We start from the raw sequence: 506,278 nt of genomic DNA, 5'->3' as shown, positions 1-506,278 counted from the left end.
CACACATGAAATGTCTGCCTGTGTTTTACTGCTGCCATTTCAGGAACCATATACCCTCTTAACAAGGGTAGAGCAATGTGTAGGATCACAGGGGAAAGATAAAGATACCCTAATACTTTAGGCTGGAATGCAGCCTTGGTAAAAGGACAAACATTTTGGAGGCTTTGCTTGTGGGATCAGAAGCATCATATATAAACTGTGTGAAGTTAAATCATTATTTTCTTTTATATTAGTCAGAAATAGTTTTCCATGTAGAACATTTAATTATGTCGAGCTGTTCCCTTCTCTGCATGTGTGCACACATACACATGCATGTCAACAATGACTACTGTGCATACATACATACCATGGGAGAAGAATGGGTCTACTTGTCTTGCAAGAGGCTTTGTCAGGTTAATTTCAACAACATCACCATTATAGAAACCATATATCTTCTGCTATGCTCATTATACTGCAATGGCTGTTTGCTGATGCTGCAACAGAACTTGAGCAATATTTCAAAGACTAACTCTTCTTCTTTTTGCCATGGACAGCAGTTTCAATTAAGGGGTAGAGGTGCCTGTATTGTTCCTGCAAAAGTTGCAAAGGAACATGTTGCTGCTTATTAGCAGACTGTGATTTTTCTCCAGGTCCTGTAGGACGCTAATCCCTCTAAACCTTTCCGTAAAGGTTTTCTATCTATCAAGATGGAAAAGGGGGGGTGGGGAGAGAAGATGTGGAGCACAGGCTTTTGCAAGGTTGTGATTTATGCAGGTTCAGGGCTGTTTGGTGTAGTGGTACGACACAGCACCGGGGTCAAGCCACAAGAAACACTGGGGGCAGATCAGAATATTCAATTAGCTTCCTGGCACCTCTGAATCACAAAGAGAGGATAAGATCTCTCCATCACAAGATCCAGAGCTGCCGGGGGAGGGGGAGACATGCCCTCTTCAAATCTCTCTCCTCCCTCCCACCCTCTCTCCTTTCACTGTAGGGGAACAGTGCTTGAAACATTCCTTTCTGCACGGAAGGACTTTTCCTATTGTTGTTTTCTTTGTGTTTCAGTGTTGCCAACTTACTGGAATTCTTGTCGTGGTTTCACAGCAAGGCTCAGGCTGACCAAACGGAACCAGCTGCGTTTGTGTATGGGGCCGCTGCTGCTTTAATCCCCCAACGAGGCCGATGGGGAGGGAAGGAAGGGATCCTCTGAGGGTAGCAAGCAGATCTGCTCTGTACAGATGGGTGCCTGTAAAGCCAACATACAGATTGACCGTTCTTAATTATAAGAGAAATTGTTTAAATCAGTTCACACCCCAGCAACATGCAGACAGGGCAAACAGCACTTGGGAGCTCCAACCCCAGACTGGGAGCTGTGTGCAGTCTTCCACCATTGTATGTTTTAGTTTACCTGGATACAAGCTTTGGGAGGCACCTACCTATGTTTCACTCCCAAACAGTTGGCAGCCAAAAGGTTTGCTCCTGCCCCATTCACTATCACCATTTCTACTCATCTGTACTTCCCACAGGATGGTAGGCAAGAGGGATTCTCAAAAAGGAATGCTGGAGATGCTGTTGATAGTGAGGGGAAGCCCTGTACTGAGACAGTGGATCAAGCCCTTCCCACCCATTATTCTTTGCACTCAGAAGACAAAATTTGCATTCAGAGACAAACGAACTGATCAGCCCAGATGCTTTACTGCTGAAGAATGATAGTAACAAAGGAGCCAGCACAGGACAATGGTGTTCTCTGTTAACTTCATCTAAAATTTTCTCCACTCACTTTACCGTGGCACCTCGTTATCCAACTAAAGGGACCCTGTCCTGCTGGACACCAGTAAATAGGATTTCTCCAAGACTAGAGCTGCAAGATCAGAATCAAAACTCCTCAAAGCTTTCCCATAACTACATCCAAAATTGCCCATGTGGGTGTAATGCGCCTCTCCCTGTCAGCTTCCTGTTGACTAAAATGGCAGCTGATTGTTTCTGAGTGAACTAGACCTAGGGATTTTTAGTTGATTAATCCATGTTTAAGAAGATGCAGAGTATATCTCTTAGAAAGTTAGAGGGAGAAAACACTGGCAATGCAGTTGTTCACTGAACTCTACTCTTAATTCAAAACACAGTTTGCGATGTCTTCGCTTGCCTGGTTTTTGCTGTAAGCAAGCACTCAGAAAAGCAGTTAAAGGTGTAATTTAGAACTAACAACTGCACTGCTTAAATATTAAAGATACACACTAAGCAAGGAAGTTAAAATTTAAAAGGCTTCATTTTTGACCAAAGTTCAGTTCAAGTCAGTGTCCAAACTCATGCAATTCTTACCAGACAGACAGAAACATCAGGGTTGATGTATGACTAGGTAAAGATACAAAGCTAATAGTTAAAAAAGAAAAAAAATATATACACTCAGTTAAAGAAACTGTGGGTCAGATTTGCACCTGTAAATTTGTCTCTTCTGAACTTCTTGGGACAGTTTACAGAGGCTAAGGATCTGCCCAGTGCATTATCCAATAAAGCTGTAATTGCCATTGGCGTTCAGTAATCTTGTGGTCAATCTGTCCGTGGATAAACCCAGGTGTTTCCCCAAAGAAAATATTTTAAGTTACAAGCTGTGTGTTTCCAATTTAACATTTAAGTTTAATTATTAAATCCTATGCTTTTATCATGAAACCTTTTTTTGTTATTTTTGTGTAATCATACTAAAGCAAGGCTACATTTTAAACATATTAAAGCCATGCTCATTTTTTGAGAGAACACTGGTAATGACAAGTCATACAAATTTAAACTAAGGACAGTCTCTCTGCCTGGGTAATAATATAAGTACCCAACTGCAGCAATTATTCAGATTTCATCCATCTTTGCTATTCTACAATCTAAAGTGTCCTATTTCTTTAACTGAACCTTAGTTTTACAGAAAGCAACACTTTGGGGGGAGGGGTGTTAGAGGCTTCCATTATTAAGGAGGGTCTCTTTAGAGGTACTACTCTGGAGACATTTCCTTCACCAAAGGCCCACTTCAGTTTGCATCAAAACCATCAGACTTCAGGCAGAACAGACTTAGTTTTTTTCATGGGTATCCACAGTAGCAATGTGTATTTGCATTTCACCACTTAATCTTTCCAAATACATATGTTGTGAGCAGAAGTTTCCATAAACAGGAAAATCACATTTTTGGGGAGTGAGTTACATCTTGTACAAGGAACCAGTATTAATTTCAACTCTACAACACAACAAAGAAAAGCAGACAACAGCGCTGAGTTCAAGTTTCTCATATAAGCCACATCACATTTCACAGTATCTAAAACAATGGAAATTATTTGCCAGGAAGGTAATTTCTTCCAAGGATTTAAAGAATAAACCAAACCCACCTAATCTCAAACTAAGAAAAAGAGAGCCTTAGTTCATATAGTTCCCAAATATCTAATGCCTATTCATAACTAGAGCACAGATTTCCAGAAGACTGGATCAAAGGTGGATCCCCAGACCACATGAATGTGAGAAACATTAAACTGAGGAGATGTGAATTGGTCCAGAACAGAAATCACAGAGTCAGGATTGCACAATGCAGCTGACACTGTGGCCAAAAGTTTCCTCAAGGTCTTCTGGTTAGTGGCGCATTACAATTTCTCTCTTTCAACCTGGAATTCTATTAGTGCGTCCTGGAACAAGAAGCAGTGCATGGGAACCACGTGCTTTTTTTGGTGACTGCCACTGAACGAGTAAGACTAGTAGAGAGACAGTCAGTAAAGACACTCCCAAACAACCCCCAGGTGTATTTTGCCTGCAGAAATGGGCCTGTGGTGGAGTTTAACAGTAATCATATAGAGATGAGAGAATTTATTTACCTGGAAGGCAGAAGAAAGAGAAAAAATATTAAACAGCTTCCAGTTGTCCTCTGAACCCTTTGGTCAGCACTGCCTGGTCGAGCCTGGAAGTCCCTGTGCCCCATTCTGACACAGTCACAAAGTACAGGAAAGTGTGCTTTACCCCAGCTATCTCTCTAATTACCCAAGATCTTGGTAGTTGCCTTAATGCAAACAGATTTCTTTGGCACTTTGTCTGTCTCTGAGGAACAAAGGTCCTCACTTTTGCCCAATTCACTGGCCCTTCAGTGCCTTTTCTGCCCTGCAAGGAAGCAACAGAAGGAATTTGTACTTGAAAAGGAATGGGAGGTAAAGAGACATTTCCAAATGACTCCTGTTCTAAAAAGTTTTTAGGGTACTAACAAGGGAAATAGGATAGGCTGCAATAACTCTGAGTCCCTTTTACTATTTTCATTTATATACTTTCCTGTTAATAACAGATATCCGATCTGTTCAGGACAAACACTTTAGTGTGACTCTTACATACTAAAAACTGTTAGGTTTCATTCCGCCAACAGCCATAATGAAACACCCAAGAGATCACGAAAGCAGTCAGTCAAAGTACCTGAGGAAAGCTTTCATATCAGTAGTATTAATTAGAATTCCAAGCCAAATCCAGGGTAATAAGAATAAACAAATGAGAACATGGTTTAGCAGCATAGGGATTGCAGGTGACAGATTCTCAGTTTTGATATGTATTACAGAACATCAGTGATTAAACACTGTCCAAAGCTGAAAATATGGTCTAACTCTGAATTTTGTTAACAAGCCTCAATGCTCATTGGACAGGGGGACTCGACATCAATAGGCATATGAAACACAATCTTTCTAAGAACAAAGTTACAGTGTATTGATTTGTATAGTATAAATGTATTTTTAATGTTAAATTAAATGGAAAAATATGAAGAAAATGATAGCTCAAGATAAGCCACACTTTGGCAACTCTTACCTGACTGCTAAGGAACAATACTCAAAATATTTGCTTTGAAAATAGTACCTGATTCAGCCAACCTGCAAAACTACTCTGACAAGAAGAGACCAAACTCATGAATGCATGAGGTCAAAAGGATTACAATAATTAAAAAAACCCCACCTCTCTCCTCCTTGGGGGACTTGTTCGCAGGAATGAGATATAGGACAGTTCAGTGAGCACAAACTTTGGGAAGCAGGGTGACTGGCTTGAGCAGTCCACCCTTCCCCCTTTATCCACTTTCCCTCAGAGCTGCAGCACTGCCATTCACACTCCCTTTTGTCCCTTCAGGAGAGCGCTGGCCGTGCCTGCTTCACAGCACAGTCCCACAGCCAAAGAGCTGCAAATGGCAGTGGGGGCACAACACCCTCACACTGACTGTACTGCTGTACCAACATCTCAACAGACTGCACCCTACTACTCTGGAGGAACAGGATAGCGTGCCTGGAGAAGTTAGATCCACCTGAGCTACCATGAGGAGAGTATATAATGTTATTTTTATAGTCACTTCACAGAATACAAAATTGTGAGGTCAGAGTTTGCCATCAAAAAGCAGCTTGATGTCATGACTTGTGTTTTGCAAGATGGCTAACTGAATTCCTCCTTCCTCTATGCATTCCTGTTCGCATTTGGAAGTTCCAAAATTTAAGATTTTTCCCGATTAGTGTACTTCTAAAGACCTCAGCACAGTAAAGGGTACCTCCTGCTGTTTTACTGTTTTGAATACATGGTGATCAGCATCATGCAGGATGAGATCTCAAATTAAAAGCAACATGAAAGTTACTTTTCTTGTAAGAAAAGTGACTTTAAGAAATTTCAGAAATGCAACACTTGAGTTTCTAGTGCAGCTGCACAGTACTATAAAATGAAGGGCATATTCAAGAAACTAGAACACATTCTTTACTCATTTTGCCTAAATTTTCACTGGGACATTAGTTTGTAAGTTTGAAAAATACATATGAGAATAGCTAAGCAATATACCCATTGTAATTGCTGATGTCTTAAAAGGCTTTGGAGGGGTTGTTCATTGCTTTTTTTTTCTTCTTTAGGATAAACAATTGTGCTTAAGTGTCATTGTAAACCAAAGCCACAAGCTATTAAAATAAATAGGAAGTTACATACCACATCCCCTAGAGATTAAAATTTATTTTGTTCCTTAAGAATGACTGTTTAATGCTTGGCCTTCTTGAAAAACTGGAGCTATGTCACTTTGTGTCAGGCACTTTAAGAGATACTAATGAAAGTGCTCTAGGTCCCCATAATCGTCTGTGGCTGATTAGGTACAGTAGAAGAAGTTGTTTCATTAATTTGAAGGCCATTAGCTTGAAACCTCATACTGACCTGAAAATAATGTTTTATTCATATTGTAGTGTTCTAGTCAAAACTCCAGAAATAATTAAAAGGACAAGAGTCAAATTTTAGACCTTTGATTTATGAAGCTGGATACCCAGTAAATTATTGCACAATGGAAAAAGGGGAGTAGGGACTCAGCACTCCTGATATATTACAATTGCCATCTACTTGTGAAAAGCTGATGGGTGATGAAATAGATATGAGTATGTCTTCCATTCCCAAAGTGTTCAGATTATTTCCACAGGTCACAGTTGAAAAGATTTCTTCTAGATCTTTTTAAAAAATCAGACATTAGGTTAAACTGAGGCTCCATTAGACTTTAGAGGCAAAAGTCCAAAGTTCAGTAGTTTCAGTTAAGATTCATCAGCAGTCAGTGAACAGCTACCCACAGCCATTATTCAAATGAAACACAAGATGCCTGCATCTACTGCAGGAAGAAAAGAGGGTGTTCTTCAATAAAAGATGACAAAAACTCATGCCTGACTTTACAAATTAGGTTTCTAGTTGTCCTAGATACAAGCAGGAACTTATTGTAGTCAACAGTTAGCTTTTCCAGTCAACCTTTCAGACAATCAGTCCCCTGAATTTTTATGAGCTGTTGTTTCTGAGTGGTCTTCAAGGTTTGTTATCTTTTGAGCATAATGAAGTGATTGAACACGAAGAGGAAAGGCACGTATATATGAATGGTGAAGTTCTCATTTAAAAAGCTGCCATCATCCAACAGGCAGAAAATGATACTAAGAGATACCAAAGTGAAGACTACTGAATAGAAAGTGTGCCGACCCATATTTACCTTTTCCAGCAGAAGTATATCTCTCTCTTTATATCCAGCAATCAAAGAACCTAGTGAAAGTTCAAGACAAAGATTTACATCTTCTGTAATCAACAAAGGCATCCCACACCATCCTTGTAATATGATTTAATCATATCTGTTCCTTTATGCACCTCATTGCCAGTAGTCACTGTTGATTCCATCTTGCTTGGGCTTTGACAAGTTTCATGAGTGTAGTAATACATTATCTTTACATGAGTTTTTTCATATTTTAAATCAACCCAGATAAATGAGCTACAATAAAACTTACAGAACACATTCAAAACTACATGAAACTCTTCTCATGTTTTACTGTCATCTGACTTTTCCAAATGTCATCACACTACAATAGTTTCAAATACTGAAGAACTGACTACAATCAGCAGAGATTCAAATTATGTACACTGTTAGTGCCAGCACTCTTCCATTTCTGCACAAAAGTCTTTTTGATGAAAGAGAACATTAAACCCAAATCTTGCTCTTCCCTTTGTTTATTTCTGTTGCTATACCTGCACTTATCCTAGTATGGATCATATATTCTACATGGACAGTTCCTTTTCTTTCCTTGCTAGTATTTTCTGGTCTTCCTAATATTTCCTTGCAGGCATTAATCTGATTCTTTAAATATTAAGTAACAAGAGAGAGCAAAGAGGAATGCAAACAAAACTAATGTAATAAATATAAGCAGTAGTTCTTACTACTCTTCTTACAGCAAAACAATTACTTCTTATGAAAACCGACATAGCGATCAAGTTGCAGTACGAGATGCAAGCTGTGAAGCTGCTGGTTTGAACTAACTTATCAGTATAAAAAACCCCATACAAACTGAATATGGTTTAGGGTCACCAGAGCAGATCTGACTCAGGCACACAACTAGAATGCATACCAGGAAGAGATGAAGGTACAACAGTACACCCTGTATATTTTCCTAGTTCACAGTGATCCCAGGAAAACTATGCATGAGATAGAGCAGTTCATTGACTACTTACTATGCCTGTGATGTTTAAATCCCCATAAACCAGGATTAGGAAAGGACAAAAGGTACTTTAAAACCACCTGTCATCATCTCACGCTCATCCCGAGTTAAACACAGTGAAAGACCAGGGATTTGTGGGCAGTTTTTCATTTTAGTTTGACCCTTAGGTTTTAACAGTATAAGGTTACATTAGAAGAAAGCTATTCAAAATATCATTCTCTCTGGGATTCATAATATAAGAATATAAGAATACAGGATTTTCCATATTCTAGAATACCAAAGAGAACCATTATTATTTTTGAGATTACAAAACCTGTCACAACTGACCAGTTTCCACAGGGACACAATTGCACTCCATGCCCTCAGTCATATCCTGCAGGACATGCCTTTTTATTTTTCCATAGCAAAAGGTAGTTTCTCATGGGTCACATTCCTAAAATCAGGCTAAAGAATCTATCATTCCTGCTCATGTTTCACTGTTTCTAAATATAGAGGACATAAGGATATTTCAAGTAATATTTTTCATTAAAACTTACTATCTAGGAGCCTAATCATATTTTTACACTGTTCCATCCAGTTAATTCTTCATTCTAATTGAACCTTTGGATGCCACTATCGAATGAGCATGTAAAGTTACTCTCATAATTGTTTTATATAGTGAAGTCTGAAGAATAACTGCACTGGGACCCAGTATTTCCATTATTTTTATGTAGTCTAGATATTAATTTAAACCTTGTTTTTTATGTGTGGACATGCAAATTCTAAATACAAAATTTAAATGCTATCTCCTAATGTGGAAAACACAGTAATATATAAACTGATGCTTGCAACTTACTTATGCAGATTTATGATAAAACCATTCTGCTATCATAGGAATTGCTAGCTAGCTAAGTTCCATCTATTGCTTCCAAAATTTCAAAAGCCAGTACTATATTTTAAAGAATTATTACCAGTGTCTAAAAACCAGATAAGCATTTGCAGGGTAGGAAAATCCAGTCCACACACTAAGATTTAATTCTGGTATCAAATCACTAATAGAAAACTAGGCTCCAAGATACAAGATAATTGGTATGATTTACAGGGACTATGGGAATCAGAGGCTCTTTTCCCCTTCCTTCTTCTTGCTACCTCTCTTCCTTGGCATTTCCCTACCCAGCTGCTGAGCAGGGCTCAGCTGTAAGCAGACTTTATTATGTGCGTTATGGCTACAAACAATTCAGGAACACGCCTATATTTCATGCAGTTTAATTGAAAATAGCTTCGTTGGGTTTGATTAGTTTTGTATTTGTGAAGAACAATAGTAGACAAACACGATGTTGACTCAGCATACAAGTTCAATTATACCAGTAAATTCTACAGAAAAGAGCATAGAACTAATCCAGTGTTATTGTAGATTATTTGGGGAGAGAAGTAAGGAAGAAGAAAAAATGTGAGTGCATCTTCCAGTGTCTCCACCACAGCCCACTCCCTCAGACGTGCTCAGTCTGAACATACTATATATCACATAGAGACTCTCATGTCAGATTCCCAAACAGAAGCTTTGCCCGTGATTTAAACACCTACAGGAATAATGCATTTGTTAGATTGCTGGCATACATGCTTGCAGAAGCAAAAAATCAGTTGACAGTAGGTACTGAGCTTTCTATATAAAAGAGTTCAATATTTTTGGGGACTTCGTCACATGCTATTGCCCTTGTAGCATCCATGTAACTCATTGCTCATTTTAGAATACAGTCACAGAAGGGATAGCCCAAAAATAAACACCAATACCCATAAACAATTTGAATACACTAAACATCCGTTTAGCAGGTTTACCTTACAAGATAATAAAATATTCTGGAGAACATTATAGTTTACATTTTCGGACTACTTAAGTTTACAGCTCTAAAAAAAAAATAGTCTGTTGAACTTAGTTTTGGTTTATTTAAACTATCTGGAAGAATCCTCTCAGATTTTGGTTTGCGGCTCTTTTAATATTTGGTTGACACAATTTTCCACAGAGAATAAATGACAAAAAGGAGTCAATGGAATTTTTTTTATCAACTCAAATGCAACATCAAAAAAGTGCTCAGTTTCACACATACATTTGCAGAAATGAGCCCTATTCTCCTTGAATTTGCATCTGTGTTGTGATATGTTAGAATTACTCAAATTCTGCAGCTAGAGTCTGCTCCTTTTCTCAGCAAATTTCTTCAGGTGAAAAAGTGGGAGATGGTTGGTAGGAAGCCTGGTTCTTTTAATCTTATCTAAGCACTCCTGAAAGGAATTGCAGCTGAAGATAAGGGATGTCAAGACACATGGTTTTTCTGCCTTAGTGCTCTTATTGTGTATGGGGAATGATCTCATTTCTATAACACCAATTTTAAGCTATTGCAATTCCAGCATCTTTACAAGAGACATTCCTGATCGGCACAAATATGAAAAGGACCAGGCATAGTCATAACATTTAACTGTGACAGTAAAATTAGGGCTACTATCTACTGCCACTGCAATGCCAAGTAAAAAAAAAAATTACAAGCCAAGCTTTGCCTTTGAAGTGATCTTTATTTGAGCTGCCCCTGGCTAAAAGAGTTTAAAGGGAGGGGAGAAATTTTTCCTCATCTCTGAGGTGACATTTAACAGACCTGGGAAACAGATATCAACTCTGATGGTCTATTCAGGAGAGTCTGTGGCACGAATGACTTCTAAAAGCAAATGAAATAGTAATGCATCCAGTACACTTAACATCTCATTCTTTGAAAAAGGACTTCTTCATTCTTGACTTTATCTTCCTTTTGATAGTAACCATTACCAACAGGGCTGAGATGAACCAAACACCTGACACAGTGAAGACTGTAGCAAAGAAACACACAATACTCAAAGAATCCTGCACCAAAATCCTTGTAAACTCTGCAAATTCCTCCTGCTTACATTTGGCAAGGTAACTCTGAACTGTGCCACAGCATGCTTCATAATATACAAGAATCAGAACCAGGAGCAAGGATTTACATTTCAGTAAACCTCCATTTTTTTTTCCAAATTACTTTAACATCCTTCCACCAGAATTTCATATATTTAGAGTGGGGTAAGAAGTTCGACTCCGGACCAGAGTTCTCAAGAGATTCTCAAGCCAAGAAGGCAAAAAGGTCTAAGATCCACTGTTTTGCACCACACTACAAGTAACAGGCAGGTTGGTTGTGTAAGTGGTTGCTGCTTTGTCTAGGTCAGGCTTTATCAGCATGCAGAAAAAAAAGTACTGCTGTTCTCTTCAGCCTAACTTTACTGCATCATCTATCATCTCCCAGTTCCCAGTTACAGTTTAGAACTGTCATCCCAGAATTCAGCAACCTCTACAGGCATGTGGTAGTTGTCATTATATAACTCATGGAAGCAAGTTTTGAACCATATTTGGAGTAGTTCTGTCACACAGTGCTCCCAGCACATGTCTACAAACCAATGTGAAGCAATTAGAGATGGTCCACCAAGAAAAAGCTACTAATCTGTAAAATACATACCTTCAGTTGACACGTCCATGTAAAAAACTGCCCAGTTAGAACATAAAAGACACGATGAAGACGCTTCAGGATCCTGCTCACAGATGGTAGGTACTTCAGTGTTCTAATATTCAGCTAGCATGCATTTGAGGTTATCTCAGTTCAACATTCAATCTCAAGAATATAAGAAATGCAGCACTAAGAAGTTTTTTAACCACAAGGAAAATTCTTTCCCAGTTATGTCAGCTTTGTCAGCAGTATCACCTCACTCTTGAAAAGCAGATTCATTAGGGAAAAAAACTTCCTGAAAATACAAGCAATAAATGCAGGTAATCAAAAGAAGTGGAGGAAGGAGCAGACTTTTAGGCTGATCTCAAAAAAGACAAAAAAGATGAGCTTGTAATTTGCTCACTTTGGAAAGCTTCTTAAATGAATTTTGTTTAACTAGTACATTATATCTTTACACATTTGCTTGAATTTGATTACTGCTTTCTGAAAGTCTTCATACTCTGAGATGATCCAAAACTGAATTAATTTTAACAATGAAAGCATTACAAAATACTTTGAATCAGCATTTTCATTTTAGCTGAATCACTAATAGTCTGAGCCCCATTCACAAACAGAGCTTGGCAAAACTGATTTACTACTATTTGATGTTCTCTAAGTAATTTTTTTATTTCCATGTCTGTCAGGTGAAGATACGGCTAACATAAGGAAATGTAATATAGCCTTAGACATTTATTGTGCATGCAGTATCCAAAGCTCAGTTAAAAATACGTTTGTGAAGAGAGTGTAGAAATGCCATCATTAAAAAAGCCCCACTTTATTTTCTGCAGTGAAGAACAACTGAACCTTTTCAAGTAGTTTTCAGAAAAGAAGGTTGAAGGTCTGTCACATGACAATAGCTCTGAAAAGGACTAAGTTCTTATATAAAGGAAAAGTGTAGCCATGTACTAAGCAGGCTAGGTTAACTAACAAACTCTGTATCTCAGTCATTCCAACAGGCAAGGCTATTCACACAAGAAATCTTACTCAAGCCCCCTTTTTCTCTACTTCAGGGACAGCTCCAGTAACCTACACTTCATTACAAGCCAGGAAGGAGGATAAATAGCTATTCCCATCCTCATATTTCTGATCCACAAGTAATGTGCAATGCTCAAACAGACCACTCAACAGGAAAACAAAGCTATAAACCCACCAGATTATATGTTTTGGTCTCTTTTTGAACCAAAGTGGCTATAGTGATAGCACTGTTACTCCTACATGACCTCAATTTCCTGAATTTTTAAAGAAGGCTGTTAGCCACAGTACTGATATTATAATAGCCTTGCTCTATCAGTCATCTCTCAGCAAACCTTGCAGTCAGCAATGCCCATGCAGTGTTCATACATGAGTCAAGGCTGACACCCCGTGGCCATATCTTTTAACAGACTTTTTTTTTTATGCCAACCTTATTTTTTAAGGACTGAGATTCCACTCGAGACCATCAGCCTTCTCTTCTGAAAAACACATTAAAAGCCTCATTTCCTCAATAGGATACATAAGACAAAAATAATTGAAAATTGAAAACTCACACTATATATAAACTTACTTGTTGTCTTAAGAGCCCCTAATAAGTCAGATGCTCTGTAGCACTATGCACAAGCATTTAACAAGTTTAGAATACTGCAAGTTTTAACAAATTTAGAGAATCTAGTCCCACCTCTGTAATCATTTCTGTTAATAGATGATAATACCAAAAGGAGAGGAGAAAGAGGTTTTGATATTAAAACACTATGGTAGGTTAACTACCTCAGAAATGGACATCTATTTCATGTATTTCCACATAATCCTTTTTACGAGGATTACAAACTGTAAGTATGGCATTAGATTCAAGTACTAGTGATTATGTAGTAACTGCAGTATTAATACACAGGTTCTACCCATTGAATTTCAATCTAACACCAAGAGAAGTAATTTTTTTGTGGAAGTAGTCTAATGCATATTTTAAGCAGTTTAAAAATCCATAGGTCAAAAGATGCAAATGCTAATGTTTACACAAGTTTAGAGTTATACTGACAACAATGGTTGTAATATAAATGCATGTCTTTTTATAACGTTATAAGTAATCACCTCTCCAAAAGACAAAACTTATTCCCAATACGAAAAGGATTATGACTTTAGAATTACATGGAACATGACTTTTTCTACCAAACTTCTGTCATTTGCAAAATGCTGTGTACTATATATGGCAACATGCTTTAACTTGCTAATTATATTTCCAGTAGAGTAATTCCTCCTACAGTTATCAGACAATGTCTTCTCAAAATGTGCTAGGTTCTTTACTACAACTTCGTCAAAATATATGAGCTTCGACTCCTGAAAAACGTAATTACTGTATTTAAAGAGGAATAGTGTGAAAGAGTTTTGTATTGCTAATTACAGTTATCAGCATGAAAATCGGGCAAGCAGAAGAAAATTGTTATGCAAAGTAAACTGTACAATAAGAAGTAACTGAGGTGTAACAGCAAATTCAAAATACAATGTACTTGTCAAAGTAGGTTTTCATTGGCACTAATGTAGCAAATCAAATCTTTAAGATTTAGTCTAGTTGTAATTTTCAGAGTATTCTTGATCCAGTTAAATGTTCAATACCATCAAATGTTAAGTCAGATATTTGGTATGTTAAAACTGTAGCTGTACTGTTTCTTTGTATGCTTTCATTCCCTTGTTAGTCTGATTGCTACGAATACTTTTGAAAATAATTGTTATTCATGTATAGATGTGTTTACATACTTAGGCTGTAAGGTGGAAAATACCTCTTAGTGAGGGAAACTGAAAATGAAAGGAGAACTATTAGAATAAAAGGAGAAGTAAGCAAATATCTTAAAAACAAAACAAAAGCTTTGATATTGGTTGCTATTGCATGCAGATTATGAGTATTTACTTACCACCAAAATGCTCAGAGTGAGTTTTTGGCTGTATTGCCCAGAGTTAAAATGGGAAAGTACTGAAGACAGACTGTTCTCTTTTATGCTTTGTTTTTTTCTTGTTGCACCCACTGAAAAATGTTGCAGAAGAGCAGTGTTAAAAAACGGAGAAATGGAGAGCCATGTTCACACTACCTGCAAAAAAAAGATACAAGTTTATACTTCAATATCCAAGAATCTTTAAAATCTGTTGGGAGCTACACAAAGACTAAGTCTTTGCCATCAAAGCCCTTGCTACAGCATTTTCTGTGACAGTGACTTTAGATGAAAACACAATAAACCTGATCTGCTTTGATCAGCTCTTTCAGACTACATGCTCAAGATTTGTACCAAAAAGCAAAGACAAAATTCTTTGCTGGAATCAATAGTTCCACAACTACTGTGACATACACCACTATTTCATTCCAGGTTTTTATAAGGTTGTGCCATTAAGGGATAATTTTGTAGAACCATCAGGTTTTGTGGAAGAACGTAGGTCCCTATTAAAAAAAATTTTAAACTGTAGCCTCAACAGTTGACAAACAGAAGTCACCTTGTCAAGACTTACCATACTTAGCAAACTATCCAGCCTGAATCCTGTCAAATTCACTAGAATACATTTTGCAATCAAAAGGTGAAATACAGGTTTTTATTTTATTTTATCCTTCTTCAGATACAATCTTAAGTGAAGTTTTGATGGTTTTAAATTTTCTTGTTCGATTACTTTGAGTATTTGAACTTTTGAACTGTTTTTCCTAAAATTCACACATGTGATACAACTTACATGTGAACCACATTCTTTATAACATTGCTCATTAATATCAGGATTCAAAATATTGTAAATTGTGCTTTCATTATTTTATGAATTTGAGTCAGGTAGGTTTTTGTTTCTTCTGGGCACTTTGGTCATGTACTGACATGTATAGCATAATGAAATAAATACTCTTGAAATACCATTACACCATGGTACAGTCAGGTTAAATGGTCAAGACTATCTTGAGGCCATGAAACACTAGAAGAAGATTGTGTGAAATGTGCATATTTTTAACAGTTCACAGCAGACTTGATATGTGAATTATTCACATTGAGGTGGCAAAAAAATGCAAATACATTTCAGGACCACCATGTCAAGCTATTTGGGACCAAAAAATTACCATCAGAGCAGAGGAAAATCGAAGGCATGGTCTGTCTGCTTAATGCTGCTCCCACAAACTGGCCTCCTTGGTGGTTCTGTATTGCTTTAGCATATAGAAATATTCAGATGGTATTTTGCTAGCTATGCAAAATGTGATTACTCCATCTCCAGTGCTGTTGTAGGCTTGTTGGACAGCTGAAGGACTAGTCAGGGCTCTCTCACATTCTAGTGACATGATATCATGCTAGAAGAGACTAGTTAATCCATCTTAAGAGAAATTATTCAAGGCTTCTCAATAATATACTGAATTTTGCTGAACGGTCGATGAAGAGGTCACAGTTGAGCCAGACAAGGCTGTAAGAGAGATACCCCTACACAGAGGGGAGGGACAGACAAAGAAGAGAGCACCAGGAAAGAAGTTTGGAACAGTCAGGCTTGCTGCTACTTCTGCCCATTGGGAAGTGATAGTGAGGGCTGTTGCTGACACAAGAGGTCATGCTACACCACAGCAACTGGCATCTAAGCCCCAGTTCTTCACTCAGTGTCCCTTCAAAATGACCTTGCAACCTCATGTAGCTCTGAAGCTGTCACCACCTATGTAATGGTAATGGCACTGACAAGGGGGTGTAAACATCACTTTTGTTTCCTTTCTTAGTAGTGCTTAAACACACTCACTTGCAAAGAGATCTTGCAGATCTTTCTTCATGATACCTCTCCTCATGATTCTAAAATGATAAGGAATTCCCTTTGATTGAGTATAGCCTATTTAGATGTGGTTTTAAATAGCTCTCATATACCCCTTTATTCTTTGAAAAGAACACTAGATCTGATTTCTCTGATTGAAATACTGAGATCAGACAGCTGAGAACTCTTGGATTTCAAACAGTGATGGAAAAAATCCAAAGATCTGAATATGCAGCAATATGTGTGACCTCAGCTTCAGTTGGGGCAATTGTAACATAGCCTTTATATTCATTTCAGTCTTTGATTCCTGCAAAGATTACCAGTCTTAATGCCAAATACTGTCATGTTGGAAGCATATATGAGCTAGGGTAGCTGGGCGCAACTTAGTCAACTAAGTACAGAAACCTGTAGTGTCATCTCCCAGGGATAACAAAGATACTTAAGTATGTTTAAATATTAGTTGAATGGAAATGTAAATTGTGTGCTGAAGCATCCAATGTCTGGATTCCTTAAGATAAAATACTTTTTTACTCCTTTACAAAAAAATTGAATTCCAGCAGTAAATTTATAACATTTTAACTACAGCATGAATGTTCCTAATCATACCTTCTAAGGCATTTATTCTATGTTAAAAATACAATGTAAAGCCATTAAAATATTAAATAAGCACTTGGTAAAGTTTGCGGTAAATGAGGCAAGAAAGTTTGCTGTTAATTTTTATTTTTAAGAGTTATCTCAGATGCATCAATGCATATATATTTTACATTGGTATCATCTAGATTTTGATAAATTGTCACTATAAGAACAGTGCAGTTATTGAGAACATCACAACTTCAGAAGACTGCAAGTCTAGAAGTGTACTGTATGTTATGTCACATACTTGGAATTCTGGATAGAATAACATCATGCATCCCATGCAACCAGGTATAAAAATGTGGAGGCCTCACTAAGCTTTTAAAGTCGCACCTGGCCAAGAAAAAAAAAAGAGAAAAATTTGACCTGAAGGTAAATATTACTCATTAATAAGAGGAAATATCCTGAAGCCAAGATCTTGCTACTAAACATAAAAGAATAGTTACTTAATTACAAAATTATTTGCCAGCTATGTTTTAAGGTAGGAATTAGGAGTGAAAATGAAAGAATGACAATGTTTTGCTTTTTGGAGGCATACAATCCTAGCTGTAAATAACATGCTTTTTCTTGCTGAAATTAGATTTTTTTTCCTCAGTAAGATTTAGGGGCTGTGGGAGATTTATTATACCTATTTCACTTAAACACCATATTATTTGTATTCCCTAAAGGGCAAGAAGTTGCCTTTTCATTCCTTGCCTTAATCAAAATCTGAATATGACAGTGTAAGGACAGAAAAATAAAAGTGGCTCAACAGAATAAACATCAATTCTTTCCAGCCTTGAAAGAAGATTCTTTCTTAGCTGTAACTATAGCACAAGTAGCTGTAGCTGAGCTAGTTTCAGCTTAGGTAAGGATCAGCAGTCATACAATATGTAGAGTTGCATTCAGCCATCTCCTAGTTCACCAATTTAGCACTAATTACTGGCAAAGATGGAAAATAGAAAACAGGGTTAGAACCACAGCAAATGGCTTCAGGATCCTACCAGTCCCTCTCACCTATCTAAATTGGAACCAAAGCTGCATCCTTTCCCCACAATCCCCTCAGCTACCTTGGCTGTGACTGTGATAAGTGGGCTGAGCTGGTGGACACTTAAGATGGAAAGGACAGCAGTTAGCACTGGGTCCTCTTTATGTGCCTGTAGATGGAAAATTATGAGTCTACCCGAAAAGAAGAAAGGCATTTGTGTGAAAAAGAGCTACTTGTTTAATACATTAATTCATTATGTAAAGCTTTCTGAGGATATTTGAAGAATTAGGTGACAAGACGCAACTACCGGTAAAAGAGATAGCCTTCCGGATCCTTAGCCACTCAGCTTAAGTTTTGAAGGCATCATACTATGTGTCAGTCTTTGTTCCCTATTACAGTCTTTGAAAGGATAGATATGACAGACAAACCTGGAAAAACTGTAGTCTGAAACTGGATTTCAGACTGGTCTGCCTTTTTTGACCATCTCATGCTGGGCAATTTCACCAGGAACTGAAATTTCAGTTTGCTAAGTCCGTGGGACAGTAAATATCTTTTTACTACAGCAGTTAGCAGGAATCCCTCATTATGAGGATATTCATTCAGGTTTGAAAGGGATCCTACAGACACAAACTGCTAAGATGATGTTGAAAACGTGATGCCCAGTACGAAAAGCTGCCTTGCCAAGACATGGCAGATGTGCAGAGATATAAGGGTGAAAGGTGTGTGGTAGTTATGGGAGAGGAGAGTGAACAGAACTGCACTGGTGTGTAGGGAAGTGTGTTAGGGTGAGAATAGTCCTCTTCTGTACATGTTCCTGTGGAAATGGCTGTGGGAGAATAAACCTCCGATGCATATGCAAAGCCTGGGGAGGAGGAGAGGAGTGGGTGGGTGCGGAGAAGGGGGAGCCAGGGTTACTCTTCTTTGCCTTTCTCCTTGCCTTTGTCTGTTGGCCCCTCCTGACATATGACACCGATTCTCACAGGAGCTTGCAGCCCAACTTCTCCCTCCTTCCCTCACAGAGCACCCAGCAAGGGGAGGGCAACGCAGCTGCCAGCGAGCCCAGGTCAGCATCCTGCATCTCTGCAGAGCCATTTGCTTAGGAATATTGAGGTAAGGACCCCCATCCTTTCTGTGTCTGTGGGCAAAAGAATTCCTGCCCTAAACTATCAGGAGCCAAAGAAATCCTGCAGACATGGCTGTGTCAGGAATTTATGTGAGAAGCTCAGTCCTGGCAGGTTCATTCTTGCTGCTGAGCTGCCCTTTGGGTATGCATTGTGGCTACCTGGGGGGAGTTTGCAGGGAGGTGACAGTGAAACCGAAGTGGGGCAGGACTGACTTGTCAGTCCCTGAGCAGACTGTGAGCTGCTCCAGGTGTCTCAGTGAGACCAGGACAAATAGCTCTGGTCCCTGCAGAAGGAAGAAGTCCTAGCAATAGGTAGCTGTCGAGCTTGGGCTCAGCACTCTGGGCAACCATGTCCCCAGGGTTGCATAGCAGGTACATTCACGCCTGTACAGATCCTCAGGCCATGACTGTTCCTCTGTGGGACTGGTGAGGCCAGGGGGGCTGTGATAGCAAGGAGATGTATGCACGACCCTCAGTTCTTAAGTAAAGAGAATAGGGAAAAACTCAGCTTTGCCTTTGTACCTCCTTCTCTCCATGTTTTTCCTCTAGAAAAAGCAGGTTTATAAAAAACACCCCTGTGAATTACAGTTTGTGTTTATAGTGCATCCACATGGGTACAGCCACAACTAAGGTTTCTGAGAACTTCTAGTTGCACAACACGACCAGGCAGTGAGAGAGAACTGAAGTGTGTTTGTAAAATGTCTATCTCCAGTTTGTTGAGTGCCAGAACTATATGCACTATGCTTGAAAATCACTCCAGTATGTCTGTTTATTATTTATTACATGCTTTTGAGAAGATTTTACCCAAAGAAAGTAAAATCAGCTTGTTCTTAGGGACTACAGTTTAAAATACAGACTACTAAGCAACCTGTTGAATCAAAATTTAATAATGTTTTATTGTTGTTGTACTGCTGTACTTCTGTATTATTATTTGTGTTGTTTAGGAAACAGAAACCAAACAAATGATGTTTCTCAGATTCTCCTGGCTTTTGTGGATACTTGAACACCATGAGACTTTAGCAGAAAATCTCAGGGAAGAAAGAAGATATGGATTGAAAAGATCAAAACCTGAACACATTATGTCAAATACTGTAAAGAAATATCCCAGCCCAAGTGATCAAGGTGAATATTGTCATTTTAAAACTGGTGTGGGTTTTTTTACCCTGATTTATTTGCATTCTGGGCTATGTGGCTAATTTGCCATCTATGGTACTGCTCATAATCAGCCAGGTTTGCCTCATCCTACATTTTCACATGCCTTATTTTTGCACTTCTTTCTTGTTACTCTCATCTTTTCCCTCCCCTTTTGTGTACTTCAGAAAAGGAGATCACTTCTGTGTTTTTTATGATATGGCTGATAGCCTCTTACTGTCACAAGAAGAATAATAGCCATAGAACTGTATTTTTATAGAAGTAATGTCATCAGTAGTTCAGAAAATTAATATGCTACAGATCCTGCTTTTGGAAATTTTTATGTCACTGAATGTGAGTGTCAGTACCAGGGACAAAATCCAGCTCTGTCAAATCACATTCCAGTGTCTTATTCAGTAAGTATAATTTTCCTGTATACAACTCCCGCCTTCCCAGTCCTCATGCTGGTAGGATATTCAATGAAATACCAGGTAAGAGGACAGAATGAAAGTAAAAAACCACTACAATATTCCTCATTTCATAATTCATGATATCAACTCACCTTCAGTTTTTTATTCCTTGGGGCATCTGTTCTGGAGCAAATTCCTCAGCCTCTATATGCTCTGTTTTCACGAAGGGCTCACACTTGTGATCACAGATATTGTCAAAAATTTCTATAATTGCACTCCCACTTTCGAAACCTAAAATACATGTAAGGGTAGATGAGATTTAGTATGAAGTCACTCCACTCACCTACATACCTATTTATTCTAGATGAAGACTGCATTCTGGAAATTTCTTTTTTACTGGACAGCTCTGAAAGCGCTAAGGACTATAATCATGAACAGCAGAAAAAATTTGTACTGCAAACAGTAGACAGAATGAAAAGTCTACAGCTTAGTTCTGGACGTACCCTTAGCTGGAGAATGGCCTTACTTCAGTACAGCAGCACTGTTTCCATAGAGCAAACTTTTCATGACTGGAAAGGTCCTGAAGCATTCAAATCCCACATTGCTCCCATCACCTACATAGGTCATGGCACCTACACAACTTATGCTATAACTAATCTTACACAACTCTACATGACTGAAGGCACTTCAGGTAGTGTGAAAGTAGCCGTGCTTTTCACCGATGGAGTGGACCATCCAAGAAACCCAGATATTTTTGCAGCTACAGCTGATGCTAAACACCAAGGAATTATATTTTTCATAATGGGAATGACCAGAATGGCTGAGGAAATTAGCAATGCTGCCAAGCTCCGGCTCCTGGCCAGTGTCCCAGCATCCAGGTTTGTTTTCAACCTCCAGGAGAAAGAAACTGTGGAGAAGGTTCTCAAAGAAATGGTATGTATTAGAAAGAATTTGAAATAGTTTTAGGAACATATGTAAAAATTCTCTTATTTCCAATATTTTGAAATGTTTATGCTATTGAAGAAACCTGTACTTTTTACATGTTCAAGTGGCCCATGTAATAAGATCACTGTGCCAAAGCACAGGTTTTGTTTCTCTCCCCACCATTCAGACCTTGTCAGCCAAAATACTTGATGTTGGAAACTGAATTAGATTTAAAGAGAGCTGTTGTGACATTATTTTTATCTCTGTTTTCCTCCTAAGCAAGGTATTTCAAACCTCCTTTCTTAGAAAAAGCAGTCAAGTTTTTTTACATCCTAGGGCTTTCTTCTGTAGGAAGTAGGAAAATGACATTGCCTTTTGTATCAGAAAAAGATACAGCTCTCACAGAAGTGAAAATAAATTTGTAGATCATGGAGATAGCTCAGTGTAGATAAAATCTGAACTTGGTGATAGCCATATTTAAATTTCCATGGAAAACCTACCACATAATCAAGAGGAGATAAGTAAATTGAGATTGAAGTTTTGTTTGTATGCCTTTCTTCTCTATTTAGACTTCATTTATAAAAGCCATTCCCTGTCAAATACGGAAAACAGAGCCATAGTCTAGCCAATAACCCTGGTGCCACAAGCAGTGGATGGAGTCCTGTTCTGAGCATGCACAGAGATATAAACTAGAAATATGAATAACACCCAGGAGACTCCTGCAGTGAAAAGGACACCTAAGTGCTCTCGTAGAGGCCTAGAGCAGGCAGCTAAGCTGGTTTTCCTGTCTGCCTGCCCTTCACTTTGACAGCCTGTGCCTTTGCATTGGTTTCGCTGCACATCACCCTTCCCATCTTCTCTGGTACTACCACTGCTTTCTGTGTCACAGCAACCACCTCTCAAGTGACTAAACACATTTTATGTTACCTCTTCCAAACAGGCAGGCATCCTCAGGTGCCTTCTTTTGAGAAGTCTGGTTTAAATATTGGCTTTGTCATAATTACACATGCATGCATGAGAATTTTTGAGACCTGTATTCCATTGCTGCATATCAACATATTTATGTTCTCTCAAAAGACTACATTAGTTGTGAAAAGTGGGAGGACTAGGTGTTTTTCTGGAGATCTTCTAAAAAATAACAGCTAACCCAATGATGATAACTAATGTGATAACTGTCAAAGTCAAATCTTTTCTAAGGTGTTCTTACTGTTCTCATGTTGTGTGCACCTAAGAGTATCAATGGAAGAGCTGCTGATTTTCTCAAGTGTAGAGTAGGTATCCTCCATTCCTACTAGAGAACTGCTGCTATTCAGCACTTTGGAAACAATGTAGTTTGTGGGTGCACTGTTCCCATATACCTAGCCAACCTGTTTATCATTGTAATTTTAGTAAATTATGGCTGGACAAAGAGAGTCAGTGATTTCACTCAACAATCTATAACGAGAATTGAAAATGTTGAAATTATTTTTTAGAATTAAGAGATTGCTAGAATGTTTCCCAGAAATTAAAGTTTAATTAATCTTAGTCACTATATAATTGAATAATTTAATTAACTAGTTGCTGAAGCAATTTGTTTTCACATCTTTCAGTGTACTTTCTGTAAAGCTGGATTATGACTCTAAGTTTCTAATGTTGTTTTCAATATTTGTCTTTTACAGAAAGATCTGTCTGAGGAAGGCGTAAGTACTTTTTGTCTTCCCATACAGAACTACTGCTTAATATGAATATTCACAATTATATGGTAACATAAGTCAAGAAAACTGATAGCTCAGGAAGTTGGTTAAGCATTGAGTCTAATGGGATTGCCTTCAAGTTAAATGTTTTTGTATTTGCAGGACAGAACTTTAATTTGCTATCCTAATGTAATTTACTAATGTATTTACTAATCACTAATTTACACATTACCAATGTAATTTGCTATCCTAATGAATTTTCCAAGTTAAAAAAGAACAATATGTTAGTATTCAGGTTAACAAGAAGTTGCTGATACATCTTGTCATTTCATCTAACAGACCTCAGTGGAAAAGGAAACATGAGACACAGCTGAATGTAGTGTACTTCTAGCCCTTAATCCTCTTCCTATGTAATAGAGTTTAAAATAGGAGAACTCAAAGCTCCACCATTGCATTTTTCCAGTTTGTCCACACTGTGTCATCCTGACTGCAGGCATTAGTAGGTCTGGCTGGTATTTTGAGGGGAATAAAGTTAGCTTTCCTTTTAAAGATGCTAGTGCTATTTAAGGTACAGTTATCTTAGACAAAAACTCTTCTCATGAGTGGCTCAAGCAAACTGCTAAATATTATGAGTGTTCTCTTGAAACATCTTATTTTTCACTCATTTCCTCTGACACCTTGATTTTTCTCTGTCAGTGACATTCAATGTTAGCCTTGGAAAACATATTGTTTGGGATATTCAGACAAGAATTATATTTAAACCCTTCACTTCTAGACATCTCCAAGATGAGCGGAGGTTTAATAAATAACTAAACCAAAAATAAAAACAACATTCTTTATCCCTCCTTCAAAAATAACTCCAGTATCTGTAATAATTCTGTATTATGTAACACTTTTAAAGTTTCAGAAAGATCTTAAAAATCACATGAATACATACCATAATGATGTTTGACTGGGACACATGATGGTAGAGATGATAGAAGAGAAAGAAAGACTATAAAATGTTATAATGAATTGCATTAACTAAATAAAAGTATACATCCATACATGTTTTGTTTATAGAGCTAAAATATGATCTATTCTACGTATAGTGAAGTACAAAAGGGATGTAAGATGTTTTCTTACCCTACTGTCTTGGCTATCTCTACAGTACCTAGTAATCAAAACAAATCAAAACAGACACAGATTACTTATGAACTGACCTTGTGAAGACTTTGGAGGTAAAGCCATTATTGAAATGACTGAAATTTCAGGAATGGGAATGACACAAATTTTTGGATGGAATGTAGGAGGCCACAGTCTGGATGAGTGTTCACTGACAATTAAAAGATTTCTGTAAAACACGTAAATATAATTTCTGGTCATTACTGGTGTACTCAGACTAGCCATACAGTAACTTAAGGGAAATGCCCGCATGTTTTCTATCTCTTCTGTTAAAATGTGGTGATTTCTACTATTTTCATTCAAAGTGTCCCCAGGTTGCCACATGTAACTGTGAGAAGGGAGAAAGAGGCCTTCCTGGCCCCGCTGTAAGTAGCTGTCATTTCTCAAATAACTGATATAGAGTATAAATCAAGATTTAACTAATTGTTGGAATTTTTAAAAGAAATTATGTGAACCCAAATCCTGAGACAGCAAAAGTTCAAGGTTCAGCATGTAGTCCTCTGTAGTTAAATTGCATGGAAACGTCACACTAGTAGGAAATGTCACACTAGTAGGAAATGTAGAGAGAGACCTGAGAATGCCATGGGACACTCCCTCTGAAAAAAGAACAGTGTGGTGTGGTGAGGCTCTGCTTTTAGCCACAGCAGTATAAAAGGCAGAAAGGAATGACTTTCCTGTGTGGAACAATAACTCACCTGTTGCAATCAGACAAGACCAGATGGATCTAACTAGCCCCAAATCAAACATTAATATCCAAAAAGCTCTCTGAAAGCAAGAGAGAAAGATACTGAAGCATTAGGAACAAACCACAGAATCACAGAATCACAGAATATTCTGAGCTGGAAGGGATGCACAAGGAACATCAAGTCCAACCCTTAAGTGAATGGCAACAGAGACAAGAGACTTGTAAAAAGGGTAAGATGGGCTAGATTTCTTTTAGAATAGTCTTAAAGATAGAACCCCTAAGCAAATCTAGGGGATTGCTTCGTACAAGGTTTGGTGACCTAAACTGCAGAGTTTGTATCTCAAAAATAACTGAATGATCTGATATTATATCCCTAACATTGAACTAAAGCACCATAGTACCTTATAGCCCTTGCTCAAGGTGAAGGGACAGTGTCAGAGTTTGAAAAGAACCCTAGATTTGCCCACTCTCATCTTTTTGACCTGAACATCCTGTACATACATAAACAGAAATACATACTGGTTTTATCCTGCAGAGTAAAGCACATTTAAATTGCAAATGTAGCCTCTACTATGTGTAAACAGTAGTTTTGTTTGGGTTATTATTTGCTTTCTTTAGTTGGAGAGTGCAGGTACCTCTTACACAGAAGCATACAACTCAAAGGGTTCAGAAGAAAACAAAACACCCACTTAGCAAGTTGGGTAGCTACAAAAATATCTAATCCTCTTTTTTCTTAGAGGAGATCTGAACAATTTTTGTTTACAACAAAGACAAAAGAGAAAAATGGCTGCCTGTTGAGTTGGTCCTGCTGTTCCCAGAAATTCAATTTCAAGGTTATGGTAAATGCAGAGATTTTTAAAAATAAATCTATTGGGAGTAAATATCCTAAATAAAAAAAATAGCATATATATTGTAAGACAAAATTATTTTACCAACATACAGTATAAGAATCTTATTTTGTTGTTTCCAGGGTAAAAAGGGTCGCACTGGGGACGATGGAGCTCCAGGCCTGAAAGGAGCAAAGGTAATGTGATTTTTCAGATTTAGGAGAAAGATTTGGTCCTTTATTAATATGGAAAGATTATCCTAACATTGCCTGTGACCTTTCCACCCGTTAATTTCTTAAACTTCATCTACCCCCTTTTGCTGTTGTAAAGATGAGTATTCTTTACAAATTTAAAGCTTGTATCTAACACATAAAAGCTGGTGTGCTCTCTCTATTGCATCTCTGTAGATATTGAGATATCTACTCAGATAATCAGGACAATCCTATCTTGCCCTTATTCCACTGATCTTGATTTTGGATTATTCTTAGGGGGAGCCAGGTCTTAATGGAATCCCAGGACGAGATGGAATAGAGGTAAAAAAGTTTTTTTCCCTTATTCTCCAATGAGGAGTACAATAAGGAGTGTTCCTTTAAGGCAAAAACCCACTTCTTTTGTTTTCTTTTGTTTTGTTTTTTTTAATTATAACAGCAAATTTCAATTCTGGTTTACCAACTGAAGATTCATTAACACAAGAAGAACCGAAAACATTCTCATTGTTTAATGAAAAGTAATAATTTCTTCTTGTAAGTGTGATTTAGAAAATACTCTCTGATAATCCATAGTCCCTCCTAAAAAGTGTGAAATGCTCTGATACATTAATTTAAGAACATTACAGAAATTGACACTCTGCCTGCATCATTCTGGGTTAGTTTAAATTTCTCATTTGGCAAATAAAGATATATAACAGCAATGTGTATAATAGCAATGAAAAAGTTGAATGACACATGCATAGCAAATAACTGTAGGACCAGTCTCTTAGTGCTTAATACAGAATTCATTCACATATGAATCACTCTCCTTTATGTTTTCTAATTTATTCAGTATATCCTTTTTAATTGGTGATTTTTTCTTGCTTTCTTATTTTATCATGTTTCTTACTAAGATGGAAATATGAGCTCTACTTGATCTGCTTTTACATCACCAAAATCCCAGTAGAAAATGACCCTTTCATAAGATTTGCTCACTCATACAACTGCCTCTACCATGACCAGTAAGCGCAGTATTTCGAATCATATTGCCATGTTTATCAGAGATCATCTTTTCTACTTGAAATGCTGCTTTTCTGGAGAGAGTAGAATGTTAATGGAGCCAATACTCACACTCCTACATTTAGATTATATATTTTCACAACCTGCTTTGCTTTTTTATTTTTCCAGGGCAAATCTGGATATAAAGGAGAGAAGGTACTTCTTTTAGTCAGATTTATACTTACATATTTGATGTTATAATTATTTATTATGTATAGTGCCATGTTTCCTATAAATACTAGTAATGAACAATAACATCATCTTAGCAGTTGCTGCACAAGCTGTAATAGAAGATGGGACTCTTCCTCAATGAAATTAAAACACGATTGCTGTAATATGTCATGAATAGAATAACAGCTAGGTTTTCAACTAAAGCACCCAGAGAATGAGGACGATATGCCAATATATCTCATAAATATTTATTCTTATTCCTTTCCAGGGTGAAAGAGGTGAATGTGGAATCCCAGGAATAAAAGGAGACAGAGTAAGTAGCCACAAAATTGTTATGCTTTCAGAAAATACAGTTAAACCACAGAACAACTACAATTCTCTGAATAACAATCATGATGAGAGATTTAAGGCATATATGAATTCTAAGGCTGAGGGAAATTAACAGCTGACAGTTTTAAAATATGAAGTGAGCAAGGACACCATTTTCAGTAACCTTCTCAGCTCTTCCTGCCTTTTCATGTTTATAACAATGGTAAAACTCTATTTTAACAGAGGCAGAAGGCTTGACGTAGTAAGCAAAAGGAAAAGGAAAGAGAGCTAAAAATGAAATTAAGGTTTTGAGGTTCAGTCTTTAAGACTCAGTGTATAATTGCTGTAAATATTTTAAATGAAACAACCAGAGTTTAATCCTGGATTACCAGTCCTTGATAATAAACTCTGTTCATTGTTACTCTCTATTTTGATTACCAGTCCATTTAAAAAATATTTAATACTTTCTGGCTACTGAGCTTCTTTTAAATTTAGTTTTTATTTTAATGTAAAGATATCTAAATAAGATAGCTTAGTAAAAAGTTATCTAAAAGTCATTTTGATGTAATCTGTATATACATAAATATATAATTTTTTTCACTTATCTTTCAGGGTCCTGAAGGTCCAGTAGGCCAAAGAGGAATAAGAGGCCTACAGGTAAAAAACCCTCTACAAACATTCACACAGACAAAAACCTCTCAAAACAAACAAAAAAAGAAACTATTCCCGGTTCCCTGAATTCAAAGCTCTGAAATAATACCATACCACAAATGTCATGGAATCTTTGAGTTGCTAAGTTCAAGGCACCCAAAATCTATCTTCTTAAATAGCAAAATTAACAAGAATTTGGAAAAGCAGTCTAGATAAATAAATCATCCTTATAATTCACGGTCTCAAAGATTACAGCAAATACAGTTCCATAAAAAACAAAATCACTCATTTCCTGTTTAGTGTCTTAACTATTTCAGTATCTCAAGAAGTACACGGGAACTCATTTGTCTCTTGTGATCCCAAAATTCTTGGACTGAAGGCCACGAAGCTTAGCCTATCATAGGTATTTCAGTAAATCTTGACTGTAGATTACCTTTAACTGTATTCAAATAAAGGGAGAGCCAAATCCTCTCCCTTGATTACCAGACCCAGCTCCAACTGAGCTGAGTACTTAATCTATACGTGCATCAGAAAGCAAAGCTTCAGTTCTGAAATGTCTGAAACTCTTATTATCATGCAGACTACAGCAAATTACAGGTGGTTTTTCAAGCTGCCATTGTTATGAAAGCATGAAAAATCTCATTAAAATCACTCCTGTTTTAACAGGGTCCACAAGGACAACCTGGAGATCAAGGGCCTGAAGGCCTGCAAGGATCAAAGGCAAGAACGGCATTATTTCTTCTCTTTATTAATGCTAAAAGGTATTAATATAGCCTCATAACAGTAATGATTTTCTCTTTATACTCTATACCCTTCTTGCAGTAGATGCAATTTAATGTGACACCGATAGCAAATCATATACTTTTTGTATTCTACAAGATTCCTAAGAAAGGTATTAATTTGCTCTTTGTATTGAATTCAGGTCCAAATCACACTCCAAATCACACTTATGAACAGTTAAAATATGGTAGCATCACAGAATATTACTCAGCATTGCATTTCTTCAGATTTTAAATTGATTTTTTTTCCCCCTAAATGCCAAACAGGAATTCTGTTTGGCATCTCAAATCAAGTCTTCCCTTGAAACTGTACATTCTCAAGAAGAATTCTGTAGCTAAAAAGGACTATTTTTGTAGAGAAAAACTTGAAAATAAGTATATAAAAGACAATATTTGTTACATCTCTTGATGTCATCTTTGCACCATATGTAGAGCACCTGCAGGTCAACAGTGGTGCATAGAACACCTGGGGATCAAAACTTTTATATCCCACATGAAATGAAATTTTTACCTTTTATTTAATCTGTTATCACTTTGTATAGGATAAATTATGCTCTTAATCAAGGGAATTTTGAAGCATGGAAAGGGTGAACAGATGAAGTACTGTGGAATAGAATTCCCATGGGCTGAAATTCAGGATATACAAAAATTAACCTACAAACTGAGTTAAACTGATTTTCCTGGACACCAATTTGTAAGCAGAATTGTTTCTTTTCCATTCTTTGAAAGGGTGAAAGAGGTCTCCCTGGGCCACCTGGCTTGCCTGGAGAGACTGGAATAGGACTGCCAGGCCCAAAGGTACAAACATCTCTCATCTTCTGTATTGCATGTATTGTGGGATAAGAACAAAGATAAAGACAGCTGAGATAATAGACTTGGTGATACATGAGAAACTTCAAATCCCTAAATGCTGGTTTTGTGGTACTGGAAAGGTATTTTGTATGTTGATCAAAACTGTTTGGAACAAAAGAAGTAAATTTTAAGTATGCATTTTAAAGGACTTCTTTACAGTAGTTGTTATGCTTGACATAACAATCCAAGCAGAGTATGGCTGAGTAAAAACACATTCATAGTCTTAAACAGAAGTTATTCTGTGCAAAACAGGCTTGTTGGTCTAGATGACTGGCATAAAGAGAAAAAAAACTCTATGATAGAAATACTGATTTCTTGGCTGGGAATATGATGGGAATAATTAACTGTTTAGATTCAACATTATTTTCTCTTAAATGTATAGAAATGCATGCTGTGAAACTACACCAGTGCAATGTCTGTTCAGCCTTGCATGTTGTATGATTCTGAGGACACTCAGATTTTCTCTGCCATTCCTGTATTCTACTACAGTATTTCAAGCACAGAATGTCTGATGAGTTGTTATATGCTGCACACATAAAAGTACCTAAATCAAGCATATTGAAAATACGTCTTTGTTTGAAGGGTGACACCGGTTTGACAGGAAGACCAGGCCCCATTGGGCCACCTGGAGTTGGTGAGCCAGGATTTATGGTATGTCTATCTTTTATTTGGTGAGAAGGAAGTAGGACAGAAAGGGAAAATTCTCTATGCTTCCCTGTAAAAATGTGTGTTAAATGATACCATCTTTATCGATGATTTAGATGAGGGGATTGAGTCCATCATCAGCAAATTTGCAGATGACACCAAGTTGGGAGGGAGTGTCGACCTGCCGGAAGGCAGGAGGGCTCTGCAGAGGGATCTGGATAGACTGGAGAGATGGGCAAACTCCAATGAAATGAAGTTCAACAAGGCCAAGTGCCGGGTCCTGCACTTTGGCCACAACAACCCCCTGCAGCGCTACAGGCTGGGCACAGAGTGGCTGGAGAGCAGCCAGGCAGAAAGGGACTTGGGTGTGCTGATCGACAGGAGGCTGAACATGAGCCAGCAGTGTGCTCAGGTAGCCAAGAAGGCCAATGGCATCCTGGCCTGCATCAGGAACAGTGTGGCCAGCAGGAGCAGGGAAGTGATCCTTCCCCTGTACTCTGCATTGGTGAGGCCACACCTTGAGTATTGTGTTCAGCTCTGGGCCCCTCAGTTCAGGAAGGACATTGAGGTGCTGGAGCGGGTCCAGAAAAGAGCAACGAGGCTGGTGAAGGGACTTGAGCACAAGTCCTATGAGGAGAGGCTGAGGGAGCTGGGGTTGTTTAGTCTGGAGAAGAGAAGGCTTAGAGGCGACCTCATCACTCTCTTCAACTACCTGAAGGGAGGTTATAGCCAGGCGGGAGTTGGTCTCTTCTCCCGGGCAACCAACAATAGGACAAGGGGACATGGGCTCAAGCTCTGCCAGGGGAGGTTTAGGTTAGATGTTAGGAAAAAATTCTTTACAGAGAGGGTTATCAGACATTGGAACGGCCTACCCAGAGAGGTGGTGGATTCACCATCCCTGGAGGTTTTTAAAAAGAGATTGGATGTGGCCCTTAGTGCCATGATATAGTAATTGGAGTTGGATCAGGGGTTGGACTTGATGATCTTGGAGGTCTCTTCCAACCCTACCTATTCTATGATTCTATGATTTCCCTTCTTCCACTGTTTCTCACTGTCATGCATACTACATTGTCTGACTCTCATTTCCCACAATAAACTGGAAACGTTTCCAATTTATTAACTTTTCTAATTATCTTTGCTTCCAAAACAGCTATGAAAAAATCAACATTTTATGCAAAATCACATAAATACTTAAAAAAATCTGTCGCCTCATAGATTCAAATCCCTAAGTGATAACTTCTAAGTTGACTGCTTTTCAGTACCACTAGAACATTAACACCAGCATGGCTTTCAGGGGGAGAACTTCAGAATTTATAGTAGGTTTGACTCTGAAGTCTCTTCCCTCTTTTCCTCCCCTTCCTCCTGCTGGTAGTTGTAAACTCAACCTCTTTGTGGTAATTCAGAATATCAGAGCGTAAATTTTATGGTCATTTTTTTCCTAAATGTCAGACAGCACGTTTTACTGAGTCAAATACAGTACAGCATTTCCCATCACCTGGATGAAAGACTTCTAGTGCAACCAGGAGGGAAAGTTTGTCCAGTTTTTCTTCACAAGTAGCTTTTCCCCAGTGACAAGGAAAGGTCTGTAATAATAATTTCAAAAGAGGTGCTCCCATGAAAAAGAGAAAGATTGTTTGGTAGCTGAACTGACTGATCTCAAACCTGCTGAAAATACACTACTGGAGAGGAGCGAGTTCTTGCTGAAGAGCCCAAGGAAAAGAGTAGTATGAATCAGGCTAGCGGTGACAGTCAAAGTGCTTGCAAAGTCTCTTCAATAACACCATGGAACAAAGAACCACTTCTTGGGGGAAGAGGTGCCTGTGATGTGAATCTTTGCTAACCACAAAAGCTGTACTGCTATAACAAGAGACAGATTTTTAAAAAATATCCTAAGGATGTTTCTTTACTTTAAAGTTCATTTGCTTCAGAAGAAGTTTCTTCTTATGGCTGAATGCAGTGTAATTATCTTTATCTAAGAACTAGGAATAATTCTAAAGCTCTGTGCAGAAGTATGTTTAGGCTATGCAAAGTCAAATCTACCAGCATTCTGTGGTGTGTGTGTCACCTCAAGGAATAAATCAGAGAAAAAACCACACAAAAACCAGATGCTGGAAAACACAGTGAAGCAGGCTAAATATGCACAGATTTTGGACTTGCATTTAGTGAAATGTTTTAGTTGTCTTATTTGCCCCTTGTGCCCTTCCAGATCTGCTTTCAAAAAGAGAAGAGCATGCTATTACTCTCTCTGCCAATTACAATCAAATAACTCTACAGTCTTGTCTCACTCAGCACTATTCTGGACTTTAATCTGGTTCTCCGTCTCTCATGATTATACTGATACATCAATAAGGATTAGTAAGAATTTCTAAAACAGAAGTTTAGGGAGTGAAGATTCAAAAGTATAAGGAATAGAAATTTCAGCTACATAACCTGTGATTCATTGGTAACCAGAAAAATATTGTTATTGCTGCAGGCCTGAATGCTCATCACTTATTCACTGGGAAGAGAGTATTACTGCATCATTTTTAACAGGTTATCACTACACCAACATATAAGCACATTTGAACATGTGCTTATAATTGACAATGACATAGAACACACTGCTGTTCATTTGAGTGATTAATACGTATTCTAGGTCATTTTAAACTTATGTTAACAGGGGCCTCAAGGACCACAAGGTGTTCAAGGAGAAAGAGGTTCACCAGGAGAAGGGCTTCCAGGAGCGAAGGTACAGCAGTCAAAGGGTTTTAAGACCAGAGCAGCACCATTCAATGAGTGCACGCCAAAACAAGTCCATAGCAGTCACAGGAATCTGAGGAAAGTACCTTGTAAATTAACATTAAAATTTGGCATTAAACAACCCAATATATTTTCATGGAATTCACTTGGTCCAAACATGACTTGTAGGCACAGCTAGCCTTTGGGGCCTGTAAAGCCGATATTTAATTCCCCTGATGCTTGATTTGTGGGATCTAAGCATGGAATGAGTTCCAGCTATAATTTTAAAACAGCCTTGAGCATAAATAAAATACTATAAAATTGTTTCTAGATGAAAAATTTAGCATTTTGTTGTTGCTTTTTTCTAAATCCTTATATAGAGGGATCTTTGCTGTCACTAAAGACAGGTTTCTAAGCTTCTTACATACCTCAGCCACCAGCTTATGCATTTTAGCAGAAGTCTGAATTCAGTTTGTGGGAAAAGAAAGCTGCTCTTACTAATTTTCAGATCCAGCGGAAGTAATGGCAGTAGTAGTTGTACCTGCATGGATGGACTCACTAGAAGATCCTTTTGTTGCTCAGTGAAAACCAGTTCCCAGGCCGAGTTTGTCCCTTCAGCCTTTGGTTACAATAATGAAGTGACACAGCTTGTACACGAGCTAAATAAGCAGCTGAACAGTTTGCTCATTTTTATGCATGCACCAAGGCAATTCTGGTTGGGAAAACAACAAAAAATTGTTTCACAGATGCAGAGCCCAACTGTCCCTTTACAAAAATCTTAGGATTTCTGCTTAGCACAATATTGTAGTCAGCTAGGTTTAAATTTAACTGCTGCTAGTAACATAATATCTTCAAACATCCAGTGTGTATTTTATGATGTATTATATAAATCATTTAACCTCATTGTTAGTGGCTTGTATTTGCTTAGCAGATCTCATAAATGAAAAAAGAAACAAAAAAACAATTTGAAGAAAATGCACTTTAAAATCATTCCATTGCCACTGAAACACCAATTTACGTGGGAAGAAACACTACAACTAATAAGTAATGCACAGCAGCAAGGTACAGTGGGAACAAGTACAGACGAGTGCATAATCTAACCAAAACTATTAAGCAATTGAGATAGATAGACAGAATAAAATAATCAAAGTGGAATTCTGCCAGCACTATTGGAACTCTTGGTTCTATAAAAAATGAACTACTTTTTACTGCCAAGTCTGACCTGGAGCCAAGCATGTATCAACAGAGTTTGTATCTCTAATCCTATTTATGGCTGCCAAGCATGTCAGCTTTCTGGTTTTAAACACATTTTAAACAGGTGATTTGTTAATCTAAGCAAATTTACAGTTGCTTTCTTCACAGTGTCTTTACTACAAGCCCACAGTTTGGTAAGAAGGATAATGAAGGCAGATGTTCTAAAGCATCAGGAGTAAAGAATTTAAAACAGAAATCCACATAATGTATTTTAGTTGAAGTTAAAACAATGGAATTGGTTACTGGGGATAGAAAAGACCCATCTGGAGCATAACTTTGATGTCTCAGTGATTCTGTGACAATTTATACAAGCTAACATCTGCCTTTACATGTTTTATTATCATAAGTACAAGAAAGCACAATATTTGCATCCTTATTAGTAACTTGCCCTTTCCCAAGACCACTGCTTTGTAAACAAACATTTAGAAAGACAATGACATTTACAAATAGACTTCTACAACAATACAGTTGGCCTGGTGTTCAAAATGCTTAGTGAGAGCCAGATCCTCCTTGCCACACTTTAATGAGATTAACCCATTAGATAAATAAGCAGAATTCAGTTTTCAGTTAGTCTCAATACTCAGCTCTCTGAACATTTAAATCAGTTCTGGTTTTGCCATTGATTTGAGAGGAAGCAAAACAGGACCTTAAGCAATTGAGATGGGCAGAAAGATAAAGAGAAGCTTGTTCAGCTCTTTCATCAGCAATTTCAAACTGCAGAGCAAACTCATTTGAAAGGATCACCTCTGGAACACAGATTCAGGAGCTGCTTTCTGGTTCTCATTTTGGTTTTCATGATGACAGAGTAAACACTGTCTCTAGTTACACAGTTAACAACATATTATTTTTTCATGTAGGGCGACCGTGGTTTTGATGGACCAAAAGGCCCTCGTGGACTTCCAGGCATCAGCATAAAAGGTGAAAAGGTGAGCAAGGAATACACCAGGGGATTAATGAAGTGCCAATAAATCTACATAATACAGGGAATATGGGATTGATATTCACTGCAAAAGGTGTAATGAGGCAAGGAACCCACAAAAGACCCCGGATAATATGGTATTTTGTTGAAATTTATGTCCAATAAATTCTCCAAACCTATTTTAATATTTCTTCATATTAAAAGAGATGTTAGAAAAAGCATCTGATTCTGTGGGAAAATTTAGGTTTTAAAAAGGGAAAAAGAGACTAAAAGTTGTTTGCAGCTGAACCAGCACAGAATAAATGCATATATGAAAAATAAAAGATCAGATTCCCCAGCTTCACTGACTTCAAGAGAGGTTAAGTCAACATGCACTAGCATGGGAGTTGTCCCAGATTGTTTCTGTATCTTTACACAACTAAGCAATTGTACTTTTTTTGCCAGGGTGAATTTGGTCCTCCTGGTTTACCTGGACCAGTTGGATTACCTGGAATTGGAATTCAAGGAGAGAAGGTGCAAGTTTCACTTCCCCCTCACCTCATACTTAAATGTATAGTAATAGAGACTATTTTATTTTTAATAATTACTTAACTAATCTTCTCAGGGAGTGGAAGGCCCAAAAGGACCACCTGGCTCTAGAGGGCTACCAGGACAGGGACTACCTGGACCAAAGGTTAGGGAATTTTCTGAAGTAAAAGCTACTGTGCTGTTTTTACTGTTATGTTTCATGATTAAGAAATGGTCTGTCTCTATCCTTATCCATGTTAAAGTGCTGAACAGCAATCTAAGTATTGACGTAGATGCAGAAAATTATTTTCTTTATTAATATTATAAAACTGTACAGCAGATACAACTCTAGTGAAAAGCCTTTGTAAATTGATGCCACAGCTATCTATTTCAGTTTGGGCTTGACTCAACACAGAACCTTTGAGGTACCACATACCAGGCAGTGTGCTGCACTTTGTCCAGTACATTTCCATTTAGAGTATTGTCTGCCTTGAAATTGCAGTTTCATCATATCACATGCAGGTGCAGTGAAACAGTTACGAAAAGTAATTGCACTTAATAGAGAGGAACACCAAAATTTCAATATCATCTTTTATCCTCACTGTACTGTTTTCATGCCAGAAAAATACATACATAGATACCTTAAAGACTGGCTGCCTTCCTTGTTGCTTCTGCTGACTGTTGTCTCACTGTTGAATTTGTGTATTTACTGTATCTAGATGTTAAAAATGGTCCAAGGTGTAATGAAGATTACCTTTTCTGAAGGAAAAGTGCTAAAATAATTTAGCCTTGACAGATTTGCAAAATACAGAACTGTTAATGAAAGATGTCACCCTAGAAGTGTTTGGAATTGAGATTTAAAGGGATTTCCTGAAAGAGGTGACAAATAAAGTTCTGAATGACTGAAGGCTATTAAAGCATGGTATAAAGGAACCAGAGGTGTAAGTGGGTCAAGTGTCTATAAAAGGTAAAGAATTTTGCAGCAGCAGATGTCACCTCTTATGTTTTAAGTGATTGCGCAGGGATATGCTTTATCACTGGTAAAAAGAAAGAGAAGAATGAATTATCTGTGGATGCCAGATATGCTCCTGAAATATCAGCTACTTTGAGAGGAAAGATTCCCAGTGACATACAACTATAGATTTACAGCTTTTATAATTTCCAACAATGACTCTTTGGTGACAGCTCAAAATATGTGGCAGATTTCCAATCTTTGTGACCAAGGGTTTAACACATCATACTAAAGACAATATCATACTAATCTTCCTTTAAATGTAAGCAATGAAGCGTATGCTTTGATACTTTTCCACAATAATGCTGTTAAAAACTAATATCTACTTAAGGGTGAACAAGGCTTGCCTGGAGAGACTGGAGTGCCAGGAGAAAGAGGTATTGGAGAACCTGGTTCTAAGGTACATTGTTAGTAGAGGAATTATTTTATCTATTTATTTATTCAGATTATAAATTTGTGTTTCCTGACTATCCTTTCTGTAGACACTAAAAATAGGTTTAGAAATAAAATTTACGGTCTTAGTCTTTTAAATTTTTAAGCCAGACTTTCAATAACCTCTAGATATGGGAACATTTTAAATATACCACTTCTGTACAAAAGTAGTAAGATTTATGGTGACTAGAGAAATTTCTACATGCCTGGCCCATGCTCAAGTCAGTGCTGCATACAGCTCACCTCCAGCTCTGTCCAGAAAACCATCCAGAATATGAAACAGTTGGCAGAACTTACAGTCCCAAGTGTAAGCTACACTATAGCTTACAGGTGAAAAAAAGCACTGAATAGTGGTTATTGTGCTGCTCCTTCCCTTTTCAACCAGAATATGATGGAAACAGAGCAGCAGCTACATCCTCACATGCTCATAATGAGAAAAAAGCTGTGCCGACAGACAGAAAGCACAGTTGCTAAGAGGAGAGGAAGCTGTAACCAGATTATCTTAGTGCTGAAGTAACCAAGATAGTAACCAGTCCCTATGTCATTAACAGCCAGATTAACATAAAATACGGCAATAGGTGAAAAAGTACTTTCGTGATAATAGAAAGGCACAGGGCGGTCATGGTTTTGCTCTTGTTTGTTACAGATTTGGGACAGGGGTTGGAAAAGAAATTATTCCACTTCTTTCTTTAATTTCACAAAAGACAGTAATGCTGATTGAACCCATTTGACCCCAGATGATCCCATTTCACCTAAAGCCAGGTCAGGCTCTTGAATCTTACATAAATAGGCCCAAGACAATTCCACTGCCATCAGTAGATTTGCACTGATATTCACTAGCAAGATGTCAATCATCATGTCATAGTCAGTTCTATCTGATAAATGCTGCCATTTAATTATATCATGGCATTATGTTTGAGCTGGAGCATTAACAGCTAGGGATTTTAATTGCACATATAAAGTGCACAGTTCAAACAATCAGATGGTAGGAAAGCACCAGGTAATGAGAGCTGTCTTTATAAAAAAGTCAAGATTTGGGGTCATATGCATAAATATGTGCTATAAATATATTTACAGTTTAGAAAAAAAAATTAAATAGATTTCCTCAAGTCAGAGAAAGATTAGTACCAAGTTTGCATTTAATAGAAGGATTTACTTTTTATTGATGTTAGGGTGAGCCAGGGCCTTCAGGACTGGCAGGTCTGCCTGGTCTTCCAGGAGAAGATGGAGCTCCTGGACAAAAGGTTGGTTCATCTCTGTCTGCAGTCTACCTGCTTCCCTCCAAGCATTCCTACTGCTCTCCCTGTGCTGATACCTGGACCTAGAAGAGAGAGTGGAAAAGCACCACACTTTTTCAGTGAAAAGAATTCTCTTTCGAATATACTTTTTTAGGGAAAACTTTACTTTTTCTACTTTTTTGGGGTGGGGCATTGTCTTGTATTGTTTACACTTTTTGGCTTTTTAAAATCCACTAACTGCCCTGCAACTCAGAAGGAAAACCACTAAAAGGGCTATGGGAAACCCTTCTGTCCTTCTGATCACGTTATTTTCCTAGAATCAGAAACGCCAGTATTTAAGATTATATAATCAAAGTGTTCAGCCATCACTAGGGCTACTTCATGCATTCTACGTGGAGTTTTATACTGCATGCTTGTGAATGTGGGAATAAAATCCTGAACCCAGCTGACATCAGTGGGAGTTTTGTCATTGACTCTAAAAGGTCTATGATTTTAATGAACTTATTCAAGGGGATACAGAGTTGATCTTGCACCATGTCTATGCAATGCTATGAAATGCTCCCTTGATTTTTCTATTCAAGGGTGAACCAGGGTTACCTGGTCTTAGAGGTCCTGAAGGTGCTCCAGGGATTGGAATACAGGGAGAAAAGGTGAGAATTTCTTACTAAAGATGTCATGCAAAATTATAATGTTCCAGGAATAGGTTTGTCAAAGCCTTGGCTTTTTTTGTCCAATATAAGTAACAAAAAAATATTATTCTGGACTCACAGTTTTACTTTTGTTGTAATTATTACAGCCTAATAATCCTCTTGAATACCAGCTTTCCCTTTACAAACTTTACACTATTCTCAGCTTTTTCTTCCTGGAAGTGTAAGCTGGTCGATCAGACAGGGCATCGTGATCAATTGATTGGCCCTATTTGCCTTAGAATAAAAAAAAAAAGTACTACCAAGTGAATTATATTTTCCTGGTTTCATAATTTTTCTTAGATAGTATCTTTTTAATGTAATAACTTAGTTTTCAGCTGCAAGGATTCAGTCTTTAAGATCCCTTTTGGGTTGTTTTTTTTTTCCACAGTATTCACTGGTAAATCAGTTAATTTCATTTTGGATTAAATCTATGTAGTTGTAACTGTACAAATCTCAAACTGGACAATTACTGAGCAGAATTAACTGACTTGCCAATGAAGGCAATAGGAACAGCTCATGTGCACTACCTACTAGATAGATGTTTGCTATCTTTCACTGACATTTACAGTTAATTCCACTTAGCACATCCTTATAATAATAATAATAATAATAATAATAATAATAATAATAATAATAATAATAATAATTCTTAATATTATTTGGTATGTGTGACATGTCTTGTCCATTTTTGTAGGGAGATCAAGGTCAGAGAGGAATACGTGGATTAACAGGACCAGCAGGAGTGCCTGGACCTCCTGGAGCTAAAGTGAGTTTATTACTATGTTTTGTGTGTAAAATAGCCTCCTAAAGCTGTGCTTTGTTCCAGATCTCAGAAACAACAGTTCCAGAGTGAACTTGCTTCACTTAATAATAATAAAAAAATAGTCCAGCTAACACTTCTCTTAGCAAGACACACCATGATCCCTGTAAACAGCTAGAAGCATTTTTTAAAAAACTTTGCCTTTACCACATTGCTTCCCTGTTGGTTTACAAAAAGTTAAGGTATCTACCAGTATTTTTATACTGAAATATTTGAGAAGATAGTATTGTGTACGGAATATACATATGTGACAGAACTTTATTTTCCCTTACACTGACTCATGGCTGATATTCTTTTATGAATTTGGAGTTTCCATTAAAATACTCAGTACTCACTGAAAGTGAGAGAAGAGCTACTCCAGGTTTCTCCTCCAGTTTCTTAGTAAGTCTTTTGCTATTTATACACACAAGAGTATTTCCACATAAAAGGAAAAAGAGGTAAAAAAGTACACTGAAAGGACTACTTTTAAAAAATCTAATCTAACAGAACAGTATACATGTTTTCAGTATACCTACATAGCTGGGCAGGAAGTCTTGAGTGCTGTATGACTAAGTCTCAAATATACTAAGAAAGGGACTTCTAATAGCATCTGTTTGTGCCATGACTGAGAAGGATCTCATTTCCACTGAGAAAACAGAAGTATGCTTGTTATCAGTTCTTCAAACATATTCCACAGATATTGCACACAGAATTGCATATTAGAAATTCTAACAGAATTTTAATGGAATATTGTAAATTATTGCAAAATGTTTTCTATATGAGATGGTCATGCTCACTTTCAGAAAAATCCATTGGTTTTTCTCTCCTTCCTTCACTGCAGGGAGAGCCTGGTGCACCAGGACGTCTTGGAATGCCAGGCCCTCCTGGAAGAGCTGTGCCTGGGCCAAAGGTAACAACCAGATTCCAGTTCCTAGTGCCTATAAATACAGGGTGAAAACTGAAGTAGGCTATGCTAATACTTGTTTAAACCATTTCAGCCTTATAAGGTCAACTAAAACTTCTTCTTTCCTATGAGTAGAGTTATGGATTATATCCAATCTAGTTACCACAGTGCCCTCGTATTAACTGTATGGCAGCTTGAGGTATGGCCTACCTTTGTTGATTGCTTTATTTTGAATAACCTTGGATATCAAAATACTTTTCTTTATTCTGCTTTAGGGTTTGCAGTAGCAATAAATAAAATTAGCTATTATGTTTGATATATATAAATTTGTATAACAGAAAACCAGCCTGTGATTGGAGTTTAATAAAATACGTAACAGGAGTATTTATTTTCTTCATTGCAGGGTGACATTGGGTTACCTGGTCTTGCTGGACCAATTGGAGAACCAGGTTTTGGACTTCCTGGGGCAAAGGTAGTTTCTAAATTGTTAAACTAGTTTCTGATAGAACTGTAAAATAAGCCAGGAGGATTTCAGTAAAGCAACAAAAAACTCCTAGGATGGCCAAGTGTTTCACAGTTCTTAACAAATGTGTCCTACAACTCTGTCAGAGTATAAGGTCTTGCAGAGCCAGAAATCCCCGGATGGTCAATCTTCCAGATTCTGTGAACCAGAAGCTTTCAGATGGCAGAGAACCAGGAGAAGAATGACTGTTTCTAATTGATTAGAAGTGAATTCATAGAGGACACGTGTTAACTGTGCTTACAACAGCCTACATGTCAAGTACAGTTAATTTTTCTCATCCAGGCTCCTTTGCTTCATTCCTAATTTTGACACATGGTAATCTATAGACTCCAAAAAGGTCTCAGGACATGGGCCAAATTGGCACTGTGAGAAGAAATACCTTAAGTAGTGCAAGAAGAACATGAAGAAGTAGCTAAGGATTTTCCTCTAGCACTTTTCTAGTATTGCCTCAGTGGTACCTAGATTCAACTTTCATAATCCACTCTTCATTCCAGGAATGATTTTGTTTGAACACCAAGAAACTCGGGACATATAAACCTGTGTTTCTCAAAATATACTGGATCCTGCTTGCCCCTCCCCCCCCTTTTTTTTCTTATTGCATTTGACAGTACTTTTGTTCTTTGAGTGAACTGAACACAGTAAGAGAAGCACGAGAAACATGTAACAATCTCTATCCCTTTTTGATCAGTCAGCGGTTTTCAAGATCCTTACATTTATTTTCATCAGGAGGAGATTATGATGATGGAATCATGTACTTTTCTGGTATAGTCCAGTTAATTCAGAGAATTGCATGTTGTCCCATTTCTGGGGATCCAACAGGAATCAATCAACAGGAAGCAAGCCCTTTGCTCAGAGCTGCAAGTCTCTCTCCCTCAGCCTTGAGTCCCCAAAGCAATTTCAGCTGGGTGACACTGCCTGTTTCTGTGACTATGTTCTTCACTTTTTGCTGTCTTTGTCAGCATTAGTGCCTTTGCTGTTCCTTCATTCTCAGACACACAACTGCACTAAGCTGTACAGGGGAAAGCCTTTTACAATCTCATTTTTTAAAATTATTTTTGCATTATTTCTGCATGCCCACATTTTGTGTAGCTACAGGGACAAACACAATCCTAATCATCCATTCAACTGTAACTGAGCAGTTCACTGCACCATCCAGTGTGGTTGGGAGGGTTAAAGTCCTTTTAGTTTTCTTGGTAAATCTGTTCCTGAATAATCCAGCTGTCTGTATCCATGAAAGAAGCTTAATTAGACATCTCCCATAGGAAGCTCCTGTTAGAAGCTTTAATGAGGTTCCTTAGCATTATAGGAAAATACAATTCTAGAACAAATTATGATAAAATTATGATAAAAATATGGGGAATGCAACTAACATAATTTCTTCTTATATGTAGGCCACAAATGACAACAGACAGAGCTCTTGAAAAATACTAAAATTAGTTTTGTAGAAGTGAATGGTCTTGTAAATCCTGAGCTGGTACTGTTTTAATCCAGGATTTAATAAACCTAAAATAATAATTTACATAGTAAAATACATTAGCAGATAGACAGATAAAATCAATTTACCGTATATTTGCCACAGAAGTTTCACTTCCCTGGAAAATTTCTTGCTAACAACTATATTGGCATTCACTCAGAGGTTTTTCCTGCCTTCATCAGGGTGATCGAGGCCTTCCAGGACCCCCCGGGCCCTTTGGGCCAAAAGGAGATGGTTATCCCGGCCCACCTGTAAGTTTATAGATTTTTTTTTTTTTATGTGAATTGGGAACAAATAAGTGCTACACGTAAGTGATTCACCTCTGTGTCTGACATGCTAGGAAAGATTTGTTGCTCTAAAAGCCTAAAAAGACTCTTCAACTGTGGAAATGCATTTCAGCACAGAAGGAAAATCTCCTTCTGAAATGGTGCAAGACCTTCCCTGTCCTCCACTTCTCTTGATTATGTAGTGCAGAACAGCTATGGCAACTGTCTTTCCAGATTAGACTCCTGTGTCTTCAAACACATGCAAGCCCCCTGCATGGCATTCAATGCACACACAAATGCCACTGACACCACTTCTGGTTTATCAGAGTAAAATTTAACCAATTGTAAAGTGATCCCACCAAGAGACAACATATTCAAGAAACTACCATACAAATGTTAACAAAAGCACATAGTCAATATAACCATAAATTAAATTTATGTTGCCTGTGTATATAATTTCAGGGCTTGCCAGGCCTCCCTGGGATTCCTGGTGAACAAGGCCCAGATGGAGTTGGACTACCAGGACCTAAGGTACAGACCTTAACTTCTAGAAAAGTAAATGCATATGTATATGTATATGTATATGTATGTGTATGTGTATATGTATATGTATATGTATATGTTATTTCATGGAGATATAATTCCTACTTATGTGTCACAGTCAGAATACCTATTTAGTCTAGCTTTAACTTCTTTGTCAGTACATAAAAGATAGATCCCACAGAAGCTCTTCAAGCTTCACTTCAGAACTCATCCTGATGCAGATTGCAGGATTACTGGCATTATACAGGCAACTGAAGAATTGACTGCAACTACTTAAACATGCTTAATGTCTCTTAAAAGGACATGCATCTTTTTTCCACTGACCTCAAACCCCTAGCTGCCTAGAGGCACTAATAGGAAAAAGCTAGAACAGTGGCAATTTGAACACAGAGTGTGATTCAACTGACAGCAAGCAAAATCTTTGTGGGTTTTTTGTTTTGTTTTCAACATGGGAATTGTAATTCCTGTGTAACTATGCATAATTGGTTGTACATGTCTTGAATATGTTTAGACCACTAGCTGTTTATCCCCAGTAACTTCCTTGACCTGCCTGCCATATTCATGAGTTATCACTGTTTGGACTTGCACCATGTTGTTCAATAGTTCTCTTCTCTTTGTCCCATTTGAGTATAAGAGGTGCTGGGAATTCTAGAGATAAATTAAACTTTTGTATTCACTACTTATTTCTTAAAGTATCAACTTTCAGGGTGATCCCGGTATTAGAGGACCAATTGGCCTCCCCGGTCCACCAGGAGAAGGTTTGCCAGGACCAAAAGTAAGAGATTTAACAATTATGTCTCCCTTTGTCTTTTTTCTAAAAAACAAACAAACAAAGTATACTATAAAAATGCACAGACGTGCATAGACATCCACATGTTTTCTGTCTTCACTCTTCACTAGAAACAATTAATCCAACAAATAATCTTCATTTTGTAGAAAATCAAAAATGTTTTTGGTGACTAGCCATGAACCATAGCCTTCTTCCAGTTGCATATGATAAATGATAACCTTGCAGTGAAGATCAGGGACAAAACATTTAGCTCCTGCAGACGTTAGCTGCAACTGAGTAGCAAAAGTTTCTTCAAACCTAGCATTGGTCAAAATTAAAGGCCTGGCAAGCACTTACTGTGTCTTGCCCATGCTACTGTTACAGCTATAGGCATAACTTGAGTTCTGGAATTAATTCTTCTTTTTTACTGTACCAATCTAATAAACATATAATGACCAATATAAGGATCGATCACTGAAAAAAAGGATTATTTTTGTAGTTATAATATACATAATGACAAAGGCCTGAAAATAATTGTAACTGTAAAAAGCAATTTTCACTATGAAACCTCCCAAATTGGAAACTCTTATGCTCCTACAGCTCAGTTCTAGAAGTCTACTAATGCAAAAGAAATGGTGTAGAATGTAAATGTAAAGGAACTCAACAAAGTTAAATGCAAAGATTATGCAACATAATAATGTGTTACCTGCACAATGTGGCTTATTGGTCCCAGAGATTCAGTTCACATTGGCATGAAAACCACGTCCAGAGCAAAGCAGTGGTGAAGCACTTCCCCAGTCAGGACTAGTCCCAAGGACTGGCATGTGCACAGTATCCTTACAAATGAGGAAAGAGAGAATTTCATGCAGGGATACTGGAATAGCAATATAGGCATGAAATTAATATTTCACTATGTCAGTTTTGATTGCTTCCTGTGAATAACATATGGAATGGAAACATTTTCTCTAGAGTTCTTTTGAAAACTATCTTATGAATTAGCAACAAGTATTGATTTGCAATGCCACATTAGTATGTATGCCCATAGGTCTTACTGTGTAATGGTGATGAAAGATAAAACAATAATCCCCTCTTAAATCTTAATTCAGTCCCCAATATCCCACCAATACAATCCTTCCTTCAACACAATGTATATATCTCTCAGGAAGGTTATTTATGTTCAGTAATCATTAAGCCAAGTGACTCCTTTGTAGTATAAACTGGATTTTAATAATCTGATAAAGGCTGAAATGAGTCTTTGTCGGACAGAGCAATCTTATCCTCGCTACTTATAAAAAGAAATGTCTGGTAGAGGATGGACAAGAAATTACATTGTGGTATAACAATTTATTGTGTATTTTTATTATGAATATTCTCCAGGGAACCATAGGACGCCCAGGGCCACCTGGCTCTCTGGGACCTCCTGGTGAAGGTATTCAAGGAACTAAGGTAAAAAGGCTTCATGTCTTCAATATTTAACCTGTGCTGAGCGGTCAATCTGACAATCACAGTGTTAAGGAGATTCCACATAGTTTCTTATATGAAGAGAGCCTCAGGCGAGAAAATGAGAAGAATAATGGGAGCACGTACAAAGTATGTTCTGTGTCTACTGCTGTGAACATCAAGCCCAAGCACACATGTGTTGAGGGAGAAGGAAGGAACTTTTATCAGTTAAAGATACCTTTACAAAATTAAAAATACCATTTCCTCTTCCTCAGCTCTCATACCCATGGAGACAGCCTGAAGTAGTTATATGAATACCATCTATGGTAGAGAAAGAGTCTCCATCCTGACTTTGTGTGTACTATTAATTTTTCCCTATAACATGCACTTTTACCCAAAGTATCAGTCAGATGAGACACACTCAAAAGATAGAAATAAGAAAAGGGGAATGAGAAGGAATAAAATGGGATAGAAAGAGGGAAAAAATTAAAATTAAAATCAATAATGTGGTTTTTCAATATTATATAACTTTATACTGAAGAAATATTTGAGAAATATAAGCTAGCTACTACATTGTCTCAAGTGCCTCAAGATACTTGTTAAAATGCAGTTTGAAACACTTTCTCTTTGAACATTTAAACTTAAAGCATGATTAATGATTACAAAGAGTTAATATCACTACTTGGATTATCATTAGGGGGAACAAGGAATTCAAGGAATGCCAGGACCACGAGGCCCCCCTGGAGATGGGCTTTTAGGACAGAAGGTATGATATGTAAATCAGAGATAATGCCCTAGATGGAAAAGAACACACTGAAAATACTCATTACAGTCAGCTCTCGTTGAAGGCTTATAAATTCTGTGTAAAGGAGGGAATGGGTATTTGGGAAAACCCCAGATACTAGAAGATTATATTATTATTAGAAGTTATATTATTTTATTATTAGATTTAATATTACTGCCTTTCTTTCACCTGCTATGCAAAATTTGGGCACTACATCAATGTTAAGAAAAAGAGAACTTTAGGTTGGAATCAGTTTTTAGATGCGATCACATTGGCTCAGAAAGGCTGTACAAAATACCATAGTCTACTAAAAATCAAACCAGGACACACGAATTCATCAGTTTGCAATTCCAAACACCTTTTCTGGGCCAAAAGGTTTCTCAGAGTGATATTCACATTACTCATTCCAATGACACCCTTGGATTTCTTTTCTATTTCCCTACTGTTATCTTATTTTTCTAAGACACTGATAATAATTTCCATCATGTAATATCACATGAAACCCCTCTATAGTGTGCATATAGTTGTTTGAGATGGTTCATTGTTCAAACAGTTTCACTTATTTTTTCCCATAAGGATGCTTAGCCAATCCTATAAGTTATTAACGAAATTCACAAAATACCATGTTATTTAAATGATGTCTAATGAAGATTTCTGCCATATCAGAAGCTGAAGGTGAATTCAACAAAGGCAACTAGAGAGAAATTTGAAAAGTGTAATAAAAACTGACTTATGCTTTCTGTCTGCTTACCAACATGGTTTTAAAGGGAGATCGAGGAGCTACAGGTGACAAGGGGAAAAAAGGAGAAAAAGGTGATGTGGGTGACCCTGGTTTATCTGGAGAACCCGTGAGTAACTCAGGTTTATCATGGCTGTTTTCTTAAACCATGTAAAAACAAAGCTGGGTTGTGTGTTCTTCTTTCTATTTAACTACATATAATCTGAAATACTTAAGAAACTGAAACAATGAAAAACTTTAAAAGCATAAAGACATTTCCTTGATTAATACCCCACTTATCGCACAGATGTGGTTTCTCTCTTAAGGAAGTTGTCATGATTTGACCCCAGCCAGCAACTAAATACCATGCAGCCACTCAGTCGCCTGCCCCCCAGCTCTGGTGGGATGGGGAGGCGAATCAGATAAAACAGTAAAGAAAACCATAAACAAACAGAAGACTCACGGGTGGACATAAAACAGTTTAGTAATTGAACCAAAGTATAATAATAATTATAATAATGAAAAAAACAAGTGATGCCCAATACAGTTGCTCACCACCTGCTGACCAATGATTGTCCCCTCCCAGCCAACTCCCCCAGTTTGTGTACTGAGTGTGACATCCTATGCTATGGAATATCCCTTTGGCCACTTCGGGTCAGCTGTCCTGGCCATGTTCCCTGCAGTTCCTTGTGCAGCTCCTCACTGGCAGAGCATGGGAAACTAAAAAGTCCTTGACTTAGGGTAAGCACCACTTAGCAACATCCAAAACATCAGTGTGTTGTCAACATGATTCCCATAGTAAATCCAAAACACAGCCCTAAACCAGCTACTAAGAAGAAAATGAACTCTATCCCAGCTGAAACCAGGAGAGCAGTGAAGGACAATTGCCACGTTTCAAGACAAAACTATGCAATTCTATTCTATGGCTAGCAAATAACTATAGCTCAGACCTTCCCTCACAGCTCATGAACAGTGAGGGGAATAAAAATGAAAACTGCTGATGGGCAGGTCCCCAAAAGCACACAAGTAATATGTGGTGCTCTTCTGTTCTGAAATTTGCATACTATTAAGTAGGAATATATAAACCTCATTGCTGGGGGGGTGATGTGTATATATATATATATACATACACATATATATACACTAACATATAAATAGTCCATATTTTAAAAATTCACTCTTGTCCTGCTACTGGCCCTATTAAACTCACACACGATGAAGCAGAATTCTCATCATTCCAGGGTGTCAGGCAGGCACACAGTCTATTGAGAGAGGAAATCAACACAACATGGTAGACAAGAAAGCTTTGCACAGATTCTCCCTTTCTAATGTAAACTGACAATCGGTTATTGAGTGGGAGACTTGAGGTCATCCAATTCCCATATAACACCGTCACCTTAGGAGGTTGCAGATACTGAATGCACAAGGTAGTATAACACAAACACCACTTTTTCTAGCCAAAGTTCCTATTGGCCAAATATTGTTCAAATAATGGTATTGATGAAGTCATATTCTGAATTACAATGTTACTAATTAATTGCAATGTTGAATTAACAACCACTGTTACAGGGCAAAACTGGACCAAAGGGAGAGCAAGGCCTAACAGTAAGCAAATTCCATTATTTAAATCCCCTTATGGCAAGATATAAACAATACTAGATCAGATGAAACATATCCTGTTAATTACTTTGGACGGAGATCTCCGACAAGAAGTGGTCTCAGTAATATTACAGAATGAAACCACTCAAAGATTTCTGATTTTTTCTCATCTACTTTATACTGAAATGGAATTTAAAGTTCCTGGTAATTTTAGGCATTTTTCTGCTATATGTTCTTTTACAGCTAGCATTAGATGACTCAGGAGTGCACTTGCTGCAGGAAGGATTTTTTACAAGTATTTAAGAGTATAAAGAGCAAGGATCTTCAAACTTATCATGGTCTGTCATGCTATGAACTTAACTATATTTCTGCTAAGTCTGAACTGCACTTGACCCAAATTCAGCAAAAGTATGTCAGTGACTACTACTAAGTTTTATGGAAGCTGAGCAGCAGTAGCAAAAGGTTGTATTTGAAAGACTGACTCAATGCCGAATGAGTCCTGTCATGCACTTAAAAAAATATAACAAAGGATTGCTCTAATAAGAAGAAACACTTTGTTCACATGTCACAGAAGGTCTCACTTTTCTGAACAGACACCTCTGAGGGCAGCAGCTGTTTTTTCTTTTTTCTGATGAAAGCTGGGTAACAGAGTGGACCAGATACACCAGGGCTCCCAACTCCCAGTTCCATTCTGTGTTGGTGCTGTCATACATCAGCTCACCACAAGCAATACAATTCCTAAGTCGGGTCTGTTTCTCCACGCCCAATACATTTAAAATGGATATCATATTATTCAGATACTAAAATATGAATGATTTTCAGTTTTAATGAGAATCAGTTAATCACAAAACATTTTTACAATAACAGTAGTTAATTGTTTAAGATAGAGATGTTTCTGTGTTGTCAAGTTAATGATTGTTATATGCATATGAAACAGTTCAGTGTAAAATGTGGGACTCATTCCCTGTTTGGAAGGTCAGGTTTGAAAGTTAAACAGTAAGATATTTCTAAGTTCCTGTAGGACACAAATATTAATTATAAACAAAATCTTTGTTAGTGTCAATATTATGCATTACTTGAAAGAGGCAAAGTTGTAAAATAATTTCATATTTAATTCTTTTCATATCCAGAGAGAAGATATAATTAAATTAATTAAAGAGATATGTGGTAAGTACTCAGGAAATCTTTATGTTCAGTTTCTATATTTTCTTCATTAAATTATTCTCCTTTCCAAAAGGATACCACATCAAGTCATTGTGCTCTGTTTTTTTTCATTTTTCCTTTGCAGGTTGCGGTATTAAATGTAAGGAAATTCCTATGGAGCTTGTATTTGTGATTGACAGCTCTGAGAGTGTGGGACCAGAAAATTTTGAGATTATCAAAGATTTTGTAACTGCTTTAGTAGACAGAGTAACTGTAGGCAGAAATGCTACCAGAATTGGCCTTGTGTTATACAGTTTAGAAGTTCAGCTAGAATTTGGTCTCAACAAATATACAACTCGACAGGATGTTAAGCAAGCAATTAGAAAAATGCAATACATGGGAGAAGGCACTTACACAGGAACTGCTATCCGTAAAGCAACCCAGGAAGGATTCCTCAGTGCTCGAGCAGGAGTGCGGAAAGTAGCTCTCGTGCTGACAGATGGCCAAGCAGACAAGAGAGAAGCTGTAAAACTAGACACTGTCGTTCGAGAGGCTCACGCAGCAAACATCGAAATGTACGCAATAGGAATTGTAAACACTTCAGATCCAACACAGGCTGAGTTTGTGCGTGAGCTAAATCTGATTGCTTCAGATCCAGACACAGAACACATGTTTCTCATTGATGACTTTAACACCCTTCCAGGTGCGTTCATTGAAGTTTTATTCTGCATTGTATCTGATGCTTCTCAGAAGGGGCATGGTGGGGGGACAGTACTATCTTTGTGGATATGTCAAGTTTTGATGCTGATCAGGATTAGTTACAAGATGCAAAGTAATAGGAACCTAGAGATAGAGATTCACTTCTTTTAAGGAGTCACATTATAGGGCAATGATTTAACACGCCAACAGGGGGATGTCACCCAGTCTAGGAAAACAGCTGCTTAAACTGGTTTTCTAAGCTGATTAAGTGCTCATGCATTGCACATCTGCTGGACTGTAAGTCAGAATGAAACCCATTGTCATAAATTCTGCTTGTTCACTTCCATTTTTCATTTGATTGTTCACATCAGCAAGGTAAGCAGTTATTTTCCCATAACCAACTAGTAGTTGTTACTAAGCTTGGATGAACACCTTTAAATAAGTTCATTGTATTTTGTACCATGTAGAGGACTTACATGCTGGCAAATTTGGGACCAAAAAAAGCTACAGTGCAGAGAGTCTGGAATAATCTTCTTAGAGACATATAAACAATCCAAGGAGTACTGGATTACATGTGTATTACTGACGTATATAAGTAGTCCATATTTTAAAAATTCATTGAATTTCTCAGTATGATTTTTTTACTTTCTTTTTTTTAAACAGCTCTGGAGTCCAAATTAGTCAACCAATTCTGTGAAGATGAACATGGTACCTTAATATACAACCGTAATGGAAATGGTGCAAGTATAAGTGGTTCATATTTCCATTCAGTATCTCCAAGTTCTTTATATTACACACTTCAGAACCACCATGTTAATAGACAACCACTTTCAGCACAGACACCTGGAGTATCTACAGTAGAAAGTCCTCTGAGTCTTGGTGATCTTCCTCATCCATTAGCTCCGGTATGAAAATTCAGCAGACTTCAATGAGCAGAAGTTTAAAATATATATCCCTCTGTGCTGCCTGATGTAGTATGTAACCTTCACCTTACTTTTCTGCCAGACAGGTACTGTAATAGCTCCTTTAACTTGGTATTCTCAGAGCTGGTTGTTCTGAGTAAGAGTTCTGATGTTGCATGCAGGCTATAATTTATAATAATTTATAATATAATATATAATTTATAATTGCTATAGTTTATTCCTGATACTGTTACAAGAATTATCATTCCTTTGTTTAATGCAGTAATATTTGTGCCACAGTGTGAAATGACATTATTAAAAAGCAATTACACTGTTATAATTAAGTCTAAGAATTGAACTCAATTGTAGATTATCATTTTAAGTTTATAAATAAAATTCCGTAAAGGTCAACTAAAAAAAATATATATCTCATATTTAGGTATGACAACTTTCCTGGTAAACTAACCAGGTGAATTTAAAATTCTGGTTTTTAACACTGAAGTCAGGTTAAATGGAAAGGAATAACATTAGAAAATCTCTGAGTCATGGAGGGCTTGTTAATTTTTAAACACTTCACAGTATCTGGAAAACAAAGAAAATCAACTGCTTATTTCAGACCAAATTACCTCCTGTGGTAGTATATGAAGCCTATGAAGAGGAACAAGAGGAGAAACAGTTACCCTCCCTAACAGCAGACACTAGAGGTATTTTTATCGTCATTCATTTCTTCATCTTCTTTTTCGGCTGATCAAAAATCAACGTCTTCTTCTGTTTCTTTTCAGCTGCAGCTGTGGTACCATTATTGCCATCTAAACAATCACCATCCAATAAAGTGATGACATCACCTCTTTCAACTGCAGGACTCACACCAAGACCAGGTTATAGATCATAACTAGTTTTTCATTTTGTTCCCTCTTATCCTGATACTAACTTTTAATAAGGCTTTAAATCAGAGTAATTTTGTTCTACTCTCTGAAGATTTTTTGAGTCCATGGTGTGGAAGAGAATCCATTTCAGGATTTTATAACAGATCTAGTTGCCGTTCTTGTCTTCCCAAGTTCCAAATCCCACTGCTCCACTTATGGCAAAAGCAAGGTTATCTGAGAGGAGCTCATAAATAGCATCAAAAAGAGAACATAATGCTCACTGAGGTGGGCCAGTGAGCAGGTAATTTGTCAGCCAAGAAGGGGCAGTCTATGGAGGTAGGAGGCTTCATTAAAGACAAAAATAATGATTTCAGAATTGGACAGAAAAAATAGCCTTCTCTTTCAGAGGAGAGGAGAAATAGGAAAAAACTGTGTTTAGTCATTTGAAGAAAAGTATAATAATTAGCTGACTGCTCAAAGGATTGATTCTTTTCATTGATTTTTTGGACATGAAATGTCCAAATGTATTTTGTTCATCATTTGGAGGATTTTGAGTTCCAGTAACAGTTTATTATGATGGGAGCAACAGAAAAGAGCAATAGAAACATGTTCCCATGCTTCCTGGGAACACTGGCATGGCTTATCTGGTCCCTGGCAATAACTTTTTTTTTCCCCAAAAAAAGTGACAAGATACGAGTTGGCAAAGACAAAATATTGGTGTCACAACATTAAACTTAACAGAAAATTGTTTTTTATCTAATGGTATTATTAAAGTGAGTGAGACTAGATTAGTATGTCACAGTCCTCTTATGCATATCTGTAGGAGTCACTAGACCAACAGGCTTTACATTCAAACGTATGTACATAATTACTACCATTGCATTAGATAAGTAACACAAATATCTTACAAAAGCAAGAGTAAAGTTTTATATTCTTCTCACTGTTTTCATGTCTCTTCTTCCAACCACAAAAAGAACTAACATGCAGCAGAAGGACGATGGTCATGCTTATGATTTGAAAACAGCATATGCAACTACCTTACAGGTCTTAAGCTTACAGTTTCAGGTTGCTCACAAGACTGGTTGCACTTAATTAGATTTCAAAAAATAGATTTCAAAATTATCGTATTCATATTCATTGCTCTTTTGGTATGTAGAACCATAATACTATTATTTCTGGAATTACTAGAACCATGCCAGTAAAGGAATAGTTTAATCGACCTACTAAAATACACTTTTAACTTGCCTTCAATACTAACATCTTTACAACTAAGAGTGAATCTTAAACTGTTGTATAACATTACCAGGAAAAAGAAAACCAAAATCAGAGTTTAAAAGGTAAAGTCTATGCAATACAATTGACTGTTACAAACTGAATTGTTTCTATTTCTCTTTTTTCTTTATTTTAGAAAGTATCGTGGGCCTCCGGTGCAAGTTAAGGTTGGATCAAGGGCCATGCCGTGTTTATATGATAAAATGGTATTATGATAAACAAGCCAATGCTTGTGCTCAGTTTTGGTACGGTGGCTGCAATGGAAATGCAAACCGCTTTGAGAGTGAAGAGGAATGTAGACAGGCTTGTGTATTTTCTTCTGGAGGTAGGAATTCATCTCTGCATTGAAAATGAGCAGGTTGAAACTATTGATTGTTTGACTTTGTTATTAATTATCCAGCCTGGTACATAAAATCAAACCAACTAATTTATAGAATGTTAACTTTGTGAAGTCATATGTGCACTAACTAAAAAAAAGTCTACCTATGGAAGCATACTTTAATTCTTTTTGCATATAGTATATGATGTAGTGCTTATGTAACAAAATAGCAAATTTTCAGCAGTATCAAGAGTACAAAAATTCTTTTTTTTACTAATTTATATTAAGACCAGTATAGCATTTGCCATAGCCATTGCCCTTCCTTCACCTAGGTCTTTAAATACTAACATTGTATAATCATTAACTATACTTCATTTTAAATGACATATATGGCTTTGGAAGCAATCCTTGGTCATTAAAATTATGTCATTTCTTTTCTCTCTGTTACAGAAATCTGATATTTGCCAAGAATTGTGCAATGAAGACCACTTCCATTAAGCGAAACCATTCTCACAAATAATATTTTAATATTTCAAGCATATTTCCAAATTACATGCGGAGTACTACTCAATACAGACAAATGCAGCAAATGCATCAACTTATGGCCTATGTGCTCTCTGGGTCACAAGACAGGGAGGTGGCTAAATTACACACCTTTCCTAACCATATCACAGTCACTTTAATCCTTTTTTCAGTAAACTCTCCTCAGTTTTCATTAGCTAGCCAAGATCCATGACATCCACAGATTTCTATGAGTGAATATACCAATATCTTGGGTTAGTTCATGTCTAAAGTGGTGCTTGTTATGTGTTTCTCTTCTGAAAGCCAACCTTAATTTTTAAATGCATTTTAATATTTTCATCTTCCTTAATTAATTATTTAAACTTTTGTTCAAAACATTAAACGCAGCATAGTTTATTGGCTGCCACTGTGATATTGCTTTTTACATTTACATCTGTGTGTATATGTTGCATTTCCCATTACTTAACATACTTGAAAGCTTGTTTCTAATAAAACATTTCTTGTTTTACTGCCAGGAGAGAAAATGGATAATGGTATCTTTACAGGACTAAAAACTTAACCTAGCTAAATTAAATTACACTAACCTTCTCATGTGCTTCTGACGATGGATTTCTGCCACAGCCCCTGACAAGCCCCAGATTAGGCAGTCCTGCATATGCAACTCGATGATCATTTTTGGTTGGGTTTGTGTTTTTCTCTTTTTCACTGAGCAAATGGTAACATCAAACATACCAACAAACACGGAGCTTGGCCTCAAGCCAAACACTCTCCATCCTTTCTGCTTCCAGAGCCCTTGGTCCGTGTCCCACCACGGCCACGGCAAGGGCACAGGCACTTCCCACCTGTTACTCACTTTACTTCATCCGGTTTGTCAACTTCCAGATGGGTGCAATGGACTCCTCGCCAACCCAGGGACCAGCTCCAGAGAAAGAACTGTCAAAAGGACGAGTTTCTTCCTATGATTCGTATTTATTTCGAGTAATTTGTTTATTTTAAAGTAGTAGGGTACTGTAGTTAAAATTGGCTACATACAAATTTCAAGTCACTCCAAGTTAAAAATGACGCATCCCATCTGTTTTAAAATGAAACTAAAACCACCGAACTCACACTCCAAAGGCTGTACTTTGCCGACAACGCGAGGATTTCACACGGTTTAGGTTTTAGCGCCTCAGCAGGGCCGGGGGCGGGGCCGGCGGGGGCGCGAGGGCGCGCGCGCTCCTCACGTGCGGCGCCGCAGCCAATCCCGGCCGCCGCGGGGGCGCGAGACACAAACACTCCACACCCCTCCCGTCCCGTTGCCGGGGCAGCGCGTGGGCTCGGTGGGGCGCGCGGCGGCCATGAGCGGGGTGCTGGACGTGCTGTGGGAGGACAGGGATGTCCGCTTCGACATCTCCCCGCAGTGAGTGGCCCGCCCCGGCCCGTTCCTGCCCGTAGCGGGGCTCTCGGGCCCGCCCGGGGCCGGTCATCGACGGGTCTCCTCGGGTTGAGGCCGGCCGCCATCGGGGCGCGGTGGATGCCGGGAACACCTCCGTGTGGCGGCGCGGGCGGGCGAAGTGGGGCGGGGGTTCGGGAGCGGCCGGCCAGGGAGTTTGGGGAGGTGGGAGCTGGTCGCAGTTTCCAATGTGTACAACGAAAACAAACAAACCAAAAGTTTGGACTGAGGGAAGGGTGTGCTTTTTCCAGCCGAGCTTTTCTGGCACTGGGAAGTAGACTCGAGCCGAATGGGTGTGAGAGGGGACGGTGGCGCTCGCTGGTTACCAGGACTCGTTGTCCCTGCCGTGGCGTTGGCATCCTGAACTCAGGGAATGGGGCGTTGGCTCTGCAGTATCTCACTAAATTCCCCTCCTAATAATACATTTCTTTTCTTCCCTGCAAACTGAAGAGTGTTGCTGTTTTTCACAATACGATAAAAATATAGAAGAAATTCACACTACATCTGTTGCTATGTAATTAAATGGTTAGACCAGTTAAATAAAGCAAAATTATAATAATATAAACAACAAACAACCCCCCACAAACAAAACAAAAACAAACAAACAAAAAATCAAACCTCATCCTATGTGGAAAATTCTGAGCATTTCACATGTCCTTATATATCTTTCTTTTACTGGCATCTGTTATTTCATGAGCCTAGTTCCACTCCTTATGACCTAAAAGTACATCAGGAGGTAACAAGCTCTATCCTCTAAAAGTTCTGTCAATGCAGTTTTGTTTTTTTTTACTTTCCCATTTCCACACACCTTCTCACTATTTTAGGGCATATTTTGCTTGGTTACATTTGCTATGTAATTATTTATTTACTGTTATAATTGAATAGTAGAGGTATTGCTGTTTTTCATTTGTGAGATGTAATGATAATTTCAAGTCTGTAAAGTTGATTTGTGTGTATGTGTACCTACCTTAATTTTTCATTGCATGAGGCACTGAGCAGAAAACGGAGAAAGTGAAGTAGGGAAATAGAAATAGCCTTATTTTTTGAGGATTATTTTTCATCATGTAATTTTTTTTTTCTCTTTTAGACAAATGAAAATGAGACCTGGAGAGGTCCTTATAGACTGCTTAGAGTCTGTTGAAGATACCAAAGGAAACAATGGAGACAGAGGTAACTCCATACTCAGGGAAATTGTAAACTTTCTACTTTTTAACCTGTGCAGGTTCGTGGAAACCTGTCAGGTTTCCATTGAACTCAGTATCAATGCTCTGATGCACAGAATAGATCCTGCTTATTTCACAGATCTGTCTTGGAGTGTTTTCAGATAGGATTTCTTGTTCAGAGTTATAGGAAGATGATAGTTTTGTCTCAGAATTTGCTTAGAATTGAAGGCCTTGTAAGAATAATCCATTTATAAACAGTGTGGTGATCTTCTGCTGTAATCCTCTTTAAGGCTTAATTTTCCCCTCCCAGGGTTAAACTGAATCAGTAAGGAATATGTAGTGGGCAAGGGCACAAAGCTGCCAGCGTGCTGAGATGACCCTTCCTAGGTTGGGTGTGCTGCTCCACAGGGTACAGAATGGAGTAAATTTGCATATGATATAAAGGGGAGAGGTTATTCATGAAGACAGCTGTGATAGTTAACTCACTGCCTTCCCCTTCTCTTCCCCAGAGCAATTCTGCACTGAGTGTGTCTGCATTTTTACTATAAGCGTGTGGATTGAAATCAGTAACTGTTCTTGGGTTGGTTTTGAGGAATATTGGTATATATTAGAGGTTGTTTCATTTGTTCCTTGATGGATTTTCTCTCCTAGCATTTAACAAAAAAAAGTGTTTAGTGATTTTTCTGGTGGGCTGTTCTGTGACATATATTTACCTCTAGCTTTGAAACATCAGGATACTCCTTCCCCTTGATAGGAAAAGGAAGAAAAGCACAGAACAGAACATTTAATTTAATGGAAGTTATTCAGATTTTAAAATGTCTCCACCCTTTATTTCCAGGTAAACTGCTTGTGACAAATTTGCGGATCATATGGCGCTCCTTGTCCTTGCCCAGAGTCAATCTCTGTAAGTATCATCTCTGGTTTCCTTTGTGGTGGCATGCAATTCCTTCACAAAATATTGATTCCAGTACAGAATAGTAAAGTAAAAAAGTAAAGCACTCTGTTTCTCTGTAAAGTCTGAAATAAACTGTTACTAATTAATTTATTTATAACATAGGAGCTGAGCTAATAATTCATAGCAAAATAGTAATATTCAATATTCAATGTTAATTTCTCAGAACAGAAGTTGAAGAGTAATTCAGATGTTTTTCATTTGGTCTATGTGGGATTCATTTGTTTTTCTAGAAAGAACCAAGAGTTTGAGTTTCTTCACACATTGCTTTACTTGTAGCTCTTGTTGCCACCTATTTATTCACATTCTGTATTTTCTTATTTATTCCCCACAAGTACTGGCCTTTCCAATTTTACTGTTGTAAGCTCTGAATTTTAACTGTATGAGTAGCTAGTGAGTCTACTTGTATTTAATTTAATGTGCTGAAACAGGGACAGGATGCAATTACTTTGTACCTAAATTATTTCCAGTGCTCAGTGTAGAATTGTTTTCTTTGGAAATATTCAAAACTTGATTAGACAGTACCCTAAGCAACCAGACAGAGTTGGTCCTGCTTTTGACTGGATAACCTCCCAAGGTCCTTTCCAGCTTACATTAGTCTTCAGTTTTGTAATAAGGGCCCAGATCATCAACCACAAGGTGTAATTCTCACAAATAGCAACCAAAGCTGTTCTACAAAATTCAGTATTGTATTTCGTAATTTTGACTATTATTTTTCTTGTTCTCAAAACAGTTGTTTTTTTTCTCCCCTAACTTTTAAGCTGTCGGTTACAACTGCGTTATAAATATAACTACAAGAACTGCCAACTCAGTAAGTTTCAAAAAATACTTTTTAAAAAAATAAAAGAAGCTGTAATTAGTTATTTATACTTACTGCAGTATATCAACAATAATCTGAAAGATTACTTGCACTAACAGTAATAGAATAGTAATGAAAGTTGACTTTTAAAAGTTGAGTGTTTCACCTTTCTGTAGGAGGGTGGTTTAGTTTTTTCTAAGGGAGTAAAACTCATGTAACCACACTGTTTGGTGATTCTTCTTCCCTCTGGATAAGTCAAGCACATGTTGGCTTCTTTTGTCTAAATTTAACAAAGGTCTGTAGCGGCACTAATTTTGTGCAAGAAAGCTCTCAAATACACAACCTGCAAAACTATTTGTTTGGCTTGCTGCAAAGACCAGCAGGGAGATTATGTAGATTCCATAGGCAGCCACATGATAACAAAACCAAAAATACTGTTTCAGTCATGATATTGCAAATGCATAGCAGGACTTCATTAGTCCTAGCATTGGTGGAACTGCTAGTTTCTCAAAAAAAACCTGAATTCCGTTGAAGACAGCAGTAGATCAGTGGTAGAATCAGGATTAGACCTGAATATACACTATTTAAAACAATAATTTAGAAAATATCTGAGGATTATTTATTGCTTGTACAGTTGAGCTACTATATTGACAAAATGTAAAATTTTATTTTTTCCTCACAGAAATTACGAGGGCAGACAGAAGCTCTGTATATATTGACTAAATGTAACAACACCCGGTTTGAGTTCATATTCACCAATGTTGTTCCTGGGAGTCCCAGACTCTTCACTTCAGTCATTGCCGTACACAGGTAGCAAACTTAGAACAGTGTTTGATCAATGAATCGGATATCGGGGGTTACAGCTGCTGATGGACACAGTATGTAACTGCCCATATTTAACATTCAGAAAACTTTCCCAAAAGAGAACAATCTCTGTAAGGAAGGGAGAGAATTATTGCAGATTTTAATAGGTAACTGTACATAATGAAAACTGATGTGTATTCATACCAGTTATTGATCACAGTTTATGCACCTTGTGTGTATAAACTATCTGAACAAATAAAAGTATCAAGGAGCTAATTTCAGTGTGCATTTTCTACCTACAATTTCTGCCTATAATAATTTCCCATAATTTCAGACCATATAATGGAAATGAAGAGTTAAATCCTGGTCAGAACTCTCTTTGACCACAAAACAGTGTACACTTCCCCCCTAAGGATAAGTCATCTGAATGAATGTGTGCATAATACACCACCATAGGTTTCCATGTATGAGCTGCGGAATACTGACATATGTATGTTGGATGTTTGTGACTTAACTGGCACTGAAAAATAAAGGATTCTTAATGTCTGTGCTATGCATAGCACGGGACCCAGAGGATATACTTTGCAATAGAGTCTGGGAGATGACTATCTTCAGGAAAACTATTTTAAGGAAAAGGAAGAAACAGTGTAGAAATGAACAATACAGGAGATCAAAACAGTTGTTAAAACCCCCTTTAATTTCATTAAGGAAAGCTGAAAAATAATGGATTGTATTGACTAAGTTTTAATAGTACTCTCACCTCTCTGCAATGAGGGGATAAGAAAAGTTTGAAATATGCAACATTTCATTTCTGTGCTAAAAAAAAGAGTAAAGATAATAGAAAACACTGAATTGTAATGTGTATTTTTGATTTTTTGCAGAGCTTATGAAACTTCTAAAATGTATCGTGATCTGAAGCTGAGAAGTGCATTGATTCAAAACAAGCAACTGAGATTGTTACCTCAAGAACAAATATATGATAAAGTCAATGGAGTTTGGAATTTGTCAAGTGACCAGGTACAGTGAAAAATCAGGCTACATTGACTACAGAAAAGTTAAAATGTTTCAGCTTTATCTAGCAATTGTAGTTTTGTAACCTCAAAGGAATTACCCTTAATTCAATTCATCAGCTGATGCCTGCAGAGAAACTGATCCCATATATTTGCTACTCAGTACAACGTCTCTTTTTGGCAACCTGAATTCTATATGACTTGGCTAATATGCATTGAACTAGATATAAAGTTCCTGTTAAAAAGAAACTTAAGTCTAATGCTGTGTATGATCCTGAAAGAAAATAATGTTTCCAAAGTGCTCTGCTGATATTTGTATGTTTACCTGCAGCTTTGACTAAACAGTATTAAGACTATATTGTCTTTTGATTACTGGAAATCAAAAATAATGGAATAGGATTCTTTGTCTTAAAACAAGAAAAAATAAAGACTTTAAGATAAAAATAGGAAACATTATTTTACAGGGCATTAGTTGCAAGTATTTCCCAGAGCCATGAAACAAAACAGGAGCTGATATTTCTGTCTGTGCAATTTTAGTCCAGAATGGAAATATGATCCATCCTGACAAGCTAAAAAGTTTTTTCCTCTACATTCCATTGGCACAGATCTCCTCAATTACCTAAGTGTAACCCGCATGCCATTATACTTACGCTATACACCAGTTCCAGATCTGTACAGTTCAGAATGCTCTCAGATGCTTCATGTATTGCCATGAGGTTGGCTGTGCTGTGATTTGATCCTGCTTTACTGCAGTAGTAGGTACTCCCAGCTATTTTCACTACTCAGGTTCTGTATCCTTTAAAGATTGGATCTTGCTTCCTTGCAATCAATAGAAACATTTTGACTGGTTTTGGTAGGAAAGAATCAGACTTTCATTGAATTAAATACGAACTTATACTTTGCTTGTGTTTGAATGGATAGCAGTAATCATCATGTTTGGAAAAAAGGCTCTGTACTTAAAAGCAGTTCTAACATACCTTTTCTTTAATAGGGAAATTTGGGAACGTTTTTTATTACTAATGTGAGAATAGTTTGGCATGCAAATATGAATGACAGCTTTAATGTCAGCATACCATATCTACAAATTGTAAGTATGTTAAAACAACCATTTTCATAATGAAATGGTATCTGTTCAAGTCTTCAGTTAAAACTCCCTGTTCACCAAAATTAATATTTCATATCCCACATTTAGGGAGTAATTTAGTCTTACCAGCATCAACCACAGGGTAGATTTTCTTTTCTGTCCAGATTAGTTGGGGGCTTTCATGGGCAGGCACAGATGTTGAAAATGGCTTGTATTTCAAATTTTTGAAGTATTTATTATGATACTTCATACCACCTACATACACTGGGATTAATGATCTGTGAATCTGATCTTCAGAAATTTGCTGTTACCGCTTCTGATAAAACACTTTTCCCCGAGGTTTCAGGGGTTCAAATTTGTAATGGTAAATGTGAGGGAATGCTGGTAGCCAAGCTTCCAGAACCAGTAACTGTAGCTAGTACAGTGTAAAAAAAAAAACAAACCAAAACAAAACAGAAGAGATATTTATCAAGTAATTACAGAATTTTTTAACAGAAAGTTCTTTACCTCTTTACCATTAGCGTTCAATAAAAATGAGAGACTCAAAGTTTGGCTTGGCACTTGTGATAGAGAGTTCTCAGCAGGTAAGAAGCTTTAAAAGCCTTTTTTTATTGATGACATCTTTATATACAATATTTCTCTAATTCTGAAATGTTATGGGACTACTTCTAAGGTACTTAGAGTGTTCCTTCTGTGGGGCCTTTTGAAAACTTTAAAAAAGTTCTCTTTGCACTGCTTAAAATATCTGTGTGTTAGGGTCAGTATGGCTATTGTGAGTTATGGTTTCTCTAAGCAAAACAGTAATAGGCCAGCATGACTATTTAATAACTGTTAAATACACCGTCTTCTGAAAGATTATCTTTGGGATCTAATTAATTCTATACTTAATTAACACTACTCTTTTAAATATTTTTTCATTGTATCTGTGTATCTGAAAGCTTCTTTAATAACATCAAGACCTAATAGACTAACCATCTGCTGAGTAGCTAGAAACAAATCATTAATATCACTTCTGAATTTGTCTCACCCTTATTTGCTTGTGTTTTTCTGTATAAGAAGTTTGTTCCCCTTTTATATAATGGGCTAAGAGTTAAAAGCTAATTTACTTCATAGAGAAACATTGTAATTTCTTTTATTTCATCTGTGATCCAAGTGGCAGAATGAAAAAAGATAACACAAAAAGAAAGATAATGTATTTTCAGCAGGCTGAAAATTGCTGTAATTAAACTGGAAATCACTATCAAAGGGAAAAAGTTCTTTAAATAATAACCAACACTAATAAACAGATGTTGTCTTTTTTTCTCTGTTATATAGAGTGGAGGATATGTACTTGGTTTTAAAATAGACCCTGTGGAGAAACTGCAGGAGGCAGTGAAAGAGATTAATTCACTTCACAAAGTTTATTCAGCTAACCCTATATTTGGAGTAGATTATGAAATGGAAGAAAAGGTACTCAATTTATTTAAAATTAGGTACAATACTTTCTTAAGAGTAATTAAAATGTATTAAACATATTAGATATGTGGATTTACTTACTACAGTGTTTTAATTTGTAGCCTCAACCTCTTGAAGACGTAACAGTGGAGCAGGTTCAAGATGATGTGGAAATAGAAGCTGATGAACATACAGATGCTTTTGTGGTAAGCGGCTCCACAGAAAACAAAAAAATAAAATAATTCTTGCTTGGTTATTCAAATTTAAGCAATGTACAGCTGTGATCCTCTGTTAAAGATACGCTGCAACTGTAATTTCTATATTTAAACACATCTACATGCCTTTTATTAAATATCCCTATTATTACAGGAATTTATTCTCTGTATGAATTTTTAACTTTAGAAGAAACTATTATTCAAAATAAATACTAGTAGATATTTAAAGGAATAGTTTTATGTAGTTTCTCAACACATTAAAATCAGAAATAGCTTGAAAATCAGCAGTGTAATATGATCAGATACATTATATGAAAACAAGTCTTCCTTCTCTTGGAGCAGATTAATAGATGGTGATATCTATACACTCGATATTCATCTAAAATTCAAACTTTAAAGTTTTTTAGAAAGGCAGCAATAATTTTGTATTACTATATAGCCCAGTATTTAAGAATTTCCAGAGTTACTGTGCAACCTAATAACACCTGACTGCATGATTGACTGTACAGGTAGACTGCACATATTTTCAAGTACTAGCCTTGACACATTGACAATTGACATGTTTTCTTACTAATCTCTGAAATTTGGTAAATTAGCAGGGCTAGCGCCAATCTTATTTCCACTGTTTTTAATTTTGCTGTCATTTACTAATGCAGATAAGCTCTTGTCTTTTCCTTTCCCCCTTTCCTCACTTTTTGCCTTTTTTTTGATTTTTGCACATTTTTATTCAGTCTTCAACATATTTGAACACTTTTTCCTTAAGTGAAGATCTGTTTGCTCTACTGGTCACCTGGATTAAATAATTGTGCTTTGTATATTCTCAAGCAAAAACTAAAGGCTGTAGATGATTAGAAAGTGGTTGCTGTAGGAGACATAAATCATCCAGGAGTGGCTACACTTGACGCTGTTCTGTAGGGTGTTGTGTGGCTTGAGAGCCAGCTGAGCAGGAAAACGCCTTCTTTCCTGCCCCTCACCAGTCCATAGGGGCAATTGAAGCAAGATTGGGCTCCTTTTGGTAAATAAGATCTAGAACCTGCTGGTCTGGAGATTTCTGGAGCAGTGGATATTTTCAGAGATCTGATACCCTGAACAGTTTGAGTGTTAATTTCCACACACACAGGATGGGAAAGATGGTATCTCTTTCCCATATCTTCGAGTAGAAACATTTGGTTAATTATTCAGTTATACTGTGTTCATTTCTTAAATTGAGTATGATGTTAACTGATTTTGATATAAATTTAAAGCTAGTTTTTGAAATTGAATAATGAACGCTGCTGCACAGGATGAAGAAAATACCAGGATGCTGTCAGTTTGTCTTCATATTTACATTTTCTCCCCAATAAAGTGTTTGTCACTGTAACAAATGTAATATGAAAATGTTACCATTTAGAAATCTTTGCTTATTATGATGGAAAATTCAAAGATTGGTATTTAATGAAAAATGACATAATCACCAACTGCTGTTAGCACCATTCTGTATATTATTTCAACATAGAAAAAACTGTCATCTTGTTTACAAAACAAAAGTAAAAGCTGTAAGGACTTGATTATTGCAGAAGACTTAATACAGTTTTGACCCCAAAGAATTATTAGCAGATTTGGTTTTTAGGCTTCTTTTTTTTCAAGGGTGCAAGTTCTTTTTTGCTTTTTTTTGCAGGCTTACTTTGCTGATGAAAACAAGGTAAGAACATCTTTCTTCATACTGTCAAATTTATGTTGTTAAAATGGGATGATGAAATTAAAAAGTACCTTCTGCTTTATTTTATTTTCTCTCATATCTCATGCATTCAAAAAAGCAACATGATCGGGAGCCTGTTTTTTCAGAGGAACTAGGACTTGCAGTAGAGAAGCTAAAGGATGGATTCACACTCCAAGGACTCTGGGAAGTAATGACCTGATTTAGATTGGCGCATGTTTGTTTCCTAAGCAGGGAAAGACTCTCAGTTCTTACTGGGCTTATGACGTCTATAGAAGATAATTTAGAAATACTAGAGTAGCAGAGAAAGAGTATGCCAAAGCTAAAGAGTGGGTGAATATTATATAATAAGCCCTCAGGATATGTAATATATTATATATTATGATATATAGTAAAAGAAATAATATTCAAAAACCTTGTTTATGTAACAGCTTTGCATTTATCCATTGTCTCTGTCAGTGTCGGGAGGGGAGGACAAGCTCCCTCTGGCACAAGGGTCGGAGCCCAGCAAATGCAGAAGTGCTGTCCCCTGCAGGTCCAACCTGCTCCACCAGCCCGGAGCCCTGCGCCCCAGTCACAGCTGTGAGGACCTGGGGAGTCCCTCTCTGTCAGGCTGTCAGCACCTGGAGCCCTTCCCCACTGCGGGCATGGCAGCTGCCATTGTATTCCAGCTACCAGGATGTAAAATGCCATGCGCCATTTTTTTAGACTGCTTTGTGACTGGCTGGCTGGCTGCGGAATTTGACACACTGGTAACTCCAGGTGTTTTCAGGATTGTGGTTGGCAGGACCAGCCATCCCATCCTGTTTCTCCCCTTCCCTGATAACACAGTCCTCCATGGTTTCAGCCACCGTTTTATGGCCAGTAGCCACCATTTTTTTTATGACTTCATGGCCCCTGTGTTAACGTACTGCCCTATGATTGGTGCCAGGACAGCCACTGTTTGCCATTTTACCCAGAACTATGTCAGAAAAGGAAGCCTCCCCTTCCTCCATCCATGGAGACACCCTTTGAGGCAGGGCAGTGCACGGTGTGCAGTTTGATACTGTATTTATACAGAGTGCTGTACTTTCCCATAAAAGTTATGTCTAAATCAAATTTCCATAGCTTGTTTAATGTTGTGCAACATAGAAATATCATCATACACAGAACATTTTGTATCTAGGCATATTGGCTGTGTCATTGCAGCAGTGCTGTGTTACTGATAGCTTTAAGAAAAAGCAATACTGTTTCAAATAAAGGCTTTCATGTCTCATAATTTTGCTAAATGTTCAGCACATATCATTCCAAGTACTTAATTGTAATCCAGATATCCTCATACAGTTATTGTTTGTGTTTGTTTGTTTTTGCTAAATCACTTTCTTTCTTAAAGCATGATCTAGAAAAAAACGCACAAGCAAATAGCTTCTGTGTCTGTCATTAGACCTTTTATGATGTTATGTGTTATAGAGAAATGAGTCATTTATAGTTTAAAGGAAGACACAGCTGTTACGTTTTCTAGTGAGATAAGACCTCTGCGCTGTTTGCTATAAATGGAAAAAGTCAAATGAGCTCTCCTCTCAGCTGTTGTTTTAGCAGCTGACTGTTACAGTAAAGTAACTGTGGTGTGAATGTAATTGTCATGTATGTAGAAAATCTTTCAAGGTATATATTTTAATGGAATACTACCTATATTAAAAAGCAGTCATTATTTCAATAAATTTTGATAATGCTATACCTTGTTGTAGATCTTATATTCAAATAGTTGTATTTTGATCCTATTTCCGTTACATTCAAAGAACATTTTACCATATGGGTGGAGACTTCAATTTGAATTATTTTGGAAAGCAAAACTTTATCTGAATAACATATATTTTATGTTTAAACAATAGGGTTTGGTTTACAAATAAATACAACTAAATGGGTATTAAGAAGGAGCTCATAATTAATTTCAAGGTCCTATTATCAGTATCTGAAGAAATTGAATATGAGATATTGTTATGTAAAGAAATAATCTTAGAGCATAGGCAATTCATTATAAGTTCTGGAGTATTTTAGTATCTTTATGACTGCAGCAATGACACGTATTAAGCAACTCTGAAGAAGTGAACAGTAGTTAAAACTGACAACTTGATTAATAATATTTCTATTTCAGAATATTTAGTAACTTGTATATGTACAGTCTTGCTCATAGCTGTGTCACTGAGGGTCAGATTCTGCTGTCCTTACTCATGTCAAATAATTTATTACATTGCACATAATCTTACTGATTCAATGTGGAGAATGATGGCAAAACCTGACCATAGTGACTAAGAGCAACAGTTGCTTCTTTCAGTCTTTGACAGCTGCAAGAGCAGCTCTGTTTTTCCAAACCATCCATCCTAAATTCCGACCTGTAAGGGTATGTATCTATATTTAGCTACCGAGATTAAGTTGCAGAGGCTTCAGGCAGGGCAAAAAGCACATTGGTCTGCCTTTTTTACAGACAGACCTTTGGGCAGGCAACAGCTAAAGCTTTCTACTCCCTCCCCTTTCCCAAGTGTTTGTGAAATGGATTCCCAAAGGGAACTCACTGAAGAGCTCAGACTTTACCAATCCACCCTCCTTCAAGATGGCCTCAAGGAACTTCTCGAAGACAAAAAGTTTATAGATTGCTCTCTAAAAGCTGGTGACAGAAGCCTGCCTTGCCACAGGTTGATTCTGTCGGCATGTAGCCCTTATTTTCGTGAGTATTTCTTATCTGAGCAAAGTGAAGAGAAAAAGAAGGAGGTAGTTCTAGATAACGTTGACCCCAACATCCTGGATATGATTGTCAAATACCTTTATTCAGCAAGTATTGATCTTAATGATTCTAACGTACAAGATATTTTTGCTTTGGCCAGCCGCTTTCAGATCCCTTCTGTGTTCACTGTGTGCGTCTCCTACCTTCAGAAGAGGCTTGCTGTTGGTAACTGCCTGGCCATCCTTCGATTAGGTGTTCTGCTTGATTGCCCAAGACTTGCGTTTTCTGCCCGTGATTTTGTTTCAGATCATTTTGTGCAGATCTGCAAAGAAGAGGACTTCATGCAGCTTGCCTCACACGAACTTATCTCAATTATTTCACCTGACAGCTTAAATGTAGAGAAGGAAGAACTGGTATTTGAGGCAGTAATGAGATGGGTCCGAACAGACAAGGAGAACAGAGTAAAGAGCCTGGGGGAAATTTTTGACTGCATACGTTTTCGTCTTATGCCAGAAAAATATTTCAAAGAACAGGTTGAGAAGGATGATATAATTAAAAGTAACTCAGACCTTCAGAAAAAAGTAAAGATCATTAAGGATGCTTTTGCTGGAAAACTGCCTGACTCTAGCAAAAGCACAGACAAGTCAACCAAAGGGGAGGTGAACGGTGATGTAGGAGATGAAGATTTACTGCCTGGCTACCTAAATGACCTTCCCAGGCACGGCATGTTTGTCAAAGACCTAATTCTTCTGGTTAATGACACTGCTGCAGTAGCTTATGATCCTCTTGAAAACGAGTGCTACCTTGCAGCCCTGGCAGAACAGATTCCCAGAAATCATTCCAGTATAGTCACCAAACAAAATCAGGTCTACATTGTTGGAGGACTGTATGTGGAAGAGGAGAACAAGGATCAACCTTTCCAGTCATATTTCTTCCAGGTACAAGCTTTATAATTATTGTTGCAAAACAGGTGCCTATAAGGGTTACTGAAAACTATTCTGAGTCTCTCCAAGTGAGCTGTCTAGTCTCTTTGTATGGTGATGGAGACAAGTATCTAGAGAGAGCTATTCCTGTCTCAGAGAAATAAAACCAAGGGACTTGCATCTTTTTTTTCAAGATCAACCCCTGGTGACATCTCAAATATTAAAAGGATTAATATGTTCTATCTAAGCACTGGCTTTCACTGTTTAAGGCCCAGATTTTTCATGGTACAGATGCCTAAATATAAGTCTAGTAATATTTTTGTAAAATATCTTTTGTGTATTTCTCTTAACTTCCATGAAATTTGGAGTGCTTTATCTGGTTTAGATCTAATGAGATGTCTTTCTTTTTTTGCATTTGAAATACTTCTATGACAGCAGTAATGTGTGTATTTTAAGTGCAACTTCTGTCACTAAAGCAGCAGAAGTCCTTTTGTCATGTCTACATTTGAAAGCCTGAGGGCATTCTCAAATACATAATTTAGAGACAGAAGGCTTTTTTCTTGGCAAACTGTCAGTGTCAGTACAGTAAATACCATGTTTCAACTGAGTTTCAATTTTATGTCTTTGTAAATCCGTATAAATATAAGCCTGATTAAACCAACTGTAACTCCACAATATATTTCAGGAAAATTAGCAAATATACAATTTGGCATGCTTACACCATAAGCTAAGTCTGTTGTGGTTTTAACTACATGTTTTGGGGGATATTTGAACTACTTTATGAGGAATTCTGCAATATGCTGCTGCTGTGTCCCATCCTTAGGTACATTGGCCTAAAAGAGTAAAAGTCCTGTTTCAATATGAAATAAAGCACAGTAATAAGCAGTGATAGAATTTTAAAGCCTTCAGATATGAAAAAATGCAAATATTGCTTAGAGGAGCATGGCTCACAGTGATTTCACCCACAATGAAATAGTTGGTTTCAGACATTTGTTATATCAATGAAAGGGAAATCATAGTTTGCTGGGGAGGGTTTAACATTGTTTCATTTCCTTATGTAGGTATAAAACACTAATCACTGAAGTGCAAAACTAGTTACAGAAATATTCTTCTAATATAAATTATATGTTGATGTCAGAATGTATTTATAGCCCAGAACTGAATAGTCGAAGTCTCAGGCTACTAGAAAGGGGCCTCTGAAAAACTAAACCTCAAGAGTGATACTAAAAATCAATGAAGTTTTCAGAACGCTACTTTATATGTTGACATCCATTTCCTGAAATCCTGTTTGTTTGCTTGTCATCTTTAAGCTTGCTGCTTTAAGCAGCTTGCTGCTGCTGTTCTCTTTAGTTAAAATACTTGTCTGCATTACTCACGTGGCTGTTGATCTCTCTAAAATACTAACGTGCCAAAACAATTTTTATTTGCTAATCTTCCTTTCTCCAGCAGTAAAGTGTTGTAATTGGTAGCTCACAACCCAGGAGAAAACTGGGCTGCCACTGGCTTGAAAATGTGTAATTAGTTGATGGCCTATCAGCAATAGAGATGTCATCTTTAAAGAGTGATGCAGTAAGCGAGCCGTGATCTGTGAGGAGAATATCTCCTCATTACCACAGCCACATCCAGCTACTGGGGAAATCCATATCCATGAACTACATTTCACTGTTGCAGTAAAACTTTCTGTCCAATAGCAGTCATCTATCAAATTTGGGAGATGCATTTTAGCATGGAAACCTTGACTGTGGAACATACTTCTGGATGTCACTGAGCTAAACCCAGGCTTTCTGTCAAATGCCTTTACACTTGTGCAAGCTCACATCTTACCCTGCCTTCCTGTACAGCATCAAGCAAATCTACACACAGTTAAAGTCAGAAAATCCTCTTTTTGAATTTTGAGATCATTCAGGTTCAATTGCAAGTTTGCAGATAAAAAAAAAAAGCACCACAGTTCTAGGAAAATGTGGTTTTTTTTCTTCTGTCCTCCTTCTGCTGCTTTTTCTTAGATGTTTTCAGCATATTGGATGTGAATCAAGAAAGCCATGAGAGTACTTCAGTAGGGATGACATCAGTATTATTGCCAAGGGAGCTGCAGTGCCTACCTATTTTGCTTAAGAGTGAAGTCTTTATTCATTGTGTCTTCAGAGATCTTGTGAGCTCTTGGGGGTATTTGTGATGAAACATCACCTCGGTTGCTCTAGGGATTGCAGAAGAAACATCTGTGCCATTTGCCACGTGGTATTTCCTGAGAAACTGTGTAAGCACGTCTGGCATCTCATTGTAGAGATGAGCACAACCAGCTAAACATATAGGTGTGGAACGGCAGGAGTGTCTGCTCCCTTGGGCAAGAAGAACCACTTTCCAATATGTGATAGGGAACTGAGAGTGAGGGACCTTTAAACAAGGAAGAAGAGCTTAATAAAGAGGCCAAGAAACTATGAGGGTGAGCAGACACAAAGAGAGCTGTGTGGCACTGGCTGCTACACTGGCCACTACATCTCAGCACCATGAAGCAGGGGTCATCCTTCATTAGCTGCACTGGGGCAGGTTGTTCAGGCAAGCACATTTGCTGTTAAGAGACACTGAGCGCAATTAGATAAATTCTGTGCAACAACATTCATTGTGTGGATTTTTCCTCTTTGCCTTTCCTAACCCTCCCTGTTCGGATGCTCTTTCAGCTGGACAGCATCGCTGGTGAGTGGGTTGCCCTTCCTCCACTGCCATCAGCCAGGTGTCTCTTCGGGCTGGGAGAGTCCGACGACAAGATCTATGTAATAGCGGGCAAGGACCTTCGCACGGAGGAGTCGCTGGATTCAGTACTGTGCTATGACCCCATGTATGTTTAACATTTAATTATGCCCACTGAGGACATGTAGATGGCCCATTATTAGTTGAAAGAGCCTAACAGTGATCTTTTTGTTCCAGAGCAATGAAATGGGGAGAGATCAAAAAACTACCCATCAAAGTATACGGCCATGCTACTATCTCAAACAATGGATTGATATATTGTCTTGGTGGAAAAACTGATGATAAGTGAGTCTCTTTCATGACAATTTATAACATTATTTGTTAGGTCCTTAATAGATTGTATGTCCTCACACTCAGAAATCAGCGTTTCCCTTTTTTGCATCTCTTGATTAAGGTTGCTGACAGTCTGGCAGAGGGGAACACGTTATGGTTTGGAGGATATCGTGTTTGTGATAAGTTAAATTGCATATTAATTGTAATCCCAACTTGTTATTTTAATGACCATACTTATTTCCAAGGCAAATTTTACTTACACTGCAGACACACAGTAGTTAGTGTGTCTAAGCTATGAGGATCCTTACTGAAAGTATTCTTTCCTCTCAGATAGAAATACCTAGGTGCCATGGAATTACTGTCTCAGTTTTTCCAGTTTTCTGACCTGTGATACCTGTTATACCTTAATAGGTATAACATTAAGAAAATAAAAGTTTTCACTCACACAGAACCTGTGGTGGTAATTTTTAAGTGTTTGTATAGGGGATTTTTAAGATACGAAATTGACAAATCAGCCAAAACACAAGCATAATCTTTCCTTTATAACCTTTCCCATATATTCCTCCACAAATCCATCTGAATTGAACGTGCTGGGAAAGGATGTTGTCTTTCTCCTCTAATGTACAGTGAAATTGCTGTCCTGTGTAATATAAACAGCATTTAACATTTGATTTAGTTCTATGAATGTGATTAGTGCTTTGTAGACGTTGCAAGGATTCCCAGATTAGATACAAGAAAGTATCTGCACGAGAGGAAAGAGGTGTTATACATAAACCCACACAATCTACCTCAACTAGGTAAGCCAAAATTTCATGAGATATGATCACAGGCTTTCTTTTTCCTCCCCAGGAAATGCACTAATAGACTATTTGTGTACAATCCCAAGAAAGGAGACTGGAGAGACCTGGCTCCAATGAAAGTGCCTCGCTCGATGTTTGGAACGGCGATCCATAAGGGCAAGATTGTCATTGCAGGTGGTGTCACCGAGGAAGGCCTTACTGCATCTGTTGAAGCTTTTGATCTGACCACCAATAAGTGAGTGCAATATTCAAGCTATTTTAAGGAAGTGTTTTATCATCGAGGCTTTAGGAGCTCCAAAGTCACAAAGGTGTTCAGGTACCTGTACTCCCACTGAGACATTTGGTCTACAATCACATCTTTAGCAACAACAGCAGCAGTTTTCTCTGGCCATTTTTCCCGCCCCACATGCATTTGTCAGCACAGCTACATTGCAAACATGCTCACCACCCTCTTTTTTTTTTTTAAGTCTGATTACTTTCCCAATTTAGTTGACCCCACAGCACATAAACAGGTGTGGTGCCATAATAGGGAAGAAGTGGGAGAATGAGCAAGGGCGGTGCAGTCTAGTTGAAATAGCACTGGCAATAAATGTGAAACCCCGGCAAGAGAAATCGGGTGCTTGAAGAGGACCAGCTCAATGTCCTTCAGGTACTTGGCCTTGTGATGTCTTGCTGTTCACTTACCTTGTCGCAGCAAATGCCATTTACCACTGATTAGTGACATACTTATTTAATGTGAAAACTCCAGGAAGACTTCAAATGTATGTGCATGCTCTGAAATACTATATAGAAAGAGTAATGACAAAAGAGAGTAAGTCATACCTGAAATTAGCTCACTTATTTGGTCTATATACTTTCCAATACTATTCTACACAGCCAGAATCTTTTGCAGTCAGCATCCATCAAATGTTTGATTTTCTAGGTGTTTATACCCTCTGCATATGTCTTTCTAATCTTAATTTTCTTTTTTTTGTTACTTTCATTACTTTTCCTTTCTATCACCTTCCTTACAAACCTTCATTTCAAATAGTATCAGTAAAACTCTATTATGACAGCTCAAACTTGTAAGTGGTCCTGAATGCACCTTTATCTTAATAAGCACTTCTGCTGTATATTAACACATTTGCCTGTGCTGTCTTCACTGACATGTGGCATTGCAGCCTTCAACCTCATAACAAAAGCATTAACTTAAATGTATGCTATCCCAAAGAGACTTGCTTCTAAAATTTAACATTACAAAACGTGCATTATACAAGAAGTAATTACATGAGGGAACTTCTAACTTTACTTCTTCTATAGAAAGCAAAGTGAAGGTTGTTACCATGATGTCTGGCACATTCTCCTCTTCCATTGTTCAGAAATATGCAGCTCATGGTCTGAAAAATCTGCAGGTTCTTGTCTTGGTTTACTCTATTTTGTTACAGTCAAGTCACACAAGCAAAAAAGAAAAATTTGCCTATTAATTTTAATGTTGAGATTATCCAGAAGTGGGATGTTTGTGTGTTTCATATGTTCATAGGTGTGAATTGGCAGAAAAATTGAAGTTGTACTAATGAGCACCAGTGATTATTTTTTTTGCTCAAATTATTATGCCAATGCTACTTGAATATGCATTTTGTAAACTATAGGGAAAAATGAGAATAACTGGGGAACAATGTATCTGTATGAAGTATATTACTGATGATGGCACCAGGGAACCTGTAAGAAGTGGTCTCTGGGTCGTCACAGTGTAATTGTGTCATTTAAGACCTGCAGAAGTCCCTGTGGGGATGGAGACACTGAAACTTACTGCTAATAAATCTCAGAAATTTTTCCTTTTACTAACCATTCACTCAAGTAGCCTTCGTTCCTGAATTTGTGTCACTCAGAGGAGTATCTTAGTGCATTCAGTTTACAATACTTCTCACATGTTTAAAGTTGAGTTTTTCTTTTCATCTTTAGGTGGGAGGTTATGCCTGAATTTCCCCAAGAGAGAAGTTCCATCAGTTTAGTCACCTTAAGCGGAGCTTTGTATGCTATTGGAGGCTTTGCAATGATTCAGCTTGAATCTAAAGAATTTGCACCTAGTGAAGTCACTGACATATGGAAGTAAGTTTGATTTTAGTCACACTTTCCTGGTGGAAACTGAGGTTTGTAGACAATGGAGGTTAAATGATCCATAGCACAGGTTGTAAAGCACTTGTTGAGGGATAAAAAAAGTTTCTCAGACAGTAACAAATAAACATGAGACTTGGATCAGATGAGTACTTCCACCTACTAATCATTTGACCAGTATGAGTCATGATCTTCAGTTTCTTTAAAAGAGTAAGTTGCCATATCACTTGGCAGGTTTAGCCTTGCCAATAAAAACATTCTTATGATATTCTTATGCAGAAAAGCATGTATACACAGTAGCTTGTACATACTGATGTGTTAATAGTCAAATGAGTAACTGTTCCAAGAGAATCGGAATTTCGTATCTCCTAGATTTTTTTAACCTAATCACAGTGTCAGTGATAAAACATCATTTCTCTGCTGAGACTCTTCAGTTGTTAATGTAAATTCAGAAATTTCAATTGGCAGTAGGAAGGATTCCCCCCAAAAAACAACTTCATATGCAAGAATCTGAAGAAATTGAGAAGGGATACTTAATACAAAGAGGAAGCTTTATACAAGTAATTAAAGCATGACAGAGCCAGCAACAAACTTTAGGGACCAGGAAAAGGACAACTCATGCACAAGAACACCTTTCTGTTCTGATCTAGAGGACAAAAGCAGCCTTCTGTGGCATCCTTTAGCACATGGCTGCTACAAGCCTTTGCAGCAGGTGCACTATCCTCCTTTTCATGTATGTGTGCTGAAGCATGAAACTAAGAAGCTATTTTCTAACCTTATTTTTTTAAATGCAGGTATGATGATGAAAAGAAGGAATGGATTGGCATACTGAAAGAGATCCGATATGCTACCGGAGCCTCCTGCCTGGCTACACGCTTAAACCTCTTCAAGTTATCAAAATTGTAAACAAAATGCTGGAAGATATGATATGGTGAGGGAGTTTCAGAAGGCTCTTCTGGTTTTGTTGCATGAAAATGTCCCCAAATGGTACAGTTTTATAACAGCGTGCTAATTATACTGGGAACTGTTAAATAGTTCATTTGTCTGTCAACATCTTAAGATATTTACTAGTTAACCAGCAACCACTGAATTTTTGCCAGTGTTTAAAATCCTGAAGAGCTCTAATTAACGTTGATTAGAATAGATTAAGATTTCGGCAAGGACTCCATTTTTCACACTGTGAAATTGCAAATAAAACCAGTTAGACTTCCTTGTACTCCAACAATCCAGGATATTGGTGGCTTACCCTTCACACAATGCCCATTAATTAACTGTTAAGTTAAATACAACTAATAAGTAGCTAGTTTTATTCTAACTGGTGGTTTGTATAGCCGGATTTCCCCTTTCAGCAGCATATGTCAATCCGGCATTCTTCAGCAATATCTTGGAAATATTTTCATCACAGCCCTCAAAAATATAATTTAGCCTGTAATTGAAATGCATGTTAAAAACAAAAGGGACTTAATACTATGTGGCCTAATAAATGCCAGTCTACAGCCAAAGCTGTACTAGTAGCCAGACTTGAGGGAAGAGAGAGAAGTTCACAAGGTTAATAGCTCTAATGTTTCACCTACTATGTTTAGGCTTCTAGTAACAAGGATTTTCGACTTTTTTTATGCTTTTATATTTATTTCCAAAGCAAAGATTTTATGGAAGTTTTTCTCAGAGATCTGAGGCTGATAACAAGCATTCATAAAAAAGTCCAAGAAGAGTTGATAATCAGTAAATACCTATGACAGAGAGGACTTTTTCATCTAATAAAGAGTTGATGCATTTTGACATTGAAAACTTTTAACAATTAAACTTTGTTTTTAAAATTATAAAAGTATCACTTGATGGTGTCTTTTTTAGCGATCAGCTCATCATCACTACCATATTGACAGGACACAGATTTCTTAGTACAGCCTTTGCCCAAAACAGAGCACTCAGTTTTCTTCAAGTAGAGTATCTCCTCAAAGGATTTCTCCACTGAATAAAGAGGGTGTCATAATCTAAAGAATTTCATAAATATAAATCTAATTACAACTGATGTAGCAGGAAAACTGGAAGAGAAGCCCACGATACCTGACTGAATGGCAATTCCAACTATCAAATGACCCCTAGCATTGCCTTCCTAGGAGACAGAAGTAAACATATGGCAAAGGCGCAGCCATCATAGCTCATTTCAGTATGTTACTGTCTGCCAGTACTTAACTGTGGAACATCTTTTCTGTTTACCCCTTTAGTACCCAAATCTTCTGCTATTCTTAGCACCTTTTCATTGGCTCCAGTTAGATCACTCCTCTAACACTTGCTGATTTAATTTAGAAAGAATGACTGCAAATGATCAAAGACAACACATTTTATTGAAATACTCTTATAGTTTGCTTTTCTTCGATGCCCTTTCTGAATCCACTCATAGCAAGTTTTAATCCTCTTCCCATTGTGCGTACTCATAACTTTATCCATACATAATCTGAAGATAGCTGGCTTGGCACAGTGACTGCTAGAACTCTGAAAAGCGGGGTTCAGCTCAAACACATGACCACCCATGACTGAACATTTAAGCCACTGCCACCTTTCTTAGACTCCAAGGTTGCTTCATGAAGGCCATCTATACAGAAACAGGGTCATGCAACAGCCCTTTGACATGTAGCCCACCTTCTGAGATACTAACCTATATTTATGATTGTTTTCTCCATTTTATACAAAATAGAATGTGCATAGAGTCTTTCTATGTGCTGTCCCTTCAATGATACTTCCTCAAAGCTCTCTTCCTCTCCATCTCAGAGCCCTTGTCCATTTATTACCCTAAGTGTTTAGACAACCATCTACTAGTTTTTTCAGTCATCTCACAAATGTGAGGGCTGCCTCAGCAGGAAAGTACCTTGCAGCCTAGATCAGTTCTGTTGTTTTTTCCTGAATTTCCATTCCTGTCCTGATTTGTATGCAGTAAATAAAAATATTTTCTTCTGCTACTGAATAGTAAAAACAAAAAAAGTGACAGCAGATGCATAATGGCCAATTCAGAAATGCAGTTGCTTACCTCTGCCAGGTTTCAAGTAAGTGGTAAAAGAATGTCTACTGCTTCTACTAAATGAGGAAGAAAACACAGCCACATTGTGTAAGTGAAGGACAGGCAGAGCAAGCAGTCATGAGATGATGGCAGCCGTGGGCACAATGTGGCTGCCTCTGAAAACAGGCTGATCTGTCAAGTATGACCACTCTACAGTTTGCTCTACAATGAACATTCTGCTGCCTATTCCGTTTTTCCTTCTACATCTCAGTGTCTTGTGCCTCCTGCACAAACCCTGGCAGGGTTTTTAGGTATCTGGAGGTGTTCCAGGAGGCTCAGACATACTTTTGTATGCGCCACATCACAGGGTAGGAGAAGCAGCTGGAGGTTCCTCGCCACGCAACACCCTCCCCCAGCACTCCCCGCAGTACCTCTGTTCTGGGAGATGGAAACTGAATGGCTCTAAAAGCAGCCCTATGCTTAGTCAATTTGCACTTCAGTTTCTTGGTTTCAGAGTACAGATACTGTTTGATTCCCAGCTGCTCATTCTGTCTTATGCTGGAGGACAGATGTAGTTTTCAATAGATTGCTGACACTTCTCTCACAGTCAAGAGTATTTCCAACTTTTTCTTTGGAGAGTTTTATGTCTGGCTAAGCCTCTGTACTATTTATTTAGGAGATGATAATGTAATTTTACAGCAAAACTGCCAGAGCTTCATGTGATTAAACAATAGCTTCCAGATAATAGGAAATTATAAGCATCCATATTGGATCTTCATGGCCCACTATGACCTGCCTTTTGCAATCCCTCTACACTTGATGCCCGTGGCAAGCCTTGGTCCAGCTGACTCACAGATAAAGAGATTTTTGAAACTATGTATTCCAGGATTACAAAACGTTTGGTGGTACATAAAATGTTTTTATAGAAGTACTTTAGACTGCATGTCTGACATCACTGTATTCCATACAGCTGCTGTCTCAGGTATTCTAGCTGTTCACCTTTTGTTGACAGAACCATAGAATTCCATTCAAAGTGAGGAATCTGTAGAACAGAATCATACAAACTGAGTGTTAGCACTGGTGTAAGACACATACCATTCACAGCAAAGGCTCTCTGATATCTCTTGTTCTCCACTTGAAGATATTTGATGACCTGTGTCCCTCCAAAAGCTAGGCTTGCTCTAATGTGGGAACGAGTTAAGCCAGCAGCACCTGCACTCAGTTAATTAGAATCAAAAGGGAGTATTTCAGTCTTGGAGCTGAGAAGGAATGTGTGAATCAAAACACTGAGTTTGCAAAAAGCCCTGGGAATTCTGGTTACCTGAATGACAACAGCAGGTGCTGTTTACCAAAGAACCCTAATGAAGGGGAAATGCAGAGAGAGCTCTGGGGAGAATCCTGAAAACCAAATCATGGTGTGTGTGCAGCCTCATTTCTTCATCGTCTCTATTTGGTGACCCCGACGTGATGTGCGTTATGGGAGTTTTCAACGACCACGACCCGACGGGGGTAACGGAGTTAGTTCTGCCTGGGAAAGGTCTGTCTCCACTTGAATTCATTGGCCGCACTCTAATATTGACAAGATCCATTTCTCAGTATAAGATTCTTCTTTATGTAAGTACAGTCAGTTTGTTGCCAAAAAGCAGCATAGTTGCAGAAATGTAAAACAGATGCCCACACAGTATAGGCTGTGATAACTCCATTACACCATCTCCCACTTTTAAAATCCGAATTGAGAGAAAAATCCCAGGTCACTGTAGATTTTAATGTTAAATCTATTAGACTGGAATAGTGTAGCAGTAGTATAACATGAGAAAAGATGATTATTCTGTTTCAAAGAAACAAGAAAACCAACCAAATTTAAGCTAAAAGAAGGATTCTGGCTAAAATTAGGGTAGGTGAGTAATTAAATATACAGGAGCCTCCAAATTCATGAGCCTCCATTACCAAAATGTTTCATTGCTGATGGTTGTGAATTATCACTGGCCACTAGTGTTCCCTGTCACAGCGCCATCACTGCAGCAGACAAACAGCATCCCTATCCCATCTGGCAGCTGCCAAAACTGGCACTCAAAACTCGAGGGTATGTTCAATCATCTTCTAGTGTAGAAATCTTTAGTGAATTGAACTGAAACTCATTTCACTTGTTCTCCTTTACTCAGGCTACATTGACATAGCTAGTTTGCCTGCAGTAACGTAAGACTGAGACCTTTTGACTTCAGTTTTGCTTCAGCCTCTTTGCAAGTCTCTTTTGCTTCAGCCTCTATGAAGTCCATTTTGAGAACAGCTTGGAATTTCCTCCCTAAATACAAAAATTGCTCTCACCCAGTAGATGCTTTTAACTATAAAAACTGTCTCTAAACCTGTTGCATGGAAAATGGATCATTTTTCACTATGGATGCAACTCTGAAAGGACAAAGTATTGCTGGATGCTCACCTGAACTACCCGGTATCCCAGCATTTCCAGGTGTCGTTTTTTCACTGCAGGTTCTCCTTTCAGATGACGTGAATAATCTTTGCTAAAAGCTCTTGAATCAAGAAATTCCAAAGCAATTCTGCAAACAGCAAAGACGTGCATTTACTTTCAGGTCCTACCTGAATAGCAAGAAGTGATATTTCTAGTTCAGTATTGATAGCTGCAGCAAGACAAGATAAACCTGACAATTCACAGAAAAAGAAAATTAAACAACTCCCTGAAACCAGACAAAACATTTTCCTCTTATTTATCTAGAGATACTTGAATTTTACGTGATTTAGAAAAAGCATTTTTTTCCCAGCATCTGTTTTTGCTAAAATGGTAAAAACAGTTAACTAACATTTTCAAGGCCTACATTTGAAGAGATGGGAGGGAAAGAGTTCTCCAATCTCATGAAACACATTTCAAGAACATATACTGGATCTGGCTGGGATGAAGGTACTTTTCTTCATGACAGTTCATCTGGTGCTGTGTTTTGAACTTGTGACCAAAACGGTGTTAATAACACACCAATATTTTGGCTATCGCTGAAGAGCTATTGCTTGCACAGCATCAAGACTTTCTGTTTCTCACTCTGCACCCACAGTGCATATAGGCTGCACGGACAAGAGGTCAGGAAGGGACACCTTCCATGGGAGGGAACCTCAACTGGCTAAGGCGATATTCCACACCATACAACATCATGCTCAGCAATAAAACAGAGGGAAGTTTTTCCCAAGTAGCCACTGCTCTGCCACTGGGCTGCTGGTGGTGAATGATTGCATGTGCATCAATTGTTTTGTTTTCTCCTTTTATATTTTTCCTTTCTTCTCTTCACTCATTAAACTGTCTTAATTGCAACCCAGGAGTTTTCTTCCTTGCTTTTACCCTCAAGATTCTGTCCCCCATCACACTGCAAGGGAATGAGCGTATAACTGTGTTACACGCTGTGGCCGACCCGCCACACCCTGGAAGGCTAAACCTCATTAGGCTTAGGAAAAAGGAACTGAAAAATAAATAGCATAAGAGTTGCAACAAATATTTAGGACATAAGCATCAAAAACCTGGCCTGAACTTGGAAGCTTGGGAGAGCTAACGTGCAAGAATTCAATGCACTAACCTCTGAGCTCCTGGTGGCAGAGCCTTTCTCCCTTCATCTTTGATATCATGTCTCAAGTGTATTCCCCCCACATCATCCAAAGGTATATTCTGAGCCATGTAGGAAAGAGGCTTTTTATTTTCATCCAGGACACACTCAAAATCTGTCAGAAAACACAGCAAACCTGTTTACTGACTAAAGTGAAAGAATTCGATCTGTAGAGTGTTTACTTCTAGAAGAACTAAGTGATAGCCAAAATTAGAGATATCCAACATTATTTATATTATACAGAACTTTTTAGAAACTGTATTTTACACAACAATTTCTTCTTTGCAATATCTTGTGGCAACATGATCACAGGCTTCCTAATCTTGGTAATAACAATCTTAAGAGTATTAACTTCTCACCTATTTCATAGTAGTATGGTGTGAGAACAGATATCCTGGAGTACTGGCTCCCTCCTAAGATCTCTGTCAGCATTCTGTGAACATGCTGTCGCAGTGGATTTATTCGGCTCACGCCTACAAAGACAAAATAAAGAATTCATACATCAAAACTTCCACAGCCAAAATTCTGAAAAGAGCACTTTGAGACATTGCATTTTTGACAGCCAGCCTATTGAATCAAATCTTTTCCACAGATCCCTGGTGCTATTCCATCATAATTCGGAGACCAAGTGATTATATTTTAGGTGGAAAGTAGCAGGTGCGTGCTACTGAGCATAAATTTCAAATCCAGACTTTCCATCCAAGGATATTGCTGATTCACATGCTACAAAAACTTTAGTTAGAGGTTTTACCTGTTGGATTTTGTTTGCTTTTAATCATGTTTAGACACTTAAGATTTACTCATCTTGCCTTTATTACAGGTACACCACACTATCTGTCACTTCTTTGTCTGTTGCAGATTAACACCTTGCTCCAAAACATCTTCAGTCTCTGAGAGACAAAGTAGCTGAGTTCTCTGGACAGCAAAGCAGATCTCCCCATGTGAATTAGTGGATATTCCTTGCATTAGCTGGATTTTCTGAATTCATCACTATTCTGAAAGATCTCAGCTGCTACACTGATCACTAGCCTACTTCTCTATCTCTCATTTCTGATGGATCTTGATTCTTCTGAGGAAGAAGGCAGGAGCAAGTTCAAAAACAAGCAGTAGAAATGTTCATATTGAAAAATTTAAGTCAAGCGTTCAGTCTTGTAGGTGAAGTAGGGAGCAAAGTGACCCATATCCTCCAGGAGACAATCCTAATGATCCTCCTCCTGCCTTTCCATCCTTCATGCCATATACGTTGTTTCTGTCTATTTAAATTTTATTCCTTAGAAGGAAAAATCCCATCTCTATTACAATTATTATCACAAGGAAAACTGCTTTGCTCTCTGTCGCACTGCTGAGCGGTTGCACTTTCCAAGACATGCTCAGCTGAGAGTGGGTTGCACCATCCTGATCTTCTGTGGTGTGGTAGTGTCAACCAGACAGTTTTAGAAGAAATATCTAGTAGATTGTTGAAAATAGGCTATTATTAGAAACAAGGGCAGGTTTCCCTCTCTTAAGTTACTTACTGTTATGAAAGACACGTTGACAGTACTGCTCATGAAACCAAGGGATGTGAAACTCCGGGCATTCCAGACAGACCGCTCTGTTCAATTTCATGAGGCGAGAGCAGACCCTCTGCTTTAGGGTATCAGGCAGGACTGATTAAAAAAAACACAAACAAACATACAAAGGTGTAAACTGCAATGTGAAAAATCCAACCTATGGACCTAAATGGCTGCCTCTGAATTCTTTACTAGAAATGCAAGTGTCTGTATACTATGGCATTTATAAAATACATTTATAAAATCCCTGAGGAAAAAATGAAAAGTAACAGTTCTACTCAATGATAAGAACAACAGCAAGACAGAAGGTAGAAAATGCTTCTATCATTTAACTTTTAATTATGTACTTGAAGGCAAAATGGCAACAATACATTGATAGCGAACAATGTACAGGTAGAGAGGGATGAAATAAACAGTCTCTTATTTAGAGAGAAGAGACTGGTAGGACACATTTCTTGCAGGCAAGAATCCCACATTATTTCTTGAGCTTTGTGACTCTTTCTAGTAATAAACACCAGAGTCAGGTAATTTTATTTCCAATAAAATTGAAGAATTATTATATACTGAGTACAATAAGTTGACTATAAAATTTGCCTTATATGACCTTTTCTCATCTGCAATACAGATGAGAAAATCTGTGCTTTGTTTTGAAAGTACAGACTTTTCTTCATTCCTTCCCTTTTAGTACTCAAATCATAACTAGATTATATAGAGGGGGTCTTTCTAGAAAATGGAATAATTTAAAGAGTAATGTCATAGGTAGGTCCACAATTGCATTTTATGTCAAATGTTACACAATCAAATTCATCAGAGAGCTAGATATCTACCTTTAAGTTGAGCATCCAGTTTGCTTAGGAAAGAAACATTAAATATCGTTGTTATCAGAACTGGAGGAAAATACCCAGCCACTGCCAAAACGTGACCAAGCAGCACCAAGTGATAAATTTCAAAATAACCTTTAAAAAACAGACAGAAATACATATTAACACATGACATAAAGTTGAAAGGATTTGCAGTGCCCTTCTCCTGGCCTCCCAAATTGTCTAATTTTCTCCCTTAACGTACTATACAAGTTTCTACACACTTCCTCTACAACTTTAACCATTTATTTGTGATGAATCACAAAATGTATCCTGTTCACAAATGACGATTCCTTGGGGAGCACCGCAACAATTCTATCCAATAGCAGCACAGTGAATTAACCAGAATTTTCACTTGCTTTTTACTACACTAAAATTTTTTTGCTAGTCCCTTGTTAACAGTAATTTTTAAAGGGTGAAATGAAACCCAGCATTGAATCTTTGTAATGGTTTATCCCCAGTAGGCAGAGTATTAGTAGTAACATACATACTTTTTCTTTGCTTAACAAAAGTGTCATTCTATTCCTATTTTCATTCAATAAAAATAATAACTTTCAGTGACATTTATTTGGTGTCAGAATATCTTTGTCTAATGCACTTACTCAAGTCAGAAGTAAGATGTTGGATACAACTCTTAAAGAACTCTTCATTGTCATAATTCAAAGCAGAGAAAAGTAAAAGAATAAAATAGATTTCGGAGGAGTGGATCTGGAAAAAAAGACATCCAAAATCAAGTCACTGCAATACATCATAACATTGCTTTACAATAAAGAAGAGTTTTACACTTCATTCAGAATTGGGAGATTTAAGACTAGATGAGCTATCTTCTAATTTTTTTTGTCAACTATTCCAGGAGGAAACAATAGAAAAATAAAATGCAGAAAAAATTGAATCTACAGCAACAGCTAAAACTTAAGATGTATTTCACATAGATGATCCAAGTGTTTCTATATACTTAAAGAACCTTTCAAAAAGATTTTGCATTAAATGCTCTTAAAGAAACTAAACTGCAATAGCATAAAATCAAAGATTTATATGAACACCAGACTGAGAACGAGGAGGAAAAAAAGATAGTAAGAAAAAAGAGTAATTTTGACCAAAAAGACAGGCTACTGGGGAAACCCCCACAACAATGAGTAATGTTAAAATACACACCAGCTGATGTGGCTATTTATAATGAAGTTTAAAAAAAAAATTTAAGATGGTACACTGAGGAAAACCCTTAGAAACAGTGTGGATTGTGCTCTGAAACACATCAACACATGAACCTCTCCTTTTCTACTGAATAACTCACATAGTAGATAAAAAGAAAAGCTCTAATACCTTGTCTATATTTTCAACAGTCACAGAAGCTATTCTGTCAAATAAGGCAGGACAACGGTGGTTTGTTTTTTTGAGAAAAAAAGACAGCGGTAATACATTTGTCCATGTTATTTGGTCTATCAAGCGTTGACACATGGCCACAGTTTCCTCATTCAGGACTTCTTCAAACCACTCTCCATTCACATGTGTAAGTTCTTCCAACAGAAGATTTAAGCTGTTGGTTTTCTGAAGCCTCTCAAATCCACAGTCATTTAGTTTTTGCAGAAGCTTTGCACATAGCTCAGAACTGTTTTGCCAGTGCAACTGGTCATGATGATTCCATTTGACAAGAGCTGTAGCAATGCAATTCAAATGATGGAGACTGCATTGAGGCAGAACTGCTGCTGCTTTGTTTGTAATCATCTCCTCCACTTGAAAAGAAGGTAGCATGGCCAGAACACGAATTATGGCTGCAGTATCAGCAGGTATCACACTAGATTTTAAATAACTGGAAGAAAGGTGGAAATAAAAATAGTCCATCAGTAATGACAAAGTGTAAGTGTTTAAAAACCCAAATAAATTACATGCATGAAAATCCTAATTTAGAAGTCAAAAGCTGCATATCAAATATAAAATAAGTAGAATATTAATGACGTGGTAGAAATTCACGCTGTTAGGAACTACCATTTTTTAAAATTAAGATTAACTTCTAATTTATTCAAAACTGAAAAAAGGGAAGAAGACAGCAAGCAGCTCAGTCAGCTGGAGAGGCTTTAAATGTTACTGATAAACACAGAAGTCCTTATTAAGACCAGAAGGTCCACATTTGTTAAGGGTGTCTGTGGGTTTCTGGGCCTGGTTCATTTCTCTGACTTCTGTCTTAGGGAGCACCAGTTTCTGAGGTGCTTGAGGAACATGAAGGAATGATCAGCAAAAAATAGTACAGCCAAGGCACTACATTCCTATAGAGGCTGAGCAATGGAAACAAGATCTCTTCTCCAGTAATTCCAGAAACTGTTTCCCTTTCTGCTGCAACTGTACAAGCCTAAGAACTAACTGGACAGTTCTTCAATCAAAAGTAAAGTACTTCTGCTTCACACTTTCACTTATTCCAACCAAGGCATTCTTACTGCCTATTTTTCATTACTTCTTCCATCAAACATCAAAGACGACATTAATACCTGCGCTCCCAATAAAAAAAAAATCAAAATTTCCTGTCATTTCAATATTGCAATGACCAAAGGAATAAGGGACAAAAAATATTTTTGAAAGGTATCATATCTATTCGAAAATACCGTTGGGTCTATAAACAAGACAACAATCACTTCCTATCCTCTGATTTAGGTGTTTAAAAGAATCAAATATTGTAACAGTTTGTTACTTCTTCATATTTTATGGAAACAAAACACTTTAACATCTTAGCTTGTAATTTGAAATCTTAAGTAGAGAACTGTTTAATACTTAAATAGCTACATTTCCAAGAATACACGCTTACCCTAATAGTAACATCTTCAGTTTGGCAAACAGCTCCAGATTGCGGCATCGCAACCACGTCAAGTACTGTGTTAACTTCACCAGCTGTAACACATGATAACTATCCAAGTGTTTGTGCAGAACAGAAGCCATTCTGAATACAAAGAGAAAAGATTACATGGTGTTACGCTAATACAAAAGATACTGCAAACTCCAACATCCCACATGAAGAAAGGGTGTCCTGTGATGCACAGTATGTATATATGGAGGGTTTCACACACCTCTACTCCTCTCCACACCAGTTTTGACACTGTTCCCCAAAGACACAGTAGCCTCTCTCCATTTAGTGAACTGCGAAATTAAAACCCTCATCACAGCAAATCAGCTACTTCACACTAATAAGTTCTGTTTCAGATTTCACAAGCAGTTAAATTTAAAGTGGACCAAGAATGGAATAAACTAGAACAACAACACCAGCTTCAGCACCACTGCACTCACTGTTGGTCTAAGGCTGCAAAGAGGGGGATAGATTTGTAGGGAAAGATAATACCTTAAGACCTTCTTCAGACAGTGAGATTCAAGGAGAAAAGGCATGAATTCACCTCTAGTATTCCTTTGATCCATAGTACACAAGTATGTCCTTTTTCTTCCAAGGATCTATTTGGTTCATGCAACTACCTTCAATCCAGTTATTGCTCAGGACCTGTACTTAACTCTGCTGCATCTCTGATGTATCTAATGCTACATCTTCTGTGCCCAAAACATCAGCTGCTTTCCCCTTCATTGTATGATAGATATTACCTCTCCTTACAAACAATGTTCAGTTTACAACTGCAGAAAATGTGGACATGTTCTCTTTTTCTCCTGAGTTTACAGTAACTGTTAGGGGCTAAGTTTACTGAAATGGGATCACATATTTGCAAATAAGCCAGATATAATATGACATTAACTTGGTAGGGTTGAAATGCTTTTCAATGAAATTCCTAAATTTCCTCAATTACTTCTGGGTCAAGCTGCAATATTCTAAAATCTGTATTACCTAATTATTTATAGTGTAGATGCATTTGTGTGCAAGTGACACACCCTCCACTCCTCACTTACTGGGTATTACACAGTTTTCCACACTAAATGGAAGTAGTTTACCTAGAGAATACACCTTCTTAGTAGTATCAAAAAAATTACTTTTCAAGTAGATGAGAATTTCTGCATTTCATTTTCTGCATTGTCTTCAGTATCACCAACACCTGGTGACTGTTAAATTCTTCTGCCATGTGTGCTGCAGTTACTAGCAACCTAAAGAGGAAAAGACATATTTTCCAATGAAAAACGGATTAAAATCTCCAGCAAAGACTGCAGCAATTTTCTTTGTCTATGAGGGAAAGAACCAAAAGACTGCTTCAGGAAATACAGGAAAACAAATTCCCTCAAACTAGAGACTTTTCTTCTCTGGACTTTTCTTCTAAACAGCTAATCTGTATAGCACAGGTAAAGGGGTGTGAGTGTGTTGGATCAGTGCATATTGTTCTGACACTAGAAACCAGTGACTCCAACAATTCTAAAAGTAGACAAGAAGTAGGGAAGATACTTTAAGACACTAAACAATTCATGATCAATCAGGAAGCTACAGATAACAGAATCAAACATGAACTGAAGTGGTTCTGGGGCAGTTAAAAAGCCAGTGTTTACCACAAATTAAATAAATAAATAATCTAGGAAAAGCTTTTGGAACTAAGTCAGCTATGGCAAATACCAACACAGGCTTGCAGTATATCCAAATCTCTGAACAGAGGCAGATGTTCATGAAAGTATGAAAATACGACTCATTGTAATAAATAAAGCAAATTCTGCCTAAAACTACAGACTTTGAGAGACCCATGAGTAACACCACCCCAAGTAGGATTTTGTGGCACAATAAAAAAAAGTCTGTCACATAATACTCTAATTGCTAAATAAATGCCAAAGTGTTCCCTGCTGAAGACCTTTCATGAAGAACAGGATGTCAGCAATCTGGTATAGGACAAGACTCAGGCTGTTTCAGCTACTGCCAGTCTTAAAAAGGAAAAAGCAACACATACCCCTGCACATATGTCTCAGGGAAAAGACAGCAAGCTTTTTACTACCATCCCCTTTGAAAGGAAGGCTGTGTAGTCTAAGAGACAGAGCTACAAGATAGTCTTGCATAACAGCATTCACATATCACTTGATTGCTAGATCTAGCTTTCTATGCAACTGTCTCAAAACAAACTGCTTTGACAATGTTTCTATAGTTAAATCATCCATTGCTACAAAGTTACAACCAGGAAACCTAAGGCTCAGCTCACAGATGGACTCAGAAGCTCCTCCAAACATTAACACATTTTTAATTTCTGTGCAAGAAAATATATATCATAAATAAGACAAAATCAGTAATAAACTTACCTTTCTCTTACCGTGGATCCTGCCATAGGCCCAAGAACAAAAAATAATTTTGCAAAGGTTTCAGGATTGTAATAATCATCTATAGTTTCAGACAGTAGCTTGTTAGCAACCAAGCGGAATTCAGCATTGTCAAAACCCAGCTGCTCGTACAGTCCAAAAATACTACTAATACTGTGGATATCAAGACAGGAGGCACTTTTAAGAAAAATCCTGTTGCATTTTTCTAGCAACGGATGATATTTCAGTTTAACATTTTGAAGAAACTGTAGCATTCTTTTGGCATAGTTGAAGTGGCCTTCATTCTCTTCTTCCAAGAGCTGTTCAGCCTTGTGTAGTAATCGATCTCGAAAACTCTGTGAGATAACATCAGATATGCTGACCATCAAAACTGACAGGATCCTAAAAAATTCAAGATTTTACACTTACATATTGAACATAATAAGCAATAAATTCTAGATTTCCTAAATAAACTACACAAAGAAAGGAATGGTAGTCAAGGTGCTGCTGGCTTCTGCGCAAAAAGGAATTTTAAATCTAATGCAGAAAAAATAGATGAGCAAAAACCATTTATCCTTCTACAGTAAAAATTCTGCTTTCAGTGAACTTCTGAAACAATTGGGATTTTTCAGCCTTCCCTAACAAAGCTGCATGTGATAAAAGCATTTGCCCAAGGCAGGAGTCTGATTTGCCTGATTCAAATTTGCAAAAAGATCTCTAATGCTCAATAGACACCAAAGAAACTCAAACAATTCTCAAGAGACAGAATGGGGAGAAGAGTCATTGTCACTCCTAAAGAAAGAATCCTTTCCTAAGGGAATAAAACTTATGACCACAGGGAGAGTCACTTCTGTAAAGAAATGGAGTCCCATTCAATGAGTTTCATATGCAGGTTCCTCACATCTGCAAAAATAAGTGTTGGCACTGCTAATGCTGTATAAAACAGAAAAAAAGAAAGAGAAGCCTTTACTATAATGGCCCAGAGGGAACAGAGGCAAGAAAAAAGAAGCTTGGACTTCTTTGACTAGCGCTGTGTTTTAAGTAGTTTTAATATTAGGGTTATATGCTGGACATGCTAGCAAGAGAATTCATTAATTCAGCTTGACCAGAAAAAAAAAATACTCTGAAAATAAATAAACACAACATTGCTTTTAAACTTCTTATTGCTATTCACAATAGCTAACTAAATCCATGTCATAGTAGAGAAATTATCAATGTCAGGGAAGAAAAACATCTTCTGGTGAGTCAATAGCCTCTAAATTATCAAAAAGTCCATGTTAAATTTAGAATCAGGACAAAGCTCATTCAAAATGCCTGCTATATTATTCTACTGTAAGTAAAACAGTGGAAATTAATTAAATCTTTATAACCTATCTAAGCAATCAAACAGTAGTTTTAGTTGTTTAGATTGGTTATAAAGAAATCCTTCGTAAAATCATTGGGAAAATGCATTCACCCGTCAAACAACACATGAAAACAAAACACTTCTTTCCCACAAACTCCAAACTGAAGAAAAGCAACCTCCAACTGAGGAAAAAAGGAAAGGGTTCAGGAAAGGCAGCACGGTAATCGTGACATATTGCTTCTCCTGCTCCTCAGCTTCATTCTGACACTTACCTTACATCCTGTATAGAATCCAGTTTCATGTCCACAATATGAGCTACTTGGCCAATTATGGGATTGAAATGCCTGTGTTGCTTGTATAAGCACAGTGTGAATTTAGATAAAGCTGGCAAACTAAGCCTGTCAAGACATTAAAGACAGACAGAAAGAATATTTACCTTTTATTTCTAGGGAATAACTAAGGACAAAAATCTACTTCAACAATCATATAAAAAGCAAGGGTATATTCAAATTACAAAACAAGGAAACAAAATACCTAGATGTTTAATATTAAAGCATGTTGTGCATATGGAACTCTACAAAAATCAATTGTTCTTCACTTAGCCAGCCTAATAAAGATTATGTTCTCAAGCAATGATGTGAAATACATAAAATGAATGTGAGCAATTTATTATCTGAATATCACTTTGTGTTCAAGCTACACTGTATTAATTTACCTGTCAAGAAGCCCCACGTGTTAAGCTGAAAGAGGCAATTCTGTGGTGCTGGTGCCAAGGCTGACACCAGCTTCTGCCATTACCCTGAGATTACAGAATGAAAACTACAATATCCAAAAAAAAAGAAATCAAACCAAGACAACAAAACCAACAACAAAATGCACAAAGGGAAAATGCTGTTTTAATACAAAATGTTTTTACTAAATTGAGAGGAGCAGGCTTCTAACAACCATTTATGAGTTGGACAGCAAGCACCAAGATAAAATTGTAAATATTAAAACTTGCAATTTCCTTCGAACACATAAATCTCCACAGAGATTATTTTTCAAAACTTTAAATGTTGGTCCCTGTTGTTGCTGCATCTGAATCTCTCATGCATTCGTGTACCAAAGTCTGTATGTATAATTTCCAAAACCTTCAAAAACACAACTGACATTTAAAATACTCATATTATGTCTTAAACATACATACTCTTTGAGAACTCTTGTGTAACCTCACATGAAGTAAATCATGCTTGCAACGTACACCTTTCACAAAGCACAGCAATACAGTACTTGCCTTTCTAATCTTTTCCATGCTTCTGTAACAAATGTTTCTGCTAGAGAATCATGGTCTTCAACATTGAGCCTTCAAAAGAAAGACATAATAGTTTGAAGCTTGCTCCCATAGTTACAATGAAATAAGACATATGTCCTTTCATTATTTACCATGTTTTACTTTTCCATGGCTCCCTCCATTCAAACAGATTATAAACATTTGTGCATTAATAACTCATAACAATCATAAAACATATTTACTGGGACTGGAAAACAGATCTGTCCTACCTGCATCTCAAAAACTGAAGCATAGGACATTACACCATCTGTGTCACACAGAGTACGGAAACTGTGACAGGGCAGTCTCCCAATCTCCTTATAGTATGGCTCTGTAGTCAAAATTCCCTCTCTTTTTATTACCAAATACAATATATATATACACGGAATTCAATTTAATGCTCTTTACCTCAGAATACTATATAAGGTGTCCACTATGGCCTCATCTTCCATGTGTTTCACCTTGTTTTCTGCCAAAACGCAAAGGGTAAGAAACTGGGAGTGATTTTTTACATAGTCAGTAGTCCTTAAGAGAAACGGCCTCTTCTTTTGCAATCGCCACAGCATGTTTAATGCAATTCCCACATGCTTTTCAGAAAGTCTGGCCTTGTTCCTTCCAACAAGGCTAAACACTTCATCTTCATGGGTGCAACTATTTATCTGGCTCAAAAGCAGATCACTACACAGAGTCCGAGCTTGGACACGTCTCAGTGTAAACAAGCAAACCTGCCTCAAACAAAGCATTTTGCTATGCCTACCAGCTATCTTTAAAATGCCCAGAAAGATTCTTCTTCCAGTTTTCACAGTAAATCATGTTGTTACAAACAACAAACTCAAGTGTTTGAAAAACAGAAGACCATTTTTCTTTGATCCCATATGGTCACTGTATTAAGAAGAATTCAATTCCGAGGTACCTGTAACAAGACCATATTAAAGCAGTTAAGTACAGTCACAACAAGTAGGTAAAAATCAATGTCACTACATTATAATGTTCTGAGTAAGGTAAGCTTGAGAAGAACCTACAGCCTGGTATCTTCGCATAGAAAAACCCCTAACAGTGAACACTGACATGCTCACAAGTACTATGAAGTTAGTCCACTTGGTAAGCTTTCAAATTTAGAAACCTGCCTTTAAAAGCCACATGTGCTATCATGCTACTACTGAGAAGGCAAAGCTGAACTTTCTAACATGCCAGCACTGTATGACTAAGTGAGCCTTGTTCTCACTAAGCCACTCCATAATGCCAAACTGGGGTTCAAGAACTGCCAGAAAATACAACTATTGGTGGTAAAAGGAAGTAAGATGGCTTCTAGTCAGGAAGGTTGACCACCTTTGTAATACAGACTATTGAACAGTCACACACTCAGCTGAAATCACCTATTGTGCAAAAGAAAAGCAACCTAATTCCCCAAATTACAGTGGAAGCTACAGCTTTATCTATTGAAATTTGGTATTAATTGGTTTCCTTAGAATACACCCAAGTTTGTTCAAAGGGCTAACAACTATGTACTCTACAACCTACAAAACTGGTTTCAAGCTGGGGAACACAAACCACTGGTGATAAATGTCCTGGTACACTAAAAAAGACCCATCAAATTCCCTCAACTCAGAGAGCATGGTAAAGTCTTGAAGTCTTGTTTTAGGAGATATAATCACTAACAACAAAAATTATCAATACCTTCGGCAAATTTGAATGTTCTTCAACTGTTCACATGATTCCATCAGTGTAACGTTATCAAGGTGGTGGCAGCAGCACACACTGAGGAAGAAAAAACCTTATTTGAGCGGTCTATGTAAGGTACTGAAATCATTCTAGAAAGTTGGATATAGGTGGATTTCTTTTGATGTTTGTACAATCCACTTCAGAGAACAAAAATCATTTAACATATTGTACTACACTGCTGTTGCTGGCACTGGGGCAGATACAAGGAAAGCTAAAATGAAGTAATTTTAATTTATGATCTGTTATAATATGAAATGTTTTCTTCCCTATGCAAAATGAAAGCACACAAAAATAAAAGGTACAAATTTTCCAGATATTACGTATTAAGTACCTTTTATAATAATGATTTGCTTTATAGTCCCTTTTCAGATATTGCTTTTATTACTTCTATTTGTTCCATATGGTAGTTGCCTTTACAAATAATTTAGTTCCCACAGTGCTGGCAAGCTAAACTGCAAGAAGTCAGGATGAAGTAAGCCCCCAGGTAAGACATCTTTTCCCGCTCTGCAACGGAACTTACATCCTCTATCCTATTGATGGGCAAACAGGATCTCTATCTAAAACACTCCATAGGAAGTTTCCAAATCTTTCTCTTTCTGGAAGTTATTGAGCTGATGCAAGTGATTTACCACACACTTGTATGCAATTTTAAATTGTAGTTAATTCTACTATCCTTTCAAAAGTACATGAATAGAAAACATCGGATGTTTTCAAACTTACAAATACATAGACTAAACCCAGGAAATTTGGATCTACTTAAAGAACTATTTCTAAGATGTTCCACTTACCACGCAATGTAATACACTTGAAGGGAAAAATGTCTCTAAAATAATTTTCTAACAGTTGAAACACAATAAGCACTTTCAAGGCCGTATTACAAAAATACAGTAAGCCAGGAAATCTTCCACAAAGGGGAAAATGTGGACACCCGCCGCTCCCCACGCATAAGAACTATTAGAGATTTAAGTAACTAAGCCGTAAGATAGGTGCTTGTGCAGCACAGGGTGTTTTTCCCCCGCCTGCCGCGGGCAGCTCAGCCCCGCAGGCCCCGGGGACCAGCGCCGGCCCCTCCCGTCCTGGGCCGCGCGCCGCCCGCTGCCACCTGCGCGCCGCCTTCTTCCTTCCCGCGGGGAATTCTGACCCAAAAGCGTTTAGGAAGAGCGTGGGAAAGGGCTAAGCCGCCGCGCAGGCCTCAGGCCGGCGGTGGCAGGGGCGGGGGCGGCCAAGGCCCCACTGCCCCCCCGCAGGCGGGGCGCGACCCTCGGTGTCGGACTCGGGTCCCGCCTCTGACACCGCTCTCACGGCGCCAGTCTCCGGTCGGCCGCGGGCACCGCCGGCGGTGGCCGCTGAGGGCCAGCCCGCGAACCCCTGCGCGCCTGCGGCACCGGGCGGCACCGGGCGGCACCGGGCGGCACCGGGCGGGCGGGCGGGCGCGGGGCGGCAGCCGCTGCCAGCGAGGGCTGCGGGCACGGCAAGGTCCAGCTCCCCCCGGCGTTAAACAAGAAAGCAAAGGAGTCAGGGTCACCGGCGCAACTTTTGAGACCTCCCCGCCTCCGAAGAACACAATCCGAGGAGCTCTCAGCTTACCCTTCCCCAGGACCCTCCTGCATTGGAGCCGCCGGCGGACGCCACTCAGCCCGAACACGCCGCAGCGCTCCACGTGCCTCTGCACTGTCACCCAGCGTGCGCATGCCCCAGGACAGACCGTTTCCCGGGAGTTGCTGCCGGGAAGCGTAGGGAGAAAGGGGAAAGTCCAGCCAGTTAGACTACTCAAAGGAAATAAAAATAATAGTTAAAAAGTCCCAAGGTCGTATTGATTATTGAGGTCATATTTATGAAACCAGCGCTACAATGATTTTATAACGCGTTCTGAGTGGGAAAAAAAAGTCTTCCCCGCCTAGAAAAAGCACAAAGGGACTGAAGTTCAGGAAGGGTGAAGTTGAAGAGTTTGGCTTCGTTGTACTGGAATTAATGTTACTTTATTTTACAATATAATTTTTTAATGCTTTGCAACAAAGATTAATTTTAAATGTATGAGTTCTAGAACACAAATATGTTGCAACAAGTAGGTTGCTTATGTTGTATACACATAGCTCCAGGTCATCTTTCTGGACCTTTTCTCACTGCTATTGATAATAGCAGAGACATTTAGAATGAATGATAACAATCTCAGATTGCTCTAAATTTTTATCTAAAATCATAACCAGGACTGTTACCATGACCAACTCTGACCAGCTGTTTTGCAGCTGTCTATATTAAGGGTTTGGGGTTTCTACTTTTTGTCTGTTGCTGACTGTATATATACCTCCTAATATATTGGATGCATATGAATATGGAACTCACTGAAACTAATAAAATAGCCCCTATTTTATTTATTACAAGGTCTGTGGTGTTTTAGAAAAACAGCAGGTTCATTTTTTAACTGGATTTGTAACTAGAATTTGTAACTGGAACAGCTCCTGTATCCTTCTGCTAACACATCCAGATCATCTCAGCTACAGTCTACAGAACCAAACCCTGTCAGGTGATCTCAAAGGGTGGCATTTATCTCTTTCAAGAATCTCAGGCCTTCTGCAAACTCACATAAGAATTCTAAGGCATCTGACCCCTCAGCTGCATAGGAAAACAATTCCACATTCATATGAAGGCAACTTGACTTGTCAAGTACATGTGGATAAAATAAAACAATGTCTAAACAAAATACAAAAGGCTAGATAAAATTACATTAAATTTTAAGTTGAAGCCAGTGTTGATTCACTGAACAGAAGTTCACTCACCACTTTCTTCAGGACTTCAGAACTCTCAGGGGTCAATTTTCAATTTCTCAATTTTACTTTTTCTTTTTTTCAGATGTCCATAAGGGGAACATTAGTTTTTCCGGTTTCAAGAATTTTCTCAACAGCCAGTCAAGTAACTTCCATTACTTCCTGTTATATCTGATTACTGACCCGATTCTCCACTGGCTTGCATTAAAACCTAGCAAAGGAGGTACATACTTCTGTGCAAGTCTTGGTTAATCTTGAAGGTGCTCGCAACTTTATGCATTGTTGTAAACTTTCACGTCCCTATTTTAAGATATATTAACTTTGAATGGCAATACAGACATACGGGGTAAGATTATCAGTAACTTTTTTTTCCCCACAGTTGGCCTAAATTCCTATTTTAATTCTTAACAATCCCTACCGAGGTGCACTGCTGGAGGAACCCTGAGCACTTCCAGCGTCGTGCCGGGCGCTTCATTTACCAACCCTTGGCCATTTCCCGGGCTTCTCGCTGGGGCGCCGGCAGGGACGACCAGCACTGTTCCCGAGCACGTTTGGCTGGAAAGGCCCCGCGTAGCTGCAGCCGCTCCAGCCTCACCGGCCCTTCCCGCCCCGAGCCCAGCCGGGCCCCGGGCGGCGGGGCCGGCGGGAGGGGCGGAGCGCCGCTGACGAGCCCGAGGAGGCGGGCATCCTCTCCCTTCGCCGCTCCCGCTTCTTGCGAGCGGCCCCCGCTGCCTCCGGGCAGCGCTGTGCCGTCACCGCGACCCCCGCACCGTCCCGGGGCCGGGCCGCCACCCCTCCCGCCGCCGCTCCCCTGCCCGCCCCCGCCGTTCCGCCCCCGGCCGCCGCTCCCGCCCTGCCCGCCACTGACGCAGCCGTGCCGCACCAGCTCAACATGGCGGCGGCGCGGCGCTGAGCGGCGCAGGGCGACAAGGGCCGCCAGGGGTGAGTGCCGCCAGCGCCGGGGCCGGCGCGCCACAGGCGGGGGCGCGCCCGAGGGGGAACGGCGGCCCAGGCCGCGCTGGGGGCTGGGCGGGCGGGCGGCGGAGGAGGAGGTCATAGTGCCGCGGGGCCTGAGCCTCGGTCTCGGCGCGGGTGGGAGCCCCGGCCCCTCCCGGGCCGGCCGGCGCGAGGGGCGGGCGAGGGGCAGCCGCGGCCGCCCGCACTGGCTCCGCGCACATTCTCCTCGCAAGGCCCCGCGGCCCGGGCCTGAGGGGCGGGAGGGCCGCGGCGCATCCCGGGGGAGGCGGCCGCTGGGAGGGAAGGGGTGTGAGGAGCTGCGAGCGGGGCCCAGGCAGGCGGGAGCGGCAGCGGCGGACGGGGCCTGGCGCGCATCGCCGGGGGTCGGGTCCGCCAGGCTGGCTGTGCCTCCCCGCTGCCCGGCGAGCCGCGGGTCTGTGCCCGCTGCGAGCGCCCTGCTCGGCCTCGAGTGCTGCTGGGGAGTTTGAATGAGTCCTCCCTCCTCCCCTAGACTGGGAAGGAACCGACCGGGCTGTCTGCGCGCCACATGTTCTCCTCCCCTCTGCAGGCCTCTCCTAGGGAAGTGGAGCCTGCAGGAGCTACCCTGGTTGGCAGGAGAGTCCTCTGCCTCTCTCTTTCAGGGGTTTCCTAAGGCACTTCAGAGACTTTTGACTATTGAGTTTCAGGCTCAGTTTGTTTGCAGCCATGACCAAAATAAGGTGCTGCCTATATATGATTGTATTTAGAGGCACTGAGGAGGCTTTGAAAGAGGCTTAGGAGAAAAAGAAATAGTTTTTTGAAACTATGGACAGAATATTTATTGCAACATTAAACGTTGCCTTTCAGTTCAGTCACAATTACAAAATTTATCAGTAATGATAAAAAAAGTAACTTTGGCCAGTAGTTGCCTAATGTTTGACTGGTTAAGCTAATTATATTTTAGTAATCATCTGAGAGCTGTTTTAAAAGAAACATGAGACCATTTTCTTTGCATAAAGTCTATTTTCTAAGATGTATCTTTTCTTCTGAGAGAATAGTTTGGTTTTTTCGTGGTTTTGCTTTATATTGCTTGCAGAAGAGGCTGTTCTTTGGACAGTGATAAATGTTTCTAGGTTGATTGTTTTGCAGTTTTTTTTCTTTTTCCCCCCCCTTTTGTTTCACTATTCCGATTCATTAATGCATTGGGGTCCAGTATGACTCAAAGTTTTAGATGCTACCATGATAAAAATGTGGTAGCAATATGGAAGTTACACATGCTTTATGAAGCATTAGTTTATCTAAACTCACAGAGCTTGATTTATCAGTTTTTAAAAATGATTTCTAAATATTTCAGAAATACTGTAATTTCCTGTATATGAAGTAGATCTGAAGGGGAGCATGAAAAGGATACCAGCATCAATAGTTCTCTGAGAGCACCCTTTGGTGTGCCACTATATTTCTTATTAAAACTTCCCATTTTTCCAGTCCTCTTCTGTGAAACAAATACTATTTTTTTAATTAACTAGCACTCCTCAAGCTGTTATCAAAAGAAGATTTTTTTTTTTTTCCCCTGGGAGCATCTCAGAAAATCTGTAGATTATGAGGGAATTTGGAGTGAAGAATATGTACTGCAGTGGAGAATTTTACTGTGCTGTAACATGTTTTCTCCACTACCAGTTCACTCCTCCATGCTATGTGCATTTGGGAGCCATCTTCCATTTAGGAGCAGAGTCAGTGAGTGCCAGGGAAAAAGTCTGACCATCTCCTAATGCACTGAGGTTTAGATAGGAGGGTGTGATGAGGCATAGAAGAGATCTAGAGCTAGAGAAGTAGAGAAGGGAGGAGAACATGAGAATAAAAAATGATAGAACAAGCTTTTTGTGGTTATGGTTGACAAATACGGAACAGCATTCAGAACTATGTCCTACTGTTGCATGGTTGTCTTGCCTTATTGTCATTTTCAGTAATGGGTAGGAAGGGATTCCACTGCTGAAATTAGTTTGGGATTTACGTGGCTTGGAGATTCTACCCTGTGAAATCTTTTTTTCCCCCCTTTCATACAATGCAAAAACTTGCCTTTTCATAGCACTTTATAAGTTGTGCTAAAAAAAAAAGTACTTATTTGTGCACAGACCTGACAGAAAACACCAGTATTTTTTCACAAATCATAACAGAGAAAAAACAATACCTTCTGCATAAATTAAATAATGTAAAATTACTGCTAAGACTTGACAACTCAGATTTTTACTTGCTGGTGATAAGAATGTGGTTAGATATTTCAACATTTTTTATTGCAGTTACCTCTTTTCTAGAAAAATAAAGGGGACATTCCAGTAGGAACCTGTATTTCTCTTTAGATAGTTTAAGAGAATGTTACTGCCTTCTCAACTGAATCCTACCCTCTCCCAGCTGAGGTGTTATAACTGAGTGTTCATTCCTTTTACTTTAGTACAAGAAGACTAAAGTCCTGTTCATAAGTGTAAAAAATCATACTGAAAGTGATACAAATGAGCTACCAGTGTGGTAGTGTTAGGGCTGTATTCAGGACCTATCTAAGGATGATATTTTCTTAAGTCTCCCTAGAAGGATAGCTGGCTATTGCCTCGTGTCCATGGAAGGCAGTGTTTGATATTGCCAGGTGTCTCTTAATTTGACTTGTTTTTTAGAGGGAAACAAATACTATGTCAGTCACCCAAAACAGACTTGTAGCATTTTTCTAGACAAGAGAGGCCTGATGGAAAGTGATGTCAATCACTTTTTGCTTGCAAGAATGTTGAAAATCCATTTTGTGGTTGGCTTTTCTTGGAAGGGGCAGTCAAGTTGAAACCTATAATGTGTGATTTCTAGTGATGAGTGGAAAGTCTTCCTGCATAAATTTCATAGAACTGTGTAGAAAGCAAATGTTTTCTTCTTTTCTTATTAATGTGTTACATTCATGTGATTACAAAGACAGTACTACAAAGTGTAGTACCTTATTTCTAAATATGCTGACAACAAAAATCCTGTGCTGCTGATTAGTAAAATGAAAAAAAACCCCTTAATTTCCTCAGATGTCATTGCTGCTAATGTAGAGGTTTTGGATCATGAAGTACAGAGGAAAAGATGGTGGTGTTTGGGGAAAAGTGCTGAGGAAATTATGAAGTTTGAGAGTTGGGCTGGTTGGGTTTTTGTTGTTCACGTCTTCGGTATCATCCTAATACAGCTGGATGCTCTGTCCCAGGAATGGAGCTGTGAACAAATTTTCATGTCTCCCATTTTGCAGTCATAAATTCATTTCCAGTTGAATCCATACTGGAATGAACATACAACATTTTTAGACTGTGCCTCTGCCATCACTTTAAGCTGATATATGCTGCTACCAAATCTTTCCTTGGAGGGGGGAAGAAAGGGTAGTCTTTATGCAGCCAGGTAGCTTGTATGAAAGCTAAACACATGGATGTAGGAGCCCTCTGTTCTGGTTTCAGCCCAGATTTATATTGTCTTCAAGTGACTGCAACCACAGCCTTAAAGAATGTGATATATGTTCGGTATTCACTTCGTGCATTTGCATTTTCTGAACTCAAAGTTTTGCTTACAGATATATTTCTGGAGATTCTACATTCTATCTTTGAAATATATATCAATGTAGTTTTGTCTTCCTGCATTTGTAGATGGTCTGAAACAAAATGCTAGGAATATGAATTTATGCACTTTATTGTTCACTTCATTTGGACATGGAATGAAGGCAAGTGCAGAAGATAATTGTAAGTTGATGCAAGGAAGCGCATACAAGAGCAAGGTCAAGGAGAAGTTAAAAATCTGGAATAACTGATGATGACAGGGAAAGAAGGGAAGGAATAGGACACAGTATGTAATTTTCCTACTAAATACATATTTTCTCACTGTTCTGTCCTGTCCTGGGACTGAAACAAATAAGTAGTCCCATGACCTGTTCAACAGAGTAACAAATAAAGTTGTTTTTTTCCCCTTGTAAAACTAGGAAATACTCATGTTTTGCTGCTTGCTGACAGCTCTTGTGGGATGCATGACACATCGATACTTCACTTAGTGTGCCTCTGTGAGTGTTTTCTAGCCTGTTCAGTCAAAAGGTTCTAGTATATATTTAGCGGTATTATTACTAGATCCTTGCTAGCACAGGTGATTTTGGAAAAAAAAAATCCCTAAGGTGTTTTTTTTTTTAAGCATGTCAATGCACATCAGTGATAATCCCTAGCAGAAAGATGCTTATGAACAGTTTGGGATAGTTATGTTTTTCCACTGACATAGATAATTTTGAAGGAGAACAGCTGCTGGCAGCCTGGCCTTGAGTTGGCCAGCTTTATCCTGCAAATAAAATAATGAAGCTGATGGAGGTGTGAAGGGATGTGAACCCTGAGGGACACAGTTGGTGAAACATTGGCTGTGGATGCAGCTGAAGTATTTTTGGTGTGTTTGTTAACAAATACCAATATGCTCTAATCTGAACTGTAATTGTACTTTCAGAAATAAAAGAAACAGGTCTGTTTTGTTAGATATACTGGTGTTCTTGTTGTTTGGTTGGCTTTGGGGTTTTTTTGGTCATAGATTCTACTTAGACTTAGTAAGAGGCTTCTCAAACAGAAGGTGGTTGAGAATGATGAATGGCTTGAAAATTTCAGGATAGTACTTGGGCTGTTACATTATCCTTTCTTACAGAGTTTTGGAAGGAAGAAGCTGACTGATCAAGATTGTCCTTCTGCATAGCTCGTTTTTGAATGTACGTATAGTGAGCATCTCTGGGGTTGATTTCAAGTTCATATTCTGTTCGCTAGTAAAATTCCACCAAGTTCACAAATAAAAAATACAACATACTGAGGGTTAAGAGTATCCACGTTTTAACTGAAAATAAGTTTTTAGTGATAAAGAGCAAAATTCATTTAAGCCCTATTGTTATCAGACGTATAGCACTACTAAGCTTTACTTGTAATTTTCTGACTTCATTCTTGGTATTTTCTGACTTCATTCTTGGTATTTTCTGACTTCATTCTTGGTATTTTCTGACTTCATTCTTGGTATTTTCTTGGTGGTTTTCTTTGTTGGTATTTAACATGTATTTAACATTCCCCTGTACTTGCTTTTAACACAGACAAGTTTCAAATGATCAGTATGTAGATGATTGTGTTTGGTGTTAGATACTGAAATATGAAGAAATGAATAGAAATTAAATTCCCTGTAATGCATCAAGAGAAGGTCTAGCTGGCAGTGCAAAGGATACTTAAGTGTATTGGAGAGGAAATGCTCTCTTGACTTGTAAGGCAGGTAGGATAAATGTCACTGGTATCTTAGCCTGGTTTATAGGCAACATCAGCTCAAGAGTGAGGTATGTTTGCTTGGCCTGGTGTTTGTTCATTCAGGGTTTTCATACTGACCTGTTGACATATCTATCATTTGGAATCGAGTGCAGCCAGTATTTAGGGGATATTACTGGAGGATTTAGGGAAAGTGCAGGGAACATTGGAGGTGATGGTTAGAACATGGGCTAGCTTTATTTGTTCCACTGTTCATGAAACGATGTAGAGGTAGAGAAATATCACATTGAGAAAAGTTGGTGGGAATAAGGACTTGGGTAGAATTCTTTATTTCTGATTTCTCTCTCTCATCCTGTTCTCTACAAAACTGAATTAAAAATTGACTAACATAGGTATATTTATATTTATTTTACAGTTAAGTTTCAGTCATTATCAACGTTTGAAGTAAAAATTGTCACATATTAAGATAGTTGGCATTTATTTTGGCTAAAGTACTGCATATAAGTGTTAAGGCATACCTGAACATTTCTCAAGCAAATTGCTCGTAAACCAGGAATTGAATCACTTCTCAGTCAAGCACAAGAGTTTGGGTACAGGCAATCAATCATTTGTGGTACTGCTGGTCCTTAGATGTCTCAGTTCGGTTAAAACTATCAGTTCTACCACCAAACAATATTTATTGTACCACTTATTCTGAAGGGCTTCCTTGAAAAAAGTATCCCATGCAACTGTATAGTCTGTTCTGCTCCTGACAGTGAGTTGATGGCTGTCCTTTGGACTGGTCTCAGTTCTCAGAGCTCTCTGTTGACTACCACCTGTCTCATCCCTTCCCTTGCCCACACTGCCGCCTTCCTTGCCCTGCCTCAGAGTTCGTGCAGCAGTGTGGTGACCCAGTGAGCCTTCTGCTAACCTGATGACATTGAAGTGCTCAGCTACAGGCATTGTCTCTCTGGTGACAAAATTTGTTGTAATGGGAGAGAAATCCTAATTCTGGGAGAGTACCAAGCAGACTGAGATAAGCCTGCTGCTTTTGACAAATATCTGGTTTGTGTGAATGAATATGCTTGTTACACACCTAGAGGATATATAGTGAGATTCTGCATTTTTTGAAGTCTTCTCTTGCTAAAAATCACATGAATAATTAACTACTGAGTGGTGTTTGCTTTAAACCAGTCCTGCATTGTTCTTGTGATATTTGCTGTGTAATCTTGGCAAAATGTTAGGAGTAACAGCACAAGTAGAGAGAATATAGACTAGCATGATTACACTGCTGTCTTGATTTCTTACAACCTCTTGTTCATAAACTGAGAGTTGACAGATGGTGACAATTGAATTTTTCAAGGCTGTTCTGTGGTACAGCTATGAGTGAAGCTTTAGGAGAGATGTGTACAGTGTGTCAGCTAGACTTGAGCCATGTTTTCTGGCAATAAAAAATAACTAGAACTGAAAATTTATGGATTATATTCTATATTCTGGAAGAAGTACTCCAGTCTTACAGATCCTTTTGCTGTCATTGGTTTTTTTTTCCACTCTGAAGTAACTCAGAGAGGATAGGGATTTAGAAAAGGAAAAGAATATACATGTACATAATGTTGGAAAGCCAGAAATGCAAGTGGAATGAAGGCATAGCTTGTTACACAAAAATAAAGGGATTTATATACTCAAAGATAAGGGAAAAGTTGCATTAAAATTCTTGATAAAGAATCATAGAATCGTTTAGGTTGGAAAAGACCCCTAAGACCATTGGGTCAAAGAGTAAACCCAACAGTACCAAGTCCACCATTAAACCAGGTCCTTAAGCAGCACATCTGCTCATCTTTTAAATATCACCATTGATGGTGTCTCAAAAGAGATAAACAATTACATAAAAGGAAAAGAAACAAGGAAAAGCCAAAATAATTTTACTTAGCAGCAATTCTGGAAGAGCTACACCTTTGGTTTTTTTTCATCTAGAATGGTTTGGGTCCTAACTGGAGCCTGGTAACTGCAGTGACAGGAATCAAGAAGGTATATTCCTAAAAAATTGAATGCTTAAGTCTTACCCATACCTTACAGTATCTTTTCCTTTTGTATTTCCCCATCTGAACTATTGCAATCAAGTTTAAATTTAATGTTAGTGCAGCAAATGTGAATAAAATTGCTTATTTGGGTCTACATAACATGGAAATGACCAAAAATACTTTGCATTCTAAAAAATGCTTGCCTTTGTTGTCTCTCTTTTTGGTGTGTTTTTTTTTTTGGGGGGGTTGGGGCTTTTTTTGCTTTTCTGCAGGTTTTGTTGTCTTTGTAAAGTCTTCTGCATTGACTTACACATAATTTCACTACACAAAAGGAAAAACTAAGTTTTATTTTTATTACTTACAGTATTTAAATTTCTGAAGCCATGGGAGTAAAAGTCCAGAGACCTCGTTGCTTTTTTGACATAGCCATCAACAATGTACCTGGTAAGAAGATGAAAACATCCGTTTAGTAGCATAATAGTCATATAAGATATGTGTAAGAATAATTCAAATACCATTTAACTTCATAATAAATATGGTGTGCTTTTTTTTCTAGCTGGAAGAGTGGTCTTTGAATTGTTTTCAGATGTGTGTCCAAAGACATGTGAAAATTTTCGCTGCCTTTGCACAGGTTTGTAGGTTTTACAATTTAATCTATAATTTTTAATGTAATATCATGTTATCTGGTTTGATGGTTGTTATTTTTCCTGACATTTTCTTACAGATAAAAAGTAGTAAGTTAAGCATTGGTTCTTGCCATCTCCAGAGATTTAGCTGATTTGTCATATACATATGATGTGGAGTCAAAGCCCGTTGTAGCTTTGGCTTAGTGTGTTGCAGGGAGTATGTACTAACCAACTTTAAATACAGGCACAGTAAGCTGATTTTCTGTTACTAGCACAGATATCACTGTTCGCATTATATAACATCATCCAGTCTTGAAAGGTAGCCAGTAAGAGGTCAACCGTGCAGACTTACTTTTCAGTCTTATGTTACTTTGAGGTAACATAAAAAAGTATCGCTGGTATTTGTTAATTGTTTTTTTTCCTTTATTTTAATTTCTTGATGGAAACTGGTGATTTCCAGTCCTATCGAAATTCATTTTATTTCTTGAAGAAAATACTCAAAAGGTTCTCTCCTAGAAGCATTTCCAAACAGAATTATTTTCCTGTAGATTGCATACTTTTGTTGCAAATGCTGATAGTTTAGCAAAACTTATATTTATTATCCCAAGAATAATTTTGTGAATATATAAATAGCATACCTGCTTTCTGTCTTCAGCTTTTTCTGCTTCCTTTCCTTCCAGCTCTGTTATTTTTCAGGTCAAGGGTCTGTTAATAGTGAATCACTCAGCAGTACTAATATGATCTGAATCAGGTGTGGATGCATAATTACATTCATATCAAGTTTACTAAAACATGTAGTGCACTATTTGTGATGTCTGCAGGAATGTAGGTATTATCTGATCTGACATTAGGCTTACTGGCACAAAATCAGATTTTCAAAGTTTGTTAACAAATCTGAACTTTAAAGTGATGATTTTTAATGGTTGTGACTATGTTAGCACATGACCGTGGCATTCTTGATCTGCTCTCAACTACCCAAAAGGCAGATTATTGCATAATGGTGTTATTCCCTGCTACTGCCTTAAGTACTACTAAGTTCATACTTTGTTACTGACATCCATAATCAAATTCAGATCCCAAACTATTTTGCTGCTTTAACACATAAGAATAGTGAGAAAAATATATGGGCAGAATGTTTATGATACTAATCATCAGCAAAATAATTCAGATTTTTTATTTTATTTGCTTTCCTTACTCATCTTTTTTTCTGGCAATTTTGAAAAGCGTGTGCTCTCTTTGTAAAACAGGGTCTGACAGCTCCGTGTTTTCCTGGCATACCTGTGTTAGGCATATGCCAAGTTAGTGGAACATATACAACTTCACATTTATCAGAGTTCCTATCAAAAGTGGGTTTTTCCTAGCTATACAAATCCATATGGAGGCACCACTCCGTTACAGTAAGTTCAGAGGTAACTGCCCATCACAAAAGCTGCCAATTTAGTAGCTCAGGATAAGGTTATAGAAAGATACAGTCTAGTGGTTTGCCAGCACTGAGAGGAAGAGATCTTCCCTGAGAAGGGATCTCCCACTGACTACTGTTACCTTCAGGTTGGCTGTACCGTGCACAGGACCCACCATGAGCCATTCTTGTTGCTAACTCAGCAGAGACTTTGTCTATTTGAGGGTAGCAGGAAGGGAGATAGTGTTGTAGCTGAAGCAGAGAGTCTGCTTAAGCACAGAGCTGATGTGAGGGAGGAAGATGGCAGTTTGTAATCACGAGCAGGGGAGGGAACCAGAGTCCTCCTCCTTCCCCCATCTCTCTGGTTTTGTTACGAGCTTTTATGGTACCTTAACCTTGTTGTGTTGTAACTGAAGATCTGAGTGTTTCATGCATGTTTCTGAGTAATGTCAGTTATAATAAACTTAAACTAGATGTTTAATTTCAGTCAATCTGCATGGAAGAGAGCAGAGTTGTATACTAATGTCAGTAAGGAGTTCTGGTATAACTGTAGAGACAGAAAGTAGTTTCTGCTCTGCTTTCTTAAATGCCAGTTTCTTACAGGTATTACAGGTAGGTGTCTGCCTCACAAGTCAGTTTTTCATAGCTTAGTAGGTGATTTTGATTAAGTGCTTATGTAGCACTTTTTTGTAGTGGAGATTCTACAGACATAGACAGTAATTTTTCGTTTTGTTCATTCTGTTCTCCTTTAGGTGAAAAGGGTACAGGAAAGTCCACCCAAAAGCCATTGCATTACAAAAGTTGTCTGTTTCACAGGGTTGTGAAAGACTTTATGATCCAAGGAGGTGACTTCAGTGAAGGTATGATGTGAATCTTGAAAGGAACCTTGAATGCTTATGGAGTAAAACATTTGCAGAAGTTCTCTGTAGTGTCATTTACTTATATTAATTATTCTGTGATATCACTGCTTTTTTCCCTTTCTTCTGCATAAATCCAAGTTTGCTTTTGGACTACAGAGATGCATCTTGGTCATGTTTGCATATCTTGAAGAATAATGTCAGTGACTTGGATGCAGTTGCATCAACATTTTGTATTACAAAGCACCTTCCACATAACGTGACTCTTTAATCACTGCTTTAACTGTCACTTTTCCTCTTTCAAGGAAATGGCAGGGGAGGAGAATCCATATATGGTGGCTTTTTTGAAGGTAAGGGTTTTATCGATCTACTCTGTTTTAGTATTATGATAATCAATCACCTTTTACATTCTGAAGTCTCTATTCTGTAAACCTGAACTCCATTGTTTGTGTTTTTTAAGCCTTCATCTGGCCTTAGAGGCCTTTGACTCTCCAGTTTTTGTTATTTTATTTTACTTTTAAGATATGAACCTTTTTAATGAATGAAAAATTAAAACTGAACTTCTTTGTATTTGTCCCTCTTGCCAGATTTCTGGTTTTTTTAACATTTACTTTTGGCTTGACCAGCTAGCTAAAAGTTGGGGATTGTCTTTTTTTTCAAGTGAAAAGGAGAAAGGTGTGAAGCAAATATTTATTTAAAAGAATGCATAAAGCCCTGCTTTCCTAAGCCCAAGATGAATTAATGATAGAGCCATCTGTTTTCTCACAGTCATGGTTCTTTTTCAGCCAGTGTTGCAGACGTTGCAGTTGCTGTGTTTCTCAGCCTGTGTTTGTCCAGAATATAGTGGAGCATCTCTGTTCCTTGGAGCAGTTTTTGTATTACACCCAGGCCCACATGATGGGCAGCTGCTATCAACAGACGAGGTTATGCTCCTCTCTCCTCCCAGACACACTTCCTTTAACATTGGTTCTTGTCCAAGCTTGCAGCACACAATTGAAAGAATTATTTGCTGTTGTAGTAGGGCCAGGTGCAATTTTATATCAAACCTTGAGTGTAATCAGCGGTTTGCCACTGCCAAAAGAGGGAGGAGGCCTTACCTTGCACTGACTGTCCAATAAAACTTTCAGCTGATTCAGCTTGCTAAAATGCCTGAAGATTTTTGCGGGAAAAAGAATTTCCGTATAATTGAATGGATCCAATGAAATAATTTGGCAAGCGTCAGAACAAACACAAATGAATAGCGGGGTTTGAGGAAACGTATGGCTGGGGGAGATGAAAGAATGAGCACAACCTGCACTTACATTCTGGCAGTTGCAAATTGGCTGTTCAACTCAGCCACAGTGTGAAACTGAATTCATGGGAAGTTTTGCTTTTGTGCTTTGCTTAAGCAACTCACCATTGGATTAGATTGACATTTGATGCTGTGCCAGTTAGCCTTTGTACAGTGACTGGGGAGTGGGTGGGACTGTCCCTTTCATGGCCAGTGACAGTGTGATGTAAAAACATAGCATTACAAATGTTGTATATTTTTCTTGCTTGCTCCTGCCGCATCTATCCAAATAGTATTGAACAAATGTCCTCCATCTGAAGAGTTTGCATCCCCCAACAGCCTTTTTGCTGTTTTGAGAAAGGAGGGAGACGGTTGTCTCTTACAGGTGTCTTAAATGAAGAGTAATGATTACATTTCGAACTCCCTAAATTTCAGTTCCATTGGGATTTAGTTTGAACTGTTGACAATTATTTGCTCGTAAGAAGTAGGATTCGTTCCAGTTAAACTGATTTTCTTCCTGGCCAACTTAATAAATTCATCTGTGCGTCTGAGAGACAAACAGAAGTTGTTTGGGATTGCTGTCAAACTGGATATCCATGTGTATTAAAAAATAATAAAATAACAAAATGCCTGAAATTGAGGAGTTTCTTAAGAGTTAATGCACAGCCAAAAAAACAACTTCTGCTCCAAAGAAAGAGTGTGCAGTATGTGCCAAATAGAGCAAAAACTTAAAATTATATGGTCTAAGGAGACAAATCTTTTGAGCAAGAATACTAAAATTTTTTTCCCCCTCAGGCTATAAACCATTGATTCATATTTTTTAATCTATTTTTAAGACAACTTCTCACTCAAGTGACTAGCAGATTTATTAAATAAGGATGAATTTACGTAGATGATAGCATTTACCCAAGCATATATGGTATATTTAAAGTAACTGAAAAATCTTTCTTTAGATGAAAGTTTTGCTGTAAAGCACAACAAAGAATTTCTCCTTTCAATGGCCAACCGAGGGAAAGATACAAATGGTTCACAATTCTTTATGTAAGTATTGAAATGTGTGTGTGGTTTGCTATTTGTAAGCTGTAAAGGTAATCCTTTTAAATATTGAAGACTAGCTGCTATGCAAAGCCAAAGTTGATGGTGTTTCCTAATGTGCTGATTAGGGATCCTGACTGTTTTTTTCCCTTTTGTGTTTAGTGCTTACTGTCTGTGCAAAAGGGCTCTTGGTGGTTCTCAGTAGCTGTGTTCTAACTTGGCTAATAAAACAAACCTGTTAGTTCCTTGTAGAACTCTTATAACTTTAACTAATAACTGCTGTCTGGAAGGAAGCAAAACAGCTCTGGGGGCTTTCAAAAGTAGTAGAGGGCTTTTTTTTTGGTCATGAAATAACTTTCCAATATGATCTCATTTATAGTTAAAACTTAAATTCTTAAAATACATTGCAGTAGACTCTTCTTAAATATAAGTTACCTACAGAAAACATTCTCAAAATACATCACTCTTATCCATGTTTCATAGCTTTAGTTAATATAATGAGTTAAGGATGTCATCTACGATTTAACCCTTATTTTGGGATTTCTGTGTGATCATTACTGCAGTCATCTCAGTTTTCTACTCTGCCATGACTGATATCTGTATGCCTTAGTAATGCTAGTAGAGGGGAAAGCTGAGAAAAAGTTAGTCCTACTTCTGTGTCAAATAATCTGTACATACAAATATTTATTTTTTCCTGTGTTTTCTGATTATTTTCTGATGTATAGAAGGTTATTTGCAGTTTTCCTGCTGTGAGACAGGATTTTTGTATCTGTTCCTGGCAGTATTTATATAAGTTAATAAGTAGAAACTTGTTATATCCTATATGAGAATGCTGTGTAAAAATTTATGTGCAATTTTATGTTTTTTTCAGTAAAATGTTTAATCAAAATATTGAATAGGTAGTTTAATATATAAGACATTAAATACTTTTAACTGTGCACAGAATGATATATGTTTGTTTTGTTAAATGTTATTAATGCACTCAGAATAATGTTCACCTTCGTATGTGTAGATGACATGGCTTCAAATGCTGACTGCTTTTCACTGACACTGGCTTTGTTTTTCTCTTTTAAATTAAAATCTGGAAACAACAGAACAACTAAACCTACACCTCATTTAGATGGGTAAATATCTCTTTTCCTCTTCTTACATTTGTTTGGGAACTGCCTTGAGAAAATTAAGTACTAAGAGTTCTTATTTTTATTTAAATTCTTCAGACATCATGTTGTTTTTGGACAAGTCATCTCAGGTCAGGAAGTTGTGAGAGAAATAGAAAACCAGAAAACAGATGCATCTAGTAAACCATATGCTGAAGTCCGCATACTGAGCTGTGGAGAGTTAATTCCAAAATCCAAAGGTAAAGTTGAACTGTACATTTTTACAGATGCAAACTGAGAGGTAATTTTGCTTGTTTTCTTCCATGTTGGTTGCTTATAAAAATATTTAGACACTTACTTGTGATGGGTGTGGCAATTGGTGAAAAGGTAAATAACATTGCAGAGCAGTTTGTCCTTAAAAGTTGTTGATGCAAAAGAGACTAAAGAACAATCATATATGCTTTCTTCAAAGCTTCTCCTGTCTTAGATTTTTCTTATATTAGCTAAATTTTGGTACAAAGCTGGCAAGCTCTTGTCATAGCAAGTAGAGTGCTGTGTTAAGCATAATATTCTTTTTGGAAGGTGGTGAACTTGTTTCAGGTTTCTTTAAGGTAAATCTTCAAAACAGGCCCTTAGATTAGAAAAGTCTGGAATTGGCTCTTTAGCTCCTACACTTTGATTTACCATAAACTATATTCTTAAAGAGGAATATGACAGAACCTATCCTTCTTTCTGGATGGGATGGCCTGCTCTGCTGTTTCAGAACCAAACATGGTATGAGAGCTTGGATTGAGCCTTATTTTCTAAGAGAAGCAGAATCTAAGATGTTGCTGTCCCTGTGGGAGAATCTCTGTAGTGGAAACCCAGGATGCTTGCTTTGTAGGAACTATGATGGGGATCATCATGCTATTTCATTTGTAGCACCTTCTGTTGATACTGTGAAGGGTTGCACCAAGGATATTGAAGCACAACACAGGAATAATTGCTTGTTTGGTCTAAGGAACATGCAAGCATTCGAACTGGAGCTCCTTGGGTTTTCCCCTACGTTTTGATACAGTTCTGTGTTCATATGTGTGATATCTTACACAATGACTTTGGAGTCTGAAGTTACCTCATCAATACCTCAGAATTCCAAGCAAAGTTATATTATGGCTCCTGACTTCTCAAAGGTTCTAAGTCAGCCTGTGTGTGAGAACACAATTATGTTTTTTCTGGACAGTACTCAGGAGCATAGTATCTCTTGGGAAATGCACAGGTGGTGTAATTAGAAAATAAAACAGTACAGATATGGGATGGGTGAAGCTGGTGGATGAGATACACACTGTATATGTCTTGACTGGATTGCCACACTCCCTTTTTAGTCCAGTCTAGAACACTTGAATGACTAAATGGCACTGAGCAGTCTGATGACTTAAAGCCATTAGGCAGGGCTTTAAAGTACTCGTCATCAAAAGAGTGAATGAAATAAATACAAAAAAATGGTTTTTTCTCTTTTACTTCTCCTAAAAGAGAACGGGCTTCTGAAAGATCTGACAGTCTTACCCTACCCATTTGTCTGTGTCCTTGTATATCTGACTCAGTCCTGCTGCATTCCTGGCGACTGGTTCCTGTAGCTGGCCTGGTGTGCCATGGAGGGAAATTGATGCCAAGGTGATGGGATAGCCCACTCTGTAAGGCTCAGTATTAGGTAATGGTGGGCAGTAGGAGTGTTTGGAGAACAAGAAGCCTTAGGCACCAGGATCAGGCTGTTGGAGGGCAGAGCTGAGTGTGGGGTGAGACAAAGGCCCTGATGGGCACTAATGCAGAGCCAGCCTGGTGAAGATGCTGCATGACAGACCACGGTGGAAATCCTAGTGAATGGAGAATCCTGCTTATGAAAGGGAAAGACTGTGTGTAGGACCTGCAGCGGGAAATGAGCCACTACTGTGAGAGATGGAGTTGTTAGTTGAATGCACAGCATGGAACCACTGATAAGCTGTGCTGGCCTGGGGCAGCGGAAATAGGAGGAACAGTTTGAAACACATCAGCTGAAGTAAATTTGCCAAGCTGCTGTCCAAAGGTCACAAGTGGAAGAGGAGAGGCCCTCGGACTTGTCAGTGAATGGAGGTAGGCCAGGGAATCTCAATAGAAGGAGCCGTTTCTGGGACACAGTCAGTGTCATGGAACATGATTGACAGAGAGTCATCTAACAGTGGAACTGGTTTTAGTACAGTACTATGGGAGGCAGAAGGGAACGGATTCTGTGAAATATGAGGCAGTTACCAGGGGAGACTGCTTCTAAGAATTTGCTGTTAAAGGAATAAGGAGGTTGCCTGTGAGGGAACTATAACGATGAAATTTCTGTGGGAGGATACATTAGAATAGCAAGGGAGTCTTAAATATTTATTGCATGAACTTGTCTGGTAGGCAACACAAAGAAAGGAATTAGATGGTCTTTATGGAATTAAAATAGAACTGGTACTTGGATTTAACAGGAAAGCCAAGGTGGCACTAGCAGAAGGAATCACAGTAGAAGTTAGGTGCTTGGTATGAATGTTTTTCTCTTAGGTTAAAGTTGAGGAAAGGTGGTCTGATTTTTGGGTGTCACGATGAATAGCCAGGTGAAGTCCTTTACAAATGATGCAAATTGTCCTCTTGTATATAAGAGTTGGATTTATTTAGGGATAAGTGTATGATGACTGAGCTACCTTACTGGATGCTATGAATTGAATGGTACAGCAGTCACAACTACAATATTGCAGAGGCCTATATGAAGTTTTTACCTGGGATCTGAGAGGATGATCACCTAGAAAAGTAAAATGTTTTGTCATATTTTCCTTTGTTTTTCTTTTTTTTTTTTTAATTCCTTAAAGTTGGAAGAATTAGTGAAAATGAATGAGAGAAGTTAAATTATAAAAGAAGAATCTCTCTGGCCAAGTGGTATAATTTTTAGAAGATCTTCAAGTTCTAGGGAAAATCCTGAGATCTGGTTAGAGAAAAAAAAAAGGAAGAAAGTATTAACCCAGTATTTAGAAAGGTCGTTATGGACTAGCTAAGCTAATATATTTCACAGGAAAAACTGTGGACCAAAAAAGTAGTATTAATTTTCTTAAGGACAGGTGGGATTTTGATACCAGCTGACAAAGTTTTGCAGAAGAGGGCCTAGTTAACAAGCCTGACTGTACTGTTTGAGGTCATGACTTTTGGTTCGTCAAAGGTATATCTGACATGTTTTCAAGAATGTCAGGCACTGACATTCTGATTCAAAACTGAAAAAAAGGCTTTGTGCAGTGGGCTGTTTTTAACAAGAGCCTCTAATGAAGATTTCTCACAAGAAGTGATTTTCTAGGGGATTCTGCCCAGGGCAGTGCTAGGCTTGATTCATGATCTTTGTTGATGTCATAGAATCACTGCTTGTAGAAGTGTGCTTTTTGCAATTAAGGCAGATTGTGTCTGCATTCATAATTCATCAAGGAACAATACTGTAATTAGGTAATTCTATCAGTACGAAAGAAAGTATCAGTACAAATTATCAACCACTGATACAAAGTTACTCATTTTGGAATTATGAAATATCTTTGAAATAAGAACAGTCATAAAGTGCTGATTCTGGCAAGTCATGTCTTACCCGGACTTCTGATTTGCATATCCTCCCTTTCTCTTTACTTATCCTTTCAAACCCTTGAGCACTCATTTCTTCTGCAGGCTTGTCACACATCATTGTTAGCCCCCTTTGCACAAGCTGGTTGCTGTGAACAGTTGTTTCAGGCTTCTCTGTTCCAGATTTTTTTTTCACTAGTGAACTGGCTGCTAGGTACAAGCTGTGTTGACTGTTCCAAGTGAAGCTGGAGGTGGCTTTTTTTGGCTTTTTTTATTTCCCCTTCCTCTGCTGTTGCAGTGTGGTAGGTTGGTTATCTGCAAAGACATCTATTCCAGAGGCACTTGAGATACAGGATTCCTCACAGTGACCATGTCATCTGATCAGTAAGAATCAAGTGTGGTAGTGTTCCCTAATGCATACCTCTGAGGACTTGAATAATGTATATAATTTCATTGTGAGAAACAGTCGGTTCTCTAACAAGGAGTGAAAGATATAACAGAAATTCGTGTCAAATAATGAGGGCAAAATAGAAAAAAAGATCTGATACGCTGAACAGCAGGCAACTGAACACTGGAAAAAATTACCTGAGAAAATAACTGTCTAAATGTCCTGAAGTAAAGGCACCCTTTTTCTGAAGACTGCTGTGGTCCAGCACAGATTATTTGATTTGATATAAGGTAACTGTTTGGTTGTCACTGCTGTGAAGTACAAGATGACATGATTTGTTCTGACTTTTGTGCCTGAACCTGATTGTTTTCTGGCTAGGTAGTTTCTTAATTTCAGTTCACGGGGCTAATGTAAGACTTGCTACAGTCCCTAACAAGCTGAGGTGCAGAGAGTACTTGATTGTGTCATGCAGCATGATCATGTAATTCCCAAAGTCAGGCAAATGCTGAACATGACAGTGAATGGAGTAGGAAGTGATATATCTATTTCAGATGTGGTCATAAGTTGAAACCTGATCCTGAAGGTAATGAGCTGGAACAGTTGGACTGTAAACAGAAGTTTGTTTCTCGATGACCTTCATGCTGCAGGATTGGTCTTATTTGTTGTGATCTGTAATTGGCCGGCACCAGGTTGGTTCAGTAGTCAAAGCAACATTTGCTGCTGGACCAGATAGTTAGATGTCACCAGAAAGTATATCCAAACTCTCTTACTGGATACTCTGTCTTTGCTGTGTAAATAGTTCTGGGCTTTTTACTTTTGTTTGAGGTTTGGAGGGGTTTTTTGCCCTTGTCATTTCACTCCCTACCTGCCACATGATTTCCCAAATACATCTGATGTTATTTGCTGCATGTTAAGAAACACATATTTGTTGAGGTAGTTGCTCAGCCTCTATTTTTATGTATTACTTACTCATTTTAAAGTAGTAACTTTAACATACCTGAACTTGTTACAAGAATGCAGATAAAACTGTCACAGATAGTTTTTGACACACTTGAAACATAGGAAGGAGGGAGAAAATACAGGAAATCACTGCATTTATTAATGCTATATTCAGACATTTCTGAAATTGAGCTTGTTTTACCTGAAGGCATGTAGGAAACAGTATAATTTTCCTTTGAATGGGCCAAACCTGAAAGGTTTGAATAGACAAGAAACATTTCACTTTTATAATACTTTTTGTGGTTTTAGTTTTTAAAGGTCAGGTGAGATTTCTATTTTTGATGTGTTGTCACCCAGGCTGTGTGACACTAGGCTTCTTTGATTGAAATTAATTTGAAAAATGTTCAGTTTTCTTTTATAAATATGTACATATTACATTCTGTGAATGTATATATATTTAGACAATCTAAAACTGATATAACATATTACAGATAACTTTTTATTAAATATAGTGCTTTAATAAGGATGTTGAGCAAAACTTTGAGAAAAGACAGCAGTTATCTTGGTCTGGATCTACAAGAGAAGTAAGAAATATAATTAGATCTGTCTTTTGGAAGCATTTTGCAAGAAGCCCTAAAAACATCTGATGGGAACCAGCTGATTTCAATCAGCAAGCTGTCCTAAACTGGTAATACTACTTGCTAGTTTATACTGCACCCAGCAATGACCTGGAAAACTCATGTACTCTATGAAGTACAGAGGTTGTTTTTCAGTCGGTTGTCAGGCTTTTGTTGGTCTGTATCAAATGAGACTTGTGAATAAACACATAGAAAACACTATGTATAAGTCATACAGGTATGACTTGTCTGTGGTGCTAACCTGAAAACTGAATGAGATCTAGAGCAATGAGATTGAACTTCATCCACTCTGCCAGTGTGGGGATTCAGTAACATTAGAAGGTGGGGGAAAAAAGTATCCATAGAGAGTACGACCATAAAAAGAGAGTTTGAGATTGTTGAGATATGTACCACGTATCTGATGCAGTTACCTGAATTAAGCCCCTTGTTGTAATCCAGTTGTTTTATCTCAGCCAGTTCTTTTGGAAGTGGGTGTTCTGCATCACTGTGAAGAGGAAATCTTTCACCACTGTATGTATCACTGCATTTTGAATGTGAGACCTGACAGAATAAGATACTGAGCTCAATTCAATGAGTACTCAGTTTAGTCTGTGCCACTTATCTTCTATTTCAGAATTTCTCATTAGTGATTTGAATAGATTTTATATGAAGTCAGATTAAAGCTGAAGCCAAAGAAATTTTTTTATAAACACTTTGTAAATAAGTTTTAAATAATTTCTTGTATATAGCTTATGTTGTATAAAACATAATTGGAAAACTTATATGGTTCTATATATTCTTGATAGTAGAAATTTTACACTTAAAATTTCATAAATACAAATTTTGGAAATATGTTACATATTTCTAGACATACCCTTTATTGTACTTTGGAGAAAGTGTTTTCTCCATAATTTCAATTTAAATAATTTAATGAAGTAGTCTCATGGCACAATTCCAAGAAGCTGAGACAGGTAGTAGGTAAGTTGATTTTTCTGAGATTAGTTTAGAAGTGTTTGATATTAAAATATCTTTGCTATTCTTGTTTAAAGCCAAGAAAGAAGAAAAGAAGAGACACAAGTCATCTTCCTCATCCAGTGACTCTGAAAGTTCAAGTGATTCAGAATCATCATCTGATTCCTCATCGGATTCTGAGAGTGCTTCGGAAGAGAAATCTAAAAAACGAAAAAAGAAACACAAAAAAAATTCCAAGAAACATAAGAAAGAAAAGAAAAAGAGAAAGAAAAGCAAGAAAAGGTCAATATTGAGATCTTTTTGTTTTGTTACATATACACCATACAGTATCCTTTTCTTGTAACTACAGAATAGTATTCTGTAAACTAGCAAAGTAGGTTTTTGAAGTTTAAGACGCAGTCAGTTTTGATGTAGAAGCATAAATTTTCTGATATGATGGCAAAGGGTAGTTTTCCTTTCTATATGTGCTGCAGCTTGTAATGCAGTGAAGGAATGGACTAGACTTATTTGGCTTGAAACATTGCAGAAATGCTTGGTTTGAAATGGATGGTGATAGCTTGTTTCCCTAAATTCACTTCTGTACAATTCAGTTTAAATTATATGCAGTGGGACTTAAGAGACTGCAGTATGGACAAATAAAAGCAAAATTAAACATAAAATTAATAAATTAACATTCTTAACATTTCTTCTATTTGATATGCCAAAACTCTTGCAGTTTTGCTGGAAGATAATAAAACTTAGAAAGCACTCTTGCTTCTGATAATGTTCTTTTTAATCTGATAGTTTTGTTATAGTTCAGTGTGAGATACAAGTTGTGTTGGTGCAAGTCACATTTTTCTAAGCTAACAGTAAAATTTAAGAAATGGTCACTTAGAGCAATGCTGCCTAAACACTGTTTCTGTGGGCCTAAGCTCATTTCACTTAAGTTTGTAAACTGCTTGAAGTTACAATAGTCTGTAGACAGTTACATATGCTAGTGTAAAATCTGCATTTTACTCTTCTGATTGTGTTTTTAAAAGAAAAGAAATTAAACCAACAAAAAGAAGCTGTATCTCAATAGTAAATGTATATTCAGTGTTGCACCATTGAAATTCATAGATAAAAGATGTTAGTCAGAAATCTACTGCAGTTGTATATTTTGGAGCAAAGATATTATAGGGGAAAAAAAAGTTGCTTCTGAAATAGCTTTGTTTCTGAGATTCTTGTGGTATCCTTGTGTATTAAAAGAATTTCTGAATTATTTAAATAGAAAGGTCTTCCCTCGTCCACATAACTCAAATTATTACATATTTTTTATACAAAAATAAAGCTCTTCCAGTGAAAGTGAAGATGAAAACACTGAAGCACAGCCATTATCTACTGTCCGTCCTGAAGAAATTCCTCCTGTACCTGAAAACCGGTTCCTGATGAGGAAAAGTCCTCCTAAAGTAGATGACAAAGAAAAAGAGAGGAAAAGCAGAGAAAAGGAAAGAGAAAGGTAATATATCTGTTTTAAGTCTGATTATGTGCTGACGGTGGTCTGGTCACATTACTGTTTTAGAACTCTAATGTTGAATCTTTTCCCTGTTAAGCAGTTCCATGTTGTGAGCAGTGCTTGATGAAAAATGGATTTCTCCCTTTACTGGCAACTATTGTCTTTGTCCTAGAACAAAGGCTTAGTCTTTGAAAATGGTTTTAGTGAATAAAAAATTTATAATGACTGATTCAAGAAAAGCAAAGTAAAATTCATTGCAATTTCATTTAGAATTTATTGGAACTGTCCAATCTGAATCTATAATTTATTCTTCTTTCAAAAATGGGAAAACCTGGAAATTTTCTAAAATATTCTGTGATCACAAAATCTGAAGTTTACTGTGTGTTTATTACTGTCTACAGTAAAATAAAATTGTGCGTTTTCATTTAGTTTAATTTTCTGAAGAGATTTTAAAATTTTTCTGTTTCTTCTTTCTTATATCACTCTTTTTAAATTATTTTTAGTAATCTATCAAATTCCCAGTCAATGTACCAGAGGAGACTGTTAGTGACCAGATCTGGAAGGAAAATTAAAGGAAGAGGACCAAGGGTAAATCTTTACAATGTGTTCTCCAAAATTTAGAAGGTGGTAGCACGGCCTCACTGCTGGTGTTACATTAGGATAGTTGATTTAAAAAAAAGTGCAGCATAATTAATTTGGGGGCTGAGGCTTGAAGGAAGACAGGAAGGAAAATTAGATTAATTACCTGTTTGCATACTGAGTCTTTTTGAAGGAGGGGGTGATAGAAAAACTTAAGAACGCTTTATTTGCATTACTGTGGTATTCTTGGCATTAGGTCAAAAAGGATTCAAAAAGGGTTAGTAAACACAAAACCAGTACATCATCAGTGCCAGGAATGCAGGGAAGACTTCTTTTTGGCAGAGGGCAGCAGTCAGATTAGGTCTTCTAATATTGTGAAGTCATATGCTGTGTGCTGCTTGTATTAAATGTTTTTAGTAACTGAAGTCTCTATCCCTCAAATTTTTAGTAAAATCCTTAGAAATTTTGAAGTATTGTTTTTGTGTTGCTTGTCAAAGATAAGAATTTTAATTGTTGGAAAAGAGAGCTGCATTTGTGGTAATTAAAAGCAATAGAAAACCTCTCATCAAACTACAAAAATCCTGGAGTGGAAGTTACCTTAAAAATAGTTTTTGATCAGACATTTTGTATTTCTGCTTTAGCTGAACGTGAGATTTATTTGTCAGTAAGTTAGTAACTTGTCCGTGTAAACTTGGTATATACACATGAAGTGTCATGGCAGGCGCGATGTAGAACCGACCGCCAGGGATAACAATCTTGCTTAGGTATCGCAGCCTGTGGAATTCAAACTTACACACAATTTCCTCTCTTTGCCTTCAAGCGTTACCGGACGCCTTCCAGATCCAGGTCAAGAGATCGTTTCCGACGCAGTGAAACTCCTCCACATTGGAGGCAAGAAATGCAAAGAGCTCAAAGAATGAGAGTGTCTAGTGGAGAAAGATGGATAAAAGGGGACAAGTAAGATTATTTCTTTCTGGAATATATGCACTGAATTTTTTTTTTTTTATATTTAAAAGTAATACATATCATCTTGGATTTTCAGTTACAATTACTTTCAAAAAAACAGGGTGCTGACTTGGTTATCCCATTACTTAACTGTATCTGATTTTACTGATGCTACTGCTACTATAAATACATGGTTAGACCTGATGTGATTTAAGTTTCAGTTGTGAGGCTGTCTCACTTCTGATTTAATTTTTTCGGAGTGGAGGGGATTTAAAAAGCTTAAAAAACTTTATCTTTCTCTCTCCAAGGAGTGAAATAAATGAAACCAAGAAAGATAATCAAAAGAGCCCAGGAAGAGGAAGAGAGAGAAAAATATCAGACCACAGACAAGTTTCTGAAAGTCCAAGCCGAAGAGGGGAAAAAGAGAAGAAAAAAGATCACAAATCCAGCAGTAAAGACAGGGAGACAAGAAGGAATTCAGATAAAGATGATAAGCATAACAAAAGCAAGGCCAAGAAGAGAGCTAAATCTAGAAGCCATAGTAAAAGCCGAGAGAAATCAAAAAGTAAAGAAAGAGACTCCAAGCACAGTAGACATGATGAAAAGAGAATAAGATCAAGAAGCAAAGAGAGAGACCATGAGAAAGGCAGAGAAAAAGAAAAGCGCTATGATTCTAGAGGGAGAGATAAAGAAAGAAGTAGGAGCAAGGAGAGAAGTAAAAGGGCAGGCTCAAGAAGTAATGAACAAGAGCATAGGAAGAGCAGAGACAGGGAGAAACGTAAGTCAAGAAGCAAAGAGCGTGAGCATGCTAGAGGAAAACATAGTTCCAGCAGTAGAACAAGGGATCGAAGCAAAAGCCGAGATAGAGGTAGGAGAGGAAGATCAAGAAGCAGGGACAGGGATCGTAGTAGAAGTAAAGACTACTCAAGGAATAGAGATAGAGAAACAAGAAGAAGAGGAAGATCAAGAAGCAGAGAAAGGAGAGGTACACCAGATAGATACAGAGGAAGAGAAAACAGGAGGAGGAGAGACTCAAGGAGTTCAGAGAGGGATGAAAGTCAAAGCAGAAACAGAGATAGGTATTCAAATAGGGAAAGTAGAAGCTCATATAAGAGGAATGATAGTGAAAGCCAAAGGAAGAGGCGTTCAAAAAGCCGTGAAAGTAGTAGTCCTGAATCTAGCAAAGATAAGAAGTCTAGCAGAGATCAGGATAGAAGTCCAGACTCAAAAAAGAGACCAAGTAGCAAAGAGAGAGAATCAAAAAAGTCATATTCACGCAGCAGTAAAGAAAAGGAAAAGACCAGATCCTCAGCAGAAAAAGAAATAAACCAAAAATCAAAGAGTCAGGAAAGAGATAATGCCCCTAGTAAGGATAAAAAGTCTGATCATGAAACAAGTCCTGGAACAGATGACGACAGGCATGGATGAGTTTGTGGACTTAATGTTTCCATTGTCTCAAAGTTTTAGAGACATTTTGGGGAACGCCTTTTTTAAAGATGCAGACTTCAGTTTGGTCTTTTGATAATCTAAAACCTGGATCATTTGTACTGCTAAAGTTTTAATAAACTTGAAATGAAAAACAAATTATATGTGTAATACAGTGTGCTGTGTTTTAAGTACTTCATTGAATTTGTATCCTTATGTGTTGTCAGCTAGAAAGGTAACTTCTATGCCACATTTATTTTTTACCTGATGAACATAGTTCAGTGCAAGCAATGGCTGCCTGTGAAGAGGCTTGTTCCATATGTGAAGAAGAAAGCTGCAGATATACTACATGTCATCTTAAAGCTAGGAGACTGTTGCAAGGTGTCCATTACTCCAGTGTTGCTCCATCTGTATTTCAGTAGGTATAAATCCTAAGGAAATTTATTTATAGAGGTAAATTATGCTAGTTTTATTTTAATCACAAAGTGAATTAATTTAAGTAAATCTTCATTGTTTGTATTTCTGTCACTGCCAATAGTAGAATTCATTCATATTGTAAGGCAGTCATCTGTTTGGAAGTTATTTGCTTGTCCTAAAGAATATTTTTAAATGCTCATCAGTGTAACTTTCTTCCCTGTAACCTTTTTCTGTTCCATGCTTTCGTGTTTGTCTACTGCAGAAAATTCAGCTTGGAGGCTTCAGACTGCTCTGTCTCACTTGCTGACTAGTGGATCCACAGAGAGGAAACAGATTACCAGAATTTACAGTGGGTGTTAGAGTAAGGAATCAGGAAATCCTTTCAAATCTTGCTCCTCAAGTCTAAGACAAAACTATTGCTATTCTCCAGTATTGGTTTTTGGAGTAGTTGCAACAGAATTTCGAGTAATGTTTTAAGACAGGCTCTTAATATTTATTTTGTTTTTAAACTGAAATTTGCTTTCCTTCCAGTTTCCCTTCATTCTAAAGACCATACTGTGAATTCCGTCTCATTCTCTACTACGTGTGTTTGTCCCTCAAACCAATTCCCTCCCTTTTCTGCTTTCCTCTCCTGCCTGTGGGTCCCACCCCAGTTTCTATTTCACCACCAGGCCTTCATGTCAAAGAGAAAGAGTTTGGCTTGTGTTGCTGCAGGAGTGTCCCAGTGTGTGCATCCCCAAAGAGCAGCTGGTATGTGGTGACTTAACAAAGTGGGCCAACAGGAGGAGAGATTTGATACAAACACCAACACTCCTTCCAGTCCTTTGAACTATTCACACCAAAGGCTGGCAAATCTTTAAAGTCCTGAAGAGAAGTGACAAGCATTAATGTTAAGCTGTGTCAAAGCAAGACAATATTGTAATAGTTGAAATTTTTGCCAGATCTTTCACTGTGTGACATAACTTGTTTTTACTGTCTTTGTTATGAGCTTGTCAACATTTTCACTCTATAAGACAGTTTATGATCAGTGTGTAAACAGTCTATGTTTACAGCAGATTAGCTGAATTCAGCAGAATTGCTGAAACTTGGCTTTACATTGTGATCCAGCAGTTGTTACTCCAAAGGAAAAAAGTTATGTCTTGAAAGCAAAAGAAAACAGAGGATTATGAACAACTTAAGCAGCATTTTTAAAGGAAGAAAACTAGAAGTATATAGAGTTACTTTCTAGCAGAATAGTTAGTGGAGCTGCTTTGGCTATCAAGTGCTTTTTCCCCTATGTTTTAGTATGAATTTTGCATAGGAGTGATCATTTTATGCAGAATGTTTAAAAATGTTCCCAAGTCCACATGTGGTTGGATGATACAGCTGTTACTTAAGAGAACTTAGGAGTGAATCAAAGACCTGTATAGTGGACCTGTTCTGTCTGAACTTTGGAGGACTTTGGAGACGTTGTAGTCCTATTTTGGGGGACTGTAGTAAGAAAAAGGTAGGAAGTTAAGCTTCAGAAATTGTGTGGCAGCCTAAACAAAGCCTTCCTTGGTACATTTATACTGTGCTATGCATGCCATGCGCTTCAAGAGTCTCATTTAAAATCTGTTTGCAATGTTCTTTCGTTATTTTTAACGGAGCTGAGACACAAGCTGTTGCTGAAAAAGTATGTTTGCACTAATGAGAATATTCTTGCCAATACCACTAAAGCTCGTATAAGCATGCAAACAAAACAGTCTGCAACTATAATGACTGCCGTAGAAGGGAGGAAATGCAAGCAGTCAGCAATACAGCAATACATAGAAATTGTTAAAAAAACCCAAAACAACAGTCTTTAATTTAAAATCTCAAAATGGAGATTGCATCCAGTTATATCTTGCAGTTGTAACTAGTTATTTCAAAATATGCACTTCTGTACCCTTTCATGTGGACTTTTTTCTTTGTTACAATTCAGAAAATTATTTGTACAAATTAAAAGGAACTCTAATTCTTCCATAGCACTTTAAAAATTCATCTGAGTTGGTGGCACAAAGCTCATTTTCTTGTTTCTAATGTATGGTTTTTTTAAAAGCTGGTTACATTAAATGGCACATGGTGGGATACACTTGATCTTTTGATGAGTGCATACCTTGCCTGTATATCATATTTGATGGTAAATTGGTGTAGTGCTGATCACTTTGTTTAAACTGAAACACAACTGCAGTCTTGTACGAGGGAGAGTTTGCCAGATTCATGCATTTCTTTATCAAACCGGAAACTGAGAATGTCGATTAAAAATTTGATGGGACTGAAGCACAATCCCAGGGACAGCAAGATGTCTTCAAGCACCAGTCAGTTCTTGCTGCCAGGTGAGGACGCACTGACTTCTGCTCTTGCAGTCCTTGAGCTGTTCCCTCTTTCAATGGCAGAGCTTTCCTGTTCTCAGCCTCACAGTAACCACCTGGTGCTGTATCACAGTGTAGCTCAGTGCCTCAGAGAACTGATCTGGAAGTGTATTTTAAAGCAATATGTAAGTGTACCAGAGGGGGGTGGGGGGGAAAGCTCATGGTCTTTCCTTGTGAATGCAGAAAAAAGTAGTATTTGTAGAATACATTTTTTTCTGCTGTACCCCAGAACTCATCCTACTCCAGAGAATTTGTGAACCCTAAGACACAAGGTAAAACGAGGGCAAGGATAACTGGACTAGCTTTGTGAGCGTGTGTTTAGGTGTACATACAGGCTTGGAATAACTTCCAAAGGCTAGACATGCATTCTCTGTTGTACTGACAATAGATACTGACATTTTATTAATACCATACAGCCTATATATACATGGAATGCTGAAATTAGTATTGGCAGTAGCTCTACAAACTTTATCAAAAAGAGACTGTTTGATGCTGGAATTTCTGGGTACTGCCACCAACTCAGAGGCAGAAATTCTTACTGAGGAGGGTAGATAGAATTTAAGGTTGTGTAGACACTATTAACTGTAAAAAATGTGTTGCTGTCTGCTAATTCCTTAACACAGACACAGTGTTTCAGTTGTTGCCCTGTTTATTTGGGTTGGTTGTTATTTAGAAAGAAAAAAGGCAATGGTTACATTTTAACCCTTTGTTCTATCTGGCGGTTAGAATTTTAGCCTGAAACTTTGCACTTTGTACGTGAAATCCCACACTACAGGCTTTTATTGCAGTGTTCTTTGTCAGATGCCCTGAAGAATTTGCAGTGATCCCCTAACAAAGTCTGATTTGTAATAGTGTCAGTCTGGCAAGTGGATTTTAGATTAATGTAAACACAAACAAAGCAGTCCTTTAGCTGCCTTTTCTGGAACTGTTGATTTATTGACGCAAATAAAGTATTTTTGGACACAACTCTAGGGGCATAGTAGACTTATTGCTTTTCTGATAGACAAAAATGTATATTCCTGCTTTTAGGACTTTCCTTCTAATAGAAAATCTAAAGATATACATACTATACTTTATCAAAGCAGCAACCATGAAAGTCTTTTTGGGGGGTTGTTTGTTTTGTTTGGAGTTTTTGGGTTTTGTGGTTTTGGGGTGTTTTTTGTGGGTTTTATTGTTTTTTTCTTTTTGTTTGTTTGGTGGGGGGTTTTGTTGTGGTTGTTGTTGTTCAACTTAAACTGGAGGATACCAGTGATAAAATTAATCTTCACACTTTTAGAGTCAATGTAATGGAAATGTAAATAACTGTTACATGTACTTTCCTTCTTTTGCTGAAAATAGCAATTTTCCTAATGCAGTATTTAGCTAAATTATTAAAGAAAATGCATATCAAGAATCTGTGAACTCAGCATTTTGCAAAATTTTAATTTGGTACAGTTCTGTCATTACCTAGCATAAAACTAACCTTCCATTTTGACAGCATATGTACTTTTAGTATAATTCTTACTTCTTACTCTTGAAAAATTCATGTCATTAGCAACACTGTTCTAACAAAACTTTGTTGCACAAAACCCAACAGTAATCTTCACCTGCCTTTTTTTTTTTTAAGATATGTGAAAATGTTTTCCAGTTTTAGTATGAAATTTCACAAAAGGAACAGCAGTAAAAAATACAGTAAAAGTGATGAGTTTAGATAGCAAAACTACTTAAAAGTACATTTTGTTACAGAATTAAATTATTGTCTTTCCTTAATCGTAAAGTCATTGTTCAAATAAAACTAATAGGGCAGTTAACATGAGTATGTTCAGAAGAGAGATCTTCAACTGCTATATATGCGTATGATTAGTTTAATTAGTTTATATTTGTATTCACAGAAGTACTAACACGTTAAAAAGACTAAATAAACTGAATTAATGCAGCACTCTATCTCTGAATTTAAATTTTGCAACATGTAAAGCACTTAAGGAAACTTGCTATTTTTGGCAGAAAGTTAGACATTGCTACGTATATCCCCATTATAAAAAGAAGTCTGTGTGTGGCTTTAGCCATAGCTGCTAATGAAAAGAATGGTTGGAAGGATTGGAAAATTTAGAAATATTAATTTATGAACAGTGGTAGGAGGAACTAGGTGATAGCTGGGTTCCTTCAGCTAAAATAATTGTTGGTTATACTGGCAGTATTGTGCATGTAGCATTTATCAGAGTATTTTGTAATTATTCTTAGTCTTTTGTAATTTATACTCCCTAACAGGGAAGATGATCCAGTTGTCAGCTGGGAGAATGAGTTCTTGATACAAAATGTACAACTTGTGCACTAAAGTACTTCTCAGAAATAAATACTTTTTTGCATATTTGTTAGTGTATTCCATGTCTGCCACGTGTGCTTCTCGCAGTATTAGCATTTTCTGCATTTAGAGAAATACTCACTTCTAAGTCAAATGATGCAGCCTGTGCATGCAAATTCACAGAATATTCCGAGTTGGAAGGGACCCACAAGGATCATCGACCCAAGCAGGGATCAAACCTTGTCATTATTAGCACCATGCTGTAACCAGCTGAGCTGATCTCAGGCTAAATGTGCTTCTGAGAGTCCAGTCTCCAGTCTTTTGAGTGGCAGTACTGTTATACAGATTTACAGGCCATAGTGATTTGATGTCAGGACCTCTTCAGTTAAACCAAGATCTGTATGTTTTTACTGGAGGTGTGAAGTTAGATTTTTATTCCATGTTGAACTGGATGACAGTTTTAATAGTAGATGCAATTAAGAGTTTCTACTACAGAATGGCAAATGACAGTCTATTCACTATCTATATATTGTAACATATAAAAATGCAGCCATGCAGTGAAGCTAATCTTGTATCTGAATTGCAAACTTGCTTGTTGCCAGCTTTGATCTTGTACTTGCACAAATGCAAGTCTGTGTGCATGTGTGAAGCAGAATAGTTTTCAGTAGTTACAGAAGAACTGCTTGTTCAATGTGAATGTAAATGGAGTGGCAGAACAGCTTACAGTCAGTTTAGAACTGAGTGGAAGAACAACTTTTGATCAAAAAGTCACCTACAGGAGTATGTCAGCCTGGCAACCTGGCTAAGCTGAGAGCAGAGTGTTTAGGAGAAAGCAGGGAAGTGTTTTTCCCATGCCCAACAGTTAGGTTAGCTGGAGTGCTAGATACACGCAGTCTTACTGCAGACATTTCTTTCCCATAAAGGCTTAAAGACTCAGCCAATGCCACAACTTCTCAGGACAGTATTTCTACCTTCCAATACGTTCTCCTAAGTAAGTAGAAAATTGTCACAAATAAAAGACACAGTCAACATGGATGTTTTAAAACACAGATGTTTTAAACAGCTTACTCAATTTTATTGTTTGCTCAGTAAGATTTTTTTTTTTAGGCCAAAACGTAAGGTTTGAGTTAAGGCTGGAGGCCTAGCAATACTCTAGGAGTACAGTACTGATAGTTTACCTGTGGTTGTTACCTCTTGACTTCGTAAAAAGTGAATCTACTGCTTTGTTCCATAATAAAATTAGACTAGTTAAAGTACAGTTGTGAACTGTGGCACTTGTTTCTTGAGCTGAAGTTGAGTATAGGCAGGTTTTGGCAAACAGCATGTTTTGTAACTTGCTCCAGAGTTAGCTTCAGCTATTGGGCACTGATAGGTTTTGCAGGCACATAGAACTTGGAAGGAGAGAATGGCAAGCTTCCTTTTCCTTTGTAGATACTTAGATAGTAGTCAAATATATTTCTGAAGAAAAAAGAAAGAGAGTTTAGGCATATAATTAGTAGCTACTGTTAACTGTATGCACAGTGATAGATTGTAACTGAAACTAATGCAGTAATACTTGTCCTGTAAGCTTTACCAAAGATAGTCTAATTTTGCCCTTGTCCACTGTGCCAGTTGCTGGATTTCTACTGGTTTGCTCAGTAATGTTTGCTTCTTCCAGTACATGTTGCTTTTTTCTGACTTTTACCTATTTTCCTTTACATAGAAAAGGAGTGAGAACAGATGCTGCTCGTTTGAGGGGGGTAGTTACTATTATGTTAACAGAGATGCAATGCTGAATTTTGCCGGACCTGTGGTGCTGATGTTCAAGCCCTTCAGTACCTAACAGAGTTGTGCATTTCTCTGGATAATGTATTGGAGCTGAGGCAACCCACAGAGAAACGAAGTGCTATGTTGGTTTATGCAAAACAGCGTCAAAGAGCTACAAACAGCTGTGCTTTAGACTGCTTACTAGAGATTGGTTTAACAGATCAGAGGGCGGGCTTGAATCATTCTAGCTCTTAAAATCAAAGGCCATGATATACCAAAACAAAAAGAAGCTTAGTTTGTAGTGATGGCAGTGCAAGAGTGTAAAACTTAACACATTACAAGCTTAACAAAGCCTATGCCACAATTTCACTTATTTTAAACAGAAAGGAATTAAGATAATTCCAAAGAAGACATCTCACGTAGTCTTGTCACACCTCTGGCCTTCAACTCCCTCTGAAATCTTAGCCTTCAGTGATGAGGGGTTTTTTGAGTGCTATTTATAAGTAGTGAATTTTCCTTCTCTCAAAAATGCACTGCCAGAACAAGAAGGAAGATTTACCATCAGAGATCGGGATGCACTGCCAAGAACAAGGAGGAAGATTACAGACTAGTTATAGCACTCATCCATTCAAGAGATACCAGAAAGGCCTAAGTTAATAAGACACATGAAAAAATTGAACTATTGAAACAGAGGAAATTATTTGACCTAATATGACCAGGGAGCTTTGGAAAGATTTTTTTTTTTTCTTTTTCAGAAGTATACAGTAAGTTTGTACTGGGACATGAAAATGTTCATCCTTAATAGTCCCATGGTGCCTGCTCTTCTGTTCACGAGCTATTTGTTCCCAGGTACGTGTTCTCTTCAAAATTCCTTAGAGCTGAGCAGTAGCAAAGACCGTTATGTTAAAAGAACTTGCACAGACCTAGTAAATCCAGTCTCTAACGCTGCTTAACAGTAAAGAGCTGCACAGTTAGTTAACTCAAATTCCCTTAGGATATAAGGCATTTTAGAAAGCTGTTCTCTTCCATTTCCTAGGTAGTTGTTTCAAATCCATGACAACAGTACTGTCTTACCTGTGTACCAGAGCCACACAGGTACCAGTTGTGATACTGTTGGGAGAGTACCATGATAGACACTGGAGGCCCACGTGTTCAAACTAAAGTTGCTCTTCTACCTCCAGAGTTGGGTCAAGGTGTGGAAAAAAAGCAGTTTGATTTAAGGTCTCTGTTTTAGTCCCTCTGTGGGTTGCACTTTGCATCTCTAAGGTCTTGGCCTTCAAATAAGGCCAATACCTGTTATGGTTCTCATCTGCTACAACATCCTGAAGCAGCCATCTGAGAGGGTGCTTTGTTGATCAAACCCAGCTGCTCCTGGGCCACGGCCCGGCGGCTCAAGTAGCGGTCGCGCTCCAGCTCTGCCTCCCGGCGGCGTCCGGCCCATCGAGGTCCATCGTCGGCCCTTCCCCGCCGCCTCTCCGGGAAACTGCCGAGGGAGAACGAGGGATCCTCACCGGTGCCCTGGCTGTCCCGGGGAGCGGGGGCTCCTTCTCCCGCCCCGCACAGAAGCTGCGACCGCCGCCCTCCCCCCGTTCCGAGCGCGCGCAGCCGCAGGCGCTGGAGCAGCGGCGGGAGCCGCGTGACGGGCCCTGGATGGGCCCCGCGCCCCGCCCAGACCTGCCCCGGGAGCTGCGGCGGGCACCGTCCGCTTTGCCGGGAAGAGAGGGAGGGAGGAAGGAAGCAAGGCTGACCTACTGGCCGGACTCTCTTCCGCAGCCGGTTCGTGAGCTACTCGTTTGCCCTCGGTAAGAGGCTGAAACGTCCCCCCCGCCTCTGTCCCTCTGCTCCGGCCGCGGCGGCCCCGCTTCCCGCCGGGGCTGCGGCGATGGGGCCCGGCCGGGCTCCGGGCGCTGCCGCGTCTCGCACCACCTTCACCCCGCCAGGCCTGCCTGTAGCTCGGGCTGGGAGCCCTTGGCGGCCCTGGGAGCTGGGTGAGGAGGTCGGCCCTCCCTCTCCTTGCAAAAATTCTTCCCTTGCCCTGCCTGGAAGAGACTCCTCGAGGAGGTGACTGCTGCACCCGGGGATTTTTACACTGTAGGGGAGGTAAAACCAGTTCTGCTTGGTCCTCAGCTTGCAGGAGGGACCTCGCCTCCGGGGTGGCCCCGCATCTTTCCCGAAGTCTCGTGCTTTCTGCAGGGCCTGTTGCTTTAGGAAGCCAGACTCCGAAACTCGAGGACACACAAAAGACCTATTTTCCAAACTAAAATATTGGCAAGCGTCCTTTGTATAAAACTCTTCTAATTTGGGCTTAGGGGTTTTTTTAGGATTTGCATAATTTTCTAGTCTGGCCAACAGAGGCTCATGGCTGCAGGGCTGGAACACAAGGTTGTGTGCAACATAGCAAAGCTTCAAGTTTCTTGGACTTTGTTTCCAGTGGAAACCAGGATAGGGTTTAAAGCCTAGGGTACTTGTGGAGGAAGTCATTACTGGAAAGCCTAACTGTCCAAGGCAAGAAAATGATGTTAACAGTTCAGCAAAGAAACTAAGCTTAAGGAGGGAGATGTGTCAGTGGCTTGAGTGTTAGAGAGAAATCTGTTGAGGAATCTGAGAAACAAATTTACATCGGATCTATTTACTGTAGATTGAATCACTGTTAGACTTTTTGAAAGACCAGCCCAACTATGTTGTCTCCTGTTGATATGCTCTTTTTGTAGTTGCTATTTACAGCGATATTGGGATCTATTTGCCTCCTAGGTGACCTTTTAAGGGCTGTGAACAAATCACATTAATATTTTCATGTAATAAAACTAATTTATAGCATGACATTTGTTTTATAGAGGTAGTTGCAAAATACTACAAAACCTGCATACCATAGCTATTCTAACTTTCATGTATGTTCTCTTTTTTCTTCCCCTGTAGTTGTTTTGGTTTGGTCTTTTCTATTATGGGGAATACTTAACTGGAAGTAGGCTGGAGAAAAATGTGACCTTTTACACTAGGAATTCATATCGCAGACCTGAAAAACCTGGGACAGTGAATTTTTAGAACAATTAATATTAAAATATAGCAGTAATAGTGAGCTTTTGACTGGAATGTGTTACAATGTCAGTCAATTATATAACATGCATTCTTGTCTCAAGTTAGTAAACTAACATTCATGAAATACAAGCTGGGGATTTTTGAGAATATAGACAGTTATATAGCAGGTTTTGGGTTTTTTTCCAAATGGACTTAGAGATTCATAGCTGAATTTGATATAAATCATTTACAGTTTAACTCTGCCTGTACAGTACAAAAAGGTATTTTTTTGACTTGAAAATGGCTTCTGCCTTTCCTTGCTGGATAGTTTAAATGTTATTTCATGTTTTTAACTTCTCAAGTGATATTACAGCTACAACAAGACAACACGGTCCCAGCAACATCATATGCTTGGAAAGTAGTATTTATTTCTTCTCTTCTCAGAAAAATGGCCCATGTCTCAGTCCTCTTCCATCTTTGCATGCTTTGAGAAGAGGATAAAGATGATGTGTGGTCTTGGACTCTGATTCAATTACTTGCTTTGCATAGCTCTGAAATTCACGCTCTTTACCAAGTGCAATAGCTTCTTTCTCAGCTTCATAGTCCAACTCTGCTTGTTTTTCCCGCTGTCGTTTTGCCTGCTTTTCAGCCTGATGAAGAAAAGGGAATAACAAAGATTAGTATTTTGTTTTCAACATCACTATCTTGTAAAGCATAGGGAGGGTAAAAGCTTACAGGAGATCTGTGGCACTGTTAATTGATACTTGGCACTTGTCATCCCTCCCCGCTTCTGTCCCCTGCCATATCCCCCCAGAAGGGTACATTAAACAGATGAGTGAACATCAGCATTAGCTACTGCTCTTTGGTGACCTGCCCAGAAGATACAGGGGAGTAGCAGTAGAACATCATGGCACAGAACAGGATGTGATCTGTCATTGCAAACCAACCTTGACTTGCACCAATGCTCTGAGGAGGCTTCTCCCCAACACCAGCATAAGCAGAGCACACATGATTTAAAGAAAAACAACACCCAACAAACAAAAAAACCCCAAATACCGAGCAAGCTTCATTTCTTCCTCTCAGCATGAACTAGTCGGTTGGTTTAGATAAGTGTTTCTTTCTGAAAAGGTTGACAGGGTACAGCTTTCTACTTACCATTTGCTGGATCTGAATTTTCTGTACTTCCATGTTTGTGCCATGTCGTCCTTCTTTCTTGGCTTTTTCCATTTCCTGGTAGATGCGGGCGTTTTCCATTAACACATCACGTTCTTTTTCAGCCTCTTCTTTTTCCTGTCTCTCCTTTTCCTCTTTCATCTTAATCTGTAGTTTACAAAACACACACAAAAAGTTAACCAAGGAGGTGTCCTGCTAAGCTGAAAGTCATCTCTCTCAGCAGAAGCAGCCCTGTATCAACGCTCTGAGAAGCACTGTCATTGTGGCTGGCCAGTCTCCAAGCCCAGGGTTTTGAGCAGCCCTGGCAGATGTGCACCCAACATGGAAGTGGGAAAGGGAGAGGGGACCCCAGGAAAGATGTCAGTGGACTTGATGAAGCCTGCTGATGCATGGCACCAGAGCCAGCTGTGATCTGGGCCAGGCTCCTCAGCTGGAGTAAGCAGCAGTAAGATCAGCCCAGGTTTCTTACCACAGTGGCTCTGTATTCAGCAATAGATTCAATGGCAGCCTTCTGTCTTGCTTCTTTCTCTTTGCGTTTATTTTCTTCTGCAGCTTCCATTTTTGCAACATCTCTAGCAAGTCGATCGTCTTCCATCTTTAATGCCTCACTCAATTGTTTAGCTAATTGTTTAACGATTCTGTCCTGTTGTTCCTGTGTTTTTCTGCAGAAGAACATGAGCTACTATAACATACCAGGGTAACACACCTGGGTCTACCTGAAGCTACCAAACTCAGCAATCCTGCTTCTAGTCTCTTCTCTTGCCACAGAGGCTGGCCAACCCACCCAACTCAATGATCTCCTTGCGTTCCTCCTGTTTGTTTTTTTTAATATTATCTTATTTAGCAAATAAACGTTCCCTGTATTCATGTAACACTGGCTTTCTGTTGCAATAATGAGCCCAGTGAGGAGTCCACCTAGCACTTTGCCATCATAAGAGAAATTTTGGGAGTATTAGACAAAAGCAGGAAGAGAAGGAAACTCTTAGATTGACTCAGTGGTATCATCATGTTGTACCTTCAATGTTAAATTGATGAAGCATCTCCCCTTAATAAGAACCCAATGTAATTGATAATTATATGTGCTTAGTTAAGAAGTCAAATAATATTTCTTGATCTGACTCAGAGAAATTTAGCTTATACTCAAAAATATTTTCGTCAAGGATCTTAATTGTTTTTAATTGTAGAGGAGGTTGGAGGCTTGGCAAGACATAGGAAAATCACTGTTCCCAATACACTGGTGTAAAGCTTTGTACTTCCGTAAGCCTTTGTACTCTGAAGGGTGGAGAGATTGCTCCCTAGCACACTTAGTACTAAGGAACTGTGAAAGAATTTCCTTTTTCTCCTGAATTCCATACTCTCTCTATCAGTAAATTGTTGATTGTGTTACGTCATTGGTCTGAAAGCTCTGACTACAGTATAATTTTTAGTTTATTTACAGTTTATCCTCTAGCTTTGTACCCACCTACGCATTTCAGCTTCTTTAGTTTTTCTCATCCGTGCAATAATTTGCTTTGCTTTAAAATGAGCTTTGATCCGATCATCTTCTTCCATTTGTTTTTGTTCCTCTATTGCTTTGATTATTTTCTGGTCAGCTATGTATTCCTGTATGGTCAAAACAGTCCTGATGTAACAGGTAAAGTTTAGAATATCTGGGCCTAGGGTAGCAACTTAACAAGGATCACTCCCTATTCTCTCTTCTCATGTTTCTTTCCAAGGGAGAAGAAAGGAAAGACTTTTCAGGATTTCCACTTACTCCCTTTTCAAACATGCATGAAGAGGAGAAAGCAGATGTGTGGAAGCAAAAGGGGAATTGAGCATCAAACACGTGCTTCTCCAGCATATTGCACAAACAAATTGCTGTGCAGTACAGAGAGCATTATCCCATGCTCCCATTCACAGACATGGGAGAGTGGGACAGTGGGAGGCATGGGACTGTCCAACCCCCACCAACAGCCACACAGACCATACTGCTCCTGGCCCACCTCTTCCATAACTATCCCAGTCTAAGAGCTTAATCCAAAACATAGCTGAAAAGGAGTTTTCTATACTTTTATGTAAAAAAACAACTGTCTTTTGCATTCTGGTCAAAACCGTTCTAAGGCACTTCGAGTTTGTACTTAGCAAGATGCTGTTTAAGATGAAATGAAATGAAAAGGCAGCAGGTCTTGACTAAATTTCTAAACATCTCCAATCATAAGCAGAAAGTCAAATTAAAAAGATATGTTCAGTCTCAGGCTATTCCCTCTTTCTAACAAACTAAAATGGGCTTAAAACAGCAGGAATGTGAAACTTAAATCCAGTTCTCAAGTCAAGAAGAATATTTCTTCATATCTGCAGCCGAATCGTTAATCATAGACAAGTCAAAACATCGTGCCAACAAGGTGCCAACGTCCCTTCAGACAAAGAAGAGAAAAGCCTCCAAGAGGCTTTTCTCCAAAGCACAGAGTAAAGAGGTGGCCTGCAACTGGCAGGGGAGGCATTTGATCCGCTGCTACTGAAGCTGTTGGCAAACTGTTGCCAGTGGGCCCATTTATTTGTGGGCTGAGTGCAACCATTACAGACAAGGTGAAACAAGCATTTTGAACTGTCTGCTTTCCTGTTACTTACATGATACAGCCTCTGGCGTTCAGCTCTTTCCTCCTGTTCCTTTTCCTTTTTTCTCTGAATTTCCAGTTGGTACAGTTGATTCAATCTCTCTATTTCTTCTGCTTCTCTTTTGATTTCTATCTTGGCCAGATCTGCCTGATGCTCGTGCTCCTTTATTCTGAATTGGAAAAAGGTGAATAAATGAGCTAGGAACTGCATGAAGTAATGAACAGATATATATTCTGCATAACCGTAGGTACCTCGACCAAAGAATGTGATACTTTGAGTTGAAGGTAGGTAGAATGTCAGAGGTGAAAAACAGCATGATTGTTTGTAATGGTAGCTCTCAGTCCTCTAGCCAGAAATGAGCTACATGGTATGCTCACAGTTTGCAGTCTCATGGTAACAAGTTTTAGCTAGATGACTCATTAAAACCATTGCATTCATGGTGTAGCTCTGCAACATCCTCAGAGAACAAGATTTCCCCAGTGAGACCCACCGTACCTGTGCTTCTCCTTCTGGGCATGCAGACAGCAGCTTAAGCTGGTTGTGTTTTATGTATTTATATGTTGGGCCTGGAATATGTGAGACCAGACTTTGAACCCTTCCCCTGCCTCGGGAAATTTGATTCCTTCTTTCAAAGCACCAGGGTCAGTCATATAAATACCACTGGGGACCCCTCCGTAAGATTTCTGGAAGAGCTGAGAGCAAGAATAAGAAGTGACAGTAATGCGTTCTCTTGATGGGCAGTCTGGAAACTAGTTATGAGCAAATGGAAATTCTGGTTTAACCTTTTCCTTGTCTGGAAGCAAAACTGAGTTAAACACAGTTAAATTTAAGTAACAGCATTAGAACAGTGATTTGACTAAAACCTATTGATGCCTGCCAGAGATGATTTTGAATGCAGACTGCTGGCAACTAAAAATGCATATTTCAGCTTTTCTCTTTTGGGCAAGATCTTCTGTGGCAGTTTGAATTTTTCTTTTAAAGTGTGGCATTTGTGAATCAAATTATTAATAGGTTTCTGTAAAAACCTTGTAAAATATTTTTGTGATAAAAGTTTAAGTAAAGAATAAAGTAGGGTTGCTTTTAATTATTACTTACTGTTCCAGCTGATATTTGCGTAGTGCTTGCTCCTTCATATAATGCTGCTGTTCCTTTTCTTGCTCTCTGAGAATGTATTCTTTAAATTGACGTTCCTCTTCTTCACGTTCCTTCTTTTTGTTAACAACTGACTTCAACTTTTGAAATTCAACTTGAGCATCTCTTTCTTTTAGGACCTCAGTAAGTAGAAGTGCACTCTGCAAGAGAACATTTAAAGTAATTTATGTGTTCAGAAGTCTTTAAAGACATTCAGTACAATTTGAATTTAAAAATTGTAAGTTGTCAACAAACGTGGAACTGTTTCATTCTGTCATTCTGATAGGATAGGTAAGTTTTTGCATGATCGATAATCTCCTTCCGTTTTGCTGCTCGGAACTTTGCTTCTTCCAAATCAAGTAACTTTCTTTCTTCCTCTTCCCTTTCTTCACGTAATTTTTTGGCTTTAAGTTTCTCTTGTGCTAGGCTCTGTAGTGCAGACAACATCAGAAATCACATTTAAATTTTGGGTAGTGGGGTTGTTTTTGTTTAATTTTGCATTTTAGCTTTAATTAAAAAAATATAAATGTTTATGTTAGATATTAAATGTATTTAAATGGAGTTTAGTTAATATACATATTCAAAAGTAAATGTTAAACAAAGAGAATACAGCTAGAAATGTTACTATGAGTGTTTTGGTATATATGAAAATGACTACCCTTGTTTACAAATGTATCTTGTACTTACCACAGTGGCATTGGACGGGTCTTTTACAGCAGCTTTGGAGTCTAAGTGAATTTCTTCCTGTTCTTTCTTCTCATCGAGGATGTGTGCTGCTTCTTTACTGCTGTCCTGAATCCTTTTCCATTCTGCTTTTGGCAATACAATTACCTGACGAAGATCTATATCATTTGGAAGGAAATACCCATCTGGAACATTATTTTCTTCTAAATGATGTGGTGCTGTGCAGAGGGAAGAAAAAATACTGAGGTTACTTGATATCAGAAAATCCAATATTCAAACATGTATCAAGATTTGAATTTTCACATAGTAACAATACTAAGTTATGCTTAGTATTAGTTACTCTCTTCATCCCCATACCCCAAAGCTAAGACAGGGTACCTGTATCTGTAGTCTAACTATGGCCAGTGCATGTACTTGGACTGTGGCACTGACTGACTGATCTGTTTGTATGTCACTTTGCCTGTCTGTGTGTATGTACAGGTTTGGCTTGTAGCAACTCACATTTTCCAGGCAGTACTTGGGCATGATTCTGAGAACAGCAGGGACGAGGGACCATTCCCAAAAGGAAAGGGAGAATATTGGTAAAGCCATTCCACTGGCTGGATGAGGCAGCAGTTTGAGCACAGGCTGTGCCTTACTACCCTTGTCCTCCACACTCATCATATTTACTGAAATAGATCAGTTATAGAACATTTTCTTGATTTGTTGGCAAGACTAGCATTTCTTCATTGCATTAGGCTCACATACACATGTGCATACATAAAGGCAGATTTTCTAGATGATCACCAGGTTTTGTGAAATGCTCTTTCAAGTGTCACCACCATTTTTGGAGGCAATGGCGCGCTGCATGGAGTGGCGTCCTGTAGAAATTCTCCGTTTTTCTGATTTGCTGCAGACTGACACGCTGTGTCCAAGGTGTAAGGAGGCTTCCTCTTACACTGACACCGATGTCAAAGGCTATTTCCCAGATGCCGTGTTGCTAATCTGTTTGTCTCATGATAGGGCGTGATCCTCTCTCCCTGTCCCAGGTGAAGGCAGCCTTGCCAAAAGTAAAGTAAAGGTGCACTGAGGTGGCTGCGCCCTGCAGGCAGGGAACAGCCAAGCACCTCGTTCTTCCCCAACTGCTGCCGTGGGAGTTCACGGGACCTGCGCTGGGTTCTGGCAGTTCTTGGGCCGAAACTGCCCCGTCCTGCTGTCTGCAGCTGGGGGAGCTTTGGGGACAGTCACGCTGGGCACCCCTACAGCCTCCTGGGGCCGTGCGCTGCCCTCCCACCGGTCCCGGTGCCCGCGGGGGAGCCGCACTCACGGGCGCTCGGCCGCCGCTGCCGCCCCGCCGCCATCGCCCTGGGCCCCGCCGCCATGTTCCGGGACGCGGGGCCGTTGCCGGGCGACCCGGCGGCGCGCGGTGACGTCGGGCGCGGGCGGAGCGGAGGCCGCGCGGGTGGGGCGGGGCGGGGCCGGCCGGGCGGTGTCGGCCTCGGTGTCGGCCCCGCTGCCTCTTCCCCGCGGGTCCCTGTCCCTTCCCCGCACGGCGCTGCCCCCCTCGCCCAGCACTTCGGGCGCCCGCCGTGCCCCCGCCGGCGAAGCTTCGCTGCTTTAGCCCTCGGCGGGGGCTGGGAGGGGGTGGCCCGAGTCCTGCGCGGGCCACGGGCTGCGCGGCGGGCCCGGGGACCTGCCCGTTCAGCTTCACAAAGGGCTGCGTTTCTTTTCGTGGGCTACTTTGATTTGGTGCGTCCTCGTTGAAGGCGCTGGTTCCAGGTGCTGAGTACACGTTTCCTTTTGAAATCCCTCTTGAGGCGTTTTGCCAGGAGAATCCCGGTTTGTTTGCGTTGGCAAATGCTGATGGAGAAATTTAGAACCTGTGGTCGAACTGGTGGTGCGTGAGTACGGGAAGATTGACTCTGTGTTAGCAAGTATTAGTAACGTAGCACGAGTTCAGATCCTGTCACAGTAGCTATTTTAAACAGAAGTTGGACACTGAACTTTGACCTTTACAGACTGCATTTTTAGCTTCAGCACAACTTCCCATAGCTGTAGTGACCATAAATAGTTTACTTTGTTTAGATATTTTCCTGCAGAATTTTTCTCATCTGAGCACAAGATCAGGGTAGGAATACGGTACTTGTGTTTATATAAATAATTTTCTTTTTTGTTTGTTTTGGAAACTTGTTTTCTCACAGCTATGAAATTTCTGTTGGTTTTTGATTTTGACCATACAATCATAGATGAAAATAGTGATACCTGGATTGTGAAATGTGCTCCAGAGAGAAAACTTCCTAATGGATTAAGAAACTCCTACCAACCAGGACACTGGACAGAATATATGGGCAGAGTCTTTGCCTACTTGGGAGACAATGGTGTCAAAGAAGATGAAATGAAAAGAACTATGACAACAATTCCTTTCACTGCGGGAATGGTAGATCTTCTGGGGTTTATTGGCGAAAACAAAGAGTTGTTTGATTGCATTATTGTTTCAGATTCTAATACAGTATTTATTGACTGGATTTTGAAAGCTGCTGACTTCCATGAGGTTTTTGATGAAGTGTTTACAAACCCTGCAGCATTCAGCAGTACTGGCTATCTTACTGTACAGAACTTCCATGCTCACCATTGTGCAAAGTGCCCAAAAAACCTTTGCAAAAGGAAAGTTTTAAAAGAATTTCTAGATAAACAGTTGGAGCGAGGAGTTAGTTATACACAAATTATGTATATTGGTGATGGTGGGAATGACTTATGTCCAGTAATGTTTTTGAAGAAGAATGATGTTGCTATGCCAAGGCAGGGGTATACCTTGGAGAAAAAGATTTCTCAACTGGCTCAAGATCTTAGTCCTATACAGTGTTCTGTTCTGGTTTGGTCATCTGCTACTGACATTATGTCTTACCTGAAACTCCTTATAAAGGAATAATTCAAATGATAAAAGTAAACTGATATATTAACTTCCTGGGAGAGAAAAACTGCATGTATATAGAAGCACAAAATTGGAAATTTGGGCTAATATCTGAATTGACTTTTTTTAAACACAGTATAAAGCTGTTTATGTTCAATCTTGGCAATATTAGGAAAGTGAAGTAAAAAAGGCCTTCTAACATAGTACACATTCCAACCTAAGTGGAGGAGGGGGATTTCGAGAGGACTTGTCATTATTCTTAGTCTACTCTCTCCCCACCAAGCCTTTACCAACTATATAACTGACCTTTGCTGTCCCACACACTTGGGGGAAGGAGTAGGATTAGCGCAAAAAAGAATGAAATTCTTTACTTACAAAACATTAGGTGATGGAAGCATGGTTCTGGAACTGTTGGCTTTTATTCTTCTTTGATCTGATTGTAAATTATTTGGTATGCTTATGATCTTGTTTCGTCTGAAGATGCATCTATATTTTCAGTCTACTAAATATTTTACCAAACAAAATGACTTTTTAATAGTTTGTGTTATCTTGTATTGTAAAGACAATAAAAGTTGCTGTCACTGACATACGCAGTTTATGTCATATATTCTGCTGGTCTGTGTGTCATCAGGCACCTGTTCTTGTCAGGGCCTGGAGAGAGTGAGCACAAGTGTAGGTGTCAGCCTTTGGCTAACACCTTCATTTATTTTGCCAGTCAGACCCTTTCTCTTCTGGCAGGCAGTAAGGATGTTGCTGTTCTGTTTAAAGAAAAGTCTCTCCCCTATTCCAACTACTGCCCCAACGGTGGCTGCTGCCACTCTGTGTAGAGCTAACACAGGTTTGAGCATCCATGCCGACAGCTCCGAGTCAGCTGGGTGCCTTTTTCTTGCCTGGTTTCTGCTGCAATGCACAGGCCCACAGAATGGTGTGTGTATATACATGTTTACACTGATTTTACTTATTCACTCTCATCCATATCTATAGTACAATCCTCTCTTACAGGGTGGAAGGGAACATCTATGTCCATTTTAACTTTTAAGCAGAATTGTTCTGTCTTTAAATAATTTAAGGAATCATTTGTGAACATTCAGTCTCTTCACCACTGACAGTGTGATGAATCTTGAGTTTGGCTATGCTTATAAAGATATTAAAAATAAGTCTCATTAAAATTAAATAATGTATTTCCATGCCAAATGTTTTTCTTCTTGTAGTCCTACAAAAGGTCCAGAAGGATGATGTCGTCTGCTATTAAACTGAAGTCAGTTTTAGCTTAAGTGCTTTAATAGCTGATAAATTAGTTCAGTTTCACGGCATCTCAGTTGCTGATGTCTGAGGTGTAACTCAGCTGCCTGCAGTTGCCATATTTATCTTCTTTTGTTTTCTGTGCAGCATTGTTCTCATTTTCTTACAGACATTAGATGTTGTCACTACCTTCTTTTTTATTAATTGAAGATTTTTAGGAGTGGTCTTGCCTGTTTTCAGGCTGATAGTGTATATAAATAAAGATTTCTGTTGCATAGTTCCTTCCTTGCTTCACCTATTTTAATGAATTGTAGAAGGCTGCTTTGAACAATCTGTTGTCCAAGATATCCAGACTAATATACTTGAGTTCTCAGGAGCTTTGCTTTATTCATGGATATTTGATAGGTATCTGAGATGTTCATATTAGGGATCTTGCCCTGTTGTCTTGCACAGGGGCATGAAGAGAATATCTGAAGATCTGATGGGTCTCAAGTTTTGACAGGTTTAAATTGTCTGATTTACAGGTCATACAAAAGACGGTAATGGCTGTTGCACAGGACACTTTTGTATGTTACTTTGGGTTTTAAGTTGTTGCTGTGGTTTAACCCCAGCTGGCAACTAAGTATCACGCAGCGGCTTGCTCACTCCATCCCCCCCTCTTTGGGGAAGAGAATTGGGGAAAAAATTAAACCTTGGGGTTTGATAAGAACAGTTTAATAATTGAAACAAAATACAATACAGTATTGTACTACATATAGTACTACATATACTAAATGATTATGATAATTGTAATGAAAAGGAGAGATAAAGGAAAGAAGTCCAGAAGAAAAAAGTGATGCCCAATACAGTTGTTCACCATCTGCTGACTAATGCCCATCCCATCCCCAAGCAGTGATTGTCCCCTCCCAGCCAACTCCCCCCAGTTTGTGTACTGAGTGTGACATCCTATGCTATGGAATATCCCTTTGGCCACTTTGGGTCAGCTGTCCTGGCCATGTTCCCTGCAATTCCTTGTGCAGCTCCTCACTGGCAGAGCATGGGAAACTGAAAAGTCCTTGACTTAGGGTAAGCACCACTTAGCAACATCCAAAACATCAGTGTGTTGTCAATATGATTCCCATAGTAAACCCAAAACACAGCAGTGAACCAGCTCCTAAGAAGGAAATTAACTCTATCCCAGCTGAAACCAGGACAGTTGTGTGTCTCTACTTCTAGATGTACTGCTGAATGTTCCATGTTCTGTGCTGATCTCTTCTGTGATTTTAGAACTTAGTTGTGGTATAGCTTGCTTTCAGCTTGTCCACAGATCTCAGATGCTGCTTACTTTAAAACCCAAAAAAGTAGTATGTCAATAATTACTCAGCTTTTTTTTGCCACTTACATTAATTATTGCTCTTTTGGCCTTAAGGAACCTATCTCATAGTTTGCTGTGAGAGTGAGAAATTGGGTGAGAAATTAATCTTCACACTCAAAAAGGGGTTCTTTTTGTGGTTTTGATGAAAGTACTGAAGCGGGAGTTGAGAGCAGATTAAGTAAAATAGACTACTTGAAATATTAGCAATTAGGATCTAATCACTTCAAGTAGAGGGTAGAGCTCATGCTATTTGCTAGACAAAGTGCATGTTGGAGACAGAAGAAATTTTTGAATTCCAGTAGGCAGACCATTAAGCTATTAAACAGGTCTTGTTTGGGTTTTTTCACCCCCCTCTTAATAAAGAGAAGAGGGGACTTTTCTGAAGCATCACAATTACCAATTTTTTCCACATTTGGTTATCATGGAGGGGAGATGAGTGTCTCCAAAACATGAAGGTGGTTTGAGCTGGTAATCCAGCCAAAAGAGAAAGGGAGAAGCTCCTTGAAGGGGATATATGTTCAGTACTAAGTGTTGCTGACCTCCAGACTTGCTGACAGTTTAAATCTACATGCTGTCTGGGAGATGGCTTGGGTAAAATGTTATGTAAAGAAACGCATAATGGAAGGCATCCGTGTATGGGAAACTCTGTATGGTGACAGGTCTGCCACCATACACCAGCTACTATGGAGCGTACTTAGTATTCTGTGCTAGTAGGATGGCCAAGACTTGGAAGAAGTTCGTGTTTGTCCATAGGAAGCTGATGAAGTGGAAAATGCAAAACCACAGCAAAACAAATCTCTTGACGAGGGGATGTATAAACAGACTTGGGGCTGTACAAGGGAATGCTCCAGAGAAAGAAATGGGGTAATGTAGCTGAGGAACAGTCTCATGGCAGAGACAGCAGGGCTGTTGCTAATTTCTGGGTTACACTGCAAAACTCCAATTCTCTGAGCTAGCGATGCATCAAGAGGGGTTGATGAAACAGAAGGTAAAGATGTGTGAAGGTGTACTTTTTGGTTTTGTGGGGTTTTTTTGTTTGTTTGGATTAGTTTATTTTTGTCTCATGTTACTATGTAAAGGCCAGGGGCAAGTTTGAGTCCTGTTGCATGGTTAGTACAGGCAGAAGGATGGCAGAGAGGTATGTCCACATACATGTTCCTGTTTGGATTCCTTTAGTTCATGCTTCTGGTGGGCATTGTGGAGGAAGAACCACTAGTAATTGAAAGAAAAATATGATGCTTTTTCATCTGTGTAGAGCAGGAGCTCTCCTAATTTCTCCTTTTGAGTTTTGCTGGCACAATAACAAATACCCACCTCCTTTTGGTAGGAGAAACCATTGCCAGTCCCCTCAACCCAGCAGAGCCTGGCTGGATCCAAACTCTTCTGCAGATGAGGGAGGACCACAGCTGCTTGAACCTAGAGGATGCTGTGTTTCAAATAAAGGTGTCCATTGCAGAAAACCTTTTGCTAGCGGAGAAGAGAAAGACTTCTTAAATTGTGAACCACGTTTTCAGAAGTTGCAAAGCCAATATAGCCTTCTTCCTGAATGATTTACTTCTAGTTGAAATCTGTCGGCAGAAATTGTGACTATCCTTTGCACTCTGCCAGGTTCGGGTGTATGGGGAGAGCTCTGGCCGCCTCCTTTCGACTCCTGCTGTCAGTCAGTGGGAGAGCCTCTGGTTCTTGCTGCCCTTCCCAGTGTCGCTCCTGGGAGCGAGGGGCGCCTCCACCAGAGGCGGCTTCAGGTCGCTGTCAGCGGCAGCCGAGGCCCCTCGCTTTGTTGTGTGGCTGAGTGACACCGAGCTGGTGACGCTCCCCAGGCATCTGCTCCTGTCCCTAATACGGCCGGGCCGTCTGTCACCAGCGCGGACAGCCTTTAACCCCTGTCCCGGGGTGGGAGCGCCGGGGCGGCGGCGGCAGCGGTTCGGGCCGGACCTTCCCGAGGCGAGCGGGCGGGAGGGGACCGGGCGGGGCGCCGGAGCCGCGACCCCGCAGAGGGGTGGGGAGGGGGGGGGGGGGGGGGGGGGGGGCGGCCGGGACACCAAAATAGGAGCTGCTGCTGCTGCTGCGGCCCCGCCGCTCTCGCCGGCAGCTGCTCTTCCAAAGGCAGTCCTGCGGCCGCCGCGGGCTGGGAGCGCCCCTGGCCGCGGCCGCGCTCCGCACGGGCGTAAGCGCCGCGCCGCGCGGGGCGGGTCGGGCGGGCCGGGCCCGCAGCCGGGGCGGCCGGGTTGCGCTGAGCACCGCGGACAAAGCGGCGGGAGCTGCGGGGCGCGGCGATGGCCGAGGCAGCGCAGGAGGAGTACGCGTACCTGTACAAGGACTCCGGGCATCCCGCCGGCTTCCTGGAGGCGTTCCGGGCGTTCTACCTGGACGGGCTGTTCACCGACATCACCCTGCAGTGCGCTTCGGGGGTCATCTTCCACTGCCACAGAGCCGCCCTGGCAGCCTGCAGCAGTTATTTCAAAGCCATGTTCACAGCCGATATGAAAGAGAAATCCAAAAACCAGATCAGCCTTCCCGGGCTCAGCCATGCGGTACTGGAAGCCCTCGTGAATTATGCATACACATCACAGATCCAGATAACAAAGAGAAATGTCCAAAGCCTACTCCAGGCTGCAGACCTGCTCCAGTTCGTGTCAGTAAAGAAAGCCTGTGAGCAGTTTCTGGTGAGGCATTTAGATACTGACAACTGCATAGGGATGCACTCCTTTGCTGAATATCATAATTGCTCGGAACTAGAGAAGGAGTCCAGGAGGATATTGTTATGGCAGTTTGAAGAAGTGTGGAAGCAGGAGGAGTTTCTGGACATTGGCAAGGAGAAGCTCTCTTATATTCTTTCCAGGGAGAATCTCAATGTTCGGAAAGAAGAGGCAGCCATTGAAGCTGTCGTTAACTGGGTTACACACAATGTGGAAGAAAGAATTGAAGACGTCTATGAACTGCTGAACTGCATCAAAGTAGACTTAGATAACATGTATTTGAGGTCAGCTTTAAGCCTACAAAAAAAATGCCGACTCAATGGCCGTAAGATAAGGTCACTCATATACAAGGCCCTCAACCTCACACCCAAGAGTCTTTCCAGAAGACCCACAGCAGCCATGTACGTGATTGGAGGATATTATTGGCACCCCTTATCAGAAGTGCATGTTTGGGATCCTTTAACCAACGCATGGGTCCAGGGAACAGAGATGCCGGATCACACCAGAGAGAGCTACGGGGTCACTAGCTTGGGACCAGACATATACGTGACAGGAGGTTACAGAACAGAGAGCATTGAAGCCCTTGACACCGTGTGGATATATAACAGTGAGAGGGATGAGTGGACAGAAGGCTGCCCCATGCTCGACGCAAGGTATTACCACTGTGCAGTTTCCTTGAGTGGCTGTGTCTACGCGCTGGGGGGGTATCGAAAGGGAGCTCCTGTGCAAGAAGCTGAGTTCTATGATCCTTTAATACAGAAATGGCTTCCTATTGCAAACATGATCAAAGGTAAGTAAACTTTTTTATGGTGTCTGCCTCCAGTGCCGATCCTTTTGTATTTGTCACTTTTAAGTGCCATGGACACATTTAGGGCTTGATCCCAGTTCTAGAGAAGTTAACAGGAATCTCCTGTTAATATTGGTGGGCTTTGGTTCAGGTCTTCACTAGCCAAAAGACTGCAAACATCCAAACGCTACAGTGGGCTGTGCCATGGAACACTAGGGTAGAAAAGCAAGTGGTAGTCTTGTTTAGTTTTGCCTTCTTTCAGAGTAAGATTTCTGTCAAAATAGAAAGAAATCAGAAAACCACCTGGGGTTAGAGTCAATTCAGTAGATGGTCAAAGAGCAAGCTCCAATAAAGGGATTGTATTATTTTAATAGAAGGCCAGATTATTAAGATTTTCTGAGCAATCATTTATAAAGGTGTCATCATTTAGAACTTCTTGCATGCAGTTTCCTTCTATTTCTGTGTATCATCTGTTCAGGATCCTTTGTTTAATTGTTAGTGTGAGGATAATGAAAAGCACTAATACCTGTTTCTAGCAGCCAAAACAGTGATCTATTAAAAAGATATGAATCATAGCCAAACTAAAGGGTATAATTTTGTTACAAAATTTATAAGCAGTTATCCATTTCATCATACATTTTTATAAATTAATGCAAATATTTACAATTAATTATAATAATTTAGTGTAAGTTGATGCAACACAGTATTTTACTACTTACATAGAGTTTTTGGAGATATCTGTAACAGGAAAGAAACATGTTTCTGCAACTTTCTTCATTGTTTGTATATTTTCCTCAAATATTGCTGCTATTCTCTTTTTATTTGCTTCAAAAATAGAAATGTTATGCTAATATTGTAAGCAGTTGCATATTCTGTGCCGTTGTTTTGTCCAATTTTCTGCATGGAACATCTTATGTGCTCAACTTCCCCCTTGTTTTATTTCATTTTGTTATCCTAGAGACAGATTTAACATGCCTCCATTCTATTTATGTCCTTGTTTATACAATACCATAATTAGTAATACCATGAGAATGACTAAAATTATTAGAAAAGACACTGAACAATCTCAATTCCCATTGTCTTTGTCGGTGCCATATAAGTGATTTTTTAACATCTCTTTGACTTAGTGAAATATTGAAACTAATTCCCTACTCCAAAACCAATGTGACAGTATGATTTTAATTACTGCCTAAAAATGCTGTGAACTATCATATTATATGCGATATGTATTGGTTACTGCAGTTTTATTTAGTTGTTCTTGACTTACACTGATAAAGTGTCTTGACAAGTCTGTTTTACTCACATTCAGTCTGAACTTTCATACTGTGTACAGGGGTTGGAAATGCCACTGCCTGTGCCCTGCACGAAGTCATCTACGTAACTGGAGGTCACTATGGGTACAGGGGAAGCTGTACCTACGATAAAATCCAGAGATACCATTCAGGTAGCAATGAGTGGAGTATAGTCACCACAAGTCCACATCCAGGTAAATAATAATTTCCGTAACGCATGTAGAGCTTGATTTGATGACTTGTACCTGGGAGTCCTTCAGCCCAGTTAAGAGGTTTTGGCATATTCCTAATTAAAAAAAAGAAATGCCTGTAGGGCACCAAGGGCCATTTCCAGACTGAGAGGGAAAGGAAAGACCTTCTTCAAGCATCTGTTGTATAGAAATTGCTATACAAATACAGAATTAATGAATGTCTACATTCTATTAAATAATATAACTTTCTATAAAATCTATTCATAGACATTTGGTAAAAATAATTTACATTAATTTTAGAAGGGTTTTCTCTATGTTCTACACCTGGTAACAGTAAGTTTTTAAAGCAATTCTCACTAAGTACTGCTGCTCAAGTCTTTATCTTCTGTAATGCCTTCAGCTTTCTTTTACCAAGTGTAGCAGAAACCTGAGGTGTCTCCTAAGCCCAGTGAAGAAACTCAGCCACCCTCAGTGGTGCCCAGTGTTTGTCATGTAGTTGCACTTTAAGTTAAGGTTATCATGCTGAGTTGTACTGTATTCCTTTCTTTCTGAAGAATACGGATTGTGTTCAATTACATTACAAAACAAGATATATTTTGTGGGTGGACAGACCACGATCACGGACTGCTATGACCCAGAGCAAAATGAGTGGAAGCAGATGGCTCACATGATGGAGAGAAGGATGGAGTGTGGCACAGTGGTCATGAACGGATGCATCTATGTAACAGGAGGATATTCCTATTCAAAAGGAACGTATCTGCAGAGTATTGAGAAATATGACCCTGAACTGAATAAATGGGAAGCAGTAGGAAGTCTTCCCAGCGCTATGCGGTCACATGGCTGTGTCTGTGTGTATAATGTGTAAACATTTAATGTTCATCTTGCTGTTACAGCAAACAGCAGATGCAGTATTCATAAAGCACTGATTACCTCATGACTGAGTTGTCTGATACAATCTCTTAGCGCATATTGTTGAAAACCAGGTATAATTTTTTCTCATTTTAAACAACTCAGAAATATAGACATGGTAACAAGATTTCCATATATTTTTCGGTCCAATCATTTTTCATCATGAAAGTTCTCAAATGACTCTCTTATAATACTTTATGCAGCTACATAGAAACTACTGTGAAAAACAGATTTGTTTTTGTTAATCACTGTGGGAAACTATGATCTGGTGCTAAGATGACTAAAGCCAAACCAAATACTTTACATTTCTAAGGGCTACTGGGCTTCAGAGGAAATCTTTGTATTCTGAAGGTAGCTATAGAAATGGATCGTTGCCCCAAGCTAAGTGTATGGTACATACAAAGCAATATCACTTGGATAACTAGGTTATCATATTCAGAAATGGGCATTTATAGGATGCCTCCAATTCTACCTTCAAGTGCCAGAGTGAAGAAGAGCAGGGTCTAGGAATGAGGGAAGAAATGTCAGGCAGTAGCCTCAGAGCACAAGCCAAAAGTGTACACTAGTTTTCCAGAAGAGCAGTGCTCTGAAGTACAAGGGCATTTGAGAAAAGTAGTCTCTTTGCCATTCTTACACTCACTTTGACATTGCCCATAAGAAATGAAAAACTACTCTGCAAGGCTTTGCAATGGGCTCTTTGGCTGATGCACAGATATTTGTGGGGGTTTTTTTGTTTGGTTGGTTGGTTGGGTTTTTTCAGAGAAAAGCCTTGACATTGTAACTCTTTTTTAATATCAAATTCAAGATAGGTGTCTGTGTGGAATGGAAGGATGAAATGAGAGAGATTGGAAAGCTGCTAATGTCCCCCTCCGATACAAACTTCTCTATTATGTTTAATACCATTTGATCTTTGCTAAAAGTACTGAACTGTGACTTGAGCAAAGGTGACAACTGAAGAAACTTGTCAAAATATGTTATTCATGGACAGATTGAATGCTAAGTGGTCTACAGGATTGATTTCTTTATTATTTCTCTCAAGATGTAATACGAGATCTTCAAATTCTGTGTAGAAAGCAGATTTTTGAAAAGTGCTTTGTAGAAAAATGGATCACACTCTGAGTGGCCTGATAGCAGTGATTCAAATAAAAAAATGCCTTGGGGAGCAGAGAAGCTTTTTTAGCGCCATCAGTTCCCAATCCAGCTTATAAAATGACTGCAGAAAGAACTGTTAGACATTGGTGAGAGAGGCAGGGGCAACACAGGGCTGCTGAAGGGTGTAGTGGGAACTTCCCACACCAGCACTGTCACCTAAAATGAAATTTTGATTTTATTGGATTTATCAGATTCAATGAAAGGAACTTCCCAAGCAGGTAAGCCCTGAATTTATAGTATTTCTTTTTCTTGATCATAAGCGTTTTCAACATTTTTTTTTTGTTCTTTCGCATTTTAATGCTATTTCTTACTTGCATTTGACTGCTGGTAGCAGGCAGCACTCAACTCTGAGCTTTGATGTGAAGTTCTGTGGTGTGTATATATATAGTTCTTGTTTTGATGTCTTTGTATGTCACCTGACTAAGTCAGAAGCTCATGTGTGCGTGGGTTCAGTGTTTTGCTTCATTACACATCCCACTGGGAGCTATTTAAGGATCCAATGTAATTTGTTTAAAGACTCTAAACTGTAAAACGGTGTGGGGAATTGAACTCTAATGCTGTTTGAAATGCGTTGGCCAGGCTGGTGGGCAAAAGAAATAACATGAATTTGTTTCTCCTGGAAATCTCCACAGCTGAGAAATTGTTCAAATACAGGTAGAGCAGTAAAGGACAACATTGCAAAAGCATGAAGGTGATCTTTGTATTGAACAAAACCACAGTGAACTCAACATATGTAATTTTTCAGTTCAAATTATGTACCTGTGAAGCTTCATGTTTGTTGAAAAACATGAGCATAGAATAGCTGCTTATGGCTGCCCCTGAGGTTCATTCTGGCCCATATCCTGTCACCGACACTCGTGGGTCGAGGAAAGGATCTAAGAACAAGGTGAGGACTAACAAAACAAAACCCCCAGTGTCCACTTGGCCACTGCTTCTAAACTAGGTGCTTAGCCTTCCTTCATGAAAGACAGTACTGTTCCAGGGCAGGAGCACAGGCATTGGAAGCTAGATCTGCTTTGTCCCCGTGGGCACCCTGCAGGTGAGCAATTTGCTGCTTTCTGGCCTCAGTGCTAAGTGGAAAAAAGCCTTTAGTTCTTCCATGCCAGGAGAGCATGTGCTGGTCTGGCACAAACAAAAGTAAATGAGATTACTGCCTAGGACGTCTGGTAAATTCTAATTTTTCAGAGACTTTGAATGCATTAGAATAAATGGAGATCAGAAGAAGTTCAGACTCGTGGTTAAATTTCAACTGGTGCCATTTTTCACAATAACCTACAGTGCTCTTTTAAATTAGCTAATGTCTGTAGAATATCCCAAGGTGTGCTGCCATCAGGTCTTGGACACAGGCAGGAATATGAATTCAGCAAGAGGAATAGGGATTCTGCCTTCTGGTCAGCGACCTACAGCAGGTGGGAAGCTCAGAACAGGGAATGTTTTAGCCATCTGTATGGTATGTTTTTAATAACAGTTGAATGTAAACACTGAATTATTGTGCTATCAGACCTGTATTACGGTAGACACAGTTTTACTGTTTTACTTGTAAACTAGAAAATTAACTAATACAGAAATCAAATAACTTGTAAAGCCCGTGTTTGTAGCGCCATAGATGTCCACAGTACATCTTCAGTACTTCAGTGAATGTTTGCAGTATTCAATAAATGTAAATATACTACTACTGTACAAATACAAGCTTTTAAGTTACTTTTTGTGTTCAAAACCAGGACCCCGGCGCGCCTGGAGGGATGGCCGCGGAGGGCGCTGAGGGCTGTTCCCACGGCTCTGGGCACTCCCCGGCCCTGCCCGCGCCCGCCTCCCCACACGCTCTGGCGCCCGCGGCGGGAAGGGCCGTGCGGGGGCGGGCGGGGCCGGAGCAGCGCTTCCCCCGCCCCGGAAGTGGCGTCAGGCGCGAGGCGGGCGGGTCGCGGGGGCTGCTGGGCCGCGGCGCCGACTCGCGGCTTCTGGAGCGGCGGAGGGGGATCAGACGTGCAGGTTCGTGCGGGGCCCCGGCTCCCCCCAGGCTCGGCCCCGCTGAGGAGCGACGGGCCTTGCCGGGGCAGGGCTGGCGGCTGGCCTGGCGGGGGGCTTGGCGGCCGGGCCGGGCGGGAGGCAGGCAGGGCGGGTTCCCGGCGCGGGGAGCACGTGCCGCCTGTTCCCCGGCGGAGTTGCGGAGCGGGCCCGGCCGTGCCGGGGGGGGCGGGGGAGCCGCCCAGACCCTCCCCGCCGGCAGCGCTACTCGCGGCGCTGCAGGGCTGGGGCGCTGCGACTGAGGCGGCGCCGGCGGCCCCGCTCCCGCCGCGGGGCCCGGCCCGGGCCGAGGGCAGCGCTCCTGCTGCTGCCGGGCCTGGGTGTCGGAAGGGGGGGTGGAGGCACTGCGGGCGTGTGAAAGTGTCATCAACCAAACTGACGGTCTCCTGGCATAGGTTAGGGGCCCACATTTCAATTACTTAATTACTTCTTATAAGAAACTTCTTATAAGAAACTTCTAATTCTACTCAAAAAAAACCCAAAAAACCAAGCCAAACTATCGTCTGCGAAAACGTGTGGCAGCAGTTAACCCTTACCTTAAATAAAAACCTATATTTTGAGGTAAGAATCCTGTCAGAAGGCTCCGATCTCTGACACAGGGGTTCCTGAACAAGGTATGGTATGAATAACAGTTCCACGTTACTTTATTGGGGAAACTTTCTTATTTAAAAAAGGCTTTTCACTCTGTTACAGTAATGGTAGAACCAGCCTGCAACTAAGCTTTGCCCAGACCTTGACACTAAATGGCTGGTAAGATGAAAATCCACTTGAGAGTTCTTTTAGGATACTCTAGCTAATACAGTGTGGGATCTAACTGTTCTTGTTAAAGGGCCTGACTGTCATTTTTTGCTTGTAATTTAAATCTAATGACTACTTGCATTACTTTGTTTTCATTTAGTGTGGTACTGATGCAAACTGTTGGCACACAGAAGGAACAAGTTAGTGTGGTGTGCTAAGAAAGCCCTTACAATAAAATGTTGTAGGATTTTGCATGTAGTTCAGGCTGTGATTGCTGTTCAGTGCAGTTTATTATCAGTCTTAACTGCTGCACAGCACCTGAAAACTATTGATCTGGAGGTTGTCTTGTGCCAAACGACTGAGCTAAAGAGTCTGAAGTGAGCATGTGCAGACAAGACTAGCATGTCTCTTAAATTAGGCTGCTTCTGGTTTTCTTCTAAATAGGTTAGAGCTCAATCACTGCCTGAACTGAATTCACGCATGGCAAGCTTGAGTCTTTCTTAGTTTTGCCTGCAGTTTGTTGTTACTCACAGCTGCAGGGATGCTTTTTAGAAAAACTTCTCCAGGTGTAAGACTTAATCTAAAGGACCTGTGTCAGGTCTTGTGTTGTTTTACACTTTTTGGTATTGACTTTGAAAATACTGCTAAGGAAGTAGGCTTTGGGGTTTTTTCTCTTTTTAGCAGTGGAGCTGAGCCTTATGTGGAAATTGAATTGCTGGTTCTGGTTATTTTGGTACCTGGGCTGAGGCAGGCTGAGATAGTGGTCAATTAGTTGATCTCTTGGAGAAAGCTGTGACTGCTCCATAGGCTGCCATTAAATTGCACCAAATTGGGTATAATGTGAAAAAGAACACTGGTTTCTCTTACAAGTTGGGTGTGGGGGACAACAGCACAGGGGAATGTTAAGACAGTACCAGCACTAGAACGTGGTGGTGAACTGTCAGTCTCCTGTAGTCGGGGTGGCTTGTGTGAGACATCTCTGAAGTAACTGCATTTGTCAGCTTGGGTGCTCTGGCCTGGGATTTGTAAAGTGCTTTACAGACAAGTGGATCACACGCTGAATAATGGCTGTCAACTAACACTTGCTGAAATCAGGCTTTAAAGAGCCTTACAGTGTTAGGTACAGGTGGAAGCACAGTAGTAGAGACTGGGGTGCATATTTTAAGTCTGTAAGTGCCAAAGAACTACAAGTAAGTCCAAGGATGCAATGCAGTTTCCAGATGAGGAAGATGAGGAAATGGAAATACTGCAGACTGCAGTAGGGTGAACAGTGAGGAATTAAACTACTAGAATAAAAAGACGGGGTGCCAGGTGGGTGTTCAGATGAAGAACATAATTTCCCATGACAAGGGTGTCTTCACATTTTATATCCTTATCTTAAGTGCAACTAGACAGACATTTTTGGATCCCAGTTAATTTTCAGATCAGTAGCTGCTTTCTTAGTGACTGCATGTGATGTACTGGGATTATACCCTTGCTGCCAGTTAAGTAAAGAAGTTGCTTCCAAGGTAAAACATCTTATCTGTTATCAAAGATACTTGATTCAGTATTCAAGCAGAACTCCATTGAAGACAAATTTGTAAAGGAGAGAACTAGACATTTTTAGGATGTATTAATAAATGCAGATATTTTTATTCCTTCCTCCAGTAAGTTCCGTCAACTTTCAGAGATTAGACAAGAGACAAACTTCAGAAATGTTTGTCATTATACCTATGTAGGAACTAAACAATTTTTGTTATTGATGTTTTGCCTAGTGGTGAGAGGTTGGATTTGACTTAAAGAACAAATGTTGGCTCTCAGCTTTGTTGCTGCTCTTAGGCACAAACTGAGAATCTGTGCCTAGAAAAAGGTAAATAAATAAGGCTGTGAAGTGCCAGCTTTTTTAAAATTTATCTTGAATACAGAATGCCAAATGCTGCCTTAAAACCCAAGTATTTTACTTGTGGGTTTTTTCCCCACTTGTTTCATAGTTTCCCCTTGGAGTTTGCAGTGATGTTTATAGTTGCTTCACAGGCATAACGGTATGGCTAAAGAACTTGACTGTTACTGTGTTTAGATGAGGCTACAGTGAAATGCAATGCTCTAGGAATATAAGTCTGTAGAAAGTACTATTCAGTAAGTGCTTTTGCTCTGTGTTCTCTTCAACACAGCTGGTGAAAATGGCTGAAAATGGAAATGGTGAAAACATGTCTATCTTGGAAAGCAAAATCTGTCAGCAAATTGAGGTAAGTTCAATTTATAGTTTGGGATCTGGACTGAGGTGTGGTTTTGGAGGCATTAATTGTCACGGACTTGGCTAATGGAAAGTTAACTTCATGGTGAGTTAGACTCGAATCTTCAGCTCTTTAAAAAATGTTTGTCACAGGTCTATGACAGGTATTTAATACTTTAAGGTAGTTGTAATAGTAGTTTAAGTTGGAAGTTATACTTGCCTACAGATGCTTGTAAGACCACAATTTAAAAACAGGAAAGGTTTAACTTGCTAGCATTTTAGTTGCTATAGCAAGTGAATGTATTATTAAACAATTTATAACCATGTTGCTGGGGTTATTCTATCTATGCAAATAGGAGAAGGTTGAATTTTAATTCTATATACCTTAATTTTTGGGGGGGGAAAATCCTCCTATTCGAGAATCTGTGCTGGTCAAAATATTCACACATTGCATAACTTGCTATTGTGATTTACTGCTTGGTAATTTATTGCTAAAAATTACAACTAAACTTACATGCCTGCTTTGGATTAACTATTTCTCTCTCTAGAGGCTTGGAGGGTTACCCTCCAACAAAAAACCTGAGCCCATCACTTAAAATAACATCTAGAACAAAACTGTTTTTCTGAAGGATAAAAGTATAGCTGCACGTGAATGCCCAATACCCTATGGAGCCATTATTTATATATAACAAACAAAACACAGAGATTGAGAAAAGGTAGTTGACAAAACTAGACTTCTGGTAATGTGAATTTGAGGTACACTAGAGGGAGAGGTATTGTTGTAAAACTTGCACTGACTTTTTAAGGCACTATGATATTGGTGGAAACATTCCAACTTATCCTATCCAACATCCTAGTTAGATGACTGCTAGTTAGGAGAAGAATCTGATTAGCCTGTCTCTTGAACTGAATTGTCTTCCCATGCTGGACAAGATCAAAATAAGGACATAGTAACTAAATAAAATAAAAAATAAAGATTAAGTTTAAAGTAACAATTTTTCAATCTTTTGGTGTTTTGTTGAATGAGACCTAGAAAGTCCAGTTTATGTATATGATTTTTCCAGTGTGCAAATACCATATTCTTGCTTGTACATTCCTTCAATAAGGAGTAAAACCTGAATCTGTTAGTGACAAATTTGACTTTTGACTCTGCAGAGCTTGATCCGGGTGATAGATGCTTATGATGTTAAAAGAACAAGCTTCACTCCTTTCCTAAACAAAACTGCAGTCTATCTTTGCCTCATTAGTCTCATGGGATGAAGCACTGGTGTGCTGTGGCGTTTGTTTCTGTGGGGAGATTGTGTGTTTGTTTTTGCAGCTTACATGTTGCAGCTAACTTTTGGCAAAGTATCATATTAAAGCAGGAAGTAATAATTTCAGAATTCCTAATTATTCAGAGTAATTACTTTTGGTATGTCCAATCAACTGCAGTAAGCTGTCAGATGAAAATGAGCTTTTAAGGCTGAACATTTCAAGACAAATCTCTTTTTCCTCTTCCCCTCCCCTCTTTTTTGCAGTACTATTTTGGCAATCACAATCTACCAAGAGACAAGTTCCTAAAAGAACAGATCAAAATGGATGATGGCTGGGTACCTTTAGAAGTAATGATCAAATTCAACAGGTAAAACAAAGTACAACTAATGTGGATAGAAAAGTAACTTTTAGCTACTTATATCTGTTTGTAGCCAAGTGTTCCCGGTGTGCATGTACAATTCCTGTTGCTGTTTTAACATCCGGCTTCAGCTTTGCCTGTATATTTGTAATAACCTGTGTCTGCTTACTCAATAGGTTAAGTCGCCTTTCAAAAGATTTTAGTGTTATTGTAGAAGCACTAAGAAAATCCAAGACTGGTTTAATGGAAATAAATGAAGACAAAACTAAAATCAGAAGATCTCCAAATAAACCCCTTCCTGAATTAAATGACCAGTATAAGGCTGCAATTAAAAACAGATCTGTATATGTTGTAAGTAAATTTCTTCCTTTACTCTGTGCTTTCTGCATGGCTTTGACTGAAAGCCATCTGAGTAAAGCTTCAATTAACTCATACCAAATAGGTTGTAATTTCTGAGTCAGTTTGTGGAATATAATTGAAGCTCATTGCTATCTTGCAGAAAGGCTTTCCACTAGATGCTACTCTTGATGATATCAAAGAATGGCTTGAGGATAAAGGTCCAGTTGAAAACATTCAGATGAGGAGAACATTGCAGAGAACGTTTAAGGTAACTCTTGCAATGAACATTTAGACCTGGGGCAGGGATCCTCCCTGGACAACATTCTGTTCAATTACTCTAACATTCAATGTCTCTTGCAATTTAACAGGGCTCAATATTTGCAGTTTTTGATAGTGTTGAATCTGCTAAGAAGTTCACAGAGATACCAAATCAAAAGTACAAAGACACAGAGCTGATAGTACTTTTCAAGTAAGTCCTCTTAACTGATATATGAACTAATAATGCTTAAGGGTGGATTTAGACAAGAGCCTGACTTGACTTGAGAAGTGTAAGTTTCTAAACTGTTGTACAGGTATTGATAGCTGTACCTTTTGGAGACTAGCACCTCAACTCGAAAAAATCATTTCAACGGCATCTTGTCTACTGCTGTCTTATAAAGTAATTATAACAGAATACTTTAAATTATATTAACTTACCTTATATTCAATTGAAGGGAGGAGTATTGTACAAAGAAGAATGAAGAAAGGAAACAAAACAAAGTAGAAGCAAAAGCAAGAGCTAAGCAGTAAGTCATTATCAGCTGAAGTGCCTGATTTTGCTTGCCTGACCACACTTGAACTGACTCATAACTAATTTAACTTTTCTGCAGGGAAAAAGAAGAGAAACAGAAACAAGCAGCAGATGCTGAAATGGTATGGGTTTCTTTTCTTAAATCTCTATACTTGGAAACTATGCAATGCTTGCTTTTGTATGTATTTTCAATCCACGCACAACATGGTCCTGCACCTACGTTTTATAAAGCTAACGTGGGATATTCTTTCTGAAATTCTATAACATAGAGCACTTTCTAGACAGTCACTTCGGCTTTTCCAACTAACCTACAGTAAGACTGTTTTGTCATGATGTTTAATCTTATTTTCAATACATTTATTTTGTTTGAAGGCTCATGTCCTGAATTTAAATTATTAGGCTTGTTTACCGGTTCAGATGTGATCCTGAAAGCACCATTGAGATGATTGTTCTCTTGTGGTATTTAAAGGATTCATTAAGAATTTAATCAGTATTATATTTTTTCTACCTGAGGTGTCAGCCTTCAGAAAACTGTTTTGTAGAATTTAAAGAGTGTAACTCTCTTATGGAAAAGAAGTCCTAAGTTCCACATAAGTGTATCCTAGTAAGCAAAGAAAATTCAAAAAAGGAGGGGGGACACACTGTGCAAGACTTCAACATCAGTATAACTAAGTTATATAGCAAAAATGCTAGAGTTACTGTAACTTCAGTTGCTTACTTATCATCATATTTAATAGTCTTAGGATTGAGGAGGAAAATATGAATGTTCAAGCTTGACTCTTCAGTGAAAATGTAGGATCTTTTTTATTTCATTTAGAAGTCTCTGGAAGAAAAGACAGGATGTCTTTTGAAGTTTTCTGGTGATCTAGATGACCAAACATGCAGAGAAGACCTCCATGCTGTATTTTCTGGTCATGGAGAAATCAAGTGGATACACTTTGTCAGAGGTGCAAAGGAGGTCAGTAGACTCTTAGACAAGGACTTAAGATCTCTGTCTTGAACTTTGAAAATGAATGATTAAATGTTTGTTCTCTTATGCAATCAAGTAAACTATTGTCTTGTGAAATTTCAGAATATTTACAGAATTAAATTATTTCCTTGAATTCTTTCAAAAGAACAGATAAAGGTTCCAGCCTTGTTAGTTGATAAGGCCAAAACTGAGAATGTTCGTTAGGACAGCCTAAGGGCTTTGGTTTAGTCTAGACATGTTTTACATTGTGCAAGAGTAATGAATTTGCTGAGGTACTTAACAGGGTATGTTGTTCATCATTCTAGCTGAATGTTTTCGCAGTAAGACTCAAATGCAGACGCCACTCTTCTTTTTAAGGGAATTATCCTGTTTAAAGATATTGCCAAAGATGCTCTGGAAAAAGCCAAAACAGCACATAACGGAAACTTACAGCTTCGGAACAAGGATGTTGCATGGGAACTGCTAGAAGGAGATGCAGAGAAAGAAGCTCTGAAAAAAATATTGGAAGATCAGCAAGAATTATTGAAACAGAAAACAAAAGGTCCTCCCTTCTTTTATTAATTTAAGCCTGTATCATGTCCTAGAATTGGCACTCCGAGTAGTGAATATATACTACAGACTGACTTAACTGTAAACTATTCCTTTGAGCTTGCCAGTTAAAAGAAAATGATACAAAGTTCCTGATCTTGTATCTCCACAGGGCGCAAAATTAAAGGAAAAGGAAGAGGAGGAAAAATACCTCAGGGTGCACAAAAAGGAAAAGTACAGTTTCAGGGCAAGAAAATTAAGTTTGATAATGAAGAAGAAGGTGGTGAAGATGATACTAAAACAGGTATGTCATTCTGTGCACTGGATGCAGCTTCTTTAGTACATACAGCTACTTTCTAGAGAAGTACTCATGTTTCTTACAAGTGTTTCAGATTTGTCTCTGCATTGTAGTATTTCTGCCCTCGTGTCAGTATCAGTGAAGTAACTTTAAGAGTCTTGTGCTTGATTCCTTCCAGAACTGTCCGAAAAGCATACTTAGATAATTACGAGATAGGTAAGGCTGTACTGCAGGGCTGTCCAAAGCATTCTGCATTGAAAGATGGTGGTTATCAGCTACTTTACACAACTGAACAGACCCACTCTCTTGAGTGGTGGGGGTTTTTTCCCCTTGAGGATATGAGAAGACTAATAGTTCTGCCTGTCAGTATTTAGCTTGGAGAAGATCAAGAGCTAAGCTTCTGTTCATTGTATGTGGCACCTGCTTAACTAAAATCCAGTGAAACCTCCTGGTAGATTGTACTCCTGTATTTTCTTACCTGCCTTCCTGCTATGGAGTTATACTGGGATGAATCTCTTCAAAGGTGGTATTTTAGAACATCTAAAAGCTTTAAGTCACAGTAATAAGTAAACCCTCTAATGTAGCAGTGGCTGCAGATAACTAGGACTCATCCTTGAACTTACATGGTAGGGTTTGTTTTTTTCAGATTTTAGGTAATGCTTTCCTTTACCCTAAATGACCACATATTCAATCTTGCAGAACCAGCAAGTCCCAAGAAGAGACCACTAGAGGAAACAGAAAAAGAAGAACCTGCACCAAAACAACTGAAAACAGAAAATGGAGGTGGCAATTAGTAATACTAAAATAAATAAAAATTTTAAAAAATTAGCGGTTTTATTGTTCCGTTTTCAATAGGTTTTAAAGACATGCCTCAGTTCAGGAGTTTCTTGGTAGAAAATCTAATGAAATCCACTTCAACGTCAACCTACAAGTAGAGAAAAGCTTCATTTTGTTGGGTTACAGCTTTCTTTTGTTTAAGAAGCATGCTTACTCCTAACATACAACCCTGGAAAACTTTTATATTTATAGTTTTGTTTATACTGTCAGATCCTCTCAATTTTTCTGGCATTTCATTCAAATGTAAAAGGTTTTGGACTTTGTAATCTTGTGCTTATGTTGAACAGCAGCTGGCAATAAATTCAGAACTTAAAAACTGCTTACTACTAAAGTCTGGTTAATGTAGTATAACACTGTAACTCTCAAGTAGCAAAGATAAAGGACAGATTTAACTATTTTAAGTTCAAGTCACCAAGAGCATAGGTACAGTTGAATAAAGCTTCTAGTCTTTGCTACTCAACATACCTAACAGTCTTCAAATATTGCTCAGTCTCCTCTCTACTTCCTCTATGGTAATGGAGGGGATACACATCTTCCAGGCCAGCATTCAGGACCCAGGAACGTGCCTGTGGGCTTAAGGCTTAACCTTCCATACTTGAGTGTCCTGACTAGATCTTTAATTGTTGGATGAAGTCCACTGCTTCCTTATGCTCCCCCCAGGATGGCTGAGTGATTTCACTGGCTGTAGCTATTTGCAATACTGGCTCTAGAGAGCACAGAACATTGAAACAATGCTACAGCTGTAACAGTTGCGGCCTTCAGCATTTAGTTCAGTCTAATTACTGGCTGCAGATAGGATCAAGCAAATGGCTGTTGGGAGTTGAGTCAAGGAGGCTACCCTTAGTTTATCACCTGTAGTTGCAGTGTTGGCTTTAATATTTGTGTACAGCTTTGACTGGCATTATAACAATTCCTTTCATTGTTCAGCTACAAAATGTAATAACAGCAATGGAACCTGATGCTTTCAGAGTGAAGTCTCAAGTGCTGTGAGCATTCCTCATCCAGTACGTATGGCCCTAAAACTTGAATTTTCATAAGGAGAATTTATTTACCACAGCATTTGCTCAGTTATGTTAGGTTTTATACTTACTGATTTCTTCTTATGGAACTTGTATGATGCTGGTAAGTCAAATCTAAGTTCTGTGAACAGTACAAAGAATACTTGTTAGACTAGTATGATTACTGGGTACTTAAATCCTACATCCATGTACTTCTGTTTCCAATGCCCACCTCAGTTGTGGCCTATTGTGATAAGTTTGGATCTCTGGACTAGACGATGACTGAACATTTAAGCTATCCAGATCAGGCAGCTAAAGTGGATGGCTGAAATGCAGTTGTGCTTCAAGTACTTGTGCAACTTCATGTCTTAAGTTCCACGACTGCATAAAGCCTCGAGCTACTGGTATTTAAGAATAAGGAAGACAGTTACACAACCACCAAAAATATTTAGGTGACTAAGAACAGGATGCTTTTTTGTGTGAGAACTGACCTGTGCTTTGCTTTTGTTTTTCAGCAACTGTCTCCTTTTGAAGCAGGAAGGGAGGTAACTTACCCCGAAGACAAAATCTAGTCTAGGAAGAAACCTATTTCTGCACAGAGTATGTATTCCTCAAAGCTTTATTAAGTGCCTGCTTGTATTCTAGCCAGGTAGCAAGATATGAAAAAACAAGAAGTCTGCTTAAAAAAAAAACAACCTGTGTCATTTCAGTGTTAAATCACAAGTAAATTTACCTCAGGCTGTTATGACTGGCTAGTAGTGTTATAGGTATTACCCCCAAACAAAAGGTTGGGGTGTTTTTTTTTTCTGTTAACAACAAACTAATATTACCTGCTATGACTTCCATCTTCACTTCCCATTCATCTGCTTTCTTTTGAATGTGCTAGAATATTAAATAGATATAGGTAAATTTGAAGCTACAGACATGATCGTTAAATGGCATCTATCTTGTCTTCTTGTCTGGTTAATGCTTGCCGTACTAAAATGAAGGACTTACCTGCCGTGTTGAAGTTTTGTGAAGGGAATATACAGCTGTGTTTGCCATTTGTAGAGCAGTTTTCAGAAAAATCATGTCAATTCCTAAGAGAATGATGATATTATTAGCGCTGTTAAATGGAAGTTTAAATATTTGCTTCATTTTTTCTGGAATAATATCTATTTGAGAAACAGCACTGAATACATTAGGGTACAGAAAGAATTTCTAAATCTTTCCCAATTGCTTTTGATAAAAATGCTAGGGATATGAAATAGCTAATATTGTTTATTTCAAATCCAGTGACTTAGCTACAATGTTGAAGTTGTTAATCTGTACTTAGGAAGCTGATTCCTGATCAACAAAATGCTAGGTAATTAGAATAGCTAGCTAACAAAGGGAGATGCTTCATTAAAAGCATTTCCCTTGCTACTTTGTTTGTAATAATTTCTAACTGATTCTCAGAATTACCAACCTTTATTATGCTTGGTACCAAATGGAGGGTTCATAATAACTGTGTCAAAAGCATCTGACATGCTACCAGATAAAGAACAGATATCACACTGAACCATGTTGACATTCGTGAGCTCAAAGTCTTCAATATTGCTATTAAATATTTCCAGTGCATCTGCATCTATGTCAAATCCCACACAGAATCTATTAAAAAAAAAAGCGTCACATATTAGTCTTCTACAAACTAAAGCTTTGAAAGGGATTCTTGTACACAACTTGTTTTATCTAGGAAATGTAACAAGCATACCTTATAAATTCAGTGCATATAAAAATTCAAGTAGTTCTGTTGCCATTTCTCAAATATAACTCTAATTTTGTTAAGGAAGTTTCATGGGTTTATTTAGTGCTTCAAGGGAAAGCAAATATTAAATATTCAGAATTCATGACAACTGTCCACCACTTTCACAGTAGGAATGGTTATTGACAGTCAGAACTTATTAAATAGCCTGATTATGCACCAGATTATATACTTAAAATGAGTGTAGTTCAGCATTGCTATCTTTTAATTTTACTTTCTACTGTTCTATTCTAGAAAAAAACATAACCAGAACATAGCATTAAATACTTACCCTGCTCCTAACATTGCACTTCCAATGCTGAGCATGCCACAACCACATCCTAAATCTGCAATTGTTTTGTTTTCAATATCATCAAAAGTACTGTGAATTGTATAAAGCATACATGCTGGGGAAAAAAACAAACAACAAAGGTCAATAATATCAAATATACACCTGCTTAATCAAGGAAAGCTACACCTGCCTTCAGAAAACGCTTAACTAAAGGCTTCTTGTAATGCAAAATTAAGCTGATATTCTCACTGCCTGTAATTCTCTTTTTCATTTATATGTGAAGAGTCAAAAACATTCTGTTGAGTTGTAGAACTCTTGGTCTTTGCTGGAGAGATTACACATAGAGCTTTGAGTATTGTTTGTGGAAAAAGTGTGCCTCTATATTTGTTTGAGGAAAAATAGAAGGATGTAAAATATTGAAAAAATCACAATTAAGGTATGAAGGAGTGTCTCTATATACAATTTTATTGGTTTTATGTGTCATGGAATAAGTCCAAGTCAGCTTTTGCAGTTACAGATTAAGATGCTTCTATCACATTATCTTTTAAATCAGTTTATTTGATTTTTGGATTGTACACCAGTATACTTCCAAATAATTACATTCCTGTTGGGTACAATTTCTTAACTACTTTTAATGTAAAGTGTTCAAAGGAGATAAAGTAGAAAAAACCTTTTTTAATTAAAAGTGCTGATGAAGAACTAGCAAAAGAGACAACAGTGGTGTGGGTCACCTCTACCTGCGATATGAGGTCTTGTTGGATACTGTTCAAGGAGTAGTTTTGGACTGTCAAAAGTATCGACTTCTTGAAGACAGCTTTCCAGTTCTTTAAGCTTTAATTTCTTCATGTTTATGGCTTAGCTAGAGGAAATAGCGTATAATCAGTTACGGTAATATAAATAAACTACATATTATCTTAAATTATTTTATACTTAATATCCCCGAGTATTCCGCAGCATCTCCCGGTTGTTTCCATGAAGCTGTTCCCAGGATGCAGCTGGCGGCGCACCGATGACAGGGAACGATCGCCGGACCGCGGCAGCCCCGCTCCCCACCGGCCCCCGAGGTTCCGCATCTACCGCCAGCGCCCGCCTGCCACCCAGCCCTAAGCAAGGCAGCGATTGAGCCCCAGCGACCGCCACCAACCACTCGGTTCGCCCGCCCCACAGGTCCCTGCCCGCGGCCGCCCCCCCCTCACCGCAGGCCCGCGCGCTGCCCCTCCGCCCGCTCACCGCAGCCCCGCAGGCCCGCGCGCGCAACTTCCGCCGCACCGCCCCCGGCCCGCCCCTTCCCGGGCTGACGGGCACCTGAGGGGAGGAAACGCAGCGGAACTTCTCCCTCTGTTTAATTAACAAGTGGGTGAGCTCCGGTGTCGTGTGTTGTAAACACGGGACGTTTTATTGCAACCTCACGTGTCACCGCTGCTGGTGCCTGCCACAGTCCGGTCTGCCAGGTCTGTCCCCGGCGGTCCCGCTGCTGAGCGCCCTTTAGGGACAGAGCAAGCAACGGGACTTCTGCCCGGCCGGTGGAAGGGCGGTCGTTGAAAGAAGAGTAACAGATTTACCTACTTTCCCCATTTTTTTTTCCTTCCTGCGATCCTGCTGGGAGACACGCTGCACGCACCACGTGCCCCACACTCCCTGCCCTTAAGGAACCGCAACACAACACAAGCCGCCGGCAGACGGGCAGTCATAGGGAGCAGCGGAGAGCCAGAAGAGAGGCAGCTGCCTTGGGGCCCGTTGCTGTCGGGTAGAAGGTTACTCTCCTTTAGGGACAGATTTTTCTTTTGAAGTTTTCCATCGCACAGTTGAAAATCTGTTTATCCAGCTATAAAACCGCCGACCGGTGTGTGAGGCACGGTAACTCGCGTTCTTTCCCGGTGGGAGTGCGCAGGCAGCCGCATGGGATACGGGGGCGCAGGTCTGCGGACACCCCGGGGTGCGGGGCTGCTGCCGGAGCCCGGCGCTGCTCTGCGCCCAGTGGGGCCGCCTGATGGCAGTGAGCGCGGAACGGCCGGCCCGAAGCCTCAGAGGTGCCTCCTGGAGCCCCCGCAGTGCCCCAGCCTCAGCCCGGCGGGACCCTGCGGCCCGGCCACGGCGGCGGCAGCGCGGGGTCTCACGGCACCCGCTCGGCGGGAGACGCGGCTCGGTAACAAACGGGCTCCGCTGCCGTCGGGGCCACGGGCCGGCCCAACTGCGCCCTCCGCGGTCTCCGGGGCTGCCGAGACCTCCGTCCGGACACGAAGTTCGAGGCCGGCGGACAGCTACACACCGCGCGTGGGCGGTGCGGGGCGCGCACCTGCGCGCTGGGAGGGCGGCGGGAGGGCAGGGGCGGGGGAAGAGGAGGGTGGTGTCAGGGGAGGGGAGAGGCGGTGTCGGGAGGAGGGCGCGGGCGGCAGGCAGGGCGCCGGTGCCGCGGCTATCGCGAGAGGGCGGCGCCGCGGGGCGGGGAGCGGAGCGAGGGCGGCGGGGGGAGCGCGGAGCCGGAGCCCGGCGCGGCCGTAACGGCCCCTCGGTGTCCCGTCATGGCGGGGGCCGGCGCCGGCAGCCGGGACAAGCGGGCGACGGCGGCGCGGCTGAAGGCGGCGCTGGGTGGCGAGGGCGGCGCGGCGGCGGCGGCGGAGCTGCGGGCGCTGCTGGAGCGGGTGCTGGCCCCGGCGGCGGGCCCGGGCGGCGGCGAGTCGGCGGGCGAGGCGCTGGAGTGGTGCCGCTGCCTGCTGTCGGGCGGGGAGCCCTGGGACAGCTTCGTGCAAGCCGTGCGGGCCTACGACCCGGCCACGCTGTGCGGCCTGGTGTGGACCGCCAACTTCGTGGCCTACCGGTGCCGGACGTGCGGCATCTCGCCCTGCATGAGCCTGTGCGCCGAGTGCTTCCACCAGGGCGAGCACGCCGGGCACGACTACAACATGTTCCGGAGCCAGGCGGGGGGCGCCTGCGACTGCGGCGACAGCAACGTCATGCGGGAGGCCGGGTGAGCGCCGGGCGGCCGCGGCGGGGCGGGCGGGCACCTGCCGGCGGGGGCGGCCCCACGCGCGGCGGAGCCGTGCCCGGAGCCGCCCTGCGGGAGGGCGGTAAGGGAGGGCACCTGCTGCCTGCTGGGCCGCCTCTCGCACTCCCTGGCTGCGGGTCGGACCACGGCGGGCCGAAGGGGGGGCTCCGCCCCGCCTCCCCTCCCGCCGGCCCTGGCCGCGGTTCGGCGAGGTGGCCTTGTTGATATGTGTGCGCCTTTTTTAGGACGCTCACGCGAATCTCGTTGCCCTTGCACCCAGTGCCTGCCTCCAGGAAAGTTGATAAGGCGGAGTGCATGGGAGGCAGTACCTGTCAGCTTCCAGCTAACAGCCTTGGCCTAGCACGGCCAGCCGTGAAGTGTGTCAAAATACTTTGGGACATCATGTGAGCAGATAAGCCAAAGTGAACAGATTGAGTAACAGGGAGCCATTTTTGTCTGGTTTCCCAGTCTACAGTTCATCTTGCCACCTTAGCTTTAAGTCGAGAAATTTGGTAATGCTTGGTTGAGTACAACAAAGGCAGGATTTTGTGGAAGTCAGAGGTCTTTCTTTTTCTGTAAGCATGCAGACCTACTGGAGGCAAGACTGAAGTGCCTGGTTAGAAGAAGAGGAATGTGGTACCTCATTAAACTCTCCTTTGTTCGCTTTGTACTCAATGGTAAAAGGAAAGATCAGTCAACCAGTTACTGGGTGAAGGTGATACCTAGCCAGTTAACTTCAAATTTCACAACTCAGTGTCTTTTTGGAGCTCCCTGTGTTCCTGTTCATTCACCAGAGAGCTAAACGCTTTACTAAATGACACTTTGGAGTGCTTGACTGAGGCCTCTCTTCTGACTAGCTTTCTAGAATAGTCTCTGTCTTGACTGTTTTAGCTGGGGTGAGATGGCATGCTGTTGAATCCTGAGTTGTAGCACACCTAGCGAAAAACTTTAGGAACATACAGGAATATTAAAACATTTTCCTTGTTTGTTTTCTTGTTTGTTTTTTTCAAATTTACAGTGGATAATTCTGTGTCACTCAATCAGCATCTTAAGATTCCTTCTATTTTTACATTTCTGCTTAGAGATTTCATTAATTCTTCTTTTTTCTGTTCTTTGAATGTTGTTGTCTTGGCTCCAGTTCTTTGTGTCTGCAGTCAGCATTCTCCTACTCTAGGCCTTGAGGTGGCTTCATTCTTTCTTAGGTTTTTTCCCCTTTTTTTTCCTCATACTGTCTGCCACCATAATTTATTCATTCTTCCTTGTTGATGGAATCTTTTCTTACTGATAGACTTCTCTAGTGGAAGAATTTTTTCTCCTTTTGTTTTCATTAATCTTGGGTGGTTTCGAGTGGCTACTGCTGAAATGATTCTTTCTTCATGGGTCCTTTTTCAGCTTCTGGTGATTCCGTTTTCCTCGGTATCACTGAAGTAACAGTTCCCCTTGATCTTGAGAAGTAGGAAAAAAATTTAATGTCACTTCTTCCACTGTTCATTGTGGAATAGACTTAGGGCTCCTCTTAGTGGCAGGATTTTAATAGAGCACAGACAAATTGAACTACTTTAGGGTGAATATTAAAAATAACTTCTGATACTGCTTTCATCCTGGAGTTTATAGCTTTCAGAGTTGACTTTTCTTATTTTAAACAGTTTTCTTCTCGAAGACAGATGGTTTAATAAAGAAGAAATAAAAAATGCTTAAATTTGCAGTGTAAACAGATGCAAACTCTGAGGGAGTACGAATATTCTCCTTGTTTCTATTTACCCTACTTATTACCTTTGATGGTAGAATTTGAGAGTAAATTGTCTTGTGTGTGAAGTAGCTCTCTTCAGGAGTTTTGATCATTAAAAATAAAGAATTACATAGTATTTGTTCAGAAACAACAGTTGGCATTGAACAGTAGATTTTCCAGTTCTCATGGACATATAAGGAGGACAATACAGGACAGCATATGGGGCATCTGCATTTAACATAAGGTCACTTCTGCTTATGATGATAAGAATTGATGTTATTGCAGTTAAGTGAACTAGAAACTTTGTTTGCTGTGCAAGACAAAGTAAATTAAGCTTAAACCAATGTAAAAGCATTGTGTGCAAACACACTCGGAGTTTTACCTATTGACTTGAATTACTTTAATGCAGCATGTTTAGATAAAGTGATTTAACTTTGTGTATACAAATCAACTGCACAATTACAAAGATAATGCTTTGCCTGTTAAAGTTAGGAGGCCTTCATGGTAGACTCAGGAAACTGGAGTGTGTCTAGCCCGATATAACCTTGGCCACTACAGCCTGGGCTTCTATTAATAGCAAGGGAATCAAATGTGGAGCCTACTTATGAACTTTATCTACCATCTGTCTGCTCAGATAAAATTTTGTGTAGATACTGTATATGAATATTATAGTAACATATTTTGTTTCTCTTGGTTCTTGTTATCTGGTTTCCATGTTCAGAGTTTGTTTATTTGGTGCATCTCAAAAAACACTTCTGAAGAAGTCTTAGTTAACTGCTCTGCTGTAAAGGAAATCTTTCCAGTTTAGAATCTGGAGTATCATATCATTTCCTTTAGGGTGGCTAATGTAAATCGAGAGATGGTTTGGTCTGGAGTAGGAGGATGTGTGTTTCAATCTTGTGCTACTAATTAAATATATAATTTGCTTTTTAGAGGTAACTGAGGGTTAGTTTTTTGTTTCTGATGATTTTATAAAAAGAAGCTGGAATATAGCATAATAGATGGATGTTGATTTGCTTTAGGTACCTTGTGTAATACTCATTTGACTTAGAAAAATCAGATTGTCACACTTTTGAACCTTTTGATTTTCATGCAGATTTCAGTGTTTTTGATGATTAAGTTAATTGTAGTTGGTCTGATCTACTAGGATATAATGTAGACATTAGAAAATATCCAAGTTAGTAAATGTGACTGCTTCTTAAAGTATTAAAAACTCTAACTGTTGCAAGGTTGAATAGATTTTAAGATCCATTGATGTATCAGTAGGTGAAAATAGTTTGTAGTTGTCTCCCATATGGTATCTAGCTATTTGCAAATGAAATTTAGCAGCTCCTTCAGAGATAATTAATAATGTTCTGAAGAAGGCAAAATCTTCAGTTCTAAAGCATTCATAGTAGACATATGTTCATAGTTCAAGTGAGTTCATATGTTGGAGAAAGAAAACCCCATGCAGTTGGACAGGGGAAAATTCAGACTGGAGTGGTTTTGGTTGGTAGATGGTCTTGTGTTATAATGAAACGTGATAGTTTATGAAATAAGCTTGAAGAAAGCACTATGCCATATGGTTATAATAAGACTATAACTAGTCAGTAATCTGTCATTGATGAGTACCATCCTGTTTCTATGGCTGTCTTGTTCTGATTCCCCTTTAAGTCTGGAGACAATAACTTGATATACTAGAGAGCCTCTACACTTGGGCTATTGCATTCCCCCGTGTCCTGTTTCAGAGTATGCCTCACTGTGTGTTGACTTATTTGTTAAATTAATCATGTGGGAAGCAGATGTTTTAGTGCTGCATTACAGTGCAACAAGAATAATATCTCCATCAAGGGCTGCATATCCTGAAGGCCAAAAAGCCAGGTTAAGAATTTCATTAACCAGGCTTTTGCATTGATGTTTGCTGTGTATTTCATGGTAGCTATGGCAACCAATGGCTCCATTGACATAGAGTGTTGCCTTCTCTTATGACTTATATCAAAGGCACTAAGGCATTATCAATTTCCACTTGCAACAGTGGGCTATTTCTTTATCAAGTGAAAAGTCCTATAGTTTTAAGAAAGATAATTGTTGTAGATCGATGGTGTATGCCCTGTGTTCAAAAGCACTTTCATGTACCCAGCTCTAAACTTTCTGCAGTCCTGTCTCTGATGATCCCTGCTTATCTTTAAGTTTAGCTCTGTGTTTTAAGGGTGTGAATCAGTGTAGGTTTCATGGAGATCTGTCGGAGCTACATACTAGATCAGACTTCTCTCTCTCATATTTTTTTCTTCATTATGTCTCCCTTGAGGACTGATGTATTTGTTGGGTCTATCACAATCCCTTATGAAAAAGCTGGACAATTCTCTTTGCCTCCTCTTGCTGCCAAAAATGAGAAGTATATTCTTAGTTTCTAGCCTGCTTGGTTTTTTTCTGCTTTAATTTATTTAGAATTGGCTCTGTTTTTTCAGTGCATTAAAATGTTTGCACCTAGTAAGTATTACTGAATAGTTTTAGTTAAATTTAAATTCGGGATTGTAGATACCTAAATTTATGATCCTTTGCCACTCTGTCCCCATATAATTCTTTCCCTCCTTCTGACTTGATTAACTATCCATTTTCAGAAATACTTCATGGCCTTGGCCTTGCTGTGCTGACTGGGAGCTATGGGAGATTATATTCTATTTCTTTTACTTTCTGTTGCTAAGTAAGGGTAAAGGACCATTTTCATATTCTAGACTTGTGAAAACTTTAACAAATAGAGTACCAATAAATGCAAGCTTGTTTTTGAGAAAGCTATTATTACTAGTTACTTTTGGATGCATTCTGTGCATGTTCATCAGAAAAAACCTCTTTTATCATCTTGGATTGTATCAATGTGATCCACTTAAGATCAAAGAAGTTAGATCTGCTTGTGGCTGGGTTCAGGGACATACAGGTAATTTTACTGGCATGAAGTGGATTATGTGGTTATTTTATGGAGTGTCTTGCAACAGTGAATCACCTGTTTAGCATACATATAGCATGCTGTTGCTTCAGCAGCAGAGTCCCTTCCAGTGTGACTCTTTCAAATTGTGGTGTTCAGCAATAGACAGGAAGGTTTCAGTTCTCCAGGACCTAGGCTAGGTTTGGTATTGCAGCCGCCAAGAGGGAAGGGTGCTCTTTTGGAACTTTCTTCAAGAAGTTCCCGAAATAGTTGCTTCATCAACAGGCTGAGACCATACAGGTGACCAAGGAGTTTAGCTTCTGAGCTTTATGAAACTACATAAAAATATCTGTGTTTGGGATTGTTGAGCTGGTACAAATGGCATTTTTTAGGATCTCTATCAACTCCATGCAGCTTTTCAGCCTTTGAAGTCTTTTGGGCTACCAAGGAAGGACTGAGGAGAAGTCTGAGGTGGCATGAGAATCTGGATAAATCCATGGTCATGTAACTTCTGGTGGATGTGGTCTTCAGAACAAAAACTCCACCATGATGATCCACATGCAAAGTACAGGAATTTGTACTGGGATTAACACTGACCACAGCATTTCAAGTTAACAGGCATTTATAGATAATTGATTCCCTCTGTCCTCGCTTTTGTCTCCTCCACACATAAAGGTCAGTATTTTGTATTGCTGCTGAGGATGCCACAGTAAAATTCAGTAGTTTTTGTAGTGCTTCATGTTAGGTCATATCCTTGGAAAGCAAAAGAGATTTCAGATCAACATGTAGATTAAGTCCATCATGTTATACAGTCAGCTCACAAACCTGCCTGACTTGATTTCTTTTAAGAATGTCTCTTAATTAGGGCTACATCAACCTCTAAATTAGCTGCTGTAATCCAGATGGTTAACAGCCAAGTGCTAATTTTGTATTGCTGCGTTTAGAGCTGTGGCCTGACTAGATGATGTGTACTTTATACATGCTTCTGGAATAATGTGCAGTTTTTTCAAAGTCATCAATAAGATGCTCAAATGTATCAATATGCAGAATTATAAATATTTAGAAGCCTGAAATAATGCCGTGTTAGTTACTGAACAAACTTGAAATAAATGGTGGTTTTACCCAAATGTTTTGCTGATAGGGCCAATCTGATTTGAAAAACGCAACAGTATGTGAAGGCTGAGCTCACAAGATACGACAGCTCTGTATCTTGCCTTGCCAGAAATTGGCTTATTTAGTATGTGACTTATCTATCACTTTGTTATTTGCCTTGGTATATATTCAGTTTAAGAAGAGATAGTCTTTTAGAGGTCTCTGAAACAGTGTTGTTTAGATTTGGGCTAACCAGTGTTGATTTTCAGTTCCTTTGCTTTGATCCCACCAACTTCTAAAGCTCCTTGCATACCTTTTGTGGACCTATCAGCTAAGTTTGTTGTGTAAGAGTGGAGTTATTTGTCTGCTACATATCTGACCTATATAGAACTGTCAATGGATTTTTTGGCAATGGAACAAACGTGATTTTGGGTGTATGTTTAGGGAACACATTCCTAAAGAACTATTGTCTTTTAGATCTTTCTTAATGACAATGTAGGTTGATTCAGATTTTAGGCCATGCTTCCTTATCACTTGTAGAATATCAGGAATTTTATATTAAAAAAAATCCTGAAATGGTATCTGACAACTGCAGGTGATTTTAAACAATAGTATTTTTGTGCCCTCCTCTGTAGATGGTTCTGGTAGTAAGCTTTGAAAACAATAAGATTACTTTTCTTTACATTGAGTTAATAGCTATTACAATAACAAGGACTAAATAATAAACTCATTTGCCTTCATCAGAATGCACCTCTTTGTTTCTGCACAGTGCCTGCGCTGATAATAGCTCTGGCCTGAAAAACACGGACATTTAACTGCAAATTACTAAGAAAACTGCAAATTACTTTTGTATGCACCTTGTCTGTTGGAGGCCTGACCAACTTAAGTTGATATCTTTTACTAAAATTCACAGATCTTACTCAGATCCTGAAGAAATGAAGGTTGTTTTTATGTTTGTCTAGCACTGTGCAGTCACTTAGAACTTTATCAGATGAAGTATTTGGGTCAAGATACTACATACCATATGTTTGACCTGTTTAAATTTTCTTGGGAAAATTTTCTTGGCCAGAAAGTATTTTTGTTAACTCTATTTTAAAAACTTGATTTTTGTTCTTTAAATAGAAGATGTACTGTCTACGTACTTTAAGGTAGATAATTGATGGGACTCTGAAAGCAACTGGTCAGGGAGACTTATAATGTGAACTTATAATGGTTTGGGAAGATTGAGGGCCAAGCAAACATAACTCTTAATGAGGGTTCTGGATGAAATATTCTATTTGCTGATCTACTTGTCTCTCAGACCTACTTCTGAAGTCAACTGGGAATTCTGCTTTGTGAATGCTATGTAAGACTAAGAAGTCTGCAAAATGAGATCCTAAAAATATTTGTTAAGCATCCGGAATTAGAATGTAGATTGTATCTTAATTCTTCTATCTTTACATCCATGTTTGGGGATGTGTGTGTTGGAAGATGATACCTTTAGACTTCACACTGCAAAAGAATTTTGAATGTAAATATTCTTCTTGTGTGCTTTTTTAAATGTTCACTTTTATAAAGATTACTTTTTAAAATTGAATTTTAAGAATGTACTTGTCAATGCCATCTTCAATACAGTGAAATACTAAATTTAACGGGTCCTTTAAGTACTGTTTTTTTCTCAACTGAAAAGGCTGCAGTTTCTGTTGAAGACTATATTTTTACATGCAAATGGCTGAATTAAGATAATTTAAAGAATCTTTATGTTACCATTAACAGGATAACTGAGGCCCTTTTAACTTGTAAGGGCTTCACTTTACAATCATTGTGATGTTTGAAAAACCTGTACCAAAGAGACTGGGTATTATATTTGTAAGTTACCTGTGTGTCTGTTACTGTACAAATATATTTCAAATTGTGTGTAGATTGAGGCTTTTCGATCAGACTAGGTAAATATAAGTTGTACTTAGATGCAATTACGGTGCAGTAATTACATTCCAGAGCATTCACTCTTTCTCTGAAGATAATATTTTTGCAGCAGAAGATTGTGTTACTCTCTTGAATTGTTCTATTGTCTATCAGAATGCTCAAAGTTAACAACTTTGTGGGTCCATTCAAACACGGGCTCAGCTTCAGCTCTCAGAAGTCCATTCCTTCCCATTCTCACTCTGTTTTTCCTTTAAAAAGACCTTATGATTGAAACTGCCAAATCTACTGTTTCTGATTGATAATGGGTACCTGTATACTTACGAAACTTGCAGTTTTATCTACTATACAAGATATTTACGTCTGAGGGCTAACAGAGAATAATAGAAATGCTCTTCTGCTGAGCAGCTTTGCCTGCTTTTCCTTTGCACTGGAGTGCTTGCTTTGCTCAGTGTAGCCCTGAGCACCAAGGGAGCTTCTGGTGACTCACTGCCTCTCTTCCTGCTGTTCTGCAAGGATTGGAATACCTTCTAAGAGTCTAATCTGTGATTTCTAGCCTCCTACACTGGCTAACCAGCTTTGTCGTGAAGGATTAAAGCCTGGAAAGATGTCCTTTAAAGGTGTTTTTGTTTGTTTTTTCTAGAGATGCCATTAATTCTTCTGCTGTGCTTTGTTGTCCTCCACCACTGACTTTAGTGTCTCTGCTTTGGAGATTTTCTCATTGGAAGAATTAGTCTGACATCTTTTTAGTTGGCTTTGCTTCTTGTCAGAGTCCCTAATAGCAGAAATGCAAGTATTCAGCTTTGTCTATGAACTGCTCTGTAGCTTGCAGCTTTCATATAGAGCAGAAGAGCTGTTGTTCCTTGGGCCTTGAAGTCAGTACTACATTGATTCACTTTTGGAAGCCTGTTTGGCTGCTGAAAGGAATTTAAGTAATGAAATTTAATTACTAGGGTGTGTGGGGGAAACATGCTAAACTTAATAGGAACAGTAGGTTCATTTCTCTGCATTTCTTCAGTTACCATTGTGTTTGCTGTTATTAGGGACACTGGATTCGCATAAAGCATATAAAAGCCTTTTTTAATCAAGGTAATTTTCTAATCCTGTTTATTCAAGTTTTGTTTTGAATTAATTTCTGAATTAAGATTTGTTTCAATATGTGAACTTCAAAAGCAGAAAAAAAATTTAAAAACTGTACCATTATGTAAAGAATAAAAAAAATCAGTTCAGAAGAGCTCTGAGAGGCAATAGTAGCACTCAAAATGTATTTTGCATCTTGCATCTATATTGTAGATTCAGAGTATGTAAGAATAGTATTTGCTCGTTAGTTTTACAGTGGGGACAGAATCCATACTCTTTTTTAAAGTGTGTGTTAAATTCTTATTTGCAAAATTTCTTTCATTTGAATACTTTGTGAAACATTATGTGATGACTGTCATGTGGTATACAGTATGCAATGTGTGTTATATCTTAAGTAAAAGCTCAGTTTGAGTATGACTTATTGTTCCTGAATTGAAGAATCAAGTAGAGCTTTACCTCAAGTGGAGCTCCTGTCATTAGATCCCAGATCCTTGTTCCTAAAAGCTTCTCTGAGGACTCAGGTACTCCTAGTGCCGTAGCACTCTTTAAGATTTGTGAAAAAGGGATGCTTTGTTTTGACAGTCTTATAATCCGGTTTAAAACAAATGACTTTTAAACATGGGGAGGCAGGGGACAAAATAGAAAGAGAAAAGTGAGGGTAAAAATAGTCCCTCTATGTGTGCATGAACTTATGTCAAGTTTCTGGAATGCAACTGAAACTTGAGACGCTGTGGGATGTAGTGGATGAAGGACTGATCAAATGTTCAAAAGCTGTAAAGGTGTGGTCTGGCTGGTACTGAAGGCATTTATCAGCTGTTTTGATAACTGGGAAGTTTAAAAAGTCTCCTTTGAAGCTGAGGAGTTGGCTTCACAGTAAGCCTTGTATCCAGCTGATGCGCTGGTTGGCCAGGATGGCATTTTCCTTCCCTGCCGTGTTTGGGGTTTTGGCTTATTTTGTTCTGTGTTTTTCTCCCTTAACAGGTGAACAAGGAAAAGGGGTGATGGCACAATGATTCGGGCATTTCAGTGTGATTTTCAAGGAGACAGGTCTTTGAGTGTTAGTGGATTTAAACTGGCCCAATGAATTTATTTATATATTTTTAAAGGTAAATAACTTCTGCTAGCTTAGCTTCTGAGCTGGTTTAACATAGGATCAGTCAAGTGCCAGTGCTGGAACAAATAAGAGGGATGATGACAGAATGGTGGCAGGACTGACCTAGTTCGACTAGGTTGTGCAACTGTAGCCTAAAGGGAAGGAGTTATTTTACCTCAAGACACTTCTAAAATACATTTTAGAAATTTACAGTAGAATTATTAAAGATGGAAGTAGTAGGAAAGAACATATATGAATCTAGAAAGTCTGACATGAAGGTTATTCAGAAAATATTAATGCTGCTTATGTTAATAATAAATTATATTCTACATTTTACAAATAAGATTAATGCAGCATAAGAAATTTCAGAATTATATTTGAAGTCACGTGGACAACATTCTTTGTTAAAGCTCAGTTTTTATTTAATTGTAAGTTACTGTTTATTCTTTCCTTTTGCTAAAATAAGCCTTATCTTTTTGTGAAAAAATGATTTCTAGGGTAGGACAATGCATAGAAAACCAAACCCAGAATATACTTTTGAATCTGAGAAGAGAATAATGGAAAAAGATTGTGATTTTTGTCTTCATGTGGACCAATAATTTAGTACTTCCATGTTAAATCTTCAGTGAGATAGGGCTTGAATATCTCTGGCTAATGAATTTGGATTCTCACTGAGATACTCCTATTCTTAAACCTCGTTGTAGTTTAATAGTAAAAATATTTACAAGGAGGAGTATTAACACAAGAAACATGAACTACTAAAAGAGTAAATAAAAGTGACAGACTTGTTGGAAGAAGTATTTTACAATGTTGAAATCAAGTCAAAAAGCTTAGATTAAGGTGATCTGTCAGTTACCTAGTCAGTCTTTCTCTCCGTTGTTTTTATTTTTGAACTTCTTCAGAGAATATGTATTTCTTATCTAGATAATATCCACTTTTCATTACATTTCTACCTGCTCCAGGTTGTGGATTTCTGAGGCTTGATGGTACCAGGAGAGATTTGGGAAATGTTCCTTTTTGTTGCCTATTAAAGTCCTATTTTGATAGTCTCGAAGCGTTTTGAAATGTACATTTATGTCAATGTACAATTCTTTAACTGATGTTGTGTCAGGGAGCTCTTTTAAAAGTATAAGGAACTGATTATGGAAGAGCTTTGTCCAGTGATCATGTAACCCATTGAGAAGTTTGTCACAGGTCTCTTTTGACCTGTATAAGAAGTCTCAACTTGTTTCTTCCTGTACACAGCTTGAGGTTCTGTCTCTTTTTTGGCTAAAACACCTGTTGTCCTTACTCTGAAGACTTTCCAGTCATTATCTGGCATTTTGGTTAATAACACTCTGTAAGGGCAATAGAACTTTGAGTACTTTATTACTGCAGCCTTTGAACCATAAAAACAGAATATGGTTCTTCCAGTAAAATTATATTTGTATCCCTACTTTAAGGTTTAGAGCCTGTTTATCTAGAAATTGTTCCCTGTTTGGACCTGCTGTAGTTTGTGCATGTGACAGTGAAAGAACCTTTCCTTACAGCGAATTGAATTTGGGTTCTTTCTTGATTTTTACAGAATCTGTATTAATATAGCAATAATAGCACACTTTATAATTCAATAGTGCTTTCTTGGGAATCTCGAGAGAAGACATAGTCATAACTTTCAGGATATGTAACATATATGAGATAATTCATGGACTGATTCAGAGCTGGCATGTTTGCATCGACTTCATGGAGAGCAGAGCTGCTTGTTTTCTGTGGAAGGAAGCCTTGTGCTTAGCAGAAGTTGGGGTTCAAAATGACTTTACTTGTGTGTTTTGTTACAGTGGCTCCCTTAGCTTGCAGTTGTAACCAGTGAAAACATCTTTTGACAGAAAAATATATGGGAGGATGGTGGGCTGTAAAAAATTTTAGAACACACTGCATAGTAATTCCTTCCTGTATGTCTTCTAAGTCGTTATTTACTTTTGATCTCTGCTTATAAGGAGGGTGGTGAAAGGGAAACCAATAACTTTTAACATACGAAGTACCATATTGCAGCATAGATCAAGCCATGTTAGCAATTTATAGCAGTTCGGAGTTCTGGATGTTGATGAGACAAAAATGAATGACCAAAGTGAAAAAGTAAATACTTTTTCCTAACTTATGTGAATGTAATTTGAAAAGTGGAAGACAAAAGTGAACACCATCCATTTGGGCATTAATTAACAGAAAGTTTTCAGTCATCACTGAGCTCTGTCAGGCCCTTTGCCCCCCAGGAACATATATATAACTGCAAAGCAACTGGCTAGTACTGTCCTTCTGTACCTTTTCTTAATAAAAGTGTAGTTTCTAATGTGAAAGAGCAAAGGAGAAGCTCTTAATCTTTAGTTTTGGGAATTTGCTAGCCGTTCTTGTGAATTGCCATCTTAATTGCAGAACTTGTATCCTCCTTTTTTTTTTTTGTCTTATTTGCTTGCATCCTAAATTCAGATCCCTGCTTTGTGGCTTCTCTTGAAGGTGATTCTTCAGTGGTCCTCAAAGAAGAAGGGTTTATGTTGTAGGAAGTAGCAGGCTGGAAAATGTGGCATAGCAAATACAGTGAAGACATGAAACAGTTTTCATATTCAAACAAAACTGTATTCATTTCTGAATTTTTGTGTTGAAAAATTAGTGGTAAAATCTAGTGAATCTTTTCAGTAAAGTTTAGTCTTGGATGATGTATTTTTACACTATTCTTTGTTAGCGTCTTTTTTGACATGGGTAAATAAGTCTTTGATGCTGGTAAATGTCCTTTCTAAAAATAGACTGGGAGCTGAGAAGTATTAAGTCTCTCTTGAGTTAGGCTCATGTTAAGTCAGTGGGAAATCATTCTGTCTGCTCTAATGGAGTTTGGCTCAACATCATGTCATTATGCATTAGCCAAACCTCAGCTACTACCATGCAGGAATTCTCCAGACAGTAAATATTTTCTTTATAAATGAAACACTTTACACAGTTTTTGCAGGGTGTTTCCATCACCCTTTGATAAGCAAATCTTAGTTATCAACCCTGCAAAGTCTTATGCCTTTGGAAGTTGTTTTTATTAATGTCAAAAGACATTAAAAAAAGTCATTATCTGAATGAGGACTTGAATAATTGGTTCAGTCCCTAACTATTACACAGAAAGGAGAGAAATTCAGTGTTGTTTTTAACTGTTCAATAAAGATGCTTCTAAGACATATAGGAAGAAACTGGGATGTTAGATATGTGAACTTTGAGAAGAGGAGAAAAAACTGGCACCTTTATAATTCACTGGCCTCAGAATCAAAATGGGTTTGAACATAGTAGTTGGAATTTCAGAATACCATTTTCACACCACCTCTAATGTAAAAGCATATATGCTCTAAAAAATGGAAAAAGTAATGGTGTTCTTAGTATATGTTAACACTGCTGAGCTGTGCTTGGCTAACATTTTTCTCATCTGTTTCATAGGTTTTGTAAGAGACACCGGATTAAATCAAATTCAAATGTTCCATGTGTCCCAAAAGACTTGTTGATGATGTCAGAATTAGTTCTTCCGCAGTTCATCTTTAGTCTTATTCAGCACTTAAGAGAGGGATATAATGAGCCTGGTATGTTTTAAATTTGCATGTATCTAGCATATCTTACCATGCTGTTATCTGTTGCTTTGCAGTCTGTGAAGACATAGTACATAAATGGTATCTGTAGTTTATGTCATTGTATTTTGTACTTCTCTTCCTAACAAAATTACTGCCTGGCTATGCAATTTGGTTTTATTGTCTTCTGGAGAACTTAAATATGTGTTAGGGTTTACCTAGCATTGTGTTGAGCTCTTTCAGAAAATGAAATCAGGTATAATTTGAAACTTGTGTGAATTCTAGAGCATTATAAACATATAAATTATTTCCATTTGTGGTGGTCGTAACTGTTCTGCATGTGAAGCTCTTGGCCAAATTACATTGCATCTACACCAAAAGTTCTTGTTATGTGGTTTTCAGCTCTTGATCTGCCGTCAGAGAAGGACCTTCATAAAATCCTCCAGGTTTTGGAGCCTCATGTTTCCTTTCTAGAAGACTTGACCAAAATGGGAGGAGCAATGAGATCGGTTCTTACCCAGGTTTTGACTAGCCAACAGTTCTACAAAGATCTTAGCTCTGGTATGTTTGTGTTATTTCTAATAATTAAATTTTCAAACTATGAAGAATTGAGGGTATAAATTTTGTTTATCATTTCAGTTTCTGCATGTTTTTATTTGACTTCTCAAGACACAGAAAAACATATTTTTAAGGATATTTTGTTGTTGATAGGAGGGTGGGCTTCAGGAGAGACTAAGAACATTTGTTATTAAGACCTGTAAGAGCAAACCTCTGATCTTCTGTGTCCCAAATAACTGTATAAAGAAATATCCTTACAAAAAAGTTTTTATAAGAAATCCATTCTCTTCAAAGTGAAGTGAACATGGTCTCTTAGTACGTCCAAATTAGGCGTACCAAGGTTATTCACAGTGGAATATGTCTAACTTATTTTGGGATCTGCTCTCACAGAGGCTACTGGAGGAGACCTGAATGGCAAAAGGCCATTGTCTGTCCTGCACTTCTGTGCAAAGCCCTTTCCAGCTTCTTTTTTTTTTTTAAACATCACCCCCCTCTTCGTTATTTATTCCATCCTGTACCAAATCACAATGAATCTGAAAATTGGGCATTCACTGCAGACCCCAAACCACCTAGTATAAATTAACTCCATGTTATTTTCTTGTGATTTGAAAGTGTCTTTTAAGAGTCCTTTGCGTAGATATGGAACAAATAATAATTACTCTAGTTTTAAGTTGCCATAACTGGCTTGGGCAGCAGCAAGTTGATGAACAGGCAATCTCCAAATCTTTATGTGAAAGGAGAAATACTTAGTAAAGCTGCCTCAGGTGTAGTTCTTTATTCTTTCCTTCCTCTTATTCTCTCCTGTCGAATAATATTTGAATGGGACTAATTTAATGACTTTTCTTTTCCTATATGTGATGGGTTTCTTGATATAGGAAGGTGGAAAGGGAGGGGAAAGTAAGGCATTCTTATCTGGACTCTTGGAATGGAGAATATGCGTGTCTCAGTAGGTACAGTTTCTGGGTGGGGAAAGCAAAGGAAGGGATTTTAAAGCAAAACCTGCCCTTCTGACTTAGAAAGCAAAAGGTGCACAGCTACAAAGATGCTCTTGTCTTTTTCATCTTCTTTTCCCTTAAACAGTTGATAGAATTTGCTTCTTCAAAGTTTGTTTTTTCCTTATATAACAAATGTGTTCGGTTTTTGTAGTCCATTGCTTTGTGGAAAATTTTATCTCCTGAGTATGCAGTGTAACTTTGCTTCATCAAACAGTTGAAATTACATCTTTACGAATAGCCTCCATTAATTGCAGCTGTCAAAACTTGAACTTTGAAGAAAAATTTCCAATATTAGAAATCATACATGCTCTATTACCATTACTGCATTATTTTGTTGGGGTTTTTTTTCTTTCTATTGGTCCCTCTCCTTTCTGTTGAAAACCAACTGTTTTGAAATATCAAAAGGCATGCTTTTTTTTCTGTACTGTTAATGGTGGGAGTGCTGGTAAAATACAAATGGAGTACATAGTTTAGAAGACAACGATGTTTTGGAGGGGAAAAACTAAGAGTTACTCACCTTCTGGCTTTCATCAGTTGGAAAAACTTTTTAGCTTCTATGTTGCATAATTGTACCGCTTATTAAAACATTGTGGGCCATTTTTTAGATTGCTTATATAGAATATGAAGTATATGAACCAAGTATCTGCTGATGTGCTTTAATACTGTTTTATGTGTGTATTCAAGGTATTGGAGAGAATGCATGCACAAAGAAAAGTCACGAAAAGTATCTCATTGCTTTGAAAGGCTCTGGACTGGCATTTCCCGAGGATAAAATTGCATGTGGTATGCAGGAACAAGGAGCTGGAACTAGTACATTAGCTGTTCAAGGTTTGTGTAGAGATATATTTTAAGAGAAGACTTGCTTATTGATGGTTTTAATATAAACTCTTCTTTAGGTTTATTTTTAAAAACACCAAATCTTAATGAAACTTAAGGAATCACCTGTTATTTGCACTATCAAATTACAGGACTCATTTTATTTCTATCAACAAAGCTAAACATGTTAACTTTTTGTTGCTAATACACTAAGCACCATTTTTCCAGCCATAGCATTAGTGGAATTTGAGTAGGCAAGATGAAATTGCTCATAGTGGAATTTTGTCATTGCAACTAAGTTAAACCACCTATTCTTATAAAGGTGCTGTGGATTTTTTTTTTTTTTTTTTGATCACTGAAGGCTGTTTTTTTTTCCAATTTCTGAAAGAACGTGTCTCCGTTAACACGGTACATTGAAGTTCTGCAATGGAATGTACTTGCAGATCCCTAATTTTGTATTGCTTGGAAATCTTACTCCAACTTCTCAGTTCACTGCTATGTATCTTTTAAAAAAAGATTAATGTAGTTTTTTATTTCATGCTGGCTCATGAAATATTGTAAAATACTGTCTTTTCAGTATAAGATTTATGAAAAGAATCTCTGAATTTTTTATTTCAAAAGGTTTAGCAGGTGCTACAGCAGCATCAGGACAAGGAGATTCTTCAGATGAGGTGAGACTGTTTTTAAAGACTATAATGAACTGCAACAGAATATTAAATGGAGAGAATGCTTGCAGCCAAATCCCACAAGCCTTAACTCTTCTATCTGCCATATATATTATCCCCATTTTAATAATTAGGAAAAATGGAGATATAAAGGAATAGATCTCATGCCTTTGATTTACAAAGGACCAATCCTTATTTTTGCTAACACTGTTTCAGTTTAATTTATGTGTGCAATGTAGAAGAAACCTGTGTAGATATTTGAAAAGTCACTATCAAGTAAATTGGGCTTGATTAAAGCAAACTTAGAGCATGTAATGCTGTGAATGGTGTTAGCAGTTTTTGGCACTTGAGAATCCAGCTTAACTGGAGATAGCAGCAGTGAGAATTTCACTGTAGATTAATTCCCAAGTGTAGACTTGACCTTACTTACCAAACACATTGAGTGGGAGTAGAAAGGAGAAAATCTCATTTTAGGTTGAGCTGTAATAAATAAGTGTAATTTAATGAAGAAAGTAAGCCTTAGCAGCCATTTTGGTAGGGTAACATAACGAACTTTAAATAACGTAAAGAGATATCTAATATAAGAACATTTATTCCTCAATGTGGTAAAAGCATTCATGGACTGCATTTTATTTGATTCCTTGGAACATAACATCTTGAATAGGAGGACAGGTTTAGACAGGGCCTTTTTTCTCCTTTTGCACAAAGGAAAACATGAGAAATAACAGCTGTCCTTCAGATTAATTTTTATCTTAGAACTGTCTACTGTTGTAGAAGTGAAACTAAATACTGAGCTATGCAAAACTTTTCAAGGTGTTTAGTTCCCTGCAGAAGTGCTGCTCTAATTTGTAGTCCCTATAAATTTTCTAATCTAGCGTTCCGTCTGTGAAACAATGCTACCATAAGGCCTTGGTAAGAACATTATTTACCTTTCGAGATTCCTCTTAAATACCAGAGGAAGAAAATCCAGTTAAAAGTGTACTCTTGCCACGTTTCTTGATTATAACATAGTTTTATTCTGCTCTAAGAAGTACAATAAGGCATTAAAAAAACCTTTTTAGCTCACATGGGAGTAACAGAGAAGAGGAAGAGAAGTCATAAAGCAAGACCCCTTTTTCCTCATTTCTCTAGTAACATCATTTTTCTAATAAGCCTTTCAGCCTTACACCTGCACAGTCTGTTTTGACTTTTGGATGAAAGGACTGGACTTTCTTTTCAGCAATTCATATTTGTAAAGCAGAACACAATTAAGATTATAAAATAAAAAATTAACTTTTTTCGCTGATGCTTTTTTCAGGGTGGGAAAAAAAATTTACAGTTTAAATTGCAGAGTCCTGCAGTGCATAGTAACATCCTAGCAAGTCTGATTTTTTTTCTTGAGAGTACTTGGCCCCTCTGATGGGGGAGTGGGCAGTGGCAGCATCCAGAGAACTGACTGACTCATTTCCGATTGAAGTACCAAAGTAACCTGTGTTCACAAGGACCACAGTCTTGTGGTCTAAGTGTTCAAATGTGTGTCCGTCTTAAAAGGAATTTTAAGATGGAGATAATGAAAGGATAGGAAAATTCAGACCTTTTATTCACCCCATACTTTTGGTCAGTCCTTAGACATAAAATATGAATAATCTTTCTCCCCAAGAAAGGATAGTAACTTTTTCAGGTTTGAGTTCTCTATCATTTAGGTGAAGTTTGGATATAAAACTTGGCATTTGCCATATCCTTGGAGAAGGATATTGATTACTTACTTTGAACAGTAGATATCTGTATTAATTATGTCTCATTAGCTCCAATAAGGAACTTTACTTCCACTGTTTCATTAGGACTACCATTGTTAGTAAAGATCCATGCAGCATTTAGTGTAGTTCTGTAATGTTACATGCTTTTTTAACACCTAGTGTTAGATTTTGTGAAGTGATGGTGGAGATGTTTTTAACTTGCATTATATTTTTGAACTTTTGCTATTTTGTTTGAAGCCTTGGAAGCTTCAGATGACAAGTGCTTATGTAAAGTGTTTCCATTATTCTGTAGGGAGAAAGCAATTAGAATTGGCCTCCTAAAGGTGTCAAAAGTACTTTATTCTTGCATCAAAAATTTACATTGATTAGAAAATGTCTAGTTAATTGTATTGTCAACGTAGATATGCAATATGTTGGGTGATTTTTTTTTAGGAAACAAAAAACCACAAACGCTACAGGTGGATAAGGGAAAACCTTGGATGTGCAACAGTTAGAAACTTTGTAGTGTTAAACATTTTTGTAGCAATCAGTTTCAGAAATCAAAGCAAGTAACCTTACAAAATTAATGAAAGACATGAATATGTCTGACCTTGCAGATGATAATGTTGCCTATAGGGGGGAAAAAGGCAAATAAAAAATTTAATGTTTTTTTCTAAAGAGTTGCACACAGTCCATGGTTCTGTAAACAGTAAAAGTATTTTTCTAGTAAGATAGTGTATTCAGGGCTTCTTTGTTTTAGCTTGATAGTTAAACCAGAATTTTGAGAGCATACCATCTCTTGGCAATAAGATTCTAAGTATAAGATTATGAATTTTTTAAACTCTTCCCCTACCCCAGGAGGACCAGGATGGTAGCCAAGGTGTGGGAAAGCGCAAGAGGGTGAAACTAAGCAGCACCACCAAAGGTATTTATAAAGTACTCATCTCAGTTTATCATATTTTCTTTATGTCTGTCTTAAAAATTATCTAGGGATACTCATTCACTTCCCATGAACTATAGTGCTGCATGTCACATGTATTAAACATAGGAAAGTCCAAAAAAGAATAGCAAGTGAAAATGTGGTAATTTGCAATTTTGATTTCCCTTGTGTGAGTACCACTGTCTGGGACTCTGACATTTTGTCACCTCTGTGTTGTAAGGTGACCTCCAAAAATTCGTCCAATTTTCACTGTGTGGCTATCAAGGCTGCAATACAGCTTTACAAGGAAGTGTTTGATGTATTTGTTCTTACCATTTTTTTTGATTGTGCCATTGTACAGTATGATTGTGTTCTCAGCCAGGCAAGAATGCTCATCTCTGGTTCTGATTGGTCTTTCTGTGTTGTTCTAGTAATGTTTAAGATAAGATACTTGAACAGAGTCTCCCTTAACTTCATTGTTTTGAAATTAGTCCTCTCTGCAATTTCTAGTCCGACATGAGTAGCACTCACATGGAGGTCAGTGCAAGTTTTAATTCAAGAATGACTATAGGCTAGAGACAAGGTAGTCCTATCCTGTTCTTGACACGTTTTTATGTTAAAAACTGTTTAAATAATAATATTGAAATACTGTTATTAGGTAAAGAGGGCTTTTGTTTGTTTGTTTGTTTTTTAATATGAGTATGAGGAGATGGACGTAGGAAGCACAAAGAATTGCAAGCCTTGAGAAAAGAACATTTGAGTGAAAAAACTGGTGAAAGTTGGAATAAAATTTCTGGAAGATCTCTGGAGTGAATGTTTGGAGCTTGAGTTTGAAATACAAAGGTTCATGAATTATTAGAATGGTATGAAGATGTTGTGAGGAGTATGGGAAAGTAAGATTGGTTGTTTCTAGTGTTTTCAGGTTGAAGGAAAAAGAGATTAGGAAGCTGGAAAAGCATAGAACTAAATGTTTTGGCAACGATGTTGTTAAGAGATAATCTTAAAAATGGTATGTGAAAGACTGTGGTAGAGAATAATGATGTGGAAGAGGTGGTAGTTTTGGAGAAATGCAGGAAATGTAGAGACATCCAAGGAAAGTTCTCTTACTTAAATTTTAGAGGCTGTTAGCTTGTCTGAAAGATGAGTTAGTCAGGTAACACAAGAAAAAAGATTGTTGTTCTGGTGCATAATAAATAATTATGGGAAATAGGCAGGGAGGAAGTTCAGGTTTAGAAGCTGCCTGATCAGGATACCAGTATCAGCAGTGGCATTTCAGGAAAAGTGATACTTGAATTGAACATTTAATTTCCCCCCAGGACTGTAGTCTTCCCCCTCTGAGGCATCCCAACATGGACTGTGCTCTTGATGTTGATAGCTCCTAATATCTGCCCCAGAGGAGGGAGTCTGCCAATGGGGGAAGGGTAAGTATCTGTTTTTATTAAATATCAAATAGTTTTCTGAAGTTTTCAGTATTCATATTTTATGTCCAATAGGGTATAAAATAAGAGTATGAAAAGAAAATTTTAGAAAACTGAGTATTGAATAAAAACAGATTTACCTTTTCCATATAAGCAGACTCCCTGTCCCGTCCTAGGTCTTCAGTGGTGTATTGTCTCCATAGAGGGTTATTTATATACTGGAGATGTCTTGAAGTGCTAAGTCTCCTATTCCAGAGAGATATTTAAAACACTCTGTGAGATCTTTTGTGGCACCAGGAAAGAATGAAAGGTTTCTTTGAAGAAAATACAGTTTTTATGCTGAGATTCACTGATACAGGTATGGGACTGAGTATTGAGAGAATTTTTATTTTACTCTCTTTTAAAACCTGCATCCTGCATCCATCTGAACTACCAGACATTTAAGACAATTTTAAACCCATAGGCACTATTTTTTTTTATTATTTGTTTAAAGAAATTTAAAATCATGTGCTACTTTTCACGGGAGTGGGAACATTAGTCCCAGTGTTCTTGACAAATTTTCCAAGTTGGGTAAGAGCATTCTGCCTACTTAAATTCTATATCAGGTGTAAGTTGATAGTATTCTTCTGTCCTTGCCTGAAACTGCTACTTAAAGTATTTGATATTCACTGTTCAACATTTCAGAGAAAGCTGCACATGAGTAACAGATGAGGTGTTGTGTCACTTGTCTCCGTGCCTGGTGTTCACACTCAGGAGCATTTGGCATGTACCTAAACTTGTGCTGTCTGTTCTGTGGACACAGGACATCAGTCTGCATCGCTGCCAAACTGTCATGGGTGGTCAGATCACATACACTATTTCTTAACAAGAGAGAGGAACAGAATGTAAATGATCATCATGTGTTTGTTGCAGTAGGTGATGTGTAATGCTTTACAAAATATTTTAATATTAAAATACTTTTCATGACTCTGTGGAGGTTATGTTTTTATATCAATGCTTGTAGAATATATTGAATAAAACATATTCTTGCCCTTTCGTGGCTTGCTGGAGTCTTGAGGAGAACGCTAACATTTAAATTTGGGCTAATTGGTCACTTGACTGAGGAACTCTGACCTTTGATAATGATGGAAAATGGAGGTAATTCCTGATTAGGAAAAGCACAAATGCCTATGCTGCTTAGAACAGGCACAAAGCTATCCAGTGCAGTCTCTAAAGCTGTCATACTTCAGTGAAGATGTGAGTCTTTAAGGCCAGATGATGTTTAGCTTAAGTGTTTTTGGATGTGTGCTGGTGGGGACACTTCATATGCTCCCATTGGAATATGGGATTTTCTGTGTGGGGTTATGTATCTTCAGGGGTAGTTGATTTCTAGATATAGAAGAGTGTTATTATTATTTTCTTTTTAGTCCTCATATGTTACTGGAGTGAATAATACCTGTTGTGGTTTTAAATAATAAATAATCAACCTCTTGAAAAAATGGTCTTTATATTTTAGTATTTTTAAAAACTGATTTAATGTGATTTATGCCCTGTCAAACAGTAATTTCACAAACAGTTTATTCTAGCAAAGGTCAGTTTGCAGCTTTGCAATCAGGAAACTGATCTGCTTGAAAACACAGCTGACAATGAAAAGAGCCCAGGCTTGATTCCTACGTAGGTCCCCCACAGGGATCTACTGTCAGCATGAGTAAGGGGGCAGAGTGAATGGCCAGGAGTTGAATGGGGAAAGATGAGAAAGGGGTTAGTACCTGATTATTTAATTATGGTAATTTTTATATAAAGAAACCCAACCAACAACTTTGTGGTTGGCCAGTAAGTACATATATTGCTTTGGAAAATAAGAACAATGGATATATTATTGCTTCTGTTTAACCTGTTTAGAGCTTATAGTTTTAAAGCTTAGGGCTTTAGGTTTTCTTAGGTAATAGAACTCATCACATAATCATAAATGTATTTTGTTGTTTTGCTATTTTATCTTGAGTTAGGCAGTAGTCTACATTGTTTCTCTCAATTAAGTGGCCATGTTGATATTGTGCAGTTTGCTGTGATGCATTATAATCAGTGCAGCTATTACAGTAAGGTGATATGATTCAATACAATCAATGAAGATTGGATTCTGTGGTAGAACTGTAGAGAAAACTTTCATTGGCTTCTCTGGGAGATCCTTTTTATCTGACACTGTGCAGTGTTGGTCATGTTCATTTTCCCAGTGTTTATAAAGAATAAAATTTACAGAATGCACTAAGATGTTCTTAAATTTTTTTCCTGAATTTTTATGAGTGAAACTGCATTATCATTGTTTTAATTATGCATACCCTGCTCCAACCTTTTATGCAGATCAATCTATCATGGATGTTTTGAAGCATAAATGTTTTCTAGAAGAATTATTATTTTGGACAATAAAATATGAGTTTCCACAGAAGATGGTGACTTTCTTACTCAACATGCTACCAGATCAAGATTATAAGGTACTTGCCTTACTTCATTCAAAACTAAATATGTTTTCTTATTCACATACTCAGTGTGCATTATGCCTTGCATGAGACCATGTATGTTTATATTTGAATAATAAGCAGTAAAATAATGCAGATCTTTTACCTTGTTTTGAGAATTTTGTTAGAAGGTCTGAAGTGTTTAGTATTTGAAGAGTGATGTGGACAAAGTAAGATAGATAATTCTGGAGCAGCAGAATTAATTTTGATCTCATGCTTTGTTATTTTCCTTTTTGACTGTTAATTGCATATTTGCACGTGTTGGATTTTGTTTTGTTTTATTTTACTTTGCAAAATGGGGTTTAATCACTTAAAATATGTGGATCACCAGTGTATGATTCTGTGGTGTGGTATGGCTGGTGAATAATTGCAGTGACTTCATTCCTGTTTCAAGTGTTGTAGTAGGCAGTGGTTTCTCCATGCAGGCCATTACAGTGTGAGTGTTCTTGCTGCAGCTATGCCCTAGGTGACTTTGGCAGCCTTCCAGGTGCTTCCTTACAGAGTTTTGCAGTTGTCCATACCAAGTATCTCCTGGCCTGGAGTTGTGGAGACTGGATGTCATCTTCCTGTTTTAAATCTTGGTGTGCAGCCAGGTTTGGTTGTTTGCTCCACATGTTCCCAAGACCTAGTATACATAGCAATAAGGCTTAACATTTTGGTCTGATCATGTCATACTCTTGAGCCATGCAAATATTTTGGACCTTCTCAATCCCTGCTGGGAGACAAAGATCAAGAAATCCTGAAGTCTGGGCATGCAGATTTCTTCAAAAATGTGTGTTTATAGTGGAACAGCCCTGTATTTTTGTCCCCTTAAAACCTTGCTGTATCAAAACAAAGGATATGAAGATAACTTGCAAGGAAGAAAAAGATATGGGCTTTCAGCAATACTGTGTCCATGTCAAGACACCGTTTTGATTTGGGATACGAGCATAGAATCGTCTTGGTCTTGGATTCAGCTAATACATGAGGAGAGATTAGGACTTCTTAACTGATGAACCCTTACCATGAAGCTTGCATTCTTCTTGATAATTTGGAGACCCACATGGACATCCAGTTCTCCTGATCCATTGCCAGCGAAATTCCAGCCTGTAAAAACAACCAGCTGCTAGCACATGGAAGAATCTGGTAAGTGTTGGCTGTGTTTCCCTTTTTGCTATACCGTGTAATAACAACAGCTTTTAATGATCATGGGATCTTTCTTCCTTTGACAACAAGCCACAGTCTTCAATGACTTTTTTTGTTGTGTTCATCATCTGTCTTCACTCAGAATGGAGACCGTGATATGTTTAATCTCTACCGACTACCACCTTTATCTGGAAATAGACCATCTTCTACCCACCAATACTGCATGCTCAGATTAAAAGATTTTAAACATTTTTGTGTGTTACAGGGTTTTTTTTGTTACTAGTTTCATTAAACAGCTAATTCCTATGTAAAAACTTTATTAGAAGCACAAATCCCAAGTATTTGAAGTCTTTTAGGATCTGTTTTTATTTTAATTGCTGTGATTGTCTCAAATGCATTTTTAAGTAGTAAGGGAACTTGGAGCAGGAAATGCATCACACAGCAATACTAGGGAGGCAGTAACTCTGTTTTTTCCCAAGATAACCTGTGCTTTGTTGCAAAACTATGTCAATGCTGCATGAATTTTAAACATGTCTGTGAGGACTGGGGCTAATTTACAGGTAATGGCTCTGCCTTTTACATGTACATAAAGAGAACATAGCATTTTGGGATGAATTAGAAGAATGTTTTATGTTATAGGCTCCCATTTAGCTTTTTGAAAAAAAAAGTCTTGTGTGCTGATTAATCATATTGCATTCTCAAATAGCAGGAATACCTGGAGGGATATAAACTGTTCCAAGTGATCTCTTAGCTTTCTGTTACTTTCTCTCATCCCATCTACACCACATGTACTTCCTAATTTTTTCTATGTCTGCTCTTGTGCAATTTAGCTGATTCTTTGTGAGGTGATTTAGTGCATTAAATCAGCAGAATTCTCCTAGGTTGGTTTTCTGATAAACTGAGGGAGCTAGCCAGACACAGAGCACAGAGCTGGCTGTCTGTGCATGCTTTGAAATTGTTGAAATCTCTGACCTCCAGCATGAACATACTAGAGCTGACTGATCCACCATTGCCCTGGGCAGCAGTCACTGAGCCACTAGCAATCTCAGTTGCAGAGATTTATTTTGAAATAAGAAAACAAACTTGCCTTTTAGGATTCCCAGTATTGAAAAGAGGTTTTGAAAGGGGTGGGCTAAAACCCTGGGTTAAGTAGCTCTTTCCTCTCTCCCTGCTTTGGCATATGAGAGAGACAGCACAACAAAAAGTGTGGTCTTTGCCTTACAGATTTGTGCTTGAGGCATCCCTTCCAGCACTCTCTGACATTTGAAGCTTGGAAGACTTACAAGTGAAGAAAAAGAAAGCAGAAGAGAAATTTACCAAAGCTTCCAGGAAGTTAAAGGTGTTATGGTGTGGAGAAGAGGAAAAGCAAAAGGCCAGAGAAATAGACCTTCATGTGATCAAGGAGAAGGCAAAGAATGTGTTGGCAGTAAACAGGAAGCTGATGGAAGAGTTTAAATCATCCAAGGGCAGAGCCTTGCTGAAATCTGGAATACTGGAAGTAGAAAAATGCAAAAGCATCTGGTAGAGATAATGAATCAACAGTCATAATTACCAAAAATGCTGTGCCTTGTTGGGCACCTCCCATAGAGACCATTGAGGGAGCTATTACAGCAATAACCCCTGGATATACTGTTCTGCAAATTCTGTAGAACAGTTTTTCTTTTGGAACCTTAAGTGTTCAGCTGGCAGAAATATCTTCTTCTTAGGGTTGAGAATATAAACATGGGAGATGTAAGTTCTAACTGAAACATGGAGTTGATGTTAGTCACCTAAAAGTTCTGGGATTGTTGAGTGGCAACCAAGAGGAAAGGCCAGTTGAAAAAATTAACTGTGTTTTTCGATAGGCTAGACATTTAGAAGCTGCACAAGATCATAGAGAGTAAGTCAGTGAAGGTAATTAAATATACAGAAACCATGTTTGTCTTAGGAAGCCACTTCCTGCAAAAGATTGGAAGCTATTTGGAAGGATGTGTTACATCAAAATCTCCGTTTTTGCTCTGATTTATATTCCCCCTTAGTTGTGTATATAGCTTTGGCCACTGAAAGAAAGGATTCTGAGGTGAATGGACTGATTACTATGGCTGTTCTTACATATGGACTGCAGTTTACCACAGTATTTCAACTTTTTAACTTATGGAATTGAGTTTAGTTTCTTCCTCTCAAAATTGGAAAGGGTTGTATTTTTTTATTTTACTTCCAGGTGAATGTAGGAGAAAAGCTGCTGTCTTTCCTTTACTTAAGTGTATTACAGAGTGTCTACCATTATACTGTATTGAGAGCAAATTTACGTTACCTTCAGAGGTTCATTATTGTATACGAGTGAGGCACAAAAAATTTTGATGCATGCTGATTTAAAATAAAGAAATAAAAAATCCAAAATTTGTCCTTAGAGAAGGACAGTGTTTTTGCAGTCAACTTAAATTGAGAGTGCTGTGTAAAACAAGTAATACATAGTTCCTACATCTCAGAATCCAAAAATCCTATCTAAACATAATTCAATGTGAAAAAATAATATGTGGAAAAGTATACTTTTTTTACTAGCAGCATTAATATACCAACTTCTTAAAATATCTGGTGCATCATTTGTGTCTGAGGCTTAACATCAATAGCGTGAATGTCTTGATGATAAGTGTTACTGCCAGTGATTAAAATTGTTTAAAGCTTTAATTTAAAGGAAATTATATGACAGGAATATCTGGAATACCAGAATGATGTGTATTAACTTTGTTGAAGCATTGCAAATACCTTATTCCAAAAAGTCTTTAACTGAAAACAGTTACCATTGTACTGGGGGCTGTATGTAGAACATACTTTCAGTTATTATACGTGTTTCCATCACTGTGGACCAGCTAAAGGAAGGCAGTTTAAGTAGTCTTGCAGTGTTTCCTCTAGTGACATCCCCATCCCCACCCTAGTTCATTATTTTTGAGGATATTTGCTGGAAAAAACAGTTTCTGGACCCAACAGCAGCATTATGTCATCATATTTTTGGAAGTATTTTCTATATGTGAAAAACATGGTAGTATTTTAATAATAAAAATATGAGAGCACTGAAGTTAAGACAGGTAAAATAAAGTAGTGATTTGTGTATGGTTTGGTGAAAACACAGCTGCCCAAGTGTGGTTTTAAAATTTCTAATTCTATGCTTATGAAAGGTTAATACTGAAGAAGGAATAGGCAAGGGATTTTTAGACTTTGATCTGAAAATTTTTATCACTACACATCTTGTCTTCTTACTAAGCCAAGCAAGTCCAGATGGTTAATTCAGAACCTAAAGTACTGAGTGAGAACTGATTTCAAAGCTGGCAGATATGCCCACATGTACATGCCCTGCAAAAGGTTGGTTTACAATGCAGTCTGAGGCTAATGGAGGACACAAAACTGTACTATATGCATAGAATATAATACAATACATATTGTATGTATATGTATTGATACATTTAAATATGATCTCGTTTAAAAAAACCCAAACAGTTGTGTGAAGAATAACAAAACTTGCTAATTATTTTAATTATTGAGGGGAAAGCACTGAAAGTTTATTAAAAAGTATAGGATGTTATGATAGCAGAAATGAAATTCAGTGTTGAAATACCTCCCTTGACAGGTAAATGAAAACCATAGGTAGATGAGCACAAGTCATAAGTCAAGGCAGCTTTATTAGGCACTACGAAACTCATTGTTCATAGTGTATCATTTTAGAATATTTGTTCATGTTGTAGGATGTAAAAATTTAGGATAAATTAATTATTAGAACTATTACTACTTTTGGGTGTTGTGCTGAGACCTTCTATTCATTGTTTGAACATTTCTGGCGGGGTTTTTTAGTGTGAGAAGTATAGAATGAGAAGATTAGATTTTGTGAAAAGGTAATAAAATTAGGGGCTTGAGTTACCCCTCTCTATAAATAGGTTTTTTCATGTGGACTGTTTCTAGAAACTGTACATGGAATACTTACACCATCAGTTTTGGTTTGTCAGGATGTTTCTCAGGAAATGTTGACTGTACTTTTGTGAAGGAATATTTCATAATGAAACAAAGCTATAATTTTTATGTAATACTTGTTAACATCAAAATTTCTTTATAATTTACAGATTGCTTTTACAAAAACTTTTGTTCAGCATTATGCTTTTATTATGAAAACACTGAAGAAAAGCCATGAATCAGACACAATGTCTAATAGAATTGTGCATATCAGTGTTCAGTTGTTCAGCAATGAAGAACTAGCACGCCAAGTAACAGAAGAATGCCAACTGCTGGATATTATGGTCACTGTTCTGTTGTACATGATGGAAAGTTGCCTTATTAAAAGTGAATTGCAAGGTAGGTTGATATGTTTGTTTGCTTCATTCCATGGATAATAAATTGATTATAGAGGAAACTTAATTTTTCTTGGGTAGTCATCCACCCCCTCCAACCCTTTTTCCAAAAATGCACAGGATCTGGCAATGTATTGTAGAGGCTGAGTATCAGAATTTCCTAGAAATATAAAGGTAGTTATCAAGAGTGATACTGATGTTTTATCCTTTGGTTTGTAGGGTTGTTTTGTTGTTTGTTTTTTTTTTGTAGGAATGTTATATAGTTTAGAATACAGAGTATTACCTTGCAGGTGCTTAATTTATTGGGTAAAGTGCATAAACAACTATTTGAATGAGAAATTACATATGCAAATTGAGACCTTTATGAATTTAAAAAATATTTTCAAAGTATTTCACAAGCTATTTGGAGTATTCAAAATTGTTTTAATTTTTCTCTCCTGTGATTGCCTTAATAAAACTTGATATATAATTAGAGGAGAATAATTTAGTACTTTGTAAATACAGTAATTTGATCAAGCTTTTTTTTTGACAGAGTGGCAATTTGAATTTGAACTAGTGTACGTTGTGTAACTTTTTTAGAAAGCAACTGTCCTATTTCCGCCCTCCTTGTTTTACCTGTCCTTATCTGAAAATGGTGTCACAATGAATCTTGCTAACTTTTGTCATGCTTTGATGTGCCTAACAGACTGCAGGCCTCTCAGCCCTCTTTATCCCAGTTTGAATCTGAAAATATTCTCTAGACAGGCTGAGTGCTGCTGCTAAATAAGCATTATCAACTTCTGTGTGAAATCGTATTTTTTTGTTGCCTGAAGTATCCTTTTTCTCAGAGTCTACTCTGTGTATAGCCTAAAACAGTGACTGTACTGAAATGGGAAATCTTCACTCATCTAGCTCTCATGTGCCCTCATGCAGCAGCACTTCAACATGAGAAGTTTTCCTATTGCCCTACGTAGATTGCTTTACAGTATTAAAAATGTTGAACATTTAACATTTTGTATATCAAGTGATTTTTGCTAAATCAGTGCCATATTGGTGGAATGTAATTTAAAAATTACTTCTAAGCATCTTCTCATTGTTACTTGTTGGTCAGTATGGGATGGTGGTGTTGGTTATGTTCTGTAATGGATCAGAATTGCAGCCAAAAAGGCTGTGGCTGTGATTAGGCATTCTCTGAAGAAGCTTCCTGGTAATTAATGGTGTAAACTGAGGCTGGTAAGTTAAATAACATCAGATATATTTGTGATAGATGTGTGAAAAAAGACTTTGCCCTGGAGCAACTACCCCATTGTTTCCTTTTCCCAGCACCAGTGATTTCTCTTAGCTAAGATACCATCACAGAATTATAGAATCTTTTAGGTTGGTCATTGAGTCCAACAGTAAACCTAATACTGCCAAGTCCACCACTGGGATGTGTCTGGTGCTTTTCAGTGTTTCCACATTTCTTCCTCACTGCTTCATGTATGAGGGCTTGGGCATACTGTACATTGACAGAAAAAAATCATAAAATACTTTATTGGGGTTTTTCCCTCTCATATTCTCAGTGGCCTTCCTTTGCAATTCTGTGGGCTTGTATCTTGTGTATATTTCAAATTATCACTTAGGATGCTGGAAATAGTGAGAAGTCTTTTAAAAGTCTGTGCTGGTTAGATAAATTGAGAAGACTTCTCTTTGTGCAGCTACTGCAAACAATAGGTTGTTTAGTATCTGAATGAGACAAAGTTTACAAATCCAGCCAATGGATAGATGGAAAAGCATGTTGGAGAGGAGCAAGGAGAGAGTGGAGCAGGAATTGTATCTGCTGTGGCATGTTTCGTTTGCATTGCTTACAGATCCTAATTGTTTTTGAACAGCTGACACTGTTCACATACAGTTCACTGAGGGTATTAGTGGATGCTGTGATAAACTGTTTTCGTGAAACAGAGTTAACCTAAGAGTTGTGTTGATACCAACTTTGTGTTACTAGGTTTACTAGTGTGTACTACTAAGTGTTAATAGTTCGCCTTACCTCTCTCACACGTGGTGTGAAAGGATGAGGAGGAGAAATATGGATGCAGATGATAAAACTGGCTCTCTAGGAGGATTTATGTCCCTATGTTCTTAGAGACTTTTTTCCTCTCTATCAGCACATTCCTCCTAATGAACTTTTCATGGGAGAAGAATTTATACCCCCAAGGAAAAAGTATTGGTGATGGTTCACCCTTTGAAAAACCAACCTCTTTAAATGACATTAACCCTGGCTTCTAGAGTGCTCTGAATAAGAAGCAATGCTGCTGTCCTTTTGAAGTAATTTTGGATTTGCCTAATCTATACTAGGACAGAGAATCAGCAACATGTAACTGACCTGTAACTCTTTGCAAAAAGTCCTTGAGCAGATTCAGGCAGAGGTGTTACCCTGCTCGTGGACAGGCCAAAGGGAACCACTCTACATACAGAGGGACCTCATCAACCAGAGACTGGAGTCTCACAATAACAGTATTTCTTTTTGGCTGTGGTTGTGCTGCTTACAAACCTTTCCCGGTGTAAAGGGTAATCACAGGAGTCCTTCAGTGCATTTTTACTGGAATAGAGCCATCCAAAGGCAGGTCATCTGATGCAACCTTCTCTTTCCCTAGTCTTGGGCAGGCTGCATAAAAACTGTGTCCCAAATTCAGAGTGGAAATGCTTTTCTTTGCTTTCCTCAGAATCACTGTGCCAGCGTAGGTTTTGATCACCAGATTTCTTTTTGAATGCCGTAAGGTAGCTTGCTCACTGGGAGTATGTCAAATTCAAAATAGATTTCAGGTGTTGGTAGTAGGAATTGTATTGTTTGGTCTTTTTATACTTCCTGAGAGTATTCAAAGAGGCATAACTGTGATGGTTTTACTAACGCAGTGCTTATCAATGGTTGCAATAGTGTTCAAATTATGAGTGGTTTCTAGTGAGTGGGATCTATGTTGGTGAGTCCATGATGAAAAAACAGCTTCAGGTACCACAAAAGAGCTGTTCTTTTCTGCAATTTTCTTTGTGTGTGTCTGACCACAGCATTACAGTACATACTAATTGTTATTTTTACATTATTTTATTACTTTATTTATAAATTACAACAAGAAGGAAAAAAATAACTTTTTCTTCTCCTTTTGCTTTTTTTTTCTTTTTTAACCTAGATGAAGAAAATAGTTTACATGTTGTGGTGAATTGTGGGGAAGCACTACTGAAGAATAATACCTACTGGCCCCTGGTTAGTGATTTTATAAACATACTTTCACACCAAAGTGTGGCAAAGAAATTTTTGGAAGATCATGGTCTTTTGGTAACATGGATGAATTTTGTATCATTTTTTCAAGGTATGTGACACTTATAATCAGTACTAATACAAGGATGTTAAGACAGCTTAATGTTCACAGTAGCAAAATCCTTACAATGCTGTATGTAAATATTTAATTTATTAGTATTCTCATAAGTTTGTATTTCTGGAAAAGAACAGTATATTCTAGAAAACAGGTAGATTAAAAAAAATTATCTGATGGATCTTTGCTCTTCAACTACACACAAGACACTTGCATCACACTTAGTTGACTGAGATTGGTGCAAGAATTCTGAGGTTGTATTTGAAGTACAGATCATAACTTGTACTAGAAGTGTTTTATTGGTCAAGTTCTAAATTTAAGTACTGGGTAAATTAATTTGACAAATCGGGATTTTTTTAAGCGTTACAATGGAGAATTTTTTTTATTATTTAAAAGAAATATTTCAAAATGGTGAGCTTCTCAATACTGATAAATGTTCTGAGGACCAGCATCCAAATGTTCTCATTGACTAAGTGACGTTCAAAGTCAGTGTCACCTGAACAGTAAGGACTGCAGTTATTAGCTGGTTTAGAGCTAATGTTCTTTTCTGGTTTATTTCTGTACAAACTTAATTGCTTGTTCTCATGTTTTATCAATTATTCTGCTGCTAGATAAAATAGATTCTTACACTTTGTGGAGGTTTTTTTATCTTTATTGGTGTGTAAATGCATAACACTAAAAATACTTCATTCTATTTAGCCCTAGTTAAATATTGGGTTGTATAACTCTGCTTAAATCTTTGAAGGTATGAATTTAAATAAACGAGAATTAAATGAGCATGTGGAGTTTGAATCGCAGACATACTATGCTGCCTTTGCTGCTGAGCTGGAAGCCTGTGCCCAGCCAATGTGGGGTCTTCTGTCACACTGCAAAGTCAGGGTAAGGCTAATGTTTCTTTGTCATAATTCTTGGTTTTATTCATGACTTATTCTAGAATTCTCAAACTTGAAAAGTCTATCTGTTTTGTGTTTGAGAAGACTTGGATTATGCTGTCTTTGTCTATCAGATAACATAAAACTTCAGTCAGCTTGGATTCTGTGTATAATTCATGCTTGTACCTAATTTATTGTCTCCAGTACTGGGACTACAAGTTCAGGATGTGTACAAGTCATTCCATATGACTGTACATATGGAATAACTTTGATCTGATGGAGAACTTGATAACATGTCTCTGAGTCATTCTACCTTTGTTCAGTGGGAAAGGAGATACAAAAGTTGTTCTAATGTGATTATAATGTTGATTGTGTCTGCAAACACACAGTTCCTTATAATGAGGGATGGAGTAATTTATGGGTTTGTGTAGTTTTACTGTCAGTCTGAGGTGAAAGCCTCTTAAATTTTGACATCTTATTGTCTCCAAACTAGAGCAAAACTTGTTGCTATTTGCTCGACTGTAAGTTATAGCAAAAATTGAACCCATCAGCTTTTAGGGATAATTAACATATAAACCCCACTTTTTACTGTTTTTCTATGAAAAAAATACTTATATTTGAAATTAGCTTATTGAGATGCTTAATAGTGTCCATGAGACAGTAATACTTGAATTGAACTGTGCAGTAAAAAAATGTGCCCAAGCATACCATGTGATTTTAAAAGTTAAAACCAGGCCTTTCTGTGTTGTAATTTATACTGATGCAATATGAATGTATCAATTTGAGTCTACATTAGCTCTTGAAAACTGAATTACAACTTCTGGCTTTTTGAAGTATTCCTTTCCTTTTTGCTTTGGGATAGGATGGTCTGCCTTATTTTAAGACCTGTAAGATTCCTTGCTCCACCTGTTGTCTTGTCAGTCATGTCCTCAGCCACGTTTGAATCTTTGGTTGTTCTCAAAAAATCTGAAAATGTTCTAGAAATTTCATAGCTTAATTGTTGTACGTATTTAGTGAAACCTGATGGATGGGAAGAGATTACAGCTCATATCTCACAGGATAGGGAAAGCCTGCAGAGCCTGGCCCCCCTATAGAGGGTGGAGCAACAGGATGGGAGCATGGCTGCTGTATTTCCTGATGAGAAAAGGTGTCTGACTGAGCCAGTCAGCATTTGCACAGCTTCTGGCTGACCTAAGCACTGCTGGCTTTTGCATAAGAAGCGTGTCATAGATACCCTGAGAGCGTGAGGCAAGTCTGAAGTCTGTGTTTAGGGGGAAGGGAAGATTAAAGGAAAAATCTGTTAAATGAAACTTTGCAAGTTCTGCTGATCACAGAGCAATTTGGTTTAGGTCCCCTTCTGCCTTCCCTTTTTGCACATTGCTACTTCTCTCTTGGAAGCCAATGTACAGCTCTAGTCTTGAAATAAATGATTTAACCTGAAATATAATGTAGTTTTATGGCATTGTTATAGAGTTACATCATACAGTCATAACAGGTTTTGCTTACTGGTAAAATCTATGCAGTATTGTGGTATTGTAGCATTTTGTGTTGGACTCAGTGATCTTGGAGATCTTTCCCAACCTTAATGTTTCTGTAAAAATATTCTTGAAATAATCATGTGTATTTGTAGTAGGAAAACAATGATACTTAAAGCTGTTTTGGCTCATGTAGTGTGCTGGTTTCTCTTAACTGCAGGAAACACAGGAATACACACGGAATGTTGTCAGATACTGCCTTGAAGCGCTTCAGGACTGGTTTGATGCTATCAACTTTGTAGATGAGGTAAATATCCTAAGAGAATTTAAGCAAAGTACTGTGAAAATCTGATTAAATTTCAATGGTGATACACTTCCTGCCCCCTACTCTCCCCTTAAATTAAGTCTTTGCTCAAAGTAGTAATCAAAAAAGGATTGCCTTGCTGAAATTAGAGTTTGTACTTAATAGTTGCAATGTTATATCCTAAGATCCTTTATTTGTAGAGTCTTGGTGACTTAGATTTGCTGGTGCAATCTTAAGCTGTGTGAGTTTTAAAAGGGGTGCTATTGATACACTACTGTTGTGCTGAATGAAGGGCTGAAGCAATGGCAAAAGAGAAGTCCTGTTGTGCTGTGGTAGTGGGAGCAGCTTTGCCAGTTATCAGGCAATACTCTCAAACACCTCAGAGTGCCATTGGCTACTGGGGACTTAGAGAGAAACTACAGCTGTCTAAGGGGAACTTGACTAGTCAGAAAGGCAGGGTAATGAAGTAATAGTGGAAAGTCCATCACATGAAGACATGCTAAGATACTGTCCTTGGTGGTTGTGACAAAGACATTTGTAGGTTTGGTTTTTTCAATATATTATATTAAAATACCTTTCTTTTACTTTCAGCCAGCTCCTAACCAAGTTACTTTCCATTTGCCATTGCACCGTTACTTTGCCATGTTTTTAAGTAAGGTAAGCACATGTTGTAGTCACACAGATGGAAGTTCCCTGTCAGATGTGATCATTCAGTACAGTGTGTGCTTGCTTTTGTTTCTAGGCTGTCAAATGCCAAGAACTAGATCTGGATACTATCTTGCCAGATCAGGAGATGCTGATGAAACTAATGATTCACCCGCTTCAGATTCAGGTATGGACAGACTTCTGACTTTGCAGATGTAGAAATACACACAGAAAAAATAGTTGCTGTCTGATTTGTTTAACCCTAGTCATTTAAGTATATTCAGAAGTATTTAGCAAAGGGAAGCATGTCTTAATTGTGGAATGTCAAAATAACTATATGTGACAATAATAACTAGAAAATATTGAGTATAAGAGAAACTTTTTTTTTCTCCTTCATATTACCAAAATTAAATATGTGGCATTAGTTATCATACTCTTGAGAGGTATATAATAATATTCACTATAGCACTTCCAAGAGGGTAGGAAGAACCAACCCTTTGAAAACATAGAACTGTTATGTGAATAGAATGGAATGCAAGTTGAAAAGAAACACGAATATGAAAATTTCTAATTTTAAGCTCAGACTGAGTTCAAGAATGGATGCACCCTGCAATATTTATTTTTATTTACAAATTTGGATTGATTTGTATGTAAGTGGCAGTGAGCAGTATTTTTAATCACTGCTTTTAGATCTAACCTCTTTAATTACAGTATCTTCATTTTTTGAGTACTTCTCATGTATAAATCACTTCATTTGGCTTTGATTACTTTTGTTGTCTGAAATGTGCTCTCATATTAAAGTGTGGTATTTGTCAGATGTCCCTGATCGTTGCAGGGGGTTTTGACTAGATCACGTTTAAAGGTCACTTCCAGCCCAAACTATTTTATGATTCTACGAGGAAGCTGCAGAGAGACTTTTCACAAGGACATGTAGTGACAGGACAAGGGCCAACAGCTTTAAACTGAAGGAGAGTAGTTTAGATTAGGTATCAAAAAGACATTCTTTACTGTGAGGTGATGAGGCACTAGAACAGGTTGCCCATAGAAGCTGTGGCTGCCCTATCCCTGGGAAGTGTTCAAGGTCAGGTTGGATGGGGCTTTGAGCAACTTGGTCCTAGTGGAAGATGTCCCTGCCCGTGGCAGTGAGGTTGGAACTAAATGATCTCCAACATCCTTTCCAACCCAAACCTTTCTATGCTTTTTATGTTTCTGTAATCATATATTGGTGATCTGCTAACATTGAATTGAATAGCTGAATATCCCTGATATATTTATAATTTTTCATTTTATTTTCCCTGAACAGGCAAGTCTTTCTGAAATTCACAGCAACATGTGGGTTAGGAATGGTCTTCAAATTAAAGGACAGGCCATGACTTACGTGCAGTCCCATTTCTGCAATTCCATGATTGATCCTGATATTTACTTGCTGCAAGTAAGTTATGTTTTCTGAGAAGCCAAACTAATGCTGTTTACTGACAAACTATTGAATTAAATGAATGGAATAAAATTAATTTATTCTCTTTCTACAGGTCTGTGCCTCTAGACTGGACCCAGATTATTTTATTTCATCTGTTTTTGAAAGGTAAGTTTAAAAGGAGAATGGTCTTGTTCAATGTTGTGCTAGCTGTTGACTAATTTATACAATGTGATAGAAAAATGGCATGTCTGATACACATCTTCAGTGGTACAACTCTACCTAGCCAAAATGAACACTTATCTAAGGGCTCTACTGAAAGAAGTATCTCTTGATTTTAAACAGGATTGGCTTTTGATTTACAGTGCAGTAATGAAGCTTCAGACTTTTGTTTTCTGAGCATCTTTAGGGTTTTTAATATATGCTAGGATATTCCAGCCTGAAGAAGTAGATAAATAGAGCTGCAATAGTAAGAGACACAGAAAAGAGGTCTGCTTTTCAGGGGGGGAGGAAAAATCAGTTTGAAAACATTAATTTTCATTAACTTTTGTATCTTCATAAATGTAAGGTGTTTTCATAAGGAGTAAATATCATTATAGCACATTCCATAGATAAATAAAAATCTAAATTTAAAAAGAAGGTTTTCATTTGGTTTGTTTGCATGTATTTCACTTTGTATTCATTTAGGTTGTGGTGAATGCTTTCCTGAGTTTGTATTACATTTCACATTCGTGTTTTTGGAGAATGATGTTTCTGACTTTACTGTTTGCTGTGTAGATTTAAGGTGGTAGATCTATTAACGATGGCATCACAGCATCAAAATACAGTTCTTGACTCAGAGCACGAAAGGTCCATGCTGGAAGGAGCCTTAACATTTTTGGTCCTTCTGTTAAGTCTTCGTTTACATTTAGGTAAGAATCACTGCTTTAGGAATACTTGTATGTAAATAACATTAAAACATGTTCATTTATATGCAACACTTAGTAGCTGCCTTAAAGCTGATCAACCATATAGTAACTTAGAGCATTCAACACTTAGTTTCTTCTTTGCCAGTTATTTAATTTTAATCCCTTATGGATTAGAAATAGATATAATATAACGGAGAAAACGGCTTTAATGGAAGTGAGTGATTTGTATAGGTGATCACATGAAGATTCTCTATCTTTTCCAGAAAGACAGCAGTTTTAATTTGTACCTGTCTTTTCTGACTAAGATTGTCTTTCATAACATTTGCGCTCCCCCCTTTTTATCCTGTATTTTTATAGCACTGTATGATTACTTAATATTAGTTTGTATCAAGTTTGACGTGCTTTTAATGTCAAATGAAAACAATGTGTATTTTAAAATTGTGCTATTTTAATGTCTTTTTAAATTTTATTGTTCTAGGAATGACAGATGATGAGATCCTCAGAGCAGAGATGGTAGCCCAACTCTGTATGAATGACAGGACACACAGTTCATTATTGGATCTCATATCCTTGGAATACATTAACTAATGTGCATGAATGAGAATGACAGGTGCCTGAATAGTAATAGGATTTTGGAGCTTAAACAGCATGTTTTTAGCTTACGTAATTAAAACAAATTGTGTAAAGGTGTGTTAGCACATACTTGTTAGCAAAGGCATTTGCTCCATTTTTTTTTTCTTACAAAATATGCTATACTTTTTAACAGTTTAAATTAGTTTTGATACAAAATGCTGTAATGCTGTTTTTATTATGTTTTTTAACACTGCAGAAGTCTTTTAGGTGTGAGATAAGAAGTCTGTTTTCCAACGACCTTGTAGAAAGTTTAGCCAAACGTCACCTTTATCTAGGTTTGAGCCTTTCAATATTGCTATTTTTATGCCAGTATAAAAAGCAGCCAGTCTACACTATATTTGCTTTTGTTATCAGTAGCCGAAAATGCAAATAATAGCAATCCTGCATGTTGCTTTGACATTGGAGTGAAGTACATGTGTTCTGGGAGAAAGAGTAGCAAACTCTAGGAACTCTTCCTGCACAGGGATACAGTTCGTGTTCCCAGACAGCTCATTACAGATGTGCAGGTTTTACTGCTATTAGTGTCTTAGGTTCTGTAGGCAAATTAAATAGCTTGTCATAATTGCATAAAAGAGCTTGCAATCCAAGGATAGGCACTGAGCAAAAATACTAGGAATATAAAGATAGGAAAGGAGGAGATCGAGAGTTACAAATCTGTAATAAGAATTATTAATTGTTATGATATGACCTAGTAACTCAAAGATGTGTAAAATAAGCAATCACTTAGAATGGTTCACTTAAGTGAATCACTTAACTATGTAAAATAAGTGAATCATTATATAAGCAATCCCTTTTCACTAAGCAGAAGTTTACTCATTTGTAAGTGCTACTTGTGTTTTGGAGTAATGTCAGTAGGTCAGTTAAGTATTGCTACCAAAAATGAGAACTCTCCAATCCAAGATGCAGAATTACTTATTGTGTTCATGGATCCTGAGCTATTTACTTGCTTTTTCTGCACTTAGCTGTAAATGCAAAATATTCTTCCTATGAAGAGAGACAAAACGTTTGTAAATAAAGGCAAGTGCAAAAACTTTATATACACTAAAGATAGTGGGTTTTATTTCTCATTAAGTACCTAATTTCTTGAGCCAAGCATGTAGCAATTGTCTTACTTTAAAAAGTTTACTGTCCTAGCTAGGAGGCTTTGCTTCTCTTCAGTCATAGTTATGGTTCCTAGCAGCTGGAGCATACAGACCTCTTGTGGTAAGCACAGAGCACTGCTGAAACATGGTGTGAAATGAGTGACTGAAAATGTCAAGAGAGGAGTAAAATGGCTGTGGCCTGCAATTAAGTTAATTTTGCTTTCCTTAACACAGACATTACATTCCAGAAAACCCCAATCCCAAAAGTGGTATTATTCCAGGAAGTTTAAGCTTTGAATCAGTCCTGTCAGCTGTTGCTGACTTTAAAGCTCCTGTTTTTGAACCTGGAGGTTCCATGCAACAAGGAATGTATACACCTAAAGGTATGGTAATCTGTGTTCCCTTGCAACATACTCAGGGATAAGATGCCTAATCAGTGTTTGTTTGGCTTTGTTGTTGTGGGTTTTTTTTCCTTAAAAATAACCCAAACCCAACCTACCAAACGATGTTAAAAACCCCACCTCATCCTCCCCACAAAAAAGCCAAACCCACTACCACGACTAAAACCCCACAAAACTTGTTTGACTTTTTCATTATTGTCTATTGCTTAAATTTAAGAGCATTGCTAAAGACCGTCAATAGTTTTCAATAAATTCATTTTGATCTAGGCTGAAAACAAAATATATATCCTCAGAAAACAAGGGAAAATGGAGAACTGAAGAATTATTTTATTTTACTGATCTGCGTACTTAGTCATTCATATGATTTAAAAAAATCTGATCTTCAGTAGTTTAGAACTGTTAGCACCACTGAGATGTCAGTTGCAAAGATACTTTCTTTGAATTTCTTCACATTTTGATTATTAAAGATACCATGATTCTTTATTTTATTTTGCTTAACAATACGAGTATCCTGTAACATTTTCGACAGTCAGTAGTGAGGGTCTAGAACAAAATTCAGGCTAAGCTGGTTATAGAATACTGTTCTATAATTCTACAATGCATACAGTGCAAAAATGACAAGTGTCTTGTCCTGACCAGCTTGTCATCTAAATTGGACTCAACACAGCATTGGTATATCAAAGGAGCGAAAGAATTTAAGAACTTAGCGTTCCATTACTGTTTCCTGTCACTGAGCAGATAAGCCTGTAGGGCTGAAATACTGCATTTCACATCTGAAATGCTCCATGTGCTCTGGTTGTGCTTCAGCTAATGGCAAAGCTGAAGAAGGTTTAACTCCTTCCTCCTCTGCGTACCTCCCTTGAAAACTGGAAAGGTTGAGGTTTCACAATTTTGAAATCATTTGGTTTGTAATCTTTTGTGGATTTTTTTTTTTTGGCAGGGCGAGGAGGGGGGCGGACAAAGGAGTTGATGTAGGAACTAGTACTGTACTAACTTTTTTGCCAGCTTTTATATTGTGAGACTAGTCAGTAAAGATCTTTTATACAAATTAACAACCAGTGAAGTAATTTTGAGAAACCAGAGTTTTGAGAATTGATTCATCCTGGTTCCTTGATGTGAAATTAGGCAGCTTAACACCATGTATTTAAAGTAACTTTGTTTTAATGTTATGTAAACTGCATTTCTTTATGTCATATTCCATTTCTGGAGCTTGTGAAATGCTGGTATTTTTCATAACGGAGTGTGAAGGAAAAAATGGATTGTGGTATTTTTAATTATAAAACTTTATATTTAGGGAATCTAATGCTAGATTACAGTATTTGGGTGTTGTTTTGTGTTTGGATATTTTTAACTTTAGGTAAACAATTTATTCCAGAGGAGAACTGTGTTAAGTATCTCATTTATAGCAGTAAACACTGAAGTAATTTGTAACACTATACAGAATAGCTCCTTCTTAGGGTAATAAAAAAAAAAAATCAAAAAAGCTTCTGCAGGAATAAAAGCTGGCATGGTTTTCTTTACTATTTTCTTTTAAGTGTTCATATTCTCCATAAGACTACATAGGTTCACAAAACCTTGGCTTTTAAGAATCGTAGTTTGTGGCCTGTCACAGTTAAAGCAAGTCATGTGTAGATCCATTCCCTCTAATCCTCTAATCCCTTGTTTCCCTAATTTTGGGGGGGTGAAATCTACTTTATATTCACAGATCCCTAGATTTTGCTTCCATCAACTATCAGTAAAAAAACTCAAAACCAACCAACCAAACAGAACAAACCAAATTCCAAAAACATGTTCTTCCGATTCTCTGTAGATTTGTGTGCTGATGATTAGTTGTGTGTGCATTTCCAATGTTCCCTATATGGCTCCCTCACTGAGTCCTTTCTTCTCGTTGTGCGTTAGCAGCCCACACAAACTTAGTCTGTATTTCAGACTGCAGTAGTTAACTCTGTCCAGAAAAAAATGGATGTTTCGCAACCTAAATTTGATCATATTTCATATGTAATGGCAACTATGCTAAGTGTTCTCTCTCAGCAGCGTATGAGGATATCTGTAGAGCTGTAATCTTAGCAGGGGTTAATATATTGAGTATAGACCATTATACAGGAGTACAGGCCACTTGTCTTCCTGCCTGGGAAAAATTAATCTCAGAAGTGTGGCAAAGCTGATTATTTTTTCCTGTGAAAAGTTGGAAGAATGTTGTAAGCACTTGTGTTATGTTATTCCTGCTGGTGGAGCTAAAATTCTGTGTCCGCTCGGTTTCTTCCTCCTTTTGGGGTCATTGAATCTTGCCTTCATATTGCTGTGTTATGAGAGCTAAACACTTCAAAACAATTCATTGATTGAACATCTTTTTTTGACTCTAGGTTGGAAACCTAGTTTTGTTTGTTAATAATTTGTAAATAGAAAAAAAAGGCAGTTAAATGGGATCTCTTTATAGACTGTTCTGTGTTGGCCCTGATCAATTTTCTGTGATTGCTCTGAAAAGCCACTCCTGATGTTACTTTCGAGCTACTAAATTAAACAGATGTAACCTAGATTTTAATGCCAAAATAATGCATAGCTATTAGTTACAAAAGCATATTTGTAAAGGATTGATCACAGATATCATTTGATACGAAACTTTAACATTTTCAAGACTGAACAAAAAATTGTGGTTTTGAGGTCACTTGGTTCACTACACTTAATGGTAAAATATCATCTACCTGCTAACTGCTCTGCAGTCTGTACTTCTGATTTTCAAGAGGGCTTGTGCTTATCATGTACCAAGTGAAAAATAATTTAAACTTTTTCTTACATGTACTTGGAAATGAAAAAGAGCAGAACAAGATGTACACAGAAAAAGTGTTTTGAGAGTTGTTTTGGGGAACTTGTTAATAGAAAAGAACTATTGCCTTTAAATAGAGTGTTTTTTTTGTTTTGAAACAAATCAAAATTTCACAAGAAATATTTTTCTGTCTTGATAGTGGTAATTATTAATATAGTAAGTACTACTAGAGTTATTAAAAATTGCTGTAGTTTGCTGAAATAATTATATAATAGAAAATCACATAATTAAAGCTAGATAAGAAGAGACTCTTAATATAAAATGTAAGGTCTTTAAAGAGAATGTTAACGCATAATTTCTTTTAAATAACAGCTGAAGTTTGGGACAAGGAGTTTGACCCTGTCATGGTAATACTTCGAACAGTTTACCGTAGAGATGTGCAGTCTGCAATGGACAGATATACAGCATTGTAAGTTGGATCATTTTTAGAAGTGTAACACCATATCGTTGCTCATTGCACAAATTTTTTGTTTTCACTGTCTGGTAATGCTAATCATTTTGTCAATGTTTTCAGGCCCCCCAGATTTGTCCTGGAGAAAATAGTCCACAAATTTCCAAGCAGTATCAGGATTTTAGTTATTTTAGTCTGTTAGTCTTCCATAAATATTTAAAAATATATCTGAAGTGCCACAGAGAAAGTAGTGAATGTTGTCACAGCTAAAATACTTAATCAAAGCTAGTGTTTAAAAATCAGTTACAAATTATTTAAAGCAGCATTATCTATTTTTATTTATTTTACACTTAGGTACATGAAGCGCAATATTACAGTGTCCTGTGTTTTGAAATTGTTTTGAAATTATATTGAAGACAATATGTTTTTTTCCTGTGTATTCTCTCATGACAGAAACCATAGGTGAATTAAATTCTGATGTACAGGAAAAAACACTGGTGAAACTCTTTCAATTCTAACAAGCAAGATGATATGGTCTTAATTCTGTTCCTTAACATTCTGTCCCTTACAACTGTGTACTCTTATAGATTCGTATTTCAGCTGATTTGTCTTTTATTGGGAGTAAAAATCAAAATTAAAAATCCTTTATAATAAATGTAATGAAATAATCCTCTGCCCCTGTGGTGAGTGAGGTAGTATTCTACTAAATAATTGCATTGTCTATTGCACTGGATTCCACTTATTAGAAGTATCGGTCCATATTGAACTTAAAATTTAATTTTTAAATTCACAGATATGATAGTACTGATACTGTCAATTGTAGCTAATTATGGGTAGCGTTTCCTGGTATAGCCTGTAACCCATTCCTCCACGTGTGAGTTTTCTTTGTTAGATGACCAATGTGGTTTTGGGTGCAGTGAAGTTTTCTCTCTCCTCTGTGTGCCTCTTAGAATGAAAATGGAATGCGTAAATTCCTAGCAGTAGCTAAAAAATCATTTAACTTTATAAATAAAGGTCATTTACATCAGTGGTAATCCACAGAAAAATGACACTGGAGTGAGTTTGATCTTTTTGGAATGCTACTTAAATATATTAAATGGCTTAGAAATGCTTATCATTATAAAGTCAGTCTAAACAATAAGAATGCAGGATAATTAGTGTAGCAGTGGCAGTTGTCTACATTATTGCAGTGTAGATTTGCAATATTGCACATATAGAAACATTTTCAACGTTTAACATTTGTTTCAACAGTTTAAAGCAAAGTGGTAAATTCCCTGGAAACCCATGGCCTCCGTACAAGAAGAGAACACCACTACACCCAAGTTACAAAGGTCTCATAAAGCTTTTGCACTGTAAAACCCTGCACATCGTGCTCTTCACACTTCTTTACAAGGTACAATCATGATTCTCTTTAAGTCCGGTGTTTTACTTCCACATTTTTTAGAAAAGTCCTTAGAAACGTGATTTTTAAAGTCTATTTAGAGTAGTCAGGTTCAATTTTTTGTTTATTTGCTATGTCCAGTATGAGATTTTTTTCCTTCCACTTCCATTATTTCATGAATGATTAATTCATATATGCACACACTAAGTCAGGTACCCAAGTGGATGAACAGTCCTCCTCTACTTTGAGGAACATTGTCTTAACCATCAGAGTTGTGATTCAAATTGTTCTTCCTTGATGGTCCCAAGGAGCACAGTGGCATGAGTGATGTTCCTTTGGCTCCCGTTGCAGAGTTTTAAGGCCTCAGCATCTTGTTCAAATATATGCAACCTTGGTGGTTTATATCCTCAAGAGCAAATAGGACTTATAACTGCAAATGGTTCTAACATCACTGCCTGGGCACATTCTGGCTTTTGATAATGTTATAGCACTTGTTTTTTAGGGCTAATTGATGTCCTTCAGTTGTGTTTGGTTTTGTCATCGATAGTTGGCTGCTGTCTTTAAGAGAAGTGCATCCTTTTTGAAGAGTCCATTCATCAGAAAATGGGACTTGGAATCTGTCTCTGTACTTAGGAAGTGCTGCAGAGCCAGACGAGGGACTGTAGAAAGCGCTTTGATTGAGTAGTGCCTTTGCTGGGCAGACTTTCCTTTTGTGCGCTTTTAAGTGCTTTCAGCTTCCCTAAAACTGTTTTGCTTCCCTGTTAAGCTCTGTTGAATAGAAAATAACTGTTGTAATACAGAAATGCTGCTGAAGGAAAGAAGAGCTTGGGATTATGTACAAGATGAAGTAATATTTTGATATGGAACAAAAATGGAGAATGTAGGGAAGGAATGCATTATCTTTTACTGTCTTGCTCATTGGTTCTTTTTTGGCTGCTTTTTTTCTTATTCCATTAAGAACCTTCAAGACTTTTTTCTTGAGAATCTTAACATTTCTGGGTTGCTGTTTTAGCTGAAATGCCAAATACTTTTCCACCAGATTTATGAATGGTAGAAAATGCATAATGATTTATCCTGTGGGGTTGGCTTAAATGATGTCTGGTGTATTTGTGAAATTTTGCCAATTTGTGACAGCCTTTATTGTATCTCTTGACTTTTGGGACTTCCTACAGAAGAACAGTAAACTACATTTGATGAGTTTACTTTTCAGAAGTGTTAGTCAGCATGATTTTTGATTCTGACTGATACAACTGCAGGTGCTCTTCATATTAACATAATACTGAGAACAAGGACTCCCTGAAGCAACAACTCAGCCTCGGGCATATTGATCACCATAACTGGTCCACTCTGGCCTCTAATCGGGAGGCCTGGAGACAGACCATTTATAACGCTGCTGATGCTTTTGAGAAGGCACGCAGGATCACTCTTGAGGAGAAAAGACAACGCAGAAAGAATCGAACCTTGCAGAATATACCATCTAAGGAGTCTTTCTGCTGTGTCTTTTGCAACCGGACTTGCCTTTCTCGTATTGGCCTTTTTAGCCACCAACGCGCTTGCATGAAAAAGGGGTAGAGCCCTTCCCAAATCTTCGTTCGCGAAGCCTAGCCATGAATACTGAGTCCCCTTTTTAATTAAATAACTTCTATAATCTGAGATTTGGTTGGGATTGATTAAATCAGCTGCTCAAGCATTTTTTAGAAAAGGTATTGTAAAACAACGTATTTTTTAAAGGATTTTATCTCTCTGATGTTTCTAATGGGTTTATCTACTTAGGAAATTCATCCCATTCAAAACGAAGTCATATCTAAAACTTTATTAGGCTACACTCTGAAACTTTTTATAGTAGCCTGTCTACAATGAAATTTTAAACATATTTTCTCATACACTTCTTTTTGGTCACTTGCAAGTTTTTGCCATTTTTCTTTCCTTTAAATCAGAATATTCTCAAGAGAAAACTGTCCTGGTTTTTAATTTCAGCAGCACTGGTTCTTCCTCTCAATGCATTAAGAGCTGTGTTAGAAGAAAGATAAGGTTGTTTATTATTTGTAACTCAAAAAGATGATGTGCAGGTTGTTGTGAACTAAGTTCATATTGACCCTCTGGGGTTCCCAGTTAGGCATCGCTTGTAGGACTAGGGCCTTGTGAGGCCTTATGGTAATGGATCACATGAAAAAGGGAAGGCAGGCATGTGGCTCGCAGTAGTGGTGACTGTGCAGCTTTACCTGCCACTTTGGAGTTAAAGGAAATCGCAACTTGAACTAGTAATAACTTTCAAGTTTTTTCTGACTGGAAAGATGTAAAATTAAATTTTGAATTTTTGGAGATGATCAAAGGTTAGTTTTTTTCTAAACCTCAGAATAATTTTTAAACAACTTAAAAAATATATAAAACCCGAAGAGTCCAAAATGTATTATTCAGAACACTTTTTTTTAAGTTTAGATATATTGAAACCTTAATCTTCTAAGATGTGAATGTTTTTCTGCCCAGATATTAATGGATCATCAGAATTTATCAGAGCATGTGCTTTGCATGGTTTTGTATTTGATTGAGCTGGGGTTGGAAAATTCTCCAGAACAAGAATCAGATGAAGAGGTAAGAATAAGTGCCATATTTTTCATTAGAATATAAAGGTATTGTCTAATGATTAATTATTTTTAAAAAATATTTTACCATAGGAGTTAGAATAAAATATCTGTATTTGCTTATACAGGGAACAACTTAAAAAAACAAACCACCTCTCCCCCCAAAAAAACCCGAAACCCAACCAAAACCAAAAAAAGCAAGACCAAACAAAAAAAAAACCCCAAAAAACCCAACAAACAAACACCATAAAAACCCCTCCAAAACCTCCATATTGTTGTGAAGAAGAATATGGTATCGTTACATTTTTCAACAGTTTCTCTATATAAATAGCCTGACAACATAGATTGATTAGATGGTTACAACTCTTTAAATTAGTACTTGAAATTGTGTACCAAAAAAAAATTAAATTATTGAGTCAAAAAATCATTTTAATTTTTAGATTTTTAACTGAAACCTTTATTGCTAAAGGTCTGTATCTTCTAAAATATGTGAATTAGCCAGAATTTTAACTCTGCTTTTGATGAGAGTCTGAATATAAAGAACCATTTTTGTGATTTCAGATTCCCTTATGTTATCTGACTTCCATAATTTTTTTTATATTTAATGTTGCTTTTATGTCTAAGGATTTGCAACATTTTTTTTCAGAGATTGACTTCTGTATAGTTCTGATTTTTTGTATTAATCTTAGATTGTACGGCTTTGGATTATACTCCATAGCTCCTTCTACTTCTGCTAGCCAGCACTTATGGCTGTATTTGATTATATTCAAATAAAGTATTTAAATTTACGTATTTATCAGCCCTGTGGTCCTCATGGATCACAGTCATAATTTTTAAGAGATATATTGGCTTCATTGAGTTACATGATGTTCAACATATTGTTCCTATCTCATGGAGAGATGATGGCCTCTAATACAGTTATAAAAGCAACACAAGTTATTTTAAAACAGAAGAGAAAGTATACTAGGGGTTTTTTAATTGTTTTAGGAATCTGCAGGTGGACAAGAGCGTTGCCATGATAGTTGGTTTCCAGGTAGTAACTTGGTTTCTAACATGCGTCACTTCATTAACTATGTCCGAGTAAGAGTACCAGAAACTGCTCCAGAGGTGAAGAGGGAACCACCTGCAAGTACGAGTTCCGATGGTTTGGCTTCGTCACAAGTAAGTATATACAAATGCTAGTCCTTTCCCTAGATTAGATTAAGGTATTGCCTGTTTAGGCTTTTTTGTTAGGATTTTTGTTATCGTTTTTATTAATTTCTTGGGATATTCTCTTTCCTTTGGTAATTTTTCCTAAGTGTACTGATAGCAGAAATAGAAGTTATTTCAAATGTTACCTCTTTCCAAATTATATATTTAACGACTTTTTTTGTCCTCAATCTACCAGAGTTCAAGGCGGAAGAGCCTCCAGAGAGAGGTAGATCTGTGTGCAGTTTGTTCTCCTAAGCAATTAACTAGCAACATGGCTTTAATTGTGCTCATCTTAACATTCAGTGGAATCTTCTAATTTTCCTGAATTCCTTTTAAATTCATGTTGCAAGAACTTGTGCTTTCTTTCATGTTCTTGGTGGTAATCTTAGGTAGTAGATTTCAAGCAACAAAATGACCTTACAGTTTTAATACGTATTTTGAAATAAAAGCTTTTTATCAAATATAAAATGTCATTGATGGCATACTGCTTGAGCTCTGTGTTTAGGCCTGCTTTGTCTCGCCAACATATTACTAACATTCAATAATGTAAAATAGTCTTAGCTTTCTTGAATCTAGGTAAGTTTAACCTTACATTGAAAGTGCATTTGAAATTATTAGTAGTGGTTTTTTGTTGTTTTGAAAAAAAATGAATACGTAAATGGTGGGATCCTGAAAGATTTACAGCTAGGAGCTGATACAATTTCTGTGTCAGGATTGTATGCCAGATGTAGGGAAATACAACATATTTTTTTTTGCACGTTAATTTCAGAAAAATAGACAAAATCTAAAGTAGGAAGGGGATATGAAATAGGTTAAAATATAAAGGGTAGATTAGAGAATTGTCAGAATCCCATTTTTATATTTAATGTCTTAAGTATTTGATCTCTCTTAACTGCCTAGCCTTCTGAGAGGGAGAGAGTAAGATGTCTTTCTGCTATGGATTCAGCATATGTATCCTTAATTTAGTACTGAAAGCAAGAGCAGTATAGGATAGAGAGATCTGAATGGGCTCTGTCATTAATGTAGCTGCAATCATCATACCAAGTTCTGCTTGTCAATATGGGTATGTGGCATCTGGATCTCAGCTGATAAATCCACAGTAAATGGACAGTGCCATGGGGATGTGTGTTCACCTGTGTGGCATTAAGAGTTATGTTGTGCAACAGTGCTCTGTAGACTTCAATATAGACGTTTAAGTGATGTAAAGATACTGAAATTACTGTTCTAAAAAAACTAAGGAAATATTACTTGGAGAACAGACAAAACTTAGTTGTTTTGGTATGGATATTTCCATTTTGTACTTGGCTTTTTATGCAGCTGCATATAACAGACTTGTATCAAAATATGATATGCAGGCTTAGTATTTTGCTGTCCTAATTTTCAATACATTTTGGGAGGGGAGAGGAATCTTTAAGTTTTGTGCTTTTCCTCCTAGCTTAAAATATTTTCTAAGGTTTTGTGAATGTATGTTGTTTATTGTATTTTTTCAAATTAATCATTATGATTTTTTCCCCAAGAATTCAGGAACAGCTCAAGTGTTCAGTTTGGTCGCAGAACGTAGGAAGAAATTTCAGGAGATCATCAATCGGAACACCAGTGAGGCAAATCAGGTGGTTCGGCCCAAAACGTCCATGAAATGGTCAGCACCTGGTGCAACTCCACAGCTAACCACAGCCATTCTAGAAGTCAAGGAAAGCATACTGTCCTTGCTGATTAAATTGCATCACAAACTCTCAGGAAAACAAAACTCTTACTATCCTCCGTGGTTGGATGATGTGGATGTTTTAATCCACCCAGAAATTCCAAGATACTCTCACGGTGATGGAATGACGGCAGTAGAAAGAATTTTATTGAAAGCTGCTGTACAGAGCAGATTGAATAAACGTATAATTGAAGAGATATGCAGGAAGGTGACACCTCCTGTCCCACCAAAAAAGATTAGTTCTGCAGAGAAGAAAACTTTGGATAAAGAAGAAAGGTAACATTAATAACAAAGTAAAGAGGCAGTAGGAAATTGTGTGTTGTGCATCTATTGATTGATCTGTCTCTAGGTTTTTGCATTAATTACATGTTAAAGGAATAAGTCTTAATTCTACAGTTTTCTTTATCCATTTTAAATATACATGATTTACATGGATACTGGGGTGGGATCTGCACCTTGTATTTTAGATCTTTAAATTAGAAAACTTTCATAATAATTTGGTGTGATACACATGCTGACCCTTTATGTTGCTGCATATACCGCTCGTGTATACAAAGGTGTAGAATTAAGATTGTGTTAGTTTTTGTGGCTTAACCTTAAGGTGAGTTAGAATTTTTATTTGTATTGTCTGTTCATTCACATGCACACATCACACCATGATTAGTTTTGACCTTTGTTTAGTATATTTGGGTTTGGTAATACTACCTTTTTTACTTGTCTGAGCCATTCAATTTTAAAAGTATGTTTTTAATTTTTTTTTGTAGTTCTTATTTTTTTTTTAAATTAAATTCATATTATCTTATTATGTGTCCTGAAAACCTGCAAGCCAGTTGTCTGTCTTGGGCTGAAATGTTTTGGGGAAAAAGCTCAGACAGTTTTGAGATTGAGGCTGGGGCACAATGAGTCTTGAGAGCCCCCAGAGCACTGGCAGTATTGAAACTGAATGCAGAGAGCCTGCTTCAGTATTGTGGTACTCAATAATGCTAGATTTATGTACAGAAGCACAGGAATCGATGAAACAAGTAACTTTTCATATAGAAAACGAGTGAGATGTTTCCTTTCCCTCTATGAAGGATGTGATATTTTCAGGGATCTGTTGGATCCCTGAAACTTTAAGTTTTCAGTTAAGGTCAGGGGCTAATGTAATGATGAAAATAAATGTTTTCCGTTCTTTGTTCTGAGTGATTATTATCTTCTTCCCAAATTTTTAATGGTATTAGTGGACAGCATGGTAAATAAAATGACTAAACTCGTGGGCTGATGGTGTTCATGCAGTCAGGCTGCAATTTTTACTTTTTTGATTGTTTTGTTTTAATTTTCTCCCCAAATCCAGTTTTGTGTCAGTGAAGACCGAGCAGACTGTGCACGTTAAATGATCACCCTTTTTGGTTACTTCAACATATAATGATGAACTTGGTATCACTCAGGCAATGAATTGTTGCCATAGAAACTGAAATACAGAACTAGAAGCGAGCTTGAGCTGCTTGCAGTATTTTTTCAATTGCAGTGTCATACTCCCATGGGCCATCATGGAAAATTACTGAGCTGTACTGAATCTGTCAGAGTTTGTTTATATCTTCTTATTAAAGGCATCTATTTACAGTCACTCTGCTTTTAGTCAAGGTGTATATTGAGAAATTTCCAGGGAGAAATAAATAAAACCAGATCTAATGAATGCCCTGCTCTGATCCTCAGTATAATGAATCTTAGTGTTGTTGTAAATAGAAGTTATTTTGAGAAATGGTGACTGTACAATGTAACAGATAGATGGGCAGAGATATTTGGGGCATTAAGAAAACAAGTTAGAAGCTTTGACTTATAAACAGGCCACCTCAGGATAAGAGAGTACAGTATGTGAGGCTGCTGTGGGCCTGTGCATGCCTGTTCCTGTGCCAGGACACTGATAATCAGACAGTGCTGGAGACTGAAGATGGCTCACCCATCAGCATATCAGATGCCAAGTGCTGTTTTTAAATCCCATGTTAGTTATCTGAATTATCTCTGAGCAGGGGAAGAAATCCATTGGAAATGCTGGTGTGCAGAACATGTAGCTGTGATAGAGCTTCCAAAGCTGCACTGGGGAGTGCTGCATAAACACACCAGCTGTGGGGCCTGTAGGTGTTTGCATGTTCCATGTGGTGAGCAGCTGTGGTATAGGAGTTTTGTTTGGTTTTCCCACTTGCATTCTTCCATTTTGCATGTAAACTCTTGCCAAATGAAGGAGAATGAGTGTCTATTTTCTTTCTCTTTTTACATCCATCAGTATTCCTCTATCCACTCTAGTGTATGTTTATCTGGGGAGTTATATAGCTGGTCATATAACCTTGTACAGGCCACTAAAACAGTTTAAATAGAAGGGTAGACAAGGATAAGTCTCTAATGTCTTCCATTTGTAAATTCAGAGCTGTGATAAACAATGAGGAAAAAGTTAGTGAAGTCAACTTTGTTCCACAGAGATAAGGGGTTTTAATCTGGATGCAATCTCAAGCTTCTTTAAGTCCAGGTATAAAAGCTGTTGGTGACCAGTGTCTTGGGTGGAGGTGGGGGAAAAAGAACCACTGTGAGGAGCTTTAGCTGGAAAACAAATTATCTGTGGTTGTTTCTCTTGCCATCAGGCTTGATAAAGAAGGGAGTGAGGTAGGCTATTATTTTTATTAGCTTGTAAACATTGGTTGCTCACAGCAGTACTTGTTTTTGTACAACAGTTGATATTCTACTCTGTTATTCTTCCCATGTGTAACAGAAAAAAAGTTTCAAAAATAAGGTCTTGGGTTCTTTTTCTCACAATGTTGTGTCCTAGTCTGTTAGAAGATCCTTTGGTTTTCTGAAGGGTGTTTTAGGACAGGATTTTATTCCTATCTTTCACACTCAAAATAACACTGATTTCTTAACCTCCACTTTTAAAGCAAGAAATTCCTTTTTTAGGCTTGGACATTATTCCTTTATTTACAGAAATTCTGAATTTTGAGTGATTATTTAAGATGGTAACTGTAGTCAGCCTGACATTATAAAGTATTTTTTTCACTCATAGTATATTTTTTTTTTTAACTCTTCCCCCCTTCTTTCACTCAGACGTCAGAAGGCTAGAGAAAGGCAACAGAAACTGTTGGCTGAATTTGCCTCAAGGCAGAAAAGCTTCATGGAAACTGCCATGGATGTTGGTAAGTTTTTGTGTGATTGACTGCTTACTTTTTTTTCCTTTTGCCCTATGTTAGGTATTAAGATTTTTACTCCAACAGTTTAAAAAACAAACAAAGACACACACAAAAAAACTCCAACCATCAACCACCCCAACCAAACAGAAAACTCTCCCTTCAGATTCTACTTCTATATCCACCTGTATACTAAATACTTCTTAAGAGGCTTATACTTATGTTTTATAGGACAGATATTACTGAATACATATGCTAAAGAATAGATGAAATCTGTGGGACATAAATTTATTCCCATTTTTTCTTAATACACAGTGGATGAAATGATTAAATATGTGTGATATTTTAAAGTATTTACCTTTAATATAAAACATCCCAAAATTAGTTTGTCTCTTAAAGATTGCATTTTCTTTGATAAGAAAATTTAAGATTCTTTCTTTTTAGAGCCTCAATGTATTTATAGATTTAAGGAATGCATAATTTTTAAATCACTTCAGTTGCTATAGGTGAAAATGTTGTATTTTATTTCATGTACAGGCTTTAGAGCAGAATCAGCTCTTGTTTTTCTTGAGAATCTACTGTGTAGAAGTGCATAATGCTGATTAGTCTGTGTTTAACTGAGGAATGGAAAATATTTTTGTCATCTGGGTTACTTAATTGAAAATTAGCACTTCTGAAAGATAAGAAAAAGCAGGAATCTCCCCCCCCCCCCAATCAAGTATCATCTATGTAGTTTTGATTTGAGTTTAAGCATTAGTTACAAATATTTTGCAAACTGTATTTGCTGGGAAAGTCTGGCTTTTGAAATTTCTAACTTCCCTTCAGTTCATAAGTTGCTGAGAAGATGTGTTCATTTATACTTATTAAGGTCTTGGATGACAGCAGTCATGGCTGGGGCTGTGAACAAACCAGTCTGGTGGAAGGCATCCCTGCCTATGGTGGGGGGGTTGGAACTAGATGATCTTTAAAGTCACTTCCAATCCAAACTGTTCTATGATTCTATGAAATAAATCACTATATATATGGTGTTATGTTTGTAGGGTGTGCAATACACTATTTTTTTCCTCTGGACTTTGTGTTGTAAGTCATCCTCATTAAATGGGTAGTTATTTCTTTTTAATTGTTGAAGTAAGGAGGAAGGGAAGAAGAGCTTTGTAGTTCTACTTATTAAAAATTAAGTCTTTATATAGTCATGGCTAATTGAAAGTAACTTAGAAACTTTGATTCTGCAGTCACCTATATTTTGAATTCTTCCTATTGCAATTTTGAAATTGATGTGTTTTATATATTAAATCAGATGTACCTTTATATATACACCTATCAATAGCCTTATTTGCATATATACATAAATATGCATAAATACTTTCATGCATGAGTTTTATAAGCTATGTTTAGGAGAACTGCTTTGATCTGTGGATCAATCATGCCAGTTAAATCAGTAAATTAAGCAGCATTTATTTGTGTGAAGGACTGGGTATATCTGGCTTTTACTTAGTATTAAAAAGAACCCTTAATTTCTCTACCAGGCAGACCTGGGCCTTTGTGTTTATGGTTGTGCATTAAAATGTTCTTGGGCATGCAACACTTAAATTGTTTGCTTCCTAGTATTTAAAGAATTAATAACTTCAGATATCTTAACTTAAAATGTACTGTTTGTTGTCAATTATACCAGGTCATACACAGCACTAGATAGGATCAGCTTAATGGAATACATTTTTGTAAAGTTATTCTGCATACAGATATTCCTTGGCCACAAGTTAATAGAATTCCAGGCATTTTGTTAACTGAATAATTACTTGCTTTATCGCTAACTGTTTTCAGTGTCTTCTAGGTTGTCATTCCATTTTCTGAGTTCGTTATGAAAATACATTGCAGTAGTACTATAGTCCAGTATTAACTACCTTTTATGTTCAGACTGGCATTAAAATAGCTTGCAGAAAGGAAGTACATATTCTATTATAGTGCATGAGGTTTATTTAAAAATCTAGATTAATTTTTGCCAGGAACATTTTCTTCAGTTTGTTTAACCAAAGTGATTTGTTTGGCTGTAAATGCAGTCTCTATGTGTTACAGCAAATTATTGAAAAAGTTGCAGAAACTGTTGTTACGCTAAGTTTAAAACACAAGACATGATAAGAATTGTGAAACTAGTCTTTCAGGAATGAGTCAATTTAAAACTACTGTAAGTAGTTCATAGATTTACCCTCAATTGTAGCATAGCTATGCTGAAATAGCTGTTTTAAAACAAACAAAAAAATCTTTTCATGCTAAAATCAGTTGGTTAATACAGATTCCCCTCTCACATATTCAAACTCTGTTACTTGTTACTTTTATTATTGATTGAAGTTTGGCAGTAGGCTTATTTCTTCATTTTGATCTTTTGTTGTAACTGTAATAACACTGCCAAATGCAGGGATGGTGAGGCTTCAGCTCCCTCACTTTGTCACTGATTCAGTTGGTGTCATTTGAGCAAATCATTATTATCATCTTTTGAAATTTCATCTGTGAAAAGCAGATGTGATTCAGTCGTAAAATGTGAGAACTGATGTAATTGTTTTTAGATATGACACTTGAAAATTTCGTACTACCTTTCTATTGACAGTATAGAAGACTGAAAATACTCTGAATATAAATGTGTTGAGAAGGTGATAAGAGGAATAATGGAGAATAGCCAAAGCTTAAAGATTATTTTATTAAACCCCCATAAACTTAATAGTTGCCAAAGTGGTGGTTAAACTGCACAGAGCCACTGTTAATCCCTGAGGTATTCCTCTATGATTGTTGGGATGCTGCAATGAAACATGGCTTAAAAGGAAGTTACCCAATTCTGTGTTAATTATTCAGTATTAAATGTGTCTCGTTTTACCAGCAGAATTTATTTATTTGAACTGAAATGCACAAATTCATCTGAGATTCTGAAAATAAAGGTTGGCCTTTTCTTTCACATAATGACTGTAGAAAAAATTCCAATTATGTATTACTTTCCATTTGTGCCCCCTGTTACTTTCTATTTATATTCTGTGACATCTGCAGAACTGCATTGCCATTCAAGCTTGCCTGGAAGTAATTAGGTGAAATTTAGAAACAGTTATGTTAATGAACTAGGATGGAACAGAATCCAGTGTGCTGTCTTTAGCTATTTGACTGCAGGATAAACGAAAAAAGTAGAAAAATAACCCAAGAAACATTGTTCCAAGAACAGCAGATAGAGCTCTTGAAATATCTGAGGAGGATGTCTAGAGAGTCAAAAACGTGTTGTAACAGCTTCAACTCCATAGGCCTTCTGGTCTCCTGGTTATAGCTGCTTTGACATCTTTGAGGACACTTTCTCAGCGTGAGACTGTGGTTTATCTTGTGACGTGGAACTCTATGCAGGAGATTTTTGAAACTTCACTACCTTCAGGCAGGACTTGATAAGAACAAAAATAAATCACTCCATTCAGGTTAATAGTAGCCTTTTAACAAATTACAGTGATATGAATTTTATAAATATGAAATATTATGATTCTTTCCAGACAAGCTGCTGAACTACTTAACCAAATGCATCTTAGTGAAAATTTTTTAAATTAGTTAATTTGTTAATTAGAAATATTAAAATACCACTCATTTCTTCCATAGTTTTGTTGTCTCTGAAGTGCCCAGTGTGACTTTTAAATATTTTTAATGCCTCTCGATAATTATGCAGATGGTCTTTTGTGTCTTTCTTATGATGTGTCTTAGCAGGACGTCATTTTGTCCTTCAAGCAAACGTTCTGTAGCTAGAGTTTAAAAGAAGTGCAGAGTTTTAGTGCAAGGTGACATACATTTCCTAAGACTCAATCTTCTGAACCCAGATAGAAAAATAAATTAGGTACTGATCTCTTGAGACTATATATGCTGGGTCAGGGCAAAGAATATTAGCATACTAATGGTTGCTCTGATGCCAAGGGGCTGCTTTGACACAATGTATACAGCAGGACAAATGTTGACTACTGTCGACAGAAATTGTGAACTATAGTTACTGTGTTTATGAAGCCCTTTGGGTTCTGAGGTTTTGCTGGATGGGGAAGTAACAGAATGCATCCTTAGCTCTGGAGAGTAGAAATGAAAAGAAATTTAGGCAGCAGTGTATTCTACAATAAAACAGTGTGCTAGATTTTAGCAGACTGATCAGTATTTGTTAGGAGGTAGGAAATGATAGGTTTTTGTAACTTTGTGCCTATCACTTCCAGTGGTACTAAATTGAACTAAGAGCTAAATAATTAACTTTATAAAAAACTCTTGAGAACGGTAATGTTTGGCTCTGCCCTGGATTTCTGTCACAGTTTAAGTGTTTTTATCCTCCTTTGCTGTTTTGAGGTTCATATTTATCCAGATATCTGCAATAATTCACAAGGACAAAGAAAAGTTCCAGAACCCACCGTAAAGGGGTGAGATGTGTTATAACATTAGACAAGTCTCATGAGAGAAACTTGGTGAATTGATAACAATACCATGTGTCTTACCTTATATTTTCCATTTGCTCCTTCTCCACACACATTGACATCATTAGGACGAGTCTCTGTGAAATCTGTGGAGAGTCAGAGTTTTGAATGTGAGCATCATTGCTTAACTAAGAGGCACTTGCTGTCTCGTGTGACTGCTGCCTGGCTAGTGAAGCTGTGCTTCAGCCTAGCAACTAAAGCCACCTTGGTCTCTCTTGCACTCCTGGTGCAACTGCCTACTTCTGAATTTTCAGAGTAACGAGATATCTTGTTCTGGGTACCTGTGGTTTTCATGCAAAACAAAACTCCAGGCTCCTACAAAACCTGTTGGAAAGGTGAAGGGGTAACATACCTTAAGTATCTTAGCAAATGGCTGGCAAAGGATACCTTTGGCATTCAATAAGGCAACATAACACAAAAGGCTGTTTTTCAAAGAAATATCTTCCTAGCGTTGGAAAAGAATGTTGGGGGGTTGTGCACCAGTGAAAGCAAAATAAGGAGATAGTAGATTATCCTTAACCTTTTAGTCACAGCTGATGTTGCTTTGTTCACATGGTGGTTCTTGGTGATTCAGGTGTGGGTTTTAGCCAGAGTAGTGAGATTTTATGTTATATTGGAATCAGTGTTTGACTATAAAATCTTTTCATTAGTATAACAGAACATTTAATAAAATAATAATTTTTATTAATTTGTCTTTTTATAATTGAATCTTGGGAGCTAGATGTTAGCAAACGCTTTAAAAATTGTCAAGAACATGTATTTTCTAAATCAAATCAATAAAATAGCATTACAACTCCAGTCACTTTATTTAAAGGCTCCACAGGTTTCTGTGGAAAACACAAAACATTTCTGTGCTTGTGTTTATATGAAATGGAGAAAAAAAGAAAAAAAAGGTGTGGAGCTACAAATTTATGGGGATTTTAAGCTTCCATATGACTACTAGTGCAGTAAAAGCAGTATAGTTTTGCTTTTCCCCACATGAAATAGGAAAAATATAACTAAAAGTGAAGTATAATGGAGAAATGGCAATGACTTTATATTTACAAGTATCAATGCATTAATGAAATATTTTAGAAGGAGGTTTGTAGGAAAGAATCTCTCTCATTTTCAACAGCTTTTGAGTTGAAACATGTTTGTTCTGGTCCTTAACAGTCTATATAGATCACATAGCTGGTGGGGCAGTGTCAGTTCGCTTCCACTGGAGCTCCACAGAGGCAAAACTCCAGAAGGCAAGGAAGATAAGTTTGAAATTATTGCTATATGTATAGCTTGCTTTCTTTTTTCTGGACTGCCACTGATACATTTTCAAACCAGGAATTACCCGGCCAAAATGTACCCTTTCAGACAAACTGAAGTCTTATCTTCCAGAGAAGCTAACAACCAGTTTAAGTGAGTAATTCAGGTTTATCGTAGTCAGTTCAAAAAGAATTGAGGGTTTGAGGGTTTTTATTTGCTTGCAGTTTTTTGGGTATGCTTAATTGTTGAGATTTTAATTTCTTGCCACTTTTCCTTTGTTTTCTTTCACTAGCTTGAGTGGAAATTATTTTATTAGGAAGTCTTCCTTCCTGCTAAAAGCTTAATTTCCTTGAAGTTTAATTGTTTGCCAAAGTAGCCTAGCATTAAATCTAAGTAGGTGAGAAGGAAGTATGCATTTGATCATGACCACTGATCTAAAATTAAATTAGCCTGATTTATACGTGCCTATTGCATATAGGCATATAGGAAGTATAGATTGCATATACTGAATTGCTTTGAAACATCTTTTAAATACTTAGTTCTGTATTTATTTTTCCTTTAGGTTAAAAATATGCAACGTATGATGAATGAATGTGATTTTGTTAAATATTGACTGATTTTGAGAACTTCCATGGAATTGTTCAAAATCAGCGTGACATACTGTATTCTCCTTCTACACTTCTAAAAATATTGAATGGATGCATTTCTGTCATATTGACAATATTTTAGAGAAAGTGAAATAAGAAGGCTGAAACTAGTCATTCTTGTGTCATGTTTTGATACACAGGTGTACATGAGTGTGCATTACACAATTATGAGGTGATGTTAAATACAAAAATATAGCATTAGTGTTGATTTCCTCCCTTCTGTGCTACAGTTTGCTTCTAGGTTTTCTGGATGTTTTGCAGTCGATGCATTGTGCTTTTTCTTTCATTGTATATCTGGCTGCCACTAGATGGTGATAGACGTGTGTACAATATGAACAACTGCATGTCAATGAAGATTGGGGCTCATTTTCATATGACACTCAATAAATGTCTGGGAAATCAATAGTTACCAAAAGAGTGTAATTTTGATTCTTTCCTGTGAGTGAGAGTATTGCATGGAGTTCTTTATAGCCGAGAAATTCACTGCCTGGCATCAAACTGCTGCTCCTTATGGCAGCAACCTCCTGTGCTGAACTTGTGGATTTTCAGAAGACAGCAGCTCTCCTAAAAGCTGTTCTGCATGAGGACTGTTGCTGTACTCACAGTTTTTGGGTTCTCTACCTGATACTTTTGCCTACTTAATCAGGGAGATAAAGGGCATGGTTGAAGGTAGGGAGGAAGTGTTTTCTTTGGAAAAATTATCTTCTAGGAAAGAAACAAAGAACCCTCATATTCTAGGTCAAGAGGCTGACTGTGTGTTCCTGAGCTGTAAGGAGAGAATCATTTAGTCCTAAGATACTTTTCTTTCAAGCCAGTGAAGAATTCTTACCTTTGATTGTACCATAACCTAAAATTGCTTGCCCCACAACCAGCACCACCAACTGTCATGTGAACAAAGCTGTGTCGAGTGCAATGGCTTTGATACTTCAAAACTGGTCCTTAGCCTTGAACTTTTCTGTCTGTGCACCTACAAAGTAGTAATGTGGACCATTAGACAACCACATCTCTGATATGTCTTGATTACACCTAAACATGTGCTGCACCACAGCTGATTACTTTCTTAATGCGCACAAAATTGTCCCAGTTTCATATTACAATAAAAACTTCCCATTTAAGTTGCACATTTTATTCACCATGTCTAAGCATCTTAAAATTATTTCTAAGGTCTCCAGGTTAACTTTTTCCTTCTAATTGTTGTTTCAGTCAGCAAATCTTAGCAAATGTGGTTTTACTAGAGATTCATATCCATTGCCCTTAATCTCTCTATGTTTTAAGTTTTCAGTATAGTGTCTAATGAAATAGAAGTTAGATCTTTTTTTACAGAAGTTTTGGAGAGATCAAATTTAATACAAAACTTGAATGAAATATATAATTCCTCAGGAAGGACTTCTGCATGTGGGAAAACATGCACTTTGTTTGGTAGGTGTCTTTGTTTGAAGCAGCAAAGTTAGTTTCAACTGATTGTCCATGCTTTAGTTGTAGATAAACTAGAGAAATTATTTTGGAGTTTTTTCGTCACTACCTCAGTGCAGATGCAATTGGATTTCTTTGCCTCTGTTTAATATAAATTTTCTTATTCTTTTATAGAATCTCCAGATGTTGATGTCGCCATGGAGGTAGCTACATCTGAACAGCACGTTTCTGAGGCAATATATGATTGTGTTATTTGTGGACAAAGTGGACCTTCTACTGAAGACAGACCTACAGGACTAGTTGTACTATTACAAGCATCCTCAGGTATGAATGTGTGACTTGCAGGAAAAGCAGTGTCTCCGCAGCTTTTAACACATGTGTAAATACTGTTGTGTCTCATGAAGCCTGGAAACACAGAGTCTCCTATTTTTTTTGTGGATGGCCTTCTCTGAGGCACATGTGTAACTTAAGGATATTGAGAAAACTTTTAAATGTTTGGGAAAAAAACAAACAGTTTAATTCCCTCCTAATTCCTGTTAACTTTTGCAAATGCGGAGTATATAGTAGGCTTGCAGGAAAATCAGTATTAAAAGAAAAAGAAAATTAAACAGCCATCAGTTTGTCTATACTTAGATATGTGTTTGTGTGCTTATGAATATATATAATGTGTGTGTAGATATATATGTACTTTACGTACAAGTGCAAAAGCACAATGTTCAGTATTTAGTTTCTCTAATAATATTTTACTTTTTAACACCAACAAAGCACACTGTAGCTACAAACCACAATTACCTGATTTTTTTTTTCTTAATTGTTTAGCATATTGATGTTCATTGCATTCCTTATTGGTGGTTTTCTTCATACAGTGTTGGGGCAGTGCCGCAATAGCACTGAACCAAAGAGACTGCCAACTACCGAGGAGGAGCAAATATATCCTTGGGATACCTGTGCAGCCCTGCATGACGTGAGGCTTTCAACTTTACAGAGATACTTCAAAGATGTAAGTTTTTCATCTGAACAGTACTGCCACTTGTGAAAAATTTGTGTAAAAAGATAAATGAAATTACAAATTAGAGTTCTCCTAGTTTCATTTCTACATTTAGTGAACACTTTTCCATGTTGCAGTTGTTCTGAAGTGTTTACATTTATTGGGTCCTTATTTTTAAATAGTGTCTGGCTTTCCCCTAATTATATGTTCCAAGAAGAGTTTTGTATTCCTTCACAAAGCCAAATTACAGCTTTCCATATTTAAGTTTGAAAGCCAGTTCTTGTTGCTTAACAGGACATGTTCAGTTGTAGACCTTTGTGGAAGTGCTACCTGTGGCTTTCCTTCCTAATGCCTAAAGAGCTATTTAAGATAATGTGTAACTGTTCTAAACTATCATTCTGGGGGAGAAGAGTATGTAACCTGTGACCTTAAATTAACTTCTATAGAATAGTCCCAGGTGAGATAAGAGTTTTTAGGCATATCTAAATAAATAATCACGTTTAGAAGCTTAAATATTGGCTTTAAGGAGGAAAAAGTGTGGCAGTTTTTACTCTGACACAATTGCTAGCTTTTTCGTGATGTCATCCACAGATAACTAAAATTTACCAACTGCAGCCAGGCTTGCTTATGTAGATTAACGTAGATTAAAATTCATAGTTGTTTTGATGCAGTTTTAAAAATTTTTTTCAGAGAATTACCTTATTCTAAGGCAAATATTATAAATTCCCTTGCTAGAAAGAAAAACTCTTTAGGATGTAAGCAGAATGTTGGTTTTGAATGAAAGAATATTTTTTGTTCAGAAAGAATTTGTGGACAAGCTTTTCTTCTTTTGACATTGATGATGTTGGTTTACTGTTTCAAATAGTTAATGAATGGTTTTTCCTGCTGACATGATAAAAACACTGAATTAATACTGGAGCTTTATTTTTATGTCTTTGCATCCTACAAGTGGAAGGAGTTCCAAGCAAAATGTTACCCAAAAACTTGATCTTACTGAAGTGTATATTTCTGCTTCTGTGCAGTAGCACTACCAACAGACTGCAATGAGCAAATACATCCTTCTTTCACAAATTCCAGTCCTCAATTAAACATTACTTGAATTAGCTATTTTTGCTTTCAAGTTTCCAGGTCACTACTGTGCTAAAAAACAAATCTCTGCATGAAAGAACTAATCCTTAAATTTCTTTTGACATGAAAATGGAAACATCTGTTAGTGTCTTGAGTGTCTTGTTCAGCTGAGCTAAGCAATAAGAAGTCCTTTTGTTTATCAACTGTGTCCTTTCCAGTAAACGTCCTTCCTCAAACAACAGCTTGCAAGAGGAAAGTGAATAATTTCACCCAGATGTAAAAATTTTAAGTTGGCTTATTTTGCTAGAGGAAAAAAATCCAATAAAAAATCCCATTCAAAAGCTACATGCTGTGTACAGATTAAGTAAAACAGATCACTTCTTTCCATATTGATTTCTTTTTGCACTTTCTTAGCTGAAATTTGAGGCTTGCTGTCAGGGAGTAGAGTTCTTGCCCATTAAAGGAAAAATCACTGAAAGCAATTATTTTTTATATGGAGAGGTATGACTAAGGATTAGGAAATATAATTTTGTATACTGGACTGATAGGACTGTTCAGAATCACATAGAACTCTGTAACCAATAGTTTGATATAGGTGTGTTCCATCCCAAGCCTGTGGTTTGCTTTGGAATCTTGTTTGTTTCTGAACTCAAGAGTAATAGAGTTAAACCTTTCTGCTAAGACTTTGGATTTTGGTTTTTTTCTCCTCTTTTTGCAACTGCTACTGAGTAGCCTCATTAAATACATGCAGTAAATAATGATTTTCCTGAATGAAACATTTGTCCCGTGGTGCTTATCGAGATGTATCATGGGACCTTAATACTTCACCAGCAGGAGAAAAACTTCCTTATTTTATGGCCTGAGAGGCTCATAGCACATTATGAATAACAAGTTGAGGCAAGGTAAACAGGAGCATGTCTCAAAGCTAAAATTTGTAATTTTGTTTTGATTTTCTGCTCATATGCAGAAAAAAGAGATGGTAGGAGGTCCTTAGAGAATGGAACTATTAGGGTTATTCATGGTACACTGATTTTGCATTATACATTAAGGCCATTTTAGTGTGAATCTAGACTAAAAATTGTTTCCCAATTCTGGTAGCAATAAATTTTTTTCTGTTCCTTCAATGTATAACCAGAATGTACTTTTCAGTCTGTGCATGAGATTTTTGAGAAATGGCGATCTAAGAATGAGACTGACTATAGTTAGAGAATTTTCTAGAGTTCCTCACAATAAGTCTGCCAGAGGTGCCTGTTTCTTCAGGTCATTGTTTTCTGAAAAAAAGTTACCAGTGAGGTAACTTTTAGACATGTGGACTGTAAGTGCAGTCCTTGATTAAGGCCAATGTTTTCTAAACAATCCTTTATAAAACTCAGTTCACTAAACAAGTATTGGTTCTCATTTCCCACTATGATGAGTTATATATATGTTGTTCAACAACTCATTAAAATCCCTAAGTTTTTACACTGAATTTTAAAACAGGTTGTGACTAAATTATATAACAGTGGTCTTGTTATTTTGGTTACCTACAAAACTGAATGAAATGTATTGGAACAGTATCTTACCCTTGTACATGGAATAACTTCTACTGTTGGAACAGATGTTAAGAGTTACAGGCACCTTTATGCTGTAGTACAAGAGGTTCTTTAATGAAATGGTTATTTTAAGTGATAAGAACTGTAGAAGTTTAATTTAACTGTTTGGCACTTGGTTGGAAAGAATAGTATAATGGCAGCTGTGTAAGTTAGCTTAAGTCAGTACTTTAGAAAATGAAGTTTCCTTTATTTCTACAGCATGTCTTTTAATGAGATAGCATGCAAATAAAAAATATGTGTATCTTTTAAATCTTAAAATAAGTTTGGTTAAATACTTATATAGCTTTATATATAGTCATTGTTGTTTCTTACTGTTTTTGCTGTGTTTTAGAGTTCCTGTCTGCAAGCAGTGTCAATAGGCTGGGAAGGAGGTGTTTATGTACAAACATGTGGTCACACTTTACACATAGATTGTCACAAATCTTACATGGAATCTTTACGGGTAAGTAAAACTAAAGATCATATTTGTTTATTTGGATCTGAACTGTTCTTACTGAAATCAATTGACTTTATCATAGAAAGAATACTTGTGTTTACGTGAGTGGACAAGGTGGTTTTATTGTGTTTTCAAGAACTATGGATACTAAATCTCTTATTGCATCTTGACATTATTAACAAAATACTTTGTTTTCAGTTATTTTGATATATCAGAAATTATATAAATGATATAAAATGTAATAAAATAAAGACTAAATGATGACTTGTTCATATGAAACTGCTTTTTTATTCAAGATTACTTTATGGGTTATTTCTTTAATTTTTTTTTCTTTGTAAGTTTTGTTGATTTCTTTTCATTTTCAGAAAAACTGTGAGCAATACCTTCTATTTTTAGTATTAGCAGTGGTCTTACTGAAACTTAACCTCTAGAGAAATAGGAAGCTGTGCAATCTTGATTGGATCCCATGATGAATTGTTCTTTTCCATATTAATTTAAATTTGCTTTCAGCAGTAGTTGTGTTGTCAGGATAAATATAACATAATATAAATATTATATAAAATAATATAGCAGTAAAATCTAGACTTTCATGGTGGAGTTTCACTTTACAGAATTTTGGAAAAAAATTTTTTGCATCACATAAACTCTGAAGTCACTTTTCTGGTGGATTCTCTATTAAACTTGAAATAAACTGTTACTCCACCTCATTGTTGAACATTTCTAAATTATTTAAGCAAACTTCTGATCCTAGCATGTTTTACTACTACCTAGATGAGTGCATAATAATTTTGACTATTTCCTAGCATTCTTAGTACCAAAATAATTTATATAGACTTGTGTTCATCTGGATAAAACATTTATTTTTGCATAATACGATCAGAGGTGAACATCCAGTAAGGTATGTAAAAGCCTCAGCATTCTGGGCTGATTGCATGAAGCTTACATTACAGTCACTATTTACTTAGCAGTTCTCCCAGGAGTGGGAAACCATGGAGGCAACTCCTGAAACGGAAGCAATGTTGCTTGCCAGTAACAGGAACACTGAGGAAATGTCCTCACTTCCCAAACACATACTTCTGCATCCATTTTTTGATCCTTCATGTGATACAAGAAATAATCAGGATTTTTCTTATGCTGCCCTACAATGGCTATTTGATTAGGGTTTTTTTAAGCCTGTACTTGGAGTCTCAGACTTTATGGAAATAGCTAGAAAGAGACAACACTCATGAAAGGTTCAAAACACTCCATTGAGATCTTTCTAGTTTATTATGGGGATATTGTTGACAATGAATAATACTTAAAAATTAGGAAAGTTGAGTTGGAGGATTGTAAGACAGTTTCTAGTAAAGACCTTTGTCAGTAAAGTGAGGAACTATTATAATAATCCTTTCTTTACAAGTTTTTGGTTTTAGACTTAGAATCAGATATACATCTGAAATATCAAAGTAAAAAAACTATAATCTTTTGCAAATTTCAGCTACATATTCTTTATTTTCTTTTAGAATGACCAAGTCCTCCAGGGTTTTTCAGTGGACAAAGGAGAATTTACCTGTCCCCTCTGTAGGCAGTTTGCTAACAGTGTTCTTCCTTGTTATCCTGGAAACAACGTGGAGAGAAGTGTTTGGCAAAGTCATAGTAACAAGTGTATGCAAGACCTTGTACAAGAGGTGGAAGATCTTCAAGAACAGCTGGGAACTTTCCCAGTAAGCATCAGTGTAAGGCAGAAAGATCCTTGTTAATTTGCCTCTACCTTTCAGTTTTTACATTATATTGCATTTGTGACCTCTTAGAAACTTGGGAACCTGGGAAAGTTCATTCTTTTCTGATATGGAAGACAGCATACCATTTTTTTCACATAAAGAAATTTTAACTATTTAGAGTACTTACTGCATTACCTACTAAAAATAAACAATTGTGAAAAGCTGTGACAAAATGTGATTAATATAATTTTTTATGGAGTACATTTTTGGTTTTTTCCATAGTGATTTACATAGAATGGAGTCATGTAGTATAAAATTAATTTATAATTTCTTTACAATATAAAACCAACAATATTCTTGTAACTGGAAGCTATTTAAACAATACCTGTTAAGAACTTCTTAAGGTATGGATTATCTGTTTTACAGAAAGAGCAGTTTTCAGATGCTCATGTGTTACAAAGGTTCATGAGGTCGTCTGAAAGGCAGAATAAATTAAATTTTGTTAGCCTTCCAATCTCGGAGGTGCTTTGTGTTGTTTTTGCATACTTGTACAGTGCAAATATACTTTAAAAGAACACAAGCAGTGAGATTCTTGAACTTAGGAGTTGGACAAAGCAGTTATGTTTTTATATTCAGAACAAATCAGAATAACTTTTCAGAATATTTAAAAAATACTTCTGTGAGACAGAATACTGGCTTTTAATGCATATTTTTTCATAACCTGCAAATGTGTTTTACAGATATGAAAGTGCTACACTTTGCAATCAACTACTGCATTTGTTGAGGTAAAATTAAGTAATATTCTCTTGTGTCTTTGTTCATAGTCTGAAACCAATCTCAGTAAAGAAATGGAATCTGTAATGAAAGATATAAAAAGTACCACACAGAAGAAGTATACAGATTATAGTAAGAGTCCTGGATCACCTGACAACGATTTCCTGTTCATGTATTCTGTAGCCAGGTGGGTATGTTTTTGGTTTTTTTCTTTTGTATTTCTCACTAATGTTCTTAGTCACCAGATAGTTTTCTTCTTTAAAAAAAAAGAAAATATTTCATCCTCTCCAGAAAGTACTTTTTGAATACTTAGTACATCAAGGTTACGTTTCCTGGTCATATGCAGGCATATGCAAAATGATGTGCCTTTTAGTTAATTTTTAGTATGTGCAGCAGTGGCATAAAACCTGGAGAACAATGTGTCGTGTGCTTATTTAGTGTTCTTCTTCATTCAGGGTTTTGCTTTCCATATATCAAAATTTCTTTTTCTACCTTTCTTTCCAAAATTGTCAACTCTCTCCTACCTTTCTTTAGCAGAATGAGATTATTTCTATATCACTGCCATATTGCTAGTTTTTGTATCAGCGAGTGTTTTTAATTTTTTTTCCAAAACATTAGTTTTATTTACTTAAGTGGGAGTCACAGAAGGATCTTTTTCTACATCAGCAACCAGGAATCTCTCTTCATGTGAGTATACTTCTAGAAAAAGTGTCGAAACCACCAGCATTTTCTTTGTAAAGTTTGATTGCAGTTTTAGAGCTGTCAGTGTCACAGTCTCCAAGAAAATCAAATCCCCTTCCATCTATACCACTAATGTTAAGATACTCTGAATGGTTAATCTGTTCAGAGTTACTGTAGTGGAAGGTTTTCCCATAAGAAGTTGAAATACTCATTAAGCAAATAATTTTCCAAACTCTGACTCAATGAGGCCTTCAGGGTAGGTGCTGACTGCAGAGAAGCTGCAAGCACACAAGGGGATACCATCCAGTAGCATTTTTCTATTATGCTTTCATAAACTCTGATTGCTGACTGTCTTTAGTATATAAGCAGTGGAAATATTCAAGACTTGGCTTGGCAGGATTCCAGGTAATCAAATGTAAGGCTCAGCTTTTGACAGAAGGTTAGACCATCCAATCTCCAGAATTCTCTTCCAGCTTAGATTATTGTATAATTCTATTAAAAGAAATATCTGTATTCTTCAAGAATTTTTTAACTGATTTAATACCCTTCCAGAAATACAAAGGACTCAGAATTAATGTTTTGCATATAAAAATATGTAATCATGCCATTTAAGGTGCAAAAATAGTGTTATGGTACATTTCTGGGTGTAATGTTATATAACCTTTAAAATGTTAGCTAAACATATTTTTAAATGTCTCCATATATTATTTTTATATTTACACATGGAGCCCAAGATTTTTGTTTTCATTCCAAGAGTTAAAAATACTTCAAACCAGAGCAGCATTTCATTGCTGCTTGCACTGCTGGGGAGAGAAATTTCACTGCTATGATTGGGATATGCCACTTGTACTCATTGTGACCTCTTCTTGTTAGGTTAGACTGGTGTCAGCAATTTTTCATTTATCCATGACTGAAGGATTTCAGGTGTTGGATCCAACCTTTCTGTATCATTACCATAACTCATGAGATCACTTGTGAGGGTGGCTGGCAGATCAGCTACCAAGTGGTTAATTTCTCTTGCGCCTTTCAATGCAGCAATCCAGATTTATGTGCTTCTACTACTTGATAATTGCATAAGAACTACAGGTTAAAAAAAATTTCAACTTTTAAAAAGGCATTTTAATACAACCTTGCAGACTGTATTTATGGAAATAATATGTAAGTCATCTGGCTGTCCTCCAAACTGAAAGAATTTTCTTTGCATGATTTTAGTATGTGTTGTTTAATTTTAAGTATTCGAACAATGAACTATCCACAATTAAAATTGCTTACAAAATTATGTACTGAAGTAACTTGCCTTCTGGAAGTTATTCCTGTCATTCAACCTGTTTCTTTCTTATTTCCATCCAGTTCTTTCTGAGGTAATGATACCCTTCTGTTCCTTACCAACCAGTAACCTTGAGCATTTCTAGTTTCATGTGTTCTGAAGCACTTAATTGGTTTTGGTCAGACCATCTATAGCTGTTATTCAGTTTCTCCTGGTATTTAACATACAGATAAAGTGGTCAAGATGAAAAGCAGCCCATTCAAATAAGCATTTGAATGCAGTGATATTTTTATTGACTCTATATATTTGCAAGTGAATTAAACTCTCTTAATCTTCTTATAAGTTGTGTTCCATTTTCAATCAGAAAATGGCATCATCTGCTGTCTTAAAAGATGCTAGTTTACAGCTGGAGGCCAGCTTTGAAGTGGATTTCTGCATGCTGGAATGGGAATACTGCTGGTGAAACGAGATGTAGCCAGTTTACTGTAGCTTATCCTTTCTACTTCAGGAAAACAGAAACTTTTCTTAATTTTTGCTTACCCAGACAGATGTCACTGGTAGCAGAGAAAAAGAAATTACAAAGGAATTCTCTACCACTTAGTGGGAGGGCTAGCCCCTGTCTGTTTTGCTAGCAAAAGGGGCATTCTGGGTCTTGGCATCCTGATTTGCAAGCACAGCTGGAAGAGCAGCTCCTTGGCTACCTCCTGCTGCAGTCTTGCCTACAGTCTTACCTTGTTAAATTTGTACCCTTTTCATATGCCTCCCTCCTTGTCTTTGCTGACATTTTTGAGAGTAGTGCAGTGTGTTATTCACAAATTCACATGTGCCTAGCTTTATTTTTAATAGTTCCACATTCATAGCATTTGTGACTGTCATTTGTGGCAGTATCTTGGAGGACTGTTTCTGTATTGCATAGCTGTAGGTCTCGTGCTTTTCTTGGCCATGCCAAGATGGAATCATAGAATATCCTGAATTGGAAGGGACCCATTTCTGTCAGCTATGTATAGATTAACGTAAGAGCCCTGTGTTCTTTCCTTCCAGTCTATGCCTCAGTATCTGTGGTTTTTCCATATATATGTTGTATTTGTAAAGTGAAGTGGGAAAAATAGTGCTTAATAGGCTGTTTCTGTCATAATATAAAGACAGGGTCCATCCAAATATGTTCCCTTTCTGGAAAGGGCATTGCATTTTTACTTCCCCCTACTCTGTCCTCGTGTGAATTCTGAGAAAGATGCAATCACCCTTCCCACCCCAATATGTTCCTGTAATAATAGCCCACAAGAAGGGATGTAGTAGGTCTGTTTTTAATCATGAGTCTGGACAGCTGAGCAAAATCCATCTTCTCAGGGTTTTTTTCTGTGAGTGAGGAAGATAAAGCCAGTGTTCTACAAAATTTGTTGCTCCAGTGAATGACGCAAAGATTTTTAGATAGGGAAAACAGTCACTCACATAGATTTTCTATCTCCTCTTTCCTTCATGTTGAGGAGGCTGAGATAGCAAAGGATGCTTTCTGAGACCGCTCTGTGTTCCACGCTTCTATCGGATGCCCCCAGTTTTTCTTCATTACTTTTCTTCAGTAAAGGGCAGAGGGTACTCAGGTCCTCAAGACAGAAGGGAGCTGAAATTAGGGAGGAGATACAGTAGTCTCCTTCAAATATGATTGAGGTCTGTACCTGATTTACGATAGTTTATTGTTGGTAAGTGTTCATTTTCACAGAAGGTGCTTTCTCTACTGTGCACTCGTATACCAAAGTTCAGGTATGTCTTGAAAAAGATGTATCGAAGGAAAAGGTTAATACATTTCCAAGAATGCTGAGCTGAAAGGTGTTGTCTTTGAGAAGCTGGGAGCAATGAAGAAGTGTGGGAGGTGAGAGTTGGTATGATATGTGTGAAAGGAGTATATGTTTCCAGAAATAACTCTCCTTATATTCCTTGTAGCAAGAAGTGCTATATGATGCCTCCTATGTATCAACAAGAGTTTTTTTTCAGAATTGTCCTTGAGGTTTGTTTTGTAAAATTGTACATGTTTCTTGGTGAAAGGAAAATTTAAAATTCTAGATCTAGAAAATTATTCTTAGATATTCAGGTAGGCTTCTTGATTTAAATCTTAAGTATCTTGATTTTAATGGAAGACTGCTATTAATTTTGTTCTAGAAATTAGTTATCAGAAGGTTTGTAGAAATAAAACATACTGGTTTTCTTTATATTCCCATGATGAACTAGCACATGCTGATCTACAGTTGCTATTTTGTCCACTAATATGAAATCCCTGTCCCTGCTTCCTTGCTGGTAGATTTTTAGAAGTTCAGTGAGCACTGCAAATCGCCTGAAGAGTGGAAAATTCCCCTGTCACACAGATGCCCTTATCAGCAGCAACCAGATGGAGCTCTGAGCAGGCACATTATCAATGTTAAATTGCCTTTTCTGAGTAGAGAGGATTAAAGCATTCCTTCAGAAATGGATGGCATAAGCTGCAAACTTAGGAATAGTAATATTCAGAAATGTTGCTATTTTAAAAACATATGAAAGTATCTTAACAAACATTGCATATCAAAAGTGTGTTATTCTTTCAAGTTGATAAAGCTGAAATTCTTAAAAAATAATTTGTTCTGAATAAAATAGTCATCCTGTAGTTTCTTCTTAAATATATGTGTGAGAGGTGTGTGTTCTTAGCTTAGGTATGCTATGTTCCTAAAATTCTAGAATAGATTTTAATATGTATTCAGTTATTATATTGAACCTAAAATGGTTTGATTTTTCGTTAAAGGACGAAAAATGTTTAGAGTGAGCTTTGCAGTTTGGATTGAATTAGCAAAATAACATTTCAGAGTAGTAGAATTATATTCCTTTATTTTAATTGAAGAAATGTATGCTGACTTATTAAAACAAGCTCTCAGAGAATATAACATACATTGTTTGCTCCAAATCTTGGGGGTAAAAGATAATACAGTACTGAAGCATCCAATTCCAAAATTAAACAAAGTTATCAAATTTGGCCTAAACAATTGGTGCCTAAGTATCAGATTACAATAATACTAAGAAAGCAAGCATCAGTGGGACGTGCAGAGATTTAGTGACACAACTCCTGTTCCATACTAATGAGCTGCAGTGAATGCCAGTATTTGATTCAGAATTAACCTCCCAGGCTTTTATTAACTAACTTATCTATAAAGGTCAGTGCTTTCATTATAATTTAGACTGTATTCGTACTTGGTTAGTTGATGCCATATCCATTGTCCTGTCTGTTTGTTTAAAGCAAAACAAAAGCCCTGCCAGTAAAGAGAACACTCTTTTAGATGTATCTGATGGACTGAAATTTAGCCAATCTGTGTATTTTCCTATTAGCACATAAAGTCCCCTATTATCCAAGGAGCTGTGTGTGCATACAGAAAAATGCCTCAGAATTAACATTTTTTTAATTCTTCAGTCGCAACTCAATGCCAATAACATAGTACTTATAATCACATATGGCAACATCTTCATAAGGCTTGTTTTATTCTGAGATGTATTTTGGCAGTATCTCATGCTAAAGATTAGTTCACAGTATGCTTTTATTTAGTGTATGCTGGGAGTTTGTCATGACTCATTCATGTCTGTAGAAGCTTCAATAATGCTGTTCTGTTCAACACTGTTATGTTTTTCTTACAGAACAAACTTGGAACTTGAACTGGTCCATCGAGGAGGAAATTTGTGTTCAGGAGGTGCAAGCACAGCTGGGAAAAGATCATGTTTAAGTAAGTTTCATGTTATTAAATGGAATATAAATTATTAGAATATTGAATAAAAATGTCTAGTTCTTTCTAACATTTCCTAAATTATGTCAACTTTTTCCTTTTAAAAAAACCTTTTTTTTCTACCATAAGTAGTCTTTGGTTTTTTTGTTTCTATTTGAGAAATCTGAAAACTAATTTGCACAAATTATTCATTAGAGCTGTTTGTGTCTTGTGAATATAATCTATTTAGAAATCAATTGTCATAATATCCATGTAATATTTTTTAATATGTTCATGTTTTCATGAGTAAAACTAGAAGTATTTTAAGGGTGAAGCAGCAAAGCTTTGTTTCACCCTGACTGTTGCTAGGAATAGTAAAGAAATTTGTTTTTCTGAATGCTAATATAGACTTGATCGTATACTTAGAAAAATGCAGCTACGATGTCCCATGTCTTTAATTTGCCTAGTTCTTCCACTGGCAAGAAAGTTTTGCAGATTTTCCTTTGTAGCACCTCTCAAATCTTCGTTATTCTGAAACCTTTAATATTTGTCAAATGAAGCAGTTCTCATTGTCAGAAGGGGTTTTTTTTCTTAACAGAAAATATTTTAATCTTTTTCTGAAATGGACATTTTCTTTTGTCAGGAAAAACAGAGCCTGAGAATACAGCTACTACTACTATTTGTTTAAGTCAAGCTCCTGTAGCAATAGCAGCAGATTCAGTAATAAAAATGTCAGAAAGCTTAGGCCCACCTCTGCCTTTTAGTACATGATTTGTGGGGGATGCTTTTCCTCATCGTTTGAGGTGACAAGCCACCAAAGAAGTGTCATCAGGTGCTATGTTGTCCACATCCTCTCTAGGACAAAAGCCTTCTGTTACTGCCAGGAATGTAGTTCAAATAATTTCATTCATGTGTTGTAGTTTTGAAAAGTAGTTTTAACTGTACTGCACGTTGTCTTTCCCCATCATTACATCCCTTTCTCAGCAGACCAAAGTACCTGAAAAGTGTGTGTATTAAAAGAACATCTCCAGATCACTGTTTCCAAATTTGAAGCATTTAATAAACCAAGGTTCTACAGATAATTTCTACTTGCGTTATATATTTTTAATTGTATGTTCACCTAGAAAGATGGACACTTTCTCTCTGAATTTTAGCAACTTGCTAATGTGTTTACCCATTTCACAACCATATTATTTGGAAGATGATGATGAATAGTTTAAGGTGGAGATTTCAGCTTAAAATTGAGAAGTTCTTGAAAGTGAAAAAGTTTTTAATGATGTTACACATAGTAAGTGTATTCCCATTTTCACATGGCTTTACTAGTCATACAACTTCTTGACAATTTAGAGTTTAGAAGAATGTCCTGTAATCTGCAAGGTCATGTTTTTATCTTGTTGATAATGAGGAGATCTCTGCCGTGTATATAGATGTGGTTTTGCATTAAGCAGCTTGGAGACATGAATGTCATCTGTTCGTTGTTAAAATGTTCACATGCTGTTTATGTTCTGTATTGGTACTTTTTAAAATTGTTATGTAGCAAGCTAGTCATATTTAATCTTGCACTAAAATAGACTTGTTTTTTAATGTAAGGTAATGCAGTTCTCCTAGAACAGACCTGTACAGTATTTTCATTTATTATTATTATATTTAGATTTGGACTTTAGGCTAAATATGACTAGTGGGATCAGAGTTAGTTATATGTATATATATATATATATATATAAAAAACAGGGTTTGTTTTCACTAAACCATTATATAATTGTGTGTTTCCTTCATTACCCCTTCCATATGGTTGCATTTAAAAGATTAAAAAATGGCGGTTTTATATATGGATGTTCTGTAGTCGATTTTATAATTTTTCCATACTCATTTATTTTTCCAAGAGGTAATCCTGTTTTTAAAGTTTCACTTAAAATGTACCTTCTTCAACTTCTTCATTGTCTTATGCGATGAGGAAAGAATGATTTTAAAAATCCATACCCCATCTAGAACTTGAATACTGTTTCATTGAAGTCTTGCTTGCACAGTATTGAAGCTGCTTTTGTTTTTAAGCATCACTCAGGTTCAGCAGAAGTAACCCAAAGTATAGCCCACTTTTGTTTTTCATATGCATGAGATACTGGAGTGTTTCTCTTGTGATTAAGCATACCACTCTGTATTAGTCATGTAACAACTGTAAAGTTTGGTGATTAGATATTGTGGAAAACAGAATATGTTGTCCCAGGTGAGCTGTTACAGCAGCAAACGTCAAGGAAGATGGTGGGAACAAATAGGTCAAGAGCTGTTTTATTAGATTGCACCAGGAGGGCAGCTGCTCTTGGGAAGTAAATTTAAGAATGATTAATGTAGCTGTTAGTGTCAGTGACCAAGTCTGTGTGAGAAGAATGGTGAAGAAAATTTGGCTGTAAAATTGCCATTTCAAGGCTTAAAATTTGTGTGTGTGTGCAACCAAAAAAATGCAAATAGAGTCCTATTACTTATTACTTAAAAATTGAGTCCTGTTTTAAGGACTACAATACAGTGTTAGAGTCTATGGCCTTGAAAATTCTCTTGAATTTTGGAGATAATTATGATATGTAACAATTGTACAGGTCTTATTTCTCTGTTTTGTAAAGTGTAAGAGATCTGTTGTGCTCTTTGTTTGTATTGTGCTGTATTTATAGAATGGGTTCAGAACACAGCATTAAGGCTGAATAATTATAACTTCTCTGTACAATTTTTGTATAAGGCCATGAGCAACCTGGTCTAGTGGGAGGTGTCCCTGCCCATGGTGGCAGGGTTTGGGACTAGATGATCTTTAAGGTCCATTCCAACCTCTTAACATTCTATGATTTTGTGACCTCTCTTTAACTTGTGTGTGTTTTTCTCTGCCATCATTACTCTGGTGATCTTGCAATAGTTGATGAACAGTTCCACAAAATTTAAAAGTTATCTATAAATGAATTTATAATCTAGTAATTTTTTCCTTTTAACTTTTAAATAGTTCTATTCTTTCTTTCTGGCTGTTTTCTTTCTTTTTTTTCCCTCTTCCCCTTTGTGATAAGGATCGGATTAGGGGTTTTGGGAAGGATTAAATATTCTATCCTCTTGTCCTCTGGCTTCAGTTTCTCTGTAAATGAGCTCCTTATCCTTACGCTTCCCACAGATAGCAGTCTGGCATTGCAGCATCAACTGCATTAATTGGAAAGGACATCAGTTTACAACGAGACAGAAAAAAAATTATTTAAGACGTATTTAAACTATCTCAAAATAAAATGACCAGCGCCTTTGTAACTTCTGTGGTGGTTCTAACCATGGAAATACAGTATTGTTCCATGGGAGTTGTGTTGGTTGGTTGGTTTGTTTAGTTGGTCAGGTTTTTTTCTCTTGTCCATTTGAAGGCTGTTTCTGGATTATGATGTTAATATCAGTTTAATCACTGTTCATTATGTGTTTTTGTGAGCACAGAAACTCACTGTGACATTAAGGGTTTTCTAAGTTGTTTATGCTCCCTCTGTATCAAATTTTCTAACTGTGTGGAGAGTGATGCTGTCTCCATTTTATCAATATGGTCAGTGACCCTTTCAACCGCTTAGTATTGGTAATTTCTGTAGGAAGAATGATTGATTCATTATATTCCAGCTATTTCTTTCCTGTAATCTGTTAATGTGAATATGGCTGCAAAGATTCCTACCCAGTTCTCTGCAACTACTGAAAATAAAAAGAATAAAAGAAGTTTTCAGGAATGCCTCTCTACAGTGGATTCCCGTGGTTGGTTGGGCTTTTGGTGCTGCAGGTTTTGGGGTTTCTTTTAGGTTTTCTTTTGCTTTTTTTGGGGGGGGGGTGGGTAGGGAGAGAGTTGTTTGTTTTTTATGTTCGTTTGGGGGGAAGGGTGTCAGTTAGGAGCTGTCAATCTGCAGATCCTTGATGCCCATTCATGCTAACTTTGAAAAAGCAGTTTTTCTCACCAACAGGTGATCCTTAAGTATTTTCTAAAAACTTTGGTATGCCATTAATATCTACTGTGGGAGAAGCACAGATAAGTACTGTTAGAACTCTATTGCCAAAGTTCATTTCATACACTGGCAAGTTTCGTGTCGAGGATAATTAGTTGCTTCATCAGCAATTAAGACTTGAGATTTTGTAAAGACTATCGTGTCTTAATGCCTTAATAGGCTTTTCCTGACCTTCACATTTTTTTTATTCACTGATTCAAATTACTGGATCAGAGATAAATGATCATCAGCGATGCTGTCAGCAGGTCTTTGCAGCTGCTGTTGCTAAGTGGACTGTATAAATCTGTACAGGGAGGAAAAAATTCCTCAATCTCCTTATTAACAATCAAGTCCCATCTGGCTGTATCAAGTGGCTTTTGTTATAATTGACATTCTTCTTTATAGTACCAGGGAACTTCAGGGGGAGAAGAAGGGTGTAGCATCTCTAGTCTGGTAAGATCTTCACAGTTGAGACAAGGATGTTCTTGATTCCACTTGCAGTGAACTACTATGTCAGTGTTTTGTGATCTTTTTGCATTGTAAATATGAATACTAATTTATACAATGTAAAAAGAGAAATTTGGATCAAAATAGCAAAATAAAGATTTCCATGACAGCAGTATGTGTTCTTTATGTCCTCCTAAAACAGAGATTGGGGAATAAACAGAAAGGCAGCTAATTCCTTAGTTTTATTTGTTATCATTATTACAGCACATTGCTGTACATTGTGGAATTGGCATTAATAACAGAAAACATTATCTGATTTCAGCTCTGGTGATTTGAGAATTTAGTTTACAGTCAAGAGACCAGAAAAAAAGGCAGCAAAACTTATGCAGAAATTTGGGATCACTTTGGCAAAGACCAAGACCAAGATTACTAGTGAGACCAAAACTTACACCTACATGCAATTTCCTGAATCACTCATTTTTGTTAGTTCAGCACAACATTTTTGGAAGGTCTGCCATTCATCTGTCAAATCGCGATGTGTTCATCTCTCTGAATTTGGTCATCTTTTATGCTATGCATACCACACTAGACCTCAAAAGGGTTGTGGAATTGCCTTTATAGACTCCTGCTTTGTGCACTTCGGCAAAGCAGAATATTTTTTTGAGAGGTTTGTCAACATCTGTAAAATGAATGTGCTTTAATATTAAAAATAGTAAAGAATGCATCTGCAGGTGCTAGTGCAGGCAATGTGTTTATGTAGACAAAATACCCATTATCTCTGGTTTTTTTTGAGAGGAGCAGCATTAGAATGCTTTCTCTTACAGCTTCACACCCAGTGCAAAGACAGCATCTTATCCTTTGAGCTGCTCTTTTGAAAGTACCAATTCTAGTTAAGTTTATTGCTCCTCTCTGACAATAAGTTAACTTGCAGCAATAAGTTATACTGTGCATCCAAATTGTGTGATTTTTTTTTTTATTTATTCAAATTAACTGGATGCAGCCTGTCTAAAGCATTATGAATTTATGAGGAGAGGAGGATCATATTCAATTTTTTTCCACCATTTACTTCTCATGATTTGTTGTCAGTATACTTGTAGTTCTTGTTTTGTTGTGACTTCCTAATTTTCATTCTTTAATGTTGTTGCTGCTGCACTTTCTGAAATTATTCTTCCTACAAAATTCACTTGCGAATGTTCTTTTGGTGACTCTGAGCTACAGCCAGGCCCTTGCTTTCCCCCTTACAAAGGTGGGCTCTCCTGGAGAGAATGTGAGATGGACTGTGAGTGGCAGAGCAGCTTGGGGTGCCTGGTGGGGTTATGGCCTTGCATGCCATTCTTCACAAGTCTGGGCAAGGTTGTTGATTGTGGGCCATTGTCATGGTAGTGTTTTGCTGATACTTTTCAAAAAACAATAATTACTTGTATTCTAAAGGTTCCAAGTAGCATATAAGAAAATGGGAGGGCAGATTGTATTTTATGTTTATGTTTTGGAATTATGCATTCTCACAAATACACAGGAAAGTCCCTCTGATCTTCCTTTGGCCCAAGACAGGTTTCTGCCAGTCCCTCAGGCATAAGGACATGGTGAGCACGTGAGCGCTTGGCATAAACCAAGCTGCCAGTTCTCGATTTCCAGTGCTCTGGTGTTTCCCTGCTGTTTCTCCAGTAACTCGTAGTCACAGTAGGTGGGAGATAAGGCGACTGGAGTCACCGTGGTGTAGAACAGAACACCTTGATGTGTGCTCCCCACGCTGCTGCGGTGCCTCAGGGGCAGCGCCGCCCCGTGAGGGGCACTGGGACCGATGTCCGCCCGGGGACCTTCCCGTGCCCATCGTGCGGCCTTGTGGAGGAGCCAGAGCTGCCGTAATCGCAGACAGGAAGCACCGTCTTACACGACCGCTGATCGGCATTTTGCTGGGCACATTCAGTCAGCACTAGAGTGTGTCTTGATGCTGTAAATGTTACACACTTGAAGACTAAATAAATTCTCCAGTGCTAGGATTTGATGCTTGCCTGCCTAATTTTGTATTAGTAAAAGCTCAAGAGAAAACTGTTAAAGGAGCAGAGGATGAATTAATACAATTAATTAACTTTTTTTTCATTTTGCACAGTTGCTCATTTCTGTTTGAGGCAAGAAGCAGTTGAGAATAAAAACCCCATTCCTTTTAGTGAACAGGCAAGAGGGAAGGAACAGATACTTTCATGAGTTTCCTTCCAAATAAAACCTGCTTGATTTTTTTTTTATTATTTTGATAAAATATAACTGTATTTTCAGGGTTTTGAACTCTATCAGCAAAGCAGTGTTTTGCTAAGAATCTCTTGCCAGGAGAATAGATGACTTATTTTGTCCTCATTGACTGTTTTTATTCAGAAAGCAGGTGACAGCTATCAATTCCAATGCCGTCTACATCTCCAATTATTTTACAAACCCCAGGAGCTAATTACAGCCCTGAGGCTCTGGCAGTCAGCTGACTTCATCATGCGACTCTTTTGGCCATTGCATACCTCTGAGTAATTGTCTATTTATGGAAAATAAATTAATAGCTGCTATTTCTACTTTAAAAAGAGGACCAGTGAGTCTGTAGGTTGAGCAAGTGGGTTGTAGAGAGAAGGGAGAGAGATTAAGAGAGAAAGAGGCAAAGGGATCAATTGAAAGAATAAGAGGAGTGGAGGGGAAAGATGTTGTCAGGATGCTAGGGGAAAAAGTTAAAAGGGAGGAAGGAAGCACTTTTCTCCAGAAAAGTGAACAGGAGAAACAGACATGGCAGCAAATAGCAAGATAGAGTGTCACAGGAGGAAAAATAGTGAGAAAAATTGTGGGAAATGATGATATTTTAAAATATTGAAATATAAACCTATAAAGATAAAAAAAGATGCATTTTCTCCAAACCGTAACTGTATTATAAACACAGAAAAAAAGTGAAGTCTGAGTCCCTAATAGTCCCGATCTAGTTGAAGATGTCCCTGCTCATTGCAGGGTGCTTGGACCAGATGACCTTTAAAGGTCTCTTCCAACTCAAACCGTTCTTATGGCATATATGTCTCTGAAAATGCTGTCAACATAGATGGTGCTTGCCTTCTTGGATTGCTTAAGGAAAGAAAAGATTAGATGTTATCTTTATTTGTCTTGATCGTATGATCCATAGAGAAATAAAAACTGTGCATTTTAATAGAAGATACTGCAGTAAATCTCCGTGAATAATTATGCATCCTTTGTTTGAAAAATTCTGCAAGTGTTTTGCAAATTATATTTTTGATACAGTGGCTGTACAGAAGGTTTTGAATTAATGAATATCAGTAAACTTTGCCTGCAGGTTGTATGGACAAATCTCTGATGTTATAAAGACTGTCACTACTTTATCATCCTTGATGTGTGGTCAGACGTTTGTTGGGTTTGGTTTTTTTCTCCCCTCATCCAAAAGTTTCCTACAAAATAATCAAAAGAAGGCACAAGGAATAATAATAACCTTTTAAGAATGAAGAACTGAAGTGATCCTACTGTAGGCTGTAATTTCTAGCAGCTTTGGGTTAATTTCAAATATGTTGTGCACAGAACTTAATTGTGGGAGAGGGAAATAAAAGCTGTGTGATAAAAGTATATCAGGCTCTGTTTAGAAGAAGTGTTTAGGAAATCATGGCTTCTGCCACAAACTGGAGAGGCAAGTGAAGTGAGCATGTAACCTTAGCAACTTAACAGCATATGAAATAGGATTTTTTTAGAAGGCCTGAACTTAGGTACATGGAGCACCAAAACAACTGTGATCTGCCCAAAGCTTTCTAAACGGCCTTTCTCTGTCTCAGAAGTTCAGGAGAGAAAAAAAAGGGCATTTTTCCTTATGCATGCCTATGGTCACTGCCTTGTATTGAAATCTTACTTCTCTTCAAAATCTTATTTTAAAAACAAATAAATACATAATAAAAATATGCTTATGAGAGTACCAGCTTACTTGAAATGAGATGACAGACTTTTTCAGAATCTTGAAATACATAATGGCAATTTAATGTGAAATACTTTGTATCATTGTATATAATAATCAGCAATTTGTCTTCACGTTTCAGATCAGCTGTTCCACGTTTTGGCCATGCACATGCGCCTCTACAGTATAGACTCTGCATACAATCCCTGGAGAAAACTAACCCAGCCGATGCAGGATAAAAATTCAGAGCAAGTATTTTAATTTACCCAATATCAGTTTTACCTGGTGAAAGAAACATCCTTACAGAGGCACTTTGGGTAACTTTCTGTCTTAATTTAAATTCTCTGTGAGGTAGGCTGCTGAACTTAACATCTAAAAATTTTATGTATGAATTTGTAAAAATAAATTTTCCAATTTCTTTTACATAAGAATCTGACACATATCAGTTTTGAGTTGAATTTTAAATACACCTCTTGCAAGCTTAAGCACATGCAAATTGAATATTATTGGGTAAGTGGATAAGTGCACTGCTGTTCTTGATATGGATGCTACACAAAATTTACATTGAGATTAAGCTGAGAAATAGTTTATTGAAAGGTGAGCAATGATTAATAGCTGTTACAGAAATAATGTAAGTAGGCATATTATATGTGAGAAATAATTCTATTTTAAGCTAAAAATTTTCATCTTGCTTATTATTTTAAACAAGCTACTTACCTGAGTTTGCTTTTAAGGCATCACCTAACATACACAGGTGTACAAGGATTAACAGTATAATAAATGGAACAACGTATCTGTGTTCTGCAAGAACTCATCTTCCTACTTGACTTAAGACCCATCACTTTTCAGATTCTACCTTGACGATGAGAAGAAAAGTTTCTTGCCCAAAACCAGATTATCGTTTTTCCTCATAAGAGGAAAACAGTAGATTGTTTTGGTTTTTGCTCTTGGCACCTTAAGCATCTTCTTCATACTAAGCTCTACACTGCGTAGCTTGCAGTAATGTCGAAAGACTGACTTTTCAGTGCCTGTCCAGCTGCATGTTTGTCAGTGTGTTTCTGGAAGCCTGAGGTGGAAAGCGTCATGTGATTTCAAAAACTGATCTAGAGGAATGATGCCACAATCCTAATTGCAGATTGGGGGAAATTATTAAAACAACTGTTCTTGCTTCTGGTTTGAGATTTTACTGTTTGTCCTCTTGGGCCCGGGTTTCTTTTTCAAATGAACATCAGATTATTGCAGTAATTAAACTATATTAACAGGTTAGTTTATGAACCATTAGCAGAACAAAGCCTGAAGGATTTCATAACCTGAAACCTATGCTATTCAGCATGTATTCACACTGCTTTGGGGATCTGTTTTCATGTGATTCTGATTGAGACCTGACCTAGATTGAGCAATGGGGCAAAGTTAATAAATTTTGTGAATGGTTGACTGAGTTATATGAGGCAAAATTAAGATCATGTTGATAGGCTGTTGACAGAATAGCTGTGGGACTGATCGTGCACTTCTCATTTTGGCATTTTAAGAGCTTGCTGGCTTTGGAAGCAGCTGTTAACAGAGGGGGCTTACAGCCTTGATAGAATTTGCCATGCATTGGTCATATCAAGGCTAGATTGCTGCAAGTTAGATTTCATTGGGCAATATTTTGAATAATTTGATGGTACTGTGGCTTCTTGGCAGGGAGTGTTGCATGTTGGGAATGCATTTGAGCAGTTCTCGTGTTTTCTGCATTGGTTTTCAATATTTCTTGGTAGACTTGATGACTGGTTTGGCACAAAGTCCTGTAGGAAGCTACAACTGAGATATCCATTTTGCCATGTAATAGTTTACTTTTGAGATGCACAGATGCAGTCGAGCTGGAATGTTTTTGCTCACTCCTTGGAATATTTTTCCTACCTTAGTCTGCAGGCCCCAGAATGCTTCAAAGGAGGCAATTTGAGGACATGTTTTTAATGCATAAATTAGAGCATCAAATGAATATCTGTAATTATATTGTAGAAGTTTGAAGCGGTAGTTTCACTTGAAGATGGCATTCATAGGATTGGTGTGTATGATCTAATTGCACACTTCTTAGAGTCACACAGCCTTTTGAGAAATACAGAATAGCAAATTTTTTCAGGCACAGGGAAGAGTGCTCAGAGCACTTAGTAGGTGACATGCTGCAGTAAACTGAAGAAGCTTAAGAGGACGGTGGAGAAATAGTCACTGCAGATTTTAGATGTGGATGTCACTCTGCTGTTTTGAAGTTAACCTTCTAAATCATCAGCCTGACTGGCATGATACTTCAGGCAAAAACTTGTTAAAAAAAATGTCTGAGAGGAAAAGATCTATGTTATGACTACATTACTATGATTCCAAACAATTTAACCTCAGGAAAGTCACAGAAGCAAAATAACTTCAAACCAACATGCTATATTTTTCTTTTTAATTTTCAACCTAAAATTAGTATTTCAGTTGAAAGCAGTTTTCCAGAGAAGCTAGTTCCATCTTCATTTATTTAAAAAGATAATTTTCAAAACCTAACAGACAAACAAAACCCCCAACCTGCAAAAATCTGTGGAATGCAAGTGCCATTATCTTTTCACCCTTATTTAATTGTAGCTCTTTTATTTAAATATACAAAAATATTTACAGTTAAAACCACCCAGGTGCAGAACTCACAATTTTTATCTTAATTTTCCACAACCCAGCTATCATTCTTCATAAATAATGCCTTAGATTTCATGTGTCTGGTAGAGCTGAACAAAGTAACTTGTAAAGACTCACAGAATTGCTCCACTGTATTTCCCAAGACCACTGGTTTTGTCCAGTGTCTTTTACAGCTGTACCTAGATCTTCCTGTAGCTGAAAATGGCAACTGAAAGGAAAGATAAGGAGGAGCTCATGCAGCCACAGCAAGGTAAAATAGAAATAAGGAAATCTTGAGGAAGGAGATACCTTATCAAAAAGGACCTAAATAATGTGTACTGTTTGAAAGAAGAGAGGGGAAAAAGATAAAGCAAAGTCTGAACTGTGAATGGTGTAGTGGATTATTTCCCCTATGGAGTTCATGTTGCAAAATTTAATGTACACTTGGTCCCACAGGCCATATTTAAGTAAATTGTTCTTCTAGGGATAGGTCTGGTTTCAGTGGTGATCAAATAAACAATTATTGTGTTGCAAGGGGAGAATAATAGCTTCTGGCAGGGGGCAGGGAAGGAGCAGCTGGAGGCAATAATTACTAAACTGAGATGTGAATTAAATGGACTAGTCCAACTAGCCAGAGTTTTAGGAACAACAAACATGAAATAAAAGAATACACGTTTTTTAAAAATTTGAATCTCTATGAAGCTGAAGTTTTCGTGTCTGTTTTGACAGACAAAATACATCAGCACAGAATGATTCAGTAAAACATTAAGGATCTTTGCAGTGGAAGTACTTGGAGGGGGGAACTGTAGGATAAACTGAAATGCTGGGTTATTTTTACTACAGCGTTTTGCTGATGTTTCACTCTAAGCTAGACCGCTTCAGTGATTGTTTGTAGTGTCATACTGGGGCAACAAACTGCAGCTCAGGGATAGGAATGAGCAACTCTGCGTAGGAACCTCGAGTCACATCTCCATCACAGAAACTGTTGTGAAATGGGGAAAAAACTCACAGTTTTTATGAAGAGGAGTCAATGGGGTTTAGTTAAGGTTGCAAGAGGTGGTATATACATACACATGCTGCAACAGGACCTGTGTGATCTATTCAATACAAACACAAATCCTGCCTGAAACGGCAGTCTCTCAGGACGTGTGTTATAGTACGTAGGTTTTGACAGTAGTGCCAGCTTTGGGAGTACTTGCTCTTGGCTGTTTCTTCCTTCCCCTATACTGGAGCTCACCATCTGCTTCATCTGTGCTGATGTAGCTTGGGCAGGCTGCATCATGAGCGAAGTCAAGCAATTAATCCATGTTTTAAAAAGGTTAATTTGAATGAGTTTGGGAATGGGTGACAAGGGACTGCCAGGGGCACAGTGGTAAAAGAGAATGGGAGATGCCTAATGTTAGTACTGGCAGTGAATGTACAATGGGAAAAACTGACCTGCTGTAAAATCTGCTGAGATACAAGGAAGAGCAAATCTGAAATTGTGATCAGATCCTAGAGTGAAGCCAGAATAAATAGTAGAATTCTACTTACAGTGAGCATCAGAAGCTGTGTATTAGTTTGACCTTTCTGCAGGCTGCAGAAATCCTGCGAATTCTGAAGAAAATATAGATTTGCTCTGGTCGATGGAGCCTTTGTTTAGGTGTATCTGTATCCCTGTGTCTCAGATTTTCTGTATCTGACAGTTTGAAGTGGTGTGAGGCTCAAAACTTTATTTATTGAATTTCTAACTTTATAATTAGTTGGAATTAGCATCAACCAGAAACTTTTAAGTGTCTCTGGTTGAGAGAAGAGGGAATAAGGAGCATATATGTAAGGAATGGCCATTAGCAAAATGCTGCTTGCTTCAGAGTAGAACAGTTTCCCATTCCTCTGTATCCATTCCCAAAGAAGTGATTCCTGCGTTACATCTCTCTGGAGGACGATGGAGAACACAGAGGCAGAGTTGCTCAGCTGGCAGCTGATAGGCAGCTCTGGCACTGGCATGGAGAGAGGTGCAGCCCAATTACCTTGGGCTGGAGGAGAGGTCAGTTCCTCAGAGAAAGCAGAGCAATGCATTTTTTATTTTAGTACATGTTTATATTGCACTGTGTAGTTTATTTTCACTTCCACCTCCCTTTTTTAAATGGATACAGCATACAACTGTTATACATTTGAATCATTTTGTATTACTTTGGTCCTGTCTGCAATTGTACTTACTTTCTTTTTATTCAGTGCTTCTGTGCCACAATTTTTTGTGAAGTCAGATTTATCAAGCTTTTTACATATGCATTGGGGATTAACAGAATGGACAATTTCCACAAAACACATTTCTAAACACATTTTATAAATTTAGTTTCAGTGTCATAATGAAGAACTTGCTTAGGTTCTTAAGGAATGACAGAGCAGTTTTTAAGTGCTTCATGTGCTGCAGCACTTGATGTAGGTGAAAGCTGCTTATCTAAACCCCTGACATTTAATGTAGCTTTGCTTCTCAATTCATATGAACCAAATAAATTAGAAAAATAATTCCCTTGGTCCTGCATGTGAAAATGAGTTCATTTATTTGTGATGTTGCCAGTCAATCATGGTATTCTGTATATATATTTCCTAATTTTGACAGAACTGGTATTTGACCTAATTGTTACACAACTGTTAAATGATATTGATGTTGATACCTCTGTCAGAAAGAGGTGTTCAACTAGATGTTACCTGAGGGAGTAGTTTTCTTTTTAATGTTATTCCAAATTAAATTACCCCCAAAATTTATATATTAATTAAGAATTAAAGGTGAGAAGTAATTTAAGGGGTATCCATGGTTTTAAAGTCATTACATAATGAAGGTAGTTTTTCAGTGTCATAGATCATAAAATGGAGCTAGCTGTAAGCCAAAGTAGGACTGGAGAGACATAGTGAGATGAGCATCTTCATGGCATGTATAATTTTGAAAATGAGACTTGGTAGTATGATACAAATTTTTGCCCCCTTTGTCTTCTTTAGAATTCAATATACTGATTTTTAGAATATTTGGTTTTTTGTTTAGGAGGCTCACATATATAAATATGTATATTTATGTATATTACAGAGTTTTGAAACGATAATTGTATTAAATGATTGATTATAGCAAAAGGGTTATAGATGGTGTTTATTCTGTAGCTGTTTGGGTTCATTAATTCAGAAGGACCATGTTTTCTGTGTCTTCATTTTAGAAGACCAGTCAACCTTAAGAGGAGTTCAGTCCCTACTATTGAATGTTCAGATTCAGCTCAAGTGACTCTGTGTGTATCTGTTAACATTGCGGGTTTGTTTTTTTAATTCAATATACAGAGAATCAAAATGATATGACCAAAAGTGTTCTTCTACTCCTCTTGTATGACTGTTTCTGTGTGTTAAAATTCATATCACAGATGACTCCTGGTGGTGCCTTATGTAGAGAGAAGTCTGAGTCTTCATTACATGGGTAACTGTGTAGAGAGGGTCTCCTTCCAAAAGTAGCATCATGTTTATGTGCCTCAGAGATGATTAACCGGTTGAATCCCCAAAGCTGTTAGAGGGTGCTAAGGATCCTGTGTATGCACCCACATCCCACCACATGTGGGCAACCTTTTCCAGTATGTGGTCTGCAAGAGCTCAGTTTGTGCCATGTGTGATGGATGGCACCAAGGGAGAGTTGGTGCTGTCACGGAGGCATCAACTCAGCTAAAGGAGTAGTCTTGTGCCAGCTGCATGAATGTTGCATCAGAGAAAGGATTTGGTGCTCTTGGAAGAGAGGCAATGATTGGACACAACAGTAGTTCACCAGTTGTGCTCTGAAAGGGCAGAGCTGAAACAGAGGAGGGCTTGACTGTCTTGGTGTATGTTTCTTTCCTCCACCAGATTGTGTTTGTACAGAAATTGGGAGGATTTAAGAAAGCCTCCCTGGGAAACTCTGATTCACGGTGTCTTGCAGAACAACCAAATGGAGGAGAGTGAGGCTGTGCTTTTGGGGATAGATCTTAATAAGGATGTATTTATATTTTCAATACAACTATCGAGCACTTCATCAGTTGTGGTTTACCTGCAGGACAGTTAAAATTGCTATACCAATTCATGTACCAAAGCATGAAGCTAACCTGGAAACTGTAGCAGGTGGATATATTTTGATTTCCTGACATTCTCAGGTGGTTTTTGGGAGGGCTCTGTGAAGTGCCACATGGTGTAGAGGCCTGTGGCTGCCCTAAATAGGGGAAGCTCCTACCAGGAGGGGAAGAATTGTTTTTCGTGCAGTTTCTGACCAGTGAGAAGAATGACAAAAGAGGAGTAAAGAAAGATGAAAAAGCCTAAGGAGTGATAGAAAATGCCCTTCCAGAAGGACAGCATTTCAGTCATGGGGCGGAAGGAACTCACAGCCTGTGATGCTTTCCTTTGCACCACTGCTGTCTGTCCGTGCGAAGCTGTAGAGGCCTCTGTTTTGCATGGGAAATTTGAGTCAGTTGGACCAGGACTGCACATTACAGCTCCTGTAGCACAGATAACCAGCAACCAGCACTGTTTGCAAATGGGAACAAGAACCCAAACAGCTCTTTCTGTTGCACGTGTTGCAGAAGGGGAAAGATGACAAGGGAGAATGTGTACCATGTTGTACCAGCAGCTCCTGCTTGAGATTTCCATTACACTCCATATTAGTTAAAGAGGGGAGAATGATTTTTAACCATTTTATTTTTTTGCCATTTGACTCAGTTGTTGAACCTGAAGAATAATGTTGTTTGGAATTTTGTTGGATAGTGCTACACAAAGCTAGAAAACTACTACCTCTTCTATCTGCAATCATTTTCTGCCTTTAAGTATGGGACTACAAGGTGATGTTATGTCATTCAGTGAATCTGGATAGTTCAAAAGTTTGCGGTATCTCTGTGCTTATTTGCTGTCCTTTTAGCCATACGGAGTTTTTAATAAAGACTGTGTAAAATTGCATAATCCCACCTGTCATGGCTTCTTGAGCCTTCATTTCTTTACATGAAGGAAATCAGTATATTTTCTAAGGTCTCTGTTTTCCAGGAGGCACGGTCCTTGTAATATTAAAAGCAATTTGAGGATTCGTTATTGTTACAGCATGGATATATATATTTATTTGTAAAATGCCATACTTTTGTAAACCAATTAAATTGTTTGAGTGTTCCTTGACACTCCACATAGACATAATGAGTTCACGCAGTTTTGAAAAGTTTTAAAACACTGTAATAAGAATCAGGTGCCCAACTGATAACTTCCTCATGAGTTATTACATGAGTAACATTAAATGCTTTTAATATTGAGATCAGTTAGCGAATTGTCAGGTACTTGGCTTCTATAAGCTTGATCTCAAATGTAATACTATTTAAAATGAAATATGAAAATGGGTTTATAGTATCAGAAGTGATTTTCTTTTGTTTTTATTTCCAGGCTGGTAAGTGAAGAGCTGCCAGAAGTTCCTGTGCTTTACAGAGATGTCTCGTCCCTTTTACTTATCCAGATTTTAACCATGCCTCAACCATTGCACAAAGGTGTGTTACAAAAATATATATATTTAAATTATTATGTAAATAAGGCTGCATTCGTGATGATTCTCAGGATGGTAAATCATAGCTGGTCTACTGTTTATTCTAAAATAATGTTTCTACCTTATCTACAAAAGATGGCATTGAACAGAAATTTTTGTTCTGGGTTGACAGCTTTATCTGTGTGCCCTGTCTTTTTACCTTATCAGTCAGCTATTCATTAAAGATACAAGAGCTGAGCAAAAACTATTAAGTATTTCTACTGAAGGAAAAGTGTCCTTTATTTGACCTTCATCTCTTTGCTCAGTACTTGAAGTTGAACTGAGTGCCTAAGGGTGAAAGATTGTAATTTAATTTGAATTTCAGAGTTTAAATTGCAGCAGTCTTGCATAAGAAGAGGTCATATATGAAGATAATAACTGCTGTAATGCAGCAACTTCAGTAGAGGCAGTATATAATATAATTGTGAATATTAAAGAACTAAATTTTTCATTACTAAAATCAAAACTGTCTCAAAACCTAAATTTCTTTTTCTTTGTAAAAGGAACAACTGAACCTGGTTCATCTTGCTGATAGACAGTGTATGTTCCAGAATAGGGGTTAGTTCAGACCTCTGGTCTCTGGCTTGATTATTTATAATGATACATTTATTTTAAAATGGGGACAAACAAAACAAGTATCACTTTACTACTTCACTGACAACAAACAGAATATCTCCTTTGGGATCTGTGTGGCAATTTTGATATCTACTGAGTTTTGTTAATTTTTGAATAGGAGCTGTTCTGCTCTTGACGTATACACCTAAGTTATGATGTATAGTAGAAATTCTGTTTCCCCTTAAGAGGAGTTCAGTCCTCACTATCGAAGGTTCAAATTCAGCTCAAGTGACTCTGTGTGTATCTGTTAACATTGTGGGTTTGTTTTTTTAATTCAATATACAGAGAATCATAGAATTATTTAGGTAGGAAAAGACCTTTAAGATCATTGAGTCCAATTGTTAAGTACATGTTTAGGGATTAAGTATGTCCAATAGATTATTAGAATAAGAAAATACCAAAAGAATAAAAAACTTTTGCATAGGAAGGCTATTGTCAAAAATATACTTTTTTTATTTTTTAAACTACAGTTTAACTTAACTTTATTGGAAGGACTTAATAAAATCAGTAAATAAAAGTTTAAGGAGGCTAACATCTGAAATTCAGGGAAGGGAGTGTTGAAGCCGAAGTACAAACCAGTGGTCTCTTTGTAGTCAATATTCAAGCATGGAATACCACCATTTATGAAAGTATACCTTATCCTAGAAGAGACAACAATCAATTAATATTAAGGCATCCTATGGAGAATTCTGGGAAATGCCATATATCAACAGCACGTTTTGCCTTTGCTCTTAGGTTTACTGTATGTTGCAGTTGAAAGGGAAACGGCAAGTGGCAGAAAGTAGATGAATGTAACCAGTTCAAATCTATGAAGCATTAAATTGGAACTAAATTGCCATTTATCTTCTTAATTTTTGTTTCATCCAAATAAAGCAAATTTGTTTAGAACTTTTACAATGTGCGTGTAGGTCACAGAGTCAAATTCGATATCATTAATTCTTGGTAGAGGGCTGAGGCATAACTAAGGTAAAATGGCTTGTGCAGTGTCACATGACAAGCACAAGGTCACTGATAGGGGCGAACAAAATCTGTCTGCTCCTACTGCTTCCTGAACTGTCCGTGCTGCTTTGGCATTGTGGTGAGGTGCAGGAACTGTGGACTTGGCTGTACAATGATATGCAGACAGGAGGTGGATGCCTCTGTGTATTGACAGATATTTCCAGATATATTTTTTAACAGTAGACTTAACTGTATTGCCCTGTGTCCTTACAGGAAATTAGAACTGGTCATCAAATACTACATCTTTTTCATGTTTGTACTCAAAAATCCATTTTGTTGACACTGTGTTTTGTTAAGAACACTGAGTGCTCTGTAAGGAGGGCTCAAACCTCGTCTCTTGCCCTTCAGATGTAGCCCTGGGAATTGCATTAACTACCCTATTAACTGTTGGATAGGTGTTGGTATCTTTTTCAATCTGGCATCGATTAAAGCAATAAAAATGTCATTACTGTTCAGCCTCTTCATTCAGAGGAGAAAATTGATCTGAACCCATCAGAAAGAATGAAGACTACTACAGAAAAAACATTGTGGTGGAGATCAGAGCATTTACAAGCATTAACCAATTTACAGAGGAGGGAATGAGAATGATAGTGTGTACCTCCTGTGTAGTGCAGCTGGCAAAATAAATGTTGTGTTCAAGATACTAAAACCATTTGTGAAACTTTTTTTTCGTTTGAGTTTCACACTAGAACATAGACAGAGGTTTTACAGGCTTCAAACATTCAGCATTTTGAAATTGTACAAGACTAAATAAATAATAATCCACATAAGGAGTTTCTGCTTCAGTTCTGTGGCAGTTGTGCAGAGGATGGACAGTGTTCATGGTATGGTGGATTGGAACTCCATACAAAACAAAGATTTTGGGTTTAGCTTCTTTCTTACAGAAATAGCAAATGGTGGTGTATGTACAGAAATGGAGAGAGTGGCTTGATGGTTGTCAGAGCTTAAGTCTGTCCTTGTAAATTGAATTCAACACCCCCCCACCAGTCCTTTCTGCAATGCAATTTCTGGATGTTAAAGAAGTAGTTTAATTAAAATTGGACATTCTACTTTGTTACCATCAGTTGTAAAAAGTTTTATTTTCCCTGCACCTGTCTTGGGACCCCCAGGTCCAGATTTCTAAAAGTGTTGAGTGTTTGTAGCTTGTGATTTCAGTTTCTGCATTGCACTGAATAGAGTATTTAAAAACTGGGGTCTGGATGAACAGGAGTGAGCCTGAGGCCAGTAGGTGCATAGAGTTGGTGGTCAGTGGGCCAGCAGTGGCCTGGTGCTGTGCTTGGTGCCACACATGCTAGGAGGGCCATGAAGCAGTGCGGGCATTTGCCATCAGGCTGTTACACAGCCTGGCACTGTTCTGACAGGCTACAGGGCTGCTGTGACAAGATCCAGGATTTGGGCGTTGTGAATGTGTTCCAACTTGAAAGCTGGTTTTGAGAGTTTAGCCCAGCTTCTTTGAACTGTGGGAAAGGTTTTCTTCTCTAGTTGTAAAACCTAAATTCAACCCCTCTTTTCTGTAATTCTTATAAGGTTCAATTGCTGAAGAATCTGATCTGAATGTTTTGACAGATTCTTTTTCTATGAAGTTTCACTAACATGCAACAAAAATGCAGCAAGCAGCACTCAGTCAAACACTAGCACTTTTCTTTAATGATTGGATAAGGTTCTTGACTAAATATAGAATGGATGTAATCAACTTGAATATTATCCAGTTTCAATGTTGAAGCTGAAAAATTTATCTGCATCCTGGAACTTTAATATACCTTTCAAGGATTATCTGAAGTTCAGTGCTGTTTCCCTTTGTTCTGAAGTCGATTTTCAAATAACAGTTTAAGCTTTAGATCAAAGAGGAGTATTTTTCAAAGGTTATTTATACAAAGATCTCCTTCCAAATTCACTAAAAAAGGTCCTATGTCCTTAATTTTGCATCTAGTTCTCTCTGGATTCCTTCTATAGTCATTACCTGCCCAAGTATATTGTCTAATTTGATACTGAAATTAAAAGACACATATTGTTAGTAATACACTTATTTATCTGCACATTTCTTGCACTTATGTTAAAATTAGAGTTCTAGAAGTGTTTCCTATATAAATTTCATTTTTAAGGCTGTTGCTTAATATATATAACGGGATGGGATACTTTGAAATAATTTGGTTCCAAAAAGTTTTAAAAACGGGAACATAAAACCATTTCTCAATGTTTTTCAAAAATAAGTACAAAAGTTCTGGATTAACCTGTTCTGATTATAATGTCCTAGCCATAGTAATAATACTTTTAAACTGTCAGACTATCAGTTAAGGACAGAAGTCCTAACTGCATTTTAGTGCAGAACCCTGCACAGCATACAGACCTACTTGCAAGCTCTAGTATTATTAATTTGAAAAGCTGATGTAGCAAAAGCACAGCCTGCACCAGGGGGTCAGCAGGAAAGCAGCACACAGCCCCCCACATGCACATTGTGTGAAGTCAAACAAAGTTGCTCTTTGCAGTAGACAAGAATGTAACAGCTCTAGTGGTACAGGTACCTAGAGCTGTCAAATATTTGGCATTTTACAGGTAAGAGATAACATAGTAATGAAATGATAATTGATGTTCTGAATGATGGTTTTAGTATGTCTCCCATGGCGTGCTTTTGTGACTATAAAAAAGCCTTGGTGCTCATTATACAGCATGCTACCTCTGAGCTGCTTCTGATATACTTCCCCCCCCAAAAAAAGAAAATATGAGGTTTGTTTGTACAGAAGTCAAGACTTCTTAAGGGTGACCCGGATGTGGGAGCACATATTTTTTGTCCAATTCTGGATTCTCCAAAAATGTAATTCATAGTCATTTTTGAGTCACATAGGTGTAATTAAATACAAGAACATTCATTTAGTTTTAAAAACATAATATGGGCTAGATATATTTCTGGTTAATTGAATAATTAGTATTAAGGGGGGGATAGGGACAAGGAGCAATTATATTTAACAAAAACCAGAATTTAAAAAATGTGATAGTTTTATGGGGTGCAAAGACACACAGTGTTGAGCACTACTGTAATCACCTGAGCAGAACTACGAGATGAAGTGGGCTGTGGCAGGTTGGTGCCTGTTGACCAGCGGTCTGGCTTTGCTGCTCTAAGTGCATTCTTGCTTTCACTGTGCAAAGTTGATTTCTATCGCTTGTACCTGCTGTTGATGGGGGCAGAACTCAGTATTTGAACTCAGTTCTAGCTCTTGATTACAGCCTGTGTCTCAGATCAAAGAGGGAATTTTACAATTCTCTGAGTGTGTGTGTTGTTTAGTCTTGGATTTTTCAGTCCCAGAAGATTTCCTGAGAGCTTGCCTGCTATTAATCCTCAGGAGTAGGATTGTTAAGAAAATGGAGGCTTCAGCAGAGGAAAAAAAATATGGCCAAGAGATCTAGTGGGATCTGGTGAATTCTCCTTCTGGAGAAATGTGGAGAGGATATATCAGTATAATGCTACCTGCTGTAGAGTGGGGGGCATGAAGTATAGCAGCGTTTGTGTCATGTTTAACACAAGCTTCATAGGAAGATAATACAGAAAAAAGACCACTTTTAATTATATAATAACAAATAATCTTTTAGTTGCTTAAACTGTTATAGTTTATATTCAGTGACAGTAAAAAGTTTCAAAATCCATGTCTGTGTTGATTTGTTACATAAACAAGCAATTGTTATTTCACAAATTTAATTATGTACTCAAGTCCTAGCTGTGTGTGTTTTGATATTAGATAGAAGAAAGGAGAAGCAAGGTGTTTCATTTTCCTTACCTCTTTCTCATTTCCACGTATGAAGCTTGTTTAAATCCTTTGGGGAAAAAAGAATGAATTCGACCCAGTTTTTGTGAGGTGCTTATGCAAATAAAATTGTTTTGCTTGACTTCAAAGCGTGAGAGGACTTCTTAAAACCCTCATTTTTGTCTACATTGTTTTAAATATATGTTACAGTTATGTTTTTGCTTAAGGAATGGTGTAAGTTATGATAGAAATTTCTTTGATCTGCCTAGATTTGAAAACAAAATAGATAATTTGGGATGGGAAATACAACCTAAAGTAAAAAGATAAAAAAGGATTGCTACCATATCTTCATTTCAGAGAATGATCACTTTTTTTCCTGTTCCAATTTTAGGAAGTCTTATTTTGCTTCTGTTGCTAGCTTCCCCAAAAAGATTTCAAAGCCTTTCTCCTGCAGCCTAGCTGTAGGAGATAATAATCCTTTAAATGTTACAAAAAATTGTAAGGATCTTTGAAAGTAAGGTAAGTTCTAAAGTGACAGCCTGCCTTTTGTCCTCCTTCTGTGCGCACGTGAGGTCCAGTACATACTCAGGCATGTTTTGCAACAAGTCTGGTATGGCTGGATCCATATCTGGAAGTGAAGGGGTAGAAACTGAAGTACACTAAATGTCCTTGTGGTGATTTCTTTGGGAACTTAACTCTTCCAGTATTTGTATGAATGTCACTTACCCCAGATGGGTACCAGAAGAGATGGTAGGATACGCATTTGCTTACATCTACAGTAATCAGTAGCTTAACTTGGTGTAACTTTTGGACAAAATAGAATTTTGTAGTATCACCACATCACTTGGAGGAAGTCACTGCTGATCAGGATTAAGATAACTCTACATAGGAGTAGAAAAGTACTTGCCCTGTACTTCTGTTCACTACGGCTGCCAAGTCATTTCTGAAAGCCAGTAAATATATGTTGTTCTGTATGTTTTGAGGGATTGTTCTTTTTGTTTGCTCTTCATTTGAGAAGCAACACTTCCATAACTAGAGGCTCTGTAATCATTATATTTGCTAAAAATATCAAGTGTTTAAAAATTACTTTCTTTGTTTTACAGAACACTTCACCTGCATTGTAAAAGTGCTGTTCACTTTATTGTATACTCAAGCCTTGGCAGCAATTTCTGTTAAATGTGGTGCTGAAGATAGGCTGGCATGGAAAGAGGCAGGAGCTCTGAAAAAGGTTGGTTAGTTTATTAAAACATTTATGAAATTTTGCTTATGTATTTCTAGTAGGAATGTAACAGGTGCTTCCGCTTTCCATGTAATAATTTGCTTCTGCTTCACAGAAGTCCAGTGTTTTGTTTCCGGGTGTGCAAGTTTTGCAAGTGTCGGTATATGATGAGACTTAAAAGCTTCTCAAAGAATATAGTTCCAAAACTGACTTTCAAATTTGAGTCTGTATCTCTATTGTTTCAATCTTGACTTTGTTGCAATGATTTTGAGTAAGTGCAGCTTTCCTTCCTGTGAAATTGAAGCCTTCCTGGATAAACCATGGTGGTTGCTCTGATGGATTCCTTTCCTGGAAAAGCAGGCAACCTTGTTGGTGGAGAAAAAAGCCTCTTGACTTTTCCAACTCGTTTTTGCTATTTGTGGCTAGCTATATAAATTTCTCTCACTATGTGGTCTAGAGTGCTCATGTGATGAAGAGACAGAGAAGATTTGTCACTATTGTCTCCTTGCCTTTTGCTAGTATTTACAAGTAAAGTGAGGGCACATCTTTCTACTTCTATATATTTTCCATCTGTAGTAAATATTGTTCACTCCAGAGACAACTTTGCATTTTCTGATAGGCTTGTTTCAACTTAAAATACATAGCAAGTGTTTTTTCATTCATTCTGGTTGATATGTTTTAGAAAATTACTTTTTTAAAAAAAACTACTTGTATTAGAATTCAAATTCTGTCAAAACATGATGTATCTGTGAAGTGATTCTTTCTAGTTTTAAAGTAAGTATTTATATTCTCACAGAAAAAACATGAGAAATGCAAACACTATAAAAGTGCTTTCATGTAACAGTTTAGAGTATATGTATTGAGACCCCTGGTGGCCTAGTGGTTAGCATACAGGACTTTCACTGCTGCGACCATGGGTTCGATTCCCCGGTCTCCTGGCCTGATGGAGGTCGTTAGCCCTGTGAGGCCATCCATCTATGAGAAGGACACTCTAAACAAACCTACATCCTGAGGACCTCACTGCCATTGTCCAAGCTTGCTTGGCCCCGGCAGATGAACCTTAGGATTAAAGGGTGGGCTCAGTTCAGCGCAGGCTGTGTCTCACCTAAAAAATCCATTGCGCAGGCTGGAAAGGTAAAAGACCTTTCCCCAAATCTTCGTTCGCGAAGATGGGCCATTATTATTATTATTATTAATTAATTCAAGTAGCAGTTCATATTTCACTTGAGCTAGAATTATATATTATAATTCTGTATAATTTCTGTAGAATTATATATTTTCATTTTTTTAATGCAGTATGTATCTTTGAACATCAAAATTCATGTGTTGATCAAAGGAAATATACTTCATTGCTCTTCCTTGTACAGCAACGTTTTCTCCTTTTCATGACCAGTAGTTTTTGGATTTCTTTTCTTATTTGCAGAATACATCCAGTGGAGAAAAATCTTGGGAAGTATTGCTGGGTCATGTGATTAGTGAGCTGTCTAAGGGGAAGATATATGAAGAAGGAGACACCGAAGAATTAGCAGTGGTATTGGCAATTTTCTGGAGAACTTAACCAGCATGTCCCCTGGAAGTACTTTGGCCTCGTTATAATGATTTTTCTCTGATCTTGCTAAAGACTTACAGTACAAGTCTTTATTTTCTAGATCAAAGCATATCCCTTTGGGACAGTTTGCCTGTGCAAATCTTTCTTTTAATAATATCAGATGTGGCCAGTACTGCGTTCAGAAAGTTATTGACAAATACTTCTTATAATTATGGGGTTTGATAATATGTATGGATTTTAATCATATGCCTTTCAGAAAGATGGAAAAGTGAATATTTAAGTAGAAACCCCATTTGTTGAGGGGAAAAGAAAACCTACAGAGATCTTTCAGATTATTAGTAAAATGCTGGCCTTTGGAATGTATGTTTGATGCAGTATAGTATGCTTAAAAATATTTGGTTCATATTGAAGTTTCTTACCTAGGAGATAACTTAGCTGGGACAGAATTTAGTAATTGCTTCCTGCCCTATAGGTAAATCCGGATTCTGTAGAGCGTGATCTCCAGCAGTTCTGCCTGCCTTTCCTCAGGATCACAAGCCTTCTTCAACACCATCTTTTTGGAGTGGATTTGCCTAGTTGTCAGGTACAGAATGAGAGGGCCCCACCCAAATGTTTCAATCTGAAAGCTAGAAGTCAAAAAATGAGACACAAAGGTGTCTTTTTCATGGTATGTTTTTTAAATCATACTTTATATCACTGCTCTGCAGCATTGTTTGTCTTCTATAAATTTGTTTTCAATGTGATTTTCAAAAAAATGGTACTACATTGTTAAACTTCAGCAAATTCATGCTTATTTAATTAGGTCATAGGTGCTTGTCTCCTAAAATACCAACATACTTTTTAAAACTTGTCCAGCATTTGCAGAGATGGCATAATTTTCACACAGAATGGAATTCAGTCCTGATTTTGCTTAATGCCTGTTAATACTTGGACTTCATTCTCAGAGGCATTGCATCAGCAGACAATTATGTTTAAGTTCCATGACTAATTTAAGTAGGGTTTTCTGCAGGTCAGCTCCCTCATTTCCTTGCCTCAACATCATCTCCTCTGTAAAATAGCTACAAGCCAGTTTGGGGTGCTGAACAGGAAAAAAATTATTGTGGAGTTTGGGGCTTTCTTGTTTTATTTGTGGGGTTTGGATTTGTGGTTTTATGGGGGTTTTGGTTTTGGGTTTTTTTGGGGGGGGAAGTTTGGTTTGGTTTGGGTTTTTTTGCTGACCATTTTTCTTGTGTTTCAAGTGTTCAGTTTGTGGTGATCCGGGAAAAACTGAACTTTTCCTGTGTCTCTGAACATGAGCATTAGCATCTTAGTACTAGAATATCTTTACTTTTTTCTTGAAATAGATATATTTTTAATAAACTGTTTAAAAATTCGGACTGTAGGTATTAATCTAAACTTCTCTGATTTCATACTAAAAAGGAAGAGGAAGAATTCACAGTTCTTGCAAGCTGCCTGGGTCTGTTACCATCTTTTCAGTCAGCTCACCAGTTCACCAGTGCCTCTTGTCTCGATTGGCCAGTGCCAGCATTTGACATGATATCACAGTGGTGCTCAGAATTGGCTTCATTTGCTGATAGACATCCAGATCAAGTAAAGGTATGTAGCAAAATTACTTCTTCCAAAATAGTCTCAATGTGGAAGCAGCTATTTATTGCTTGATTTGTTATGCACATGTACTGTTGTTTTGGATAAGGATCTGAGAATATAATTTGTAAGTGAAATTGTAATGAGAAATATTAGTGGATGTGGGTTGAATTGGTTAAAATCAGGAAGAAGAAAACCTATCTGGTTTTTATATGATTGCTGGACACAGAAAATTGGAATGCTATCCCTAGATGATACTAAATGTCTTCTGCACCTGTAGCCACTCAAGGACATGTTATAGAAACCTTGTCACCTACATATCAGACGTTTTTCTTGCCTGTTAGACATTATCAATATTTTTCATTATCAATATTGCATTTCAGTTGCAATACTGAAAAAGATGAAAAGGATAAAAGCTTTTTAATAGTTGACTGAAGGGTAAAGAAATAATACCAAGATTTGAATTAGTGCAACTGGAATAATCAGTTTTGAAATAGGAATGTTTCAACATGAGTGCATTTTTTTTATAACAAAGTTTCATCTCAACAATTCAAGTCCCCCTCTCCTAAGTTTATGGTGTCAGAGGCAAGCCAGATGCATTCTTTACTCTGCAACATGATCTGCACCTGTGAAAATTTGAATACTCAGATTAATCTCAAAATACAGTTGCTGCCAATCTGATAGACATTTGAGATAGATTGCAGTGAAACTGATACCATTCTTTCCATGATTGAAAAGGAACTAGGTACAAATGCAGTATTTTCTTTTTTTTTTCTTTTTTGCAAATTAGGTTTCAAGGTCATACACTCTTCAAAAAAATTTCGCACCTTGCAGAAAAGGATCTCATCTGACTGCTGTGCCCATCAATTACAAACTCAGTAAAAACAACTATGTTGAAGGAAAACACATTACTGTTTAAAAAAATCAAAACAAACAAAAAAACCCCCAACATAAAATGGACAGTGTTTATAAGAGCAAATGAGAAGAGTTAGGCTTTCAAAGCAGTATGTAGGTAGTGCCTGTCTTATCAAAACTTGTGAGTTTTGGTTATGTTCTTAATGGTCTCAAAATTTGTGTGCAACACAGTTTTGAAAAACAGGCAAATGTCTTCAGATATCATTTACAGAGCCTAACTTCAGTTCTGGTTTTGAAAGTTTAAGTCTAAATTTTATCTGGGAAACAGGTTTTATAGTCCAGGTCAGGGTTTTGAAGCAGCACGTTGATATTACTAAGCTAACAGTGTAGGGAGTGAGAGTCTTCCCTGTCGATCACTCTTAGTCCTCTTGTTTTAGCTGTGAAGATTTTTGCATTTAAAAGGTGTCACATTTATAGAAAACATCCTTGGGAAAAGGCTTGTGCCCATTTTGCACCTGTTACAAAGGATGAAATGTGACTGCAGTAGGGCAGGGTGATAAGCTGGGAGCAAGTGACTATTGCAAGGTGTTATTTGACTTCTAAATTTGTGAAATGCAAAAAAAATGAGAGATTTTTGAACTGCATGCTTCTTTTCTTTGGTATTTTCTTTTCTTAGAAATACAAATGCTTAAACAAATGCACAGAACTGATATATTCTCATTTTATTTGTAGGCTTTGCTTATCCAGGAGCCTAAATGGGACTTGCCACGCCTCCTTCAGTTGCCTGAGAATTATAATACTATTTTTCAGTATTATCACAGAAAGACTTGTTCTGTTTGTACCAAGGTTCCTAAAGATCCTGCTGTTTGTCTAGTTTGTGGTACTTTTGTATGCTTGAAAGGACTATGTTGCAAACAACAGAGTTACTGTGAATGTGTACTGGTAAGAGAGTTAATCCAAATTTTATAATTGATTGTCCCACTCATTAATGGTTTTTACTTCCATTGCTCAATTGGGATGGTTTTCTTTTCAAAATGTGTTTATATAATCATAGAATCGTTTGGGTTGGAAGGGATCTTTAAGGGTCAACTAGTCTAACCCTCAGTGATACAGTTTAGTGCTTATTTCTGATGGATAGAGACTGGATTCTGGAGAGCAATTTACGTGCATAGCAACCTATTTAACCTTTTTATAAAAGTCTTACAAAGCCACTGTGTGTAATGTTGACACATGGTTTTGATTCATAGCCAGTTGAAATTTGTTTATGTTCTGATTGTTCATATATTATCTTAATTTTCCTGTTTTGTTTCCTTGCTTTCTGCATACATAGAATATCAATGTGTGATTGGATTGAGTACTTTCTGATACACCTGACCACCTACTAGTGATCTACAGACTATAAATAAATAAGTGTTGTTTTAAGGTTTTCAACTTTTTCAGTAGCGAAGTTTTCTAGTCAGCATATATATAAGTTCTTTGAGGAGCCTGAGTTGGGCAATATCTAGTATTGTTTTTCTGACTACAATAAAGGTTAGCTTTGGCAGCTGTTCTCTTTATTCCATAGAATAGTTAGAGGAAGACAAACTTCATGGCCTTTACAAAACTGTGAGAGGAATTTGTTAGAGATATTCACAAATGGGGCATAAAATCAAATCAAAGAAATTTCAAAGGAATCTTGGATCATTTTGAAATTGTTCGAACTCACGTTTCTCTCTCATAATGCTAATATTGTAGGAGAAGAAGGAGTGGGAAAAATTTAAAATAGAATTTACAGTTATATTTGAGGTGTGAAGTTTAATGAAAACAGAAAGCTTTAAAAAGTCTCTATCATTAATTAATTTTTGTTATAGTTGATTGTATTATAGCTCCTAATTGTAATAAAACCGTGTAGGAAGAGGGCATTTTTTAATTGCTAAAATGAATTGGTGAGTATCCATCGTGCTATTCATAGAGATGAAAGACATATTGAAAAAAGCAAGAATTATTAAAACTTGGTACTAGATTCTTAGAGACATAGACTAGGTCTGTCAGCATGGATAGAGAAAGCAAATGTTTAACAATACAGACTGTTGTAAAAGAGGTAATATTAAGTTTTTCTGAATACTTCCTCCTATTCTTGCCATCTGTGGAAAATGTTTGCTAATCCTATATAATTTTCTGTACAACAACAAATTGGAAATATTGTAGAGAATATTTTTGCTTATTTTTGTAATTCATTTTTACATGATAACAAATTTCCTCCCTTTTTGAGTAGGGAACGGTTTTTGCATACAGGTGATGTTATGGCAGCACAAGACACTGAATTCTGGTTTGGAGGGAGATTTTGGGGCAGGCCATCAGTTACCAAATTAGTTCTTAGTAAATAATGTGTGCATGTTATTCGAAGCAAAACTAAGTACTATTTTTTAAATTCTTTCCGTTATAAAGTTGACAGACACTAACAGAATATTTTCATTCTTGCCTTTCTACACCCGTAATGTTACAGCATTCTCAAAACTGTGGAGCTGGGACAGGAATATTTCTTTTGATTAACGCATCTGTTATCATCATCATACGAGGCCATCGTTTTTGCCTTTGGGGTTCTGTTTATCTAGATGCACATGGTGAAGAAGACAGAGATCTTAGGTAATGTTTTCATTGCAAGTGTGTTTCATTGTTGCTGCCGCTGTGTAAATCAACTTCGTCATGTGACATGCAGTAACAGATAATAATAGATCTCTACCTTCCTTGTGTGGAAGAATGGAAAATCCCCATTTACTGAAAGTTGGACTGACTTTTTTTTCTTTGGGCTTTTGGGAGTTTTTTTGGCCTAAAGGTGGTGTAATCACGATCTTTGAGTTACACACACCTGGCGCCCAACAGATTCCTATGTTGCCATTCCCAATGACAGTCAATTGAGTCTTGCACTGGGAAGCACTTATCTTCCAAAGGTGTTGTTTGGCCTTTAATCAAACAATGCAGTTGGACTCCAGTGTTGGGAAGGAGCATAACTTTCAAAATATTCATGGCCGAGAAAACAAGTGATGGTTTCTGGATTCTGCTATCCAGTGTGAGGAAGAGAAGTCCCAGCAGTTATCCTATTAAAAGCAAAACTGAAAGCCCCTCACCAATAAAAATGCACACTTACCCTATGAAAAAAGTTTTATGAATACCATTTGTTGATTATATAATGAAGCATATTTCTATTTATTTGGTATATTAACCATTTGTTTTCTTCTTTTTTTTTCTTTTTTTTCCCCTCTCCAGGCGTGGTAAACCCCTCTACATATGCAAGGAAAGATACAAAGTGCTTGAGCAGCAGTGGGTGTCTCATACTTTTGATCATATCAATAAAAGATGGGGGCCACATTATAATGGCTTGTAAATCATCATCATCATCTACACACCATATCACTGCTGTTACCATGAATGAATGCATCGTGACTGACAATAGCTTTAACCGAATTGGAGTTTGGCTCTTTGGCGCGGGGTGAAGTGGGGTATGGGCATAAAAGGGAAATGGAACTTTGTCAACATGTGAAATCTTTGCAAAACGAGCTGTTGTTGCTACTAAAGAATGTTATAATAATTGAAATTAAATCCTCAAAATGGTGTGAGCAATCTGATTGCACTCAGTAGTCCATTTTGCTTGTGTTTTTTTAAAGCCCATTATTGTTAAGAAGCACAAATTTTACTTAGAGTTATTTAGAGGCTCCAGGGGTAGCTGTCAGGTTTTTATTTTTCTCTGCATGGAGTTGAGTTTTTAGCAATTTTTGCTGAAACTGTGTATATGTCTACTACATTTACTAAATATGTTGGATAAAATTTCTTTGCCTTTTTTGTGTTGGCTTCAGGTTTTTGCTTGATACGCATTTGTAATTAGACAGGTCTGTAAAACGATTGTGAGACTGCATGGTAACAATCGGTATGAAAGCTGAATTTTAAAGAGAATTTCACTTATAAGAGGTCTATTGAAATATTTCAGGCATTACTGAAAATGTATGCATTCTCAGGAAATTCATAATTTTTTTTCTCCATGAATAAATGAAATAGCTGTACATTAGGTTTCTTATTGCTCTTAATCTAATCCAGAACACACATTCTGTCTTCTTTTTTTTTTTTTCCAGAAAGGACATTTTTTTTCATATAAATTGAATAAACTTTTAGTGATAACATACAGAAATATAACATACAGAAATTGCTGTATATAGAGAATTTGTATGGTGCCCGACATAGCAGATCCCAGTTATAAGCATAATGACCATAAGCCTCCTGTCATTCCAAACCAGATGTATGTTTCAGAATGATTGGATTGGGAATGTGCAGGCTATTAAGTGAAACATAATTTTGTACCTCTGCTGTCATTTCAGGAGGTTCCTCTATATTGTATTTGTTTAAAGTAATCACTGTTCTTTCTGCTTGGTTTCCTAAAAAAGGAAAAATAAATAAAGAGAAAAATCAACAGAGGTAGCCTGGATGAACAACCAATGCATGTGCAGCCTCACTGGATGAATGCCAAAAGAGTTTATGCTTAGAGGACTAAGAAATTCATGAGAACAGGCATGACTGGGCTAAACCCCACAGTGTAAGTAGGTAGGAAAGATTATAGTTAAGATACTGGTATGTAATATATTGCTACTAATGTTTTTCACAAGTGTTGGACATTCGTTGGCTATTTCATACAGTACTACCAAGCAGTTCCTGGTAGTTTTGACTTTCATAGCTTGCGTGTAAAATAAAATTTATATGTGTAAAATAAAAACATCTTATGATAAAACCACATATACAAAGAAAAGAGTTCCCCAGTGGAAGTCATTACCTAGTGAAAAGTGTATAGGGGAAATAAAATTACTGTATAGCAATCAAGAACAGACCGAAGGAAAAGTAAGTAAATACAATGAGTTTTTCTGAATATCTGCAATTTGAAAACCCTACAATAAAGGATGCTGGTTTTTATACATACATATAAATATATATATATATTTCAAAAGAATTACAGTACTTCCTGTAAGATTAGAATTACTCTGTTTCACCAACTAAATGGCTGTGTCTTTTCCAAAATAGTACTTTTTTGATACTGTATTATAAGTTCTGCCTGTGATATTTTTGCATTGCTCACTATGAATATCAGGCCATTTTGTAAATGTGGTTAAAGAGCAAAAAGATTCTTTACATTGCCAGCATAATATTATTACAGGGCTCCTGAACTTGAGTACATCTGTAGTTTGAAGCTCCAATGCTATATATACAAGAGATAATGTGTCCGAAATTTGATTACTGTGTTTTATTTAAAATGGAATGTTCTCTGGTTGTGCATATGGATGTGAAGTAAAACTATTAGCCTTAACTTTAACATCTGGGTATTTCATAGTGTTTATTATAGTACTGGTGAATTAGTCACCAGTCGATTTAAAAACAACAACAACAACAAAAAATTACTTGGTTGAAAAATTGTACTTGAATATCCTTGCATGCTGCTAAACAAGAATTTTTATTTCCCCCATAACTTTTTTAATCCTACTTTGTTAAGCTAACCTTGAAAAATAACAGGTCCAAACTAGAGTGGTGTGTGCGTGTATTACTCAAATATTCTGATGTGATATCCTGTATGAATGATCATTTAAGTACAGTACATTACTGTAGAATCTAAATCAACCTTGATAACACATCAGAAGATTATAAAACTAGGAATACAGTAATCGGCATTGTAAGATATGTTAATAAAAGTCTACTGTCAATCTGTGTGTTCATGAATTTTTTTCTCTCTATCCCAGTCATCCAAAATGACATTGAATTCCACCCAATAGCCAGGCAATTATTTAAATGTTGAAAGCTTATGCATGCAAAATACTTTGCATAGACAGTAAACCTGGTATGTGTTTTGTTACTTACAGTCATGTATTTTGTATTAGTAATTTGGATTATTTTACTCATAAGTATAGCACTTAAAGTTGTGCTTAATTTTATGCCAGCTATTACAGCATTGCTGCTGCAAAATGCTGAAGTTAAAATGTTGAGTTGAGAAACTGTACTTCTGGGATAACTGTGCTTGATCTTTTCTGTCAAATCTGTTTCTGGAATAACTATTTCTTTGATTTGATGAATGTACATATTTATGTATTAAATTTTTCCTTTTCTTTTGACCTTTGAGAAATTTGGTGAAACAGTTGTCTTTTTGATCTTGACCCATGGATAACAGCATCTGCCACCATCAGTGGTGGCCTGAAATTGTCAGTGAATATTTTCATCATCCCTGCAATAGGAATCTTGCATAACTCACAGTATTTCACAAGGAAATGACATTTTTCCTTTAAAAACAGGATATTTTCCTGCAGTATCCAACAAATGTTGTTCTTTCAGAGTCCCATGAGATCAGTTTGTGTTGTGTGTATAGCTGCCAGAGGAGGCTGAGTTTTGTGCTGATCTTCATAGGATTTAGATCTAATTTTCATCTAACCCAGATGCTGCAGTCCTGCTTTTTACTTTCTTAGAGGTGGGGGTAGTGATGAATGGAGCCTGCTTGAGCATTAGCATGGATAAGAATGAAATTATGCTGTTTGCAAAGTAAGAAACCTACAGGAATGAGCTGACCCAGCATGTGGAGGTTCACTGCTGTGAATTACCAGGATATGAGGAAGTGCACTTAATGAGAGGAGGCTGTCTCTGTGTGACACTTTGTGTTTGGTTTTGTTTGAGTGAGATTGCTCACTGCAGTCAGTGAGATCCACACTGCTGGGCTGAAGGCCACGCTGCATGAATGTCTTTTTGGGAGGGCACAGTGCCTGAAGTCCCTACTCACCTGTTTTCTCAGATGCACAGTTGTTTCCCTGCAAATTCTCTTACTCTGAGAAGAGTTCCAGCTCCTGCAAGTTCAGCCTTGTGACTTCCCCACCCTCTTCTCTTCCTGCAATGTCCTTTCACTGCACTTGTCATCTTGCTCGGTTGTGTGAGCTTATCAGTTGCTGCAAATTGATGTCCTTAAGCAGGAAAAGAATATTCTCTGTGAAGTCAAACACTTCATGAATTCTTAGCTGTAGAGATGGGGCAGAGTATTTTACCAAATTAAAAATCCTTTTAATTGATAAGTTTTAATTTTTCTATTATTCACTGTATCATTTGTACTTTCCTACCACTAACACAATTCAGGAGATTTAATGCCATATGCTTTAAATATTACAATTCTTTGAAATACTACTGAGAAAGCAAAAATTGATCTTATTAAATAAATGGTAGTTTCAAAAAGCTACCCTTACTACCCTAAAACATGTCTTTCACGATATATGCTTTTGCATAGTACAGGAAAATATGGGGAAAAAATCCCACTCTTTTGAAAAACATATTAAATTTAGCTCTGAGTTCCAGTTAAAATGTCTCAAAATGAGCTTTTCCTAAAGTACCATTATCTGCAAAGCCATTTCCTGTAATTCTGTCACTTGATGTAGAGCAGGCTGGTCTGAATTTGTGAAAATTGGGAGCTGGTTCCGTGGAAACCCCTCACATCATTGAATGATTTACTACCCAATAAACAACTTATTATTCCTTTTGTCTTTGTCCCTTGTATGTACCACATGGATGCCTAACCTTTCCATTTCCACTGAGTATGGAAACGTTTTAAGAACTGCAGCTAATGGGTTTCTTTTTCCTTCTTCCATTACCTGCTGTCATGGAACAGGAATTTTCTGGAAGAAAACTTTTCCTGTGAAATCAAACTCTGTCAGGCAATTTCTTATGCTGCCCATAATGTCTGTGTTAGTTGAGCTACTGGAATTGCTTACATCACTTGTTATTTAATACATTTCCTATCATAGGATGGCTTGTTACTACTGAATTTTTAAAGAATTTTGATTGAAATCAGTTATGCTGGGCTTATTCCTCATGGTTGGATTTTTTTTATTTTTAATGTTTGAACAAAAAAAAAACGCAAAATACCTTTCAGAGATTAGAACTGGAAAAAAACAAGTAATCTCCATGCCCAACATTTAAAAAAACTATTGTTAAAATATTCACTGTCTCTATACTATGGCCTTAAATCTGGTGACCAAATGTGTATGTTGAACCGAACTGAAGCATTTGCCAAATCAGAACAACATGTTCTTGGGTATTACTTGTTAAGTACTGGCAAATACCTAAAGCAGATAATGAGCCTTTGCCTGTTTTTTAGTTGACAGGGAATATCCTTTGCACCTGGCTGTTGAAGCCGCTAAGTCAGTTTGCTGTGAGAAGTGTTATTTTCTTTCTGTTTCTTTGAAAAGCTGGAGCTCTCTTCTTTCATGCCTTTGTTGTCTCCATGTTGTATATGCAACTACTTAGTTTCTCTAGTATTGCACAACAAAAGCAATACTTTTCAAATAAGATTGCATTTTCTCAGAGTACTTCATGCAGAGATAGCCAGGGGGTACAGCTTGAAAACTAGTTTGTAGAGACTGCAGCTGCTTTCTTGCTCTATATTGCTGGTCATTTTAGATTTGTTACAAATAATTTGAAAACTTAAAACTAACTTTGCATTTTTTCAAAGTATCTCCACAGACCTTAAGAGATACTGTCTGTGTTCTAGGACAATTTTCTGTTGTTCTCGAGAGACTTTAGTGTGGAGCTGCTGTTTTAATCTCAGCTCTGCAACGAGGTACTTGGTGAGAACTGCTCATGTAAACAAGACATGCAGGTTTTGTTAAACTAAGCTTTTCAGGGCAGCTGAAGGAAATGATAATAATTGTTTCGTTTAGGTTCTCTAGCTGTCTTCTTTATCCTGTTGGTTTTGTCTCAACTTTTGTAAGCTCCTTTAAGACAGGGAACACCTCCTGTTTCGATCAGTAAGTAAATCTTAAGTGCTGCTCTAATGTTAGATCAATTGGTGTTAGAGCAAATCCAGGTAGTAGGATCTTCCATCATCAAAGAAATATATATGTGCACACAAGAACTGAGTGAGATACAGCCCTTTCATGCTTTCTGCATGTTTTCAGACTTTGCTTCCTTGAACCTCAAATGTCCCTCCTCACACAGATATGTTGGCAGTAATCAAAATCAAGAGGAAATTAAAATGGGGTTGTTTCTCATAGGCAGCCATGACTCTGGACATAATAATCCCTCCTCAGTATCCGTACATCATCTTTTTTGTCCTGCCAGAAGCTGCTTTCTCAAGAAACAAATACTTTCTGAGCATTAAAGAGGCTTATTGCCTTTCGTGAGTCTAGTGCAGTGTTTGTACAACTGATACTTTCCAGCAGATGACTGATGTAATTCAAATAACCTTCAAATAACCTGGTTACTCAGAAATGGCTCCTACTTCCACTTTATCTCTACTTGGATTGGGTATTTTTAGTTAAATAATAGCAAGATTTCATACAGAAAATTTTCCTTATACAAGGAAAAGAGTATTTAAAAAAATTAGAAGGGTCCTATTTTAGCAACACTTATTTCGCAGACTGGTATTCTTTCTGTTTTAATTCTGGGCAAAATTAGGAACCATTAATCAGATTATTGCATATAATTTTACAATTCTTATCTGTCTAAAGAAACAAGTAAGAAATCCAAAGCAATCTGAAGCTAAGGTACTCAGTACCTCTGCTCTTCCGTGGAAGGATATTTCCAAGAATGCGGCAATACATTTTTTTCGCTCAATGCTGCAGAGCTGTGTGGCATCTTGTCCTCAGAAACATATGTCAAAAGACATGTTAACGTGTGTGAATACCAACAAGGTGGTTCCCCTAGCAACAATAAATAGCCCACTTAAGTGATTTACCCTTGTAAGTGTGTGGCAGGAAAGATGGATTTTGAACACTAAGGGAACTCATTAGCTGTAAGAAGAAGAGCAGCAAATAAGGGACTAGAATCATCCTAGCCAGCATTGCTATTTATTAGAATTGTATACAGCATAATTATAGGGAATTTGCATAAGATATCCTTAACATCCTTACTCTTTCCTTCTGCAGCTTTTAATTTTACGCACTATGGGGGGGGGAAAGGTTGTATCTGGGAAGAGGTAAGGAGAAGGCACTTTGGTTCTTTGGATAAGTTCATCTTCCAAACTTATAATAAGTATGTCCTACATACTTACTCAGACCTAGCATTTGAGTGATACAGGCCATTTAGTGGTTCAGATGTTCATCCACTAAGGATAAATGCATAGGTTTAAACATAATAACAGGCACATGGTGTGATTCTTGGGGATGTTCCACATGGGGCTAAGAGTTGGACTCTATGATCTTTATGGGTCCCTTCCAACTCAGAATATTCTGTGATAATAATAATTTAAAAATAATAATTAGCTATGGAATGTTGTAATGGCACTCCCAGTTATAACACTGCTGCCTCTGTGAAGAAAGCTGTACAAAGCAAGAGTAAGGATTACTCTAGGGAGCATCACACTCCAGCTCTGCAGAATAAAGAGTAAGTTGATGATATAAGGGTAACCAGACTTGTGTTATGGAAGAGCTGTACATGAGGTACCACTAACTGGTGCACATCACTTGCTAGACTCTGTGTGGCTCTTTCTCTTGGAATTGGTATCTAGAGTATACAGTGTGTAGGCTCTTCTGTGTGTATTTTTCTTGTTGGCTTTTAAGTCCTTTGAGTCACCTTTCCTCTGGAGTTTGGAGCTGGGAATGAATCCAATATAATTCCAACTCACTGTGGTTCAGCAATGCTATTTACATTTCAGTGTAAGTATCGCTACATCAGGCATTCTATCTCCCCCCTTCTGTTTCCAGGCGTCTGCCTGAGGTCTGCAGTTTGTGCTTATGATTTGTAAGGGCTGGACTGTGGTTATGCACCTCGCACTTTAGTCTTGGCTAGCATTGTTATATTGTTGCACTGCTTCTCTGCTCTTTCCCAGTGGTAGTGTAATTATTCTTTAATGCTGCCCTGCTACCTGCACAGTTTTGCTGCACTTCTCTAGTCCTTATCTGAGTACTCTGCAGCTGCTGGCTTCTTCTGTAAATCATCTTTGAATATTATGCATAAAGCTCCAATATTCTTCTCATTACTTCCTTTGATTTCAGAGGCAGTGGAACCCACTCTTATGTTAACATTGCTGGTATTTAATTTCCTTCATTGCTGAACAATTTTTGAATGGAAGTTTTCTCTCCTTTTTAGTCCCCTCTGCTGTTTTTTGTTCTATCCGTGCTGTAAAACTCCTCAGTTGCTTTGCCCTTGCTGTCCTCAGTTTCAGGTAATGCAGTAGTTTTGTATTCAGGATTTTTCTACTAGTGCAAGAGGAGAAAACTAGATGTCTCAGCTAGAGCAATGATGTTTGTACGCACAGAAACATTAAAGCTAGAAGCTGTCATTTCAGATGTCAGCCTAAAAACCTAACTGCAATAAGACCTTGGCTACCAAACCCCTTACTCACAGTCTGTTTTCTTCAAGATGGTGGCAGCCCTTAAATAAGGTGCAATTGCATTAAAAGCTAAGAAAGGAAAACCAGAGCAGCACCTATGTGACCTGGTAGCACAAGACAGTATGAAACAATACACCATAACTTGGATACTTAAGAGTTCACAGTGCTGTATCTATATTTGCATACAAATATAGATAAATTCAAAACTGCCTGAAGATTTTCGTGAAAGTAGTATGCATTTCAGCAGTGTCCTTAAATTCTTCAGCAACTGTTTTTTCCCTTCCAGCAAACCTGTTTAGTATTATTACATTAAATTCTGATTCACCCGTGTTTATGATGTGTGTAGCTTAATGCAATCATGCATTCTTGTAATCATAAGTCCATCTCCGGACAAAGAAAAATGCACACAGGATGAACAGGTATTTTAAAAGCATGAAGTCCTCCTAACTTTTAAAGGAGTTTACTGTAGTGAATGTTTGTGTATATCCATTTAAATAAAGAGATTTTAAGATTTCAAATCAGGGTAAGACAGTGCATCTCAACTTTTAATTACAGGTACAGTAGGTTACTTTATAATATGTTCTAAGAATAAAATCCTTCCATTTATAACTTGTTGTTACATGTTTCTCTATAAGTCAGTATTGTATGACAATTTAAACAGGAACAGATTCCCCAAAAAACCTACTTAATGTTCAGCCCCTGAACGCTTCCACGGAATACACTTTGGATAAGCTCATCAGTTAAATACTGTAGACTATTTACTGCCTATGAAATATTTTGTTTCCATTCAATTCTTGAGGCTAGAGCATTTTATAACATTTCATTTAATAATAGCTTTTCACCCTCTGGCATCTACCATGGCCATATAAATGATAAATTATTTAATTTTCAAATGCATTCTAAGAGTAGGAATGGCTTGCATTAGTACAGCCATTGTATAATGGGTCTGTCATTACTGCACATGTAATCAGAAGCACTACAACAATTAAGAGTTGTTTTTTTCTACCTGAGATTTGCAAGCAACGATAAAAAGTAATAGCTGTACTTAAATATGGCTTGTTTTGGTTTGGCTTCAGAATAAGCAATGTTCATGTAAATTGTAGTTTAGGATGGACAACACTTCCCATGACTGCAAACAGTAACATTAACCTTTACAACATTACAAAAATGAAAGGATTATGTGCTTTGGTATTTATTCCTGCTGAAATTGAGAAGTTAAGATAAGGGGCGGGTTGGGTTGTGTTTGGGTTGTGGTTTTTTTTTTTTTTAATCTTAAATTGCAATAAATTAGCTGCCTTTTCAAATTCCGCATTATGGTATTTCTGCAATCCAGGGATGACTCTACTGGCAAGTTGTGAGTTTCAGTTGTACTTACAAAGCCACTGCAATGAAAATTGCTGCACCATGGAAGACTGCTGTGTGTTTGGAAATCCAATGTGGGATATGAAGTCTATAACCATACCACTTGTGTAGCTCCAACAGTTTTGTTACCCACTGTGACTGTACCCTCACTGTAAACAAGGTATGTTGAACAGGCTGGCAGGGTCTGGAAAAGCGATTCTAGCTGGACTGCAAGGACCTAGTGAAAAGGGAGAAATAAACCATCAGCATCAGAACAAAACAAGTAGGTACAAGGAGAGAAATAAAGCAGATTAAAATATGAGTTTTTGTAACAGAACTCCTGAAGGTCTAGACTGTATGAGCCGAAATCATTTAGTGACAGCTGAGGAAATTCCAGTGGTTCAAAAGCCAACATAAGAATCTGTGAGAAATCTGGGAATACCCAGAGCTTCTAGATTCTGATTATCAAAGAATTCTTGGGTATCCTGAGAAATACATGCAGAATACTACATGTAGATTTTATGTTTGCTTGAAATCTAGGTGCTTCTTACATAACTTGATAAAAAAAAGTATTGATGCTTTAGAACCTTATGCATAACCCTGTTAGGCAAGCCTGTTAATGGTGATGTATGTCTATGTTATTATTTGCTGTCTATATTTGAATTTGTTGTTACAGTGTTTATATAATCCTGTGTACTACAGGGCCATTCACTTAAGAGTTCGACTTGATGATACTTATGGGTCCCTTCCAACTCAGAATATTCTGGGATTCTATGGTTTTACAATTGCAGACAACAAGAGAAAATAACAGCTTATGATGAAGACTTTGTATACTCCAGTGTACAAAAATTCAACAAAACAAGAGTGTGAAATGGAGCACTGCGCAGCAAAACTTCCGGAGACTGTTGTATCACCTCAAATTCTAATGCTGTCATGGGCTAAATTCTGAGAAAATGCTTAGGATTTACATTTCCTACTGACCATCTGAATCAAGGTTTGACATCAGTTATTTTCAGTTTTGATAAAGGATTATCTTGATATAATTTACTATAATGTGGATGGTAGGGAAAAAAAGTGTGCCCATAGGATTACAAAGCACAGAGTTCGCTAATCAAGAGAAAGGTAAAATAAATTACTGTACTTTGGTCATAATGATAACAATTCACTGTTAGAAACTTAACACTGGTAGATCAAAAGGTAAAGGTGGTGCTGAGTTTTGCAGAGAAAATGCCATTGCTCCTCAGTCTTTAAAGTTTGCATATTAAATAATTACAAAAAGATCTATGGATAAATTTTTTTTTTAATTATAAGGATTACTTACAGACTACTGTTAAATATAGATAAGAACTAATGCTTTCATATTTGAAGGGGTACTGGATGCTGTGGAGTGAGTCACCCTCACTAAGCTGATAAATACAGCAGTTGCTCTCTTTGTAACAGATTGTATGAGATGGGTACAGTTACAACCTCCGTGGAAAAGCAGAGGGTGGTCCTGATGAGCTGGAAAAACGCAGAGAGATTGCTGCAGAAAACTAAGTGAGAAGGAGCCCCAGTGATGTGCTCACAAGGAAAAAAGCATGGGCATATTGAGCAAAGGAACAGCCTCCCCTTTTACTAAGATTTTTTTGTAAACAAAGAAAAGTGTCTAAGAGAAATACCTACCTGAGTTTCTTCTCATCAGGCAACCACAACCAATCTGAAAAATGGTTATAACCAAGCTTACATAAAGACTAATGGGTACAAAGGAGAAGTCCAGAACTGGGACATCTTCTCCACACTCACACCCAAAGGGGGAAGAATGCTTTATAAAATAATTTCCTTCACCAGGACCCCTTTCTCAGAGCACAGGTGCAGCTGCGCTCGCAATTCACTGTTCTCCACAAGGAACTGAATGCACAGAGGCGACTGAGGCGTTTAGTCCCAGTGACGCTGCTAGCTCTGCACATCTACGCATTGGTTTTATCTCTGTAAAAGCTCACTGGACATTACTCTTTCACGGTGTTAACCCACCTTTTCCGAACGCCCCCGGCTCTGCCCCCGGTCACTTCGCCCGGAGCCGCCGGGCCGCGCCCGCCCTGAGGGACCGGCGCGCGCCGCCTCACGGGACGGAGCACCGCCCCGGCACAGCACCGGGCTGCCACCGCCTCAGCGCTCGGCCCGTGGGGGGGGGGCGAGGGGCGGGGGTCCCAGCTCCTCAGCTGTGCGGAGACAGAGAGAACACTGTCTCTCAGGTGGGCTCAGCTCCCGCCAGGTCTCCGACCCTGCGGACCCGGCCCGCCGCCGGGTGGGATATGGGGGTCGCGCCTCAAAACCGTGAGGGGCTTCGAAATGGCGCTCGCCATTTGCCTTGCAGCCGTCTGGCGCTCAGAGCCGGGCAGGGCTTGTCACCGCTCTGAGGGAGTCGGTGCTGGCAGGGCTTGTCACTGGCGCCCGGAGCTTGCCGTAGCCCCAGCGAAGTCTGCTCTCAGCCCCGGGGCTTGCGGCGGGGAGGGGAGGCGGCCTCTGCCTCGCTGAGGTGGGTCCTGGGCTGCCCGGGGCCGCTGGTGCTGCGCCATTACAGGCACTGCTGCTGAGGCTGTGCGGGTACCCGGCCTCAGCAGGGGGTGACCAACTGTACCTGTTTTTCCAAAATCCATAGGTAAGCAATACTTAGGGTAAAAAAATCTCCATGATTAAAAATGGCAGAAGATACTACAAGGCAAGAAGTAAGTGGGCGTGACACGGGATTCAGGCCCATCGGGACAAGGCCCTGAATAACTGAAGAAAAGTCTCTGTAAGTTTCCCTAAATACCGAACTAGATCTGACTCTAGTGTTCAATACTTCTTTAAGCGACCTTCTAGTAACTAGTGGACCATAATATACATTGCGAATACTATAACGCTTGAGAAATGCCTTTAAGCAAATGTAGTGTCCTTTTCTTCCTTCCTCGTACATAGAGGTATGCTATTATTAGCAAAAGAAAGGAAAATGTAGCGTTATCCACAGACGATACTACACACAAATTGAGACGAGGCTAACTTAAAATGTCTTTCTAGTTATTTCTCTGAAGCAGTGCATCTATTTTTGTCAATACAAAATGGTTTTTAGTTTTCACTTTTAAAAGCTAGGTTTTCTCACTTCATTCTCCCCTTCAAAAGCAACGCTCTGGAATTTCAGTTTCATTGCACTGAAAGCCAAGGATCAGTGTTTTGAGGTATTTTGAAATCATTAGGTGGGAAACTATGTTCTTGTACAGAAATTTCAGGTAGTATCATGTGTAGTAATAGTGATCACTGTCAGCAAGTCAGATGCAGTTACTGAGTTCTTTTCTGGCAAAAGCAGTGACTTGGATGTATCTTAAACTACTGTGGAGTCTTGTAGAATGTGTTCTGAAAATACAAAGAGTTCATTTTCTAGACCTGTTTTATGCCCCCAAATTGAAGTCCAGCTCATTCTTAATGTGAAATTGCAAACTATAATGCAGTTAATTTTCTAAGCTTATATTCTTTAATCCTTAAGTGTTAATCCAAATTGGTGTTAATTATTGGTATTGTAGCACAAAAAGTAAAAACAGAAGAGTTCACCCAAGTTTTATTCAAAAAATAAAAATGTGACTTGAACCAAGCAGAGTTATTTTTCTCTCGGGCTGAGATTTTCATATGGTAATCTGGCTAGAAGTCAAGGTGGATATGGATTTCTAAAAGCCATTTCACACCCTTTTAAAAATGAAAAGTCAGTTTAAGTGCAAATTGATTGTTTTAGATACAGGGAAAATATGAACTTCTGTGCTGGTATTTGCTGCTTCTTGGCTTTCCACAGTTAGGAGGCTTTAGGAACATTATCTGCAGCAATACGGTTATGCACATAGGAGAGAGGGCCACTCTCTGATTCCTTCCTTGGCATTATGTGCTGCCCTGTTGATGGATGTGAGAGTAAGTGATTTATCCAGTACCATCCAAAATCCTTGATTAGAAGAAATATTGTACCTGTATTATTGACTTTCTTACTACAAGGAGGAGAGATTTAGGGAGCAGTGCAGTGGCTGTTTAGTTGCTTTAAGAGCTGCCAGGACCAGTTTTGCAGTGTTTTTGCCAAATGGGTTCACAATAAAAAGCTCATTGGACAAAGACAATGATTCTTGCTGTGCTAATGCCTGGAGAGGCTCACTAACAAGGGGCTCCTGAGTGCAGGCTTGTCTGGGGAAGAGACACATTTTGTGTCACAAAAACAGAAGTTACTGTCTTTACCAGCCTTCTGCCACTGAGGAAGTGGAAGAGAGGGGAGTAATGAATAAAGTGCTGATTCACTGTGCAGTGGTGTGAGAGTAATCAAAGAACATTCATATATAGGAAAGGGTTTTGAAGTCCTGAAAATTATCATAATGTTTTGCTTTTGTTCTTCTTAAAGATTTGGTTGGTGGTTTTTGTTGTTTGGAGTTTTTTTAACCTTGCCCTAGTTTTAAGTTGTCATCTGAACGCACTTTGTGAGATACACTGTGTGTTTGTAGCTTCTCTTTCGTTAGTTCTTACAAAGTTACCTTCCCTAGAAATGAATTCTAGTAATCCAAGGAAATAGAAGAGAGGAGAGCCTATGGATCAGCAACAGAAAAGGAGAAGGGGGAAAAAAGCCTCATACAAACCCTGAGCATAACTGGCAAGGTGAGCCTGAAACTTTTTACTAATCTACTTTATGGCTGAACTTCAGTAACATAGAGACAGAGAACAGAAATGCATCTTGGGCTTGATTGTTTTAGGGAAGTTGGGAGTGCTCTGCAGCTGCAGGAACAATCAACACTTCATTCAGTAGGAATTTTTTTGTTGTTGTTACTGTTTAATTCCTTTTCATCAGTTTGAACAGAACTGTACTGCAGCAGAATAAGCAAGCTGCAATGGATCTGGCAATCATCCAGGACACAAGTTCAGAATGGGCATTTCTAGTAAAGACTCCTGCATTAGAAATGAAAATATGGAGCCATATTCCTCACAGTGCTAACCTGAGAAATCAAACACGAGGACTCATTTGCTATGGTGGCTTATCTCTGTGCTGCTTGATAAAGCCATGTAGCTCCTAAAATGGGGAGGGGAGATAGGAAGAAGGTAAGGGAGCTGCAGCAGGAAGTGCACAGTGAAGGTGTTGGTTACCACGGAGTTACAGTGTGCAGCTGAGGAAGGCACCTGTTCTGCTGTTTGTGGACAGTGGATTGACTGCGCTGCAGGTAGAACTGGAGATGGATGAATGAAATGCATGAAACCAGTCTCCTGCTAGTGCCTTCCTGACTTGCCCTGCCTTTTTGTTCATCTTTCACCTCTTTGCCCAGCCCTTAGTTTGGCAGTTGGACGCGTGATGTAAATAGTGAGGAAAGGGTGGTTTGTCTGGAGTGATGAGATGTGGCTGATCTGTGTGGTACTTCAGCAAGAGGAAACCCCACAATGAACTTGATGCAGCATTAACAGAGCAAGGCCTCGTGATTAACGTGCCACATCAGAAATCCGGAAAATAATTTGAGAAACTGCTGTTGTTTAATTGTGCAAAATTGCTGCAGGGAATTTTTCCCTCTCTGGGGAAGAGAAGTTCTCTGAACAATGCATTGTGAAAGGCCATACATGCTTTCCTTGTCCCAAAGCTGAAGAGCTGTGTCTGTAATGTTGCTGCTCTGGGATAAATGTCTGACCATGTAGGGCTGAGCTTTTCCATCTGAATGCTGCACAGCAGGCAAGAAGCTCTGCTGAACATAGCTGAGAATTGGCCTGTAGGAATAGCACATGACGAGGGGGGAGGGATTATGACATTTTTCGTTCTTGGCTGCTGTTTTGTAGGGAACAAAGCATGTCAGTAGCTTCTTGCTGACCAGTCCTCTTTTTCTCTACCCCTCATCATGTTGTTTCTTCCTCAGACATGGACTGTACCCTGCTGTGAGGAGAGGGAGTACTGATACTGTGTGTGGAAAAAGGAGATGTTTGCAGAACTGCATGTGCGAAAACAGTAGACTAAGCTAATTTTACAATATTTCTTATGAAATACATGAAAATTCAGGAAAACTAATTAATCTCCTGGCATGGCATGCTATGAATTAATAAAAGGAGTCACTTTTAGTAATAAAACATGTATGAGATTCAAATGTCTCAGAATAAGGGAAGAGTTAAATCTCGCCCACAGTATTTGCATCTTTCTCCTCTACCCTTGTAGCCACTACTTTCTTGGTCAGAATATCAAGAGAAAGTTTAAGGGTGTGGAAGATGGATCTAAGTTTGCCTGCTTATCTCTGATGTCGTTATGGTTGATGAGAATTAAAGTTGCTGGAGTCACTTTTCCTTCCCTTCTTCCTGTGCTGATGGTAACATATGGACTGTGGAGAGAGGTGCGTTCTGTGTGCTGTGCTGGTGAATGTGTTCAGCCCACTTGAAATAACGGCATAATTACTGCTGTCAGTCTGTTCAGGCAGCTGTTTGTCTAATGTTCTGCATGGACACTGCATTTTTTGGTTTTGCATGGACCTGACTCACTTTACGCACTTTCCAAGATTCACAAGAAAATTCCATCTCCTTCAGTCTCATGTCACTACTGTAGCAGAAACAATAGGGAATCATTTACCTCTCCAATTCACAGAGCAATGCTTCCACTAACCCCTGGAGATTTCTGTGGTAAGCAGCTGGAAACAGTTGAAAGGGATATAATTTCCAGAGGGGTCACTGTTCATGGCTGAAAGCTTCAACAATATATTAAGCTGGGCATTTTGGTGAAAAAAAACAAAAGATCTGCTTGTATTTAATCTGATATGAATTATTTTTCCCACATTGTGTTCAATGACTGAAAATAGTGTATTAAATAGCAAGGTCAACTCTGTAAAGCAGAGAGCACCTCAGTTAATAAATAAACACTTCCTGCCTTGTAGTTACCTGGAACTAATATTAATCCTAGTATTTCAGAAACTAATTGTGCATCTTCCTTTGTGTCTAATTGTGAGAACCAGCCACTTCACTGCCCGAGATTCAAACCTGGAGTTGAGAATAAGGTTTAAGACAAAAAGGTGAATTCCAAGTAGGGGAAGGTACTTGAGTGGAGTATGGAAGTTTAGGCTCTCGGTCCCAGTTTCACAGAGGTACCACGCAGACAAAGAGTTTCTGATATGTACTTTTCCTGAGTGATGGTCCCCTTCAGGGTCCATATGCTGGTCCTACTTTCTCATTGTTGTGAATGTCAGTGTAAATGTCCAACTTCAATGTGGATATTCACATTTGAATACTTAAGATGAGTCCTGTGTCTCCCACCCCTAAAATTAGGAACCCAGCATCTAGATGGAGCACTATGAAGTGACTGAACTGATAAAGTGATTTTCTGAATGCTGTCCTCATCATTAGTGTCTGCTGCATGGCATTGCAAGTAATAATAAGAATTCCGCAGAACAGAATACAGAGGAACTAGAAAATTCTCTCTTGAGAGGAAGAATTGATGTCAATTTCTCCTTTCATCCTGGCAAGGTTTCTTACGTTCATTGGTACTTTCTAATTGCTATCAGCAGTATCAAAGACACCAAGTTATGTAAAAGTAGTTCCAGCCTTTGCCCAGATATCCATAGATTTCATTCCTGCTGTGCTGTGCCATATTCAAAGTTAATTGGATGACCCAATTTTCAACCTGAAATACAGTATGAACTTAGAGACTGTATCAGTGCAATTATAAGTTGCTTGAAGAGCACATCTGCAGTGTTGGACACAAAAATCTGGAGGCCAAAACAGAGTGTTGGAAGCACATAAGCAGTTAATGACTGAAAAGAGAGTTGATCAGTGGAATGGGAATGTGTACAAGAACCATATGTTAAAAGCCAGATATTTCCATTTTACTGAAATTGTACACTGTAAAAGACTAGTATGAAGGCGGTTTAAGGGACTGTGTTCATCATTCTCCTGCATTGCAATAAAGCATCATCCTTCTTTCTATATGCCATTTAGTGTTCAAAATAGATTGATTTAGCTAAGTTCCCTTTACAAACTAAATCAGACTGTAAGCTTTGAATTTCTCTTTCATTCATCATGTGCTTTTGAGGCCTCCTCATGTTCTTGTTAATAATTCAGCCTTTACCTATTCTAGGTTTATTGCTCAGAGAGACAGTACCTTTTGCTGAGCTGAGCATATGGCTAACAGGAACTATGTCAGGTAAGGAATGCAACCTTTAATTTTTCTCCTTGTCTTTTGTTGTTAGTCAGCTTTGGAATAGAACTGTAATGCAGTCGGGTTTGTATATGTCAACAACTGTTACCTTGGGTAGCCTGTTACTTTGAAATAGCTGGAGAAATGCCAGAGATCTCAAGTGTCTTGAAGGCTGTCAAGCTTTTGCTTTTTCTGTTTGTTGTTTCAGCAGCTGAGAACACAGCAAGTCCTGAATCAAACTGGATTAGGTAAGAAAGAGTTTTTAAATATCACCATTTATGGCACCCTGCAGAAAAAACAAATGTGGTTTTCGACTCCCTTCCTGCAAAATAGACAAATCCTTGTCTCATTCTGCTAACATGTCACAATTGTCTTACAGATGGTCAGCTAGTTGCTTGGAGCTGTATTTCTTAACCTTTTTTTCTTTCTCAAGTAATGAAATTAAGCTATTGAGCTAGGCAAAATAGCTGACTCCTGATTTCATCTTAATGCCAGGAATACTGTGAAAGAAAGTTACTGAGAACATGTAATTAAAAATAACAATTACTGACTGTTGTTATTTTGCAGTGGGGTCTTCATACATTTGTAATAGCACAGCTGTATTTGACAGGTTGCACTACAGGTGTTAATTCCATTCACGGACATTGCCTAAGGGTTGAACTGCCCTGGTGATTGTGGGCTTGTTCAGCCATTTCTGCTTCTACTGCGGTGCAGGAACTACTGGCTAGAGAGTGACTTTTGAACTGAGCGGTGCATGGGATGATGAAATACAAATCCCTGTGACTGGTAAAATTCTTAGGTATATTTTTTAGTCTCATTTTCAGTCTCATTTCAGAAAGAAAATTTGGTGCTTGGTTTCTACAGGCCTTACTTGTTGGCTTCTTTCAAAAGAGTGATTGTTATAAAGCATACCTTAAAAGCTGTTAGTCTCGAGTTACGAGTTTGTAGTCTTGATGGTTATGATGTGATGCAGTGCCTACAGTATTGGAGGAGGAATAAGCTTTTACTACCTTCATATTATAAGAAAGAATGGATTGTGAGGAGTGCAGCCTGTACTGCTTTCATTATAACTCCTGTCTGAAGAATTGACTCATGGTATACTTTTTCCTGCTTGGGTTCTTTGCCAAAAAAATAAAATGGTAGCTCTCTTTCTCATCAGGATTCATGGCTCTGTCAGTGTCAACCTATTGTGAAATGAAACCCGGGGATTTCAGTATCCAAAATTTTAAAAAGAAAAATCAGTTCACTGAAAATATTAATACTGAAGGTAACAGGTTCCAGCTAAGGATTTACATATTGTACGTGTTAGCTCTTTAAAAAACCCCAGAAGTTCTTGCGGGGGTTCTTATGTGTATGTGTGTGTAGTAACAAGAGTAACTCTTTTTAAGTCGTTGTGATAATGGAGCTAATGACAAGACAGTTGGCACTGTCGCGCTAAGGTGATCTTCACCCTTGCAAGACAAAATATAGTTAGATTAGCACATTTTTTGCAGAGATACGCAGTTATCCATGTGTATAAAAGATTTGACTCCTATTAGCCAGCAGATGCCCGTGTCCTTGACAAAGCTGTCTTTGTAAGATAGATATAGCTATAGAGTGCACATTGATCTGTACTATATGCCACAGTTTCTTCTCCAAAATGCGTTGTGACTTGAAAATATATAAATGTTTTGGGACTAGGTGGAAGATCTTGTGGAGTGTTGTGGTACCTACTCTGGTAAGGCTGCCCTAAGCCCCAAGTATATCAGTTTGTCATAGTACCAAGTCAACCTCTATTCTGTCCTTGATGCAGTTCCAGCTTCACAATAGAGGCTGTACTGAACTCGTAGGTATGCAATTGTGCCTTATCTTTGCTGCCTTCCCAGCCTTTCCTCTTTCTTGGACTCAGGTGTGCAAGTCTCAAATAAAACTTTTTAACTGCAGTCCTGCATCTTGTTCCAGGGGTTCTGTTTTCTACCTATGGCTTTCAGGAGAGAGAAGTTTTTTGCAGAACAGATTTTTAGCAGGACTCTGTGTCAGTAATAAAAAGAATACTGTAAATGTTTTGGTAAAGACTTTATAATATTCTACAGTGCAGGAGGTATCCTGCAGAGGAAGAGGGCGCTTTTTTTACTGTGGGCTGCTTAAGTACAGCTGTAAGGTGGACGCTTAATAGAGATTTGAGATTCATATGGAAATGGTGTGCTGTATATAAAAATAGGCTGGGCTCTTATTTAGATATCAGAAGGTAGAGGCATCTCTGGCACTTTTTTGTGGATAATAAAGGAAAATATAGAAATATTCAGGGAACATTTGTTCCTGGCATTGAAATCTGAAACAACAAAGTGCTGCTTAAAACAGTTTGAAAGAGCGCTGTCTCTGGTCTTTATGATTTCCTGGGTAGGCATAGAACTAGAAGAGTGATGCTGATCCCAAAAGGAACCTTGTCTTTACATTTGACTACTGCTTGGAAAAAAGCAAAATCCCATCCATTGTTTCATAAATATTTTCCTGCGCAAGCAGAATTTTACTGAAATCTGCCTGGTGGAGAGTTTCCTGGTTCATGACAGTGTTCTCTGCTACTTCTACCTTCAGCTTAGGCATTGTGTAAATGTCACAGAAAGAGGGAAATGGTTCATGATAGTCCAGCTGTAAGAATAATTTGTTCTGTTATTCTTTGGTGACCGATGCTGTTGACAGTTCTCATCTCTTCCATAGTTTTCCTACTTCTGCTATCCTCTGTTGTCCAGCTTAGCATGAACTGAGGGGTAGAAGGGTGGTTAATTTGGGCCTGAAAGACAGGCAGGACAGGAGGTTTCAGTAACTCTTCTCTCTTGCAGATCTTTCCTTACGATAAACAGAGAGAAAACGGAAATGGAGAATAGCTTAGTGTGGTACAATGATTTTCAGAGAAAAGGTTACCTGTAGGGTTAAGAAGGCCTGAGGGTCAGTCCTCTGAACATACCAAGACTCTGGCAGGTGGTAGAAAATTATTTGCTTGCAAATGATTAGCAGCTCACCACATGTTTTGCAGGATCTGTCACCTTACTGAGGCATTTGCTTTAAAAACCATTGAAAACAGCTGTTCTTCAGCACAGGTGATTTTTTTATTTAGAAAAAGGAGAAATTATTGGAAAGTTCCCTGTCCCTGTTATTGCATACTTTTTAATACTGTAGGATTAGCCAGCAAAACCTGGAGGTATAGAGAGAGCAGAAGCTGTTCCCTTCAGGTTCCTTCAGGTTTCTGATTTCTGAATATGTTAGCTGGACATTCTGGATGTAACTAGTGTTCACTGACCTCCTCTCTGCCATGGGACTATGCTGTTATGTTGTGGTACATCCATACAACTTGTCACTGAGCTGTTTGTTACACCATTCTATTTGCTCTACCGAATTGCTATAAAATGTGTTCTGAAAAAGAAATAAATTAAAAGCCTTATTTCTGATATTGAAAGAATGCAATATTGCTGTTGATAATTTTCCTGGATATATGGGGAATAAACTCAGTCTGAGTGCGTGACGTAGGAGGCTTTGTAAAAGATGTAGAGTGGGATGGCAGTTTTCATGTCTCCTTGTATATTTTTTACACTGTATTTTAGACCTACTGGAGGGATGAATGATAGATGTGATTAATTCCACCTCATTTGAAGGAAGAGGGCATGTTTGGTGCACATCATGTTGTCTTCACTTGTTCTCTCATCATTCTGTGAATAGTAACATGGATGATCTTTAAAATTTGTGTGTAGCCTGTGAAATGGATACAAAGACCTGTCAGACTACCTTTTCTAATACATTTTCTTCTGAGGAAACAAACCTAACATAAATGTCACTTGCAGTATGAGCAACTGCAGCAGGTGGAGCATTGAATTAATGGTTCTGAGAGGCAAGCCAGGAGAGATTATGAGATAAATACTGTAGATATTACATAATTCAAAATTTTTTCCATGATTAAAAATGAATTCAAGGAAAAATAGTGCATCTTCAAAAACTTAGAGTATTTAAAAATGGCTTATCTTTTGTGCTTTTGGAAAAGTCTTAAAAAATCATTTAAACTATATTTATAGGGAAAATCCCCCATTAGTTTAATTAGAAGGATATTTTTCAGCTGTTGGTCTTACATTCTTTTGTAACGCACATTTTGAATGTGCTGAAAGGTAAGGAATTTGCTTATAAGATATACCTGATATGATGCCTCACGTTTTGTGGCAAGGCACTGTTTCAGTGAAAAATTATTATAAAACTAAACTGATTGCTGTATTGAAAATTATATATATTGTCATCAAATGCAGAGAAAGGACTGGTGTTAGAGTGACTCAAGTTTAACATCTGATAATATATAGGAAGGTGATGTGAGTGCAGCTCCCTTTCAGGTGTTTGTTTCATAGGTACAGAAGAAATTTATATGCTGGCAGAAGGTTTGGAGGCTCTGCAGAAGTCAACTAACAATAAACTAAAGGAATATGTTGGTGACTCATGTTAGTAGGCTAAGTTGCTTCTCACTAGTGATAGTTTGGCCTCTTTCCAGTTTCAAGAATGAAGGACTATGTCAACTGACTAATAATATATGTTGTAATACAGAGAAACCAGCTGGTTTAATAGCTGGGCAAAAGGTGGTGGCATGGTGATTTCTGATGGCTTAAGGTTGCACAGCTGAGAGCTTCACAGGATTCAGAGGCACTGCTGAGAAAATGTTTCACATTCCCTCATAGCAGCAAACTGGCTGCTGTGAAATGAACACCTTTTTTTTGACCAATCCACTAAAAGGCCTTTGGAATAGAAAATTCATCCGCTGTCTGAGTTGGAAGGTGAGTGCTCTTTGTAACAGACTAAAAGACTGAGAATGAAACATGTACAAGAAACACCAAAGAATGCAATTTAGAGTACTTGTTACATCAGATAATGTGCTTTCAGCTGTAAACAGTTGTGTTGATGAACGCACACCCCACTTCCCCCTTCGTAAATTAGGATGGTCTTTCCAGGTGTAAAAGTCTGTGTCCAGGGGCACATTCTTTGCAATCTGATTAGCCCCACGAGAACTAAAAGGGAGAAAACATCATTTTGGATATACTGTGGACAAGAGGGCTGCAGTGGTGCCACTTTCTCAAGGTATGATTCTTGGTAGAGCTATCTTAAGGTTTCTTTGTATTTGCCTCCACATGCTGCATCATTCCTCCTGATTCCTGGCAAGGTGTTCCTGAAGTGCAAAATCATGAGGTGGCTGTAGCTGCCAAATACTAGTAGGTTCCAGTTTTCAGAGAGTTCTCTGGAGAGAATTAGTCTTTCTCTTATGATTGGCAATATCAGCTCGGTCTGACATCTGATTAATCTGCTGCTAATGCGTGCTCAAACCTGAGTATTGCACCAGTTTCTGTTCTACTCTTAGGTGCATTTTACCATGAGCTGAATGGATAAAGGAATGTTAGCCACATGGGAAGGAAGGACTACAAGCAGCTGCTCAGGGAGCAGTGACAGAAGCTCTGGTAACAAGCACGTGAGGCAGGAAAAAGGTAGCATAATCTTAAACGAAAGTGAAACTGGAAACCCCCTGGGACTGAGAGCCAGCAGTCAGCACTGCCCAGTAAAGCAGTGTGAGGCTTGCAAATGAAGTGTTTGAAAGTCAGGAAGCTGGCAGTAGAGGACCTTCAGGACCTGCTGAAGCAGCTGGAGCCAGCAATCAACACCGCAGTGCTTCGAGGGTCAATAAATGATTTTTTTTGTTTTTACTTGTTGGGGCTCTGGAGGTGGTGTTTGCCTTAATTACTGTTGTCACTCAAGAGGCACAGAGGGAAGGAATTCACTGCACACAAGTGTTTCTAGAGCTGTAAAAAGTCATGCTATACTTTTGAAACAGGCCTATTTCTATCTTCCACACCCCTCCCCACTCCAGTAGCAAGCTCTGACAGTAAGGTACCATTCCTGGAGCTTTCACCTTTCTCTTTCTTTTCATCACCCACTTGGTTACTGTCTCCATGTTCACAGTCTTTCATAAGAGGGACCACGATCATTGTGGTGTTGTCATGTGTTCCCACAGTTACCCACAGGCTCATAGTACTTTTAAAGTGGGTTGGAGAGTAAGTTTAGTGTTTTCCTCTGAAAAATCTGCTCTTTTGTCATGCTTTCCTCTCTATTCTGAATGCAGTCAGTTACAGATATATAAGCTGCCTGTCCTAAATTAAATAATTAAGGGTCAGAAAATTAATGGAAAAATTACATACTTATGTTTCTGTCTGTATATCATTGTGGCAGCACTCCATGCACTACTTGAAGTCACACCAGTGTCATAGTCACTAGAAGTTGCATGAATTGCTGCTGCTGGGACTATTTTTTGTAAGGAATGTCATGAACATAATGCTACTACTAAGAGAAATCTATTATACTCAATTTTTAATTGTTGTCAGGTAACCTATGGTGTAGTTTTCATTCTTTATTTAATCTGATTTTTCTGAGACTTAACAGTGGTACATCTGGAAAGATGCAGAAAGCTTTGTAGTAGTGTGAAGTTCTAATGGTGAAAATTTCTGTAAATTTTGGATGGTGCAAGTATATAAACCTTATTTGTCTGCCTGAAATATGGAGTCATCTTTCTAAGTAAATTTGAAATATCTCCTGTACTTTTGTACAGGAAAGGAAAATTATTAGGATTGGTTCAGGAGACATTCAGAATTAAATGAAGGAAAGGTCTTTGCTGGTCCTTTACTGAACAGAAGTGAAAAGGCTATATTCCTCCTTATTAAAGGCTTGATGACAAATGAGTATGAATATTTCAGTAGCTGGAAGAATTCTTTGTTATGGTTCAGACTTAGTCTTATGCTTTCATGAACTCCAGAGACAACAAATACAAATCAGAATAATTTTATAATTTGTAGCAAAGACTAATTTTGTTAAACAATACATAGTAAATTGCCAGAATTTTGCAGGAGCTGTTTATTTAATAGAAGGAAGAAAATAATTAAATTTGAAAATAGGTTTTGGAAGAGAGGAATTTTAAAAGCAGGCCCTGAAACCGGGTTCTGCTTTTCAGTGTGGGGTTTTGTGTAATTAAATATTGGTTATCTTAATAATTACTAAACTAAGAACAAGATGTCCTTATGGCCTCAAATGCTTGTTTATTCTCTGTGAAGAAAGAAAAGAAAAAGAAAAAAGAAAATACAAAAAGGAGTTTGCTTACCTGAAAATGTTTGCCTTACAAGTTCCACACCACATTGCTTTTGATTTCAATGTACATTTTTTATATAAACAGTATCTAAAGTAAGATATAGACTTTAAAGTTTAGTCTAAGAGTCTGTGAACCCCGACAGTTATTACCAGGCAATGCTGTAGCACACAAACCTTCAATTGTCTTCCTTTAAGAAGATGAAAATAGTGACCATGAGAAAAATTTATCTGGCTCATGTGTTAATAGGGCTGTTTGATCTCACTGGTTTTGTGTCTTGATATGCACTAAAGGGTCTGTAGATCTGTACATCTCACTACTCTTTGGTTTGAAAAATGTGCAAGTTTTTGCATGATCTGAGGGAGGCTGGCCAAAAAAAGGCTTGGGTAAAGTACCAGTAGGGACTAGGGACTGCAGCGAGGACTGGGCTTCCCTGTGAGGGCAGGTGAGCCGGGAGCCACAGTGCCAGCGAGGCAGCAGGGCCAGTGGCCACACTGAGTGTGGGGCATCCTGGCAGGACGCCAGCCAGGCAGGGGGGCAGGCCCAGGGATGGCAGCCAGAGTTGGCTAACAGTCCAATGACTGCCAGGTGAGTCTGTAGCAAGAAGGCAGACTCAAGGTCTATTGAGGAGATCAAGTCCATGGTTGGTGCTTGGGTCTGGATGAATGGGGTACATGCTCAGACAGCAGCATGGCTATAGGATGGCTCGGATGGGGACCAAGAGTGATAGCTTCTGCTTAAATGCAGCTCCCAAGAGAGGTAAATGCCCTGGTATCGCAAGCTTTTGCAAAATCACGTAATCCACTGTGCTGTGTGTGCTGGGAATTATTCTCGGCAGGTTGTTGCAGTTGATAAACAGTTTTACGTGCTGATCTTGCCTGAATCAGAGTTCACATTCCTGTCTGCTGCAGGTCTGTTTTCTCCTAATGTTTTGGATTCCTGAACATGCTCATTATGTCAGAGTACAGCCCACTCAAGACAGGAGTCATTGTGGCATGGATGACTTCAGTTGCTGACACAATCTAATTGCCTTGTCAAGGACTAATTCTGGATTTTGCAGTATTTTCCTTAAGATCTTTATCAGGGACCTATTTAACTATTAAACTTGCATGATTGTCTCTTCGTCTTTTGACAGCTGCATTTTTAAAGTGTTTTCTTTATACATGTTGTGAAACTCAAACCTCTAAAGGGTTTCATTTTTACATAGAGCACCATATAGCTTCTGATTTTGTGACATTACAGTGCACTTCCTGTGCTGTACTTCCTTTCTACATCAGATTTAGCAAATACATCAACTGCTTCAGAATCTGACTGGCATCTGAGAGATTTTTTCTTCCTTTTTCAGTACAAATCAATAGTTGAAAGTACAGAATGAACTGTGGTTTACAACTCCTCATTTTTTCTCCTCCTTTTTTCTTCTTGGAGTCCAGGAGGCCTGTGAATACTTTCTGATGTCACTGTAGGTTTGAGGTCCTTGAAAGAGAGAGTTTTTGCTTAGAGAACAAGTCCAACAGAACATGGCTTTCACTAACCTGTCTCTGTAAGATGGGTTGTTTTTTTTCCTCTGGAAGCTAAGATACATGAATTTGCACTTTGAAACCATTCGTCTTACTCTGTGACCTCTCTCTGGATGACCTTCCTCAACTGTGATGAGAGGAAAGCATTGTGCATAGTCTGTAATGTTATTTCCTAGTGTTTGCAATAGTACCTTTGCTTCCAAACTCATGAGCATAGTGTTTACCCTGTGTTCTAGACTGAATTAGGCAAGGGATCTATAGTCTTACCTTGGCAATGCTTTGTTACAGCATCCTTCAAAAATAAGATTGCATGCTAAACCAGTATCTAACTGCAGCAATGTTCATTATTGTCACACACAGCTTCTGTTAAAAGGCCCAGTTAAATGAGACACGTCTTGATCCCATTTATGTGTCTGCTTTTAAAGGATGGTTGTTAGCTTACAACATAACAAATTATGAAAAACTAAATGTTAACATTTAGAGAGGATTTTTTTCTGAGGTTTGACCATTTTCCAGTTAATGTTATGCTTCCCAGTGGACTAACAGGTTGTGAAAAGTTGTGCAAAATGTGAATAATAAAGTGTGTTACAGGGCAGGTGAGACTCTTCACAGGAGCAGTCAACCTCTCCAGAAGGTGGAAAGCAGTAGTTTGATGGAGAAACAGGTTACTTCCTTCTTAGACAAATGACTAGTAGTTTGTGTTTTAGGGGTTCAGACAAAGGTGAATTGCCTCAGAGATAGGGATGGATTATGAAGCAAAAATGGTTGCCAGAGTAGGATTCCCTTCTGTGAGGGGTATATGAGCTGAAAAAGAGCTGTGAGTTTATTAGAAAAAAGACCTTTCAAGGCTGATCTGAATCTAGATGGATGTAGACTTTTTTTTTTTTAATTCTGTTCTCTTTTGATTTCGCAAACCTTGATAAACTGCATTATTGTGATCTTATTGTGGGTGCAGTAAATGAATCCTTTTATTAGCCATTTATGTTGATCTGGTTTAGGTGAGGGATGATATCAATACAGACAACTAACTTGAAGGATTTTGTGCCCATAGTCTCTTGCAATCCATAGATAGTACTGAACTACCTTTAGGCAGCCAGCAGCCCAAAATATTTCTTAGAGGCTCTAAAGATAGTGGAGTTGCACAGGTCAATACACAAGCCAGTAACTCAATGTCTAAGAAGGAGAGATATTTCCATTGCTGAAGCACAAATCTCTCTGGAATGCTAGTGAGAAGCCCGGGGATTGCAAAGGAGTATGAGTGAAGGATGTTATCACATGTTTTACAAATTGGGAAACCAGAGTTAGAGAAAAGTGAGATAATTTTTCTGGAGTAGGCACAAAAATATTCTGTCTTGATACCTTAGCCTGTTCCTATACCGTCTTTCAGGATCAGGTTTCTTCCATCTCCTGTTAGTTGCTTCCCATATGGTGGTTGCCTTCACTAATGTAAAAGTTGAATGGACTGTTAGGTCAGCATGCCTCTGAGATAACATCTAATTTTAGAATTAGTTCAGTTTTCATTAGTGAATTAACTGAACATTTAAATATTTATGACTATCTCAGATGTCTACTACAACAAGAAATAAATAATTCATTATAGAAAATTACCTTTGTACAATTGATACCACAAGGATATAAATCAGATATGGCAATTTCCAAAGAAGCAGTACAATATCTTGTTTTTTTGCTGGAACACCCTCAAGTGAGTATCTTTTTGAGGCAACCACTGCTTTTCTGAGCTAGGTAACAAACCTTCCATTGTGTGAGTAGTAGTTATGGGAGAAAGTCTGTTTACAGAAATGTGCGTATAGTAAAAGTATATCAACACTTGGGACAATTCAGGGAATCTGTGTACAGTATATAATTTCTGTTTGATATTGGGAAGTTTTTTGTGTTAATCTGTCAGACTGCAAGCATGACTTTGTATGGGGTTGTATTTGCCTTGTCTGTTTTACTTCCATTTTTGGAGATAGGTTGAAATAAACTTTACACCTGCCAAAAGCTAACAAAGAGGAAAAATTTAATTGTGATGAGTGAGTGGCATTAAATAAAGGATTGAATACTCAGCGTGACAAGCCAATTATCAAACTTTAAACTTAAACTGGGAGGCTAGACTTCAGTGGGAGGTTTTGATCACATAGTGTGTTTGAAGAGGACCTAACAAGGCAGGCCAGAAGATTAAAGGAGGGATTCGTATCAGCCATTTTGAAAGAAAATCAGCATCTGTTTTCACAAAAAGGATGCATTCTGCAGAGATCAGGAGGAGTGACTTAGCAAAGAAGAGCAAATGTGTTTCAGAGTAAATGGCACAAGCTTGAAAGAAGAGACTGGGGGACTCCTGGTTATAGTCAGTTAGAAGGTGAAAGTGTTTGAGATGTCAGGAAGCTGAGACAAGATGTCTGTTGGTTTAACTGTTTATTTATGTTCCTTGTAATAGGTGAAGTAAAAGGGTTTTCAGAAACCCTGTTAAGTCTGTGCATATATCTATTTCACCTCACACGTCTTTAAAAATGGCCTTGTTGTGGAGCTGAGAGCATTTCAAGGCACTGGAGAACAGGCTGTCAGCAAACCTCTGTGGCTGGCTGAGCTAGTCCACACAAGAGAAACTGAAAGGCACGTACTCTGAGCTTCCAGGGACACTTACAGACAGCAAACCAGGGGGCTGCTTCTGCACTGTTATCTTGGGACAGCTCATGAGGCTTCTGTGAGGGCTCTTGCAATGGAACAGTGCTGTAATGTTTAGACTTGTAGCTTGGGATGTCTGTGTAGGAGACACATTTCAATACAAGATATTACTGTTGAAAGGTACTAGTTTGTCCAATTTGTAAACAGAGAACCTAAAGCCTTTATAAAACATGATTTCTGCAGTACAGGAAGTGAATTATAGTCAAGACTGTCTCTTGAGTTCTCCAAACTCCTAGGATTGTATTCGAAATGCAGACTCTATTTATAATGCTATCAAGTAAAAGGAGCATCCTAATTATACCACATCATGCATACCATATAAAAATAGCTTTCTTGAGTGGATAATGCCAGTTTCTGTTTTGCTCATCGTGCTTTTATTCTGCTTCAAACTTCACTCTTTTAGCAGGTACTCTCTGCTTAAACAGAGTTAGGATCTCGGGCTATTTGCAGAGGGTATCCTTACTGAAGAGAAATGACCCATTGCCGTATGAAGTGATAGAACATAATGGCTGAAGGTACAGCGTTGTTAAAAATGCGATGCAAACATAGCACAGTAGATCCTGTTTCGTATTGTCTGTACAATCTAATTTACTTTTACTTTACCTTAGCTGATACCTCAGTGCTGCTTGTGGTGACATACAACTATATTATCCATTTCTGGTTTTTCAAGTGGTATCACAAAATGTTTCCTCTTTCAGATTTTGAAAGCCGACAGTATTGAACCCAGAGCTGTTCCATAAACTGAGTAATATGTATAAAAGAAAACTAAATAGTTGCTAATGAACTGCTAAAGGCTGGTTGTTCTAGGTCGCAGTAACTCAGTGCATGATACAGCATTCTTACCTGTCATATTTTCTCTTTGTAAATTAAGTTCAGGCATTCTCTTAAGTTTCTGCAGCAGCCCAAAAGTTAATCGGGGAAAAAAGGCCAGTTTGGTACTTTATTCTGTGTTTAAATTCTATTGTGAAAGTTCATGGGCAATTTTGTTGTTATTAAATTGTTCTCTCTTCAAGATCACAGCTCTTGGAGGTGTTAACCTCCTTCAAATCCCCTGAGTCAGTAGGAGTTGAAATTGATTAGTGCTTCTCAGTGTGAAATATCTGGCAGGAGCAAGCTCTGACAATTTTTGCTCTTGTCCATATTGGCATCTGCTGTTTCTCCTGGGGTGCTAGTACCTTTTCACTTAATGGGATAGCTGAGTATTTTGGTGATGTGTTTTTGTATTAGTAGACTTTAGACCTAAATGTCAATTGTGTAGACTTTGAGGCATCTTCCCTTGTGTGACAAAGACAAATCAGATCTTTCTTATTGAAGACTGTATATCAGAATGTGTAGTAAAGTGGACCAAGGTCTAAATTAGTCTTCGAAATTACAAAGCCACACTTTTTACGGATGGATATCTGAGAGAATCAGAATACTGCAGCAATATTATTTGCTATTCAAGTCACAATATATAAATGCATAAGCCAAGAAGATAAGAAAAAGTCCATCAGTGGTTATATCAGTTTGCTAACACATGGATCTTTCTGCTTTCCTTAAATATTAACAAATGGTAAGATCTGTTTGGGGTTCAGATCAGCAAGAAAAAAAAGTTGGTTTTGTTACTCCCTGTATGTTAAGGGGTTATTAGATAACATACACAGGTATAACAGCTCTGAGCAGCTTCTGTATATATCATTTTCTGTCTTTTCTACCTATGTGTACCCCCAAAACCCTAACTGATTTTCAAGTCCAGTAATTCACTGTGAACAGCAGTGGATATTGGCATTGTGCTGCAACCTTTTGTCAGTCTTTTCAGCTGGAAGATGTCAAGCCAATTGCTCGTGGATTTGCCTTGGTCTTTGTTACAGAGCTCAACTTAGATGGCTATAGGCCCAGATAGCGTAACCCAAATAATACATTTCTAATTTATTAAACTTAATTCTTTAAAGGTTCTTTTGATAACTGCTCCATGAAGATAGCTACTGAAGGAAGTTTAAAATTAATGGATTCTATCTCATATGCCTATTATTATTTTTGAAGCCTGTTAGAGGAGAGAAATTATGCAAATTGGTGTCACGCTAGGCTACTGCACACATGCTGGTAATGCATAACAACTAGCTCACTGATGAAAATGCTTCATCTTAAGCAAGAGTCATTGTCAGTGCCAAGAGATATACTTTGTATCATGATTAACAGTTTATTGTTATTTTTCTTATGGATAAAAGAGAGCATATCTTCTTATTAAAAATCCTCATTAGAATAAAACTGCTGTAAAAGTAATACTGGAGAACTATGGTGATGAATTATGATTGATTGCATTATACAATTAAGGTATATTGTGAAACAATAGGAAGATCCCTTCAAAATATTAAGCAGTTGTTGCTCACTCTCTATGAATGACGAAGTAGCTTTAATTCTTCAGCTCCTGCTTGTAAAAGACTTGATAAATAGATCAAGCTCAGCATCAATTAGTGTCACAATGATCTTTAGTATTAATGAAGTGAAGCTGCTGGGATTGAACCAGTTTATTTGTGCCTCCATGACAGCATCTTAAGCTAACACACACTATGTTGTCTGTCTAGTGCTGGGCATGACAGAACACAGTTCTGTGCAGCACTGGGTGATACAAGCTGTCCCTGTGAGGGAGCTATCTCAGTCCTGAGGAATTCGGATATCCTTAGCAGGACATAAATCCAATATAAGATAAGCTGGTTTCAGAAAATAGGTCACTAATGTAAGTTCGCAGTTATTTTCTTCCCAAGTTTATGCTATGCCTGTCTTAGATTTCTTTGTCCTCATCTGTATGCAAAGCATATCAAGCTTTCTGATTAAACTGCAGCGAAGAGCCTGGATTTGGTCTAAAGGTCATTGGTCTGTTACAGCCCTTCATCCTTACATTTTAACACTAACACATGTGTTTTGTTTGCCCTGGTAAATTGCTGCCAAAGGAGGCAGAGAAAACCTTCTCAGGTATTGATTTTTTTACACATGGGGACTGTAGCTGGTAGTCACCTGATTTGCCACCTGCAGTTTATAACTGAATGGGCTCATGGGATTATAAGCTTCATTTTAGTGCTGAGTTCACAGCCTGAGGTGAAACTGATGTGTTAGCTGTTAATCATTTGTGACTGCTTTAGTGTATTTTGCTTGTTGGAATTCTATTTAAATGGCTAATGCAAATAGCATTTATGCAATAGGAATACCACTGATAAGAACTTATTGTTTGAGTTGTTCTTCTGAACAGTCTTTCAGATATTTGGATTTGGTCTTGGAAAATAATTTCTGAATAATAATTTTTAATTAATTTAATAATTAATCTTGGTAGCTGGCTAGGTAGATAATTTTATTTGACATTTGGTCCTTAGAGTTGTAGATGTGGAACTGATTAATTGGCAATCAGATATATGAAATAAATCACAGCTCCTTGTGAATGGTCAGGGGCTTTATTTTCCGTGGTACTCAAAACTTCAATAGAAGTTTCTGTTGATTTCTGTGTTAGTAGGAAGGTACTCTTTACCTCACAGGATAAGACAATTCTCAAAAATATTTGGTTTACTATGTGCAGGAAGTGGATTTTTACAATGATTTGATTTTCAGCAAAGCATTAATTCTTTCATCACTGAATATAATTTTCTGTGTTAGTACCAGTTAATTTCTTAAATACATAGTACCTAACAGAAAACCTTGAAAGTGTCATTTTCCATTAATAATACATTTTGCTAATTTTTTTAAAACAAAAGAAAAATCTATTTTTTGCATATAAGTGAGAAGTGCAGGTTTTCTGTACTAATCATCTCTGTGAATTATGCAATCTGCATATGCTGTGACCATTTTCTTGATTAAATTTCAATGTCAGCAGTGATGTTAGGATATTTATGTTGAACCTTAGTAAAACAGTCTTGAAGTTCCGTGAGAAAATCATTTCTCACAGAAGATTGCATCCACCTTTGGCAGAGAAGTAGAAATCCCTGAAATAAATAAGTTCCTACAGTTTTCATAAAAATCTTTGTCAGGCTATAGGAATGAACCATAATATCGCTGCTGAGGTGGAATACAGTTTGAACTTTGTCCTTGATAGATTCTGCTTTGGTTGTTCTAACCATGTGCTAACAGTGCCAGCTACAGCAAATATTGTCTTTTGGGGATATCAGAGAAAAGAAAGAATGAAAGTTATTATGATGATATCTTGGGTAAAAGATGCAGATTTATCAAATTCATTAGTTTAACTGCTCATGAAACAAGTTGCTTTTTGGCTTTCTTAGTTTTGTGAATTACTGTTTGCAAATCTTTTCATTCTAGCTAGGTTTCAGCTTTTGTGCATATTCAATTAGAGAAATTCAACTATGGTAAACCAGAATAAAGCATGTTATGATCTATGAAATCCTAGGAAAATTAGAGGGATTGAATGATTTTAACAGAAAGAAATTTGATTGCTAATATAATACTACTGACATTGAGGAAGGTTAGATAGAATAATCAAAGTACCAAGAAACTTTCTGAAGTATTAGTGAATATTTATATTAAAAAGATGGAGTGACTTGAGTCCACCGTCATTTTCAAACCCTCCTACTGTAGAAAGCCCCAGTGGTTGCTTGTTCTGTTCTTGATTGTGCCATAGATTGAGTCAGTGTTAAGTTTAAGTGTTTAAGTGCATGACCCCATCTGTGCATGTTAAGCAGATCTCTTTAAGGCTAATACTACACTGCTTACAAGTACCATTCAACTAGAAAATGGCTTGAGGTGAAGCAAACTGGTATGACTGTTGTATTCGCATGCAGAAGACATGGAGCCATGGGTCTCTGGTAAGAGGGAAGCAACTGCAGAATTAATTTCTGGGAAGCAAAAAACCCCTGATTTTTGAGGGAGATGCAGTTATGAAGGACCAAGATGCCAGTAATGTTACTTGGACCCCATGAAAGATGGAAGTTCAGGGAGTGTTATGGCACTTACTTTGGGAGTCGCAGGATGAGGTGCTAAATTGTTCTGGAGTAAATTAACTTCTTTGACTCAATAATAGAGTCAGCAGTGCCTCCTGATCTGACACAGGCCTGCAGGAAAGACGGAAAATGCATATCCAATTAGATTTCAGGGGAGCTGGTCAGAGGCCGAGCTGAACTTTATCTTTGGTAATGCTCCTCCTAGATCTGTTTGTTTATGAAGCTGGCTGATCAGAACAATGTCTTATCCCCCCTCCAGTAGTCATCTTTTCCTGTTTGATTTATATGAACAATGCAAAAATGATCAAACGTTACTGGACAAAGGTTAATATTGTACTCATAAATATAAGGGTGCAATAAGAGTTTATTTATAAAGATTTGTAATGCAGCATATTATGATGCAATGAATCTAAATAAAAACACACACTGGATTGCCTGGACCAGGAACATATATCTTTCCTACCGTACATTTTCCAGGATATTAATGGAGAGTTTTCTGGTTTAGATTCAAACATTTGATCCAGGAATTTGAGTTAAGATTATAATCTTACAAGTGCCTTTGGTTCAGAGCTGGTTTAGGAATGGTGGTGTGAAATTTTCAGCATTTGACTAGAGTGTTCAAAAATCAAGTTGTTTGTTCTCTTTATTTCTAGAGAAATAGATGATATTTAGATTTCTCTGCCATGACGTCAGTAGCTGGTTTTGTGGTCAGTTTATTATGTTTGATCCTAGGATTGGGGTTGTGATTCATGCTGTGATGAACTGGAAGCACAAACAAGACAAGGGAGCAAATATTCACAATGCTTTCATCAGAGCAAGCATCCAAACACAATCCATTGCCACTGGTTATAACTCTGTTCTGGCTCTGTGGCTGATACTGCAAGTCTAAAAGCTTAGATTATCTAGTCCATCCATACAAAGGAAGAAAAAGAAAAGGAAATAATGAAGATACTCCTGAATTTAAAGGACTTTATGTAGACAAAGAGAGTGTATGTAAGCACAATTACTAAAAAGTTTGGAAAGTTGGAGTAAGTGGAAAGGCAGAACATGCTTCCCACTTATATTCTTTCCAGTTCTATTCCTCATTGTCCTGTTTTTTCTTTTATGTTGGCCTAGTGAAAAGATGTGATCAGTTAAAGTATGGGGGCTTTTTTGTTTGTAAATTGTATAGCATCAATAACGGCTTTTGAACGTACTTTTATCCATCTCCTTCATCTTCTTCCATCACTGACCTTTATCCCAAAAAGAACTATGTGCAGCACATTCTACAGTCTCTCTTTCTGAGACCAACTGAGAACACTTAGGGGATGGTGTGTTGATGGATTTTTTTGTATGCTTCATTTCAAAATATTGACATCCTCTTTGTTTTAACCTAGCCAGTGAGAAACAACAGGAGGAGACTAGCAGAGGAAGCTGTTCTGACTATTGATCTTGTGCCTTTTGTTGGTTCATTAATTCCTCTAACAATTGTTTCTGAGGTAGCTGTCTGCGCGTGACCATTTCTAGCCAGCAGAATAGGGGCTGTCATGGGTGGGTGAAGCCATAGCTGATAACGTCAACTTTACTTTCTGAATTCTTCTGTCTGTGAGTTATTAAATTTAGTGTGGGACCAATACTGAGTTCCCTACAAATTGTGAAATACTTTACTTTTGAATTTGACAGTCTCTTCTTCCACGGTATTTGTAGATGCCAGAAGTGTATAAGCCAGCTGTTTCACAAGAGAGACAAGAGTGGTTAGACAAATGGAACATTGCAAAAACTAGCCCTCTGCATGAGTTATTTGTATGGAAACAATATGTTCAATTTCATTTCACTAGGATTGGCTGGTATTGCTATTTGTCCCTGCCAGCTATATTAGAATTCAAAACTCTCTAGTACTGTGTGTCGTGATTGTTGGAAGCACCAAGCTGGAGCGAGGCTCGTACTAATTTTCAAACCTCTACTATCTTGCTGTAAGCTAGAAGAGGGTGTGTGTTGGAATGCAGAAAGAAATCACTGTTGTGTAGGAGTCGAGCGAGGCAGTACAAAAAAGCAAAAGCGCAGTATCTACTATTATTTTCACTACACCCCAGTGCAGAGTAGAGCGGGACAATCCCCTCCCTCGACCGTCTGGTGATGCTTTACCTGATGCCCCCCAGGACACGATTGGCCCTCCTGGCTACCAGGGCACTGCTGACTCATATTCAACTTGCCATTGACCAGGACCCTCAGGTTCCTTTCTGTGGCACTGCTTTCCAGCATCTCATTCCCCAGTCTGTATGCATATGGGGTTGTTGCAAAAGTGGTTGTGTTCATACATAACTTTTCACTGTATAAATAAAAAGTAAATGGCAGCCCGTGTTAAAACAGGGGCATTTTATTTTCTGAAGCTCAACAAATCAGGAAATAGAAAAAGAGAAGCACAAACTCACCTTATAGCTTCAACTTTTTCCTATAATGTTTACGTTTCGTGTTTGTTTTTTTCCTTTTTAATCCAGATTTTAGATTATTGAAGATAACACCAGATACTGTCCTTTTGCTTTTTTGTACTGTAAAATATTCACATCTGTCATAGGAGTGCAATAATGTCATAAGGGCTAAGGGCGCTTTCACTGATGACATATGTAGAGCCTTATTTAGATATGTGTTACTTGAGTCCAACAAGAGGCTGTTTCAGTTGAACCAGAAGAGTTTTATGGTATGTATTTTGCAAATCTGATTCCATGTAATGCATAAACATGCTACATGTAAATGCTGCCATGTTATCAAAATGCACAGAAATACACACTAAAATTTTTCTTCTGTCCTCCATCATGACTCATGTCTGTAAAAATTATGCATTAGATTTTATTTTCTCAACAGTGTCTTCTAGTATAAAGAAATGCTAATGTGTTTTGAAAAATTTGATGTACTGTTTACATATTATTCAGAACAAGAACAGGCAATGACACTAGATTGTCCAGAAAATGATGCATGGCACTCTTTGTACGGATGTAATATTATGTGTCCCTTCAAGAAGCTGTTGAGAATAAATAAGGTTTTCCGTAAAACAAAACAGTCTGTGTGATAGGGTAGCTGTTACAGTGACAGAGAAATAAATATCAGTCTGTCCTTTCTTCTCTTTGTAAGGTTGCATCAAAGCTATTTCCAGTCTATTCTTCCCTGTTTCTTTGCACGTGAACATCTGTAACAATTCTCCTAAAACATTAAAACCACACCTTCAATATGTTGTTGTGTTGTTTTTTTTTTTCATGAGATGCAACTGTTCCCATGTTTGTATTCACCACCACCCTCACCCTGCAAGCAAAACTTGCTCTTAAGTTTGGCTTATCAGGAGCTCCATATCTGTGGCTGCTGTTCTCAGTGCATGTACTACAGTCTGTTCACTGATTTCAGAGAAGTCTTTCACCTGACCTGCCTCTCTGTTGAGGTTCTAAGTGTGTGTGTTCAGAATACTGTTCTTGATTTGTGGCGTATTGATCCGAATACTGAGAAACTGTCTTAATAACTTACATTTTTGACCACGACAGATAAACGACATTGACTCTTGCTTTTTTTTTTTGCCCTCCCCTTATTTTTGCTTCTATTTTTTGTTTTTTTTTTTTTTTTTTTAAAAGACCAAAGCAATTTGATACATTATCTGGGTCCAGCTTCAGTCCAAATACAGTTTTACCAAGGAGGAAAATAGAGGTTTTCTCTTAAATGTGCCTCCCATTGTTTTATATGAGAGATTATACTACTTCTAACCTGACTTTGGTAATAGCCATGTTTTGTGCCTGCTATATGATAAAATACTTTGAGGATATGTAATCATTTTTCTTCTGTAAAGGAACAAAGCATGCAAGTGAGTTTATACACATGCTTCCATTCTGAATATTGTTATACAGACCTGCACTGCATATAGATTTGCTCATAGGTTATTTTCTTCTCTATCATGAATAGAAAGCACAATTTTTTCTTTAATTAGATTGAAGCACTGCTGCTTGAATCCCTATTAATTTATCGGTTTCTGCAACCAGGCTCACATTTCTTTCTGACTAAATTTCTTATGCTGGATAGTTGTCACTTGTGCTAGAAATGGTGAAGAGGTAAGACAGCAGGGTTTTAAAATTATTTCAGGCAGATTTTCATATATCAGAGATGCTTGGAAAGAAGTGGCTCAAGCCTTAAAGTTCAAGTGTATGTTGATGTGCTAGTTCATCCATCTCCAAAAATCAGGAGCTTTTGCAATCAATGAGTTGTTGTGTTCAGTTGCTTTTGTCAAGATTGCACTCTTATTTTTCTCCTGGGTCTCAGACTTTACATCTCCTAGTTAAGCATACAGATAGCTGGTCTACCTACTGACAGCCACTAAACGGGCAAATAATTTTTTTTTCTGAGAGAACCATTAACCACTGAGCTTCCCTAATAATGATTGTTAATATATGAAAGTTAAGTTAATCCCATCTTAAACTTCATCTTTCCTTTCTCTAATTTCAGTTCAGGGACAAGATCTACGTTCTCACTACTTGAAATCCTAAAATGATATTGTTATTTTCCTAATCAACAGAACTTGCCATCTATGTAATTCCAAGGTGGGAAGGAGCTCTTTGCATAGGCTGCAGTGGTCCCTTTGCTGCAGGATCTGCTCAGGAGTGTTTGGAGAAACAAGTCCCCTGACCTGGAGATCTCCTGGACTTGGAGATGCAGTCAGCCAGCGTAATAGATCATAATGCACTGTGACTGACATACAGAGACAAATGCAATTGTTGAGAAAAATCTCCAGTGATGGATGTCACCCCAGTGGTGTACCTGTTCCCTATTTTCAAGTCGGTTTGTATTTTTTTATACAACCAACCCAGTCTTAAATTTATTAAAGTACTTATATGTACCCCTGTTGTAGATAAATAGATATAGTGAGGCATTATACCTACTGAAGACCTGTCTGGCAGTCACCAGGGAGCATTACACAAATATATGTAAAAACCATGACGTGGCTTTTCAAAGCACAAGAAATAAGACCTCATTTCATAAGCTGTGCTACTGCAATTGTGTAAAATGCCCTTTAAAGAGTGTGCAGTAGAGGGAGGGGTTGGATTTTGTCACAACTTGTTAAAATTTGTTTAGAATGGTGCAGTGTGTGGGGCAATGTTTGAAGCAAATAATACATACAATAAAGTAAGGAAAGAGAAGTGGTCCCCAGAGTTTTGTTTCCATTCTTTTCATTGAGTGATCTTACCTTTCTGTCTGGTTTTCATTTGTGATTCTGTCTGCATTTCTTCTCAAATTAGGACAGCATCTGATTTCTTTATCATAAGATGCCGTCTTTAGTACGGAGTTACTTAGGACTTCCCACTCTATATGTGTCTGCTTTGTTTTCCAGGAAGCCATTGTATGGATTATTTCAATATAATTCCAGTATGATTGGACTAGAATCGTTAGCCGATCCCTCAGATACCTGGGAAATTATAGAGACTATTGGCAAAGGCACTTACGGTAAAGTCTATAAGGTTGCCAATAAGAAAGATGGGAGCCTGGCAGCAGTAAAGATTCTGGATCCTGTCAGTGTAAGTAAAAAATATTAAGCTGTAACTTAAGTGTTAATTTAAAAGAATTGTAAACCAGAGTTAAAATGTAAATCAAATGTGTAAGATTTTGAAACGTCCAGAAGGGAACAATTTTGCAGAATGCATGGACAGAAGGAGTGTAGTACCAGAAACTGAAAGATGAGCTTACAATTTCATCATCTTATTTGAGGACATAATTGCCTAGTTTCTATTTTAAGTCTGTGTAATTCTTTTGGTATAAATTTAGTTATCTGTGCTTGGAGCATGCAAGTGAAGAGAAGGCACAGAGAATTTCTCATGGGGCCTGCTATAGCAGGGAAAATAAAAGATACTGTTAATGTTCTTGTTTTATTCTGTGTACTCCCTGGAAGAATTACTTTTCCCGTCACAGAAGCACTGTGAACTTTAGGATATTTTAGAGTTTTATAAGTAGATAATAGTGTGAGGCAATAGTTAAGATAAAAAGTGAAGAGCACATCTCAGATCCTCAGAGGTCTGTGCCAGCTTTGGTTTTAGTGGGTATTAAATACCTATCTTCCCTTGAGAACCAAGGCCCTAGTTTTCAATAGAAGATTTAACTGGCAGCTCTTTAAATGGATTTAGCTGGAGTTTGATCACAGCAGTTGCGCTAAGATATTTACTAAAAAAAGTTATACTTCTGTCATCGATGACTCCTGAAATTCATTGTGGTTTTCTCTTGTATGAATCTGAAGAAGGCACAAGCTTAAATTTTCTAATAATCGCAGTCTGTGCAGTAACAGGGAAGGTTCCATTGCTTGAGCATTGTTCTGAATTGTGGCCTGTGTGCTCATATTAAACAGGATCTTGTAGTTGTCACAGAATTCTTCCATTAATAAATAGCTAGTATCCTTTTCTTATTTTATGGGTGGCTGTTTTGTCTCTCTTTCATTGTTTCTGGTGTATGTCTTTCCTCATAAGAATGTATATGGTTTTACCAATGTCCCCTTCGAGGTTTAGTGAAATTGTTCTCTGTTTAGTCCCATCTGATGACCATAGAAAAAAGAATAAATCAAAGATTCATGTATTTCCATTTAGCTCATGTGTTAAAAGTATGCATGATTAAAACCAGGTTAAAAATCATACATGTGTAAATTTCTTATTTAGACAACTGAGCAAAGTTAAGTATGATTTTTAATTTTCTTGTTTAAGTATATTATGCACTGAAAAAATTCTTGAAGAACAACTGTTTGCTTTACACAGGCTTCACTTTTTTGTATGTAAAAAGAGCAAAAATGGCACGATTTGATGTGCATTAAATTTACAATTTAGTGTAATTTCAACTGCATTAAAGTAAAACCATTTAAACCTACAAACTAATTAGTAAATGATTCTTTTTATCCATGAGAGTTTATTCTTGTTTTGTTGAGAATAACTGTCTTTATATCTTCTATGTGTTTGTTTTTTATATAGGATGTAGATGAAGAAATTGAAGCTGAATATAATATTTTGCAGTTTCTTCCCAATCATCCTAATGTTGTTAGATTTTATGGGATGTTTTACAAAGCAGATCAATATGTGGGAGGACAGCTCTGGCTAGTACTTGAGGTAAAAACATTTTCATTATATTACGTCTTACCTAGAAAATGTGGTTGGGTTTTTGTTTGTTATTGCTAAAGAGTCACAGACTTTCATGATTCTCAGTTTGAGGCCTTTTAGGACTGTTGATAGATGATGTGTGGTAGCCTACTGTTGAAAATCACATCCATTTAAAAGTTTGTTCAATAGGGAATGTCCTTACATTTAATTTCTGTTCAAGTTGCTACATTCTGCCTCCAAAATAAGCAGTTCCTTTTTTTTCTTGGAGGAAACATTAGATAAGACATTTCTCTAAACTTTTGGAAAGCTCAAGCACCTGAGAGGAATGCAAAAGATGATAAAGTAGTAACATGAAGGGCAGTTAACAAATAAGCTGCCTACTGAAAAAGTGAACAGTAAAAGTGTAGTGGGAAAGTCTGTTTTATGGTAATTTAAAACTAGAGGCTGGTTGTTGTTGAAAACGTACCTAATCTTCTTGTTCAGCAGCAATCAGTGTTCTTACAATGTCAAATGTACTTTGGTGGTCTTGTTCCCAGTTAAGTGACTGCCAAAGGTTGTTGCAAGATGAGGATTTCTTCTGTATGCTTTCTAGGCTTAATTGATACAGAACTCTGCACAGACAGTTACTGCTCTCATGGGCAGTAATGGACCATTCAGACCTTTCTCTCTGTCATAACCAGACTGTTAAAAGTTAGGATTCACTTTTTAATTATTGATTGTTTTAGAAATGCCACTCCCTGTTCTTGAATGATGACTGGAATCAGAATAGGGAATCTTTATTTCCATTTTAAGTTAATCCCAACAATACATCTAACTTCTGTGTACTGGAGAAGCATGAAGCTTGAATGAAAAATTTTAGATTGTTTCATCTTAAGTTTCAGTAACTATTAAAAAGGAGCGTGAGTGTTTTTGTTTTGGTGTTGTTTTTTATTGTATGCATGCTGGCATCGTGTTGAGTTTGGGCTTGGTTTCCGGTGTGTTTTCTCTCTAAGTACAAGTGTATTGTTTCTAAAAGATCCATCAAGTGCCATATAACAAAATTTTGTAAAACAAAATCTAGACATACTCTATGTAACAAAATTTATTGTAGAATTTGAGCAGGTTGGTACGTTTGTATAGACTCTGTCAATTAAGTATGTACATTTCGGGTGGTTCTTGGTGCATATTATCCAAAGTTTTGAAGAAATTTGACACTATATGTGTCAAACACTAAATGTGTTTTCCTTATACGGACAAATTTACCAGACAAGGCAAACTATTTTTTGCCTTGGAATTTACATGCAAATTTATGTATGCATAGCAGTTACTTGTTATATTATAAATTAATGACACATTTTCAGTAAAAGGGAATATACAAAGTATTCAGACTTTGATCCCCGAGTCTTTGATGAAATACATTCATTTGATGTGTGACTTCCAAATTTGTAATAAAAAGGTAGATTTTTTTTCCTTTAGGCACAGTTTTGCCATGTTTACTCACTACAAGCAGGACCTTACTTTGATAAATGCCTATGATGAGGAAGGGTAGCAAAAATGGACACCTTAAGTATTTTTATGATGATGCAAGTCTTGGACAATTCACTAAGCAGACTTCCCTACTTTTCCATTTAAATGTGCATCACTCCACCTTTTAAAGTATTGCCGTTAAGTATGAACTGATAATGAAGTTTTCAAATTCATTTTGTCCAAGATTTTTGCTGTCAAGAATAGTGTCACTGACAGCTGCAGGAGTGTTTGTGAGATGTTTTTATTTTCAGAGTCAGTCATTCATTTAACATATGGTACCAAACAGCTGTCAGTCTGTATTACTTTTCAGTCAGAACCAGCTTGGGTTTTTTTTTAAGTTAGGGCGTACTTTATATATTTTTTTTTCAGGCTAGAGATAAGTTTCATAACAGAATCTTTAGCGCAATTAAAGCAATAAATAAAAATCTTTGACATAATGGTTTGTCAGCAAGTGTTTAAACATGGAAAGAAAAACATGCACTTTCATGTAAATACATATGATGATTGATACTGAGCTGAATGCTCCCACCTAATTTATTAAAATAAAAAAATAAATTCGCTAATGAATTCTACTAATGAATTAAAAAATAAAGTCAATTTCCTACAGAACTTACCAGTGTTTTCAGTGAGGAAATTTTGCTTCAAAAACTTATTTACATAAAGGATGTCTTGTTTATCATGTGATCCAGTCCTTTCCATGAACTAAAACTTTCAGTCGAGTGAAATTTTTTGGATACAAGCGGAAGTTAGTAATAAATTAAGGAAAATATTAACGTATCACAGAAATTTGTGATTCAATTGATACACAATTTGTAAAAGCTATTTGAAATATGCAAAACTTGAGAGTTTGCGTTTTCATACCATTCTCCTGATGAACGCTGTAGTATTTTAACTCATAATGTAAAATGAACTTATGTTGAAATTCATGTGATTCTGTATGGCAGAAACGTTGGTAAGGGTGGTGGCTACAAAAACAGGTATAGAAGAGAAAATTGAATGAGAGAAAGGCAGTCACTTTTCCCATGTTTTTTTTTTTTTGGTCAAACAATTGTGAATATTAAGGTAATAAAAGGACATAGAAAGAGGAGGAAGGAGAGAGACGAATACCTGCTTAGAACAGCATGGACAGTAAATTATAGTGGGGGTGAGAACATATTTCCAAGGTTTTTATTTTTGCTTTTTCTCCTCCTCTTTTGTCATATGGCAGCCCATTGGTAGGAAATACTTGCAAGAACCTGCTTTTCTGGATTAGAATATTTCTCTTTTGTTGATAGCACATGGCATTAAATCTGACTATAGAGATATGGCTTCTGTCTGCTTTATAGTGCCTGCCATCAGGAGCATTGATGGAGTGAAAGTTTAAAATGACTGGAATTTGTTGCCTCCCAGTTGTCAAGAACATCAGTCTTTTCTGTCTGGCCTTTTCTTTGCACAGAAGGATTTTTTTGAAAAGGCAATGCATGTATTGTTGGGAAATAATCAAATAATGTAAATTGGATTTATAAATCCTCTTTTAACATCAAATTACAGTCCTGTTCATAACATTTTGATTTTTAGTTATGTTTTATAAACTACAGTTTATAATCTTCAGTTTTCACTTCCCTTCCCCCACCCAGGCTGCTGTGATTTATTAATAACATTGCTAATAAAATGTGTTCTAAGGTGGAGTAACAGGATAAATAATTGCAAGGGGAAAATCTACTTGTCTCCAGACTTGTGGTGCAGCGCAGTTTTGCACAGTGAGTGTTTATAACCTCTTGATGTATAGTATTGAGTAATTGAGAACTTGTTTTTTTTTCCGTCCTCCTCCCCCCTTCACAGCTGTGCAATGGAGGTTCTGTCACAGAGCTTGTCAAAGGCCTGCTGAAGTGTGGCCAAAGGTTGGATGAAGCTCTAATCTCGTACATCTTATATGGTGCTCTCTTGGTAAGGAGGTTCGTTGGGCTTGTAATGACAGCAGAGGGTGCAATTTACTCATCTCCTAGATACATTTTCCATTTATAAAGTATGGTAATGCTGACAGTATTATGTGGGCTATTATAGCAGCAGGGGTTGTGTCAAGGCATGTAATGCAGTGCACAGATGCTTCTATAGAGTATGTGCAGATTGTCTTCATTACATTCACTAATAGTAGGGTAATTGTTTTTAAATAAGGGAGTAAACTTATTTTTGTTACTGCTGGTATATAGGGCCTCCAGCATTTACACAATAACCGGATCATTCATCGTGATGTGAAAGGGAACAACATTCTCCTGACAACAGAAGGTGGAGTCAAGCTCGTTGACTTTGGTAATGACCACTTCCCCTTTGTTTTCCTGATACCTGCAGTTCAGCCAAAGGCATTTGTTTACTTTCCCCTGAGAAGTCAGAATGCCACAGTAAGAGACTTTTTCAGAAGGATACTCAGAATTATTTTGAGAAGGAAAAATGCTGAAGGAAGCTGATTACAGCAAGAATAAAAATTCTAAATAAAAATCAGTAATGGACTTTTAACTTCTAAAAGCTTAAACATAATTTAATAATTTTAAAAGTTCTGAGGTACCATTTTATTTACAAAGCTCTTTTGCATTTCACAAGGAATATCAGTTTCAGGGCAGTTGTCCTCCTAATTTAAATTTAGATATTCTGTCTTTTGCATATGAAAAGGAAACATACTTTCTGAAATGGTTTTGCTAGCCTTAAGCATGTTTTTTCCCTCTGAGCAGAAGGTAAAATAGTCCCTTGGGTCCAAAACCCAACATCCATTTAATTTGTGATTATTGCTGTTGGATTTGAGCACTGCCAGTCTGGAAGCATCATAAGAAACATGAGGGAGGGAGGAAGGAAGGGAAGGAGGGAAATAGAAAGTGATTGGCAATAGAATTTAAGTAATTTCAGCTTTTTTTTTTCCCGCTTGGAACACACACACAGAAAAATAAAGAAATGCTTTAATCCCTCAGATATGTGTGCAAGGGAATGTCAATTTTATTAAAGGTAACAGATGCAGATTATTTGTAATATGATTTATTAATGAAACCCTATAATACATAAAGTAATTGTCATTGAAAATAGTAGTGTGTGAATAACAGATATTTGTTTAGCAGTGCATGAAAGTAAAGAAAAATGTTCACAAAAGAGTGGGGGTAAAATGGCGTGCCAAAAAAAATCTGCAAATACTTTTTATTTTTTAAATCCTAAAATATTTATGTAGTGGAAAGAAAATTTAATATTGATGATGTCATGGTATTATAAATTTAATATAGAAATCTATTGAAGATGCTAAAGTAAGTTGGGAAATAAGAGACTCCTTGGTGTCTTTTAGGGACAGAAATTCATTATTTTGAATGGTAAAGGCAGCAATTAAAATAGTGTAGGGAGAAACATATGGCCTAAAACAAAACTTGGAGTGTGTCTCTGACCGAGTACAAGGGAGGAAGATCCCTTCTCATTTGGGGTAATTTTGGCAGTGTAATCTTTGTTTGTATTCCATTATGGGAAAAGTTGGCTCTTCTCCCCAAAGCAAAATGTTTTTATCAGATGTATTAAAGGCTGCAGCAGAAGCTAAGCTTCCGAAGACACAACTCCAAGTGGCACATTCAAGGAAACTGAGAATCCCAATCTTTCTGGTGTCCCATGGGTCTCTTTGATTCCACATTTGTGTTTCAGGGTTTTTTTCGTTCTTTTTAAATTACAGCAGTAGTACTAGAACATTAAAACAAACATGACAGGATCAGAAAAAAATGTGAGTTAAATCTCAAGTGTTCCCTAATGCTTTATAGTTTAGGAAATGCCAAGAAACGCCCACATAACTGTGGGCTTTCTGACTAAAGAAGCATCATGTGCCAAGCTTTTATTAAGTTGCTATTTTTCCCCGTCTAGTCCAGAACTGTAGTCACAGAGAAGAGATTCTGGAAATGATTTAGGACTGAGTCACAGGTGATATTGTTTGTAGAACTGTTTTGTCTCATTTGTTGCAGAAAGTGAAAGATACGTAGTGCAATTGCAAGGTGTTCAGGAAGAGAAGGGACTTGCAATTCAGAAAGTTAAATGGCATCAAATTGGAGACTATTCTTGCTTCTGCCAGTGTTTCTCTGTGATGTTGGAGGGTCGCATCAAACTCTGTTCCTCATTTCCCAATAGCCAGTTTGAAACATCCTGTCCCCCTTGGCAGAAGAACTACGTGTTCTTGAACTGCAGCTGAGATCTGTTGCAGCTCTACTTGAGGCATGTGGAGTGCCTGAAAACTGAAAGATCTCAGATTAAGTACCCAAACACAGTGGATGCTTTGGATATTTTTAGGTTAATCCCTGGAACTAATAATCCTCTGCCAGTTTGTGGGAATGTTAAGCAGATTTATTGTTTGGTGAGTGGGGAAGGAAACATGTCAAAAGAAAATAAAATAATAATTTTAAATTTAGTATGGGATTGGATATATTAAATAAGTAATGAGAATTCAAATCAGTGGGGTTTAAAAAATTAAATTATGACCTATTCAGTGAATTCTATCCATTCTGTCCACAGAATGAGACACAATCTTGATTTAAAAAGTTCCTTCATACTCAAGGCTGTACGTATGGATATTAGGTCACAGAGAGAGTTACACAGATATCTTTAATTGAGACTTTTCTTTCCTTTATTGCTGACTTTACAGCTTGTTTTTTCAATGTAACACACGTTTCTTCCCTCAATTGCTCTCGACAGCCTAATATATTTGAATAAATGATGGTCACAATGTAAGTCGACCTAAAATGTCTGCAACTTATCATTCATTTATTCTCGTACTCTCTCTCTCTCAACTCTTTGGTATTTTGCACTGTTTTGGAATATCCCTAGATAGCAGCTAGGAATTAAGGTAGCTGAAGAGAGATCACAGTGAAATGCACAGAGGCTTGTTTTATGTCCCAGCCATTAACTGTTTCACAGCAGTACTCAGGAAGTCACTGAAGACTTAAAATTGCACAAAATGGAAAACAAACACAGAATTGAATGTTGAAACCAGCAATCAAATAATTTAACTTATGAATCCCAATTTTTTATTTATTGGCATCAGTCAGTGTGTATATATTTGTTTCTGCCCATTTTTGTCTCTGGGTAATGCCATAGAGGCAAACTAATGTGGTTTTTGTTTTTAAAAAATGTTAAAGCAAAAATATATTTTCAAGTCAATGTTGGGTTTGTGTCAGCTCATTGGAATGCTGCTGAACTGAACTCCATCAATTATATGTTGACCAGAGCACAGAAGATTTGCTGTGAAAGTTCGTTCTGATTTGTTAACATTGTTTGATTGCACCCTAATTCACTCTTTTGGGTTTTTTTCGGTTGTACTTCAGTAGTCCAGCTCCAGTCAGCAAAGCTCTGATCCAAAAGTTTTAAGTATGGGCTTAGTTCCTTAAGTACAAGCTGCAGTGTAAGCTTGGGCTTCTGAGCTTTTCTCAGTAGGGAAAGATTTAAGCAAGTGCATAAGTGTTTTGTTGAACAGGAGCTTCTGCAAATACGCTAGTGAACAAGTTTCCTGCTAATGTTGATCAGGGAGTCAGTTTTTGAAAAGGAAGTTTTAAAGTCAAGTTGTGATATTTAGGTGCCAATTGAATTTTTTAGTTTGAATGAAAGTGCTTCAAACTGTGAGCCATTCACCAAAAATCTCTCAGCAATTCTGAATGAAAACAGCAATCTGATATTAAACAAATAATTCAGTGCAAATGCTGCACCTCCTTTGACCAGGCATTCTGCAGCTGTGCTCCCAGGCTTGGGGTTTGTTTTCCAGATACTTGAAATAAACTGACTGAAATGACAATGAATTTAACACCAAGTTTCTTTGATCTGTTTTACTGCAGGTGTTTCAGCCCAGCTCACCAGCACACGGCTACGCAGAAACACCTCAGTGGGAACACCCTTTTGGATGGCACCTGAGGTAGGCAAATGTGCCTGTCTGAGTTGTCTCCATTCTTTGCAATGCACACTTTGTTGCCACTTTCACATAGTAGGAGAAAAGAGTATCTTTTCTTCCTTCCCCTAAGGCATTGTTTCTGCTTTACATCTGGGCCTCTGTTCAGAAAAAATAATATACTATTAGAGTATACAAAATGGATTTCTAATAAGCTTCGTTATTTTATTCTCTTTAGTGTTTCTGTAAAAGTACAGCAAATCTACAAATAACTGAGGGTCCTTGAAAATGTTACGACTTTCCAGACAAATATTGTATGTATTGAAAATACAGACTGGGAGGAGAAGGAGGAATTCCTTTTTTCCAATCTTGGTATAGGACTCTGCAAAACCCTGACTCAGCTATGTGTTCTTTAATCATTGACTGGGGACCTACACACTTAAACACGTGGACTAGCATAGGTTAAAAAAGGAGAAAAATAATATACAGGTGGCTTAGCCAAGTATCTTAGACCATATTTTTACCTATTACTTCCCAGACATAACCCTTTTCCTTCTATTTCATTTAACACGCTGTTGAACAAAAGTCCTGTGCGTACTTTCCCAAACTCCAGACTTTGGGGTGAAAGATGTCAGTCTTTGCCCTCCCTGCATTAAGGAACAAAAAGTACTTCTGAAATGTATAGATTATAAAATCTAAAAACAAAGATTGAAAAAAGAGTAGTCTTTTTATTTTTAAGTTGTTCAGCCTTTGTAACAGTACAAGTCTTTTCTATTAAAGCCATACAAATTTAGGGGCAATTGGGATGGAATTTGCATGTGTTACAAATGCACACAGGTCTATTTCTGTATGTCAAAGGGTTAAAAGTATTCTTGCAAACATTTGTTTTAAAACATTTTATACTTTTTATACATCTATTTTTGTTGCCAAGGAAGCCTGATTATAGCTGAGCAGAGAAAAGATGCTGCAACGGGTCCAAAATTGATCTCACAGTCTCACAAAGAATAGTTGATATTTTACCATCTCCATAACAACCAGTTTACGTCACAAAGGAGACACAAGATGCCTTAGAAACCACTGTGCAAGCATTATTTATGGAAACACCTCAGTTGGAGACATTTCTAAAATGAGACCTTTATAAAATACTTCTCTAGATAATAATGGACATATTATGAAATATTTTATTGAACTTGGATTAATATAGGTTATTTTTATAGTATTGTTTTGCTTGAATAATGGCCATCAAAGGCAGTAATCATATCAAATTTATTTTCCCTTCTCTCTTGAAAATATTAATTCTCATGTTTAAAAGCCAAAGAGATAAGAAGATATTTTGAGCTGAAAAATTTTGACCTGAAAATACAACACACATGTAAACAAGGTGTGTTCTGTGCACAGCACATCAAACAGGAACAGGAGTAGCTCTGAATGCTTCCTGTTTTGAAAAGATTTGTTGAAACAACCAATCCAGTACCATAAACATAGTAACCCATATCACATTTGCAGGCCTGTGTATGACCTGCAGATCAGGCTCCATAGATGTAGCAAAACAGCTGTAAGGTGCTCAGATATCCATTATACTGTGGTTGAAATGGCTTTTAAATGTTGCATAACACATGTGCTCAAGTCACTACAGTTGCTCTCTTTGTGTTCATATAAATGACAGATTTCAAGTGAGGTGTGAAGTGCAATTTATTTCTGGGGAGATCTTTCTGGTATTTTTAAAATATGCAGCCTGACTTTTATGTGAAAGATTAGGACTGCAATAAGCTGAAAAGCTCTGCTTGGGTAACAGCTTATTAGGAACAGTGTTTTCTAGATGAGACTGTGGTGAGGTCAGTAAACACTAGAAAGGCACTTAACTCAGTTTTTTGCACTCAGTTACAAAAAACTTGTTGCCTAAAGATTTTTGACATTGAGTAGAATTTATGTCAAACCCCAAAATACCATAAAATAACTGGACAGGACTGAAATGTTACTAATCAGGGAAATAGAAGGCATGAAGACTTTCTTTTTTTTTTTTTTAATTAGACTTTTACTATTTATGTGTGAAACATAGGGACCTCAGTCAATGCATAAGGTAACTATGGTATCTCATCTCATGGTGAGAAAGATGGATTTAATCTGGAGGGTGAGAGAAGAGGGGAGATGAGAAAGCTTGCTTTGGAGGAAGAGACTGCAGGAGTGTTTCAGAGTGAAATGAACCTGACAGGGCATATTTTCAAATGTAAACCCCAGGAAAATAAAACCTGAAGAAGAATGATGCAGAATTATTCGATCTGACAGGAATAATTGGATGTAATCAGGAGACAAATATGCTGGAAACTGGAATCACTAAATCAACCTGGGTTAGGAATAGTCTGTAAAATCAAGAAAACCATCATATTTTAAGATTAAGTTTGCACAACATATCAAAGGGATTATATGACATGGTACTTGCAATAGCAACAGTTCATAGGAAAATAGCAGTGACTGAGGGTGGCATAAGGAATGTGTTCAGCTCACTGTTCTTCCTGGCAGCACTCAAAGCAGCTTAACATTTTTGAGTGACTCAAACATCTTGGCTCCTTTTTCCTCATGACTGTGAGGCTTGTTTAGCAGTATCAGGACAAATACAAAAGATCTGTCCTTCAGCATTTGTTTTGAGCCGAGCTTATAATTAACAAAAATTTTTCTGAAAAATGAAAATACAGGTAAAAACTGGGCTTTGAGGAAGCAACAGGAACCTGACAAGGATAAGTCAGTTTGAGAGCAGCTTTAAAGTAGACTCAGTGAAAATCAATAACTGCTGCTTAACCTAATTACTGTTGTCTCACGCTTACAAACACAGACTTGCAGAAACTGAAACACTGAATACAGGTATACTAAGAAAAGATAAATAGGGCAGGATAGTGTTAGTATGTTTAAAGCTGCCTGTTGCCAAACAAGTTACCTAAAATCTTCTTCTAGTATGCAGAAATAAATTGTGTTGTATGCTAGCAGGTTGAATCAGATTTGAAGCTTTTGAACTTCATTACATCTGTACATTTTGAACTACTTTACATCTGTAGTCCCAAACCTTAACATATCTTGTTTTCTACTTCCAGTGCATAACTAACATTTGAAGAAAATCTAGTTCGAATAGAATTGCAGTTTTCTTTTTCCACAAATACAATTAGGTTATCGCTGTCTAGCTGGAAACTTAACGCTTGAAACAAACAGTTAGGATATCACAGAATAACAGAATCGCAGGTTCAATTAGATTGGAAAAGACCTTGAGATCAAGTCCAACCTATGACTGAACACCACCATGTCAACCAGACGATGGCACTAAGTGCCACTTCCAGTCTTTCCTTAAACACCTTTAGGGACAGTGACTCCACCACCTTCCTGGCAGCCCATTCCAATGTCTAATCATATTTTCTGAAATTCTTCCTAATGTCCAACCTAAACCTCCCCCAGCACAGCTCAAGACTATGTCCTCTCATCCTGTCACTAGTTGCCTGGGAGAAGAGGCCAACCTCCGCCTGGCTACAACCTCCTTTCAGGCAGTTGCAGAGAGTGATGAGGTCGTCCCTAAGCAGCAGGACAGCACCAGTGAGCTCTCCCTGAAGAGCTAGGTCTGGCAGAATGCATCATCTCCTCCTTTGCCTCCAGGAGAGCTTACCTCCACATGGGCTAGCATGGCAGGATGGGGTTGAAAAGTACATGGCTACTGGAAGGAACCTCAGGGAATGTTGCCAGTAACCTTGATAACATATCCATAGTCTTGTGAAGGGATGTGGAGGAGTTGCAGATGCTTCTGTTTTGTTCTAACAGCTATGGAGGGGTTGTAAAGCTTTCATGTTGAGTGTTTAAAGATTTAAAAGACAAATCAAAACAACAAGCACAAAACAGCAGAGAAAAACATTTCAATACCACACTGCTCTGCACTGAGATCCCTACATGAAATATGTTTACTTATGAGGCTGGAGTTGCCTCTTAGTTTTTGCAGTCTTTGTGAAAGACCATTTACAGATCTGTATGAGGTGTACAGTGTATAAACTTAAATCTCAGAAGTAAATCTGTGGATCAGAAGCAAAATGTGTCTATTAATATGAGTAGTGTTGAGTCTGTGATGGTCTTGTGGTATAAAAACAAGATTTGTGTGCTTGAAAGCTTATGTGTTTTTCCTCACTGTATCATTTGGTCTAATAAAAGGTATTTCGCTTCCCTACAAATCTAACCTGCTGCTAGAGCAGTCTAGTGGTCTCAGGAATAGTTCACTTTGGTGAGTTAAAAATAAAAATTGATTACTCACAGTTGTTAAAATTTGACTACTTGACGTGTTATTAATTTATAATGAGTCAACATTAATTGTGATAATTACTTATAAGGCTTATTTAAAATATTAACTACTACTTTGGTAGTAAAATAAGTACTACTTATTTTGGTAACATTTCTAACAATGTAATCATTTTCTGAAACACCATGGAAAAATTTCTATGATGATACTAAATAAAGAACTGAAATCCAGAGAAGAAAATGCAGGAATATGAAACAAATTTGAATCATAAATTTGCTTTTTCTTAATTACATGAATGTGCTTGAGGGGAGGGAGGGAGGGAGGGAAGGAGGAAGTGAGGGAGAGGTAGAGGTAGATAGATATCGCTTTGGTCTGGCTAATTCAGTATCCTCAGTGCTGCTAAATGCTGTCATGAAAGACATTTTTGGTTTCGGTGTGTAGGAATTGGAAGAATATTTAATATTATATTTCCAATGTAAATAAATGAAGTTGGGTTGCGTAGTGTCAGGTGGAGCACAGAAACTGAGTTGATTTTTTCATTTGACTGGCATAGCTAGCCATTTTGTTCTCCTTGCAGCAAGGGTAGCATTTTTGTGCCCCGTTCGTTTTACATACGCAGTGCTTTTCAGCACTGTGCTCACACGCCACATAAGCTGCTTAGTTGACTACGTCAGCAGAGCACACACTGCCTCACTTCAGGAGCGTCAGCCTTTCTGACTCCAGCCTCCTTCTGTGGGTGGGTCCCCAGCACTCCGTGTGTAGCAGTCGTCTCCAGGGAGCACATCTGTACTGCTGTTGTTAGTATTGTGTATGCTGGCAGCTCTGCTTTTGTACGTGCACTGTATATACTGAGGCAAAGTGAAAGTAAGTTCACTTCTAATAATTCTGGGTAAACTTGAAAGGGTTTGATGTATTTTGCTTCAGCTAAACATACCTATAGCTTCCTCCCTCTGCATGGGTCAGTATGACCACTGCACAAATAACAGGTAGTTCTCCATATTACTTGTTTTCCTTCTTTTAAATCCACCTTTGATCTACTTATGTGCTTGATGAAGTTCAAAGAAATATTTGTATTGATTTCAGAACATTGATTATATCCTCAAATATGAAGTGTTCTTGTCAGAGTGTGAATCATCTTCTGTATCTCTGTGAATTTTTTGTTTCTGAACAAATTATAAATCACACAGAATGCCTAGGCACTGACTTCTCTTAATCTCCCTGAGTCCCTGTGACCAATTTGTTTATGTATTGTTTTTTACAGGCCTGTGAAATCCCCTTCACTTCATTCTGTACCAGTGTTGTGACCCTCAGCACAAATAGTGTTGAGAACTACCATAACACTGTCTGTTTCTCCGTGTGGTGTTTAGGTGCTTTTCAACCTAACAGCAGTGTAGCTGGGTATGAAATCATAATGAAAGTACAACTAAAACAAAAAGTGACAGCCTGTCTCCTTAGCAAGCCAAGCCACTAAGTGCGTGTAAGCAACCCATGCTGAAGTGAAAGACTTGGTGCTTATTACCATGGTGTTTACTAGCAAATCTCAAGATGAACTACATCACCCCCTGAAGCTTTGGCATGAACATAATGTTTGCAGCAAAGCAAACTACCTCTTCTGTTTTATTTGTGCAAGCAGGGGAGGATTTTGCTGGATACAAAATTGGTACAAATGTGATGTCTTTGCACAAGGAAGAAAAAGGGAGTAGCATGTTCTTCAGTTTCAGATCATTTCTTTTGGGCTCTCTGTCTTCATGCCCCACTGGCCAGAGCAGGCATCAGCAGTGCTGAGTGGTGCTCTCAGCTCCAGATCTCCAACCAAAAGGAGAGATGTTTCAAAAAAAAAAAAAGTATCTCTGAGTTCCTGAGAGACACAGGACCATAATAAAAGATAAGTCAATAGTATATTCACTTTTTATATTTTGCTTTTTGAGATTTTTTTGCTCTGCAGGGAGTAACAATAGTATTCAAGGAAAACCAGGACTGAAGCATTCCCAAGGAGTTGGCTGGCTGGTAAACTATGACTTAGAAAACACTTTCTTCTTCACATTGCAAAGTAGAATGTTCTCTGCTAGCCAACATAGAAAGCAAACTGCTGGTGTGCACCTTTCATAACGAAAAAAGCTGTAAAATTTGTTTCTTACTTTAAAAATTAATGGCATCTGTGTTTCTCTAAGGGGTGCATAAGTTGGTAAGATTCTAGTAATGAATTCAACAGAAATGGAAAGCTTGTTTCAAACCAGAGTGATTGTTAACTTCATGTACACGCTGCATACTTGGCGAAGAGCAGTTCATTTTGTATCTTTACTGTGAGGCTGATCTCACTATAGTCATGCTAATGGTCTAAAATATAGTGGTTTGCATGGTCCACAGGCTGAATTTTTAAAACAAAAGAATGCATATTAAAGGAAATATTTTTCTAAAATAGTGACTGTAGCTTCTGGTAATAGAATGGGGAGAATGTGATAGTGTTTAATTCCCCTTGGTTAGAATGCCAGTGTTTTGCCATAGTGTCGTTTTACTGCCAGGTACCATATTTCCTGGGGACCCCTGGTGGTCTAGTGGTTAGGATGCGGCGCTCTTACCACCGCGGCCTGGGTTCGATTCCCGGTCAGGGATACTCCCCCGGGCAGATGGAGCTCGTTAGCCCTGTGAGGCCATCCATCTATGAGAAGGACACTCTAAACAAACCTACGTCCTGAGGACCTCACTGCCATTGTCCAAGCTTGCTTGGCCCCGGCAGATGAACCTTAGGATTAAAGGGTGGGCTCAGTTCAGCGCAGGCTGTGTCTCACCTAAAAAATCCATTGCGCAGGCTGGAAAGGTAAGAGACCTTTCCCAAAATCTTCGTTTGTGAAGACTGGCCATACCATATTTCCTGGAGGTGTAGCACAAAGATACTTTATACATTCCTTTCTCTTTGGTAGGTAATATATTGTGAAGCTGAGAAAAGATTTAAGAATTTTTTCTCTTTTTTAAAACAACAGTTGCAGCATACTTTCTTTTCCCCATCCATTATGAATGCAAAGAATGTCAGAACATTACAAACATTCTGACTTTCATTATTTTAGTGTACCTTGTTAATCTTTCAGAGATTAAGATACACAGCAAATTTTGTTATCATCCTGTAGTTAGAAGCAATTGTGATGTGCTTATAGGGAAAAAATCATGGTGTCTTTGAATGTGGGAGACCAGCTATGTGTGTGGCACTGCTGAAAAAGTCCAGTGTGACCTTGAGCAGGACCTTCTTCTCCTTCTCTTGAAAATATATTCCTCTGCATCATAAAGTCTGAGAACAAGCAGACAAGTATTTGCAAAGGACTCACCACACTGATGACAACCAGGCAACTTCTGAGGTATTTACTTCCAGGAAATGGACTCTCACAGCTTTTTAAGTAAGCAGATAAATATTTTTCATGTGTTAAGAAAGGGAGGATAACACAGTGCATTTAATTAGCCACATATGGATAAGCTTCCAAGTTATGGCCTTGGAAGCTGACTTGGATGATTTCTCTTCTTTTGTTTTTTTGAGGAAGTGTCATTGAATATACAGATGATTTTGGGAACTGTATAAAGAAACAAAAATAATCAAGAAATACAAGCTTCCTCTTTAATCTGTGAGCAAAATTTCAATGGTGACCCATTTAGAATGTATTATTTAAGTATCTCTGATGGATCTCCGCATTGACTTTCTTTACAAATTTTTGCATTTGATTTCTTCTCTCTCAGACATGAAAATAAAATTATCAAAAAGACCTCTGAAACAGGGGTGGTGGTATAAAGCACTCTGCTTGAGTTGTGTAAAATCTGTCTACTGCACAGTAAAACTCATCTTTTTCAAGAGTTAGAGCGATCTCTGGGATGAGATCAAGGCTATAATGAACATTTTGAAGAACTAAAAAGTATTCCAGAGCTTTCACTTAAGGCATTCTGTTAAGGGAGATGGGAAAATGATATTTGTGTGACAATTTTGAAAAACACTGCATTAGTTAACAAAACTCTGCCTTTTCAAGTTTAAGAAAAAAATCACCTGAATCCTCTTTTGCAGTGCTTACTTCAATTTTTCCTCATTATTTTGGCATACTAACTGGAAAAATTGAGGAGAAAGAGAGATCTCAACAGTTGTCAAAACTTTGCCAGAAAATTCGTGAAAGGTCCTAATTTTTCTGGACTGATTTGTTCTAGGAAAAAAAAAAGGAATTAATTGATGTGCAACTTTAATGCATTTCAGTATTATTTTAACTGTGTTCAACATCCCTGATTTTGGATAAAATAAATGATGAGTGCACCACAGTGCATGAGTCCCAAGTAAAAGATGGACAAGTCCTATGGGCCTGTTGGATAAAATCACTACCAGAGGGAGGAATGCCTCTGTTAGGTGCAGTTTATGGAGAAAGTAACTAAGAGGTTAAACTGGAATCAGCAGCTTCTCCAGGAAAAGTTTTTTTACAGCAGCTTCTCTGCCAGCAGCTTCTCTGCCAGCAGCTTCCTGGGGTGCTGACTTGCATGTTGGCATCTCTGCAAAGTATTGTCCCAAACTGAAGCCCTAACAAAAGAACTCAGAAGTAATACAGAATTTATAAAAAAATAAAATCAAATCTCTTCTAGAACATAGGTACAGCCATTATCTTAAGTACAAATTACTAAAAGTACTTTAAAAACTATGAAAAAAATCATGAAAGCTGATAATAGCAATATGCAAGGATCTGACAAATTTTCGAAGCAGGTGGTCTAATTGTTTAGATTTGGGAAGACAAACTTGAGATAGAATGCCGAATCAGGATAGAATAAAAAGCAGTGAAGCTGCAATTTTTGTCTGCTCCCTTTACAAAGATAAGGGCTAAATTAAAACTTTAGTTTGAATCTCACATTTAGATGCGGAATTGTTTTCACGTTATATGAATAGTTAGCTTATTAGAATGTGATCAGTGGGTTGACTGGAAGTGTGTATCAAGTTTGTGAAGTAAAACAGTTCTGATGTCCAAGGAGAGATTCCTGTTAACTTCAGTTTTTCTTAGACAAGATACTTGGTACGTTAATTCTGATTTGTAAACTACTCAAATCTAGTAAATACAAACTAAGAAAAAAAAAAAGGCAGACGTGACTGATGTAACATTCTTATCTAAAAAACAGCTGTGCCAATTGGTCTATCCTCATGAATAGTCATAGGAGTTAATAACATCAGTAAGAGTTCTCTGCTATTATAATAGGTTTCTGTAAGAAGCACTTTCAAAAACAAAATATAGTAGCAATGTTCTTTGTATAGATATTTGAAGCATCCTGTGGAGCTTTAATGTATTAAAAAAAAAGATTGTTTGAAAGACAACAAACCTAAGAGAAGTTCTAATTTAAAGTTACCTTTTTGTGGTGTTTCTTCTAACTGGGATATATAGGCAAAGATATGGATTTGAAACCTACATAGCATTTTAGATATGACTCAAAAAAAGTACTTTCATGTCACACTAGGAAGGCACGAACTGTACATTAGGTTAAAACATTGTTTTCTCTGCTTCTTCTCTGATAGGTCATTGCTTGTGAACAACAGTATGACTACTCATATGATGCTCGATGTGACGTATGGTCCTTGGGAATAACAGCTATTGAACTGGGGGATGGAGACCCTCCTTTATTTGACATGCATCCGGTGAAAACCCTTTTTAAAATTCCAAGGTATGGCACTAGATGGCTCTCTTCCCTCACTAGTTTGTTCAAAGGCAGTCTAGTGAAAGCAGAAATATTGAAAGATGTTTGTGCTTCAAATCCTAAGAATCTCTCCTACAAAAAGATGTTAAAAAGCTAAATGTTAAAGATTTTTATTTTTTTCAGCCTGATTTCTACAATAATTCATATTTAAAATTCCTTGAAATGATAAAGACTTACATATTTATTTTATTCTTATCTTAGAATATAAAATCATATTTTATCCAGGTACCTCCCTTAAAAAGTAGTTTTCTTTTCTTGTATACTATGAATGAAAACAGTTATTTCAAAAGTAGAAGCCAACACATATAACTAGGGGAATTTTAAAATGTTATTCCCCTAGAGTCTTAGACTTGTTTTCCTATGAAAGAAAAACACACAATTTTGACAATGCTATGAAGCAGTCTGACAGTTTCAGCAAGCTGTAGTCATAATTTATTTTTTCAGATACCCAAGGATGTTAAAATGTGAAGATTTGGATTGTCATATATGGACAATCCAGTATGAATGATACTGTATTGGATAGGAAAAAGCAATAGAAATTCCCTCTATATATAGTCATGTAAATTAGCTGTATTATTTCATGTTGTTTACTTTTGGTTTCATCTGTTTTCATTTCATTGACTCTTCCTGAACAAGTTCAGATGGACAATGTAAAATAGAGTTTAAAAACAGAAGAGTTGTAATAATAGAAGAAACATAGAATTCGTCTGTCATTGATTAGACTGGCATATACTTGTCTTTTCCCCATTTTGGTTCATGAAGAAAGAGTCATCACTGACTGATAACAGTTTAAAACCTTCAGCAATAAAAGTGTTTGACCTTTTGTTATCTGCATGGTTATCATAGACTTTTAAATTTCCTTCTGATTGCAATTTGCATTTCTGATTAAGTCTATTTATATGCAGATGCAGTTGTGCTGGGTTCTGCCTCATATAGTTATCTCCTTCTACCCAGCTCAGACCTGAACTGCCACCACTCTTTCCAAAATTATTCATACTGAAGCAGTGGTTCATCTTGCACAAGTGTAAAACAGGTCCTGGCAGGTAAGGCAGCAAGGGAGGCTTCAGATTACTAAAGCAATATCTATAAATTTTATCAATGCTCAGAGCAGTCATACATAAGTCATACCAAAGGTAACAGCAAGCAATAGGAAGATACATAGAATAGGGTATATAGAGTCTTTGATTTCTATCTATAGTGTACCACTTTCTCTATTTGTTGTTGCATCTCTGTATGACTTAGCAAAACAAGGGAAAATTATCGTTCTGATTAATCAAACAATGGGTATATTTACCAAATAGAATGGTAGCAACTTTAAAGAGATATTTTCCTCTGCTGTGCGTTATATGAGCTATAACCCTGGTGCTGCTAACTGTGCATGCATATTAAATGGACTATGATGAGTGCTGGATGGCAGAAGGGCCTGGGGTGTAGGAGATACAGCTTCTTTCCTGGTACTTCTTTGAAGTCAATTCAGAGGGATAGCAAATATGACAAAAAGGTGCATTCCCCTCTTAGAGTAGTTTGACAGTTCAGAATTAATCTCAGTGCAGTTCCTGATCTCAGTGCTGAAATGCACACATTTTTAACAGCATTTTTAACATTAGCATTGAGGCTCTTCTCAGGTTGAAAGAGGCTCTTCCAAGCACTGGCTGTTAGAGTGCTCAAGCAGTGACATATAGAAGCATTGCAGCTCACCTTCTGAGACTGTTCAGTCCAAAATCCTCTAAGCCTAGGGATCTGGCATCTTTACAGTTTCTGCTTTTGTGATGGTATCTGTGTCTGAAGTTATAAATGCAAATATTAAGCTATTTGATGATTTTTAGGTAGTTAGTATCCTTGACTGTCATCTCTGAATTTATCCAATACAAATTCTTATCCACTGTAATATCTAGTAGCAAAGAAGCCTACAGGGTAGCTATATTTTATTGGAAGAACTCTTGTGTGCCACTCGCTAGCTTTATTTAGTAACCCCTAGCTGCCCTGTGAGAAGAGGAAAAGTACAGTCAATCCCTATTTCCCCTCTGTACATGACAGTGTCATTGTAGGATCCAGTCAAAAGAAGAGGAACCTTTCTGTTTCTTTTTTCTTTTTAGTTTTCTTTTTCATTATTGCATCTCTGCTCTCGAGTGAAGTCTGGAGCTTACAGCTTCTGAGGTATATACTGATAAAGAGCTTCTCTAAGCTAGATTTTGCTTTCAGCTGGTAAATGGCCACTAGCAGAAGATTACCAGTTTCCAAAATGATCTCACAACTGTAATTTGCTGTTCATACCACTGGAGTATACAATGGAGCCAAATACTAATGTATGCACTGCTAATTCTAGGATTCCAGAGGTATTGTAAGACTGGACTCAGGAAGCAATATAACCTTATATAATTCCAGTCTTGTGTATGTACCCATATTCTTAATTTCTGACAAAGACATATAGAATTTAGGTTGTTGATAATAGCTCCTGTTTCTGACAGGGTTTGATGTAAAACTGACAAATTAAGTTTCAAGCAATTGTTAAATGTACTAAATGCACAAATACCAAGTGACACCAATGCGCCTTGCACAGTTATGGTGTGACTTTGCTTCCCTACAGTCAAGCTCCGTTTTATCTGGAAGTGCAAAAAGCTTCTGCAAATAACGAGCAATAAATGTAATGGGTAGTAGCAAGCAATAAAAATAAAAGGATATTGATTCATTGGTTTATGTATCTGGTTTCTGTATGTGTTCTCCCAGGATAATTTTTGTTTATAGGGCTGATGAGACTTCGGAGAAGAAGAGGTGACATTGCTGTTCACAGTAAATGACACTTGGACATCAGTCAGGCAGAGAGTTATCAAGAATTAGTTCCTCGTTCCCTTATATTCTTGACTCCACTAGATCAATATCTTTCTATTTATACTGTCTTCTGTGGACTAGACTGGTCTGTTTTCTGTGCTACTGGGTTTTTTTACATTAGCAGAAAACTTTGCAATAGTTTTCAAGTTTAGTTATCAAGCACTTGAAACTTATTTAATAATCTGTTTTCATGAATACTTAAAAGTGTAAGTAGTGGCAAAATTGCCAAAACTAGCTACAGAAGTCTCTGTGTGTGTTTCTCTAGGTTTCTTCCATTCTCAAGTAGTTAAGTTTCTGTATCAGTTTAGTCATTGGCTTTTTTTCCAGACACAGCCAGTAAGTGTGCTGTTAGCCTTGGCATTGAGTTTCAACATAGTGAGCTGGGCCTTCATCTTTAAAAGAGTATAATTTAAATCAATGAGTCTTCACTTTGACTTGATAGGATTTGAATCAACCATTAGATGAATGATTTTATACGTGCAGTCACAGCAGTTACATACCCCCAGGATTTTTGGAGATATCTTCTTGTGTAGAAATCAAGTCAAGGATTTCTGTTAAACTTACTGCCTCCAGCTAACATAGATTCATGTCTGCATTATGCAACTTGGAGCAGGGATGGACTAAGCTCCAGACTGAATAGCTCAGAGGTCTGCAAAGGAGCACATCTGGGGATACACCATAGGATCCCAAGATGGATTATATGGTGTTGTGGGAAGAGGAGGCTTCTTATGCCCATTTAAATTCAGATTTTCATTCATTGAGTCAAGCAATGAAAAATGGGATTAGAGACTGAATTTATCTCAACAAAATACCTTATTTCCAGAGGATAAGGGAATCCTTGGACATCACTGAGTGTCTCAACTTGAGCATGAAAAGACAGGTGATCCCACTGTGCTGCACTTCCCTCAAAACCTGACCAGTGTTTCCAAACAGGAGATGCTTGATGCTAAGAGATTTTGAAAACATGATTTTTTTTTTAAGGTGTGTATGTATTAATTTCATACTTTTGATGACATGACCTTAACTGTGGGCCAGATGCTTAAGCATCTTCCAGTGGTTAAACACCTTTCTTGTCCTACGGAAAATGTATTGTCTGCAACAAATATCTGATAGCAAAAGTAGAGTGAAAAAGCAAATGCCAGTTAATTTTTAAGTCAGATACTTCATTAGACTCTGGGCCTTATTTCTGTATATGTAAATTTAGAAGAGAAGAGGATATAAGTTCACGGACTAATGCAAATTTAAAAACCTCTTTCATTTGTGAACATTTTCTTGTGTGAAGGTGCAGTGTCTTGGAAACAGTTGTGATGCTACATGCATGAAACTTTTCTTAAAACTGCTTATGAGAAAGAAGCATTATCTTAGAGGAAATGTTAATGTTCTGTTTTGCGATGATGCACACGTTCTCCCTCATCAGAATGAATTTTTGGATCTAACCAATAAATCTCTTGAAAAGGAACCTCCAGTGCCTAGAGATAAGAAATAAATCATACTGCGAAGACACTGAACCATGAAATGATTCTGTTAACATGTCATCTGTCTGGAATATATTTTCAAATCTCCAACAGAAGGGTCTAAATTATGAAGGGAAGGTGGCCTAGCAAAGTTGGTAATTGGGGAGTTGATACTTTTAACCTCTTCCATCTGCTGCCACTACTTAGGTGTGTGTCTGTTTTGGCAAAATATTACAAAGTGAAAGATTCTCAAATACCATTACACCTAAGCTTCTTAAAGTAAAATAGGTCCATAAATTCTTCTAACTATGTTATCCTGTGAGAAATGTTACATCATATCAGTACTATCTCTTAAGGTACCACAACAAATCACCACTAGTGATTTAAAATTTGAAAAGTAACGACTATAAATAGTAGTGTGGCAAAGAGGAGATAAAGATTGTACATTGTAGTTTGGAAAGGATGGGTGGGGGTGTATGTACCGGTGTAAAGTCAGGATTTCAGATCCTCTTGCAAATATCCTGTGTTTCAGGATCTGTCTCTTTACAGTCTTTTACAGGGAGGTGGTAAAGAACAATTTTTCTGGGTTACACTGACAGGTGACACTAATAGAAATTAAACCAAATTCTCTTCTCATGTCTGCATCGATCAAGAGTTGCTCTTCTGAGAGCAGGGCAAGGCATCTGTTTTAAAACTGATTGGTGATAAGAAATGGTTATTAAATTTTCTAACTCACAAAATCTGGGAATTAAATGAAATTTCATTTAAAATTATTGTGCTTCATTAATTTATGTTAAATAACCAGGAATGAAATGGAATTGAGCTTGTGAGTACTCATTGAATGGTGTAGTTCTTCACCTGTGTTGTACTGTGTTGAGATTTAAAACTCTTGGGAGTCCTTATTAGTTTGAATTCAATGATGCCTGACTGCTTCAGGAGCTGACCTGCATCTAGCAGGACCAAACCACCTCCTACCCCATCACAACTTCAGCGTCACGATACTTTGCATGAAGGCAGTATAATTATCTTTGTATGTTCTGTGCCACCATACACTCATCTTTAATGTTGGTAAATGAACTCCAAAGAAGTTCTTCAAGAGTTCTTCAAGTTATTGTCATCTTTAAGGTATGATTTTATCAAGAGAGAGTAGAGACAATAGAATATCATTTCAGCAGGTAGTGTGACTGTGGGCCAGACATTGCATCTTCACCTTGCTGTGCTGTATATATGTGGAGCACCTGGTAGCACAGGTAGTTTCAGCCATCTGAACAGGTAAGATCCATTGTGGGACAGTATTTTTTGGAGGTAACTTTTGCATATTAACATTTTCTAATGCAGCCGTTCATATCGCAACTGGCTTTACCAACTTTTTTGTAATTTTGCCATCTGCAGTGGTACTGACACGATTCTGATATATCATGTAGCATACTCTCTTACTGCTGCTGCTTGGAACAGTAAAGAAACACACGTACATGTTGTAGGACAGCAAAGCTTAGAGATGATTGCTTCTGCGAAACTAATTAATACAGTTGTAATTATTTAAAATGAAGTGTTTAAAGTGATTAAAGGAACATGTTTCAGGTAATCTTATGGTAAATTATTTGACATCAGGAATACAAGTTGTTTATTTCTTAATAGGAATGTGAAGTGCAGTTACAGCACTGTGACTGACTACTTCAAAGACCGGATTCTGCCTATGGTTTTAGGCAGAGCATCATGGTATCCGTAACAGCTGTGTGTATTTGTCTGAGGAGTAATTTGATTTTTACACATAATTTTATTGTCTGATGCATTGGACTTCCATTACTTTGGGATTCTATTTTTATAGAAAATTTCAAATACTAAAAATGTAATGTGACATGTTACATCTAGTGAGCAGAAATACAAGGTCCTTGGGATCCTGCTTAATTGGTGTGTGAATAGCAAAGCAATTCAAGAATAGAGTCTATCTCTAGGTGAAAAAATATATGGATCTGTAACTAAGGATTGGGAAGACCACTACTAGTTCTTCAGGAGGTTACAGACTTATCATACAATCTTGAACAAGTCAAATATGACTAGATTTTTTAAATTATTTATGTCCCCAAATAGAATGTTGGACAGCTAGTAGAATTTTTGAGAAGCACTTCTGTGTTTCATTTCTGGTAATATGCTTCTGTGTTTGAGATTGGAAGAGACCTTTGAGAGGTCATTTTGTCCAACCGTCCTGCTCAACCTGAGTCACCTGTAGCAGACTGCCCAGAACCATGTCCATAGAGCTTTTGAATATCTCCAAGAATTGAGAGTCTCCAAGAACGGGGACTCCACAACCTATCTGGACAATCTGTGCCAGTCCTCAGTCATTCTCACAGTGAAAAAGTGTTTCCTGATGTTCAGGTGGAACCTTCTGTGTTTCAGTGTGTGCCCATCAACTCTTTTCCTGTCACTGGGCACCACTGAAAAGAGCCTGGCACAGTCTTTCCACTCTCCCTTCATATATTTCTATGTATTGATAACATCCCTTCTGAGCTTTCTCCTCTGTGCTAAACAGTCCCACCTGTCTCAGCCTTTCCTCATGTGGAAGGTGCTCCACTCCCTTAATCAATCTTGGTGACCATTTGCTGGACTGTTTCCTGTGGCTTTATATCTCTCTGGTTCTGAGGAGCCCAGAACTGGACACGATGTTCCACATGTGGTCTCACCAGGGCTGAGTAGAGGAGAAGGATCACCTTCCTCATCCTGCTGGGAACACCCCTCCTAATGCAACCCAGGATACCAGCAGCCTTTATTACTACAAGGGCACATGGCTGGCTCCTGCTCAACTTGGTGTCCACTGGAACCCCTAGTTCCTTTGGTGCAAGGTTGCTTTCCTGCTGGTCAGCCTCCAGAAAATACTGGTGCAGGACTTTGAACTTCTCATTGCTGAACTTCTGAAGTTCCTATTGACTATTTCTCCAGCTTGTTGAGGTTCCTTCTCTCTGGATGGCAGCACAACCTTCTGGTGCATCAACTGCTCCTCATAGGTTGCAGTATGAGGAAACTTGCGGTGCACTCTGCCCCATCATCCAGGTCATTAATGAAGATGTTGAATGGGGTTGGACCATTTTGGTCCCTGTGGTACACTGCTAGTGATGGATGAATGTCCCGGTATTTTGCTTGAATGATCTAGCAAAGCATGTGTTAAGTCCACAGGGAAACAGTTTTGTGCTATGAGGAGAAGATATTTTAATATTGTTACTATCACATTATCTCACAATTTACAGCAGTGCCAAAAGATGCCAGGGCAGGGGCTCTGCCCTAATAAGGATGTATAGGACTTATTAATTACTAATTCATTCTTAACAGGTTTGTGAATTGATAAAAGTCAAAGGCATCCTAAGGTTTGAATATCAGACTTAAATAGATTTGTGCCAGGGTTGAACTGAGTAATGAGTAGCTTGTAATACTGTTACCTTTATTATATTATCTGCGTTTAAAAAGCAGCTGTTTGTGTCTAAGACTATACCAAGTATGCATGTATAACTAGTCTTTTAAGTCTGGCAGCAGATCTAGAAATTGAAGTGTATGCAGGTAGCAGCCATATCGCAGCAAAATGGGGTCTGTTCTCCATTTACCTTATGACATTTTAATATATTTGAGAAAGGGTAAAATATTAATATTATATATAATTTATTTAATATATAATATATATAATATTAATAATATTTTATATACTACTATAATATTTTTATATACACAAAAAGGGACAATAGGGAATCAGCCCTAAAATTAAATCATCTTGGTGCAATTTCCCTCCTCCGTTTCCTTAACTATTCAGTTGTCACATAACTTATCTACAACTACATAACTGTTTCTCATTGATTTTTTCTTTCTATTCTTTTTTATAAGCTGTGTACAGATAGAATTTGATTTTGCAGGTGCATTCCTTGTTCATATGTATTCATAGCCTAATTTCAGTAAGTAATTATAATTTGTGCTCTGTGACTTGCTGTTGAATAGTCTGTGGTAAGCATTTACTGTTTCAGCTGTTAAGGAGGACTTTGCCTGCACAGTATATTTCTGGGTTTTGATTCACTGAGTCTCTCCTCCAACTGGCTTTCTCATGAATAGAAGGGTATTCTTTGGTGCTTATTTAAAACAGACTGTTTCAACAAACATTCCTGCCAGTATAGTTGTTGCTAGAACATTCATGAAAATTACACACAAAAGACCTAAAATGTATGCAACTGAACAGAATTCATCAGGGAACTCCAATGAATAATCATGAAAACAAACATGCTCAGCTCTCAACCATTTTCTGAGCAAATAAAAAAGAATCACTTCTGATACTCTGTGTTATTCTCCATGCTGCACTCTAACTGCCTCTGAACCCTAGGTAGAAGCTGAGATGCCTGACAGATGTTTTTAGTGACTGCATATGCAGTTCATTTCATGCATTAAACGCACATAAACGGTTTTAGTCATCCTGTTTCTAAAGTAAATTATTACTTTTCAAAATCCATTGCATAAGTAATAGCAGACTGCTAAGATACTGTTGAGTGCCATTTTGTTTTGCTCTAGTGGAAAATTTCATGCTGACAAGGTCAAGCCCTGCAGTCTGAGAGCAGTCATGTGATGAAAGGCACATCCAGCAGGAGGAGAGTTGGTAGATGGACACCTACTGTCGTCTCCTTCAGAAGTGAGGATTTGAAATGTGGCTTAGTTAGATTTAGGGGATAGAGCTGACCTACGAAGTCTGGCTTTTATTATTGTAGACTAAAAATACATTGGTTTTGTTGTGTTTTCAAAACTGCTCCCTGTTTCTTGAACGAACTACAGTAGTTACTGGCATTGTCTGTAGTTGTCCTTAGGCAGTAATACTGTCAGGGTAACACAGTAATCCTTACATATAGTATGCACTGATTTTTAAGGAGATTCATGCTATGGTGCATAGTAAACTGGAGGTTGCAATGGAGAAGATATAGTATGGCTGATTTTTCTTTTAGTGCAGCAAAATACTTGTGCTCTGCATTTACAATGAGTTTGAAGATGGTGAGAAAATCAGTCAGTTATAAATAGTTAACAGCCAATTTTCCACCATTCAGCCCAGGAAATAGCTTCCTTCCAGGTAGATAGCTCACATGTAATATTACTTTGCAGTAAGACATTTAGTGTTCAGATATTTTTCTATGATTGATTAATATACTTTGTTATGGAGATAGATTCTTAGGACAAAAATAATTGAGATAATCTTGGAGTCAAATTGCTCAGTAAAGAACTAGGTAGCTACATTTTCAACATATAAATCTACATCATTACCAGAGGTTGCTCAGAGGCTGCTGATGCCTTAATAGATAAGGTTTAGATAGATTACCTGCAGCACTAAACAATTTACTGGGAACAGAAAATGGGCTTCCAATACAGTCTAGATGAAACATCACAATTATTTGAGATACTCTGTAACCTTGGAAACAATTGGGAGCAGTGACATCAGCAACAATTATGTGCAATTTTGTCTTTAGTTTATCACCAAGGTAACCAGAGCAGGTTTCCCTGCTTGAAATTTTAAGAATGTCGTGGTTTGGTATCAAGTGAGCATGCATGAAGCAGAATCTTTAGGGTCTGTTAAAATTGCATTCTGCTTCCCTTTTAAAATGATCCTTCAGGATTTAAACTGTGTAAACTCATGGATTTGTTTAGGATTTTTTTCCTTTTTTCCTCCTTTTTCTGTCTGAAACATCTGCAGACAAATAAAGCCTTAGTTACTGTGCTAAATTCTCTAAATACTGGAAAGAAGGAAAAATCTATTTCCTTGTTGACTTCCTTTTGCTGGCCCTGAATACCAAGTATTGCAACTGCATACAGAAGCTGCAAATTTCACTACGTTATTTTAGTGAGTGGAACTCACCGACAGTTCCCACATCCCACGTTGTTCCCACATCTAACTTCCCTGAGGGAAGCTCTGAATTAAAGTCTAGGTTCACAAGAGGCTTGCATTCAGTGCTGCCTGAGGACTATCCTGGGTGAGTGATTCCATTGGACTTCCTGGCTGTGAGACATCCTTAATCAGCCTACCTCACCCTGTGGTTGTGCCAGTCAGGAATGGCCTAGGATGATATTCATCTTCATACTTAATCCAGAGGGGTGGGTTTTTTTCTGAAGGAAAAATCTTCCTCCCTTCTGGAAAAGGCGATGTTTCAATTAAACTTTGTTGCATAGTAGAAAAACCTGTAGTAGCCTTTATAATTGCTTTGTGATGGGAAAGTTATGTGGAGTCAGAGCCATAATGCTGACAGGCAGAATACTCAGACCATACAGTCTCTCATCTGTGTGTCTAAATTTTAGAGAGAGGTATTTTGTATGAAATAGGGATAAAGCTTATCCATCTGTCATGGAGGAAAAAGGGGAGACTGCAAAAAAGTTGCTTTTTTTTTGAAGTCTGAAACACTATCTCAGGTGAAAGCATATCAGTGCTCTGAACTTCTGTTCATAAAACTTTCATATTTTACTTGTGATGTCTTACTTTGTCAAACATTTCCTTTTTTGCATATGTCTTTATCCTAGATTGCTGCACACGCAAAATGCACACTTGAGTTCTGTTGAGTTATTGTGCATTCAGCTTACGATATTGCAGGGCAGTTGGTGTGCAGGCAACTCGCCATGCTTGTGCCTTAGAGATACAAGTTAGAACTTGATGTTTGAAGGGAAGTAATAAAATTCTGTTCTTGTTTGGAGTGCAGTCTTGAAGAAGTGAAACTGCATTTCAAGCCATTAGCCTTATGGGGTTCCAAAACAAACTTTATAGGCTATGGATAATGTTGGAGTTCAGTAGCCCATATCACTTATAATGAATTGAGCCAAGTAAATTACGTTAGATTTTTGCATGAAAAAGATAATCCCTTCACATAGTTTGATATTGTAGAACGAATACAGCACTTAGTACATTTCATGGTACCAGAGACTTTCCTGGGATGTTATTGAGAAATAGATGCCTTTCTGAGAAATAAGATATTGATGTTCATATTTGTAAAGGAATTAATTCACTGACTGATAGAAGCAGAAGAAAAAGAAAGTGAACTTTTTAGATACTACCCACATTTTAGCAAGATTGTAATTATCCTTAGCATCATAATGAATGCATGTTGTTTATTTTATTTTTGTAATAAAAAGTCACCATATACCTGTGGGCTTGCTGTCTGAAGTAATTTCCAGAAATATGCAATAATAAGTAATCACACTATTTGCAAACATATTTGGTGAAAAGGAGCTTTGCTTTGAAAGGTATTGATTTGCTTGTCGCAGTTATCAGTTTGATTAATGTTAAAATTTTATGCAGCATATTTAATCATTACTCCTGATTAGTGCAGTAATAATGCATTACACATATCTGCACATTTGCTATTAACAATTACTGTCTTATATTTCTTTCCTATCACAGATGTAGTCATAAGTTAGAACTCATAAAATTTTTGAAGAAATATTTATTGAAGTAGACATTGGTTATAAATCTTTATAACTGCAGTATTCAGGGAGTTGATATTTCAGTGGGTTTATTTTACGACAATGAAGGGCCATTTAGATTTCTGTTGTATCGCCACTTCTCTCAGGAGTTCCTTCAGGAGGTGCAGGTTTTCATGACTGTCGTGAGGCCAAGAAAAACTAACAGGCAAGACACCAGGTAGTGTGTTCTGTGCAGAGAGACCACATTTTACATATGAACAAACTGAAATGTGGTCACATTAAATGACTGCCATATTAGGTTCCCAAAGGTTACAGTAGTGTTGTTTGCAGAAATAGCATGCAGGGAGAAGAAGGTAAAAAAGAAGGAGGACAGTGGTAAATAAGGATGAAGACATGGTGAAATGGTCTGCAGATTGGTTCTGTGATAAGGTGCAATATTTATATGAGGCTGAATGTGGTCTTGGACACATAGGAATACAAAGCAAAGGCCATGTTCATTTCAAAGGCCTGACTACCATGATGACTTAAGAGTCATTATTGAAAATTCACTGAAAATGAATTTGAAGTGTGAAGACCTGAGTAAATAAAGCCTTGAGAAACCTGAGCTAAACTTGTAGCTGACCTGGCTTTGAATAGAAGGTTGGAATAGAGACCTTCTGAGATCCTTTCCAGCCTGTATTAGTCTGTGCTATGGGAAAAAGGTTCAGTTCATCCATGCAGTTGTTTAAGGAGGAATTCAAATAGTAAACAGGGTAATTTACTTACTTTGCCAGTCTGAATAAACAATCGCTGGACTGATTTCTCCAGTGTTGTTAGTAACCCTTGAAAACTTGCATTGAAAGCCTACAAAAGATATAAAACTAGGCTTGGAGACTGAAAAAGAAACTGGTAAAACTGATCAAAACTAAGTGAATTTTCTAGGACAAATGTAATTATTTTTACAGAGGAATATATTTGTTTTTTTTAAAAAAGTGTTAATATTTTTATAGTATACCCAAAAGAAAGTTAGAGGCAACTTGAGCATAGCTCTGTTTATCTCTAAGAGTCTAAGATATTTAAGACTGGCATTTTAATCTGCTTGGCAAATGAAGGTTGAGATCCAATGAACGAAAGCTGTATTTACAAAACAAAATTTAAAAGATACATCTGTGAGAACAGGCGAAGCAACTCTTGTACTCTTCGAAAGGGAGCACTCGCTTTTTTTTCTGTGCAAACTTTTCTTCAGTAGCTTGGGGAATGGCAGGGGAAAGAACCATTTCTCTTTTTGAGAGTGTTGGTATCTGTGCTTTGGCATCCAGCACCACAGTCTCTGAGAGCATGAGAAAAAAAATAGTAGTTACAGCTTTCATCTTTCCACCTGACTGACTAAAGTGATGTGACTTTCTGCAGTTTAATTCGGTTAAATTAACCAAAATGTAACTTATAGGTTTCTTCTTTCACAGTATAGTTATATCAGATTCTGTCTTATCAGACTGCTCACATATTAGTACAAGTTCTGGGTGAAGGTGTTTGGAATTACAGTAAGGCAGACTCCTTGGGCGAGTTGATGATCCATGATCTGTTGCCAGCATGCAGATGTGTCAGACTTTTAGAGGCAGCATCTGCCTGAGCTGTCTGGGGACACAAAAAGAACAGAAAACATCTTACAGTGGAACAAAAAGAGAGATGTGACTTGATGAAAGTGTAATTTTCTTCTGTGTTTAGCCATTCTACGTGTTATCTAAAATTGAGTGTTCATGTCATGTCAACAAGTATATAATCACCTTAGTTCCTCATAATTAATTACTGAGAGGAAATTCAGGAAGGAAGGAAGAATTGTGTTCCATATTATACCCTCTATTTTTATTGTAAATATATTTTTACTTCTCTATCCTGGTTTTGTCTTTGAGGATTTTGGTTTGCTTGTCTTCATCATCCTTTTTGTCTCTCATTTTTACTTTTTGCTCTTCTCACTTTATTTCTCCTTGGGTATTTTTCTGAATCTTGGCATTGCCTTGTCTTCCCTTTTGCCAAGATGTTGCTTCCTAACTTCAGAACACTCTTGTCCTGTGTCTGCTATTTGCCGTTGATTCTTTCAACTCATCATTTTCTCTGGATCTGTTAACTTATCCAGGAGATAGTTAATAAGTTTTTTATATATATATATAAATAAGTTAATAAGTTGTAAGCTTCTTTTCAAAGCTTACCCTAGAATATTCAGCATGAGGTGTTGGTTAAATCTTGCATTCAAAAAAAATCATCCCTCTTGATTTTCTCGTGTTCCATGTTGTTTTAATCTGTCAGCTTTGTAGGGGTTTTCTTTTGTCTCTCATTGCATCACTAATTGCTTTGCTACACATTATGTGCACCATTAGCGGTTCTTATCCTTAATTTATTTTAGCACCTTCATCCTTTCCCAGATTCCCTAAGTCATGTGAGTCAATATTTTTCCCAGGATATTTTCCACTGCCCGTCCAGTTTTTTCAAGAGACACAAGTTTTAAATTAGCATCTTTACAGGTTTATTTGGATACAGTCTTATTGATACTACTGTGATTTAGTTCTGCATAAGAGAGGGTTTATTTAAATTGCTGTCAAGGGACTTGTTTTGTAATGAATAATTTTTTCATGTTTATCATACTGTGTTTATTAGTCTTCAATCCAGCTGTAATCTACAGAAATTCATAAGCCATACTTTTTTTTTTTAAGCAGACAAAAATTAAAGTATTTTAGAATAAAGCTTATTGGATGGAATAGGAGAAGGAACAAATAAATTCCATTCCACATACAGTCCTCTTACTCAGAAGGCATATTAACTTGAAGGATAATTCCTTTTTTTTTAAAAATGGTACTCTTACACATCTTGTACATTTCTTTACATTTCAGCATTTATTCAGTCTATTACTTCAGAATATTTATAATGATCCTCCTAATGGTCCATTAGATATATACCACCATGAACTAATGTATTCCCTCTATAAGTGTTCATTTCTGAACTAGACTGGCAGGGCTATCAGAATAATATCAGTTCATACAATGCTAAACTGAAAAGAGTAAATAAAGTCTGAATCATAATGTACAAAGAAGGTGTAATCCTTGTTTCCTGTTGCATGTTCAGTACCAGCCATATCAATCATATGGTCATAAACTTCCTTTATGGGGCAACTGCTACATTTATTTGTATTTCTGTAGAGCATCAACTAAGAAAATGCTCCCTTCTGTGAAATAGAGGGATAAGATGCCTTCCTCTTTGAAAGTAAGAGCTAAATTAGACAAAGAAATTAAAGAAGTGAAAGTGGCAAAAGCACTTCAGTGGTTCTGTGAAACAAGTCCCCATTTTTATGGGAGCAATATAGTAAAAACCTTTTATTCTTGATGGAAAGTGGGCCCCAAAAAGCATGTCTCAGCAGTTGAAAAGCCACAGATACCCTGTGTTACCTTGTGTTCAGAGCAATATGAAGCCTAAGGGCAGTGTGACCAGGGTATGACGGGGCCTTTGTTCTGCTTTGCCATCCTGGGCAGAGGGAGGTCTCAGGAGGAGCACAGAACTGTGTTACCATGTTCCACATTAGACTCTAAATTGTCTGTTCTTCCCTTGGCAATCTTCCTGCACTTCTTGAAAGAATCAGTTTGTAGCATCCCTCTAAGCCTTCCCTGAGCCAACTTTTACCTTTCCAAGAGTGGATATGCTTCATTGGGCAGTGCCTTCAGGCAGGTGACCTACTCAGGCCTCTTAAACTGGCTGATGTACAGTGGGCATTTGAATCACATACAGTTCAGGACTTTCCCTTAGAAATTCATCTGTGAGATTTTCACTTTCAGATATAAAGAGATATTTTACTTTCCCATACATTTCTACAAATATGCTGTGTAATTGCAGTATTTTAATATTCCAGCTACAGAAGTGTAGTGTCTAGACACCACCATATGTATTTCAGTCAGGCACAAAAGTATTACTGTCCCATTTTTATTTCTTTGGCAACTGACATTCTCCTGCTTTGCAAATTCACAGAGCAGTGATTTTAATAGAAAAGCAAAATACTACATTGCACTAAAGATGTGAACTGGTTATAAATAAAAATCTTTAGTATTACTTCCACTGTTTCAATTGCTGTTAATTTGCTAGTGCCTCTTTAGCTCTCTGAGACTTCTGTGAATAAATGAGATAACAAAGCATAATTGTAAGTCAGTTATACTAAATTTTTGGTTTGAAGCTTGACCACTGAAATGCAAAGCTGTATGTTTTCACCTCCATCCCAAAATATTTCTGAAATAAAACACTTGTTTCTGTCTCAGTGAAGCCAGAAACTGGAGCTGGAAACTGAAGAGTAAATGACAGAAATGAATGATGCCTTCTCAGATTCTGAAAAAGGCTAATGAAACCTTGCAGCTGCCAAAACCAACTGAAACCAGTGGCCTGTGAATTGCAGTGTTCAAGGGAAAAAGTCAAAGATAATCCAGATGTTCCCAAGCAGAACACTTTGCAATATTTTTTCATCCATTTTCTTTCTGTTTGTGTGGACTAAAAAATCATATAACTGAGGTTTGTTTTAATACATTTTCTGAAGGTTATTATTTGACCTTCAAGATAATTTAATGTGCTTAGCACGTTATTTCTGTCTGTACTCATTACTTGAAAGGTGGCTTTTCATTTATCAGATATATACAATTTTCAATCACAGATTGCTCACGTGATGGAGGTTTCTTAGAAGGTTTCTTTTGACAACCTATTTATAGTCTTCCTGAAGCACTTTTCTTTTGGCAATGCATAAAGTCAGTCTTGAAAAGGAGATTTGTGCATAATTCTGGAACTGACTACCTTTTGCCATTTATTTTTGCTCATTATTTTGCTGCCTGATGAAATATTGTAAGCAGGAGATTTGTGAATAAATCTTGGTTTAAGTGTGTTTTGAAGAGCTAGTTGATTTTTTGTTCATTTGTGGGCTTGCATTTGTTTTGCAGCTGAGCCCATAATTCATTGTTAATCTGCTAAGTCACTTAGTGGCAGCAAAATAGTTATGTAAAGACACAAGCAAAAAGAGGCAAATGTGTATTCATGTGTTATGAAATATATAGCCATCATTCTCTTCTGAGAAAGAGTGAAAACAGATATCCAGTTTGGTTTTTACTAGATCAGGAGCCTGTATTACAAAAACGCCCCAAACTTAAAGAGTGGATTACTACCCTTGACCTTCTCAAGTAATTAGAATTCTGCAGCCTGTTTAACTTTCAACTCGCTACAAATTTATCGTATGCTGTTGGATTCAATCCAGACTTCTGTAACTGTGTATAGCCTATGAAAAATAAAGAACATCCATTCCAGTAAAGAGGGAATTATCAGATAAGTCTGTTTCTGTAATTAAAAGATAGTAAAATACTTAAGCAAGAATATTTTTGTTTCAGCGGTGAGGCAGTAATGTCTTCTGTTCTGCTTGCTCTTAACCAATTCTTTTCCCTCAGTAGGTTTTAATCTTGGTTTAAAACAGCATAATAATAATGACCAGTCTTCGCGAACGAAGATTTTTGGAAAAGGTCTTTTACCTTTCCAGCCTGCGCAATGGATTTTTTAGGTGAGACACAGCCTGCACTGAACTGAGCCCACCCTTTAATCCTAAGGTTCATCTGCCGGGGCCAAGCAAGCTTGGACAATGGCAGTGAGGTCCTGAGGACGTAGGTTTGTTTAGAGTGACCTTCTCATAGATGGATGGCCTCACAGGGCTAACGGGCTCCATCTGCCCGGGGGACCGAGGAATCGAACCTGGGTCGCAGCAGTGAGAGTCCTGCATGCTAACCACTAGGCCACCAGGGGTCATAACCTTGTTAGAATTAAGGCACTTACACATTATTTGAATAGCTATATGCCTTTGATATTCTAGAAGAGAATAAGTTGAAGTTGTATGTTAACAGTTGTGAACTAGATACTTATGCAAGAAAAACAGTCCTCAGAGAAAAGGGATGGGGAGAGTGGAAAAGGAGAAACTTTTTAGAAGTTAATCAATTGCTAGTGAAAAGGTGTGTGGAGAGCGAATTTGGCAGAAGCATACTCCTTCTTCCCCTTTCCCTCAGATCTTTTCCCAGGATGTACTGTACCTTTCATTCTCACAGAATAAAGGTCATTTTACCAGTGTTCCCTAGGAGCTTGGGTAAGGGACATTACTGGAAAACTCTCTAGTGTAGTAAGGCCCTCTGATTATTATCCACTATTGGCTGTTCAAGCTTGCAGCAATGAAATAACGAAGAGAAGTCTGAGGGCAAGCAAAAAAGACTTCAGAGTCTTGGGACAATTGGTTGAAGGGTTAAGAGCACAGATAGTGATTTCCTCGATTCTTCTGTTAACAAGGAATAATATTGATAGGAATAGGCAGATCCATCAGGCCAGTGTGTGGCTCTGAGGTTGATGTAATTGGAAAAATTTTGAGTTTTTTGACCATGGGATGATCTATAACACCTGCTCTACTGAAACCTGATGGGATGCACCTATCTCAGAGGGAAAAAAAGAGTTCTAGCACGCAGGAGCTAGTGGGGCTCATTAATAGAGCTTTAAACTAGCTTGGAAGGGGGAAAGGGAAAATACCAGGCTTGCCAGTGATGAGCAATAGGATGGTGCGCCAAAACTTGAGGAAAGGAGCAATAATGGGATCCCTCAATCTGCTTCATGAGGTGTTGGCTACAATGTACCACACCCGAAATGTTTCTACCCTAACACACACAGGAGGAGGAACAAAGAGTTCAAAGCTTTGACCCAGTCCTGGAGATTTCACAGTCACAGAATATGCTGAGTTGGAAGGGACGCACAAGGATCATCTTGGACGCACAAGTCCAACTCCTGGCCTTGCACAGGACCATCCCCAAGAATCACACCACATGCCTGAGAGTATCATCCAAACTCTTCTTGAGCTCTGTCAAGTTTGGTTCTGTGACCACTTTTCTGGGAAGTCTCTTCCAGTCCCCAACCACCCTCTGGGTGAAGAACCTCTTTCTAATATCCAGCCTAAATCTCCCCTGAGACAACTTCAGGCCATTCCCTCAGTTGCCCAAAACTGCACACAATATTCAAGGTGAGGCCGCCCCAGTGCAGAGCAAAGTGGGACGGTCCCCTCCCTCGACTGGCTGGCGATGCTGGGCCTGATGCCCCCCAGGACACAATTGGCCCTCTTGGCTACCAGGGTACTGCTGACTCATATTCAACTTGCCATTGACCAGGACCCCCAGGTTCCTTTCTGTGGCACTGCTTTCCATTCATGCAAAAGATTATTCTGGGAAGTATTGAAAAGCACCTGAAGGACAACGCGGTCATTGGTCACAGCCAGAGCAGCTTCATGAAGGGGCAGTCCTGCTTGTCCAACTTGATTTCTTTCTATGACAGGGTAGCCCACCTAGTTGATCAGGGGAAGCCAGCTGATGTCATCTTTTTGGACTGCAACGAAGCTTTTGATGCTGTCTTTCACAGTATCCTTCTGGACAAAATGTCCAGCATACATCTGGATAACCAGGTTATGCGATGGGTGAGCAACTGGCTCACAGATGGGGCACAAGTGAATGGGGTAACATCAGGCTGGCACCCAGTCACTATTGGGGCTCCACCGGGCTCCATTCTTGGTCCAGTTCTCTTCATCATCTTCATTAACAACCTCTATATATGACTCAAAGGAATATGAAATAAGTTTGCCGACACCACCAAATTTGGAGGAGCTGTTGACTCTCTTGAGGGCAGAGACCATGCAGAGAGACCTCAGCAAATTAAAGAAATGGGCAATCACCAACCATAAGAAGTTCAACAAGGGAACGTGCTGTATTCTGCACCTGGGATGGGGCAACCACGGGTGTACAGACAGACTGGGGAATGAGATGCTGGAAAGCAGTGCCATGGAAAGGGACCTGGGGTATCTGGGTCGATGGCAGGTTGAATATGAGTCAGCTGTGCCCTGGCAGCCAGGAGGACCAACCGTGTCCTGGGAGGCATCAGGCAAAGCAGTGCCAGCTGGTTGAGGGAGGGGATTTTCCTGCTCTGCACTGGGGCAGCCTCACCTTGAATATTGTGTGCAGTTCTGTGCACTGGAATAGAAGAAAGATATTAAGGTATTGGAGAGCATCCAAAGGAGGGCAACAAAGATGGTGAAGAAGCCATGCGAGGAGTGCCTGAGATCACTTGGTCTGTTCAGCCTGGAGGAGACTGAGGGGAGAGCTCATTGCAGTTACAACTTCCTCGTGAGTGGATGCGGAGGGGCAGGCACTCATCTTTTCACTCTCATGACCAGTGACAGAACTTGAGGAAATAGCATGGAGCTGAGTCAGTGGAGATTTAGGTTGGATATCAGGAAAAGGTTTTTCACCCAGAGGCTGGTTGGGTGCTGGAACAGTCTCCCTAGGGAAGCAGTCACAGCATCAAGCCTGACAGAGTTCCAGAAGCGTTTGGACAATGCTTTCAGACACATGATGGGGTTCTTGGGAATGGTCCTGTGCAGGGCCAGGAATTGGACTCGATGATTGTCGTGGGTCCCTTCCAACTCAGTATATTCTATGATTCAATATGATTTAGCATTAGTCTGTTCTCTTGCCCAATAAAGGTTTATGTAACTGTGCTGAGTCCTAAGAAGCTAAGGATCATGTGAGTAACTACTGCCTTTTCCAGTTGTCTTGTATGCTATGATTTGATATGTACAGTCTCAAGATACAGTTTATGCCTGGTTGCCTGGATAGGCATGAGAATGCCATGCTTACAGATCTGGTTAAGAGGACTTAAGGGAGATTGGTGCCCAGTACAGTCAAGACTCACACAATTCCAGCTGTTTTGAGGAAAGGATGTTCAATTGCCTTTGGAGTCTCCTAGATCAAGTCAATGGGCAGACAATTGCTTTAGACCTGGAGCTATTTTGCCCCGATCCCATGCTTCTGATATTAATTCCAGTTTTGTTGTAAATCCTGTATTCTTTCTGATCTCCTGGTCTCTTGAGGCAATTGCTGCTATGGTTCTGAACCATGGAGGTTCCACGTAGCAACATTCAGATTGGTGACACCTTTCCACTGACCTAAAAAGCAACTTTAAATGCCTGTCTCCATACACATGGAAGATATATTATTGATTCTCCACCCCTGCAAGCACTTAAACTCTACAGTTTCTGTCTTAACCTTACAGAACTGAATAGAGTACACTGCTTCCTGCTGAGTGGACTTCAGTGAAATATATTACTGGGAGTCAGTCAAACTTCAGTGGACTTCAATAGGAGACAGGTGAATAGGAGACTGTTCAGGGTCTGAATTTTTCATTGAGATCAGTGAAAACCACTTACTGATTTGAATGGGCCACAAGCTGAGTGTATCAGGAAATCTTCTGAGCCCTGCTGAGAATTACCTGGTTATTTTTGGAGGATTACCCAAGGTGGGGATGCTCTGGAGTGGCAGGACTTTAAACTTGTATGAAAATTTATCAGGTATTATTAAGTGTCAATTATTCATGTATTTTAGTAGAAATTTTTTTTTCCTGTAACCTTTGTAAGCAAATCTCATTATTATGCGTTGTTGAATTTGTGCTTTTTCTATGGCTGTTTCACTTGGTGTTTTGAAATATGCATGAATAGTTTAATTTAATGTAAAAACCTGTGCATAAACTAGGAAACTGTCAATGGAACTATCATCTCTTCAGTCTGTTAGAAAAGTAGTTCACAACATGCTTGTATGGTGTGGTGATTGCCAGAGCCTGTTCATGGTGACAGTTGTTGGCTGTTCATCTCCTAATTTCTCATTAGAAACAGTGGTAGGTCAATCAGTTGCAATTTGGCTGCTGGAGGCACTGTGTTGATTTCTGTTGATAAAATGTGTGATGGCGTTTACTGGAATAGTTTAAAAAATAGTAGATGTGTTTTCAGTTTTCTCAAGTTTGTCATAAATGAAAATATTTGTTTTCTCATTGCCAACAAATATCTATTATCCATGATCTGTAATTAGGCTCACAGCTTAATGTAAAGGATGAGTGGTGCTCGCTGAACTGCATCATTGGCCTTACTGTGGTAAAATGACCAATTTTGTTTCACCAGCTGTGACTTTGGAGGCAGGTTGAATGACAGGGAGCACATAAAGCTCTACAAATTAAAATATTTCCGGCATACAACTGTGTGTGTATCAGTCAGAATTCAGCAGCAGTTCTTGCTTGATAAGCTTGCTAATGTCTTCATGTTCTAAGGAACATTGTTCTCCTGTATGGGGTGTCTTGTACAGTCTCAACCCTGCATTTCTTACTGAAGCAAAACTCCCAGTGAAAAACAGCATGACCATTGAACACAATTATAGAAAAACTCCTCACAAGGGCAGTGGATCTGCCTAGAGGAAATAGAGCATGTAGTTCTGTGACTAATTATGAATTATAGAAAGAATTAAAGGAAAAAGACACAAAGTTGGGAAATAAATGTTTGATTACTTGTCTTGCATCTAAAGAGGACATTTTCAAAAGACAAGCCCAATTATAGCTGCTTTTTCCAGTAATATTCCTATCTACTTCTCACAATGTCCATCACTCATAATAGAAAATAAGACTGTATTGTCCTTCAGCTTCTTATACATGTGACAAGGATGACTGAAAGGTTGCATGCAGTGTGTTCTAATTTTATATGAACATAGTAGATTAGGTTATGTCAGCAAGAGGTAGCTTTTTAGTTTTTCTACGAATGTGTTTTGAGTGCTACAGAATCAGCCAGGTGTTGGCAAAATGCCGTGATGTTGGCTGATGCAAGTATACAAAAGCCGTAGAACTCCGTATGTTGAAATTAATATAGTCTGGAATCGCAAATGGCCCTAGTTTGATCCTTGAGCTGAAGTGGTCGGGCAAGTGTTGTTTCTCTGTGGTTTAGCGTCTGATCATGTATGTGAGTTGTTTTACCTTTTCTCTTTAACGTGATACGAATCAAGATATGAATTACAGGTATCTAATGGATTATTAATGGATAATTAATTTTAAACTGCAAAAGACTTGGTGTGCTCACAAAAAAATGCCTAGGGGTACCTTTGCGTATTTTGCCTTTTCCTGTTACCCTAGAACTTGACTTTGAGTCTTTACTGCAGAAATCCACCTCTGGAGGTGCAATGGAAGCAGTGATGTTTTCTGCTATCACCACGAAACAGTTTCTGGTGTCTTAGGCAAAGTGAAGGTAGGAAGCTGACACTCTTATGCCCCTTTCTGGAATCATTTATGGACATGATGCCGGAAAAGGATGACCTGATTTTTTACTTTGTAGTTAAGGTAATGTTTTTCTTCAAGGGTACTTCAATGAAGTAAGGTTCTGGTTTTGTTTATCAGCTCAATTTTATAGATGGAGTACCTGAAAAGCATCAATTTAATGGCCTAAATACAGAAACCCGCTAGTTGTATGTTTTTACTACAAAAGCACTAAGAATAACATAGTATCTTCTGTCAACAAATACAAAAGTATCAAGCTCAGGAAAACATCTGTAGAGTTACAAATTCCTTGGTTGTGTTGATTTGGCTCAGCCTGCAAGAGAATAGCTATCAGTGAGAGCTTAGCAGCTTAGTAACTTTTTAGACAAAACATGTTCTATATGGTTAAAAACATAACTTTCTCCTTTAATCATTAACCTGGAAATGACTAAATGTGTTTTCTGAATCACATCTGTTCTGCTGATCTGTTCTTCCATGATGAAATCCCACCTGTTTCCATCATAACAGCTGCAACTAATGTAAAGTATTTCTGCGTCTTTTTTCTGAATGTTCCTTGTGAGATTGTTAACAAAGCCTCCAAAACATATGCTTTTTGTAAGCACCGTTGTTACCTCCATGGGAAGACTTTGAGAACAGTGTGAACAGAAAAGACAAAACTGCATGTTTCATGAATAGTAGCAGCTTTTGAAAAAGCAAATTACTTTGCAGTGAAATTCAAAACTTCACAGTAAATATTCAGTAGACATTCTAAAAAGAAATACACTGTACTTCTCAGTACAATGGAAGTTGATGTTATCAGAATTCAAAATGTCAGACAGACTACCATTCCTGCAACATAAAGACTAATAACATATACTAATCTCAACTGGCTGTTCCTTGAAGCTGTTTGCAGAGGTCACATATGTGGGATGTGTGGACTGATAACCATTTAACCATTTTCATCACAGAGAAAGATGTTCTTAAAGTTTACCTTTCTTTGATAAAGGATTTTTTTTCTAGAAGTGTATCTAGAAATAGTTTTGTTTGTTTTTTGGGTTTTTTTTTTTGTTTTTAATGCTTATGACATAATCGGATTCTGTGATGTGCACAAGCATATGAACCTGGTAAAGGGGAGGCAACTCTGAAATATTATTGTTGTTGAAAATAGCCAATCATATTTTTTCCCCTAATGGTGAATTTGATAAGTGATGCCCATCTGAAACATTCTGGATTTCTTCACTTCATGAAAAAATGGTATTTCCTTAGTCCCTTAGAGAAAAGTAATAACACAGTCATGTCAGCAAACTTGTCAACCTGCAGTGTAATTTGAAGGTTGCTTTTGTTTTGAAAAGATATAGATGAAAAAAAGTGGTCCATCTATTAGAAAGCTAGATTTCAAGTTTTTTCAAACTTTTTAGAGTAATTGTTAAATGGAACTACTCTTTGAATGAATATGCGTGAAAAATTCCAGACTATTGAGCAAATCAGCACTAATTTATGTTGTTTATGCTGTTTGCCTTTTTGTTTTGTGGGATGTTTCCAAGCACTGTTATGCTATGGAATTTGGCCATGCTATAAATGAAGTGATTCATGATACAATGCAGAATAATATTGTGTATTTCTGTTGTAGAATGTCTTATTGTGATTTTTTTTCTCTGCCAGTTTAATAATACATGACCCTCAAATGCAGCAAAAGATAAATCTTTAAGTTTCATAAAACACAAGTGTAATCTCAAAAAGTTAAATGAAGCATCAGTACTTAGCAAATTTTAAGTTGCAGAGGAAACCTCTGAAGGATAACATAGTATAGTATAGTGATTTTATGAACAGTTCCTGCTCTAAGTTGGTCCACTTAAATTTGAGCCTCTTAAAATTAGTTCACTTAATATGACCTATAGGTCTTGCTTTGTATGTTTATGTAATCAAACTGTAACAGTAACAATTAGGAAGGAAAGCAATTATATGCCAACTAACGTGGAACTCATCTGAGTTGAAAAAAATTGTTCTTAGGAAGGCCATCTTGCTATATAATGTAAAAATACTGTCTGCTAAATGTCAGTTTAAAATTAGCATCTATTTTTAACAGTTTTAGAGTTTACAGTGTCATACAAACTGAATACAGATTGAAACCCAGACTGAAAATCCTACAGATGGTTGACAGTTCGTTAGTTCCTATGATATCCATACCTTAAAAATTTTTAACAGAATCAGTGACCTGGGGGTAAAGGGCTAAAGTGGTGTGATGGCGAGGTTAATACTGCATTTTCATTTGGACTGAACTGAAAGGGAAATGTTGGGAAGAACACTGAGCTGTACTGACTACCAACTTCAAAGGTATTGACATAAAAGGAGAAGGACATGAAAAGAGAGCTGTCAGTGAATGAGCAGCAGCAAGAAAAAACCCACTAGGCATCTGAAGGGGACACGTAGACGATTTGACTATTACTTTCTTAATCATCATTTTCTCCCTAGTGGAACTAGTATCATCTTTGATGATTGTCCATGAGATAATTCCAGTAAACACTAACATTTTACATCCCAAAACTTTGTTTTTCAGAAATCCTCCTCCTACTTTGCTACATCCTGAAAAATGGTGCAGAGGATTCAACCATTTCATTTCACAGTGAGTTTTATTTTCTTATAAAAACAGCTTATCCAGCAAGACCTATGTGTGCCAATCTGAAAACAGAATTTGTTTGTGGAGTTGCTGCTTTTGCAGGTTTTTGATTTCAGTTTTCTTTTCATAGACTCTAGACCATGCTTCACTTTTTGAAAGCTATACAGCACAATTTGATCTTCTTATGTACTTTCTTCACAGCTTCTCTGAACTCCTTAGTTGATTTGCTTCTTGATTTTGATGGAACTAGAACAGGTTTATAAATTTACCTGATTTCCTTGATGGTTTTGCAGTGAAATTTTGCATCAAGGAGAAAAAAAGGATTAGTGATAAGACTGCTGGTCAAGTTAAAATAAGAAAGATAAGAAAGAACATAATTGCCTTGTTTCCACTTTACTAATGTTCAGTACATTGTATACAGCTGTCACCAAACTAAAATATGCTTTTGCTTTACTTTTTTCTTTTTACAGTGAAACTAGGAAATCACAGTTTAGTAGTTGCTAGCATTATATTCAAAAGTCTTACAGCAACTTTTATGAGTGATTTTTAGTGTTCTTCAGTATTTCATCGGGACCTATTACAGCCCAAACTGTGTAATGTGGTGAATAGTATTATAAAACCCTTGGGAATTTTACACTGATCAAATAACCAAATACTTGAACACTGCTCTTCAGTACTGAGTCTTCAAGATAGGTTTGAAAATATGCACATCCGCATTTTGAATCTGTTCTGTTCCTTGATGCATGTAGTTACTTGTAGAGTACAATACGCCTACCTGATATTTTTTCAGCTAGTTGTGTAGTAGTGTCTTTCCATTTTAGGAGAAGTTAAAAATAGAAAGACTATTGCAAATTTTATTACTAATACTTGAAAAATATTATTTACTATGCTGATCTTTAACCGGGCAGGAAGGTGAGGTACAGTGTCATATTTGACCTACAAAGGAAGGCCATTACTGTCATTGCTGCAGTGTAACTCAGAATCTCTTCCAGTGCAGGTAGTAGAAGTACATTCCTCTAGAGCAAATTGACCCAAGTTCTGGTTCTCCATAGTGCATGTCCTTGTTTACTTAGCAGTGTACATTGTGATCTGTAGCAGATTCGGTGTTTAATTGCAAGGTCACCAGGTGGTGGATGAATTTCATTATACTATAGAAAAACATTGGATTTATTGTACTTAAAGACCATAGTCTATTTTCTGGGGGACTCTATGACTCTTGGTTTATATTCCACTTGTGCTTTAGAAAGTTACTGCACCTGGTAAATAAGATCACGTTCCTGTCTCAGAAATGTTCTGCATTAACCTTCAGCGTTGTTATGTAAGTTTTTCTTTCTTGGTATCTTCCCTTTTAGAAATCACTACTGAGCTTGAGAACAATACAAAAACTCAGTTGAACATAACATTTATTCAGTTCAGCATGCACTGTTCATAAAACAAGTCCGATACTTTATGGCTAAACTTGTTTTAAATCTAGTCTTTTGGGGTTTTGATACCTTCAAATTGCATATTTTTAGTCACATGGATTATTGTTTACTTTTGCTTAATTACTTCCTCATCAGAAACTTCTGCAGGTTCTCAAATCTTGCTTTTCATTTTTACAGTAATGTGCACAATGAAGTAAGGAAATATGCTCATACACAGCCTCTTAATATGGAGAAATGCAACTACTATAATAAATGTATTATAGCTCCCATTAAGAGAATCCTGAAGTGGAATTCTCTGTGACTTTATTTGACTCCTGGACACATGTTAGTAAAGTTGTTGATACAGAAGTTACAAGATGTTTTTATGGAGGCTTGGATTTACATTAGTGGATTTTCTAGAAAAATTTAAATAATGAAACTTTGGATCATACAACTGCAAACCTTTTAGCCATTACTGATAATTGGCTCATTTATATGCATTAGTTATGCATTTGTTGATACCCACCTTGTGACAGCCTAGCTATGATAAATTAAAAGCAGTGATTGTATAAATTCCATACTGCCTTTTATCCATATGTTAGGACCTTGCCTGATGTTTCTGTCACCTTTGTGATGAGTGGTTAGCTTTTGAATAATTTCATTATCTACCTCCTTCCTGACTCTAACATAATTTGCATAACAAGCTTATCTAGTTCAAGTTGTGGGCCAGACCTGCCTACTGACAAAAACTGAGCATACAGCTTTGGCTAAGCATACTTTTGATTTCAGTTCTGTTTACGCAGTAATTTTATTTATGCCAAGATTGCCAAACCTGGTCACTGGGCTTTTTTCACCCCACATTCTCATCCTTTTAAATGCCACTGTCTCAAGAGGCATTTTTGTTATGAGCGTTCTCTCACATATTACAGCGATTTACAATATGCCTGAGCTGGAAATTTCAATATATTGTTGTTGGTAACTCTTTAGGCTGTTAAAATAGTGACCATATATTTTTCAGAAATGAAGTCTGTATTTTTAACTATGATACTACTGCCCCAAGAGATAATGATTTTGCAGCAGCATTTTAGTCAGATGCGATAGTTACAAAATCTGAATGGAGAGAGTGTCAAGATAGTTCTTAGCTTGGTGAATATATGTTTCTATTCCCGGCATTGTTGACCTTGACTTGAGATGAAGGCTGCAATATGTTGTTCTCATAAGGATTTTTACAATGAGGATAGTGAATCTGAGTTAGATATTTTGTTTTTAAAAAGTACACACAAGAACAATTTCAGCGGTCATTTCTGGCAGCGGCCTGATTTTGTGTTTGGTGTCTACCAAGATATATGCAGCCCATACATACTTCTAAAAGATCAGTAAAGTTCTGTGTATGTGTATTTATCTGTACTACTGTGATTATGCGTGAAAAACTTGGCACTCCACTCATAATGTGAGAGATGAGTAATTATCTGTTTATTTTATCTACATATTAATAGGATTTACTATTTCTGTAAGACCACGTAAACAACCACAGCAGTTGTTGGAGGATTGGCATCTAAAAATAATATACTTTTATGTACATTTATTTTTGTGCTGAAGTAAAATATCTGTTTTGAAGAGTTCACTCTAGTCATTTCTCATGAATATTTATGAAGACTTTTTTTGATGGCTATAGCGTAGATGACATTGCTCTCATAGGTTAACAGTTTGTGTCCACCACCATTTTAGACATACAGTGCTTCAGAATTGGTTCATAAAATAATACATTAAAATGAATAAAAGTTACTATTCACAAAATTATCTTACATGCTGCAAGTAATTTTCTTGGCACTTTAAAACTTGACTGATCCCTAGGGGTAAATAGAAGAGTTAATGTGTTCTTGGAACAGAAGAATACAATAACTTTTATTTACATTACATCACAAAATGGTAATTTTAATTAAAATGAGCAGTGGTATCTCCAGAGACAGACATTCTCCTTTTAAATTTATTTAATCAATGATTAGCTATTATGGTTCTTTGAATTAATTAGTCATTCTTGAGTTGGAGGGAATTAAAGAATTAAGAAATTCAGGAAGTAATAAAGTAAAAATGTGAAGTTAAGGATTTATGGTCACATTTATCATCAAAATGTAACATTTAGCAATGACATTGCAAATACAATACAAATATAATTTTTCATCTTGATAAACTCACTTTTTTGTACTCAATTTAAGCATGGCTTTGCAAGCTGAATTCCATATTGATGACTCTACATTCAGATTTATTCAATTAATAGATCATCTAGATTACATAGGTTTTAAATGGTCCATTTAGATTTAACTTCTCTGAATGCAGACAAAATTTTTTCACAATCTAAGCAATTGTTTAGTGACATTCTGTTCGTATTACATAAAGAACATTTTACTGTTTCTGTCACTGGGAACATGATATGCATTTGACATAACATTAATTTCACAATGTCTAAGAGGACAAAAAGGTTTGCAAATGTCAGAAAGATACAGACTGTCATCACAGTCTGTAAGGTTGTAAGGTTACCACCAAATCTTGAAGTTTTGCATTTCATTCATTGATGTAGACTCTCAGAATCTGTCTACAGATGGACTTGAAATGCTAAATTCTTGTACCTCACAAAAGATCTCCACCACTTTTGAATACTGTGTGAAACATATATCTTTATACAGAGGAATGGACATATATAATGAACACAATTATCTTCTACTTTCTATGAGTGGTTGTAGTAAAAAGTCTGCCTCAAATCAGCTGCACACTCTAGTGTCAAAGTGGGATAGGTACCTAAGGGAGAAAATTTGGTACAAATGCAAAGCATACTGTTTCTGATAAAAAGTTTCGATTGTAAAAGGTTCTGAAGGCTCTTTGTGTTCCTGGGTCTTCAAGGACAGGCCAAAGGAATAAAGCAGACCCATTCTTGGAGAAAGGCTACTCATGAATTTCATCATACAATAGGGAAATGTATTTGGTGGTTTTAAGAGGCTCCCTAGAATTTTTCTGTTTGTATTTCTGTTGTCACTGGTAAAAATCTAAGTATTTAAAGGAGAGCAACTGTCTGACCCATGCTGGGAGCTGCAAGAGGTGCCACTCCAGAATTTCCATTGTTTGTTCTCTAAACCATGTATATGAGCCAAACTAATTTGTTATGCTTACTCAGCCCAAATGAAACTGGGAAACCTGTTGTAATATTTGAAGATTTAGAAGACGTAAGGCTATTTAATACACCTAATTTTACAATTTCAGATGTGTGCTGTAAATTATACTATATAGTGCTTGATGTTGAATATTAAACTGAAAGATTTATTAAAAAAAAGGTGCTGGTGACATTTGTCTCGTTGTTAGGGAGGATTAGTAATTTACAGCATTTGCTACCAAAAGGCAGATCAATAATGTTGTGTGTTCTGACTACCAGGATTTATACTACACATATGATTATTGAGTTCTTTGTCATAAATTCAGTCTTTCATCCTGATATCTGATTGTAGCAGAATGAACAGTAAAATCCTTATTATTTATCATGAGATGCTGTTCAAGACGGGAGACCTATTTAACCTACATACATACCCTTAGTGCCCAGGGTTTGCTTTTTGCAAAGCAGCAGCTATAAGTGCTCCTGAAGATAAGATTATTTGTATCCTGTGTGTCCTGTTGAATTAGGACTGAAAACAGAAATGCTGTTGGCAAAGCTGTCACAGTTTTTTAGTTCATTTTTGCAAATGAGTGACCTGCAGCAGTGGGGGTTGGGCAGACCTGGAATTGGAAAGCAGGGAAGTGTCAGAGAAGCAGGAACATCCCTTCATCACTATTACAAATGTAATTCATGAAATATCTTTTCTTCTCCACCTCTCTGCTGCGTGTAACTGACCATTGTCTGTCACAGCTACATGTGGTACAGAGGTGGGAGGAACACTTAGAGTTACAGATTGGAACAGAGCATTTTAACCAGCTAAAAAAACCCTCAGTGATTGTTATTTTTCCTTCCTTGACAGGAAAGTTTCTGACCTAATGTACATGGCCTAGATGATCTTGCTTGTCAGTGTCTGTCCTTTCATTTCTCAAAACAGGGTGCTCAACCCAGTTGGGGTCATCCTCTTAAATCTTCCATCACAAAACAACCTTGTGATGAAAGTAACCAGGCATGGGGGGGGGCATGGGGGTGGGAAATGTCTCAGAACCGAGAGACCTCCTCCCTGCTTAGGGAGAGGTTCAAGAGTATATGACCTTACTCTTTCTCCTCTCCCTCTGGGAAATCTCCGTTCTAGATCCCCAGATGAGCCATCTCTGTCTTTGGGGGCAACCTGGTAACTGCATTTTCTGGGATTAGAAGAGGATCTTAGCATTTCAGGATGACCTGAAGTCCTGTTCAATACCCTGGAAAGCTCATCTAATAGGAGAGTCCTGGAAGGATTCCTCACTGCTAGACAGCAGATACTTGTGCAAGCAGCATTTGGAGGGCAGGGGAGAGTGGTCTAGAGCTGTGCATGGAGAAAGCTGTGCAGGGAAAGCACCCTGAAGACCCAGGTAGTGGCAGAGAGATAGGGACCAGAGGAGTGACAATGAGGACTTTATCTAACCATTCGTTGAACAGATCAGAGACTTTATATCTCTGTCGCCCAGAGGTTGTTGTGTGGGTTCCCCAGCTCTAATACAGAGTTTGATACGGAGTCATCGTTTCTTCCAAATATTAACCTGTGCATCTTCTGTTAACACAGATGTTAAACAGTTACTAGATGTCGGGTTGGATATTTAGTTTATGAAACAAAATGAGTTCCAGCAATCCCCTACTAGCAGATAAGAAATCATCAGAAAATGTAGCATTTACAAAATGTAATAATTGAAGAAAACAAAATACTGGAGATAAATCATAATGTGACTAAGCTCTGAGAGTTGGAGCTGCTTGATTTCTTTCTTTTTAAAGAAAGTACTTTTGGTCAAATAGACTATAATAGATCTGATGAAAGAGAATTTCTGAAAGAAATAACCGCTGCCGCTCTACTTAGGTTTGACTGCAATAGTGAATGACATTAGCAATTGTTTTCTATTTCTGAACATGCAGGAGACTTAGACCACCATTGCAGTTCTTATGAAATCTGTTTCTTTCCGTTTATTCATTAGTAAATATTAGCTCATGAAGGCTGTTAAATATCTCTCCTTTTCAGCCATCTGATTTGCTACTTGTGAAATGGCAGTTTACATTGTCTGGACCCAGCAATTCCATCAATGTTATCATCCAAGTGCAAGCAGCCAGTGAATTTTTAGAGGCTGTCTCAGATACGCCTGTGTATGGGAGTCTGCTCTTATCCTCTGCTAATAAATGCTTCATCTTTGCTTGTAATTGTGGCAGAATGGAAATGGTGCTTAGGAGCCTGGCTGTGAGATTGCAGCAAATGGCTGCAACCTATGTTTAATGTAGTGACACTAATGAATTCTGAGAATTAATTTTCAGCTAAGAAAGCATGATGAAAGATACTAGAATTTCAAATTAGGTAATGGATTGACTTTTGTTAGGGGAAACATGTATAATATTTGTTTCCTTTTCAATCTGTAGTTAGCCTTCCTGTTATTTTAGATTCAAAAAATAGCAGACCAAATATATTTTCATCATACTTTACCTGAAACCCATCTTGTAGTAGATTTGCTAGTCAATTTGCTCAGTTCAAACTAATGCACTACTTTTTTTTTTTTTTAAATTTCTTTAGGCCAAACAAATTGGCTGAATTTGCAGGTGCAGCACATTTACTGGTTTTATGAGTAATTGCAGCATGGTTGATGTTTGACAGTGCCTAAGCTAACTGTCCAAATTGGTCTTAAATGAATGCTCAGATGAGCAGCTGAAGAGCTGAAGATATTTTAGTTTTCTCCTTTCCTCAGAAGCAAATCCTTCAGTGATAAGACTTCTTAATGTTGTTTTTTACTTGCACAACACACGCACTGATTGCAGAATATTGTAAAAGCTGTTTTGTTACTGTACTCTTCAAAATGTTTATATCACTGAATTTTTGTGTATTACTTCTCAATTTCTCTTTTCTGGCCTGTGTGTTAGGTACATCTCCTAACTGAATTTACTGGCAACTTTGAGCTCAGACACCCATATGATTAACTTTTCCACATATTATATTTCTAAGTCAGGGTGCAGGTCAGTAAAAAACTGTGATAATGCTCACCTTTGTGCAGGCTTTAGCACTATAAGAGCTGATATTCTATTTTTTTTTCCTAAAGAGCGTTACAGTGTCAATTCTGCTTCCACTGAAGGAGATGATACCTTTCTGAACACTTGCAGTGACACTGGCAGTCTGATGCGTCATTCTTCATTAGCACATAGGTAGTGGCCGAGGGACCCTTATTTTACAGGTGATGTTGAATAAGTACTGCAGCAGCAGCAGGCATTCATGTTGCACTAAAAGCAACACAGTTGAAATGACAGTGTGTAGAAGCAGAGCATGTAAGTACACCTCAGAATATTAATGGGTCTTATCTACATAGAGAGGAATTAGGACAAAGGAATATACACCAAGAGGAGAAACATAAGGACAATCTTTTCAGTATCACATGACAGCTCTCCATCCTGCCTTCCATTACAGCAGGCCTGGTGATACATCAAATGGGCACTGAGTATTTGAGTACACACAGAGCCCACAGTACCTACTGTGACTAAGCTGCAAGCTGGTTACCACATTTGAAACATTGTAAGGAGTAATTTCTGGAAGTCACTGTGTCAACACCTCTGCTGTTTTAGAGCTAAAGGAGAGTGTATGTGCCATACACACTTGAATTCCCTGCGGCCTGCTGTGTTCCTAAAGTGCTAGGAACTTGCTGTTTAACTTGATGGATTAAACCAACCTCAGTGGAACTGTACATTCTCCTGTCAGTCTCTCCCCTGAAATGAAGTAGAAGTACTTATACACAAAGTTACAGACATGAATGTAAGCAGCTCTCCCTCACTCTTGAACAGCTGTTAGTTATGAGCTCTCTGCTTTGTTGTGTCATCTCACTAACCATCTGAAAGGGCTCTTTTCTTCCAATGCAGGCACAAACTTGGCACAATAGTAGGTTTGCTGTGTCTGAGCTTGGAACAGAGTTTGATCACAGAATCATGTTGATATGTCTTGTGTCAGTAATGTCAAGTGAAATCCTAAGTGACCACAGGTTGCAGAAGTACCCTACTACCAGAGAACGAAGGCTGCATATAGATGAAACAATAGATAAACATCAATAGTTGCAAAGGTGAAGAGTAGCATGCACACAAAGTGAATAGTCAGTGGGGCAGGACTATACAACAAAAGCAAAGGTAATCCTAAAGTAGATTTCAAGATCTCCTCCCTCACAGAACTTACCTGTGCTCATTAAAACACCTGCCAGACCTAAACAGCTCACAGTTCAGGTGTGTAATAGAGAAGCTAAGAATTTTTTCTCCAAAATGTTTTTCTTCTGTTTCTTCTTGTTGGGCTTCCTTAATGAATGCAGTATCCTGAACATTTGGATGTTTCACCTAGGGGCCATCTATATTGAAAAAATAGAGTGTCTCTAGAGGTACATTGTTCCAGAGCTCAGAGTATAATTCATATTAATAACTACATGCCACCAGGTCAAAGGTCTGTATGTTCTTCACACTTTTGATAAACGCAAGATATCCTGTCTGGAACTGTGTGATTTATTGAAAAGAATCCATTTAAACTCTAATGTTATTATCTGAAAAGCAGCTGCCTCTTGTGATAGGACAAAAGGTAATGATTTTAAACTAAAATAGAGTAGATTCAGACTAGATACTGGGAAGATGTTTTATCCATTGAAGGTGGTGCAACACTTGAATAGGTTGCCCAGAGAGGTGGTAGATGCCCCATCCCTGGAAACATTCAAAGTCAGATTGAACAGACCTCTGAGCAACCTGATGTAGTTGAAGATGTCCCTATGCATTGCAGGGGGTTGGACTAGGTGCCCTTGGAAAGTCCCTTCCAACACAAACTATGACATAGGTTCACTTGGATTCACTTTTAGTACTGAAAAATTCCTTATGTAATCAAATTAAAAAGAAAATTTATATATTGACAATATAACATAAATGCTGTAAATTTGTAATTATTGACAGAATGGTAAAAATCGTGAGTGCATGAGCTTTTCAGACTGAAATCTCAGCCATCAGTCTGTGGTTTTGTATACTACATAGCTTTTGTTGTTTTGTTCTTTTTTCCCCTGCCTTCCTGATTGATGTTGTCTTTCTTTCCAAATGCTTTTTTCCTTTTCTCGGGAAACATGAATTTGAACAGGATTGGCATGGACCATATTGTCTGTGTGGTTGTATTGACTTTTAAAAGCCCCAGATTACAAAAAAGAAAAGAAGTAGGGGGGATTGTCAGAACCTGTTCAAGGCTAATGAGGGATCTTTTCATGGAGGGGAAGGACTGGTATTTATAGCCTTGCACTCAGAGGGATGGAGATAAACCAGGTTGTGTTACTTTAGTGTTTCAATCAGGAGACTACAGTTCTAGCCTATAGCAAAATTCACCAAAATAGTTCCAAAACCGGTAACACATTTTACAGGCTTTCTTTTCTGGACCTGGTGTACCAAGAAGAGGTTGGCAAAGTGACTTTCAGGAACCTAAATTATTGAAGTTGTGTTCAAAGGTATTTCAGGATCATTTTAAGACCAGAATTTAGACTTCAGTAAAGTCTTTGAGGTGAGGCTAAACTTTAATAATTTGCTAATGTGTTTGGTAGTATTTTAAATCAATTAATTTGTATTTTTTAATGTAGTATAAATTTTGTACGTTGTTATTGATATTACTAGAATATAAATTCTAAAAGGTATTAGTTTCGTTGAAGTGTTTGCTAAAATGGTAGCCTTTATTTGTGATATTTTGGTCTGCAAAGGAAGTACTTTAGGTATATCACTTAATATCAGCAAATACGAGAAGTAATTGTGAAGTATGTAATACAAATGCATCTCATCAAATAAATTCATTTTGAGCTATAATTTCCTGATAGGTACTAGAAGGTCTGATCCTGTTAGACCATTCTTCTATTTGAATGGTATTATTTCAGCTTTATTATACAGAAAATAATTCAACCTGAGTGATGACTTCTTCAGTTTTGACTATTGGTTATATAAATTAGCATGGTACTTTATTTTATGCTAATTTAATAGGATGTATTTCTTTACTCATTAGTGGTTCACCTGTTCCCATCACAGACAGCACTTTGGTACTCTGGCTAGCATTTAATTCTGACTGATACCTTTCTTTTCCATACTGAATCATACAGGCTTGCTGAATTTTGTGTAATTATGCTAACACTTGTCATTGCAATATAGAATATCTACCTGTAGCATTCATTTGAAAACCAAGGCTCTATATTAAGTTGTTCTGATTACTGTTGTATCACAGGTTTTAGTCGTGGCTTTTAATAGGCTGTATCCTACAGTTCGTAATCAAACTCTCATTGGAGAATAGAGAGAAAATTAAAGTGAATAAAGTATTGTCTATTCATCTTAGATTAAATTTTAAGTATATTAACTGTACAGCACTTACAAGATAGGATGCCATTTTTTCCTAGTAACCCAGATACAGTTAAAAAGAGGGATTAAATAAGCTCAAATTTGTAGCCTTTATGCTAGTACACTTGTAGGGTGAATTCACTTAGCTAAATATTTTATGCCAGATTTATTGCAATGTAGAGGAAGAGACTTTTTACATATTGAGGAACTCAGATTTGTGGAAAAAGAAACTACTGTACAGTAACAGCCACACAGTAAGCTGACCCAAATTGTGCCGTAATGAAATAACATCATTGCCTGAGACCCCTATTTCTCTGTCACAGGTGTCTAATCAAAGATTTTGAAAAGCGTCCTTCAGTTACCCATCTTTTGGAGCACCCATTTATTAAACAAGTACATGGTAAAGACATGTCTCTGCGAAAACAGCTGGCTGAGCTCATCCAAGAACAACAGCAGCTGGGCTCCATAGCCAAAACAAGGTATTGTACTGTACAAGGTACTGTATGTACCAACATACGTGCTCCTTCCCCACACTAATCCTGCGAGCACAAATTGAAACTTCCAATGCACAGACATTTACTGTTTCAAATGATCATATTAATGCATTGACTAGCAGTATTATTAGCAGCAAGTGCTGCTTGCCATGTAAATGCAAAAGATGTGTTTTCCCTTTGATACTTCTTAAAGCTAGTTTGATCAGCCATAATGCAACCTACTCCTTTGCATTCTTACTCCCACTGAACTCTGTTCTGTAAGTGTTCTCTTTTGGCTCAGTCAGGGATGCTAAGAATTTCAGAATGTTCTGGTTTGTGGAAGTATGTATTGGCATGAAAAATTATATTGTACTTTGGTAACAGATCTTTGAAAAATACAACTGCATTCACGTGACTACTAGAAAAGGTTAAGAACAGAACACTTTAAAGATTGCTGTTTGATTAGATGCTATTAGTAAGAAGGCTGTTCAGTACTTAAAGTAATTGGTTTGTCTGTAGTTTAATAATAGCTGCTATTTTCATTCAGCCTAGTTATTTACTTTAAAATATGCTTAGAAAGCAATGCATGTTTATCAGCAGCAGTGGGATCTTTTACTTTTGAGGCTGATTGTAAATATGTCTTAGTTTAGTTATTGTCCAGAGGGTGGCAGAATTTCACTGTTTCAGAAGAATTAAATGCAAATGAACACACTGTCCCAAGCTCAGCAATCATTCTGTAATATGAAATTTGTCTAGAGTTAGATGTGCTCTGGCCCCTTTTTATAAACAAACACCTACTAATGCTGATGAAGAAAATTAAATGTCATGATTCATAAGTCATAAACATGTATATACTTACATGCCGTAAGACTCTGTAGCTTAAATGCTAAAAGCCCAAACAAAAAAGAAGTTAAAATAAAGGTATAGTTGTAAGTACAGTTTCAAGGTGAATTTGACTTCTGTGCGTGGGGTTTTTGGTGGTTCGTTTGGTTGGTTTTGTGAGCGTGTTTGTTGTTGGGGGTTTTCCTTTGTTTGTTTGTTTTCTGGAAAAACATACCAGGAACTGCTCACTGTGGGTGAGGGAGCTATGCCAGTATTACAGTGGAAGTTTCTGCTTTGTCTAGCCTCCTAAGCATAGCTCCCCCATGTAGCATCTCACAGATCATGTTGCCTACAGCTATGCTGTGGCTAGCCCAAAAGATATGGGAATTTTTCCAGCTGTTGACCAAATTGCGGATATAGACAGAGTGAAATGATTCTTGTGCTAAGCGGAGCTCTGAAACGGATTTGTCATGGTATTCCAGTACATTCTTCTAGGACTGAGCTCCATAATGTGCAGTGACAAAGAGTCAAGACCAAGACATTTCTTTTCTGAAACCTTTCCCTGTATTAACTGAGAGTGCTGACAGACAAGCTTCTGCACCTTATGCATGACTGGAATGTAGGAAGGATTTTGCTTCCCAGCACCCTCAGTATGAATCACCTAAGGAAGTTTAACTCCTTGTCTGTCCTGTCAGCACCTAACCCTACTTAAATATTTTGTTTGCAAACAAAAATCTTTCTGATTGTTTTAGCATTGTACTACTATGGTATCCTTACTTGTTCTGTGAAGCACCAGCTCTCTGTGATCAGGGCTGAGAGCATGCTCTGTGAGGACAAAAATTTAGTGATCATTTACCATTGAAATCGACAACATGTTGTTCAGAATGATTTTCTGAAGATTTGAAACTTGATCAAATTTGTATAAACTTTAGTGGGATAGCAAAAGCATATCCCTGCAAAATATCAAGTCTGTGGGCCAGACAGTTAATACTGGACTACAAACATAAGATTATTACAAAAGAACCAACCACCAAGAGCATCTAATTATGATTTTCCCCAGAGGATAGACATAGCCTCATAATAGTAAAAAGCTTGGCTCTGTAATAGGGATATTGTACCCCCTAGGAAAATTGTTACCAATTAAAAGCCTTGAAAACCTCTGTAATGCATTTATAACATAATTTTCAATACAGAATATGACATGCAGAAGAATATATGACCAGATGGTACTGTAAAAAATTGACTGGCATTCATTTGTAGTGATCTATAGAAGTCATCTGAATGTATAGTCATCACTTCAAAGTAAATAGGCCAATTCAAACCTGTGTTAAGTAAAACCTTTCTATTATACCATTGAATATATGTGCATGTTTTTTTCTGTTTATTGATGCACCCATGATAGGTACAATGAAATGTATATTAGTTTCCTGGTGTTCAGACATAAAGAAGAATAGAGACCCTTTTTTAGGAGTACAGCAACACTACAGATCAATCATTTAAAAGATAAATAAGAGAAAATGTTCTCAGAGCACAGGCTGAAAAGTTTCAGAAATGTGAAAATCATCAGGATGCTTGGGTTAACAGCACTTCTTTGAGGGAAACCAGGGAGTTACTGGTGATGACAACTGATCAGGAGGCATCTGTGTTTTGCCTTATATGAAAGTCTTCCAGGATCAGTGTTTTGGATTTGCATCTTTTGATTCTGTACTGACTCAGCACCCGTGGGGTTTTTCATAGGGTTCTCTTTCCAATGGAGTCATGCCAGTTTTGCCTCTTTTGGTGCATCACTTAAGGTCATTCTGCCTAAGAGCAAGCCTGCAGACTAGAAAGTCAGTACTAACGATTTAGAGCATATGATGGAGAGACATGGAGAGCTGATCTAGCAGTGCACTGCTAATGAGAAGGAGAGAACTGGCTTCTTTCATTTTCCCACAGCTCCCAGGAACAAGCTCATGATGCTGCTTTTATTGCAGCTTCAGTGATTGTCAAAAACCTCCTGTGCTAGAACTTCTACAGTAAGAGAAAATAACTAAGCCAGCAGAAACACACAAATAATTTTCTACTCTCTTAGTGATTGCAGAGAGGTGCCTCAGGTGATATAGCTGAAGTGAAGGAGGGAATGCTTCACATGACCATTAATAAGGGGGAGAGTGGCAGAAAGAAGCAAGCTGTCCCCTTTTGGCAGGATCATCTGGGATGACCCCTGGAGTCACAGACTGAAACATCTCCTTATTTTAGTTTCTTTCATTCTTCTTTTGTAGACTTGGTTGTATGCAGTATAGCTAGGCTTCAGCACATTTCTTCAGGCCTCTGAACTGAAGGGGCACTTTGTTGGCCTTGAGCTCAAAGGAGTCTGCTAACACAAACATTTGTTGCTATCATCTGTTTGTTGCTGACAAACATATATTGTCACTTTTCTATGTAGCAACTTACTAGGGAGTTTTATATTCTGTAAATTCCTTTAGGTTAAAAATGAAAAATAAAATGTTTATGCTAGTAAAAGACTATTTTTAAAATTAAAAATGGCATTAACAAGTCTTCCTGCTTTTTCTGCTGAAAAAGATACTCTTTGAAACTTTTCCACCAGCTCTATTTTTCTCTGAATTATTTACATCAGTGAGATGCAGACATCTTCTATCCTTATTGTGATGGTTTCAGTCTAGGCCTTCCTGGAGACCAGCTTGTAACCAGGAAGGAACTAGGAAAGTGACCAAGGAAGTATTCCATGCTATTCCTTTATGTGACCTGGGGTATAAATAGGGCATAGATAAGAGAGTTCGCTCTCTTCCTTTCCGGCAAGGTTGGAGAACGGTGGTCCCTGTCTCGGTCTGACTTATCTGGAGCTGAGGCCTACAGTGACTGCTGTTATCGACCGCGTGTGAGGGGAGAGTGCTGGGCTGTGTCCAGTCGTCCTGCTTTCTCTCAAGGGAAGTGGTGAGCTCTTGCCAATTCTCCAGTTTGCTGTTTACCGGGTTTTTAGATTGTGTAGATTTTTGGGTTTTTTTTCTTCCCTCTCTGGGAAGCGGACCCTGTTGTCAAGTTTCGGAGACTTGGCAGGAAGCCAGCTCCAAACTTGCACACTTATGCAAATAGGTGTTTCCAGTTTCAGAAAAACCAGCCAAAATACCTCTTTTTCCACACTTGTAATGAGAAAGAAGATTCTTGTTTTCATCTGTTGGCATCTTTTTAGACTGAAATCCTTGAGTTCTGCCATTTCAGCATTAGCACTTCACTCCTGCAATGCTTATTTCTTATACTCTCATGGGGAAAAACTTGGTGAGGAAGTCCAGTGTCACAGCCGTGTAAGGATGAGCTCCAGGTATTATCTTTCTTGTCCATATCCCTTTTATACACTATCGGTTAACTATTTGTGTGTCTCCTAACAGTACCAGGGCATAATTGCTAATTAGCAACAATACACTTTTCATTAACAGCTTTGACATAGAAACAATTATATGAAGTTAATTCTAAGAAACTTATTCAGTGTTAAATAGTCCTCTAGTTCTATTCTTGTAAAAGTTCTTCAATCCTTGGAAAATAGAGGTTAGTACATCAGAACAGTGCTTCACATATACTCATTCCAGCTATGCTGAATTTTTCTTCCCCATCTATTCTGAAGGTAAATACATCGTTATGTTTTAACATATGGATACTGATTTCTAGTTGATCTTGGGAGTCACAGCATCCCTTATTCCCATCAATATATAGCTGCTTCTAGGCAGGAAGCATTTCTTAAAATCAGAGAGGATGCTGTCACAGGCTCTCACTCATTTTTTCCTATTTTTTTCTGGTTGTATTTTTTCTTTAATTTACCAATTCTGTATTCACACAAAGACTGTGAGATGGTTGTTCAAATAGTGTCCTGATGCATGATAACATTGTGAGAAGAAGAAATGTCTTTCATTCCTGAAGACTTGTACCTCCTGTAGCATTAAACTGGAGAATGAGAGAAAAATAAGGAATCTAAGTTACAGTAAGCTGTGGACAATAGAACGTGCAAATGTTGGTCAGGAATGATAAGCAGAACTATACAAATATTTTTGTTACAGTAATAATAACTGAGTATTGATAGACACAGTGTGTCTGAGTGTGCCTAATGCTGTATTCTTTAACTAAAAAGGGTACACAAGTCAAGTCAACCATAAACTTGCTATATTTCAGGGATAAGTTCTTCAAGATAGAAATTCGTGTGATTGCATGTCAGTAAAATACCAAGAATGTTTAGGCACCCTCTGAATTACAGTACAAAAACATGATAGAGGTTTGTGTTCTGTTCCTCATTCTCTCTCTGAATTGCTGTGTAACCTCTGTTCTATCACTTGCCCTCAATATTATTTGTTCCTTCACTTATGAAATGCTTTACTTATGAAATACTATTACTGCTAATAGTTTTACCCAATATATTGTACCTACAAAAAATAGATAGCAGTTTGTCTGAGGCAAGAACTTTATCTTTTACTTGTTCTATAAAGCTGTAATATACCTTTGGTCATTGTAAACCTGTTGTTGAAGAGAAACATTCATGGTGCCTGGAGCTTTAGCCATTTTAATTTTCATTCTTTCTGCCCATAGATTCTGAGGAGGGCTCTGGGAAGGCTCTAGGCAAAGATTATGGATATTGTTAATTTTCACTTAACAGTGAACATTCACTCTGTTTGTGCAGGCTGTATTTTTGTTAAACAGTGTTTGTGTTTGATAATCCCTTAAGGGAGATTATGAGAGAGCTGCTCACTTTCCAAATACGCATTTTGATCTCTTGAACTCATTCACGTGGTCTGTTGCCCTTTTGATTTGTAGTGCAAGAAATTCCAACATCGAGGCTGATTGTCAGCCTGCTGAAGGAAAAAGTCAGAAGAGATTTAGTCTGTTTCCTAGTATTGCTAAATGTTAAATGACTCCTTGTGCTGTCTACACTGGCAAAAGGCACTGCAAAAAGCAGGCGTATTCTTTGGTGTTTAATTTATAAACTTTTGAAGTCTTTTAAGCTAGGAGGTATATCAAGTTCCATAAATTATGCTTAAAAATACAATGGAACTTGTCATAGAGACATCTTGCATCCTTTAGGATGACTTTCTCAAAAAAGTAAACTTTCCGTTTTATCCCATTAAAAAAACCAAAACCTAAAATGTTTCTGTGGCTTGTGAGTAGAAGTAATGGAAAACTGTAGGATTTTTAATCTAACTGAAGGCCTTGAAAAGTGCTGACCATCAGCAAAAGGTAATGAAAGTAAAATGTTCTGGGTTTTTCTTTTCCCCTTTGAATGTACATCAATTAAGAAATTACTTATTTACGCTCAGTCTTAAAATAACAAATTGTTCTATCCAGAATAACTTGGAGGGGAAAATCTGAAGAAGAAAAGTCACAACAGCATGTGAGACGGAAAAACTCAAAAGTAGTAACAGATCTATTAGCTGCCTTTGGACTACGGTGGAGAAGCAGAACATCAAGGAGGAAAATACATGATTAAAACCTTAGAACTAGAGACAGGGAAGAAGAATCTTCAGAGAATACATTCTAAAAATTTTGCCCTTGGTAATATTCTTTGAAGCCATCTTTCAATATTTTAGATACTGTGGGTTCCCATGTGGCATTTGGCTTCTCTTTCAAAGGTGTTAATGTGGGGCAGCCACATAAAATGCAGTAGACAAGTCTATATTAATTTCAAAGTAACAAAAATATTTAGTAAGTACCAGTTGGCATCTACATTGTGTAAGCCCTGTCTATCAAATGTCACTGGAGTAGAAGTTGAGCAAAACCATGGTCTTCTGTATTTCCTCAAGTGACTAATAACTCCTGTTGTAAAAATTCTATAATGATTTGATGTTTGAAAGTTAACATTTATCAATTATTGAATGGTTTTGGTTACATGGTTCAAAGTGGCAGCTTCTCAATTATCGACAGCTTTGAAGAGGCCAACTCCAGACATGGCTCATTCTTCTCTTGAATGTTTTCCTAAAAATTGGGTTCTTATGTTCCTGTCTGTAAATAGACTTCTTCATAGGAATCAGAAAAGGTCTTCTACTGACCTCTGGTTTTAGTTTTTAAAGGAATGAAAAATTTCAGCATTTTCATGGATATGGTTTTAAAGAAGTTTGAGGTAGACAGTAAAGAGTTCAGAGTTTACAGTTCTGGGTGATTCTGGGTCAGTGTGCTGCTGCTGGTCTCAATTTAAAAGTTTGTTTTTGTAATGGGGAACAAGACAGTTGTGAAACCTTGCATTTTGAAGAATAGAATGCAAATCTGTACATCAGGAAGAATCAAACTTGAAGAAGCCTAGGGGGAAAGAAAAAAGAAATCTAAGCATTTAATAGTTTAAGAAGGCCAGGTAATGTTCAGGCTACCTTGTCAGATATTAGGATGAGGCCACAGTGTCTTGGCAGCTTCCCTCTTCTTATTAGCCAGCTGGATTACAGCAGCAGTCTATCCAAGGAAGTAATTCTTACAACCAGATATCTAGCTTCTCTGCCAGCTCATATTTAGTTTTGAAAGCAATTAACTGCAAGGAACTTGATTGCATCCAGCCAGTAATTTCCTTTGGACTCAGAGTTAATAACAGAAACAGAACCAGAAATAGTCCTCTGATGCTACACACAATGTAATTTAATGCAATTTTTCCAGGCTTCATCTATATGAATATTAGGCAAATGAGTTTAAAACTCTTTTTTCCCTTTTTTATTATTTTTTTTCTAAATCACAAAGCTACTGTGGCTCCCCCAAAGTGACCCTTGTTCTGATTATAGTGTATGTGTTTTTACTGGAGTTACAAAGATTTTTGCTATGGCTGAAGCATTCATATTGTAATTAAGGCTATGTCAATGTCTCTATTATGACCATGCTTCAACAAATTACTCCGGGGTGAAATTTGATGTACAGGGGCAAAATTCAGTCTTTGCAATGCATGGGAAATAGGTTGTGTATCTCTGTGTGGCAGTAGCACGTTCTACCTTTTTTTCTTTCTCATTGTGTTGAGTATTTTTCTTGTAAATCTCAGGAATTAATTTTAAAATTGCCAATAATATAAAGAAGGACAAGTACAGAAACAATTGTTCCTATGTGAGTCCTAGAAAAAAACCCGAACAGTAAACATGAATGCTTACCTGCACCAAGAGAGCAAAGTAAAGGCCCTGAGAATGCTAGGGGTGGAGAGGAGAGAGATCAGAGGCAGCTTCCCCATGAATGCAAAAATTCTTGGCCTGTGTTGTTTTGTTGCTCAGGTTGGACCTGCCAGCAAGACGATGTTTCAATCTGGAAGTCTTTGTGGTCCATCTAGCTTTTTCTTTCCCATCATGAGCTTAATAGCGGGGATATATATGAGAGTATAGCTATTTACCGTGCACTTCTATTGCTGTGACTGGTGTCTAATACAAAAATAGGTTACTTTCTTTCAAACTATTTCTTTCCCACAAGTAAAACAAATTAATACTTCCTGCCATCTTCATGAAATTGTTCTCCCCAGGGAGAAATGCTTCTCGCCTTTTGCTCCTTCTCCAAAATCCAAGAAAACTGTCCCTTTCAGCTATTCCTGCCTGAAGAAAAAGGCAAAGGGAAGGTGATTGGGAGGATAGTCTTTTTCAACAGGCATTGCTCATCACTAGATTTCTGGAACAAACCTTATGCTGTGCTTCAGGTCCCTTCCAACCCAAACCATTATGTGATTCTGTAACAAAGTTAGGTGCCTTGAGTGACTGGCACTTTATGCCAGTTCTTTTAACAGTGAAGAGACTACGTCTTCCAGGGATTGATTCAGAACATTGCTGGAAACTTAAGGCAAACAACATAGCACCTTTGATTTTCCTTTTCCTTAGAACTTGTACTGAAAAAATTGAAAAAATGGCTGATAATTCTACTTTTTACGGAAAAAAACCATACAGTTATTTCCCTAATTAAGAGTGTTTCCTTCTGCTTTTTTTAGTTTTTTTTTTAATTATATTTTAAAAGCAGATTGTATTTCTGATGTAAAGTTGTGGAAATAATTAAAGGTTACTGTTTGTATTTTTCCTTTTCCACTCTGTCAATGCATCTGCAGGACATAGGGTCAGTAGAAAACTGATGAGACCAGCAGGAGATTTGAAGCTAATGTGATGTTATGCTCCTAATATCCTCTTCCTAATCATGTACTTAGGAAAATGAGTTAAGCACAAGAAAATATGTGCTCAAAGGTATATATGTTTTACTTATGTTTGACTAAAACTACTTTCCTTATTTATTTACACAGTGTTAAAAGGAACCCTTTCCAATAAAAAAGATTGATTCGTTTATCACTTAAGGAGAACAAACAGCAGGAGTTTAATACACAATCAGATAACAGATTAGTTTACAAAGCCATTCTGCAATTAGACATGCTTAGGTTTGAATGTGCCTTCTTATCCCTCCTCCTCGCACCTCTGGTAGATACGTCCGTACTTGCAGCTTGTTGCAATTCAATATTGTGTCTGTGATGTTTTGCTCCAGGAAGAAAAAGCTTCACAGATGGGTTATACTAGCTATTGCTTTTTTGGTTACATCTCCATGAAGGAAAGCAACTGTTCAACTGTTTGCTTCGTTTGTAAACCGGGGGTGCTCCCATCTCTAAATGATTTAAATTATTTACAACAGCATTTTTCTGTAAAGTAAGAGGTTGAATTCCAGTTTGAAAGGGAAAAAACAGTTAAAAAACCCAGTAGTCCATTAGGCTATTTACATGCATACCTACTCCTTCAAGGATCTGGCTTGTTAGCAAAGTGTAATGTTCTTGCATATAGTGACTCTTAAAAAAAAAAGCCAAAAAGAAAACACAACCTAATCAAAGACCAGAAAAATTTAATTGAATGGAACTCTGAACAAATTAAAATGATTGCCATGCTACCCACAGGAAATAATACCCACTGTAACAATTTTTCTTTCATAGTTTATTATTTGTGTTACTGTGTCCTTCTTTCATTTCTTCATATGTACAATATCAATCAAACTACCATCTCTGGGAATGTAGTGGGACTGTCAGCAAAACCTGCTGTCTTCCCGCTGTTTTATTTTCTAGCTGACAAAAGAGTTTGCACAGTTTTATTTAGTTACTATTCAAATAAACCATTACAGAACAGTTTTCCAGAACTCATTGAGTAGCCAAAAGGAAATAAGGAAAATGAATAAAAATAGAAATAAATAAATTATGATCTTTAAATGTGATTCACAATTGTCTGTGAAGCTGTACTCATGGCTAACACTCTTCTCCTTCCCCTTTGTTAAAGGCTTCCCATGCAATAATTCTTCTGATGATATAATAGCTCTTGGATATGAAAACATTCTCTTTACTGAATGCAAGCTGACTAGCTTCAAATGTAGAAGTGTACATAAAGGGCAAAAATGCAAAAGCCTCAATGTTAATTTTTGAAAGAGGATTCCAAGAGCATAGGAAGATACAATTATAGAAAAAAGACCTGCTACATCTCCATATTAACCTTGAACATTATAGATAAACTGTGTTTCCTGCACAGTTACAGTACTGTTCTGTTAGTACTTGATATAATATTTAGTGTTGTTTTGGGATGTGTGATCATGTGATTCCTACTTTCTACATCGCAACCAATGCAGAAACAATCTGTCAAGGACTGTCATTGAGGATCAATGCTAAATGTTACTCAGCAGGATGCAGACTGTATCTCGGTGGGTGTCCTTCTACTATGCTTTGATTATGTTTGTTGTAAAGAAAAGCCTAGTTGTGCTTACAGCATTCATATTTCATACCCTCTGTGGAGGACACGTTACAGCCCCTTGATTTGTTCCCGTTTCAACATGATGTGTTGTTTAAAAATATATACACAGCATTTTCAAAGATTCGTTCAGTATAATCTGATTATAAAGGGGTTATGTGACAGTTTGTCTCTGCTGCTTATTGTGTGGCTTAAATCTCTGGGGACAAGCTGACTGAACATCCATACAATTTAGAGTCTGATGGCAACTGTGGTTCAAAAATGTTGGTTTGGACCAGATCTAGGGTCATCTGAGGAGGCACTTTGGCATACACCAAGGTAACAGTAAGATTTTATACTATTTATTGCTTCTTGTGGCTTCTTTAGATGACAATACTGTTGACTGGGTACGTGGGGGGAACATTTAATTAAACAGAGTAGTAGTTTATTAACTTAGACCAAGGAGGTAAGGGAAAAGGAGGAGAATATTTTTATGCTTTACTGTCTGAGTGAAGAGTAGTAAGTCTACAGATAAATCTTTGCTGAGCATTGATAGGTAGGGTTATATATTGTGAAAGAGAAAACACATATTACAGTGGACAGCAAGCTTATGTATTGCTTTTATAAAAGGATATTGCAAGCAAAAATATGCATTTCAGAAAACGTGTCTGTTTTCTGCATGACAAAAAGTCCCTCGTGACTTCTCATTGCCTCTGAATGTTTGCTGTCTTTGATACACTTTTTTAACACTGATGCTCTACTAACAAACTTCCAGACATGAACGAATACATACTAGAAGACCTTACCATGTGGATGGAGCTGACAAGTACTCTCTAGATGATGATCTGGTAAATCTAGAAGTTCTAGATGAGGTACTGTACTGTCTTGAGTAGCAGTTTCTGACAATTGTATTTCACATTTTGCCTATTTCTGCTTTTTAGACCCCTCTTAGCAGAATGAAAATAGTTTCTTCTTGCAAGCTTTTGTCTCACCATGGAAAAGGGATTCTCACGTGACCAATCTGCTACTATCACTTCATTAATATTCCATATAGTGGCATAAAAATAGTAGCAATGAATACTATTTTGTGGAAGAACTTAATTATGAGTGATGCTAGTTTAAATTATTTTTGTGAGTTTCCTAAAATGTGAAATTTAGTCATAAAGATCTAGGTTTAAGTTATTTTATTTTTCTAAAATGGCTTATTTATGTAGAATAATATGTTATCTACAGCTCTTGAATAAAAAGTGATAAAACAATATCACTATTTTGCTATATCACCTATATGCAGAGTATCTGTAAATTTTTGCATTGATGATTCTTAAATTACATGCCGGCAAGAAAAAGACATAATACTAAATTGTGGGAGTGTCCTGTTTAAAACAGTCTTTTACCACTACTTAAAATTTAATCCTTGAAAACTTATTATCCTTTTTTCATGGCCAAATAAAAAAATGAAATGGAAATGTACTATGAAGTGCAGCAATAATGTGCACATCCATTTTCTCTTCCAAAGGTTTGCTTCGCAGGCTGATATAACAAAATACGTACTAATTTTCAAAAAGGAGTTGCCATTTAACTTAGTTTTATGACATTAGCAAGAATTTTGAAAATATTTGGTTATGCGGTTTTGGCACTTGAAAAATAATTAGTGATATTTACAATAAATATTTCTTAATCAGTGTTCTCAGTATATTTTCAAAAATCTTCCTAAGGGGAAAAATATTGTATAACTATCAAACTTCTTGTAATCTTCTCAGGATACAATTATCCATCAGCTGCAAAAACGCTATGCTGACTTACAGATTTACACTTATGTTGGAGACATTTTAATAGCCTTGAACCCCTTCCAGAATCTCAGCATTTATTCTCCCCAGGTAAGAGAGATTCCAAGCTGTGGACAGTAGTAACTTTATATTTTGTATTAACACCACTGGCTAAAACTCTTAAGCAATGTTGGAAGCTAGGAGCACAGACTAAAGCTCAGCCTTTTCTTCTTCCAGAACAGTGTGGCTACGAATCTGTGTTACTCTGGTTTGTTTTTTAAATTTGGTCTCATTCAATTTCATTCCTTTCTGCTTGATGGCACAAATTCCATGGTACAGATGAAGATCACCCCAGCCACAGCTGGGCCTCTTGTCTAGCATTTAGGGCTTTCTTCTGCAAAATGGTTATGTGAACCTCCTCATGCTAATGCTTTTGCTTCCTGAAGAATTTCTCTGACTATTAAATGTCCTGTGCCATCAGCTCTGGCTTAAAAGAAACAAGTGAATCAAATGCTGTAAAGATAGAGGCAGTTTAAGTCCCTACAAATATGAAGAGAGGTGGAGCTAGAAATTACTTAGTCTCCATGGGTGCTTCAATCAGGGCTGCAGGTAGAGGAGCAAGATTTCAGATTTACTATTATCTTTGAAGTTGCTTTGGTATAAGTTGGGTATTTCCTTTATTGAAGGTTTGTGTTTGAAGTTCTGTTCCTTGTGTTACAGTTCTTTTCACTGTCTTATATGGGAAATGTCAGAGGACATTCTAGGTGTTGTAATTTGTATTCTGGAAGTTGGGCGGTGTCAAGAATTACACTCCTCTTCCAGGGGAATCAGTGGAAATTCTGTGCTATAATAGGCAACTGCCTCTGTTGAACAGGCAGAATATAGTCACTGTTCTCTTTTCAGTTCTTAATTATGTAGCTAAATTGCGTATTTAGACTATTGTGTGTTCTTTAAATTTAGTTCTCCAAGCTTTACCATGGTGTGAAGCGTTCATCAAATCCCCCCCACATATTTGCCTCTGCGGATGCTGCCTACCAAAGCATGGTTACATTCAGCAAGGATCAGGTAAGAATCTGTTCATTTTGGTTTAGATTCCATATTAATTATACTGCCATTGTGCTTCATGGCTGTGGCTAATGTTCTGTTATGTTGTACTTCGGGAGATTCTTCTCTAATCCTTTTATTCCTACAACAGGAAAACCAGAGTAGAAATCCAGTCAGGTTTGGGAATTCTGAAGAAGACACAGTGACATAAAAGAGGCTTAAAGGTCAAATAGGATGATAGGAGTACCTGACCAGTATAGTTTCCTGGACATTCATGAAGTCCTGGCAGTAAAGACCAGCTGCAGAATATTGCTGCACGCTGATCCTAGGCCTGTCTTGCCCTGGGTATTTCAATAATTTACACTTGTGTAAAATAGGAAGTTCTCAATGACATAGCAAATTAAGAGAGTTTGAACCACTTCTCTGTTTCAAAAAGACCCTAAGTCACAAAAAATAGGAACCATTATCTCATTTTTTAGTAAAATATATTATGGATGGGTCTATTATAATAAGGACACAAATCCAATTATTATTAGCAATGATTTTAATGAAAATAAAATACCATGCTGTAGAAGATTTTATTACATTCTTAAGATTATAACTTTGTATTCTTTCTAATTTGATGTGCTGTATGTACATGACTATTGAGGGCTGATAACTATTTTTGTTTATAAAATCCTTGTGATTTTACCCTGCACATTGCACAATAATTCATAGAAAATGCTTTTTTAAAATCATAAAAGCACAATAAAATAATAAAAGGCGTGCAATCAGAAAATCCCAAGAAAAGAATACAAATAAAAGGAACATTAAAGATGAAAACAGGAGTTTTACTGAGTATGTGGAAGTACACTGGCCTGAGAGATGATTAGTACTTCTTTAATGACATATATGCTCTTCAATGGAGGCATGAAAGAAAGCAAATACTCATGTAGAGTAAGTTATGTAAGAACTTGTTATCTGAGGAAAAAAATTAGTAATGACATCAGCTCATCAGGCCTTGTACGTCTTTAATAGTATATTTTTTATACCTGTTTAAGAAGGAATTTTCATTTAGATCTAAATCAGTTTCCTATTTGCTGCTTGCAAAGTGTTACAGGAACTTGTTTATCTCCATTACCTGGCCAGTGTTATGTTGGTTCTTCAAGTAAAGCTCCATTAAATAAAACACTGTAGCCAGACTGAAAATGTTTTGATTTTTTTCTGTTTGTTTTAGACATTGAACTTTCTCTTGTTTTTTTCCTGGGAAAGTTGAAAAGTGACTTAAGGTCTTGATATTTCTTCTGAAGTGAAAATCAAGTTCTAACCAATTCTACAAGGACTCATGGGTTTTAACTGCGTAAACTGTTATACATAACTTCCCTAATCACACAAAGGCAATTAAGTTAGGTAGTGTAACTCTGTAAATCCATCAATGTGTTACCTGTTTCCAAGAACAAAAATACCTGACGAGAAGCAAATAAATGATCTGCAAATGTCATATTGCACACATTTATGTAGAGTCAGTCCCTGCACCTGCTGTCAGGCACCACAAGGTACCACCAGATAATGGTTGCATCTTTCAAATCTTTTCACATAGCTCAGTCCTATATGAAATGTCAGTGCATCAAGTATTTTAGGACCTTGTATCTTTTCCTAGCCAAGAATCTTGTATGTTCACAGTGTCATGCAGATAATTTTCAGGTGTTTGCATAAAAACAAGTGCATCTGTGCAACTGCTCAGTGTTAACATTTTACTTATATGTCTGTTGATACAGTACCTTAAATAGACTAATATTTGCACTGGTGATTTGTAGAATATGTGGAAAAAAGGGGAAAATAATGAGTGCTGTTAGAATTCATACTCTCTATAATCTGAAGTGTTCACGCTTCAGTGTTCATGTGTGAACTGGCCTTTTAGGTGTACTGGGCTTCTACTTCCATCTTGTCCATGAAGCATAACAGCAGAGAATTTAGACCATTCTAGCTAGTCTCTGAATCTGGCATCCGTTTGGAGAGCCTATAAAATACCATATGTGAAAGACTGCTGACCCAAGAAGAAGGTGGATATGTCCTCTGAGAATCATGAATTGAAGAGATGCATATTTTTCTGAAATGTTTAGATGCTAGTTTGCTGTTCTGGTTTGAATGTCAGGGTCACCTACAGAGTAGCCTCTCTATGCAGCGGTAATTATTTAAGATTATTTTTAGGAGCAAACTTTTGGTCAGTGTATTAAAAATAGCTGTACCCTGTGATACATGTTAATTCATATGCAGTCAATGCAGGGAGCTCAGAAGCACATAAATTGAGCTGTGGCAGTTTTCTGAGTTTTAAGCATTTGAGAAAAACCATGTAAATGTTAGTCATGTCTGTAGACATGGTCCCTTATTTATGTGTCTTAACCCTTAGAAATTCAGTCACTGCTTCACACATGCACAGTGCTATCAGGCATTGTGAGATGCATTTTAGTAATCTAGGGAATAAACTATTGCACTGAGTCTTTGCTGATCTCTCCTTTCAGAAGGGGGTTGACCCTTAAAGTATTTTGCAGTTTTGGTACTAAACATGGAGTAACAGACGGAAGTGGTAATGGCTGATATTGACCATATGGTGAACTCTGCACCTGAATGTTTTGTTTTGTATGTTCAGTGCATTATCATCAGTGGGGAAAGTGGTGCTGGAAAGACAGAAAGTGCTCATCTGATCGTCCAACATTTGACCTTCTTGGGAAAGGTATTTCTTAGCCAATTATGTAAAACTATGAACAAGTCCTTCCAAACCCACCCCAGTTTCTGCTTGATTTAATCTTTAATATTTAAAGCTGTTTATGTAAATTGTCCCACTTGAGTTAGGGATGTAATAATCATACATGTGTGAGAGCACTGAATTAAGATATGAATGTGACTCACACCAAGCCACTCAATATTTTTTTTGAAGAGAAGGTGCCGGATTCTGAGTGTTCAGTACTGGTAGTTATGTACAGTGTTATCACATATATCATTGTTTATTTATACAATGACAGATCTTACTATGGCTCTAATCTTAGAAGCTCTTAGACATTTAAATGTTACAAAAATGCTATTAGCACAAAATGATGGAAAAATCAAGCATGTTAAGGTTAACCTTAAGTAGATGTCTTTAGTTTTTTTTATGGGTTTGGTACTCTTAACTAACTATATGACACCTCAGAGGTAGAACAGTTGCAGAGAAAGCAGAATCTGCATATTCCTACCTGTGGGAGACTTCCTCATCAATTTGTTAGACCTGTTGTTATATAAGTAGGAAGGTTAACACAGTACCTAAGTCCATACAAGCATGAGAAGAGGATTCTATGCTTCTGAAGCAAGAATTGGATTATGGGTAAGCATTATATTCTTTTAATTATTATTCTGATCTGTATCTGTTCTGTCAAGGCCAATAACCGTGCTTTGCGTGAGAAAATTCTTCAGGTGAATCCTCTGGTTGAAGCATTTGGGAATGCCTGCACTGCCATTAATGACAACTCAAGTCGCTTTGGAAAATATCTGGAAATGATGTTTACACCCACAGGAGCTGTAATGGGGGCAAAGATTTCTGAATATCTACTTGAAAAATCAAGGGTCATAAAACAGGCTGTGTAGGTATATTAATTGTTTGTCCTTTGACATATATATAATGTTTGGATTGATTTAATTCTCAAAAATCCTGTATTTTAAATGCTTTCCCGTCTTCTGCTAAAGCAGTAATCCTTTGTACAGTGCTATGACAACAAGAGTAGTCAGGTTCTTTTGGAGTGAAAGCCAGAGCCGCTCCATTCTTTGGAGAAATGTTGTGTTGACTGGGTTTTCTGTGTTTCACAGTTGCTGATCCTAAACCATTAAAACAAGTGGGAGATTTGCTACCTGCTTCAGTGAGCTCATTATAAGAACTACTTTTACACTGTACAAGATGCCACAAGAATAAACACAGGTGCTTTAAAAGGATTTTTTTTTTCCAGGGGAGAGAAAAATTTCCATATATTTTATTATATTTATGCTGGCCTTTATCATCAGAAGAAACTTTCTGAATATAGACTTCCTGATAAAAAGCCTCCTAGGTAACTATCGCTCACTTGTTTTAACTGCTCATTGTAATTAACTATTGATCAGCACTTGCTTTCAGTATGATGCCTTAAAATCTCTCTTAATCCTTCTCCATCTCTTAAGGACCTTTTTTAATCCTCCCAAGGAAAGAAGAGGATGGACACTGAGGCATTCCATTATTTATGTTTGTTTGAGAAGCTGAACTATTAAAATAGGAAGAGGAAGAATCAAGCTCATTATTATGTAGATATGCTGACATACTTTCAATGAGAACAGCCCACCTTATGAATTTCTTACCATAATGCTTCACATTGAGCAGTAACCCAGAATATGTTTTGAAGTTGTGTTTTTTAACTGGTGTTTGTACTCTGCATGCTTCTGATCTGTATTGGGTGAGGGCATATGTGTCAAATGTTGGGAACACTAATAGACATTAACAAAGGATAAGTAAAAGTTAATGCAACAGAAGCAAAAACTTCATATGAATTAGCACCAAACTATATAATTGGAAGATATTGAGATAAATGTCTTTCCAGTACTTAGGTACTTGCGTTGAAGTCACTGGAGGTCATACTGATGTATCTGTTAGTGTGATGTTTTCTTTCTCCGTTAGTGTGATGTTTTCTTTCTCCCACTCTGTTTAGATACATTGATAATGAAACTGGAAGAGTAATGCATGATATAGTTACTAAGGATTCCTATGGAAGACAATTTGAAGCGATTCAGCATTGTTTTAGAATTATAGGATTTACTGACGAGGTAAGAGATCCAGGTGCTAAACCATTATTGACCTTCTTTATAAAAACTACCTCCAGTGCTACCTTTTGGTTTTGTGGATGCACACCTGCACCACAGAATCTCTTTTATGACAGAAGTGAACCCTGAAAGAATAACCACACACTCAGAAGGCAAGAGCAGCCTGAGGTTTCAGTTGGTACTCAGGCAATTCTGTATTGCACTGTTTTCTGTGCAAATAAGAGTTTACTTGAACTTGTAGAACTTGGTTTCAGAGAAAGCTATGAGCTTTAATAGCCATTCCAGTGCCTACATTTTTTTTCATAGCCTAAATATGATCTGTATATCTAATTGGATTCCTTAAAAGTGCATCTTGTCATCTTTTACAGGAAGTGTACTCAGTGTACAGAATTCTGACTGGAATCTTAAATACTGGAAATATTGAGTTTGCTGCCATTTCTTCACAACACCAAACAGATAAAAGTGAGGTTCCCAACCCAGAAGCCTTAGATAATGGTAAATACATTTTAATGTTGTCAGTTCTGTAAATGCAATTTGACTATATTTGTGAGAATCTGTAACTCATGGTAACAGTTGGTCAATGCTGGTGATTTCCACTGCATAATCACAGTTGTGTATCTTTTTTCCACTGTCTTTTAGCTGCTGCACTACTAAGTATTGGGTCAGAAGAACTTCAAGAGGCCCTAACCTCCCACTGTGTTGTAACACGGGGGGAGACTATTATCCGAACAAACACCGTGGACAAAGCAGCTGACGTGCGAGATGCCATGTCTAAAGCACTTTATGGCCGGCTCTTCAGCTGGATTGTAAATCGTATTAATACACTGCTTCAGCCAGATAAAAATATATGGCAAGTTACACATCACTGAATCATGTGTACTTACTGTGCATATGTCTGATGGGTTCATCCGTTTGTATATTTTTGATTTTGCAGAAAGGGTGCTGTGTTTATTTTGGCTAAGGCTTCAAAATGGCTTTCATGCTGCGATACTGAATTTTGTTTCCAGGACATTAACCCCATCATTTTCAAAGACCCGAGTAGAATTTAGCTACTGAAGTCAGTGGAAATTGGGTTGTTGAAGTGCTGTATAATTCTTTAAAAAGATGCTTCCTATATATTGAACATGAAAATCATACAAAAGTCTGATAAGTACACTGAAAAACTTTAATATGTATTCACAGTGCTTACAGATCTTAGTTTTTTTAGTAATAAATACAGATATTGGATTATTATTGTGCTGCTACTTGAGATGTAAGTGATGATTTTTTATTTTTCATAGTTACAGAAACATTACATTGTGCACCGTTATGATTTCATTGCCAGGTACTGATCTGGCTGGTTTGATCTTTTGAAGCAGCTGTAGAGATCTTAGAAACAAGAGAACCCCTCAGGTGATGTGAAAATGCCTCTGATCTGAGATCTCTACTTGGCACTTCACTATGTCATATAGACACATTCTCATCCATACTTGCAGTTTTGGTGGTGACTGTCATACTTCAGTTCGCACGTGGGCTCTTGACAGTCCAGCTTGTAGCAGCAACAGACTTGGTAATTACGCTTCTCAATGAGTATAGCAGAAACATACTGTTAAAACTTGACACCTTTTGACTATCTGGAGGAGCAGACAAATTTTATTTGAGATCTGCCTATGAAACCACTTGTTTTAATATGGCTGCTAAGTGTGGCTTACTTTGTACCTATGATTCTCCTGCCACCTTCATGGAAATTTGCAAGAAGCAAGTGGAAAACAAAAGTCTTAACGATGCTGAACAAATGCACAAGTTGTCATAGGCTCAAACACACTTTTTCTATGATTTTTGCAGCAGAGTAAATCAATTATGCAATCCTAGTTACCATGTTTATTTTTATTTTAACTTGGTGTTGCCGATGATGAATTCTGTTTGTATTTTCACATGCAGCAATGCTGAAAGTGGGATGAATGTTGGGATACTAGACATATTTGGATTTGAGAACTTCGCAAGAAATTCTTTTGAACAGCTGTGCATAAATATTGCTAATGAACAGATCCAGTTTTATTTCAATCAACATATCTTTGCACTTGAGCAGGTAAATTCAACTCTGATGAGTTCTAGCTGAATCAGCCATCCTAGACCATAGACCATATTCAGGAGTACTTTATAAACCATAAAATGGGTATGTGATTTAAATGCAAGATAATGACATCTTTCAGTTGATGTTTTGTGAATAATGTTGCTAAGGCTTACAGAATATTGCTATGCATCCCGAATGTTACTGGTTAAATATTAAAACTGTGCTGATGACTTTTGTAGATGGAGTATCAGAGCGAGGGAATTGATGCAACTACAGTGGAGTATGAAGACAACCGTCCTCTTCTAGATATGTTCCTTCAGAAACCCATGGGTCTCCTGTCTCTGCTAGATGAAGAAAGTCGATTTCCTCAGGCAACAGACCTAACTTTAGTTGGTATGTACAAACAAAAACTCTGTGAAATGACAAATATATTGTAAGAGAGCACAATGTCATCGTTGTTCAAGTTTTACTAGCCTAGTTGTCCTGCTGAGGCTGTGCCATTTTAGTTGACATTCTAAAGTTCATTTTTCGCTGTGCTTCATAATTTTCTCTGCTTACTTGTTTTCTACCCTTTTCGTATTGGAAAAGTTATTTTAAATATCGTGTCAAGAGCTTATTGTCTTTCCAGTGTTACAAGGAAATAACCTGTGTCTTGTCCTTGTACGTGAGGTATATCGAGCAGTATTTATCCCCATTTACTGAAGAGGTGGCTGAGACAGAGTAGAATCTTGTATCTAGGACCACCCTGTGAGCAGCATTAGTGTTGAAAGTAAAATTTAGAGCTCCCAGGCTCCTAGGCCCATGTTTATCCAATTAGAAAATACTACTTCATTCCAGATTATCTCATCATAAATAGGAAATGTGTGTTATTTCTGGTGTGCCATCTGGCTGAATATTTCCCTGCCTTCATGCGTATTTTAGATACATTTTAACAAATTTTGGTGCCAACCTTAAAACATGCAACGCATGCCATGTTTGAAACTGTTGTCTTGCTTTTATTTACTAGAACTGACCTTTTGCCTGTGATATTTCCTTCAGTGGAATGTGCAGCAGAGACTCAAGCTGTTAGTCAGAGGAAAATAACAGCTGCTTATTAAATTGCACAATACATAAACTAGATTTTTTACTTCTGCTAGGCTGAGCTTACTGGAATTCAAGTCACAGATAGAACAAGTACTATGGTTTTGTTCCACTCCTCTTTTGTATACTAAAGTAGTCTACTTCCCTGTGGGTCACATAAATCAGTTAATACTGAATACTAAACTTCTACTATCAGAGGAACCCTCCTTGGTCCAGTGCTGATCAGCCTTACTGCTGATCTGTACACAGAGCAGCAGGATCCCTCAAGGAGACAGCAAAGTGAGAGAGATATTTTGCCCTCTCCAGGTGTGCCAGAGACAGTCATTAATTCCAGTACTCCGTTCCAGCCCCTTGAAATTCCAAACTTAGTTATTTTTGCTTTAAATACAAGCTTGATTCAGTGTTAATAGAAAGAAAAACCTGACACAAGTCGCTGCCTGGGTTTTCAGTGTTGGACAGACAACACTAACTTCATTACAAAATATTAAAGAGCATACAAAATATCACAGGGCATAAAAGATTTTTCTCAGAAGTTGGAGTTTCCTTTTCTGTCAGTTCTTTAGAGGTAGGCACAGGAAACAGAAAGTCTCTTTAGAAGAGCTTTTGTATAGAAGGCTCCTCTTTTTCTGTAGAAGTCCAAAGGTAAATGAGACACAGTTCCAGACTGAAGACATTAACATATCCTTAAAACATGATGAACAAAGCTAATTGAATGCAGAGGGAAAGATAGGGAAGATACATTTAAGCAAGCGTGATATATGCACAGTTTTGAATGTACATAATTAAAATAAACTCACCCCAAACCCTGTATATGCATAAGCAAATTCATATCAAAATATGAGAAATTGTCACATCTTCTCATTAACCCTTCTTATTTAATAGTTTTCCATGCACAAAACCATCCACGGTGGTGTTTGAAAGACAGCCTTACTGGGCTAGTTTAGAATGAACTGTTCCATTCAGAAATGACAGCTTGGAAAAAGTGTAGAGAAGCTGGCACACAAATATTTCTGAGCAATCTGATAATATATGTGTTTATAGCAGCTCTGAGTTGCTTCTTGAGAAGCAACTTAGCAAACTGATTAGGATGAAGGTTATAGTTAATCACTCTGTCACTTAAATCAATGTCTCTTCTCAATCTCTAGATAAATTTGAAGATAATTTACGATGCAAATACTTTTGGAGACCAAAAGGAGTAGAACTGTCATTTGGTATTCAGCACTATGCTGGAAAGGTAAGGTCATGTGATTTTTATTTAGTTCAAATAGCAGTGGTATGGCCATTATTTCTTTTTATCCAGAGTTTCTGCTTTATGGTGGGGGTTTTTTTCCTCATTTTAATAGAAAATATGATAAAGTTTATGCAAACATAGAATCTATAATAAAATTTTCATGTGTAGTGGTCCATTTTAGAACCTATCCTTAGGGCTCTTGCACAAATTGTGTAGACAGTAACCATCTTTTTTCTGCAAGAAATCTGGCACCAGAAACACCGTTATTACAGTCACTTCAAAGGAGCAACTCTCTGGAGCCAGAACAGGCTACGTGCTTATTAACATCACGTGAATGCCACAGTAGTTCTGTGTGAGAGTGTATCTAAGTATATGGATAAAAGCAATGTAAACCAGTGTCTGTAATAGAACTTAAAATCCTATAGAGAGCATTGGAAAGACTGGGACTCGCTAGTACAGATGTTTCCTTGTACTCTGTAACACCTAACTTCTTTTGTTCACATTCGCATGTTATTTTATATGGGGAATAATGTTCCAGTTTTCACCATAACATGAGCTTTGCTTGTGATTTCAGGTCCAAATATTTATTTATAAACAAAATTGAAATGGCTATGTTTTATGTAGTAGTCAACGAAATCTCATCTGTAGCTCATTATAAGACTGCAAAATTTTAAGATATATTCTAGTAAATTCTGTCCAGCTTTCTGTCTTGGTAAGAGTAACTGTCAAAATTCACACAGGTTTAGTTAGTTCTTTGTACACAAATGGCCAAGTAATAAAAACACTACTGGTCAGTTCTCTATTGCAAGGACAACATTCAGTGTAAACTAATGGACTCCAGGGGAATTGGGCTAGAGAGGAATATTGCTAGTGATAATAAAACAGGTCTAAAAAAAGCAAAATTAACTGATTCTATTGATTGTAATATATATATTATATATGTATTCATATTGATTATATGAATACAAATAACCAGGCATTAATTTCTAATCAAAACAGTTAAAATAATTGAAATAGAGTAATGTTTTGTTTTCCTAATATGATTTTCATTGCAGCAGGAAGCCTGTTTTAATGTACCTAGATGTCCAACTTACTCCTGTTCCTCTAGCAGGTCTACTTAGAGATTACAGATTTGATGCAGACAACAAATAGATAATAACCACCTGAGGACCATTTCTTACCTCACATATAAATGATCAACTTAAATATCTCTGTTATATTGCAATGTGCATAAAATAGTTTGTCGTGACAAAGCATAGTACAGCAGGATTTAGGCCATTTAATCCAATTGAATGTGCAATGACATGCTATGAATATGGGTACTGCATACAACCAGTTTATGTTCTGAAGACATTGTTGTAGTACACCTTTAAGTCCTTCGTAGGTAATTCATTGGCCTGTTGGATACAAGATAACTTGTCTACTTGGTCATCCTGATTATTCACATTTTAAAGAACATAGTAGTTTTTGGGTAACCCTTTTTGGCAAATCTTCTGATTCTGTTTCCCACACTAGGTATTATATGATGCCAGTGCATTCCTTGAGAAGAACAGAGACACTCTTCCTGCTGACATAGTGGTGGTGTTGCGAACTTCAGAGAACAAACTTCTTCAGCAGCTGTTCTCTAGCCCATTAACAAAGACAGGTATTTTCTGCACTGCTTTGCTAACATTGTAACCTCTTCAGCTACCTACTACTCTAAAACTCTTAATTGTTGCTGGACGATTTTTTAAAATTACTCTTTTTCAGCTCTGCTCCTAAAGTCACATAGCTATCTAAAACATGATGATATATGGGGTTTTTAATATGTGACATGAATTTTTCTAAAACACCCATGCAGCAAGATCCTTCCCTGACTCCACAGGAGAGATTATCTGACATGTAGGGCAAGAGCTCATTCTCAGAGCAGGATGAAAATACAGGAGTTTCTGGTTCTTAATCCTTTACTAAGATCAGTACTTGATAGATTCTTGTGTACCGTATCTTACAATTCATAAATCATGTGATGTAGATCAAGGTGTTTTGGAGGTAATATCCATCTGTTTAGAAGCATTGATGCAATACATAGTTTCTTACAAATTATAAAAGCCACATACTAATATGCTAGAATTAATTCCATTGATTTAAAGCTTGTTGACTTTGACCTACATGAAAGTGCCAGATCTATAGCTGAATAAAACAGGAAGATGAAGTTTGGTTACTCCACAGATAGATGCCAGAATGACAGTAACATATACAAATGATAATTCTGCAGTATCAATACAAACAAGCCAACAAATGAACACTTCTCTCAATACTTTCTACGGTCTCTAAGTATCTTTTTCATAATGGATAAGAAAAAGATGTAATACTAAGCAATAATCTAAATACAGTGGATTGTATTAGACTGCAAAATTATTGTGATCTGATATATACAAATAAGGTTGTATTTCTAGGTAGAAGTTCATGGTACATGCATTAGATAGTACTGTGTAGGCTTATTGTACATGGCCTGTAGATGCAATTCTGTGCCTGTGCAGCAGCTCTCTGTCTTGGATTTCTGAACTGTTTGTAGCCAAGTTGTAGACTTTGGTGAGGCATTTAACCTCTTGAGATTTCTATGTAGAAAAAGAACATCTGGAGAAAAATTTATGTTGGAGCTTTCTTTGCATATGTAAAATTTATAGCAAAATATGTGTTTATATACTAGAGAGGATAGATTCCTGTTACAGTGTCTCCGTTCTTTTCCTGTAATTGGAAGACTGTGGACTACCCCCCTTCAAATTACATTTTTAGAGGACCCTGAGAGGTGAGGATCCAATGAGAAATCTGCTTTTCCTTTCATCTATGACAAGTTTAGATGGAGGGGGATATAGGTTAAGATGGAAAAGGATTAGTTTGTGCCCAAGTGGGGAACAAAGAATCTTTGTGTCTACTTCTGATGTTTCAATCTGTGTTAAACTGATAAAAGAGATTCTGATCAGCAAAGCTAGAACGAAAGCTCACATCTGGTCAAATGTGCCTCCACACCCCTCTTTACTAGCCATTTTAGACCTTGGAGCTATTTAGACCTTGTCAAAACAGAACAGATTAGGTACTTTGTCCCAACTATCAGTCCCAATTATTGTAATTATTATACTTTTTATTTTATTGCTATTTTTAAATCATAACATTGGTGTCTTCATGCAAACTCATCTTCCTCTGGCCTTTTACAAGTATTTTCAGTAGCAGCAGCATTCAACTTGAGTATTTTGCCCAAGATGCATAAAAGGTTCAGTAAGAAGATACTTTTTATTGCAGTAGTGTATAGTTATGATGTTGGTGTATCTCCACTACAGTTTTAGGTCTCTTACATTCCTTCCTTGTGTCCCATTTACATGAATTGCGTGCTTGCTCTCTCCTGTTACAGACCATTTACCTTTCTGTGAAGAGCATGCAGCAAGTTGAGTGTTGTCTGCATTTGTCAAGTTGGTACAGGACATCCCATTAACAAAATTATCGTGCATATGCTCCTGTGCATGGTGTTATAAGAATAGCTTAAAGCCCTTAAGTCATTTTTATTTTTTAAAAGCCTTTGTAATTTTGCTCTTTTTTTCCAGCTCCCTGATATAATTGGCACTCACATCCTGTGTTAGGGCCTGTGTGTTCTAAAATCAGATTGTTGCCAGGTTTAGTTTTGGCAGCTTGCAAGATAAATGAAAGGTTTGGCTGAGAACAGAAGGTATTGCTGGCAATGCTGCTTCATCTCTGCTCAGGAAAGAAAGATAATGCTATTCTCTTAACTTTCCACAAAGAGGCTTTTGTAAACAAAAGAATAGTGACTGTGTATATGTCCCATCGTACTCTGTCCTTGTCTCTTAGCCCTCTTTCCTGCACTCAACATGGGCTTCACTCCTAAAGCAAACCAGAAAAAATACAGATTAAGATTCATAATCTTGGTACAATTTTCTCCAGCTTTTTGTCAATTACTGACTGATGCAAAAGTTAGTAATTTACATGGAAGCCATATTGCATCTTTCCAGGTAACCCTCACTTGAAATGGGCCTTCTGCCAGTATTTCTGGTGTTTTGTTTGAAGGTGAGTGACAGCACATTCTCACATCTGCTTGCAACTATCACTGGAATGTGCAGCGTAGGTGGGTTTTGCCAAGCAGCGGTCTCCGATACGTCCGGCAGCCACTAGGTGGTGGTATCCCAGAAGCGAGAGGGAATGTGAAGCTAGTAACGTTGGGCTGACAATGTCTGAAAATGTAGTTCTTAAATACCAAAAAGAACAAAAAGATGCCTTTCCTACCCTGAGATGATCCTCTGTTTGAAGTATATTTATATAACTACCATGTCTTCTACTGTCAAAAACTGAGCAGCATCAAGAAAATAAATATTAAAAAAGCTAAATTCTTCTACTAATTTAGGATCGTGTTAATCCCTGTAATTTATCAAATATACTTATCCCCTCTTAACAAATGTTTCCATTTCACAGTAGCGGACTGTGCAGTTTAAAGGGCCAGACATTAACAGCAGGACATTAAATATACATTTGTAATAAGAATTTACGGTTAAGAGAGTATGCAATTACTGATGAGACACTGGAACTTGAACATTATGGCACTAATTCTATAGTCTGTACAGGTTTTTTTGTCATCTTTCAGTGAAAACTTAGTCACGTATGGCATGTTTTGAAATCTGCACATTCTAGGGACCTTTAACCTCAAAACTGAATGAACGTATTCTGATTTAACCTAACAGTTCTCCCAATTGCTTCCATGTCTGTCAGGTTTTTTTTACAGACACAGCTTCTTGTGCTGCCACTATTCTAGTTGAATATGCATGTTCCCATTCAGATAGAATGCATTCCTGATTGTTTCTGTGTTTAGTTTATCACTATTGCTGCTAAAGCATCACAGAGAAAAGGAATCACATGATCTAGAAAATAGTGTCCCCTTGTAAGAGAAGAAAACTTTAATTGAAAAAATTAAGGACAGCCTTGATACATTCAGTGATATCAGTGAGGAGTCACACCACTTGACTCACTGTCCTGATATTCAAGGATTTTTGCAGCATCACCTGTAAGGAATGGTACTTTAGGACTACTTGGGCAAAGCACCACTGGGGCATTTTGAGACTGCAGGGGCTTCATCTTCTCAGAAAACTGCAGCACAACAAGATTCTCTGCTCTTGAAACACAATCTCTGCAGACTTTTGCCCTTGCTATGACTCACAGACCTTTAGAAATACTGTCAGGGTTGCTCTGCTCTTCCTTAGATCCTTGCTGGAGAGAAGGGAGAGAATTGCCTTCTGCAAGGAGGGGAGGGGAAATCCTCCAGCTTTCTCGCCAAAAGAGTAGAGATGCTGGAAAACATCCCTGTCCTTGCCCTGAGGATCAGTAGGGGCTGGGTTTGGTTGCATAGAAGAAATACAGAGCTGAGTACCACTACCGCTGTAGCAACATCACGTCTAATAATTTTGGTAGCATTGGGCATTGCTCACACATTCTGAGTAATAGAGTATCAATATATCATGGCTAATGAACACTCATTGTTTGTGGTGCCTAGATATTCAAGCATAATCTGTCAAAGAGAACTGGGATGAAAGTTTTCACAACCATCACTGTAGGGTTAGGTTAGTGATGTTTAAACAAGGTAATTTTTTTGTCCAAAATAGATTTTTTTCCCCAGAAACAAATTAATTATAAATAGCCTGTCTAAAGGTCATTTCCCCTCCTTAGTATTGATTTTTAATCTGTGTTCTTTGTGCCTTTGAGTCTCCAGCCCTGCTTACAGCCCTCAGATGAAAAGTAATTATAAACAGTGTATATCTCATATAAAAACCAAACCAAAACAATTAACAGACCATGTGCTGAGAGAGAATGTGAAAAAAACGTTTCAGGCTTGCTGTGTGCACACTAAAGAACACAAGAACTTGGGCCTTTTGTAAAATCACTTTAAAGAACTGTTTTTCACCATTTCTTGGTGACAAGAGTACTATCTCAGTATTAACTTGTCTGTAACTGTGACAGCAGGTCATTCCTCATGATGAGTCAGAAACCGAAGGAAATTAATTGTCTTGCAGTTCAGTCCCATGAACAGATACTACTGGGCATGGAGTGAAATCTTGGCCAAATCATAGGTGCTTTGCCACTGTTTTTAGAGCTGTCCTGTTTTGTCACTGTGCATTCCTTTTGAGCATAGGCAAATCTTCGTTCGCGAAGCCTAGCCATGATGAGGTCCTTTCTAGCAGTAAGTGGCAGGTCTCTTAATTTGGTATGTGTTATTCTTATGCACTGAGATAAATCATGTTTCCATTGGGCTTAGTGGATTTTTTTTCTCTTAATTCCATACATCACAATAGAGCAAAAGACTCAAATACATCTTAATTTTACTAATTTAACCTACGATAAAATCTTTTTATAATGGTACTTTTGTGTTAGTGTTTTTACCTCTAAGAGAAGAGATAAGGCACTCTAAGACAAATTAATTGGTAAACAAAGCCATTGTAATTTTAATATCTCTACTTAAAGATGAATCAGAATTTATATTTTGTAAGAATTTGGGTCAAGTTAATGGAAGCTATATGTTTAACCCAGAACATGGTGGCTTTTGTACTTCTAACGGGTCTGTGTGTTAAAAACATAAAAATAGTTTTTGCTTTGCTGCCAGTGTTTGTGTGCAAAGAGAAGCTTTAAACCACAGCTGTGCAGTGTAACAATCATGAACTTTACTGGGTTGCAGATGTGGGACATCAGTAAACTAAATTAAATGTAGCTTAACTGAGTTTGAGAGGTAGAGTGATGCATTACTTTTTTACTTGAGCATTTTACATTTCAGTGTTTCTTTTTCTTCATATCCTAAGGTTTTGTGGCATAGGACAAATGCAGCACAGATACTCACAAGACTTACTAGCAGTAGGATCCAAAACATACTCTGAAATAGCCCTAAAACTGGAACTCATCTAGAAACAGAACAATCAGTTAGATCAAAGTTAGGGTTTCAGTCCTGCTAAAGCTTTATATAAAACATAACAGTTATTTACTGTTGACAATAACTCCCTATAAATAGTGTCAGTGAATCTCTGGAATTGCACAACAGCTGAGAAGGGTCAAGTTAGATTTACCACGTTTGTGATTGGTAAAGGGTGTTGCCTAAACAGAAGTCTGCTGTTTTTAATCTGAGACTTCACAGACTATATTGTACTGAAAATGGGCAAAGGACATAAATTTTTTTGTCTCGAAGTGCTTGCAAATTGAACCCTAATAAAAGTGCAAGTGGGCAGGTTTAAGAATAGATCTTACTGATATGATAATAGACCACGCTCTCTAGAACAAATATTGAGAATATTTTTTCTTTACCTCTCTTTCAGAAGAGAGGAGATATCTTTTCCAATTTTCATGTTTCTAGCCTAACTTCTCAATCCTGTAATGAATATGATTTCACAGTAGGGAATAATAATCGTAACAACGCATTGTATACCAAATAAATTCAAAATCTGTTGATTGAGGAAACAAAAGATGTATCACACAAAAGATGTTACTGGTTTTAATGTTAACTAGTAGACTGTGGGATCTCACTGTGCACCATATACAGAATTTAAATAGAGAAATATTCAGAGAATATTATACAGTTATTTTAATGAGTAGTTTACTTGACAGTTTCTACAGGCACTGTGTGCTGTAAGGTCAAACTGTGTCAAAGATGCTCAGTATGTCATTGGAAGCATTCAGTAGCTCTCAAGATCAAATCCTAGAAGAGCAATTATTTTTACATTGCTAGTGAGTTTGAACGCAGATAAATTTGTTGAATATTCAGATATTCGTGCTCATTTGAATATCCATAATATTTTTTGGTGTGTCCTTTACAAAGAATGTGCTTATATTTCCCACTCTTTCAAAATAATTGAATTAATGTGATTAATGTATCTAAAGGATTAATGTCATGGGTGGAAAATAAACCTTCGAATCTGTGCTAGATTTTACGTATTCACTTCAGAATATTTTGTGTGCTCTTACTATGATTTTGTACTTTTATCCTTTTTCTTTATTCCTTCACCCTACAGCAAGCTGTAGAGGTCAGTACTTTACTAAACCAGCATTATCTATTATTATTTGACTTTGTCTTACTTATTCTAACATGACTTGGCTTGATGTAGGAGTGGTTAATTGAGCTGCCTGGATAGCAGGTCACAGTGTGTGACAAAGACACAAAATGCATCTGTGGGTATTTGTATGACTGGGTATTTGTCTCATTAAGAGCGGAGATACAAATATAAATAGTGTTTTGAATTACCACAGAAGTAACTGGTTTTCTGCTAACTCTGATAATATATGAAAGTGCTGAGATTCAAAGGAGCAAATATTCAGTTGAGAAGCCTTTGAGACTTGATTAAATTAGTAGTCAACATCATTTATGCCTAGATTTCAAAAATGGGAAGGCCTGGAACTTCCATAAAGTTCTGTAATCTTGTTTCATCTTAAATTAAGACTTTTAAAAGACAGTTCTTGTCTTGAAGTTTCAAAACCTGGTTTTGACACCACCACCTGTCTAGCCTTAGGGTCTTGATGACTGGGAAGACTGATAGTCATAGTGAGGTCAGAGAAAATGTTCCATGATTTTATTCCATGTGCTTCTAGTGAAATCTTTATACCTGAATTTTTACTTTGGAATTCATTTGGAATCTTCACTGGCTTTAGAAGGATTTTGACCAGAATGTGTATGTATGGAGCGGCTTCAGCAGCAGGTCCTGAGTGATAGAAAATATACCATAAAATTTTTAAACATGCATATAGAGGGGACATACTCTGGAAATACAAGCTCTGGGCTGGAAATCACAGTTCTTTACTTCTCCTGGGTTTCCTGTTATTCACTGTTCTTTTAGAAACTTACTTTGGTCTCAAGTTAAACTGAATACTATGAAGATTAATTAGTGTTTGAGGGTGGTCCTGAGATCGTCAGAAACAAGATGCTCACTGTTAGTTCATGTTGGTGAGGAGGCATAGATAAAACAATGAAATAACTAGCATGTTCTTCAGAATCAAACCTTTGCTTTTTTGAATAAAACATATATGATTTTGATAAAAAAAAACTTATATAACATGCAAGAGAAAGGATATCAATTACATAAAACAATGAGGGAGACTAGAGCTGAACCAGAATGTAAGGTAACCATATTTTCAACCCATATATCTTTTTATAGACATACCTCTGGAAGAAGAAATAAACTTGTCTGTCCCGAATAGATGCAAATATTAAAAGGTTATTTTGACTAATGCTTAAAATTAATGGAGAATTCCTCAACAATGAAGTGTTCACAGAAAATTCACCTCTGTCATTTTGTTCTAATCTCAGTTCCAGATGTGGTACAGGTACTAGGGCAATCTGCTGGAGCAGCAGAAACCCTTGTGTTGATGGTGAGGTACTGTACTGATGACGCAAACCGCAGCTTTCTGTACTGCCTGCTGTTCCCCAGAAAACTCAAGGTTGTCCTGAGCTGCTTACATACAACAGCATCAAATTGTACACCACAAAAGATGTGGATGGAAATTGCTAAGGAATCTGAAAGAAATGGCCCATGTCTTCTGACAATGTATAAATCATAAAAAGCCAAGCCAGTTTGTTCCGTAATGCAGCAGCTGTGGCCAGCCTCAGTCAGTTTTAAGCCAGCCAGTCAGGTCTCCAACTAGTCAGGCTACAGACCTGACTAAAGAAAAAGCTGGACATCAAGCAGTAGAAAGCTGCAGCATTCTTTATACTAGATCTTTACTTTTTCCAAACTGTTTTAATGTATTTAATTTTTGTCTAGATGCAGCTTCAGATACCTAGCACTCAGCTGTACTTAGTGTGCCAATCCTATCAGTAGTCCTGTGCTAAACCTATGCCCACCTGGCTGTGGCAAGATGAAAGGTTTGCCCAGCAAACCACTCCCCCCCTGCCACTCTGTTTTCCAGAACCACATGATCCTCCCTTGTCCTGTGCTTGAGAAGCTGTCTGTCCTGTGGTCATGTGGTCAGGCTATACCATATGTGTTTTGTCTGCTGTCTGTAAGTTTGGTCATGTCATGGCACTATGAGAATCACATAAAATTTGCTTGTGTATCTTGTGCTCACATATTGTGCCCGTGATACTTCAGGAAGCATCTGCATTTCAGTGAACACACTCCTAGTCGAGTAAATGACTACACGTGTTTGATTCAATTTAACTTGAAAATTGGGCATGTTGCTTAAAGTAGCAATTAGTACTCAAGGTTGTGTTATAAAAATATCTTGGGCACTACCGCTAACTAGTTTAATTAGTACCATAATTTGTTCTTCTTTACTAGATAAAGATAAAAGTTAAGATCTTTCGTACATCATATATTTACATATATTGCAGTATAGTAGGCAGTTTTATTTCATCTCAGCTTCTGTCAGTGTCTTCTGTCCCTTGCATTCTAGTAGAGGTCTACTAACCCAATGTGATAAAAGAATATTTAAACATAGCAACAGTGATGCTTACAACCAAAGTTTTATTTGTTGCTGTAGGCATCATGCTGTGTGTTTTCCAGTGTGTGCCTTCCTAATGCTGGGAGTGACCACTGAAGTGTCTGTAACATGCACAGTGTAAAGCATAACAGCACTGAATTTACACTCAGTTCTCCATTCCTGGTCTAGCAATGTAAAGCTTTCAAGTATCTGTAAATATGATCTGTGTCTATTTCATGCTAAAAAGACTAAAGAAATCTTTAGTCTAATTGGGAATCAGTATCAGAATTTCTCAGTTCACTGTGGCATGCATTTTAATTTCAATCTGAGCCAAAAAGTGCGTATTTTTTGCTCCTGAAGCAAATATTCATAATTAGGTTATTCCCAGGTGGGCCTCACTATTACTAAGCTTTCATGGTTATTAGATCCCATTTGGTAATATGGATCTGATTTTGGAAATACTATTTCTCATTTTTAATTTGTTTATTCTGCATAGAAAGTAAAGTGATATACATTTCAGAATAAGCAGCAGTTGGGATCTGTCTGTATTGATAGTTGTGCTCTACAGACAGTATTTTTATAAATATATTCTTGTGTAAAATGTGTAGTATATGAGAAAATTGGATTCTTAGCTTTTTATTGCACAAGATTAGCTTAAATGACTTCAGTGACTCAAAAGAATAGTTTTGATAGTCAGTGACCAGATTCAAATTAGTACCCAATAAAAAAAGTACATGTATTCATTTGTAGTGGAGCTAAAAGCTTAGCCTTACAGTAGCAGAAGATGAAAATGCATTATGGAGATAAGCAGTCGACTTCCTTCAGCTAGATAAAATGTACTGAAAGGAAAGACAGAGAAGAATCTGTGTTATGTCAAAGACATTGTCTGGCTCTGTACCTCTTCTGGAGTTCAAGTGCTTAGCTGTGATTAGAAGTAGTGTCAATGAAATATGAATGCATTGTAGCATTTCTGACCATATTATACTGTATCTACATGGTGTTTCAAGTTACCCCTCTTTATCTGAACCAGAAGCATGAAAGAAATTAATAAAATATATGAGGATAAGGAAAGAGCTTGTACTTACCCTCTACATAATAGTAATATCCCTGGTACAGCATGTACAGTAAGGTGACATTGTCATTAGGCTCTTTCTCTGTAAGTCATTTGCACTTCACAAACTGAGCGTTGTATCAAAGCTTAATGTATTTCTCACCTGACGTTCTTACTTTGGGAGGAGTGATCTATTGCAGAAATAACCACAATGAGGTTATAAATACAGTGCTGATATTATTAATATTGGCTTGATACTACTTATAGAACCCGTCACCTAAGAATAAATGAAGAACTGACAAACCATAAGTAACATCAGAACATCCAGCCAGAGGGTGTGCTTTTCCTAATTAGTATGTGAAGTCAACAGCTGGACAAATCATTAATTCGGCCAGATCACACAGCGAGTGACTGTCGGGGATGTAAGTGAGAAGCCAGGAATGCTGACTAGTCCTTTCTGAGATCTAGAGAGCACTTCCTAAGTCCAACCTGAAAAAAAAGAAAACACATTTCTTTCTTTGCTGTGTAAATAGTTGAAATACTTTCAAAACTTCTCCTGCTTGGCTTTGCATAATAGAAGAGATGCAGCGCTTTGACAATATGGTCTTTCTCACCTATCTGAAATGAGGCATCAGTGAAGAATATGTTTGCAGAGATGTGAGATCTCCTAAAGAGCTTCAAGACAAAAGGAGGTTTGATGAGCAGTGGCACAGGGAGCTTAGCTAGTGAGTGCATAGATTTTTGTGCTGCTACTTCTCTTTCCCTCAGAGCATTTCACAAACTTTAATGACTGAAACTCCTCAAAGAGTTAAAGACATTCCTAACTTTATTGAACAGGGGGAAAAAAGAGTTGGAGCTGACTGACTCCTCCATGACACAAATGAATCCCGGAGACCTTAGTCTCTGATCCAGCAGACACATAGGTAGGAGCCTTAATTTTTCAGATGAGCAGTCTTGTTGAACTGAAAATGAAATGCATGTGAATAAAATTAAACATGTACATGTTTAAAAGATTAATCCTAACTTTAACCATTAGCTTCTCTCCCCTCCCTCAAAAAAAACCCAAAAACCTAAGACAATTTTGAGAGGTTTTTATATCACTTAATTGGTCCATTTTATGGACTTTGATTTAATGTAAGTAATATTTTGGTCTACAGGGATGTCACTCGTATTTTCTGTAAAGTGTTGACCATTTAATAGGTGTGAAGTTAGACTTCTGAAAGGCACAGTGTAATCTTTCAACCTTTAACTGGTTTAACCTTTCAAGGAACCCACAGCAGTTCAAACTAGCTATGCTATTATCTAAAAACATTTGTTCTTCAAATATTAGTGCTCTTCACAGTGTTATAACGTTTAATTATTTTTGGTATGTAAGGTAATAAACTACCTTGTAAATGGAAATCGAATGCAGGGATAGGTGTCAAATGTTTACTGACTATAAACACCATGCTACACTGGGTGAAACATTTCTTATTATGTAGACTAATTTTCAAACCACATTTATTCTGTGTATTTGTTTTAATGGATTAGACATGTTAAAGATGGGTAGTTATTTTTGCTGAGCATGAGCTACTTGAGATAAGTAATTCAGCAACTTTTATTGAAGCATCATTTTGTGTTTGAGCTGAAAAAAGAAAATCCTGATAACATTTTTTCCATTGACTCAATCTGATGTTCAAGTAGTAATTCCATAGGAATTCACTTGACACATGAATTAAGTACTGATAAGAATCCATTCCTAGAAGGAAGTAACTATTGAACAAAGGCACAATACATAAAGCTTCTCTTTTTTTAAGTGGGAACTGACCACTTTTGGGTTTTTTTTGCTTTGTGAAGTCATTAAAGATTTTTGATTAATGAAAAGGTTTAATTATTTGCTTGATTTACCAGATCAGAAATGCTAAGTTCAATTTTAGTTTTGCATGGGGAATTAAGGGAGAGCACAAGACTATGAATTATGAACCCTAGAAACCTAATACCAGTGGTGAGTGTGGTGAACCTTGAGCAGCTATGAGTCATTCTGATTTTTATTTGGTTATTAGAGATTTTAAGTTGTTACAAAATTCAACAAAATTTTAGTATTTTTAAACAATCTGATTCAAAGTCATTTCTTCTCCCCACTCCCCTCTTTTATTGCATGTTGTGTTGTCAGTTCTTCAGTGCAAGGCTTTCAAGCTTTAGGCTTGCTAATCTGAAGCCTAGCCAAAAAACAACCCTTCCAGACTGTCTATTTTAGCCAAAAAAGGCACAAAAGAGTAATTTCCAACATACAAAATATCAAAATTGCAACCAAGAGAAAAATAAATTCACCAACTACTTGTTCTTTAAAGTCCTCATTTTAACCTTAGAGGTACATGTACCATGTATGTATGTAGATATTCAAGATTTCAAAAGCAGTTCTCATTAACATACAGTTTCCCAAATGGTGGACAGACCCTGTGTTCTGCGCTGTGATTTAGGCTGTCAGGTAACATGCGCTGTTAGATCTGGAAATGACATGCCAGTTTTGCAGGATTGTGTCAATCCCAATGCCAGCAGCTTAAAAGAGAAATTCTTTTTCAAATGAATTCAGAATGTTTAAATGAATGAAGAGTACCATTGCTGTGTTTGAGTGCTGAACCCCAGATTGTTTTCAGAGGATTGGCATTTTTCTTGTTCAGAGAATAGTAAAAGCAAAGGTTTCTTTGTCATGTGGACACTGGGTTTGCTCTGCTCCCTGACGGAATTATTACCAGTGATTAAGTGTTCTTGGTTTTCGTTTTTCCCATAGTGCCTCCTTACAAGTTGTGGAATATATAGTTTAGCAAAATTCTGAAGACTGTTTAGAGTTACTGGCCTTCTGTAAAGCAAACAGCTAAACACTGGAGTTGATGCAAACAAGGCATTTAGCATCTGAAAGAAGTGTTAACACTTTATTTACATTTAAATTAAAATAGACACTTATTTATGTGTTCTGGTTCTGAAAGGTGTGTGGTACATCTGCAGAGGCCTATTGTTTATTCATGCTGTAAATCCTTTGAAATGTGTTAAAATGCTTCCCACTCATTATAAAAATCCTGCCACCCATGGATTAGGGCTTTGATGTCACCAATCCTGCTTCAAAGAGTTCTTTCAATGCTATTAATCACAGTTTAGCCTCTGAAGATATAGCCAGAGAAAACATTTGGACATCTTGTGCTAGACTTGCTAAAACTTTGAAATATACAGAGTGTCTTGCATATGCACAGGCCGGTATCACTTCCTCTCTCTTCTCCTAGCCTTTATTTTGAAAAGCTATTTTATGATGACTTTGGCTTTCTACAACTACAGAAGAAAAAGTTTAGGACATGTCATACTGTACATTTTAAAAAAGGCACTGGTCTTTCAGTTGACACTACAAAATATTTTTGCCTGAGAAATTTGGTCAGTCTTTAAAAACCCCAAGGGATAATAACATCGTGAATTATATGTCAAAAGGTCAAAAAGTGATACATTTCTTATCATTTTTTCATCTCTCTCATTAGTTTGGTAGTTTAAGATACTGTCTAAACACTTGAGGATCCACATGATTTCATAGAAACAAGATTGTTTCTGCAGTCTTTTTGCTCTTTGGAATCTCCCAAGGAGTCCCAGAGAAATTGATTACTAGTGATTGAGCTGTATGCCTTTGTGCTGTCGTTGTTTTCATCAGCTCGGTAGCTAAGGTCAGTGACATACCACCTTATCACTGACTTTTTTCTCCCTTCTAAATCAACACTGCACTCTGTCATGCCCATGCTGAATGCTCTGCAGGCACAATTGGTAATGAGCAGGGTGTGGAAGAAGTGTGGTGGTGTTTGCTATTTTTAGTACTATTGTACAAACTGATTTTACACCGTGCAAATTTTTCCGTGCTAAGCTTCTTGAATAGTTTTTGCAGTATGAATTTCTTTGTTTTTGAACAGGTAATTTGGCACAAGCAAGAGCCAGAGTGACAGCAGCATCTAGGTCTTTGCCTCCTCAGCTCAGTGCTGGGCGTATCAAGGTTAGTAGTGTTCCCTTTGAAGACAGGCAATTGTTCATAAAAGATTACAGTGAGACTATATACACAATGCTTAGCTGATGTAGGTATATAGGGTGGTTCTTAAAAAATAAGAGTCTGCCTTACTATCAGTAACATGCAGCTTGTCTGGGAGCATGGTTTCCAGTTTTAGGGATGACCCTATTGTAGAATCCAGTGAAGAATCAATTTACTACTCATTAAACTTTTGGAGTGGAATCTCAATTACATCAATAGCAATATTCCTCTTTATTTCAATGGGGTAAAGGTTTTCCTATGGCAATTTTTACCTAGAATGAGGTTTTATTAGGTAAAATAGTGTATTTAACAGTAGGAAAGGCAAAACAAAATAAAAATTATATCTGTTTCTCTTTTATTCAACTTGCAAGTATAAATCCAGGGGTCATTTGTGACTGATAGATAAACAGAAAAGAATGACTCAGCAAAACCACTGTTCTGTAAAAAGAACTGTAAAATTTAACTGCTCCTGAATTTTGCCATGAAACTATGTGGCATAACTGCAAAAAGATGGTATATTTTTATGGCAATTAATAGGATGCCAACTGAGTATACTTAATTTGTGAGGAAACCTCTTGTGCCTGATAGTTGATAGCATGTACACCCCCTCCCTGTTTCCTAAGTAGTACTGTTAGAGTTAGCTCAGTTAAGGTTTGGGATTGGGATTTTTTTTTTCCTTCAAAGCAAACAGTAATAAATTTTAAAAACAAATGTGGTAACAGCAACTGTTCAAAAGTTACCAAATTTTATGTTCTGGGTTTTCTATTTGTTCTCATTCTCTCCTGGTATTTGGAGCTCACGCTCAAATGTCAATAAAGTGATTCATGTCATCCAGACATCTATATCCTTCACTGTACCTGCAGATACAGATGTGAATTTGAGACTATTATTTCTTGTCTGGTATAAACACTTTCAATGCTGAAGGATGGCCTTTTGAATTTTCTTGTGTTATACACACATTGTCTTCCACATCCAGCTATATTCAGCACAAGGCTTTCTAAGCATGCGTTTTATTGATACAGCGGGAATGTAATAGAGCAGTTCACCTTTAGAGCTTTAATAAACATAATCAGTTACGAAGTAGTTTTTAAGTGGGTTTTACTCAACCTTCAAACTTTTTAAAAGGAGCTAAAAGACATGCATATGGGCAACACTATTCAGAAAATATTGATTTAAATACTTTTTAGCTGTAAAAATAATTTCTTAGAATTTCGTAAAGTACCTAATTAAAACAACCTCAGGAAACTTATTTAAAATTATTATTTTAAATTTTATCTTGAAAAGTCCAAATGCAATAATTTTGTTTGGAAGTTTAGAAAAGTTCATTCATTATTGAATTTAAGAGGTATTTTGCTTAACATATTTTTTGGTTTCACAGTATTTCATGCTATGCCAACTGCAGGTGTGGTCAATATGTGAAAGTAATAATTTCCAGTAACTTCATAAGGTGACATGATGTCATAAATCATTCCTTTTATATTGTTTCAAAAGTATTAGAGGCAATTTTTTTAGTGATGAAACTGAAGTTTGGCTTTTGTAGGTCAGGCTGTTTTCCATTTCAGTTGTAATCTTATAAATTTGTATTGTAAGTCACTACAGCTGTCATGTAAAAATGTGACTTAATAGTTGAAATATTCTTCTTTTTAGTTTCAAAAGAGTAGCTAGTGATTTAAAATACAAGATTATATCATGACATTCATTATATTCTGTCATTTTTACCAAGCCAGTTGTGATAAAAACTATTGTCCGTGGTGCGTGCGATTATTGCCCTACCATAAAAATGGCATGGCTTCGTAGGCAAGAAATGTTGTAAATTAACCAGAGACAAAACTTCTAAAAATTTTTACAAGAAAATCTCTCTACCTTCAGGGTCTATCAGAATGTTTCAAATGTTTCTTGTTAAAAAGATTTGGAAATTGATCCTAGTCCTTACATATTGCAGAGATCTGAATTTACAACTTCATTCATAGAAAAAGGAGTCTAACAATACTGCTTTTACCCTGATTTTCTGAGAAAAAGTGTTTTAAATTTCCTATATGAGTGTTTCTGACCATCTGTCTTTCTATATGTTCCCTCCCATCCCCCCCAAAAAACAAAACCCCAAACAAAACAAACTCTTTTGAACCCAGCAGCCTGTAGTAAACCATATTTGATAGTGGCAGTCTCAAAGATGGTAAGACTCTATAGGTTTGGTGAAATAAGCGGCTGTGAAAAGGACATGCTTACAGTGTGCTATTGCCCAAAAGGTAGAGCATAAGCTCATCCTTTTTTGGACAGCAGATGTTCCAGATATGACTGAGAGGTTGTAAGTGCTCAACCTTCAACAACAATATGATCAAGTCTGTACTTTTCTAGACAGAGAAGAATCCTATATAGAAACTCAAATTCATTGGCCTTTGGCCTCAAATCAATCCTCAAACTATTTGCTTTAGTTCTTGATTTGATATTATTTATGATTGTGTATCTTTTAACATTAAATGTTACCAGTTATTCTGAACTTACTGTCAATGTTCACTGTTATAGCTTTTGTCTTCTAACTGACCTTTACTAGAGATTTAGATATCAGTTCTCAAAAAGCAGTTGTCTTGCTAAGATAATCTTGAAACATTCCCGTATCCTTCCCCGTGCACATGCCTGCTGTTTTGATTAGGTTATTGATATTTACTTTGTCAGGTGACCTCTTAAGATGTTTGATGTTATCTGGGCTGATAAATCATTTTTCCTGGGATATATTACAGAGTGTTCTGTTAACATCCTTCAAACTAAAATCAAACTGCATCTTTTTCTTTTTTTTTTCTTCTTCTTCTCACGTGTTAGTTTGAGATGGGTACCAATGCATGTACACTACTCTGGGCTGGAACATCACAGATTACAAAAACATATTGAAATTTTTATGGTCACCCTTATTGAAATCTGTCTTCATTTGCACCATCTGCATTCTGAATCTTGTCCTCACTAGTTTTCTTTTGATTTCTTCCCCAACACAAAATCCGTTTTTTTGATCTATAACTACTTAGTGCTTCATTTCCTTTATATTTTGCATGCAGTCTCCTAAATATCTCCTGAAGGTAAGAGACACAGTTACTTTATTGAGAACTGTAATCTTTCAGCAATTACTGTTAGTGTTCAGAAGAGTGTTCTTAAGTCAGTGAGTGTTGGAAATGATCGTATGGAGCAAAGTCCAGGAAGTGTAGCACAGGTGCTGACAACAGCATTATCTGGTTTATACAAATGCCACCTGGTCAGAGCAGATGGTAAACTGCCACAAAGCAAGTGAATGCTAAAATGTTGTAATGCTCCATGCAAACAGGATGCTGGTTAATTTTCTTTAATTTTGTTGAACTGTAATACAGCAACACAATCTGCTTGTTATTGGTAACCGTAGTTATACTCATTCATAAATTCTGGTTTCATTTTGATAAGAACAACTGTACTAACAATATAACTAAAATATACAAGGAGCAATATGTTCACTGTCCATGTATACCCTCTAAAAATAACTTCTGCAATGCTGCAAAAGTGTTATTTGAAGCTATGGCAGTTCAGCAGAATAAGATTACTGAGATTCTTGGCATCAAAACGGCAATTTAAAGTAATTAATAGTAAGCATAGCAGTAGAACAGAACAGACCTGTATGTTCTGAGATTACCTACTTTGTTTGCCACTTGTTATCCAACAACATATTTTCCATACATGAACAAGGTGAGGCAGCTCAATTTACTTCCTGGTCATTACAAATGTGATAACTCTTCTTGTATATAAGACTTATTGGAGTTCACTGTAATGGCAATAAGAGGAATGCTTTTTAGAAATCAGTTCCTTTGGTATTGCACCTTGACAAATGCTTCATTGCCTGAGTGTTATACTACCGTAAATCTAGAGTGCTCTTGCACTATCAAAAAAAATTCAGAATGCTTACAGATCTCTGAAATCAGTGTGTGTCCTGCATCTGTTAGAAGCTGGCTTTCCTATCTCCTATACTCACACCTGAAGGTATGACTGTAACAAAAACTGCACCAAGCTTTCATGGGCAAGGTGGTGTGGGTCTGCAGTGCTTCTGGAACAGTTCTAACATCAGAGTTTTGTCTTCCAGGTTGACACAATGGAGGTTATGCGGCATCCTGAGGAAACAACTAACATGAAGCGGCAAACTATGGCTTCCTATTTTAGGGTACAAAAGTTCGATTGAAAATAAGCATTTGGATGATAGGAACAATAGATAAATCTAAAATATTTGTGGGATTGTTAGATCAAAGAGAATAATAAGACAATTTATTTATTCTGTTATGAGGCCTTTGTAGACTCATAAATTTTCTTTTACTTCTTTTCTCTTTGTTTTCTTATATTTGTATTTTATAATTTCACTGAGTATGATGATAACAGAATCTAGAACCTAGACTATTTCCATCTAAAATGCTACAGGTCTAGAACAGGCCTCATTACCTCATTATAAACAGAACACCGATTTTGCGCAAATAAAATAACTGTTATCACTTAAGACTTGGTATTTTTTCACAAGCTTAGGCATACATACCTCTACAGATTAAGATTTGTCATTTGTGCTAATAAGTAAAAACATTTCATCTTTCAGCAGTGTTGTTATAAATCATATGGATTGTCATTTTATCAGTAGTAATCCTGTCTGAGGTAATGTATATTCTGTATATGAGTTTAAATCAAACAGGCGAGAAAAGGCATTGAGAATGTTGGAACTGGAAGCTTAGAAGTCAAGAAAGTGCCAGTCCAAGACTGTTGGTTAATGTTTTTTTTTCTTGTAGTCACTGCAGAGTGGAAAAGTTTTGAGCAGTTGGCCCTTGGGCTGCGCTTCTACCATGCAGAATAGGGAAGTTCACAGTGCTGTGCTAGCCAGGGTGGGCCAAAGCTTCGTGCTGTGTAGGAATACCTCTTCTATTTGTCTTGTAAAATATTGTAAGGAAGGGCATAGAGGAAGCTGATATATGCTGAGATGTTGTCCCAGCACGGAATATACAAGAGCACATGTTCGGACTTGCACAGAACCCCACAAATGTCAGCTGTGTAGGAACTACAAAAAAAAAAAAGTGGACTATGTGAGTGAGTGTGAAAGTACACCATAATATGCGTGCCACCTGCAGCAAGGTGACCACAATAAGCTTGGAATTGTACGTGATTTTAAGACACATGGATATGTGAGATTGGGTATAGTTATAATGAATACTTATCATACCGACGGTTAGTGAGGTGAGTATGGAGCAGAAGTGTCAGAGTCATTGAAAAAACAGATATATAAGATCTGATCAAACTTTTTTCATTTTAGGATGAATTGCAATGGAATAAATTGTTTTCCATGTCCAGGGTGGATAGGAAAAGAAGTAATGGACCTATGTTTTGGTGGGGAGATTTATGGTAGATGTTAAGAACGTTATGAATAGTCATGGTAATGTAGCACTTCAGCAGATTTCTGGGGAGATTGCGCAGTTTATATTCTCAGTGATTCTGAAAAATGAATGTAGCAGAGATGTGCCTGAAATGTTACAGATACATCTAGTGTTTTCTGTGGGCAGAGCACTGAACTGATGACTTCTTGCAACCCTTTCCCCATGATTTGCTGTGAATTTCAGTGATTGATTTTTTCATTGTAAAGCTTGTTCTTCTGTTGGGGATATTTGATTAATCAAATGTGTCTACAGTAGAATTATAGTTAGGACAACTTTCAATTAATTTTTTTTTAATATGAGCCTTCAACTACAGAAATGTGGTATAAGGAGCTATGAAGAGAAAGGTGTAATAAGTAAGAAATAAGAATTAGAATAATTTTATTTTTTTTACAACTGAAAAGTTTTAATAGGTTCCAAGTTTCAGCTGCAAGCCTAAAAATGAATAAAAAGGCAATGATGATTAACATTACAGATTAAAATATAATCAAGCATTATATAGTGTTTACAAATATATACCTTCTGCTTAAGTAGTTACATTGCAGTTCTCTGTCAAGAGTGTGCATCTTTTTTATTCTTCTCACTAGTATTCCCTCATGGATCTTTTATCCAAAATGGTTGTTGGACAGCCTCACTTTATCCGCTGCATTAAACCTAATGATGATCGAGAAGCACTGATGTTTTCTCATGAGAGAGTTCTGTTGCAGCTACGATACACTGGAATTCTGGAAACTGTCAAAATACGTCAGAAAGGATATTCTCATCGCATCCTTTTTGAAGAGTTTGTGAAAAGGTAAGACTTCTATAATAGGGCTGTTTTAAAACTCCATTCTGTAAGGTATGTTCTATATTTAAGTACAAAAAGTTCTACAAACATGGTTTGTACGTGTATGGTCTGAATCTCTAATGAGAGCAGGGACTATCAGAGATAAAGACTACAAGAACTATGTGATCTCTGATGGAGAATTGCCAGTGTGAAAACAGTGGTGAACACCAGTATTCAGTAGCAAACCTGTCCCCATGATTCCCTCAGTAGAGGCAACCAGTAGAAATAATGCATCCTGCTCAGATAATACAGGGATTTTGGAAGGTCAGTGACCTTCAGCCATCATATGAAGAATGTACACATGCTTGAAAATGAATTGATATAAAAGCTTTAGATAGCTTTTACACCCTCCTAGTCATTTGTCTTGGAGATATCATGACTTATAATCAGATCTCTGTTCATGTGAACCCTTGTCATAGCTGCTATTACTGGTTTTAATACATATTCTCAATCTCAAAAAGTTATAAAATTAATTCAGGAAGTGCTATTATCTTTACGATGGCAGTATGTTTATATGATCATTATAGTTTCCTCTAGATTTAAAATGTGGTTTCACGTAGTATTTACTGTTTTCCAGTGTGTAGGATTGATAATTCAACAATGATCAGAAGCAATCACAATAGGAACAAGAAGTGAATGGCTAAATGAAGCATTTTCTGATATTTCCTGAACTGGAGGTTGCTCATCCAGACAATATAGAATTAATTAATCTACTGAAAGCAATTCATTCATATGATGCTAGAGGGAAGGAGCTGATTATGACAAAGAAGAGACATAAACAGGCCTTTCTAAAATCCAGAGACAGAGTAGATTTATGTGTGTAAATCAAACACTTGGGCTTGGAAATCTGCGATCAGTGCATTGAGAGATCTTGAATGATAAACCAAAGCTTAATCAAATCTTTCTGAAAAAATAATAATTTTTTCTTATTTATAACATATTAGTACACCAAATTAATATGTAATAGGAAAACACTACAGATGATATATCGCAGGAAGGATAACTAATATGTTTATTTGTCTATCAAGCCGATTTTATTTTCAGACATGATCTCCCCCAACTTTTTTGTGTTGCGTGACTAATTTTAGTATGGTCACACCATTCTAAAGCATGTTTAGCAGATTTATTTTTCTGATTATTGACATATCTTTGCAACATCCTGAAGAGGATGAAGGCAGAATTCTTAACCTTAACTTTTATTCAATTTACACATAAGTGAACTGAGATTAACTCCACAAAGATTAGTGTAAATTGAGACAAAATTAAGCCTCCTCTTATCAACAGATCCTTTTCATTCAGAAGTGTGCTGAATTTGAGTACAACCTAGAAAAGCAGCATTGACTGTAGCTTTCCATTCCTGCAGATAAGGAAGGGCAAGTTGTGTTTAACATCTTGTCAATTACTCCCGAATTTTTTCGTCCGACTGGATGTGATTCTTTCAGGAAAGTCAACTTGAAAAGGGAAGGGGGGGTACATTTAGCAATTTGCACAACAGCATAGAAGACTTCCTGAGTTCAGAATATAAACGGGGGTGGGAGAGGGGATGTTCTTGCTCCTTTGTTCATCTCATGCTTGATTTTTAAATGAATTCTATTCTGTTTTGCTCTTGAAAATAAAAACAAACAATACTTTAAAAAGCTATAAATGGAACAAGAAACATTTTTCTTCAACTTACAGCCATGACTAGTCAAGTGTTTTTAGGAACTAAGTAGTTGAATACATAAAATGTTTGAGAAAACAGGTCAAATGCTAAACAGATTGGCACTTCTTTGTTCATAATCAAAAAGACATTAGGCAAGTATGAAGAAGAGTTTCAAAATGTCAGTAAATGTGAGGATATCAAAGATTTTCTAAGGCAGCAAGTTAATTGGTATTTTGATCCTTTTGAGCAACTGAACAACAAAATGGATGAGCCAGCACTTTTTCTCCCTTGATGTTATTAAACAAATAGGTGTGCTTCTTATCTGCCTGTTCAATAATGCTGTTTTGTAAACTCTTAGCAGGAAATATGAGGACAAAACAATCAAAGGCAGGGAACAGACCCATTCAGGGTTTATCAGGTGGGAGGTAAACAAAAGATAAAGCTTTGTCTAATGTTACTCTTTACTGTCTTCTGTTTTCATGTAGAACAGATTATTTCAGTATTGCAAACCTGGATGTAGTTTATTGGGTTAAAAAACAGATGGTGGAGAGAGGGCTTAATTGTAACTCGTTCACACAATGTTTCTTCAGCCAAGTATATAACCATCTGTTTTATGTATATAAATATACATATTCTTTTTCCTTAAAGTAGGAAAATGCAATCTGCAGCCCCTGTAAACACTGTATCCCTGTCAAGTCTTAGACACTTTGTCTCTGTTGGCCCTGTCTTGCAGCCCATGACATCGTGGGTCTGTCTTATGTTTACTGTGAAGCAACATATCCCCTTTTTCAGACTGGAATCCCAGGTTTCAGATACAGATTATTAACTAGATCAGGCCACCAGGTGTGCCTGCCATGTGGGGTCGCATGGTGACTTGTGCACTGCACGACAGCTAAGGGAGGTGTACTTTCAACTGGGGACCTGCGCTGAAGGTCCCGCTGGGTGGAATGCTCCTTGCCGAGTGCCCAGGCCCCTGGAGCTTCTCATGATGTGATGTACACGTGTGTCCTCACCTCATATCCTCCAGCTGTATACTCCTTTTGTATAATGTGGCATATACTGGACAATGACTTGGAAGATAAGGGACTTGGTAGGCTAATGGTGCTAGATGCATTTCAAGAATTAAGTGCCTCATAAGCACATAGCAATGTGTTGAGAACTATTGCACAAGTTTTATTTGAGGATTGTCTTTTTTCTTCCCTGCCTTTTTATGTTATGCATTAAAATTTTTTGTATTGCATTAGAATGCAGGATACACTTTTCTTATAAGCATTACCTACTCCACAGTAGTCCGATGATGTTCCTCAGATCATACACTCATAGCAATACTAGTGCTGTTACTGTAACAGTGTTTCGGGGGAGGCTGGTTCTGCTTTTTCAAACTCACAGTGCAAATTTGCGTAGTCACCATTAGTACACTTAATATACAGTCTCTAAACCACCAGACATTTCTCATGGCCATATAAAGCCTCAATGACCTTAATGAGTCACATTTTGCATTGAGTGGAGGTAGGAATAAAAACTGGTCAAACATTGCAAAATCCTGTAAAACATATAACCTCAGTAAGTACTTTCTTCTAATGCCAAAAGTTCAGTGGTGATAGACTTACTTATGCAAAATCAGGGAAGAACTGAATTAAATTAGAAGTCAATAGATGTACTGCAGAGAAGGAATGCTTTCTTTTTAAATGATGCCTTTTTAATGCAAGCTTACTTTTAGCACTGAGCCTGCACCATACCAAAGTTCGCAAGTGATTTCTGGAAAGAAAATTTTAACATTCCCCTATGTCTTGATTTTACTATTATCCACGGAAGTGTTTATTTGTTTCAGTGGCTTTAAGATTTCCCCAGATCTGTATGATGTTACTGTACACGTTAAATATGGTAAACTACTACACCTTCCGTATACACTTTCTGAACTCTTCTCATTCATAGAGCACTGGTTGCCGTGCAAAACAGTTGCAGGATGAAGAAGATAGGAAAACTTTAGAAGTGGAAAGTCGGATAACCGCTTATGAATAGTATATGCACAGTGGACCAAATTATATCTTTCTGAGAGTATTTCTGTGATTCTGTGCTTATCTGATGATTGACAGCATAAGTGTTTGGTATCTGTTACTGAATTTCAAGAGTGCCTTACATATTTTATCATTTTTATTTACATTTTTTCATTCATACTCAATATAGAGTCAAATGTAGTTATTTGTATGAATTCAGATTTGAAAGTTTCTGAAGGAGGTGAGATACAACTAATACAGGTTAGAAATTTTTGAAAGTTATTTTATGGCTCTTTTCTAAATAATTGGATTTTTTTAAACTTTCCAGCTCCAGGGCTGAGAAGGAACAAACGTTTTTATAATACTGAGAATCTTCCTACTATTGCTGGTGGTCTGACTAGAAAGCAGTTTTGCCCTCTTGCACTTCTTGCTTTTCACATATTCATTCTCCACCTCAGGCTAGTATATTTTAATACAAAGATTTGTTTTAAAGAGAAAAAGGGTTAATCATTACTAGTTTGAGTTAATTATGTAGAATTGATGCAGCCTTTAAGTCTGGAATGCAAAGGGAGCTTTAGGAAGAGACTCTGGTATAGTAGTTAATGGTGCTGTTTAAATGCTATTTATTGAACAGTTCCACAGTTCACCCTTTGAAGAATGGTGAGAAATTGAACCACTTGTTTACAATTGGTTTATCTAAAACCACCAACACTGAAATGCTTTGGCCCTAAACAGGTAGTTAATGCTTAGCATCATTCTGAAGTTTTCCATATCTTAGCACACTTGGATGTTTTTGGCATTTAACCTTAATTCTGCATGTCCTAGCTTTGCAATTGTTGGTCTGAGGATAAATTCCACTTTTAGAAAATGTTGGTGCATTCTTAATTACTAGTAAGCACAGTTAATCCCATTTTAATGTATGTTTTTTCTGAAATACTATTCATGTACATGTAGGATGGTATGTAGTGCAGATTAAGAACCACTAGTTAAGAAATACAGTATTCCAGAGTTTCATCAGGTTTGAGAAATCAGTTCTTCAAAGGGGAAATTACTTTTCTCTTACTTAGTCTTAACTGCTACTGTGGTTAGTCAAGTACTTTTAGGAAACATGTAGGTGAGTGTGTGTTACATATAGGAAATTTTCAAGCAGGATGTATAACCCAGGAAAATAATGTATTTTTGCACAAATATGTGCATGTTTATAAAATAGCACATGAAGGACCAAAAACTTTATTTTTAAAAATAGAAATGAAAGTATTGGTTTACCATAGAAGAACACTGAAATATTCCCGACTACTGTGTTTTGTGCTGAAATAACAAATGCAAATATGGAAATAAAAAAGTAGAGTTGTGAAATTTTCATCTCATCTGAAAGCAAATGTAATTTTTAGCTCTACTTTTCTGAAATTAGGTTTCTGGTTTCTTGGTGATATGGTGCAAGTAGAGGTCACTCCGTGATCTCTGCACAGCAGATTTACATAAGTATGACAGAGATGAAATTAGGCCAATAAATCAAAATGAACCGTTGTAGTTGCATATATCCCAAAGTTTTGGGTGTATTCCTAGATGTTTTCTCTACCATTTCACCACGTACAATATTTGCATGCTTTTGCCGGATACATTAAGATGAAACATTTTACCTTCCTCCAAAATTTTCCATAGGGTCCATTGCTGTACAAAAATTTTAAATTAAATAAAACAGTTGGGTGACCCTGTATGGCACATGCTGTGCTGCCATACAGTTCTCCTGAGCACATCAAGTCAAACTACTTGGGCATCTGTAGTTACATGATTCAGTCATGAAAAGAGGCACCAGATAGAAAACAAAGTTTTTGCTTTAAGAAAACCCCAAAAACATGGATTTGAGCTTTGAAACACAAATCTAGAGACCTTTTAAGGTGCAGAATACATACTTGAAAAGTAGTTCTGGAGGAGAATTAATCAAAAATAAATTGCTGGTCCCTATTTCTGAGTGCAGTGATTTTTGCCTTATTTTTGATGACATGATTGAAAAGAAACAGGAAGTATATTAACCAGTTACAGGTGTCCTCTGTGCAGTATTTGGATCAATCAAAACATTTGGAAAATCACCATTTAGAGGAAGTTTTTAATAAATATTGGGAGACAATGTTTACATACTGTGAACTGTAAAATAGAAAGTGTAGTTATTCCCATGGTTTGGAAAGTTCTTGCCATTTTGAATAGCTTGCTTTCTTAGACTGTAGATAAATTTTCTGAAAACATCTGTTAAAACACTGAGTAATAGGAAAAAGTACCATTGTTGGGGTTTTTTTCTGAGTACCAAAAGCAAATACATTCTAGATCATGGAAGAGAGCTAATGGAGAGGTTACTACATTTGTAAGACAGTGAAGTTTATCATAAACAAAATTGTATAGTCAGGCAATTAAATTACACAGCTCAAAAATATTTTACTCAGATTTGTCACAAATAAGAAGTCAACTTTGCAGCAATACAAATGTCATTGATAAGATAGGTTAAAAAATTATGAGATCCCCCTTGAATATTTTATTGCATCATTGCTATTTAAAAACTGTTCTATGGTTTTAAAATTCCTAATTACAACATACTTTAAAAGATGCTTGATCACCAGAAAATTGATATTGTCACTCACTTGAATCTATCCTTCCTTACTTCTTTCCTTTTTTCCTTCCTGCCTGCCTGTCTGCCTCCCTCCCTCCCTCCCTCCCCCCTTCCCTCCCAAGCTGCTTAAGTTACATACATGTGTAAATAACATGGCTATCTGAACTGGCTTTTGAAGAAAACAGCAATTTATTATTAGTGTAACTTCCCCCATGTATCTGCCTGCTTGCTATCTGTTGAAATTATATGCTGTCACAAATTGTTTGTGATACATATATTTTAAATCTGAGTTTCATTAGTGCAACTCATAATGGCATTTGTCTTGTGAAAACTGGCATCATTAAGTTTGGTAATAAGGGGGAGGAAAAGAACTTTTTTCTTTTAAATACACCATGTTTCTCCATTCTTGCTGAATAGCATGACTCTTGGTATTTTGAAAGACTTGGCTAAAGAATTTGCATCATCACGTTAAGAAAGTCACTACATTAAAAATAACTCAGTAATACATAATCTCCTATCATTATTCAGAGTCAGCAGTGTCTCCAGTTGGTGAATATCTATGTCTTTGGTCCAGGACTTATTCCAGTGCTTCTGACTTCAGATGTCATTTTGTTCCCCTTTGATCTTTATTGACTATTTTAGTGGTTCTTTTTTCTTTCTTGTGACAACTGGAGCTAATATCTGGAGATTAACTGGAGCTAATATTTGAAAGTCATATTCTCCTGATTAAAAAAAAAAGGTCTTGCACAATTCCAAATTTTGTAATTGCTTCTCCATGTTTTCTTCAGTAAGGTGGGATATTTTCTTGAATCTGTCTTTGAGGTTCACTGATTAGATTCTTCTCTTCATGCTTTAAAGAACATCTGATGGCTCTTCCCTGTGCTAATAATTAGTAGAATGGTTTGCTCAACCTGCCAGTTCCTCTCAATCACAATGTAAATAGAGTAGCACCTGTAGAAGTATAACTTAATACCAAGACAACACGTGGCAGTTAATAAATGAGAGCTGAGGTGGCATTTGCTACCATCTAACAGTGTACTTGTGTTAAAATAACCATAAATTTGAAAACTAACTGGCACATGTTCTTGCTGTTACTTAACGTAATTGTTTGCAAGTAGAGTTACTTAAATACTATAAAACCATTCTTCTCAATGTATAATGGCTTTACAGGGAGGGATTGGTTCTTAATTCAGTTGAAATGTGTTTGCATCCCTTTTTCATTAACTGTATGTTATTTCACGTAATTGTTGGGTGCTATTCTTTGCAAGGGACAAATAAAAGTCAATATTGTTTAGTATGGGTCTGCACCAGGCCTCTAAAACTGATCAGAATCATTCCAATTAATTGTTTATCGTAATCGTGTATATGCTCAAATGTCTATTCATGACAGTTGTGTCATAATTTAAGAGGAGAAATTATTATAAGGGAGAATTTGGGCTGTTAGTTCCAAAGATACAGCTCTGAGCTAGAGTAAAACAATGAAAGTACATATTGATTGTTAATTCAATTTTTTCTTTGCCGCTTGGTTTTGCAGGTATTATTACCTTGCGTTCAAGGCACACGAGGCTCCTCTTGGTAGCAGAGAAAACTGTCTTGCCATTTTGGAGAAATCTAAGCTAGACAACTGGATTCTTGGGAAGACGAAGGTAGAGGGTGCTAAGATTTTCTCAATAATAGTATCTTTTAGCAAAACATGTCTACTTTGAAAAGTACTGCATGAGTGAACAAAAGAGCAAGGAATTTGCTCCTTAGCCTCCCAGGTTACGGAGGTGTCCTGAGTTAGTGCTGCCAGAGGAGGGGTGCATTGTGTACCTCCCCAAAGCGCATTCTGCACGTGGCTGCCTTGATAAGGACAGTACGTCTGTCAGTGCCTCCTATTGTAGTGCCTTCCTGAAGTTCCTCATGCTCTTATTAAAGACATGGCTGAAACTTCACACTCTGGCCCATCCTGTGAGCCTGGTTGCTACGTTATCCATTTGTGGAGTTTCAGGTAAGTTCCTTCTAGCTCCATCAAAAGCCTTTGTTCATGGTTTAAAATGGAGTGAATGACTTCTGTAAAAAGGATATTGCATAGTATTTTGAGTTGTTTTACAGTGCACAAAGGAAAAACAAGGAGAATTTTCATGGCCAAGACCCACATAAAATGTATATAAGCACCCACAGGATTTGTCTCCTGAAGCAGAACGCTTTTAGACAATATTATGTCCAAAACCACATTCAACCCAGGATTTCTCATCCCACTGACAAGAAAGGCTGTATTTCAAAATTGTTGATATCTGAAAATATCCCCCTGGCCAATTTACTTTGTAAGGGGGGTAAATATGGGGTTTATTTTGCAATGGGGTGATTATAATCAGTGGAATAATGAAATTGCACAAGCACACCAAAACAAATAATTGGTTCACAAGATCGCTATGATATCTATAGTCAGTATTTTGCTAGTTTTCTCAGCAATGATGCCCGAGAATAAGCTGCTATTGGACTAATGAAAAGACAGAATACAAGAGGTTATGTTACTGTCTGCTTTTAATAGTGTTTTTTTTTGTTTTGTTTTTGTTCCATTCCAGGTTTTTTTAAAGTATTACCATATAGAGCAGTTAAATTTGTTCCTTCGAGAAGTTATAGGGAGAGTGGTGGTCATGCAAGCCTATGTCAAGGGATGGCTTGGAGCAAGGAGGTACAAGAAAGTCAAAGATAAAAGAGAAAACAGTGCTCTTACTATACAGTCAGGTAAATGTACACATTCCCTATTTCCCTGAGTGTCTTTGCATTTTAGTCAGTTAAATTGCATGTATATTGTTTATTCATCCATTACAGTTTATTATGAAATGAAGATGACCAGAAGTGCTTTCTCTCCAGCTAATTGATGCAAATATTATTGATTTACTTCTAAGGTGTCATCTTAGCATTCGGTAATGTCTTTATTTAAATATGTTAGTATTTTGGATGGGATGCCTGTGCACAAAATGAAAATATTGTCAGGTATGTCTGTCCTAGCATGCAGCACATAACTGAAATGCAATAGCGCATGCCCCTGCCTGTATACCAGAATTCCAGACATACATCGTAAGATGGACCGCAGAGGCTGATTACTGGTACTTTAGCAGGCTTTCTTATAGTGAATTTGAGGAACTGTGTGAGCAGGGATGATCATGCACCTTTGTGTTTTGGTTAGGACATCAGTGAGCACATGGTGACAAAATTTGGAAGAGTGAAGTGGTGTTTGAAGTTGTGGGGATGTGAATATTGCAGTCATGAACCCAGAGTTCAACATGTGGGTGGGTGGGGAGGAGGTATTGGGGGTAGAGTCTGGTAGTTATGGCAGGAGGAATGAAAGTTACAGCACATCTCTGATTCTGTAGCACTTCCTTAAATAAATGTAATTTCCAGCACATGGTTTTGTATTTTTAGCCTGGAGAGGATATGAAGCTCGCAGGAAGTACAAGGAAATAAGGAACAGAAGGACTGATGCTGCTATACATATTCAAGCAGGTAATTAAAACAGTATTTCAATTGCCAACACCTATTTTTCTGTGGGTGATTTTGTGTGTCATGTTTATAGCAAAAAAAATAAATACAGTCCAAACAAAAGCTATCAAAAACGTTACTTCTCATCATTTGTTCTTCAGTGTCAAATGACATGTGACAGGTATCAGGCGCTTTGGCCTTTTTGAAGTGTTTCTCTGGATGCAAAACATACTAATTAAAAGCTGTTGAGTTGATTCTCTAGGATTCTTCTGAGCACAGTCAGTGTGACCCAACTACATGTAGAGCTGGTATGAAGCACTGTATTGATTTGTCTAAAAGTGTGGAAGGGAGGCACTGGACATGGATTTCTCTGTCTTTGTATGGAGCCCTGATCTTGGCAGATTGCCAGGTTTTTGTTTTGACTGCTTGCTGAGTTTGCCAGCTTTGACCAATCTTTTGACATTCTGCCAGACTCCTATGCAGCCATATCAATATGAATTTGAATAAACTTTAAAGAGATTACTGGAGAAACAGGCCCATAGGGCTATGTAGGTCTCTAGTAGACAGCAGAGTACCATATGGCACAGAAATCTAAGAACCAATGCTGTGAACTCAATGGTGTTTTCAGATGCTGCCAGTATGAAGCAGCCTCCATGTGATGCAGTGTAATACACTTTCCCTGTGCAACTCCAGGTTGAAAGACTGTAACTGATAAAAAATTAGTTGTAGCAAACATGTTTACAAATAAACGAAGATACCACCTCTATTCAACCAGCTTTCTGTGCTACAATTCCTTAAGCTTTGTCACCTGTTTATTGTGTATCTTATAGTCTGAAGGCACTATGAATAAGATGTGTTCTAATATTCTTTTTCTTTGTTCTCAGACAATTCCCAGTAAATTCATTTGGTTTTTTGTTGTCTAAGTTTGCTACTCTGAAATTAGACATTGCTGTGACTTTCAGCAGAAAGCAGAATACCATTCTAGTTACAGAAAGGAACAGAATATCATTAGGATCAAATAATATTTTGCAGCTTTGCATGAATACTGTTACGTTGAATCACGAAGCTCTAGGATTAAATGCAGAATACTCTATTAAATGGCGAACTGTTAAGGAGAAATTTTTTCTCCCATTACAACAAACACTGAAGGACTGCACAAGTACTCTCTTCCATTCTTCCTCTCCTTTGTGTTGTCATTTTCAGTTATTTTCATGATAGCACAGAAAGTAGATCTACAGTACCCCCTGCAACTATTTTCCAGAGTATTTGCTAGATTTACAAGTGTATATATACCTGGACTTTGATTGCCTAACTTACAACAGCCTTTTGTTGAAAGAAGTGAAACTGTTAACCCATCACTGTCCCCCTATGATCAGCTCCTTAAGGTGAGAGTTATCTCTGGTGCAATAGGAAGCTGGTGTGTAGCAGTATCACTTGGAGACTGCAGGGGACATTCTGCCTTACAGTTTTATCCAGACAGATTGCTAGCTCGGTAGAGAAAGTAACTGATCTATTCTGCTCTTAGCACACATGGGAGAGATTCTGAGCTGTATTGCTTCCTGCCATCTCTTAGATGCTGTGTTAAACATGACAGAGCAGAGACAGTGGGAGTGAATCTGGACATTGTTGAGCCCTCTGGACCTAATGCTGGAGTAATGTTGTTAGCATTCTTCCCACCAACACACACAGTATCTTCCTTTGTAACCTGGCACTTGACTGTTTCAGTGATCCGTCTGGGTGAATAAGCATTAGCACTGTAGGGTTAAGAGTGACACGGTGCACCTTTGTATTAATTAGGCTGGCTACTTCTCCTGTCTTTGGCTCTCTAGTAGAAGGGGTATAATAATAATAATAATCCTCAACAGATTTATATCTGCCTTTGGAAACCTATACCTAGGACTTCTTATTTGAAAATATTTCTTGTGCACATTTTCTCTTCTCAGTGTGCTGATTTTTCCATGTTTCAAATCAAAACTTATGCTTGCTAATCATGGCCGATTTCCAGGTTTTAAAGCATGCGGACAGTCCTTGTGTTGTTTACGTTACATTACACTGTCCACGTGCCTAGTGACACAGAGACAAAAGCATCCCTGAATTTCTTCCTTCCCTGCACATCTTCTAACGTGAGTGTAGTTCAAGGCAGCTTTCTAGTAAAATGGAGTATGATCACCTTTGTATTTTTTTTAAATGAACCATTTCAGGCAGTGAGATGAATTGTTTGCATTTGTCATCCAGACATTAGCAAAACCATATAATTAAACTATATGTACTTCCCTCTCCTTTCCCTCCCCCCTGCCCCTCTCAAGCAGGCCTTGGAATTTAGGAAGCATTTGGCTTACATGTTTCTACAGAACAGCGCATATTGAAATTTGTTTTCCTTTCATCTCTTTCCCAATAAAAGCAGCCGCTCAGCTTATCCCTTTAGCTTCCTCAGAACTTCCTTTCAGAATTCCCGATCTATTACAGCACATTCACATACCAGAAACAAGATGCCTTTTCATGCTGTCAACCTTTTTCATCTGAAATGTAAATTAATTCTTGCTGGTACGCTTTGACAGAGATCAAAGTAGGGGTATTAACCTTATTGGGCCTTCTCCTCATCAGAATCAGTTCCAAAGACTGCAAGGGTAGTGTTAGGAGGCCAGTCTTCACTGTTATCTATGGCCCTCCTCCAGGCAGTCCTCTGTCTACAAGTCAGCATTTCAAAGGCACTGATTTCTTTTGTAAATGACCTTATCATTATCTTAAACTGTGTGAAAAATGATTTGCCTGAATAATTCTTGCAGGATTATCCTGCTCATTTTAATTGTGGGGGGACTTCATTCAGGTTCCAGGATATTGTTTAAGTGGTTTTGACAGCAAGTGATCATAGCCTGATATAAAGGAGGAACAGAGCTCCTGATTGGAAACCTCTTGACTTGTTCAGATTGTTCATTTCTTGCAAGTCAGTCTTTGAGGTAGGCTGCATTTGCATTTTAAAAATAAACAGATGCCTTTCAAATACATGAGCTGGTGGTCTGGAGATCTCTGTGGGCCCAGCAGTTCACTATCCATTGAAGAAATGTTGGAAGAAAAAACAAACTTGGAAAAAAAACAACCTGCACAATATACATGAGGATACAATTCCTGAGTGTATTATATTACAGGAAAAAAAAGTCATTATTTCAGATGGGGGAAAACACCCTCGCTAGGAAACAAAGTATTTGTGAATTTCAATTAAGTGGGGAAAAAAAAAGCTACCCTACTTCAGCATATCTACATCTCAGTTCTCAGAATACACAGAGTACACAAGGTCTTTCCTCCTACTTCCAGTCACACTTTCTCAAACTGTGAAGGCTAGAAAATGCTAATTTTTAACTCGGAGAGGAATTGTAAAGAATGATTTTGTGCAAATTGTTTGAGTTGACAGTACTTTGTACTTCCAAGTATTTCTTTGTAATTAGGATTTATATTGGTTTGATTTACATCTACATAAAAGGAAAAATATATTGTCAAAGATTTTTTTTTTAAATTATTTCGCCAGATTCACAGCTGGTTTAAATCAGTGTATATCCACTGAATCATCTGACTGAAATGTTGCTTCACTGGTTTACCTCATATGCAAGTCTCATTTAATGTTTTTTTGTTTTAGAATAATGCATTAATTAAAATTTAAAATGACAGATAATACAATTATGAAAATATATTTTCTAGTTATGATAGTACGTATTTCCATGCAGTGTGACTTGTCCCGAAAGACTTAATTTTAATCTGGTTATTTCATTTGTGAACTGACATTGCCAAAATGCCAAATGAGTGGTGCATGCAATTCGCTTAGATCTGAGGTGACATCACTGAATTCATTTTAATTAGGCCCACTTTAGCCATCTGGAATATACTGTGCAGCTCTGGTCAGGGCTGAGTTTAACTATACTTCCAGAGGTGAAAGGCAAGTGACTAATCCATTGAGCCACCATCTCCTCCTCCAACACGTGCTCACACACTCACCATATGTCATATTGCATTAGAAAATTCTTTATCAAGAACTCAAGAATTGGGCTCTTTTTCTTAGATAAAAAGTAGGGGATGTTCAGAAGGAAGCATCACTTTGTAAGTGGCTTTCTTTCTGCAACTTCTGCCCGTGCAGTGTTGTTCACTGTTTACATATCTAACATGTGCTTCTGACAAAATTTACTCCATTATAATAAAAAAAAAAAAAGAGGGACAGAGAACAGCTGTAATTTACTATTTTACAGTTATAATAAATGTAAGCTTTTAGTAAAAGTGTTACTTTTGGGATTTTCAGCAGCAAAGATAAAATGTTTCCTTCAGTAGAAGACAAGGAAGTATTTCTTGAAAATATCTTTATCCCTATATTTATCCGTCTATTTGTATCACTGTGTACACGTGTGTGCACACGTTTTCAGCTAATACCGTTGTCTACATCTAAGAAGTACATGAGTAAAAAGTTTCAAAAACTTCTAAGCACCTTATTTCTAAAAATATTTTTAAAAAATTCCTGAAATTAACAATGCCTAAATAGAAGATCCAGTTTTATTTTTTTAATGTAATTAGTTTAATTCCTTTTAACAACATTTTTAGTGTAAAAAACATTGAAGAGATACATGTGTTTCTCCTAATGGCAGCTGAACTGGTTTATTGTATTACCTTGATTTCACAGTCAGGGTAAACCAGATTAGTTTTGTACAGGCTGCACAGCTTTGGTTAACTTTACTCTTCCATCTCACTGTGTTCTGTACTAGCTTAGGCCATCCAGTAAATCTTCATGTTTAGTATCTGTCTCTAGTAACCATTAAAGGCCTGATGCTCATGTGCAGGGACCATTTTAGGAAAAGTGAGAAGGCCTTGTAGTTTTAAAGTAAGAGGTTCTATATTCTGCCCCTTCTCTGAGCTAACCTCTGTCACTGTGCAAATGTTTTAGGTTTTCTCTGCTATTTTTTAAGGAGAAAAAATGGAGACTATTCTTACTGGATTTCATGCAAAAATCATGATGGGACAATGTACAGTGTCCAACAGTACCTCATAAAACCTCTTCCTTGCTGGTATTGACAGAGTTTCACAGTACTCTTCACTTTTTTTTATTTGACCAAGTCTCAAGATCAGAGACTGTGATGCATGGTAGTTAAAAGCTCTATGCCCAAGTGTTGATGTGCATCAGTGACACCAGTCCTGATGGCAGCCTTGGTGAGTCTTTGTAATAGTCACTGCTTGTTACTGATAGTTACTGCTCATACATAAGAATTCATGACTTCCTTTCTCGTAGTGCTTCTGCTGGAGAACTTAATGCGAGAGTTGTTTTTTCTTCTGCAATTAAGCAGGCATCACACAGTGTCTGTCCAGAGTGAGAGGTGCAAGAGAGGATGTATTCATGGGACCCAGCAAAAGATGTGACTCTCCATCCGTTTTACTATTCATTAGAATTAATTTGGCATGGAGTGAATAATCAGATTCATGGACTCTAATTCTCTCAGATGCTGTTAGTTAAGCTGCTGAATGCTCTTTTAACTAGACAAATTAAGAAAGGGATAGGTTGTTCCTAGCAAATCAACATCTGATTCCAAACTACCATGATGCCTTCTCTTCAGCAATCATGAGTTCTCCTTCTGAGTTGTTGCTATTTGCTATTTTAGGTGATATTATAGAATAAAAATCTGTCTGTGTACAAAAAGTCTGTTTAACATGATTTTTTTAATGTCAGAGTGAATCCTTCTACTGTTTTAAAGTACTACTTCATCTCCTTTCTTTATACTTCTCTCATAGACCTGTGATTGTTTAGCTTTGATCTTTTTACATTGTACTTTGCAGTTTGCTCTGTAACTATATATTTCCTGTGAGAATTATGAGGAAAATACCTCAGATTCTCCTATGCGGAATTGTGCAATATTGGGTGTAATGTATATGCCTTGGTACTTAGACCTTAAAATAAAAGTTTATAACTGCAAGATGCCAAATTTCAGTCTCCCTGAGGTAAATATATCCTTGGTTCGTGAGGTGCTGGAGCTGACAGAAGAATCTGTATGAGAAATGATCAGTAGAAGAAGTAAAAATTCATTTCCTAACTTGTGGCACATAAAGTATCTAAAACTGAGTTACTAATAGAAGTATTACAATTAAGTTCAGTTCCTATCTTGCTTTTCGGACCATGTCATTTTTGGCTATGTAAAGATCAGGGTTACAGCTACTGTTGCTGGAAAGTTTGGAATATAGACTGAATAAGGTGAAAATGAGGTGACAGCTGGTAATCATTCTTCTTCAATGATGCAGTGATTGTTCATGGAGCAGTAGCAACATGAGTCTGCTAATTTCACACTCTTTGAGCCAAGTGCTTAGTGTCAAAACCAGCACCAGTCAGTAATGCAAATTGCTGTGATGGAGCAGCTTCCCAGCCTCTCAGACTCCCCCAGTAGAATTCTCTGCATATGCATTTCTTTTGAAACATTATAGATCCAGTTAATAAATGTTGAAAAGATGCAGTCCTCCTAATGCTTGATGAAGCTTTTGAGGGAGTGAAAGAAGTTTGTTTATCTGTACTTTGATTGTCCCAGGAGTCAAAAGTAGGAAAAATACAACCATTTACCTGTCAGATTCAAGGTATTTTGGAAGAATGTTAGAATACAGCTTGTGGAAAGGTTATGTTGAAGAGTAGTTGATTTTGAAAATACATATGAAAACAGAAGACAGGGCAAAAACTATGTTTATTAAATCAGATATAGGAGGTTTTATGTAGTGAATGAGGGAAAGACCAAAATGTTTATATTGACATAAATAAGAGTGTCTGGAAAAAAAGAAAAATAATTTTTAAAAATAAAATCACAGCAGGTATCAAGGTTGATTTTATAGACACACACATATGAAGAACTGCTTGAGAAACTACTAAGGATAAAACTACTAAGGATAAAGCTGAAGTTCATTTGTTATTAGTTCATTTGTTTCAGTTTTTCTTTATAGTAGTCCATCGACTGAATGACACTCAGCATGTTTCAGCTGCAGAGAGGTGGCTGCTGGCCAGCTGTCTGCTGCTGCTCTCGGAGTAGGCTCCTTGTCTGGTCAGTAGGGGATAGTTAAGGATTGGAAGCCTGATCTCTTGGGACAAGTGAAAGCTTGCCTCACCTCTGCCAGACAAGCAGACTTTTCCAGTCTGATTATTAAGGGCAAAAAGTTCCTCAACCTTATGATACCTGAGCTCTGTATTTGGTTCAACACCTCAGCAGGCCCGATTTCTGTCATGCCTTCTGTAAAGTGAATGGTTATTCATTGTCATAATTATCATTAAATGGCAATTTTTGTTACTTTTTATTCCAGAAACCTCAGTGTTTTCATTAAATCAGAAGTGTGGGATACAGGGAAAACTTGTTAATCTTCTGATCAATTTCTCTGTTCCTCAATTTTATTCAGTATTTGTCTTACCTTCTGATTTCTTTTTGTAATCTACAACGTTATCGTGACCCTGATCCTACATGAGGTTTCCCTAGACCTTATTTCTGTGCCTTTCCTACATTCCAGTGTAATATGTAACCCTGGACCTCAGTGGGAGGGCTGCTCTTCTCCTTTGAGTAATTAGTCTTCAAAATGACTCTGGTTTTGCATGCCTTTAGTGGGCTTAAAAGCTTTTCCTGGACAGGAATTTTTTTTTTTTCCAAAATCATATTCCCTGATCTTATTTCGCACGTTCTTTTACATTTTGTCGCACTGTTTAAACTGCAGTCCTCCTGGACTAATAAACAGCTCCTTTCTTTCACAGCCGCTCAGCCTTCTTATTCAGCAGCTGCTTGTTGTGTACTGAAACAATGGCACTGATACTGTGTTTACTGTCTTCATTATTCAGTCCTTTCTCCCCTCAGGTATTTCTACTTAAAATAATGCTTGAAATAAAGCCTAAACAATAAAATTAAAAATATGTGAGTTTAAGTATATATTGCAGCACTTTTTAGTCCTTTGTCTTAAGTGCAATATGTATTGCTATGCGCTTTGTGCCGGAGCTTTATTACTAACTGCTCACAGGTGTCAAAAATTCAAGCAAGTTCCTGTCAGATAAAACTATGGAAATAATTTTGTTGTTTAGGTAGCCAAATCCAGAGATAGTCCATGGAAATAAAGGATGTAGGTATCTTCAAATATCATGCATTGGAATTTTCTTTGCCATTTCATTCCACTGCATGCTTCCTACTTCATTTAGTATTTTTAGTGATCGTTTTGTTCTGCTCCTTTTTTTAGGAATCGTATAAATTCCAATCTTTATAAATTTTTTCCTGCTTATTTATATGAGATATATTTTAAATGTTTTGTTATGGCTGCAGTTAATTGAAAGAATAGGAGAAGACATTAATAATTTTTCTAGTTTTAATTGAATACATCTGTCCCTGGCTTGTCAGCCCCTTACCCCACAATAAAAAAATATAAAGCATCCGATTCTGTAAAATTCTAACTAGTTTAAATCAGGTAATTTGAGATTTTATACTATGTATTTTAATACATTCTAAGTTGGGTTCCTATTTAAATTAGATAAATTCTCATTTTGAGGCCTGTTTGGCCTTGCCTGGACTGTACCGAGTGGTCACTATAACAGTGAGAGTGTAAGGCCCTGTAGAATTTCCAGCTGTTGGTAACATTGCAAACATTGGAACCACTCATATTCTTATCCACTAATTCATTAAAAGTTGGGGACATTCAGGTCTGTGCTGCAGGGACAGGTGCCAGTCATTTCAGGCTCTGCAAAATTTTTCTGATTCATAACTATGTTTTTTAGCTTTCAGGGGATATATTGTTCGTAAAAACTACACAAGATTGAAAACCAGCTCTGAGCGTGTAACAGATCCTCAGCTTACAAGCAGCTGCTCTACTTCTGATTTTGGCTGTGAAGAAGACTGGTGAGTTGAATCCTTTGCTGTGTATTCTCTAACAAAAGCAATTTTCCAGACAATGAAATCTGAAAGGAGCAGCTATGTCACCATGATTTAGCCAGCTCTTAGAGAATCTGATATATTCTGAAGATGGGCACCTGTAGGTTAGCAGGTTCCCCCCCTCAGCTTAGTCATCTCAGTGTCTCCCAGTAGGTGGAAAGGTACTGTTTGCCCTGGGTTGCTGTCCTGTTTCTCTGCACTTCTTGTAAGTACCCAGAATACTGTAGACTGGGGACAAAATTGCAAGTGCTCAGCATTTCAGAATTGACTGCAGTACATCTTATTAAATTGCTCTTCTGTGCCTGCAAAGCACCATGCAGACCAGCAATGAGACAGGGAAAAAAGCTATCAAAACCAGATGGACAAGTCACTGACAAAAAGCCTAGGAATACTGTAAACCATAGAGATACTCTCCTCTTTGTAGAGAAAAGCAATGGATTTTTAGCAATGCATTCACTCCAGGCAAACCTTCCCCTGACACTTCCTTGGATATGAGAGGCAAAAGGGATCTGTTATGTCTGACTGACCAACAGTTTTCTAGGACAGGTGGCTGTATTTTCTGGACTAATACCTTTCATTAGCAAGTTTCAGTGGCCAAGAGTTATGAGATCTCTCCTGCTGATACCATTTTGGAGAAGTTAACTGTTACTTCTTTATGTATGCTCATAACATTGAGTTATGTTAACTTCCATGCTAACTTTGCTACATGCTCTAGAGCATTATTATAGGATTTTGTTCAGGTGTAACTGCCTGCATTCTTGTAGGTTAATAGTGCTCCATAACCTCTCCCTTACAGTATTCTCTTTTCACTAAGAAAATGGTTCAGGCCATTGGACAAGGCCTAAGAAATAAATGGTTTTGGTAATGATTTTCAGGGTAAAGAACAAGCCCACTACAATTTACCATCACAGCTCTGTTGTTGAGTTGCTTGACTGCTCACTGGGGAACGAGTTTCCTAATTTGTGATTACCTTCGTGCACGTGCAGCTCCTTCTGTCTCCTACGTCCTTAAGGGGTGTGTATCTTATGATCTCTTTAGAACTACTGATGATCGTGTGGTCATTCGTTCTCCAGTCTGCACTGATGGTTGAAAGCAAGAGCTAATAACCTCTCTACTGTCAGTTTTCTTTGGCTTCCAGAATTTTAATTATTTACAATGTAAATAAACATTTTCGTCTGGACTTGTTTGGAGGCACACAGTCTCTATAAACATTTTTCTTCATTTATTTCATGTTAGTTAGTCAGGAATGGTTTTCTTCCAGTTTTGCATCAAACTGTCTCTGGAATTCCTTGTTATTTCCCAAACATATTTTTCTGGATAAGGTACAACTTGCTTAATTGTACATCTTTTGAGGCTCACAAGGATTTTATGGTTTTGTTACTGTTGAGATGAATTTGGGCTCTATGAAGCAGAAATATACAGATCTTTTAAGACATTTAGCCATCAAACTTACATTGAAATCAATGTCTAAATGTGTTTAGATATCTGGCTTGAAGATGCCCATGTGAGATACATTGGCCATTCAGGTTTTGTATCTAGTCCTGGTTGCTATGCACAATCAGATAGATAAATAAATTCTTATTTTGCCTGGAGTTGGAAAACTGTCATTAGTGCTGGCAGTTCTCACTATAACCCAAACAAATATTGCAGATTATTTGCCTAATCCCATAAATTTCTCAGCAGTGGCCTCAGATTCCAGTGAAGTTTGAAAATGTTCAGCATTTTGTTCAGGTAATGTTCAGAATTTTGGACTAAATCAAATAATGTAGTTCACATAATTCAAGCCTTACTTCTTCATGTAGCTGTCACTGGGCTGTTGTTTTAAGCATGTGACTGATCAGTTATAGAGGAAACTTGTAGGAAACAGGAAGGCCGCAGAATAATAGTGTAGATGCTTAACACAGTATCTGGTAATGTGACCTAGAGAAGACAACCTCACTGTGGCTTCGCATATCATGGACCTAAAGTATATATAGCCTTTTCTTGACATCATCAGCTATTGAGAGGAACCTGCAGGCCTGCATGGCATAGAGGAGCTGAATCACAATCAAACCATTACTGAAAGTGGCTCATTCCAAACTTAAAAAGGGCATAGTTAATTTAAAGAGTCAAACCATGGTCAAGACATGGGACAAACATGGTTCAAATGAGGAAAGCGGAAACCTTTCTGAGCCCTTTTTACAACCCTGCTGAATAGCAGATTTACCCTTCTGCATGAAGTCAAATAGGCAGCAGAGAAAGGAGGAGTGTGATGAGGTCTCCTCTCGCTAGGAGAGCACAGACATCAGCCTCACTTGATGTCTGCCTCCATTTTACAATTGATTATCACGTGAAATCAAAGATGCTGCATTTTGCAATAGCATAACTAAAATTCCAAGTTAGTATTAAGGATCTTTTGAGCTTATTAGGAATAATTTCTGAAGAAGGGAGAAGTAATTTTCTAAAAGATCATGTGATTTTGAACTTGTTAGATTGGCAGATCTCTAGTGAATATATTTTTCATAAATGTTCTTAGCAGGATAATCTACAGTTCAGTGCCTAATGACCTTAATCTATGCTACCTTGTTCATGTTCTTGTTCAGACAGATCTATCATTCTCAAATATCTTTAAATCCCTCTAGAATCTTGTCAAAGTATCTGCAACCTGCGTGTTCCACCACCATCTTTTCCATTTCCCTCCCAAATGAAAATTCTGTTAAATAATACTGATCTGATACTTACCCTGGAAAATACTTCCTGTATTGTTCATTTTTTCCTCTAGCTCACTGACTGCTAAATATCACAGTATGTTACCTATATGTACGTGATCAGTGCCTTTACAGTGTGTGGTATAGCAGAAAGCATTGTTTCCACGTAGTGACTTTGTTATGCATCAGTTATGTCTGTAACTGTAACTGCATGTCAGTGAGTATCCCCTGCTCCTTGGTCATATGGTATCATTTCTACAATCATGAAAGGCTGATGTGAAGAGAAAAGGAACAAACCGTTCTCTATTGAGAATCCGGTGAGAAATAATGGGCTTGCATTGCAGCACAAGAATGTTAGGTTAGATGTCAAGGAAAGCTTACTAATGGTAAACCGAGTGAAACTCTCTGTAGGTTGCCTTGAGAAGTTTTGACATCTCCATCACTGTAGGTTTTAAAAAGCTTAAACAAACTTATGACCAAAAAAAAAAAAAAGAAGAGTAGGTGATTTTTCTTTTAGAATGGGGGTGGCTTAAATGATTTGCCAAGGTTCTTTTTATTATTTGTAAATACAGAGTGACTTCTTGAACTGTGACATCTCTGTGCCAGTGGGTTTGGCATTGCAAGCCAGCCACTTTTATAGCATCATAGTGTCACCAGCTGTTGCTGCGTCAGTGTGGGAAGTAAGTATAAAAATTGTTCTAGAGGAATTCTCCATGGGTCAGCTTTACTTGCATCAGCATTATTGCTGTGCCTGAAAAACGAACAATGTCCATTTCTGAATGGTTTGCTACACCTGGCCCATTGAAATAGCATGCAATGTGGACTTACCTACATGGGCACTGGTGGATTAGCACATAAACATAATATCCTGGATATCACAGACAGCAGAGATTAAACACAATTTCAGTCACAGGAGCACAGATCCATTCAGAAATTGGTTTAATGTGAATTCACCTGTTCCATATAAAAACTCTTCTCTCTTTTGCTATGCTTTCTTTAACTTGATCTGCAGCTTGCCTCTCACTAAAGTGGGATTCAGTCTGTCAGTCAATAACAAAACCTTCCTTGGATTCTTTTGTTTAAAAGAAAAAGAAAAAATCACTATGTTGGTGTGCTTCTATTCTTCATGGAGGGATGATTGAAAAGGTCATATCTCCACATTTTAAAACTTTTTTTTTTTCAGAATCTTCAGAAGAATACCATCAGGTTCTGTTGATTTATTCCTTACACCTTCCCAGATTGTTCCATATTTCCTCCTTGGAGAATTTCAGTTTCTGTCAAGACCACACTGTGATTTCTTGTATAAGTCATCTTTTGAATATGGATTTTCATTTCATTCCACAAGAAAAGCTGGCATAAAGACATTCTGGTTTCCTTTAATTGCTTCACTTTCCTATTTTTAATCATAGCAAACATTAAGGTTATTGCTTGTGATGGAAATAGGAAAGCTGAAATCCCTGTGGCATGCAGTGGAACACAGTGGGCCTGATTCTGATGTCATATGAACTTCTAATTATTTTACAATTCATAAGTTCAGAGAATTACTCAAGATTTTTAAAGGTGTAAATGTAAATATGGGCACAATTTTCCAGTGTCATCTGGGTTTTTTCCTCCTTCCCATCCCTTTGGAATTTTTAATCTACCCATACCGGAAGGATTAAATTGGTTCTGTTCTATAATATATTACTTCTGCAAAATGAGCTGTATTATGTCTAGTAGAATATCTAGGAGTTTTTCTAACATTTTTTAAAGCATTTAAATAATGAAAGTCCAAATTCCCTTACTTACACTCATAATGGCCAGAATAATTCCAAAACTAGATGTATTTTCTCCAGCATAAATAAATCTCTGCTACTAGTTTTATGCTGCAATGGTTCAACTGCTTCTCAAGCGTTAAAGACAGTAAGGCTATATACTATACAGATGTGCAGACAGACCTTAGGAATCAGTGTTTCTCCAATGTTTCTTGCTCATTCAGTGATTTATAGACAGTCTGTATATGAAGAGGCATATTATAGCTCAGTAGCTGAACAGTCAGCAGCAAATTGTTGAATTACCTTACTGAAACCAGGCACATGCACTTGATCTCTTGCATCCTGCCTAGGTAATTGTGCTGACTGGATCTCATCTGTCTGACCCAAATACTGCTTTCCTACAAATGTGGAAAATAAAAGTCCCTGGAAACTATAGGACAAGCAGTTTCTTCAAAGACACCTGAAAATACCCTGCCTCAGATACCACATTTTCAAATGTTAGCTATCATCACTGATTGACTTAGATTAATTAACTATTGCTGAGCTGCCCTCCTGTTGTCAGGCATTGGAATGGGCTGCCCAGGGAAGTGGTGCAGTCACTATCCCTGGAAGTGTGCAAGAAATGACTGGACCTGGAACTTAGTGCTGTGGTTAATTAGCAAGGTGGTGTTCGGTCAAAGGTTGGACTCTTGGAGGTGTTTTTCAACCTTAGTGATTCTATGATTCTGTGACTGCATTTTCCATGTGGCATACTAGCCAAATTTTCAGAATAACTCAGCAACTGTTTTCAAGGTGCTCGGCATTTGCAGTTGATACTGTGTTTTCAGATGTGTTCCCTACCAGTTTGACATTGTGGTGGGTTGACCTTGGCTGGCTGCCAGGTTCCTACCAAGCCATTCTGTTGTTCCTCCTTCTTAACAGGACAAGGGAAGAAAAATGCAGTGAAAAGCTCATGAGTTACAACTAGAAATCAAGTACATACTTACATTAGCAACAGTACATTCTGTGGAAGCATGGGCTATCTTGCAGCAAATTCAACCCAACTTAGAATTGTTAAATCAGAAACACAGCATCACAGGGATCCTGAAAAATAGTCAGGGTCTAAGGGCTTCAGAATTCCAGAGGCTGATTTTTGCTACCTTAAGACAGAAGGCAAGTTGATGATCTTTACCTTCATGCTTTAAACATTTATGCAGGGTTCTAGCCCTGGCAAAGTTCTGGGTTGTTGTTTTTTTTTTTTGATAGAAGATAAAGATTATTTCAAGCTGCAAATTTAGATCCAGGTCCAAACCACCCCAAAATCTGAATATTTAAATTTATATGATGATTCAGTCTGGTTTTGGCATTGCAACATACTGATCCAGTAGCAGATTTTGATTTTTATATCCAACACAGTGATATTTGAGGATTATTCATAAATTTTAGCTTGTATTGAGTTTATTTTCTGCAATATTGGGAAATGGGGGAATGCATCATCTCAACAAATGCTTAAGGGAATTTTGGTGAAAAGGAGCAAGTTATCTAACTCATCCCACTAAATTAATGATTATCTAAGTAATATATATACAAGATAAATAATAATAGAGAACTTTACAGATAATACGGTATAAACCTAAATGCAGTGTCAAATACAGTCCTAGACATGTTTATAATCTCCAGTTCAAGAAGTATGCCAGTACTAAATGACAATGCATATTTAAAATTGATCCCTTAATTTCCTCCAAGGAAAACACAAATTCAAATTACAGTTTAGGTAGAATGTTTTCCTTGTCTTCCTTAGTGTCAAAGAATAAAGGGGAATTTAAGTTCCCCTAACCTGACAAGCAAATCCAAAGTTCAGTCATGAAATTGCAACATTACGGAAAAGTTGAATGTTTACTGTATTCATGAAAGCTTCATTCTGTTTTGACAATCAGAAAGTTTTGCTTTTAATCCCAGTTTTAGGACCATGGGCATACCAAATAATATCTATGAACCTCATTCTTTTTTATCCATTAAATGAAATTGGTAGCATCTTTTTTTGGTATTGCATAGCTGAAGATTCTGAAGCAAGTTCTGTCTGGGTGGACTGTTGAAGAGATCCATGGACTTCAAAGGCCTGCCAACAAGGATTGGGGCCTACAGAAGGTTTTTATGTTACTTTAATCAGCATTAATGAGAGTAGGAGTTGGCCTTTAATATTCTTATGGTGACATAATGTGATGATAAATAGTAACAGATATAGGCAAAGAATCTAAGACATCTTACTTCTTGCTCTGTGCTTAACCCAAATGGTTTTAGGAGAACACATGTGTTTCACTTCTTCCTCATATGTCAAATTTTGAGTGTCTAAGTTTGAATACTGTGAAAACAGCTTTTCACAGCCCTGGAAAAAAAGTTTCATGTAAAATCTTATCAAATTAATCTCAATACACAACTTCAATTTCATAGAATTCTCATAAAATCATTTTACACATATACCCGGATCCACAAATTTTTAATGACAAATTCATTGGTCATAGCCTGTTACTGTGTTTAATAACATGCACTTCGTTATAAGAGGAAATGGGACTGGTCTGTGTTTTTTCTGAATCGACTGTATGTGCATATTTAGAAATTGAGGGAGGGAAAAAAGAGAAAATCAACAAAACAGTGTATGCCAGTAAACCTTTTGTGAGTGAATAAATTACAATATTCAAACTACGTATTTTATTTTTCTTTGCTTTTAGGCAGCAAACCAGTAACCGGTCTTCTCCCACGGTGCCTGATTTTCTTGAGAAACAAACAAAAAAGGTAGTACTAAGTTTATATTCTAAAACAACATCATATTATAACTTCAAATTCCTGAGTCCACAGTTCTGCAGTGTGTTCGTGGCTGCTTGGCATAGCCATCTGAACATGAAACCGTTAGTGATGTTTTGAAGTCTTTGAGACAAAAGCATGCTTGCTAAGAACTTTAGTTCTGTAGAGAGACAGGGAGGTACAGTGAATAAGAGAATCAAAAGGCTGGAAATTTGCTGCTGAGAATAAATGCTAGCTGCTCCCTGAGGTGATTTGTCTGTGCACTTCACTTTCTACAGATGTTAGAGACTCTTTTTTAGTAAGGACCTGAGGTTCTTTGGTAGCACTTTGATATCCTGCTCGAATTCAATATGTGAAATGGAGGAGTCGCTCTGTGACTTGGAGCACAGCATAGTCTTTGAAGTCTGATCCAATTTTTGCTGCTTACCATTTGATGTTGAAAGGATGAAATGGAGAAAATGTACAGTTTTTGCCAGTAACTCTGCTGAGCATATGTAAGATTAAAAAAACAAAATCCCTTGGATGATGTACTTAGAAATGTTAAGCAGATTAATACCTTCCTATAGCTTTTTTCTAAAGATACAAATTAACTATGAGAGGAAATCAGCATACAGTGCATGCTATGATTTAACTGCATGAGGAAAGGGGATAAATAAGTTAAATGGAAAAAAGTAAACAAATGTTTGTGACATGGGTGCTAAGTTGGTGTTGCTGAAAGCCACAAGGATCTTATGTAACTTAAATCTAGCATTAGATATTTCACAGAGTCATAGAAAATAGCAAGTTGCTCTCTATGAGATCACAGCTGTAAATTATCATGGCAGAGTGAAATCAATACATTTCTTATGTGCCTACACCAGCATTCTTTATTCCAGAATGATTTGGATGAGATTTCTGCTTCTCCGGTTATTCTAAAACATTCATTTGAAGTAAACGATTCGCAATCAATTAGCCAATCCGAGGCAGTTGCAGACCATCAGTTGTCAAGCCTCTTGAGATCCCATAAAAAAGGAGGTAAGAAATATAGTAAAGTAGCTGTGATATTGTTTAATGTTTATAAGCTACATGTTGTCAGCATGTAGCTTGCTTTATATATTGATGAGGTCTTTTAACCCCTTGAAAGGCAGGAAACATAAAGAAAAAAACTTTTTTCTACACATTTTCAACCCAGAAATATAAAAAAGCCCTTAAGTATCTGAATTACAGACACAAAAGTATAATGATTTTTAAAATACGGATTCTACTAAAAGTGTCCTTATTAATCTCAAAATACCCTTTTAATGAAATCGAATCTACTTTTAAGAGCTTCAACTTTCTTTTGCTTTCCAACCTCAGAAGTCAAAGACAGTAATGAAATCTCTCATGTTTGGCAGAATGAAAAACAACTCAATTGTTCACATGCATAAAAATTCAGTCAGCGACACAGACCATCTGCAGTAATTCTACAATCTATGCAGTGTAGATTTTTATTTTGTTTACTGTTACATTATTTTTGCCATGCTCAATAAGAATTTAAAAACTCAAAGTGAAACTTTTTGACATTTTTTGAGTTTTACCTGGTTTATCTTTGAATATTTCAGGAAGTCATTACCTATCAGAATACTTTTCTCTGTTACTGTAATCCTTGTGTCTTTGCAAATTCATGAATACTGACTTTGTTACTGTATTGTGGAATACATTCCCCAATTTAAGATGAAGTAGGTTGATAATGTGATATCTGTAACTAGAGCCAAAATGTATATGATAATACATTAATTTCCAGGTTAATACTAAAAATTAGTTGTTTGTAATGTGCTATACATTGACATTTCTGCTTATTTATTTAATGGGACACCTTTCAACTTGTAAATCTGTAAATATTTATCTGAATAATTAAGCCCTTGTCCTGAAATTTATGTGTTTAAATTTTACAGAGTTCAGTTAAACAATTTACAATGTAAAGGTAAGAAGATAGGTATTTATAGGAAGATCCTTCTGTTACAGGAAATAATGTGAATTCAATGTTTTTAGTCTTTTATACAGGCATTAGGTGGTTTCCATGCTGAAAACAGAATAGTATGTAAACACAGCAGATTTAGCACATTATTCTCTCTTCATGCATTTCTGTCCATATGGGTTTTGAATCCATAGTGTGGGACTGCCGGGGGAGTTTGCATTGCTATCTTAAATTATTGCATGTTAAGCAATAAACCTGTCAAACAGAAATATCTTCATTGCAGCAAATCCTCTTGAGGGAAGCAGTCAGGGCCCAAATCTATCATCCTTACTCTCGCTGGATATTGTATGTTACTCTGCAACTGATCTCCTTGAAATCAAAGACCACATGTCTGAGGTAAAACAATTAGAGTAAAACTGGCAGAATTACACCCTTAGCAAACATATGATTCGGAGCCATTATGCAGTAATTTAAAGAGACTTCAAAAAATGTGAAGTGATAGAAGAATAGAATTTGAAGAGGAGATTAGGGCAACATTGATCTGAACTATTGAAGAAACATCTTTAAATGAATAAGCATGCAAATGCAGAGAAGTAAGGAATTTCCTAGTTAAACATGAAAATATTCAGATAGATGATCATAGAAATCACACTTCAATGAGTAACTATTAAGAAGGTAAACCTGCTGCAGAATAACTTCCTTGGGTGCTTTTAAAAGCACTGCATGCATTCACAAATGCAGATGCTTTCACATGATGCTCAGTCTGCAATCAGTCTTAATGTATGAAGTATACTTTTAAGAAGATAATATTCTTACACCTATTGTGAAAGTTGAGTGAATTGGCAAATACCTTTTTGGAATAAGAAAAAGTATAAAATACACCTGCATTATAATGTAGGGCGATACTACCTAAGCTGTTATTCACACAAAAAAAGCTGCCCACTAGGTGGTCCAAACAATGTAAAGACTGTTATTTTTCATAGCGAAACATTATTCTGCAATGCTAGAGATTGATTTTTAATTCTCCTTCAGTTACATTACAAGCAGAACTAGTCTATCAGCCTGGTAGTAGTGCTTGGACCTGGAACACGGAGGCCAGTGGGGAAGGGAATGTGACAGGTTGCTGCACTGGTCCATGACCCAGTTATGAAGCAGCGTTGGTGTTTGCTGAAGGAGGGAGTCTGCAGGCAGGCTTAAGCAGAAAGGAAGGACAGGCTGCTTATTTGTCTTGAGGCCTTGGTAGGTGAGGCTCTAGTGTAGTCAAGGGGGACAGAACAGAAAAGGGAAAAAGTAGTTGATATGAATTTACGGGGTTTTTTATTAATCAAGCAGACTATTCACTCACATCTTGTTATCCAGGTATGTAATGGCACAGGCTGCCTGTTCTCAGTAGTAGATTGGCAAAGGAAAAATAGACAAGGAAATTTTCAGAAAGATCATGCAAAGACTATACTCCATAATTAATACAGAAACAAAAGCCTCTTTTTCACTTCAAAAGCCTTTACACTGGGTCATGATAAAACTGAGCAGTGTGGCCAAACTGCATGCAGAGCAAGTTAAGTGCATGCATGTCCTATGGTTGTATAGAGTCACAGGGGCTGGCTTTACACTACCTGGACATTCCCCTGGGCTCTGCCAGAGCAGTGGGGCAAGACTAGTAACAATGCTAAGAATTCCCTCCAGTGTCTCCACTGTGACACATTGCCTGGGCAGAGAGGAGAGTCCAGTCATAAGAAACAATTAAGTCAGAAGTTAATTATTCTAGTCACAATAAAGTAGTACTGAAGGAATCAAAATCTCCAGAGGCCAAGTAGTGGTATTCCCTTAGACAAGATAGATAGTGAGACTGTTTGAAATTATTAATGAAAAGTGAGTGCTTCATAGGGAATTGACCAATGTAACTTTCCTTTAAAGGTAGATGTGACAGATTTTCTGAGATACTTTCCTTTGCAAAAGGAAAGCTAATAGTATCTCTGCACTGACCAGGGGATGACATAAATAACTGAAAAAATGCACAAAGAGTCTCTGGCTATGGAGATTCTCTTTTGGGAGAACAGTATTTCTTCTGAATATGTTCAGTTTATGCCTTGTACCTCACAATATTGCCGGCAATGCTGAGATTTTGTGAGAGGTAGAGAAAATTGTCAGGATTCTGTGAGATCTGGAAGTATGCAATCTATGGTGTCTATAGCCACAATCTGAGGCTGAAGTAGCGAATAGTCCATTTCAATATAGCCTTTGATTTTAGATTCTTTAATCTTTTATATTTCAAAACTAGTGGAAATTAGGGCCTGGCAAGGCCTGGAGTCCCATTAGCTACTGACCCATTTTGAATGTTTTCTTTGCAATATGTATTTTTATTTTTGTGTTATTCATTTTTCTCTTCCTTTCTGATAAACCAATCATAAAATGGGGTTTCATGAATGTAGCTGTGTTGGTTTTGGAGAAACATATGAGGTAGTCACTGTTTTTTGCACTGATGGAAGACAAGTAGGTAATGAAATATGTCAAGTTGGTGCTTGATGGGGAGGAAGGTTGCTGCCCAGCTGAGAAAGTACTGTGGACAAGTTTTAGTAAGCACATTGTGGGCATGGAAGACATTATTCCCCAAGTGTTACTCTGCAGTTGTCATCACAGATGATATTTATAGGTTCATCACCCTAAACAGGAAATATAAAATAATGATGACTTCATTAATTGTTAGGACTTAACTCCAATTTTAAGGAAGTGATCCAACTCTAATTCTATCAGGACCATAATCGTATTAAAATACCCAAGTCACAGAGAATAGGTGGCTTGGGTGTTTTGTCTTTGCTTCAGAGTACAGTTTTCTTTGAGTCAGACTTTGTTATTGAAAATACTTTGAACTGCCTCGATCTCAGCCCTGGAGTACAGTCTTGATTTGATGTCTTGCAATTGCCAATGAAAGGTGCTTAAATATAGAGAACCGTCTTACACTACATTGTAGTTTAACGTTGTAGTAGAGTTATAACTCTGATCTCATTAATTCCTAGTTTTACATTGTTTTACAAAAGGTAACAGCTATGGCAAAGCAACAATCATTAGTGCCTTGGAAATGGGGGCACTTTTATCCTTGGATTTGCGGAAAGCCAATGTCCCAACATGACTGTAATAAGTATTTTAGTAAAGAACAGGTATTATATCACAGAAAATGTGGTATCAGGATCTGAATGTCATGTAACAAAAGATGCCACTTCATTTTCTGCAAGTAGAGAGAGATTAATCTAAGCTATTCAGATGTTTGTGTAACTCGACTTCCTGTTTGATTCTATTATAGCAAATCTTCCTTTCTAAATGAAAAACAAAACATAAGGTAGTGTAAAATACTGCATAGACTTTCAACTAGTAGTCATTGTCAGATGGGATGATACTGACACATGAATGCCATGAATTTCAGAATCCTGTCATTAAGGAATGTAAGTGAAAGAATTTGTAATCTATTTAGAATTATTTTTAGTTGTTTAATCAGGAGTTTCATTTCATCATTCTTAAGCCCCCTACTGAGACTAATTTTATATTGAAGGAATGTAAAACATGAAAAACTTGACTGTAGTCAGTAAAATCATAACAGTGAGCAGAATTGGGTCTCAGTTGTAAAAAACTGACATGAAAAATTTTCTACATATCTGGGTTTTAGAGAATTTTTGGGCAGAAGATTTGATTTGGTTTTGGGGGATTTTTTGAGTGGGTCGGATTTGAGTTTGTCATTCTTTTGCAAATAAAATAATATGATTATGGGACAGTCTGACTGCTACAGGAAACTCTAAAAAGACCAAGAGTGTGTGACATAATATGATCTGATTGCACTGAGCATGCTGTACCTATGTGTGAGGCCTCTGAGATCTCCACAGTATTGTCCTACTACATACCACGCTATAACAGAGGAATTACTATTAGCCATGTTGCAGTCGAAGCGTCTGGCAGAGGAGTTGCCGATGTGGTATGTTGTATAATGAATTTCCAATTAAAAGATCCTGCTACAGTAGTGTTCTGTGGCTTTTGAACCAAAATCTGACTGGGCATATGCAGGAGAAAAAGTAGCTTCCTTTTCTTTTATCCTTAAAAGAGTGTCACTGGATTACTAACTTCTTCACACCTGGAATAAATGTGGTAAGGTCCTCACCTTGAGTACTGTGCCCAGCTCTGGGCCCCCCAATTCAGGAAGAACACTGAGGTCCTGGAGCGGGTCCAGAGAAGGGCAGCAAAGTTGGTGAAGAGTCTGGAGAGCACGTCCTATGAGGAGCAGCTGAGGGAGCTGGGATTGTTTAGTCTGGAGAAGAGGAGGCTCAGGGATGACCCTATCACTCTCTACAACTGCCTGAAAGGAGATTGTAGCCAGGTGGGGGTCAGCCTCTTCTCCCAGGCAGCTAGTGACGGGATGAGAGGACATAGTCTTGAGCTGTGCCGGAAGAGGTTTAGGTTGGACATTAGGAAGAATTTCTTCACAGAAAAGGTGACTAGATATTTGAATGGGCTGCCCAAGGAGGTGGTAGAGTCAGTGTCCCTGGAGGTGTTTAAGGAAGGACTGGACATGGCACTCACTGCTGTGTTCTAGTTTAAGGAAAGACTGGATGTGGCACTGAGAGCTGTGGTCTAGTTGACTTGGTGTGTTCAGTCATAGGTTGGAATTGATGATCTCAGAGATCTTTTCCAACATAAGTGGTTCTGTGATTCTGTATTTCTGTTTCTATTATTATAAGAAAGGATTATCCCCTTTCTAGGGTTGTGAGACTGCGTATTTAGATAGATGGATTCTTTTGGTAAGCTTGTTACTATGCATTGCCTTGCATGTGATAGGACCCTGCAGGAGCCCCCAGGAGGGACCATCACCTCCCAGCCTGTGGAAAGTCTGAGTTTTTTGCTTTCTGGATTTGTGCTTGGCAGGAGTCTGTTAGCTTCACTAGCCATTAGGGTGAGAAACAGTACCTCATTTTTGGGATTTCAGTTCTTCAGCATATAGTTCAGTGTGAATTCAGAAAATCTGTCTGCAAACGTAAGTGAAGTCACTTCTCTCGGCCTTATGTAAATTTTTTTGCTAAGACTTGTGGTGGTAATGTTTGTATTCTGAACTCATTCACCCATAGATGGTTTCTGTTAAACCTTTTGCTATTCTGTGATGGCATGATTTGCCGACTGCATTTGGCCAAAGTGTCAGACCAACAAATCTGAAAAGAAATTAGATTGTTCTCAAGTTTTTCTTTGCTGCTTAGCTTCTTAATTGTTTTTTCCCCTCCAACAGACAAAGACACAAACAGTGACAAGTGATAAATACAAGCTTTGATTTGTTAAACACATGTTAGCTCTATGTTTAGCCGTAGGCAGTGAATTTCATTATAGGCTGGTTTACTTCTGGATTGGTTATTGTGATTGCTTCCAATGCAAAAAGATTTGACCTGCAGCCATGACTGATTAGTATCAGAGGTGAAAGATAAGATGCAAGTAACTGCACAGAAAAACTGCAATAGAGTTCTCCAGAGACAACTCTACTTGTTCTTTATAAAACAAGTTAAAATTCAGCTTGTCATGACTACATTGCAATAAAAATAATCTGCAGCTCTCATTGAAAAATCAAAAAATAATAGTAAGAAAACAAAGAAATTTAATGAAGTTGAATAATATATACACAATAATACTGTGCTAAACCCCCACAAATTTTAATAGGAGTTCAGTTTCTCCTTTTAACACACAATGTCTACTACTGTCTTTCTGATCCAAGCTGCAGTTCACCTGCTCTTTGTCTTCATTTTCTATCCACAGCATACAGGTTTGTTTGAGCACTTCTTTTTGCATTATCTTTGTTGGTAGTTAAGCTTTTCATCATGCAGTACTTCACTATTCTTGTTACTGTTTGAAATTCTCCAAGTATTCTCTATCAGCCTATTTTTGTTATTTTGCCAAAATTGCTGGTGCTCTGAACCACCAGCATATCTCAGATAACTGATATATTCAGGCATATAGTGTGGTTCCTAATTCACTACTCTTCTGTTTCTAAAAAAATTGCACAGTTTTATCAAAATAAACTTTGTTAGAATAAATACAGTAGGTGCAGAGCTTTGAGAGTGCACATAAAGTGAAAATAACTAGTAATATTTTTGATTTTTTAGCAAAGACAAGAAACAATTCAGAATTTGTTAACTTTTCCCCACTATCAGAGAACTTTAGATAGTTTCTTTATTTCTGGTTATTTTGTAAGAAAAAGGCTAAGACAGTTAATCATTTGCTATGATTTATTCTTCTAGGTGTATATTACCAAATAATTTCTGGGTTTTTGCTGATATATAAAAATATGGATTTACTCTGCTGAATTCCCCACAGCTGAGTAGAAATAGCTGGATTTCAAATCTTTCTTTTTAGAAGACACTGTGTGTTGTCACAAATTATTTTTACAATTCTTCGTAGACACTGTGAAGAGATAGCATGGTGATAAAAGCAGTAACATAATTAATGTGATGGTGACAGGATGGAACATAGTGTGGGATAGCTCCGAAAGTACCATAACAAATTAATTTCTGAAAAAAAAATTGCATTTCAAAATCTTAAATACTTTGCATGGGTTTGGATTTTTTTTGTATGCTAATTCTAGTTATTTTTCTAGTGGATTGTGATTAACTCCTAAAAATCTTATACAGCTTAATAGAAACCCAAACCATGGTATATAATTTGCATGGTTGATCAATGTAAATGAAAAAATAAACCACCCAAAACATCTCTGACAAGTAAAAGATAGATACTGAGGACAAAATGTTTGCAACGACGTATGTGAAGATATAAATACTACAAGTTACTCATAGATACAGTTTGATAAATAGATATTCCATTCACTAAATAATTAAGTCACTCTGAGGTATTTGGGTGGAAAGAAATTACCTTACATCAGTTATTCATTAGCTCTGCTCATGACAATGGTTTTATTCCTTGGCTGTCCATCATTACTTCTCTCTACTCACTAGAAGTATTTTATATTTCAGTTCTCGCGTGGATAACCTCAGGATGATTATAATGATTAAGCTGAATATAGCAATAGCAATACTAGCTTGTTGCAGTCACTGAGAGCTTGCAGAGCTTCTGTCTGACTCCAGGCAAGGATAATGTTTCTTGAGGATCTTCTTTGCCTATGGAGAGAATTATTGGGAACTGGTTGTTATGCTCAAGTGTTGACACTACAGCAGAAAAATAATGCTACCAACTCTTTACCTTTAGCTGCAGTCAGTATTTTTTCTCTATAGGCTAGAAAGTACATTTTTGATTCTTATTCCGTGGCTTTGGGAGTGTAGTGCTGTTCTCGGGACTCCCTCTCACCAGCGTGCTTTTGTTGCCTCATGCACACACACAAAAGTCACATTCAAAAAAAGGAGAAAAAGCATTACATTGTTTCAGCCTTTTTTTGTAGTACTGGGATTTGCAAACACCAAAAATGCCCTGCAGCAATGTGGTGCAATTGTTTTTTCTACATTCTTTTAATGATGTTCTTTACCACATATTCTTAGTTATGATAAAGAGCATGACTATCAAATGAATAACAGCAAGCTTGTTGGTTTTAAAGGGCTTATTTGAAAAAAAAAGTTTGCTGCAGCTCTAAAAAGAAAAGTGAGCTAATTTGAGTAGCAGCATATATGGGTGTAGTTTTAAAAATTCAGAACAGCTAGCTGCTATAGTTAAAAGGGGCAAAAGGGATATTTGTGTGACAAAATTCTTTGACCTATTGATTTGTTTTCAGAGACAAGTGAATATATATAAAATTCAGTTATGCATCCTGTCTCCCCTAATGTCACAAAAGGACGCAGGTATAAGATTCTGGTTTGGGATCACCCCTCATATTTTGCTCATCAAACTTGGAGAGAAAGTGATATCAATTTCTTTCATCTGTTGTTGTTCATGTGCTTTCAATTAATATTTCATTCATAGGAAACTGATAAATTGGGAATAGTACTGTTCTTAATCTCCTCATAAAGATCTGCCCCTTGCAGTGGTATTCAGAACAGCTGTTAGTTCAAGTCTGTAGTATGTATGTTTTCTGTCTGCTGTATCCAGGCTCAGGCTTTATGCCTTTTGATCATTGATTTAGGGCCCAAGAAGGATGAGTTCCTCAGCTTCATAACCAAAGGAGCTTAACTGCTTTAGAAAAATGGAATTTTGCATGACTGTGTTTAGATATTTTTATTTGTAAACTGTAGTCTATTTTAAAACATTCCCTGGGAAGAACAGAGTCATCAGACAGCCACAGCCAGAGATGTCTCAGGGCATTGCAAATGAAGTAGGATTTTCATTATTGCATTTCATCACCATAAGCAACTTGCAACCTAAAACTTTTAAATTCAGAGATTGCCTACGTGGTAGTAACATGCCACACAAACTAAGCATTGACACACATTGAAGAAAATCATTGTTAATTCACAAAACTCCCTCTTCTCTTTCTACCCACAAAATAAACACGCCCAGTCAGAAGGCAGCATCTGCCAATTTTCAGCTTAAATTCTGTAGCTTGTTTTTAGAATTGTAGTGGTTCGTGGTGTGACTTGCAGGGAAAAAAAAAAAATATGCATATGGGGAAAAAGAAGGAAAAGAGGAACCAACCTAACCACCTTTTGGAGAGTGAGTATATCAGTAAGGCAGAAGACAATGACTATGATAGATGAAACCATGCAGAACTTCACATATAGGAAAAACACATGACAGACATGGACAGACGACATGGAATAAAAAACAAACCAGAAGTGGAGTGGAGAGTAATATACCATCAAAGAAGAAAATTCATGCAGACAAGCATGGTAGAGAAAGGAGAAAGAAGGGGATGAGATGAAAAAGTAATGAAAGAAAATAATGTTCAGTTTCAATAAGAACAGAACACTTGGTAGCCTTAGCAGTGAAATGTCCTGCTGTTTTCTGTAATGTTACTTTTCTCCTATCTGGTTGCTCACGTTTTTCAGGGAAAAGTGCAATTCTAGCTTTAGAGCATTTGAAAGGAGAGTTATGATTATACTCTGTTTTGAAAAGCAAAATCTTTTGAAGGGCAAACTATTTCCTTTGCAGTGGTGCCCATATCAGCGCATCACCACTTTGCAACATTTTATATCATTATTTGCAACATAGGGTTTTTTTAGGCTTAGGAAGCATGTGTCTCTGAAAAGGTGCAGCATTAATTGGTCCAAAATCTTTGAAGATGAAGAGACCAGATGAAATAAGGGAAAATTTCCCTTGTGTAATAACAACCAGTTCTTCAATGACCCCTTTTTATTTCCTCTTTATGAATTTTGGAGGCTATCCAAAAGAAACCAACCAAAAAACCAAAACAAAAGAAAACAAAACCAAAGTACATACCTAACGTTGCATAGGAGAGGAGACAAAGTAAAACACTCCAGCTAGCACAGTCAGTTAAGCAGTTCACTCAGCTTTAGAACAACATTCCAGAAGTTAACTGAGACGGGAGGAATTGAGATTACCCCCACTGGACTTCTAGCACTTACAGTCTTACATTCTGTACTTTACTGTCCCATCCATTGCAGCTGTACAGCCATAATGCCCTCTAACTTTTGGAAGTTACATTTATAAAATTGCAGATAATCTCAACAGGACCTAAATAAATCACTACTAAACTGCTAATGCACACTAGGTTAAATTCTGCCATGATTTATTTTGGGCATTATATGAAGGTCATTGACAGAGTAATTTAAATACCTTGGTTTAAAGTGAATCAAGCTTAGCTTTCAGGCAGTTTTTGTCTTTGCAGAAAAGGATTGAAGAATTTTTCAGTTTTATTTCCTGATGTTAATTCTAATTCCTCTGTTTGTGTCTATTTCCTAATTCAATGTTGGACCTAAGCAAGAACTTTATATGTTTTAATTTAGTGGTGTTTAGTGTCAGGCCTGAATTCATTAGCCTATGACTTTATGACCTACAACTAAACCTGTGACTTTATTAACCTATGAGGAAGACTTGGGAGTTCTCATGGATGAAGCTCGGCATCAGCCAATAGTGTGGGCTTGCAGCTCAGAAGGCCTGGGCTCCACCAAAAGAGGAGTGGCCAGCAGGTCAAGGGAGGTTATTCTGCCTCTCTAGTCTGGTCTCATGAGACCATGGAGTGCTGCACCCAGCTCTGGGGTCCTCAGCACAAGAAAGACATGGACCTGTTGGAGTGAGTCCATCGGAGGGCAACAAAGATAATGAGAAGGCTGGAACACCTCTGCTGTTAAGACAGTCTGAGAGAGCTGAGGTTGTTCATCCTAGAAAAGAGAAGGTTTCATGGAGACCTCATTGCAGCTTTCCAGTACTTTAACAGGGCTTATACAAAAGAGAGAGAGTGACTTTTCGCACAGGCGGATAGCGATAGGATAAGTGGGAACTGTTTTAAAGTAGAAGAGGAGAGATTTAGATTAAAAGTTAGGAAGAAGTTCTTTATTCAGAGTGTATTGAGGCACTGAACAGATTGTCCAGAGAAGTTGTGGGTGCCCCATCCCTGCAAGTGTTCAAGGCCAGGTTGACTGGGGACCTGAGTCACCTGGTCTAGCAGGTAACATCCCTGCCCATAGCAGGGAATTTTAACTAGATAATCCCTTCCAACCCAAGCCTTTCTATGATTCTATGGCTTTCTGCATATTTTCTACCTTTTCAAATGTACTTTTGAAAAGGGTTCTAAGGCAAGAGTTCTAAGTCAAGTTCATACTCTTTAAACTAACAGCTTTCAACTCTATTGATAGTTGCTTCTGAGGACCAGGGCCAGATTTATTCTTTGAGTTGACAGACAAATTAATATCAATGTTTAAGGTCAGCCTTTACCAGTCGGTTATCAAGATCTTATATCCCTTGTTGCTGAATGAGAAAATGTGTCCCAGATTGGTCTCTGGTTAAAGCCTGTAGCTAATGAAGAAATAACACAAAAAGACTTGGGGAAAAAACAAATCTCTGTATTCTTGTTTATAGTGGCAGATGACATGCATGTTCCCTCAGTATTGTCAAATAAATTCTCAGAATAAGATTTCTTAGCAATAAGAACACAGCTGTCTCTCTTTAGATTTGCAGTTGCATTTACTGTAGTCAGAAAAAGCCAAACTCAGAAGAGCAAACATACTTAAAGGGGTGATGAGAAAGATAAAACTGCACCAAAGAAAGCTTGATGAGGTTATTTAACATGGAAATAATGAATTTTTATGGAAAGGTAAATAATGTAAATTTAGATTGACTGGAGGAATGTTGCTACCAGCAAAGGAATAAGCAAACATTACAGGATGCATTTTCAGTAGAACTTTGGATGTGTTTATCAAGAGTTTCCAAAAGTCATTTTTTGACAGAAAAATAGAACTACAGTTTCCAAAACATTCGGTGATTCCATAAATGACCATGATATCCTGATGAGTGTTTCAAATTTTGCCTTGGAAACCTGGCTACTAAGTTTGATGCTTCAGAGGTAGCTGAGTTCTGAAATTTATCACTGGTACATGTGATCTGCAGGATAGCTGAGTTTAACTGTAAAAGAGGTTGTGTCTACCATTTTCTTTGCAAGCTAACTGGAAGATAGCAAATGCTGGGTTGGTGCAAGACAAATGCCTCTCATAACCTCTGAAAAGGTATAGCATGGGAAGTTGTCCCCATATCTGCAGAGGTTTCTACAGTTCAACATCAACTGCAAATGGAAAGGATTAGAGGATATGGGAGAAGAGACAGGTTTGGTTTTGTTTATTTCTCAAGGACTGCAGCCCTTTATCCTAGAGGCTTTTGTTCAGGTTTGTGCTGCCCTGCCTTAGAATGATTCCTATCCTGGGACAAGTAAGAACAAAGAAACATGCATTGAGCAGGCCTTCTGTGCTAGGGGTGTTCTCTAAAAAGGCCTCAGGGAAACTGTAAATTGGGCCTATTATGCTCAGCATCATCATGCATCTTCATGCTACACCATGAATAAGCATGGCTGGTCTGTAAATCCAGCCCATTGGATCTGGATTATATTTGTTAAACTAATGCTTGGGGTTTTGTCTGGCTTTGTGCATACCAAGACCAGAACATTGAGTAAGAACAGCAAATCAGAAACAAAAAACACAAACATTTTAAAATATTGCTCCCACAGATTTGAGCCCCAAGTGTGTTTTATATAAACATTTTGAATTGTGGCTGGATTTTTGACCAGATTGTTTTCCCTGAAGGACCTTTTGAAACAAAAACAAACTGAGCAAAACAAGTTTTGGTGGGGTGGGCCCATGCCTGTTTTCATGTAAGCTGATGACAAAGCTCAGAGCAGGAAGACAGCAGTGTGCTGGAATCTGGTGTACATTGTGTTCTGCATGTTCCCAGCTGACTTGCCAGGAATGATCTAGAACTGAAACAAGACCCTCTTTTTACTGGGGCACAGGAAAGAAGTCATCACTAATCTAAAACAGTTCAGCTGTTTGAAAACAATAGACTTGGTTAATATGATATCCTGATTGTGGTTTATTCTCATGTGAATGTGTGGTCTGCGTTGCTGGGTGAGGAAGGTGAGAGCTTTTGAGAACTGTTCTTTCTCAAAAAGAACATGAAAAAGAACGGCCCATGAAAGTCTATATTCTATCACTATAGCCTCTGTCTGCTTCGGTGTGGGTATATCATGTCACAAAGGGGATGCGGAAGTGGTTGGCTTTAGCACAAAGCTGTTTCCAATGGAATACTCCGAGATTATTTTTATGTGAATGTGCCACGTGTCATGGGATTGCAGGAAGGAGGCAGGAGTTTCCACACCCTAGTGATGAAAAAAAATGGAAGGTGAGGAAAGTTTTGCTTGCAACTGTTTGAATTTATTTTAATTGGGTCACTTTCATGAAATATTGTAATGCAATTTCTGTAGGTCCTGTATCATTGCACAAAGTAAGTCTCCTACCAAGAGCAGACGTGGAGTTGAGTCCCACTGTGTAGTGTTGTGCTTAAGTTTCAGGAAGGGAGAGTGGTTAAAAATTATACAGATTGTTAATGGTATTGCTTGTCAGGCTTTTTATTTAGCTTCAAATTTGAAAGCTACTCCTTTATTTCTAAACCTTCACATTTGCATCCCTTTGATATGAAATACTTGTGAACTAACTAGAGAACAGAGCTGTGAGTTCAGTAGCCAAGAGATCCTTGATTTATTAACAAAGAATTTCACAGACTTGTTTGCAACATCTCCTTGTTCTGCATATAACAAATGCAGCAGTCAGAGACAGAGGTTGATGATGAAGGACCCAATACTTCAGGGTGTAGCAGTGGTTATCCACACATCTTGTTTGGAGTTCATAGCAATCATTGCCAAAGACCATTCAGTGTGGAAAAAGGATGGAAATGTGAATTCTAAGTGACTGATTAGAATTAGAAGTTTATAATATGACTTGAAAAGTAAATGGGTTGAACAGTGTAGACAATTGCATGGCTGTGAACAGACTTTCCTATTTGATATGCTTCAAATTTAAGACAAAGGTAATATATATCTGCATTGTGAAACAGTAATAAGCAATAATTGTGGTGTAAGTACATAAAGCATTTAAACTGCAATAACTAAGTGCTGCATTGTCCCATACAGTGTCATTGAGACACTTTAAGGGAAAATTTAAATTACTTCTAAGACATTCTGTCACCAAACTACTCTAACCACAGTTGTGGATATACAATTGCTGTTTAGATTACTAATACCTTACTAATTGTGCCTTTGCAAATAACTATGAGAAAACATTTTAATTTAGTTGGATAGGAATTTCAAATAATATTTGTGGTGCTTATCAGATTCCTGCAAATTTAAGGACAATGATGTGCCATCTTTTTGGATATGTATGACTGCGGCCTGTAGAATTATGTGAAAAACTGTTGTGTTTTTAGTGTAGTCTTATGCAGGAGAGCATCTGAAAAAAAGCCTGCTTTAATTGAGCAGAGTTAGCAGTCTCCTCGTTGGAGAAACTACCATGCGCTGACCTGGCCAGTTAGGCTGTATGTGCAGTTAGAAGAATTTGAAACTGTAACTGTACTGCAGATGTATGACAGCAAACTTCCTTGCTGCAAAGACATCTCATCATGGGAAAGCAGTTCTTAAAGCAGTTTGCCAAATGCAATTAATTATTCTGGTCAAAAAAACAGCAGTAGTTCTGGCTGAGGACTTTTACCAATCCAAATGATGGCAAGAAATAAATGCATTGGTAGCATTCGCTGGTGCAGACTAGGCCTTAAACTAAACTGTTGTTCAGAGCAAGGGCCAAATTTCTATTCCTTTTTCTTATGAAACTGTCATTGCCTTCCTTGCTGTGGACCTTCTACCTGGTGCTGTGCACTCAGGGAAGTCATGGACTATACACAACTGTGTATACAAACCCTCAGGCTCGAATTTTCATTTGGCATGAACCCTGTCAAACATGGCCTCATGTGATTCAGTTTAGGGAGGAGTGCTCTTTTCTCTTAGATGGCATTCTAATAAACACCAGTATTTAACCCTGTAGGTTTCTAAAATGACCAAAATAAAAGCGAAGTGCAAACAATGCATCAGGCTCTTAGGTTGCTGGCCTGTACTCAGGGCTTAGTCAAGACAGTGGAGAAGGTCCCACAGAGTCAGTGGATTTTAGATGAGATCAGAAAAAATAAAAATAAGAGGGACTAAATGGACCCAGCAGTGCCCAATTTCCCCCAAAATGCCTTTTCTGGTACTGAAAACCAATTTTATTTGTTTTTTAAACCAGAACATTAGTTTTTATGTCATATTTCTGAACAGACACAGATTTTTCAGAGCTGAAAGGAAGGGAACGGATACCCCATGCAGGCACCGCACACGTGCTCTGAGGCATGCCGTGTGGTTGCAGATGCACAGGGTCCTTCCTCCACCTCTCAGTCAGAGCATGGTAGGAGTAATCCCTGGTTTCCACAACTGCATTTTCTTAATTTATTCTGAAAACTCTCAGGTATACACTTCAACAGTATAATGTAAGCAGAGAGATTGAACAGGCCTAGCTACAAATATTTGATATTATAGGAAGATCAATTCCATAGGAAGATCAATTTTGTTTTCAGACTAACAAATTCATGAACCATATTCGTTCAACACTAAATCCAAATGCTTTCCATGTCACTGGAGATTACTTACAGCGCAAACAGAGAGGCCGGTGCTATATATCCTCTTTGCCCATTGTTTGTGTTGATAAGTCCCATAACTTTCTCCTTTCTGCTTAACTGTGATGTTCAGATAAATTGAAATACGTGCACATGCAAGTCTATTAGTGAGCAGTGTGTTGTAGTGTTGGAAAAATAATAGATTAAATAAGATAACAGTATCTTCTGTAAATGTGAAAATAAATCACTGTATTTTTAATGTCTATAATTAAAGGTGAGTTTTTTAAAAAGTATAGTGTTCTTCTAAGGCATTGCATCTGGAATTAGCTCAACCTGTGATAATATTCTTCTCCTTCCGGAAATTAACTTAGTTGATCTCTTTTCAGCGTGTGTCCTGTAATGGCCTTTGGCCACTCTTAATGTCGTTTTTAGGTATAGCTACATCTAAAGAACTGCAGTTTACTTGGTTGTTATATAATTCATCTAGATTGATTAGTTTAGTATCTGATTTTTCAAGATTTCCTCACAATTCTGAAATTTTAGCAATGCAGATATTTTTCTTTTGCCCAAGGCAATAATAGATGTGGTGTGCAAACACTGCTTTAAAGAGGGTGTCTGTCTGCTGATTTACATATTTTAAAAGTATTAAGATCAAAAGTAATGAGAATTTAATCCATATGGCATGTAAAAGATAAATAGGAATATTAATACTGTATCAAATACTAATTAAAGGAAACACCAGTCCTATTTTTAAAATCTTGCATGCAGATGAAAAAGAAGTCATTGCAAAGTTAAGATCTGATTCTTAAAGAAATTAAGAATTAACAGTTTTCAACCCCAGATTTCAACTGTGAGACTGAGTTCATACAGTAGGCCACATTCTGTTTGCACGGTACTTTCCAATATCACTGCAGTATCCCTTTCTCTCAAAGTATCTCACATGATTCTAAAACTGAAAACTGACATCAGCTCTACTACCAGCTTTTAATATGAAAGTTCCCTTATCCAAGAAGCTGAAAGGTGTTTTCCAACTTGCCTAAGTATACATGTCTAGGCCCTAAAATAGCTAATTCATGAGAACCCTGTTGTATTTTGGTTAAGTCTTGTATAGAGATTGTAGCAGTGGGCGAAGAAAATGTTGTCATCTCTTTCACAGAAGACTTTAGACAAGAGTGGTCAAGATGAGTCATAAATTTGCCATGCCTTTGGGCTAGACTGAATTTCTGTCTTTCACTGTAATGGAATTCATAGGTGAAAGTACCTTGGGATGTGTGCTCCCAGCAGGTTAGCAAGTACTCAGAAAAGCTGACTCTGGTTACACTAGAACTAGAAGCTTTAGTGCAGCATCAACCTAACACTCCATGCAGACAAATCAGCCCTAACAAGACATATGAGATACATTTAGAGAATCATTTTCTCTAAGACTGTAGACCTTCAATTCTCCATTAAGTCTTTGTTGTAAATATTAAAAAGTACAGGATACACTTCTAACAGAGGAGTTAGTTAGCTTAGAGTGAAGTTTCCTTTGAAATATGAGAAAAATTATTAGGGAGAGCTCATAACATAACAAGTTTTGCTGGTACTGCAGAGTAAATTTCATTGTTTGCTGTAGCAGGCTGAAGAAGACCTGCGAATAACTGAAGGATTGATTTTTCTTCATTTGTGTCTTGAAGCGTATGTGTACACCAAAGCCATCTGAAACACAACTGAGCCTGCCAGACTGGAGAGAAAAGTCTAAAATGTTGCATCTTGCTCAGTCTTGTGCACTACTCAAACTCCAATTCTTTCCTGTGGGTCTGTGGTTCCTGTATATTTCTATAGTAACTACAGGAACTAGTCATCACTATACAGCAAATCTTGCCCTTCACAGGTTGAGAAAATGGGCTCTGATGAGTGGACTATTTCCTGCTTAGAATAATAGTGATTCTACTGTAGAAGGCAGTAAAACACTCTGTAGACTGAATAAACCTCCATTGTTGCTGCTGTGTTTCCTTCTGTCAGATCAGAGTAGTCAGGACAAAGTTGTCAGAGGATCAACAAATCAGTTCTTCTGAAACCTTCCATCCACTTTGAAAGCACTACTCCATCTAAAGAAAATGGTACAGCCACACATCAAGCAGGAACCAGTTGCTCCACACATACATAGAGCAAAGTTGTCCAGGACCTGCCCTCTTAATGCAAGAGGCAATTTGATGTAAGAGGAAAAATGCAGTCATTAGAGAAAGAATGTGAAGAAGAGTACTACAAAACATTCCCAGCTTCATGTATGTAAAGCCAGTTTAGCCAATCCGACAGATGATAAGTGGGGATATAGACCCATCTACTTCTAGTCCACTTCCAGGAAATATTAGGTAGATGAAGTAATTGCACACTTTGCCCCTTCTTTACAGTCAGTCTAAGGATGATTTCACAAAAGTACCAGCCCAGGTCCATTTAGAAGAAGCTGAGCTTTGTCCTGGGTGAGTTAATGCTTTTTTTCTCAATTGTAATTTCAAATATCTGGCAGGAGCGTGTTGGCTCTGTGCCTTCTGGGTAACAGCCTCCCTGGGAAGGAGGGATGTGGCTACACTCACCAAAGTTGTTTTGTGAACTGCTGAGTGGCTACAGGGTCTTGTATCACTGCTGTGTTTGTTTCTGTTCCCTTTCCTGCAGAATAGCCCAGGTACTGTTTTTAATAGTTCTGTGTGTTTTGTAAAAGACCTTTTAAATATTGAATACATTTTCATTTTCCAGCTGGAAATATATCATCAGATGGTTCGTTCAGTCTTGAAGCAATTTTGAAATGTTAACCAGAAAAATCTATCTGCCTTGGAGCATTTTTTACATCAAACATTCCATGAAAATATTTTCCTCAAAGTCTTTAAGTATTTCCAAATATTAAACAACAAGAGAGATGAGTTTTCCAAGTATTGGTGGTGGCCTAATGCAGGTAGTGTCAAGTTCACATTTTTTTAAAACAAAAAAGTAATGTGAGCATGACAGTGGGGGGAGACTGGCAAGCATCACTCACCACTGGCACAGGCTGACACTCTGCTGATGCCAATTCACATTCTGATAGAGGTGTTATAGACACCCAATAAACAGAGAGTTTGTTGGTAAGCATTTTGACCTGCAGAGACAAGAACCAGAGGCAGAGATAACTGGCACAATGAGTAGTTTGGGAGATATATGTACAGAGAGATATATTCTTCCCTCCTCATACCATTTCCTCGTCAGCCACATCTTGGTTTAGCTTTTGCAATGGTTTCTAGTAGCCATAGAAAAACCTTCATTACCCTTTTTAGAGCTGGGGAAGAGTAAGTGGTGGTAATTGGAAGAGAGAGAATCATTTTTTCCCTTCAAGACAGAACGATTTCCCAAAGAGGGAAGACTTTGCATTTCTATAGTATAGTGTGTATAGCACCTGTGTGGGTATGTTTAGGATGTGCTGTTTGCTCTGTATCTACCAGATACTGAAACTCATCTTGGATCAGCATTAAGGTTAGCTTAGTACCTTCTAGTTTGCTACTCCAGCTGGAGAAGCAAAGTCAAGTACTTCTTAATCCCTGCTTGTGGGCTTAAAAGTTCTCTGCTGCATTTATCGGGGGAATCAGAGATCTGAAGCACTCATCCTTATCATATCCACCTCCGTGTTTATGATCACTTTAAAGCTGTCTTCTAGAAGAAAATTAAAAGGCATTCTGGTAGACTTCTACTTGGAGATGAACCCAGATGAGTAGAGCTGGATTGAGAATATGCTAGTTCTAGAGCTCTACTTCCCTAAGATGATGCCTGTCTTTCCTTAGGGCTTCCAATCTGGTTGCAAGACAAGGTCAGTCTCCCAACAGCTCCAATTCTGTCTGAAGAGGCACCTCTGTACAGTAGTAATTTCTTCTATAACCCTGGGTTGTGCAACACCTCATGTTTAGAGATCTTCATGCTAGGCTCCAGTATTTGCTGTGAATCAGTGTCTTTGGGATAGCACTATTGAGCTGGATAGCTGGGCAGGTAAGGTAGTGAAGCAGCATCTCACTCAACTCAGATAATACTGAAGAATAAAAACACAACCATTGACACAGTCATTTTGTCCATACTCAGCCAGATATTTTGCAGGACACACTATCATTTTATTGACCATTTTTGCACCTTTCCTGAAGCCAGGATGCTCAGTACAAGACACATTTGAATTTTTCTGCCTTTGAGAAAGCAGACTTTGAGAGGACTGTGACAACTAGCTGGTAGCAATGTCTATGATATGAGTATTACTGATCATTTGTAGAAGTCAACATGTGCAAGCCATAGTGTGAGTCTTCTCACAAATCTCTGAGTGTAAAAGAGGCTTTGAATGTTGAAGTATTGAAGAGTCCCTGAGGTTCAGGAGTTGTCCTGCTACACTGTTATTGCAGCTGGTGTCTAGTGCCTAGTCTTTCTTAGATGTCGCATGATGCCAATTGCCAGAGCGGCTCAGAGAAGCATCCTGCAATTTCTTCAGCCTCCTCATCTTGTGCCTAGGCACTGCAAGATGCCTCTGTGTATGTTTAGGTTTATTGACTTGTGGAGGATAAATCCTTAAGAATGCCAGTGTGCCCAGAGTTGTAGATGCCCCATCCCCAGCAGTGTTCAAGGCCACGTTGGATGGGGCTTTGAGCAACCTGGCTTGGTGAAAGGTGTCCCTGCCCATGGCAGAGGGGTTGGAACTAGATAATCTTTAAGGTCCCTTCCAACCATAACCATGCTACAATTTCCTAGAAACTTCTCTTAATGCAGACTTTGATGTAAAAAATAAAGAACAAAGGTGTCTTTCAGGAATGCAGGAAATAATGAGCCTGTGCTTTATTTAGTCACAGCTAAGGAAAAATTAAACGAAAAATTATGATTTGATTTCAGCATATTGCCTAGTTCCCTCGACCAACCAAACTGGGGACAAAGGCTTTTCTGCCTTTATTCCCATTTCACAGCAGGATTTCTGCTAAATGTACTTTTTTATTGAGTTGATTGATTTACTTTCATATCTGCTACACTTCTTTATCTTTCTCTGCTACCAGTCATGAATATACCTTTTGAATCCCCCTTTCTGTTGATGGACTTCAGCTGAGCTGAACAATCTAGACATCATTTTACAGGTCATTTTTCAGTGGAAATGCCAGTTACTGCAGTGTTACTCCATTCAGTGTTCATAGGTAATTCCTGTTACTACCAACACATTTGGGTAAAACACAAAATCATATTTTCTTTTTTTTTTTAATCTGAATTATATATCAGCCAGCTCAGTTAAATGATCTAGTCAAAATAGAAGGAGGAGAATTAGCAGCAGAGGACATAGTCTGCCGATATTGACTGAATGTATAGAGATAGTCCTACTGTAGAGATACCCATTTACAAAATGCAAAGGTGTCTCTTCCTAGCAGGCTGGGGATAGCATGGTATTTAACACAAATTTAAAAAAAAAAGACCAAGAATTCTAATACATAACATTTTAGAACATTGTTTCTAAACTGTTAGTATACAAACAAATTAGATCAATGAATACAGCTAATTACTGGCACCTGAAACAGACTAGAGATGGTGGAAAATAAGCAAATTAAAAAAGAGCTTAAATGACCAATGAAATGGCCATTAACCTTCACTTTAATGACCAGGCAAATAGCAGTTTGTGCTACCTTTGGAGCATCTGATGTTTGGAACAACCCATCAATAAGGAGTGCAAGAATAAGGATTGTGAGAAAAGTTTTTCTTCCATGTGCAAACAGAGGTATTACAGTGCGATGTTACATCCATGTGGGTCAGTGATGAAAACTGCAAGTTAGCTAGTTAGCTCTAGGCATCCTGGATTTCCAAAGATGTGAAGAGTCAGCAGAACTGTGGCTGCTTCACTGTCTTCAGTAGTTTGTTAACCTAGGCAATTGCCTGTGCCTTGATCCTGAGTAATGCAGCCACCCGAAACATGCCAAAATTCCAATAATTATTATTATATCACAATTCAATTCAGAGCATCAATATATGAGATGCTTTCATTGCTGGATAGATGTTTAACCACTTGTGTTAAGTACATTTAAAAAAATCTGCTCAGGAAGAGCATAAAAACTGTTGCCAGATTTTGCAGGCCTTTTCCTCTCTTACCACCTCTCACTCCCTCACCTAGGGACTGGTGAACTGCACAGGACTGGGAATTGTAAGTGGAAATCATGTATCTCAAAAAACTGAGGGCTGTAAAGGCATCACCAAAAACTGCTGTAGAACATAATTGCCCTGGGGTTGCCTTATCAGCACCAACATGCAGCTTTCTGTATATAAATATATATATATATATATATATATCCTTTTCACCATGGGGCACCCTACAGGGAAAACATACCTGAGCAGACTTGACCAGGGAAAAGAGATGAGGATGAACCTGTGCATCAGCAATTATAATTACCCAGAAAAGGATCAAGAAATGTTACTGGTACTGCTTCAACCCAGGGGTAAAATGGCAACTACAGCGAAGCTGCTTTATAGTCATTTCTCTTGTCTGTGTATGGAAGGAAGATTCCAGTCCTTCCTTCAGTCCTCATGGGCAAATCTCAGTTACTTGGACTTTGTTCAGGAGAAGGGTAAATTACCCTGAAGGAATTAGGAAGCATTATAGATTCAACATATGGGACCATATGTCATTGTATTGTTTCCAAATGTTTCTTTTTGAGCTTTTCCCTCCATTGCGAACAGCTTATTTCACCACACATTGTCTAGAGAAGAAGGGGGTTTCATATTCCCATTTCTTTCATTGAGCCACTATTAAATCTATATCGGTTTCGTAATACTGTTTGTCAACATTATTTCATCCTTTGTTTCAAACATGCACATCATAAGTGTGGTCTGAGGCAAGTGCTTTGAATATGTTGTTAAGGCACTGCCAAAGTCAGTGGCAGAAATAGAGAATACAAGCAGAGATGGTCCTAAACCATCCTTAAACCAAAATATTCCACTTGGTTATAAGGCTGTTCGCAATCAAACCATGCCTTTTGCTTGACCCTTAATACAGGGAAAACAGCACTTAGGTTTGATTATGAGTCTAATTAAACTAAAATTGAGGATGAGTGGATTCTGCTCTCTCTTTGCTATGCAGATCAATATCCTCATGTATTGTAAGTTGAGCTGGTCTGTGTTTCCTTCTTTTCCTGTGATTTTCTACTCCAGCCCTGGAGAAGAACTCGGATGTCCAGTGACATCTGTTCTAAATCATGTTTTGGAAAAAAATGTAAATACATAAAGCTTGAGGTCAGGCCCAGACAAAGCACTGGGCTAGCTCCCAGAACCTCTCTGCATCTGGGATTGTTTGATGTTAGGAAGGCCAATCAGAGCCTTCAGTGATGTAGCAGGAGACCCTTCAGATAAGGCTTTCCGTGGATTTGTTAACAGACATTGTAAGTATTAAAACTTTTTGCTGAGCTCCTTACCTATAAAAATCTGTAGCTGGCTGAGGGCTGACCTCCTCTGAAAAGGAGGAGCACAGGGTCCTTCAGAGGAGCACAGGATCTTCACGCTGTCCAAATGAGTGGAGATGGGTCTTCTGTGACCTTACCCCTGTGTTGGGGTAAATGGCTTCAGCCTCAACCACTCTCACACTTGTCATGTTTTTTATAATTAGTTTTTGGTTGTGTCTAATTCTGATAGTGTCAAGCTGCTGGTCTGCACAGGCCTGCATAGTTCCTGGACCTTTAATTTGTCAAAATTGATAGATTTGATGGATTCAAAGTTTTGCTCAGCAGTGATACCTTCACATTGGACTACTTGAAGGCAACATTGCAGAAGCAAGTGGTGAAAGCCACATTCATAAAAGATTTGAAATGCCTAAAAGAGTCTATTGAAATGTGCAGAGCTGGCATCAGCACACCTTAGATTCCTGGGTACGTTACAGAATTGTCCTAGGCACAGGATAGCTAACTGCTTAGTCTCTGTAAGCTTGATAGAGGCGCTTTTTGTTTGCCTATTCTAGGGCCTTTTGGACATTTATTGTTTCCCTAAGATCAGTAACTGAAAATCAAGCTCTATGGGAAAAGACACAGAGATGGAAAGACATCTTAACTAGAAAGCAGCTTTACAATGTGGAGTTGGCATATTTTACATTTTTATCCAGTGTGTATTTACCAATTAGTCAGCAGCCTGAGCCAGTGGATTTAATGAACTTTGTGTGATGTGTGCATAGCTTTTATTAATTGTGCCAATAGGGATAAACATTGGATACAAATAGATGCAGATGTCTCACTTCTTTCTCCTTTAAATAATACTATTTCTTGTTATTAAACTACTTTATTTTTATCTACTCTACATATTAGAAAGTGTTAAATTCTTATCTTCCATACAACTGTCCTTCCAAAGGTAAGGCTCAAAACTTTCACCGACCCATATTCTCACCGGTCTGGGCTATGCCCAAGGCAAATACAGAAGTTCAGAGAAGAAAGCATTTTCTCCTTCTCCCCTTTCTCCCATCAGTGGAATGTACATTAAATAGTAAGTAGGCCACAGAAACAGAGAGCATGTGAATGACTTGAGATCCTGGTAATTTGAGCAGTCAGAGAAAAAGGGGGCCAGCACCTGGCTTTCAATCTCTGTTTCAATGAATATTTAACTACTTTATGTAAAGTGGAACACTTTCAACAAATGAGGCTGAGAGAAACCTACCTAAGAATATTCTCTTACCCAGCAGTTAGGCTACTCTCCTGAGAAGTGTGATGTTTGGGTTCAAGTCCCTGTGCCAAATCACTTAAAGGAGGTGCTTGAAGCTACATCTTTCACAACCTAAGAACATGGCCTAATCACTGAGTTTTTGAATATCAGGGGTGGCAGCATTACCTCCTCTGTTTTGGGAAAGGAGTCCCCTTGTGACAAAATCAAAATGTTTTGTTTTTTGAGATGCCAGAATGAATTCTTTCAACATCTCTGAAGTTTTTTCATGTTATTTCAGCTGAAACTGTTAGTTAATATGACCTGAATTCACAAAAAAAAGTTTCTGTTGCCCTAAAATTGCAATATTAGTGAAGAAGTAAGTTGATAAAAAAGAAGCCTGACTAACTTCTAACTCAGGTGCAGTTACAGTTGTCTCGTCTTGGTACTTCCTGAAGAGGGCCCATCTGTGGCTGTGCTTCATGGTTTCCACTGGGATGCTTCTCTTCCACACAGGTGGAAATTCCTACCCTTTAGAAGGAGGGCTGTGATCTTGAGTACCCAGAACTGAAAGCAGATTAAATTATCCTGCTGCAGCATGCTAATGGCCAAGCAGTAGGAACACTTTTCAGAAATCTTTAAGCATTTTCACCATTAAACACCATTTGGAGCTTATACAACTAAATGCTGGGCTATTTTTAAAGATAAAACCCCTTATGGACATTGGTAACTAGTGAGATCGCTTTATTGACTTTGTGTGCTACTTTAATAGTTCCTCATCTTCAAATGCCAGTAATCTAGAACAGAATTTTTGATACCATCAAAGAGAAAAGACAGAACCCAAAACATAGGCACTTCTTGTGATGTCACTGAATTTTTTTCTCCCACTGAGTATGAACAATAAGCATGTTTTTCTGATGGACAGTGAGTTAAATAGCTTACTAGTGAGTTAATAGCTTTTACTAGATGTTAGAAACATGTCTGGGTGCCACTGTAGTTGCACTTGACAGCAGAAGAACACTTTTTATTCGCAGGTTTGTCATGAATTCTTTAAAAGGATAAGAAAAACATGGTTACAGGCAGGGTTATTGGTTTTGTCCTTTTGGTTCTACATGAAGAATGAGCTTTGCCTTCTCTTCAGTGGTGTGATACATGACAGGACATGAAACATTTACTTCTGACTATTTTCATAATCCACAGATAAAACTAGAAAAGATAACCAGGTGTGCTCTCTCAGCTCCTTGGTCCCATTGGACCCTCTCCCACCATGGTGTTTCATTGCAAGGATGAACTCTTGATGGGCTCAGCCTCTTTTTGGTGGACCCAAGTTCAAAGCTAGTGTTTGGGCACTCAAATCTTTCTGGAATAGTGGCTCAAGCTACTGCTGTTTCTTGTGTAAGAGAAGCAATACATCATGTAGCTCTTCATAATATGATTTACTATCTCTTTTTGTATGTGTGTTGAGCTCCAGTGAAATAAGTAATGATGATGTTTAGAATGTCATCATTAGACATCTGTATTTAGCACTTCAGCAGCGATAACTGGGAAATTCATCCCTCACAAGGCTGATGTTGCACATCCTGTGTATGTTCAAACTGTTCTGGTTATCTGTAGCCATGGGGGAAAAAGAAAGAAGGACAAGTGTAATTAAGACATAAGCCCTTTGCTGGCACTGTCAGATGGTACAGGCACCTTCTCATCACAGGCCACACAGCAGCTGTGTAGCCAGCCTGCCCACATCCTGCCCTGTAATGCTTCATTTTGAAACCAAGTAACTAGAGCCCTCTTTCTCTGAAAAATAAATATGTGAACCACGTAAAGCTAAGACTTCATATACCAAAACAGCTACCTAATATGTTTTGTATCTCTGCACTAACTTTCCAGATTAAGTCCTAATAGCAGAGACATGTGGATTGCAAAAAAGTTTGATAAATGTAGTTCTCCTCGCCTATGTATTTTACAAATAAAAATAAGGATTTATGGTTCTGTGTAAGTAATGTTGTGAACAAAATTGTGCCAAATTAATGATGAAAGAACGGTAATTTGTTTTGTACAAGTACGTGTTATTGATTGACACTAATAAAAAGGGATAAATCATGGAATGTGGAAGGGACTCACAAGGATCATCTAGTTCAACCCTTAGCCCCACACAGGACCATCCCCAAGAATCAAACCATATGCCGGAGACCATTGTCCAAATGCTTCTTGAACTCTGGCAGTCTTGGTGCTGTGACCACTTCCCTGGGGAGGCTGTTCCAGTGCCCAGCCACCCTCTGGGTGAAAATCCTTTTCCTGATACCCAGCCTAAACCTCCCCTGACACAACTCAGGCCATTCCCTCGGGTCCTGTCACTGGTCCCCACAGAGAAGAGATCAGTGTCTGCCCCTTCTCTTCCCTTCACAAGGAAGTTATAAGTGCAATGATTCTCTCCTCAGTCTCCTCTTCTCCAGGCTGAACAAACCAAGTGAACACAGCCACTTCTTATACAGCTTCCCCTCAAGACCCTTCACCATCTTCATGGCCCTCCTTTGGATGCTCTCTAAGAGCTTAATATTTTTCCTGTGTTGTGGTACCCAAAACTGCACACAATATTCAAGGTGAGGCTGCTCCAGTGCAGAGCAGAGCAGGAGAATCCCTTTCCTCAACTGGCTGGCGATGCTGCGCCTGATGGCAAAGCAGGACACGGTTGGCCCTCCTGGCTGCCAGGGTACTGCTGACTCATATTCAACTTGCCATCGACCAGGACTCCCAGGTCCCTTTCCATGGCACAGCTTTCCAGCGTCTCATTCCCCAGTCTGTCTGTGCATCTGGAGTTGCCCCATCCCAGGTGCAGAATCCGGCACTTTCCCTTGATGAACTTCATATGGTTGGTGATTGCTCAGCCCTCTCATTTGTCCAGGTCTCTCTGCAGGGCCTTTGAGGGAGTCAACAGCTCCTCCCAGTTTTGTGTCATCTGCAAACTTGCTTAGTATCCCTTCCAGTACTGTCTCCAAGTCATTTAGGAAGATGTTGAAGAGCACAGGGCCCAAGATGGAGCCCTGTGGAACCCCAGTAGTTACCTCATTCACTGTTACCCTTTGTGCTTGACCCGTGAGCCAGTTGCTGACCCACCACATGATGTGTTTATCCATCTATGTGCTGGACAGTTTGTCCAGAAGGACACTGTGAGAGACAGTACTGAAAGCCTTACTGAAATCCAAAGTGATGACATCAACTGGCTTCCCTGGATCAGCTAGATGGGTTACCTCATCTTAAAAGGAAATCAAGTTCAACAAGCCGTGCTGGCTGTGATCAATGACTGTGTTGTCCTCCAGGTGCTTTTCAATACTTCACAGAATAATCTTCTCCGTAACTTTACCAGGCACTGAGGTGAGACTGACAGGCCTGTAGTTTCCAGGGATCTCCTTCTTGCCCTTGAAAATCGAGATAACTCACCAGCTTCCAATCAGCTGGGACCTCTCCAGATTCCCAAGGCCACTCAAAAATCATCGAGAGAGGTTTTGCAATGACATCAGCAGCTCTTTGAGGATTCTGGAATGAATTCCATCAAATTGGTGGAACTATGGAGTTCCATCAGAACTCCATAGATTTGTAGGGATTCAGCTGGAGCAGCAGATCCTGCACATTTTCAGAGTCAACTGGAGTTAATCATTCTCTCAGTCATGGTCCTCCAGCTCAGGGCACTGAGACCCCCTTGGTCCATCATCCATGTTAAAGACAGAAGCAAAGAAAACATTAAACACCTCTGCCTTGTCTCTGTCCCTGCTTGGGAGGTAACCATCCTCATCCTGTAACGGGCCAATGATATTTCTACACTGCCTATTGCCATTAATGTATTTGATAAAACTCTTATTATTGTCCACCACATTTCTGGCAGCTGCAACTCCAGCTGACCTTTGGCTGCATGAATTTTCTCCCTACAGTGGCAAGCAGCATCTCTGTATCCTTCCCATGTCACTTGACCTTGCTTCTACTGGGCATACACCTTCCTTTTTATGCCTTATTTCCAAGAGAAGATGCCTACTCAGCCAAGCCAGCCTTCTGCCTGACCTGCTTGATTTCCAGCATTTGGAAATTGCTGCTCCTGTGCCCTTAGGAGGTGATGTTTGAAAGGTGACCAGCACTGATGGACACCCAAGGAGTTAAAACTCTATTATATGTGCCATTATACATTTTCATTTTTATCATATTTCTCTGAACTGTATTAATATCAGTGTGGTCTTCTGATACTTTCCAATTTTTCCCTTGTATCATATGCTTAGTTTTGGGGCTGGCTTCAGAGGAACTAATTCTAGTAGTGAAGGTGTGCACCTGTGTTTGTGTTTTCACAAACATGAGCCTTTCTACTGGGAGCAGGATATTGTCATTATTATGGCATTACTTCAATAGGAGATTTTGATGAATCTGTTCACAGCGATAAAACTGATTTTTAGGTTTTGTCTCCATGGGAAAGTTAGTACAGAATAAGCTGTAATATAAATTTATGATATAGCAACTCAATGCATGCCAGCGCTTTGCAAAGCTGCTCAAACTAGATGTGAATCAGACCCCGGAGGCAGTATAGCTGGATGAGTGCAGTGCCGTGCCTAAGCTAATTAGTCCTACTGAGAAGTAGGATATGTTATGGAAGAGAGTTATGTTAATATGGCCATACTTCTTGGCTATCTGAAAGAGGCAAATTGGAAGTGGCATTCTGTGGCAATGGGTACACATGCGCTAGTTTGGTCATGTTGTAACTCTTTATGATCCTTTGTAGGTCATTCACCCAAGGAATTTGTGCACAGTAGTTAATAAAGTGTTAATTCACAAACTTTGCATACTCTGCAATACCCACAGACCAAAGTACAGAATCAGGGCACAAACCAATTTTGACGTTGTTATATCAAAAGCTATTCTATAGGGATACACTATTTAATTACCAGCCAAGAATCTAGTACAGACTTGTAAGAAAGAGGTTGAAAAAAAATCAAATATCTGTAGTAGTTAGGAGGTGGAAAATGCATCCAAATCAACTCCACAAAAAAAATTTCTGAAATCACTTGTTCTGTGTTTTCTGGAGTGACAAGAAATTCCCTGTACCTGCACAGGGTAACACACCATGAAGGGGCCTGATTTTCCAGAAGGGGTGAGCTTCTGGAAGTAATGGTTTAAAAATCAGCCCTTCCAATGCCTCAGTTTGAACCCTGAAATCACTGCTCATTTTGGTAAAGAAGGGTTCATCAAGTTCTGAGGAATAAAATGCCATCAAAGTCACTTGAATTAGTGATGTATTTATGAGAGAAATAAGGAATCTAACTAATTCTGTAGCATTTACCATTTTAAATAAGTGACAATCAAGTACAAAGACTGTGTTCAGAGGGGAATATAGTACAGTGAGCTGATATACTAATGCAAGCTGTGCCCTGTCAAGAAAGGTGAGTTTAGAACAAAACAATATATTGTTACATAAGCAAGTCACTATTATACCAGAAAGTCAACTTACTTTATTTGTATATGTGTGCATGTGTGTATATCTTCCTCTGCCCTCATGAGCTGAAGTCTTCACCAAATTTTTCTTTAAAATTTTCTTTAAAAGCATTTAGAAAGTACTGGATGAAAATTCTGCATACTCTGTATGCTTTGCACTCCCCAAACTCTTATTGCAGGTGGTGTTGCTAGGTATCATGAAATACATAGCTTAAAATTGCTTTATTAGTATTGAGATCTTATGGTTGGAATTCTTTGCAGACCTCCCTCAGTTTTCTTTTCTTTTTTCCTCACTTTCTGAGGACAGTTTGGTAGTAGTGTAAGCTCCCATCTACTATTTCAGGGTGAAAGTTAATGAACTGCACCTTTGGAAATTATGACCCCTTATTTTTATACGAATCTAGAATTCTGCTTCTAGATTCATAGTGTAAGCTGCCAATAAATGGTTGTGATTTGGATTTGGAAGCAGAAAAAAACCCCAATGTAGATGCTCTTTCACATCTTTAAAGCCTGAAGGTTTTTTCTATCCCTACTTATTTTTTGAAATCTGAATAGTTTGATTATGCTTCTTCATATTTCTCTTTCGAAATATTGCCTCAGAATTTACTGGCCTGAGTTTGATCTGTAGATCACTTGTGAACCATCATAAATCGAGGGTCTAATATTAGGGGTCCCAGTAGCACCTAACAACCCCTTAAAGAAATAGATTGCTAGAGGACACAATCAGCAGAATTAGTTTCCTTTACCTAGCCAAGATACCTCCTTTCCTTCCAACATTTGCAAATGTTAGACCAAATCACTGTAGCAACACTGGGAAGCAGATATCTAACTATTGGCATTTTTGCAAGCTTCAGTCAAGCCTTCTTTATTACTTCCTTTAAAACCTACCGCTGCCAACTGCCTTGAATTCAGAAAAAGACCTTCGTCCTTAATGAAGAAATCTACTGAGAGTTTTATCTTGGGCTTCTACCATTTATTCTTTGAAATATATGCTGAATCTGCTACACTCAAATTTGAGATACTAGTTGTATCAATATGGACCCATGGTTTCAAGCCTTTAGATATGCAAATTGTGTTTCTGTAACGAACAAAACCTTAGAGACCATGCTGTTGTGGTTCCACAGAGCCTTTATTGCGCCTCATCATTATGCTAAATTAATACAAATTTCCTGTGTGTCCAGAATTCAAAGTCAATCAAGTGGCTTAATCTCTGAGGGTATGGGATAAAAATGCTATTATTACAGTTTGGAAGAAGGTGAGGGATTACCTTTAAATGCATCCAGGCTACCACAGCAACTCTGAAACACAGACCATTATGAACCACATCTTAACTGAGTGTGAACTTACAGATTGCCTCCTGCCCTACTTTTGATTACACAGACTAACTCCTTGTAACTGTACGATGCATTTTTGGCAATTTCAGTAGTTGGCTCTGTAGAGAAGCAGTATTAGAAAGGTATTTGTGATTTGTTACTCTTCTTTAATGCACTGAATGTTTTGACTACTTTTAAAAGTTAATCTCAGTGTTTACTTTTTATGTTTGTTTCATCTTTTTCCCCATATGCTTTGCTTCTGTTAGCTAGAATCCACAAGATGAACCAGTGCCAATTGTCCAGTGAGTTTTCTGAGGCGTATTAGCACATGATATGCAGCTCTTGAGATCCACAATCTGCAGTTTAAAAACTTGTGCATTAGTAGCTCCAAATGTGTTTTGGAGACTATCTCTAAAATTGATGATACTGTCATGTTATTTTGGATTTGTATTTTAAAGTTACCAAAGCTATTTATTCAATCATGTTGACTAAATCATCATCCTAATTTTTCTTTGAAGGCATAACTGTCATCTTATTGTGGAGAAGTATCATGAGTGGCTCCACTGTTGATGCAATGTTTGTGAGAATTTTTTGATATCTTTTGTTTCTGAGAAATTTTGGAAATTTCTCATACCTCCAACATGATATGTGGCTTTATTTTGGAAGACAGAGAAGGACAAAATTTCACTTGAGATACTTTTTAATCCTATTTTCTTTAACTTCACTAAATAAATAAACTGCATGAACAGGCTGAGTCCCAAACATGGCGTAATGCTGATAAGACAAGCTTGCATAATGGCAAGCCTTTTGGTGCACAGTGCCTGTGTAGGTGTCCCAGTGTTTCTACTTTAGGACACCTCAGACAAATACTCATGAAGAAGGGAAAATGGGGCATGTCCAGAAAACTGAAGAATGTTTGGCTTTCCTTTGTGTTCATCTTTGCATGGAATTTCAATTTCTGCCTTCCATAAGCTCAGCCTGATCTGGTGCACTGCTAACAGAAAGGCAAGTGTAATACAACCTTCCTGCCATAAACACTTAAAGTTGACCTCGAAATGATCTTTACAGTGAAGACTCTGACATGTACCTTATGAGAAGTTACCTCAACCTCAGGTTCAGGTGCTTCTTGGGGATTTGTTCTGCTTGAATTTATTTTAATTGATCTCTTTTCTGGTCGTTTGAATGTTAGCAACCTTACAAAAAAAAAAAAAAAAGAAAAAGAAAAAGAAAACCATAAGAAAGAGCATTTCCAGTCCATCCAAATCTGTTTATCCTAATTTTCTCTCTCTCACAGTAACCAAGAGGAAAAGCCTAGGGTATAGTACAGAAGTAGGGCAAGCAGAGATACTCGCCCAGAACACTCTCCAAACATAGTTTGTGGCTCAGGGATATCTCAATCTGGAAGTGATCTCTTTGCATTTGATTGCTCTTGATAGGTTTTTCTCCTGTGAAATTCTTCATTCACTCGTATTGATCATACAACATTGCTCAAACAGCGAGAGATACATCACTTATCTCACATAATAATGTGAGATAGATATTTCTTATCACCTGGTGACTATTGGATTAGGGAGGCCCTCTAGAAACAGAAAATATGCTGTGATATGTAGTAATTCCATCATACTTGGAATGCCCTGGTTTTTATCAGTAACTGTCTCCTGAAAAGATCGCAAGCCAGTTATATCCTGGGCTGCACGAAGGGCAGCATGACCAGCAAGTCGAGGGGGGTGATTCTGCCCCTCTGCTCTGCTCTCATGAGACCCCCACCTGGTGTACTGTATCCAGCTTAGGGTTTCCCAGCACAGGAAGGACATGGACCTGTTGGAGAGAGTTCAGAGGAGGACCACCAAGTTAATTACAGGGATGGAGCACCTCTCCTATGAGGTAAGGCTAAGGGAATTCAATTTGTTCAGCCGGGCAAAGAGAAGGCTTCATTGTGACCTAATTGCAGCTTTCCAGTACCTAAAAAGGGGGCTTACAACAAAGATGGAGAGAAACTTTTTACAAGGGCACGTAGTGTCAGGACAAAGGTGAATGGCTTCAAACTGAAAGAGTGTGGGTTTAGATTAGATATTAGGAAGAAATTCTTTACTCTAAGAGTGGTGAGACACTGGAACATGTTCCTCAGAGAAGTTGTGGCTGCGCCATCCCTGGAAGTGTTCAAGGCCGGGTTGGATGGGGCTCTGAGCAACCTGGTCTAGTGGAAGGTGTCCCTGTCTGCATTGGGGGATTTGGAACTGTATGATCTTCAAGGTTCCTTCCAATCCAAGCCATTCTATGATTCTATGAATTAACGAAAAAGCAGCTTCCACAACCACCTTGGGTCAAGTTTAAGGAGGGAAAGAAAAATAATGATCATTTAAGTTTCCTGCATTGTCCAGAAGTAGTTTCTGTTATTCAGATGGCTTGGATGAATTTTTTTTCCCTGATGTTAAGGTTGTAGCTATGTAAAACTCTTGGACTTTGAGTAGTTAGTTGACTAGTTGCCACACCTCTGGAACCCACTGTAATATGTTATTATGTGCAGGGCATATGAGGGCTTGTGTGTATTCAACGTACCGGAAGACACGTCTTCAGGACTGTACTTGTAGAAGCGTGCCGTTTGCTGACAGGTTTGAATCTTACCCGTGTTAGTCACTGACAGTTTCGTTCTTTGGTATGCTTTGTTTAATCTCTGCCTTTTCCCTCTGCAGTCAAATCACTCACAATAGAAACTGAAAGAACTGACAAATACTGAAGGATCCAAATTGTGTTGGAAGGGGGAAAAAAAGCAAAAGCCAAGATTCTAACTATTTATGGATCTTGTTTCCCAGCAAAGTGTATCTAAAAGCCATTGTCTCAGGGTTCAGAGACAGCTAAATGATTGATTTCACATAAAATATTTGTTGTTCTAATTACAGTATCATCTGGGTCATTGGCAACAAACAGATGCAAAAACAGCCTTTACATACCATCTTGAAAAACTTATTCTTTGCTTAGTGTGCTTTGTGATCTAAAGCATATGGCTTTGCATATAACTGCAGTATCCAAAATGAAGCTGTACATAATGAATCACTGGGTGGAAGAAAATGCTTTGCTTCTGTTACAAGTTCTTTCAGTGTGTGTATTTGAATGGTTCTGTTTAGGGTTATAAACAAAAGGCTATGCTCACGGTTTTAGCAGTGTGTTACAGATTCTGGGATGCACATGACATCAAAGAGGCTACACTAATTTCCCCAGCAGTCTATGGCTCTTGGCACTATGAGCACACTCCATCTGAATAAACAGAATTCTAGTTCACCACAGTTGTGTGGGGGATCCAAGGTGATCATGAAGCTTGCTTTTCTGTTACATTAAATCTTTCTATAGGACTTTTTACCCCTCCAGATTCTGTGTTTTCGGTGGATCTGGTAACTACATATGGAGCTACAGACTTAGACTACAAAGCACTTGACACTGAAAATAATTAAACCTATGATACTATTCTTACCTACCAAATCCAGGTAAGAGCTTTAAGTACACTGGAGTTGCAGGATTTGCTAAGGATTATTCATTCTTTCTAAGCATTAATATATGTATTTTAAAAGTAGTGAGCATCCTTTCCATTAGCAACACTTATATGAAACTTCAGTAAGACATTTTGTGAGAGGTAACAATGTCTGAGGCCTTGTAACTCCTCGAAGCATATCTGATTTATTGTTCTTTCCATGCTTGCTTGTCACTAGCAGCATGAAGAGTGCCAGCCCCTATAAATAGTCCTGGACACTCTTATGTAGAGGAAGGGACGAAGGGAATTTGGTGGCAAGAATGGTTCCCGTCATACTAGATCTCATTATATCAACATAATGGATGGCCTTATTGAACATTTGCAGAGGTCTGAAGCTACTGGTAGGTAAGCATGAAATATTCTGGACAGAATTACAGTTGTTAATAGTGTTAAATATGTCAATATGCCTTCAGGTTCCTGATATTACTAGATTAATTGAATCCTTTGATGCCAGAATTTAGGTTCTACTGTTTCACCGTTAATGGTTGTTTATTCCCTTTTCTTCTTTTCCTTAGTTTCTCAGGACTTTACTTGATAGTTTATTTTTTTGTCTTTTTTCTGTCCATTTCTGTTTCCTGTAGTTTTCTCTTTTCCCTGTTACTAACCTCAGAAGGGAAAAGAAGATAATGGAGACATACTTCATTACTCAAGTCACCAAGTAGTCTTGCTCTTTATTCTCTCCTACCCTGTGTTGTTGTCTCTTGGTGTGCTTTTGCCTGTGCTGAGATTAAAATCTTACAGAGGCAGTGTGTTTATTTTCTATCAGCCTCCAGCATTTTTGCAGAACTACCATAATATAATTATGTAGCATAGACAGGATAACTTTATTATTTCCGAATGAAGCTACAGATTATTCTATAGTAGGTGTTCCGTGAAGCCTGTTAGACTTGTTATCCTGTCCTTGTTTCTGATGCATTTATAGTTGGTAGCATTTAACAGGCAGTATACAAATATGCTGTGATGTGGGCCTGGTGTGGGCCTAAAGTGTGCTCATGCTAAAGCCACACTGACTGCAGTCTAGTACAGGGATGTGCAAGATAGTTCTGTGCTAACTGGATTGGGTATGGCAGGCAGGCGCAGCAGGAGCTCAGTGGGGACTAAATGCCTGAGTATTCACTCTGCTTCTCAGGCACATTTTTTGTTTTACTCCCATTTTGCATTTTAGTCCTGTTTTGCACTTCGGATGTGATACAAATTTGTGCAAATGGTGGAGAATCATGGAAATGGAAAAGGAAGAAAAATACTTTTGGTGTGAACACTCATAGCCACACTGTATGCCCTTTGTAAATCCCTCTTTTTTAAAATAAAGATGAGATAATTAAAATCACGAAGTCTAGTTAATTTACAGCAATTTTTACTGCATAAGTGATGTTAAGTCACTCCCATTTAACACTGATATGAGTGGGACCAGAATCATTAGCCCCTTGAGTCCTCTGCTTAAACACACTTGCATGGCACACAAGAAAATGTAGCTGTTCCTTGAAATCAACATGCTGCAAATAATTATCCACTGATATCCAGTCCAGGAGGAGGATGTATATTATCATTGTCTGTGAGGTCATTTCTGCATTTGCCTAAGACTTCAAGAGGAAAAGTGAAGTTAACTTGCTGCCTTGAAAAATGATTCAAAACTGGAAACTTGAAAACATCAAAATACATATAAATTATCAAATGAGAACAAAGACAAGTTTTTCCACAAAAGTCTTCTCCCCAGGCTATAACAATGCTTTACATGGGCATGATCAATATATCCAGGCTTGAGAACCAAAGTCTTTTGGAATAAATTAGACTGGCAGGAAAAGAAACAAACAAAGAACAAATTAACATGATTTTAAACATTGCTTAAATTTTCATGAATGTAGACCTTGAGATGTTATGATGAGATCCCATGAGTCTGTGCTAATATTTGCTTATAATTAAGGGTTGCACTTTCATGTTTCATCTGATATTATAGATTGGAAATCAGCTACATGCTTACTGTTTTTCTTGGTCATACTGATTTATCTGCCTTATTTGCTTATCTGTTAATATTATATATGGTCCCCTAAATGGCCCCATTACCTTTCCTTTAACAGACTGCCCCTTCTCATAGTCTAAATCTCCTTGTTTGAGTAATTAGAAAAGGACTACCCTTACTGTGATACTAGGTTTGTGTTCACCTACAAGAGAAAAAGAGACAAGAGTAACCCCTTCCAAACCTGCTTTGTGTAAATGGCTTCAGAAGTAAAATGAGAGTATTCAGCTCCAGCCTTTATTATGTGTTGTGGTGGATGAAGCCCTTCAGCGAGGGAATTGGCAACACAGCCTCTTTGGGGCACTGACACATTGGCAAAGAACCCTTCTGTGCATTCCTTGCAAAAAAGTTAAGATGTCATCCAGAGTTTAGAGCCCCAGGTGTGCTGCACCAACCTTAAACAATCTGACTCGCATCAGTGGATTTTACAAGTTCCAAATGCAGTTGTAGCAGTCTCATCACAATTTTCTCTGCAGAATTCTCCATATAGGAAAAATTAGCAGTGTTTGGCAAGGTTATCAGTGTCAAGGGGTTTTTGAAGCAGTGGTTTAATCATGAACAGCTTATGAGGACCCTAGTTTCATTTCAGTGAGCAAAGTCTGATGATTCTTGGTTCCTCTGACAAGTGTGCCCAATGCCTGGTCCCCAAGTTTTCAATACCAAGATAAGCAGGACAGTCAGGACATCTAAGATGAGATCTTCACTGCATATCAAGTGAAGTCATCTGCCCCGTGGGAAGTCATTAGAAAAATACATTTTTGGAGCTACTGTTTTGAGTATTGGTCAAAGCCAAAATCCTAGATGCAAAAGTCCTTGTGTCAGTGCTAAAGAGCACTTTGAAGTCTGTTGTTAAATCTTACTGTTTGGCAGTTTGTACATTTCTGAAAGAGTCCTTTGCAGCTTATGGAAAGGATGGATTTTTAAACAGAAAAATCTTCTAAATAAGATAAGGCATAAGAAATGTGCTAATCATCTCCAAGCCAAGAGATGTCATTAAAAGTGTCAGTATGATGGATGTGATGGCTAATTGAAGAAAAATATTTCCATTTCAGCCATAAGAAAGCAAAGAAGAAAAATAACATGGAAATTCAGAAACTATATCCCAGAATTCAAAAGATCAATACAAAGTCTGCATTAAACTTGTGATAAAAATCACACTAGAAAAGTTAATTCCTATTAAGCTAGAAGTAGTCAGTGTCGTGTCTTTGATAGTTTTTAACTTTAGCTTAAGTCAAAACATGCCTTTTCTAAAAGCTTCTAATCTCAACCTGAGCCTCCATCATACTGCTAAATTTTCACCTAATTGATTGCTTTTAGTATGTGCTGTATTTCTGGTCTAAAATTTTCTTTCATTTCTGACGATTAGATAGCTTACACTTTTGTTTATGAAGATGAAAAACCCTCCACCTTCTATGCAGGGGTTTAAACTTGCTTCAAATCACCTCTTAACCTTCTTTTGAAAAAAAAATGAAATGGAACAGTCTTCTTATATTTCTCACTGTATAGTAGATTTTCCAGATTTCAGATTTTTCTTGCACTTGACTGCACCCACTTCAAAATAATTCTACACACAATGATGAAACTGTTTTCTTGTTTCTATTGAGTAGTCCTCTCTTCTTTGCACCCAGTCTATTTCATATTCAACCGAATATCCATAATTCCCAAATCTCTCCTGGAGACACTGCTTTCCAAGTATGCAATTCCCAGTTCATAAAAATGTATCTTGAATGTTTGACTTTGCATTTAGTTGAAAATACACGTCTTTTTATTCTCTCTGAGCACTGCAAGGTCCTGATGTGTTGGCTTGGGATGTTATGTATCAGAGATATAAAAAAGATAATCAAGTGTGGTAATAGAGGAGTAAACAGAAACACCATCAGTTTGTTTACTTATAAATGCTTTCTACTCCAACGGATTAACCCATTAGCCAATTTATAATTCCATTCACTATAAGCAATATCAGTTTTGCGATAGCTTTAGGGAACCATCCACATAAACCTGCTCATCCATGTGTATCAGCCTCTCTGGGTTCAAGAGAGGAAAAGAAGAGGATGCCCAGAACCTCAGCTGCCCTACACTTAGATTAACTGACACAGTGCACTTGGCAGAAAGCGTTTTACCTACTCTGTGTTATTTCTGCATCGCCATAAGGGGTTTATCAGTTAAGAAATTGTAACCTAAGGAGTTTCTGTGCTTAGAGTTGCAAGCAAAGGTTTTCTTTTAGACAAAAGGGGGTCAGATCTCTGTCTTAAAAAGTGGTGCTAAAGGATGACCTGAAGAAAGTACATGTGCTCACTCTCTCATCTGGTCTCTAAATTTGTAGCAAACTAAGGAGCCTGGACATGCCAGAGGCACTTGGCACAATTTTCATGCAGTACAGACAATACCTTGTTAATTATACTGGTGCTGCTGCTATTGCTATTAAAATGACAAGTGACTTTTTTCTCGTTGGTGGCTTTAAGTTTGTCATCAAAGCAAAATATTTCAGAACAGCATTTAAAATGCCTATTCAATTGCTGAGTGTGGAGCACATGTTAATACCATTTTGTCCAGATATGGTAGTTTATGATAAACGTTACCAGATTTTGTACTGTTGTACTATATGCTACTAAGACAAATGGGCCCACTGAAAGGGTATTTCCTTTGGAGAACACAAGCTGCAGACCACCCATAGCATACACAGAAATAATTAAGTGTCCAGATTAAAAGGTAGAGCAAAATGTCAGTGTCTCAGAATCCTAATGAATAAAAGACATTTTAAAAAAAACAACTTATACATATGGGTGTTTTGAAAAAAGAATGTGAAGGCTGCAAGAGCACCTAGGGGAAAGGAAAAAAGAACACCCCATCATATCATTGTACTGTTAGAAAATTTCTAAATATTTGTGTGCTGTGTTTTTGCTTCTGGAAAGCTGCAGAGAGGTGTGTGAAATTATGCAAAACTGTGAGGACCTGAGTTTATACCAGTCTCTTGCTGGAATAGAGAAGTTATTCATGGAGAGGTATTCAAGAACTATATTGCTATAAGAAGGAACTCAAATGGCCTTGTGACTGAAAACATTGCTTGCAAAAATTGTGGACTCTGCTGTCCTGAGACAGAAAGCTCTAAGATCAATTTGAGTAACTTTCAGAGCAGAGAGAGACTAGAATGTAGTTATGGTAGGTCATTTGCAAAACTTGCAGAGACTTCAGAGAGAACAAAATTGCATCTATATCCTATCTAAATCATAGTGAAAAAACTTTTCAAAGACACAGATATTATTTGGGCACCCAGTTTTCCCAGAAGTAGTTTCTGGTACAGCTTCTACCTTGTCTGGTTTTTCACGATACAGGTAAATAGCAAAGTTTCAGGCTCAACCATCACAATCTCTTTAGGAAAAGCATAAAGGTTTACTGAACTTGAAAGTATAAAGTATTGAAGCATTGGATAATAAATTAGCAAGCAGTGTGAGTGTATTATTTTAAAGTTATTTTGTATTACTGGATAAATATAACCTTTCTCTACAGAATTGTTTTGAATTTTAGACCCAGCTCTGCAGTCAGTGTCCTGGTGATCATTTAACCCACCCATCCCTCTGAGGCGTTGTGATAGAATGGAACAAGTGCTCCTTTCCCACACAGACATTGCAGTCACACACTGAGAGGAAACTACTATCTTTCAAATTTTACTGTTTAGAGGTAGAAAGACAGTGAAAAAGAGAAAAATCTCCCAGGACAGTCAGTCTTTTGGCTCAAAAGGCCAAAGTTCAACCATCATTCCTCATTCAGATTGCAGATACCAACTGCAAACCTGGGTGTATAATAAACCTCCTTTGTAATGTTACCTGCTCCTTGAGGCCAGATCTTACAGTGGATTTGTGAGATTGGAGTCCCACATCTGCACAGGCCATATTAACTTCAGCTTTGAAGTGCTTAAAGGAACCAATGTGCTACTTGATCTTTGTGCTGGTCTTTTGTATTGGAACAAGTTCCCTGTGCAGTGTGGAATGCATATGTGATAAGATGTATATTTTTCCTTCAGTGCCACCAAAATCTGTTTTTATTCATCCTGTCACTAAAATAATTTTTAACAGGGAAATATCAGAAAAGTCAAAGGCATCGGAAGAATTATTTGAATGACCCTTTCTTACCCCCCACACTGTCTTTTAGTAACTTAGTTATCCTGAAAATAGTTATCCTGGAAATCTAGAGGATGTGCCACAGAAAATGCCTGGTAAAATAGAGTACAGCACATCATAATGTCCTTTTTCCTTAATACCCCCCCAAAAAAAAAAAAGAAAAGCTGTTAGTTCTTTTCAGAAACCCTTCTGAAATGTTTCCTTCATCTTTAAACTCTGCTTTCCAGATGACTTTAAGCAACTGTTACTTTATAGCACATCACAAATTATATTAAGAAAGCGTAATTCCAAACCAGTCCTGTTACTCTGATTAAATAGAGAGCCATGTCAAGAAGGAAGCCTTTTTATATAATAAAAATGATGATAATGGACGAAGTCTCATCAGTCCAAAGGCTTTATTCTTGTCTACTGTAGAAAAACGATTTTGTTGCTCCTGAATGATATATCCCTAGCTAGGCACAATATACCTCATTTCCTGCTTAGATAACAGAAGATACTAAGATAAAGTGTGAAAGGAATAAGGAGCCATGGGATATAGATATATGAAAGAGTAAAAAATGTTAAAAAGTAAAAATGAAGTTCTGCTTAAAAACTTGTGTTTGAACTAAGTTTCAAAAGAGAAAACAAAGATCCCTGAGTTTCTGTTTACTTTGGATAGAACTTGCTAATAAATCCAGGACCAAATAGGACAGAAGAAAAGACTGTTTATAGACTAAAATGCGCTAAGACGTTCACAGCACCTGGCACAGCTTAAAACTAAATTGTGTTATCTTACTGTAGGTTCAGAAAACTGTCTTGAACAGAAGCTGAGAACACCTCGTCGACGATGTCAGCAGCCCAAAATGCTGAATAGCCCTGAGGACAACATGTACTATAACCAGTTAAATGTGAGTTCAAAGTGGCAATAAAGCTGTTTTACTGGCTTTGTTTCCAGTTAATAATTCTGTTATTAATACCTGTTTCAGCCCCTCCAGCCCCACCCCCACGTTCTTCTGCTCTCGTCTTGAACATGTGCTTATGCTCTTTATCTGTTGCTTTCATGTCAGGATGTCTGCCTTCACGGTGAATAATTGATGTGGTTTATCAAAGACGAGCAAGATGCATGCTTCATCAGGCTCACTTGAGCCCTTTGATCAAAAAAATTATGCTGTGACTTCTGATATTATCAGCATCTGCTTGCATTCAACACAAAATCACTTTGAATTAAAAATTAACGACTTGCTGCTTTGCTTTGACTGTGTGTTCTTGGCCCTCTCCACAGGGAACTCTAGAATATCAAGGGAGCAAGAGGAAGCCAAGAAAACTTGGGTAAATATCTATCTTCTTAGTTCTAAGCAACTGTAAACAGAAGAAGTCCTTTGTGATATTACAGAATATGCAAAACTTTCTAGAGAGGTTTCTAAAAATAAACAATTAACATATTTCTGTGCATTGACATTGGACATTTTCTGCAGAAGCAAATGTAAAACTTGCATGTAACTGCTGTCTGCAGACACTAGAACTGATTCTTACAAAACATGCTCCCCAGCTCTCTCTACTATTACTACCAAAAAAGTAGCTTCTTCATATTTTTAAGTGCATTTAGCACTAGTGAAGGGTGCCAGAGGAAGGGTGTTGAACTGAAGTTCTGTGACCTAGAACTTGGCCAGGAGCCCTGCCAGCTTTGCAGCAGCACAATTAGATGGGCCTCTGCCCTCCTGGGGGAGCACATTTGAAGAACTGATGGAGAGGCCACTCAGCCCAGAAGGGAGTTGCTCCTTCTCTGTTGAACTGAGTCAGTTCTCATTGTTACATGAGCAGTTATCACCTGGTATAGGTAGAAAAAGCCAGACTGGCTCCTATAGAATTGCCAGAATATTTCCTTGCCTGATTACATAGACCACAGAGGATGGATGCTTGGTCTTCTTGCAAATGCATTTTATTACAAACATATACAAGAACTTTCTGTATTATGTCCTCTGGTTTTTATTAATCTTCTGAATATAACGTTATGAATAGGAGGTCTTTGAGTCAAGGTTAAAACCCAAAATTTTGCATAACTGCACAAGATTTGGTTTATTTTATCTCCCTCCCCTTAGTTTAAAAAAGTTTGTATTATGGGAATAAAAACACTAACGTGGGACTGCAGTGCTCATCATACATCACAGGAAAATGAAAGCCCCTTGCTGTCAACAGGGCTTTCCCCAAAAATTGATGGTGTAGTCTTTGGCTCATATTCACAGCAAACCATCATCTGAAATATGATACAAAAATCATACTCTACTGGTGGAACATCATCATCATGGCTAGGCTTCGCGAACGAAGATTTGGGAAGGGCTCTACCCACGTTTCTTGCAAGCGTGTTGGTGGCTAAAAAGGCCAATTGGTGGAACATACACAGACAAAAAAAAAAAAAAAAAAGCCACATTGCTCAAAGTAAATGCCCATTGGATATAAATATTTGTTCTCTCATTCTGTACGCACAAACTGAATGACTGTATTGCATTTCACTGATCCTCAGGACCATTCAGAGTATAATAATCAAAAAGTAATAGTAGTTAAAGTATGTATAAAAGCTGTATCTTTCTCATCAAATCATCCCATCTTTTTTTTTCCTTTCTTATACTAGCACTCTTCATTTTTACATCCGCAGAGAAGTTTCTATTTCTGAAGATACTGACAGAACTAAATTTTAACTTTATAAATATTGTTTGTTTCCTCAAGCCAAATCAAAGTGCTGGATGGAGAGGATGAGTATTACGAATCATTGTCAGCTGTTGAATCTACTCCTGAAGATGACAGTTTTCTTAGTTCCCCATCTCCTCCTTCTTCGAGACGTGTGTCTTTTGCTCAAAGCTGAACCTCACTTACTCTATTGACTAATACTGGTAAGAGTATTCTGCTGATAATCTCTTCCAATTAAGTTTGTGCATGTGTGTTTATATAATATATTAAAAATAACATTTCTGCCAGTAACATTAGTTCACTAGTTTAAACCTGGGTTTGCAGCTGTAAAGTATTTCATTTAGCTGTATTTCTATAAACAATTCCAGTAAAGGGGAGCAGCACTACCTGTACGTGTTGATGTTGATAATGGACACGTTTCTTTAGCCGCAAGGCTAGTTTATACAACTCTGACCCCTTCTTTCCTGCTTCCCCCTCCCCTGGCTGCTGTTCCCTCCCTGTGTCATCCCTTCTGTTGTGCTGGCACAACTGCTGGTAAAGCTGTGTGAAAAGTAAGATCAAGGAACTGAACTGGATTAAAAGAACTCTGTACTAAAAATTTTAATCTGGAGTCATAGTGAAAATGTTTTGTATTTCATTAGACTGGTATTAAACATTATTCTTTACAACTTTCTGTGCTGTATATGGCTTCTAACACTGCAAAAACGTACAGAGTAAAATCATCTAAAATATAAGTGTGTCTCAGTTTACCTTGTAAATAGTTTTCTTATAAAGTATTAGTTTATATATGTTTAGCTTGGAGAATTATTTCAAATATAAGAAGTAAAACAGTTTTAAAACTAACGTTTCACACACTGCTTCATATAGTCCTTGTGACAGAAACCATCAGTATGAATTATTCTTGTTATCCATGCAAATACTTATTTCTCAACCTGTATCTCTGGGCTCCGGTGATAACTGATTTTCACAGACCTCTTATATGTAGCAGAGGGAAACAAAGTCACCTGCAAATTTTCCTAGTTGCTTTTCACTTTCTTTGCAAATCTTTAATGAAACAATTGTAACTTTGTATAGAACACTGAGATTCTTTTCCGGTTGCCATTTCTGTGGCAGAAGCCAACTACTTCTATTTCCATGGCAGAAGCTGACTATTTCTGTTTCAGAGACACAGTTTTGACCTGTGACAATTCTTTGCTTCTTTTCCAGAAAAGCTCTTGTCAAAAACTTTTTGAAATAAAACGTTCACATTTACTGCTTTACACATTTGCTCAAAATGATTCATTTTTTGAAAAACCATACTGATTAAATTTGACCATATATTATACAGACTTAGTTATGATCCTTGTTTTTATCTCCCCTCCAATGGGTTTAGCCTGATCAGTGCTAACAGACCTTCTTCCTATTGGAAGTGCAGTTCAGACCTCTTCCTTAAGCAACATAATTTCTTACCATCAGGGTTCACTGGCATCATCTTTTTGACCACAGCACAAGGAAAGATGGCATGAGAAATGAGATCCAAAGTACAATCAGGTCATCCCTAAGCCAGAATAGGGTTCAAAAGAAGGAAAGGTAATTAAATAGATAGTTCCATAAAAGCTTTGTTTTTCCAAATAAACACAGAAATTAAGTCAGGCAGGGGCAGATGAGGATGAGCAAAGGATTCCAGGAAGAAAAATTCTTCACTCATTCTTCACCCAAAATGTGACAGAAAATTGAAGCTGAAAGTTAAAATCCTACTAGAGATTGAAGTCTTTTAGTTCACTCCTCATTCTCCTCTGATGTGCATCTGGGTAGATGTACTTTAAAGGCACTTAGCCTTTGAAATTTAGGGACTCCTTAAACAACAGGGAATTGGTGAATAACTGCGGATGAATTAATGGGATTAAAAAATGCAGCACAAATAGAAATGGCAAGTAATATGAATGCATGTTTAATATGTGTACAGATCAATTTCTTTACATTTTGTCAAAATTTAACAAAAATTATTATTTATTATGATACCTCACCAAAAATTATGTAACTTTTCTTTTCCTATGAAATGTATAAGTTCTCCATTAATTTGTAACATATCTAGATGGAAAATCACATTATTTTGAAATAGTGAAATGACTTACTCTACTCTTACCTTGGCATAGATCACACAGAGTTCTAGCAATGTTGATGATTTCTGGTTACATCTGTCCTTTTTGAAAAACTATTTAGGAAAATGAAGTTTTATTGTTACTGCAATTCACATCACTATTATGCATAGTTTATCAATTGTTTTAGTTTTTAAGGTAGTGAGGTGTCCAGTTAGGTGCTATGTCACATGTCTAAAAACCAACCTTACACTAAGTAATACATTACTCTGAGTAGTTGTATTAATTTCATAAAGATAAAGGGAGAGTGAAAATAATATATAATTCAGGGAAGCACTTAAGCCAAAGCCTAAGTCCCACTGAAATCAATGAAATTTTGACACGTGATTAAGTGCTTTCCTGAATGAGGGCCCGAGTTAACAAGAACAGCTTCACAACATTAAATAGTAAAGCACAGGCAAAATGCAAACACTCTCTAAGTACATCCTTTAGGTTTCCTTATTTTTCTTCTTCCAAATGTTAAGCTTGTAACTATCTCAGCCATCAGAAATGGACTTCAAAGAGATTTTAAGCAGCCTTTAATTGCATGGAAAGGGTAAAATACAATATTTTCCTTGTTATATGCAATTCCACTATCTACATCTGCTATAATTTTCTTAAAATTAGTTTAATGTCACTAATACTTTTATACTGAAGTTACTATCTAAAACCTGCTGTTGAGTAGTGTGTTTTCGTTCTTGTTACTTCTTGGCTAAACACTGTGCACACAGTCAGTCTGCGCATTTTATTCTTTCCTAGCTTATCCCCCTTTCCTCGTTTGTTTTTGATAATTCACTTTACCCTCACCAGATAAGCTCTGTGAGGTTGTCTTCTCTCATTCTGATTTTAGAGCACTTATATGCCTTTGGATTATTAAAAGCCTTGCTGTAGAGCCGTGGAGTCACAGTGAGACTGGCCAAAGAGTTGAACTTCTGTTAACCACATTCATAGATGTGTGTGTTTGGGTTGATTTGCGTGTGAAAAGGAGTACGGGAGGCATGTCAGTGTGACATCCTGGTCAGTGGAAGCATATCAATGTAAATTGCTTAGATGTTCTCATTTGGTTTTGATACCATTGAAGCATTGTTCTGATTTATTTCTTTTCATGTATATTATCCTGAAATATTAATGTATTTTGCTTAATAGTTCATAACATATCCTGTTGTTAATATTTTATAAAAGTGAAGAGTTTAAATCCTGTTAGGAAGAATAAAATTTCTTAGGCAGTGTGTAATATATTAAACAGTTTTCAGCAGATGGGAGAGAAAAGGGTGAAGCTCAACAAGGGATTTTAGTAGATTTCTTCTGTAGAGCTTAATGGCACTAGAAACTGGTTCTTGCTGAGGACAATTTCTGCCTTTCAGTTATGGCAGCTTAAAAACTTCTCTCTGTGCCAAAAAAAATCGGGCAGGGAGCTTTTGGAGATTAGCCCCTTTCATTTGGTAATTTTAAACGTGCTTCTGACTTAAACATTTACATCACTTTAGTAACATAAAGGAACCTTAGAATAGGAGTAAATTGCAGCCATCTTAAATTTGCCCCCACTGTGACCTCCCTCACCCATACACTGTAAGATTTGTGGAAAGGGCTTTTGTGCACTGAAGGTCTTTTAAGTGGCCCCTATCAGGCTACCCAAGGACTTCTTGTTCCTTAGAAGCTGATAAAATATGGCTGTAAATAATGTAAAGCTAAAAACTGCGTGGTACTACTATCTATCTGTTTTACAAATAAAAATTGATGTGAAATGGGGTTTAAGTCCCAGTTCAAAAATTTCACCTTTTAAAAAAAAGAAGTAATGTTACAATTGAATGTTTATCCCCTCCTGTTCTAAGAATTGTAATTGTATAGGGATATTGCTTTTTTAATTGTAAAATAGTTAGCAACGAGATAAATAACTGAAGTCTATTTTAGCCACCAACGCGCTTGCAAGAAACGTGGGTAGAGCCCTTCCCAAATCTTCGTTCGCGAAGCCTAGCCATGATGATGAACCACACTCTTATTTCTCATTCCATTTTTGATTGTCTCAAAACAGAAGGAGAATTTTGAGAGACAGCCAAGCTCTGGCATTTTTAAATGTCTTCAGGTTAACCATATATATATAGTACATACAATTAAAAATGAAGCCATATGGCACAAAAATATCATCCCACGAGAAAAGGGTAAGTAGTTTTAATACCGATATATGCACAAAACATTGCATGTACTAAACTTATCCATCCTGCTTGTAACTCTGACAACAAAATATGAGAAGTAATGTCAGTTCTGTTGTTAACACTGGAAATATGTTTCAATAACGTGCCTTGTCTTTAACACTACTCACCCTAGGAGGAGTTGTAGCAGAATGCTTATTTAACAGAAAATGTTTCTGCTTGACAACAGTGCAGTACTCCCAGACTGACAAAAGTAGCACAGGATGCTGTGAAAACCAAAGGCTAGGAGCAGTCCTCTGAGTCAGAGCTAAAGATTACAGAACTCAGTGAGAGGCTTTGTGTCTCCTTCGAGCTGGGCACTGGAACTGATAAGGGAGGATGTTGACAATTCATAATAATAGAGCCCTGTGTTTTTAAATACACAGGCTGATGCCTAACTCATCTTAATGGATTTGTCAAGAATTATTGGATATTATTTTATTACATGTATAAATCCAATGTCAGAACAGTAAAGATATACATTGTGTTATCAGGGAACTGTTTATTTTAGTACTCATGCTGTGATGCTAAAGGACATAGGAGCAGATTAGTGAAAAACACATCTAGGAGTAATGTTTCCAGAAACCAGATAACATATTATTGATCAGGCCACTAATAGATAAATTCCTTACTTTTGTTTGGCAGGCTTATTTTTTTAATTAAATTGCAGAAAGGTATTATTATTTTTTCAGTAATGTAACTAGTATTTTATAAGATAGTTGGCAAATGGGAATGGCAAGTAGGTAGGTCAACATGTGTGCTTTTTCTGCAAAAGATCCAGATCCCCATTTTTGACCCATTACCAGTGAAAAGTCTCATCTTGATCTCTAAGTGAAAGTAATATCGCCACAACAAAGACTGGATGTCACCCACTGGGCTGGAGTTTGGAGCTGGAAGGCAGGCAGGCAGGTCAGCCTGTCACAGCTGTCTCCAAAAATTGTTGTGCTACTGATCATGGCAGGTCTCTGCTGAAGATCCATCTGAAACTGGAATAGCAGAACTGGGGCCCCATGCTGTCTAATGCACTGGTGGAGATGGCTGAGGCCAGGACAGGGATAGCAGGATCTTGAGGTTCTGGTGGAAGTGATCCTCAGCTGAGTGCTGGAGTACAGCATTGTTGTATAGCTGGGAAATGATGATATGGAGAGACTACACTGGGGCAAAGGGAAAGGAACAGAGAGGAGGTACTTCCACAAAATTGTGTGACATGGTTTATTCAGTGGGTTTTGTTCTTGCTGCTGCTCCCTGTTATAAGCAACAAATTAACACAGTTATGCAACTGGAGAGATTATGTAAAGGCTTCTATGACAAAATGGCTCTTACTGAGATGGCAAAACCAGAAACTTTTAGTTTTGTCATTTATATTACCCCAGGAATGAGCACTCCTCAGTGCTATTGCAAAAAAAAAAAAATCCATTTATTTCATAAAATTGTCAGTTATCTAAGATCTCCAGTTCCCATACACATTTCTAAGACTACTCAGTGCTGGAGATGAAACAAAAGCAGCCGCTTGGTCCGTCAATCCATACAGCTGAGACCTGGGACAAGACAGTATATTAACTGCACTGTTACTAGTTTACCTTTATGCCTTATGCAGGATGAAAGTAAGTTGTAAAAGAAGAAATTGTTCTGTAGGATTAGTTTGATGGAAGCTTACATCCACATTCAAAGATAAGTGCTATACTTAATGCAGGCACAGACAATTTACTTCATTAAATTAACCTGATAGAAATGAAGTTTTGAAAGAAAAACAAAGTGTGAGGCTTCATAAAACTGTATCTTTTGCTAACTTGTATTACAATCTGCAGCATTTTCGACTCAGTGCAGATTTACAGCTGAATTCCAATTGGAAATTGGTATCGATTGATTACGTTGCTCATTTAACATTCCAGCATGCTGCAACAATAATGCAACAGACTGTGATAAAATGGGATGTGATCTAACAGGACACGACTGATGGGATGAGAGCAAAACGCTGGGTTTGCTAGTAGTGCTGTGCAGTAGCTCAGATTGGCATCTTGTGTGCTTTGATTGTTCATTTCATTTTACTGTCATCCTACTGAGTTGAACATTTTAAAAGACACAGCGTTTTTCCATCTGTAAGTCATGGAAAGACAGATGGATATGGAGAATCTCCACCTACAGCTACTTGACTGAATGCCACTGCCCGCTTAGTGGTAGAGAAATCCCTTCTGGAAAATTAGAATGTCCTTAAATATATTACTTTTTATTATTGGAACTTACAGATAGTTTTTAATGAGTACAAGTAAAACAAACTGGTTCTTATCAACATAGCTACTTTATTATAAACAGTGCTTCTGTTACACTGAAGTTAATCCTCAGTCGTGTTACAAAAAACTCATCCTTATTAAAGTAACATTAAGAGCTTCTTTTTATTGATCTGCTCCTTTCACTTAATGATAGGAACTTACTGATGTTTTAATAATAACCTTGCAAGCTTTATCTCATTTTACTTCAATGTGTGTTGCAGATAGATGCTATGGAAACTAACTTAGCATAAACATTTTGCAGATGTCTTTAAAGGTTAGGGAAAAAAAGATTTAGTTGCACTGCATGTTAACAAAGATGGCTGAAAAACTACAAGATAAAAGAGAGCCTCGAGTATGAACATCAAAGAATTGTTAATGACAAGAAATACCATTAGGGTTAGCATCCCTTTTGTTTCAGCCCCCTCACACCTGCAGTGTGTTGCAGATTCTGTCTTTGTTGGCACATCTGAATTACTTCCATTAGCATTTATAGAAAAGTGGCTGCAAAACAACAGAAATGTACTCTTGGTTTTCTCTGTTGCTCCAAAAAGTCAGATATTGGTTTCTCTGTGGGTTTCCTTCAAGGTACAGTATCTTATTGTAAAGGAGACTATAGACCCAGGATTCCGTTGATTGCAAATGAGCTAGCTTGAAAGGAGAGGGGAGCTTTTGATACTGCTAGAGAACTAATATAAGCAACTACAAGAAGCGCATATAAGAAGCTCAGACATTAGCAATAGCAAAATCAGAGCGTGAAATTCAGATTAGCCCTCCACAGGCTGTGAGAGGGAGGGGGTATTGGAAGACTTGGCATGGCTAAAGGTGTAACCTGTTTCATTTGGCCCCTGAAAATTTTTAACAGATGGTGGGACCAGCTGTCTTTTTCAGCCATTTAATAAACTCTTCGGTGGTAACAGTTTGGGAAGTGGGGGGTTTTGAGTTTTGGGCCAGAGGAAAAAATAAAGAAATCTGTCCCAATTGTCTTTGCCAAATAGAGAAGTCTGGAAACATTATGAAAAGTTAAAGTGAAAAATCTAATTGATGATACTGTCCTCATTATACATTTCAACAGAGGAAGAAAAGAACTGCTTGTGCCCAAGTGGACCAGTGCATTAAAAAAATGCCTATTAGGTTGTTATCTTTATCTGTCATTTTAATTTCAGCTCTTGCAAGGAGGCACATAATGAGAAATTTTAAATGAACTGTAGAATGAGAAACTGTCTTACTTTTTAAAAAAGAAACAGGCAGAGTGATCTCTTATATTAAAACAAAAAATACCTCTTGGATAAGATCAGGTTTACACAATCTGCCAAGGTGAGTACAGCAGTCAATGAACTTATCCTAACCTGCATAACGTGATGTTATAAAATGACAGTAAACTGCCATTTGAGAAACCTACAGTGTTCAGGTTTTAATAAAAGCCTTAGTGATAGGTGGGATTTTGTTTATTGTGACCATTTACAAAAAATACTCACTGCAGCACTATTTCTTCAGTTAAATTAATTTTTTAAAATTAACATTTCCAACACAACACTTAAATGGCAACTCTCAATTATATGAGATATTTTATTTAGAAAAGCATGTCTAGTGTCTTTGAACAGAACAGTTCTTTTTGCACATTTACATGCTACCCAGCTGAGCAGCCAACCCTTCCATTTGACAAGGGCTTTGTTCTGCCTACAGGCCTATTATAAGCCCTAGATTGTTTGCCCTTAATAAATTGCAACAATAAGACAGAAACCTCTTTCAGGTTAAGAAAAATAAAACACGTTGCCTACATAGCAAAGCATATGAAGTTTAATAATGACAACAGAAACATATCTAGTAAATCTAATTTGCTTTGCTCCCAGATCACTGTGGTTAAGATAGCACAGGAAGGTTAGCATCTTTCCATGCATCAAATAAAAGATTAAAGAAAACAACAGACGGACAAAACAACTCTAGCTACAGAATGTTTTTTTCTTCACAATATAGAATTGTACTGAATGCTATGTAAAGAGACTAGTGGGAGCTAAACAGAAAGAAACATGAACATGATTAAATGTAGAGCAGCAAAATGTTTTTACTGAAACAAAACACGATTTCATATTAGAAAGAGGAAGAAAAAAGGGTGGAAATTATTCAAATTGAAGAATTTATACTACTTGCCCATGTGTTGGTGTGCGTCTGCTTGTATGTGCCTTTCAGGCCCTCTACCGAATCACAAAGCCCTACCAATTTTGCTTTTATAGCAGCTAATGGGCATTCTTCTGTGGCTCAAGTGTTGGTGGGGAACTTGTGATCCTAAACAAAATTGTTAAGCCCTGTTTCTGAGGCCCCATTGGTAAAATTCAGCTGCCAGCTGTGTTGTCTTTGCTGAGATTGTTAGAGATGGCTACCTTTGTTGAACTTAGATCTGCTGTTTTTTCACTTAAGCTGGAAATTCCCAATGATTATTAGAGTGTATATGCAAATTATGGAGAAAATAGGAGGTAACGTGCAAAAAGGACAACACTCTGGACTCCCTGTGCAACATTACAAGTCAAGAAGGTGAGCATACCTGTCATTAAACCACTAGGTTTAAGGTATTTGAAAGAGTTTTCTCTATTCGAAACTCGTTATAGCTCAGTACAGTATTTTCAGAAAGAAATTCCAGTCATTGTTCTATTTATGGTTTACATTTTTTAATTCTTTTTTTAATTTGCAGGTGGAAGTTCTGAGAATATAAGTATTTCTTTGCTTTGATTCTAAGAGAAGTACGCTTGGTACTTGGAAATGTTGCTGACAAGCTAAAATTACAGTGATAAAACTTTCAAAGGAAAAGTAGTGTTTATGACAGGTATTGATTTGACTGAGTTAAAGGCTACTTTTCTTTCTTTTAAGGTATTTTTGAGCCATGGACAATAATCTGAGGACTATTAGGGAATGTTCAGTATTTCCTACTGAAACTTCTGTTACCTTTTCTTCTGCTCAGTCACAACATGCAGGAAACATCCCTGTCATCCTGCTTTCACAGGAAGGGGGAATGAAGATCAAGGTGGTCATGGTTTTTCTCTCTGTCTTCTTTTGTGTCAAAACGAATTAGAGGTGGATTCTTCATTGTCTCTGCCACAGTGCAGTGACAAGGTGCCAACTTCACTGCTTCTTCCAACTGCTGCACAGAACCAAATGGAGAGCACATAATTTGTTATTTCGGAGAGGGCAAAGCTTTCCTGTTTTACCCTGTGGCTTCCTACAGTGCTAATCTCTGTTGTATCCAATTTCTGGGTGACACTTGGAAGAGGAATTTTAAAAGATGGACATGAAGAAAGAAATATTAATGGTCTTTGATAAGGGAAAAATTAATGGACTTGGGAGCAATGGAGTAGAAAACTTCTATGAGAGAGACTTAGAAGAAAAGAGAGGAAGCTACTTGAGAGAGGGGAAAAAAGACATGAACCATTAGGTTTCATGGTAGAGGCAACCTTTAATAAATTTTGAAGATTATCCTCATCATGTACTCTAATAAAGCATTAAACCATCTTGCAGAGTGTCTTAAGATGCATACAACACCTATGGTAGAAAAAACCACTTTAAGATGCTTTGGAAGCTTCTTGAGAAGGCAAGTGGTATAGTTACTGTGACTACAAGTAGGTTTGTTTAGAACACAAAATTACATTTTTTTTCTAAACCTGCAGTACTTCATCAGTATCAGGTTTTTAAACCATTAAACCCACTATCTTATATCTTACTATAAGCTTCGGAAAAAATGTTTCCTGTCATAAGTTTACAGTAAAGACCAACACAAGAATAGGAAAAAAAATTAATAATTAAAATCAATAATTTTCAAAAACAGTAATTGTTCAGTATGCTAGAAATTTAGCAATTTAACTCCAGAAAGGTAGCCTACTGAGCAGGTAATAAAAATCATAGGTAGGTGATAAATAGTATGTTTAATTAGCAAACACTTCTCCAAACATCTCTCTATAAATATGCTACTAGATGACTCGATGTAAATAGTTTTGCTGTGATTTATCCTTCATATTTATAAGCATATTGAAGCAAAAACAGTGGTAATCCTTCATCTGAGGAAGTTGTTTTTTTCAGTATTAATGATGTAGTCTAAATGAAACTTATTTTCTGCCTTTACTGGGGTTCATTATGTTGCAAGAAATTATTTGCTTTTTTAAACAAACTGCACAGAGGTGGATATCTCTAACATACATTCATGTTTTCACCTTCAAAATAAGCAGACCAAGAGATATCAGAAAAATACCAAGAGATCAAAATATATCGCTTTGATTTTTCCAGCTCAATCCTGTAAAAACCTATGCTTCTCTCAAATATCTAAATATAGATACTATTATTTTCTCCATATGTAAAGATCTCAGATGTTTACAGCCCATTTACAATTAAATACATAATCTGTCTGCTCAGCCAGACTAAATCCAAGTACTTTCATTAAAATCACACTGGTTTTGGTTTTGACAAAATAATTCATCAGTAGCTGGAAAATCATATATAACAATAGCTCACATACACTCTGGAGAGACAGAAATACAAGCTAGTTCTCAATATCCTATGAGTCTTCATTTAGCTCTTTGTATATCAACGTATATTGGTAAATGACAGGAGCAAAACCTGGATTGAAACTTCAGATATGCTGAAAGGGTGCTGAACAATGGTTAGATAGAAATAATTTTCCACATTCTCTAAATTGTCCTGAATGGTAAAGAGTAAAAAATACCCCAAACTTTCATTCCCCTTTTGTACTCTGCAGACTTCCGTGATTTGAACATGCCAGACACCTCATAAATAATGCCTGTGAGATGGTTGGAGGGAACCAGCCAAACATGGATTAACAAGAAGCTGGTAAAGGAAAAACAGTGTCTCAAAACTTGGCTGATCCAGGAATATGGTTGTGTGTTTGTGCCTCATATATTTCCAAAGCATCAGATTCTCTATGTTTGATCATACACAGTGGTAGAAGGGTTCACTGGAAAAGGTTGGTGGAACACTGACTGAGGGGAGGAAAAAACTAGCATAGAGAGAGTCTACTTGAGGTGGGGGAAAATTAGCTCTACTAACTGCTCCTGTGCATGAGATCAAGGAAATACAGATAGTAGTATTACTTAATTCCCAAAGTTGTGTAGTAGCAAAGCTTGCAGATCTTTCTGCAGGGGAGGTCAGCACCATTGAGAGTGGTTGTTTTGATGACTGGCAAGTGAAGCTAGAGCTTGGACAGAATCCTGTAGTGAAGAGTTTGCTAAAGCAGAGGAAGTCTGGGCTGTAAAGGTAAGCAAGTATCTAGTTATTTCTGCTCAGTATGTTCAGTGTTAGAGTTATAGAGGCACATTTGGTTGTTCAGTACAGCCCACCTAATGTGTATTTTGTCCTTATAAAACAAAGGTGTTAGGCTCTAGTTTTTTACTTACCTTATGCTCTAATCACTGTCCACCAGGAAGAGTAGAAATATAGGTATTGTGGGCATGTTGGCTTATTGCTCTGTTTGCACAGGCTGCATGTTTGTCTCCTAATTTTCTCCACACAGTCTCATTGCTGCCTTTCTGCCTGTCCAAGGTTGTCTGGGCTTTAGTCTTTGTCTGTCTTTTCCACAGAAAGATCAACATCTGCTCATAGTTCAAAGTTCCTAAAAGAATGTTCAAGTGTCAGAAGAACTGACATGAAACTGGGGGGATAGGAGGGATATAGAAAAGAGTTTGGATTTTGCAAGGTAAATGAGGTGGAACATCATATTATATGGTCCCAAGTCATGTGCCTCTGCTCGTCAGTCCAATTCCCTACTCTTCAGTAGGGTTAATATATGACATAGGACAATATATGACACTGTGACATGACACAGTGGTCCCCCTGTGTTACCTTTGATAAAAATGCAATAATAACCTAGTATCTCTTTATAGAGGAGTTGTGAAGATAAATGCTTTAAAGATGATGTGCTCATAGTGACTAAAGCTCCTCCCAATACACTCACTGCACAGTTTGACCACCTTCTTACTCAGGGCTGTCACAAGATTTTGCTTGTTGATCCAATTTCCATAATTCCCCCCAGCTCAACAGCTGCACTCCTGTTACTTAGAAAAATATCCTGAATATTCCCTACACACCTGGCTGCTATATCCTTACATACTCTGTCACTGTTAAACTTGGCAAGTTGACAGAAGTTTATAAAAAGAAGAAAGGGAAACTGTGAAAAATAATTGCTTTACTGGCTGGTGGCAGGAGAGAACAGGGAAGTAGAGGCAAAGTTTCCACCCCTTATCTAGTTCGAATATATGTATGGGTTGAGTGTCAGAGGTGGCTTTGTATGGCTCTGTAGAGTAAAATGTTATTTTAGCAAAAAAAGAACATGCCACAGAGATGAAAACACCTTCAATCAATCACTCAGAACTGCTATTCATCTTGGTATTCTCATAATCAGTGAGCCCAGCATTGGCATATGTGATTCCATGCTCATTCTTAGTTTTTCCATTCAGTCTTGGCACTGATGTGGTGCCTGCTCAGGGGTTACCTTTTCTCTCCACCTAGATGATTAGCCTTTTGCTTCTGACCCCTCCTAAAATTCTGGCTTGTATTCAGGCATCTGACCAGTGTTAGTTTAGAGTCTGTGTAGCTCTGTTTCCTTTTTCCTACATCCCTCCTCTGCTGCTTTCCAGTCGTTGATGCTTTACTTGGAGCACTGCAAATAGTGTATAAATGATAGTGGAGCAGCATATGCCAAAGGAAAGAACAAAGCTGACTAGATTGTACTATTTCAAAGTATTTATAAAATACTGATCAGCTGGAGCTTGTCTGACTGGTAGAGCAACAGTAGACAGCGGAAGTGATTAGTTTTATGGGTAGTGTGGTCAAAATCCCTGTGAAGGCTATAAAATAGGGAGCAGCAACTGAATTGATGACTAGTGAGGCATATGGTATCTAAATTAACAGCATCTCCCAGGAGAAGGTCATCAGGGTATCAGAAGGCTGAAGCAGAAAATTCGTTTTGTCTCTTCCTACATGAAATTTGTGTGATACAGGGATGCTATAGTAATATGGAAAACCAGATAAAACTGGAGGTATAACACTTTCTTTTGAGTCTTTGCTGTAGAGTTTAATGGATAAGGCTATGCACATTGCTAGAACTACCTCTAACCTCACTGTGTACATTTCTAAAACTTAATTTGAGAGGGATTTTGACTACTATGTTATCTTGTAAACAGTTTTACTTCTAGAATCCAAGCTACCTTACCCTTAGTTTAGAGCTAAGTAAATGAGAACAGGCAGGAGAAATTCATAAATCAACTGATAACTTTATCTCATTAAAGAGAATCATTGGCACTATAGAACAGCTGCTTTCTGAATCACTCCATGTGCCAAGGACACTTAGCATGGGTGGTGATGAAAGTGGAAAAATGGAGCAAAGTGTGAGCCCAGTTCAGTTTTTATGGGCATCTCTTTCACTGACTTCTGTAAGAATCTTGACAGAAAAAGAATATTATTTTTCAGCCCCAAACTCTAGTGCATTGATAAGGATGACAGCATTTTATAAAGTTAGTCTGATGACACTGATAAAATTGTGTGACTTGGGTTTTTTCTCCAAGCTTTTTTATTTTAAGACAAAAAAATTAGAAAATGGTTCTTTGTGGTTTAGTGTGACCTCTTAAGAAGCAGTCAGCGGTTTTCAATCGCAGATTTCTGTGTCATTTGGGCATTGGAGTGCCAGCACTGTAGCATCGTAGGCTTGCTCTTAGTTCCAAGCATAACGATTAGGTAATTTAGACTAATAAATTTCCATTTTATTGCATTATCTGTCCTTTGCCATGGACTGTTCTCTCTTTCATATGTAATATGTGATTCTCTCAACTCAATGCTAGTAGAATATGGGGACTTCCTTCATGTAGTAGGAAAATAGGAATGTGAGATTTACTGAGGGAGAGAAGCCAAAAAGTGTACCCATTTGAAGATCTTCTTTTCTTCCACTTCCAACTCAGAGGTTCCAGAAGTGTGAGAAAAATTATACCATTCATTAGACTGTATCAAGAGTCACTGACATGCTGACACCCTTGTTTTTGAGGAGAATACCCTTTCTCTTGTCCTGGGTTCTCAAACAGCTGGTCAAGCTGTTTGCCCCTGAGCAATAGGGGCTGACTGAAGAGTGAAGTGAAATGTGATTTATTCCCAGATTAGGGTTGTTTGCTTTGATTTGGCATGGCCAGCTAGCCAGCAGGAGGTACATGCCTCGGCCCGCGCTCCTGAGGTTTCAGCTGAGCTGGTGTAAGTTGTTTAAATGTTTGGTGAGGAGCAGCCTGGTAATCTATGTACAGAACTGAGGCAAGGAGATCCTCTTTCCAAGCCTGGAGCAGTTGTGTGTATGGCAATGGTTGTTCCCTTTGAAAAGAAGGGGAAAGAAGCTGATTTTACTGCGTAAGAGTATGGTGAGAATGACTTCACATTTCTGTAGTTCTGTGAGGATGGAAAGCATAATACAAACATTGTATACATTTGAAATAATTTTATTGATGGTATTTTTATTTTTCAGAATTGGAGGTGAATTTTTATTTGGGTAGTTAATGTAATTTATGTGTTTACCTATTTATGTGTTATTCTGCATCGCTTAAGACATCAAGTTATGAAATGACACAGAAACATACTGTGCACTGCTTTCCTGAAAAGACTTTTCTGGCAGTCTACAAGAGCAGTGTTCACCTAGGGAGAGATAAGTAATTTCAAAATTGTTATTGAAGCTTTCCCCAGTCTTTCATGGGATCCTGGGCCTGTGGTACCAGCCAAGAAGACTGGCATTTTTTTAAAAAAAACTCTCATAATTTAGAAATTTGTTTTTTCTAGGTCCCTTTCAAAAACTCTCCCCCTGTTGGGGGAAACTCACCTATGTCATAGTTGATAGGCACGGAAGAGGGCCTTTCACTAGTATGTATGTGTTACTGGAACAACCTACCTTAAAGGCATTATACAGAGAGGGTCTTCAGATTATATTTCTTGGTGTGAAGACAGTATCTCTTACCTAACACACCTTCAATGCCAGTCATGTCCCATATCTGTGTCCCTGTTTTGACCCTTACAATCCAACTACTGGGCTTTTTTCTCCTGTCTCTATTTTTTTCCCCAGCTAAGGTGGAGTTGTTGAAGAGTTTGTATAGAGCACTTGCATTTTATAAGAAAGATTATGGATTTTTTTTTTATACATGCTTGTTCAGTAGTCCTTGAAGAATGTATTATTTCAAAAGTGATTCTTGAAATATTGAAAAATATTACCATCAGAAAATACTTAATCTTTTCTACACCAAAATATTCTAAAATTACAGCACAAGTTCATTAAATAACAGGTGTATTTTTACAGTGTGGGATTAATCCATTCAGCCAAATCAATAGCAATGTGGCAGCCATATGATCATCCAATATTTATGTGTAGATTGAACAGTGATCTTTCTGAATAAACTTTCTGCTGTTTCCAGTTCTAACACAGTATAGACACAGACAGCTGTTTAATTTGTCAATAAATATACTAAGCAACTAAAATTAATTACCACGAGACCCAGTTTTTAGATAATATACTCTCTGCAGTTAGAAGGAGGCAAATAACAATGTAATTAATTGCCTTTTCATTCCATATTCAATAATTGCAATGCAAAAAAAAAAGAATGGCTATACATATCTATAGTCATAAAATTCAAAGTTCTCATCCAATCTTCCTCAAACAAATGCATTCCATCAAAAATACAGAGGCTTTTTTAACCTAATGTTTCCCCAAGTGAGAGGACAAGCAGGGTGCACACAGTAGATCCTTTTCAGCTGCTCACCAGAGTCTTGGCTTGCTTTCTCTTTTATAGAAGTCCATTTCTAGCTATTAGAGTTGTGACAAAAATGCAGCCATGTATGCCAGACACAGAAAGGCATTTCCAGAGAATTTGAAACGGTCATTTTGAACTAAAAAGTAACCCAGGCATTCCAAGTGGAGCCAAGAATAACACTTTCAATATTGTTATGATTAAGAGTTTGACTCTTTTTTAGAGTATGGAAGCAGGGGAAGGAAGTATATCCAAAAATGTTCACCAGTGTTCCCTAAGACAGGAGGAGGAGTCACAAAGGGCCAGCCAAGGAAGGAGCTGATGAATACATTAAGATATTTAAACCTTTGACTACGGGCAGTAAAACTTTGTGAGGCATAAAATTTGTTCTACTTTTCTTAAAGGGCGGCTCAAGTTTCAGAAGTTTGGGAAATCCTCTATTAATCTTTGTGAAATCCACACCTAGACTGGGAAATGTTGAGGCAAGGCTTTAAATCCTAAATATGCCTTTACATGTGCCGATCTTGTCTAGGGTTTTGTGTTTTTCCTTTATGCACAGAAAAAAGCAGGGGACACCATAGCAGTTTTTAATCTTTCTTTTATCTTCATCTACTGATGTTCAAATTGCACTCTGTGAACTGGTGACTCCTCTTATTATGCCCGTTATGTTGCCTACGGTAAAAATGTGAATATGCTGAAGTAAATAAAAATAAAATTAATGTCACATAACTCAGAACTGCTGGCAGTGTATCCACACTGGCTTGGAGCTGTATACCTAGATTAGTTTACCTTCTGGTGAAACTTCTTGCTGTTGTGGATAGGTGGTTTCTTAGTAAGTCTTTAAACCAGGCAGAATGAGGGATGGTGTGAAGACACTGCCTTTTTGAGCAAGCTTATTAAAGCCTTTTCAGGTTTAAATTCTGCCACCTCTCATAGGCAACTTGACCATGAGGCTTGACTAAGTGTTAATACAGCTGTTCACTTAAAAATGATCCTGTTTCTGATTCTTTGTCACAATTGCTAAAGAACAGCATTTCTTTGAAGGCAACCAATCCTGAAGTTGGGGTCAGGCAAGTTGCCAGAGCCCACAAAGGCTTCCAAGGTAATGGCAGTGCTGGAAGATAGAGCTGAGGGACTGGGGGGATCACAGGAGGGACAGGGGAGTTTATGGCAGGGGATTGTGAAGGTCTTTGGAGGGACTGTGGATGTCATGAGAGGACATGGCTGTGGCAGTGTGAGCCATCACTGGGACGGGCTCTGGGGTGGGGTCCAGGATGAGGTGCTCAGGGCCCAGGAGGCAGAGGCACAGCAGAAACCACGGAGGTGACCACTGGCACACAAGTAGCTTATTTCCAAGTCTTTTTTTCTCTACTACCTGCATTCAAACCAAGGTCCACAGAGCCCTGCATGGTGGTACAGCCACTCAAGGATACCTGAATTTGAAAAAAATCTTGATTTTGACGACACCTGTCTGTAAAAATGGTGATGGTGACTCATGGTTTATGTCCACTGTGTTTAAGTTGACAGTAGCTACCCAGCCCAGCACAGCCTGAGCCCCTCTGGCCGTGGGGGTGGTAGGGGTCTCGCCGTAGCAGGCAGGGACCTGTGGAGGCAGCGGGGCTGTGCGAGCCGGGCCCCTTGCGCCTTAGCCCCGTGGCTGGAGCAATTCAGGCTCCAGCTCCTCTTGCATCCGGGCCGCCGTGCTCCCCACGGCGCTGCCGCTGCCGCTCCGGCGGGCCAGAGCGCCGCTCCAGCCCCTACATCAGGTGGGGACCGACCTCCTTTGTCTGCGGGCCAAAGCGGGGCTGCAGAGGCGAAATCCCCGCCGGGATGTGCCTGCCAGCGCCACACTCTGAGCCGCCTCTGGCCCGGCTGCGCCGCCGGGAGCAACCCCCCCCGCCTCGCCGACGCTGCAACTCATCTCTAGTGTCCCCCTTTGCTTTACAGTAGGATGTAGCAGCAGCCCATTTCTCATGGAAATAGTGCTTTGTGTAACTGAATTGACATTTGGCCTTGATACCTGTATCTCCTGATAACTGAAACAAATTTCTAAAATAAATATTGTACTTTGATCTTCCAGCCCTGCATTTTTAATGACAGCTCTGAACATCACTTCATTAAGAATACATTTCAGGAGACTGAAATGCTCCGAGTTTGAACACTAATTATTTGTACAGAAAAATATGACTGCAACGTTTCATTTTTCAGCCCATTGGTTTCTTCCAGAAATTAGAATTTATTCTCGATTTTTAAGTAATGTGCTTTCTTGGATGCAGATTTATGGCATTTGTATTGTGGCATCTGTATAGAAACTTCTCCAGCTTTCCACTAACTCTTTTGTAACGTGACAAATCGTTTTGGTTCATGGAAATATCTGGGGAAATAACGTACTTTAAAGACTGAGGGGAACCTCGGGGTGTTCAGTGTCTCCTGAGCTACCTATCCACTCTCATTTCGTTTAGAAACATTGTTCGGAGTATTCTCCTAGCAATTATTAGGTAAAACGAATTAACAAAAATCGAGGTAGGAGTTAAATCGGGCATCTCGCAGGACTTCGAGGTTGGCATAAGTTTGGGGATACAGAAGTTTAGGGACAACGCAAGTGCGAGCTCCGCCGTTTCGCTTGTCCGGCGGGTTATTGCTTCAGAGAGCAGAGGTGCGGGTCGGGCTCCCCGCGTTGGGATTCCTCCTCGGCTCCGGCTGCCCTGGCTGCAGCTCAGGCGGGGGGGGGACAATGAGTGCGCTCCTGCCCCGGTGCGGCTCCAGTGGCGCGGCTGGAGCTTGGCCAATGAGCCCGGGCCACCCGACGGCTGCGGGCAGGGGTCGAGACTGTGCCTGTGTGCGCTGTTGGCCGGGGCTCGCTGCGGTTCCCCGATGCCCACCATGTCCCGTGTGGACGCGGCTCAGCCGCCGGAGGATCGCGCATCGGCGGTGCTGGGAGGTGTTTGTGTGCTGGACCCTGCGAGGGTGGAGGTGCTGGACCCTGCGAGCCCTGCACCCTCGCAGGGAGATGGGAAGCCTCGTGCCCTGCTGGGGGCTACTGCCTGGCCGCGGGGTCCTGCAGCAGCGGCGAGCCTCGCCTCGATGCATTAGTGCGTGGTAAAAGCGCTGGGTGCGGGGCCCTTCTCTCCCTGTTGCCGACCTGGTGAAGCGGTTACCTGGCAAATGGGAAGAGCCTGATGAGGCTGCAGCGTAGAGGATCAGTGTTACACGAGGTCGAGCTTTTACTTCTCCCTAGAACTCAATATGGAGCCGTGGGAGAGGACTTGGCACTTTAATCCCTTCAAAGAAACCGATCTAATTCAAGCCCTACAACTCTTGAAAGTCTTTGAGCGGACGGTGATTGTTTCCACAGGAAAGGCAGATAAAGATCTCTGTGTGCTGGCGTTTAAAGAGACTTCAGTGGCGGTGCGAATACAATTGAACCCAGCGACTGCGGGGAGGATCGAGTTACCTGTGCAAACAGCTCCGGAGGACCAGAGCCAGCCTGCATCTGCCCGAAAGGGCACCCCCACCCTCTCAAGACGGAGATGAACGTCCTCGTTTGGTACTTGACCAAGCAGGCCAGCGTTTGGGTTGGCCTCGGAGCAGATGGGGGAGCGGAGAGGAGCGCGTTTCCAGGGCCCCCGGCGGAGCGCGGAGCTGAGCGAGCCCGCGGAGGAGCGCGGGGCCCCGCCTGCCCTTCGTGGGGCGGCACAGCGCGAGGGGTCCCGCCAGCTCTGCGGCCCACTGAGCGCAGCAGCCGGCGGTGACGGCAAGCTGCGACCCAGATGTGCCTGGTGCTGGTTAGAGGGTCAATAGCCTCACACATGGTCGAACGCAAAGAAGGTTAGATCCTTCATACACACACGCGTAGACACGTATAGACAGAGGCCGAAAGGTGCGAGGTGAGGGAGCAAGAGCGCTTGGGGCCGAGTTAGGCTTTGTGGCAGGAGGTGAGCGAGCGAGTGAGGCTGAGACCAGACAGCATCGTCGGTGTTCCCGAGGAGCCCCCGACCCGCGCTCGCCTCCGGCGCAGGCAGGCCGGCTCAGCAGGCCCGCCAGGAGAGACTCCGGTCTTCATTTAAAGGAACTACGTCTTTCATACCCGCCTGCCGCTAGGGAAGAGGAAACTTTTCCCTTCGGTTTGTCGGCTGCCCGGTTTGTCGGTGTCTGTCTGCGGGAGCGCTTGCAGCCTGTGGCAGCCCGCCGCCCCTCCCCGGGCCCGGCTGGGCGCCTGCCCTGGCCCCGCGCCAGGCGGGGGCTCCCGGTAACAAGGGGGCAGTGCTGGCGGAGCGAAGCGAAACAAACCCCGCTACCAGAGGAGAAAATGCGCAGTTATTTGCGGAGTCATATCGAGGGCATATCCCTCAGCCTCGGGGGAAGGGCGGGCGGAGGGAGGGAGCGGGGAGGAACCACCGACAATTACTCCAGGGAAGTTTTACGGCTGGGATCGACCAGCCCCGATCAGGTGAACTCGCTGTGTTCTGTTACTTTGGGTCATTAAACACTATCAGAGGGATCCGGAGGCAGATTTGTCGAGCGATAGCAGACACATTGTCACTTTAGGGCTCTGCCACAAATCCTTAATTGCCAAAAATAAAAAAAAAAAAAAGGAGGGGGGAATCCAGTGTCTTGCACATCCAAGGCGAGGGTCTCTAGGCGGTAAGGGGTCCTTTGATCAAGAAAATCCAATTATTTGTGTATATACATTTCCCACATAGTGATTACTTCATTAATTGTCCCGCCTTTATCTCCTCCCTTCCCATCCCCCCTAATAATCAGTTCTTTTATCCAGACCAACAAACACACCATAGGAGCTTTGTGGATTCAAAGGATTTGCTTTCGCTTCTGAAAGAGCCGCTATTCTTTGATGATTGGGTAGCGGCAAACTTCAAAGCCATAAATCTTCCCTCTGACTGGTTGGCGGCCCAGCAAAGTCCTTATCAAATTCTTGGAGGTGATCCTGGCGCAGTCAGACAGTCCGCGGAGATCGCGCAGCGCGGGGGGGTGGGACGCGCACGGAGGCGAAGAGATCAGAAGGAACGGGTGAGAAGAGGGGGAGAGAGAAGGAAACTGGGCAGCTTCTCGTCTTCCCCTCGGCGTCCTCATGCCTCGGCAGTGCCCCGGCGCCTTCCCCTTGCCCCAGGCGCAGTAGCCATGGCCGCGGTGGCCGTCCTCCGGAACGACTCCCTCCAAGCTTTCCTCCAGGTCAGTACCCGCGCCCGGTGCGGCTCGCGGGGCGCCGTGTCCCGCGGCTGTGACCCGCGTTGCGCGGGGGCAGACGGCGGCAGCCGCCCCTCTCCTGGGGCTTCACCCCGCGGGCGGCCCGCAGAGGTAGGTGGCGACCTCCGCGGGAGTGAGGAGGCCGGGCTCGGACTCCTCGGGCCGGCAACTTCCCTCTCCCACCAGCAGCCCGGCAGTAATTCCGGACGGTGCTCCGTGGCAAGGAGGCTGAGGGGCGCGGGGGCTGGCCCCTGCCCACAGCAGCCGCTTCCCCGGCCCAGGAGCGGTGGCGGGGCCGGCTGACCGGTCTCTGGGAGGGGCGGGGGGGCCGGGCCCGTCCTGCCCGCTGGACGCGCGTTGTTTTCGGAAAGTTTGCCGGCCATGCGGGAGCGGCGGGGCGAGCCCGTCCGCCCACGGGCAGCGGCGCGGGAAGTTTCCCGCGGGTCAGTGGCGGCGGGCGGCGAGTAACGGGCTCTCTTCCCTCTTTCCATCCCTCCCGTTCCTGCGCAGGACCGCACCCCCAGCGCCTCCCCAGACTTGGCCAAGCACTCGCCCCTGGCTCTTCTGGCCGCTACCTGTAGCCGGATCGGACAGCCGGGCGCAGCGCCCTCGGATTTCCTGCCGGTCTCCTACGACCCGACGCTGGGATCCCCCTCCAGGATCTTCCATCCGTGGAGCGGCGAGATGCCGGCGCACTCCCCGGGGGGGCTGCCGCCGCCGCATCCCAGCCTGGGACTGACCCCTCAGAAGAACCACCTGCAGCCCTCCTTCGGGGGGTCGCACGAACTGCCCCTCACTCCCCCGGCCGACCCCTCCTACCCTTACGAGTTCTCCCCCGTCAAGATGCTGCCCTCCTCCATGGCCGGCCTGCCGTCCAGCTGTCCGCCCGCCTACGTCCCCTACGCCGCCCAGGCCGCCCTACCGCCCGGGTACTCCAACCTGCTGCCGCCCGCCCAGCCCTGCCGGCAGCTGTCGCCCAACCCGCCGCCCGAGGACATCCCCTGGTGGAGCATCCAGCAGGCCAGTGCTCCGGGCGGCTGCGGCCACCGCTTCCCCGCGGCCGCGGCGCTGCCGCGGAGCCTGGTGCTGGGGCACTCGGACTTCGCCCAGTACCAGACGCAGATCGCCGCCCTGCTGCAGACCAAGTCTCCCCTGGCGGCCACGGCCAGGAGGTGCCGCCGCTGCCGCTGCCCCAACTGCCAGTCGGCCGCGGGCAGCGCCCCGGAGGCGGAGCCGGGCAAAAAGAAGCAGCACATCTGCCACATCCCCGGCTGCGGAAAAGTGTACGGCAAGACCTCGCACCTGAAGGCGCACCTGCGCTGGCACACGGGCGAGCGGCCCTTCGTCTGCAACTGGCTCTTCTGCGGGAAGAGCTTCACCCGCTCCGACGAGCTGCAGCGGCACCTGCGGACTCACACGGGCGAGAAGCGCTTCGTCTGCCCCGAGTGCGGGAAGCGCTTCATGCGCAGCGACCACCTGGCCAAGCACGTCAAGACACACCAGAACAAGAAGCTGAAGGCGGCAGCAGACGGCGTCAAGCGGGAGGACAGCCGCGACGTGTGACCGCCGGCATCGGCCCGGGACCGCCGGCGGACGCCGCCCCTGCGGGCCGGGCCGAGCCGAGCCGCGGCGGGTCCCGGGCTGGGGGTGCCCCGCCGCCGGGGGCAGGGCGGCGGTGGCGGCGAGGAGGGCGGCAGGTTCTCGGACTCGTGTCGGGCCCGGCAAGCAGGACCTCGGCTGCGGGCGGCCTCCGCGGACCCTCAGGCCCGGGACTGGCCAGTCGTAGGGCCCCGGGGCCGTCCCGGGACAAGTGTCCGTCCCGCCCCGGAGCGCGGCTGAGCGGAGGCCGCGGGCGCTGGGGAGAGAGCGGGGCCTGCCCGGCCCGGCCGCGAGAGTCGAGGCTTATGGGCACCCAGGGGTGAGGTGGCAGCGTCGGTGTCGCCGCGCCAGGGCCCGGCCCTCCGTGCTTTCAGGGTAAAAGACTGAAGTTTTGTGTACAGGTTATTTAATAGTTACGTTTGAATACGCGTGTTCCCCTCCGTCCTCGGCCCCGCGCGGGGACCAGCATGAGATGTTTCTGTAAAGCGACCCGCGACCGCAGCGTGAAATAAACACGTTCACACCGGGGTCAGTAGGGACGGTCCCGCCGCGTCGGTCTCGTTTAATCCTCCCCCGGGCCCCTTCCCGCCATTTCCCGTTGGGGCGGCGGGTCGGCTCCGGCTCCGGCTCCGGCTCCATCGTGGCCGCCAGCCGAGCCCAGCGCACTGTGACCTGAGAGCTGCTCATGGTAAACACCTTTAAAATCCCCATAGCTGCTTCGGACCAGCCTGCCTGTTGGCTTTGGTTGGTGGGTTTGGGGTTTTTTTTAAATTATTGTCAGTATTTTGTTTCCTATGCATGAAGGTGAGAGAGAAAAGAGAAATGCATGGTGCCAATACTGGGAGTGAATGTACAGGTTAAGTTCTACAGACTGGGATATAGACTGAGCAGAGGTGGGCAGCAGTCAGTGTCAATGCACATCTTGTGCACTGTGGCCTGTTCTTAGAGAGGTCCAGGCCACAGGGCCAGTCATAAGTAGCTATTCCTGGCCTGAAGTCATCTGTGGCACAGCAGAGCCAAAAATGCTTCCCAGATATTAACATTCCATAAAACTGCAGACTGTAAGGGTGAGATATTTGTTACCCTGCTAGTAGGATGAAGTGGCAGTCACTGTCTTGCAGAGGGGCAGATGCTTGGCCCAAAACTGTTTAAAAGTACCTGTTGGATGGTGACAGCTTTTAGGGTTTCTTATCTCTCACTAGGCATCATGTAAGTATGAGTTTAGGCATATTTCTTTTAAAATAATGACCTTTTTACTGCAATGAGTTCCCTATTTATTTTTTTAACTGAAATCTGTATAGCCAAACAAATGAGCAACCTGATCAGTAATTTGCAAAACTTTGCATTTTAACATAGAGAATATGTTATTTGCTCCTCATATTTTTACAAAGTCGACTTACTTTTCTGATTACCTAATCAGACAGTGAAATAAAAAGTGCCTTTGAAACTTCAGCAGGACTTATCTGGAACCATTCAGCTTCAGGTGAGATCCCCTGGTGGTAGTTGTCAAACAAGCTTTGGCAGGACCATATTGATAGAAATACTCTTTGCCGTGGATTTCTGAATCAAGAAAAAACACAGCTTGATAAATGTTTGTGATGACAGGATGTGTAAAACTGATGAGTTTGTATGTATGTCAAATACTGCCAAGAATCTATTCTCTCAGAGAATAATGAGATGAGACAATACCAAAAGAACCCTCATATCTGAAATAATGAGAAGTTAATGGACAGTTACCATGGTACAGCTCCTTAACAATATTTTAATGTTTATGATTCTAAATTAATTTCCCACACCATATTCTTAGGGTCAACTTACTAAATTAATAACCAAGCAGTTATCTTCTTTACTATTAAAGAATCTTCTGTAATCCGTCCTTTATAGAAAACCTTGTGAGAAATATGTTTAGCTTCATTAGTTAGCATTCCTTTGCCAAAGATTTAGGCTCTAGAAGCATGTTATTGAGGGATATTAAGTAGAAGGTACCTTTAGTGTTCCAGATTGAGCGACAGCAAGGCAGGAAATAACTAATGGAACTGATCCAAAAGTCCTTAGTCAAAAAAGTCTTTGAGACAAAAGCACATCCCATTTGCTACTGATGTAGGATTTAAATATTTCATCAGGAATAACAATGTTTCTGCTTTTTAAAATGTTTCATGGCATACAGTGACAACCTACTTCCTTTCTTTGATATTAAGCTACATTATGACTGTAGAGTTAGAGAACTTAAGACTTCTTTATAAGAGGGTTTGTTTCACTAAATAATCTTTCAGTTCCCTGTTTGGATTGGAACTACTTAAAATGGACAGTAGTGGAAAGTGCCTCTGTTGGTGGCAGTACAGAAGAAACAACAGAGTACGAAAGGTGTCTTACAAGATAGAATAATTGCCACATGGTAATGGCCTTTCACTGCTAAGTAAGTGCCAAGATCAAGATGAAGTATTAGCGTGAGCTGAAGCAATATATTAGATGGTTTCTGCTGGGAGTTTAGCCTGACTAAGAACTAGAGAACTGCTCCTCTTAGAGCAGGTGTAACTAGCAGAAAATAGCCTGGTAATCGTAGACGTGATGATTTCTAAGCTGGACTATTATGGAAAGATTTTTCTCCAGTTGGAAGACAGACTGAATTTGCCCAGCATATATGTTGTGTGGTCTAGCCAGGCTATTTTAGGTTCTTCTTCATTTTGCAAGACACAACTTGTACTGAGATCCTGAAAGTTTTACCATTCACTTAAGTGTGAGCCTGCAAGTAATTCAGGTTTTAAACAAAAGACCATCGCCCAGGCAGTGCCAGTACCATGTCAAGGGAGTGGTGGTATCTGATTTTTAAAAAAACCAAAACAGTGGCATGTTGTAGCCTATACACCTTGTATATCTGTGTAATGACCAAATTATAGCATGAAAGTGCACAGGTTAAAAATACATATGGTCAAAATTAGTTAAAAACTTGTCATGAGAGAGAGAGGCATTTAAGTGAAAACCGTAGTATCAAATGATAATGAAAATCTTAATCTATGAGAATAGCACACACCAAAAAAAAGGCAGAAAATTGGGACTTAGGACACAAGATAAGTAAAAGTTTAGAATATTAAAAAAATACTTAAGGAAACATTATTTCTCCATAAAGCTTTTAAATAGTTCATTGGAAAAAGAGGGTATATCCATCATAGCTGTTTCATATTCATCTGTAAATAGCTAAATCCTATGATAGCTTTTCAATTGAAATCATTAAACCTCTTTAGTAGTATGGCATTTAAATATACATATGACCTTTCAGATGTATGGGTAGAGCATTACAAAAATATATTGCTTACATCTCAAGAATTTATTTCTAGTTGGCAAATTGCACTCTATAATAAAATTAACTTTTAATTTTACATTCACAAAATATATTTTATACTTTTAGCTGTTTCCAATCAACTAGAACAGCTGTTCATTTTATAAAATTAAATGATTAATATTCTTCTTAATTATAAATTTTGAGTACCTATGCTGTTCAAGGTCAATTCATTTCCTGATTTTAAAACTTAAATGTCATTGGTATAATAGATGTATCATATAAACTAATTCACCTTGTGGTTAATTCATATTAATTAATCTCAACCAAAAAATGGGATATGGTTAAAAATCTAGAGATTTGGCCTGTTTTCTGTGTTGAAAAGTGATTTTCACCCTTGGGCAAACTTCTAAGCAGAAAACATTTGGAAAAAAACCTACCAACATTGTTCTTCATATAGTTTTGGGGTTTTTAATGTGTTGTTAATCAAATTATTTTTAGTTAAGGGTCAAATAGAATAAGACTTCCACCTGAGAGAAGGTTGCAGAATTCACCTTTTGCAGAATTCACCTCTGATCTGACTGATCAGATTTTCATTGCAATAATCCAACAAATTTATACAGTTATGTTTTCTATCTCCCCAACTGCTATTATAGAAAAGGTAAGATAACTTTTTTTTAAACAATATTAGGAGATGTCCTTCCTAAAACCATCGTTCTGTAATTTTTCCTTCCATACTAGATTATAGATGTAATCTTTGAAAGAAATATTTAATGTATTATTTGCAGATTTTGAGAGATTGCATTTTAAAGTAACTACAACTTAACTATTTCAGTTTGTAAATTCTCATATCTAATATTAGTCTTGAATACTGAAGAAATAGGGAATATAAAATGCTCATGTCTTGAAACTCTTAGACGAAAGGTACCTTTTACTGTTCAGTGATATTCAATGACTTTAGCAGATCACTCAGAAGTTCATAAATAGGGCAAATTTGTATCTTTCTGCAAGTAGTTGCACAATTATCAAGGCACTTTTAAATATTTTTAATATTCTCATAGTGAGTGGTAAGAAACAAAAGTATAATTCCCAGCTTATTGTCAGATCTTATGGTTTGCTATAGAATCTTTTTTTTCTCTGTTACAGTTTTTCCAGTTATTTCACACTTTTTATGAGAGTCTTGTGAATCCTGTGGTAAAGATGTGGGGTCTGCTGTTCTGGCACATGATAGAGTCAACTCAAAGACCTTTTTAAAAAT

General features: G+C 38.0%; 14 protein-coding genes and 2 long non-coding RNA genes across 58 annotated transcripts; 11 read left to right on the top strand and 5 right to left on the bottom strand.

Annotated features, from left to right (window-relative positions):
- Positions 1 to 19,877: 19,877 nt before the first annotated feature.
- Positions 19,878 to 54,741, top strand: LOC113965059 (collagen alpha-1(XXVIII) chain-like). Its single transcript, XM_027677898.1, has 36 exons — positions 19,878 to 20,034; positions 20,818 to 21,386; positions 23,036 to 23,056; positions 24,520 to 24,579; positions 25,870 to 25,923; positions 26,215 to 26,259; positions 27,103 to 27,129; positions 27,413 to 27,457; positions 28,066 to 28,110; positions 28,771 to 28,824; positions 29,613 to 29,681; positions 30,318 to 30,386; positions 33,040 to 33,108; positions 35,210 to 35,278; positions 35,716 to 35,784; positions 35,876 to 35,944; positions 37,122 to 37,190; positions 38,395 to 38,466; positions 39,042 to 39,110; positions 39,844 to 39,915; positions 40,790 to 40,858; positions 41,256 to 41,324; positions 43,032 to 43,100; positions 43,578 to 43,646; positions 44,365 to 44,433; positions 45,805 to 45,873; positions 46,565 to 46,633; positions 47,419 to 47,499; positions 48,939 to 48,974; positions 50,099 to 50,135; positions 50,257 to 50,814; positions 51,474 to 51,715; positions 52,329 to 52,416; positions 52,495 to 52,590; positions 53,987 to 54,175; positions 54,620 to 54,741. The coding sequence occupies exons 1-36, from the start codon at positions 19,878 to 19,880 to the stop codon at positions 54,625 to 54,627; spliced, it is 3,591 nt and encodes a 1,196-aa protein (XP_027533699.1). The 3' UTR covers positions 54,628 to 54,741.
- A 1,235-nt stretch (positions 54,742 to 55,976) lies between these two features.
- BBS5 (Bardet-Biedl syndrome 5) lies at positions 55,977 to 66,994 on the top strand. Its single transcript, XM_027678650.1, has 12 exons — positions 55,977 to 56,090; positions 57,211 to 57,293; positions 58,125 to 58,190; positions 59,000 to 59,049; positions 59,720 to 59,847; positions 60,723 to 60,858; positions 61,843 to 61,938; positions 62,457 to 62,519; positions 63,250 to 63,384; positions 63,492 to 63,575; positions 65,242 to 65,265; positions 65,381 to 66,994. The coding sequence occupies exons 1-12, from the start codon at positions 56,029 to 56,031 to the stop codon at positions 65,480 to 65,482; spliced, it is 1,029 nt and encodes a 342-aa protein (XP_027534451.1). The 5' UTR covers positions 55,977 to 56,028; the 3' UTR covers positions 65,483 to 66,994.
- Positions 66,995 to 67,726: 732 nt separating this feature from the next.
- KLHL41 (kelch like family member 41) lies at positions 67,727 to 76,636 on the top strand. The gene is made up of 6 exons (XM_027678649.1): positions 67,727 to 68,919; positions 71,580 to 71,737; positions 71,827 to 71,934; positions 72,772 to 72,957; positions 74,664 to 74,810; positions 75,611 to 76,636. The coding sequence occupies exons 1-6, from the start codon at positions 67,810 to 67,812 to the stop codon at positions 75,720 to 75,722; spliced, it is 1,821 nt and encodes a 606-aa protein (XP_027534450.1). The 5' UTR covers positions 67,727 to 67,809; the 3' UTR covers positions 75,723 to 76,636.
- Positions 76,637 to 77,142: 506 nt separating this feature from the next.
- FASTKD1 (FAST kinase domains 1) lies at positions 77,143 to 96,788 on the bottom strand. Of its 5 annotated transcripts, XM_027678648.1 has the most exons (19): positions 96,167 to 96,786; positions 94,977 to 95,110; positions 93,345 to 93,425; positions 92,425 to 92,580; positions 92,076 to 92,136; positions 91,632 to 91,700; positions 90,631 to 90,756; positions 89,017 to 89,415; positions 87,781 to 87,891; positions 86,621 to 86,752; positions 85,147 to 85,633; positions 84,426 to 84,531; positions 83,791 to 83,919; positions 82,928 to 83,059; positions 81,773 to 81,886; positions 81,387 to 81,528; positions 80,249 to 80,366; positions 77,683 to 78,853; positions 77,143 to 77,580 (listed from the first exon to the last, which is right to left on the bottom strand). In XM_027678648.1, exons 5-18 carry the CDS (start codon positions 92,117 to 92,119, stop codon positions 78,764 to 78,766), a joined length of 2,199 nt encoding a protein of 732 aa, XP_027534449.1. In that variant the 5' UTR covers positions 92,120 to 92,136; positions 92,425 to 92,580; positions 93,345 to 93,425; positions 94,977 to 95,110; positions 96,167 to 96,786; the 3' UTR covers positions 77,143 to 77,580; positions 77,683 to 78,763. The 5 variants fall into 5 exon arrangements, with proteins under 5 accessions (XP_027534449.1, XP_027534445.1, XP_027534448.1 ...); XM_027678644.1 differs by having other exon boundaries at positions 92,076 to 92,580; positions 96,167 to 96,788; XM_027678647.1 differs by having other exon boundaries at positions 77,143 to 77,574; positions 92,076 to 92,580; positions 96,167 to 96,788.
- On the top strand, positions 78,981 to 86,272 carry LOC113965357. Its single transcript, XR_003533528.1, has 3 exons — positions 78,981 to 79,425; positions 82,006 to 82,070; positions 86,010 to 86,272. It is a non-coding gene; the product is annotated as an uncharacterized LOC113965357 (long non-coding RNA).
- A 127-nt stretch (positions 96,789 to 96,915) lies between the features above and the next one.
- PPIG (peptidylprolyl isomerase G) lies at positions 96,916 to 123,961 on the top strand. Of its 2 annotated transcripts, none has more exons than XM_027678642.1 (13): positions 96,916 to 97,096; positions 104,722 to 104,801; positions 104,914 to 104,988; positions 107,135 to 107,242; positions 107,545 to 107,589; positions 109,463 to 109,550; positions 110,639 to 110,668; positions 110,762 to 110,901; positions 117,214 to 117,418; positions 118,446 to 118,613; positions 119,114 to 119,198; positions 120,010 to 120,146; positions 120,443 to 123,961. In XM_027678642.1, exons 2-13 carry the CDS (start codon positions 104,741 to 104,743, stop codon positions 121,560 to 121,562), a joined length of 2,262 nt encoding a protein of 753 aa, XP_027534443.1. In that variant the 5' UTR covers positions 96,916 to 97,096; positions 104,722 to 104,740; the 3' UTR covers positions 121,563 to 123,961. The 2 variants fall into 2 exon arrangements, with proteins under 2 accessions (XP_027534443.1, XP_027534444.1); XM_027678643.1 differs by lacking the exon at positions 96,916 to 97,096 and adding an exon at positions 101,809 to 101,825.
- Positions 123,962 to 130,066: 6,105 nt separating this feature from the next.
- PHOSPHO2 (phosphatase, orphan 2) lies at positions 130,067 to 140,448 on the top strand. Of its 7 annotated transcripts, none has more exons than XM_027678632.1 (3): positions 130,069 to 130,177; positions 135,300 to 135,342; positions 139,154 to 140,448. In XM_027678632.1, the coding sequence occupies exons 2-3, from the start codon at positions 135,309 to 135,311 to the stop codon at positions 139,879 to 139,881; spliced, it is 762 nt and encodes a 253-aa protein (XP_027534433.1). In that variant the 5' UTR covers positions 130,069 to 130,177; positions 135,300 to 135,308; the 3' UTR covers positions 139,882 to 140,448. The 7 variants fall into 7 exon arrangements, with proteins under 7 accessions (XP_027534434.1, XP_027534433.1, XP_027534431.1 ...); XM_027678630.1 differs by lacking the exon at positions 135,300 to 135,342 and adding an exon at positions 132,787 to 132,998 and having other exon boundaries at positions 130,074 to 130,177; XM_027678631.1 differs by lacking the exon at positions 135,300 to 135,342 and adding an exon at positions 132,784 to 132,998 and having other exon boundaries at positions 130,081 to 130,177.
- On the top strand, positions 130,069 to 160,162 carry SSB (Sjogren syndrome antigen B). Of its 9 annotated transcripts, none has more exons than XM_027678619.1 (13): positions 151,428 to 151,478; positions 152,208 to 152,264; positions 154,403 to 154,477; positions 155,982 to 156,085; positions 156,253 to 156,427; positions 156,576 to 156,683; positions 156,784 to 156,884; positions 157,129 to 157,200; positions 157,285 to 157,327; positions 158,023 to 158,163; positions 158,533 to 158,716; positions 158,876 to 159,007; positions 159,701 to 160,162. In XM_027678619.1, the coding sequence occupies exons 3-13, from the start codon at positions 154,412 to 154,414 to the stop codon at positions 159,793 to 159,795; spliced, it is 1,221 nt and encodes a 406-aa protein (XP_027534420.1). In that variant the 5' UTR covers positions 151,428 to 151,478; positions 152,208 to 152,264; positions 154,403 to 154,411; the 3' UTR covers positions 159,796 to 160,162. The 9 variants fall into 9 exon arrangements, with proteins under 9 accessions (XP_027534425.1, XP_027534422.1, XP_027534427.1 ...); XM_027678623.1 differs by lacking the exon at positions 152,208 to 152,264 and adding an exon at positions 151,654 to 151,673 and having other exon boundaries at positions 151,434 to 151,466; positions 154,400 to 154,477; XM_027678624.1 differs by lacking the exons at positions 151,428 to 151,478; positions 152,208 to 152,264 and adding an exon at positions 130,069 to 130,177 and having other exon boundaries at positions 159,701 to 160,161.
- On the bottom strand, positions 131,796 to 138,316 carry CCDC173 (coiled-coil domain containing 173). The gene is made up of 9 exons (XM_027678618.1): positions 138,280 to 138,316; positions 136,977 to 137,191; positions 136,545 to 136,718; positions 136,254 to 136,450; positions 135,171 to 135,327; positions 134,026 to 134,165; positions 133,033 to 133,225; positions 132,546 to 132,710; positions 131,796 to 132,040 (listed from the first exon to the last, which is right to left on the bottom strand). Exons 1-9 carry the CDS (start codon positions 138,311 to 138,313, stop codon positions 131,831 to 131,833), a joined length of 1,485 nt encoding a protein of 494 aa, XP_027534419.1. The 5' UTR covers positions 138,314 to 138,316; the 3' UTR covers positions 131,796 to 131,830.
- KLHL23 (kelch like family member 23) lies at positions 144,714 to 149,476 on the top strand. The gene is made up of 4 exons (XM_027678617.1): positions 144,714 to 145,948; positions 147,279 to 147,431; positions 147,983 to 148,724; positions 148,838 to 149,476. Exons 1-3 carry the CDS (start codon positions 144,736 to 144,738, stop codon positions 148,291 to 148,293), a joined length of 1,677 nt encoding a protein of 558 aa, XP_027534418.1. The 5' UTR covers positions 144,714 to 144,735; the 3' UTR covers positions 148,294 to 148,724; positions 148,838 to 149,476.
- LOC113965058 (translation initiation factor IF-2-like) lies at positions 151,201 to 151,881 on the bottom strand. The gene has a single exon (XM_027677897.1). The coding sequence runs from the start codon at positions 151,879 to 151,881 to the stop codon at positions 151,201 to 151,203; it is 681 nt and encodes a 226-aa protein (XP_027533698.1).
- METTL5 (methyltransferase like 5) lies at positions 159,817 to 165,812 on the bottom strand. Of its 4 annotated transcripts, none has more exons than XM_027678639.1 (8): positions 165,707 to 165,812; positions 163,628 to 163,749; positions 162,891 to 163,005; positions 162,284 to 162,465; positions 161,833 to 161,915; positions 161,667 to 161,718; positions 160,929 to 160,978; positions 159,817 to 159,926 (listed from the first exon to the last, which is right to left on the bottom strand). In XM_027678639.1, exons 2-8 carry the CDS (start codon positions 163,734 to 163,736, stop codon positions 159,873 to 159,875), a joined length of 645 nt encoding a protein of 214 aa, XP_027534440.1. In that variant the 5' UTR covers positions 163,737 to 163,749; positions 165,707 to 165,812; the 3' UTR covers positions 159,817 to 159,872. The 4 variants fall into 4 exon arrangements, with proteins under 4 accessions (XP_027534440.1, XP_027534442.1, XP_027534441.1 ...); XM_027678641.1 differs by lacking the exon at positions 165,707 to 165,812 and adding an exon at positions 164,757 to 164,778; XM_027678640.1 differs by lacking the exon at positions 165,707 to 165,812 and adding an exon at positions 164,457 to 164,723.
- UBR3 (ubiquitin protein ligase E3 component n-recognin 3) lies at positions 165,398 to 271,711 on the top strand. 8 transcript variants are annotated; one of them, XM_027678595.1, is made up of 40 exons: positions 165,398 to 165,858; positions 179,116 to 179,255; positions 179,643 to 179,801; positions 181,478 to 181,621; positions 182,231 to 182,280; positions 184,848 to 184,914; positions 188,664 to 188,794; positions 194,035 to 194,263; positions 197,403 to 197,582; positions 198,331 to 198,464; positions 200,153 to 200,239; positions 200,828 to 200,893; positions 200,979 to 201,068; positions 202,185 to 202,313; positions 202,411 to 202,463; positions 203,073 to 203,206; positions 203,682 to 203,767; positions 205,160 to 205,301; positions 208,456 to 208,552; positions 209,786 to 209,927; positions 212,403 to 212,507; positions 213,485 to 213,658; positions 213,885 to 213,914; positions 215,206 to 215,666; positions 218,463 to 218,551; positions 226,476 to 226,625; positions 227,168 to 227,301; positions 230,281 to 230,391; positions 231,888 to 232,088; positions 232,910 to 233,046; positions 238,456 to 238,541; positions 247,000 to 247,105; positions 254,889 to 254,989; positions 261,479 to 261,603; positions 263,018 to 263,125; positions 263,616 to 263,726; positions 264,563 to 264,739; positions 266,315 to 266,524; positions 268,068 to 268,207; positions 268,829 to 271,711. In XM_027678595.1, the coding sequence occupies exons 1-40, from the start codon at positions 165,413 to 165,415 to the stop codon at positions 268,944 to 268,946; spliced, it is 5,580 nt and encodes a 1,859-aa protein (XP_027534396.1). In that variant the 5' UTR covers positions 165,398 to 165,412; the 3' UTR covers positions 268,947 to 271,711. The 8 variants fall into 8 exon arrangements, with proteins under 8 accessions (XP_027534396.1, XP_027534395.1, XP_027534399.1 ...); XM_027678594.1 differs by having other exon boundaries at positions 231,888 to 232,100; XM_027678600.1 differs by lacking the exon at positions 165,398 to 165,858 and adding an exon at positions 166,174 to 166,280 and having other exon boundaries at positions 231,888 to 232,100.
- A 573-nt stretch (positions 271,712 to 272,284) lies between these two features.
- LOC113965352 lies at positions 272,285 to 280,348 on the bottom strand. 2 transcript variants are annotated; one of them, XR_003533526.1, is made up of 4 exons: positions 280,248 to 280,308; positions 279,559 to 279,737; positions 278,272 to 278,475; positions 272,285 to 272,561 (listed from the first exon to the last, which is right to left on the bottom strand). It is a non-coding gene; the product is annotated as an uncharacterized LOC113965352 (long non-coding RNA). The 2 variants fall into 2 exon arrangements; XR_003533527.1 differs by lacking the exon at positions 279,559 to 279,737 and having other exon boundaries at positions 280,248 to 280,348.
- On the top strand, positions 279,687 to 482,585 carry MYO3B (myosin IIIB). Of its 13 annotated transcripts, XM_027678607.1 has the most exons (40): positions 280,399 to 280,468; positions 280,876 to 281,010; positions 282,764 to 282,875; positions 286,306 to 286,371; positions 286,574 to 286,613; positions 307,960 to 308,143; positions 309,575 to 309,709; positions 313,028 to 313,132; positions 313,396 to 313,495; positions 317,020 to 317,096; positions 326,852 to 326,997; positions 352,417 to 352,482; positions 363,705 to 363,860; positions 375,117 to 375,213; positions 376,102 to 376,218; positions 377,068 to 377,172; positions 379,781 to 379,864; positions 380,545 to 380,747; positions 381,108 to 381,206; positions 381,837 to 381,951; positions 382,317 to 382,443; positions 382,588 to 382,798; positions 383,869 to 384,016; positions 384,241 to 384,394; positions 386,227 to 386,315; positions 387,828 to 387,957; positions 401,715 to 401,794; positions 404,875 to 404,895; positions 405,921 to 405,998; positions 407,829 to 408,034; positions 415,843 to 415,954; positions 416,876 to 417,038; positions 417,720 to 417,800; positions 426,523 to 426,643; positions 433,826 to 433,889; positions 434,774 to 434,912; positions 476,716 to 476,822; positions 477,197 to 477,243; positions 478,639 to 478,802; positions 481,194 to 482,585. In XM_027678607.1, exons 4-39 carry the CDS (start codon positions 286,365 to 286,367, stop codon positions 478,772 to 478,774), a joined length of 4,050 nt encoding a protein of 1,349 aa, XP_027534408.1. In that variant the 5' UTR covers positions 280,399 to 280,468; positions 280,876 to 281,010; positions 282,764 to 282,875; positions 286,306 to 286,364; the 3' UTR covers positions 478,775 to 478,802; positions 481,194 to 482,585. The 13 variants fall into 13 exon arrangements, with proteins under 13 accessions (XP_027534409.1, XP_027534408.1, XP_027534410.1 ...); XM_027678609.1 differs by lacking the exon at positions 481,194 to 482,585 and having other exon boundaries at positions 286,577 to 286,613; positions 478,639 to 479,328; XM_027678603.1 differs by lacking the exon at positions 481,194 to 482,585 and having other exon boundaries at positions 478,639 to 479,328.
- Positions 482,586 to 499,599: 17,014 nt separating this feature from the next.
- SP5 (Sp5 transcription factor) lies at positions 499,600 to 501,764 on the top strand. The gene is made up of 2 exons (XM_027678629.1): positions 499,600 to 500,129; positions 500,655 to 501,764. Exons 1-2 carry the CDS (start codon positions 500,079 to 500,081, stop codon positions 501,705 to 501,707), a joined length of 1,104 nt encoding a protein of 367 aa, XP_027534430.1. The 5' UTR covers positions 499,600 to 500,078; the 3' UTR covers positions 501,708 to 501,764.
- Positions 501,765 to 506,278: the final 4,514 nt, after the last annotated feature.

The sequence above is a fragment of the Neopelma chrysocephalum genome, unplaced genomic scaffold, assembly GCF_003984885.1.
Source record: "Neopelma chrysocephalum unplaced genomic scaffold, ASM398488v2 Primary Assembly neopelma1_44, whole genome shotgun sequence".
Taxonomy (NCBI): domain Eukaryota; kingdom Metazoa; phylum Chordata; class Aves; order Passeriformes; family Pipridae; genus Neopelma; species Neopelma chrysocephalum.
Note: the sequence above shows the minus strand (reverse complement) of the source record. Positions and strands in the feature narration are given on the sequence as shown.

What these genes read in the sequence shown, in the direction of transcription:
- SP5 (XM_027678629.1), top strand. Translation starts at nt 500,079, where the DNA reads ATGGCCGCGGTGGCCGTCCTCCGGAACGACTCCCTCCAAGCTTTCCTC. An exon ending in CCCTCCAAGCTTTCCTCCAG is followed by an intron (nt 500,130 to 500,654) that starts GTCAGTACCCGC and finishes GTTCCTGCGCAG; the next exon opens with GACCGCACCCCCAGCGCCTC.
- PPIG (XM_027678642.1), top strand. Translation starts at nt 104,741, where the DNA reads ATGGGAGTAAAAGTCCAGAGACCTCGTTGCTTTTTTGACATAGCCATC. An exon ending in TTTTCGCTGCCTTTGCACAG is followed by an intron (nt 104,989 to 107,134) that starts GTTTGTAGGTTT and finishes GTTCTCCTTTAG; the next exon opens with GTGAAAAGGGTACAGGAAAG. An exon ending in AGGAGGTGACTTCAGTGAAG is followed by an intron (nt 107,243 to 107,544) that starts GTATGATGTGAA and finishes TCCTCTTTCAAG; the next exon opens with GAAATGGCAGGGGAGGAGAA.
- UBR3 (XM_027678594.1), top strand. Translation starts at nt 165,413, where the DNA reads ATGGCGGGGGCCGGCGCCGGCAGCCGGGACAAGCGGGCGACGGCGGCG. An exon ending in AAGTCTTCGTTTACATTTAG is followed by an intron (nt 203,207 to 203,681) that starts GTAAGAATCACT and finishes TTATTGTTCTAG; the next exon opens with GAATGACAGATGATGAGATC. An exon ending in GTTACTGTGAATGTGTACTG is followed by an intron (nt 266,525 to 268,067) that starts GTAAGAGAGTTA and finishes GTAATGTTACAG; the next exon opens with CATTCTCAAAACTGTGGAGC.
- FASTKD1 (XM_027678644.1), bottom strand. Translation starts at nt 92,410, where the DNA reads ATGCTTTGTTTGAGGCAGGTTTGCTTGTTTACACTGAGACGTGTCCAA. An exon ending in ACTGGATGCTCAACTTAAAG is followed by an intron (nt 83,060 to 83,790) that starts GTAGATATCTAG and finishes TTTTTTAATCAG; the next exon opens with TCCTGCCTGATACCCTAAAG. An exon ending in TCAACGTGTCTTTCATAACA is followed by an intron (nt 81,887 to 82,927) that starts GTAAGTAACTTA and finishes TTGTCTTTGTAG; the next exon opens with GCGTGAGCCGAATAAATCCA.
- LOC113965058 (XM_027677897.1), bottom strand. Translation starts at nt 151,881, where the DNA reads ATGACACTTTCACACGCCCGCAGTGCCTCCACCCCCCCTTCCGACACC.
- SSB (XM_027678621.1), top strand. Translation starts at nt 154,412, where the DNA reads ATGGCTGAAAATGGAAATGGTGAAAACATGTCTATCTTGGAAAGCAAA. An exon ending in AAATCTGTCAGCAAATTGAG is followed by an intron (nt 154,478 to 155,981) that starts GTAAGTTCAATT and finishes TCTTTTTTGCAG; the next exon opens with TACTATTTTGGCAATCACAA. An exon ending in TTGTCAGAGGTGCAAAGGAG is followed by an intron (nt 158,164 to 158,532) that starts GTCAGTAGACTC and finishes CTTCTTTTTAAG; the next exon opens with GGAATTATCCTGTTTAAAGA.
- PHOSPHO2 (XM_027678630.1), top strand. Translation starts at nt 132,953, where the DNA reads ATGGCACCAGAGCCAGCTGTGATCTGGGCCAGGCTCCTCAGCTGGA. An exon ending in GGCCAGGCTCCTCAGCTGGA is followed by an intron (nt 132,999 to 139,153) that starts GTAAGCAGCAGT and finishes GTTTTCTCACAG; the next exon opens with CTATGAAATTTCTGTTGGTT.
- MYO3B (XM_027678607.1), top strand. An exon ending in TCTTATATGGTGCTCTCTTG is followed by an intron (nt 313,133 to 313,395) that starts GTAAGGAGGTTC and finishes GCTGGTATATAG; the next exon opens with GGCCTCCAGCATTTACACAA. An exon ending in CCCAGAAGCCTTAGATAATG is followed by an intron (nt 382,444 to 382,587) that starts GTAAATACATTT and finishes ACTGTCTTTTAG; the next exon opens with CTGCTGCACTACTAAGTATT.
- BBS5 (XM_027678650.1), top strand. Translation starts at nt 56,029, where the DNA reads ATGAGCGGGGTGCTGGACGTGCTGTGGGAGGACAGGGATGTCCGCTTC. An exon ending in TCAGTCATTGCCGTACACAG is followed by an intron (nt 59,848 to 60,722) that starts GTAGCAAACTTA and finishes GATTTTTTGCAG; the next exon opens with AGCTTATGAAACTTCTAAAA. An exon ending in TGATAGAGAGTTCTCAGCAG is followed by an intron (nt 62,520 to 63,249) that starts GTAAGAAGCTTT and finishes TCTGTTATATAG; the next exon opens with AGTGGAGGATATGTACTTGG.
- LOC113965059 (XM_027677898.1), top strand. Translation starts at nt 19,878, where the DNA reads ATGTTTCTCAGATTCTCCTGGCTTTTGTGGATACTTGAACACCATGAG. An exon ending in AGAAGGTTCTCAAAGAAATG is followed by an intron (nt 21,387 to 23,035) that starts GTATGTATTAGA and finishes TGTCTTTTACAG; the next exon opens with AAAGATCTGTCTGAGGAAGG. An exon ending in TTGGACTTCCTGGGGCAAAG is followed by an intron (nt 41,325 to 43,031) that starts GTAGTTTCTAAA and finishes TGCCTTCATCAG; the next exon opens with GGTGATCGAGGCCTTCCAGG.
- KLHL23 (XM_027678617.1), top strand. Translation starts at nt 144,736, where the DNA reads ATGGCCGAGGCAGCGCAGGAGGAGTACGCGTACCTGTACAAGGACTCC. An exon ending in TATTGCAAACATGATCAAAG is followed by an intron (nt 145,949 to 147,278) that starts GTAAGTAAACTT and finishes TACTGTGTACAG; the next exon opens with GGGTTGGAAATGCCACTGCC. An exon ending in CACCACAAGTCCACATCCAG is followed by an intron (nt 147,432 to 147,982) that starts GTAAATAATAAT and finishes TTCTTTCTGAAG; the next exon opens with AATACGGATTGTGTTCAATT.
- METTL5 (XM_027678639.1), bottom strand. Translation starts at nt 163,736, where the DNA reads ATGAAGAAATTAAAGCTTAAAGAACTGGAAAGCTGTCTTCAAGAAGTC. An exon ending in AGTGCAATGTTAGGAGCAGG is followed by an intron (nt 162,466 to 162,890) that starts GTAAGTATTTAA and finishes TTTTTTTAATAG; the next exon opens with ATTCTGTGTGGGATTTGACA. An exon ending in AGTTCCATAAGAAGAAATCA is followed by an intron (nt 159,927 to 160,928) that starts GTAAGTATAAAA and finishes CTCTACTTGTAG; the next exon opens with GTTGACGTTGAAGTGGATTT.
- KLHL41 (XM_027678649.1), top strand. Translation starts at nt 67,810, where the DNA reads ATGGATTCCCAAAGGGAACTCACTGAAGAGCTCAGACTTTACCAATCC. An exon ending in TCCAGTCATATTTCTTCCAG is followed by an intron (nt 68,920 to 71,579) that starts GTACAAGCTTTA and finishes ATGCTCTTTCAG; the next exon opens with CTGGACAGCATCGCTGGTGA. An exon ending in GAAGTCACTGACATATGGAA is followed by an intron (nt 74,811 to 75,610) that starts GTAAGTTTGATT and finishes TTTTAAATGCAG; the next exon opens with GTATGATGATGAAAAGAAGG.
- CCDC173 (XM_027678618.1), bottom strand. Translation starts at nt 138,313, where the DNA reads ATGGCGGCGGGGCGGCAGCGGCGGCCGAGCGCCC. An exon ending in ACAGAATGAAACAGTTCCAC is followed by an intron (nt 136,451 to 136,544) that starts GTTTGTTGACAA and finishes GTTCTCTTGCAG; the next exon opens with AGTGCACTTCTACTTACTGA. An exon ending in CTGAATACAGAGCCACTGTG is followed by an intron (nt 132,711 to 133,032) that starts GTAAGAAACCTG and finishes TGTAAACTACAG; the next exon opens with ATTAAGATGAAAGAGGAAAA.